This window comes from Phaenicophaeus curvirostris, chromosome 8 (genome assembly GCF_032191515.1).
Source record: "Phaenicophaeus curvirostris isolate KB17595 chromosome 8, BPBGC_Pcur_1.0, whole genome shotgun sequence".
NCBI classification, from domain to species: Eukaryota; Metazoa; Chordata; class Aves; order Cuculiformes; family Cuculidae; genus Phaenicophaeus; species Phaenicophaeus curvirostris.
In genome coordinates, this window is record NC_091399.1 from 7,411,179 (window position 1) to 7,822,509 (window position 411,331).

At 42.9% G+C, this 411,331-nt stretch overlaps 5 protein-coding genes, 1 long non-coding RNA gene, 1 other non-coding gene and 1 pseudogene across 12 annotated transcripts; 4 read left to right on the forward strand and 4 right to left on the reverse strand.

Moving 5' to 3' along the window:
• The first annotated feature begins 31,387 nt into the window (after positions 1-31,387).
• On the forward strand, positions 31,388-31,565 carry LOC138723792 (U1 spliceosomal RNA; annotated as a pseudogene).
• A 43,744-nt stretch (positions 31,566-75,309) lies between these two features.
• Positions 75,310-276,507, forward strand: HMCN1 (hemicentin 1). The gene is made up of 107 exons (XM_069862338.1): positions 75,310-75,544; positions 107,351-107,421; positions 112,713-112,871; positions 113,314-113,436; positions 124,175-124,346; positions 126,039-126,145; positions 135,119-135,239; positions 135,775-136,038; positions 136,295-136,439; positions 139,369-139,490; positions 143,887-144,162; positions 155,993-156,134; positions 156,867-156,994; positions 157,657-157,770; positions 158,721-158,879; positions 159,621-159,815; positions 160,730-160,828; positions 162,272-162,399; positions 165,165-165,309; positions 166,824-166,936; positions 167,813-167,972; positions 168,442-168,616; positions 170,981-171,108; positions 173,375-173,647; positions 174,255-174,350; positions 174,756-174,950; positions 176,001-176,131; positions 176,793-176,940; positions 177,442-177,568; positions 178,481-178,635; positions 181,255-181,533; positions 182,611-182,892; positions 183,192-183,300; positions 183,866-184,035; positions 184,270-184,424; positions 185,212-185,335; positions 186,840-186,941; positions 189,108-189,284; positions 192,374-192,525; positions 193,630-193,753; positions 197,765-197,940; positions 198,257-198,353; positions 200,226-200,348; positions 202,814-202,975; positions 203,873-204,154; positions 205,651-205,818; positions 209,926-210,039; positions 213,878-213,964; positions 214,374-214,565; positions 215,218-215,391; positions 216,518-216,631; positions 218,703-218,848; positions 220,056-220,206; positions 220,915-221,118; positions 222,127-222,240; positions 223,801-223,988; positions 224,835-224,931; positions 227,892-228,053; positions 229,131-229,244; positions 229,377-229,579; positions 229,826-229,907; positions 230,040-230,171; positions 230,403-230,552; positions 231,264-231,423; positions 232,010-232,134; positions 233,637-233,820; positions 233,978-234,075; positions 234,433-234,711; positions 235,301-235,491; positions 237,166-237,247; positions 238,029-238,165; positions 241,603-241,744; positions 242,970-243,114; positions 243,951-244,078; positions 244,434-244,590; positions 245,074-245,195; positions 245,397-245,561; positions 245,681-245,788; positions 246,274-246,411; positions 246,583-246,717; positions 247,176-247,445; positions 248,169-248,359; positions 248,730-248,943; positions 249,506-249,640; positions 250,113-250,303; positions 250,870-250,951; positions 251,738-252,007; positions 252,798-252,968; positions 253,179-253,349; positions 253,938-254,108; positions 255,294-255,464; positions 256,444-256,614; positions 257,236-257,406; positions 258,380-258,529; positions 258,860-258,997; positions 259,249-259,370; positions 260,854-261,091; positions 262,587-262,649; positions 263,214-263,333; positions 263,568-263,702; positions 264,127-264,240; positions 264,506-264,631; positions 265,281-265,409; positions 269,780-270,130; positions 272,861-272,980; positions 273,584-273,710; positions 275,123-276,507. The coding sequence occupies exons 1-107, from the start codon at positions 75,310-75,312 to the stop codon at positions 275,487-275,489; spliced, it is 16,887 nt and encodes a 5,628-aa protein (XP_069718439.1). The 3' UTR covers positions 275,490-276,507.
• Positions 268,647-268,720, reverse strand: TRNAN-GUU (transfer RNA asparagine (anticodon GUU)). Its single transcript has one exon. It is a non-coding gene; the product is annotated as a tRNA-Asn (tRNA).
• Positions 276,508-278,485: 1,978 nt separating the features above from the next.
• On the reverse strand, positions 278,486-295,172 carry LOC138723385 (uncharacterized). 2 transcript variants are annotated; one of them, XR_011337857.1, is made up of 4 exons: positions 295,040-295,172; positions 293,391-293,508; positions 281,075-281,317; positions 278,486-278,623 (listed from the first exon to the last, which is right to left on the reverse strand). It is a non-coding gene; the product is annotated as an uncharacterized lncRNA (long non-coding RNA). The 2 variants fall into 2 exon arrangements; XR_011337856.1 differs by lacking the exon at positions 295,040-295,172 and having other exon boundaries at positions 293,391-293,628.
• A 904-nt stretch (positions 295,173-296,076) lies between these two features.
• Positions 296,077-314,452, forward strand: PRG4 (proteoglycan 4). Of its 4 annotated transcripts, none has more exons than XM_069862343.1 (12): positions 296,077-296,396; positions 297,030-297,128; positions 298,999-299,121; positions 301,074-301,193; positions 303,703-303,822; positions 305,748-309,722; positions 310,803-310,886; positions 310,984-311,123; positions 311,795-311,951; positions 312,778-312,957; positions 313,146-313,271; positions 314,257-314,452. In XM_069862343.1, exons 1-12 carry the CDS (start codon positions 296,207-296,209, stop codon positions 314,358-314,360), a joined length of 5,418 nt encoding a protein of 1,805 aa, XP_069718444.1. In that variant the 5' UTR covers positions 296,077-296,206; the 3' UTR covers positions 314,361-314,452. The 4 variants fall into 4 exon arrangements, with proteins under 4 accessions (XP_069718444.1, XP_069718445.1, XP_069718446.1 ...); XM_069862344.1 differs by having other exon boundaries at positions 301,077-301,193; XM_069862345.1 differs by lacking the exon at positions 298,999-299,121 and having other exon boundaries at positions 296,082-296,396.
• Positions 314,400-360,692, reverse strand: TPR (translocated promoter region, nuclear basket protein). 2 transcript variants are annotated; one of them, XM_069862342.1, is made up of 51 exons: positions 360,506-360,692; positions 357,405-357,509; positions 356,888-356,961; positions 355,662-355,758; positions 355,199-355,302; positions 354,402-354,566; positions 353,608-353,700; positions 353,419-353,499; positions 351,873-351,960; positions 351,212-351,352; positions 350,156-350,247; positions 349,152-349,349; positions 348,477-348,584; positions 347,747-347,973; positions 347,022-347,185; positions 346,509-346,648; positions 346,276-346,424; positions 345,816-345,978; positions 345,228-345,362; positions 344,321-344,461; positions 343,994-344,162; positions 343,338-343,504; positions 342,235-342,387; positions 336,719-336,835; positions 335,590-335,793; positions 335,314-335,498; positions 334,749-334,896; positions 333,710-333,847; positions 332,901-333,032; positions 332,521-332,651; positions 331,973-332,183; positions 331,462-331,608; positions 330,851-331,049; positions 329,986-330,191; positions 329,230-329,291; positions 328,083-328,291; positions 327,562-327,834; positions 326,612-326,760; positions 325,664-325,747; positions 324,143-324,343; positions 322,933-323,064; positions 322,303-322,393; positions 321,927-322,111; positions 320,909-320,977; positions 319,830-319,921; positions 319,068-319,174; positions 318,204-318,299; positions 317,851-318,007; positions 316,174-316,292; positions 315,538-315,636; positions 314,400-314,606 (listed from the first exon to the last, which is right to left on the reverse strand). In XM_069862342.1, the coding sequence occupies exons 1-51, from the start codon at positions 360,654-360,656 to the stop codon at positions 314,551-314,553; spliced, it is 7,104 nt and encodes a 2,367-aa protein (XP_069718443.1). In that variant the 5' UTR covers positions 360,657-360,692; the 3' UTR covers positions 314,400-314,550. The 2 variants fall into 2 exon arrangements, with proteins under 2 accessions (XP_069718443.1, XP_069718442.1); XM_069862341.1 differs by having other exon boundaries at positions 319,830-319,924.
• Positions 360,693-361,102: 410 nt separating this feature from the next.
• On the forward strand, positions 361,103-379,730 carry ODR4 (odr-4 GPCR localization factor homolog). Its single transcript, XM_069862357.1, has 14 exons — positions 361,103-361,175; positions 363,004-363,138; positions 363,570-363,701; positions 364,064-364,159; positions 364,875-364,981; positions 365,660-365,696; positions 365,809-365,949; positions 366,575-366,670; positions 367,194-367,259; positions 368,895-369,023; positions 369,691-369,781; positions 371,686-371,871; positions 377,449-377,541; positions 378,742-379,730. Exons 2-14 carry the CDS (start codon positions 363,040-363,042, stop codon positions 378,807-378,809), a joined length of 1,341 nt encoding a protein of 446 aa, XP_069718458.1. The 5' UTR covers positions 361,103-361,175; positions 363,004-363,039; the 3' UTR covers positions 378,810-379,730.
• Positions 379,731-380,746: 1,016 nt separating this feature from the next.
• Positions 380,747-383,904, reverse strand: PDC (phosducin). Its single transcript, XM_069862358.1, has 3 exons — positions 383,844-383,904; positions 382,007-382,167; positions 380,747-381,627 (listed from the first exon to the last, which is right to left on the reverse strand). The coding sequence occupies exons 1-3, from the start codon at positions 383,902-383,904 to the stop codon at positions 381,100-381,102; spliced, it is 750 nt and encodes a 249-aa protein (XP_069718459.1). The 3' UTR covers positions 380,747-381,099.
• Positions 383,905-411,331: the final 27,427 nt, after the last annotated feature.

Below are 411,331 nucleotides of genomic sequence, written 5' to 3' on the forward strand. Positions count from 1 at the left end.
GGACTGGATGATCTTTAAGGTCCCTTCCAATCCAGACCGTTCTATGATTCTATGATTCTAATGTAGAAAATGGCTTTGACAATTTAAGAACTGAGGGAAAATATTTTATTTCTTGATAGAAAACCACTGAAGTATTGGTCCACACTTCTCTTCTAAATGTGGAAATACTTGGTGTGAGGATGGCAGAGTAAATCCGAACAGAAGAGTCCTGGCATCTGTAAGGTTTGTCTGGTACTTGAAATGAACCTGTTCTATACAGGGCTAGGGGCGATAAAAGTCAGCATGCTTTGAGCCTATTTTGCTACAACAGGGAACTAAAGTTTCCTTAAAAGTGCTGACACAGACAGTAGTCCTGTTCTTGAGCCCAACGCTTCCCTCTGAATGCTGCTGGGTTTAACAAGATGTTTTTAGAATACACCGCTTCATCACTGCTCAAAAGTTTCATGTATTTTAGAAGACTGTTTTCTTTCACAGGCTAAAATGAAGATAAATTGTGAATTTTTGGATCCAGATTTGAAAAAAGAGGATCAAAGCAATCAAAATATCAACAAAGATAAAACAGTTTGTTTGCCTATGTCAGGTCTTACCGCTGATACAGAGGGCTCTTTCAATCCTTGTCGATTATCAAGCAGGAAGCATCTGTGTGTGCTTATTGTCTTTTTTACAACTCAAACCCACACATTTCTGGCCTTTGCCTTGCAAAGATAGGGAGGGAGAAGTCTCTTAATAACATCTGTGTGCCGGAATACTGGACCTATCCCTAAATTTGGAGTCACTTGGTTTGTGTCTTTTAGATCAGTTTCTGGGCGGCTTGTCTAATAACATTAAAACTGTGCGAAATGTTGCAGCCGTCCATCCCCTTTTGCCGTGATCTTGATGATAATCCATCAGTTTGGTCAACTGTTCTCACAAAACAGCTGTGCCCTTAGCATGGAGAATAAATAACAGGAATGAGTCATCATGGCAAACTTACAGGAGTCCTGAAGGGAAAAAAATATCTTGGAAGACTGAATCATGAGAATACATCTTTCCAAAACATCTTGATAAATCATGAACTGTATAGTAAGATTCCCAATGCTACGAGTAAGCATTTACCAATTACTAAGTATTAATTACTAGCTATGACTTAGCACAGTACTCCAAGCATATCAGCTTCAGACAGAACAGTAAATGCTATGCTGTTGTTTTTGGGCAAAAGCTCATTATTATTTTTTATCTTCACTCTGATCTTAGCCATCAGAAGAATGGACATGCTGATTCAGACCAAGGGCTCACGTGGCTACTACTTTGATTCTAATATTGGCCAGAAGTGGATGGATGCCAAGTAAAAAGTAAAAAACTTTCCCTCTCCTCTCTTCATCCCCCTGCTCCAATCCCAATCAGGGCTGGAGCACCTCCCTTCCAAGGTGAGAGAGTTGGGGTTGTTCAGCCTGGAGAAGAGAAGGCTCCAAGGAGACCTTAGAGCGAACTTCCAGTGCCTGAAGGGGCTACAAGAAAGCTGGGGAGGGACTGTTTACAAAGGCTTGGAGTGATAGGACAAGGGGCAATGGGTATAAACTGGAGAGGGGCAGAACTAGACACTAGAGGGTTAGAACTGGATGATCTTTAAGGTCCCTTCCAACCCAAACGATTCTATGATGTTCAGGCAAGGCTTATGGGATCTGTAAATTTTGTTTTCCCAACTGCAGCTCTTTCCTGAGCATTTCTCCATATGCCTTGTGATCTCATGTAAGATTTTTGCTTATTAAAAATTGGAAAGGTCAACAAAGGTACAGAACAATGTCCTCATGAAGTTTGATTGAGTAGAACTTCACAGGTGAAATACAAAAGGAGAGAGTTCATTACACAGCTTGTGATAGACCTGTACAACTCTTCACCGGAGGATGCTGTAGGTGCACAAACATTACACCAGTTAGAAGATACTTGACCAAGTGCTTTGGAAAGAACCAACAGTTGTGGTTTGTTCTTGCCCTAACTTTTGCTAGCTTCGCTTTCTCTTCCAGCACAAGATCCACCACCTGATATGAATGTTTGTCTCTTATTTACCCCCTCCAAGCTATTTAAGAGTAGGTAAACAGCTGAAACAATCCCCCTTAAGGCAAGTCTTTTCTGTGCTGAGTTCCTGCGCAATCATTCCTCATATGGAAGCTGTTTCATAGATTTGATCATCCTCATTGCTCTCATATGAACGCTTTCCATTTTTAATGTTTTATGTTTGACCAAAGCATCAGAGAATATCAAGGAGCCGTTGGTGTATGTAATGGCACAGTGTTCATTTCTGTTTCATGCTTTATTGCTTTCATAATAAATCCCCTGAGACCTGGCTATTTTTGCGAAGTATGAGCTGATGTCTTTATGGAAGTCTTCATCTAGCCCCTAGTTCTTGTTATGCCCATTTTCCCGTAGCTCTTCAAAATTTTGACTTAATAATTCCCAAACTAATGAAAAAAATTTTTCATTATAGCTCTTTACAAGATCATGCTTGTATGTGCATGCTGAATTTAATTAGCTTTAATAGGCTGAGTGATTTCAATCTGCATCTTTAGGCATTTTAATAGCTTTTTTACATTTGGCCTGAAAATGAGTGTTAAATATCTTGTTGTGGCAGTTTGGGTCACTGTAATCATGGCAGTGTGACACAGAGGATGTGAGACAGAGCAATGCTGTCTGCAATTACTTTGTAATGGATAATTAATGAGATACCTTGAAGTTATTGAAAATATGTTAATACGCTTATGATTAATCCTAGAAATCTGAAACTGAAAAGTCATATTAGTTTCTTTTTTTGCCATTCTGTCTTTGCAGGATTGATCATCACTTCCCATTCCTTCAGGCTAACTCCTAAAGTCTGAGCCTGTTTTCTCCATAGCAAAATCTTGCTTAGTGATCTCGGGGTAGAAGCTTTTGCCTCCGGCAAGGACTTCAGTCAAAACCAATGTTGAGTTTTCAGTGTTCGAAATATGCATTCCAAGAATGAGGTGGACCAGTGCAAACACGCTGGAGGCGATGATGAGAGTTATCATGGACATGGAAAATAAGGTGTATGAGGCAATCCAACAGCATGAGAATACTGCTGCTGAAGGAAAAGGAGGCAACATAAGTTTTCAGGGACTAAGAAGCTGCTGTAAATGTGAAGGGACTACTTTGTTTTCCATGTTCATGATATCTATGATATATAACATAAAAAAAAAAAATGTTTGCAGCGTATTTTCTGGGAAACTGCCATGTCTTCACCAGAGAGGTCTTGAAACAGAGGTCTGTTATTCCTGTTCTGAGGAGGCCAGTCAGCAGCTGAGGAGCGAGGGATTTAGTTACAACCTCAGCAGCACCTGGGAGCCAAGAATAGCTGTCTTTTCCAGATATAAGATGAAGTAGGACTCTGTTGATCCTTGCGCTCAGCAGGGACGTGTGCAGTCCCTCTGTCCTTGCCACTTAGGGATGAGGAGTCCCTTCCCACTATTGATCTGTCGTGTCACGTTTAGGTGAAAGGCAAGGACTGAGCTGATTGCGAGAGAAGCTTCTTGCAGCTTGAAGACCTAGGTGCCTGGAGGAACTCAGTGGAAACGATGGCTCTAGGGCTGCTGCAGCTGCTCCAGGTGACGCTCTCATTGTAAAAGAGCTTTGGTATACTCTTCTCAGTGAGAGAGGGACCTTTTTAAAAGGTGTTTGATATTATGGCATGTTTCTGCAAACTTTCAGTATCAAATGCTAGGTGAAGTTAGTCCAGTTTTGAGTATGAGAGTGAACTTTCTTAGATTCCTCCCAGCTCTACCTATAGCTGGCAAAAATAGTCAGACACCAGCTTGCAAGATGTCAGATAGAGATAAAAACAGCTACGTATCCAGACTTACAGTCTGCTAAGAACGTCACTATTTTTGGCAGGGTTTTCCTCACTTTATTCTTTTTATTATAATTCTTTTCTTTCAAATAGATCTAATTCCCTGAACTTGTACTTTCTGTGTGATTTATGAATTGTTCTACAAATCTTGTGGTGCTTTGTTCTTTACCAGCTTGATATTGTTAAAGCCAGATATTGTTAAATCTCTGGAGAAGCTAGAAAAAAAATCTAGGACAAGCCACCTCAAATTTATTTCAACGTCTGGAGCACAGTGCTCTTAAGGATGTAAATGATCTAATGCTTAGAATATCTGTGGAATCTTCAGTTTGTCAGCCCCTATTAAAACACTCTCATGAACAAGTTCTTGAGAATTTAATAAGGATGGAAGAATTGCAACTCCCAGTACCTGAAGGGGCTACAAGAAAGCTGGGGAGGGGCTGTTCACAATGGCTTGGAGTGACAGGATGAGGGGCAATGGATATAAACTGGAGAGGGAGAGATTTAGACTAGACAGAAGGAGGAATTTCTTCCTGATGAGAGCTGGGAGGCCCTGGCCCAGGTTGCCCAGGGAAGCTGTGGCTGCCCCATCCCTGGAGGTGTTCAAGGCCAGGTTGGATGGGCCTTGGGCAGCCTGATCCAGTGGGAGGTGTCCCTGGCCATGACAGGGGGCGTGGAACTGGATGGGCTTTGAGGTCCCTTCCAACCCAAACCATTCTATGATTCTATGATAAAACATAATACAATACAGATCTCCTGTATCAATGAGGAGAATCACCAACTCACCCATTTGATTCCTCCAAGAAATACCCATACTTGTGCATTATTAACTTGCACTCATGATCTCCGTGGCAGGGGGGTGGGAACTGGATGGGCTTTGAGGTCCCTTCCAACCCAAACTACTCTATGATTCTATGATGCTATGATCAAAACTTCAATGTTGTGGTTTTAAATAGGCTCTTTAATAAACTCATCTAACTCTACCGCATACACACTCACACAAGAAAATGCACGGCAGTATCTCTTTCTGTTAGGCAGTACTAATACAAAGACTTAGGTTCGTGTTAATTAGATGTCTTGCTGCGATAGATGCAAAAATGTATGCATAAATCTTAATTCAGCCTTCTCTGGAATGCATGCTAAAAAACGGAAAATAGTGTAAAGCATGTGTCCCACAAAGTTCTTCCATGATCCAGCTCTTTTATTAGTCATTCAGCTGAGATCCTTCTGAAATACATGCAAGAGATGCAGCCAGGAAGACTTTTCCAGAAGTGTCGGTGGATGCACAATGACAACAGCCGCCTAATTATAAACAGAACTACTTGGGAGGAACCTGGTTTTTTTTGATAATTATTTTTAGAAACATGTTGTTTTGATTGTTTAGCGTATTCATTTTTACATCTCTGCTCAAGACCAGAGAAATAACAACTTTTTGGAGTTGTAGAGTTGGATTCTAATTACTTCCAGCATTCATAGCCACAGGCACCCCATAAAATTCTTTGGGAATACAGAATAGAAGAAAATTAAAGGAAAAATATGTAGCAGCTTCTTTTTTGATGTTGTCTGTTGGCCAGTGTACCTACCCAAGTTACGTGTTGAATGCAGGCATAGGATTGCCGTGGGGCATAGGATTTGAGAACCTTCCTTGAGGCTTTTATTCATTCCAGAAAAAGAATTAAATAAAGCACAAAACCCTCTAAAGTTTGATAGGCAAGAATTTTAATGCAGTTGAGCAAATGGTGGTGGAAGGAATTGTTATGAATGATGAATGCCGTGGTTTGATAGGAGGCTTGTAATCCTGGTCTCACAACTGACAGCAAATGCAAGCAAGAGCTGTTGGTCACTTAGGAAGACATCAGAACAGTAGTCATGTGTGCTACAGGTAGGAAAGCCTTAAAAAATGAGGAGAAAGTCCCTAAAGAGGAAATAGTGCACAGTTATTTGATGTGTATGGAGATGTTAAGACTGCAGGAACGTACTGAGCCAGTGAGAAAGCACCGTAAGATAAACCTAATTGGAAAGAAAGGCTTGCAGTGGCAGGATCTGTGCTCAGTGATGGCAGCTGGTGCAGGGGGAGTTGTGGGGTGGGGGAGTGGTCCTTCTTTTCAGCAAGGGTGGAAGGTGGGGGGAGATTCATCTCAAATCCTGAACGGTGCTGTAACACAGTAAGAGGAGCCAGGCTGGTAGGGCATGCCTGCCTTGGGGTGTGAATGCTGATGGCCTTTTTTTTTACCCTACAGCTGCTTGCTGAAAGACAATTAAAGGGCTATAGTGGGCAAAGAATCGTATGGTTCCCATGGTGTTGCCTGCTTAATGAGAAAATTAGTTGATTTTGGTATGTTGAAAAGTTGTTTGTCGAGCTCCTCATCTCTGCAGGAAGGAAGGCTTCCTAATTTCAGCCTTCTGTTTCTGAATCTTTTCAATTTCTTTAATCACCCTTATTTGAAAGAGCTGCGTCTTCTAGTGTTAAGTGATCCCAAATATCAAATATTGGAATCCCTTCTACTTTCCCATTTTTGCTTTCTGAGGCTTTACCTTTCATTCTGCACAAGAATCAGCACTGGAGATGCAGTGGCAGTAATTAGATGGTTTTGTGTCCTGAGAATTGGACAGAAAACTAGAAATTCATGAGTTTTTGTCCTACTACTGTCCTAAACTTCTATGGAATTGTTAGCTGACGGCATGGTTAAAATGGTTTGCAGAGGATGGGTCTGAACCATGGCTTGTCTGTGGTGCTTCTGTGTGGGAAACTTTAGTTCTTCCTGCTGCCTCTGTTTTCTGTGTTTGTAGTATATGATGAGTAATGCTTCTTACCGCATACAGGATTACTGCATTTGTTATCAAATGGGTATGCCAGGCACTTTGAAGAGCCTAAACATTGCCTACCTGTTCTGTCCAAGCAATATTGATTTAAATTCCTGATTCTCATCCTTTGTGTGAGTCATTTACAGTTCTTCAGCAGCTGGTAGCATTGAAGAGCTACTACCAGGCTAATTGTTACTAGCATGAGATCAGAATCGAGTTCTAGGATTGCTTTCCATATAATGTGTTTCAATATTTGACTTCCAAATAACCATTTCTGGCCTTTCTGAAAATGCTGATATTGACAAGTAATCAGCTGTTTATGCTTTAAGTATTTAATTAAGATGATTAAGGGAATAGAATTTACCAGCTCTTGTTTGAGGCAGAGTTCTGACAGTGGCTGCAGCTGCAGTGGCTACAAAGAAAGGCAAGTTGGCACGTTTAATGCACCCCATAACAAGGGCAGGGGTAAACAGCTCTTCCAGTCTGAAGAAAACCAGTTGGAAACAAAGGCTGAATTGCAGCATGAAGACAGCAGTAAGATAAGGTGTTGTTTTTTTTAACCAACAGCCTTGCAGCAGAGAGAATACTTTGATAGCCATTTCCTTTCTCTATCCCTTTCTCTCTCCCTTTCTCTCTCCCTTTCTCTCTCCCTTTCTGCATGTTTAAATGGCTAATTATTATGTTTACTTTCCATAGCCATGTGGCTGATATGTAGTATTCCTTCCAAGGCTGGAAAAAACAGGTGCCCTTTGATCTATACATTAGAAATGTTTCTTTCTTCATGATGAAAGCGCACTCGATGTATCATACCTTAGGCTTTGTGCTGGAGGTGAGACATGGCCAGTGATGGAAGACTCATGGATGGATGAGTCAGGATGGACGTCAGTAGAAATGCGCATTGCACTAGGAGGTCAAAACTGCTGGGAAATATGAGGGCAAAATCGTAATTTAAAAAATAAGGTAATATTCACCTTCCCCAAAGAACTTCTAGACAAGGTGGAAGCACAGGTCTCTCCAGACATAGAACAGAAAAGCACTGCTCTTGTCTGAGACCCTTTGTGCCTCTAACAAAGAGGACAGCATACACCCAAGTCTGCAGAAAACAGGGGTAATTTATGGAGCAGGTTCAACAAGTTCAAATTTCTGCTTAGATTAAGAACTCTTGCTCTCTGCAGGAGCAAACCCCAGGCTCTGCTCCCTGCTGCAGCTGCCTGATGAGCTTCTCTTCCATGTTTCCATTAGCTGTAAACTAGTTTGCCTGCATGGCTGATCAAAAGAGTTGTATGGCAACTGGTGCACTCTCCCTAATTTCCTTACCAGCAGGGGATATGGCACAGCAATATTGTGTGCAACTATCAGTGCCCATTTTCAAACATCTTAATTTCAGCAGCGTGCTGGCTACTGCTAGCCAGGAGTTGCTCCCTTTGTCTGTAAGGCAGGGGCACTGCCTCTTCCAGACTCCATGTGCTGGCCCACATAGAATTATAGAATTCACCCAGTTCCACACCCCCTGCAATTGCAGGGACACCTCCCACTGGATCAGGCTTCCCAAGGCCCATCCAACCTGGCCTTGAACACCTCCAGGGATGGGGCAGCCACAGCTTCCCTGGGCAACCTGGGCCAGGGCCTCCCCAACCTCATCGTGAAGAAATTCCTCCTTATGTCTAGCCTAGATCTGCCCCTCTCCAGTTTATACCCATTGCCCCTCATCCTATCACTCCAAGCCTTTGTAAACAGCCCCTCCCCAGCTTTCTTGTAGCTCCTTCAGGTACTGGAAGGTCGCTATAAGGTCTCCTGGGAGCCTTCTCTTCTCCAGGCTGAACAAGCCCAACTCTCTCACCCTGTCCTCAGATGGGAAGTGCTCCAGCCCTCAGATCATCTTTGAATACCTTTAGAACAGTAAATTTCACCACTTCTATTCTTGGCTTTTCGCTCATACCTGGCCGTGTGAATGTCTTAATGACAATTTGGCATGATTTTGATCAATGAGCACTCCCTCAGTAGACAAAACTAATTTATAGTCTCTTTGCACTAGTAGTAAAATGTATTCTGCAGATAACGGTGAGTCTAGCATCTTAATCTGTGTTTGCATCTCCTGTTCTGCCATTTTTAATCAGGAATGTTACCTTCTTCTTATCCAAAAACTCATTTATAAACTCGGTATTTCTTTAAAGCTTTTCTTGCTAGTCTCCTCTTGAAGAAAATGCCTTGCACACCGTAAAAAAACTGCTTAGAAATGCCATTTTTATTGACAGCAAAAGTGACAACGGACTTTAGCTTTGGTAGGTGAAATAAGGCAACGCATGGTAAAAGCAGAGTTTGTGTTTGAAAATATCATGGAAGCTGATGAGAGCTCTTCTCCTGAGGCTGATTTTTGAGTGTGCATTTGTTATTTTTCCCCAGAAGCTGGTCAACGTTATGCACACAACTATTACTCAGCCACCCTCTAGGCTCGTTCCATGTTCTAAGTGTGTTAGGGCTGGCTGTGTGCTGTACTGCACATGTAGCCAGGGTGGGATAATCCCGGTACCTCTGTTCACTTGGACATTTATGGAAGCAAACAAAGGAAGAAGTGCATCTAGAGCTCTACGCTGATGTTACTGTTGTTACTGTCTGATCTGTTTATGCAACAGGGTCAATAAAAGCTAATTGAGATTGGCTTTTTGTTGTCCCACTTCTCTTATTTTTCCGATGTGTCCCTTGCCAGATGCAGGTTACATTTGTCTCCAGCTGTCAGTGCTGGTTTGCCTCTGCTGCCTCTAAATCGATACAAATGTACTGGTATTTTCTGCGTCTGTATTTCCTGGGGCATCGTGGGGCTGGGAGATGTCATCATGTCAGTAACTATATTGGGAGATTGTACGAAGAGCGGGGCGTGCACACTATTGTGCTGCCTTCAGCGTACAAACATCATCCTGTTGTCGGATGCTTCACAAAATACCGCTCATAAAAACCTTGTTTGGATGATTAAAGTCCGGTTTGCCTGAAATGCAGTACTTGTAGCTGGTATGCCCTTCTTAAACACCAGTCACAATTAAATGGATGTCGCTCTAGTAGAGGGATTATATATGTGCTTTAAAAATCACTGAAACTTTTCATTCCATTTAATAACCTCACATTGTTTGGGGGTTTTTTTATTTATTTACAAATGTAGACTGCAGTACTTCCCAGTGACAGGTTGAGCAACTTCCCAATTGCCTCACTGCAATTAAGTGTCTCTGCTTAAATCTCTTAAGATGTATGACCAAAGAGCAAGAAGCAAACACATTGCTACATCACTGTTATTTCCCACTGAATTATCAGTTGTTGCATTAGAAATGGTCAACATAGATAAGCTTTTACTTGGAAAAATGTCTCTTTCTTACTGTTTACTGCTGAATGGTTAAAAATAGCTGACTGACTTTGGACTTCCTGAGTCACTCTGATGTGCTTAAAGCCTGCATTTTATGAGATTATAGGACTGGATTTGCAGTGGTGTTTATGTTTGTTTACCTGCTTCTCTCAGTTCTTCCAGACATGCCCTCAGAAGACTAAGGTTACTTACACATCTTGCTGTCAATGCTCAGCCATACATTATCATCAATAAATCAACAGCAAAGCATTTTTCTTTGTGTACCCTACACATTGTATATCCCTGTAGGGGCTAAATAATGATTTTCCTAGTGTCTTTTTTACCTTTATAGTCCTCAGTTTTTAGTGTGTACGTAAAGTAAATGGATTAGGTGATTCGTCGTTACAAGTCCTAATGTTAGGTGATCTTTTGGAGAAATTCAGATTCAGGGCAAATTTTTGGTTAACTCCACTGACTCAAATGGGTGTGCTAGGGCTGATTAGGTACAATTCTCATCTGGTTTGCACCCTTTTAGGGAGACCTGATGTAGATGCTCATCGTATTCAGAGAATTTTCTCTCTGTAGCCTTCTGCACAGAACAGACAAGCTGCAAATGATTTTAGGCTGATTGAGAGTAGTCAGGTAACAGGTATGATAGGTTTTGAAATGCAGCGTTTTGGAAGGACTCTTATTGCTTGGTCATGCTTACCAAACTGGTAACATAGGAAAAGCTTATTATAGAATCATAGAACGGTCTGAGTTGAAAGGGACCTTAAATCCCATCCAGTTCCAACCGCGGCCATGGGCAGGGACACCTCCCGCTGGATCAGGCTGCCCAAGGCCCATCCAACCTGGCCTTGGACACCTCCAGGGATGGGGCGGCCACAGCTTCCCTGGGCAACCTGGGCCAGGGCCTCACCACCCTCATCAGGAAGAAATTCCTCCTTCTGTCTAGTCTAAATCTGCCCCTCTCCAGTTTATACCCATTGCCCCTCATCCTATCACTCCAAGCCTTTGTAAACAGCCCCTCCCCAGCTTTCTTGTAGCCCCTTCAGGCACTGGAAGGTTGCTATAAAGTCTCCTTGGAGCCTTCTCTTCTCCAGGTTGAACAACCCAAACTCTTTCAGCCTGTCCTCGTATGTGAGGTGCTTCAGCCCTTGGATCATCTTTGTAGCCTCCTCTGGACCTGTTCCAACAGCTCTATCTCCTTCTTATGTTGAGGATTCCAGAAGGGGATGCAATCCTCCAGATGAGGTCTCCCAAGAGAGGAATGGAGGGGCAACTACTTGAGAAACTAAAAATATTGGCGTTTTCCAGGACTATCACTATTGCTGGTATAAATAGAAATACAGTCAGTGTCAGTGGAAGATTAAATGTGGGGGTTTCCAGTTATCCATGTTCACAAGTTTAGTAACAGGTGGGAAAGGAAAGTGCAAAAGGCAAGTCAAGGAGCAAATGAAAAAAATTGCTTGCTGGATCAAGTTATTGAAAATTATCAACTACATTTTTTTCCCTCAAAATTTGTGAAGATTTGGATGAAGATTGATGTTTTTTTCTCTGCTAGTATTTCAAGCTTGGGTGGAGTATAGGAATGTAAGAATCCTATCGGTAACCTACAGATACCAACCGTTTCGATGACATTAAAGTGAGCTTTTATTTTCATTGGAGCACAATTCTTGCAGCTGTGATATAGTGCAAGTATGTAAGGGAGAGGAAATTAATAGCCTGGTCAAGAAAATTAATCTTTGCTAGTGTTCCCAAGGCAACACAGATAAGGAAGGCAATAACAGCCATGCTTACTAAATGGGTACAGCATATTCAAGGGGGAAATTGCTGTAGCAAAATCAACAAGATTCTCTAGTAAAAATAAAAAACCCAAGCTGTTTCTAGCAAAAGAGATCCCAGTTATCATTTTAAACCCCACTGGAACTGACCATATAAAGACTTCTAAGACTTTCTGAACATATAAAACCCTAGTGAAACAGGACTTGGCTAGGTGGGAAAGTTACCCTGAAGTGAATAAAAAAATTTACCGTGTGGATACTCTTTAATCATGTCTGAAGTAGTTTATTTCTAGAATCATGTATTTACCATGTCCTCATGGGAATTCGGAGACACTTAGAATTGTCAGATTTGCTGTTTAAGTATATTCTTAAACAACTAAAATATCTACCAATAATATCTGCCTTTTGACCAGTTCACAATATTTTAGGATTTAACTGAAATAAACACGACCAAGTAGCTGGGGAAGAAGATTTTTCTGTTGTAGCTTAATCCTCATCTCAGTAGTAAGAGTCCTGCTAAGACTACTTTTTTAGTTTTAATATATGCATTCATAGATCTTTGCAAATCCCACTCAGCAGATTGGCTTTTCGTACACTCAGAAGAGTGTATTTGGGAGAAGTAGCTTTGTTGTTAACTCCAGTTCACCTGTTTGGTAAATGAGGTTAGCAGAAATACCAAAAGCTGGTAGAAATGTTGCAGTGGAACTTCTGTAAACATTTCACCACTTAAACTCCCACTGCAAGGCCTTGCTGTTACGTATTTTAAGATTATCTCATATTTTTTTCCTGTTGGATTGCTTTTAACCTTCTCTAGCTTTGATTTTTTTTTCTAAATGACTGTTTCCCTAGACAAAAATCAGCTTCTCTTCTTATATTTCTTTTTTTAAGAAGGTCTATTCTGAACCAGATCGCAGAATAGGTGAAAAGAGGCTCAAATGGTTAAAGACTTGGGAAATAGTGAAAGATTTGGCAAGGGGGTGTTATACAACTACCCTTTCAGACTGCTCTTCCAACTCCCCCTTTGATTTCTTTGATAGCTGCTGGCTGAGCCAATGCCCCCAGCTGTCTTCATATGAAACGGTGGAATTAGAACGATAGAATCATGGAATGGTTTGGGTTGGAAGGGACCTTAAAGCCCATCCGGTTCCACCCCCTGCCATGGGCAGAGACACCTCCCACCAGATCAGGCTGCCCAAGGCCCATCCAGCCTGGCCTTGAACACCTCCAGGGATGGGGCAGCCACATCTTCCCTGGGCAGCCTGGGCCAGTGCCTCACCACTTTCATGGTGAAGAATGTCTTCCTAATAGCCAACCTAAATCTTTCCCCTTCCAATTTAAAGCCATTCCCCCTCATCCTATCACTCCAAGTCCCTCCCCAGCTTTCCTGGAGCCCCTTTCAGCACTGGAAAAGTTCTCCCTGGAGCCTTCTCTTGCCCAGCTCCCTCAGCCTGTCCTCGTATGGGAGGTACTCCAGCCCTCACATGATCTTTGTAGCCTCCTCTGGACCCGTTCCAACAGTTCCACATCCTTCTTATGTTGGGGATTCCAGAACTGGATGCACAGCTCCATTAGGGGTCTCACAAGAGTGGAATCGAATTGATTCACTGTCCTGGAGGCCTTGTTTGTTGCATGGTTTCTTATAACAGAAGAAAAAAGAAAGAAAAACATTAGTGCTTCTGTTTGTTTTCTTTTGATTCAAGCTTGCCTAATGGAACACCAGCAGGAGCAGGGAGGAATGGGTTGGGAGCTAAAAAAAAAAAAAATTGGCCTTTTTCTCATGTCTGATGGAGTCTGATGAAAGGATGTAACAGGTTTTATTATATATACTACCTTCTTGGGTTCTGCAGTTGGTGGCTAAGTGTCCCTGAAAAATCAATATTCTTCTGCAAAAGTAGGAATGAAGAATTCCTAGTGGAAACTTTCACTCTGTGTGATTATTTTTTTTTACAATGAACAACTGTTTGAAAGTGAATTGGATGTGCCATTCTTCAGAAATTCAGTATTTAGAAGTTATTTTTCTTGCATTCTTCCTTGCTTTCCCCTTACTTTCTTTGTTTATGAGGTGTGCAAGGTGATGTTTGTCCTTTACATGTTCTCCTTTTGACATTATTACTTTTACAGATTTGAAAAGACTGTCGGAAAAAGTGGTTCTGGGAAAAGAGAGGGAGGTGAAGAAGTAACAAACTGACATTTCCATTATGTCTAAAGGCAAGAAAAGATTGAAATAGAAATCTGAATATCTTTCAGTTTCTGCTAAAATTTTACTTGATGCAACACTTATAGTGTGTTTTGGAGTGTCTGGAAGGCTGTTTTTCTGTTTGAAAGCTTCCAACTCAAGGAGCTTCAGAATCTCTTTCTGTGTTTTCTATTGTGTATTTTTTCTTCACTTTGGCAACTGGATAGAGTTTAAATCCATGTGGATGCTTTACTGTGATTTTCCATCTCCTCAATCATTAGTCACTTTGCGTGACTTGGAGATTTCAGGCTAGTGGAGCTCAACTGTGGATTACCAGAAGGCTGACCTTACTCCAGCCTTCCCTCTCCCTCACTATTAGAGCTCCCTTTTCTGCTCTTGCTGACAAATTATTACTCACCTCGAGATGACAGCAGACGACTTGCTCTTTTACCTGTGAAAGGTTGGACCAAAACAACAAGGCAATGTGGAAATGTTTATAGGCATCATACTTTGATAAGTACAGGATTGGAGTCTTGTGGGGTTGTGTTTGCAAAGTGTCTTTAATAAAGCACAGCAGGAATAGTGGTAGGTGACAGCCGGACTTGGAGGGTAGAGGTGGGGGTGTTGTGCTATTTTGCGTGCCTGTTTATTTCTAATTGAATAGAAATCCCTCTGTAATGGGATTATAGTATTTGCCAAGAGCGCCTGCAGGCTTTTAAAGCATCGACTTTCTGACGTCACTGAAAATGGGAAATGGGATGCTTGCTCGCTGTGGCTCATGGAACATAAGTCTGAATAATTGAGTGTTTAATGTACTGGGCTTAATAATATTGGCTGTAGCTGGTAGATCTATGGTAGATATGGGCAGGGTGGGTGCATGTATAGGAAGAAAGAGAGAGAAGAAGGAAAAGAGAGAGTGAAAGAGAAGAATTGAGGGTAAAAAAAATAAAGGCATGGAGGTACAGGAAAGAAAGACAAAACAAAGAGGGGAAATAAATCTTGTGTATTCCCTTGTATGCTGAAGGCCTGGGCAAAGAGGCGAAGTCTCTCGCCCAGTGCAGTGTGATGCTTAATAAGGAGCCTCCCAAACAATGCTCTTTGAAACTACAGCAAGGTAATAGATCTAAAGAGTCAGATTACCTTATGTGACCTGGGTGATGTAGCTGTTGTGCCAAAGCAGAGAGCTCAGGGATCAAAGGACACATTAGCTGCACAAAGGTCTTCCTGAAAGACCGGAGGGAAGAGGTTGTTGCCAGTCGTGAGATAACATGTACTGATTGAATCAAGTTCCTTGATAAGCAGGGTGTCACTTTGATTCAAAAGAGATCAGGATCAGTCAGGTCTACGCAGGTGCTTGAAGGAAATGTCCCTGATGAGGAAAGTGCTAGGAGTGTGCCTCTTGGTGATTTTGCACTGTCTTTATTTTGGCAAATCAACTCCACATCGCAGTGGTGAATCCAGTTGTGTAAAACAGCAACCTCTTTCTGCCAGCTGGTTCCCAAAACGCAATGGTGTTTGCCAATCCTGTAAAATATCACAAGTGTACCACCAGCCAGGCTTAGAGCTACCCGTGTCGTTTGGCCTTCCCCTGGAAAAACAGAGGTGTGGACATGGGACTGCAGAGCCCTTAACTTTTAGTTTGGTTACAAAAGATCATTTAGTTTGACCACAGGCCCTGGGGAAATTGTTCAGCAGCTTGTAGAGGGAATTGTGAACCAAGTGCTAATCAACAATGCTCTAGTGTGGTTGAAAAGGTAAATATTGTGTGAGAATGTGAAATAAGGAGCCCTATCTGACAAAGTAATGCATCTGCCCTACTTGGCATCAGTCAGACCTTGACTGGAGATCTGGGTCCCACTTTGCATGTCAGAAGGACCATGAGCTGATTGAGAGCGTTGGGAGGGACATGGTGAGAGTAGTCAGAGATTTGAGAAATATAGTTCTTGGGGAAAGATTAAGCCAACCCTGATTATCTCAGTTTAAAAACAACTGAAGTAAGGAGAGTGGGACATAAATCTGTAAGACATTAAAATGCTGCTATAAAAAGAAGGGAAAACAGAATGTCCTATGTATCCACAGTGGACAAGACACAGGACTCTAATTGCATTACAGGAGATCTGGGCTGCTTGTTGGAAAACCTCTACTAGCAGTGAACGTAGTTAAGCCTTAGGAAAAAAACCAGATGCTAAGGAGCACGTGGAATCATTTTATGACTAGAGGATTTTAAGAATAACTTTGACAAACAACTGGTAGCAATTTTCTCAGCCGAACTGGTGCTGTGGGTCAGAGGGTGGGTTAGACAGTCTTTTTAGGGCCTTGTTTCCTTGCTTTTTGAACTACTTTTCAATTTGTCCAGACAACAGTGAGTTCTGATCCTGTCCTCCAAAGCACCTGCAATTGCTTTGCTAATGTTGTAAACAAATTTTCTCTCATCTCATCCCAATCATCTTATTAAGATACACTTCTAGACTCACCCTAAATAGTATGATCCCAATTGCAATACACTTTGAGTTTGATAATAAATCTCCCATTCTTGGCTTACTTTGGAGAGGAAGTTTTTTCAGCACATTGCACATCCATGATTTGGTACCTACACTCTGAACAACAGTTCCTTATGAGAATGTCCTGTGGAAATGGGCCTTAGAAAATGAGAAGAAACCTCTGTGCCTTCCCCTTCTGCCACTGGACCACTTGCCCCATCCAAGGAAGTAAGTACAGTGCTTTGACATGACTTGATGCCTTATTTTAATCAACTCGTCTTCTTGCTTTGTATTTATTTGTGCATAAGCTTCCAAGGGATTGAACACTGGCTGCCTGATACATCACCTAGATTTCCTTTTACTCTCTTTTTAAAGACAGTGATATATTTGCTCAACTCACTGCAGATCAAATCCTGTTTTAGCGAGCGTAGGCAAACAGCCCGTATCTCTGCAAGGACACGACACACATGGTATTCCACTGGAGAGGCCCCATCTAGTGATCAGTGTGAAACCAGGGAATGGCTTAGCCCAGCTCTTTGTAGAAAGTGCTGCACAGAGCTGTGTCCTGGATAGGAGTGAGGCAAGTCCAAGACTGCACCAGTGTAACTGCACAAACACAATTCTGGGGCAAAGTGACCGATTGGTGCTGTTTTCTGTTCTGCTGTAAATGTTTAAAAGGAAATATGAGTGTTTGCAAGTTCCAGGAATGGATCTGGCCCTTTCAAGTGTGCAATCTTGATTCAAACTGAAAACAAAACACAAGGAGGAGGGGCAGTTTTTAGCTGTCCTCCTGACTGTGGGGAAAATGACCTTTCCAGAGGCTGGGTCCTTGCCTGCATTTTTTCTTCAGGCAGGTAGCCCACTTGATAACTGGCTTTCAAATACTTGTGGCAGGAGGTGGCTGTCAGCTCAGCTTTGTGTAAAGTAGATGTAACCGTTGCTCCCTGGAAGGCTGTCAGCATGGCCTTAAACCAGGCAAAACAGAAATTCCTTTCTTTGAACTCCTACCTTCTATTTCCCAATGGTGTTTGTTGTTTGGTTTTTTGTTTATTTTTTTATGAACTTGCTTATTTTGTGGCCAGGTTAACATCAGGATATGGGTCATTAAAACAAATATATTTCAGGTGATTAAAAACATCAACACAATGTTAGCTGAAGGAGTAGGTTAAGTGTGAAGCTGAGGGAACACTCTGTGCGGCCTTGGGAAGGGGAACAGAAATAGACTATTCCCACAGTAACTCCACAGAAGTATTTGTACTGTTTATCTAGTGTACACAAAACAAATGGTAGTGGATTCAATTAGCATCGAAATGGATCCAGTTTTATGTAGTACTCTGGGTTTTTACCGTCCATCAGGTGTTCAGGACACCTTGAAAGCAGGTAGTGGCAAGCTGGCTAAAGACATGGAAATGGCTGAGAGAGTTGGGGTTATTCAGCCTGGAAAAGAGATGGCTCCAGGGAGACCTTAGAGCAGCTTCCAGTACTGAAAAGGGTGCCAGGAAAGCTGGGGAGGGTCTCTTGATCAGGGAGTGCGGGGATAGGACAAGGGGAAATGGCTTTGAGCTGAAAGAGGGGAGATTGAGATGAGATCTGGGGGAGAAATGTTTTCCTGTGAGGGTGAGGAGGCCCTGGCCCAGGTTGCCCAGGGAAGCTGTGGCTGCCCCATCCCTGGAGGTGTTCAGGGCCAGGTTGGATGGGGTTTGGGCAACCTGATCCAGTGGGAGGTGTCCCTGCCCATGGCAGGGGGGTTGGAACTGGATGGGCTTTAAGATCCCTTCCAATCCAAACCTTTCTGTGATTCTATGATTCTGTGAAATGCAAGATTTCCCTCCATCTCTCTACCTATATGCAGAGAGTGGCCTTCCATAAACTTCTATAAAATGAAATAAAATAAGCCTACTAGTGGCTTAGGGAAATTCTTCCAGTAAACAGAAGAAACCGTATTTCTGCTTGGTCTATATTCGAGAAATATCACAATAGTGTCCAGGAGCAGCTATGGGATAATCTATGATTACTGCAGACAGAAAGAGCAAGCTTCTGATTTACTTTGAGGAGTCTGTGCTCATAATCTCCCTTGGATTCATTTAAAACTGTCTATTTATGCTTGTGTCACTTTGTTTAATAACACTTCTTGCTATAAGATGTAGGTGTTCTTATGGGGTTTACTGTGTGGTTTTTTGTAGGACTGCCTTCTCCATTCCTCTCTGGAGTACAACAACTTGAGGGCAAACCAACCAGCTCTTCCCCCATGAGGTACATGGGGTGTCCCTAGGGCTGCTCAGTTCTGGCTCCCAGCCTGACAAAAAGAAGCAATTTCCAAATTTTGTGGAACCTCCTGCTCCTCCTGGCCTGGTAGATGGTGCTGTGTGTCATCGCATGTCCCCTGCCTCGCTTCCTTTCCTTCAGTGCTGCAGCCTAACTGCTTTTCCTTAATGTTTCCTACATCTCAGGAGGGTAGGAAGTGAAGATGACTCTTCACCAACAGTTGAACATGTACATCAGTTGGCTGTCTACAACGACAGACAAAGTTATTTCTCACTGGTATCAAAGATACCATCTGCTGCCAGATACCCAAAGAGCTAAGTAGCACTTCTGTGTGTGTAACCCTACAGCATAGGTGTTTGAGTCCCTGTTTTTGAGGAACCAACGCTGACTATAGGTGCATGTCTATGGAAATACCTGGGACAAGAGGTCTGTGCTCGGGCATGCCTGAAAGACCTCAGAGGAGAAACACTGACTGGATTCAGCCTGGGTCCAGAGAAAATCACGTGAGGCACAGCTAGATCTACCTGCAACAGCGTGATGACTGTCCAGAGGGGGTCCGGACCAGGCCCAGCTAGAAAATCTAGTTCCCATGCATGCTCAGGATGTTTTTCAATATGATCAGCTGTTGGCAGCATATGCTATTGGCTCGGTTTTGGATGGAAACACTTCCATGGCTCACTGATCTTGCTCTGGAGTGAGCTATCAATATGTAAACCAAGCCTGGATTGTACTTTGAATGCTCCAAAGGAGCTTATTGAGGCTGCAGCTGATTAAAAATTTACTTCTGTAAAGGGCATGGTATGTCATATAGGTCATGTGTATGAGTCAGAGAAAACAGAAGGACAAAATACACGAGGCTTTCGGTCTTTAGAGATGTATCTATTTTTTGTTGCATTAAAGAAATATAACTTGGAAAACTTTTTTCATGAGGGGAAGTGAACTGTTGCAAAAATATACATTTAATTGATTATATAAAGATATTCCTTTTACTACAAAAGAAACCTAAAGCAAACTGAGGATTGCAGAGGAAATCCCTTAATTTGCAAATGGAACTTGAAGCAAGCTCCTTCTCTTAGCTGTTATGCAAATCCACCACATTTTGAAAGATACACTTCACCATTTCCCCCTCTCAGACAAAGTTTGGCATAGGATTTTGAGTAGATGGCAGGTGGGTACCTCCTGATAACTGACGGCTCTGCAGAAGAAAACCAGCCTCAGTGTCCATTTATTTGCTTTTGTAAGGCAGGATGCCCTGAAACCTTGTGTCTGGTTGCCAAGACTCCTATTGATCCTCTGTAGCTACTCTTTCATATCTCCTGGCTCTAACCCTGTAGAGATGCTGCTGCCAAACACTAGAAGGGTGAGTGTGGGTCAGGCACAGACCGCTAACAGGAGCTCGGTTTGGGTTAAGTCACTGATAATCCCAAACTAGCTTCTCTTGTAGATCAAGTACTTGGGGTAGAAGTGTCCACCCTGGGAGTGTATTACTCACAGAATATGAGTGAAGTATTATGGGCCCCACTCTGACTTGCATTCCTTCAGCCTGGAAGTCATGCGTAATCCTGGGAGTAGTGCTCCTGGAATGGTCCTGCTTCATGGCACCTGAGCATCCAAGCAGAGGCAGTTGAAAATGGGGGATGATGTGATTGAGAGCAGCCCTGCAGAGAAGGACTTGGGGTTGCTAGTCGATGAGAAGCTCAATATGAGCTGGCAACGTGCACAAACCAACTGTGTCCTGGGCTGCATCAAAAGCAGCGTGGCCAGCAGGTGAGGGAGGGCATTCTGCCCCTCTGTTCCTCTCTTGTGAAACCTCATCTGGAGCCCTGTGTCCAGTTCTGGAATCCTCAACATAAGAAGGAGATGGAGCTGTTGGAACGGGTCGAGAGAAGGCTACAAAGATGAAGCACCTCCCATAAGAGGACAGGCTGAGAGAGTTGGGGTTGTTCAGCCTGGAGAAGACTCCGAGGAGACCTTAAAGCGACCTTCCAGTGCCTGAAGGGGCTACAGGAAAGCTGGGGAGGGGCTGTTCACAAAGGCTTAGAGTGATAGGATGAGGGGCAATGGGTATAAGCTGGAGAGGGGCAGATTTAGACTAGACAGAAGGAGGAATTTCTTCCTGATGAGGGTGGTGAGGCCCTGGCCCAGGTTGCCCAGGGAAGCTGTGGCTGCCCCATCCCTGGAGGTGTTCAAGGCCAGGTTGGATGGGCCTTGGGCAGCCTGATCCAGTGGGAGGCGTCCCTGCCCATGGCAGGGGTTGGAACTGGGTAGGCTTTAAGGTCTCTTCCAACCCAAACTATTCTATCATTCTATGATTCTATTAAAGTCTCATTAAAAAGCCTGCACTTGGCTTTAAAGGGAGAGACTTACATGTAGATCTGAATTCAGTATCAGAACTGGTGCTGACTTGAATCCTGTCCAGAGCCTTACCTTAACTTTTCTGTATTTTTGTCTGTCCCTGAAGAGTTGGTAAAGTGAAGAAGGCCAACACTGAAAGCTCTGCACAGGGCATTCCTGATTAGACCCTTTTCTAGTTATAAGAGGTTAATAGAAAGAAACAGAAGAACGTGTTGGAGCTTTAGAATTACAAAATGATAGAATAGTTAGGGTTGAAAGGGACCTTAAAGATCATCTAGTTCCAACCCCCCTGCCATGGGCAGGGACACCTCCCACTAGATCAGGCTGCCCATGTCTCACTGCATTTAGGTCTTACTGCATTTACATCCTCAGAGAAAGAATAAATAATTGGAGTACAGGCACCTTAAATGTTTGCAGTTTTGTTTTAGTGAAACTAGAATGCCAAACAACTGGCCCTAATTTATTATGTTCATAAAATAGTGAAGTTTTTTTTCTCACAGCCAATGTTTTCTTTATTATGTTGATAAAAATGAGTGTGCTGGTCCCAGAAGGAAAATATTTTCAGAGTCTGATACTCGTTTTTAAAATAGTGCATTGAAATCTCTTGTGGGGTTGCTCTGCTGATAAGCCTTGCTGGCTTTGGGAAGAAATTATTAGTTCAGCTGATGCACAAGTCCAGAAACACAGACTATGAGCAGTTTCTTTGAAGTGATGTTAGCTGAATTTAAACAATATTATTGAGGGGGAAGGGTAAGAACATTGTGGTCAGTTTGCCGTCAATTACATCGAGCTGAAATGGCATAAGCATCATGGATTTGGGGAGATATGTCATTCTGCTCTTCTCCCCTCCTTTGGCAGTGAGGCTATTGGCAATTTTCCAAGAAACTCAATCTCGTAAAGATGCACTTTTGAAAGAAACTCAAGCTTCTAAAGCAGAGTCTGGGCTACTGATGATCTTTTCTGGGAAAGATTTTCATTTGGGATCACATTTTTCTAACTAGAAACACCAGCAACTGAAATGAGAGAGAAATAATTTAGCGTTTAATGCTTGGGGTTTTTTTAAATGATTGGTTTTCTCTTGGTAAGACCTTTCTGGTTTGCTGTTGATGATTTATTCCGTTATGGATTGTGGGGTTAATAATTCGCAAGATTACCTGGTGAATGGAATGGATGTTTCAATTTAACATTTTGGAAAGAAAACAAAACAAATCAACATTGGAGACTTTGATACATGGGGTCATTGATTCATCTGCTAAAGCTGGCAATAAACAAATGACTCATGCAAAAATGCACTAGCTCACTTCAAACATTCATCCAACTGCTCAAGCTACATTGCTGTATGTGTGTGAGTATCCCTAAAACCATGGTGGATCTGCTGCACTGCTTCCTGACTCCCAGAGACATCACCAGTGACACTGTTTTCAACCATAACAACTCAGGGTTGCTTGTTAACCTGTACTCTGGTGGAGAAGAGGGTGATTTGCCACTTGTGCTATGAGATATTTTCCAGTTTTATTTTTCTTTGCTCATGTTTACTTGTGGAGTTGTGCCATTTGGGGCAGAATGACAGCATTTAACACCCTAAGCTCTCCCCATTCCCCAGCAAAACAGCAATATAAAAATGATGCTAAATGCCACGTGGATAGGAAGCAAAGCTCCTAAATACTTGTTTTTGAGTCTTTTTCAGGCTTATCCTGTGCTGCTTATCAAATTGCCTAAAGGGCTGTGTTCATTTTGGGGGTTCACAGTGGTTTGTGTGCCTTCCAGTACCTGAAAGGGGCTACAAGAAAGCTGGGGAGAGACTGTTCACAAAGGCTTGTGGTGATAGGATGAGGGGCAATGGGTATAAACTGGAGAGGGGCAGGTTTAGGCTAGGCATTAGGAGGAATTTCTGCACTATGACGGTGGTGAGGCCCTGGCCCAGGTTGCCCAGGGAAGCTGTGGCTGCCCCATCCCTGGAGGTGTTCAAGGCCAGGTTGGATGGGCCTTGGGCAGCCTGATCCAGTGGGAGGTGTCCCTACCCATGGCAGGGGGTTGGAACTGGATGATCTTTAAGGTCCCTTCCAACCCAAATTATTCTGTGACTCTAAATAGAAGCTGTGATTTATCCACCTTTGGAGAAGTTGGGAGTAGCAGGAATGGATCAGTCTGTGACTTTTACCCCCCAAGAAGCAGGAGAATAAGCAGAATCCAAGAGAAAACAGCATTTCTTGGCCAGTAGGCACAGCTGGGATGCTTTGCTATAAGGATGCCTGCTCTCACTTTCAGCCTGTTTCCATATAAAACCTTCAGGGAAGACAGCAGTACTGGTGCTTTACAGTTCCCAGGAGAATCTCAGCTTCAGCAGAGATGCTTGTTTTGCAGGGGTTGTGCATCTACTTCTCAATGTCTGTCCATGAGATCTTTTATCATCCTTCCTAATGCATTCCATGCTAGTTGGGATTTTTTTTTTTCTGCTCTAAACCCATTAAAAAGCCCTGCATTTTCAGGTACCTGTTCTTCATTCTGATACCTACACTCCTAAATCTTTATTTTGATACTAAACCAGTGCCTTGCTGCTCATCAGTCTTAAATGGGTAGGTTTTAGGTCCATGAAACTCTGACCTAAATTCTTTTCTGTGTTTAGCAAATGATTATCCTTTTTTTCAATTGAAATCAGGATCTGAGCATTGGTAGCAATCTTCTAAATACGCTGCTGTGCGATTAATAACAGAATAGCATAAGATTGAAGCAAGGCTAAAAGTTCAGTAGGAAAAGGATGAATGTGTTGTATGACTTTGTTATAATGATACATGACCGATACATGTGAAGCGCTGCTGCAATACAAGCCAACTTTTTTTACTATAGAGGCATAATGCGATTGAAATTATATGAGAAAAGGACTTTATTTTTTGTCATTTCTGCATTAAAAGCCTTAAAGCATTTCTGCAAGCCGGATTTCTGCATTTCTTATGTAATAATATGACGCTGAAATCTTGTATGGAGTGTTTCAAAGGGAACAGTGATATACTGGCATTGCTTGAACTCAGTGAAAGGTAGTATATAAACTCTGATTCTTTGTAATGATGAACTACAACCAGACATCTCAGGAGCGGAATGTAAGCTATTCTTGCAAGAGGATGACCTTATGTTGCTCGGGTCACTGTTCCAGTCGCTAGGACTGCAAGAAAACAACAGAAAGGCAATACAAAACCCGAGAGGAGAACTTGAATTTATCAGAGGGGATTTCAGTTGAATGAGTAGTTTACAAATGGCAAAATAATTAAGGCAGTGTTGGAGACCTAGGGGGACTCTTAGGAGTAATGTTTGGACCTGATCCTGCAAGCCCTCGGTCAGTTCAATAATCCTGCCTCACAGGAGTGTCACTTGACATCAATAAAACAATTTACAGGGGACAGATTGCTCACGTGACTAAGGGTTTCTATGTTCACTTAAATTAGCCATGCTCTCTCTCTCTTTTTTTTTTTTTAACAGATGTCGGGAGTAACTTCCTCACTATTTTTCTTTCCACACCCATTGTGTTCAGAATAGCAGGTGAAATACGTGCAATCACGCACAAATGTGTAGTGCATTTTAGTTCTGTGTCATTATAACAGCAATTAAAACCATTTAAACACAGGCACAGGGAGGACTATAAAGGGTCCCAGGTGCTTTCAGCATGGAATTTCTGTTGATTTTCTTTCTTCCTTATCTTGGTTTCTGTGTGCTGCTTGTTCAGAGATTATAAAAGGAAAGAAAGGTACATTGAAATCTTCATAGTTCTTTTCTCAAATAACCTGTAGGACCTCAAATATGCAATGAGCGTCTTTGGAAGCATTATGTTTATATGACAACCTCAAAAAGAAGAGGTAAAAGATGGACTGCTAGTGTTCTTGCTGTTTAAAATCAGAGGCCCAGGACTTAAGAATACTTTATTTGTTTTGATGGCTATTCCACCAGTATCACATATTCATATTTTAAGATCCTACCCTAGCAGGAAATGAATTTTCCTATCAGATCAGACAGGTGAACAGAATGTCCTGCTTTAACGTGGGGATGAAAATTCCTGCAAAACTCAAGGAGTAAGGAAACTGAAGGAGGTCAAAATGGCAAGATATTCCAAAGGGCTGGTTTGTAAGTATTGGTGGAAGGTATTGTTGTAACCTGCGAACCAAGACACCCTTTGGGTTCAGTAGGAGCAATCTTCAAGATTGATGCTTTGAGTAGCTCAGGAGGCTACAATGATTTTACAGAGAGCTTCAGCTCTTAAGTTAAGCTGAGAAGAGCTGCTTTGTGTAACAAGGAGGTGTCTGTAGCTTTTTGTACTTCAGTCCACAGATTTGATCAACAAACAGGGGCTTATCTTCTCCTTATGGGAAACTCCTGTAGAAAACCTTGCATTGGATTTCACCATGCTGTTCATTTTATGTTTGGGGTTTGGTTTTTTTCAGCTGAACTATAGCTCAATCACTAAGTAAAATAAAAATAAGAACAGTTTGTTTTTGGAAACTGGTTCAGCATCTAGAAAATTAACAAACCAATCCTTGGAGCAGGTAGGAAAAGGAACAACATACCTTCATCTTTTGAAGAAATCCAAGCCACGTGAGGGTACTACTTTGCTCTATACCAGACTTCCAGTGCTCTGTGACACTGGGTTCCAGTTTTGTCATCATTTTCCACTTTCCATGACTGTTCTTATCGATAGTTATTCAGCTAGCATAATTTACTGCCATTCCCTTCTTTTGTTTGAATAACTGATAATATATAAACAGAGGAGGATTATTTTCTTTCAGCCTTGGTTAGCAGCAAGCCTTTGAACTTCCACCCCATTCTTAGCAATTGCAGTGAAGGTTTGAGCCAGCTGACAAAGCTCGTGCTGAATGCTTTTCTAGGTGAGTTTGCTGTATGTTTGAATGTAAAAAATTAAGTCGTTTATCAATCTTTTCAACACTAATAAGAAAAAGCTAGTATCTTTTCCAAGCATTGTGGTGCAAGCTATGTGTGTGCCCAGTCATCCTTATGCTGGAAAAGCCTTGGGAGTTTCATGGAAATGAGTCAGAATTACTTTGTGTGTATCAGCAACCAAAAATCTACTGCTGTCTTTCCTAAAAAGCACCTTGGAAGGTCTCTGCTTTCAATGCTACAGACTTAGGCCTGCCCAAAGGGATAAGACTCAGGGGTAGAGCAGCACTTATCTCCTGCTTTCCAGGTGTCCATAGATATTCTGCTAGTTCTTGCATCAGGCAACAGAGTCCAGGCTGTAAATAACTCTTCCTGGTGCTTTGTCCCTTATCACTTGGAACTCACCTTTGTTGTGGATGTGCTGGATGCAATCTTTGCCCTGCACAGCCTCAGGGACTTAGAAGACCTTCAGGTTCCCAGCCAGGAGGCACCTCCCTGCCTTCTGACGTTTGTCCAGATATTGCAACACGCGTGTACAGGGAGCCAACCACCCACTGCGCTGCAGGCAGGTAAAAGGAGAAGCCACCGTTTCTTCTTAAAATCGTAGAATCACGGAACGGTTTGGGTTGGAAGGGACCTAAACCCCATCCAGTCCCACCCCCTGCCATGGGCAGGGACACCTCCCACTGGATCAGGCTGCTCCAAGCCCCATCCAGCCTGGCCTTGAACACCTCCAGGGATGGGGCAGCCACAGCTTCCCTGGGCAACCTGGGCCAGGGCCTCTCCACCCTCACAGGAAAACATTTCTTCTTAAGATCTCATCTCAATCTCCCCTCCTTCAGCTCAAAACCATTCCCCCTCATCCTATCCCTGCACTCCTGGATCAAGAGCCCCTCCCCAGCTTTCCTGGAGCCCCTCTCTGCACTGGAAGCTGCTCTAAGGTCTTCCTCAGAGCCTTCCCTCCAGGCTGAGTAACCCCAACTTTCTCAGCCTGTCTGGTCATTTTCACAGTCTCCTCTGGACTCTCTCCAACAAATCCACATCCTTCCTCTTCTCCCCATCTTCTAAAGAAACTACTGCTGTCTGCAATGAAGACCGTTATGAGAGGTGCCTCCACTTTGTTGCTGCCCAGTGCATCAGGCTGTGCCTGCTATGGGCTCCTTCCACTCCTCAGGTGGTTAGAGATCAGGTGAATCTAGCCCAGACCTGGTCCTTAAACTTTTCAGAGCCTGATAACAGAGCTAAATCAATGCAAATAAATTGAAAGTTAATACCGATAACTGCCTTGGTTACTTACCTTGCTGAAGATAAGTAGAGGTTGTTACTCAAGCTTGCCGTGTTGGTTCCTCTGCAGAAAGAGGGTGCAAGCTGAGCAAGTCAAAGCACCATGTTGTACTGATAATTTGAATTATAGCAGTGACTTTGGTTTTACCCCACTTATATAGAACTGCTCAATCATCTAGCACAGGCAGGAAGCCTCTTTCAATGTTTTCCTTTTCAAAATCTTACTGCTTTACAATGGAAGTTATTTGGTTTTGAAACCATAATCACAACATATATTTATCAGCTGTAGCTACATTGACCTTGAACTTCATTTTTAATGAATAACGAAAGTCAACAGAATACTGGGTCTTGATAATCTGTAAGAGGCATTAAAAAAAGAGGAAGTTTAGGCAAGGAAGGCACATAAAACCAGGTAATAACCATGTAAAGCATCCTATTATCCTGTTGTCACTATTTATACTGTTACTAGGAGATAAACAAAGTTAATACAGCCTTTCAATCCTTATTCCAAAATTAAGTCTTGTGGGTTTTTTCCTTAACTAGAGAGGAGGATGAAGATAAGCAAAATGGAAAAAAGTCAAACCAAGGTCAGAGATTTGGTCCAGCATAAAAAGGATGGAATTCAGCAGGATATTGAACTGTGCTGTTCAGGGGGAGGGAGAGGACACGTGCCAGCATAGAAATTAAGAAAAGCACATGAAGGTTATCAGAATTGTCTTCCTTACAAACTTGCTGTAGTGCACCTGCCCATTTCTTGGTTCCTTTCCACAACACAGGTCTGACTGGTTAATTACTATACAAGGCGGTTGCCTGTGGCTTTGTTCTCATGGTCAACTGCATTTGTAATTGTCAAGGGCACCTACAACACCGTCTAGGTACTGTTTTGGTCTGTTGTTACAAAAGCAGATAAACATAAGTGGAAGTTCTACGTGGAAAAACTCTGCTGTTCATTGAAAGTGAACTTGTAAACTTCACTCTTGAATAAGCCCAAGCAGTTAATTCTGAATCTGCATTCTGTAACATTTCTTACCAGTTACGTATCAAATCAGGGAGCCTGAACAATTATATGGTACTTGGAACCAAACTGAATAAATTGTACTTTGAGAAATCCCTGGAGGAGTTTAGAAGATGGGCAGATGAAGTGATAAGGGATATGATTTAGTAGTGACAGGTATAGTTGGACTTCATCTCAAAGGCCTTTTCTGACCTAGGGATTGTATGATTCTAGGAAATGAATATTGACCAGGAAGCCAATATATAAATCAAGCTTATCAAAAAGAAAAATAAATATATTTTTAAAAGACATCCAAGAAAAGTCTCAAACAGACACACAAAGAGGAATGAAAGACTGGTGGATGAGCTGTGCAATAGGTATTTCTCTAAGCTGTACACAGCACTGAGAGTCTAAAATAATAGAATCATAGAATAATTTGGGTTGGAAGGGACCTTAAAGCCCATACAGTTCCAACCCCCCTGCTATGGGCAGGGACCCCTCCCACTGGCTCAGGCTGCCCAAGGACCATCCAACCTGGCCTTGAACACCTCCAGGGATGGGGCAGCCACAGCTTCTCTGGGCAACCTGGGCCGGGGCCTCACCACTCTCATCAGGAAGAAATTCCTCCGTATGTCTAGTATAAATCTGCCCCTCTCCAGTTTGTACTCATTGCCCCTCATCTTATCACCACAAGCCTTTGTAAACAGTCCCTCTCAGGTACAGGAAAGTCACTCTAAGATCTCCCTGGAGACTTCTCTTCTCCAGGCTGAACAACCCCAACTCTCTCAGCTTGCCCTCGTATGGGAGGTGCTGCAGCCTCTACGCTCTGCAGCGAAGAGATATCTTAGGAAAATACTGATTTACGTGTATGCATGCTATGCACTCCCTCTTCTGGATAATCATATAGTGGCTGCGCTGGTGGAATTTCCTCCCTACTCTGCTGACACTAAAAATTCATCAGGACTGAAATTATGGTTACATACATGTTGTTTACTGGACTGCTTTCTCAAAACAGGAACAATCACAGGAAGAACAAGCAGGCAGAACAAGCAGGAGGAGGTCTATGAACTCCTAGGTCTTATGACCTCTAGGAGGTCTTACAACAAGGTCACATAGTTGTTATCATCTGTCTGAGATATCATTAGCTGTCTCCTGAAGGTAACGGTGGCACAAAAGAGACCTGACCAAGTTTGGACGGGTGCTGGAAGAACCAGTGTCTTTAGTTCTGACCACTCCAAAACCTGAAAATCTCGATCCGAGTGTGGTGGCTGACCTCCTCCTTTGTAATGAATCCCACTGAAATAACATTTTGGATGCCCTAGATGCCAGGCATCCAAACCTTTGATCACAGTTTGGACACTGCAGCTCAGAATCATCACTGTGAAAATAGGATTTTCATTTAGGAAAGCAACCGTGATCTTGCAGTTCGGTTGTGTAAGAAAGATAGCAGTTTGGCCGTTTCCCACCTCTACCACAGACTGCCAGGCTGACTCTGGGCATGGACACGTCTTCTGGTCTCTTTTGGCCCTAGTTCCTTCTGTAAAACAAGGCCAACCACGTTTCTGGTTATCCTGTGAGGAAAACAAAGCCATACTCTTGAGGTAATTTGGCAGATGGCATTATGAGCTGTGAACAGTCTTGTTGGGCAGAGAAACAAAAATTGTTATCCATTACTATCATTTATTTTGAGCTGATTGTTCAGTTTGGTTAAGGAGGGACTTTACAGCATCTCTTCTTGTAATCTCTGTGCTGTACCTCTCCATAACTAAGCCAAAAGCCCCGACTCCTTCAGCCTCGTCTGCTCTCAGACCTCCAGAAATTTTTAGTCTTAAAAGCATCTGAAGAAAACAGAATTCTGGTGTAATCTGTTGTTCGGTCCCTTCCTTCCCACACCCTTTATGGGACGAGAGATGTATTAAGGCTCCTGGATCTCATATGCCCCCAAAATAACAAAATCATTAATAACAAGCTCTTTTCAAAGTGCAATTAAGGCCTCAAAGTCCTATTTGAGCCATGGAATTTCATTGCTAAGCATTGTGCTGCTGACAGAAGGGAATGCTTCAATCTGAAGCCCGTGAGATTTACAGGAATAAAGTAAAGCTTTGCTTTAGGTTTTCAAAAGCCCAAACTATGCCTGTGCATCCATTACACATGACAGAATGATTATGCCACAACAAAAAATTACATCTCCAACCTTTTGTATTTTGGCTGCAGGCAGTTCAGCTCTGTTTGGTCGAGCGGTGTTGCGTGTTCTTCCTTCCGATACACAAACAGCTCTAGGTTAGCACTGAAAGGGGCAGGGGGTTGGAATCACATCAGACTGTTTTCTCAACCTGTTTAGACACACAGTGCACAAAGAAGGATCTCTATGGATCATCAGTTGCTGCAGGCAAACTCAGTGTCCCTTTGTTCTGGTGCAAAATTTGAAATATTGAATCATAGAATCATAGAATACCAGGTTGGAAGAGACCCACCGGATCATCGAGTCCAACCATTCCTATCAAACACTAAACCACGTCCCTCAGCACCTCATCCACCCGTGCCTTAAACCCCTCCAGGGAAGGTGACTCAACCACCTCCCTGGGCAGCCTCTGCCAGTGCCCAATGACCCTTTCTGTGAAAATTTTTTCCTAATGTCCAGCCTAAACCTCCCCTGGTGGAGCTTGAGGCCATTCCCTCTTGTCCTGTCCCCTGTCACTTGGGAGAAGAGGCCATCGCCCTCCTCTCTACAACCTCCTTTCAGGTAGTTGTAGAGAGCAATGAGGTCTCCCCTCAGCCTCCTCTTCTCCAGGCTAAACAACCCCAGCTCTCTCAGCCGTTCCTCATAAGGCCTGCTCTCCAGAATATGTTGAAAGGTTTCTATGCATCCTGAAAAAATGACCAAGTCATATAAAACGTGGACTTGCATTTTATAAAGGCACATATTCATCTTCTGAAGTGGAGTCTCAGTCCCAGGTAAACCCATACAATTTCCAGGGAAAACATCTCAATAACTTGGTGAGGGTTATGTTGAAATCAAACTGATACTTACCTGCGTTTATTTACCTAGAATAAGCATTTCTATATAAGTAGGTGAATTGCTCAATTTTTTTAGCATGATGGGACCTCCCACAAGCAAATAAAACATTCAGCTCTGAAGAGTCAGCCATGCCATTCTAGCTGTTGCAGTGCAACTATACTGGTGTTTTCAGTGCTTCATACTTATCTGGCAGGGGAGGCACTGTGATCACAGAGGTGGCTTTCCCAGGGTGAGGCTTATCCCTTGCACTCCGGGTGTGCTGACCCTTGCAATTTCCCCAAATGTGGGAACTCGACTGCATAATTTGTGGCAGTGGGGGACTGCATTGCTTTAAAATGTGACATTTGAGGCCCTGGCATGGGTTGCCCAGGGAAGCTGTGGCTGCTCCATCCCTGGAGGTGTTCAGGGCCAGGTTAGATGGGGCTTGGGCAGCCTGATCCAGTGGGAGGTGTCCCTGCCCATGGCAGGGGGTGGAACTGGATGATCTTTAAGGTCCTTTCCAACCCAAACTATTCCATGATTCATGTTCTAAAGATCTGATGCAGCTGAGGACTCCTCAGCCCTTCAACATGACCAGACACAGTTTGAGGTCTTACTGTTTTTCTGATGCGAAAGGAGAAAGCTGTGATGTAATCAGACTCACGAATTAGCCAGGCTGCATCCAGGTATAGAAAAGCCCTATTTTCCACAGTGCTGGAAATCAATTTTCTTGTTGATTTTTTTCTTTCAGCTGGTCTTACTGCTGACCCACTCGTTGGAGGTCACACTGCAGGTGTCCTGCGGTTGTGTAAGGCTGCAGCTCCTCATCCTCCTTAAACTCTCTCTTCTCTCCCTAATCTCCATCCCATATGTGCCAGTCCTGCACACAAGCGTGAGGAAGGTGACATGTTTATGTGCCCTGTGTGCACGTTGTATCCCTGTCACCAACAAAGATGCTCATCTGCAAGTTTCAAATTCCCAAACAGCCTCATGTAGGCCTGCGGGGTTCTGTCATTTCTTTCAGCCAGCTGCTTCTGTAGAAGGGTTTCTTCATGTGTTTCACCTGTGGTTAATGAAGGACAAGTGTTACACGTGGGAGCCTTGATAAGGCTTGAAATGGTGTTACACGTGGGAGCCTTGATAAGGCTTGAAATGTTTTGTAGCAGGGAGCTGGTTTGGTTTCAGATTTACCAATACACTCTGCTGTTGTTAAAGTATCTGGAAATACCTTAGTGCTTAGTTATTATTTTTTAATTTTCCTGACCTGGCTTTAACTGTGTGTGGAGTTAATGAAAGTAAGGGAGAAGAACAACTCCTGCTGCTCTTCGTTCAATGTGGGATGTATGTTACAAATGATACGTGCTGTGGTCGGCTGCACAGGTAATTTTCTGGACTTCTTCCTCTCTGGCTATTTTGTTACCTGAAATTGTTTTTATTTTCTTCTTTTCCTCCTTTCTACTCTTCCCCCCACCTTTCCAAAGAATTTATCTTCTCTTCACTGGAGCGGCTGAGAGAGCTGGGGGTGTTTAGCCTGGAGAAGAGGAGGCTAAGGGGAGACTTCATTGCTGTCTACAACTACCTGAAAGGAGGTTGTAGGGAGGAGGGTGCTGGCCTCTTCTCCCAAGTGACAGGGGACAGGACAAGAGGGAATGGCCTCAAGCTCCACCAGGGGAGATTTAGGCTGGACATTAGGAAAATGTTTTTCACAGAAAGGGTCATTGGGCACTGGCAGAGGCTGCCCAGGGAGGTGGTTGATTCACCTTGCCTGGAGGGGTTTAAGGCACAGGTGGACGAGGCGCTAAGGGGCATGGATTAGTGTTTGGTAGGAATGGTTGGACTTGATGATCCAGTGGGTCTCTTCCAACCTGGTGATTCTATGATTCTATGATTTTCTGCTGAGGAGCAGGATACTTTGGCTGAGCTGAACCCTTCTCGTGTAAGGGAAGGCTGGGGAGAATATAAAACTGTGTTTCGAATACAGTATTTCTTTGATAAAATCAGTTGCAAGGTAGCTACCAACACCAGCAGGATTGTATCTAGACCTCTTGGGCATCTGACCTTTTTTTTGCATTTTGCAAAACTCAGCTTGAAAAAAAGGGTGTTTAAAGCTTCCTAAAGCAGAGAAGAGCTGTGAGTTACTTTTATTTCAGCTGCCTGAGAACTCAGGTGGTGAATAGCTGACTTTGTGACCCTACATAACGTCTAAACAGTTTTGAGGGGAAAAACAAAGCGCTGTGCTAAGGAAGGAGGGGGAAGTTCAGACTCTTTATGTGTGGTTATGGTTTCCTTTGTTTCTTCCTATTTTGTGTTACCCTTGATTTTTTTTCAGGTTGCAGAAAGCAGACTTCACAGAGTGGGCAACAATATCCACTAAGTGTGCTAGGAAATAGCCTTGTTTTCTAGGGATACGGGGCTGTGCTTGCTATTTTTTTGAAATTTGGGTTTCTGTTAGAGGTCCTAAGACCTGTTATAGAATACGTATAGGCTATAGTTGTATGGAATATAAAATATGTTCTGGTGGCTTGAGTGGGTAAGTTCAGTCCATGACAGGTAAAGGCCAGTTTCAAAATGAATTAGTGGTTCTCAAGCAGTGAATAAACTGGAAGATGTGGGATACATCCTTACACAGATGGCTCTTTTTTATCTGGGATGCTTCATCTTTGTTTGGCCTGATTTCAGATGTTTTTCTCTCCTGACATATTCTGCAGCTCTTCAGGCTATAAAGATGATGAGAAGGCTGGAGCACCTCCCGGATGAGGACAGGCTGAGAGAGTTGGGGTTGTTCAGCCTGGAGAAGAGAAGGCTCTGAGGAGACCTTAGAGTGACCTTCCAGTGCCTGAAGGGGCTACAAGAAAGCTGGGGAGGGACTCTTCACAAAGGCTTGTGGTGATAAGATGAGGGGCAGTGGCGATAAACTGGAGAGGGTCAGATTTAGACTGGACATGAGGAGGAATTTCTTCCTGATGAGAGTGGGGAGGCTCTGGCCCAGGTTGCTCAGGGAAGCTGTGGCTGCCCCATCCCTGGAGTTGTTCAAGGCCAGGTTGGATGGGGCTTGGGCAGCCTGATCCAGTGGGAGGTGTCCCTGCCCATGGCTCGGGGCTTGCAACTGGATGAGATTTAAGATCCTTTCCAACCCAAACCATTTTGTGATTCTGTGGTACTCAAAGGCCACAATTAGTTTCTCATTTCCAGAATATCTCAAATGTTAATGCTGATCTTCATGAATATACATCCTTGTTTTCCTGGGTTCCTCTTCAGTGGAGAGAAAACAAGGGATTCTTTCTGGATTGCTCAAGTGAAATATGTCACTTACGTTCCAGGATGCTCTGAACATACATGGTTACAATTGCCTTAATAGATCCAAAGTGTGCTCTCTCTGGAACTGCTGGTCATATCCTTCCTTGAGTCAACAGCATTAACTCTGTATGACCTCAGTGACAGCCAGGTGAGGGAGTTGATTTGACTGGAAAGTATTTTGTGTTCTTCTCTCTGTTAATTTGCAGCTGCCTTGGGCCAGCTCTGAGGGTGTGAACTGGGAAAGGTGAGTGTGTGCCTTTTTGACAGCACAGAATTGAACTGACTTAAGCCATTTATAAATAACACACCTATTCTCACCATACCTTTCCCCCTATTAAAGAAAAGAATGACCAGAGAAAAATATTCCCTTGCAGTTGCAATCGCAGTGGCCAACTCAGAAACAAGCATGTGTTTATTCCTTGCTTGGAGGAGAAGGATTTCTGCAAAAATTGCTGATGGTTAATGAGTCATGACTACGAAGTCAACAATAATGTGAATTCTATATCTTTTTACGTTGTTATTTTAAGCTCATGTTTTCAACAATGAAGCTATAATAATTTTTTTCAATGAAAATTGAGATTCTGTGTTTGAAAAGCACGTGAAAAGCAAGAGACTGCAGTAGAAGGTGTAGTAACACCAGGGTGTCGTAATGTTGTTTGTGGAGGTGGTTGTGACGCAGAAGTGGAAGAGACAGACTTGATCTTGCTTAAAGCCTCATGTGTGGCATAGACAGCACTTCAGAGTGACCTCAGGGTGGCAAAAGGCTGCCTCCCTCAGTCTCTTGTAATCGCACGTGTTCTGTGTTTAGTTGTAGCCTGGCTGTAGAAAGGAGTTTGAGGAGGAGCTGAATGCTTATGTGAACAATATGATTGATTTTACAAAATAATAACATAACTGCAAGCTTGCTGCAAGTGGGAAATACAGAAACCCTTGGGAGATGCTCTTGGTTCCTCCCCCAGCAGCTGTCTTGAGAAATTCACTCTGTTCTGCCACTGCTTTCTGAGGTTTTGTGAGTCGAGAGCTGAGTAATAATGGCTGAAGGCATGGCTTTGAGAATGTTGGCACGACATCAGTGGAGAGGAGTGCAGGATGTAGGTTTGCAAAGGTCTCTAAAGAGCTGTTGCTCCGTTCTGATGACCTAAAGCTATTCTCCACCCATCTGTGAAGTAATGTGTCTCGGAGTTGTTTGCTTGGATGTCGGTTAAAGTAAGTAATATCCTGGGCAGCCTAATCTCCTGCTTTTAGTGACTGATTAACAAATTGGGAGATTTGCTTACACAGCTCCAAAGGATTTTCTTAATACAGGGCTTATAATAAAGCATTTTAACAGAAATTAAGGAGGTAGCTTAAGTCAGAGCTGTACCAGGGTCATCTAATGCAGTTTGTCTTGAGATTACTGTGTACACCATTAATGGATGTGTATATTTTCTGCTGTTAGTCCGATTTTTCATATGTATATATGATATAACTGCCTTGAGGTGAAATAGAGACAGGCCTGGAATTGTATTTTGGTGGATCTAGGCTACTTAATGCATCTTCTAATAAGAATGCTTATTGCTGTGGTTTAGGAGACAGCTTGGAACACAGTTCATGCGCTTTTGTCTTTGTGTTTGCAGTATCTTCTGAGGGAGTGTTGGTTATGTACATGCCACAGATTGTGCAATTAAAACACAGTACTTCTTTGTATATAAAGTTGATGGCTGAGAGCATTACGGAGCATTACCCTTAAAAATGTATCTGCAGTCTCTAGGCTTGTCTCTGTAGCACTAATTGTCCTCATTCTATTGCATGTACACTCTCTGAAACAGCACCTTTGGTCTTGGAGCTCCAAAGCAGTGCCTGATCACTTTGAGGCGGTGAACTGCACCTTGAGGGCTGTAGAATTGTGCTGGCATTAGCGTAAGTCAGTCATGGATGAAAATGCTGGCAGAAGTACAGCTCTAACTCTTAAAAATTGTGCAATGGCTAGGCTCTTATTTTTCCTTGAGGATAATTTGGAAGTAAAGAAATATTTATGCTGGCTTTGAAATGTTTTGGTCCAGTCCCAGACCACTGACCTCTTAAAAACAAAACAGCAATATGCCAACACCTCACTGAAATGGGGCTGGTCCCCAAGCATGTGCTGATAGCAGTTAGCTTGCCTGGATACTCACAGATAATAAATAGAAGGAGCCACACGTCTGGTTGGATCAGAGAGCAATTGGGAACCTTAAATGAAGGTTTGCAGATGCTGGCTTCGCAATTTATGGTTTGTGCATTGCTATTCCTCTGCTTTTTAAAAGTAAATGAGAGTATTAGACCGATGTGGGCTGTCAGCATGTCCTAGCTGTGCTATTACTGTCTCTTTTAGCTCTTAATAGTACTATTTTGAGTAAGACTGAAAGAGGGAGATTTCATGCCTTCTTGCTGAATTGGCACAGCCTTGAAATCTGTTACTTTTCAGTTATTTCTGGCCAGAGCTGTCTCCTCCCCAATACTTTGCTCTTGGATCCTGCAAACCCAGCTGAGAGTCATGTAAGACAAGAGGTCACGATGATATGAGTTACGAAAGGCCCTAACCTCTAGTTTTTACTTATATTGCCTGTATTAATTTGTTACCTTTTCCTCTTGTTCTCATCCTCTCAGATATTCTCTCTCAGGTTCTACTGAAGATGTTTCCTTTCTGACCTGTTCTGAAGGCTGCCAGACAGCAGATACATTGCTGCTTATCAGTCCTGCTTTCCAATGCTGAGATCATCCAGCTCCAACCTCCCTGCCGTGTGCAGGGACACCTCTCACTGGCCCCATCCCTGGAGGTATTCAAGGCCAGGTTGGATGGGGCCAGTGAGAGCTTCCCTGGGCAACCTGGGCCAAGGCCTCACCAATCTCATCAGGAAGAAATTTCTCCTTCTGTCTAGTCTAAATCTGCCCCTCTCCAGTTTATACCCATTGCTCCTCATCCTATCACTCCAAGCCTTTGTGAACAGTCCCTCCCCAGCTTTCCTGTAGTCCCTTCAGGTACTGGAAGGTTGCTCTAAGGTCTTCTTGGAGCCTTCTCTTCTCCGGGCTGAACAACCCCAACTCTCTCGGCCTGTGTTTGGATGGGAGGTGCTCTAGCCCTCTGGTCATCTTTGCAGCCTCCAACAGCTCCATCTCCTTCTTACGCTGGGGATTCCAGAACTGGACACAGTATTCCAGGTTGGATCTTGCAAGAGAGGAATAGAGGGGCAGAATCCCCTCCCTCACCCTGCTGGCCACGCTTCTCCTCAGAACTGTGCTTTCTTGTCATGCTGGGCTGAGGAAACTGATGATTTCTGTTGTGGCTGCCAGTGTGTTGAGAAAGGACTTTGCACAAAGGACTTCAAGTTGGTTTTTCTATTGGATGCCTTTCTCCTGGAGGAAGGAGATGCTGAACCAAAGGACAGGAAACTTGACACAATCATGAGAAGTATGTGGCTTTTCTCTCCGCACAGAAAGCTGTATCGCTGTGAAATATTTGATCATTTAAGGCAGCAGCTGACTATGAGCAGCAGGATTGCTGTGTCTTGGCTAGTTAGTTTACAGGATGGCTGCAGCACTGGGAGGAAGGGAGTAGGGTGTGTAGTGTAGGATCTGCTTCCAGTTTTATACCTATTCCTGGCAGCAGGATCAGCAGTACAACTCTAAGCGTTTCCTTTTGGCTTTCCATACTATCTCCCTCTTCCCACCTTATGGTGGAAGTCGAGTCATTCCTCAGCCTTTGAATACTAAAATCCAATTCTTGCATTGCTTCTGGGGTGGAAATAAGGCTTCCAGCAAAGCCTGGGCAAAGGGTCTGAAGCGCAGAGAACCCTGGCAGGAATGGAGGCAAATCTGGTAGCGTGGCTCTGAATCCTGGAGGGATGCAAACCTCTAGTGTGTGAGAGCTCTGCTACTTGGGGTCAAAAGCCAGCTCTTCGTCTGTGCTGGATTTGCAGTACAAATTTTTCAGCAGCATTTTTTTTTTTTTGCATACTCTTGCATGGTACTTATAGCAAAACATGGGGAACTCATTTGTCAGTGTAGGAGTTGTTTGACCCTCCCTGATCTTTTTGTGCCCGCACATCAAGGTTGAGTTCCAGATTTTGTGTGCTTAGTGAATCACAGGCTTGTTCCCTCATTAGAGCTTAACGTATTCTTTGAGTGATCCAGCAACAGGCAAATGTTTTACTTTAATCCACTAAACTACTAGCTTAAAAGCGGGAAAGCACCAGCTCCTGGGGTTTAGTCACTGCAGTTTTCCGTCTGCTGTCAATTGTAATTGCAGGGCACATAAGCTGGATTGGCAGGGACAAATCATCTCCCCTTCAGCTTCTTAGGTACCAGAAATTGGCTATAAACTGGAGAGGGGCAGATTTAAACTTGATGTAAGGAGGAATTTCTTCACGATGAGGGTGGTGAGGCCCTGGCCCAGGTTGCCCAGGGAAGCTGTGGCTGCCCCATCCCTGGAGGTGTCCAAGGCCAGGTTGGATGGGGCTTGGGCAGCCTGATCCAGTGGGAGGTGTCCCTGCTCATGGCAGGGGAGTTGGAACTGTATGGACTTTGAGGTCCCTTCCAACCCAAACTATTCTATCTTTCTATGATAAATTAAAAGGCAGCTTGTGTCTATGTATCAAGTTTGTGATCACACAACAATGGGCAAGTGCCAAACTTTGAATCACCCTGGCTGGCCCAGGGCATGTGTAAGAAGCTCTAGATAATGCAGCTGCCTCTGCACTAGATGAGATCTTCACCTTTCAATTGTTATGCCTGTAACCTGTGGTGTCCACCAGCTCTATAGGAGACTATCAAGATACTCCAGCAGGTTTATCTTTTGCCTCTGGCAGTGTGAGTACATCTGTAACTGTTCTTCTACACATGTATCCTGGTAAAAATAGTGTTTGAAACCAGGTAGATGAAAGAATTCTTATTAAATATGTACACACTGACACTTGAAACTCATCTTCCATGGAGGTGAGACTCATCTGCCATTGAAAATCCCTCCAAAATAAATGTCAGCACATAACATTACTTTTAAATGTCTGCTGTATTTGAAATTGCTTCGAAATACAATAAGGCTTAATGAGTTGTTTAGAAATGCAAATACATCTACATTTCAACAAAACAGCTGGCAGAGTCCAGGTAGCATCATTTATTGATTAAGAAGACTTCAGTTCTAAGGATGAGATGACTTATGCCTAACTTTAGATATCTGAAAAGGGGGGGGGGGGTGTTGTTTAGGGAATGTAAGTAGTTTTTCAAAGAGCGTCCCATGACTGTGCTCAACACTCACGATCTGCTTGCTTGGGACTGAGGTGGTGCTGTACCTGTGATATCTGAATTCAAAGGTATTTGAATATGTCCTGTTGTGTTTGCCTAATCAAACATATTAATAAGTAGACAAGGGACAGGGGGATTTCCCTTTCCTGGGTTCACCACCACGACCTGCTACCTGACTGGGTGAGCCAAGCAATCTGGTTTTTCTAGTTTGATATTGTGATGAAAATAAACAGGCCTTGAGGGAAATGCCCGATGGAACATTTTCTACTCTTTTCATTCTGGTTGTAAACCAAATTAGGTAGGAATATGGCAGCCCTGACACAGACTTTCCCATAGCTTTTTCCTTTAGGTTTCCACCAGTTGCACCAGCAGTGCATGCTCTATTTACAGCTGATCTTTAAAAAAACCAAAACAAACAATTAATCAATAGAACAAAAAGACCCCCAAACCGTGTTATGAATTATTCTCTCAGGCAAATAATTTTTCATCATAATGTCTTGAACTCTTCCATATCACTGCAGTGATAAAATTAGTCATGTTTCTTGTATTAAATATTCTATCAAATTCAGGACTGAATTCTCTGAGGGAACTTATGCATCTGAGTGATCCCAGCATCTTCCAGAATACACTGAAAAAAAAAAATACCGAAACCCTTTTCATGTTACAGGAAAGAGTAAATTGTTCATTGAAACACAGAATAGAATTTCAGTCTACCTATCTTGTTACAGTCTACCTGTCTGGTTGCCCATCCATCTGAAAAACTAGTTAGATGATCAGGCTCACAGGGACATGGTTTAATAGCTGGTCCTCTGCTTGGAGGCTGATGCAAAGTGGAGTCTTGTTTAATATCTCTATCAGTGCCCCAGAGGAAGCTCTAGAGAGCAGCCTCCTGCTTGCTAATTGCATCAAATAGGGGGTTCCAGCTGGCAGCCCGAGAGCAGGGCTGCATCTCGGAGCAAGCTGGACAGCCTGGGAGTGAGCTGAGATCTATGAAATGCAGTGCAGCACCCAGCCCTGCTGCCAGGCAAGCCGTCGTTGGCCATGCTCCAGCCTGAGCCTGCCTGGCTGGGGCAGCTCTGCTGGAAAGGTGTAGAGGGGAGCCCAAAGTACCCTGGCAGCAGCATCCTCAGCAGTGTGAACAGGAGCATGGCCAGCAGATCTAGGTGCGTGTTATCTTCTCTGCCCTCAGTGCTTGGTAGATCACATCCAGATACTGTGTCCAGTTTGGGGCTTCTACTACTGGAAAGGCTGTAAACTAAAGTGAGTTCAGTGGAGGACCACCAAGGTACTCAGGGTTGGAGCACTTGCCACATGAAGAGAAGCTGAGGAAACAAAGATTGATCTGCTAGGAGGAGGGGCAGCTCTGGGGGGATGTCAGGGCAGCCTCCAGTGTCTTTGTGGAGGTTATTGAGAAGTTGGAGCTTTTCACTGTGTTGCAGGGTGAGAGAAGTGCAACTTAAACACAAAAGGTTCAGACTGGATATAAGAAGTAACTTTTCCACCGTGAGGAAAACCAGTCTTGAGGTTGTCCTTTGATATTTTCAAGACCCTACTGGATGAATTCCTGAGCAGTCTGGTCTGACCTTTGAGCAGACCTTGCTTTGAACAGGAGCTTGGACCAGAGGCATGTTGAAGTCACTTCCAACCTGAATGATCCTGTGAAAATTAGAGATTGGAAGGCTCTCTGGAGGTCACCTGGTCAAAGCAAGGCCAGCATAGATAGGCTTAGATGAGTTCTTAGTATCTCCAAGCATGGAGACTCTGCAATCCCTCCAAGCAACTCATGACACTGTTTGACTACTCTTAAGCATGACGAGACTCTGCAAGTAATTGCAATTTGACAAATGCTTCATATCTTTTAATAAGCTTTGGTAATGTAGGTCAAGGTGGGGTCAATACAGATAGATAGAACAGGTAGCATCAAAACAGATAATGGGGTACGAAGCTTCAAGATACTTAAGAAATGAAATGAGATCAAAAGTTTGTATTTTATTGATGTTGTCATTGCTGATCTGATAGATTAAATTTTCATGTGTTTAGATGCATTATTATAGTAGACTTATCTTGTTTTCTCTGTGTTTATCTCCTACCATCTCTGTGGTTTCCTAAAGCTGCTAATTTAGTGGATTCACAGTGCATCTGCAGCCCAGAAAGAGGTCAGAAGTCAGTAAAGTCAACAAGGAAATATTTTTTTCCGAACTAGTGCAGGTGTAGCACTAGTGGTTGCGCTTTGTGTAGGAGTTGACACACATTTACTGGGTGTGGGAAAGGCTGGGGGAGCTGATCTTGCCTCAAATGGCACTACAGCAGTCCAGGATAGCAGGTCTGACTGTCAAAGAGTGCTGGACTGGTGCTTCCAAAGACCTGGAAGCACCTTGGAAGCAGTAGGTACATCTGGAAGATTGCATTGCCCGCTCTATGTTGCGCTAAGAAGGTCTTTTCTGCAGTGCAGCTCACACACAGATAGATTAGCGAATCGTGATGTGATATGTGAGGGAAAAACAGGTCGGTAAGAAGGCAGAGATTGAGGATCATTTCCATAATTGTCATTAATCGTTTCCTTTGAAGTAAAAATATTCCAAATGGCAGTGAATGTCCTTACAATGTTTTGGCAGAAGCAGGCAGCCTGTGGTGCCTTGAAAGCCTTTGCTGCATATGAATAGATGTGAGTGGATAATGTGGAGCAGGGGGTTATAGTTCCATAGGGACAACAAATAAGAAAGCAAAAAGAGTGGCTTTGCATGAGAGCCTGTTAAAACCCTGTCAGAGTTTTCTGTAAAAAGGGTGTTGCTTCTCTCCATCGTCTTTGAGAAATATTAAATCCAGCAGGGCTGGCATATGAAATCCTGACTTAAGAAAACTATAAATGCTGTCTTTATCTAAAGAGATACTAGAAAGGGGCGTAATCAGGATTTAGGGTTATTTAAGGATAGTCACTGCTCTGGGAGATAGGAGAGGTAATTTATTGTGACAGATAGTTTGGGTGTCTTGAATGACACTATGAGAGTCCAGCATGGGGAAGAAATCACAGCAGAAGGAAGGGGGAGCACCAGCCTTTTTGGGAACAGCTGGCTCTGACTGCAATTTAGCAGCAGTGCTGTCACACCAGCAAGGAAGGTGTGAAGGTAGAAACAATATCCCCTAGGAGACCAGTTACCATAATTCTGGAAAAATAGACAGAGGTTTGGTTAGACATGCAGTTCTTGAGGTTTAGATGAGGCAGTGCTGCTGACTGCTTTTAGCTCATCAAAAACGTTACCTGGCAAGAGATGCTCCAGAGTTGAGCGATTTTCATTCGGGTTTGACAGTTTGAGCCAGTAAATGGTATCTAATGAATGTAAAAGGCCTTAGCTGTCCTCCCATGTGAGGACAGGCTGAGGGAGTTGGGGTTGTTCAGCCTGGAGAAGGGAAGGCTCCCAGGAGACCTTAGAGTGACCTTCCAGTACCTGAAGGGGCTACAAGAAAGCCTGATCTAGTGGGAGGTGTCCCTGCCCATGGCAGGGGCGTTCGAACTGGGTGAGCTTTAAGTTCCTGTTCAACCCAAACTATACTAGGATTCTATGAAATAAGTGGGAATAAAAAGATTGTTTGGTACATCTGTGATTTGGCAGCAGTAAATGAGGTTTATGAGTGCTACTACTGGTAAGCTGGAAGAGAAGAGCAAGTTCTTGCACCATATGTGGGGATCCCTTGCTAACAGAGTTAGCATTTGCATTTGCAGGTGTCTAGGCTTTTACCTTCTAAAGATAAAACCCCAAATCTATGTAAATTGATTGTTGAGAGGGAATGGAAATCCAGCCTTTAATTCCAGTAAGAAGCTGTGCAAGGATCTGCAGACAGTGAATCTTCCCTCGCCTTCTCATTAGAGTTCACAATCCATTGGTGCATACCCCCAACTCACCAGTCTCTTCTGAATCCTCAGGCTGGTTTTGGAGATCCTTCAACCAGATGTGATAAGCAACCAGATCTGAAAATACATTGCCTTTTCATTATTTTGAATAATTTTACCAAAACCAACAAGTTTTTGCCTATTGCAGCCTGAAGGTGTTCTTTGGTGCTTTAACACACTGTTCTGAGCAGTTTTCAAAGTCGAGATGTTATGAAATAGATGGAGAAAGACCACCGAAACACAAGGCCTCCTTTCTTTAGTCAGTTAGTGTTGGTGAGATTTAGGACTCGCCTTTGCAGGAGCACTCAAGTAATAATCTAAATTAACTGAAAATGTGGTTTTAACGTGGATTAGACAAACTCCATTAAGCCTCTGAGTGGTTAATCATAGTAAGAATTAAACCGGCCTTAAGTTGATATAGCTGGCTTCATTTTCAAAGTCAAATTAAAGTTACTTGACTTCTGAATAGAGATTTTATTAATCTACTTGATTAATTAGTAGATTAATCTACTATTAATCTACTTGATTGCCAGCTTGTTCTCTACCTGTTCCTGGCCACATCCTTTGGGGCAGATGGACAGAGGAATTTTATGTGTAGATTTTTACCTTTTGCTAAGAAATTTTTACAAGCACGTGCTCAAAATATTTTCTTCCTTGTCTTAAAGATCCTGTATTCTCTGAGGCAGTGAATAATTACTGATATTCTTACTCTGAAGATAACTCATAAAGTCTGATTTCTTTCTCCTGAGCCACTTGGTAATCTCTACAGCATTACTTCTTTCATAGCTTCCTAACAGCGTGATCTAATTAACGCGTTTGTGTTTGGCTTCCGAAAAGCACGGCCTTACCGCTGCTGTCTTCAAGGTGCAGTCTGCTTCCAGGATGTACTCAGGGTGGTGCTGGTGAGTGAACCTCAAAACTTCCCCATTCTCAAAAAGTTTCAATAATCACCAGAAAGTCTGGATGCTTATCTGAAACATATTTAAGCCATTCCAGCCCCTTGGGTCTGCAAATTTAGGTTAGAAATCTTTCACGTAAGTCTCCTGGTATTTCCTGTTCCTGACAAAGCCAGATATGCTCGAGTGTCTCTCTGAGGCGATATTTGCCTCCTGTTTTTACTACTGTTACAAGGTTATCAGGTCACCAGTTGTTGGATTCTGGTTCAGGAAAAGAATTAAGTGTGTTCTTAGCCTTCAGGATAAAGCAAAACAATGAAGACTAGAAAATGTGCTTTAAAGGAACGTGAGAGACAATAGGAAAATAGAGCAGAGAGAGAAAGAAGTTACAGCAGCTGCTGTGAGACACCAGATGTCTGTAGGTAATGAGCCCTTGGTTTGCTCGTAGAAGAGGAACGTGGCTTGTGAAGATAAGTTAAATGGAAAAATGGATTGAGAATGTAAATGAACACGAGGTAGCGTGTTTATGTTCAACTTAGGGTTTACAATAAGCCTTACCAAGAAAGAAGGGATGCAAATATTTATTGTATACAAAAGTGTGGGAACCGATAAAAAATGCATTCACCTTTGTAGAAGAGCAGAAAAAAATAAATCTCAACTGACAGTACAAAAATGTGTGAGCTGTAAGGGCTGCATATTACCCTCTTTTCATCCTGAATGAGCTTTGCATCTTAATCAGGCTTGTGTGTATGGTAATTTTGTGTTTTCTGGGACTTCTAATATTGCAGGCTTACAGCTTAGGACCTAATTTATGTTAGACTCACCTAGGGCTGAACTGCCAAGGGATCAGAAGAGCAGACAGTTCTGATCACTTACCAAGACCTCAGGAAGGGCGTTTAGCAAGGACACTGGCACCTAACTCTTACTACAACCATCCTGGTTGAGGCTTTGAGGGAGGCAGATGCAATTTTAGGGCAAAATATTAATCTCGGCCAAACTGAGAACAAGGAAAGAAATAAATCTAAACAAATTTTAAGATCGGCCTTGAAACGAGAAGAGCTTTTGTGTAAACCCAGCTGAAGTCTCCTATGTGATAAAGTAAATAACTTTTTACCAAATAGATATTATTTTAATCTTTGTCCTTGAAGTTAACAAATTAACTTTCCCTGTGATTTCCCCGTTTGTGACAGCCGCTGGCTGTGTTTTTACTGTCGTAACAGCTTCTGGCAGACTGCGTGTCTCTCACATTCACTACAAAGTAAACAGGAATTTTTTCCAAGGGTAACTGGCTGGGCTCCAGTGGAAGAATGCAAGTTATTCATAAGTTCTGGTAAGCTCATTTCTGCTTAATATGGTCTGTTTTTATTGTGGATTTTAGGAAGGAAAAAAAAAAGTTGTGAAATTTTTTTTCAGTCCCTGGGATGATTTTCCTCAAACGCGTGGGAAATTACTTCTCCCTTTGCCCCCCAGCATGTAGTTACATGGCTGTTGTCCTGACTCTGTTCATCTTTTTTCCACCTTTGGTCACAAGAGGCTGCCAGAGGGTTACCAAGATGCGACTCATACTATTTTTGAGGCCATAATTGATGTTGCAGACACAGCAATCCATCAGGGTTCTGGTGAGGGTCTGAGGAGCGCCAACAGCACTCTCTGCCCCGCAGATTCCACTTCCCAAGCACAGGCAGAGGCAACAACAAGGGGTTTCTTTATGCTGAGCACAACCTTGGCAGCAAAGGGTGAAAACTACTTCAGAGGATCGAGCAGATTCAATCTTGATGAGAGAGACCAGGATCTGGTGAATCCTTCTCAGCATTTTTGTCTTTCACGGCACCAGCAGGTCCCAGGTACCCATGTGGCAAAGCTTGGTTACACTGTTTTTTGTCCTTTTTTCTCTGTTTTGATCTCTAGAGCTGCTGCTTGCTGTTTGAATGAGCTGAGCAGCCCTTTGGTCCTTCCCCAGGGACTTGTGGGGGTACGTGGGATCGTTCCTGTCTGCAAATAGAGCTGGGGATGGCAGATCACCAGGAGAAAGTCTATAAAGCCGAAGGCAGGTGTTGACATAAGAATAAAAGGATATGGATTGTCCAAGCATAAGCTGGAAATTGGATGGAGGCCTCTCAACAGAGTCATGACATTCCTAGCAGATTTCCTGTAGGAGGAGTAAGGGAATTCGATGCATTGCAAAAGGGTTTATACAATCATTTTACAGAAATACTGTTTGTGGCAAAAGGAGACTGAATTCGATGAACAGGGAGGCCCATTTTGAACCTAGTTTTCCCTTTTTTTCCTGGCACACTGGGGCAACTGTTGAACTAGACCATAATTGAGGACTAACAGCACTTTATTGACTTCACAAAAGGGATGGATTGTTAAACCAAGTAAAAGTATTACCATGGCTCTGGCCTGCATACTGGATAAATCAGTTTGTTGTAACTGGGAATGCTCCAGTCAAAGCAGTTTAGTTGTAAATGGTAATGGTTGTAAAATCCAGGACAACACTTCCTTAAAATCAATAATACATTGCACATTTAATTTTAATATTGGTAATGTTTCTAGAATATACTTCAGTTTGAAATTTCCAGCTGTGTTACCATTAAAACTGACTTATATATTGCAAAACTCAGTATATAAGTTGCACAAAAAAGAAAAAGGGCAATTTCTCCTAGGGTATTGCAGGAGAGCTATATAAAGGCAAGGCACAGAACCTTTTAGCACTGGATTTTTAGGTGGAAAATGTCCTATAGAAACTGCACGCAGTGAATGTTGGACATCAAACTGAGCATGCGGTTGGTCAGGGCTCGCTGGTTAAGCCTCATGGGATATTTTGTGGCTAACATGATAGCAGCTAAGCAGAGAATGATTTTCTTTGGCTGCCCTTCAGTTCAAGTCAACTCAGTCAGGTCAACTCAGTCCAATTTGTTCCAATCACTTCTCTTCCCATTTTCTGTTTTCCCTTTGACTGTTCGAGTGCCCGTCTTTTGTTTCTGCTAATGCTCACAGAGGAGGTTTTAATTTCACATGAAAGAGCATATTGATGTGAACTGCCAGGGATTTACACCAGCATTGCTGGCATACTCGACTCTGTATTTTGACTGCCTGTATGTATTTGGAAATTAGGGTATTAAAAAGAAAGGGGAGACCATTCATCATAATGCTTAGTATTGTGTGTCTCTTCTAAACCTTCAAAGCGCTGCCCAGACATCATCTAAATAATCTCGGGATCTTTCCAGGGAACAGGAACATAAATAGAGTTTATCTCCTTCTCTCACACAGGGGTAAACTGCTCGAGGCTGGCTGTGGGAGAGGCTCCCCTTCACTTGTTACTGCAAATACACCACTTTGGGTTTGGTACAGACAGTGGGATGAACAAGGAAGAGGAGAAGGCAAGGTGAATGTAAAAGGCCCTAGCTGTCCTCCCATGCGAGGACAGGCTGAGAGAGTTGGGCTTGTTCAGGTTGGAGAAGGGAAGGCTCCAGGGAGACCTTAGAGTGACTTTCCAGTAGCCCCTTCAGGGGCTACAAGAAAGCTGGGGAGGGACTGTTTACAAAGGCTTGTGGTGATAGGACTGGAGTAATGGGTATAAACTGGAGAGGGGCAGATTTAGACTAGACAGAAGGAGGAATTTCTTCACAATGAGGGTGGTGAGGCCCTGGCCCAGGTTGCCCAGGGAGGTTGCTGCTGCCCCATCCCTGGAGATGTTCAAGGCCAGGTTGGATGGGCCTTGGATCAACCTGATCCAGTGGGAGGTGTTCCTGCCCATGGCAGGGAGTTGGAATTGGATGGGTTTTAAGGTCTCTTCCAACCCAAACTATTCTATGATTTTTTTTAAAGGTTTTTAAAGGTTCCAGAACCCTCAGAAAGGGAAAGGACCCCGCATTCAGCGAGCTGGCTGATCTCAACATCAATGCCTCAGCACTTCATTTTGATAATACTTTCAGAACTAAAACAATGACCAGAAAGTCTACCTCCCTTTTAGGAAGCTTTTTTTATCAATGACTTCTTCCGTCCCTCAAAGGCACATTTTTCCTGCCTGAGGTATGGGATGTAGAGTCCTTTCTGAGTAATGACATCATCTATGTGCTTAATGTTCTCCTGTATGGGCAGCAATGGAATGTCTGTGAAAGGGTCTAATGCCCAAGACAGACCTGGACATGCAGGGCTGTATATGTGCTCCTGTGGTTTCTCAGTCACTAATACCAATGACTGCCCCCATACCAATCAGATATGTCTATATGTGCAGCAGTCACACAGCTGCTTGTGGTATAGAGTCCAGGGAAAGAGCAGTAAAAGACGTAATAGCAAAGTGGAGGAGTCTGGCAAACCTGGTCTGTGTAGTCTGTAAAATCCAGTCCCTTTGAAGCTCCAACAATGATCCAATGCAAATTGGGTAACACTTCATGTGGTCTTAAAATGGACACTGCGTGGCAGAAGAAATACTGTCTCATTACAGTTTCACAGAATCATAGAATAGTTTGGGTTGGAAGGGGCCCTAAAGATCATCCAGTTCCAACCCGCCTGCCATGGGCAGCGACACCTCCACTGGATCAGGCTGCCCAAGCCCCATCCAACCTGGCCTTGAACCCCTCCAGGGATGGGGCAGCCACAGCTTCCCTGGGCAACCTGGGCCAGGGCCTCCCCACTCTCTTTGTGAAGAAATTCCTCCTTCTGTCTAGTCTAAATCTGCCCCTCTCCAGTTTATACCCATCCCCTCTCATTCTGTCACTACAAGCCTTTACGAATAGTCCTTCTCTTGATTTCTTGTAGATCACAGTTTTCCCCCATAAATGTTGCCTGTTGATATACATTTGCTTCTGCTCTAAGATTATCGAGAAAACTGTTTCTTCTGCCATACAAAAGGCTTGTACAGTTTGTCAAATGCCTCCTCAATATTTGCTGAAAGAGCCCAAGTTGTACCAGTGAATTTCATGGGTTTTGAAAGGCAAATTTCCTTTATAAGTTCCCCAAGGAGAATAACTTCTTGGATTGTTCTGGTTGACTTAAATCAAGTTAGAGTTAAAACCAAAACAAAAGAAAACCCAAACAACAGCAAGGAACCCCACTTGAGAGAAGCATAAACACATTTGTTTAGTTTCTCAGGGTTACTTTACCCAGAAGACAGACACAACAGAAGACAGCAGTGTTTGTTTTGCAGCTGTTTTTTCACAGTTGCTGGATGTTTCATTCCCTACTTCCCTGGGTATGCCATGAAGGAATAGTTCCCAGAGAGTTTTCAGTTCCTGTTTGGCCTCTGTTTCGTTAATATTTATGTACACTAACGTGCTGACACACAAAACAATAGCTCTTCATACTGCTTGCTAACACACACAGGCAGACGTGCTGCCAGCATATTGTTTTCTACGTGTCAGGAAATAATTCCTAAGCTTACTTTGCTGTTGGCTGGGAAGAAATGAAGAGCTATGTGTTCTGCTTCAAACCTCATCTGAAGGTGGAGTCAGGAAGATATTTCTCTCTTGTTTAACTGGACAAGTTCATCGTTGGGCATGGGGGCTGTGGGGGAACAGTAGGACTTTGCTGGTTCTAGTATAGCTACTGAAAGAAAAAGACTTTCCAATAGGCTTGAGGCATGACTTATTCCCATATTTTGACAGCTACATTCCCTCCTGTTAACACCTTCTCATTTGAGGAAGAGCTGGAGTCAGAGCAGCCACATTCCCCCCCGGTTTCCTCCAGAAATGTAAATGCAGCTTTTCATCCAACAGTATTCCCTTTATTTTTAATACAAAAGTTGAAATTTAAATTCAGAATAGTGACAGCTGACTGTCCTTCTGTCTTTGAAGTTAGGTTAAGGTTTCACAGATGAAGTCTGGTCAGGTTTTGTTGGGGGCGGTGTATTTCCTGTAAACAGCACAAGTTTTTTTACGATCTTTTGGTCGTGGATCAGTTTTTGCAGAGCCCTGATGTGCCTGTTGTATTATTTCCATTAATCTACCTGTCCTAAAGAGCTTGTAGAATGGGAATATAGTGGCTTCTTTGAGAACTTCCCATGCTATACACCTTCAGTTTTGAGGAGAGATCCCCCCTCTTAGATGGGAAAAATAATAAAGGACAAATTGGATCAGATTATCCACTAAAGGTCTTGGGAATAGTGAAGGGTGAAACCCTTTCACCATGTTCCAAGTGTCTTCCTATAAGTGGAAAGGCTCTTATGGCCCCCTAGCATGTTGCTCTTCCCAAATTCCTAGGAGCTAGACCTTGGATTCATCTCAGTGCTGAGGTTACTTTCAGCTAGCAGCAGAAAGGCTTTGTCTATCTGTCCTTCAGAACAGAGGTCAGTCCTCAATTTGCTCTATTTCTGTTTGGTCACTGCTCAAGAAGATTTTAAAAACCTTGTAGAGCTTTTCAAGAAGTGTGGATAGAAGAGGAAAGAAAGGGATGTGTTGATTCCCAGTGTCTCTGCTAACAAGACAGCTGTCAGTCAGGTTTGTGAGCAAGGTGGTTCTTGGTATATAAGAGCAGTTCTGCAGCACATGGCTACCGCAGTGAGAGTTTGAGAAATGCAACGGAAAAACTGTGATTTTGAGGACTTTGGAAGAACAACACGGTTAGTTAATTCCATGAAGGTAGTGGGAAGAAGTAGGAGGTTATTAGAAAGAAATTTCCCATCATTACATTAGACTTGCCTAAGTCAGCAGTGCCTAAGGACCAGCAACCCCACAGAAAGGTTCCTCATGGTGACTCTGCCCTGTCAGTTGACCAACATTTGGAATCCTGTGAGTGTTCACAGCACTCGGGGTATGTGATGAGGCATTTCAGCATGGATCTTTCCACTTTGAAAGGAGGAGAATCATGCTGTAGCTAGGTATAGACTCATTTTAAATGGGGAGAGCTAGGGACTGTTACACGTGATCAAGAAGTTCATTCTGTGCTGTACAGTGTATGGCTCAGGTTTTCCTTCCAGAGAGATTCCCAATTAGAAGTGTGGGTGCCTCCTGCTACTGCTGGAAATATTGCATCTGCTCAGGACACTGTAGGTGTGCCTCATGACCATTTATCTGGGGCTTCCCTAAAAACCTGCTGGATGGAGAAGGATGGCAGAAACCTCTTGGCATTGAGAAGGCCAGTTTTTCTCTCTTGTTCTCCATTAAACCAATGCCTGGTTGGTTCGTTCATCTCAGAGTTGGATGTACAGTAGCGTTAGCACGGATAAATTCTGCATTTCAGTTTGGCCTGCTGCATCGATGGGACAGCTTTATCACCTGGAGCTATCACGCTGGTATCTTTAACAGGAGCACTAAAGTAGTTAAAGGGAGGAAAAAAGAAATCAAACTGTGTCACTGAATTGTGAGACCACCTTCCTATAAAACTGAGATAAATTATTCAAATATCATCTAACCTCAGGCAAAATAACTCTAACTGCAGAGTGAGCTTGAAAGGATGGAGAAGCACAAACAGAAACTGGAGAGTGGAAACAACTATTAAGTTCCCCCATGTTTGCCCTCAATGCATGTTGCCCTGTGATTGAATGACTTGGTGCAAATGGGAAGGGAAAATATGCTAGGCATGTTGATGATCACGAAAAGCAGAGTGGTGTTCTTTCTGTACACAGAGCTCATGATGTAGGTATGAATGAGAAATTTATCTCAGTTTGGAATTAAAGGGATTTAGTGAACTTTTGAGTACAGTCCCAGTTCTTTCTCTTCCTTAATACTCATAATGCTGCTTTGGATATAGAAGTGCAGATAATCTGTCTTTATTAGCCACTGGTGATGGGGTCTTTGTTTTCAGAATCAGTTGAATTTCATTGGGTTTCTGTTCCATTTGTTTGAGCAAGAACTATTTCCTGCTTAACAGTATTTCTAGATATGCAGCATTTCTCAGTGTGCGCCATACTTAGCTGTTATAAAGAGATACAAACTAGATTTTGACCTTTGCAGTTAGAACGGTGCAGGCAGTCTGTGAAAGGATTTGTCCCCAGGGATGGTTTTGGGAAACATTCTGCCTACAGATGAGAAGAGATGGCAAGAGCAGCCCTCAGGGAGAGATGCACGAGCAAAGCTGCTCTGTTAATGAAATAACATTAATGTTTTCTGGGACTGCAGTCTGGAAAGCAGCATGAGCATGTGCAAACTGAGAAGGTTTGCTCTAATTCTGCTTGCATTCCCCATCAACAGCCATCCAAAAGCTTTCCCCAACTGTTGAGACAGGTACTTGTATAAGAGAAGGAGTGGGCTGAGGAGCAGGGAGTTGGATGTACCAAGTTTCTTTAACAATGAACTGCAAATTGTGACCTTGGCAAGTTCTTTGACTGCTTTTTTTGTTCAGCATCATCATGAATAAGATGTGCTTTGAGATCTCTAAGTGAAACAAGTTATGTAATAGATAAGAGTTCTGGAACACAGCAGGGACTATTTTAATGCAAATGTATCACCCGAAAGCAGTGAAACTGTTACGAAATGAAACAATCAGTGCATCTTGATCCAAGCAAATGAACAAGTCTGTTTGCTCTTGTGTTTAATGAAGTGAGTCTTCTTTATTATAGTTTCTGTTATTTTTTAACCAGGTTCAGAGTGTAATTAAAACACCTCTACTGGCAAATAACACCTCAAATGCACACAGTAAATGTGGGTGAGTTGGGACTTGTTGCCAGAAACTAGCAAGAACACAGAGTGGCCCCACTCTCAAAAGTTAGTACTGTACTTGGAGATGATTAGAGCACGAGGATCCTTGGGCCTATGGCTTTCATTTGAGTTGTTGGCAAAAAGTCTGAATTCCCACTTAACCACATATTCAGAGCACTGCCTGATGATAGGAAGTGGGAAAATGAACTATGCTATTCAACAAGTAATGAATGAATCACTGTTAAAGTAGAAAAGTTGAAGTTACCTTGGAGGCGTTTCCAGAGAAGATTGAATTTGGCATTTGGCAAAAATACAGGAAAAAGGCCTGGGGAAAGGAGAGAGGTCCTATGTTGGCACAAACTACCTTTTCCTGCTCTCTCAATTCCTGGAATATTCATCCAAGAAGAAAGGAATAATTGTCATGGAATCACAGAATAATTGGAAGGGACCTCTGGAGGCCATCTAGGTCCTATGTCCTGCACAAAGAAGATCCAATTAGATCAGCTCACTCCATGCTTTGTCCAGTTTAGGTCTGATTATCTCTGGTAAGGGGGATTTCACACACTGTGGATATTTTTGACCACCTTCATTTTGAAGAAGACTTTGTACACAATGGGAATTTCCCACATTCCAACTTGTCTGTTGTTTCTTGCCATATCTCTCTTCACTTTCAAGAAAGTTTAGGTTCATCTTCTCTGCACTTTCCTGGGAGGTGGCTGTAGGTATCTCCCCTTAGACTTCTCCTTGTAAGGCTGAACAAACCCAGTAGTTTCAGCCTCTCCTGTGGTAAGAGGAAATTCATTGCTGAATTACTTCATTGGCATTTGCTTGGACATGTAAGACACTAAACATAGTATTTTCAAGGTACCCCAAAAATTATTTTAAATGTCAAGTTGCTTTTGTTGTCCTCAGCAAAGCAGTAAAGAACCTGAGTCAAAAAGGGCTTAAATATCTTGCCCAGGGTCGAAGGTGGAGAACAGTATGGGGAAATCTTGAATTTCAGTAGGTAGCCTGTAGCTTGTCCTAGGAAATACTTCACAAAAGAAGCTTTCGATAGAAGTGCTCACTGGTTTTCACATTGGTGCATCAGTTTTTAGTTTTGTCCTTACCAAAAGATTGCTAAAGAGATGAAAAACAAGTCACATTCTAATGCTTTGCGAAGCAAATAATCTTCCCCCAGCAGTCAGAGCAGAAGTACATGACACACCGCAGCTGACTCCAATGAAATGCCTGGTTACCAGCTGTGGCCAGCAAGTACGTACCTTGTGAACTTGGATGTTTGTTTGGAAAAGACCTTTGAGATCATCAAGTCGAACTGTACCTGTCCACTAACCATTTCCCCGAGTACCTCATCTACCTCTCTTGCAAACCCCTCTAGGCATGGGGACTCCACCACCTCCCTGGGCAGCCTCTGCCAGGACCTGAGAACCCTTTCGGGGTTGGAATTTTTCCTGATGTCCAATCTGAACCTCCCCGGCACAACTTGAGGCCATTTCCTCTTGTCCTATTGCTTGTTACTTGAGAAAAGAGACCAACACCCATCTCACCACAACCTCTTTTCAAGTAGTTGTGGAGAGCAATGAGGTCTCCCCTCAGCCTCTTTTTCTCCAGGCTAAACAGACCCAGGGCCCTCAGCTGCCTCTCCTTTGGTTAGGGTCGCTTGATGCTTCTGCTTTCGCAAAGCAGCTATGTATCGTTCTTGGTCTGCGTGTACCATGAAAAGAACTGCTATGTTGTATAATCACCTTTTGTACAAGATGAGCCATGCAAAAATCAGAAGCTTTATAGTTTTAACAGCCTCACTGGGTATTAAAGTGGGTTGACTGACAAAGAGGAACAAAAGAAAGCTCTGAATGGAATTATTAAAGTTTGAACAGTGCACTCACATACCATTGGGTTTAGTGCGCGGTAGATGGGAATGAGTCACGTTGTTCAGATTTATTGAGAGTTGTGTTGCATAAGGGAGATATCTAGGCAATAATAAAGAGGAAAGAGCTGTATGTTGTAATTACTCATACTTAATATTTAATCCCATTGATGCTTAAGGCCATTGCTCTTAACAGGTTGTTTAACTCTTGCAGTGGAAAATTGAGGTTATTCTTAGAATCTTGAGTGCTACCATGAAGCACATGCAAGAGAACCGGGTGATCAGGCCCAGTCAACATGGGTTCACAAAAGGCAGGTCTTGCCAAACTGACCTGATCGCCTTCTATGACAAAGTGGCTCGGCTGCTGGATGAGGGAAAGGCTGTGGATGTGTCTTCCTGGACTTCAGTAAAGCCTTTGACACAGTTTCTCACAGCATTCTGCTTGAGAAACTGTCAGCCTCTGGCCTGGACAGGCGCACACTCTCCTGGGTGGAAAACTGGTTGGCTGGCCGGGCCCAGAGAGTGGTGGGAAATGGTGTGAAATCCAGCTGGAGGCCAGTGATAAGTGGTGTCCCCAGGGCTAAGTGCTGGGTCCAGCCCTGTTCAATGTCTTTATCAATGACCTGGATGAAGGCATCGAGTGCACCCTTAGCAAGTTTGCGGATGACACTAAGCTGGGTGGAAGTGTTGATCTGCTGGAGGGTAGGGAGGCTCCAAAGGGATCTGAACAGGCTGGACTGCTGGGCTGAGACCAATGGCATGAGGTTTAACAAGGCCAAATGCTGGGTCCTGCACTTGGGGCACAACAACCCTGTGCAGTGCTACAGACTAGGAGAAGTCTGTCTAGAAAGCTGCCTGGAGGAGAGGGACCTGGGGGTGTTGGTTGACAGGGACTGACCATGAGCCAGCAGTGGCCCAGGTGGCCAAGAAGGCCAATGGCATCTTGGCTTGTATCAGAAACAGCGTGGCCAGCAGGTCCAGGGAGGTTCTTCTCCCTCTGTACTCAGCACTGGTGAGACCGCTCCTCGAATCCTGTGTTCAGTTCTGGGCCCCTCACCACAAGAAGGATGTTGAGGCTCTGGAGAGAGTCCAGAGGAGAGCAACAAAGCTGGTGAAAGGGCTGGAGAACAGGCCTTATGAGGAGCGGCTGAGAGAGCTGGGGTTGTTTATCCTGGAGAAGAGGAGGCTGAGGGGAGACCTCATTGCTGTCTACAACTACCTGAAAGGAGGTTGTGGAGAGGAGGGTGCTGGCCTCTTCTCCCAAGTGACAGGGGACAGGACAAGAGGGAATGGCCTCAAGCTCCGCCAGGGGAGGTTTAGGCTGGACATTAGGAAAAAATTTTCACAGAAAGGGTCATTGGGCACTGGCAGAGGCTGCCCAGGGAGGTGGTTGATTCACCTTCCCTGAAGGTGTTTAAGGCACGGGTGGACGAGGTGCTGAGGGGCATGGTTTAGTGTTTGATAGGAATGGTTGGGCTCGATGACCCGGTGGGTCTCTTCCAACCTGGTTATTTTGTGATTCTATGATTCTATGAATAATTTTTTTCTATTGAAGCATCTTTGGGAAGGAATGATAGCCTTTCTTCAGCAAAGGGGATGCTGTTTTATGCTGTGTCCACTGTGTTTAACCTGATAAGTTCATAGTGAGATGTACAAGTGATCAGGTTTCTTGTAATAAAGTGGAAAATACCTTAAACATTCTAAGTGGCAGAATCTAGAAATGGAGAACTGAGAACAAAAAGACTAATGCTTTTTGCTGGTTTTTTGTTGGTAAGTGTTGTGGTGTTGGTACAAGGAAAATTCTTCTCCATGTGTGGTCATATCAGCTCCGAGCAAGTGGGGGATGTCTCCTCCTGATTTCCCATCAGTACCAGGTAGAACCTGTGCTGTAGAAATGTTTCTCTTGCTGAAACAGTTGACGTCTACGAGCTTGAGTTGTGTGTTCATGTCTTACCTTCCAGTCCAGATGTCCATGACACATGATGCTTGCCTTGTTCAGGCAATATAAGTTTGTTTAGAAAGGAACATCACAAGCTTGGATCACAGAATCATAATCAGTGAGGCAGAAAGAAATGAAACATCCCTTTCTGGTTTAGGGACAAACAATTCCAGTACCTGAAGGGGCTGCAAGAAGTATGGGGAAGGACTGTTCACAAAGGCTTGGAGTGATAGGACTAGGGGCAATGGGTATAAACTGGAGAGGGGCAGATTTAGACTAGACAGAAGGAGGTATTTCTTCACAAAGAGAGTGGAGAGACACTGGCCCAGGTTGTCCAGGGAAGCTGTGGCTGCCCCATCCCTGGAAGTGTTCAAAGCCAGGTTGGATGGGCCTTGGGCAGCCTGATCCAGTGGGAGGTGTCCCTGTCCATGGCAGGGGGGGTGGAACTGGATGGGCTTTGAGGTCCCTTCCAACCCAAACTATTCTATGATTCTGTATCCATGCCAAAATTCTCATTTAAATGAATCTTTTTTTTCTACTCCCTTCATTACTTGTCAGCATTCTTATTATCATCTACCATAAAGAAGGATTTCTTTCCTCCAGTCCAGTTGCTCTGCATCTGGCGATATGCAAGAACAATCTGTGGATCATTTGCTTTTCAGATTCATGTGTTCCTTACAAGTTTGATCATAAACTTTATAATAATTACTCCAGAAATTACTTGCAGAGCTAAGTAGTCCATCTTTCCACCAAATGCCCATCTCAGAGTAGAGATCAGTACTACTGCATATGAGCACATTAAGCTTGATTAAAAAATGGACATTACTGCCTTTGATTTATCTGCTAAAGAAATACAAGACAATGAACGGAAATGAACATTCTCTCTTGCTTTCTGCTGCAGGTGCCTTCAAGATGCTCTGGAAGGACCGGGTCTCGGAGAGGGAGTGGCTGCATTTGCATCCCCTCATTTACCAAATATAAGTACACGAGAAACAAGTGAGAGACATAAATCTTAAAATTGCTTTTTTACATTTTTCTTCTTAGATGGCTGTGGGAAGGCATTCTTGTAGTACTGGCTTCTTTGGAACCATCCAGATGCTCTCAGGGTGGGTGGTCTTCACGGGTTTTATTCCTTTTTATTTATGAGAGTTCTGATTCTTCTGTGATCAGCTAAATCTAAGATCTGGAACTAATCATAAAACACGATGAGACTTGGTGATTCTGTAAGTGTTTGATCAGCAACTGCCAGGTGTGATAAGCAGCAGCAGAAGGAGGTGGGGCTTATTCATGAGGAGCACGAGGTTGTTTTTGAAAGAAAGGGGCACAGAGAGAAATTGCTTTTTTGGATGTGATGGTTGAAGAGCCAGCAGATGGCACTGAAGGACTCATAACACAGTCCCTGGATTTTGTAGCACTTGTAGTGCCTCTTGTGCATTACATACGCTGTAGATTTCATAGCTCTTTACAATCAAATGTCGTGTTGCCTATTTTGGTTTTCAGTTCGTAAACCACTTAAACTGAAGGAGATTATTCCTCCTGAACGAGGCTCTTTCTGTGTTTAAACAAGCTATGGCACAAAGATCTTTAGCTCTATAATTTTTTCCTGAATATATCAATCCCCACTGCATTAATATAAGTAATTCTAAAGTTTGCAATTAGATCCATGGTTTCCTAGATACAGACTATTCTGTATCCATTGTGTCCAGTTCTGGAATCCTCAACATAAGAAGGAGATGGAGCTGTTGGAACGGGTCCAGAGGAGGCTACAAAGATGATCTGGAGCACCTCCCGTACAGGGACAGGCTGATTCAGAGCCACGCTACCAGATTTGCCTCCATTCCTGCCAGGGTTCTCTGCGCTTCAGACCCTTTGCCCAGGCTTTGCTGGAAGCCTTATTTCCACCCCAGAAGCAATGCAAGAATTGGATTTTAGTATTCAAAGGCTGAGGAATGACTCGACTTCCACCATAAGGTGGGAAGAGGGAGATAGTATGGAAAGCCAAAAGGAAACGCTTAGAGTTGTACTGCTGATCCTGCTGCCAGGAATAGGTATAAAACTGGAAGCAGATCCTACACTACACACCCTACTCCCTTCCTCCCAGTGCTGCAGCCATCCTGTAAACTAACTAGCCAAGACACAGCAATCCTGCTGCTCATAGTCAGCTGCTGCCTTAAATGATCAAATATTTCACAGCGATACAGCTTTCTGTGCGGAGAGAAAAGCCACATACTTCTCATGATTGTGTCAAGTTTCCTGTCCTTTGGTTCAGCATCTCCTTCCTCCAGGAGAAAGGCTGCTCCAGGGAAGCTGTGGCTGCCACATCCCTGGAGGGGTTCAAGGCCAGGTTGGATGGGGCTTGGGCAGCCTGATCCAGTGGGAGGTGTCCCTGCCCATGGCAGGGGGCTTGGAACTGGATGGGCTTTAAGGTCCCTTCCAATTCTAACTATTCAATGATTCTGTGATTTTGTTTACAATCCCAGGTAGTGAAATTACAGTTGATTCTATGTCAAAGCAAAAAAATCAAACACAAGTGTGTTAAATCTCAATTTCTGCCCCTCAGAAGCTCTTCTGTTAAGACAAAAATACAATGTAATTCAAGGTACAGGCAGAAATGTAGGGGAAGTTGAAGCAATTCAGTCTAGCTGAGCTGGTTTAAATTTAGCCATTTAACTTCTGAACTTCCTTAGAACTGTTAGTGTTACCTTTTAATAAAGTATGAAAACAATGGGGAAAATACTAGCAGTTTGGAGGTTTACCATATATTTTCAATATTTAAAAAGGGTACAACAGTGACACAGAAAATTACAAGGCTTGTAACATCTAACATTTTTGCCAGTCTTGTCTTAGGAACAGTAACAACCTCACACCTTCCACAAAATTTGTTCTGCCCACAGTGCTTCTTGTTTCCTTGCAGCTTGTCCACCTTGGAGGAATCAAGGAGGGTGCAGAAGAAAGAGGTTTGAACAGAGGTGATATCTTGTAGTACATCCTATTGTTTATATTTAAGAGTAGGGAAAGGAAACGTCAGTACTAACCATTGCAATTTCTAAAACTTGAAGGAAAAATGAAACTCCTTCAAAATAACTTGTGAAGTAGCAATGTCTAGTATTGTATCCATAAGCGCATTTTATACAGGCTTAAGTATTTTTTTTTCAAAGCCACAAAACAAATCTATTTTGGAAGCAGGAGTTCTAGCTAATTATTCTGTTTTATATGAATTTGTTCTTTTTTTGTTAATAAAAGGTAAAGAATAGGAACCTATAGAATAGGATAAATAGATGTCTTGAAAAGCAAATCAGCCCCAAAACATCAATCTGACTAAGAACCTCTATCAAAAAGGTCTAACCGGATTCCAGAAGTATTTCAGAACGCGGATGAAGCTGTTCTCCTCCCTGCAGGACGAGCCTGTGGCACAGAGCTGGCCAGTTCTGTAAAGGTCTCCACCTTGTGGCTGCTCTCGACAGACGTGGAGCCTCCGCAGCTCCTGCCACCAGGTAGATCCTGCAATTAAACACCTCAAAGCCAAGCTGTGGTCCTCTACAGCTGCCTCCTGACTTTCCTAAATAGCCTTTCACCATGCAGTAATGTGAGAGATGGCTTTAAAGTGGTGGTCTGCTGGGATCTTCTGTGACTCAGTCCTAAGATCCACCTGAGGGGCAAAAGTGTGGTGTCCAGCCATAAGGAGATGAGCCACGCGGGAGCTTTACGCCGTGCTGTGCATCAAACCCAAGTCTGCAGACTGTGCTCCATTTGTAGGGCAAATTAGTTTCACATCTGCTGATTACCCTAAAATAATAAGAGAGTAATTGAGATGGAGTGAGACCTGCAAGCCCTTATTTCCACAGTGATTTGCAGAAGGAAAAGACCTTGTGTTGGGAAGGAGAAGTCTCTCTGTTTTGCTGAGAGGATCTGAAAACTTGTGGATATGCTTATGTTTTTTGAATTATCACCCATGAAAATATACATGTCATCCTCATCAGTTGATTCAAAAAATGGAAATAATGGATTCCTTACAATAGAAATCAAATAGGAGAGATGAGATGGCTGATCAGGCTCTTCCAATCTGCTGTGCCTCTCCTGAATTAGCCCCTTCTGCCGGGGTACGATGCTATTGCCTGTGAAAAAAAGCAATGGTCTGACCCAAAAGTGGCTGAAACTGAGGAGAAGCAGCCCATGAATCCCAGTGAGCTTCAGTTCAGGCCAATAAGGAGTTTATTGATCATATTTTACTGTAATCAGTGCTATTTCTGGTGCTTTTCTATGTAACAGTCTTTTGATTTTAGTCTCTTAGATGCAGGAACTTGAAGGCAGGAGGTATATCTAACTTGAGTAAATAAGGTTTGCTTTCCAAAACATCTACTTATACTATTCTATAGGTTCCTATTATTTACCCTTTATTAATAAAAAAATAAAAAATTCATAAAACAGAATCATTAACTAAGAACTCCTCCTTCCAAAATAGATGGCAAGAATGGGGCTTATGAAGAGGAATTTGTCTTTTTAAGCATAGCCAAGATCATTTTCTTACAGCAACTCAGAAACTTTTCTTGTGTATAGGCCAGCAGCTGTAGTTGTAGGAACAATTAGTTCTCCCAGCTCAGCTAATGTCAGTTATTCAAGATGTAAACTTATAAAGATCCACTGGGGTTCTTCAGAAAGAGCTTGTCATCAAGTTATACAAAGTAAGGAAAATATACAGCTAATGCTTTTGGACCCGGGACAAACCATAGGCAATGACCAAAGCGTCACTTGATGCTCTACTGAGTTAGAGTAGAATGAGCTTGCTTGTCTCACATGCCACTGTGGTTTGGCTTCAACCCAACTTTCTCTTTTGCAAGTTAGACTTTGTAAGAGACGCTTAGCCTATGACATGGCACTGCCAAATCTCATTTTAGACTGAGGTCTTGACCTAGCAACGGCAACCGTTGCTTGTCTGAGTGATCCTGTGACTGTAGGAAAATCACTCCTTGAAACTGGCTTTAACGACTGCCCTGCTGGCACCTGGGGGGTTGCTGTACTGCACAAACCTCCCGAGGTCCTTGGGGGGCCCCATTTTACACCCACTATGGGTGCAGGCAAGCTCGTTGGCTTCAGTATGGTTTTTGTCAGGTAAAGCTGAAAAGCCTGCGAGGGCTGTGGTATTGATGCAAACAATCAGATTTTATCAGCTCTCAGAAAATGAGCTTCAAATCTTGCCAACATAAATTGGTTTATAAATTCTCAGATAACTCCTGCTTTTAGTTAGTCTGTAAACATTATATGAGCAGCACTTTTTAAGAGTACCAGGATCAGAGTTTGGTTCTGATCAGATGCAGGAAATGGCAAAGCAAGCATAGAGCAGAAGTGGAGGGAAGAGCTGGCTGATAGCCTTGAGCCGCTAGGAGAAGTCTGGCTTCAGCATGTCACAACATCTTAGCAAGTGGATATGGGTAAAACCCAAATGTAGAGTTTGACAACTAAGCAGTTTTCATTCAGCCAGAGCATTGTATGAGAAACCAGGCCCATTGTTTTAGTTTTTACCTGGTAAATACCATATCACATCACTCACCTCTGAGTCCCTTTCCTTAGTCTCTTCAAGGGGCTAAAACACTCACAGTCTGAGCATCCTTATTTCTAGAGTGGCAAAAAGAAAACAAATAAACAAAGCCCACTTACTCATACTGCCAGCTTTTCCAATTACATATGTAGTCACTAAATGCAATAATGATCCCATTCTTTCTGCCCTTGCCCGTTCAAACAGCTGAGTTTCATGAAAAGAACATAAGATTCTTCTACAGTTTTGTAGGGGAGAAAAATCTACAGAGTAGCTGACTGCTAAATGGCTACTGAATAATATAGTCTGATCCTTAATGTGTCACATAATTTGCTTTAAAAGATGCTTGCACGCTGAAAGAGCACAGCTCTAATAAGAACAGTTGTGTATATGAGGTCTGACACAAACCCCCTGAGACTGAGCTTGGGAACCAAGAGTGGGAAGGGAGAGACAAAGAGATGTTATAGAAAATGTTCTGACCTGACAGTGAGACAGGGCTCGGCTCGATTGCTTCATGCGGTGCAAGGGGATGTGTGCTCAAATAGAGATGTTGTCTTACTGTTGGTTGAAAAATGTCAGTGTGCAGGAGTGAACAGTGAGGGAACGTCACGTTTCTTGTGAAACTGAAGAAATCCACAATGGGAACTTTTCAGTTATTGACTGAGGCTGACGGTGAAGAGATCCCAAAGATCCCCTCTGTGCTCAGAGGAGCCCAGAAGATGTGAAAGCTAAACCAACGGAGACCCTCAACAGCCTTCCAGTGATCCACAGGATGGCTTTGGACACTGGCAGCATCGATGCAGCTGTGTCAGCTCAGAAGGGAATGATTTGAAAGGTGATTGTAGTTGATTTTCTTAGTTTAGAATCATAGAATAGTTTGGGTTGGAAGGGACCTTAAAGCCCATCCAGTTCCACCTCCCACTGGATCAGGGGCTCCAAGCCCCATCCAACCTGGCCTTGAACACCTACAGGGATAGGGCAGCCACAGCTTCCCTAGGCAACCTGTTCCAACCCAAACTATCCTATGATTCTATGATTTATACCCCTTTCTTATGAATGGCTTTTTAGTCTTTTTATGAATAAAAGCCTGTGCCCACTCTCATTTAACTCGTCCTTTTAACCCTAGAAAATGACATGCCTGCAGAAGTCTCCCTTTGCCCAGCAGAGGGAGCAGAAGGCTACAATGAAAAAAAAAGGACGTGCAAAACCTTCCGAGTTGTAAGAAACTCCTCATTGTGCCAAGAAGAGTGCGATCGTGGAGAACGTAGACTGTCTTGGTAGGCAAACCTACTCTCCAGCCACTTAAAGGTCTTGGAAAGTTATACTTGGTAACTCCTGGTAAGGTGCTAACTCACAGTCTGGCAGGATTTTAAAGGATGCCTTGGTCTTTATGGGCTTAAATGTAAAAACTGAAACTGCAGACTAAAAAAGAATCTCTCAGAAATTATGAATTTATAAACTGGGTGACCTTGGTTTCTTCAAATGCCAGGAAAATGCACTTCACTACCTGATGAGTTATAGTGCCGTCTTGCTGAAAAAAAAATTAAAGAAGGATATTTAATAATGTGAGAAATATTTAAATCAGCCAAGTCTACGCAAAAAAAAAAAAAAAAGCAAAAAAAAAAGCCCTGAGATCGAAACGGTGAGCTAATTCTTGCACCACTTCCATGGGGATGAGGATGGGCAGGGGAAGAAGTGCCATGTGGTTTTCACCACAGGCTTAGCCTGTACAGACAGATGCCCGGAATCTGGACTTAGATTTGTTTTTCAGCATTGTTATGTGAATGGCACAAACACCTGAACGTATCTGTTGTTTAAAGGAGTACTTTTATTTCATGATTTATGATGGAGGAAGTCTAGATCTCTTTCAGTGCAGCTTTGCTGGAATACACCCATGGGGCAGCTTTGTTTGCTGGAAGGCCTTTCTGTCATGAAGTGTTAATATGATGCTGTACCCCAACCAGCTCCTCCTGAGAAATTAAAAACATTACAGAAGAGTTCATTCCAAGGCATGAGGTGCAGTAATTAAGCTCAGGGGGCTACAAATCTGCCAGCTGCATTCCAGAGGATAGCTCTTGGTATGAGAAGAATGGGATGCTTTTTGATGTTATCTATGCGTTGAGTATCTATCATTGACTCCAAAACAAGCTTCAGTCTGTGCAGCCAAAGTGGCAACGTATAATAGCTGCCCTTTGTAACAGAGGATTATGATACTTGGAGTAATTTCCTCTTCTTTCAGGAGCTGTTCTGGTTGTCAGCCAGGAGACATTGCTTCTTGCTGCAAGATAAGAGATGGGAGAGCTGCACTGCTAGGCTAAGGCACCGGGCTGCATCAGATATCTAATCCGGAGACTCTTCTTCAATGTATATGACTTGCTTCTAATATTACGACAATCATAGAATCATAGAATAGTTTGGGTTGGAAGACGCCTTAAAGATCATCTAGTTCTTATTCTAATGGGGAACAGATCATGTTGAAAGCTGCTCTTTGCATAAAGCGATAGAAGTTTTGTATATTTTTTCAGGGTTTCAAAAGTAAAATAACTCAAAAGAATCAATGACATGACAGAAAACTACTAACAAATACTAGATTTTCTCTGGTCAAAGTAATTAAATGTATCCTTTCTGGGCCAGTTTTGAAAATATATCATAGAATCATAAACTAGTTTGGGTTGGAAGGGACCCTAAAGCCCATCCAGTTCCACCCCCTGCCATGGCAGGGACACCTCCCACTAGATTAGGCTGCTCTAAAGAAATCCTCTTTTGTTCCCAAAAAAATATAAAAAGTGCCCTTGCTTTTTGAATTCTTGAATCACTACAATCCCTTTGTGCAACTCACCTTGCTTTCCTAAAATGCTTTCCTGTAGGAGACTTGTGCAGAGGTTCTGCACAAAACACGTGGATATGGAGTCTGGGTGTGTTTGTGTGAATCCTGCTGATAGTCCAAGCCTCTGCTTAACCTTAACTGGGAAAAAAATAACTTCATATTACATTTTCGAACTTAGAAATAAGAATAACAGTCTCACTTTTTTTAGCCCCTTTTCAAGGCCTTTCATTCTGATTTACCAGCAGAGGGAGAAAGAGTTCTGGAAGAGGGACCTAAACTTGCTACAGCTATTTTCATATTGCAGCATCCTTGCCTGTTTGTAAACTCTATTGAAAATCCTGCCTGGGCCAATGAAATATCTTGAAATTCTTAAGAGTACCATAATTGTCAAAGAATTTTTTTTAGAACATCTTTATAGTTGTGCTGCAGGAGTTTTGCAAAAATTCCTATCTCCAACAGGCATTTACTCAAGTGGTAAAAGCAGTAAATGTGTCGTAACAGGACCTTATCCATTGCATAACATGTAGTTTTCTATACCTGTAATTGGATGGAAGGTCGTGAGTGCAACTTAATAATGCACAAGTATGGGTATTTCTTGGAAGAATCAAATGGGTGAGTTGGTGATTCGCCTTATTAATACAGGAGATCTGTATGGTATTATGTTTTATCATAGAATAGTTTGGGTTGGAAGGGACCTTAAAGATCATCCAGTTCCACCCTCTGCCATGGGCAGGGACACCTCCCACTGGATCAGGCTGCCCAAGCCCCATCTAACCTGGCCTTGAACCCCTCCAGGGATGGGGCAGCCACAGCTTCCCTGGGCAACCTGGGCCAGTGTCTCACCACTCTCATGCTGAAGAAATTCCTCCTTCTGTCTAGTCTAAATCTGCCCCTCTCCAGTTTATCCCCATTGTCCCTTGTCCTGTCACTCCAAGCCTTTGTAAACAGTCCCTCCCCAGCTTTCTTGTAGCCCCTTCAGGTACTGGAAGGTCGCTCTAAGGTCTCCTGGGAGCCTTTTCTTCTTCAGGCTGAACAACCCTGGGAGGTGCTCCAGCCCTCTCATCATCCTTGTAGCCTCCTCTGGACCTGTTCCAACAGCTCCATCTCCTTCTTATGCTGAGGATTCCAGAAGTGGACACTGGTTTATGTTTTATTATGATTGCCACCTCTGTGGTGGCAGTCTCTGCTGCCTCCTAGAGCTGCAGTGAAACAATCTAGTATTGCTTCATGGAAACTTGACTTGGAAAAGTCTTGGAAAATTTATTTCAAAGAGAACATTCAGGCAGCAATTCTTTATAAAATCCTGTCTCAATAGTTTGGATTAAAACTCAGAAGTGAAGAGATCTGTAAGTAAAACAGCAGGGGCAGGCACAGTCACAGAGAACAATTGTGTAGCAGACATTCGTCCCCCATTGGCTAGATGTGGGTGCCTATTGGCTGCGTTGTTTGTAGAGATACATCTTTATCTGAACTGGTCACCTCTGACTGGCTCTGTTAAGAATAAATTAAGGCCTAGCTATGTTGGTCTGATCTCCATGGACTAGAAAAGAATCTTGAAATACTTGAGCTGGATGTGGATACCTGTGGTCAGATATTTACATTTTAGGTGTGCTGAAGCCTGCAGTGCCTTGTGCGCTGCATTTAATCTACAGCCTCAAGTAAGTTTTGCATGATGACATGATTGTGGGTAAAAATAGTTTGGAATTGCAGATAATTAGCATATGTATTTCAAGTGTGCATAAATTGAAAAATTCACAATTTATTGATCTTCATGGAGCTGATCTTGAAAAATTACCTTTATGTCATGGTGATTCTTTTGTTTCCCATTGTTTTGCCATTAGCTTTCTCATTAGACATCTAATATCTTGAAACAGCACTGTGATATAGATTAAAAAGTATATTCCTTGGTAGCTCTTGGTGTAGGTTTTCCTAGCATCTGGATTGTAATTAAAAACCATAAGTGATTGCAAGTATGGGTTCTCATTAGCCAAGAGAATGCTGTAAAACATGTTGCAAATAAGAAGGGAAAATGTATGAATTGGTGGCAGAAGCTAAGCTATAAACCCCTTTGAGAGACTAACAAAACTTACATTAGCCTCACAATGGGAATTTTTTTTCTGAAATACAGAATATTTTCACTTCAAAGGCTATCTATACAACAAATAACAGGAATTTTGTATTCCCATAGAATCATTGAGTCCAACTGTGCACCCACCACTGCCAACCCCACCGCTGCACCAGGTCCCTAAACACAATATCCACATGTCTTTTAAATGCCCCCAGGGATGGTGACTGCCACTTTCTTGGGCAGCCAGTTCCAGCGCTTGACAACCCTTTCACTGAAGGGTTTTTTTCCTGATTTCTAATCTGAACCTCCCCTGGCCCAACTTGAAGCCATTTCCTCTCATCCTATCATTTGCTACTTGGGAGAAGAGACCAACACCCACCTTGCTACAACTTCCTTTCTGGGAGCTGCAGAGAGCGATAAGGTCTCCCCTTAGCCTCCATTTCTCCAGGCTAAACAACTCCACTTCCCTCATCTGCTCATCACAGGACTTTTGCTCCAGACCCTTCATCAGCTTCACTGCTCTCCTTTGGACAGGCTGGGGCTTTGCTGGTGTTTCGCTCCCCACAAACATTCAGAGGCGGAAGAGATGTATAATCGCATTTTAGTGCCAAAGAATCTCGAGTTAGAGAGAAAGGAGAACAATGATTTCAAGCAATATGAAATTTAGGTCTGCGCTCCTCACTATTTCTACTACAGCTTTGCTATGTGCCCTTCAGCAAGGCATTTAGCCCTTCTCTGCTCTGAGTCCTCATTTGTGCAATGGGAGGTGCAGAGCTCAAGGTTGTGGAGCATCCAGATTTTGCAAGGATATGTTCATTAGAAACACACTTGTACTTGTGCCCAGAAGCTCTTTGGCTTTAATGAGGAGAGCAATCATCGATAAAGAGATCCAGACTGCCTTGCCCAGTAGGTACAAACCCCATCATTCTGATTATTCTGTGCCTCCCTCCATCATTTTCTCTACTCTCATTTTTCCAAGTGAGGAAGTTGTGCAGCACGTCCTGAGTTGGTTCTGGTCTTCATACGTGATTGTATGAATAAAAGCAGCGAGGCTGCTCTGAGCCAGAAAGAAAACTTTTGGCCCTGACCTTTTCTTCGATGTCATGATCACAGGATGACCTGGTTTATAAAACAAATGTTTTATAACCAAAAGTAAAGTGATTTCATCTTGCAGATGAGAGATGATTCAGTGCTAGAGCAGGGTGAAACTGTCTCTTGGCTCAGGCACACAGTTTTTTAAACAAACTACTCCAGTTGCTACAGCTACTTACTGCTTGTGTCTGGCCCTTTTTCACTATTCTGTGATAGTCTGAAGCACGTTGAACTGTGAATCAAACCAACATTTATATTTAAGCAAACTTCTGTGGTGCAGAGAAAGGAGATTGAAAAGACTATCTCTGTGGGAGTTGGAGATTCTTTACAACGTGGAAAACACAGCAACTTAAAAATGTCTAATTTTTACAACCTTTACATTAAAAGCTGCTGCCACCTAGAAATATTTGTAGGACACATAAAATTGCTAGCACCTTTCTGCTCTGTTTTTGCTGTAAAATGTTAAGTTTAAAAAGGAATCGGTCACCATAAGGTACTGGACGGTCAGAATTTGGCCAGATGATACAGGTGTGAACAGTTCAAAATACAATTCTGGGGCCAGTTTATCTTTTAACACTGATACCTGAAGGGCGGGAGTAGGGAATAGAGACCATATCTTGATTTCAGATCCAAACAAGCCTTTTGGAAAAGTGGGGATCAGAAACTTGCAGTTCTTCAGAATCTGGATTATCTACTAAAAGCATCAGTTCCTACAGAGAGAGATTATTGTGCCACAATCATAGAATAGTTTGGATTGGAAGGGACCTTAAAGCCCATCCAGTTCCAACCCCCCTGCCATGGGCAGGGACACCTCCCACTGGATCAGGCTGCCCAAGCCCCATCCAACCTGGCCTTGAACCCCTCCAGGGATGGGGCAGCCACAGCTTCCCTTGGCAACCTGGGCCAGGGCCTCCCCACTCTCATCAGGAAGAAATTCCTCCTTCTGTCTAGTCTAAATCTGCCCCTCTGCAGTTTATCCCCATTGCCCCTTGTCCTATCACCACAAGCCTTTGTAAACAGTCCCTCCCCAGCTCACGTTGAGCTTCTCATTGACCAGCACCCTCCTGCTCTCAATCACACAGTCCCAGGGTTTGCTCCTTAATGAAAGCAGGTGGTTTCTAGTAATTTGGAAGAAAACTTACAATATGTGACCCCTCTGAAGACTCTGAAGCCAAAAATTGAACAAAAGTTACGCACGTGCCCTTTTTAGATGAAGTCATAGGTTTTGTATTGTGGGCAAAGGTAAAGTATCTCACAGGAAAACATGAATCTATTAGGACTAAGACAGTAAAAGGTCTCAGGATCAGTGGGTACAAAGGCTATCTTGTTCTGTCTGCAGAAGAGCTTTTAGCTGTATCCCGCAAAACACTTTGGTCACAGAGAGGAAAGACAAGACAAGCACTAAATCGTGCTGTCTGAACGTGAGACCAGCTGCACATCTACAGATATAGAAGTCACAGGCTGGAAATAGGTCAGTGTTTGCCTGATCGCTTCAGAGTTTGAACACTCATCATCTAATGGTGTTCACGTGACAAAATCTCCCCCCAAAAGTAGTGCTGGTCTTTTCATGGTCTTTGTAGGAGAATGTGAAGATTTTGCCACATGTAACTTAAGATTAATCTCTTGGTTCCCTCTCTGCTTTGCTCCTTGTTTATCTCACCTAGTGAGCTGCCTTACCTGGTTTCAGGCTCCTCAGCACACCTGCTAATTCCTGTTTCAGCATTCCTCTCTTAGCAGGGCATTTTAACCCTTTCCTTCCCCAAACCAGCACAGGTTCTGGCTGTGCACTACTTGAAAGCAGAGCATTTGAGACTCAAAACGTGATTTGCAGTTTCAGAAGTGAATGGCTTTTATAAATACAAAGTTGTACCTCTCATATCCGGGACTGGACAGTGTTTACACATTAAATACAAAGAAGGGACTAAAGACAGGCTAAAAAAGCACTCTGTCTGTGAACTGTAGAGATCTTACTGTACAACGCGTATACTTCTCACAGCGAGAGCCAAAGCAGATGCCCAAAACAAACAGCAATGATTCTTTCTTTTTTTCCACAACAATTAATCAAGTTCAAAGCAAAAAGGAGGGACAGGACTTTGGAGAGGAGTGGGAATAAAAGCTTTACATGTGTATGGAGTTCCAGAGGGAAAAAAAACCTTGTCAAATATCTGTGACAACACAGTTCAGAGTCTCTGGTCTACGTGCAGAACTCACTGAGCAGAGAAGAGGTGTCGTGAGAAAGAGCCCTGGTAGCTGCAGCCTGCTGAGAGTGGTCCATGGGATCCCAGGAGCACCATCTGCTCTGGTACCAGCAGTACGCTCTGTAATTAGAGAGTAGCATCAGCTTTAAAAACAATCATTTTGATATTCTCCCTCAGATGAAGGCTTCTGTTCTTGAAGTGGATGCTTGTTTATAGTAAATAGAACAAGAATGAAATACAGAACGAGAATGAAACCAGCAGCTCTTTCTTCACTTGCAGCCATTGGATAGTAGTAATTTTTAGCTGCAGATTACAGAAGGGAGCAGATTCAGACAGAAGTCCCAAAGGGTGAGAAGTACTTTATTTCCTCCCCAATCTTCTAAACTGCTATATAGGTTGGATGGGCCTTGGGCAGCCTGATCCAGTGGGAGGTGTCCCTGCAATTGCAGGGGGGTGGAACTGAGTGATCTTTAAGGTCCCTTCCAACCCCAACTATTCTATGATTCTCTGACTCTGTTTTCCCCACAAGCACACAAATCTGGTGCTTTTTATATTTGAGGCAAACAGGGAAGAGAGGAGTTAAATGACATAAGTCTTTACTATACCTTATATCACAATTTACTACTCCCCAGGTTAAGTGAGTAGTCCAGGTGGCAACACCTTGCTTGCACTCCAAGTGTGGTGGGAAGGAAGTAGACAATCAACTCCACATCTCTTGAATTCTTCTGTGCTACCAAACTGCATAAACAGAACATCAAATTCCAGCCCCAAAACAGGCATGTGGAGAATATCGAGGCTAAGCTAGAAACACTCAAAATGGGAAGGTGTCAGAGACAACTGTCAGATCTGTACCTGCAGAAGAGATGCTGTGACTCTGGGAAATGGCGAAGGTGGCAGGTTGCTGTGCAGAGACAGGTCTGCACAGGTGGTGGGGAACCTCTCCCCACTGCATACCCTTCCCTCTCCCTGGCTCCCCCATCCCAATAATCCCCAGGTGTTTGTGGTGCTGCGTGCCTTGACAGTGGCACGGGCCTGACCTCGCAGTACTTGTGCCTGGTTATCGTTCTGGCAGGCTGTCAAAACTTCACTGTAGAGCATGTCAGAAGGAACATAGTGTTTTTTGGTTTTTTTTTCTAATAGATGACTCTTTGGCAAACTATGCAAATAATGTCACTGGAGAAGAAAAAAAAATCATTCCTCTTGCTACAGGGCTTTCTTCCTGCAAATTTCAAAAGCCTGCTGTGAATAATAATGTTCGAGCTTCCAAGCTTCAAGGATATTTTATAGCGGAAAGTGTTAGGCAACTAAAATAAATATCAGTTTCCACTGTTACGAAATTAAGATTGTTCTTTATGTTGTACCTTAAACCCTTACACTAAAATGATGGGATTTTAGAGATGCCACACTATTTTTTTTTTTCATGGAGACATTAGTCTGTTCTAGCTCGTTTACATCTAAATGAGAAGTAATTTAAGACAGAAAGAACACGGTGGCTTTCTCTGGGAGGAAAAATATAACAGGAATCCGTAAAGGTCTGAACATCCAAGTGCTGCCAGTCTCTAGGGTGTTCAAAATACATATTTCTATGTATTCCTGTTTTATGGTTTGGACATATCTCTGCTCACCAGATTTGTGAACGTTTTTTGACAAACCTGATCCGAGTTTTCTTCTAGTGGAGTTACAGATGAGGCAAGTTTTCCATGGTCTGAGGTTTTATGGTGAATGCTCCACACAGTTCTGGTTATGTGCTTCCTTCTCATGACATCAGTGCTGAAGGGGAGAAAGAATGTAAACATCTGCTTTATATAATTCAATTCCAGCCTTACAACTTGATTAGGATAAGTGATATTTCTACACCAATTATCTCCCAGCCACAAAAAGATGGGTTTCAGTGCGCAGATTTAGCACCATTTATAAGATTAATGAGGGAATTCAATGAGGTAAATGCTATTTCGTGGTTTACCTTTTGTCTGCCTCACCTGTCCCGCAGAAAGCACAGGAAGGGATTTCCCTTGGGCTTGGTGTTTCAGCTGATGCTGGTGGCTCCTTGCAGCAGTGATGCAGGGACCCACAGCTGATGGAAGCAGGAGTGAGACAGCAGGGCAGAGGGGAGCTGGGGCAGGTGGGTTCAGCTCCTGGCTCTGTCCCAGGCCTTTCCAGTGCCTGTGGGCAAACCACCTGGGATACACCTGGTGGGACACAGCTTCAACCTTAAACAGCTAAGGAGCTCTGAAGTCATAAACCATGGAATGGTTTGGGCCAGAAGGGACAGCAGAGCCCATCCAGTTCCACCCCCTGCCATGGGCAGGGACACCTCCCACTGGATCAGGTTACTCCAAGCCCCATCCAACCTGGCCTTGAACATCTCAGGGATGGGGCAGCCACGACTGCTCTGGACAACCTTGGCCAGGGCCTCCCCACCCTCACAGGAAAATATTTGTCCCCCAGATCTCATCTCAATCTCCCCTCTTTCAGCTTAAAACCATTCATCCTCATCCTATCCCTGCACTCCCTGATCAAGAGCCCCTCCCCAGCTTTCCTGGAGCCCCTTTCAGTACTGGAAGCTGCTCTAAGGTCTCCCTTTAGCCTTCTCTTCTCCAGGCTGCACAATCCCAACTCTCTCAGCCAGTCCTTGGACAGGAGGTTCTCCAGTGCTTGGATCATCTCCGTGGCCTCCTCTGGACTCACTCTTTCAATCAATGGAGCAGAGTTAGACCACTGTGGTGGGCACTGCCTTTCTTGTCTTGGTTCTCCAGTCTTTCCCTTGGTAAGAGACTGCCTGTGCTAAGAAACCACCTGTGCCTGGCACCGCAGCCCCAATCACATTGTGGGGTCTTTTCTGCCCACTTTAAGAACACTCGCACAGGTGCAGAGAGAAACTAAGGGTGGAAGCAGCCTTAGGAGGTCCAGCCTCTGGGCTTCAGGAAGTGTTTGTGTTGGTGTAGCTGATGGGTGAGGTGAACCACGGTGAAAGTGTGCACAGGGGCTGTTTCATCCTTGCACCATAATCACAACTAGCAACAAATGCATCTCCTGTCCTGCTTGGGATGAGCTTGGGTCAGCCCATAATAACGATTAAATCACAGAACCACTAGGTTGGAAAAGACCTTTGAGATGATTGAGTCCAACGGTCCCTGTCCACTACTAACCAGATCCTTGAGCACCTCATCTACTTGTCTTTTAAACCCCTCCAGGGACGGGGACACCACCACCATCCTGGGCAGCCTCTGCCAGTGTCTGACAACCCTTTCGGTGAAGAAATTTTTCCTGATGTCCAACCTGAACCTCTCGTGCCACAGCTTGAGGCCACTTCCTCTTGTCCCATCCCCTGTCACCTGGGAGAAGACACCACCAGCCTCCTCTCTACAACTTCCTTTCAGGTAGCCGTAGGCAGTGGTAAGGTCTCCCCTCAGCCTCCTTTTCTCCAGACTAAACCACCCCAGGTCCCTCAGCTGCCTCTCATAACCCTTGTTCTCCAGCCTGTTCCCCATCTCCGTTCCCCCCTCTTGATATGCTCCAGTACTCAATGTCCTTAGTTAGGGGCCCCAAACTGAACATGGGATTTGAGGTAGGACAACAAATTAACAACAACTGCACCTCCTGCCCTGCTCAGGTGAGCTCGGGTCAGCCCATAACAACAATTAACAGCAACTGCATCCCCTTTCCTGCTCGGGATGAGCTCGGGTCAGCCCATAATCACTACACCACCTCTCCTGCTCAAGATGAGCTCAGGGCGAGCTTTTGTCAGCTCAGAACAAGAGTTAACAACAACTACATCCCCTCTCCTGCCCAGGATGAGCTCAGGTCAGCTCTTAACAACAATCAGCAATTGCACCCCCAGTCCTGCTGAGAACAGGCTCAGGTCAGCCGGTAAGAACAATTAACAACAACTGCATCTTCTTTTCTGCTCAGGACAAGCTCAGGTCAGCTCATTTGAGCAACGAAGCTGGTGACGGGGCTGGAGAACAGGCCTCTTGAGGAATGGCTGAGAGAGCTGGGGGTGTTTAGCCTGGAGAAGAGGAGGCTGAGGGGAGACCTCATTGCTCTCTCCAACTACCTGAAAGGAGGTTGTGGAGAGGAGGGTCCTGGGCTCTTCTCCCAAGTGACAGGGGACAGGACAAGAGGGAATGGCCTCAAGCTCCGCCAGGGGAGGTTTAGGCTGAACATTAAGAAAAAAAATTTTCACAGAAAGGGTCACTGGGCCCTGGAACAGGCTGCCCAGGGAGGTGGTTGAGTCACCTTCCCTGGAGGTGTTTAAGGGATGGGTGGACGAGGCGCCATGGTTGGATGTGGTTGGACTTGGTGATCCAGTGGGTCTTTTCCAACTTGGTGATTCTGTGATTCTATAAGAACAATTAACACCAACTACATCCCTAGCCCTGCACGGGACGAGCTCGGGTCAGCTCATAACAATAATTTAGACCAACTGCATCCCCAGTCCTGCACGGGACGGGCTCAGGTCAGCTCATAATTACAATTAACAACACCTGCCTGGCCGGCGCGGCGCGGGGGGAGCCGGGGGCAGCCCCCCCAGCCCCGAGCAGCCCCCCCAGCCCCGGGGGCGGCTCCCTCGGGGCGGCGCTGCCCCGGCCCTGGCCCTGCCCGGGGAGAAAAGGCGGAGCGGGGCCGGACAAAAGCGTGGGCGGCTTCGGTGGGCGCGGCGGAGTGGGTCCCGCAGCGATGGGGGGCGGCGGGGCGCTGGGAGCCGTGCTGCTGCTCGCCCTCTGCCCCCGCGCCCCCGGGGACCCCGCGCCCCAGGGCGCATCCACGCTCGCCTTCGTTTTCGATGTCACCGGCTCCATGTACGACGACCTGGTGCAGGTCATCGAAGGGGCGTCCAAGATCCTCGAGACGTCGCTCAAGAGACCCAAGAGGCCGCTTTACAACTTCGCCTTGGTGCCGTTCCACGATCCAGGTCGGGAGGGATGCGGGGAGGGAGCGGTCCTGCTCCCGAGAGCCGCGGGGCGGGGGCGGTCCTGCTTAGCGCTTTGATTTTGGGAATCCCTGGGAGCCGCTGGGAGAGGTCCTGCTCGGGATTGAGCTCTTGGGATCCTGCTCAAAGCTGGATCAGGCTTTTGGGAAGGGCTGACCGCCTGGGATCCAGGTGGGACTGGTCCTGCTCAGGGTCAGGGCTGAGCTCTTGGGAGCCAGGGCGGTCAGGTCTTGCTCAAAGCTGGCTCTGGGAGAGGGCTGAGCTCCTGGGAGCCAGGCGGGACAGATCCTGCTCGGAACTGAGTTCCTGGGAGCCGGTGGGACGGATACTGCTCAACGCTGACTTTTGCAAAGAGCCAGGCTCCCAGGGGCTGAGCTCCCGGGATCCAGGAGGGGCAGGTCCCGCTCGGGGCTGAGCTCCCGGGAGCCAGAGGGATAGATCCTCCCTGGGGTTGGCTTTTGGAAAGGGCTTGACTCCCGGGATCCAGGTGGAACTGGTCCTGCTTGGAGCTGCCCTTTGGGAAGGGATGAGCTCCTAGGAGCTAGGAGGAACTGGTCCTGCCCAGCGCTGCCCCTTGGGGAGGGCTGAGTTCTCGGGAACCAGCGGGACAGACCTTGCTCAGGGCTGAGCTCCCGGGAGGCAGCTCCTGCCTGGGGTTGCCCCTGGGGAAGGGTTGAGCTCCCAGGATCCAGGTGGGACTGGTCCTGTTCAAGGCTGGCTTTTGGAAAGGGCTGAGTTCCTGGGATCCAGGCAGGACAGATTCTGCTTGGGACTGAGTTCCCGGAAGCCGGTGGGACAGATGCTGCTCTATACTGGCTTCTGGAAAGCGCTGGGCTCCCAGGCTGAGCTCCTGGGATCCTGCTCAAGGTTGGCTTTTGGGAAGGGCTGATCTCCCGGGATCAGGGGTGACTGGTCCTGCTCGGGGTTGAGCTCCCAGAATCCCACTTGAGGCTGACTTTTGGAAAGGGTTGAGCCCCCTGCCCGAGTCCCTGCAGAGCCAGGAGCTCCCAGGGACAGCCGAGGCACCAGGGGGCATCTCGGGGGCAGGGAACGCACAGGATGCTCTTGCCCTTCTTCCCTTACCTTGTTGTCCCGTGTTTGGGTCCAGAAGCTTGCACTGAAATGATCCACACCGCATGGAGCTCCTGGGTTTTGCTTCGGGTCTTTATGTCTTTCCTCTGTTTTACCTTTTTTCCCCTCTTCCTGCTGGACATCATGCGTTCCTCTTCTTCAGCATCTGTTTTTTATTTCCCCCCTATCCCTTTTCTCTGGCTTTCTTCCTTTTGCCTTGTCAAATATCTCCTGGTAGTTTGAAGAGGAAGCAGGAGTGGGATGCCCCAGGCTGGGGACGTGCGCTGTGCTATGCAGTAACAACTCCTTTTGAAGAAATAAAGGAAGAAAAAACACAGAATGGGGGAAAAGTCCTTGAGAATTATCCTTCTGCTTCCAGTTTCCATGGGATGTCTTGGGATAGGGTGTTCCAGAAGTTAGTTCTAAGCGTTCAGTTTGTGCAGGGATGTCCTCAGATGAGAGGACATCTGCTGTTTTCGTTCAGTCATCGATACCTTTGTTCACAAACAGTAACAAACAGGTTTGCTATTGTCATACATACCTTAAATCAAAGGCTTGGAAAAGTAGATAAAACCTTATTTTTGCAGACTTTGCTGTTTTGTTATCTATCAACTTCTAGAGGTGGGTTGTCCTATCACAGAAGGATACCTTACTGTTTTCACATCTGGTGTCACTTTATTTTTTTCCTTTCTCTTTACTTTTTTTTTTTTTATCACATGGATCAAACGTGCAGGACTTAGAGCATCATACCATGGGAGGAAAATATTTTAGTCAAGTGTAGAGCCTAGAACTCTTGCATCCTTTTGGAAAAACAAGCCGATAGCTCTCCTTGGAGCTCTTTCTCCATGATGGGGCAGACAACAGGCTGGGTTGTGCGTGTTCTGCTTTTATTTTCTCTTCATAATCACACTTTATGCACCTTCCCTTTCTGCTCACTGAAGTGGTTTGCTATAAGAATTGATGGCTCTCTTTTCCAGAGGGCTTGGGCATCTGTGCCAGCCAGGAGAGCAGGAGATGATCTTGCACTTTCAGTTTGCAGGTTTGTGTGGGTGGTCCTTTGTTCTTGTGTATCCTCTGTAGACAGAAGGTCCACCTTGTATCTCACGAGTAGTTCCAATGCTGAATTTTCATCACAGGCCACTTTAAGATCCTTCGTTTCAATAGCTGCTTTTTCCTTTCTCATTCCGTGTGTCTTCCTGTCCTGGTACAATTTTTCTTCTCTCAGTTTTCTGCTTTTCATTCCTTTTCTCTCATCCCCCTGACCCTCTTTCTTCCAGTGTCTCTTTGCTTTTGTACAGACCAAGTGTTTTAGTCATCCTTTGCTGTACCATCACCTTATTGCTCTGTAGAAACCTCACTAGCAACAAATCCACTGCTGCCTTTGTCTACTCCAGTCACACTTGTCCCCTCATGAGCTTCTGGCTTCTTTGCCTCCTCCCCCATTCCCTCTCTTTCCTTTCAGTGGAGTAGCTGAAACTTAAACCTGTACAACAAAGCCCTGCTGGCGAACATATATTGGTGTATCTTGTTACGTGTCTCCATAAGGAAATCCAACTTCCCAGCACAGCCAGAGGGGTATCGCTTTTTAGCATGATGGATAATTTGTTAGGTCATAAAGCTGTTTGAAAGTGGAGAATGTTTAATCTTACACTTCGTTTTGCCTTAATTTCTGAAAACCATTTCTACATTTCTTAGAAGGACACACTCCAGTCCAGTGTCTTGAATTTGATAGAGGTAACAGTCCAGACTGCTGCTCCTCTGGTGTCTTGTATCTGGTGATGACCAAACCTAGGCACTTGGAAAGAAGATGCCAGAAATACTGTTGTGACAAGCTCTTCAGCATCTTTTTTGAATTGATAGAGCAGTAACTTTTCTCAAAAATCTAATAAGAAAGACTGCTTTGTCTGTATTTCATACTGTCTGATTCATTTACGGAGCATTGTTCCTTCTGAAGGCAGATCAACTAAATTGATGAGCATGAGATGATTTCCCCCCCCAAAAGTTGTCTGGTGATTTGCTCAACTGATATTTTTCCTTCAAAAAAGAGCTGTACATGTAGCTGCCCCACAGTCACAATTTCTTTATTTCTGTGATGTACTGTGGTCCATGAGGCATGGTCCAACTTATACTTGAACCTCAGGTCCAAGGAGCTTCTCTTTGTGCAAAGCCATCCTGATCCAGGTGCCATGTTCATTGATAGGTGATTCCAATTTAAAGTTGGCATGGATTTGGCTTTTAACTCAGCCGTTTTCCTACTTTGTTGCATGGCGTGTGCTGAACAATGCCCCAACCATTCCCTTTGCAGTCCTGCTTGGTCAGTGCTGATGAGTGAAACAGCTTAAGTGCTTTCAGAGCACCATAAAGGAAGAGTTATTGACACACAGAGTCACCAAACCCATGTAAGAATCTGCTTGGAAGAGTCCTTGACATCACACAAGGTACATCTGAATTATAAATAATTGAGGGACTGTTCACAAAGGCTTGGAGTGATAGGATGAGGGGCAATGGGTATAAACTGGAGAGGGACAGATTTAGGCTAGACATAAGGAGGAATTTCTTCCCAATGAGTGTCGTTTCTGCTTTGTGCATAAGCACGTGCAATGGTTTAACAGATTACAGAGCTTCTCCTGTTGTGGGTTTTCATAGATTGATGGAAGCTGTAAGTTGGAAAAGACCTTTGAGATCAAAAAGTGCAACTGTACCTGTCCACTACTGAATCATATCACTTGGTGCCTAAACACGATCACCGATGTTCTGCAGATAGTGAAAAGGGCTGTTGATGAATAGATCTCTTACCAGGCTTATGTTTGATGGAAAAACTGAAAAAGGACAAGAAAGCATTTAAAAAAAAATGTCCCGAGTTAAGAAGAGTTGGCGCAGGAAAATTTCGAATTGGAGCTAAAGCTTAAAATCAACAAATGCTTTTGTAGTTGCGTGTTGTGGGTCCTGATTTCCTACTAACTAAGTCCCATTGTATCTTGTGGAAATGGGACTGGAATCAGAATGTTTTTATTTAACATCTCTGGCCAGCTTTTCTGTTTTTTTCCTTTATGCCATTAAGGAATTTTGGAATGGAAAATAAACCTAAGAGGACAAATTCATCCCTAGTACTTTTTTCTAAGGCTAATGGAATTATACCAGTAATAACTCTGACTCTGTGTGATTTAATCAAGCATTCCTTTAGTGTGAATGGCTATTTTACAGGCCAAGCTCCAGAAATTTACTTTAATTACAAGGAAAATGGAGGAAATGTATAACTTCTGGTTTCTACTGTACAGGATGGTGTTTGCCTGTTAATCCTCTGTATGTTTGCAAATCTTCCATCTGAGGAACTCCTAACCCTTCCTCTTACAAATCAGGTAGGCAACATATAGAGGAAGGGAAAAAACCTTAATACTGCTTTGTTCAGATGGGGAAATGGTATGGAATTGAAGTCATCCACCTAGGGCCACATAGTACATGTGTAGGAGAACTAGAAATACAATAGTTTTTTATTTTTGCCTTTTTTTTTCTCCTTGATGCCGCTCTTCTTTTTTGAGAGTGTAGCTCTGATTCCCTTATGCGCTAAAGGCACGTGATTATTTTTAACTTGAGGTCTCCTTTATTTGGCAGCCTTGCAGTGTTTTACCTGTGACAACGTCGAGGTGTCTGAGCCATATACTAGCTTGGAATGAGTTCAGAAGGGTACAGGGAAGGTCTGAGAATGTTGGGTTCTGCAGGTTTGATAGTTGGGTTATTTTTAGACGTTACAATGAAGAAATAATAGTTTTTCCAGAGGAGGAATGTAAGACATTAAAATCAGGGTATTAATGACATCAAAATTTCTCATGATTCCTGGTACAAAAAGTATTGTGGTTATACAAGCGGATAATAAAGGGAGGTGGAGAGCTGTGACTGGAAACGGAGGCATGTAAGTTTTCCTTTACGCGTGGACTTCTACCTTGAAAATGACCCTTGTGAGTGATGAAGAATAAACTATCCTTGGAGTGTAGCGATGAAACCTCCACCCCTACTTAGCTAAAATTCTTTCTACTTTCTGTTAAGCTGCTGGGGCTGTGTGGCTGCCCTTCCCAGTATGGGCCATCGCGTTGTCCTTCCTCTGTCTACTGTCCAGCAGGTTTCTGGCATTGGACTCTCCTCATAGCTTCTCTCCAACATACCGTCTTGCACTTACCCTCCTGCGTTCTTCTGTCACTTCAGATCTTCACCTCAGGCTTTACTCCCAGATTTATGGATGGCTATTAAGTTTTTCCAGCAAAGGCTGAATGAATGTACATCGGTTGTCCCAAACCTTTTCCCATTTGGAAGATGCTGAATGGTCCTGCTGGTATTGCCTGAAGGAGGAGGTCACTGGTATCAGGATCTCCTCTCTTCCCTTTGGGTAGGGGAAGAAATGCCTCACGACTTTGTACTAGTTTTAGTAAAGAACAGAAACGTGGCTATGGAGAAGCTGCATGGCAGTAGCGTCCAAAGCACAGACGGCAAGCTCAAGGGAAGTGCAGTTTTTGATACTGATGTCTGAGTTTGACAGCACCAGAGGAGTGGGGTTTGTATGTGGAATGGGGGAGGCATGAGAAAAGTTTGGTGTGCCGTTCCCTTGCAGTTCTCGTTTGGGGGTTCACGTAGACCTGTTGGTGTTGCATTTGTGAGCAAGTCATAGCCCTTCTCTGAGGTTGGTCTGTTAGAAGTCATGCGGGGTGTGGTATAAACTACCTTGATGCTTCACTGGATGACATCGAGCACTGTGTGCATGTCGTACAGTGGGATTTAGTGGAGGTTTGAATGTGCTGCAGTGGAGTTTGCAAGGTTAGAGATGAGACAGGGCAGGGATATTACTGGTGTTTTACGGTTTACCTTTTGATTAAGAAAGATTCAGTGGTTACTGTTGTGTGCATGTGACTTGGACAGACCTCCTGTCAATCTTGTGTTCTGCACACCACATTGTGAGCTGGAAATGGGAATCTCTGCCTATCAAGAACTGAGGGCTCTGTGGGTTCTGGGAAGATCAGCCTATCTTGGGCACTAGCTCTTCTTCCGCATTCAGTGGGTCTCCTTACCTTCCTCAGTAGGTACAAGTGCTTGAAAACTGTCTGATACCTCAGCTAGGCAAATTATTAGGTTAACAAGGAGGAATAAACTGCTTGCTGGTGAAATTCTAGTGGACAGATGTTTAGCAAACACTGGGTACTTATCAGGATCTCTTAGCTTTTATAGGAAGAAGAGGGAAGAACTACCCCAACTCATTTGATAAGAGTACAGACAGAGGCAAAGAAAATTGTTCTTTCCACATAATTCAAGTAGTTGTTTTATTTTGGGAGTTGAGTGGCTTCCATGTTATTCCTGAAACCCAAAGTGAGGGGAAAACTTGTGCTTAATTACCCAGTTGGATCTTCCTGTTCTGGTGCAGTAGCCCTATTGCCACACCACAGCTTATCAGGTTAAAGTTGTCACTGCTGATCTTTAAGAGCAGTGTTCTTCAGTGGCGTCCAATTTCTGAATATCTTACCTGAAAAACCTCAAAGTTGTGCAAAGTTTTTTGATTTTCTTTGTTTTGGACTACCTTATATACAAGGTGACAGCAATAATGAATGTGTGTCCAAGTTTTGAGTGTTTCTTTCACATGCTGGGAGACACAGCGTGAACTTACAGCTGTTCAGTGCTGTCTTGGTATCTCTGATGATAAATATTATTCCCACCTCTGGTTATTAACAGTTAGATCTGCCCTTTTGTGCTGTAACAGTCCAAGTGTTACTATTATTATTTCCCTGTTGACAACTACAGCAGGAAATAGTGTTTCCTTAAGGCTCAATATTGTTGTTAGGACTTACGTTACTGTTACTGTCATCAGTGGAGTGGTGGTCACTGATGCTCTCAACAAGCCTGAATTGATAAGGACAAAGCACCTGCAGGTATTTTTGATCTGAGACTTCTGTGATAACTGTATTGTCTGCGTGAAAGAATTCTTCTCAAACCTTATTGTTGTCCTTAATGGAGACATTGTGATATCTATAAAATCAATCCTGTGCAGTCATACAGCTGTTTTCTTGATCTTCTGGTAGGATTTATCTGGGGTCCCTGTAACAGTAGCTGCTTATAGAGATGACGGAACATGGTATTGCCAGTGGCAGGGGCTTCAAAGTCTGTGAGGTGGCCCAAGTGTTGCAACACCACCCAACATTCTCCTAGTGTCACTTACAACTTGTTTTTCTGCTGTCTTAACTCTGCCTATCCAGCCCTGAAGATACACACAGTGGTGGTTTCCCCCTTTTATTGCAAGGGAAAGGAATTTTATCCTTGTTTTTACTTGAAGATACAGTGGAGATAATCTTTTCCTTGAGAAAAAAGTGACGCTGCCTCAAATACGTCATTGTCTTCTGCTTTGGATTGTGAACTGTTTCATGTTACATTTGAAATTGTTGCCTACTGAACTTGCACAGAAGCTACTCGTTCTCCTTTGCTGTCCCCAGCTCCACGTGGTGACAATTACACGAGAAGCTCTGCAGCTCATTAGTAATGCATCCCAGTGTTGTTCTGTCCCAATAATTATTACTGATGTCATTAGGCAAACAAGGATTGCTGTTTAGCAGCATACGCCTGTTCTCTGGAGCTACTGGAGTTTAGAGGATGCTTCACGTGGCACGTCCCTAATGGACATCTGGCGGTGTAGCAGTTAATGGTAGAGTTTTAAATTCGCTCCCAAGTACAGTGGGTTTTGATGGGAGAATTTTCCATCAGTTGCCTTAGAATTGTGAAGTTGCCACACGTCACTGTTCTTGGGGATGTCAGTGTAGAAGTGTAGGTGAGCATCATGAAGTATGTGTTTTGAAGAGCAGCACAAATCCACACAGGGACAGTATGAAGCGCTGGCTGGGCTTTCAGCTGCTGCTGCTCTGCAGAGAAAGATTTGTCCCTGCCTTCCCATAAGGGGTTGCTGCCCTGTTATTTCTGTTACTTTAATCACCTGCTGATTGATTTTGAAGGAAGTATCGCACAATACTGAACCAGATTAGAAAACGATCAAGCTGCTGGTTCTGCTAGACAATGAACCCTTGCCCCAGGTTACAAGTAGCTGCCGAGCATATTTCACCATGTCCTGAATTACCCAGGCAGTGAGTACTGTTTAACACCTTTGGATTGCCATGTGGAGGGAGGATCTGTTGAGGTTCTCTTCTCTGTATTTCTGGGTGCCTGAGGACTGTGCTTTCTCCTCATTGGGAAGCAGGGAATGATGGTTACACTGACCTAAGGCAGGAGCATCTGATAACTGGGAACAGTGGGAAGAATCATACAATAGAATCATGGAATTACCAGGTTGGAAAAGACCTCTTGGATCATAGAGTCCAACCATTCCTGCCTGCCACTAAACCATGTCCTTAAGTAAAGAAGGTAGGTACAGTGTAAGGGCTGAACTTGTGATTGTCTGGCTTCCTCCATGCTCCTTTGCCTCTTCTTCCTCCCATTTTCAGTTTGTTTCTCATGAGCTGCAGTAGTTTGTGTTTCCACGCAGCCATGCACAGAAGCCAAGTTAATCCTTTTAGCGATAATTGTTTAACAGTAGCCCACATCGGCTACGGGTCTTCATAGGAGCTCTGTAGTCTGGCAAGAAGAGTTTCTGATTATGTGTTCATCTGCTGAATTGGTTTACGTGCCCTCAAATCATATTTCTAATTATTTATAGATGATTGCTGTAGATCCTCGTGTGCTCTTACTGTTTCTAAGCTGTTCTTCCCCAAGACTGATATTTTTTGTCTCTTTATCATCTGGAGAGAACAGTTTTCTTCTGAGAATGCACAGTAATGAAATGAATAAGGAAGCATAAATATTATGTACCACTTTATCTCACTTAAACTGAGGCAATAGGGTTTCCTGCCAGTGAAATGCACAGTGGGCAGCTGAAAGGGAGGCTAATTAGATAATATTTACCTCTTGGAATGCCAGCCTTGATGTTCTAGAGTGGCAATGCTGGACGATGATGGTGAAAAACAATGCATTCTGTGGTGGGGGATTAATAGCAAATGCCTTTTCTGGAGAGAATAGCCCGATTTCTCAGAGGAGAACAAAGGGAAAATCCCCAAGAAGTGAAGGATTGAAGGCTGCTGAGACAAGACTGTGATCTGTAACCCTTGCTCCATGTGCTGCACCACCAGCTTGAATGGACCAAGTACCGCATTGTGTCTGCAGGCTTTTGGAAGTTCTCTGCTATTAACTGTGGGAGGGTGAAGGATACTTGTCCTGTGTAGGGGGGCATGGGGTGATGGAGCTCTGTTTGTTGGTACAAACTGGGCTTTTCTTAACTGATGGTGAGCGAAAGGAGTTTATATTGGGTCGGTACTTTGTTATTTATCTGACATTCTTCATCCTGCTGTACCACCTTGTTAAAAGCCTGAGAACAATTCCTGCATGGACTTGAGAGATGTGTCTATAGTCATTTTCCAACTTGTGCTTTATGCTCTTCGTGTGTGTATTGGAGGCTGCTTGGAATCCGTACTAGATTGGATTCAATTCAGTCAGTTGAGGACCTAGATAGCTGGATTAAGGGGGATGGAAAAGGAGCAGATATTTCATTTAGTTAATACATTTTGAATGCAGTCTGAAGCATGACAGGAGGAACCTTTTAGATAAGAAAAGCCCTCAGATGCCAGTTGGTATATGTTTAGCAATCAGTGATTTGATTTTTGGCATATGCTGTGTGCTTTGGTTTTTAAGGAGACGTGTACATCGGAGAAAATATTGGGAACATATGTTTTTCAGTTTGCGGATGGCAAAACAGTTCCTCTTTCAGCAGAGACTGATGGCATTGCCTGATTGGCTCACCATGCCTTGATAGTAAACAGTTTTGTTAGAAGAAATAGGATGGATTTAATGGCATGTGCCCTAGGCTGGCTGCTTCATATGCTTTCTTTACCTCTGCAAGGGAGAATGTTTTACCCGTCTGTTATATTGTTGAATAGAATTCATCTTTTATAGCTGTTGCCAGTGTTTAAGAGGTCTTGGTTTAGATGTGTTGCTCTTGAATCTGATTCACGAGATCCTTCAGTTACGTCTATGGGGAATTCCTGCTACACAGTTGTTGGGTGAAGGCTGGGCCTGGCACTTGCATCTTGTATAGGGATAGCTTGCAATTTTGTATTTTTAAGTGGAATTAAAGTGGTTTAGGTTACACATAAGTACTTGTCTCTGGTTAAACTTGTCTTCTTGCCTTTTGAAAAACACGTGTGACCTCTTCTTTGGTAACTGTAGATGTAAGCTGAGCTTTTCCCTCTTTTTTTGCCAGAGGAGAACAACGATGTAATGTTCCTGAGGCACTCAAATGAGATCATGTTATGTCAAGATACATGAAGCCATAACATCGAGGACAGGCTTCATCCCATTGTGCTTTAGGCACTTAAGTGAAGAGCCTCAACTGGGGGATGTGCTACCCAAAGGCTCTCTCTGTGATTCACGAAAAGAAACTGGTGTCTTTATGGAGCAATTAATCTCTTTTGAATGTTTAAATGCTCTTTGGAGGCCTCATTTGCCTTTCCTGGCTGCAGAGTAAGCAGAAGTTAGTTTAGCTCAAGCCTTGAATTGAGGAGGTATGCAATTGGGTGAGAGGCTTTCTGCTGTGACTTTTTACCAGCCCCAGGTGAAAATAACTGTCCTGAGATTTATTTTCACACTGTTGGTCATCCTGCCATATGGATGCTGAGTGCTCAGATAAGCCTAGGAGGAGCAGGTTATGATGTCCTCCCAGGTTCTGATTGGAGCCCAGATCTTCAGCCCTGCTGAAGAACTTCCCCTGGTGGGACATTTTGAGCTAAAAACCCAGTAAAGCTGGGAAGCAGGGAACTGCACCATCAACTGAGGGGCTTCTGCGAGTCTGTTTTGTGGAGGGGGCTGGTGGCTGCCAAATGATGTGGTTACATCAGAGCATCTTACACCTCCTTCACCCTTCCCTCAGGTTGTCAGCAGGGTTTGAACTGTGTGTGTTCAGCAGATACTGTTCCATGTGAGCTGCAGGGGGAACGCTGGCAGCTGTGGGGGTGATTATCTTGGTGGGGATAAGCCACTAACGGTGGCTGTGATGGGCATCGTTAATGTGTGTAACAAATGTAAACAGGCTGTGTGTGTTTGTGAAGATGTGTTAACTTCTCATGTACTTTCTCTCCCATCTTGAGTTTCTCTGGCATCTCTGGTGCTCCTCTTCAGAGACACTGTGCAGTTTCCCCTCTCTGCTTAAGATGCAGCCCTTCTCCTAAAATACAGTTAGCCCCACATTTCAGTCTGCAAAATATGACTGGTAAGATGCGTGTGTATTTGAAAATTACACGTTCCCAGACACCCAGCCCATGCACTGTGTACATCACAGGCACCATTGAGAGTGTTGAATTGATTTTCAGTCATGTCTCCCTATTAGCAGTCTTGTCTGTTTGCTCTGGGCTAGCGGCTTACTTACCATGTGCTCTTAGAAACACAGTGGGTTGCGTGTGATATTCATACGGAGAATCAAGCACATTGGTGTTCAGAGCCAGTGCAGAACCTAACTGTGCTCCCCAAAATCATAGAATCATGGAATGGTTTGGGTTGGAAGGGACTTTAAAGCCCATCCAGTTCCAACCCCCCTGCCATGGGCAGGGACACCTCCCACTGGATCAGGCTGCCCAAGGCCCATCCAACCTGGCCTTGAACCCCTCCAGGGATGGGGCAGCCACAGCTTCCCTGGGCAACCTGGACCCTCATTGTGAAGAAATTCCTCCTTCTGTCTAGTCTAAACCTGCCTCTCTCCAGTTTATACCCATTGCCCCTCGTCCTGTCACTACAGAATGAACTTGGATGTGCAAGTGCTGTGCAAAGAGAACTTCAGACTGTTGGGTTGAGGTGCCTTCTGGTGGGAGGCAGCCGGCCCCCTCGCAGCATAGAGCCCCTCGCAGAATTGCCATCAAGAGCAAGTGGGCTTTGTCTCTACTTCAGTGTTTTCATGGGAGCTGTAATGCTTTCTTTCTTTATTTATTTTTTTTTTTTTTTACTTTCCTCAGCCATAGGACTACAAAATATGCAGACAGTTTTAAAAGACAATTTAATGTAGCCTGATATGTAGCAGAGCCAAATGCCCAATATCAGCTTTATAACTATAGGATCAGTTACAATCCAGAGAGCTTGTCTGCAGTGAGATGTAACCAAAAGCAGAGTGGGACCCCAGTTATCCCAGGCTGGAAAGACCCTATTGAAGTGGAGTGAGTGGGGGGTAGGTTTGTGTAATTAGATGAAAATGAAGCAATGTTTTATGTTGTAGTCCCAGCTACATGTCTGGCCTGTTTACTCGGGTCTATAGGTTACTGCTGGATTCCTGCCATGGTGTTTAAATTAGAGCTGTAGCCTGGGGCGGGGGGTGTAAGCAGGAAGCCATCGCAATTTTCAGGCTTTGGACACCAGTGTATTTTCATGAGCTGAAGTTAAGTGTCTCTGGGGATGCTGAATATCACTGAAACATTTCCTGAGTTCTCTTAAGCAGTGCAATGGTATGTCCGAGTCTGCTTTCCAAAGGACAGGGGTTTTTGTTTAGTTAGTGAGGTCTTAGCTAGTTCACTGAACTAGTATGCCTTTGCACTTATAATTTATTGAGGAGCTGAAGAAGAGGAGGAAAGTTTGAGTAGGAAAAATTAAGTCCTCTGTCTAAGAACAGCTAGGGGTACTGTATTTTTTTATGCCCCCATATTAATTATATTTTTATTTACTAATGTCCTCAGGAGACTCTGACTTTACAACACTATGTCGGAGCTAGTTTTCTGGGCTGTAAATATGTGAGATGCTTAGGCCAGCATGTGGTTTTAAGTAAAAGAACTGAGCGCCTAGGTAGAGAGATTGGTTGCTGCCAGTCTTTGGGTGAACAGCTTTGCATAGTGTTGCTTCTTTTCCACTTTATGTTGCTGAGCTTATGCAGCACTGACACACCAGTAGTGTGGTTCTGATTGGAGATCTTTGCATTGGTGTGCATGCGTTACCAGCTGTCTTCTCCTGGGGTCTGAGCACCAGCTAGTCCCCAGCATGTGGCATGGGCAAAGCCAAGCCCTGGCATAGTAGTGTGGTCCTGCTGGAGCAGGACATGGTGTGTACTGGTTGGGAAAACACCTTGGCTGCTCTCCTACAGTGTTGGAGAACATAATGTGGTGCTCATCTCAGTGTCTTAGGGCATTTCAGATGAGTAGGTTTATTTGGTGGTGTGGGTTTTGTTTTGTTTTGGTCACATCTCTCTTCAAATTTTACATAAGCAGAATCAAAGCACAGGATATTCATGTGACTTACTCCTCAGTCAGTCTTCTGTGTTAACCACAAACCCAAAAATCACATATTTGTTCCTGAAATATTTGTTCCTTTTCTTTCCTAATCTGTTGGATTCCCACATCTCTTTATCTTCTTTGTCTCTGCCTTCAGCCCATCCCTTCCTCACAGTTTCCATTGACCCTTTTCCCTCCGAGGTTCAGTGTCCCTTCTCAGCACTCCCCTCCTTTATCTCAAGATTTCTTGGCAGTCGGGAGTATATTTTGCATACACAGACTGGGTCCTGGAGAGGACGTGTTGCCATTAAAGGCAGCGTGTTCTTGCACTGAAAGAAGTCCTGGGGAAGCCACCAATAGGTTTGTGCTGGAGGTGATGGAGAAATGTTTCCTATGCTGCTTCCAGTTTGTCGTATGGCTGATATTGGCTTTAGCATGAATGAGAGTGGTAGCAGGGACATTGTTTTGTCTCTGAAATTTTGGGTAAATCTTTGAATGTACTTTTTTTTTTTTTTAAAAGGGGCAGCTGTATGGGCAAAAAAAACGTATTGCTCATTGTGCTGTTCTCTTTTTCCCTCCTGTCTGAGGTTATGGCCTTTCCCGATCCCCAGCCACGAGTGCTGCTTTGCAATTCTAGGTTCATTCCAGGATGGTTGAGGCTAGCAGAGTCTGCTGGAACTCTTAAACCTCACTAGCTTGGTTTGGAAGAGCATGCAGGACCTGCTTTGCTGCCCAGCAGAGGAGGTGGTGGCTTGGGGGAGGTGGGTTGGGGTGAGCAGGGCTGGCATAGTTGCAGAGGGCAGGGAAAAACTGTCCCTAGGGGCTGATGGAGTGACCTGCAAGTACTGAGAGGGGCTCCAGGAAGGTTGGGGAGGGGCTGTCGATCAAGGAGTGCAGGGATGAGATGAGGGGAAATGGTTTTCAGATGAGAAAGGGGAGATTGAGATGAGATCTTAGGAAAGAATGATCTGCTGTGAGGGTGGGGAGGTCCTGGCCCAGGTTGCCCAGAGCAGTGGTGGCCTTGATCAGCCTGATCCAGTGGGAGGTGTCTCTGCCCATGGCATCGGGGTTGGAACTGGATGGGCTTTGAGGTCCCTTCCAACTCATCCGGTGATTCTGTGATAAAGGCTGAGTTACACAGGGCTGAGGATGAGGGGTGTGTGTGCAAATCTAGGCACCCTCAGGGAATGCTGATAGTGGGAGAAAAAATGTGGCTGCTTTGTCGATCAAGCTTTGTTCTAAATATTACTGTTCCTCACGCTTGGAGTGTGGAAAGTGAAGATTGTGTCATTACTGTAAAAGCTCAGCCTTTTCTCCACCCTTGAAAGTTTAACTAAATATCCCTCCATTACTTACATTGACCCCTGGTAGATGAAGGTAAAAAACCAGCGTATTTGCAAAATTGCATTTTAAAGACTTTGACAATTTTATCAATTTAAGCAAATCTCTTAAGCTCCTTGTGTCTCAGCATACTGCCTGCTCCGATAAATGCCGTGGGTGCTTGGGATTTGGGGTTTTCAGAGGGGAGAGGTACAGGACTCCTCTGTGGTGTAGGGGTGCGAGGGAGCTCACAGCGTGGAGCTCTGCAAATGCAGAGATGATGTATGAGAGGATGCATTTGTCTCTGGAAAGGGCATAGCAGCAACTCTGGGAGATGCTGTTGCCTGCCTCCTTCATGGGGGTGAGCCTTGTTTTGTGGGGTGTGATTGGGATGAAACAAGCAAACAATGAAAGCCCTAAATAAGTGAAGCATGCTTTGCCTTAACTCTTTAATTTGCCTAGAGTTCGCTTAGAGCCAGACTGAAGCATAAAACCTCTCCAGCTTTAGAACTTTTTGCTGAGAATATTTCTGCGATGGCTTAAACCCATCTTACATTTTGTGTTGTAGCTACGTAGCATTAAACAGTTTCTTAGTTACTTGCAATGAAATGTCCCATTGTGTACATATAAAAGCAATATTTTCCACTTCAATAATCTCTTATTGAACAGAATATGATCTTGGTTAACATGGAGTAAATCCAGAGTAATTCCATTACTGTCAATGATGTTAGTTTGGATTTACACCAGTATAACTGAGGGCAGAATCTGGCTTTCATTGTCTTCTTTCTTAATTTGCTTGGTATTACACATTTCCCAAATATCCTTTTGCATCTCCTCTTTAGATCTTGCTGGCTCCTCCTACTTTCCCAGATTCCAAGAGTAACAAACTAGGTGAAGTTTACTTGATGAAAGATTGTTTAAGCAGGGTCTGTTTTTTGTTAACTCAGCTGTTTTTCATTTTTTTCGGTGCTGTTTGAAGCTCCATTGTGCTCAGGATAGGATCCGAATCCATCATGCTTTTCCTACTTGACTCAATTTCGTCAATTAGAAGGGTGATGTTTTAAATTATAGGGTGGTCTCTGACGTTACCATTGAGTAAGAATTGTATGCCTCGGTGACATTTCAAAGCAGTTTTTAACTTCGAAGATCAGGAAAAGGAAAAAGTTTGTGCCTTAAGGCGTTACTGTTAATCAGCAACATAGTGTGTTTGAAAGAGCTTAGTAAATGTGAGATGTGACTTTGGGGAATGAGATGAATAAAATTTTTCCTGGTCTTGTTTATATTTCCTGACATTACACTAGCTTTGTAGAAGTGTCCTTTGAACTTTATTACAGAGCATTTTAATTTATCACGTGTGAGAGAACTCTGGAATTTCATCTAGGTTATTCTGTTGGTGAAATTGCATTTATTATCAAGGTTAGATGTTTGGACAGTTTTATCTGTGTTTATGTAGCTTAGCTGGTACTCTGGGGTCTTGGTCTACATAACCATACCAGAAATGAATTAATAACGTCTTTCCAGTTCAACTTCTGCTGTTACAGTATCTCTATGTTCATACAATGGTAAATAATCCTGCCCAGAATATCCAGCTCTTACTCTGGGAATAAAGAAAGGATGGGAGATGGGAAACACTACCTTCTTCACTGTTTGGAGACCTTGGGCACAAACAAACTCTGTCTGTAGTTAAGGAAAACATTTAAGAATGGTTTTTGTGTCTCTTCAGTTAGTTTTGATGTGATTTTTCACAGATGCTTAAGTGTTTTTCTGAGTGAGACCCTGATTTGCCTCTGGCAACACAGGGACTCAGGCAGACCTGGTGGATAAAATGTGCATGGTACAGCCTTAATTATTTGAGTGCCATTTGGTGCTGCAGACACCTGAACAGGAGTTCCACTGAAAGACTAAGTCACAGTTTGTGTCAGAGCCTGAACGTGTTGCCTGGAACCCAAGCAGTGGCAGCCTTCACCGTGACTGTACCACAAGGCAGTTCGTGGAAAGAGATGGATCCTCAAGCCTGTGCAACAGGCTGTTGTTTAAAGAGTTTGCCACGTGCTTATGCTCTCTGCTCCATGGCATTAGTGCTAAAGAAAGTTAGCCTGGCTATTAATGGATGTAGGAATTTCATGTTGCTTTGAGAACACCATTAAGAGCTGTGGGGTTTTTTGTGGTTGTGAGCCTTCTTTTTTGGGTGCAAGAAATAAGACAAATTATAGAATCATAGAATAGTTTGGGTTGGAAGGGACCTTAAAGCCCATCCAGTTCCACCCCTGCCATGGGCAGGGACCCTCCCACTGGATCAGGCTGCCTAAGGCCCATCCAGCCTGGCCTTGAACACCTCCAGGGATGTGGCAGCCACAGCTTCCATGGCCAACCTGGGCCAGGGCCTCACTGCTCTCATCGTGAAGAAATTCCTCCTTCTGTCTACTCTAAGAAGCTCTGAGTTGCTGCGGCACAGCAGTTTGCATACTTGTGTTGCTTCTCACGAGAGACTGCTGGGAGCTGGACAACGGCTCCGCTTGCTCAGGCAGTTGGGTGGGGAAGCCTCATGGCTGGAATCAAGAAAGTTCTTGAAGATGTTCAAAAGCCAGAAAGGGATTGGCAGAGGCCACTTTCTAAAGAGACTGTGCTTTATGGGAAAGAAGCTATTCTGTTTTCTCTTGCTGGCCTGAGGCTTGCATGGGGTTTAGAAGTCCTGTGGAAGGGTTGATACTTGAAAGTATGTTTTCTTCAGACCTGAACTGCTTATGCCCTTGAACAGCATCTGGGGTTAAGATGTTCCTTTTCTAGGGCCTTGCTTTATGGCTACAGTGTTGCCTTTACAGCATGACTGGCAAACCAGGGCTTGCTAGCAGGCCTTTTGTTGGAAAAGTGTGCCTGGGAAAGGATGTAGGTGGAGACAGGCAGTTGAACATCAAGTGTTGAGTCACTGGATGACTGGGCTCCAAGGTCTTGTTGCCCTTGAAGGACATCAGGCATGAGATTTGTACTTGAGGGTGTGCCAGAGAGGTCTTGCAACAGGAGCCCCAGGCAGCCCACACTGGAACAAAGACAGAATCCAGTCTCTAAGGGCAAGATCAATCTACTTCACGACAAGCTTCATCCAGAAGAGTATATCCTGTTCCAGAGATGTACAACTAGTGCTCCTCTCTGTTAAAGAGGCATGAATGACGAGTGTTGTGTGACAATTTGGGCCACTGAAGATATTAATTCATACAACTTATGAGAATTATTCTTTTTGTGTTTAATGGTGTAGAGTTTTGGATGTGCTTTATTTCCTAATGCTACTGGAATGTTGCCCAGCTCTCATAATTTTAAGAATTCTTCCACATTATGTGCCAAGCCTCTCGGCTTTGTCCTGAAGAGGCTGTGGAGCAGTCACTTGCCACCTCTGACGGGACACTGGTGTGAGCTGCTTAGGGGTGGGCATTTCTGCAGTAACATCTGTGCTTCTGCTGGTGTTTGGTGACTGAATGCCTTAAGCCTTAATGACCTTAGAAGACTAGATGTATTGTTAGCCTAACGAAGGAGAGGTGAGCAGCCCGTGGAACATGTGAAACAAACACCGAACTGTGCCCCTACCCCACTCTTTTAGTGTAAATGGGTGTGAAACTGATAGTAGGGCAGCTGAAAACATCATCGATTGAGAGCTGCCTTCAGCCTGTGAGCTTCCTTATTTCTACTAAATGGTAACTTTGAGTGACTAAACTCTTAGACTGCTCTAAAAACACGCTTACCACATTCATGGGTGGCATGTTTTCCATTAATGTGCTCAGCTGTCAGCTTCAGCACCTGAGAGTTGGTTGAAGAGGGGTGTGCTCACCACTTAAAAGCTAGAATGTATTCAGAAGCACCTGCAGGTTCAGTGTTCTTCATGGTCTGCATTGGGTCTGAAAGAAAATATGCTTTTGAATGAAAGACACAAACAATATGAATCAGGTTGTACTATTTATTTTTGGAGCTTGATTGCTTCAGGGCCACAGATCCAGATTCTCCAAAGGAAAAAACTTTGCGCTCTGTGTTGTAGAAATTGGCTGAACAATCTATTGAAAATGATAGTTGTGGTAAATGTTCTCTTTTTAAAAAAAAAAATTAATAATTCTTTAAGAGCAACTTTAGTGATTATTTTTCCATTCGAGTTCCATGTTTTTCCAATAGTCAACTGAGTGCATCTCAGTCTTGTTGCACTCTTCCAAACAGAAGGTGAAGTTGGGAAATACAGGCCTCAGGGTAAATAAGTTAGTGTGATCTAGCGTCTGTCTAAGCATGAACTGTAACATGATTTTGAACAGCTTTTGAAAGATCTGCAAAGGGAAAACAAGGTTTTTGTGTAATGAATGGATTCCTGTTTAGCTGATTCAGGTTATCCTCATACGAAATGAAAGTCTGTGTTGTTTAGGGTAAAAAAAGTTCATGGTCTTATCTTTTTGCCTTCCTTGCTCCTCACAGCTGCTTTCTGAATTAGTTTGGAGCATGCTTACCTTTTTTACACTAGTGAACTCAGTGGAATTTTATAGTACCTAGATAATACTTCATGTTTTCCTCTCTCTCACAGCTTCCTAAAAACTACTGAACACTCAAACCTGCATAATATTCTTGTGATTTTCCTTTCTCTTCTTCCAAAGCCACTAAGCAGCTTTCCTGTTGCTGTTAACCTCCTATTCTGTTCAGGCATCCCACGGCACATCTGGATCTGTAATGTCATGGTTCCCGTGGTCAGTGCCAGGGCAATGAGCCCTTGCAAAGGGGCGATAGAAATCTGCACAGAGTGGGATTCTGCTCGTGCCGACGCTGCAAACCACGGCAAATTGCGCTGAACGAGGCGCGTAGATAAGCACGGATAAAGCTGGGTGGATTAGTAGCTGCCTGGTTAAGCTCCTGTGAATCCTGCTGTAATGAGCTGCCTAGAATTATCGCTTGGGTGGAATAGTTGGCAGAAAGGTAGTGTGTTTGGGAATGAGCTGCCAGCAGAGAGGGAACAAATGCCACTCCGGGACTCAGGGGTGGATCCTCGGCACTAGTGCAGGTGGCAGGGCCCCATCACTGAGCTCGGTCTGTGTTCTGTTGGGGAGCTCTGCATTGTGGCCTTGACATGAGCTTCTTCTAAAACCCCTCTGCTGGCTTAGCTTGGGGTTCATTCTGCAGGGGCGGCCACCTCCTCTGGTGGAGAGAAGCTTGCACTGGGGCTCAAGGTGCTGTGCTGTGGTACTGCTGGTGGATTGCAAAGGCTCCTTTGCTCTGAGGGTGGGAAGGGGTAACTGGTAAAGCTGGAAGTCTGTTTTTTTTTTTTTTTTTTTTTTTTTTTTGCAGTGGAGTTGATAACGATAGTCTGTTCAGCTCTCCTCTGTACAACTTGGGAAATTCTTGTTCTGTGGAGACAACAGCAATGTCCTTCAGCTTAGTAAGGCAGCATCGTCTCTTTGAAACACTTCTCATGCCTGAGAGATTCTAGGTATGATCTCAAGGGTGAGGAAAACAGTGACTGATGAAGGTTTAGGATGTGGGTTCCTGGGTAGAGCTAACTCCCACTGAGCTGGCTCACTAGCTGCTGCCTTCAGCTCCATGTGCATTCACTCATGGCTGAGCTGGTGGGGGTGAAACCTCAGAGGTTCCATTTCCCAGATGGAGAAGCAAGCTGACATCAGTGTTCTCGGGATGAGTGAACCGACTGTCTTCGAGCTTTGGTTCTCTTCTATTCTTTTCTCAGTTGATTTTTAAAATTATATTGTTGTATTATGAAGTGTTTTGCTGGCTGTCTGAAATTGCAGTTTTGTCCACCAAATGACTGTCAGCAGAAACAATGCTTAGCTATGGATTGGGGGATTGTTTGTGTGCCAGATTTGCCAAATTATTGGCAGCAAGAGGCTTTATTTAACAAAGATTCTTGGGGATCAATTAATAGAATCATAGAATGGTTCGGGTTGGAAAGGACCTTAAAGCCCATCCAGTTCCACCCCCTGCCATGGGCAGGGACACCTCCCACTGGATCAGGCTGCCCAAGGCCCATCCAACCTGGCCTTGAACCCCTCCAGGGATGGGGCAGCCACAGCTTCCCTGGGCAACCTGGGCCAGGGCCTCCCCACCCTCATGGTGAAGAAATTCCATGACTACTGAAGGGGCAAGTTCTCTTTTTTTGGTTCTTCTCCAGATTCAAAGGATGATGAACATGTAATGCTACAGGGAGGGAAGAAGACTATTTTATTCCTTCCTGTGTGGCTGTTACGTAGTTCCCAGCAAGTAGACCCACAGGGGGACTGTGGTGTGTGAGTTGGAGCTGGTGATGTTGCCGGTCCTCCTAGTGAGAGCTGGGAAGAACCAGAAGCCCCACTGAGAGGCTTTTTCACTGATTTGAACTACAGAAAGGAAGGAGACACATGAGACCACTGTCACCACCAAGCTATTCTAGTAGCTGTCTGTGTGCGTCCTTTCCCCTCTCCTTGGGGCTGAGATGGCCTTTCGAGTTTCTCGGGCATGATTCCCTGGAATTCTGCACAAGTTTATCCCTTACTGGATGATTTCTGCCACTTAAAAATGTTTTTCTTGGTGCCTTCTGGAAATCACACAATTGCAGATGACACAGGCAGTAGTTAAGGGCTGGAAGAGAGCTGCGTCCAGCTGACTCGCCAGTTCCCAAAGTCAACAGGACTCTGATGAAGGTTTTGAGAGGCATATCTGGCCATGAAAAACTTGCCGTGTCTTTTTAAATTGATGTTTCAATCCAAACCACGTTTTTTAACAAATAAAATGAAAATGTTTCAGGTTCCTCTTCTGCTCAGACTGGCTGTCAGAAAAAGCAGTTTTGCAGTCGTGGCTTCTGCAGTTTTTCCCCATCGCTTTCTTGTGCAATGAATCCTACAGCAGCCCAGGTTGGAATGGATGTTAGAAGATGATTGAGTCCAACCTATCTAACAGCTTCACCTGGAATAAGAAGAATGCCTGTTAAATAGCTTATTTTCTATTTCTTCTTTTAATATCTCCATTTTCATTGTTAATAATAGATTTTTAAAAGGACCAAAAAGTTCACTTTAGCCTGGTGTACCAGGAGCTGACCTTCTAACATCTTTACATAGAGCTTTTACTGAACAGATTGACACTTCTTCTTCCACAGTAGTATTTGAGGCAATGTTTAACCATCATTAGAGCCCTGGGCGTGGTGTTCACAACTGGATATTGTCAGAGTGGATAATTGGTGTATACAGACCACTTTACCTGCTGTACAATTCAATCTTCTGTTTTGTGAAGTGGGTGTTTGTTTTGGATGATGTGTGGGGATTTGAATTTACGGATGTAATGGTTAAAAGGAAACAATTTGGGTTTCTAATGGTTTTATGCTGGTAATCCTTTGGCATGTCATTGTATAGTGTAATACTCGCAGAGGACTGTTCCAACTGAAATCAATAAAAACTCTCATGGGCTTAAAAAGAAAGCAGGTGTATTAATAATACAAAGAATTTTTGGCACCAAGGAAGCTTGTATGCAGAATACTTGGAGGTTTGTACTGTGCCATAACTTTTTTTCTCAGCAGCTGCTCTTGGATTCCTGTTATGCTTGGGAATCTCCATTCTCAAAGGATGGCAACTGGACACATAAAGTATGTTACAGTATCGCAATGATGTTCATGCACGTATCTTGTATGCACATGCACACATACAAGATGCCATCTCATAGAAGCTTGGTTTTCGTCTCCTAGGTTTTTCTGAAAGAGATTTCTTCTTACTTCTTTGTGGTCTTTTGTGACACCGGTCACTTGGTATGAAAGTGGAGGATTACTTATTTGTGTTGTAATTACATATGTGTAGGTCTATGGCTAGGGTCTTGTTAGCATCTTTCCTCTTTGTTTAGGGCTAATCAACTAATGATGTGGTCCACTGATAATCTTCAGCACAAAACTAACTTTTCAAGGGTTGTGCCTGGCATTTGAAGGAATTCTAGGTCAGTCTTTATTATTTTCTCTTCTCCCACAGAGGAAAAAACCCTAAAACCTGCTGTGCTGTGTGTGAGCTTTGTATCTGATAGTTGCACTATTGCATTTTGTTGTGGGTCAGTTAACTCCCTCTTGTCAAAGAAACCCTGACAGACCCATTTAAATATGACGCACCACATCCCAACTATGTTTTTTGTAAAAATGTTTTACTATGCGAAGGTGTTAGAAGAACAGTGCAGGACTTGTAGGACAACTTGTTCTGGGGAGTCCTTGTTTCCACAGTCTCTCAGTTTTAAGCACCAATAGGTTAGTGCTGTCATCTCCATAAAGCTTGTTAGAAGAATGGCTCCTTTAAGAAGACATTGACTCTTGGGTTATTAATAACTGGGTGGTAATTACACAGGTAAATACTGCTCCTGACTTGGGCTGCCACTATGTGCTCTGTGATGCGAGGGTATCATCCAGGATTTATTGTCATCAGAGGCTGAGCAGTGCTAGGTTGTCCTGCTCTCAGGATGCTCAGGTTGCTGCTGGTAACTTTATTTGCTTACGCGATCTGTTTTTATGTAGATGCGAGTGCTGAGAGCAGCAGTAATTCCATATCCTTCATGAAAGCGATGTGGCTGCCGTTTCAGCAGGAAAGAGCAGTTGTTTTTTCAGTTTTGATGATGTCTCATGACCAGAAAGCTGACTTGGCTTGAGTAAGATGGCCTTCTCCAAGGAGCTTCCAAGTCCCTTTGAAGGAAGTAATCTGTGAATATAATCTTCCAAGCAGCAGAAGCTTTTAATTAGTCTTTGTAATTGGATTCATCTATTCTGGAAAAATAAAAAGCTGTGGGGTTTTTGCCAGTTGGCCTACAGACCCTTCTTATGGTGAGATCCATGTGGGGACACGGTGGGAACCAGGGCTCAGTGAAGCAAGAGGAGCATCATGATGAGCTTGTGGTACCCGGCAGTGCCAGGAGGCTCCCAACGGTGGAGCTCGGCTGTTCCCAGCCAGCAGCAGTGTGGGCAGCAGCTCAAAATGAATCATTCCTAGATGTTGCGGTAAGGAAGTTCATTTTGTAATGCCATACCATGTATAAATTTTGAATTAAAAATTGAGTTTTAAATAGTGTTTGATTTGACTTCAACGTGTTAAGGTTATTAATCACAAAGCAGCACCATAGAACTTGTAGTTACACTCGTTCCTGCCCTGTTCTTGAGTGGAAGTTCTCTCTCCAGCACTCTTACAAGTGTTGAAGGATTATTGCCAAAGTATACAGACCGAGAAAGCAGACAGAAATAGACCTGGACTGAACTCAGTTCAGTCTGCAGAAAGAATTTAAAAAGCACTGTGAACTGGATTTTACTCCCTTTGGATTGTTGTTAACAAGGGGAAATAAACAAAACCAGAAAGTGAGCTGATGGCCTTCTCAGCTGTTGGGAGGGAGCTGAGCGTGCGGGCCAGCTGCGGGAACTGGTTGCTGCTTCCATCCCCTGCAGTAAGGAAGCTGTGGGTGTCATCCTTATCAGCTGCGTGTTCTGTACTCAGGGCCGAGGGGAGCACACCAATCAAAGCTTGTATGCTGCACAGCATCAACAAATACATTCTTTTCCCTTTATGTGTGCTGCTGCTTTGTCTCTTAGAAAAGAAAAGCAGCAGTAGGGGCTGCTAGGCATAACCCTGGATCCCCTGGGTGCAGAAGGGATGGGGAAGCGACAGGCAGCAGTTCTGTCCCATACTTGGGTCGCCAGGGTGGTTCAGGGCTTGCTGCATGGACAGTCTTATGGTAAGAGACTTGTAGCATCTCCATGGCTTTTGGTGTCTATTGGGGATCATCAGCCAAGTTGCTCTCTATGGATGTGTGTTTGTGTTTTAGGTAATCATAGAATTGTAGAATCGCTTGGATTGGAAGGGACCTTAAAGCCCATCCAGTTCCACTCCCCTGTCATGGGCAGGGACACCTCCCAGTGGCTCAGGCTGCCCAAGCCCTATCCAACCTGGCCTTGGACACCTCCAGGGATGGGGCAGCCACAGCTTCCCTGGGCAACCTGGGCCAGGGCCTCACCACTGACACAGTGAAGAAATTCCTCCTAATGTCTAGTCTAAACCTGCCCCTCTCCAGTTTATCCCCATTGCCCCTCGTCCTATCACTCTAAGCCTTTGTAAACAGTCCTTCCCCAGCTTTCTTGCAGCCCCTTCAGGTACAGTAAGGTCGCTCTAAGGTCTCCTTGGAGCCTTCTCTTCTCCAGGCTGAACAACCCCAACTCTCTCAGCCTGTCCTCATGTGGGAGGTGCTCCAGCCCTTGGATTTTTGTAGCCTCCTCTGGACCTGTTCCAACAGCTCCATCTCCTTATGCTCAGGATTCCAGAACTGGACAAAATACTGCAGGTGAGGTTTCACAAAATAATCATCCCTGAGAGCTGGCTGGAGGTGGCCAAAGCCGTTTCAGCGGTGATGGCTGCTGGCCCCTGATGACAACAGACCTCTGGGGCTGCTAACAGAGCCACGGGAGTGAGGAGGGAAGTGGGTCTCCTGCAGGTGCCAGGCTGCTGTAGGGTTGTTTGTCCCCAGAAAGAGTTAAAACCAGCTTGCTTGGTGTCAGTCCTCTTACATCTGGGATGTTCAATGGCCACTGGCGTTAATTAAATGTTAACCACATGGAGTCAAGTTTTCTGGTCCCTTTGGCTCCTCTTTCTGCAGCAGCAATAAAGAAAACCTCCTGAACCAGAGGGGGATGTTCAAGGGAATTGCTTTCTTGGAACAAACATCGACCTGTATTTTTGTATTTGACCTGTAGCTGGAGGGAGTAGGTTTTCAGCTGGTGGTTCCATGGTGAGTGGGATGTAGTGCCAGCTGTGCCACGGGCCTGAGAAGCTCTAAGGTTTGTGTGTCACCCATTTCAATGAGATTCTGTAGCAGACTTGGATTTATTTCACTGCCCTCTGGGTAGAAGAGGTTACCCTGTCCATCGTGTCATGTATAACTGTAGTTTTTAGAAGGCAGAATTAACTGTGTGCTTGGCTGGGTAAATCAGCACCTGATTTTTGTTACTGATTATTGTATTTGGCTGATAACTTTTAGGCAATTTGTACTTGAGGACCATAAGTTAAACTTAGCACTGGTTGCAGTAGACAAAAGATATTAGATTTTATCCACTACAGGTCTCCAAGCTAGCATTTTACTTCCAAGCAACATTAATATATGGAATAACTTTTTTTTTTCCTTCAGCTGTTCTTATTTTCCTTTCATAAGAAAGAGACACAGGCTCATAGATGGTAAACCAATGGGAAATAACAATACAGTGTAACTACACTATGCTGCCCTGGGGTGACTGGTGAACAATTTGATGTACATGGGCGATGGCCAGTGCCATCCATGAGGCTGGAGTAGTGATCCCCATCCTGAGAGCGCTTTGCCATTTGCCTGGACTGTCTGGTTTTTCATTTGAGTAGCCAACTAAAGGGAAACACTGTGTGCAGTCGGACTCTTTCCAGGCAGTTGTCTTCTTGAGTTGAAGTTTGCATATTAAACTTAGTAGTCATAAGTCACGCGGCTGAAAAACCTATTTCATGCCTGCATGAGGGAACCATGTGAGCTGGCTGGGCTGGTTTGGCTTTTTCCTGTCTGGTTAAGAATCTGGTAAAAGTTGTTCACTACAGTTCTTGGGCTCTTTAAAAATTTAATTGTACCCAGGTGAGAGTACGAAGGCTAAAAGCAACTGAGTCCTGAGGGAATATCATTTGGGAAGAAACTTTAAATAACTTAATACATGTTCTGGTGGTAAACATCTTGATGGTAAGCATCTTGGTGTGTTCCGGTGCTCCTGGGTCCATTGGGAGCCTCTCGCTAGGGCAGTGTGTGTTATCTTGGGGCACTTGTGATTGTCAGCAGCTGCTCCACTGCAGCTTGTGTTCCTGCAGAAAGCTGGCAAGGTGTTTATTCACACAGCACTCCTTGTCTTTTGTGCCAGCTGAGGGTGTCTTTCAGGTCAGAGGATGAAGCAGATGGTGTCAAGTTTGGGATTTTTCTAGGTGGTGGTTGGTGCTACCCAGTTTCTATTTTCAGTGAGCTGCTCAGGTCTGGTAGTTTGCTGTAGTGTGTTTTACTCAGTTAAAAATGGAGCAGCATTTTGATTACACTCATGTTAAAACATTCTTATGATTCTATGTACAAACATTTGTCCGCTGTTTGAGGAATAAACATATTCACTGTACCTTTGAGCGAAGGCAATGAGGAGTATTTTATTTAATGATGGTTTTGGGAAGGAGAAGAGTGTGCTATGAAGCCTTTCTGATGGCAGCTCCTGAGGGACTTGTAGCAGGACAAAGTCCTGATGTGTATGCTCCAGTTTGCTGTTAGGAAATCAAAGATTTCTACTTCTGTGCCCTTAGGAGAGGAGCTGGCTGGAGGATGGTGAAGAGCAGCTCTGTCGTCATTCCTGCTTTCTTAATCTTTGGCAAGTCACGACTCCTAAAGGCCTTCAGAAGAATTATAAGCAGCACTTTAAAATAAATTGGATATTGGGAAGGAAGCTCAAGGAGAGAGCATTAAATCATGTAAAGCTCAAGGCTAGTAGTAAACAGCTCTTAAGAATAATCATACACTGATTTCTTTTGGCAGCAGTCCTGGCTTAGGCATCTTTGCTGGTCATTCCGTGTGCTTTATCATCTCTTTTTGGCAGTGGTACTTGTTCCTGAGACCGTGCTTGTGAAACAAGGCTGGCTGGAAGATCTGACCCACAAATTTAATGTTTATATAAATATATATATACATCAATAAAATACAGGCGGATAGGGCTGTGTTTATATGTATGAAACCTACATTAGTCTTCTGATCGCAAAACCTGTCTGAATTGCTGTAGGGAGGAAGCAGCGCTTGGATGGAAAGGCAAGATAGGAACTGCATAACTCATGAGATGGGTGGTGTCATTCATGAGATGGATGTACAGAACCATGCTGGGGGTGGGAGGTTTGATTTTCACCCCTTATAGTACGTACATGCCAGGAGGTGAGTCTTGACACACATTAGATGCAGATGCTAGGCTGCTTCCACTGACCCGATGCCAAATCACAGCATCCAAAATCTGTCCTTTTTCCCTCCACCCTGGCCCTTTGCCATACGTGTATTTTTAATGGTCCTAGTAAATCAGAATCTCCGTAGTGTGTGTGAAAATAAGACATCTATTTGACAGCCTGAAGATACAAATAACTCCGTAATATGCTTTGACCAATGTATGTTTTTATTCATATGATTTCACTTGTCGTATGACACTTAACCACCAGTGAGAGGAACAGCAATTGCATTGTAAATGCAGCTTTGCGAGGAAGGCGTAGTGACCGTATATACTCTGCAGTTTTGGAGAGGTGCTCTCATGGGGTTATAAGCATTTTCGTGGTACACATTACACATTTCATTTCACATTTGAGGTGCTGAGGGGCATGGTTTAGTGTTTGATAGGAATGGTTGGACTCGATGATCCAGTGGGTCTCTTCCAACCTGGTTATTCTATGATTTTTCAAGGTCTGCATTTAAAAATCATGCGTCTTTTACCAAGTGCAGGTCTTTATTTTTCAGCTGCCTTGTGCTAAGCTTGTCAGTCCATTCTATAAATTAAAAAGGATTTGGGAAATAATTGCCATGTGGATGTTTTTTGTGCTGTAGAGTGGGAAATGCTGTATTTCTTGAGCTCTTAATGAGGAAATAACTAACTATGCTTTGATCTGTTCCGTTCTCGGCCACAGAGGGCTGTGCTTCACTCCATCACAGAGGTGCAGCCCTGGGGAAAATCTGCATGATTGACATCAGACCATGGGTCGTTTTATTCCATGTTTTCGTTCTGCGTGTAGTTTTGAATCGAGGAGATGCCCTTGTTCTGAGTTGGAAGAAGGAATTCTGTGGGTGAGTGCTCCACAGGACCTAGAATCTCTGCCGAAATTCCTTTGGCTACCAGGAATCAATTAAAGCTAGTTTTTTCTTCCAGAACAAACAAATTCAGTGTTCCAAGTTGATGAGAAGAAGGTAGATGGCTCTCATGTTCCTCTGCTTGATTCTCCTAAAACAATTGGCTTTCCAAAGCAGATATTTCATGCAGATGTCTTGCGTGGTCTGGATTAAGGGAGTGCCAAATGTGCGATCACTCTCAGCAGTAATTATGTGTCATTGTGTGTCCTTGGGTAATTTGTGGTTTTCCCCATGTGCTTGCTGTTCAGCTTGTGTGTAAACATGCAGCCATTTGAGATGTGGCAGAAAGTCATGGAAAATAATCAGAGCCTGTCAGAACAGGCACTTTCTCAGGTTACCAGGGACTTCTCTGCTTATTTGTGAAGGAGGTGATGCTTCCTTTCTGGGGCAAATTTGGTAGAAACAATTTCCTAGCCGCTGTCATTGGTGCTCTGTTTTATTGTCATCACAGAATAGTGTGGGTTGGAAGGGACTTCAAAGCCCAGCCAGTTCCACCCCTGCCATGGGCAGGGACACCTCCCACTGGACCAGGTTGCTCCAAGCCCCGTCCAACCTGGTCTTGAACACCTTGTATGAACTTCCTGTGGTACTTTCTGGGGGGACTTGCCCTTCTTTCCTGAAGACCTTTTTGGAAATGGGCCTAGCTGGCAAGTAAATTTCGAGCGCTTCTGGTAATATTTTCTTCTCACTTTTATCTATTTTGAATGCTTTGAAGGCCTATGTGCACCAATGAAATGGTCTTGCTTGAGTTGTGCTTTCAGTGTAGTAAAATGAAGAGAAAAGAAAGTGAACTTGGTGAAGGCTGCTTCAGGTTTTTAGGAAGCAGGCTACAGACACCTGTGCCATGGCAGCGTGTGAGAGGCAGCAGACGCTGGGTATTTTGGTACAAGCTGGTGAGCATTCAGATGGTGAGTCAGTCACATCACCATTTAGACCTGGAATAACGGGCTTGTAAGTGTTGATGAAGAACACTGAATAACCCACATACAACTGTGAGAAGATCAGGCCGTGTGGATGGGGGAAGCGATGCTAGCCCAGAGTTGGATGGTTATTACCTTTCCGGATGCCCTCTGTATCCATAATGATTTCTTCAGTGATGGCAAAATGGTTGTAGCTGTAGGCTTACACGAAATCCCAGTATCATTGCTTACAACTGGAAGCATTCCTGATGTCCCTCAGACAGGAGCTAATGTGGAGAGACATGATTGCTGCCTTGCACTGGGAGTGCTGGTGTCATTCACGCTGCTACTGCTTGTCCCTTTGAGGATCATTCACATCATTTGTAGCAGTGATCTCCTACTATTTTCTGAGATCTTGCTTGACCTCAGGAACTCTGGTCATGGTTGCAGAGTTGTCTGGGAAGATCTGCACTCTGTACGCTTCCTGTGAAGTTCTCACCTCTACCCTTACAGCAGTTGATGCTCCATGTGGTGCTGGCGGGGCCATACTCTTGTTCTAATGTCTAATCATAGTATCACCAAGTTGGAAAAGACCCCTTGGATCAACAAGTCCAACCATTCCCATGTCCCTGAGCACCTTGTCTACCCATATTTTAAATACCTCCAGGGACGGTGACTCCACCACCTCCCTGGACAGCTTCTGCCAGTGCCCAGTGACCCCTTCTGTGAAAAATTTCTTTCTGATACCCAGTCTGAATCTCACCTGGTGGAGCTTGAAGCCATTCCATCTCATTCTGTCCCCTGTCACCTGGGCGAAGAGGCCAGCTCCCTCCTCACCACAACCTCCTTTCAGGTAGTCATAGAGAGCAATGAGGTCTCCCCTCAGCCTCCTTTTTCCAGGCTAAACAACCCCAGCTCTCTCAGCTGCTCCATTTCCCAGGTTGGCTCTTTGCAGAGCTCACTGCAGAGGGCAGCCAGAGCCCTGGCATGGTTCCGTGCTGCCCTTGGCTCTCTGGTGCCGCTGGAGCCAGCAGGGAAACAAGGAAAATGCTCTTCTGATATAAACTGGATGTGCTGGTTTAGCTTAGATGAGGTAATGTTGCTTTTCAGATCTTTTATAGGGAGAGAAAGGCATTCCAAAGCATTTACTGCTCTAGAACTGAAAAATACCAGCCCCTAGCCGAGGAAATAATGGAGCTGGTGGTTTTACTCTTTGTACAGACCGTGTTCTATTATGTACTTGAGAACGATGGCAGATCTGAGGCAAAACAGTTATGAGAGAGCTTTATTACAGGCATGTGGTTTAAAGACTACCAGAAGGAAGATGGTACCAGGTGGAGGGCTAGGAGCGGGAGTGTGGAGTGAGAATGGAGTGAGTGAAGCAATGGTGAGTCCTGCTAGTGGCTCTCCATGGTAGTGTTGCCTTTTAGTAAATAACATCCACAGGTAAATGGTTCAAATCACAGCCATCAAAAATCCCCCCAAATTAAGACAGTTTAATACTCTTGGAAAGGGTTTGTGTGATCTCTTGGGTGAGTTTCAAACAAATTAAAACCTACGCTTAGCACAAGTAGAGACCCCCAAGCCCAACATCTGTCTGATTCTGGGAGACTTTAGTGGCGGCTGTGGTTGAAACTCCAGTGAAATAAAACTTCAGACTGTTTAAAAAAGAAAAATGTCTAGAATATATGGCAGATAAGTACATATTAACTTTTACAGAGCTTGGAAAGTGCTGTAGGGTCTGCTGAGGCAGCACTTCCCTGTAAGCTGCAGCTGTGTTAAATTGGCACCACTGTGGTTCCATGCTTTCCTTTCACCCTGGCTGTGTTAGCTGTGTCCCCTTTAGTTCTTTGAGTGCTTTGGGGCACTTAGCTAATCAGAAATGTATTCACTTTTTTTCTGTTTTGTGTCTGATTTCATTTATTTATTTATTTCTGGGTTAGCGCCCTGACCCACGTTTCTGAGCTTGGTGAATGCACAGCTCAGGCCACAGCCCAGGTGACTTCAATTTGATGTCCTGCTTTTTCTGAGTATGCAAAGACATGGTAAATGCCATGAATGAAGTCCCTTCTGATTGCTAAGAGCATTTGAGTAAGCCAAAAGTAACTGTGAAAGAAACACGGCACGGAATGCCTTGTGTGCCTATAAATATCTGACACTTAGAAGGTAATACTGGGGTATTAGAGTTACTAGATTTGGAATCATAGATTTCAGTGCTGGGTATGTCGTTCTCAATTTTTCCTTTCTGTTAAATGCTTGTAGTTTGTTTCTTACTCCCAGATTTTTATGGATGTGGAACAGTTAACTCTTCCATTGAAGTCATCTTTTGATAAATTCATGTTTTCCTCACACTTTCCAATTTTTTTTCACCCTAGAAATTGGTCCAGTGACAATAACCACAGACCCCAAGAAGTTTCAGTTTGAACTCAGGGAACTTTATGTTCAGGTGAGTAACTTGCTGGTTCTCTATGTGGTTCTAGCAAAAGCCCTGTTTCCTCCCTCTAATCTTTCTTCTCATGTTGAAGTTTCTGCTACAGTGCTTCACCAGGATGGAGGTCATCTGGCTCTGTCATTTTACCTGCACAAACTGTTGTATTCCTGTTCTCTGGCCATCTTAATTTATGATTATGGTTGATTACTTTGTCTTAGTTTACATCATTGTATGGAGACTCAGTTCAAAAACACAAAAAAGAATAGTTAAGTAATGCTAATGTTTGTTTTGCATTCTAATTAGTCCTGCCACTTGTTCCCAGACACTTTCATGAACTGTTTTACTCTGTTCTAGAACTTATTTCCTGGTGAAAAGCCTTCCTTAGCTTTAATTAACTAATTTAGGTACAAAAAGACTTCAAGACTCAGTAAGTACACTTAGTAATGCCTTTACTGCTGTGTGTCACTTAGCACCTCGTGTTGGTTGACAGCCGACTGAACATAAGCTAGCAGTGGGCCAGGTGGCCAAGAAGGCCAATGGCATCTTGGCTTGTATCAAAAACGGTGTGACCAGCAGGTCCAGGGAGGTTGTTCTCCCTCTGTACTCGGCCCTGGTGAGACCGCTCCTCGAATCCTGTGTTCAGTTCTGGGCCCCTCACCACAAGAAGGACGTTAAGGCTCTGGAGCGAGTCCAGAGAAGAGCAACAATGCTGGTGAAGGGGCTGGAGAACAGGCCTTATGAGGAATGGCTGAGAGAGCTGGGGGTGTTTAGCCTGGAGGAGACTGAGGGGAGACCTCACTGCTCTCTCCAACTACCTGAAAGGAGGTTGTGGAGAGGAGGGAGCTGGGCTCTTCTCCCAAGTGACAGGGGACAGGATGAGAGGGAATGGCCTCAAGCTCCACCAGGGGAGGTTTAGGCTGAACATTAGGAAAAAATTCTTTACAGAAAGGGTCACTGGGCACTGGCAGAGGCTGCCCAGGGAGGTGGTTGAGTCACCTTCCCTGAAGGTGTTTAAGGGACAAGTGGAGGAGGTGCTGAGGGACATGGTTTAGTGTTTGATAGGAATGGTTGGACTTGATGATCTGGTGGGGGTCTCTTCCAACCTGGTAATTCTATGATTCAAAAGCACCAGGTTGACTTGGGTAGCCTTGCCTTATGAAGGTTTCGTACTCTTGCCCTACAAAGACTCAGTGAATCCCTTCTGCAGGGCTGCTGAGGAGGCAAGGGGCAGTTTTTGAGCTGGCACGCCAGTGTTTCTGCCTTGGTGGAGATTCTCGGGGTGAGAAGGAACTACTATTGACATCTGGTTGGGGTGATGGAAGGAAAGAGAAGTATTGTATGGAATTCCAGTCTTCAAATACCGTCTGTTGTCTTGTCTTTTAGTCAAGCAAAATGCTTTCTACCAGCGGAGAACCTTGCTGGACTCGGTAGTGCCAGACGGACTCTCTTGTCCTAAAGAACAGCCTTTTAGAACTTTTAGGACGTGTTGTCTTCCCTTCAATAAAAGGCTGCTTGCAAGCCACTAGTGCTAGCTGGGGAAGGGCAAGTAGTTTAGAAGTTGGCAGAAAGACTGAAATTCAGAGAAAACAATAGTAAATTTTCAAGGAGGCAGAAAATGCCAGCCATTATGCTCTTCTCCTTCACAAGGAAATCTTAACCTTAATAAGTTCTGCCAGTCTTTTTTTTTTTTTTTTTTTTTGTCTCAATAACTATCTTGGAGAAGGATTGCAACTGTTTCTGAAAGGTATATGATTTAGATGAAGCTTCTGGGAATTCAAACCTCTTTGTTTACAAGCAAACTGGTGAAAAGTTGCTGTCTAATGAATTTCAGATTTCTTTGTTATCCTGATTGATTGCATGTTTTGTACTTGCTGTCCAGATGTGCTCACTCAGCCAAATTAAGACTTCCACTCACTTCCATTTATTCATTATACTGGTGAAGAGCAAAAATATGAGTTTAAAAAGTGATTGGAACAGGACTGGTAGGACATCTTGCAGTAGTTCTCCCAGAAAATGTGAGCACTTGTTACGTGTGTGTTATGACTTTTTCCTAGAAAGACAATTGAAAGATGCCAGAATCAGTATTGTGGAGCTAGGGGAAATTTCAAGGTAGGTTAATTTTGAAAAAGGGTGTAGAGCAAATATTCCCAGTAATGAACTGAGCTAAAGTTAAGGGGAAGGTAAATTATTTTGAGGAATCTTGTGTATAAAACACATTAGATTAAAAAGTGCTCTCTGAAAATACTGCAAAAGCTGGGCTGCCAGGTGAAGGAAGGAGTAAATCATTATGTTAAGGGAATGAATTGGCTTAAGCAATAATAAGAATCAAATCTTGGCCAGCCTAGAGTTAGGAAGACTGATTTTAACAGGAGTTTAGCTTGTTTACTAGTTGAAACAAGGAACAAAGCGAGTATTGAAAGGACAGTCCTGCAGCAGGAACAAAGGACAGACCTGAGCTCACCAAGAGGACACAGTGAAGAAAGAGAGAAGATCAAGACCAGCAGAGGGTTCTGAAGGCACAAAGAAACTGTGATGTGCATACAAGAGTGGGTGATAAGCTATGATAATAAGTTCCTGGAAAAACAATGGACATATAACCTGTTTTGGGGGATCTATATGGATATATATGTTTAACTAATGTTTCCCAGAAACTGTATGAATATATATATTTAACCGATATAAAAGTCATATATCCAGTCTCAATAGTTGGACACAATAGGTGGGTAGCCCCATGTGTAGCTGGGCTCTGTTTGTTAAAGGAATACCTGGTTAATAATCAAATTGGCATTAATTATTGAGTTTGGCTTTTCACAGCATCACAGGACATGGGGACAAGCCTGGCTCTTGTTTTCCAGCAACGTTCATCTGGTCAGAGAACAGTTGGTGGGTCTGTATGTGGCGTTAGATATAGGCATTTGACACCAGGTAGAAATTAGTCTGCCCAGGCTTCACCAAAGAAACTGGGCCCTGTTCCTTTTTCATGCAAAGTGATGAAGGAAGATTCCTCGACTCCTCATCAGTTGATCCCGTTTTTCCTGTGTTTCATGTGTAATTGGCTGTGAAACATTAGTTGGCACAGCATGGCAATAACTTGGGCAACAGCAACTCCTTAGCATCTCTTTTTTAAGTGGTAACCAGTTTTTTGGTGTATTGTTGTATTAAATACAGTTTTCGCAGTGGATACTTATCTTGCATAAGCAAGATACTTAAACATTGTCTATACGAAAGTCTTTTAAATTGCATTCACATTAAACTAAGCTATGTTATGTGGCCCTGTGACACCGATGGGGATGCATTTATATCAACAGTTATGAAAAGATCTTATTTGAGTATTTCTTGGTGTAAAAATGACAAGTTAATGAAATTAATATTCTGTAAGAGTAACTTTTAAAATCGGATGCTAAATGGCTCTGTTTAAGTGAATACAATGTCATTTAACTAAACAGTTATTTAGATATTAAATTTAGATATAAGAAATGTGAATAGCTGAGCTGAGCTAACAACCTAGATTCCTGTGTGCCTGTCCCAAGTGAATGGAAAGTCAGACTTGCTGGGCATTACTTGCCTCTGTCTTTCCAGAACACTTCAGGAGGTAATTGTAACCCTATTTAATTGGAATTGAGAGAGAAAGGCAGGAAATATTTAAGGAAAATGTTATTTTTTTTTTTTTTTAAATAAAGCTAACATTTTTCCATTATGTAGTTCTGCTTCACTGCTCTTGGAGAATGCCCCTCTCCTATGTTACAAGAATAAGAATTTCCATTTGTCAGAGTAACTATTTAGCACAGCAGTGCTTTACCTGTTGTGTGCAGAAAATTGGTGCTGCCGTACCAGAACATTGCTTGAGACAATGATCTAGAGGACTTGAAGTGGGATTAGAGGTTTCCTCATTCCAAGCAGATGTCTGTAGAAGTTAGCTGTTATCATGATTACCTACAAATTAAAGCTTTACATGGAAGAGTCTTCTGCTGAATGATACTCGCTTTGCAGTAGCAGGGAAGAAACAGCTTGAATATACGTATTTGTCCCATAGGATTCTATAAGAATTGCCAAGATTAAGTTCTGATGTGTGTCAAAAATGTTTTTGGAGAATTATGTCCTGAATTTCAGGCAGTCTGGAGTCAACTACTTGCTTTTCCCAGATTTAGAAAAGACTGACTTGTAAAAAGAACAGTGGTGAAGTACCTGGTTTTTAACATAGATGAGAAGTTTATTGATACTCTTGCTTTGAAATGGCATTAAAGATAGTGGTAAATTAAGAATTGTTACTAACATGAACGTTTCACTGGGAACGGGTGAAATTCTGAGGGACTCGGGGCTGGAAACACGAGGATTTTTCTCTTTGTGTGTCTGTGTGAGTGGTTAACCTCAGTACATAATTTCTGATATTGTCTCAAGAATTAAATATAGACACAACAACACATTATTTTTTTAATTCTTCCTTCCCAGCACGTGGAGCTTTGTATACACGTGTGCGAAGGCTGTAGAGATAATTAACTTTTCTATTTAATTTTGGAAGTATGGAGACCTGCTGATGACAGGGGCAGGTTTTACAGTTGGCTTTCAGCTCTTAAAGGAGGTCTTTCTGCAGTTTGCAAGTTAATTTTTATGGAGGTTGAAGTGAGCTTTTATTTGAACAGTGTATTCGTATAATTCTTGATTAGGGAAGAGAAACGGATCCTTTCATATAAAGTTGTGCTCGGAAGCATTGTGTTAAAACCTGGTCTGCAGCATCTCCAGCTCAGTCTGGTTCCTGAGAGCACATCACCTGTGTCTCCTCCGCAGAGCTCCCTGCACCGGCTGCCCTCGGCGTCAGGTCTAGGTCATCAGGTTCTTGCTGCTCTGGTATCCAAAGGTCCTGCTGGAGCTCAGCACCACTGAGCTGAGATCACTTCCCATCTGAGCCTGTGACCATGACCTCCTACAGCTGTGGTACTCTAGCGATGCAATTAAATTGTCAGCCAGCAAGACAGCGTGTGAATGTAGGATACGGAGCTGCTGTGAGAGCTGGAGCTGAACAAAACCTTGTACTACCAGGAGAGATAAGGGTGACCACGACACCAACCATTTTCAGGGCTCACCACAACCCTTCCTTTCACTTTATTTTCCCTAAGAAGTTGTTGCAGTTGTTGTTTGTGAGCGAGTCTGTGAGAGCACTCTGTGGAAAACATAAGTACAATAAAACAGTGAAGAAAATGTCAGAAGCTGAGAAAGTGTTTGTCTTGAATGTCCCAAAAGAAGTAACTTATCTGATATATTCTTTTTTCTTAGAATAATGCTTTGTTTTCTTCTCTAATTGTGAATAGGGTGGTGGAGACTGTCCGGAGATGAGCATTGGGGCAATAAAGATTGCTCTGGAAATTTCTCTTCCTGGTTCTTTCATCTATGTATTTACTGATGCTCGATCCAAGGATTATAGACTTGCCCATGAAGTACTTCAGCTCATTCAACAGAAACAATCACAGGTACAGAGGGAATTTACATTCAGAGCTGGTTGATGCTTTTAATGCCCTGTTTTCTCAGTATTGAAGAGTAAAAGTCTCATGTGACATGCCTTGAAATCTTATTACAGGAGAGACTGTAATACTACCTTTCTAGGGAACTATTTAGAGAATTAACTGGTCTAGTTAAGAAAAAACTGAAAGAAATATTCCTTTTAATGTTGTGAATTAAATAAATAGTGCTACTTGAATTTTCTACTGGTATATTTATTCTTGGTCAGTTTAGAGCTTACGTGGATGTCTTTATATTGTTCTGATATAAAATATTCTCTGAAGACCAAGTGCTGATAGATGAGTATTTTTTCAAAAGTGGTTCTTATTCCTTTTCTTCTTCATTGTGTTTTCCATCAGTAGCGAGTGAAATATTGGTACCTTTCACGCCCTTTGTTTGTTTTTTTAAATACAGGTTGTATTTGTGCTGACTGGAGACTGTGATGACAGGGATCATATTGGCTACAAGGTCTATGAAGAAATTGCCTCAACAAGTTCTGGTCAAGTTTTTCACTTGGACAAAAAACAAGTTAATGAGGTAACTTTACTCAAATTCTGCAATGCGTACAGAAACCAAGGCAAGGGCTTATACTCTGAATCTTTAAATGAGCTGATCGTGGGCTAGGGAGAATAAGGGGAATCTCTAAGTATTCTCCTGTTTGTACGTGATCTCTCTTCCACCTTTCCCTTCCTTTTTCTATCTGCTGTACCAGGATGCAATTCCAGGACTTCTGTTTACATTAGGGAAGTGTGAAGGGCTGTATCTAAACAAAACCTCACCAACTGCCCTCTGCCTGTGCCAAAAAGCTTCCAGGAGAGCAGATACATGCTCTGAGTAGCCCAGTGGCTTTACTACTCTGAATGAGTGCAGCATCAGGTGCAAATGGGCATTTTGTTAGCAAGCAAATAGTTGTTAATAAGACTGGACAAAACCCTTCCTCACGTTGTGGACAATAGGTGTGAGCTAGCAGGTTTCTGTTGTTCACAAAGAAACTGTGGTCGCTTTGTAGTGGAAGTTATTGTTCTGATACCCACTGGTAAGTATGATTGCTGTCCCGCAGCCTTGAATGACCCTTTTCTTTGAGAACTCCAGTGAGTCTGAGAGAGAAATGAAGTTTCAGTAGTGCACGGGAAAGTAATTTTGAGAGAGATGAAACCCTGTGTTAGTTATCTGGGGAGCTGGAATCGTTTATAAATGCTGTAAACATTTTCCTTTGACTTTCTGGTATTGGCAAGACTGGATGAGGATTTTCATTAAAAATTTACTTTGATTTGTACCTCCTTCTTTCTTTGTTAGGGCAATTCCTTTCTATATGATGATGGCAAATATTGGAGAGATATTGCAGGTTTCTGCTGCTGTTGCCTAGAAAAATTGAAGTTCTTATTGGGGCTGTTTGTAAGGTATTGACAATGATGTGAAGGCGGTCCAGGTGTAATGCGTGCCTGCAGCCCTGAAAGCCAGCTGTATCCTGGGCTGCATCCAAAGCAGTGGGACCAGTAGGGCAAGGGAGGAGATTCTACCCCTCCATTCCACTCTGGTGAGACCTTACCGGCAGCCCTGTGTTTGGTTCTGGAGTCCTCTGCAAAGGATGGACATGGATCTATTGGAGTGAGTGTGGAAGAGGCCACGGAGATGATCTGGGGGCTGGAGCACCTCCCATCAAAGGACAGGCTGAGAGAATTTGGGTTGTTCAGCCTGGAGAAGGCTCCAAGGAGACCCTAGAGCAGCTGCCAGCACTGAAAGGAGCTCCAGGAAAGTTGGGGAGGGGCTCTTGGTCAGGAAGTGGAGGGATGGGATGAGGGTGAATGGTTTTAAGCTGAAAGAGGGGAGATTAAGATGAGATCTTGGGGGGAAATATTTTCCTGTATGGGTGGTGAGGCACTGGCACAGGTTGCACAGGGAAGTTGTGTGCCCCATCCCTGGAGGTGTTCAAGGCCAGGTTGGATGAAGCTTCGATCAACCTGATCCAGTGGGAGGTGTCCCTGCCCGTGGCAGGGGTGTGAGACTGTCTGGGCTTTGAGGTCTCTTCCAACCCAAACTGTTCCGTGATCCTGTGTCTCTAAAAGGAAGGACTTCCCAGAGGATTTATCCTCCAGAAGTTAAATAGGTAAAGTCAGAAGAAAAGTGAACTGTTGGGACTGTGCAGTTTCTGAGCTGCACTTTGCTGTTAGGTGTCTATGAAGGGTAAAACTCCTCTCTGTGAGACTCCATGACATCCCATTACACAGAAGGGGATCACAAAGCTGCTGACGGGGAATGCTCTTTGCCTGGGCTCAAGTTTTGGGATAATGTTTTTTGTTTGATTGTTTAGTTTTTGTTTTCTTCTGCTTTTGGGAGGTAAAAATGAGCAGGAAAACCAGCTTGTAGGTACTAGGCAGCACCGTGTTCTTAAGTAGAGCTGGTGTGCCCTGTTTTGTCAGCTGCCTGCCTCTTGCTTTCTGAACTTCTTGGCACTTTCTTATTTCCAAGAACCACAGCTTCTGCTTGAGTGTTCAGTCTGTCTTTGAATTTTGAATAAGGTTTAAGCAGGGGTGTTTCAGTAGCCACTTTCACCTCCTTCCTGCTTCATCTCAGCATTTCCTCTGAGCAAATAACAGGTTTCTTATCTACAGGCCAGACAGCCTCTGGGCCACACACAAGCTAGAGGCTGATGGCACCAAGTAAGAACATCCGTGGGTGCTGTTGTTGCAGCACTTTTTAGAGGGAGGGTAGTGTTCACCTCTTTATATAATTGCATCTCCTTTCTGTGGCCATAGGCTGTAAGAGTTCACCTAGGTAAAAAAAACCCCTCCGAATCACTTCTGGAAGTTTTCTGCAATGACTGCTGAACAATCTGCATTAAAACCAAACCCAGAAACCTCTTACATTGCTTTAGTGATCATTGACCTTGCAGAAAGCTGTGTGTGGGTGAAGGGACTGTGAAAATAAATTTACTAAGATGCCATAATCTCAAATAAAACCCTTCCCTGCAGATTTCAGGTCTGGATCAGAAAGCCTGTTTTCAAGGAGCGCATCCGCCAATGGATGGGTAACAGGACATGCAGTAGTAATCTACATCAGCTGTTTATGGTATATGCCTCAGGCCGAATTCAACACAAATAAAATGTGCCTTCCTTTTTATCTGAGTAGTCAATGATGTGTGAAGAATGAAGTTTATAAATGCTAAAACATATTCACTGTTTTGGGCCTAGGGACAGCTCGGCTAATGTGGAACTGTAGATTAGGAAAGAGCTGCAAAGTCACTGGATACTCTGCCAAACCAATGTCTTGTTTTGTTAAAACATTTCTGATTGTTCTACCCCGAGAAAACCCAAACAAAGCTATTTTTAGCGTATAAAGTTTCAGATCGTTTCTCTCATCCTTGCCCTTTGTGCATGAAGTGCAGAATGAAGCAATGCTAGGAGCGAGCTACAGGGAAACACAACAAAACAATACTTGATACTTATACAATGCTTGTGTTATCGAGAAGACAGGGAAAACTTATTGCCTTTTTTCGCTTCTGAAAAAGACGTTATGCTCTCAAATACTACAGTTAACTTGGTTAGAATGGCTGTTGATCAATGAAGTTGGATGGGGGCTTGGGCAGCCTGATCTCGTGTGAGATGTCCCTGCCCATCACAGGGGGGTTGGAATTGGATGGGCTTTAAAGTCCCTTCCAACCCAAACTAGTCTGTGGTTCTATAGTTCTAAAGTTGTGTTGGGTTCAGTCCGGCAAAGCTGAAAGATATGTTATCTCCACCTATTTGCTGAACGAAGCTCCTCTAACAGCGTGAGGAAGATCACTTGGTGACAAATTTCCCATGTTTTTTTGTATTTGATTAATGAGAATATTCTTAATGTCCAAAGCACAAGTCTTGTTTTTATTATCTAAAATTCTTCTAGTTTTATCATTGATTTGGGATATCAGGTGTACCAGCATCTCCAGAGGTAACTGTACTCAAAAACCATAACAGGTTTCTAATGGTAAGAGGCCATGAGTTTTTTTCATATTTGGTAAAATTTGACTAATTATTTTGTTCCAGGATTCTAAGGGAGGAAAAGTATTTTGGGATCAAATCCCTTAAGAGGGAAAGATTTACTGTTCAAATTTTGGTTTTGAGGTTCTACATCCATTAACAACTTGTGAATGCTTCTGTACTTAACTACAAATTGTGTGGTCTTCAGTTTGAACTTTTTCAAATTGCTTTCTGAGATATTTATCCTATTGAATCTGTTCTAGAATGAGCATCTTTCCTTCCGAAAGAATGGTAGCATCGTCTGCAGTATCTTGGAATGGTTATTATGTGAAATTTATCAAAGCATTTAAGTCCTGTTTTTGAAAGGTGTTTCTGTAGGATGAGGTTGTGTGGCTCCTTTTGTAGGCTCAGGGCTTAATTTTGCAATAATTGCTCAAAATTAAAGTACATTGAGAATACTCATCAAATATGGGTTAAATTCTCCTTTTAAGAAGACATTCTCTATTTTCATATCTATATCTAATTTTATTCTCTTTCCAGAAGATACTAATTGTGACTTGAACTGAAGTTACGTTACACCACACTCACTTATTCCCATTGTAATTTTACTGTAAGGGAATTCCTGTGAGTGTTTCTGATGCCCTGAGGTTTGTACCAATGCCGGAACTGATCTTGGGATGAACAGTGATGACCAGCAGTGTTTGAATTTGGCACAGCTTAAAACCAGTGGAGACTGATTAGTTGTTGGTAGTTCAGATCATGCCTGCAGGCCATTTGAATTGTTTGTGGTAACAATGAGTCATTATTATGTCTGATGAGTTGGATGTATCGGGATGGCTGGAGCTGGGAGCTGACAAGAACTCACCTAGTGAGTAGGAGTTTTCAACTTCTTTTAGTATTGAGATGCTTACTTGATTTTTTTTCTAAACTTCCTGTAAGAAGGGAAGATTTTTCCTTATGCTACTTAATAATACAGCTTTCTTACTGATTAAGGGGAAATGGTGGTTCCATGCACTGTTCCATATACAGACCATGGATGGGGGGGAGAACAGAGAATAACTGAGAGACTGGAGACGTGGTGTTGGCTTTGGTGGAAAAAGAGGGTGATACTGAGTGACTCAAGAGAGGGATGAGAGTAGATGAAATTTGAATTTGAGTGAGAAGCCTGGGAACAAAAACAATGACGTGAATGAGAGGAGATTGGGAAAGGGACTAAACGTAGGGGTAGGACTAGAGTGGTAGCAGAACATGTTAAAAGGAATGATGTAAAAGGCGTCAGCCTTTTGGGGAAGGCACAGGAGGTCTGTTAATTTAAATTTAATTTAAAGGCACAGAAGGTCTGTTAATTCATGTGGCTCTGGAGTTGAGTCCAGTGTCCTTTACACTCAAGAAGGTTTCTCTGTGACCAGAGGTCTCTCAAAAAACCTCCTGGAAAAGCATCCTTTTTCTCCTGGCTTTTAGTCCTTATAGAGGGTGGCAACCTAGGAGTTCTGGCTTGGGTTAGAGGTCTGTAGTAGGGATGAACTAAGCATGTATTGGGCTGATGCTGTGTCACAAAGCTATTCCAAATACTGTTTTACATTGTTAAAAATGGAAAGGCCTCTCCTCTGCTTTACAAGAATGAACATGAATGTGACAAAGTCAGAAGCTCAGAATTACGGCTTAGAAGTGAGGTTTTTTTGCATAGCTGTGTTTGTTGCCTTCTCTTCTCCCTCCGTCCCAAACAGGCAGCTTGCATCGTCATAGAAAAAGAAGGAATGGTTTCATGGCAGAGGCAGCTGAATGCTGCCTTACAGAGTGTGCTTCTACTCTGAAGAGTCATTCTACTATGAATGCCAAACAAAGGAGGGGAAAGACCCCCTTCCCTGTTTATATGGAACTTGGATTCTTTGGAAGAGCTAGACTGTGATCACATACAAAAGGACTGTCAGAAAGCAACTGCAAAAGGATGTTGTAAAGGCAGTTGAAAGCAGGGAGCATTGATTCCTGTGTTGCCTAACTTTGAAAATCTTGAGGTTCAACACTGATAAAAAACACACGGCTGATAAGTTTATACGTGTAACTGTAGTTATATGTATAATTTATGATTTATTGTCAGAGTGTAATTTTCACATGCACTGTCTCAGTCATGTTTTTAGATGGGCATTTGAAAGCATTATTAGAGTATTTGTCTCTTTAGGTGAAAGTATGAACATACGTGTACTTAAGCAGTGAAGCAGTTAACTTCAAATCCTGTTGCTTTGACGGTTTGAGAAATATTCTTGAGACCCAGAGTAAACAAATGGGAATAGAGACCATGCTCCATAGATTTTTCAGGTTTCAGTATACATTCCAAGAAATGACCTGACAGCAGGGCAGGTTGCAAGAGCAAATTCTCTGGAGAAGTGTTATAAATTATTTCTGCGTTTGTCCTTCCCCCTCAACAATATGAATCAAGTCACACTTTGGCAGAACAACAAAGCTGCTGTTGTTTCAGGGGCTTTCTGTAAGGGTCCCGAAGGAAGAAAAAAAATCAACTTCCAAGCCAGTGTTAGAGCAGTATTGCAAATGTCTTTGGAATGACAGGATTGGGAAATGGATCTCCCAGAATTGTCTATTGAACTTCGGGGAAGAATTTAGCTATATAAGCAAGTTACTGCCATGCTTAAGACAGCTGGGTCATTCTGCTGCATTCTGTTTTCGCTTTTGAACTTGAAAATCTCTCAGAAACTGAAGCTGGGTCCCATTGTGAACTTCAGACCCTTACTCTTATTAGCTTCTGCTGCTTATATTTACCTGGTTTAAAATAAAAAGTGTTCTTTCTTTTTCTTTTCTGGAATGGCAGTTGCACAACCCAATTCTTTCCTGGGCTGATGCATTTTATTTCAAGGGCAAACTCAGCTATAGGAGAACTCCTGGTAGCCTCAGGGCCATCAGCCAGTCCGCATACCATTCATGAGATGGAATTTGGACTGAGGTTTACAGCAGTTGCTGTAGTATCTATGTACCCCAGTTCTATATCTGTTTGTGTAACACTCTGGTGAGACAGAAATGTGTTAGCCTTGCCTTTTTGGTCAAGGAGCGTAAAGAGATGCCAAATGTGCCAGCTTGGTAGTCACGCAAAGGATTTGCACAAACTGAAAATACAAGAATGAGGGCAGAATCTTTGTCAAATTAGCTGATGTATGATTGGAGGAAACCCCACACGTTACGTAATTAGTTCAATATGTATTTATGTAAGGAAATGCATTTCCATATGCCTAGGGTCAAGCATAGTTAGCGTAACATGTGCTGGAGGGTCCCTACCTAATGTTTAGAGCTGGTTGGACTCTGCTGAACATCTTAACCCAGCTCCACTTTACTTTGCATTCACAGTAGATCAAAATGTACAATGCGTGTGCCTGCTCTTCAGAAATATTATATATTTTTGTAGCCCTGCCTATTTTTATTTTATAGATTTCTAGAAGTGGAAGAAGGTACAAACTCCTAAAAAATTTTTTTCTCTAGTGTAACAAATGGTAGGAGCTACAGAAGCAGGAGGTGCTTCTTTTAGAATCCTGGCAGTGAGTTGTACTGATCCTCATTTGACTATCTAGCTGTTGGAATGAAAGAAGAAAGACCACACTCCCCTTTAAAGTTATAGTAGGTGGAAGAGTTCAATCCACTAACCTTTGGTGGAAAAATCCATGCTGACCAATCCCTGCCACCTTCTGCTTCATGTGCCCAGAACGATAACAGAATTAAGTGTGTGTTATTAATATGGAAAGATTGGATCCAGGAGAACCTCATGATGTGCTTCGAGAGCATGTAAATGTTCTTATTCTGTAAGATACATAGATGCAATCATAATATCCTTGGAATTCACATTATATATCCAAGATCAAAGTCTGGCAATACTTGTCTTTTAATTTTAAACATCTTCCATTAGATAAATTATCAAACTATGGCAGATGAGTAGAGGTGTCTAGAAAGCTCTTGTGCAGCAGAATACTGTTGTCACCAAGAACAAAATCCAACTTGGTAAAGATTTCAAAGAGAAGAGTACAAGCTAAATCTGTGACTGGATCTTGGTAAATGTTCAAATATTTTTTACATTGCCAGAACTCGTTCTTATTGCCTGCAAATTACCTTGTTCCAGAAGGAACCACAAAACTTAGCGTGTACTCAGCCATCCAGTTGAAAATTACCTTTATTTAAACTCAACTGGTTTAAATTGATCTAAAAATCCAAGACTAAGAGTTTTGTTTCTGAAGCTGACATTTTGAAGCCTCCTGAAAGCAAAGGGCTGTTGGGTTTTTTTTTTTTTTTTTTTTTTTGCTTTCAATGCATGTTACTGCTGTAAAGAAATAAGGTTAACAGCACTAAGTTCACATTGGTGTGCTGACTCAGACCTGAATTTAGTCTAGTGGATTTGGATAGTTTTTGAATGAACCTTCTTATTTGGAAAATAGGTCAAAGATGGGAACAGAGGGAGGAGAGCAGGGAGGAAGGAGAATGTTACCTTCCCTTGAGTGAGAACGTAGCTGGTCCTTAGTGCTGAGGTTTCTTAAGGGATCCAGTGATGCCAGTTTTGGTTACTGTCAGTTGTGCCAGTGCTGTTTGTCACTGTGTGTTGTGTTCTGTCTCACGCATGTCAGATCTCCCTGGCTGTGTTCAGAAGGAATTTTATTAACCAGTTTCCCAGCCATACTGGGAAATGCCCGTCCCACTGCGAATTCCGCAAGGAATCCTATTCAGTATGCAGCTCTGGAAATCAATCAGAGTTTGGAATTTCCAGCTTCTGAAATGCGTCGCCTTGTGAATGTGTACAAAATTCTTTCTGCTCTTTTTCCAGACAGCTGGGTCATGCTGTGGTAGAGCAGTCACACTTCAATTATGGTCAATTTTTGATCCATGTTTTCCATTAGTAGCAGAGTCAGTGAGGCTGCTCCACATGTGCCCTTCAGGTTAGGAGTTCTGACCTGATTCGGTTGTGCACTGATGAATCACTTAGTGGATTTTATCAGGGAGGCTTAGCTCGTGTTTCTGGTCAGATGTATCTTCCCCATGATGAGACGGGTCCTGATCACACGCAGGGAGCCCTGTGCTGGATAGTGTCAATGGAGAAGCTGAAAGCTGAGGAATCGGTTCCCTTCCACACCTAGAAATAGCTGATACCCACTTTCTGCAGAACATGCCCAAGAGATGCCAGCAGTCTGTGATTTGGAGAAAAGTGTCTCAGCAGAAGTTGAAGCCGTGTTCTTACACCAGATAAGTTTCTTGTGTCTGAAGACCAGCAGCTTTCCTTAAAATAACCAGAGTAGCATCATGGTTGCAAGTGCTTCTGTTGTTTCAGCAATAAACCCAAGCTAAGGTGTGAGGCAGGCTCTTCTTTTCCAATTGCTTGTTGGGTCGATATTAGTATTTTTGTGGCAGGATGTTGTCTGAATTGGCTTTATGGTTAGTAAAATTACTTTTTTTTTTTTTGTTGTTAACAGGGTAGAGGAGTACAAGAGGATTGGATTCACTTTACTTTCTATACTGAAATTTATTTCTCTAATTTCCAAGTGTTCTTTATTCTCCTCTTAAAGTACCCTAGGCTGCTGTGCATCATTAAATAACTGTTGCTTGTGTTTCTGGTGATGGGCTGCGAGGCTTCGTATAATTTACCTTTGAAAGAGAGCGAACTTTTGGAACGATTTCTGTAGCTCAGCTCTCCTGTCTGCCAAAAAGGATATTTGAGGCTCATAAAAGTATTTATTTTGATTACGTTTGCATGCTGAAAAATTTCCTGCTGGAGAGCCTTCCTGCTTGCCTTCCAGGTTTGTAGAAAGAACATGGTCCTGCAGTGGCCTGAAGCAAACTATGCTGCATGACAGCAAGGTGTGTTGTAAAGGAAATTAATACGGTGTAGTAACCCAAGAGATGTAATTAGGGAAAAAAAAACCACAACAGAAGTAAAGTTTCAAAGCTGGGAGAACCTGTCTTAGCTTCTTTTGCTGAAGTTGTGTGTTGTGGCGTTTTTGTGAATGTGGTTTAAGACAGATCTCTAACTTTTCTATGATTCTAATGATCTGGCTTGCAGCATGACCCTAGAAACAGGTACATAGAAGCACAGAATAGTTCAGGTTGGAAGGGACCCTAAAGATCATCCAGTTCCAACCCCCCTGCCATGGGCAGGGACACCTCCCACTGGATCAGGCTGCCTAAAGCCCATCTACCCTGGCCTTGAACACCTCCAGGGATGGGGCAGCCACAGCTTCCCTGGGCAACCTGGGCCAGGGCCCAGCTAATTTTATGCTTGGCCAAAATACCACCTTGTCTACTCTTGCCTGCCACATGCACCCGAGTCAGACTGTGTATGAAATGCTCTGAGGTGTCTGGCATCGCTCCCCTGACCCTGTTTCTGTCCATCCCATCACCTTGTTGGTGCTGAGGGGTCTGGCAGGGCTCAGCTCCAGTGGCAGAGGAAAGAGCGAGACCTTTGCTAATAATGTACATCTCTGCTTTGCTCTCTTCTGTTGTGTACTTTTCTTTTTTTATTTTTTTTTTTATTTATTTGATAATCATTGATTGAAAATGCTTAAAGATTATAATTCTGTTCTGACCTGGATGTTGTGCCTTGTTGGAATTTGTCTTAGGTGGTAGAGGGAAAATGTAGAGTCCATGGATAGCAATTACTCAGTACATGTGAATAAGGGAGTTTTCCTTCTTGCTTCAGGCAATTAATAATTAGTTGATGGCTAGAAATATGCGTAGATTTGTATTCCTAATTCCTTTTCTGCAGTGTACGTGGGGATGTGTTGTAGAGGCATATCCAGAGCTGTTTCTGTACTCATTTCCTTGTTGAGGTGATTGTGGCCTCAGTAATGTCTTCTATTCAAAATGCATGTATTAATATTTTTTAAAATCGATTGGCCCTAACATGACAAATAAGCGTGTTCACCTCAGAATGGATAACTGCATGGGTAAGACAAAATTGTTTTTCCAGGCTGTCTGTTCGGTCAAGTCATGTAGATCAGTTCCTACATTGAACTGTACCTTTACGTGGATGTTGGTGCTTTGTTTCCTGTGTATTCCAGGCATGCAGTCTGCTTTTCTTTTGGTATTCCTCTGCTCTTATGTGTTCCTGATACAGACTGAAATCTGGTGATTGTATGAGGTGATACTACTGTGTCTGCTTGGGGTGATGTGGGAGCTGCTGCCGTCAACCTGTAGGATCATGGGTGAAAGCGCTGATCTCCTGTTAGCATGGAAGTTAACATAGAATCACTACAAGACAGCAGAGACTGTTTCAGCAGGAAATATTTCACAGCAAGTACTGTTGACAGTATAGTAACAACTGTTTTTGTCTCTTCTAGGTCTTAAAGTGGGTTGAAGAAGCAGTTCAAGCCTCCAAAGTGCATCTCTTGTCTACAGACCATTTGACCACGGCTGTAAATGCTTGGCAGATCCCTTTTGATCCAAGTCTGAAAGAGGTTACAGTGTCCTTGAGTGGTCCTTCGCCAGCAATTGAAATTCATGATCCCTTAGGTGAAGTGGTTTATGCCTTCTTTTGTGATAGCAAAAGGTGGTGAATGAAAAAGACAAATTGTCTTTGCTGTCTCCAATAGGGAAGGCTGTATTTGGGATATTTATAAATATTTTTCACATTTTTAAAACATTTCAGGGTATTTTTATATTTAAATTTTATGTTTAAAATGCAAGATCTTCGTATAGATGCACTTCTGGTATTCATGTTGTTCCTGGTTTTGATTTTTCTGGCTCAGCGGAAACTGGAAATCCTCACTATTCTGACCATGTCATCTCACCTCCATCAGCTTTTTTACTCTTTGTCCTTGCATTCCAAATCTCTGGACACTTCTCTTCCTCGTGTATTTATGTAGTCGTTGAACCATCATTTGGGGGTTATACATGATGGTTGTTTTTTATGTGGTGGTGAAGGGTAGGCCAAGGTCTGGATTGTTTGCAGTATGAGACCATTCAGAGCCAGCCCCTGTCTCGTGTGTCCATCTCTAGCTGGAGAGCGTGTGATGGGGAATGTGATGACATGTTTGGATGCTAATTTGTGGTTGAAGACATTTTGAATCTACTTTTCACTGATGCCTTGGGAACCTGGAACAGCACTCCAGAAATTAGTTCAGGTCATGCTTTGTGTTCTCTGAGTGACTTTTGGCTAAGGACATAGTTGAAAATATCCCCAAGATACTAAAACTTAAGCACAGGATGGCTTCTCCGCAATATAATGCAGTCCACCCTCCGCATTATTCTTTGTTTACAGGCAAGACGCTTGCTTAGAGCGTCTCTTCAAACCGTGTTAATGCACAATCCTGGGCACAACTGCCAGGCTTAGCTGGAGCTTTGACCTCATCTATGTGTTACTTTCTCACAGGCCAGCTCTGTGGATCTAAATCCACATAGTTTCATTGAAGTTCTTCAAGGCATGTCTGATAAGCTCCTAAAAACTGGCACTAGGATGTCTGATTCTCAGCTTCACCTTTCCATTAGTGCTTTGGTAGAGCCAGATATGATTATAGTGCTGATGGTACTTCACAGTCCCCCTTGAGAGGGGAGCGAAATGCCTTTACAGACAGCCAGCTCCTGCATACAACCACCTGTGTATTTGTGTACGAAGGTGTATAAAGCGTAGAATGGTGCAATATGAGGACTTGCCATCTTTTATTGATGCCCGTGATGTCTAATGGGCTGAATTCCCTGTGTGGATCTCACATACACACCCGCCCTTAGTCATGCGCTGATGCTTCTCTGCCAGGAGAATATGGCTTATTGCTCTGTTTACTTGTGGAGTTTCTCCTGCTTGAAATAGGTCTAGAGGATGGAAGGGTGAGAGGGCTGGCAGGTGGCTTGGGGTCAGTCTGTTCTAAAATAGCCTTTGAAGGATTTTGCCTCTGTGCTGCCCCCTCTCACTGGGAGCTGAACATTTCTGTGAAGAAAAGAACTTACTTTGCTTACAGTTTCCAGATTTCCCACTGCTCTGTATTGAATTTCCCAACTGTATGAAAAGAGTGAAAATAAATGAACATTTTTAGTATTCTGGCAAAGAATTACAGGGAACTTGGACTGTTGTAAGTATCTGTGACTGCTAAGTAGTGAGTAAGTCAAGTATCAAAAGTACAGCAGTAAAGAAAACCACTATTGTATTTACTGTCTGTTTTTTTAGGCAATACCACATTTAATTTACTCCCCGTTTTTTTTTTGCTTTAGGCAAGCATATCAGTAAAGGATCAGGACTGAATGAATTGCTGAATATCCATAACTCTGCAAAGGTTGTAAATGTCAAAGATCCAGAGCCAGGAACATGGACAATTAAGGTAAAGTTCATTTGTTACTTGTTCTATAGCTTATAAGGGGATTGTTAAACTATTTACTGCATTATTTATCATGGGTATTCATAGATGAGTTTGTGTTATAATGAATACCCTTTCTTACGTGTGTGTTGTGATGTATTCTGAAGGCAGTAGTATAAAATTCTTACCAAGATAACATATTGGTTGTTATTATCTTACGTCAAACCCTTAGGTCATCCTTTTTCATTGGGTAGAAAGGACGAAGAGAGCACCAGATTTTTGAAGGCTGCTGAGCAGAAACTCTGCAAAAAGTGTGGGTGCAGAGGGGCTTTGCTGTGCGTGGCATGTTTGAAGGACTGGGAGAGCGAGGTGATGTGCACCTTGCAGGCCAGAGATTTCATTAGGAGGGTTACAAATCAATAGATATACGTTTAATTCACATGCCTTGTCAGTAAATCATTTAAATAGTACAGTATGTAAGTAAATTTGCTCATGTGAGTCCTGTCTTATGGACTGGACCCTAAAGCATATGGAAATCTTACGAAGTTAGCGACATGTTTCACAGTAATAACCAAACAAGAAAGGATAATTAAGACTTTGCTGAAATGGTCTTCTTGGAACTGATGGTAGCAACTTCATGTGAGCTCTTGATCCAGCTCTCCAAAGGCTGCTGCTCCCACAACAGTCTGTGGGAAAGTTCAGCCACACATTTGGGGAAGGCTCCTTGTGGTAAGCGTGGTCAATGTGCACTGAAACAGCTGGAGAGCAATCACACTTGCCGATTCCGAGAGCTGTAGCAAGCAGCCAGCTCCTAGGTAATGAACAGACAAGTATCTGCTTCTGAAGTGGAAGAAAGAAACGTCTGTGTGAAGAAAAGGCCACCCAGAACTGTGGTTCAGGATTTTCCCTGTGTGCCAATGCTAGTTTTAGAAGTTTGCCATCGGTGCCGTGTCATGGTTGTGAGGCATGTGGTGAACCAGATGTGTAATCGCAATAACATCCAAGTGTGCATGTGACCTGTTGCTACACAGAAGAGCTGGGGGCTGCAAGCTGAAGCCATTGTAGCTAAAATCTTTACCATTCATACATGAATGAATGTACGTATAAAACTGATGTTAATCAGGAACAGAAATTGGAGTTGCTTAGGCTAGTCCTAAACCCTAGTTCAGCGGAATTTCAAGTTAACAGAATGCATCAGGCCAAGAATTGCTTACCTGAAATTGTAACAGGGGAGAAGGATGAGCATTACTGCGGTAATGCAGTAAACTGGAAGGTGGAGCTTAGGACTTGGCCAGACCTAGTGGAATGTATGTATTCATCATTTTGTTTTATAACAAGTTCATTATGTTCTTTTAAGCAACTATTCAAACTGTAATTGCACCAAGTGTGAATGTAATGCCTCTTCTCCCGTGTGACAGGGGACAGGACAAGAGGCAACTGTCTCAAGCTCCACCAGGGGAGGCTCAGGCTTGACATAAAAAAAAAAAAAAATTCACAGAAAAGGTCATTGGGCACTGGAACAGGCTGCCCAGCGAGGTGGTTGAGTCATTTTTCCTGGACATATTTAAAAGACGGGTGGATGAGGTGCTGAGGGGCATGGTTTTAGTAACTGATAGGAGTGGTTGGACTCGATGATCAAGTGGGTCTTTTCCAACCTAGTGATTCTGTGATTCTCTGAATGTTTAAACATTAAGATTGTGCTATGGGTAAGTTAGTATTAACATAAAAACTTAAGAACTAGCCCCAACCTTGTTTTCGTGGCTAAACACCAATGTTTAAAAATACACTGCTAAACAAATGACACCCTTCTACCACACCTTGAAATCTGTGCAAGACCTGTCTGCTTCTGTAGAGTTCATGCTATGGAACTATGTTTTGTGGGCAGACTATCTTCAGAGTTGAGTCTGTACCTCGAGCTGATTTGTAGGGGCAGAATGTTGTGACGTGCTTAGAGAGGAAGGGAGCTGTAATGAGCTGTTCATTGTGTCATCTTCTCAACTCTGGTGTGTAACTGTGGCCTAATCTGACCTGTGCCTTGTCTCGTTGTGCACTTCGTACACGAGTAAAACAGCATGAAGTCACCTAAGGTGCCTTTACAGCCATGTTCAGGTGGGTGAATGCTGTGTATTCTCCGTGTGGCAAGCACAGAGGTAATTTTAAAAGGATTATTAGCTCACATACAGCACTGTAGAAAACTGTCAGTACTGCTGCAGAATGGGGACTGGTAGAGCATGTTGAGCTCAGCAGCTCACGGACAATCATTTGAAAAATCTGCTACAGATGTACCAGAGAAGAAGGGTTTGGGTCCCACTGGACTTTATACCATCAGAGATGTAGGAAAAGTTCTCTCACTACTCACGGTCAGTGCCTTAGTATTCAGCTCCGTAGCTTGTTGGACTCCTTCGGGTCAAGCATGCAATCTAGCAAATGTTGAGTGGCTGCCACAGAAAGGAACAGAGTAGAGAAAAAGCAAAACCCCTGTGTGATAGTTGCCTAACTAACCTGATTGCCTTTTATGATAAAGTGACTTGGCTACTGGACGAGGGAAAGGCTGTGGATGTGGTCTTCCTGGACTTCAGTAAAGCCTTTGATAGAGTTTCTCACAGCATTCTGCTTAGGAAACTGTCAGCCTCTGGCCTGGACAGGCGCACGCTCTCCTGGGTGGAAAACTGGTTGGATGGCCGGGCCCAGAGAGTGGTGGGAAATGGTGTGAAATCCAGCTGGAGGCCAGTGACAAGTGGGGTTCCCCAGGGCTCAGTGCTGGGTCCAGCCCTGTTCAATGTCTTTATCAATGACCTGGATGAAGGCATCGAGTGCACCCTTAGCAAGTTTGCGGATGACACTAAGCTGGGTGGAAGTGTTGATCTGCTGGAGGGTAGGGAGGCTCTGCAAAGGGATCTGAACAGGCTGGAGCGCTGGGCAGAGTCCAATGGCATGAGGTTTAACAAGGCCAAATGCTGGGTTCTGCACTTGGGGCACAACAACCCTATGCAGCTACAGACTAGGAGAAGTCTGTCTAGAAAGCTGCCTGGAGGAGAGGGACCTGGGGGTGTTGGTTGACAGGGACTGACCATGAGCCAGCAGTGTGCCCAGGTGGCCAAGAAGGCCAATGGCATCTTGGCTTGTATCAGAAACGGTGTGACCAGAAGGTCCAGGGAAGTTATTCTCCCTCTGTACTCGGCCCTGGTGAGATCGCTCCTCGAATTCTGTGTTCAGTTCTGGGCCCCTCACCACAAGAAGGATGTTGAGGCTCTGGAGCGAGTCCAGAGAAGAGCAATGAAGCTGGTGAAGGGGCTGGAGAACGGGTCTTATGAGGAGTGGCTGAGAGAGCTGGGGTTGTTTATCCTGGAGAAGAGGAGGCTGAGGGGAGACCTCATTGCTCTCTCCAACTACCTGAAAGGAGGTTGTGGAGAGGAGGGTGCTGGCCTCTTCTCCCAAGCGACAGGGGACAGGACGAGAGGGAATGGCCTCAAGCTCTGCCAGGGGAGGTTTAGGCTGGATGTTAGGAAAAAATTCTTCACAGAAAGGGTCACTGGGCCCTGGAACAGGCTGCCCAGGGAGGTGGTTGATTCACCTTCCCTGGAGGTGTTTAAGGTGTGGGTGGATGAGGTGCTGAGGGACATGATTTAGTGTTTGATAGGAATGGTTGGACTTGATGATCTGGTGGGGGTCTCTTCCAACCTAGTTATTCTATGATTCTATGTTCTGTGATGGGTCCCTGCCCCTGCTGGGCTGTTGCTAAGCTGAGACATCTTCGGATGTGAGCTGAGCCATGTGGAACCACTTGTGTAAGCCTGCGCTTTGTTGCCCAAACTTCTGGATTCCAGGAATTGTTGGGAGAGGCGCTTCCCACTCTTCAGGCTCCATGTATAGCACCCTTCAGATCTAATAAGCACTCCTAAAGCTGAGGCTGGCGCTCAGCATGGTGCAAGCTGCCAATGGCTCAGATGGAACGTGGCCAACATGTTCAGCTAGATGTGAACCAGTCCCAGCCAAAGCATTGGGCTGCTCCTGCTGTGAGGGTTTGTGAAGCTCAGCATAATGCTGTCTACAATTCTATGGAGAGGAAAACATTCAAATCTACGTATTTTAGATTAAAAAAATTGCCTTGAATACAGTTGAATTATTTTAACTACTTGAACCTTTGTGAGCAAACGAGATCTTAATTAGGTTTGCGCAGAGCTACTTATCACCTGGAAGTGCAAAAAGTTGCCAGTTTGGTTTAATAACAAGTCATGGTGAGCTAAACAGTATTAGCTGCTGCTAAATCGACTGGAGAGCAAGCGGTCCAAGGAGATCCCACCTTAATCCCCAAACAAGTGTTAGTGCAATTTCAGTGCTCAGTGAATTCTTTAAAGCACAGGTTTGAACAACATAAAAAGCACAATATGCAATCTAGGTGCCTCCCATGACTTTCAGGTTCTCTGTGGTGAAGACATCAGATTTGTGTGCATGGGTGTATTTTATAACTACGTTTTCCTTCCAGGCCTGCCATAGCACTCCTGGTTTAGAAGGTGACAGGAAGCTTTTCAGCAATGCCAAGAGACGAGCATGTGGCTCCTCTCCTCATAATGTATCTGCAAACAGCCCAGGTTTCATAGAATCATAGAATAACCAGGTTGGAAGAGACCCACCGGATCATCGAGTCCAACCATTCCTATCAAATACTAAGCCTTGCCCCTCAGCACCTCGTCCACTCGTGCCTTAAACACCTCCAGGGTTGGTGACTCAACCCCCTCCCTGGGCAGCCTCTGCCAGTGCCCAGTGACCCTTTCTGTGAAAATTTTTTTCCTTTTGTTCAGCCTAAACCTCCCTTGGTGGAGCTTGAGGCTGTTCCCTGGCGGAGCTTGAGAAAGGAAGCTCCAGAGGGATGCTCCTGCCGTGGCATGTGCTTCCTGCACTTCAAAGTTAGTCTCACAGCTTAGCTCTATCTGCTGGTCCTACTGCTGAGAACCCCACCGAGAGCTGAGGCTCAGTGGGAACCATCAGACTAATTTAATAGAAGAGGGAGTATCAATTTGCTTTTGCTAAATCCCTGCCACAAAGACTTACCTGTTTGGATTCCTCTTAAAAGATTTCTTTGGAGCAGTTTGGGAGGCATCCAGCATCTTGGAAATAGCAGTTATCTGCAAGCTCCAGGACAGCAGCATTAGAAGGCAGTTGTATCTACTCCTGAAAGGTCTTGCCTGGTGTGTGTTTTCATCTGAGGAAGTGAGAGAGTGCTAGAGTCGAGCTAGGGGGAGAGGCAGGAGCGAGCAACCACCCGCTGCTGCCTTGTTCTGTAGCTCATCAAGAGGCCATAGCTTTTTCAACCGAGCAGTGCCACAAAACCTCTGTGTGACTGAGGAGAGGAAGGGAAATGCAGTGAGAAGTCAGAAAAACTTGGCTCTTCGTGTGATCCAGAGAGGTCTTGAATGAGTGCTGTTATTCCTTACACCCGGGTAGCCACATGTGGCTGGCTCAGCGTGGAGACAAAGTCTGGAGAGATGGCTACAGGGTGAGCACATTCCCTAAAGCCTCATTCAGCTCCTTGTCTCCATCATTCTACACCTAAATATATAAATGTAACCTGTAATTAAAGATGTATTTAGCCATTGTAGGTTGATTTTTCTGTTGTGTGAAGATTGTGAGTTTGTTTTGTGAAATCCATGCATTTTTTTCATCCATTTGTCTACAGATACCTGTGTTTTGGGCAATTTCATTTTGTGGTGTTTGCAAGACAGGAAATCATTTTTTTTCCCTGACATCTGTGTCAAATACTTTTGCTCTTTTTTATACTCGTCCAGTGTGGGAGAAGCAGAGCTTATGTACAATGCTAACTACAAATAATGTGGAGTCACTTAGAATCATAGAATCGTTGGGGCTGGAAGAGACCTCAAAGCCTATCCAGTTCCAACCCCCCTGCCATGGGCAGGGACACCTTCCACTGGATCAGGCTGCCCAAGGCCCATCGAACTCAGCCTTGAACACCTCCAGGGATGGGGCAGCCACAGCTTCCCTGGGCAACCTATGCCAGTGTCTCACCACTCTCATCATGAAGAAATTCTTCCTTTTGTCTAGTCTAAATCTGCCCCTCTCCAGTATATACCCATTCCCCCTTGTCTTATTACTCCAAGCCTTCGTGAATAGTCCCTCCCCAGCTTTCTCGTAGCCCCTTTCAGGCACTCAAAGGTTGCCATAAGGTCTCCTGGGAGCCTTCTCTTCTCCAGGCTGAACAACCCCAACTCTCTCAGCCTGTCGTCCTATGGAAGGTGCTCCAGCCTTTGGATCATCTTTGTAGCCTCCTCTGGACCTGTTCCAACATCTCCATCTCCGTCTTACATTGAGGATTCTACTTGAAAAAGTTCTAATCGAAAAGCAGTCCTTTTGGGATGAAGTTTATTCTTAGGGGTTGGTATAAGACTAACATCTCCTTGGTGTGACTGTGTTTTATTGTTCCTAGCCAATGGTAAAATTTTATAAGGTTATTCTAGCCTTAACAATTCACAATCACAGAATTTCCTGAGATAGAAGGGACTCACAGGGACCGTCAAGTCCAACTCCTGTCCCTGCACAGGACAAGCCCAACATTTACACCCTGGGGCTGAGGGCATTGTCCAGTAGTTTGGGGAATATTGTCAGACTCGATGCTGTGACTGTTTCCCCGGGAGCTGTTCCAGTGCTCCACTACCCTCTCGGGGAAGAACCTTTTCTTAATGTCCAACCTCATCCTCCCCTGGCACATCTCCCTGCCATTCCCTCAGGTCCTGTCCTTGGTCACCAGAGAGAAGAGCTCAGTGCCTGCTTCTCCTCCTCCTCTTGTGAGGAAGCTGTAAACTGCAATGAGGTCTCTGCTCAGTCTTTTTTCTCCAGGCTGAACTGACCAAGTGATTTCAGCTGCTGCTCGTACGCCTTCCCCTCTAAACTCTTCATGAATTTTGTGCCTTCCTCTGGACGCTCTCCAGGAGCTTCATATCGTTTTCATACTGTGGTGCCCCAAACTGCACACAGCACTCGAGGTGGGGTTGCACCAGTGCAGAGTAATATCCTGAGTATCTGAAGGTCTGAATAATTCATAAAGATAAATAATCTCCGTTGTGTGCTTCTATGGATTGTTTACTCAAGTTTAGGCAGTGGCTTGTTTTGTTTGCACTAAGATTTTAAGGCTGTGTCTGAAGACTTAAAGAAAACCATTTATTCACCCTATAAATCCCTCATACAGATGCATAATGCTATAAAAAGAAAACTTTGTCACTGAGTTTGTCTAATGAAATTTTAACTGCCAATTAATGCCTGATAACAGGAATCATTTGGCACACTTAAGTATTTCTTTGTATCATTAACAGCTGCTTTATATCAAAAAGGCTTTAGTAGTGATTTTTCTGAGGTGAAAGACTAAGCAAATAGAGGCAAACAGAGGTTGTTTTAATCAGATAGACATCAATTTGTCAGTGTCTGAATGGCCGTCCCTAGGCAGTTCGTTATAGGAAACAACTGTTTAATATTCACATGCCACTGTATCGGCCTTAAGTACTGAACTGAGGGAATTGTGTGTTTGAGAATGGATTGGATAAAGGTAAAGCACCAATAGATTAAGTGGAATTGTTTAATTGTATTATTTATTTTCTTTCCCATTGCAAATCTTGTGTGCTGTATTGTCTCTCCAAACAAAAAGTTGGACTAGGTTCTACTAACTGCAGGTTTGATCTTGGCATTGTACGGCTTAGACACCACTCTGCACAGCCTTTTGAATCTTTATTTTTCCTGCTGTTCATGGGTTTGCCTTTGTTTTCTCAGCATAGCATGTAACTTAAAGAAGAAAAATCAAAGCAATTGTAGGATTTGGGACTTGCCAAAAAGCTACCCCCTCTACTCTGTTCTAGTGAGACTTCAGCTGGAATATTGTATCCAGCTTTGGAGTCCTCAGCACAGAAAGGACATGGATCTGTTGGAGTGAGTGCAGAGGAGGGCATGGAGATGATCTGAGGGCTGGAGCACCTCCCGTACGAGGCCAGGCTGAGAGAGTTGGGCCTGTTCAGCCTGGAGAAGAGAAGGTTCCTGGGAGAACTTAAAGCAGCTTCCAGTCCTGAAAGGGGCTCCAGGAAAGCTGAGGAGGGACTCTTGGTTAGGGGCTGCAGGGATAGGACGAGGGGGAACAGTTTTAAGCTGAGGGAGGGGAGATGGAGATGAGATCTTAGGAAGAAATGTTTTCCTGCTTGGGTGAGGAGGAACAGGTTGGGCTTTGAGGTCCCTTCCAACCAAAATCATTCTATGTTTCTGTGGTTCTCTCATCTCAAACAACATAAAGCTAAGGCGTTTTGTGGGTGAGTGGGGGTCGTCTGCGATTTTTTGTTTTCCGATTCAGCTAGAATGCCAAGGAGGGAGTGGTGGAGATGAGAGGCACTTCTGCATCCTCTGCATTCTACCTGAGACCTAGGCTGGGAAATGGAAGAACCTTTGGCATGCATAATTATTTGTGGCTGCTCCCTTCTTGCCTCATGTCTTGTGCTCTGCCGTGCCTGTGGCATTTGAATGTTATGACGTTTGAATTTTATGGCTAAAATTAGCCTGGTGTAGATTTAAAAAGGTAGGATAAATTATTGTAGTGTTGGAAGTAAATGGTTTATATATCATTATCAGCAACAATTTTGCATTCATTTTTCTGTTGACCTGTGTGTAGGTGACTATTTTGTAATGTAGTTTTTAATGGGTAAAATCCTGACTTCCAGAGAGACTCTTGTTACCGTCCCTGTGTGGGACAAGTAGCTGTTTATCTTGTGTGTTTGTGTTGTGATTTACCTCTGAGGTAAACTGGTTCTTTTTGCTAATGCTACAGCTGCAGGGTCCGGTATCTAGTATTAGAGGTGGTTTTACTTACAACTTTGATATAACCTCTTTTCCCTTGTGTTTTTAATGCAAGCTGACTCCTCCCTACTGAACTCAGTGGATGGATCAGACCCTTTGCAGCTGCTGAAGTGCCAGTTGTGCATGTGGTCTTTCCTTTTGTTGCTGTTTCAGACCTCAAGCACTGGAAGGCATTCTGTGCGGATCACCGGTCTCAGCACTATTGACTTTCGAGCTGGGTTTTCCAGGAATCCAACACTGGACTTCAGAAAAACATCCAGCAGACCAGTGCAAGGTTCGTTCCCATTTTATTCCATGTTAAACTGTAACTGGTATTGGCCCCTCAAAATCAAGGAGGGCTCTGATTATCTCTCTGGGGAGCTTTGTGACGGATCTGGGTCTGCTGTTGGCTGCCTCTTCAGTCTTGAATGTTTGAGACCATACAGTGCTCCTGTTTTATCAGACTACAGTGTTTTTTCATATTAGCTTGGTTTTTTTAATGTCATATTTTTAGTTATGAAATGCCTCAAAACTGCAACTCTTTCTCTTACTTTTGGAGCTCTGGAAAAAGCCTTTGGCTCTGGGGCATTGTGAGGAGTTAATAAAAAGACTGTTATTTCAGAAACACCTATTGGGAATTGGTAGTCTAAACCCAGTCAGCACTGTGTCTCCTGACAGCTAATAAGCAGAGCACAGCTTGGTACGTAAGAGCTGAAACTGAATGGTGCATTCATGGGATGCTGGGCTGTACATATGGAATTTAACCTTTCCTTTTCAAATTATGTATTTTTTTTCCCAGCTCTTAAAATAGCGTGTTTCTGTTTTTCTAGGGATTCCTACTTTCGTCCTGCTCAATACCACAGGGATCGTTCTTCCAGCTAGAGTAGACCGACTGGAACTCCTGAGTATTACAGGGGAACTGCTTAAGACCTTGCCTGTGAAATACTACCCAGACAGAAAGCCCTATGGACTATGGAATATTTCTGACTTCATTCCACCAGATGAAGCTTTTTTTGTTAAAATAACGGGCTATGACAAGGATGATTATCTTTTTCAGAGAGTTTCAAGTGTTTCATTTTCTAGTATTACTCCTGGTAAGAGATTTTAACTTGAATTGAATGTCCACTTGCCATATCTGAATCAGTTAAAATTGATATCTGGTATCTTTTCCTAAATTATGTTAGTGCTTACTGTGCTATTTCCTTCCAGTCTCTTGATGGACAAGTTAATGTTATTATCTACTAAGTATAACTTTTTATCAGAAATTGAGTTTCCTTTTAATAAAAGAAGATGATAGGTTATATGTTAGAAGCTGTCATTAATCTTCTGGGGAATATTTGCTTTCTTTAGATGCTCCAAAAGTTACAATGCCCACCAAGACTCTAGGATATTACTTACAGCCAGGGTCTGTTCCTTGCCATGTAGAAAGTCTTCTACCTTTTATGCAACGTTTTACTAAAAATGGAGTAAAACTGGGAGTGGATCAGTTCTTCAAGTAAGTATTGACTTTTTTTTCTTACAATGCTATTTTATTTCCTATTTATATCTAATGATTTCTATTTATTATTTCCTATCATATACTTTTATATCCCATTAGCTTCATTCTGGTGGTTTTGGTTTTTTCTTATGAACTTCATTGGCAAGGCTGTGTTTAATGAAGAGATTTATAATATACACCTATGCCCATTTGAGGAGGGTGTACGCTCTGTATAGATCATGAGAGTGTGTGGATCTGGCCCAAACTCCTTGAAACGTGTGCACTTAATTATGATGAATTGGATCTAAAAAGCCTAGGAGGTGAATGCTTTTAACTTGTAATTTTGAAGAAGTTTCTTTTTCCTACTTTTAAAAATATAACAGCTTTGTTTTTCTAGATCTCTTCATCCTGTGGTGATCTTGTAAGAAAATTAGGATTTTGATTAATATCCTAGGGCAGTTCTGACAAGTCAGATTCAGGAGACAAGAACCAGTAGCTGAGCACCTCATTCCAGTCAGTGGAACTGAGCACTATCGTGTCTTTAAAATCCATTGTGTTGCAAATGGCCAATCCCACCAACCCAGCAAAGGGCAGAACTGGCAAAAATTGTGACAAGAAAAGCAAGCAATGTGGTTAATTACAATAATAAGAAGAACAATTAAAAAAGTCGTTCTGAATCAACTGATGTTGATGACTTAATCAGGTCTAGTGTCTGATTTGCTCAGCTCTGCAGAATACATCCCTCCAAACTGTGTGTTAACTCATTGCATCCATGTGAATCTCAAGTTTTGGTTCATTTCTGTGAACCACAGCCAGTTGCTGGTAACTCCTCAAGGGAAAAACTGGTCTGGAGTGTGATGGCTCACGGTGACCAAGAGGTTAGACACAACATGAGTGTTGCTGTGCTCTCTGCCAGTGGTTTTGCAGTATCTTAAAACTGGGATATGATTTGGTCTCCGGGCTTTGCCGCTTGGCTAGGGGAGCATGTTTGTTTTTTCCAAACTGATCAGAAAGCTGCTTGATCAACACATTTCATTTTCTGTGAAATGATTTGGGGAAACCAATGACTGGATGCTGAAAAGTGATCAGTTACCCCAAGAACATGTGTTGTGGAGTTGTTTGCAGTTACTGCTCTTTAGAGCCAGGGCAGATGCTCAGCACAAGCCCTGAAGTGGGAATTATTCATTTCTGGCATCCTTGTATGTAATTTTTTTTTTTAATAGACCACCACAGGTCTCTGTTTGCCAGGCTTTTTCACTCTGGACGCATCTTGTTTTATACTTCCGTTCTCAAGGCTTCCACGTTTGACATCTGTTGTCTAGCAGAAGCCAGGAATGAAAAAGAATAGAATTGTGTAACTCCACTGTTGACCTACTTTCCTTGCAGAAGAGAAGTTTCCCACTTTTGGCTTGGAAGAAGCACAACCTTATTCTTTAGCACTGGCAGTTGCTGCCGTTTCCATTTGCCAGCACTGCACTGTAAAGTGTCATGGGTTTGGGAGGTAGGTTGGTTATCTAGAGTAAGAGAGAGGGAGCAGGAAGCCACTTAAGGTCACAGGAAGCTGTTGTGATTTGTGGTGTAACTGGCTTGCCTGTTTCATGGTGCTACAGCATTGGACTTTGATGCTTATTCACTTGTTCTTTCTGTATCCTTTAGGGGTTGATGAATCAATCTATTCAGGCAAACAAAAGAGAGACAAAGCGTTCACTAATTTAGTGTTTTCCCATAATGTGGCAATTACTTGCCAAAGTGATTGTGGATGTTTTGGTGCTAATCAGTTTTGTTTATATGCCATAGCAACAGGCCACAGGGAGCACTGGGACGCTGCAGAGTCATCATCTGTGGGTCTGTTGCACCATTAGCTGTAGAAAATGTAGTTTTGAATCTTCAGAAGCTGCAGGAGTGTTTGGCTTTAAGCACATGTAACCACCAGTCAGCGTAGCTATACTTTAATTCTCTTGGATTTGACACTGTATATGATAGATACATGGTGTTATTGCCCATCAGCCTTGTCCTTGCTGTGACTTACAGAAAAAAAACCTAAGTATTTTTCTGTTATATTTTGTTGCTTGCATGTCTTCTGTACCCCACCCCCATTTTCAGTCTTGAATCCATCAATTCTGTCTGTTTGTTGCACTATTTATTTTTGTATCGCTTGGCAGCAATTGATGTGCAAAATATTGGGTAATTATGGTTCTTGCTGGTCATAAGCTCTGAGGTGCAGCTGGGAGAGCAGAAGCCAATGTCCTCCTCATACAGATACTTCAGATGTTTCTAGGTTTTAAAAGTCTGAGATGGAGGTGATCCCTGCAGTTTAAAAAGTACAGAGACACCTGCCTGGATGAAATCACCAGGTAGCAGGGTAGCTGCTGCCCTCACCCACGTATAAACCAAACAGTGGATTTGCACGTAGAGGGAGAAGGTAGATTGTATTTGGTGGAGGATGGAGTCTCCTTCATGTGCAGCCCCTGTCTGTACCGAAGCGTTTGAGGAGCTCGGGCTGGGAGGAGGAAGCCTTGCTAGGAAGAGCCACAGGTCTGGTACCACAATGTGATTCTACATAGAAACTTGTTGGCATTGAGGGATGGCGTCTTCTCAGGTAGTAAATGGAACCATATCATATGAGCAGCTGAGTGAATGGCTGTGGATACAGTGAGGGTGGTTATCGTGTGACAGCTGTTGACATGTGTTAAAGGCATGTTTGTAGTTGTGCAAGTGAGACATTCTGCAGAAACTTTGAGTTCTTAATGCTCCTGAGAAATCTGACTCTGCGTGTATTGTTTCTGTAAATAAGAACCATAGAGCTAGATCCAGTTTGCTTCATCAGAGGGTCTGGTTTTCCTCTTAATTATTATGAAATTCTCCTGTGCCTGTAGTCAGGACACCAAGTTCTTGTGCCTCTAGGTTCCTTCAGGAATTTAGTGAGTGTCCCCTTTTCTTCCTCCAGAGAGTCCTCAAGTATGAGTTGGGAAATTGCCCAGGTCTCCTTGGCTGATGAAGGCTTTTATGAATGTGTGGCAAGTAGCAGTGCAGGAACCAGCCGTGCTCAGATGTTTCTGGATGTGTCAGGTGGGTCGCAGTCCATCCCTCTATGCCTGAGTGTGGTGATACCTTGTCCTGGAACGTCTAACGGGGAGCAGGGGCACCTGGGGCCAAGAAAACACAGTTCCAGGGTCTAAGTGTATTTTTAATTAATGTGGTTTTCCTCACCCATGTACATAAGTGTGCTGATGTTTATGCAGCATGCCTGTTTTAAATATTAACATTGATTTGTTTTAATTGGGTTCCCCTGTCAGCAGGACTTGCAGAATAGATGTGGCTTGCCAAAGCAGAAATCAAAATATAAGATTTCAATCATTCTCATTTTTATTTCAAGCCATAGAAGCTATGTTTAATTGATTGTATGTATGCATTATCTGATAGGTGAGGAATTGCAGAAGTCGCATTCAAGAGCTTTCTGCCTTTTTTTAAACAAAATTCAGTAAGTTGTAAATCTCTTTTCACCTATTACCTTAAATCTTTTAACAGTGCATAACTAGGATGAAGGAAGTAAAGTTTTAAGTGAGGGCTAGTCATAGAGGTAATTTTGAATAAACTGTAGTATCTGGTGGCTGACCCCAAAATGGCTCTCAATTGTTGTCTGTCCAATAGGTAATCATGTTGTCGTTTATAAAAATCTCATTTTAAAGGGCAGCTCATGATACATCTGGTCATCCATTTAGTATGAGGTGGTGCACCGTACGTTAAAGCAATTTCAAGGCGTAGAGCACTGATATTCCACTTGCTGAGGGAGAGGGAGTTCTGTGTAAGTTAACACCCCGTTCACACTTGGAGTACTTAATCTACTTGCCTTTTAAACAACTCCAGAGATGAGGACTCCACCACCTCCCTGGCAGCCTCTGCCAGTGCTTAAGAACCCTTTCTGTGAAGAAATGTTTCCTAATGTCCAATCTGAACTGCACTGACACAGCTTGAGGCTATTCCCTCTTGTCCTATCACCTGTCACTTGGGAGAACCCAGAACCCACCTCTACAACCTCCCTTTTGATGCCTGTAAAGAATGCAAGAATTGAGAACGGGAATTTCCAAAGTAGAGAGTAAAGCTGGTCTTGTGCGAAGGTAAATGTAAAGCTACATCTGGTGTGCCTGTCAGCCTGCCCTCTGGGACATGCGGGTGCTGGGTTCTGCCTGCGGTGGATGCTGAGCGTTTCAATTGCAGATCAGCTGGAAATGTTTCCCAAGGTATGCTAGTAGGCTTTGCTTCACACAGTCAGTCCTTTTACTCTGTCAGAGGAGTTTAGCTTAAGTAACTGTAAACCAAAATGCACCCCAAGCACAGATGGAGAAAATATAAAACAAGGCATGAGCTTGAACTCCTTCAGCAGACAGGGGAGGTCTTCTGCAGGAAGATGACCTGGAGGGAAAATTAAGAAGAGCAGCTTTTTTTAGGTATGTTACTGGGTGGATGAAAGCCCTGTCCACGCTAATAGCAAGTTTTGTCACTTCATTTTTCATGGTTGCAGTGCAGCCCGAGGGAAAGGGAAAAATGATTTCTGTTTTGAAACAAAGATCCATTCCCTGTAGTCTTCTGCTTATGTTGATCAGGCATCTGTCATGCAGAAAGGCTAGCTGTTGCTCTTGGCCAGGGAAACCACTGAAGTAGGGTCAGTTAATGCGCAGTGGCAGTGAAGATCAAGCTCAGAACAGCAGTTTGCACTCAGCCTTTGGGTTTTATCTAGCTGCTTAAAACTGAAGTTGTCTTTTATCTCCTGTAGTGGCTAATTCAGGTTAGTTAACCTGGATTGTGAATCACAGAATCACAAAGCACTCTGGGCTTGGGCGACCTTTGGAAGTTACCAACTCATAGCTTAAAGGAGATTTAACTTCTAAACTTGATGACGGTTCCAGGAACTTGTCCAATTAAGCTTTTAACGTCCCCAAGGATGGAGATTTCATAAGTTCCACGGGCAGCCTGCAGTGCTTAACTACCCCCACTAGGAAAATATTTTGCATGTCTAGTCAGAATTTCCCCTGATGCTTGTTATGAGCACGGACTCTCATCCTTCCTTTTGTGCCCTGAGAAGACTCCAGCTCTGTTCTCTAAAACAACACACTTCCTAGTGGAAGAACGTGACTACTTTCCCATAACTTTTCTCCAGGCAAAGGTGTTTCTTGCACTGCAGTGTGAGCTGATCCAAAGAAACCAGTGTGGTATCATTGATTCCATGCCAGGCAAACTTTGCAGAGAAACAGCCCTTTTACCAAGTGGTGAATTTGTGGAGAGGAACGTCTCTTTAGTCACAAATACTCAAGTAGAATAAAACAGTAACATCAGTACTTTCCCAAGTCCTAGCTCCAGAGCACTGGTTTGTATTTTGGCTATGAAAATCCTTCAGGCAGATAGGGTATTCCCACATGCTTGTTTCAAACAACGTTTTGGAGGATGAGCAGCTGGTCTATTGTGCCCCAGAAACTGTGAGTATAAAGATTCTTTGTCTAGAAGTTGAAATAATCCTGCTCCTCACAAAGAAAACTGGAGGAGAGTCTTAACTTATTTCTTGTGATATTGGTAGCTCTTAAAATCGAGAGTGGCAGAAGGAAAAATTCTGGTGTCCCCTCATTTACAGAGCACTGAGAGATGGGCTGAGATTGACTCACTGTGTAAACATGAGCAATTAGTTCTGCTTAGAGCCATGTAGAGGATTAATGTGAGGGGAGATGCTTTGAAATCCTCGTGTACAAATACTTGGAAGGAAATTACTTGAAAGTTCTTCTTTAAGCAAAGTAAACAGTCTTTTCAAGTGTTCTGAGTTTGCCCAGCTGACAGGCAGGCTCACAGATAATCCTTTTGGTCAACTGCTGTGTGAGAGGTATTGGAACTGTGTCAACGTTTTCTAGTTTCAGCAAAAGCAAACACTTGAGTTTGACTTGGTTTCCCTAGTTATTAAATCCTTAAAACGTCAAATGTTTGTTAGCTTGCGCAGGCACCTGAAGTGACATGAACCCCAGGGATGCAGCTCGGAGCTGGCTGGGGCGTTGCTCTGTGTGCACTATTGTGAAAGGCTGCTGGAGTCCAGAAGGTGTTGTGCCCCTTTTCATTCAAAAGATGGGGATTTTGGTCCCTTACTGGCCTTCATCTCCCTTTTCTAAGTTTTTTTAAGTGATGTACTTGGTGATGCACCTGTGGAAAGCCTCTCTCTTCACCCAGACAGACCAAAACCTAAAAAGCAGGGTAGGAGGCCCATTTTCAGTAAGCAAGTGCGGCTTTTCTTGACTCTCCTCTGCACGTGTTAGAATGCATGTGGTTGGTGACACAGGGGACTGCTGGTAGGGACTGTTTGTAGGGAAAAGCACCACGAGCTCAGCATGCAACGCGTACGAGTGATTTGTTGCTGTGCAGAGACCTAGCATAAAGCTTGTGAACCTCATCTGAGACCCCACAAGAGACTTAAATGAGGAGGAGTTATGGCTGGCTCTGAGCTTAGGAGTAACTTTCACCCGTCATAAATCTCTAGGATTTTTATTCACTGTTATTCTTGCTTTTCTTAGGATAATTGTTTTTTAGTGTGTACTGATAAAGATTTGGTCTTGCTTTTACAGCTGTCTTATTTCTGCTAAAGCATCCCACTCAGAATATTATTCATCGCAGTTCTTTCTTTTTTCAAGAACCAGTCTGGGGAAAAACAAATGGAATATATATATAAATGTGCACTCATTATAATGACAATGCATAAAGTGATGTGTAGTGTATGTTCTTCCTCAAACATTTAAGTGTCACCTGCTTTATCAGAGATATCTCAAGAAGGATCGGGATTACTGTTCTTATTTAAAGCATCTGTGGTTTCAAAGTTTAATTCCATTACAAATTATTGCAATTGCTTTCTTGCTTTCTTAACTTCACAATGATGTCTAGAGCAGCTGCTGAGTTTGTTTCATTGTTACTGTAAGAAAAGCTTGCTAGTCATAGGTTTTCTTCTATATACAAGTTTTTATAAGTCTAGTGCTTAGCTCAGATCCCACCACGTGTGGTCATGCTTCATTCAGAGATTGGACTTGGAGCTGGTGGTGGCCTTGTCTCTTCCTTCTCTTGCTGTGGGCTCTGAGCTCTTGTTGGCTTTCCCCAGTGCTAGGTGAGCTCAAAGAACACAGAGTTGCTTCCTCTCTTAGACATTATATGAGCCTTCATCCTACACAATATGATGCTTTTGACCTAAATCAGGTGTGTTCTTGTGATGGAAGCTCCTGTCAGGCCGCTTAGTATCAAAGCATGAGGATCCTGCCCTGGGTTCTGTTTTATGCCTTCAGCAAGGTGAAATGAAACCAGATATTAAACCAATACAGCATTGTTTGTTTATTCATTTACACTACAGTGCACTTGAAATTGTTTATCCAGAATCCACAAATGAAGCCATGTTCCCCGATCTTTCTCTTTTAACTTAGTTCTGTGTTCTGTTCTTCCTCTGCAGAGCCTCCACCTCTGATTCAGGTTCCTAATAATGCCACAGTTGTTCCCGGTGAGGGAGCCGTCCTGACTTGCCTAATTTCGAGCACAGTGCGTTACAATCTCACCTGGCAGAGAAACGGCAGGGATGCGAGACTTAAGGAGCCTCTGCGGATAAGGATGATGAGCAACATGTCTTTAGAGGTGAAGAGCGCAAAGCTCATGGATGCTGGCAAGTACGACTGCATCGCTTCCAACGAGGGTGGATCTACCACAGCATCAGTCTTCCTTACAGTGCAAGGTAACAAGAAACTAGGTGTTAAACTTACTCTGTCAGGGTTTTAAACGAGCAGTGGGTGTCTTCAAACAGCACTAGTGCTCGTTTTGTGAAACTGCCTTCTGCCATTTTTCTCTGAGCTGTGGCTGGATCCTCCTCCTGTAGCTGATGTTTGAACTGCTCTATGAGTGGATGGAGCTTCAGGTAGTTCTGTTGCTGGTGTCTCCTCAAGAGTAGAGCACAAACAATCGCACACGCACCCTCTCACATCCCACCCCTCGATACCTGTATCTAACCTCTGCTTTGAGAAATTTACAGCCTGGTTGTGTGGATTACTCTATTTTCCAGTGAAACTGTAGCTACAGTTTTATGCATGTAACTAAACTGGTATAAATTTTGGTGTTCGTCTGGATTATTTTATATCTCTTTATAACAGAATAGTGCTTCTAACTATTTCTGTGCGTTATGTTATTGTGTTTTATAGTGCTAATCAATACAAGCTGAGAACTAATCACACTTTTTTGAAGGGCTAGATTTTATGAAGGTAACGGCTTGGGTGAGACCAAACAGAGTCTAGGGCTGTGCTGTTCCTTCATATCAGGAACAAGCATCAAAAAGTATGGATAAATACGAGAACCCTTTAAAATCTGAAAGCACTGCAGATGTCTCTCCATTTGCCTTGGTCATGGGGAGCTTCGAATTTTTCTTGGTGGGTAAGAAGAGATAGAAATCAAAATGTTTTGGAAAGGGAACTCCTTTTATCTATGTGCAGGTTACTCTGGCAGCATTTTTGCCTGCTGGTTATACTGGGTCGTATTCTGTGCAGAGTGGGTAGCTTCATTAACTTTCTTGCTGCAATTCAAGTGCTTTAACTGATGAAAAACTGAGAATGATGAAAAAAAGAGAGAAATTCAATGAAATTGCCTGGCTGAAGGTGCTCCAAAGAATATAAAGGTCGAAAGTTGTAACAGTTGCTCTAATGGGATAAGGTTTTTCTTGTAGGAAGAACATACTGGTTTGCCAAGGTGGAATAAGTAGATGTGCAACTGGTTATGTAGGACCTATTAAAAACTACAGTGGAATGAAGTGTTTCTTCATTGATCTGTTTGAATTATTCTTAGTGACTACAGCAAATTTTTAACTTAAATTGCTAGCAAGGCTGAAGAGAAAAGCTCAACCCCTACAGGTCTGGAAAGTGTAGATTTAAATTCTACAGGATTTTTCCATTAGGTGGTCATTCAAGGATGTCAAAGGCAGCAGGAGAAGCATCCCGGTCCTTGGTTCATCTGTTCCTGGGACTTAGTATTTTCTCCCCAATGTCTGTAGAGCAGCTGGGAGCTTTAACAGAATGACCAAATTACTTCTGGCAGCTTTTTGTAGTAAAGCTAAAGACGTTTGCTGCTGCCAGAGCGGAATAGTGAGTTTGAAATCACTTAATGTATGTAGAATGATTATATCAAATAGTTGGATATTACATTTTGGCTGGTACTGGTATTGCTAACAGCTTTAAAAGATCGTAGAATCTGAGATAACCTTCTTGGACAGTTTAGGCAGGCTGAGCTGAGAGTCTGAGCTGTGTTTTCTTTCATCCCTGATGAAAGATGCTTAGAAGAGAATAAGAATGTAGGAAATGCTAAAATGCAGCTGAATTCAGATTTCAGCAGTGGCATCTGCCTCTGTTTGGAACACGTCACCTGCTGCCAGCTTTTCAAATGGGTGTGTGCGGAAGCTGGATGGTATTGGGATGGTAGCACATGCTGTTGTTTCTGACTGTTCCAGTTTGCTTGAACGGAATGGTTTCTATCAAATTTCTGGAGGTACTCTGGTGTGTGATTGTCATGTGTGACCTGTAGTGCTTGTTAGGATCTAGAGCAGCATTCAAAAGGACACTTCAGCAACAAAAGAGTAAAAGGTGGCTGTGTGTAAGAAGGAAAAGCTCTGTAGGGTTGTCATTCTGAAGACGGAAATTTGAAGTCTTGTTAATAGATTAAGATACCTCGTGGTTTGTATGGTTGCAAGTACTTCAGAATGTCAAATTAAATTCAAGTTGAAGCACTTTATTGTTGTTGGGGCAGTTCCATATAGATTGCTGGATTTTGGATCATAAGAGAATGAACACTGCTTTCATCCCCATTTTCTTTCTGTAGTGGGAGTTAAGGCAGAGGATAAATGTTGGTAGCTCTAAAAATAACACAGCATCTGCTTTACATGCTGAAGTATGTTGTAGTAAACCCTTGTTTTGAAAGCTTTCAGTTGTATGCTGCTGTTTCTGAAAGGGAACGTTCATCTCATTTTTGTGCCAGCAGCTGTACAAATACAGCCTGAAGCCCTGAATGAGAGCTGCCTTTCCCCCCAAGTCGGGTGTTAAGAACAACGTGCTGTACCCAGCACCAACCATCCCGTGCTCGTACTGAGCATGGCTAGGTGAAGAATCATAGAATTGTTTGGGTTGGAAGGGACCTTAAAGCCCATCCAGTTCCAACCCCTGCCCTGGGCAGGGACACCTCCCACTGGATCAGGCTGCCCAAGGCCCATCCAACCTTGCCTTGAACACCTCCGGGGATGGGACCACCACAGCTTCCCTGGGCAACCTGGACCAAGGCCATCAAGAAGAATTTCCTCATTATGTGTAGAATCTGTTTAGAACTTGTGCTTGTTTGTGGAGTGGGAATACACTACTTGGAGTAGTCTGAAAGGTCACTGGAGGCAATGTTATAAATTTCCAGGAGTAAAAAGCTTTCAGCCTTCTAGTGTTGGTATTGCAGCTCAGTGACTGTAGTGACCAACTCTTGAAGCACACGCTTACCGCTGTACTTTGCTTAGTGCTGGCTGCACAGCATGACTTGCTCAAGTCCTCCCAACAAAGCAGTGCTGTATGGAAACATAAATGAATTTTTAAGGACATTCACTTCTCTTTCAGATGCTTCATCTAATTTATCAGAAGCCTGGAGCAGCTTATTGCAGCCATGTGGGGCTGGAGTGGGAAACATGACGATCCCATAAACTTCAATGATAGATTTCTGACTGATGAGGGGAATTCCATGAGCATGTAAACGCCTTGCAATTTGTTAGCTTTGAAGGCAAAATACAAATTTACTCTGTGTGTATTTATCAGGACTACTTAGATACCTTGGTACCTTGATGTTTTTGTCTTGATGTCTTTATACACAAAAGTAATACTGATTTTTGTGGGGTTTTGTGGGGGGGAGGTGGATGGAGGAATTTAGATATTTAGGCTTTTTTTTTTTTTTTTTAACTGTAACAGTGTGCATGCTGAAAAGATTGCTTTGTGGTGAGTTTTTTCTTTGCCTCACCCCTCCCAAGAATTTAAAATACACACTTAAAACTCGACTCCTTGAAATGTGGGTGATGCCAAATTAGATTGTTATGGTAGTCTTGGCTTTGTATGTTTTCTGCTGTGAGTAAGAGTAGACAATGAAGCACTTCTTTTAATGATCACAACCGCTTTTGCCTCTGAAACACAGCTGTATAACATGTAGAAACTTATGGCTTGTGCTTGTGTTTACATTGGCAATTAGTAGAGATGTTTGCATTTAGTAATCTCGCTGCACGATGAGTTGCAGCAGTAGATTAACAAAGTGAAGCAACACTAACCATTTGTCTTACCGGGAACCATCTGAGGTGCTGTGGTGCCAGCTGCTGCGTGTGGAGCATGTGGATGACCAGCAGGCAGGTCAGTGTCCTGCTCAGCTATGTTTCTTTATAGGTAGAATTAAAACAATAAAGAACAGAACAGAATAGAGTAGTAGAATAGTTCGAGTTGGAATCATAGAATGGTTTGAGGTGGAAGGCACATGGAACAGGTAATCTTGAGTGCTATCATGCAGCACATGCAAGAGAACTGGGTGATCAGGCCCAGTCAACATGGGTTCACAAAAGGCAGGTCTTGCCAAACTAACCTGATCGCCTTCTATGACAAAGTGACTCGGCTGCTGGATGAGGGAAAGGCTGTGGATGTATCTTCCTGGACTTCAGTAAAGCCTTTGACACAGTTTCTCACAGCATTCTGCTTGAGAAACTGTCAGCCTCTGGCCTGGACAGGCGCACACTCTCCTGGGTGGAAAACTGGTTGGCTGGCCGGGCCCAGAGAGTGGTGGGAAATGGTGTGAAATCCAGCTGGAGGCCAGTGACAAGTGGGGTTCCCCAGGGCTCAGTGCTGGGTCCAGCCCTGTTCAATGTCTTTATCAATGACCTGGATGAAGGCATCGAGTGCACCCTTAGCAAGTTTGCGGATGACACTAAGCTGGGTGGAAGTGTTGATCTGCTGGAGGGTAGGGAGGCTCCAAAGAGATCTGAACAGGCTGGAGCGCTGGGCAGAGTCCAATGGCATGAGGTTTAACAAGGCCAAATGCTGGGTCCTGCACTTGGGGCACAACAACCCTATGCAGCTACAGACTAGGAGAAGTCTGTCTGGAAAGCTGCCTGGAGGAGAGGGACCTGGGGGTGTTGGTTGACAGCTGACTGAATATGAGCCAGCAGTGGCCCAGGTGGCCAAGAAGGCCAATGGCATCTTGGCTTGTATCAGAAACAGTGTGACCAGCAGGTCCAGGGAGGTTGTTCTCCCTCTGTACTCGGCCCTGGTGAGACCACTCCTCGAATTCTGTGTTCAGTTCTGGGCACCTCACCACAAGAAGGATGTTGAGGCTCTGGAGCGAGTCCAGAGAAGAGCAATGAAGCTGGTGAAGGGGCTGGAGAACAGGCCTTATGAGAAACGGCTGAGAGAGCTGGGGTTGTTTATCCTGGAGAAGAGGAGGCTGAGGGGAGACCTCATTGCTCTCTCCAACTACCTGAAAGGAGGTTGTGGAGAGGAGGGTGCTGGCCTCTTCTCCCAAGTGACAGGGGACAGGACAAGAGGGAATGGCCTCAAGCTCCACCAGGGGAGGTTTAGGCTGGATGTTAGGAAAAAATTTTTCACAGAAAGGGTCATTGGGCACTGGCAGAGGCTGCCCAGGGAGGTGGTTGAGTCACCTTCCCTGGAGGTGTTTAAGGCATGGGTGGATGAGGTGCTGAGGGACATGGTTTAGTGTTTGATAGTAATGGTTGGACTCAATGATCCGGTGTGTCTCTTCCAACCTGGTTATTCTATGATTCTATGACCTTAAGGTCCATCCAGTTCCAACCCCCCTGCCATGGGCAGGGACACCTCCCACTGGATCAGGCTGCCCAAGGCCCATCCAACCTGGCCTTGAACACCTCCAGGGGACGGGGTAGCCACAGCTTCCCTGGGCAACCTGGGCTAGTGTCTCACCTCTCTCATGGTGAAGAAATTGCTCCTTATGTCTAGTGTAAATCTGCCTCTCTCCAGTTTATCCCCATTGCACCTCGTCCTATCACTCCAAGCCTTTGTGAACTGTCCCTCCCCAGCTTTCTTGTAGCCCCTTCAGGCACTGGAAGGTCGCTATAAGGTCTCCTTAGAGCTTTCTCTTCTCCAGGCTGAACAACCCCAACTCTCTCAGCCTGTCCTCGTATGGGAGGTGCTCCAGCCCTCTGATAATCTCTGTAGTCTTCTCTGGACCCGCTCCAACATCTCCATCTCCTTATGTTGAGGATTCCAGAACTGGACAAAATACTGCATATGAGGTCTCCCAAGAGAGGAACAGAGGGGCAGGATCCCTCCCCTTGCCCTTTTGGCCACGCCTCTTCTCATGCAGCCTAGGTTTTTAAGCTGTTTTTCAGAAACCAGCCTCTTGCACAGCAAATGTGGAATAGCAAAGGGTCAGGAATGGCCTGAGCAGCCTTTCTGGAATTCTCTGCCACGCAAGAAGACAAATGAGGATCCCTAAGTTCGTTTGTCTTTTCTGTGCAGCCGCTGTTTGTAACTGATGGGGAAAATGTTTGCGTTATTAGACTAATGACTCTTATAGCCTGATTTCATGAGTTGGCCTGATTTTATTGTTTGGGAGGCTTGTTTTGATAATATTCCATGGGTGAGATCCTCTATGGATCAGTACAACAACAGCAGGACAAACAAAGCTCGCTCTTCCAGCTAGAAATATCTTAACATTTTCTATGTCTTTTGAATAGTTTGTTACAAATTCAACTAAATAAGCGGTGATTGAACTTTTGGTTTGGTTTTTTTTTTATTGCATTAAGATTATGCATCATAGGAGAAGCTCCTACTCCATATATCCCGTGTCCTAACTTGATGAAAGATAAAAATTTAGAGTGTTAAATAAAAAAGGAAACTAGTGTTATGAGTCTTAATTTCTATCATTTGATTTATTGCTCTTGCTTATTTTTTTCTTGCTGCCTTCTCACAGGAAATGTAGGCTTTTAGGAGGTTTTCTAGGAGGAGTTTTGGAGAAGTGGAACTATAGCATCAATACTTCTAGATGTCTTCTGACCTACACCAGCCTCTGGTTCAAGACAAATCATGTGGATCTCTTGGAAAATAGCTTCTGGCAGGGTATTTGATGTCTGCTACTGCAACGGTTAATAAAAAAGCACAAGGAATACATTAGGTATTGCATTTGTAGCTCTAAGGAAGCTGCTGGATTGGCGGCCCTGCCGAGGGGGCTGTGTGCAGTCCTCGGGAAGGCACCGGAGGGTGAACAAGGTCAATCTGCATTTCAGTCTGACACGTGGAGATGGGGCCATATCCCCTGGGAAGAACCCACTCCCTTCCAGTGGTCAGTCCCCTATCTCACTGTCTGTGAAGTACTGCTTTTCCAAAGCAGTGTCTCTTTATCTGCAGTGTCAGTGCTGCTCTGCTGGAGCAGGAAGCCTGACTTTTGTGTTTCCAAACGTGTTGTGGTTTTTCATGAATCTACCATCTCCTAGGGCTGAGAACAGACCCGAGGCAGGGACGTGAGGAGGAAGGAACCCATTTCCTTTCTCTCTGCAGGTCTCTGTCCTGGTCATTGTAAAGGTCAGGCATGTGGTATGTGTAGAGTCAGATGCTTTCTTTATGGCCACAGCTGGTGAATACTTACTCTATGCTTACTTTTTGCTGGTAGAGCCTGCATGTGGACAGTGAAGTGCAGGGAGGTTATGGAAAATAGTTTTGGCAAGGAGATCTTTTGACTGCAGTGCATATCTGCATGTCTTATGGGAAGTAGTTCTTTTGGCTGCAGAGGGAGATGTTTGGTTACAGAGAGAGAATAGAGGGTCTGTCCCTTGTTCTCTTCCACAGCACATTTTGTTAGCATGGGGATGGATGCTGCCTAGCCTCCACGTGGAAAAACTAAGACATATCTATGAAACTCAGAGTAGCGCAAGAATTCATAGACAACACTGTGGACACACAGGACTTGGGTCTAAAAAGAATTCATTTTTCACACCATTGCTACAGTTCCTGTATTTGTAAAACAGGGCTTTGTGAGAAGCATCAGTTCCCACAGCATCTGGGTAGTTAGAAGCCCGAGGGAGTGCATCCTGCCCTATCCCAGCAGGTCAACCTGTTCTGTCCTGCGGCAGCAGGGTGTGTGGGTAGTGCTGGGGAAATGGCAGCTTGTGCACACCCCCTGGCTGGATGACGGGAGGGTCCCAATAACGCTCCCCCTCTGGCCCTGTAGAAGTTAAATTGGTCCTTGGAGGCTCTGTGGGATCTCACAAAAGCAACCGTGAGAGCTGCTGTTTGCCTTTTACCTGACCTGCCGCATCAGCGGGTGTGGAAAAGGAGATGCAGCCTTGTGCAGCGTTGCCTTCGCAGAGTGCCAGGGAAAGGATGATGAGGGATAGCACACACTGCGTGGTCCAGGGTGGGCTGGGAAGGAGATCAGTTGGAACTTGGCACCTGAGTGAGACGGCTGGCAGGGGAGTGAAGCAAGGTAATAATGTCCAAACACAATTTTGCTTTTGAATTAGGCTTACTTCATTGGTGCCAGAAGTACGAATGAGTGTGGCTGGACGATGAGTGCTGAAGCCTACTTTTTGCTGATCCCTGTTGAATGTTTTGATCTGTATTTATGCTGTAATGAATCTGTTTTCAGGTTGCTATTCAAACAGAAGCCTTTAGCAGCTTTTCTGTTCTTGTGCAATTTTTCTTCTACGTTTCTTTCATTTGGCTTGTGAACAAAAGTAGAAAATACTGTACTGAACATTAATTCCAATGCATATTGCTGAAATATAATTGAAACTTCATAGCAGTCAGAGGAATGGAGTGGATTTGGGTTGTGAATGTCTCAGGTTATGTGTGTTTTTATTGTTATGACATGACATTAGGTTATAATGTGAATTGTGCATCAAAGTAGAAATTATGGTCTGGGAGGAATTACAGAATCATAGAATAGAATCATAGACTAGTTTGAAGTGGAAGGGACCTTAAAGATCACCCAGTTCCAACCCCCTGCCATGGGCAGGGACACCTCCCACTGGATCAGGCTGCCCAAGGCCCATCCAACCTGGCCCTGAACACCTCCCTCATTCTAGCTGGTAGCCCAACTGTCGCAGCTGTGTATATTTACTTCTGTCTATTCATTTCTTTGCCGATATGTTAAATACAAATATTTCTTCCACCTTCTTCTACTCACCCGATGCTATCATGGTGTGAAAATAAGAGCCTGGGCAACAGCGTGTTGCCCAAGTGTGATGTGTGGTTGCCATCCGAGCCAAAGTTTCCTAATACCAGCAGGAGAGGTACCCATCCTGAAGCCCAGAGCCTGCAGAATATCTTCCATTCTCTCTTGACAGGCTTTAAAACAAAATAAAACAAGAGCTGAGCAAGCTGTGCACATCATGAATCACTTGAGGACGTTTCTGTAACTTGCATCCACTTCTTGCCTCTCCCTGCCCCCTTGGATCTGGTTTTAATCCTGGTGCTTCTGGAGCCAGGGCTCCACCTTCCCCTGGTGCCTTTCTTCTGACAGCTCAGGGGGTTCAGACCCATTAGGAGATGCAGAGGAGCTTTTCAGGGTCATGCAGCTTTTTATTAAATATACTGTACAAGTGAAAAAGTCATGAACTTGGGGAAGGTTAACGGACATCGGTTTAAGGAAATGGTAAGGCATTGTATGCATTTGTGTTTACAATTTTGCAACTGTGTACAGATGAGTTGCTGTGTATTGTTTAATTTATTCCTTCCCTTTGGCTGTGTGGTTTGTATACATGTTTACTTACACATCTCAGGATCCTTTGTAACCTCACACGCCTTGGTAGTGACTGGGAACAGAGGCATCGAGTCCTGGCAGGAGCAGTTCTGCTTCCCAGAGCACCAGTGCCACGCTGCACCAGAGATCAGAAATTACATCGCTCTTTGAAAGAGAGAGTTTATGTGCATTATAGGGGCCTGCAGATAATTCCACATGGAACACTAACAGATGTGAAGCATTCATGAAACTCAAACACAAAAGTATTTTAAATAAAAATGTACTAAAAATGTTAAAGTTATGACTATGACTTGCGTGCTGACTTTACTACAAATATTTTTCAAAGCTACTTATGCTCCTAGGGAGCCTCGCTTTCCTGTTCAGTGAGGTACTCTGTAGGAACTGCGGTTGTGGCAGACTGGTGTCCGTGGAACAGTTAAGTACTGCTGTGTGGTGTGTTATAATTATTCCGTATTATCAAGTGGACCTGCAGAGGCATGGATGCCTCATTAAACTCAGCAGAATGTAACTCAACTCACAATATCTATAGACTTACCAGGTTCTGTTTCCAAAGCCTGTGCTCCTCTTGATAAACCCTGTTCCATAAAAGGTGAAGAGGTCTGCTCCTCTTCCCTGTGCTTTTAATTTGGTGTTTGAGTGTTTGAAAACCATTTAATCTCTCATTATCTAGGGTTTCCTACCAGTCACTAATCTCCTCTCATTAAGATGTGAGATTGTTTTCTGCGCTCTGTGCTGCCATGACATTTGTTTTAAAAGCTGCTGCCCGAGTCCCATGGTGTTTGTCCCTTGCAAGGAGGCAGCTCCTGCCTTGCCTCTGTCCTCCTGTCACAGCACCATCTGCTGCAGGGAGGTGCTTCTTCCAGGCCAGAAACACTGTGGGTTCTGGTTAAGGGCTTTTTAGAATCATAGAATCACCAGGTTGGAAGAGACCCACCAGATCACTGAGTCCAACCATTCCTATCAAACACTAAACCATGCCCCTCAGTGCCTCATCCACCTGTTCCTTAAACCCCTCCAGGGAAGGTGACTCAACCACCTCCCTGGGCAGCCTCTGCCAGTGCCCAATGACCCTTTCTGTGACAAAGTTTTTTCCTAATGTTCAGCCTAAACCTCCCCTGGTGGAGCTTGAGGTCATTCCCTCTTGTCCCTCCCCTGTCACTTGGGAGAAGAGCTCGGCACCCTCCTCTCCACAACCTCCTTTCAGGTAGTTGGAGAGAGCAATGAGGTCTCCCCTCAGCCTCCTCCTCTCCAGGATAAACAACCCCAGCTCTCTCAGCCGTTCCTCATAAGGCCTGTTCTCCAGCCCCTTCCCCAGCTTCGTTGCTCTTCTCTGGACTCGCTCCAGAGCCTTAACGTCCTTCTTGTGGTGAGGGGCCCAGAACTGAACACAGGATTCGAGGAGCGGTCTCACCAGTGCTGATTACAGAGGGAGAAGAACCTCCCTGGACCTGCTGGTCACACCGTTTCTGATACAAGCCAAGATGCCATTGGCCTTCTTGGCCACCTGGGCCACTGCTGGCTCATGGTCAGTCCCTATCAACCAATGCCCCCGGGTCCTTCTCCTCCAGGCAGCTTTCCAGACAGACTTCTCCTAGTCTGTAGCTGCATAGGGTTGTTGTGCCCCAAGTGCAGGACCCAGCATTTGGCCTTGTTAAACCTCATGCTATTGGACTCAGCCCAGCGGTCCAGCCTGTTCAGATCCCTTTGGAGCCTCCCTAGCCTTTTTAAGTAACAAAGTCACAAAACTTGGGCAATCATTTTCCTCTCGGCAATGTAAAGGGTGTGGTGTTAGTTCCGCCAGAAAGGCATTTGTGGTAGCACTCTGAATTGTTTCTCTTTGCGTGGTGGGCAGCCTGAACTTGGAAGACTGATGCTGTTCACCCGGATGTTGCATTGCATCATGCCTTCATCGTGTCCCTCGTGGATTGTGTGACACACAAATACCAGCCACGAAAACCCATCAGGTGGCACCCAAGGCTTTGTTGAAATCCATAACATCTCCTGGCACTATTAACACTGCAGGCTCAGGTATCTCCAACATGATTTTGCTGCTGGTGTAGTTCTCTGTCTGCACATAGAATCATAGAATAACTAGGTTGGAAGAGACCTACCGTATCATCGAGTCCAACCATTCCTATCAAATGCATTGTGACTTGTGTTTTCTTTGCTCAGGCGGCATTCTTAGCGTTGACCTGACAGAAGGCTTGTGGTCGTTGGCCTTCATTTGCAGGAGTCTACACAAATGTGACTCAAATTGGTTAAAATTGGCTCTGTTGCTGCTTTGCTGAGTTTTAACCATGCCTTAAAAAGTCCAAGGCAATTACTGTGTAATTAGTATGCTCAGGTTGAAGCTGTGCTGTCATATTTCTGTTCAAAATGGTGACCTGACACTACTCACTCTTTCTTCAGCCTGGAATTGTGACTGTGGTGGATCACATTGGTGAGCTCTGCTTGGTTCTGGCAGCTTTTTATCAGAATTGGTGGCCACATTTGGGAGGTCCAAATTCTCAGAATTCTGAGCATCTCGGAATAAAACAAATGGTGTAGGCATATAAGTTAATTTGGTCTCTGTCCCCTGAGTCCCGACTGACTGACTTTTATGCAGGTACACATGTATTACGCTAAGATGTTGAAGGTGTGTATTAGAGAAAGCGAGGAACGTGACCTCTCTTAGCCTGTTTTCTCTCTGCAGAGCTGTTTGAAGATGGGAATGAAGTGATTATTATAACCTGTAAGTGTTTTCTGAGTAGGTATTTTTAATTGCTGGTTTTAATTTCTTTCTCTAGAACCACCCAGGGTGGTCATTTCACCCAAGAATCAGACTTTTACCGAAGGCTCTGAAGTGTCTATAAGATGTTCTGCAACAGGTTATCCACAGCCAACAGTGGTATGGACACACGATGACATGTTTATTATTGGTTCAAGCAGGTAGGGGTTATAGCTTTTGCTGTTTATTTTTTTTCCAGTGTGAGAAAGCAGCTTTGTGGAATGCCAAAATATTCTGACTATTTCTTCCCTAGGAGCCTGTGAGTTTTGGAAGCATTACCTCAACCTTTGCCTTTATAATCTTTGATTTCAATTTGTTCATCTCTCAAATAGAAATACTTTAGTTCTCTTCTTCAGAAGGCTTTTTGCAAGGTTAGATTAAATGCTTTTTAACAAGATGCATTGATACTCTCTGGTAAATATAATAACAGTGTATTTTATCACGAGAAGAAACAGCAATCACAGAAGCATAGAATAGTTTGGGTTGGAAGGGACCTTAAAGCCCATCCAGTTCCAGCCCCCCCTGCTATGGGCAGGGACCCCTCCCACTGGATCAGGCTGCCCAAGGCCCATCCAGCCTGGCCTTGAACATCTCCAGGGATGGGGCAGCCACAGCATCCCTAGGCAACCTGTTCACTCTCATGGTGAAGAAATCCTCCTTATTTCTAGTCTAAATCTGCCCCTCCCCAGTTTATCCTCATTGCCCCTCATCCTATCACTCCAAGCCTTTGTGAACAGTCCCTCCCCAGCTTTCTTGTAGCCCCTTCAGGCACTGGAATAGGTGTTTATAAACCATGTGGTCATGCTGCTGCTCTTGCTGCTTGTTGCGTGGATGCGATGTTTATTCTTTTTTCCTTAACTAATCGTTTTGGTTGGTCCCTTGTGTCTTCCCAGGTACAGACTGGCCCCAGAAGGCACCTTAATCATAAGAAAGGCCATTCCAAAAGATGCAGGGGTTTATGGTTGCTTGGCAAGTAACTCCGCTGGGACAGGGAAGCAGACCTCCACCCTTACCTACATTGGTAAGCAAAAGCAACTGTATAGTGAACCTGAAAAAGCAAGCTAATGCATCACCAGGCAGGAACTGCTAAAATCAATAGAACTATGTAGAACGTGTGGATAGAAATGTCAGAAATCTCAGCAAATATGTTGAACAGCTCACAGATGTCCTTTCTGGGGCTTAATGTTTCTCCTTATGCTGTCTTTAAGGAAAAAAAACCCTAAAATTTGGTATTAGAGTAGGGTAGGTGTGCAAACCTGAGTAGATATTTGGAGAAGAAGTTATGTTCCTGTAAATTCCCCCAGAGTGCTTAGCACTCTGGAGTCCCAGTCCAACTGGTGTGTTCTAAACACTACGTTAATGTATTAATAGCAGAGTACTAAAATTCTTGATGACCAACATCTGGCTGGCGTGAGAGACTGAATCTCTTTACTTTCTACATTCTTCCCATACTTCCCGCATGTTTTACTTATGGTCCTGGTGCTCTGGGCAATCCAGACTCTACTTTTTTCCTGTGTCCCAGTGTTTATATGTCACCTTATGTGATTTTTAAGGCTTTCTGACTTCTAACACGAATATTCTTCTATAGAATGAGGGAAAATCAGAGTATTTCATGGTTTGGGTTTAAAAATTGGTATGTGCTTTGGATGAGGAATTAATTTGTTCTCTTTCATTTTTTTTCAGAGGGGCCAACGTTGACTATAGTTCAAAGTGAAATTCTGGTTGGTCTTGGAGACACAACTATTATGGAGTGTAAAACAACTGGAATCCCACATCCCCAAATTAAATGGTTTAAAGGTGTGTTTCTAACTTTGTGTTTAGTTTACTTACTTTATCAATAATATTTAGAACAGCGATCTTGGAGTGACTTATTTTCTTAAAAGCTCTTGTGTTACTGAACTAGTGGCTGGCCTGTGGCACTCTATAAATCTCAGAGGTCTGGGACTTGACCCCTAGGGCATAAAATCTATTTAAATGCAGTGAATGAACATATTGTGGCACGGTTAACAGTGCTCAGGGATTTTTTTGTTCATTCCTTCCAAATCTGAGGTGTTTACTACAGTTTCTTAAATAGTGGAGGAGCATATAGAGTACCGCAACTGCAGGAGTTTTAATAGAGTTAAGCAGGCATCAGAGAATCCAATGGCTCGAGACTGAACACATGATAGCTTTTTCAGTCCAGTTCACCTCTGGCAGCAGCTGGAGGGAAGCATAAACCTTGTTCTGGTCTGTTTGCAAATAACCTTCCCTCGCAGAAAGCTGCTTCTGAGCTCACTGCAGTTAATGCTTGGCTTGCATTTTAAAGCAGGAGTCAATGAACTTTGGTACTCATCCCAAAGAGGATGTGTGGGCCAATTCTGGATGTTACACAGCAGTATTGTGGGTTCTGCTGAGCCTGAGGAGTATGAGAGCTGTTTCCCAGGTTTTGTGGGATTCCCAGCTTGGTATGGAGCTGGCAGACAAGGCACTGCCCTTGTAGTCTCTGATTTGGGATGGAGAAATACAGGCTGGCACATTGTCCTGATGCTGATCTCTGTCCAAAGCCACTTTTGCTCTCCCCTTGTGAAACAAATAGTAAAAAGGGATTGTTTCTAATACAATAATGAATTTTTCCACTTATTTGCTAAATGAATGCAGGCGTGAGTAAATGAATGCATGTGAACTAATCTCAGAATTGGACACTTTTAAAAATAATTTTGGTACAGACCTTGTTATATTTCAGTTAATTTTTTTCTGTTTGGATTTAGGTGACTTAGAGTTAAGGGAATCAGCATTTCTCATTATTGATACCCATCGAGGTCTTTTGAAGATCCAGGAAACACAAGATCTGGACGCTGGGGACTACACCTGTGTGGCTACCAATGATGCAGGGAGAGCTTCTGGAAAGATAACTCTAGATGTTGGCTGTAAGTAGCTTGTAGTCTAGACAGCAAATGCTTTAATTTCAGTGTTTCTGTGTCTAGCCAGTGGTGTTGCGTGTCTTTGAACCTTTCTCACAAGTATGTGTAAGTCTGTGCGCGCTGGGAGTGCCTTTTTGGTGGTGTTCACTAAGGAGTTTCCTTGTCATCTTTGCATCCAACTTTCCTTCACTCTTACTCCTTTTGAAAAGCATGGAAGTTATGAGGAAGAAGAGGAGGAGGAAACTGTTCAAACCTCAACCTAACATAGTTCTCAAGTAGAGAATATATTATACTAAGCAAAGCCACTGTATGAGATTATTGTAACTTAGCCGTTCCTCTCCTCTTTTATCATAGAATCATAGAATAACCAGGTTGGAAGAGACCCACCGGATCATCGAGTCCAACCATTCCTATCAAACACTAAACCATGTCCCTCAGCGCCTTGTCCACCCGTGCCTTAAACCCCTCCAGGGAAGGTGACTCAACCACCTCCCTGGGCAGCCTGTTCCAGTGTCTGATCGGGGAGGCTCTTGAGGAGTTAAGCCTATTTCTCAGCTCCCCATTGCAAGTACAGAGCCTGCAAACCTGCTTTTGGAAGGTGCTGCTAGAGTTGGAAATCTGTTGTTAGAAGAATAATTGTTCATAATGGGGCATGAATTTAGCTCGTCAGTAGCATAAGCGGAATGCTAATGTCATGTTTCAACCCTGGTTCACTTTGTGTACTCTTTTTGGTTTTTTTTCTCCCAGCACCCCCAGTTTTCACGCAGGAACCCAGTGATGAATCTGCAGATATTGGCTCTAACATCACGCTGCCGTGCTACGTTCAGGGCTACCCAGAGCCCAAGGTTAAATGGAGGCGACTAAATGGTGCTTCCCTTTTCTCCAGGCCGTTTGCAGTCAGTTCCATCAGTCAGCTCAGAACTGGAGCTCTAGCTATCACTGGTGGGTAGACCGAACTTTTTAAAAAACAGATTCCAGGGGCAAGTATGACAGATGCAATGGTTTTAAGATACTGCACTAATTCATTAAATTGTTAACTTTGTAAAACAGAAAGGATTTTTATCAGATATTGTGGTTCTCACACTGACTTTCTTTGTTTTGACATGTGGTTCGTTTTCTCATGAGTTTGTGAGTTCTGTTTTGTTTAGTCATTGGCTTTACTCTTCTTCAAAGAAATTATGACACTTCTGTTTAAATAAATGTCGGTCATGTCCTCTGTTGATACTGAGGAGCCATGGGTTGATTGAGTTTGGTTTCAGAGAAGTATTTCTAAACCCATTGGTTTGGGGAAGTCCTAACTTGGGTAATAACTAGAAATTCTGCAAGCAGCTTTGAAGTTTCACTTACATGCAACAGTTCAGTCACCCATACGCTAAGTGATGTTATTATTTTTTCTTAATTAGCTCTTTTCTTCTTTTCTAGAGATAATCCGATTGGGTAAACTAATCCGTCTCTGCTGTATGTACAGAGCTGTAACTCATGTGGTTGTTCACCTACAGACGCTCGTTGCTGTAGGCAATAAGCAGTGTTCCACAGTAAATGCATTACCTGGTAGCATACATCTGTGTGGATGCTTAGTGTACTGCCATGTATTATTTATGTACATCTGTATATGCTGTATCAAAATACATGCAGTATATAAAGTGATGAAAAGCATCATCTATGTGTATGTAATGCCTTTTTCACTCAAGAGCTCATACGGTCATTGTTTCTGAACTTGGTGGCAGATTGAAAGGAATTATATGCTCAAAAATGAATATTTAAAACGGAAAGATGAAGGATAGGGTACTGTGTATTGTAAACTTTTCAGTAGCACTTCAGATGCTGCAATCTGATCTCTTTTTCCCCTCCTCTAGGTTTGTGGGTCAGTGATGAAGGGACTTATATCTGTGAAGCTGAGAACCAGTTTGGAAGGATTCAGTCGCGGCCAGCCACGGTCACAGTAACTGGACTGGGTAAGGCTGGTTAAAGAAAGTGACAGGAGAGACTGAGAGCCTGTCTATTTTCTAGAGGAGGTGATAGTCAGTGGTGTTCGTACAACAAAGAGGATGCCTGTGGGTTATGTAGGAATACATACATGGCGATGTATCCATATGCTTTTATCTGTAACTGTATTTACGTTTAGGTAGTCATCCACTCAAACCGAATCAGAAGGTGGTTGAATTAGAATACTTTGGTTGATTTCAGTGAATTCTGCACGATAGAGCATTGTCTTTTAACTGACTGCAATAATGTGAATAAATTCCATCTACACTTCATAGCATGGACCTTAAAAGTGATTTATCCTGTCTTCTGTTTCTTATTCCTAAGTAAATTTATTAAGGAATGAAAAAATGCTGTAATGATGAATGTGGATGCTGGGGTTTTTGCCGTTTAATAAAAAACCAAAAGGCAGCAATGAACTTGCTTAGGTCAGTGTGTTGATATAACTGTGAAGGTATCTTAGTGATTCAAGAAGACAGTGAAAGTCCAGCTTTGGCAATAGCTGTGCTATTAAGGAGTTGTTTATCTCAGTGGGATGATTGGCAATTAAAGATAAAATAATGCTATGGAATGTATATATTTGCAGGAGAATAAGCATGGAGTCCATCTGCCGTCAAAGAAACAATTTGCTAACTTAAAATGTGGTGGGAACCTGTAGTGCTGGTAGTATTTGATACACAATACACTTTTACCTATTAAAAGTGTTATTTAATCCCTGTTATTTAAAATCAATTTACAAAGCTTGTGCCCAGGAAAGCTTCCTCCTGGCTCCTTACAGAGCATGCAGAATTTTCTGCTGAGCTGTTGACCTCTATTCTAACCCCTTAAAATTTTGTGCCCAAAGGAAATCACCACTTATTTTTTGTCTTCACCAAACTTGCTACTTTTGGTATTTGGTATTTTGCCTAAGCAAGGAGAAATGATGTGTTAACTGGGTATCCAGGGAACTGCTGGTTTGCATCCAATTTCAGCTGGACAAAATCTTCTATTTGCTGCCACTCCTTAGTCTTAGGATCATTGTACATGTATTCTTCCAGCTTCTTCTTCTTCCTTGTGCTACCCCATCCCTTCGTTTGGTTTGGGTTTTTTCCCTGCCTGCATTGTTGACGTTGCAGATAGCAGAACCCCATTTGGTTTCTTTTGTGGTAAAATTAAGTTTGTTGGAACTTGCATGCTGTTTGATGGCCACAATTTTTTCTTAACTGTTTTTTCCCCTTCTGTTTAAATCACATAGTTTTCATTGTTGGGAATGTTTCTTCCTCTGTTTTGCATAGCACCTCGCACAAGGAGACCTTTGATGCTGCTGCAAGGGACATTAGTGACAGGACTAATAAAAATCAAAATTCAGATTTCATGCTTTACAGAGATGTATAAGAATTCCTATTAATTTCTCCTAAATCTTTCTTTTGTTCAAGTTCTACCGCTGATTGGAGCAAGTCCAGCCACAGCCAATGTGATTGAGGGGCAGCAGCTCACTTTGCCATGCGTACTGCTTGCAGGAAACCCCATTCCAGAGCAGAGGTGGATTAAAAACAGTGTGGTGGTAAGAGTCTTTTGTGAAGGGGCTGGAGAACCAGTCTTAGGAGGAGTGGCTAAGGGTCCCTGAGGTTGTTTAGCCTGGAAAAAGGAGGTTGAGAGGACACCTCATTGCTGTCTATAACTCCCTGAAAGGAGGTTGTGGTGAGGTGGGTGCTGCTCTCTTCACCCAAGTGACAGGCGATAGGATGAGAGGGAATGGCCTCAAGCTGCACCAGGACAGTCCAGGTTGGATATGAAGAGAAAATTCTTCATGGAAAGGGTTCTCAGGCACTGGCAGAGGCTGCCCAGGGAGGTGGTGGAGTCACCATCCCTGGAGGGGTTTAAAAGATGGGTAGATGAAGTGCTTAGGGATATGATTTAGTAGTGGGCAGGTACAGTTGGAGCTGATGATCACAAAGGTCTTTTCTAACCTAGGGATTCTATGATTCCTGTAGGATTTATTGGCAGAGAAAATCTACAGCTGACATTTCAAGCTCTCCTAACAATTTGGTTTAAGTTACAGAAGTTGATGTACTGATATACTGATAGATTTTATGCTTACAAATAAAGGTGCTTCATGAGATTGGACTGGAAACAAGGATCCAACGCCATCAAGGGGAGTTTGAGCAGAGCCCCCCAACTCACCAGGAGCTGCTGCCAGCTCTGGCTGTGTCTATCTGCTTCTGAGTTTCTGCAGGGTCTGTCGTTCAGCATCCAGCCGGTCCCCTGGGGCGTAAATGGGTTATTTCTGTTCACAATATGAAGTTGGAAGTGTGGCAGCCTGATGATTATGCCTCACTGATCACTGCCTGTGCTAGACAATGTCTAACTCTGAAACACAGATGAAGGAATAGGAGGTGGTGGTGGTGGTATGTGAAAGTCTAGAAAAGAATTTGGAATCAAAGTAATTGTGAATTTTCCTTTTATCTTCTATTTTACTTACTTTCAAAGATCTTTGGCTCTTGAATTTCAGCCGTGGGCTCTAAATATAGGCCTGCTAGTGGAACATACCTCCTGGAATGACAGAAGTGCTGGAATTTAGACCCGGAAAGCATTTCTTTTCCCTATTTTTTTGAAGCCAAAGATACCAGAAAATTTCTGTACATTTTGGGTTTTTTAACGTTGTGACTTTTACTGTTGCTGATGGGATGAGATAAATATCAGCATCCCAGTACGATATTCTCCTTTCCTAGTGGTGCACTGCTCAGAACATGAAGGAGAGCAGCACGTTTTCTTCCCCGCTGCGAGGATGCTAGTTTATAACTCCTGCTGACAGAACAGCAGTGGACACACCACACCCACGTTCATTGTCAGAGTGAAGTTTCATTTCTTTAGTAGTAGCCAAATTACTGACTTTAACATCCCTGAAAGGCTCTGCTTTTTACCACGTGTTCTAATTTCTCCCCAAAGCCTTTTCTCCACAGTTACAATTAAAAAATGCTGCTGGAGTTTTTTATTTATTGCCATCAGGCAGAACTCTGGCACTACATGACCCTTCGCTGGCCAGAGTTTTCTGCTCAGTTTTTTAATCCCTAGGAGCCACTGGACTTTTCTTTAGACTGTGTAAGCGGAAGGAGCACAGGCTGCAGCTTCTGGGAGAGATGCTGGCTCAGGATCCTCCTTGTTGAGTTGCTAATTCCTCGGTTAGCAGTGCTAGTTTCTTGTAATCACAACCTTACGGCAAGCACTATGCTCCATGGAAAGTGTTGGACTTGGGGTATATCTAGAGAAGAAAGCAGCTTTTTCTGAGCATGGTGTGACAGGAACAAATTTGCATTCTAACAGCCTTCCTGAGAAGCAGTCTGTTGCTGAGCACATTGATTTTTTGGGTGTTGCTGTAGGGTTTGTCACTTTTACTCCTCTTTTGTGAACGTCTGTTTTTCTTACCTTTCACAATGGTTTGCTGTAGAGCTGCTCTCTTCTGACGGATACAGTAGGTTAGGAGGTTCCGATAACCCTAAAAGAAAACGGGTCTGTTTGTGGAAGAACAACTCACCAAGAGCTGATCTGTGATCAAGTTAGATTACTGGAGTAACCAATAAAAGTCATAGAATCATAGAATCACCAGATTGAAAGAGACCCACCGGATCACTGAGTCCAACCATTCCTATCAAACACTAAACCATGTCCCTCAGCGCCTTGTCCACCCGTGCCTTAAACCCCTCCAGGGAAGGTGACTCAACCCCCTCCCTGGGCAGCCTGTTCCAGTGCCCGGTGACTCTTTCTGTGAAAATTTTTTTCCTAATGTTCAACCTGAACCTCCCCTGGCGGAGCTTGAGGCCATTCCCTCTCATCCTGTCCCCTGTCACTTGGGAGAAGAGCTCAGCACCATCCTCTCCACAACTTCCTTTTAGGTAGTTGTAGAGAGCAATGAGGTCTCCCCTCAGCTTCCTCTTCTCCAGGCTAAACAACTCCAGCTCTCTCAGCAGTTCCTCATAATAAATACAATAAAATACAGTAAATAAACACAAGAAAATCATGCAGCTAAGTTGGGTTTTGCTTTAGTACACGGTTTTAAGTGTGAGTTGCTCTTCCGTACACGCTCTGGCAGAGCAGAGTTGTTGTTGCTGATCTTAATCTCACTCCAGGACTAATTATGAGGTGTTACCAAAGTCCTTATTTAAAATTAGTTTTTATGGAGGATGGAAAGTAGGTAAAGCTCCAGTGAAATTCTCTAGGAACACAGAATATTTAAGGATGTGTAAGTCAAGCAAAGCCACACTGCATCCCAGCGTAAATATTGCCAACAACTTTTTTCTTCAGTAAAATGTTCCATCACTCTCTTGGCAGCTGGTTCCCAATCCCTACATTAACATTCGCAGTGATGGAAGCCTGCACCTGGAAAGAGTTCGGCTGCAGGATGGTGGTGACTATACCTGCATGGCCAGCAACGTGGCTGGGACAAGCAACAAAACCACTACCGTGAATGTCTACGGTAAGGGACGCTGTCCTGCTGCCTCTGGGCAGGGTGCAGATCAGAGTGTGTTTCTTACCAACAAGCGCTGTCACTAGAGCTTTTGTATTATAGTTACAATTTCTCAGATTTCCTCTACCATAAAGATGTTATTTTCTAAAGTGACATGATGGGAAATTGGATCCTCTGCACAGGAAAGAACCGACTGATGGAGACTGATTTTAAAATACAAATAGTGCATTTTTTTTTTTAATTGTGAAAGATGCTAATATTAAAGGGTTTGACCGTGCAGTCATCATCTCTGGCTTTATTAAGAGGAACAGTGGAAGTTTACTGGAACACCAGGAAAAGCTCTTTTGGGGGCTTTCATAACTTACATAAGGAAGGACAGCTTATGGGAAAACCAGAATTGAAATGAAATATGAGTTTGGCAGAATGTGGGGCTTGGCGGGGAGTGTTGTGGTTTTTTTTCTTTAATTAATCTTAGCAAAAATTGCACTGACAGCAAGACAAAGTAGTAGCATTGGGCAAGCTACCTGCATTTCAGCTGAAGTTATTTGTATGAAATCTATGTGGGGTCATGACCACTTCAAGTTTACAGCCTCAAAGTTTTCCATGTGTTATAAATCTCCCATGATTCATTTTTTAAGCTTCTCTGAAGATGCTGGAAAGTCCTTTTATGTTAAGAATAGCTGTTATTTTCTAATACAGACAAGTACTCAGTATCTGATAAGGTCTTGTAAGTCAGCACCGATGTTTGGAATATTTCAGATCTTGAGAACAGAAAGGAATGTATTTGTGACATTTTAGAATGACCTAGGGTTTGTTATTATAGCCTTAAGTCTGATCTTGTTTTTTTCTATTGTTAATTCACAACCAGCTCAGTTAAGTCGAGGAATTGAGATTCTTGTTATCTCTCACTATGGGTTTTGTGAAGTGATCTGGTGTTTTTATTCAAGTTTGTCAGTCCCTGCAGAAACCACCTCTGCAGTGAGCACAGCTTTGTAGCATTTATAACAAAGATTAAATAAGCTCAGAGTCTGATCAGTTCTTCACGTTTGCACCTGCTCTGTTCAAAATATTGACCGTCAATGGAAATGGGTTGAGCTCCAAAAATGCTGAACCCTTTCCATTCTTGTGAAATTGTGAGGTTGGATCACGTACAGTGTCGTTTTGGGAAGCCTGGCCTAAAGTGTTGTCAGAAGATATTGTAACAAAGATTTTCTGGAATGGTTGCAATCAGCTAAGTGAAATATCTGCCGTTGGTTTAAGCTCTGTCTACCTCGTCTGGTGATCAACCTATGGCAGATGTGCTTTGTTGTGAACAAGTATGGGTTCCATCAGGAGAAACTGGAGAGTGGAGTGGATAGTGGCTGGTCATTGTCAATGCTAGGGTTCGGAGAAAGAGCTCAAAAACTCCCAGACTTTTCTGCCTGTGTACAGTGGTAACTGAACACAAGAATTTTATTTTAAGAGTTGTGCCATGATTTGAAATCCGTCTTAAGCACATGTTTCATATTTGCATTGATTTCCAGTTGTGCCTGTGATTCAGCATGGACAGCAGGTATTCAGCACCATTGAAGGCATCCCAGTAACGTTACCATGCAAAGCAAGTGGAGTTCCGAAGCCATCTATTGTCTGGTCCAAGGTAACTTCTCCTCCTTGAGCTGTTTGTAGTGAAAGATGAGTTGAACACACCATTCATTTGTTGTAAAACTTATATGCAAGAGACACTGCTAAAAGTCTCAGCTGCGAGGGAGCTGGAAATGTCTCTTTGTGTCTGCTCCTGTTTCTTAGAGCAGGGTTTCCTGATGATGGGCCAGCCCTAGGTCATTGTACTGTTCTTTAGAAGGGCTTTGGTCATCGTTTTGTCTTTATAATTTCTAACTCTGTAGAAACTGTTCATATATTCCTGTTGTGAGTTGGTAAGTTGAGATAAAGCAACCTGTCACAGACTGCAAGTTCATTTTTTGTTTGGAGCCTCACTTCAAGATGACTTTTTCCTTTGCGGAAACTGTGTCTAATACTGGCATTCTGGAGTTAACCACTGGTCTCTCTTTGTTCGTGTCCTTAACAAGATGTCCACAGAGGAGGACCTCAGCCTTTTGGGGCGTTTCTCTGAATGTCACACTTGTTTTTTTGCTTGCTTGAACAGCGAAGTTTTTGGTAACAATAGTTACGTCTTGGAAGTTGTGCAGATATAACTAGCTGGGACCTTGTGAAAAGCTTTGTTTAAAAGAAGGAATTGAACAGTTACTTTTGTTGGTTTGGTAGGGAGGGCAACACTGGAGCAGTGTTTTTCTTGATTATCATAGAACGTTCAATACATCACAGCAGAGGTGTAAGCTGGGGGAGATGCTACAAGCACTAACAAATTTTATTTTCCTTTGATAGATTTAATGTTCTCATTAAATTGTATGTTACCACTCTTAGCTTTAGCTTTTATTGAATTAAATTATTGTAAGTTGATTTGGTTTAGAAAATCTAGGCACTGTGCACTCATATTTTCTTTTCCTTTCCACAGAAAGGAGAAGTAATTCTTCCCAGCAATGTGAAGTTCTCTGCAGGGTCTGATGGCAGCCTCTATGTGGTTTCTCCTGGGGGTGAGGAGACTGGGGAATACACTTGCACTGCCACAAATGCTGCTGGTTACGCGACGCGGAAAGTCCAGCTGACTGTCTATGGTGTGTATGAGCTACAATTAAATACAGCATCATTGTCTCTCCCCCTTTCGCATTCTAAAAAACCCTCTCAGGGGAACTAGGATACTCACATTGCAAACGAGATTTAAACTCATCTCTAATTTGTGCCTTTGACTTTGTCCACGATCACTGGATTCCAAGCTATGTCTGCAATACAAAACTCAGCATATACATGGATTGAATGTATCTGCTGCTATACAGCTTTTTGTAGAGATCCTGGAGTCTTTCTGGTGTTCGTGGTGTTCCTTGCAGGCAGCAAACGGTGCCTGAGCTACAGCACATCAGCGTCACAGTGTTTCGTGTCTGTTGCGGGCAGGTCATTAAAAGTAGGATTGTGATGTTATAAACCTGATAAACAGCTATTTTTTTGATCTGAAGTAAAATTGTATGGTGTTATATATGTACCAATACGTATATTCGTTGCAGCTTTTTAATATATTCCGTGTTATAGTAAAACCTAGAGTATCCAGGCCTGGAGACCAGCAAGGAAATGATTATGATCAACCCATAGAGATCTCGGTGATTGCAGGGGAAGATGTCATGCTTCCATGTGAAGTAAAGAGCTTGCCACCTCCCATTATTACCTGGGCCAAAGAAATGCAGCTCGTATCGCCATTCTCTCCAAGGTAAGGATGTCTGGAAAGGGAAGAAGTGAAATTGTGACTAGGTTTTCCTATTTTGGAGTGGTATATAATTTTAAATTGCCTCAGGATTAATCAGGAGGTGTTAAATTGTCCTTCATGAGGACCTTGTTTCCACTAGGTCTTGAAACTCTCTTTACAAAACAATGGATACTAGGTTTGTGCCTCATTGAACAGCTTCCACTCCAGTGTGTGTCTCTACACAACCACAGGAGGCCAAGACGAAAGAGATCCTGTTATATCTGTTCTCTGGTGCTGCCTAGAGACTCACATAATCTGTGCCTCATTATAAATGTTTAAAAACTGTTTTTCTTTTCCTAAGCACTTCATATTTATGCTCAGGGGAGCATTGTCTGTTATTCATATGAGGTCTGGACTGCCAGTAGAATACAGATGATGATAAATGTTTTGGAGTGCTTACAAGGGCTCATTTCTCGCTGTGTTTTGGATCCAGATATTCTTGAACAAGTGAAAACATAGCGAAATGCTCATAAAAATGTTGACTTGACATCCTTGGAGGATGAAGAGATGAGAACTGTCTTGTATACAGCATCAGCTACGGTGTTGGAGTCCTTCCTTATTGTTTTAGTATGGTACAAAATAAAAGAGGAAACAATGTGATTATTCTCTGTAGGTTCCCAGTTGAAGTGCCAGGTTCTGTCACAGGCGTGCTTGTGCGTTCCAGTCCTCAGGACACCTTGGAAGGGGTAAAAGCTACAGCTGCATTCATAAGCCAGGAAATGCTAACGCTGGCCAAATGCACCCCGTAGCGATTGCTGTGCACCTTGTCTGGTGTCTCGTCCTGATCCAAGTGGAAGGAATCAGCCAGTCTCTGAGCTGAACTAAGGAATCGTGCTGACCTTAAGGTGAACCTGTTCACCCTGTGGCCGCACCTGCACCTCAGAGCCACCCGTTCTTGCGAGTCTGCGGCAGCCGCAGCAGCGAGAAGCTGCTGAGCCAGCACGTTTGGTGAAGGAGGCTTGTGCACAGGGAGTTGGGTTTGTGTTAGTCATCTATGCAGAATTCTCTGCTGTGTCCTGCAAGCCTGCTGCATGCACTAACAAATCTGCATTCTTGGTTTCTTACTTGTCCTCATTTTACCTCAGAAGGCATTGATAAATTAGACTCCTTGCTCGTGGCTGCTGTGGAGTGATCCAAGTTGTCCAGCATAGCAGAAGTACAGCTCAGCCCGTTCTGTAAAATTGTTTACAGATGTCAACAAAAGTTAAAGAATTATCCAAACAAATTTGTTTGAGACCACCCAAAGCTGATGTTAGAAAAGTGACCTATAAGCAGAAGAGTGAAATCAAAAATGAGGGCACTTTTATCAAGAGGCAAGTGTCATTAGCTGTACCAACAATGGAAGGTCAGTTGTCTCAGCGATCTGTCTTTTTGGGTTCTTGAAAAAAGAAAAAGGTTTGGAAAGAGATGGGCAGCAGAGCAGGATTCGTAACACCAGGCAGGTTTGGGTGGCCTGGAGGAAATAACCTTCATTTTTTTTCCATTCATCTCCCCATTGCAATCCCTAAATTCATCATTTATGTTCATACGATGCATTGTCCTAATTAGACCGTGCCAGGGAAGGGGAGATGGATGACACCACCAGTTCCCACCATCTGTGTCCAAATTCTGTATATGGCCTTGAGTGCTAGACTTGGATTTCTTTTTATCAATTCCTGGCTGTCATTTTTTCTTCCCTCCTGATTTATTTTCCTTGTCTCTATTAATTTGAACTTCCACATAACAAGGTTTTGGATTAGCTGGCCAATGGATCCTGTAATGTTACGGGCCTGGGACCAGAACTGTAGCAAAAAATGATGCTGTGTCATTCAGCGTTTACTGAAGAATAATGATGATTTTTATAAACACCAGTCTGGAATCAGAATGCTCTTCAGAACCCCCTCTTCCACCTTGAATTAACTAATATCTTTTTTTGCCAGCATGAAGTAGTGTGAGAAATTGTTTAACTCTCTAACCCTGCTGACCTGGGCCGAACAAAAATTTCTAACAGGAGGTTGAAGAGCTCCATTTCTCTGTCTCTTGGGTTTTGTTGTTGCTTTTTTCTTTCATTTCTATAAACAAGACAGATTTTAACACATCCTGTAAGTAGCTAGGACCATGTTTTGTAATTCGGATCTTAGATTTTAGGTATTTGCCGTGTATTCTGAATGCAGAGGCTCAGTGAAGAGTTAGAAAAACGAGTAAGTGTAATTCATAGTTCAGTAGCGCTCAATGTATCCTGTGGAATGGTGGCTTTTTAGCTCCTAGTGATCTTTAGCAATGCGTAAGTAGAGAACATTCACCTTTCAGTACATGTTTATACAGCGTATCTGCTTCTTATTTTTCCAGACACACTTTCCTACCCTCAGGGTCAATGAAGATCAGTGAGGCACAAGTTTCAGACAGTGGAATGTATATCTGCGTAGCCACAAATATTGCTGGGAATGTGACTCAGTCAGTGAAGCTAAGTGTACATGGTAAGTTTTACCTTAAAGGATAATCTTCTGCAAGTTCTCATGTGGAATTTTGCATCATGCAGAGCTTTTCAAATATCTTTCCTTATGTACATTAAATACAACTAACCTATATTCGTTCAGGTCAGATTATCTTCATGTGCAAGTTGATGTTCTTGCTTACGTGGAAAGGAAATACTGTGCGCACACACACACAGATGTATACATAAATACGCTATATATGCACACCCACACACCTTCCTTTGATGCTCCTGAGGCTGGTGGAAGAATTCGAGCACAATATAACATTTAACTCTTTTTAAAAAGTCAAACAGAGAGGGATTTTAAGAACTGAAAACTTGTCCTAATGCACTCAGATGTTCCTGTGCAGGTGGTTCCTCAGCAGTAGGTTTGCAAGCAGTGGCTGAGAATAGTAAAGTCGACTGAGGCTTGCAGGTGTCAAGTTCCTGCTGAGTTGATGGGAATTACATATCCAAACTCCTTTGGTAGCACATGTCAGAGTTTGCTCTGGTGGTGGTGAAACCGGTATGTGGCTGTGCCACGTTCAGAGAAGGCACTTCATCTGTCCAGCACATGGCTATGGGCCCCTGTCCATCACAGGGGGTTTGGAACTGGATGGTCTTTAAGGTCCCTTCCAACTCAGACTATTCCATGATTCTATTCTATGATTCTATGTACATTCTGCTGTATCCACCTTTGCAAACTAATGCCTTAACACACTTTACTGTACTTTCTCTGCTCAAACCAGTGCCGTGTGTTTGTTCCCATCTTCCTCTTGCTCCATGTACATGTCCAGTTGCGCTTGCTCAAGCTAGGACCCACATCTTCTTCCTCCTCCTCCCTAACACAGATCATCATGTGCTCATTCCCTCATCTCTCTCTTGCTCTCCCCACCCTGGGGCCTCAGCAGCAGTCTCTTAAGCACTTGCACAATGTCAGTCTTGTTGGCTCTATGCTCTCCTGTTTATTCCTCCTTACCTGTGTCAGACAGAAGCTCAGGCTGTGGCATATGAACCTCCCGCTGCTGCTAAAGCCCATACAGGGGTAGGGCAGGAGCCACAGTCCGACATAGCCCAGTCGATGCTGACCTGCATTCGTTGTGGGTGTACAGATAGTTCTCCCATGGTTCATGCAGAGTTTGGAAGTGTTGCTGCCACTGAACGTTGCCAGCAGGCGTGTTTGAAGTGGATCTTGTACCACGAATGTACCAGAAGGGAACTCCTGCCCCCAGCAGCTCCGAGACCTTCAGACTGTGTGCTCTCCATCACTGTGGCTGCAGCAGACACTGCCTGGTTGTGTGCTTGGAGACAGCTGGTGTCAGTGCATCACTTTGTCTCTAATTGTATTAATGAGGCTTTTTGTTGTTAACAATCCTGAGAAAGAAAAACATTGTGTCAAAAGCATGATGTTGGGTTTATATTGTTCTTTAAGACCGGCAAAATCTCTTCCAGTCATGTTTTATTTCCTTGTCTCAACTTGTGTTTGGAAGCTCACAGAGGTCAGGGATTACAGGAACGAAATTAAAATGTCAAAAGGAAAATACAATTAACTTTATGATAAAGAATGTTTTGTGTTATAACGAGCCAGTATCCTTAGATCTTCAAATGTGCTCAGTGTGATGATGTTACGCTACTCACGGAGGTCATGCAGTGGAATTTGAAATATAGCTTCCTCTAATAAGTTCAGCAGTAGGGCATTGTACATCCTATCCTATGCAGAGAATATGCAGGTTGGCTTCCTGAGTTGAGTCACCTGGGGGGGTTAGTTGCAGTGAATAAAGACGGACATTTTCTAAACTGACAAAAGTGGAAAAGAATTTCATAGAACTATAGAATGGTTTGGGTTGGAAGGGACCCTTCAAGGTCATCCAGTCCAAGCCCCTGCAGTGAGCAAGGACACCTTCGACTACGTTAGGATGCTCAGGCACCTGTCCAATTGACCTGCCATGTTTGCAGGGATGAGGCATCTACCCCGTCTCTGGGCAACCTGTGCTACTGTCTCTCTACTCTCATCATAAAAATTGCTTCTTTTTGTCTTGTCTGAATCCGTCCTCCTTTAGTTTAAAACCATTCCCCCTCGTCCTATCCCTGCATTCCCTGATAAAGAGCCTCTCCCCAGCTTTCCTGGAGCCCCTTTCAGTGCTGGAAGCTGCTCCAAGGTCTCACTGGAGCTTTCTCTCCTCCAGGTTGAACAACCCCAACTCAGCCTTAAGAATAATCTTGTCCCTCATTATATTCATATTACTGTGGGTTAAACTTGTCTTCCTTAGTTCCTCCAAAGATACAGCGTGGGCCTCGAGTTTTGAAAGTCCAGGTTGGCCAGAGAGTTGATGTGTCCTGCAGAGCCCAGGGGGTCCCTCCCCCGTCCATCGCTTGGTTCAAGGGCAGAAGCGCTGTGCCTGTAGATGGAGGGCAGTTTATCCACGGCCTGAGTGGAGCACTAAGCATCAGCAACATCCAGCTTCCTGATGCTGGAATCTACAAGTGTGTCGCTACTAACGCAGCAGGCAGTGACACGTCGGAGATAACAGTACAAGTTCAAGGTATTTGCTAGTGCTGTAATTTGCCTCCTGCACTGATGTGGTGTAATTTCTTGCTGCTGCTGCCTGGTTTATGTTTTTGAGAGCAATGGTCTTTGCTGTTGACTGTTAATGATGCAAAATCCAGATCTGTCTTGCATGTTGCATTCTGACTTAAATGACATGAAAGAACAAGGATGAGAGTAGTGCCGATGTGTAGCATGAGAAAAAACAGTTTAAATAGTATTTTTCAGATCTTGCAGAAACACTGTCTTTACCCTCAAAACAAAGGCAATGGGTTTTAGAGTGAACCAGTTTCAGTCAAATTTGAAAGCTTCTTTGTACTGCATATTTGCTAAACATTCCCGATAATTCCATGCTGCTTGTGTGGCGTACTTCATCGATGTAAAGGGGGTTATTGGAATCCAGCCTTGTGGGAAGGAGAGCCGCTTGGAAGTATCATAGAATCATTAGTTTGGAGAAGGCTTTAGAGATCATCAACTCCAACCGTACCTGTTTACTACTACATCATGTCCTCAGGCACCTCATCTACCCATCACGTATCACCAGACCATGTTTTCCCATTTGGGAGCAGAGGTCAAGATTGTTCTGTGGTCTTATTTCCTTCCAGAGTCTCCCACTATCGATGATCTGGAGCCTCCATACAACACTCCCTTTCAAGAAAGAGTGGCTAATCAACGCACTGCGTTCCCGTGCCCAGCCAAAGGTGTGTATCGCTGTGACCACCCATGGTGACAGCAGTGTATTGTTCTGTTAACAACTGAAAGCTTGTGTGCTCCCTGTCACGGTAAAAATGTGCAATTTGCACAGTATTTTCCATAAATACTTTATGTGGAAAATTTCAAACTAACAGTGGTTTAAATAATCATTGCGTGTGGAAGATCTGTGAAAAGTCATTGCCAACCAACAAGGCTATTATAGTGTTTAGGACTAAGATTTTTAGCGTTAAATTTATATTCTAACAGTCAGGGCTTCCTCTGAGTTTGAAAGCCCATGGTCCCCTGTGCATTGTCCTTGCCAATAGGACTTCCAGAAAGCAGTGGGAATCGATTGAATCTTTCTTATTGAGCTAAGTGAATAATTTCTTGAGGTGTCACTTTCTTCTTGTTAGGTGTTCCAAAGCCTGTCATCAAATGGCTGCGTAATGGAAGAGAGCTAAGAGGCAGTGAACCAGGGATTTCAATTCTGGAGGACGGGACATTGCTGATCATAGCTTCTGTTACACCTTCCGATAGCGGAGAGTATATCTGTGTGGCATCCAATGAAGCTGGAAGCACAGAAAGAAAATACAACCTGAAAGTTCATGGTAAATAATAAATACGGCTGTTGGGGAACTATTTTTGAAGAACGTCTCTTTTGTTGGTAACTGTGTGCCCCGAATATGCCTTTGTGCAATTAAATTATAAGATCTTGGCTGAGTACCTGCATTTCTGTCATTCTGATACTCTTCCGTATTTTTTTTTCTAATGCTTCTGTCCTCTGTGATTTCATGCTCAAACTATCTTTGTCTTATTTCTAGAGGGCTCCAGTTATGCTTGAAAACTTTAATGCAAATACCAAATGAAGACTTTTGTCCTGTAGAAGTTGAAGACTGGGTGATAGATCTGCCTTTCAAATACAAATATGAGAAAAGTTATTTATCAGAATTAACATAGAATAGGGGAATGTTGCTCCTGATGTTCTTCTTCCAGAATTCTAATGGGAAAACAGAATCTCTATAGGTGGCTTTGAGACATGTTTTTGGTGTTTTGCTTCTTGCAGAGTGTTTTTATTCCAGCCTTATTAGTTTTCCATTATATTATAGTTAGTTCTGATGCCTGAGCAGGATTCTATCTCTGTCTTTATTCTGGGAAAAGCAGGAATTCCATCTTGTGCCTGCAGGAATAAATCAGTGGAGTTTAAACTTTCTAATCCACCACATAAGGCCCTTCTCTCTGTGTTCATGGTCGGATAAATGATAGGCAGATGTTCTCCAGGATGACTGGAATAATGAAGAAGGATGACTTTCTGGATTCTGTTTTCTTTATATTCTGAGTAAATAATATGGGATATTAAGATTAAAGAAAATGAAATTTAATATTAAATTTTAAGACTATTCTCTTGAAATGTCGATGGTGATTCTGTTTGAGTGTGTTTCCCTGGGGGTCTGTTATTGGGAAACAGAAGACTGTTGTGATAAAGAGAAGATAGGACACAGGGAGATACATCCAGATCTAAAAGGCAAATGACAGCATTGGGGAGGGAATGAAAGCATCTGAGAAATTTAGATTAGAGGAGCCTTTGACTTGGGGAGAAGAAGGAAGTCAGAACTCGCTGGAATAGAAGGCTTAGTACGTGACTTTGAACTTTCTTGTAGTGCCTCCTGAAATTAGAGATCAAGACAAGGTGACAAATACATCTGTGGTTGTTCATCACTCTGTAAGTCTCTTCTGTGAAGTGTCTGGTAACCCCTTTCCAGTTATTTCCTGGTATAAAGATGATGTCCAGGTACGTACAATTTAACCTAATTGAAGTAGCATTGCCACTATCAGTTTTGTGTTACTTTTGAGCTCTTGGTATGAGAGCATATTTAAAGTAAATACTTGTACACATCTTTGTGTGTATTTAAACTGCACTGAGAACACCCACACAGAAAGCCAGCTACATGTGGCTAATGCATTAGTTCAGCTGTTCCAGAAGTAAAAAGTGAAGACTTTATTTATCGAGAGTCCCCTAGGAATCAGCCAGAGCAATCTCCCAGAATTGCAGATGCCAGAGTCCTTGCAGAGGGGACCAATAATGGTGTTTTCCTTGTTCTATAGATGGAGATATAAGCACTCTTGGATCCTTAGGATTATCCTTGAGTGTGATGCTTCCAATTGTAGCTGATAAGTAGTAGTTTAAGATGTGGAGAGAGCATTTTATGCACTTTTGTGACCGATCATTACTGATGGACAAAGAATGTCTGTGGGTTTCCTACTCTGAACTGTACTTTGAGCTACAAGTCATATTGAATAGATTGCAGAGGTTAAGGAGATTAGTGCTGTAACTGAAAGGGGAAGCAGATTATCCTTAGACTAGAACTACCATTTTCTTATAAAAGTCCAGCTGTGATATTTGGCTGATGTAACTTGGCTCGCATAAGGCTCATGTCTCGGGTTCCTTTAAGGTTGTGGAAAGCAGCGCTTTCCAGATCTCACACAATGGGAAGATATTGAAGCTCCTTAAAGCTGCTACTGAGGATGCTGGACAGTATTCATGCAAAGCCATAAATATAGCAGGAAGTGCCGAGAAGCTGTTTAACCTGGATATACTAGGTGAGTTCTGTGTTTCATCCTTTGGTTTTTTAGCTTTTTTTTTGTTTATTTGTTTGGTTATTTTAAGATGATGATTTGAAAGGCAGTTAGTATTTAAGAAGCCAATAAATTTTAACTCATTATAAATAGATTCTTCTCGCTGCCCATAAAATGGGGGCTGCTGAGGTAGATATTAAGGATGCCTTTTGGATACTGAAAACTTGCCATTCATCTGGTAATACAAAGTGCTGTTTTTCCTTACTGGATTTTGATCTTTGATACTTTGGTTTGTATTTTGGGTGCACGGTGGTCTAACGCAGGAGTTGTTTTATGTATAACTCACCAGCACACGTGTGGAGGTGCTGTCATGGTAGAAGTGATATGATCCAGCAGGGACTCTGCAGTGAAAGCTCAAGTTGTTTCAAGGGAATAGTATGATCCACTACTGCATTTCTTCCAATTTCATAGCTTACCTTCCCTGCTTAAATACCAGTTTTTCCTGTAATGTTTGTCTTTTTAAAGTTCCACCAAGTGTAATAGGTGCTGATAGCCCCGGTGAAATTGCAGTCATCCTCAGCCAGGAAGTCAGTCTGGAATGCAGAGCCAAAGGCTTCCCTTTTCCTGATATACACTGGTTCAAAGATGGCAAGTAAGTACGTTATGGCTTTTGTGATTGTGCATGGGGTATTCCTCCCTGCAGACGTAGAAGGTGCACAGCAAGCTCTGATTTTAGCTATGTAGCGTTAAGTTCTTGTCATGAGGTACAATTTGTGGTGGTGTGAGGTGGTTAAGCTCTTTAAGCAAAAGGTGTCATCCTGCTTTTCTTTGTGAACTGTCTTGTTACTGACGCTGGCACTTGCAGAGCAGGTCTACAGCATTTGAATCACAGAATCAAAGAATAGTTTGGGTTGGAAGAGACCTTAAAGATTATCCAGTTTCAGTTCTTCACCTCATCTTCCAGGAAAGAAAACCAAGAGTAGAATTCTTAGTGGCTTAAATATTTGCTGAAAACCAAAATGGACTGTAAATGTCTTTAAATGGTGTTGGTGTTTAACGGTATGGTTCAGTATAGACATTGGCTAGGACTCCCATATGTGCTGATGTGACTATTCCTTGCTATTTGGTGTTGATATGTTGACGCTTTCATCTAGTCAGTGCAGATATTTTGTTATTAGCAAAGGACTGTCATGACCTGAGTGATTAGAAAAAGGAACTGAGATGAGGAGTAGGACTCTGGCTCTGATACCAGCATCCTGAGTGGCCTGAGCAAAGTATTTTTGTGTTTAGGTTTCTCCAAAGAAACTAGGAATAGTTAATAATAGTAGGTTTTGATTTAAGATGATGGTTTGGATTAATGGCATTGTTCTACTGCTAAATGGTGCTCTTTAATGGTACAATTCATAGTATCATAGAATAACCAAGTTGGAAGAGACCCACTGGATCATCAAGTCCAACCATTCGATGGTTTACTGACATTAAAGGACCTCTTCTTATTACTGTTGGTTTAAACTAAAGTCGAAAGAGTGGGATCCTCTGTGAAGCAAAATTATCTCTATTCCAGGCCCTTGTTTGTGGATGATGCAAATGTTGAGCTTCTGGACAAAGGTCAAGTTCTACACATAAAAAACACTCGAAGGATTGACAAAGGCCGTTACCAGTGCAGCGCTACCAACACCGCTGGCAAGCAAGTGAAGGAGGTCAAGCTGCTTGTCCTTGGTAAGGTTATAGAATGTCTGATCCTAGAAGATCTATTAATTTTACTCATAAGATTTCTTTTCTCAGTGGAGAAACTCAGATAAATACAAATTAAAGCTCCGATCCTGCAAAATTTCAGTGTGAGCAGAACTTCATACTTGTGTGTGCACAAAGTGATCTTTTTGAGCATTTATACGTATCCGGCTCATTGTGGGTGTAGTCTCTGCAAAGCTGGCCTTTAAGTTGTCGAATTGGTGAAAGCCAAAAATCTTGAAGGGCCTTCTCAAATTTTGTTATCGATTAGATTCAACTGACTTATGTCATTATCAGTTTGGCTTCATTATTTTTGATCCATCTTAAGGAGGAGGAAATGAATTAGAAGATTTTTATTGTAATACACTCATGATCTTGTTTTTGTTAACCCAGTGCTAGAAGTAAATTCAGGAATAAGTCAGTTAGTGCAAAAGTATAAAGTAAAGTGCAAACCATATAAGAATCGGACCCTGAATAGTCTTTGAAAAGAATGTTCCAGATGTTTTTCAGGTAGTGTGGTGTCATCTTCCTTAAACTGGTGAAAACTGAGGTCGTTTAAAGCAAGTGATGTTATTTATAGCAAGAGCGCTAGCGTGATATGATGATGCTAACATTATTAGTTTTGGGAAGTTTACAGCACACTGAGTGTGCAAAGACAGGGAGAGCAGACAATTCCTGTGATGACTGTAGATAAGTTTAATGCAAATGAGGAGACAATTAGAGAGAAAAAGAGGAGAAAGAGTCATATGATTCTATGAAGAGTTCTTTGGAGCACAAACACATGAAAGCCCAGTCAGACCTGAAAGGTGAGAGGGCACAGTGCTAGCAGGAATTAGGGGGAAAATAGTGTAGAAATGCATAGGCAAGATAACACTCTTGTGCCCACACTGTGAAGGGCAGGAGTTGGAATCCATGATCCTTTAAGCTGAGGAGTCCTCATTTGCTGTGGATTTTGCTTCTGAAGGTTCTGTGTCTTTTGTTCTGATAACTGTGAACTTATAATGCATTTTTTCCGTCATCTGGGGTGTTTCTGAAGCACAGAGTAGCCACCTGCACAGAAATACGCTTGCACATCAGTCATAGTGAAATCTTCTTCCATCGTAAACAAGAAAAATGCTGTGAGGACTCAGGGGATTGTGGCTGTTGTGAGATAAGAGGAATAAAAAGCCCACACAGAAAAAATCTTACCAAATGAGCAGACCTTTCTTGAGGTTCTTCAGGAGAGAGAGGTGAATTGGTGGTAGTAGAATGGAATATCTCTTTACTCTTAAGTTTATTATTAATCCTGACTGGACAAATGAAAGCCCATAGAGGAAGTGAGGAACCTTGATGTGAATTCTTGCTAGTTCTTAGTTCATTTCAGCTGTTTTGCCCTGCTTTTGGCTTTGAGTTTTTCTCAAAACATCTTATTAAAACCATTCCCTATTTCTGTCAAAGAAAGCATTTGCTGCGTGGGTTTTGAAGTATTTATAAGTTTCTGTGGTTTTGCACACGAATTATTTAATTAGGGAAATAATTTGCCGTGGTTTGATAATCTGCAAGACCCATCTCAGAGGTGCAAATCTGTTCACCGACACCATTGAACACTTCTGTACAGGTATTTTAAATAAACACCATGGAAGTCAGTGGAAGTCTAGGATATACTGAGCATGTTTGGCAGCCGAGGAGTTAATGTGTCTGCCAGATGTGTCTGGTGCTTTCAGCAGTCATAAATTTAGTTGTTGCCAATTGCACTGTGTTTTTATTACTTCTACAGAGATTTACGAACTCTTTATATTGGCTGACACACACGAGAGCTTGTTTGCTAGAAATATCCCAGCACTGCTGCCTAGCAAGGAAGGGAAATGACTGTGGGCCAAACGTGTCAAAAATAGGAGCATAAAGCTAGACTGTTCAGCTCCTATTTAGTCTCAAAGTAAGTGACTTCATCTTCAGAAGCTTTGAGTGCTGAGCAGTTCCCGTTCCAGTCATCGTGGCTCTTGGATGTATTTGGTATTTTCAACAGCAGGTTGCTGTTGCTCACTGTGAGGGTGCTTCTCACAAGGTACACAAGGATTGCTCTTTCCCTACCCCTTGGAGATGAGAAAGGGGCAGAGCCATGTCCAAATGCATCGCAGGGTGCATGGAGGCCTAGCTGTCTGAACTTAGCACTTGTTGGAGCCTGGAAAGGGAAATGTTTCCAGGGGACTCTAGGGAGGCAGCGGTGCTTTGCAGTGCCCCTTGCTGTGACTTTTCTTGAATGTATAATGGCCCTTTGAGGTTACAGTCCATTTATGCTGTGTTCTCTTTATCCTTTCGGCTCTCAATGTGCCTCAGAATTGTACAGGCAATGTATAGCTCTGCTGAGAAAAACCCACACAAAAACAGCAGGAAGGGTTGGAAGTCTGATTAAGCTAAAATCTTTCTTTCTTATATGTTTCGTTCTTATGTCTTTCATTCTGAGATGTTTCATTCTTACGTCTTTCATTCTGAGATGTTTCGTTCTTACGTCTTTCATTCTGAGATGTTTCGTTCTTATGTCTTTCATCCTGAGATATCTAATCTATTTTAATCTACACAGACTTGTGTACTAAGGCTTTACTACTGCTGTTTTGTCTTCTGAAATAGTTCCTCCAAGTATCAAAGGAGGGAATATTACCACAGAGGTATCAGCGCTTCTTAACAATCTTATAAACTTGGAATGCGAAACCAAGGGAATCCCTGTTCCTACCGTTACCTGGTACAAAGACGGACGCCCCATCATTTCCAGTCCCCAGGCTCTGTATGTGGATAGAGGGCAATTCCTGCAGATACCTCGAGCCCAAGTATCAGATTCCGCCAAGTACACTTGCCGTGTGACCAACGCTGCTGGGTTTGCTGAGAAAATATATGATGTGGATGTTTATGGTAAGCGAGAGTTTATCAGACTTGGTTATTTGCCTTGTTGCAGGAAGCGTGTTTTGAAAGCTCTTCTGCCATTGTCCTGTAAGCAGCCTTTCTAGCTTGTCCAGCATGAACGGCAGCCAATTCCCGTGTTTATAGACTGGCCTGCACTTGCAGGGCTGTGCAGAGGGGGTTTTACACCCTGTGTTTTGTGTCTTGCAAAAAGCCCTTGACTTCAGGGGCCGTGATAGCATGCTTTGGTTCAAGTATCAGGTTGGCCCCTCAGTATAGAAGAGACATTGAGGGTCTGGACCATGTCCGGAGAAGGGCAAGGAAGCTGATGAAGGCGCTGGAGAACTAGTGTTATGAGGAATGTCTGACAGACCTGGGGCTGTTCAGTCAGAGGAGACTGAGGGGAGACCTCATCACCCTTTGTAGCTCCCTGAAAAGGAGCTCTTCCAAGTAACAAGAGATAGGATGAGAGAAAATGACCTCGAGTTGCTCTGGGGGAGGCTTAGATTGGATATTGGGAAATATTTCTTTACCAAAAGAATGGTGAGGCATTGGACCAGGCTGCCCAGGGAAGTGCTGAAGTGTCCATCCCTGGAGGTGTTAAAAAATGTGTAGTTGTGGCACGTTGGAACGTGGTTTAGTGGGCAGTGATGTTGGGCTGACAGTTGGACTGGATAAGCTTAGAGGTCTTTTCCAGCTTTAATGATTATTGGATTCTATGATCAAAGTTGTTCCTTCTCTGTGTATCCTTTCTCTTTCTCACACAAGCACACTGAACAACACTTATCTGAAGTACCCACTCTGGGTAGGACCTTTAGCGTATGATTTTAAGACCTTCAGATTTAGTTCTTCCATCTCAAAGTCCTGCAGAGCCTCTGTTTTATACAATTGGTCATTATTGAACTACATAATTTCACTTCTCTGCTTCCCCTTTGTCTTGGCTTAGCCCAGCAGCAGATTCTCACATGAAATTGTGTGTGACAGTGCCATGTAGAGCCAAAGGAGGTGGGGAGGAACTAAGCCATTTGCTTTTCATACATTTTCTGGCTAAGAAATAATGACTTGTGATGTGTTCTTTCCTTTCTGCAGTTCCTCCAGTAATCGAAGGCGATGCTGGTACCGCCCAGAACAGGCAGGTGGCTGCTGGCAGTTCACTGACGTTAGAATGTAACGCTGCAGGAAACCCTCCGCCTCTCCTGACCTGGTTAAAAGATGGTGTTCCTGTTCAAGCAAGCGACAACCTCCGCATTGTCTCCAGTGGGAAGAAGCTGGAGATTCTGAATGCTGCTGAGGCTGACCGGGGCCAGTATTTGTGTGTGGCCACAAGCATAGCTGGAGAAAAAGAAATCAGATATGAAATTGAAGTCTTAGGTGTGTGAGCAACAGAACTACTGATTTATCAGATTTCCACAAATCTAATAAATGTGAGGAGGAGCAGGAGCTGATCTCTGTGGACCCAAGGGGATGGCAGGAAGATGTGCCAGGGGTGGGTGAGGTTGGACATAAGGATGTAATTTAAGTAATTTTAAGCCACAAAATATCAGTGATGAACTACAAATCTATGCATGTCACGAAGTGAGAGAGATACCAAGATTATTTTTTAATATCACTATTTAAGATAGACTTTGACTTCGACGCTTAAATGTTGTGTTGATTGATTCTTCTTTCAGTCCCGCCATTCGTGGAAGGTGGGGATGAGCTCCTGGACTACATTGTGATTTTCCATAGCCCTTTGGAGCTGGATTGTTCAGCAACAGGGACACCCTCACCAACCATCACGTAAGGGGATTGCTATCACAGTAGGGGAATAAAATATCTGTTGGTTGATTAGGTGAGCTTTGAGGAAGTCTTTAAGAACTACCCACAAAATTTAGTGATGGTTCATATGTGGAGGACAAATGCCTGGCTCCTCTGAAGACAATGTCAGACACACAGATGACAGGATCAGGATTTAGTTTCAAAGTAGTTTGTGGCATGTTGTGTCATTTTGTGTGTCCTGGAAATTAGGGGAGGGAGATAAGAAAAGCTGACAAAACTCTCATTCCTGTGCTAATGCAACCGTACGCTTTTCATCTGTCAGTGACTGCTTTTGCTTTGGAGGTTTCTGTCCGCCTCTTTTGGTGGCATCCACTTTTTCTACTGCTTCCCAGCTGTCAACATTTCTGACTGTCTTTAGTTCCTGTTCATATACTCCCTACTCCTGAGCCTGTGACACTCAGAAGAGCAGAGAACTATCTGACATCTCCGAACTTTCCTAGAAATTCTGTTTAATAGAATTGTACATATTTTAGGAGTGCTGATCTTACTTTCATAGAGATCTGAGATTGTACTTTGTTTTTGGTAGGTGGTTGAAAGATGGTCAGCTGGTTGAAGAGGGAGCTGGACATAAGTTCTTACTAAATGGGCAAAAACTTCTCATCCCTCAAGCCCAAGTGTCGGACTCCGGCCGGTATAAATGCGTGGCTGCAAATAAGGCAGGAGAATGGGAAAGGGAGTTTGAAGTTACTGTGCATGGTAGGTTGCTCAGGAGGTGGAGAGTGGGGGGAAGCAGCAATCTATCTTTGTCTTAAATTGCTGGTAGGAAGGTGCTCACATCTTCTGTAAATGTTTATTTGTACTGGTGAGTTGAAAAACTGGAGATGAGAATAGATGAAACAGCAGAAGGGATGCTCTTAACTGTGGGATATTGCTTCTATATACTTAAATGTGTGTGTTCAAATGATACTTTGTTTCTGGTGCTTCTTCCAGTTCCTCCAACCATCAAATCAGCTGGAACTTCGGAGGCAACTGTTGTGATATACAAGTCTGTGACACTGCAGTGCGTAGCCAGCGGCATTCCCAGCCCTTCTATAACCTGGTTAAAAGATGGTCAACCTGTAAACACAGCCAGAGGGAATATAAGAGTAAGCATTACTTTTTTAGGGGATCCAAACCATGAGAGATAGTTACAATAAACCATACGTTAGTGCTTTTTGCCCTTTTGCTTCCCTCATGCTGTGATACAAAGATGCTGAAGATCCTTCCTAGGGAGTGATGGGCTTTTTACCTGAACAGGACGATATCTCAGATTGAATAACAATGTTTAGTAGACTGAATCCCGTTAGCTGTCTCCATATCAGAAGAGTCCTTGACTGTAAGTTCAGCAGCCGACTCTTTCTAGTTGTACTTGGACCTTCAAGGTCTGGTTGTCTGACAGTTCCAAGGTGGCTCTACCCGCTTGTCGCTGTGAGGCAGGATTAGGTAGGTTTTTCTGTAAGCTCTGCCATTGCAGCACCTGCCTGTACATTCCGTCCTCACTGTGAGATCCTGACTTCCAACAAGGAACCCTTCGTGGTGCTTGCATGTGCCGGGAGGTTGAGCACTTGTTGTGGCTTTGATTTACTTCAGGCTGGAGCATTTTTTGATGTCTTCGGAGTGGCAGCTCTCTCTGCCTGCAGCCTTCTCTTCACTTTGCTTGCCTGCCCCTCTGTTGTCTTGGTCTCCTTACAGCTGTACAGGTAATAGCCTGATGTCCCAGGAGTACTGGATTCTCTGAACTACCAAGATACCTCTTGCATGAATATTAGCCCCAGGTTAGAGGAAAGATAAGACTGGCTGTATTAAGCGTAAACCTCTGCTTTGCCATGATGCTTAGCAACTCTGCCTGGGATTGTTGTGTAAAGTGGTTCCCTGCTTTCTGTTTTGGTACAGCTGGAGTCTTCAGGCCGTATTCTGCAAGTTGTCAAGGCCCTTATGGAAGATGCTGGCCGATACACTTGTGTGGCAACAAATGCTGCAGGAGAAGCCCAACAACACGTTCGGCTTCACGTGCATGGTAATGATGTTTCTGCCTCTAGTGAGAAGCTACGTGTGGCTGTTGTAAGGCAGCTTTTTCACATCTGTATTCCTTTCTCTTTTAAGCTCCCTGGCATTTTTATCGTGTCTGCACATCCATCTTTCAGTTTTCTTTCTTGATCCCACTCCATCAGTAAGAAGTCAGGACAAAAAAAAGCTGTCTGTCTGTCTTGGGATTTAGCCTTCCTCGTGTGATACTGAGGGTCACAGAAGTGAGCGTGTCTTCCCAGTTAACTTCTCTCTTCAAAGGTATCCCGGAAAGCCAAATGCGTTGCCACTAACCCGTTGCTCCGAAGGGTACTTGAGGTTTTGAAATTAAGAGGTGTTGCATCACCACTGGCATTATTAATTTGTTCAAAGTTTTCTGGGGATAATGGTATTCCTTGTGGCCATGCAGTGGGGAAATTTTATAGGAATGACTTTTCTGAGAAGGAAACATTCCCGTACGAGGGGATTTTTCAGACTGTTTAAAAGTAATTATTTTGCAGATAAAAATAATATACAAGCAGTGAGGGAAACTTCAGCAGCTGTTGTTTGCGTGTGAATTTAATAAATGCTCCACCATGATTTGCATATATTTGCCTCAGCGTGGTGGTCATGAAATATTGTGCGTTCTTGGTGTGACGCGGTCCTCAAAGGATATGGGATATGTGGGAGTGAACTGTGGCAAAATGCTCGTGATAAGTATCATTCTGTTGACTTTCATTGCCAAACTGGGGCAGTAAAAGGCAAATGTTAAACCAAAACAAACAGTAGTTGCAGTATCTCCATGGGTGAGACATAGAAACTGCACTCATCTTGTACTGTGATAGTTGCATTACAGTTGATTTAGAATCATAGAATAGTTTGGGTTGGAAGGGACCTTAAAGCCCATCCAGTTCCAACCCCCTGCCGTGGGCAGGGACACCTCCCACTGGATCAGGCTGCCCAAGGCCCATCCAACCTGGCCTTGACACCTCCAGGGATGGGGCAGCCCCATCCTGATAAATCTCTTTTGCTCTCCGTCTTCAAAGTGTCGTTATCTGGTGTTTCTGTCATGTTGCAGATTTACAGACTTCAGTAAGGTAAAGAGCTTTATTTTATTAAAGTCGTGTACAAAGTTCAGTTGAATGTTAACAGTTCGAGTGAGATGAGCTTGCCATGTTAGATGAATGGCAGGGGTGTTGGAACTAAGTGATCTTTAAGTTCCCTTCCAACCCAAACTATTCTATGATTCCTGCAAGTCCATTTTAAGTGCTATTTGTCCTGAAAAAGCAGAAAGTAATAAAAATAATATCTATTAACACTAATGAAGTTATATGATTAGAGTTCTCCTGTTTCAAAGACAAACCTCCGTGAGAGATCCCTCAGTTATCCAGTCCTCAGTTGAAGCTTGTGCATTTCCTTGCCCAAGGTTTCACAAAGGCAAGATTACTGTTTGATTGGATGTTCTGCTAGCTGGGTGGCTGAATTAATGAAAACCTGATGCCTTTTTCTTTTCCCAGAACCACCCGGTCTGGAAGATGCAGGGAAAATGTTAAATGAAACAGTGGTGGTGAATAATCCAATCCATCTTGAATGCAGAGCGACTGGGAACCCTCTGCCAGGTACGCACGTGCACTTGGAGAATGTGGAGCAGCTTTGAGAACAGATTTTCACTGTTATGGGTCTTCTGAAAATAACGGATATGCTGAATGTGAAGCTAATTCTGTAGGTTTTAAACACTGGGTAATAGAAAAGGGCAATATGTGATTGATATGGAGTAAGTATTGAGATTAATATGAGGAGGGAGCGCCTCTTTATCAGGGATTGCAGGGACAGGGTGAAGGGGAACGGTTCTCAGCTGAAAGAGGGGAGATTGAGATGAGATCTTAGGTAGAAATATTTTCCTGTTAGGGTGGGAAGGCCCTGGCCCAGGTTGCCCAGGGAAGCTGTGGCTGCCCCATCCCTGGAGGTGTTCAAGGCCAGGTTGGATGGGATCTTGGACAACTAAATCCAGTGGGAGGTTTCCCTGCCCATTGCAAGGGGTGGAACTGGGTGATTTTAAGGTCCCTTCCAACCCAAATCATTCCCTGTTCCTGTAAGAGTAATTTTCTGTATTAGTTATTAGCAAAACCTAGGGATTTTATGCTACTAATATAGCAGTTTACGCTTGTGCTGATATTAGTCCCATGTGCAGAAAAATGATGTTATGAAATTTCAGATGAACATCCCAGTTCACCTTCCTTACGTTTTTAAGAATTCATTGTCAGCAATGTATTATTTTCTATTATTTTCTGGAATAGTGAAAAAGCAAGCAGTTTGCATGCAGTCTTGTTCATCGATCAGGCCAGATTACTTCTTGAATGTGTCTCTTTCACAGCAAATATGTGTGCTGCAGAAAATAGTTCTATAATTATCAGTTTTATCAAACCAAAGAGTGAAGTGTTGTCGTGAGTTGCACTTTCTGCTGATGGAGGGTGCCATCTTTTGGATGAGATACAAAAAAGTCCTCAGGTTTTGTTGATATAAAATTTTCTCTTGGAGTAATAGGAATTTTCTCTTTTTTCAGCTTTTTGGTCCTAGGTGGTTCAGTTCAGTGTAACCATAGGGTAAAAGCTGAAAAAAATTCTGCATATCGTGTTATTGCATGTTTTTAAACAGTTGCTGTTGGCCTTGGTATGAGATGAGTAAGTCCCCCCTGTAAGTAAGCATTGTGCGATGATTTTTTAACTTCACAGTGTTTTTTTTCTTAAATACATTATAGGATCATAGAATGCCAGGTTGGAAGGGACCTCAGGGATCATCTAGTCCAACGGTTTTAAGTGATATGCAGTTCAAATGAGATGGCCCAGCGCCCTATCAGGCTGAGCTTTAAAAGCATCCAGCGTAGAGGAATCAACCACTTTCCTGGGAAGATTATTCCAATGTTTAACTGTGATCATGGTGGAAAATATTCTTTTGGAATCCAATCGGAATCTCCCCAGGAGCAACTTATCCCCATTCCCCCTTCTCTTTTCCACGTGGCTCCTTGTTAAAAGGGAGTCTCCATTCTCTCTTGGCAGACACCCTTTATGTACTGATATATGGTAATAAGGTCTCCCCTAAGCCGTCTCCTCTCAAGGTTCAACAGACCCTGTTCTCTCAGCCTTACTTTCCCAGTCCTCTGGTCATTTCAGTGGCCTTTCCTTCTCTGGCCCCTCTCCAGCCTGGCTGCATCTTTTTTGTATAGTGGGGAGCAAAACTGGACGCAGGACTCCACATGTTGCCTGACAAACACTGAGTAAAGTGGGATAAAAACATCTTTATCTTTGCTGGTGATGCACCACAGTGTCCTGCTGGCCTTCTTCGCTGCTGCAGTGCACTGTTCACTCACATGAAGCCTGTTGTCCACCAAGACCCCCTCCTCCACAGAGCTGATCTCCATCCAGGTAGAACCAGTCTGGGGTGCACTCCAGGGTTATGTATTCCGAGGTGCAAGACCTTACTCTTATCTCCACTGAACTTCATAAGGTGCCTGCTAGCCCACTTTTTCAGCCTCTCCAAAAGATGTGGTGCCCAGTAGTGTCACGTTTGCTGTTGACTTGTGTAGGCACAGTCAGTATTTTGCACAAATATTAAGTATTTCCTCATTTTCTAGTTACTTTTTAACATTTTAAATTATGATTAATATTGGTTTGTAACGGTTGTTGTGTGTCTGAAACATAACTGCAAAGTTTGAAGACTTCTTTGATGCCATCACTTGTGCTGGGGGTATGTTTGGCAACTCTTCTCTCTTCCCTTTCATTCCGCAGTTATTACGTGGTACAAAGATGACCGTCCGCTCACCAGTGCTCCCAGTGCTGCTGTCCTGAGCCGAGGGCAGGTTCTGCAGATCGAGGGGGCTCAGATCTCTGACACCGGTGTTTATAAGTGCATGGCTGTCAACACAGCAGGCACAGCTGAGTTGTTTTACAGCCTCCAGGTTCACGGTAAGGATTGTGAAACTTAGAAAGGCTACCTGCATGTGCCACCTTTGCTCTTTTTGAGTTTCAAGCCTGCTTATCAGCCTTACCACCTCTCATCACACCATCGTACAGGAAGAGTTACAGCAGAGGTCAGAGGGAAGAAAGTTCACTCTTCTGTTTGAATTATAGAATCATAGAATCACCAGGTTGGAAGAGACCCACCAGATCACTGAGTCCAACCATTCCTATCAAACACTAAACCATGTCCTTCAGCACCTTGTCCACCCGTGCCTTAAACACCTCCAGGGAAGGTGACTCAACCCCCTCCCTGGGCAGCCTGTTCCAGTGCCCAATGACCCTTTCTGTGAAAAATTTTTTCCTAACATCCAGCCTAAATGTCCCCTGGCGGAGCTTGAGGCCATTCCCTCTTGTCCTGTCCCCTGTCCCTTGGGAGAAGAGCTCAGCACCCTCGTCTCCACGACCTCCTTTCAGGTAGTTGTAGAGAGCAATGAGGTCTTCCCTCAGCCTCCTCTTCTCCAGGCTAAACAACCCCAGCTCTCTCAGCCATTCGTCATAAGGCCTGTTCTCCAGCCCCTTCACCAGCTTCATTGCTCTTCTCTGGACTCGCTCCAGAGCCTCAGCATCCTTCTTTTGGTGCCATTAGAATGCACGTTTGAATTAGGAAAATGGGGTAGGGGAGATCAGTTCTAGGAAGAAAGAGCAGCAGCACCAGATTTGTGGAAAAGGTATTTTATCGCTTCAGCAATTTGGAAGGCCTCGCAGTTGCTGGGTTTTGCTGTAGATGACTCTGAAGCTCACAGTAGATGAGGAAAGGACACAGATCAAATGCTCTTTCATATTCCCAGAGTTTTAAAGAAAAATGTACTGTCTCTTAGAAGATGAAGTGGAAGCATGGGTGTTTGCAGACATGAAGCACCTGATCAAAAGCCAAATTGGAGCTTTTCCACCGATTTCAGTGGCTTTTGGATGACGCTGTAATCCAAATTCTTACCTCTGATACATGCATGTGCGTGTAGCTGGGTGTCTGTGGGAGTCTTCCATGCAAAGCTGTGGCTCAAATTTGGCATGGTGTCCCCAGCCGAGATGCACGTGGAGTATGTAGTTCTTATGGATGTTAATTAACAGATAACGAGTTGGGCAGTACATCTCCATGGGATTAATGACTATCATGGGAGAAATTGATATCTCAAGACATGGTCAACAGCAATTAACTCCACCCAGTGATTAATATCCAGGAAAGATTTAGAGCCAAGGTCATGATTCTGGGTAAACTGAAAAATGAAAAATAACTCCTCCATATATGCGTGTCTTTTTATCGGTGGCGGAGTTTCAGCAGACATGCCTGGAGTTTTCTAGGGAGCTAATACTTTCTGACTTAAACGCATAAAATCATTTCCCCTGCCAGAACAGAATATGTGCAGTTGCAGCCTAACTAATTGTATCAAAGGAAGCTGAAACATCTATGAACGCGCCTAATTCAGCTTGTGTCATGCCAGGCTTACAAGAGCATTTTCAATTTATCATGAACAAGTTTATCATCCCGTTTCCTTCAAGTTTTTGAGTTGGAGAAGAGAAAACTTGAGGTTTTTCTCCCTCTTAATAGAGGAAGTGAGAATGCTTAATGGGAAGCAGGCTCTGGAGTGTCCTGTAAGGATAGCTGTGCGGCGCTGACTGAAAGCCTGCTCTAGATTTCTGGATGGCATTGTGAATGAGCACCCGTGTTGGGTGATTACTGGCTATACTCAACGTTGTTTTTAGCAGTGTTGTGGATACGGTAGCTATGGCAGAAATTATCAGATCATATTTGAATTAAAACCAATGCTTGATACAGCAGCCTCAACACTGAATGAAACCCAGCAGGACTCCTGAAGGAAGCAGGTAGAATTCCAGTTTAGTATACACGTGTGATTTCATTGTATTAATTTTTTCCACTTCTTTCTCACCGCAATAGCTTTTACAGGTGGTTGAGAACAATGGGTTCTGTTGTAGTGAAATAGGGGAACTGTGCATATGTGTAGGGGAAAAAAGGTTATAAAATCACACTTGCTTTTTCTCTGTCCTTTCAGCTGTTACTGGATCTAAGAGTAGGTAGTTGAGTTGTAGGCTTTTAGAGGTTGCTGAGTTTATGGATGAATCTTATTTCAGTTCAGAATTTTTATACATTTTTTTCCTCCCATAGGATATATGTGAACAGATCACACCATTCTCTTTCTAGAAGTCATTTCAGGTATTAAGTTTTGTACTAACACTGACTGCAAAGCTGTGTTACCAAGTTATTTGTGGTAGGAGCAAATAATGTTGCTTTGATTCTCCCGATGAATGAAATATCTCCCCTTTTTTTAATACTTCTTGTCTCCCCTTTAATGTAGTTAAAGGGAAGGAAAAAATTTTTCACAGAAAGGGTCACTGGGCACTGGAACAGGCTGCCCAGGGAGGGGGTTGAGTCACCTTCCCTGGAGGTGTTTAGGGGACGGGTGGATGAGGCGCTGAGGGACATGGTTTAGTGTTTGATAGGGATGGTTGGACTCGATGATCCAGTGGGTCTCTTCAAACCTGGTGATTCTGTGGTTCTACAAAATTTGCTGAATTGTGCACTTACAGTAAGTATTTTGAGATGTTCCATTAAGATGAGGTTACCCTCCGGCAGGCAGATGGTCTCGTCTGGTAACTGTTCACATCTGCTCTGCATGCCCCATTTGTAGCTCTATGTATGTATTTTCTTCGTGCAGCTTATTGTATAAATTTCCCCGTGCTCTTAATGTCCATCACAGAATGTAGATGGAATATTGTAAGAGTTTAGGGGCATATTTCCAGGTGTTATGTTATTCCTGGGTTTCGCAGCTGTGCCCTGGGCTGTGGGCCCAGCCCTGCTTCCCTTGCTCCTGGTGCTTTCATTGACATTACCTGCCTGCGTAGACAAAGAAGGAGTGGGATTTGGCATGGAGCAAACAAGTTCAGTGGGAGTAGCATGAGAAATCTTGCTAACCATTTGCAGAAAGAGAAATAATGTCCAGAAGTAAGTGGCCCGTATGATTTCATTGAGGTTAATGCTCTTATGTAGCTGTTTGAGCTTGGGTTTGGTTTTTTTCCAGTCCCGCCATCGATCTCTGGCAGCAGCAACACGGTGACAGTGGTGGTTAATAACCTGGTACGGCTGGAGTGTGAAGCAAGAGGCATCCCTGCACCTATTCTGACGTGGCTAAAAGATGGAAGCCCTGTTTCCAGCTTCAGTGATGGGCTGCAGGTACTGGGGTCAAATCCCTGGGCTGTTTCCTGTTGTGGTGGGACAATGTTAAACTGGTGCAATTTGATGGAACAGAGTAAGTTAGAGGTTTTTGGAATGAAAGTTTATGACCTTTTGCTTTAGGTTGTTGGTGCAAGTTTAGCTGCGGTAATTACTGCGTGAAGTAGAAGATATGGATATATTGAAATAAGATGGTCCTTTAAGCTGATTTTGTGCTGAGTAAGAGTTTGCATTGACAAATTTTTCACTTAAGGGCAAGAAGAGGAAATTGAACCATGTTCTCATGCTGAAGAGATCCATAGAGTTCCAGATCATGTAATACCTCATTCCATGAAATAGTAATTTGGAAAAAAAGAAAGACCTCTGATGTAGTGACCTTCCAGTACCTGAAGGGGCTCCAGGAAAGCTGGGGAGCATACTTGTTCACAAAGGTTTGGAGTGATAGGACTAGGGGCAATGGGTATAAACTGGAGAGGGGCACATTTAGACTAGACATAAGGAGGAATTTCTTCACGATGAGAGTGATGAGGCCCTGGCCCGGGTTGCCCAGGGAAGCTGTGGCTGCCCCATCCCTGGAGGTGTTCAAGGCCAGGTTGGATGGACCTTGGGCAGCCTGATCCAGTGGGAGGTGTCCCTGCCCATGGCAGGGGGTTGGAACTGGATGATCTTTATGGTCACTTCCAACCCAAACTATTCTACGATTCTATGTAAAGAGATATTTCAGAGTTAAAAGAAGAAGGCATGGTTTCTTTTTGGAAGCTGATTCTATGATCTAAAAAGAGTGGGGAAGTTTATACACCATGTGAACAACTCAGGGCACAGAGAGAAGGCGGGACAGAATGTTTGAAACTGGTAAGAATTTGGAATATCCCGGTCCTGCAAAGATGTGTAACTGCCAGGAGTTCCCTACGGAGTTGCACGATGTTAGGCTTCTGCTTTTTCAGGTCTTGGAGAGCAAGAAAGTATAGGGAAGTATAGGGAGCCAAGAGATGGTGGGAAGCAGTGGCAAAATACGTATTTAGGGTTTGGATGAAATCCAGTAGTTCTCGCTGCTTGTTCTTTGCATTGAGGTGTGTATTCTTGTTGTGTCTGCTTGTTTTGCAGGTTCTGTCTGGGGGCCGAGTCCTGGCATTGACGAGCGCTCAGATCAGTGACACAGGAAAATACACTTGCGTGGCAGTGAACGCTGCAGGCGAGAGCCAGAGAGATATTGATCTCAGAGTTTATGGTGAGATTTTCTGACAGATTTATTTTTGGTCATGAGAACTGTTCCTTGAGCTTTAAACACACTCTGGCCCACACCTTTAGCAACATTGAAAAAAAAAATTGTTCCAACCCATAATGAAAGGCAAAGTGATGGGGCAAGGGGGTGTGTCTGTGTAAGTAAAAATAACTTTACACACATACGTACACATTTATTAAAAGAGTGTGGGAGGTCCCGGCCCAGGTTGACCAGAGAAGTTGTGGCTTTTCCATCCCTGGAGGTGTTCAAGGCCAGGTTGGATGGGGCTTGGAGCAACCTGATCCAGTGGGAGGTGTCCCTGCCCATGGCAGGAGGTGGTACTGGATGGACTTGGAAGTGCCTTCCAACCCAAACCATTCTGTGATTGTTTTGTGTATCCTTGAAGAAATGTAGCTGCAGCAGTGAATATGCAAGTCTAATGCGTAAAGGCTCATTTATAAATGCTAGGAGAAAATATGCTTTTTCTTTTGAGTAAAAAACATGTAGATCCCACAGGCAAAAGGTATTATTGGGGCCAGAGCTCAGCTGTCTTAATTGGACCAGAATGGATCAATGTGAGTTTGCCATAACACCCTCCAGTTTCTCTTCCATTTTCAAGACCTTGCAATGCCTGCCTAAATGGTCGTGGCTTTTGTAGTGCTAACCACGCTGCACTGAGCCCAACCCATCAGCTTTGTCTCTTACCAGAAGCAGGGAATGCACTGATAGCTTTTGCACTTTGCCACTTTTCCACCTTATGGCAGTAATTCAATTCTGAAGTCTTTTTGGCTGAGCTCATGTGAATTCATCCTTCCTTCTGGTTTCTTCTAACTTGTATGAGCTTCATCCTGATCTCTTGTGGCTTGTGTAAGATGACTTTTCATATTGCTTTCTTGGTGATCACTGGTGGTGTACGGATACCACAGAGCCAGGAGGAATGCCAGAGAGTTTGCCTGCAGCAAGTTTTCAGTTTCTCTGGACAGCTCGGTGGTTTTGTACACGATGAGGATGAACAATGATCTGCCATTTCTTTTAGGAATTTTATGATATCGGATGTGGAGAGAGAGGGTTTGGGAATTGAAGAACCATTGTGATTTTGTTTCTGCTTTCAGTGGGTCAGTGGAGAGAGAACTATTTTGGGTCTAACAGTCTGTAGTTTTATGGCAACCATAAGCAGAAGCCTGGAAAATCTTGCAGGAGAAGTTAGGTTTTCTTAGGTGAATAAGAGCAGCTGGCCAGGTTATTTGGTTTTGAGTTTGGCTTTCAGAATTGGCTTCCCTGGAAATGCACTGTGATTAGGATACTCATGACTTGAGTCATCTGCGAGGGGCAAATTAGGAAGTTAGGACTCTGGCATCATAAGCAAGCTCAGGGTTAACGTGAGCTGAAACGTTTTATGTTTACAGCAAGGAATATTAAGGGTACTTTTGGAGTTTGAGGGCAGATGTGTGTGTACGTAACCACACAAGTGGCGTGGATGTATTTTTTATTTCTCTTTTATTCTCTGGAAGCTCTGTCCATTATAGCTAGATGTAGAAGTTGTGTGTTTAAGATTTCTTTTGTATTAGAAGCTGGCCAGGGTTGAGCTCAGCTGCAGGGCCATCTTGAGTGAGGCTGTCACCAAGAAGGTGTGTTCTTAAGGCTTGCCTCATGTGGATAATCTAATTAAGAAGTCACAGGAGGAAAACAATTTGGAGTGCAGTTGGAGTGAAGATGGTTAGAAATGTGCAGTGTGCTGAGCCAACCTAGGAATTGGAACAGTCTGGGTAATGTATAGTTACCATGAGCATAATTAGATTAATTTTAAACCCTACTCCTTCAGAAACAAATGCTTGAGCGTCTGTCTCTCTCTGTTTCATAAACTCAGTCTTCTTTTGAACACAATTCAATTCGTTCAGCTGAGAGGAAAAGCAATTGGTTGAAAAGTATTTGGAGGTAAATTTGCCTTCTGCAGTACTGGATCAGCTTCCAACTTTCAGTTCCACAGCACTCGTAAAGGCTCTGAGCCTTTGTGAATTCTATAAAGAAAGTAAGATAAATAGATTTTTTTTTCTTCTGTTACTGTATTTCATATCCATAGAGACCAAACTTTTCCCTTAATTGTTTCCAAACTGTGAAATCAGCCACTCTGCGTAGTGCTTCCCAGGCAAGGAAAACAAAGCTTTATTGTTAATGGGATTTTTCAGGGCATCTTGAGAACTGTACTGCTGGCTGCTGAGCACCACTTTGGGACATTTTATAATCTCCCACGTGCAAGTTAATTCAGTATCGTTTGTTCCGAGGGAAGCCCAGAGCATTTCTCACAGATAGTTGCACTGCTTTCCTTCTTCTTACCCCAGTGTTTTGTGCAGTTGGACATGTAATTTCTGGAGCGATGGATTGCAAAATGAAAAAGCAAAAGAAATGTGACAATGGAAGTTCTTATAGTTGGCCAGTTCAACTGGGTTTGGGCTAACCGTTCAGTCTTAGTACACAACAAGCCTAAAAGTTTAAATCTCACTGGATACGTGTAACTGGACAAAGTAATTCTTGGTAGGATTGTTTTGATTTTGCAAATATTTTAATTGCAGATCTAATGTTGCATTGATGTCAAGAATTTATAATGAACATGCTTTGTGTTTTTCAATAACGAGAAAGGGAAGCGTTGTGGGTTGTGTGAAGTATTTAAAAGTGTGTTTGCCATTAAGGGCATGAACAGGAATCTGCCTGGTGTTTGAGCAGCCCAGGAAGAACCCGTCTGCTCGCCACAGTTTGCTCTACTTCCCTGGGTTAGTGATGTGACCAGAGGGACCTGACTTGGTGTGATGGGCTTGGCAAGTGCTTCCAGGTCATGTTCCCCTGGCTCTGAGCTAGTAAATTGCTCCTCTGGTAGAGAGCTGGCAGCAAGCAGCTGCAGGGCAGGACACGAGAGCCGACACTGCTCTCACTGTACGGATGGTACAGCGTGTGGCTACCAAAGGTTACAAAGCCATAGGTGGTCTTTAATCTTTTCATAGAATCATAAAATGGTTTGGATTGGAAAGGACCTTAAAGATCATCTAGTTCTAACCCACCCACCATGGGCAGGGACACCTCCCACTCTTGTCTAAGCTCATCTCTAATATTTCCAATGTGTTCTTCTTGACCCTCTCTATGACTACTTTCCCCATGGAAACTCATTAACTTGCTGTGTTCCAAGGTTTAGTTCTCAGATGCCTTTTCAGTTGCTTTGTTTTTGTGACTGTGGAAACATAATTTTAAAAACTGGAGGGAAAAATGCATTTTCTTGAATTTTGACACTATTCAAGGACAGCTAAAGGCATTCAGTGTAAAAGCTCAGCACTTTTTTTCCTTCTGTGCAGAAAACATTAATTCTCAGAGCTGATTTTTCTACCCTATAATTTGGAAAAAATAATCTAATAATAAGGTTATCACTGAAACATTAGTACACGTCTAAATATAGTGCTCAGTGCCAACAACTGCAGTAATTAGATACAGATACCACACAAACCAGAGAGATGATCAAGTCATTGGAGATTATGGCTTAATGATTAAGTCATTAACCTATTCACTTGGCTGGAACAGCATAAATTCTCATTCTGTCTTCTGTATTTGGACAAAACTCTTCTTAAAGTCAGAGCGGTTCTTAAAACCAAAGTGTGCGTTTTCAGCTTTGGGGTCTGATTATTACCTCATGAGCTTTTTCACTCACCAGCTCTTTTTTAGCAGGAATCTACTTCACCATTCTTTAAATACTGGTGATTTTCCTCTGTAGCTGGATTTCAAGTAATTTTTTTGCTAGTCTTGGCTTATCTATGTGATTTCTTTGTAGCCAATACCTCACTGGCATGTGTCCTATGGAGAGTCTATCCTGTAGGCAACAACAATTTTTCCAGTGCTTTTTGTGATATAAAGGAGATTTAAGTTGTGTGTCAGAAGGATATTAATGGCCACTTTGTGAACTGAAGGCTGTTAACTCCACGGTATGTTTGTAGTCTGCGATGCTTGAGGGTCCTTTGTTTTGATTTATTGCTGTAGTTCCACCAAACATCATGGGAGAGGAGCAAAACATCTCTGCGCTCCTCAGCCAAGCAGTGGAGCTGCTGTGCCACAGCGATGCTGTTCCCCCACCCGTGCTGACGTGGCTCAAGGATGGACGCCCCTTGCTGAAGAAGCCAGGTCTCAGCATCTCTGAAGATGGAAGTGTGCTGAAGGTAAAACTGGGTGGTCTGGTCGTGGTGGTGATGGCTTTCTGGTGAGTGTCCCCACTGTGAAGGCACCAGATGCTTGTTAGAGCTGGGATAGCATTAGGACCTCTGGTGTGTTAGAGAGTGGTGGGTGAGGGGTCTGTCACCTCCTCCTTGTTGAACCCATCTAGATGCTCGTGTATAGATTGTGCAGGAGTAATACTGTAGGACTAATATTTAGAGAGACGGGTGTAAAAATAACAATTGAAACCTGAACAGCCTCTCCCTGAAATTTCATGTGTAACGATGTAAGAAGGAATCAAGGTTTTCATTTTCTTCCTAGATTGAAGAAGCTCAAGTACAGGACACTGGCCGTTACACTTGTGAAGCAACAAATGCTGCAGGCAAAACTGAAAAGAACTATAATGTCAATATTTGGGGTAAGATTTATTAAGCTTATTTCAGGAATGGGAGTTGAGGTCAGAGTGAAACTATGATGCAAGACACCAAAATCCTCTGTAGTTCATCAACCCTTAATTGCTGAGGATCATGCAGGGAGGTGTTATTTCATTTATTGTAGTTTAACAGCCACGAGGAAGTGTGCGCGTTTTCCAGATTGCTTTGGTTTGTTTCTAAGTTAATACTACCTACTTTGTGGGATTTTGTCAGGCTGAGTTTGCATGTGTGATAGTAGTTTAGAACTATAACGTTTTGTATCCATAATTCCTGCTTGTGCACTCTAATACCGTTTAATATGACGTACCGACTTCCCACTTTTTGAAATGCTGAAGCATGGAAATTCAGATAAATAGAAGCTGAATTAGCTATGTTTGCTGCTCAAAGTTATTGGAGCTGAATCATAAAAATAGCTTTAGAAGATTTTTTCTATGGCTAGGTGATGAATGTAGCTTGGGACATTTGTATGAATAATTGACTTTGAACATATTTTCTGCACCATTATTTTCTCCCCATGCGCAAATTAAAATGTGCCTTTTTTTGCTATTAAAAATCAATGCTTTGACATCACAACTCTAGAATTATCTATCGTGGTTTGTAATGATACAACTATTGCAAAGGACCTTCACTGCTGGAGGGATATGGAGTTATTCTTTTGTGCCATGAGGCCGTCACAGCAGGATTTTGAAAGGAGGGATAATTCTTTGCTAGTTAACAGCTTTGATAGAATAAGCTTAGTGGAAACCAAAAGCTGCCTGTGAAAGTCAACTGTGGAAAACTGTTTAGAATTATTGTCTTCGTTTAACCCAGGGACCATAAGTCCTGCTTGCCATATTTTTAAGTTTTAAATCCAGGCAACATGCGCTTCTGAGGACTGATGAGATCCAGGGAACGAACTCTGGTTCCGTGACCCAGCCCATGTGTTTGATAGAGAATGGCACAAACATTTTGGCTAGAAGAAGGACAAATGAAGGTTGAAGCCAGCACAGTGCAATCAAGCCCTTTGCAGTCAGTTTTTCTGAAACCCATACTTGCTGCTTAGTAAAGAGTTTGAAGTGTCAGAAGGAGAAGCTGTCTGCTGTCACATGCATTGAAAATGTGCTGGATGAGTTATTCACTAGTGAGGTTTTATTCACCCATTTCAGCCTATGTTCTCCTCTTTCTTCAGTCTCTCTTCAAGTCTTACCTACACTGTGTTCATCAGAAGAAAATGATTCCCCCATTTCAATTCCTTAGTGATTGAACCAAAGTTCTTTAAGACTTTGCGAATCAGAGTGCAACCAGTGATCCTGTTTGTCCGCAGCTGGTTTCTGGTCACAGAGCTGTAGGGCAAAGCTGGCACTCTGCTCCAATAGGGCATCAAAGGAAGGACAGGCATCCTGCTAGAGTAGGACATCAAAGGGATGGGGTTCTTGGCACTGGATGCGGCTGCCCGTCTGTTGCTGCAGGAAAAAAATCAAAGAGAAAACTGGGCCTGAGGTTTAAAAGTCGCTTTCTGACTACTGATGATATCTGTACATTTATGAGCTAAGGCCGTGAATAAGGCAGGCTCTTAGACCTGGAATCCGTTCCATAATTCACAGAAACTGCTTTCTTCTGTGAAGTCCATTCAGAAGTCAGCCAGAACTAGAGGCAGTGCATGCAGCAGAGCTCCGAGGCTGGAAGGATGGATGCAGTCATTCATAAGTCCATTATTCCCTGCCCAGGGTTTGGCTGCATTGCCCAGCAGGAAATTGCAATCCTTATAATTAATTCAGAGCATAATGAGGCACACTTGTGTGAGGGTCAAGTGGGTCCTACTGTTGGCTGATAACATTTTGTTCCTAATGCTGCAATTATTTGGCATTTCTTTTCAGTGTCACCAAGCATTTACAGCTCAGATGATGTCTCTCAGCTGACAGTAATTGAAGGGAGCCTGATAAGCCTGATATGCGAGTCTAGTGGCATCCCACCGCCCAGTCTTACCTGGAAAAAGAATGGTGGGTAACTGCCCCTCGAGCATTGTATAAAGCAAATGCGATCTTTCTGATTTTCCTTTGTTCCTGTAAACATTTCAGATGGTGTGTTCTGAGGAGTTCAAGCACACAGCTATCAAACTAGTCCTGATGTTGATTAAAATTAACTACAGGGGTAGATTATTCATAGAATCATAGAATAGTTTGGGTTGGAAGGGACCTTAAAGCCCATCCAGTTCCAGCCCCCTGCGATGGGCAGGGACACCTCCCACTGCATCAAGCTGTCCAAGGTCCATCCAACCTGGCCTTGACACCTCCAGGGATGGGGCAGCCACGGCTTCCCTGGGCAACTTGTTCACTCTCATAGTGAAAAAATTCCTCCTCGTGTCTAGTCTAACTCTGCCCCTCTCCAGTTTATCCCCATTGCCCCTCATCCTATCACTCCAAGCCTTTGTAAACTGTCCCTCCCTAGATTTGTTGTAGCCCCTTCAGGCACTGTTACTTCTCTCTGGCTCACCACTGCTTGGATCAGATGTCATTATTCCCAAATACGTGCAAGAGAAACACAGTGAGGAGATTGCTGACTTAAAAATGGGCAGTTTATAGATGTTAGTGAGTTAACCCCTCTCATGATAATCATTTACCACAGTGCAGCGAGACAACATCCAGACTGACTTATGGATCCGAGCCAGCAGGGCTGTAAGTCACTGTCAAGTCCTGTGTTGCAGAGTTGAGGGGCTTTGCCCTGTGATCCACTGCATAGCATAGATGTATCCTCCGGGTTATTTTGGAATTTGCAGCCATGGCGTTCTGCCAAGTGATAAAAATCCTTCTAGCTGTAGTAATTGCTTTGGGGATTTACTGAACCTTTCTCTCATCCCATCTTAATATTTAAGAGCAGGATGCACACCTTTTTTGCTTTAGGGATTGAAGTAACACTGGCAAGCACTTTGTTATGAATCAGTAGACAAAAGCAGGTGTTTTTAGCACATTCTGTTATGCCTGGGCGCTGTTGGAGACAGAATATTAGACAAAATAAGATGTTGAACTTGACCAGCATGGTAATTCTTGTGTTATTAATCAGTCTTACCTATTCATCTGTTTGTTTCTTTTTCTAGAGGGCATGATTCAACGTGGTATGTGCCTACCTTAATTAATTTGGGCTCGTGGAAAGAGCAGATTTTAATTACGGTTTTTCAGATGACTGAAGTTTTCAGAGAAAATGAGGTTTATTTGCTTCTTTGCTGTCTCTTGGAAGCCAAGACGGCATAGCATGACATGTTCTACTAGCGTGCTGTGAGGCTGAAGTGTGTACATGTACATGGCAGAAAAGCAACTTAATCTTGTTAGAAAGCATGGAAGTGCAGTTGGAAAGTAGTACAATTTGGAATGTTATTTTAGAGTTAGGGTTTTCATCTCTTGTGACACGTGGTATGCTTGTTCATGGGGAGGATTTTAACTGCACGAGTGGGAAATGAAGATTGAGCTTGCTAGAATCCTCAGTGGCATGGGTACTTGTTCTGTCACGCAGCCTCCATGCAGTGTGCTTAAGCTGAGGTCTCCACAACTGCAAATTCTGCTCACGGAACGCAATATAATTTTGCTGTCATGTTTCTGCTGAGGATTTCCTGAGCAGAAGCCTGTGCATATGTGCCTTGTGACACACCACAGTCTGGCTAGGGAGACTCAACCACCTCCCTGGGCAGCTTGTTCCAGTGCCTGATGACCCTTTCTGTGAAAAATTTATTTCTGCTTTCTGGTGCAGCTTGAGGCCATTGCCCTGTGACAGGGAACAGGACAAGAGGGAATGGCCTCAAGCTGTGCCAGGGGAGGTTCAGACTGGACATCAGAAAGAAATTTTTCACAGAAAGGGTCGTCGGGCACTGGAACAGGCTGCCCAGGGAGGGTTAAGTCACCTTCCCTGGTGGTGTTTAAAAGATGGGTAGATGAGGTGCTCAGAGACATGGTTTAGTGGCAGATAGGAATGGTTGGACTCGATGATCCAAGAGGCCTTTTCCAGCCTGGTGATTCTATGACTCCGTTCTGTGTTTCTGAGCATTGGCTGTGCTGGGAGAGAAGATTATATATATATATATATATATAAACACATATATATATTTTATGTGACGTATGAGAAGAGAAGGCTCTGAGGAGGCCTTAGAGCGACCTTCTAGTACCTGATGGGGCTACAAGAAAGCTGGGGAGGGACTGTTCACAAACGCTTGGAGTGATAGGATGAGGGGCAATGGGTATAAACTGGAGAGGGGCAGAGATAGGCTAGACATGAGGAAGAATTTCTTCATGAGGAGGATGGTGAGGCCCTGGCCCAATTTGCCCAGGGAAGTTGTGGCCCTCACAATCCTCTTACTTGAAGTTCCAGCACCCAGGGTAACGGCAGCGGGCAATTGTGCAGATCAGGAGTATTTGAATGAACGAGGGAGCTTTGCACTATATGTCTGTGTTTCTGTCTGAAGGAATGTCTCTTGCAGGCTCTCCGCTGGTGTCTAACCTTTCTGGAAGGGTGCGGGTATTATCTGGAGGCAGACAGCTGCAGATCTCAATCGCTGAGAAGTCTGACGCTGCATCTTACACGTGTGTTGCTTCGAATGTAGCTGGAAGTGCAGAGAAGGAGTACAATCTGCAAGTGTACAGTAAGTGACCGTGGAAAATCCTGTTCCTCGTTTACAGTGCTGAACTAGATTTACATTATGCAAGTGTTATTGGTGCAGGGACGTATTAAGCTGCAGAATTTAGAGAGTAATGTCTGGCGACAGGACAATTGCAGGGTACTCAGAGGAGAACAACTAATTAAAATTTAGACCCTTTGGACTTGGAGCTTAAGCAGGACTGACCGTTCTGTATTCCTGTCGAATGTGTACTTGACCACAGATGATTCTGAGGATGAAACCCCTTCAGAGGTTGGCGTAAGGTTTCTTGCCACCAGACAGTAGTAGTGATGACAACTAGTTGAGCTTAGATTTTCCAGTTTTACTGCAATTTCTATATTTCAGTCAGGAATAAAAGAGGGTGTTCTGAGACAGTGCCACTAAAAGGAGATATTTAAGAGCTATTCTAAGACAATCCCATGAGTGAGAAAATACTCAAAATCCTACAGGGAGATATAGAATCATAGAATAGTTTAGGTTGGAAGGGACCTTAAAGGTCATCTAGTTCCAGCCCCGCTGCCATGAGCAGGGACAAGTCCAACTAGATCAAGCGAATGTACAAACGTACGTATGTACATATGTATGTGTGTACATATATATTCTAAGTATTTGGGGCAGTCTTTTTAATTTTTTTTTTCCTGTTTGCATTTTAAAAGTTGTATTTAAATTCCATTTTTAGAAACGTTTTTACTTTATGGGGTGAGTGGAAGGGGGGCTACAACCTACAGCCTGCCCCTAACTGGTTTGCCAGCAGTAACCCGCGATAACTGTTCTTTATGACAATGCTGACCTAGCAAACTTGGTTGTTGCCCTGTCCAGAAAGAGGTGTAGATCCTGCAATGCAGCTTTCAGCAGATTAAACTGTGTCTTTTTCTTTCATAGTTCGGCCGACTATTTTACACAGTGGTAGCCACCCGTCAGAAGTTGTCGTTACCCAAGGAAATGAGATTTCCTTGGAGTGCAAGGTGCAGGGCATTCCAGAACCAGCAGTAACATGGATGAAGGATGGCCGTCCGCTGGTCAGTGGAAGGGACATAGCAATAGTTCATGATGGTCGCTTTCTTCAGCTGAAGGATGCCCAGGTGTCGGACACTGGCCGCTATGTCTGCGTTGCTACCAATGTGGCAGGGCTGTCGGACAGAAAATTTGATTTAAGCGTTCATGGTGAGTATGTACAAAATGAAACAGGCATAACAAAAAAATCAGAGCTTTAAGTTCACTCAAGGGCATCCAAGAAATGAGTGCATATCGAAATGCACCACCTGTACCTACTGCCAGCTTTAACCATGATGCAGTTTCAATTGCAGTGTGGCAAAAATCCAAATCTAACTTTATAACTGCTGAATATTTGAAGATCTCACCTCTGTTCCCTTATGTCAGTCTACCCTTAATTGCTCCATCTCCCACGACGAGAAAACCAAGATATGGAATAGTTTTGTGTGATATTGGAGTGAGCATAATGTTAGGAAACAATCTGTTGCGGGAGAGAGCAATCAGGATTTGAGTGGGAACACCTGGCTGGTGGCCGCTATGAGAGGACAGTTACCTGAGGACAGCCAGTATCTTCAGGACCTAATTATCAGGTTCTCTCATTTTGCACAATCAGAAGAGTTTAAAGGTATAAACTGTTATTCATCTGCATAATTTGACTTGATGGAATTGATCAGAACATAATGTTGTCTTGCAGCCACTGTAATTTGTTTGTGTAGGATATTTTTATGCTTCATTGAACGCTAAATATTCATGTGATGTAAAACACGATTGAAAATGAGAGGCCTAAGTTATTTACTAGTTTTATTTATGTTTTCTTTCTTTTATTTGGACTGTTCACTATACTGGATTATCTTCCTGTGTTATACTTTAAACCTCCCCAAGCTACTCAGAGTGCTGAACAATACTGATCAATCCTTGACTCCAGGCTTTTTTGTTCTGAGGGATGAACTGCTTCTGAAGTGGAAATATTGTTACTACTAGGAAATAAAAGCTAAAAATGAAGTTTTGGTAGTTATTTTGAGACTTGTTCTTTCCATTAGATAAAAACATGTAACTCTGTTAGTGTTAGAATATCCCCTAGTGTTTCATTAGATGTTGGAATACAGTATTATTTAGCACAGAATGGACAGAACTAATTTTGTTGGGCAACAAACAGGAGGAGCTGGAAGCTACCATGCTACTAGAAAGCTATGATCTCGTTGCCGTCACTGAAACTTGGTGGGACGAATCCCATGACTGGAGTGTGGTTATCGATGGCTACGGGCTGTTCTGAGGGACAGACCGGGAAGGAGGGGTGGAGGCGTTGCCCTATATGTCAGGGAAGAGATAGAATGTGAAGAGCTGTTGTTGAAGAGTAGCCACGAACAAGTGGAAAGCTTGTGGGTCAGAATAAAAAAAAAAACACAACAAAACTTCAATAAACTGTTATTTGCTAGGGCTGCTAAGCCTTAAAATAAAGGTCATAGAACTGATAGAATTTAATTTCAATATTTCTTTGCAGTTCCACAGTAAGAAATTGTCATTAGCGTATAGTATTAAATGTCTCTGTTTTGTAGCTCTTTGCTTGCCAAGCTTGTCTCAGCTTCGGTGCGTTATTATTTGTCTGATAGAATGTTTTAATTTTCAGCTGTTCTGAAGTATGGCTTTTATTTACTGTTGTCCTGTAGTTCCCCCAAGTATTGCTGGTGACCTGCAGGTGCCTGAAAACATCAGCATTGTGGAGAAGAATCCCATCTCTCTGGTTTGTGAAGCCTCGGGGATTCCCTTGCCATCAATAACCTGGCTGAAGGACGGCTGGCCGGTCACTCTGAACAGCTCGCTGCACATCCTCTCGGGTACAAATTTGTAGTTTAACAGAAAAAAAAGAGGGGAGGACGGGACAAAGGGCTGTCTACATTTGTAGTGCAGGTATTGCTCGTGGCAGTATGTTTGTTTTAATGATCTGTAAAGACGAGGAGAGAAGGGAAGCTGTTATTTAGTGCCAAGATGGTCAGGTTGGCTGAAGCTAGCGTGAACTTTTGAAGTTGTTACCAAGCCTTGTGTGTACAGTACCGCACTGGTCTGGCAGGGAATGAGCCCTTCTGCTGGCTGTCAGCATGTGATGTAGTCCGAGGCTTATTTCCAGAAATATGTCAGATGGTGACATCTTGCCTTGTCAGTGTCTATACCTACACTGCATTAGCACTCTCATTTGGTTTGTTTCCTCTACCTCTTCCTCTTCACAGTTATTTTACCCTTTAAAGACAAGAAATCTTCAAAAGAGTGAATATATATGACAATAAAAAACCGACTTCTTTTGTTTCTGTGGATCTTCATGAGCCTTAAATAATTCCAGCCTTGGAGCTAACTGAATCCAATCTTCAGAATATCGGCTAATAAAAGCTAGAAGCAGGCAATCAATCAAAGATAGAATCATGGAGTGCCGCATTAGCAAGAAGGCTCTGGAGAAACTCATGATAGGCAAGCAGCAAAATAGATCCAATTCATCAGAGGTCACGATTTTTAGGCTGGAATAACCACCAGAGAACTAGTTCAGATGCCTTTTTGTGACAGTAGTAATTGGCAGAGGTGTCCAAAAGGAGGGGCTCTGTACCTGTCCTGTAAACCATCTGCTGCAGGAAGTTAAAGCTTTGTGTTTGCAATAGGAATGGAGTTAGCAGCCCTTGAGATCACCAGCAGAAAATGCTCACCAATCAGGCAGTATGTTTTATGTTGGCTTCATGTGTCTGGAGACCAGCTTTGTGGAATGGGTAGGATGAATTAAGTATCTGGTTATGACCGAGATGTATATACAACAACTGAGATGTTTCTTTGATCTTGGGGTTGCTGCTCGCAGCTAGAAATGTCATGAAAATCGGTTTTGATGAAGTTCCTAGTACTCTGACATAGCCACCATGCAAAGCCAAGCCATCTTACTGCATGAACACCAAAAAGCCATAAGGCAGGTAAAGGAACGGGAATGTGCTTAGAAGCTCAGCTAAGGCTGGATTTGAAGCTGGAATGTTTCAGGATTTGTCTCATTTGTATAGCTTTTAACATTACAGGGAACCCTGTGTTCTGCTTTCCCATTTTTATGTGCGGCGCATGGAAAAAGGAGTGGGTGTCTGATGAGCATCCAGTGTAAATCTGACTCTCTGAGCTGGTGTGCATTCCTTGTTGTGTGAAGTTGTCATCAACAAAAACAATTTCTTCTGGGCTTGGTTGTTTCTGTTCTGTCTGTTGATTTCTACACCCACACTAATACCACCACCCGGATTGCAGAGTCAGGGAGGGTGAGACAAAAAGCTGTTTATTGTCCTGAGATGTTAGCAGTGGGAGTGGGGAAACTGGCCAGGACTTTGTTTTCCAGCAAACTTGGTGCTTTTGTACAGTTCTGCAGAAGACTGCACGTTGTAGTAGGCAAACCCACCACCAACAAAATCTTGACTGATTTAAGAGGTAAAAGGCTTTGCCAAAGCAAGATTTTGGTCCTGTTGGTTGAAAACATACTTGGCATTGCAGATGATTTAAATGTGTGGGCACAGTGCTGGCAATTTTTAATCTGTTAATTCAGAAACTGTGCTGATGATCCCTTTTGATGATGCTTCCTACAGATCCTTTAGGAAAAAAAGAACAAAGTTCCACCACCCCACATCTGCTTTCCATGCAAGATAGGGCACTAAGCTGCCTACTAGCTCTAGGAAGAAGAAAAGCTTTCATTAATTTTTAGCTGAATGCACAAAATGATACCCTGCCCCAGCGCTGAAGACCCAGATGTGCTATGCTGTATGATCCCAGAGAATGTTTGTCTCCTGCAGGCAGAAAACTGTTTGGTTTGGCTTCTTGGGGCTGGAGAACAGGCCTTATGAGGAACGGCTGAGAGAGCTGGGGTTGTTTAGCCTGGAGAAGAGGAGGCTGAGGGGAGACCTCACTGCTCTCTACAACTACCTGAAAGGAGGTTGTGGAGAGGAGGGTGCTGGCCTCTTCTCCCAAGTGACAGGGGACAGGACAAGAGGAAATGGCCTCAAGCTCCACCAGGGGAGGTTCAGGCTGAACATTAGGAAAAAATTTGTCACAGAAAGGGTCATTGGGCACTGGCAGAGGCTGCCCAAGGAGGTGGTTGAGTACCCACCCTGGAGGGGTTTAAGGCACGGGTGGACGAGGTGCTGAGTGGCATGATTTAGTGTTTGATAGGAATGGTTGGACTCGATGATCCGGTGGGTATTTTCCAACCTTGTGATTCTATGATTCTGTGACTTTGCTCAAGGTGTGGATGGGAGAAGGAATCAGGTGGCAGGAGGCTACAAGACATGAGCCCTCCTCAGTCTGACAGTGCTCCCTGCAGTAGGCAGGAGTCCTTGAGCAGAGGCACATCCGTTACCCAGATCACCAGTTCCTGCCTTCAGAGTACAGGACCAGGAACATAAATTTCTAGGGTATATCCCAATAATGAGACCCTGTGGATATCCAACAGGCAGGGCATGCGTGGTTTGGATGTGATGTGAGTGCACCCTCAGCAAGTTTGCCAGTGGAGCTGTTGGAACGAGTCCAGATGAGGCCACAAACATGATCTGAGGGCTGGAGCACCTCCCATAGGAGGATTGGCTGAGAGAGTTGGGGTTGTTCAGCCTGGAGAAGAGAAGACCTTAGAGCAGCTTCCAGTACTGAAAGAGGCTCCAGGAAAGCTGGGGAGGGGCTCTTGATCAGGGAGTGCAGGAATAGGACAAGGGAGAACAAATTTACGCTGAAAGAGGGGAGATTGAGATGGGAAATTGGGAAGAAATGTTTTGCTTTGAAGGTGGGGAGGCCCTGGCCCAGGTTGCCCAGAGCAGTGGTGGCTGCCCCATCCCTGGAGGTGCTCAGGGTCAGGTTGGCTGGGGCTTGGAGCCCCTGATCCAGTGGGAAGTGTAGGCAGGGGGTAGGACTGGATGGGCTTGGAGGTCTTTTCCAACCCAAGCCATTCCATGTTTCCATGCATATGGTGGTGGTGATTGCTAATGTGAGAGCTGCTCATGAGATGCTGGACAAGGCTGAAGACGGCCCCCACTTTTGTTTTCACACAGACGCTTGCTGCTGTTTTCTGGCAGAGGAACTGCAAACCAAGGAAGCAAAGAAAAATCATTCTGCTAGGGCAAAGCAGGGATATTCTTAGTCTTTTGGTCGAACATATTTTTAATTAGCGTGTCTGTGCTGACACTGCTCTGCTGCAGTATTAAGGACTGTAAAATACTGTGTATGAACCAGTGCTGTCATCACCAGTTATTGCTGTTGGTGGCACCATTAATATAAATGCTAGGAGAAAGGAGAATTGTATTATTTATCTGTACGTGTGAAAATACCTTAATGGGGTGTTTGTTTGTGTTCATAAAAATAAACTTAGGTGTACCCCCCCCTTCCCCAAGGAGGCTGTTATTTCTCCTGTATAATCACCTGGGTTCTCAGTATAGCAGAGTGCTCACATGAGCAAAAATTCTGTGTCTGAGACACTGTATTCTGTCAAAATTTCCCATGTGGAACTACATAAACAATTCCTGCACCTCACAAACGCAGTGTTCCTGCTGCGTGCCGGGTGTCTGTGCTGATCCATGGATTATGTGTGCACTGCAGCCCTGCATGTAGCTTGCATGACCCATGGGGAGCAGGTTTGATTTTCTCTGTGCGGGCTCTAAGTTGTGTCCGCAGTTCGCAGTGGTTGTTCCCTTTGGTTTCTGACTTCCTCCAGAAATTCTCAGAAAGCGTTTAAAAGTGCCTCAAATTTTGCTTATACGTGATTTTTTTAAGAAACAAAGGGATACATCCTGGGTAGTTTGGAAGTTATTGACAAGGCACATTAAAAACCAGACAACATTAGAAAAATTTAGAGCTGTAAATTTAACCAAAATGTAGAAATGTAAGAGTTAGCTCAGGCAATCTGGGTTAGTGTTGGTGGTAGGACTGTAACGACTGTTGGGCTTTCTCCACAGGCGGCAGGACGCTCCGTCTGACCCACACCAGCATGGCAGACGAAGGTCTGTACTCCTGCATCGTGACTAATGCTGCCGGGGAGGTGAGGAAGGATTTTGACCTTTCTGTTCTAGGTAAGTTACAGCAGGAGGTGATAAGGAGCTTTACTATAGACTTTGCTGATATTTTTTAAATCGGTACAACAAATCACATGTCTTTAGGGGGGAAAAATGTCCATTTGATAACATGGCCAGAAAAAAAGAAAAGATACTCCTAAGGTAAATTTACTGCTGGTTTAGTTTTTAGAATTAAGATTCTTCAGGTATAACTTGGGATAACTGGCAGCTACTTCTGGTTCGCTCCTTTTCTGAAAAGGAGCTATGTCAGTGTAACTGGCTTGAGTTAGTTGGTGGTTTCTTTTGGGTAGCAGCCTGGGAGATGCTGACAGCTGGGATCCCGTCCTCTCTTCTATTTCTCATTGCTGATAGCTCGATTCTCTCTTGAATGTGACAAACAGAGTGAATCTGTGTACAGGGGATCTGGGCAGGTTGGGTTTTGTGTTTTCTTGGTCAGGTTAGTTCTCAACCAGCTCAGTTCCCTGCTGGTTCACCACGGACCCTACAAATGCCTGGAGAAAGGCAGATGACAGGAGTGTGTGGTCAGGGGAATAACGTTGTTTCTTTTGGCACTGGCCTGAATTTAAGCTGGTTAAAGTCAAAGGAAAACTATGGCCCTGGGAAACCATATGAAGTTAGAATCATTGAATGGTTTGGGTTAGAAGGGACCTCAAAGCCCATCCAGTCCCACCCCCTGCCATGGGCAGGGACACCTCCCACTGGGTCAGGTTGCTCTAAGCCCCATCCAATTGACCTTGAACACCTCCAAGGATGGGGCAGCCACCACTGCTCTGGGTGTCCTGTGCCAGGGCCTCCCCACCCTCACAGGAGAGCATTTCTTCCTAAGATCTTGTCTAAATCTCCCCTCTTTTTGCTTAAAACCATTCCTCCTTCTCCTGTGCCTGCACTCCCTGATAAAAAGCCCTTCCCCAGGTTTCCTGGAGGCAAATTTATGTGCATCTGTTGCATCTGATGCTCAACTGCAGAAAGGTGCATCCCTAAACACTAAGAATGCTCACCTGTTAAAGCCATCATTACTGTGTGGCGCTGGGTATAAATGTATAGCCGAGTGGGGTGATGGTAATAATCTTCTGAAACAAAGATGTGAAGAGAACACTAAGATTGATGGGGAGATTAAATACTGGAGCTGGAACTGGTTTTGCAAAACAGAGATCCTCTAATTCAGTGGAAACCTTCAGTCAGCAGGGCCTTTGGTGTTGTAAAGGATATAAACAGTGTGGTAGTGGGTGATCCTGCTAAAGTATTTAGACAAGGACTAGTACAGCAGACTCTTTAGATGGCTCTTCGGAACCATCAGTGTATAATTTTATCACATTATTCACTTTTTAAAGACAGGATTATTCCCAGAAAATACTGGTTTTTGGCTTAGTGTCTCTTTGTTGCTTTCATCAATAATTATTAGGTCTGATGCAGGTTTTCTGACACCGTTAGTGTCTATAATGTTCCTCTTAAGTTTCTTTTCTCTAAGGTGCCGAGTGCTGTCAGCTTCCCTTGTCATCAGCTGACTGATGCACAATCAGCCTGTAAATCATAACTCGCCTTCATGTCAGTTCATGTTTATTGGATGAGCTCATGGAAGTGTAAATCTGGTAGGATGGGAGAGATGGGTAAACACTGAAAAGCATTCATTGTTTTACTGTTTTCTTTGGAAGGTTTTCATAGCAGGGTGTTGTTGAGGGTTCTGGGAATCTCTATTGTATAGGCTTTGTTTGCCTTGAATTGAAATGCTCTGTGAAGCTGATTTCAAGTGGGCTAAGTGGAAAATTCCATTGTTCAGTCTCCTTTTCCCTCCCCCCAGACATTTCTTTGTCTTTCTAGAGGAAAGTTACTGGAATGTGGCCTAATAGCGACACAGAATATTCCCTGGCTCACTGTAAATAGGAATTGTACAGAGACCTCTAGGTTGTTGTAGGAGGTACAACAGGCGAGTCAGTTTGCATAGAGAACTTGATGGTGTAAGCACAGTATTTATATATTTGAAAAACATGTGGTGTGACTTTGTCATATTTCTGAAATGAATACGTTGACATCTCACTGTATTATTTTGGGGCCAAAGCAATGAGTTGCTTTCTTCATTTATGAGTAGTAACTTTTGGCCTGATTTGAAAGACATGAACTTTATGGGTTTAGGTTATATTTTCCCCCATCTAATCCCTTTACTAACTGATGGTCTTTGTCTCCTTGCATTTGGGCACTAGAACCCATACAAAAGTCTGGTTTCCGTTTCTTGTACCATCACACCAGGGAAACTGCAACTGCGTCACAGGTTGGGGAAGGTGCCTTTCCTGGACACTCAGTTCTGCTAACCTGTGTCTCACCACTTGTAGCCACCCTGAAGTGGTGTCTTTGCCATTCGAGTCAAGTAAGATGTAGACCTCTTTCAGTTTTTTTCTCCTTCGCTGTAGCTTGAACCTTTTGTTAGTATCAGAAAGCCGCTGTAGTGTTCTTTTCCTCCACTGACTGTGAATTCTGCGTATTACTGTGATTCTCATTTTTATAAAAAAATTCCTTCCAACTTAGTGGTAGATGACAAATAAGCTGCTGACTATATTTTAATTCCTCCCTCTTTAGGGCTGAAAGTTTGAATTTTGAAGGATCATAAAAGCGTAATACCTGGCTCCCTAGTTCAGCATTTTTGTTACAAATCTTTCCAAAACCTTTTGGAGATTGGGCTTTATAGCCCTCTGTTTCAACTTGTTATACTCCAGGTCTACTTTGTGTAGTTCTGTTTTCTTTTGGCCTGAACCTACAAATGCCTCTGCTTTGAAAGAAATAGTTGATCAGAGCTCTTTACCACCACAGCTGCACACCAGCATGTTCATAATCTGACTTCTCACGTCCAGAAGCACATGAGTCTGCGAGGTCCTGGTGGCCGAGGTTATTTGGACACCTGTCATCGAGTGGTCAGCCATACAATAAGAGCTGTCTCATTTCAAGTTAGCTGTTTGAGAGGTATATAGGAATTTTCAAAGTATGGATTTGTCTTTTGTTTCTCTAGAGAAACATCATTTGTATGGCAGCAAGGTGTCTTTAGACATAAATATTCATAGTTTGTTCATCTCTTTGTCTGAAATTAGCTGTATTTCATAGAGTCATAGAATCCCTGGGTTGGAAAAGACCTTTGAGATCATTGAGTCCAGCTGTACCTGTCCACCACTAAATCATATCCCTAAGCACAAATAATATCCCATGTATAAAACTCATGTATGCTTTTACCTAGCATCTACTTGTTGTTGATTTATTGTATTGATTTGAGCATGTTGGTAAGGGGGGAAAAAACCCCACATGGTACATGAATAGTCAAGCTGACTCTTTTCTAAGTAAATTATTTCCCTAGAGTTCTAGATAATTCTTTCACTTACTGCTAGGAAATGCACAACTCTTGAACTGAAGGACATGGTTTCAGTTGCTGCTTAATATGCCTGATAGAACTTGTTTACAAAACCTGCTGGGGCATAAAATCAAACGTGGCCCCACTAACAAGTGATCATTACCATTGCCCTACTGAGCATACTCAGAAATATTACCCAAGAGACCACACTCCTCAGCACCCTGAGTATCCCTCTAGCTCTGAAGACACAGTGAGGTGAGTACTTTATTGGTCTGTGGTCGTTTCTTGCCCTTTGTGGACTTGTATGGCTAAAGGGTGCGGGACAGTGGCAGGTTAGTGCTACACGGTCTCATATCTGGACCTGTTCATGGTAGAGCTGAGCCGTTCGTAGAATGGTGTGATTCGGGGAAGCATACGCTGAGATATAACCTTAGTGTGTCTTCATTGTATTTAAAGTGATCACAAGTAAGAACTTGCTCATGTTGTCATCTTGTCTGTTTGCAGTTCCTCCAGGAATTGTGGGTGAAAATACACTGGAAGATGTGAAAGTGAAAGAGAGGCACGGAGTTACCCTCACATGTGAAGTGACAGGTAAGAGAATACAATATTACCTGCTTTTTGCTGATCCAACCGTGATGTTGATCATCATTGGTTCTGAACAGCGTGTTTTTAATGGCATTTTCAGTTCAGTGGAATATTAAGCTTTCAGATTTAACTGTGGTACTTAGAGCAGGACTAAGCACTCCTTCTTGTAAATTTATAAAATGTAGCCAAAATGGTAGTTGCTGTGCTGTTTCTTCTCCAGGGGTCTGTAGAATTGAAGAGGAGGTGTATGTTACTTCATGAGGTTGGAAGACTTCAGCATACATATTCCCAAACATCTCCCTGAAGGATGGATTTAAAAGGGCATCTGAAACTTGTTCCCTATGTTTTGGAAATCTCGGCATATCCTAGAGGCTGTGTGGCAACTAATACTTGCCATTTTCTTTACTCTTTTAAGGGAACCCTGTACCACAGATCGCCTGGATAAAGGATGGGCAACCTCTAACTGAGGATGAAGATCACAAATTTCTGTCCAGTGGGCGTTTCCTGCAACTCACTGATGCTCAAGTCACTGACACAGGGAGATACACGTGTATTGCATCCAATACGGCTGGAGATAAGAGCAAAAGTTACAGTCTTAATGTACTTGGTAAGACAGCTGGGCTGGCTCCTGCAGGGAAAATATTCATCTCAGGAAAAAACAAGTAATCCCGTTGGAATTTTATAGTGCTTCAATTATAGCAGTGCTTATGTTGCCTGGCTACGATTAAAATTTTATGGCTTGGTAATTGATAAATAATGGTAGTTCAATAGAAACAGCAGTTCTGTGCTTTAGGCAGCATGAAGCTAGAAAACACAGAGCTGTAATGGGACATAGTATGGAATGAGCAGGAAAGAACATTGGTCTGTTGTGATTCAGGGGAGGAAGATCTGAAGAGCACTTCAGATTGCGATCTCCTAAAAGCTAAAACCATCTGCAGTTCTTTTTTGTCGTGATGGTTATTGCATAACCAAGTGCAACAATGGTGAGTTTGTTTTCCACATCCTCATTTCCTAGGCTCAGGCCTCCTACCAATCTGCTGCTCCTGGGATTGTCAGGCGGTGGGTCTGCCAGCTGCTGCCAAGAAGTGGTGGCTGGCTTCCTGCTGACCTGTTGGACCAAGGTTCTGGGCTCCAGTATGCCCCACAGGAATGCCTCCCAGCTATTTAAAGCTGCAACCAGATTCCTAAACTGATCAGGGAGCAGAAAATTGGCCTTTCATAGAGGTCCTTTCTCTGGTTAATTATTTTGTTGTTCCTAGTATCTCCAACCATTGTGGGTGCAGACGGCCATGGAAGTGCCGAAGATGTCACTGTTATCTTCAACAGTCCAATATCACTGGTTTGTGAGGCTTACTCGTATCCTCTTGCGACCATCACCTGGCTGAAAGATGGTCATGCTTTAGAATCAAGCAGAAATATCCGCATTTTGCCAGGTAAATCCTTTGTTGCTATTGAGAAGTAACGTAACGCTTTATTGTTTTGTCATTTAGTTTCCAGTTACAGATATTTGTTTAATATATTAAGTGTAATGTTTGTACTTTTGAAGCGCTTCCATCCCAATATTTTTGAGTGTTTCACAATTAACTGATTATTTACTTGTATTTATTTGTATTCAGGTTTTTACCTTTTTGTTCTGTAAAGGTAGCAAACAGGTTCATTGGAGTTAATAGTGAATGTAAATATCTTAAAGTGTGGAAATTGCAGAGAGGTAGAAACAACAATGCTAGTGAAAAGGATAAGGTGGCATTTTTCTAGTTTGCCATTTTTAATTTGTGGACTAACTCTTACTAGCACAGCTCTAGAGGAGGAAAACAGGAACAAGCTTCACGAGTACCTCAGTGTTGTTCACTGCAGGTGTTCAAAGGAAAAGTGAGTCAATATTGCCAGCGAGGAATTGAGTTGACTACATGGGAGGACAATTTCTAGTAATGCAGCCTGGGAAAAGCTGCAGCCCCATTAAAGAGGGACTCATCTCTGAGAATGTGGACTGAAAATCGTACATGAGCAGGATACAACGGGAAGGAAATCGATGTAAAAGTTGTCGAGGCCACCTAAAGTCTTAAATCCTACCGATTCCTTCACGTTTGCCCTCTCGTTGTAGCTGTTGCTTCTGTCCACTCTCTGGAGGGAGTTAAGGGCCTCTTCATATGAAGTGAAACAGAAGGGCAGCTCAGCGGCTCACGCCACCCCTTTCTGTTGAACAGACTGATTTTGCTCAGCCTTACCGCTTTTGCCTCCTTTCCCTTTTTCTGTGAATGAAGTGCAGAACCCTAAAGCATTTCTTCCAATCTAAATAACTTCAAGAAATTGCTTGTACAGAACTGTGTTACCACATTTTCCAGGAATCTGTTAGCCACAGGAGTTGCGATCCAAAGTGCTCTTGCAAATTATGCCCTCAGTTATTGCACAGCATAGGTGGCGGCAAGCAGTCAATTTTTCGTGCTATCCTGAGGAGAGAATTTGGAAAAAAGCATTGAAAATGTGCTGCGGGAACAATTTAAATAATTGAGAAGCAAGAGTAGAACATAGATGCTGTTAAAGAATGGTGTCTTTTGGCAGGCGGTCGAACCCTGCAGATTCTGAACGCACAGGAAGACAATGCTGGAAGATATACCTGTATAGCCACGAATGAGGCCGGGGAAACTCTGAAACATTATGAAGTGAAAGTCTACAGTAAGGAAATACTTCCAGTTCTATTTGTTTTGTCATTCTTCTATTTTTTCCCTTTGCAGTTTTACCCATCCAGGTGAACCCAAGGGTTTCTGTTAGTGGCTTTGTTTCGCTAACATCTGCTTTAGCTCATAGAAGTGTAGAATAGTTCAGGTTGGAAAGGACCTTAAAGCCCATCCAATTCCACCCCCCCTGCTATGGGCAGGGACGCCTCCCACTGGATCAGGCTGCCCAAGGCCCATCCAACCTGGCCTTGAACACCTCCAGGGATGGGGCAGCCACAGCTTCCCTGGGCAACCTGGGCCAGGGCCTCACCACCCTCATCGTGAAGAAATTCCTCCTTCTGTCTAGTCTAAACCTGCCCCTCTCCAGTTTATACCCATTGCCCCTCGTCCTATCACTCCAGGCCCTTGTAAAAAGTCCCTCCACAGCTTTCCCGGAGCTCCTTTCAGGTACTGGAAGGTTGCTCTGAGGTCTCCTGGGAGCCTTCTCTTCTCTAGGCTGAACAACCCCAACTCTCTCAGACTGTCCTCATATGGGAGGTGCTGCAGCCCTCTGATCATCTTTGTAGCCTCCTCCAGGCTCTATCCAACAGCAATTGCTTGAGGAAAGATGCTGGACAGGTTTTCTGTTGCATCCTTTTTGAATGCTGTTGTTGGATTAAAAATGTTTGTACCACTCAGTGGAAGGCATTTAAGATACATCAAACTTCAGCTTCCTCTGAAGTGCTTTCGGTAATGGTTTTTACATCAGGTAAGCACAGTACAGTGGGAGATGTGAGCAGAGAATCTTGTGAGCAAAGAGGCTTTTAGACAAAAAAAAAAGAGGGGAGAAGACCTGTGACATCTAATGGGACTTTCTCGAGTAAAGTGAACAGAAGGATACTAGGTTTACATCCTTCCACAAAAGGAAATTCCATAAATCCCCCACCAGGGGAGATTTAGGCTGGACATTAGGAAAAAATTTTTCACAGAAAGGGTCATTGGGCACTGGAGCAGGCTACCCAGGGTGGTGGTTAAGTCAACTTCCATAGAGGGGTTTAAGGGACGGGTGGACAAGGTGCTAAGGGGCATGGTTTAGTGTTTGATAGGAATGGTTGGACTTGATGTTCCGGTGGGTCTCTTCCAACCTGGTTATTCTATGATTCTATGAAAATACCATATGAAAAGGCTTTCCCATCCATGGCTGCCTGTCAGCATGATGTCCTTTAAGCATCTATGCCTAATATTCTGTTTTACAGAAGAGCCCAAACCCTCCATTATGAGCTCTGTCAAACATGATTTTTCATCTTCTTTTTCAATTTCCTAGTCTGAATTGGAGTTTGGTTTGCTCCCTCACAGTAACCATGCAGTTATTTTAATTACATAAAGTCCCTAATAAGGTCCCATCGCATTCGGAATAATGAGAAGATGACAAAAGAGTTCTTTATGGGAGTGTGGCCATGTAGCAATATAAAGCCCCCCCAGTGCCATTGCCAGTGTCATTTATTGTGGCACTGTAAGCAGGAGGGAGAATTTAAAATTTCCCATTGGAAAAAGGAATGGAAAATGCTTTGAAAGCATTTAAAAGATATTATGAGACTAGGGTGGGGGGTAGCTTAAAAATTTTGAAATGTTCTGTTTTCGTTCTGATTCAGAAGGAAATGAGGTTTTGCAACACTGGGGTTTCAATGGAATGGAAATGTTGAGTTTTGAACAGCTAGTCCGAGTGTGGACTTCAGCTCAAACATATGTTTCTGAGAGTACTAGTTTCCATTAAAATGATTTTTAATGACTGCAGTACACTGAACTTCATAGAATTCAAGCCAAACACATAATAAAGTGCTACAGCTAGGTCAGGCTTGCATGCCTAATGCTGTTGAACAGAGTTTTATATATTTTTATATATAATACATATACTAAAAATAGTTTAAATATATACATAAATAAAACATCAGCTGTGGCAAAGAGGCAGATTATTGTGGGATGCACTTGCATTCCCTACTCCAGGTTTTTGCTTTGTCCAGTTAATTTTGAAATGCTGTGTAAGATAGTAAGTCCTGAAAGTCCCTCTCATTGCCTTTGTTTTTGTGCAGTTCCACCCATCATTAACAAAGGGGACGCCTCCGGCCTGGGTCTCTCCCCTAAAGAAGTGAAGATCAAGGTGAACCACAGCCTTACCCTGGAGTGCGAAGCTCACGCTGTTCCTGCTGCTGCCATCAGCTGGTACAAGGACGGACAGGCCAGTCACCAGCTTAATTCCTGCTGATGGGTGAATTGTGTACAGAAGCAGCTGCATGTTCTCTGTCACTCCTAATGAGTGTTGATGCAGCATCACAGTCTGGCTCGCACTGCTGAAGTCAGTGGGAAGTCTTCTTCCCTCTGTCCTGCTGGTGGGATCATCCCCTCACTTATCTTAAGATGGTTGCTGTTGGCCAGACCTCCACAAACTGGAACTAGTGATCTTTAAGGTCCCTTCCAACCCAAATTATTCTAAAGTGATAACTGTGTTTTTCTGTAGGTGATTGGCAGCGCCACTGAAACGTCAGTGATGGAGTTTCCAGGGCCAGCTGCTGGCCTGCGCTTTAAACATAAACTCGGCCTAGAAGTAGCGTCCCGTGGTGTGACCACATGTCACTTTGCCATTGTGTAGATTCCCCAAGGGCCCTGTTGCAGAATGAGGAACCGAGCGTGGGGCCCAAGTGCTGCCCTCACAGAAGCTGCAGAGAGCCTCCCGTTCGGTTCTGGCTGAGCTCACAAAGCCACAAAAGCATCTTGGATCCTTTGGGAGGGGGAATGAGGCATGGTTTGTGCCCCACGCGGTTTTCAGGACAGCATTAGTCCGGAGGAGAAGCAGTTTGGAAGGGCAGTGCCATGGAACTGAGCTGTTGTGCTGTCTGCTGGGGACTGGTATGAATAAAAAAGGAATGGTGCAAGATTGTATAAGAAAGGAGAATATAACATTGCTTTCTTTAGCTGTTTTTATGTGACAGACTGCGGCACCTGTGTTTTCTGAACATGTGTGAGCAGTCTGGAGTCACGGGAGAGGCTGTGTGTTCACCCACTGTCTTTTTTCATCTTGTACTGCAATGCTAGGACCTCCTGGCTGTAGTGGTTGTGCTGCCAGTGAAAAATAATGCTGAGGATTGTTGAGAGGTCCCCAAAGAAAGATGTGGCTGTAAGCAGCTTGCTGCCACCGGCACAGCAGCAGCTTTTTCTTAGGTTGCCCCTGGTCAAATGCCTTTCACTCACATCCATGAAGTAAATTAACTTTTCCTTCAAATAAGGAGCACAGTGCCTTCCTTACTTCCACTGTACTACCCTATGTAGGGCTTGAAATCATCTGAATTTCACAAAAGGGGAGACAACGTTGTATTATTTCCACAAATGTGGCTACTTCTAAAGGATATTTTGCCAGATATTAATTTACATGTGAAATTGCCTTACAGCCACTTAAACCAGATGATCGTGTTATTATCCAAGCTAGTGGCCGTACTCTGCAGATCAAGGAGGCTCAAGTGTCAGACACTGGTCGTTACACTTGTCTGGCCTCCAACATTGCTGGAGAGGATGAAGTGGAATTCGATCTAACTATACAAGGTAAACGGTTCAGATAAAATCCTTCTGGTAGCCTCCTTCTCTAATGTTCTAGGATGTTGGAATTCTTTATAATCTTGTATCCTTACACCAGCTTGGTCTAATCCAGTGCTTTTGTGTGATTTTTATTTTATATGTGTTTTGCTCAGCTGTAAGAAATATGGTGTTTGATTGTTCTTTCTTTCATACTTTGTGACACGTGCAGTGTTTCTTAAGTCAGTGGAATGGCATAGTAACTCTGATCTTCCTCTAAACTACACAAAAGCGATTCAATTCAGGTTAAACTAGGACATGATATTTTCTTTCTCTCTCTTGAGTAGTGGTTGGAGGCCCCAGACACGAGCATCCTGTTGGCCTGCACACTGTGTGTAAATACAAGAAAACAACCATTATTCACTTCTGAAAATGTACACAAAATTAGAACTTGAGTAAAACCAGAGGGCCTGCTATTTCAGTATTATTGTTGATTAATACCCTTTCTGTTTTCTTATCAGATCTTCTTACACTGTTACTTATTAGTCTTCAGAAAGTATTGAATAGATTGCTCCATTATTCATTCTGATGGAAAGAACTAGAATTTTCCTGGCTAATTTAATACACTGAGGTTTTTATTGCTGTTGTTTAACAGTTACAATACCTTTTTGTTTCTTGACTTTAAAGGTGGTTATTTCTGCTGTAAAATTCTGTCGTTTTTTCCCCTCCTTGGTTTAGTTCCTCCTAGTTTCCAAAAGCCATATAAGGAATGGAAAGCCGGTAACACGGTAGATACAGGAAGGGGTGGAGAAAGTAAAGATGTGATTGTCAACAATCCCCTTTCACTGTACTGTGAGACCAATGCTGTTCCTCCTCCAGTCCTTACCTGGTATAAAGATGGGTATCCTCTGAGCTCCAGTGATAAAGTGCTAATATTACCAGGTGAGTACTAGAATGTCACTCCCTGACCTTAAGAAACAGTTAGTGCCTGTATTTGTGTAGGAATAAACTTTTCCCCTTCATAACACTGCATTAATGTTCTTCTCAGACTTCCTTGATTGGAAATGTTTCTCTCCAGTCCCTGGACTTAAGCTGTTTCTTTAAATTAAAAAGTAGAGTCTAAAACTGTGTGTGTGTGACCATTTAACTTACATATGATGCACTAAAAAAATAAGATACAACAATGATACCTTCCTGATTTATTTCTTGATTAACTTATGCTTTGGCAAAATCATAATTGGAGTAGGAAAGCCTGTTAACTAGGGGGTGAGGCATGGAGGTAGTGTTTCCAGCAGAAAAATGAGCATGAGTTCCTACTCAGCCTCATATCGGAAGGGGAAAGAGGTGCTTACAGTGCTGAGAGTACAAAAAGTGAGCTTGGCTGTGCAGTGGGTGGTTTGGGATGGCGTGTGTAGGGATGGGCAGTGGTGGGAATAATGTCTTTTTGTTTACCTGTTGGAAGCCAGTGCCAGCCACTCCCAAAATATATTCCAAATACGTCCTGTCTTTCTGAAGCTGTTCATGTGGCTTTGCTTTGAATGAGGAATAGAGTAGGAAGTTACCTGTAAGTCTCAGAAGGGAATTGTCTCAGTTTGGAACAGCTTTATCAGAATATTCTGTGCTTATGTTTCCTTTTGCCTGTTAGTTCTCTGTCACCTTGCTGAGAAATGCTTCTGGTTTTGATTGAAGAATAATGTCTGGCTGCGTATTGCTGAAGAGCGTTATTCCTTTCTGTGGAATTAATTACTCTTCAAGTACAAACGTTGTTGAATTCCAAGTATCTGCCAGTAGAAAAAGTAGCTAGGAAATAGAATCTGTACTTACTCATAATTCAGAACAACTGCTGACCATTCATAAATCTGCTTGTTCAGGTCTCTAGTGAAATGTGGTGTGGAAATGATGGAAACTGCTTGATGCTGCAATTAAATCTTGAATACGTTTTCCTTGCAGGAGGCCGAGTGTTGCAGATTCCACGGGCACAGGCTGAAGATGCCGGGAGATACATGTGTGTGGCAGTAAACGAAGCTGGGGAGGATTCCATTCATTACGATGTCCATGTGCTCCGTGAGCTTTCTTGCTTTCCATTTTCTTTGTAATGACAATAAGAGAGTTCTGTGGAAACTAATGAAGCATTATAGTCCAGATTTACCCGATGTTTTTAATGTTTATAAATTCTGTGTATTTGTGAACTCTCAAATTAATGTGTTTCTGTAAGGTCCTAGATTTTTGTACAAGTAGAGAACTACACTAAAACGGCATTAATGTTATTAGCTCAGTATGGTTTGAGGTTATCGTTATAGGAACTCAACTGCACTATCCCTATCACACTTCATGAAGAAAAGTATATGTAGAAAATAGTAGAATAGTTTGGGTTGGAAGGAACCTCAATGCCCATCCAGTTACACACCCCCTGCCATGGGCAGGGACATCTCCCACTGGATCAGGTTGCCCAAGGCCCATCCAACCTGGCCTTGAACACCTCCAGGGATGAGGCAGCCACAAGCCTGGGCAAGGGCCTCACCACCCTCACAGTGAAGAAATTTCTCCTTCTGTCTAGTCTATACCTGCCCCTCTCCAGTTTATCCCCATTGCCCCTCATCCTATCACCACAAGCCTTTGTGAATAGTCCCTCTCCAGCTTTCTTGTAGCCCTTTCAGGTACAGGAAGGTCACTCTAAGGTCTCCTGGCAGCCTTCTCTTCTCGAGGCTGAACAACCCGAACTCTCTCAGCCTGTCCTCGGATGGGAGGTGCTCCAACCCTCTGATCATCTCTGTAGCCTCCTCTGAACCCGTTCCAACAGCTCCATCTCCTTCTTATCTTGAGGATTCCAGAACTAGACGAAGGCCTCCGAATGAGATCTCACAAGAGATGAATAGATGGGCAGAATCCCCTCCATCAGCCTGCTGTCCATGCTTGTTTTGATGCAGGATACTGTTGGCCTTCTGGGCTGCAAGTGCACGTTGCTGGCTCATAACAAGCTTAGAGCTTCTCAGTCCAGGTTTTATTTTGGGATTTCCTCTTCCCTCTCCAGTTTTTGGTTCAGAATTCTGACCTACTAGACTTTTTCCTTATTTTGGTTGTCATGTTCTGGAAAACCTGCAAAACTCTGATGGATGTAAGGGAGTTGATGATTCAGATCAACCTGCAGAGTCTGTTTGGGCTGACTTGTTAACAAATGTTGCACAGAAAGCTTTGCTGTGCTGCTTGCATGATCGGTTAATGTGCTCAAGGATTTTGTCTTGGGAAATGCTTATTTCGTTATCACTCTTTGTGTATCTACCACTGAAAACACTGATTTGTTTGTTATATATTGGTCTTGGAAATGCACTTTTTTCTGACAGAAAAAAACATGACGGACTAGCTGGAAAATGAGTTTTCACCTCCTCTTCTTTATGGCTGCTGTGCTGTGTAATTCTCCTGGGGTCCTTTGAGCTACCCTGATTTGCTCCCACTGAACTGCTCTGGGAATTTTATTATCTATCACTGTGTCCACTTGAAGATATCGCTGCTTCCTTGTAAAAGCCAATCTAAAGGATTGGTGGGCGATCTTAAGGAAAGAAACCAACAAACTCTCCGGGGAGATAGCAAGTCACTGTACTCTGATCATGTTTTGCTCTTTCGTAGTGCCTCCATCCATCGGTGGAGCTGATGGGGATCTGCCTGAAGAGGTGACTGTGCTAGTGAACAAGGTTGCAGTGATGGAATGTGTTGCAAGTGGCAGCCCTTCTCCAAGTATTACATGGCAAAAGGATGGCCACCTCCTAGCAGAAGATGACAAACACACATTCTTGTCTGGTGGAAGGAGGTTACAGGTAGCTCTTTGTGACTTCTAGCATCTTAAACACCGTCTGCCCATAAGGACAAAACTGTTCAGATTTGCTGAGCATGAGATTCTGATTTTTTTTTTCCCTACAAGTCGCTGCAAACCTAATGGGTTTTTGTCCCTTGTCTCTGTCCCTCAGCTGCTTCTTCTCACGTCTATGCTGACCCCGCTGTTCGTGGGGGTCATCCTATGAACTGTGTCAGTACAATCCCGTGTTGTAAAATAATGTTGGTTTTGGTGAAAAATGACCTGTTGTTACCACTTTGTCCATATTTCCCTGATAGAGTTTAATTATTGCCAAATGAACTACTACTTTTTTTTTTTTAAAAAAAGAAAATAGTGTATTTTGACAAACTCCCCCCAGTATCAGTGGATGAAACTGTGTGAAACTCTTAAAGCAGTTAGAGAGCTGAGCTTAATTCCCTCCATTTTTGTAGCATGATCTAGGAATACAATAAAATATAAACCCCTTATGGAACATGAAAATTTTTATTGCAAATAGTTAGCGAATAGTGGTCTTATGTTTTGAATTAATTTAATATGAAAAATGTTGTGTTAACTTTTTGAGAAGCAGAATTCTGCGTAACAGATTCTAAAAGGGGTAGCATCACTTTCCTGAAAGTAAAAAACCTTTTCTGCAGTCTGAAAAAGAATTTTCTCAGATTGGCTTTTCCACAACAGTGTGAAGTCATTAGCAAAGCACTCAAATAAAAAGGAAACGGCACGTGCAGGCCACAAAGACCTTGAGGTCTTTGGGGAGGCACCAAAACCTGATACTTCAGCAGTAAGTTATCATATATATCAGCTCAACAACAGTCTTGTTTCTTTTTCTTAGATTTTGAATTCCCAAATAACAGATACTGGCAGGTATGTCTGCATTGTGGAAAACATAGCTGGAAGTGCAAAGAAGTATTTTAACCTGAATGTTTATGGTAAGTGAAATAATCTGTAATTTGCCACTTGTCTTGTTTCAAATCTTGCTGTAGCTTGAATGTGTTAATTTTAGCACAGTGATCAGGCACGGGCTTTAGCCTTGTGCATATTTGACTGGCGTAATCGAGATTCTAACATACTAGAAATCAAATCTAAGTTTAAAGTCCCTTTGCACCACGTGATGTTTGGTGCCCCATGGCCTCAGCACTTTGTGTGTTCCACATAGGTGGAAATGGTTCTTGAGAGAGCCCTGTGTAGTGGCTGCATGCGAACACTGCGTGGGCCTTGCTAAGCCTTGAATCCATGAATTACGAACAGATTGGATTGTCATCTGTTTCGATATGTTTATGAAATGCAAGAAAATTAACGCCTCCAGGGATGGGGCAGCCACAGCATCCCTGGGCAACCTGTCCCAGGGCCTCACCACCCTCATCATGAAGAAATTCCTCCTTCTGTCCAGTCTAAATGTGCCCCTCTCCACTTTATACCCATTGCCCCTCATCCTATCACTCCAAGCCTTTGTGAACAGTCCCTCCCCAGCTTTCTTGCTGCCCCTTCAGGTACTGGAAGGTCACTATAAATACAGTACCAGCATCTCAGGAATCTGATGGTACAGGTTATTACAGACAGAAGAAATAATTTGGATTTTTTGAATTCACACAGCTAATTTATGTACTAAATGAAATAAATCCATGGTGTTTTTTTCTCCTCAGCAATACAATTAGCCAAAAGTAGTGTTGTCATGGGAAGATCTTGCCCTGGAGCCATGCTCTGAGAAGTCATCTTCTTTCAGTGGAGTCTGCCCAGATTTCCTGTTGTTTGTTTTGGTTTTAACTAAAAATATTTTGCTTTTCTTGTGTTTTAATTTAAAGTTCTTGTCTTTAAAATATTTGTTTCTAATGACTATAGTCTAATATTGTGATTTTAAAAGAAATACTTGCGTGAAGCTTCAATTCTTGCTCAATGGTATTGCTAACTTAGCTCTATTAATCTCTTCCAGTACCTGAAGGGGCTACAATAAAGCTGAGAAAGGACTGTTCGCAAAGGCTTGTGGGGATAGGACAAGGGGCAATGGGTATAAACTGGAGAGGGGCAGGTTTAGACTAGACAGAAGGAGAAATTTCTTCACCATGAGAGTGATGAGGCTTTGGCCCAGGTTGCCCAGGGAAGCTGTGGCTGCCCCATCCCTGGAGGTTTTCAAGGCCAGGTTTGATGGGCCTTGGGCAGCCTGATCCAGTGGGAGGTGTCCCTGCCCATGGTAGCGGGGTTGGAACTGGATGGGCTTTAAGGTCCCTTCCAACTCAAACTGTTCTATGATTCTATGAATGCAGTTTCATTTGAAAAATTAGAATACAGCTGTTCAAGGAAGGACAACTCAGGATGAAGCCTTGGTGAAAACACATTGTCACTAAGCAGCATGGTGATTATTTTATCAGCATCATAAAACGTTGTTTTCCAACATTTTTATGTATTTCTGATGGAACTGCTTTCATAAACGTAAATAAATATTAGAGATGATGCTCTTAAAGTTGAAGCATCAATTTCTGGTCTCAAAGGTGAGTAACAAAACTAAAATAAAACCTTCCAAAACATTTAAAATCTTAACCTCCAACTTTAATATGTAATGAATACATAATTTTCACACAGCCTCGTAGTGCACCTGTACTCCTATCACCTGTTGTACTTTGAGAGCGGTTTGCACACACCATGAAGGCTGCAGAATTTGAGATGTACCAGTTCTATAGTTTAAGCAAAAGTCATTAAAAGATAGCTGAGATTTGGCCCACTATGTTTAATTGCTCCGTGTCTTGCACTGCCAATAATCACATCTGTGGGAGAATAACTGTAAAAGTAAATAAACATGAATAACTATAAAATGTCATCAGATCAGAATTCTCTGTTTATTCTAGTGAACCTTTTTATGGTTATTATCAGGGAAATAACTTTCAGTTGTTCCAAGATTAAAAATATGGACTGAATTTGCTCATTTACATCCACTCCTCTTGTTTCTGCAGCACTGCAGAGGAGCAATAAACTCGATTTAGTGACTGGTTTGTGTCATTCAAGTGACAGAAAGCAGCTGGAGTATTTCGGGTGGATGTGTTCCAAAATACTTTAACATTTCTGTCTTTGAAGAAGAGGGTTCCATGTGTTCGTTGGAATGGTTTTTCCACCCAACAGAGCCAGGAACATGCTTTTGCTATCCTCTTAAGTGTTTTATATATCTGCGCTGCAAAAACATGGAAACTAAAGTTTGGGATTCATTAAAAGGAAAAGATTTACAGTTACTTAATTTTAAATAGTTCCTTTGGAAAGGTCAAATGTCAAAACATTCTTGTATTTAAAAACACTGGGACTTGTAAGCTTAAAAATGCGCCCCTTGGAGCAATGATTGCGTGCCAGAATTTTAAAATGCTTAGCTCACTGTTAAATAACGGGTTTGTCTGGTTAACAAAAGTTCGGAACTGTGATAGAAGGAATCATTTTTTGGTTCTCCTCAATGACAAAATGGTCTGTTTCAGAAAAAGTAGGAGCAATATGATGTCAGGAAGAAATTACACTAGGTCATCCTACATATCCTGAGAAGGGGAATGTAATCGATCCTGCCTTATATAGCAAGTGTCCTGTGAATACAGTGAATTTAAGTCCATACTGCGTTAGTCAGGAACTGCAGGATCTCTTACAGGTTAATCAGGCCTCAAAACCTCATGCACGCAAGGACCGCAAGTGAAATCATGGAAATTGTTGTGAATTATAGGAACAGGAATGACTGTTAGATTGGCTTCAGTCAGATTCCCAGATGCATCCAAAATCAGCAGGTCCATTCGTAGGATGTGAAAGATTTTTGCAACTTGACCCTTTGGCAAAACAATTCGGCTTTATTTTAGTAAACTGGGATCTTGTGGAATGTTGTTTGCTGGTGCTGTGCTAGATCCTCTTAATGTATTTCTCTCTGCAGTTCCTCCAACTGTTGTTGGTACTAATCCTGAGAATCTGACTGTGGTGGTGCATAACTTCATCTCTCTGACTTGTGAGGTCACTGGCTTTCCACCTCCTGATCTCAGCTGGCTCAAGAATGGAAAACCTATCAGTTCGAATACCAACACTTTCATTGTGCCTGGTGAGGACTCTCGGCTATTCCCACAGCCTCTGGACTCACCTTCTGTCTGGTCTGTCTTGCTAAGGGCCGTGGCCGTTGTTTATGGAGCCCATATATTCCTAGTATTGCTTCTGTGAGTAGGTAGGGCACTACTGTGCTTAATGATTTCTTGGCTACCGAGTGGCTTCACTTTTAAAGGAAACTGACTGAAAGTGCCGAAAAGAACTGTATGGAAAAGACTAGAGGGCAAGTCAAATAGCAGATGTGCTCTGATAGAGGTTAATTAGTTAAGAGGTCGAGTCACTTTGACTCACCCTTCAGAGAAATGATTCAGCGTTGTGATGGAGGTAAAAATAAATTCTCCTGGCTGAGATGACAAACAGTGAAAACCTTCTTGTTGGCTTCAGAGGGAAACTGGATCAACCATGCTGAACTCTAAGGAGCAAATCCTTCTTTTTGAAGATTGTCTTAACCATTCCAAGCACCTGAACTCTCAGGAGCAAATCCTTCTGTATGAAGATCATCTTGACCGTTCCAAGCTCCTCACTAAACAAAATCCCCGAGTGTCTCTGTCATTTCTGCTCCTGCTGCTTAACTTCTGCCTGAGGCCAGAAGTGCAGAACACTTGTGGTGCTCAGCCCTGTCTTGCTGGTGTTATATGACCAGGGGCTGTGCTGCAGCATTGGTGTGGAAATGGGTCAGTGGCAGCTGAGGTGCCTGCATGGATTCATAGTGTAGGCAAAGGCAGGAGGCTTCGTGGATGGAGATGGGAGAGACCAGGAAGGAAACACAGATAATGACAGAGTTAAGCATGTTGGGAGACAGCAGTTGAGAGCTATGAAAGAAACAAGTCTAAAACGAGTGTTTGGAGTCCAAACTTAAAATTAACAGCATTATTGTGATTTACCCTAAAATCTTAGTTCTCTTTGCTGGATTTTTTTTTTTTTTAAGCATTAGTGAACCTCAAAAAGCAATGGTGACAGTCGTTTTTTGAGTCTAAGTTACTTTAGTGCCCGTGCTCAGTCTGTTGTACCTGCAGTTTGAGATAGATAAAATAACCACAGAATAAATTGCAAGCCTTCTCTCTCTCTACTTCAGGTGCTCGGACCCTTCAGATTCCTCGAGCCAAACTAGCAGACGGCGGCGAATATACTTGTATAGCCAGAAACCAAGCTGGTGAAAGTCAGAAGAAGAGTTTCCTAACTGTCCTTGGTTTGTTTTTGACTATTTTGTGAAATACTATCTATGGTTTTGAAAGCACTGTCTTTTGTATTTATTTTTATTAGGCTGTTTTCTCCTCTGCCACAAAACAAAGGGAGAAGTAACTCTGAGCTTCCGTTACAGTTCCCCCAAGCATCAAAGACCATAGTGGAACTTCAGTGACAGTGCTGAATGTAAGAGTGGGCACCCCGGTGGTGTTAGAGTGTGAATCCAATGCTATTCCACCACCAGTCATCACCTGGTACAAGAACAGGCGCATCTTTTCAGAGTCAGCAAATGTGGAGATCTTAGCAGATGGGCAAACGTTACGGATCAAGGGTGCAGAGGTAGGCAGGCTGGTGGGATGCTGCATCTGCATCTGCCACTGCTCTGCTTCTGTTAAGCAATTATTTCCCTCTGTATTGGTGTGTTCTGCTAGCTGTATGTAGAAGATGTATTTGCTGGAGGCCTCTCATGCTGTGAAAAAGACCTTGAATTGGCAGAGGCAAAGGCTGCTCATATCTCTAAACTGTAGTCTTAAAATAGGACTCTGAAATGAGATTTTTTTTTTTAAATTTTATTTTCTATTTTAGGTTTCTGACACAGGCCAATATGTTTGCAAAGCCATAAACATCGCAGGGCAAGATGATAAGAATTTTCATCTTAGTGTTTATGGTGAGCATACTCTGCATTATCTACAGTAGTTGTTACAGTGCCACAGATACTGTAGAGGAGACAGTTCAAAATCAATTCACAAAACAACAAACAGTAACCAAACTATTCTTACTGCTTCCATTCAATTTATAGTTCCACCAAGTATCGAAGGCCCTGAACAAGAGTTGGTCAATGAAACTATAAGTAATCCTGTTACCTTTGTGTGTGATGCTACTGGAATTCCTCCACCAACGTTAGTGTGGCTTAAGAATGGAAAACCAATAGGTAATGTTCTCTCGTGCTCTTTTCTGCTTTTTTCCCCCTCTTTGAAGCACCAGTGTGCTATTTGCAATCTGTTTTTTGTTTCTTGTTCATTTGTCTCCAGGCAGACTCTTAGATAGACTGATTGGAATCTTTGTTTTGTTTTGTTCTGAAATTCTGGTGGAACAATTTCTCAAGATGCATTTGCCCATCATGGCCACGTTTGGAATGACTTCTTGTTTTCCATATTTTCAGAAAACTCCGATTCTCTTGAATTTCATATTTTGTCTGGGGGAGGCAAGCTTCAAATTGCTCGCTCTCAGCTTCTGGATAGTGGGACCTACATGTGCATTGCCTCAAACGTAGAGGGAAAGGCTCAGAAAAGCTACGTGCTTTCTATCCAAGGTAAGGCATAGAATGCAGTGAGCAGGACTGGTTAATCACTGCTTGAGTATGACACTGGGTCTGTGCTAGAGACATGGAGATAACATAAACCTGTAGAAAAAAAGTGGAGTATTCAGACCATTATTTCGATTATCTGCAAACAGTGGGGGGAAATGGTTAGGGGATTGTACTGTTAGTCAGAAATTTGTATGAAGAAGAATCCCAGAATTGTGAGGGTTGGAAGGGTGCTCTGGAGCTCATCCAATCCTACCCCCTGCTAAAGCAGCGTCACCTCGAGCAGGATGCAAAGGAATGAGTCCAGGCAGGTTGGAATATCTGGAATATATCCTGCTCAGCAAGCCGGCACCAACTGGCAGGTCACGAAGTTGATAAATTTTAATGTAGCCAGGTGTAATAGGTTAAGGTATGTTAGTGTATTTGAACAAAAAAGCATATTTGCTCTAACTGTGATTAGTGGTCCTGTCTTTGCACACTGGTATCTATAGACAAACCTGATGCAATGACTAAAGTGGCTTTCAATTTATCTTTCCAGAAGCCCCTCGAGAAACACGGTAATTATAGGCTTTGTGAACTGTAGGCTTTGTGAATGAGATTTGAACAGAGGCACTGCAATAAATGCTGTGCTCTTGAGCTACTGTGCTGTAACTTATTATTATTTAGATTGGGTTTCTTGCTGATGAATCTTGTCTTACTTCTATCATGCGTTTCCAGTTCCTCCTAATATTGCTGGCTCGGAAATGCCGAGTGAGGTCAGTGTCCTCTTGGGAGAGAGCGTCCAGCTTGTCTGCAATGCCGATGGAGTGCCCACACCTGTTATGCAGTGGCTTAAAGATGGAAAACCAGTTGCCAGTGATGATTTACAAAGAATAAGGCAAGCAAAAATAAGCAGACTCTGCATTCTCTTCTTATATAGTTTTAAATCTCAGAGGGCCCTAAGGAGAAGATGGAAAGAGGCCGACTCTTGTCTTAGCCAGGTTAAGGACATCATCTCCCTCTTCAGGTTCCGTAAATCCTGTGTACTTTGTTACTACTGTGATTTTTACTTTTATTTTCTTGTACAGAGATAAGCACGTGATGTCTTATTTCTTTCTCAGCTAATAAGTTCCAGTAAAGGATATTGGGTTCATTAGAGTTTATTATGGTGAAAAAGTTCCATTAAGTTCCTTTGGAGGGGAAAGATCTGAGACATGGAAACATTTTGTTCTTGATGCTTTTCATTTTGGGTCCTTCAGAAGCCTGGTTGGCCTTGAACCCCAATACAAAGTTAAACAGGGCATCACTAGGAAAAACTTCCTAGCCTATCTGTAATGATAATACTTTGCGAAAACCAATGGTTCTCTGTCTGGATTCTTAAGAGGATAGAGGTAGTTGGTTTAAATGTACAAACTAGATTGTTTATTTGCCAGGTCATAGGAATACATAAACAAACTCTCTGTGTTTCATGACCTTCCTTGCAGAGTAACTCCAGATGGCAGCACATTAAACATTTTCAGAGCTCTCAGCTCTGATACAGGCAAGTACACTTGTGTGGCTACTAATCCTGCAGGAGAGGAAGACCGAATTTTCAGCTTGAATGTGTATGGTGAGTTTTCACAGATGTGAGATTGGAGTCTTGTCTGTAATCCTGTCTTTGTAAGCATTCCCAGGAGAGGGCCAACAACTGAATGCATGTGTTTCCAATTTCATGTGCTGTAGATATCACAGTATGTTACACGGGATGTTCTGTCAATGACAAAATGATTGAAATCGCTGTTAGATGTGTTTTGGGTAAACAAGTTCATTCCTTTGGTGTATTTCATAATAGAGGAATTCTACTTGTGGGGATATATTTTTTTTCTTGCTGAGAAAGATACCCTTGGGGCTGATAGACTATGATACTGCTTTTTTGTTGTATTAGTTTATCTTCACTAATCCCAATGGCAGTACGTCAGCTAAAATCACAGTGGTATGGTAGGCAATGAATAGTTAAAGGTTCCCCCTCCTCTGAGAAATAGTTTATTCAGAGTTTAAAAGCCAAAGGATGGAGTTTTGGATTAAGTCCTTCTCTTGCACCATTTGAAGTGCAGAAGAAAGCGAGCATAGCTCTTCTTTAGCCGGGTTGAGTGTGGAATTTTGGTTTGTGCAAACTGTATTGACAATGCACAATGACTGGTAGGGGGTGCAGGGTTCTGCACAGGCAGCGGTTCATGGGTCTGTCCCCCTTATACAGAGACATGGAGTCACTTGGAGTATAGGCATGAGCAGAGTAGCACGAGATGACCTTTGGTAGAAGAACTAACCCTACTGAATAAGCCCATCAGAGCTTTCTGGGACAGAATGGCACTGTACAGCAGTGAAGGTGGTTTTGATCCGCTTGTATTGGTTGAGATTCAAGCAATAACCGCCTCCAAGGGTCTTATCTATGACACTGTCATGTTGTGTGATAGCATCTTAAGGCAGTGAGAGCTTGGAACTGCATGTGGCTGGGCTTTATTTTTATAGTGAGTCCCCAAAACCACAGCTTTGAACCTAACATATAAAACCAAAACGCCTTCAAAGCAGTTCTGTTAGAATAATCAGCCCGAGTACTTAACTAGGCATTTTGACATTTTCTGTATTTAAAAATGATGTTAGTGTGTGCATCTAGAAGTTAATAAACTAACTTTCCTCGTGCATGGCTGTAGCTTTCCCTTTATTTAGCATTTCTTTAAGTAGATATGAGTTGGGTGGCAGCAGGCTGCCTGGTCCCAGCTGGCCCGTGAGTGGCTCAGCCCAGCCCCTCGAAGGCTTGGCCACCAGCTCCTTCCCGCATTGTCATTCCTCCCCTTGAGCTTAAGGCTCTCAGCTCTCTTTTGTTTGCCACAGCCTGACCAAAGAGAGGATTCTGCTGTCATTCTGAAGTGCGTCTGATTTTAAATATGTAAATGGATAATTTATTAGTGCTCAGTATTATTGTTAGAGGATTTACTCTTTTAAAAAAATGGGGGTTATCTTCTTGAATTGCCTTTGGGGCGTTAGGTGCAGGATTTCCTGCAAGGTAACTCATGTGGAATGATTTTAAGAGCCAGTTTTAATATCTTCCTTTTCAACATTTACAAAATATAGTTCCTCCAACAATAGCCAGTAATAAAGATGAACCAGAGGACCTCACTGCCCTTTTGGACACATCCCTAAGTATTGAATGTACTGCTAGTGGAACCCCACCACCACAGATAAACTGGCTAAAGAACGGCCTTCCTCTGTCTGTCTCCTCCCAGATCAGGTTGCTGTCAGCTGGGCAAATTCTCAGGTTGGTTTTCATCTGTTTTAACTAGCTGCGTTTTCTGTTCTCTTTTGCTCTGTCAGCATAAGTCTACTGTTATTTTTGGAAGCAAGAATAAAATCTGACCCAAACCATGCCATAAGAAAGAGAATTTATTCCATGATTAAAATGATTTTCTCTCTAGACTTGCCCGAGTGCAGATGTCTGATACTGGCGTGTACACTTGTGTAGCATCTAACAGGGCTGGAGTGGACAACAAACGTTACAGCCTTCGGGTTTTTGGTGAGTTGCCCTGAAATCCTTTATGTAAAGAATCTTATTTCCTAATTTCTGAAACCTGATATTCAATTTTCTTTCTCACCATAATGAAGTTGCAGACAGCCACAAAGGTAATTGTTAGGGAAACATGAACTTTTCAAGGTGTTTTTTTAATGGAAAGGGTTTTAATCGTAAGAGAGTCCTTACTTGAATTGGCACCCCTGCGTCCCTGTTTTTTCAGAAAGAGCAATAATGTGTAATTTCTTGGTGAATTTTAACACAAATGTAAGTGGGGAAATGTGAAAGAGCAGCTGCTTCCCAACTTATGTTCAGAATTAGCTTGTGGGTTGTACTCTGAGTCAGACCTTTATTTGTTGGCAGTGCCACCAAGCCTGGATAACGCAGGAGGAACAGAGGATGTGACTGTTGTACAAGGCAGTTCAGCTTCGATGAAGTGTCTGACCGATGGCACTCCTGCCCCCACTATGTCTTGGTTTAAGAATGGGCTTCCTTTAAGCCTTGGAGCTCACCTGACGTTCAGTAACCAAGGAATGGTCCTACATTTTGTAAAATCAGAGATTGATGACTCGGGCAAATACACTTGTGTAGCATCCAATGACGCTGGAGATACCAGCAAACACTTTTCTCTAAAAGTGCTGGGTAAGTGTCAGCTTTTCAGTTGAACAAAAGTAAATCAACATCTGCTCAGGTCAACAGTTAAAGTCTCTAGGGCTAAGCAGTATTTTCAAGAAACATTTACTATGATAAATAAGAGAAATAAGGAAATGGAAGGTACCTGAAGATTTGTGGGTGTGTAATATAGTATATATTTTTCCCAGTGTTTCAGGAGTATTGAAATACACTATCATAAGTAGTAAACTAATTTATAAAGTAATTGGTTTAAATGAATAACTTTGGTTAGTAGAAATGTGGCTTGACAGGATGATAGTGGAGCTGAAGGCATAGCTGAAGGTACAACGGCTAAAGGGATAATAAAAATCTTCACTGCTGTTATATAATATATTTACCTGGGAACATGAAAATACTCTCTAACCAATAATTTAAACTCATAAAATATGCAAATTAATAGAGGCAGCTGGAAATAACATGAGGTATTCAGAAAGTTCCTGATGCAGTCAGAAATAATACTAATGTAGACTAATTCTACAAACTCTAACCACAAGGCTGTGTATTGGGTTTTATAAGCTCTGTGTGTCAATGAAGACGTGGAATGTTTTTCCTTCCACAGAGCCACCTCGCATCAATGGTTCAGATCAGCCAGAAGAGTTCTCTGTCATTGTTAACAACCCTCTTGAACTTCTCTGCATCTCTTCTGGAATTCCTGTCCCCAAAATCTCATGGATGAAGGATGGGCGCCCACTTCTGCTGGATGATAATGTTCATCTCTTAAGAGAAGGCCTTCGAATAACCAGTGCTCAGGTAGGGTGTTTATTTCAAAATAGGCTCCATTTTGCAAAGCCTAGTGGAGTGCGCAGAGCTCCCTGCTCCTAGGGCAACCCCCCTAAGAGATGTCCTAAAAAGCCTGTATAAAATCGTCCACCTGCAGTTGGGCTTGGAGAATGTTTTTCATGCCTTGACTAGGACTTTCCTGTACAGAACAAGCGGTAGCATTTTGGGTTTGAGAGTGCCCCAGCACTTCTGTCTATTCTTAGCATTATTGCTTTAAGTTCATTTCAGAAAACTGTTATTTTTTTTGTTTGTTGGTACCTTGTGTTACAAAGGACAGGAGTCAATTCTAGGGACTTTTTTGTGGGGTTATTCCTTGTTTTAGTCTGTGTCTGTAATCCATTCTTGTTCATTTCCTGCCTGTTTGATTCTTGTTACTATCTCTTGCTTTTCTTCTTTCACGTTTTATAGTTGAACAGGTTGCTCAGGGAAGCTGTGGCTGCCCCATCCCTGGAGGTGTTCAAGGCCAGGTTGGATGGGCCTTGGAGCCCCTGATCCAGTGGGAGGTGTCCCTGCCCATGGCAGGGGAGTTGGAACTGGTTGATCTTTAAGGTCTTTTCCAACCCAAGCTATTCTATGATAGTTCCTCCTCGGCCTTTCTTTTCTTTCCGTTGGCTCAGATTTTCATAATTTCCATTTGCTTCTCACATTCTCACATTGACTACAGAGAAAAATTGCATTTGCAGTCATCTGTGTGCAAGTTAAGAAAAATTAATAAACACATCAGAAAACCTTTCAGATGACTTCGGACAGTAAAAGATGCTGGGGAAAAATAACCTTTACAAATCCACACCAGTCCACTAAGGCTGTGTTCAGTTACGGACAGAAGTTCACTAAACTTCTCCCAAGTGACAGGGGACAGGACAAGAGGGAATGGCCTCAAGCTCCACCAGGGGAGGTTCAGGCTGGACATTAGGAAAAAAGTTTTCACAGAAAGGGTCATTGGGCACTGGAACAGGCTGCCCAGGGAGGTGGTTGAGTCACCTTCCCTGGAGGTGTTTAAGGCATGGATGGACGAGGTGCTAAGGGGCATGGTTTAGTGTTTGATAGGAATGGTTGGACTCGATGATCCGGTGGGTCTCTTCCAACCTGGTTATTCTATGATTCTATGACTTCTTGTCTTTGCGATGAAGAGTTTACAGGAAGGAGAAAGCATAAAGGAATTAAGGAGTAAGTATGTACAGAGAGATTCCCTTAGGACCCAGAACTGACCCTTGCTTTGATGGATGGGCAGCCTGATCTAGTGGGATGTCGCTGCCCATGCCAAGGGGGTTGGAAGTAGATGATCTTTAAGGTCCCTTCCAACTCAAACTATTCTATGATTACATAGCCACTTCCATCTTTATTGATTACTTGTTGCCAAAAGCATCACAGAGAGAAGGTGTCTTGCTGGAGACAGGTTATCCAGAGAGATTTTATGCTGTCCTGCAACTCCTAACTCATCCCTGTACAATCCCACCGTGGCAAAATAAAGACGTTTTCAGGACCTTTATTTTGTTTTCAAGCATTCCTTATCTATTGTGTTTCTGTTGAAGCTCTGCCTGTTACGTGTTGCTGTCAATGTATTCTATGTACGTAGACATTTCAGTTTTTCTGAGTTATTCCCATGTTCTGAGGTTTCCGCTGGAGTTGTTCTTATGTTTCCAGGTGGAGGACACAGGAAGATACACGTGCTTGGCATCTAGCCCAGCAGGAGATGATGACAAAGAGTATTTAGTGAGAGTGCATGGTAAGTTTAATTCAGGGGAAAAAAATATTCCTTCAAACTATAGACTACTAAGGTATTCATTGGTATTTCACTTAACGAGTTATGGACCACTAAAGAGGAAATATAACATATTTTGAGAAAGTGATATTGCACCATCTGATCATACTTAACATTTCTGTGTGCAGTTGGCTATTCTGAACTCAATAGGCAATGAAAAGGGGAAGCTCCACCAGATGCAACTGGTTTCTGTTATCATTTTGAATTTTTTGAATGCCTAGGACAGTCATAGGTATCAGTATTCAGCTGGATTGAGTTAATTGTGCTCACTGAAGGGGATATGCAGGATTCTGATATCTATGATCGTCTTAGTTTTTCAGTAGAAGGTAAGAAATGTATTTAGAAGTGAATACATGAAGTGTTGGACAGTAAAAGAAGCATAAATGAGACTTCCACACTTGTACAATATGCCTTGGGTTTCTGCTTGAGATCATAGCTTCCATGCCTATTGATGCACAGTTTATGGAGCTTCAGTGATCTCTGCTCTGTCCGAGATCTGTTCTTCTATGTTCTTGCTGAGAACAGACTTGAAATTAATTTCTGTCACGGGAATTTCCAGCATGTGACTCAAGAGTCAGGTGCACCAGTTAAATAAATGAGATAACACAGGTATTGAAAAGTAGAACTAATTAATGGCATTATTTGCATTTACTTTTAAGCAATAAATTGGAAATTTTCAATGAAGAATTTTAACACTAGCTCATATGTGTGGTGGGTCTTTTTTTTTTGTTAATTTTTGTAACAGTTCCTCCTAACATTGCCGGTACCAGTGTCCCCCAGGACCTCACCGTACTGCAGAACAGACAAATTATACTGGAATGCAAGTCAGATGCTGTGCCACCTCCAACCATCTCATGGCTTAAAAATGGAGAACTTCTGGAGGTACAGTGGTTACATTATTTGTTCTAGTCTTTTGTTCTGTTCATTTTTAAAACACACAGTGCCTGAGGTTTCTTATTCTGCTCACTTGCTCCTTCAGTGCAGTCCAAGTCATGGTGCCTTGAATCCAAGAGAAGCTGAGTAGCCCCCGTACAAATATAGTCAGTCCTAACTGAGTACCTGAAGCTAGCAAGCATGTGGTGGCCATCCCACTGTTACTTGTTCTTTTTTCCTTTAGGGGGATCCCTTCCTCCTCCTGGATCCTCTGAACAATGCTAGAAGCCTTTGGTATACTCCTGAATGGCTTCCCAGGAAAGGTAGCTGAGAAAAGATTACGCTATATGTTTCCTTTGGGTATATTATGCATCCTCATATTCTAGTAGTATTTAGAAAGGAATTATGATTCTTTAAGCTGGAAAAAAATAAATAAAAGGCTGTTAATCACCACAGGGTTTTATCGAATGCATCTTTTTCACTCTGAACCAAATTCCATGAAGTGTCATGTTAAGGCATTGAGTCTTTGCTGATTGAGAGATGATTAGCAAGATGGGGATGGTTTAAAAAAAATCATGGAATGGTTTGGGTTGGAAGGAACCTTTAAAGCCCATCCAGTTCCACCCCCTGCCATGGGCAGGGACACCTCCCACTGGATCAGGCTGCCCAAGGCTCATCCAACCTGGCCCTGAACGCCTCCAGGGATGGGGCAGCCACAGCTTCCCTGGGCAACCTGGGCCAGGGTTTCCCCACACTTATTGTGAAGATTTTCTTCCTAATGTTGAATGTAAATCCTTCCCCCTTCCAATTTAAAGCCATTTCCCCTTATCCTATCCCTGCACTCTCTGACCAAGAGCCCCTCCCCAGCATTCCTGGAGCCCCTTTCAGTACTGGAAGCTACTCTAAGGTCTCCCAGGAGCCTTCTCTTCTCCAGGCTAAACAACCCCAACTCTCTCAGCCTGTCCTTGTATGGGAGGTGCTCCAGCCCTTGGATCATCTCCGTGCCCTCCTCTGGGCCTGTTCCGACAGTTCCATCTCCTTCTTATGTTGGGGATTCCAGAACTGGATACAGGGCTCCAGCTGGGGTCTAACAAGAGCCACATTTTATAAAAAGGGGTTATTTACTTTCCATCCTCTTCTTTGGGAACAATCAGAAACCAGGTGCTTTCCAACTGAGTAATTTCAGTTCAGTTATTAATTGAGCATAATTACTTGATGATTTTCTCCTTTGTTGATCTTTATTTATTAATAAAGAGGAAACAAATTCATTATGAAATTAATTATAGCCCTTGATATATAGCCCATCCATAGTCTTCATCTGAAGTTCTCCTTATTTGCTTTCCTTCCAGCATGCCATTCCTCAGGCTTTCTCTATTGTAAATATTGAAGAATGAGATATTAGTGGGAGAATTAGGACAATGGTGGGTGATGATGTCTTACTGAGTGCCTCTTGTAATGTTACCTTGGATATAGCAGAAGAACTCACTAGAAACAAGTCTCAGAGAAAAAAATCCTCTCTAAACAGTCAATTCTTTAATTGGATAGTGATCGGTTGGTTTTTTTTTCTTTATGAAAGCAAGTTTGAACGAGGATTGGAGGTTAAATATAGAAATACTTTTTTGCTTGGAAAGCTTGTGTTTTAAAAGCAATACTTAATGAAAATAAGCCATGAAAGGAAGCCACTGTTAACAAACATTCACCAGAAAAGCAATGGAGGAACACTGTGATAGACACAAGTACTCATGTGAAAACCTGTGAATTACTTCTGTAGTATTTGTTCTCCTATTGCTTCATGAATTTATGTCAGTGTGTGAGGGCTGGGGCATCTTAGTTGTGTGATGTCGTCAATCCCCTGCCTTCTGTTTGATAACAAAGTAGGGAATTGCAAGCCCTAATTAGCTCTGCTCCAGCGCTGAATTTAAGTTATAAATGTAGTTCAGACATGGGACTCTGTTTGTGATGTGGACTTCAAGTAGCAGGCTTAGGTTCATTCTGTTCCCCATCATCGTTTTCATTCATCATCTGAGCTTATATAAATACATACTCTAGATATTCAGGAAAACATTAGTGTCCTCCTGAATGCCTGGTTGCCTTCTCAAATCTCAAAGAAATATAACAGCCTAATGCTAAGGAGCTGGGAAGGAGCTCCCCTTGGGCATGGAAAGTGAGGGGCTTTGTGGCATACGATCCTCCTTATCTTGGAGAAACGGAGGTTTCACAGGGACAAGAGAGGGCTGCAGAAAGTCAGCTTTTCAGGTTGTGGTGATATTTCAATTTCAGTCATCGCTGATTTTTGTGAAATGACCTTGTGGAGGGTGTTGTTCCTCCTGCTGCGCAAATGTTGAGGACTACTCTAGACCTCTGCATGCTTAGTGATGTAACTGTGCAGCACCACCACCACTGTTTTGGCTAGCAGGACCATAGATTTAGCTTCTGGCAGCTCTGGAGTCCTTGCACTTTTTATTGATTTGGAAAGACACATTCAGTGTTCAGAAAACAAGTAGATAGGAGCGTCTTGACCTAATCTGACTTCTAAACACCAAAAGAATTGCTGAATTTGTATTCTTTGAAAGGTGGGTTTTCTGACATACCTTGAGTGTAGAGCATAGGAGCTAAACGATAGCTTCATTTTGTCACGTGTATGCCTCTGTGTTTAGAACCGTAGCACAGGCTGCATGCTCAACAGGAAACACCAGGTATGACCCAAAGCCTGACTGTCTGTAATGTGCTCCCATGGGGAATCGTTTCGTCAGGGAGGCTCCAGTGCTGCTGTATGGTCTGTGGTCACCGACTTGTTGGGTTGATGCCTAGAGACCAGCATAGCGGGGTGCAAGTACGGAGAAGTGCAGAACCAGAGGAGTTTCACCTCTCTTGCGGTTGCTGTTCTCAGATCTTCTAAGCCAATGTAGATGGGAACATCAGCTTTCAGTTTCATCCAAAGTGTGAATAGCACATGCTGCGAAAGTTTGAGTTTCTGTTCTTTTTCTGTTGTTGTTTATCCAGACCATTTTTTGAACCCTTGTAGTCGAGATTACTGTCAGTCTTTCATGCAGGTCTGATGCAGACTAGTTATGGTAAGAAGGTTTTGACTTCAAATGGCTGCCTAGCACGTGTTGTGGAGTCATTGTAGTTAATCAATCATGTGCCCGTTTCTGTAAAAACTCCAAAATCCTTTGGCTACGTAACCCAAAAAAACTGCCTTGTTCGGCCTCAAGTCCCAGGAGGGATTTCAAGGGGGAATCATTAAGCAGTGATAGTTTTTAAACCTGTTTACCCTGTTATCTTCACCTATGTGAACAAAGTTAAGCCAGCAATGAATTCAGTTCTTGGTTTGTCTTTGGCCTTCCTTCATGATCTTTATTACTCTGCAACGAATGCATGTTCTGTCTTCACAAGGAGAACAACAGTAAAGTTAAATTCGTCAAACTCTCTCTCTTTCCCCTTAGGGCACTCCTCGCGTTCGAATCCTGTCCAACGGGCGATACCTGCAGATCAATAACGCTGACCTCAGCGATACCGCAAGCTATACGTGTGTGGCAAGCAATATCGCTGGAAAAATGACCAGGGAGTTCATGCTGACAGTACATGGTAAAAATCATAGATCCAATCTTGTGCATTTTGACCTTTGTGTGGTATTTCTGCAGGAGTTCAAACATTAGTCATCTCTTTCTAGCAAAGTGCCGACCAGTAGGCTGAGTATAAACTGTGGGAGAATGTATATGATCACATGTGCTTTTAAGAGTCCACATTTGTCCCTCACAATAAAGGGCTTGTTGGGGCCTCACCTTTGCTCTCTCTGCAGAGAGACGCACAGGGCCCTTCAAGCCCTATCTCCCTGCACCTCCTGCTTACAGGTGCAGAGAAGCAGCCAGTCTTCAAATAATTTGCAAAACCACTGGCCAAGCCAGCTATGAAACCTAGTACCCCAAGGTGCCAGCCAAATGCTTTCAAGAACTTCCCCGAATTTGTCCAAGAGCATTTCTCAGTCCTGCATCTGGTTCATTCTGTCTGTGCTTTCTGCTAGTGGAGGGTGCTGTGCATCTACCCAGCATCCTGACACGGAGCCAGAATAGATAGGTCTTGAAGGGCCCTGAGCATCTCCATTCCTGTCCTGTTCTACCATAGGCCCGAATTTCATTTTAAAGCTATTTATTGTCTCCCCTCTAGTCTGATGAGAAACTATTCTGGTCTCATACTTGGGTGATGATAAGAATTTTTTTCCCTATTTTTATTCTGTTTATAACCCAGATACAAGTACCTCTTTTACTCTGTGCTCCCACCAATAACTGTCCTTACCAGTCCAGTTAAAAGCCTTTTTTCTCCTTAATTTGTAATTGTGAAGCAAGGGTACCACTGCAGCCTTATTTTACTGAGTTAAAAATGCTAAACTCTTTTACTGTTTTAGCTGTGTGATAACCATTGCGGTCACTTGCAAAGATTATATTTACAGTGCCTTTCAGACAGACTTTCTTTTTCATTCCCTACTGCATCCTGGTAATTATCCCGCATTACACAGACCAGTAAGAAACTTGTTTCTGTCTTTGCAGTGCTCCTCACACTTGTTTTCACATCTGTCTTTGTGTTCAATTTCAAATAAAGAATTGTAGAATGGTTTGGGCTGGAAGGGACCTCAAAGCCCGTCCAGTTCCACCCTCTACCATGGGCAGGGACACCTCCCACTAGATCAGGTTGCTCAAAGCCCATCCAACCTGGCCTTGGACACCTCCAGGGATGGGGCAGCCACAGCTTCATTGGGCAATCATTGCAGTACCAAGATATTTTCTTATGTCACCTGTGATTTTTCCCTTCCCAGTGGCTCCCACAATCCAGAGCAGCCCTCCGACTGCTGTGGTTCTCGTCAATGCTTCTGCTCTGCTGGAGTGTGCTGCACAAGGAGTTCCGACCCCGAGAGTTACATGGAGGAAGGACGGGGCTGTTCTTACTGGAAACAATACGAGGTATGGTCCAGAAATCAGTACAGATATTCTTCATTGTTTTTTAAGAATGTATTAATTACAGAAAGCTTAATTAAGCATCTCTGATTTGTAAAATAGTTTAGTTTCCATGGCTCACAACTAATGTTTGTACTGTCATCTCAAATAGACCTAAATGTGGGAAATACAGTGATAGAAACAGTAATGCAAACAAGTTGTTCTGCAGAAATGTAGCAGTACCAAAGTTTTCATGCTTTTGTTGTCAAGAAGGATGTAAAACTCCTTTGACAAGCCAAGATAATAATTATTCATATTAAGGATATTGATATTAAGAATTTTTTACGCTAAACATGGAAGATCTTTGTATTTTTAGATATAAATATCGTAGAATAGTCTGGGTTGGAAGGCACCTTAAAAGCCATCCAATTCCACCCCCCTACCATGGGCAGGGACACCTCTCACTGGATCAGGCTGCCCAAGGCCCCTTGAACACCTCCAGGGATGGGGCAGCCACAGCTTCCCTGGGCAACCTGGGCCAGGACCTCCCCACCCTCATCGTGAAGAAATTCCTCCTTCTGTCTACTCTAAGCCTGCCCCTCTCCAGTTTATCCCCATTGCCCCTCATCCTATCACTCCAAGGCTTTGTAAATAGTCCCTAGATTTCATAATTCCTCTGGAAAATTAATGTCCTGGGAAAGAGTGCGGTCAGAATAAATGTAATAAATGAGAAAGCTCTGTGTGCTCAGAGTGAGATAGCACATGTTTAGGATCTTTGTTGTGTCCCCGGAGTGACCTTTTCCTTCCTTATGACCTGGTCCTGTTGAGTGGATAGTAGGAGAAGCTGTGTGGCTTTGTTTCAGGTATTCCGTGTTAGAGGATGGGTCTCTGCACATCCACTCAGCCCTTGTCACCGACATGGGGAGATACGTGTGTATGGCAACCAACGCCGCTGGCACTGAGCGCAAACGAATTGATTTGCAGGTTCTTGGTAAGAGTTTTTTTTCGATTTAGACAAATACGTGTGGTTTTAGAACTCTGAAGTCCAGTTACACTGCTGGTTTGGTTTTTTTTTTCTGCCAGATCCAATTTTAAGTTCAGCCCTTTTTAGCAACTCTGGTTTCTTTTAAGTAAAAACAATAAGTAAAGGAAAGACATTTATGGCCTTAGGGATACCAAACCCAAGTGTTCCTGGAAGGATAATATTTACTCCTTGTACACTGGAACCAGAAAGTTGGTTATTCTTTATAAAAATCAAGTGCGTGTGTTCAGGCAATTCAGTTCTAAATACAGAGGGGGCATACGTATATAATTATTAGGAATAATTAGGCTTGCTTTGTCCTTAGTTCCTCCAACTATTGCTCCTGGACAAATGAATATTACAGTTACTGTGAACGTGCAGACCACTTTGCCTTGTGAAACCACTGGAATTCCCAAACCAGCAATTAGCTGGAAAAAGAATGGGCATCTGCTTAGTGTTGACCAGAACCAGAATGCATACAGGTGAGAGAGATTTTCTTTTCGCTGTGGGTTTGAAGGATGCTTTTGGCATTTTAAAAATCTATCCATGCTTAAAGTCATAGAATCACAGAATTACAGAATGATTTGGGTGGGAAGGGACCTTGAAACACCATCCAGTTCCAACCCCCGTGCCATGAGCAGGGACACCCCCTGCTGGATCTGGTTGCTCCAAGCCCCATCCAACCTGGCCTTGAACACCTCCAGGGATGGGGCAGCCACGACTTCCCTGGGCAACCTGGGCCAGGGCCTCCCCACCCTCAAAGCAAAACATTTCTTCCCAAGATCTCATCCCTCTTTCAGCTGAAAACCGTTCTCCTCATCGTGTCCCTGCACTCCCTGATCAATAGCCCCTCCCCAGCTTTCCTGGAGCTCCTTTCAGTATTGGAAGGCTGCAAATTCATTGGTCTAATTACTTGAGATGAAATGAAAGATTTCAATGGCTTTTACTTTCTTTTCCTTGTTCAGACTTCTGTCTTCAGGTTCATTAGTCATCATTTCTCCCACCGTGGATGACACTGCGGTCTATGAGTGCTCCGTGTCAAATGATGCAGGAGAAGATCGAAGAGCAGTTGAACTCACTGTTCAAGGTAGAGGGGATATTGCTATTACACGTGTATGGATCTCAGAACTTCTTCAGGCATTTCAATGTTGAGATGAGATTTTTATGTTTTTCTCTTACAACAGTGTCATCCATAAGTCTCTGGTATTCCCTAGAAAAATGCGTTATTTCCAGGTATTCATAAGCATGAAAATGGATAAGTAACCTTTACACTGATCTTCATTTTCAGTGCCCCCATCCATAGCAGACGAAGCTACAGACCTTTTGGTAACAAAGCTGTCTCCAGTAGTGATTTCCTGCACCGCATCAGGGATTCCTGTCCCCTCAGTTCATTGGACCAAAAACGGCATAAAATTGCTTCCCAGAGGAGATGGCTACAGAATTCTCTCTTCAGGTACTGTGCGTGACTGGAGCTGCAGAACCTCCACCAAAGAGTGCAATTGTGCATGCGTAGAAGTAATTAAATAAATGCAAAGAAGCTGCCTGTTGTCATGTGGTCTCTCTCTGTGGCAGGCACTGTTGAAATCCCCGCTGCTCAGCTGGCGCACACGGGACGATACACGTGCGTGGCCCTCAACGCGGCGGGCTTGGCTCACAGACACGTCACTCTCCAAGTTCAGGGTAAGAGGGGAAGCTGAAGAGCATTCTATCCATAAGCATCATCCATTTAAAATGTACAAGTACTGCAGAGTGATGGTGAGGCCAGAGCGGGCTGGCGCAGGTAGTGTCTTGCCCTGCTGACCTGTCTTTTGGAAGCTCTGCTTATTCACAGAGTCACTGCTCTGCATGTTCCAGCTCTCATGCCTTGGATAGAGCCCTGCAGTCCATGCTGCTCTGTTTTATTGTTGTTTCTTTGCTTTTTTGGTGAGTCAAAACGTATCTGTGATGGTAAATTGTATGAAGTAAGGCCGTGTTCTATACTCATACTCATGCTGACCAGGTTTGCTATATTTAAGAGCACTTCCGTTGAGCTCTTCATGAGGATGGCAGAATCCACCCATCACTAATTCAGGCGTCTCTCACTTTATGTGATTTTAGTGTCTTCTGTACTTTCTAGCTTTGAATGTTAAACCTATTACGTTTTTCCTTTTTATTTTGTTCCACAGAACCCCCAGTTATCCAAACTCAGGCAGGGGTGCTGGATGTCATTGTGAACAGTCCCATCCTGCTGCCATGTGAAGCGACTGGTACACCTCGACCCATCATAACATGGCAAAAGGAGGGCATCAATATCGTCACAACAGGTATCCTCTTAAAGCCTGTGACCCTAGCCTAGTTACTGTAGCTCAGAAACTTATTTTCTCTTTTCTTAATGTTCAAACTTGGATGTAAGGAACCCATTCCTCATAAAAAAAAGAAAAACAACAAACCCAACCCAAAGCAAAAGTTGCATACCTTGTTTATGTTTGGTTTAGGCAACAGTTACATGGTTCTCCCGAGTGGCAGTTTACAGATTGCAAAAGCAGCTGTGGAAGATGCTGGTACTTACATGTGCGTTGCTCAAAATCCAGCTGGCACTGCTCTGGGGAAGATCAAACTCAAAGTTCAAGGTAAATCATCTTTTAAGCTGTTATAGTGATTTACAGACAAGAAATTAGTTCATGCTTTTTGTTAGTCAAAATGTAAATCTCAGCAACAAAAATGCACCTGATGCTTTCCTGTTTGACTTGATGCTGAATAGAGCCTGGAAAGTTTATTCCTTTTAGTTGTCTGTCTACCTTAGGATCAAAATCATAGAATCCTAGACTAGTTTGGGTTGGAAGGGACCTTAAAGATCATCCAGTTCCATGGGCAGGGCCACCTCCCACTGGATCAGGCTGCCCAAGGCCTGTCCAGCTTGGCCTTGGACACCTTCAAGGATGGGGCAGCCGCAGCTAACCTGGGCCAGTGCCTCACCACCCTCATTGTGAAGAAGTTCCTCCTTAAAATATGGTTTTAGGAGCATTTTACCTGAGAGCTGAAGGATTCTCTGCTTTTTACAACATCTAATTTTCTTAATTCTTTTCAGTTCCTCCTGTTATCAAGTCCCCCATCAAGGAATACGTTGCTCCTGCTGGTCAGTCTGTCACTCTGCAGTGTGAGGCTGAAGGCTACCCCAGGCCAGAGATCAGCTGGCATAAAGATGGTCAACAAATCACAGAGTCCATGAGGAGAAGGATTCTTAGCACTGGTGCGCTGCAGATCGTGTTTGTGCAGCTGGGCGACACTGGCCGTTACATGTGCGTAGCGGCCAACCTGGCGGGGTCCAGCAGTTCTAGCGTGGAGCTAACCGTGCACGGTAGGAGGGACCATACGGAAACGACACGCATTGTCACAGCCTGGGCATGGGGAGGATCAGGAGCTAGGACAGAAGGGATGAGTTAAGGGAAATTGTGTTGTGTGATGTGTGCATTTTGTTGGGTTGTAGTTATCAGCCAGTTGCTTGAGTTTAGGAAGAACATTGCATTTCCTTAACTCAGTTTAGACTTTATTACAAGTATTTCACACATTTCTCTGGCATGATTAAAGGTGGTCATTGATGGAGACGAGAAACCATGCAGAAGATCTAGGCAGGGATTTCTTCAGTCCAGCACTATGTGCTGTTACAGTTGTGCTAGAAGTAAACGTGTTTAACAAACTGGGTTGTTTATCCTGGAGAAGAGGAGGCTGAGGGGAGACCTCATTGCTCTCTACAACTACCTGAAAGGAGGTTGTGGAGGGGAGGGTGCTGGGCTCTTCTCCCAAGTGACAGGGGACAGGATGAGAGGGAATGGCCTCAAGCTCCACCAGGGGAGGTTCAGGCTGGACATCAGGAAAAAATTTTTCACAGGAAGGGTCATTGGGCACTGGAACAGGCTGCCCAGGGAGGTGGTTGAGTCACCTTCCCTGGAGGTGTTTAAAACATGCGTAGATGAGGTGCTCAGGAACATGGTTTAGTGTTTGATAGGAATGGTTGGACTCGATGATCCTGGAGGTCTTTTCCAACCTGGTGATTCTATGATTCTGTGAAACCTTCTGACAGTTCCACCCAAGATTCGCAGTACGGAGGCACAGTACACGGTCACGGAGGACTCCCCGGCGGTTCTGTCCTGTGTGGCTGAGGGCATTCCAACACCAACAATAAACTGGAAGAAGGACAATATGCTGTTAACAGACATAGTAGGAAAATATCAGGCTATGCCAGGTGGAGACCTCGTTTTGGACAATGTTGTGGTAGGTTCCCTAAATGTAAGCTATGACTTGACAGGTTCCGCAGTGATAAGACCCTGCTTCTCTTAAGTATTCACCCACTTCTGGATCAGTCTTTGTTATATTTTGTTTTCTTGTTCTTAATGTTCCAGAGTGTTTATAAATGTTTCATTTTCCACTGAGGAGTAAAATATTGGTGAAAAATTTGTACTGATAAATTCTCAGCAAGGGCAAAAAGTCGTGTAGGTCATTGTTCAAATTTGGGGGAAGTGAAAGAGTTCAGAGTTCTGCTGAATGCTTGTTCCAAACCTTTTGAGATCCTCTTATGATTGAAAGTGGTAGTGTTGTGGAGTATATCTCGCAGCTGAAGTTTCCCCAACGTTATTTCTTCCAGCCTGAAGATTCCGGCAGTTACACCTGTATTGCTAACAATGCTGCTGGCGAAGACACGCACACCATCACCCTGATTGTTCACGTGCTTCCAGCTTTCACTGAACTGCCTGGAGATGTAGCTTTGACTAAAGGAGAAAAGCTCAGATTAGCATGCAAAGCAGCTGGAGTACCTGTCCCCAAAATAACATGGACCTTTAACAATAACATCATTCCAGGTGGGTATCACCAGGTCTTGCTGGTCGTTGTGCTCTAGTGTTTTCTCCCATGCAGCATTGCAGTTAGATTAGGATAAGGAAGAAAACAAATCTAGAGAGAACAAACTTAGGCAGTGATTATGTGAGGGATATCTTCAGTATTACGCAATCATCTGATTAAATTGCCTGTGAGACAAAGCTGTTAGGAAGATGATTGAGAAGTTATTCCTCTTCTGTAGCCAGTGATGTAGCACATTAAAAACATTCAGTGTCTGATTATATTTACTCAGCATCGAACGTCTAGTGCTGTTTCTCTTAAATATGAAGAAAACCTTAGCTCTTCATAGAATGCAGATGCACCAAGCTCAAAATTAAGGGGGAACTTAAGCGAATACATGCATGTGCACAAATATCATAGCGGTGACTTGCCTGTGTGTTTCTAAGACCTCAGAAGTGAAATGGCACTGTGCCATCGAGCTGAGTTGCTGAAGAGCCCTGTAATTCAAACTGCCTTATGACTTACCAGCCACTGAGATGTGCAAGTTTAAAATCATCAGAGTAACCCTTTATGTTCTTCCTTCAGCACAATACGATGATGTAAGTGGACACAGTGAACTTATTATCGAAAGAGTATCTAAAGATGACTCCGGTACCTACGTATGCACAGCAGAAAACACGGTCGGCTCAATCAAAGCTATTGGGTTTGTGTATGTCAAAGGTATGGAAAATAACGGTGGTTGTGGGCTCTACTGGACAGTCTCACACAGACATCTGTTTTGATAGTAGAATCATGGGATGCTTGGGTTGGAAGGGACCTCAAAGCCCATCCAGTTCCACCCCCTGCCATGGGCAGGGACACCACCCACCGGATCAGGTTGCTCCAAACCCCATCCAACCTGCCCTTGAACACCTCCAGGGATGGGGCAGCCACAGCTTCCCTGGGCAACCTGTGCCAGGGCCTCCCCACCCTCACAGTAAAGAATTTCTTCTTAATATCTAAACCTCCTCTCTTTCTGTATAAAACCATTACCCCTAGTATTTAATACCTTGTCATGCCTAAACAGAAAAAAACAAAACAAGTTGAAATTTTGCACTTCAGAAAGTCATAGATGAATTATTTCTACCAGCAGTGTCATTGAGGGCATTTTATTTTCACTCTGCTATTTCTTTTCTCTGACTTAATTTTTCAGAGCCTCCAGTCTTCAAAGGGGATTTCCACTCTAGCCGAATTGAGCCCTTAGGTGGTAACGCTGTGTTGAACTGTGAAGTCAGAGGAGATCCGCCTCCAACCATCCAGTGGAGCAAGAAAGGAGTTGGTGTTCCGATTAGCAACAGGATCCGACAGCTTAACAATGGTTCTCTTGCTATCTACGGCACTGTTGTGAGTTGCTGCTCTGTTACCGTGTGTTTCTGCATTGTACTTGAGCAATAAAGATATTCTGGATCGTAGTGTTTTGAAAGAGCGAGGCTAGACATTTAATCCCCTTTTGCTTTTTCCTTAAACAAATGTTTTCATTCAGACTAGAATTAGGCTGAAATGGTTGTGACAGCCCTGCTCCAGAGGGCTGTTGCTCTTTTTAATTGTCAGGACTGACTCTACATACTCATCGTTGGTGTGCAAAATCCTGGTTGTCCCCATTTAAATGGGAATTTGCTTTTGACCTTAAAAAGAGCCTGGATTCTGCAAAGTCTGATCAGCTGAAAAGCAATTGTGTTCTGCATATGCAGATCTCTTAGCATTTAAAATTGATCCTCAGCATTAAGGAGCTGAAGGGAATAAAAACTGGAATGTTAGTAAAGGCAAAATGTTGAGATACTCTAGAATCTAACAGCATGCCTCTTAGGATCTGGGGTGTTCTGTATTGTGTTTCGGAGTATTCCCTTACAGGAGGTGCAAACAGAAACCCTCGTTACATACCTGGTGGCTGTTTGCTTTGTGTTCTTTAGAATGAAGATGCTGGTGACTACAAGTGCGTGGCAACCAATGAGGCTGGAGCGGTGGAACGCAGTCTGACGCTAACGCTTCAAAGTAAGACAAAAGCAATAAGTTGGCCGGAGCCGTAACCTACCCTTGGATGGGTGTACGCAGCTCCCATTGAAATATTGGAGGTCAGGCACTGCCCTGTAGGTTAAGATCCATTTCATCTTTCATCATTAATATTCAAGAGTTTAGTCTGAGCTAGTGACAGAAGTCAAAGAAGAGAAGCACGTAGAGAGTAATTCAGCCTAATCTTAGAAACCAACTTAGAGGGGATGAATCACCTTCTGAAAGGGCCTGTTTCTGTTAGCTGACTGCAGAGGATGTCTGTACAACTGGCATAAACTAGATTCTTAACATTTAAATTTAGGAAATTACATGAGGTGAATCCTAGCTTTCACCGAGAATATTATATTTTTGGCAGAAATAACATTTCAGAATTATGCTTTCACCAGCGATAGAGTTTCTGAACATCCCTTTGCTATTACAGCCTCAAGCAGTACCGAGTTCTGTCTCGGTTACCTCTGGGTGGGATTAATAGCATCTTGCTGCAGGTTTTATGAAAAGCCACCTGTTTTAGCAATAAAGATGACTGTGTCCTCATATAGTCAGGCCTCAATCCCAGCTTTTGTCCTCAAGTTGCTACATGTTAAAAATAGCCTGTCCTCAACATAGCTTGCATATATTTTGGCAGTGGAAGATCAGCAATAATTTTAATCAAAATCAACTGACTAAGGATTTTTTTTGCCCTTATTCTGACGAGGCTTCTTTTAATATTCAGTACAAAGTAAAAAATGTAACCATGTGCTCTTGCCTAAAGAAACCCTTCTCTTTCAGGTCCTCCAGTCATTACTGTTCAACCTGTAGAGACAGTAGTTGAAGCCGGTGCCACCACGATACTGAACTGCCAAGCAAATGGAGAGCCTCCTCCAACCATCAAATGGTCCCGCCAGGGTCATCCAGTTGTGAGCAACGAGAGACTGACTGTCCTATCTAATGGCTCCTTGCGTATTATTGCAGCACAGAAGGAGGATACATCTGAGTATGAGTGTGTAGCGAGGAATCTAGTGGGATCTGTTCTTGTTAGAGTCCCACTGACTGTCCAGGGTAGGTGCACAAATTGCAGGAGAGCAACTGAGAATAAACACGATCAAGAATTTATCCTACCCCTATTTTATGGATATTTTATCTGACCTACCATCTATCCATTATTTTAAGGCTGGTCTGACATGTCAGCGGGTTTCTGTCTCATCAAATTTTGTTCCGTTATATTCATCCACCCGTGAGACAGATGAGTGTGAAGATGTGAGACACACAGAATCAGTCATAGAATTATTAAGGTTGGAAAAGATCTCTCAGATCATCCAGTAATAATGAAAGGATCTTGAACTAGACCCCATCCTCAGAACACATATCATAGCTTAATCGTACCTCCAAAGAAAAGCATCTAGGAGCATGAGCAATAACTAGGAAGCAATAATTAGGAAGAAATGTTTTCCTGCCAGGGTGGTGAGGCCCTTGCCTGGATCACCTAGAGCAGTGGTGGCTGCGCCATCCCTGGAGGTACTTGGAGCCAGGTTGGATGGTGCTTGGAGCGCCTTATCCAGTGGAAGGTGTCCCAGCCCACCACAGGGGGTGGAACTGGATGGGCTTTGAGATTTCTTTCAACCCAAACCATTCTATGATTCTGTGAGTTGTTGCAGAGCAGTTGATGAAGATCTCTGACCTGATGACTACTCTGACCTGTAGTAAGATATTTTGGCAGTAATGAAGATGTGACGTGACTTGGATTTACAAGCATGGCTCATAAAAGTGCTTTTTTCACTTTTCTGTATCAGTCTAAGCGAGTTATAAGTACAAGCATAATACAAACAGAGCATTGTGTTGCCCATTGCAGTGCATGGTGGATTTTCTGATTGGCTTGAATGGCGACCTTGCAGTGTAACTTGTGGGCGAGGTGTCCAGGAGCGCGTCCGTCAGTGCAACAACCCTCTGCCAGCCAATGGTGGGAAAAGATGCGAGGGGCCCGAAACAGATGTGCGCAGCTGCCACAACCAGCCATGTCCAGGTAGTTCTTTAATGAGTTGATACCTTTAATCACCCTTACATTAAGTGCCCTAACCATTAACAGTTACCAGCGTGGATCTTCGTCACAGATTAATTTTACTAAGAAGCTGGAATTCCTTTTTACTTTTGTGGAAGGAAGGGGGGAATTTTAATAAATAATACAGAAGTTGGGGGGGGTTTAGGTAAAACTGTGAGGTTTCCTGTTTCTTAGTGGATGGCAACTGGTCGGAGTGGGGGCTATGGGAAGAGTGTTCAAAGAGCTGTGGACGTGGCAACAGGACCAGGACCAGAACATGCAGCAGCCCAGCAGCTCAGCATGGCGGGCAGCCCTGTGAAGGCAGCTCTGTGGAGTCCGTCATGTGTAATATTAGGCCTTGCCCAGGTAAGAGAAGGTTGGTTCAGAATCAGTTGTATAAGGGGCTTCAGGTTGTTTCTGATTATTAAAAAAGTCACTACTCGAAATCTGTTGTGCAAACCCTCTTAAAATGAAAATACTCTCTTAAAAAGCCGTGTAGAGCACAATTGTTATTTAATTTAAGACACTATCATTGTTTCCTCTGTTTATTTTCAATTTCAGCCATTTCTTCCTCTTAACTAGCTGAACTAGGTTTCCTTCCTGTCTTGGCAGAACTCCCCATGTTTGACAGGCTGTAGGTTATTCATACCCCTCCACCACTGGCGTGTTTCCTTCTATACAGTTTTTATTATATTGATTTTTCTCTTTTTCACTGCTTTTGCTACCACCACAATGCTAAGTGTTCACCTACTGTCTAGAGATTTATTTCTCTAGATGTTGGCAACAAGCCATGTTCTGGCTCCTGCTTACTGGTAGCTACTGAAGCACTTTTAGCCCTTCAAATCCTTTCTCCTGCTGAGACCTTCAGCCTTGTGCAGGATGGTCAGAGCTCAGATCACTTTGGAAAATACTAGATTTGATCAGGTGTTCTGTTCTGCTGTTCTGCCTTTGCAGTTGATGGTGAGTGGAGTTCTTGGCTGCCGTGGGGCCCTTGCAGCGAGACGTGCGGGAAGGGAACTCAGACCCGGCTGAGGCTCTGCAATAACCCCCCTCCTTCGCTCGACGGGGCGTCCTGTGAGGGCTCTGATGCACAGGTGCAGGTCTGCAACAAGAGGCGCTGCCCAGGTACGACACATCCCACACGATAAGAACGATGACAAAGTCAACACTTCCTTTCCAAATTCTACTTAATTTACATCAAAAGCTTTTGGTTCTAAAAGTCTAGTCCCTGAAAAAATGCCATGCAGGGCCCTGTCACTATTTTTAGCATCCCTCTACAGACCCAACAAGGGATTTCTCCTTCTATCCTTGTCTCCCTTCCCGTGCCCTGCCCCTGTGCAAAGGCAGCATTTTGAATCCTTGGCAGTTAAATTACAGGTTTCCTAAACCTTCCTGTCTAAAAAATTTTCCCAGTTTCCGTGATTCATTTATCCTTGTCTTCCCCGTTTCAGGGAGTCCTTCCTGACTGGGTAGAAAACTCAAATTTTTGAAATGTGACCTCTGTATTTGGCTGAGTGCCATGGTAATGAAGGGAAAAATTAGGAACACACAGCGGTTCAGACTGGATCCTTGGCTTTGTGCTCCGTTTTGCACATGCCAGGTCCTACTCTGAGTCCCTACCGTAAATATCAACTCGGAGAAGAGAGAACAAACCTTGTGGTAGTTGAACAACTGCAGGTTCAACATCACTCATTTCTCTGGCTTGATGCGCTGCTGCCGAGGACGCTGTTGCTTACAGCTTCGCTGCAGCTAACTCACCTCTTCTCAGCCACCAACTCCAGTCACCGTGTGGATGATCAAAGACACTGATTCCACTGCTTAAACCCAGCTCTTGGGAGATAATTTAATAATAACTCCCATGAAGAGCTCAGGTAGTGAATCAGAGGTCGGTTGGGAAGGATCAGGAAAGAAGGCAGTAATGGTTACATCTTCAGGCAACCAGAGGAGGATACAGGAGTAAGGACTGAGATTTTGGGATGATATTCGTACCAGTGTGGTAGTTTTGGAGGCTGCTTTGTATACAGTTTGACTCACTTAGGGATACCTAAAAATGGGAGAGTGGTTGAGCTTGGGAACAGTGATCCCTGACCATGATTCTGGTCAGGCTTACAGATTATTTAAAGGCAGGTCATGCTTTTCCCCATTTTCACTCCTGGAAATCCCTTTGTCGAAATCCCTGTGTAGCTAAGATGTTCTGCAGAGAGAGCCAATACGTCCGACAGTAGGATTTACCCTCATGTGGCACTGGTTTACTGGATTATTTCGAATGTCATAGACTGAAACTGTACCATGCTCTGCCTCTCTCACCAGTGGATGGGAAGTGGGCCCTGTGGAGCAGCTGGAGTGCCTGCACCGTGTCCTGTGGGGGAGGCAGCAGGCAGAGGACGCGCCACTGCTCAGACCCAGCTCCACAGTTTGGGGGTCGCAAATGTGAAGGGAACGACATACAGATTGATTTTTGCAACAGCGACCCTTGTCCGAGTAAGTGCCTTGGGGTCGGCTGCTTATCCTCTCTGCCTGAGTTTGTATGCGTGCACCAGAGGATCGAAGCCCTCCACAAATCACACGCTCCCATGAAGATTAGGGAGGCCGAACACAGGAGCTGGTTTGGCTGCCTGAGGAGAGCAAAAACATCTCTTCATCAGTCGGTGTGACTGGGACGTGTTAATTAAATACAAGGATCACAAACCAGCAGGAGCTGGTGCATAAGCTCCTGCCAGAGAGCATGCAGCTTTCAAAAGTTACAGCTGTCACAGAATCATAGAATAACCAGGTTGAAAGAAACCCACCGGATCATCAAGTACAACCATTCCTATCAAACACTAAATCATGTCCCTCAGCACCTCGTCCACTCGTCCTTTAAACCCCTCCAGGGAAGGTGACTCAACCCCTCCCTGGGCAGCCCGTTCCAGTGCCCAATGACCCTTTCTGTGAAAATTTTTTCCTAATGTCCAGCCTAAACCTCCCCTGGTGGAGCTTGAGGCCATTTCCTCTTGTCCTGTCCCCTGTCACTTGGGAGAAGAGCCCAGGACCCTCCTCTCCACAACCTCCTTTCAGGTAGTTGTAGAGAGCAATGAGGTCTCCCCTCAGCCTCCTCTTCTCCAGGCTAAACACCCCCAGCTCTCTCAGCCATTCCTCATAAGGCCTGTTCTCCAGCCCCTTCACCAGCTTCATTGCTCTTCTCTGGACTCGCTCCAGAGCCTCAACATCCTTCTTGTGGTGAGGGGCCCAGAACTGAACACAGGATTCAAGGAGCAGTCTCACCAGTGCCGAGTACAGAGGGAGAATAACCTCCCTGGACCTGCTGGTCACACCATCAAAGAGTTGTTTGCTTTTGTTTTGGGTGAAGAAATGTAGAAGTTCCTCTCCAGTAGGAATGTTTTCCTAGCTTGACTGTCTGATTTTGACTATCTCTTCTTATTAAGAGGAAGATGGATAAAATCTGACTTGTATTTTGCAGTTCATGGCAACTGGGCCCCATGGAGCAGTTGGGGAACTTGCAGTCGAACGTGCAATGGAGGTCAGATGAGGCGATACCGGACCTGTGACAATCCTCGCCCAACCAGCGGTGGGAGGGCATGTGCAGGGGCTGATATGCAGATCCAGAGGTGCAGCACTGAACTGTGCCCCGGTGAGCGCAGAAATAACAGAGACATTAATACACTTCCCCTAGTATACATAATTTATGTGAAATTACTCACTTTACCATTATTTCCTGCTTCACATGTTAGATTTTCCCAAAAGTAGATGGAATCATTCAAAGCAGGAGAAATGAAAGTACGAAAGTCTTTCCTACACCTAGTAATTCTACTTAGTTTTTACAGTAAATGCAGTTTATGAGGCTTCTAGTGAACTTGCAACATATTCCAGGGTCAGGGAGCTTGCTCCTGCTCAGCTCATGTGGTTTAATTCAAACGGCGATCAGTTAGTTGATTTATGGAAGGTACATAGCTAAGGAGCAGTCAAAGAGCTTACAAGTTCAGGATCAATATTGGCAATGCAGCAGAGAAATCCCAATGCAAGAGATTTACTAAACACCTGCAGATTTCTAAACACCCTTCTATAACTCATCCCAGAAAGGGAATATTATTCAATTGTAAATTCTGATACAATAATAAGAGATTATTATTAAATTCCTCCTCTATGCGTTTGGGACAAATGTCATATCAGATCAGGCGTTTCCAGAAACTGTTTTCCCACAGTGTGCTGTTGTGTTCCTGTTGTATCACAACTTTATTCTTTCTTTCATCAGTGGATGGAAACTGGGGGCCGTGGCAAACATGGAGCCAATGCTCTGCTTCTTGCGGAGGAGGAGAGCAGACCCGAATACGCCTGTGCAGCAATCCAGCCCCATTAAATCGTGGACATCCTTGTGCTGGAGATCCCTCTCAGATCTCCAGGTGTAATACCCAAGCATGTCCCGGTGAGTTTATTTACAGCCTGCACACATGACAATGTGCTGAAAGCCTGTGGTGCTCGTAATGTTAGCGGTAGTCTCATGTTTAGGCCAGTTAACCAACTAATTCCATTTTTTTAGTTTCAAATCTCCCCTGCTGCTTCAGCTGTTAAACAACTGTTGCTTTCCAGAGGTGATTGCATAAGGCGATTCCTGTATTATTCTGTGCTTATCTCAGCCCATATATACAGCATCCTGTTACGTGCAGCTTGTAAGCCTTACTCTTGCAAGAAATGTAGTAATATATGCAGAAATATCCTTACTTGTTAAAGTGCTGCCCAACAGTTTGGGTTGGATGGGACCTTAAAGGTCGTCCAGTCCCACCCCCCTGCCCTGGGCAGGGACACCTCCCACTGGATCAGGCTGCCCAAGCCCCATCCAACCTGGCCTTGAACACCTCCAGGGATGGGGCGGCCACAGCTTCCCTGGGCAACCTGAGCCAGGGCCTCCCCACCCTCATCATGAGGAAATTGCTCCTTCTGTCTAGTCTAAATTTGCCCCTCTCCAGTTTATCCCCATTGTCCCTCATCCTATCACTCCAAGTCTTTGTGAACTGTCCCTCCCCAGCTTTCCTGTAGCCCCTTCAGGTACTGGAAGGTGGCTCTAAGGTCTCCTTCTCTTCTCCAGGCTGAACAACCCAAACTCTCTCAGCCTGTCCTCGGATAGGAAGTGCTCCTCCATATGAGGTCTCTCAAGAAAGGAACAAAGGGGCAGCAGAATCCCCTCCGTCGCCCTGCTGGCCACGCTGCTTCTGATGCAGCCCAGGACACAGTCGGCCTTCTGGGCTGCGAGTGCACCTCGCCAGCCCATGTCGAGCTTCTCATCAATCGATGCTCCCAAGTCCTTGTCTCAATCACACTCTCTTCCCCAAAGTACCAGACAACAGTGTTTTCATGCAGGGCTTTTTTTCCTCCATTCTTCCCTTTCCTTTCCTGCACAGGAGGACCTTCACGTGCCAAAGGCAACATCATTGGAAATATTAATGATGTTGAGTTTGGAATTGCTTTCCTGAATGCCACAGTAACAGACAGCCCTGACTCTGAAACTAGAGTAATACAAGCCAAGATAACAAACGTCCCTCGAAGCCTTGGTAGGTTTTTATTCACTTTTTATCATTTTTTTCCTTTAGCCAGGCTGAATTCTGTGCAGTGTCAGCTTTCACCACTGCATTCCATTGAGTGCCACTGAAGAAATAGATCTAAACTTTCCATAGACAGGGAGAAGAAAAGAGAATCTTCAATATTTACTTCTATTACTTTAATAACTCTTCTGAATATGCCAATACGTTTTTTTTTCCAGTTTAAATCTGAATGTTTGTAAAACCAGTGCTACATACTTGTCTTCATATTTAGCTCCCACTGATATGGGTCGCATAAAGCTGGGCAAAAAGCTTTCAAATATCATGTTGTGTTTCTTTCAGGTCCAGCGATGAGAAAGCTTGTTTCTATACTCAGCCCAGTTTATTGGACAACTGCAAAAGAAATTGGAGAAGCGATGAATGGGTTTACGCTCACTGATGCCGTCTTCAAGAGAGAAACTCAAGTCGAGTTTGCAACTGGTTAGTAACCTCTGATATACCATCTCTAGGGAAGCAGTCGCCTGATGATATTCCAGAAGCATTTGGACAAGGGCCTTAGACACGTGGTGTGAATGTTAGGGTGGTCCTGTGCAGGGACAGGAGCTGGGCTCAATCCTTGTGGGTCTATTCCAACTCAGGACATCGCACGATTCTATGATCAAGGGATCCTAGGTTAGGATTAGCCCCTGGTTAGGATGTTTTTTAAATCAATGGGCTCTTCCAATTCACAGGTGAGATTCTGCGAGTGACTCATATTGCCCGGGGCTTGGATTCAGATGGAGCCTTGCTGCTGGATGTTGTTGTGAAAGGCCACGTGCTGCAGCTCCAGTCAGTAGCTTATGTTAACGTGAAGGTAAAACTGCTCAAGAACCACCTTCTTCTCTCACGCTACCTGCTTCCTCTCTCATCTACACTAAAGCAACAGGCGCTAAGTGCTGAAAACTTTTTTACTGTCTGTAACTTTTGTGCCTGGTTTAATTGACAGATGTTAATGTAGCCTTTGAAAATGAAAAGTTGTCATCGGGAAGGTAGTATTGATCCCTCAAGATTTTTAGATGTTGGAAGGCAGTACTGAAAAGTGTCTTTGGGGCTCGTTATCATGGGCAGGCATGTCAGATTTTGCTTTGGATAGAGTTATGGAGGTGTAGCATGAGCCTGTCTGGCTTCGTGGCTTCCCGGAGGATGACACTGTCTCTCCTGCCATGGCATGTTGCGAAAATATCTGACTATTACTGGTAGTTGGTCTGCAGCTACTTACATGTACAGTCTGGCAGAGAGCCGCTCCTCTAGCTGATAAAGTGGTGATGGCAGGAGATTAGCAGATACGGAATCAGGGGGTTTTATGTGTCCTTGCCGTGCACGCTGTCATGATGCTGTTCGTAATGTGCTCCTTCCTCTGCTGGAGCATCAAAGCTGTATCCTGTGGAGACATCGATTATGGCACATGGTCCTGCTACACAATTCATCTGAAATGCTTTACAGAATGTGCTTTATCAAAGAGTGACACTTCTCTGTTAACTTTTTCAGGAAGGATTAGAGAGGAAGGTTTGAATGATGGTAAAAGGTTACACTCTTGCTGGTGAAATGCTCTGCCGATTGCTTCTAGGAGATATTCTAATAAGAGAGCTTCTAGCACTGACCTTGTATTCCTGATAGAAAGGTGGAGTTCAAAGGAACTGTTTTCTGCCTTTTTGGGTTTAGTTTAAGCCCATGAAAAACATTTTGCTTAATATAAAACATGGTGTTAAAGTTTTGTTTTAATGAAACTGGATGCTTGATAATTGATTTTACTGTGAAAGAAAGAACATTCTTTAAAGTTGCTTTTTTATAAAAATGCTAATTGGTTAGTGGTAGGTAACTGGTACAAATGTTTTAGTATCTTACTCCCACAGTACAATAAATAAACATGAAGTTCTTGCTGTTTTGATACAGTGCAATATGTAGCATGTCCGATATTTGTACCCTTTTTCAGCGGCAGAATTTTTCTCTACTGATTGTTTATTTAGCCCACATTGTCAGCAACTGACACAGAGCATGAAAAGTTGTTTAAACCTGTAAGATTGTTCTTGAACAATAAGATCGTTTTCAGGGGTTTAGGGCAATACTTTGCTGGGGCCCACATCGCAGGATCCTTGGTACCACAGCCCAGTTCTTATTGACAGAAATAAGAATCTGTTAAGATTCAACAGTTAAAATAAGAGTGAAAAAAGTCATGTGTTTTGTGAAATAGGATTTGTTCAGCTGTGTCAGAGCACGTGTTAAACCAGTTTATAATACAAAGAGCATGGTGGTGTTGGCTGTATTCAGGGACTGATGCGTGAGTCTTGCTCTTTCAGGATTACACCGAAGATTATATTCAAACTGGCCCTGGGCAACTGTATGCTCATTCTACTCGCCTCTTCACCCTGGATGGAGTCAGTGTGCCCTATACATGGAACCACACCATCACCTATGATTACACTAAAGGAAAAATGCCTTTCTTGGTGGAAACACTCCATGCTTCCTCTATTACGACAGAGTACAATCCACTGGAAGAAAGCGTGGCTTTTAAAATCCACGCCTCCATCGCAAAAGGTATTGTTCTCATCTTGTGCAACAACAAAACGAGGGTTAAATATCATCCTGTCTTCCTGGAATTCATTAGCTAGATTCTCAAAAGCTGACTGTGTACCTTGTATGTACCTTTCATTCTCTAAAATGAAATTATAGTGGTTTTCTTTGTGGGATCCAGTGTCAGTGTTTTTTTCTTTTGTTTGGTTTTGCACAGCTGTTAAGAAAAAGGATTGTATATTTTCTTCACACAGCAAAACCCACACAGATGCAAATAAGATACTAACAAGGTTGAAGAACGTTCAAAATTCAGCACTAAAATGGGTAAAATGTCCTAAGTCCCTCCTCAGATTGAACTGCTGTGGAATTACTTGGCATGTACCACAAGTACGATGGTGAGACGCGGCTTGAAAGTGTCACTGCTCTGTTATAGGTGTATTTTTTTATAGCCAGATACGAGTGGTGCACAGTTTTGTAGTGCCTTGTAGACACAGGCTTCTGTTCGCTCTGTAAATCTGACGAGTCCTAATGCAGAGGCAGCAAGCGGGTGGCTGTACTGACTGCTGTGCTCTGTCTCTGCCTGGCTAACTACTGGCTTTCATTAAACTCTCACATTTGTGTAAGCAGGTTTCCCTTTCAGAAGTCATAATTGGTTAGCGGAATGTCCTGTTATCGGTTTTATATATTATTTGGGCTTTTTTTTTTTGCAGTAAGGCTTGGTATAATGTTTCAAATGACATAACTCAGGTTTGAAAGTAAGTGAAACAGTGGGATCGCTTGTCTTGGCCTTTCTTTTCAACAGCAGCATTCTAAATGAAGTAAAATAATTATTCTTTCCGCCTCCCAGACTATGAACTCATTGTGCAATTTGAAAGCCAAAGAAGACTTTTTTTCCCCCCGTTTTAAAATGAGGTCTGGTAAAAAGAGGCCTTCAGACCAAGTTATGCCTATACATAAATCTAGCCAACTCTTTACTAAACTTGCATTTATTTCCTGCAACAGTTAATATACTGTATATTTATTGAATCAATTTTCATGTAGCAGAATACATGTGGTCTTTGGAAAACTCTTGTAGAGACTGCTTATTACAGTTCATAGCACACACTTGTGTTCTGCAGTCACTTCCTGCAGCCTTTGACGTGGCGATTTGTTTGGTTTGGGTTTATTTCCCTCATTTTACATGAAGTGAAACTGCATGTTTTTTAATAATGAAAACTTTATGGTGGAACTTTGCAGGATGGATCAGGCTGGGATGCAACTTGCAGTCACTCCGAGGGAAATTCCTCTCACCTGTTTAATGTTTTTCAAAACACCAAAACCCATTCACCACTGACTTTCAGTGCCCAAGTAGAAAAATCACTGATGTCTGGCTTTTAAAAGTTTCTAGTTCAGTGTCCAAATATAATAATTTTTTTTATAAATAGCTGGGCTGCAGTTCTTTATGTTACAGGATTTCTGAAAAGTAATAAAATGACCATATTTTCATCCACAAGTAATGTGTGCTTCCTTTACCACACAGGAGATCGTAGCAATCAGTGCCCTGCTGGATTTGGTTTGGACTCAACTGGGCCTTACTGTTCAGGTAATGATGTGAGAAGGATTGGGTGCAATCGTAGACTCACAGAATGCTTTGCATTGGATAGGACATCAAAACCCATCCAGTTCCACTTCCCTGCATAGGCAGGGAGGTGGAACTGGATGGGCTTTGAGGTCCCTGCCGCGGGCAGGGACACCTGATACTAGATCAGGTTGCTCCAAGCCCCATCCAACCTGGTCTTCAACACCTCCTGGAATGGGGCTGCTGTGATTTCTCTGGGCAACCTGTGCCAGTGCTTTACCATTCGTATCGTTAAAAAGTTCTTCTTCATTTCCATCTAAATATCCCCTCTTCTAGTCTAAAACCCTTACCCCTCGTCCTGGCCCTTTACCAGAGCCCCTACACGTGTTAGTGTAGGTCTAGTAACCATGGAAATAAGAGTGGAGAGTGCATTTCTCAACTGTTTCCTTAAAGCTGCCCCGTTGCCACATCTAATTTTACCCCGTAGGCTCCATCAGACATAAACCTCTTAAGAAGGGTTTGTTTGCTATAGTTTCTTGGGAAGTTGTGAGAAGTCTCACTGGTTTTTCAAACGTTTCCTTGTTCCAGATGAAGATGAATGTGCTGTAGGAAATCCTTGTTCCCATACCTGTCATAACACTGTGGGATCTTACTACTGCTCCTGTCTGAAAGGCCTCACGATCTCTGCGGATGGTAGAACGTGTCAGGGTAAGAGAAGTATTGCTGGGGGCAGGTTGGATACAGAAACACCAGTGCCACTTAAATCAGTAGGGAAATGCCCATTTTCTCATTACAAGAACATAACTTATTGCAAGTATCCTCGTTATTTCATATCTGAATATATTTTCAATTAAGAGTTTCATAGTTAATCATGTTCAAGATATTACTTACTCTGTGTTTCATTCTGATGTTGTGAAGTTTAGAGCTTGTTTTTAATTACAGATATCGATGAGTGTGCATTAGGTGAACATACCTGTCGCGCTGGCCAGGACTGTGAGAACATCTTTGGCTCGTACCGCTGCGTGATTAGGTGTGGAAATGGCTTTAGGAGAACAGCAGATGGATTTAGCTGCCAAGGTATGGAGATGGCTCTGGGTTTTGGCGCTAGCTTTCATGATCTGAAAATGCTGCCTTTCAGACAATTAAAAGTAAATTCTTTAAATATATATCTCCAGTGAAGATGTCTATAAGTCTTCATTATTAACCGAACAAGCAGCTTATGGATTTTGAGTTTGGTTGTCCGTGGCTTTTTGGAAACCTTTTGTTCTTTCAATCTTTAGAAATAAATGTGAAATCCTATCAGGGAATATCCTAACCCTGATGCTTTCGTGTCCCATGCACATTTTCTTTTTCAACGAAGTGAGAGGACTAAGCACTTCTGGTTGTACCTCAGCAGTGAGGTAGAGCTCATAGTGGAGTACAGAACATTGACTTAACCAAAACGTAAATGACAAGAGTGTGATTCACAGCTCTGTTACCAAGGATTTGTATTGTTCAATAGATGTTAACGAGTGTCAAGAGTCCAATTCCTGCCATCAGCATTGCTTCAATACTATAGGAAGTTTCCACTGTGGCTGTGACCCAGGATACCAGCTAAAGGGCAGAAAATGCATAGGTATGAATGATTTTTTCAATGTTCATTTCCTTTTTCCAATGGACATAGTTCAACATTTATTTCTTCCTATTTTTGTTATCTGAAACCTTTATGAATGAAAATCCTACTATAGATTATGTCTTTAGTATGTATTTTTTAATTTGCTTGTAAAGCAGTTTTGAAATCCAGAGGCATTCAAATGCACATCGTGTAATTCCAGCTGGATTATTCTGCTCTTTGGGAGTTTGTTTCCATTCTTGCTCTTCTTTTTTTCTTTTTAAACAAGATATAAATGAGTGCAGGCAGAATGTGTGCAGGCCTGATCAACTCTGTAAAAACACCCGTGGTGGCTACAAGTGCATTGACCTGTGTCCTAGTGGAATGACCAAAGCAGACAATGGAACGTGTATTGGTGAGTTATGGGAACATACGTATTTAACTTTCCTGGAACTGGTATTAGAAGAACAGATGTATCCTTGCCACTTCTAGATATCCATTGCTTTCAAGATAAGGTTTTCTTCAGCATCTCATCTGTGTTGTTGTCTTGAATTCTGTGAAAAAACCACAGATGATGTTCCTTGACTGAGATGTGTGAGTGCTTTCTGAAGAGTTTGTCTCAGGAGCTCTGAATTGAGATCACAGGTCCTTGTGCTTTTCAACTTAAGTGATGTCACACATGCTACCAGATCTTATTTTTTCTCATGGGATATGATGGGAAGATGGATTATGTCACTTTAGTAGCTGATGAAATTGGAAACCTTGATGAAAAAATCTGGAAATTAATGGGAAAAGTGTGTGTAAATGCAATGCAGTTGTAAATTTCATGTGTATCAGCTCAAAATCTGTTTTCAGACTGTGAAACACGGGTTGTGATTTGTAACGCAAACAGGATAGTGCCCAACCATGGCCCCAGGTAAGAAAACTGGATGTTCAGAGGCCAGACCAGTCTAGAGGACAAAATTCACGTATGGCTTAACTGCATTCCTTGTTCATTAAGAATTTAATGCTGTAAGAGCTTTCAAGAAAAATCTGACTCCCTCCTCTTGCATCACTGCTTGCAGATGTTGATGAATGCCGGGATGGAACCCACCAGTGCCGCTATAACCAGATTTGTGAGAACACACGGGGAAGTTACCGCTGTGTGTGTCCAAGAGGATATCGGTCCCAGGGAGTTGGAAGACCTTGTGTGGGTAAGTTGTCCAGACACCTTAGTATTGCATATTTGCTGCTTTTGGCTGGGCTTTCTGCTGTAACATAACCAGCAGCACTGTCCCATTTGAAGACTCTGCTATATAGACAAATTTGCTCTAAAGTTCAGAATTACACATCTGAAGCAAAGCGTCCTGTTCGAAACAAATAGTCCAAGCATAATCATTCAAAATAGAGATGTTTTTTTTTTTATATAGATCCATATTTAGGAAAGAAAGAGCGCTGGTGGATGGAGGTGGCAAGCTAGCACTCCATGTGGCTTTGTTTCTAAAAATCAGGTCAGATTTGTTAGTTGATTGGGTAGTGAAACGTGCCTGGCTGTACTTTGGACTGCGTTGATTCACACCTGAAGGCAGCCAAGCAGGGAGTGACGTGGATTCCCCTAGAGGAGAACACCCGAAGGAAAAGTGTTGCAAGAGGCACCAGAGACCCTGCCCTCACCTCTGCAGCAAACAACATGAGCACACTTACCCCCCAGCTTGAGCTGCAAATCTTGAGGGCATTCTCCGTATGGGTAGAGTGGAAGAAGATAACGTGTTTATCACTCAACACACCTATTTGTGGGTGGATCAGTGTGGGGAAGGAGGATTCCTGTCAGTCGCAGGAATGCTGACCATGTAGTGTGTCCCTGGTGCTATCTGGGTAGAGTCTTTTGGCATTAGAACTTGCAGAGCTTTCTCCCACACACGCGTGTGAGCCATCTGGAGGGAGCTCTCCGAGCTCTTACGTGGATAGCTAGAGAGATTCATGTGTGGTGACAGCACAAGTGCGTGAAACGCTTACCCTGGCATTTCATAAACCTCAGGACAGTGCTAGGATCACTTAAATTCACCATTTCTGTATTTGTGTGGAATACTTAAAATATAATAGCTCATCCACCCTCATGATAATGATTTAGGAATATATGACACTATGTGAAGTTGGTTTCCGTTGCTCTAATGTATCATATCAAAGAAGCATTCCTCCATGATGACTTTTTCAAGATTAGCTTTTCTAAGTGATAAATAGTTGCTTCTCCCCCTAGAGAACAGGGTTTCTTTTTTCTTTTTAAACAGCCTAAGATTTTGGACTACTAAAAGCCAAGAATGTTTTTTTTCTTAAAAAAAAAAAGAGATTAAATTGCAGTAAGAAACTGCTTGGCTGTAGACCAAGACGTTACTTTGACCAGCTGCCTCTCTACTGAAATAAAATCAATCCCAGACTCCTTAACATGTATTAAAACCATTTAAATTTCTGACAGTAATAAGCTGGATAAAGTCTAGGACTTTTTTACAAGACACTAGCAGCTGCCCTGAAGTTATCTTCTCACCAAGGAGTACTGAAAGCTCCCTCTTAAATTGAAGTATGACCTTTATGCACCTTTGAATTTTTATCTGCTTGAAAATATATTTAAAATATAGATACGTCAAAAATATTAGTTCATGTGCGTTAATAAAATCCAGGCTTTATTATTAACGTTGCCAGTGAGCACAGGGAAGAGTTGAAAAGTAGGTAGGGCCCTGGACTGAAACAGAAGAATTGAACTTTGTTCCTACCTGTGCCACTTTATCCTGGGTGAAGTCCTTCGTGGCACATTCCCTGTCTGTTGGGTGGGTTAAGATGCTCGTTTGTCATCACAACACCTGTAGATGGGTGTGTGTCCATTCAACCCAGCTGCAGGGTTTCTCTGAGTTGGGTTGGATCTCAACGTGCCAGAGCGTAGCTGGAAGGGCATTATTGAAAGCTGTTACAACACATTTTTGAGCAAGGCTGTCTAGAATTTAAAATCAAATATTGTTCTTCAAACTAAAGAGAGACTGGAAATTTAGCTCTTTTAGTTTCAAAGTCATTCCACCCTGTTCCTGTGAATATTTAATATTTATGGTGCGTAATCATAAGTGTACTTAGTGGAGAGAGACTTAGGCTTACCAATCAGCGATCTGTTTTCACAAGGATGGCAATGGTCTAAATGCGAGTGGTTTGCTGCATTCAGTTTTGTTTTTATTGCGCAGGCTGCTCCTGCAAAAGAAATTGCGAAGCTTTCAGTTGTTTTCTTTCATTATTTCTATGATAGCTTTTCATCCCCAGCTTGTTCCAACGCCATTGGTTCTCATAAAGATGGGAGTGCAAAACCCCATTGTTTATTTTATGCAGGTAACAAATGTAAAACTTGGCAACTTAAGTTGAATGCTAAGGAAATTATGACTTTCAGTATTCTTTTACGTCAATATGAGTAATAAACCTTTCATTTTAATCACACAATGAAACTAATGAACTTAAAATTCATATTAGTTGTTGCCATATTAAAAAAGACAATTCTAACCCTAATCACATTTCAATTAAGATTATATATAAAGTTTCGGTTATGCATTTGTGAAAGTACTGTAATACTCTGCAGTAATTACTCATGGATTTCCAAGTCTTTAAGCCCTGAATTCTTGAAAACTTTTAAATATATACAAGGTATGATACTTAGTAAAAGTGAAATCTCGTTTTCTATTATGTTTCTGAACAGATTTATTGTTTAAATGCCGTCATCGTGCATTTGTGTCTCAGAGGGTTAAAAACTCTGCTCGAAATACCGTGTTCAGAGGAGACCAAAATGGAATTGTAGTAACAGTAGCTTAAGGCACTTTTAGAATAATAGTTTAAAGAATACACATGTTCCACTAATATGAGACAATTAAACCCTTATTGAGTCACCACTAAGATGACTTTTAATTTCTAGTAAAATGAGGTTTAGAACATGCCCATTGTAGATACGTTGTTAGGTATGTTAATATCAGGTTAGTTATTTCTGGTCATAGAATAATTAAAGCTGGAAAAGACCTTTAAACTCATCCAGTCCAATCATCAACACAACCCTACTGTGTCTACTAAACTGTGTCCTGAAGCACCACATCTACGTGTTTGTTGAACTCCTCCAGGGATGGTGACTCCACCACTTCCCTGGGCAGCCTCGGCCAGGGCTCCACCACGTTCTTGTTTGGGATTTGCAGGTTTTTGTCTTTTTCTCATAAAATAATGACTGCACGTTCAAAGTAACTTGATGAAAATGTCTCTCTGGTAGTGCCAGAGAGGCTGTGGGGGCAGGAGGACCTGAGACTGCGGCGTCCAAGAGCATTGATGTTCTCTTGAGGTGGAATGAAGGGCACTCATCCTGTTTGATAGCATTGATGTCGGAAGGGACCTTAAACTTAAAGGTGATGTAGTTCCAAGGGCAGAAGAAAGGAAGGAACCGTCCCTGGGTGGGCTCGAACCACCAACCTTTCGGTTAACAGCCGAACGCGCTGACCGATTGCGCTACAGAGACTCCTTGTGGCTCTGGTTTGCAAGGGTTGCTCACGTCGCTTTGGATTACACTCTGAAGCATTCCTTCAGAAAACAAAAATAATGCTGTTTTTTAATTGTACAGAAGTGAATTAATATTTGCTATTAGGTCTCTCTTTGCCAGGCTGAATGAATTCTAACGCTGTACTTCTCAACAGTCCCCCCGTGTTAAGTGTCCTCCATCCTGACAGCCTCTCCCACTCATCTGTGGAGCCCTTGGGGAAAAATATCATAGAATCATAGAATAACCAGGTTGGAAGAGACCCACCGGATCATCGAGTCCAACCATTCCTATCAAACACTAAACCATGTCCCTCAGCATCTCATCCACCCGTCCCTTAAACCCCTCCAGGGAAGGTGACTCAACCCCCTCCCTGGGCAGCCTCTGCCAGTGCCCAATGACCCTTTCTGTGACAAATTTTTTCCTAATGTTCAGCCTAAACCTCCTCTGGCGGAGCTTGAGGCCATTCCCTCTTGTCCTGTCCCCTGTCACTTGGGAGAAGAGCCCAGGACCCTCCTCTCCACAACCTCCTTTCAGGTAGTTGTAGAGAGCAATGAGGTCTTCCCTCAGCCTCCTAACAGCTTGGTAGTAGTGAACAGCTTAAGCTGAAACGATGGGCAGCGTGGGTCCTGAGGGCCACTTATTTCTCAGGGCGCATCTTCTCTGGTAACCAGAGAACCGAAGTTGGTGCTTTCAGGCTCTCGCACAGCCCTACTCCTGCAAAACTGGGCAACAGGCTTGGCTCCCTGCTGTATGGTCACACCATGCGTGCAGGGACATCAAGGCCAGGCCTTCAGCAGAGCTTCTGTCCTGCTTGAGCATGGTCTGGTGTCACAGGGAAGAAGAAAGGATGGAATAACCTGCCCGCTCGGCATCGTGTTCTCTGTGTTGTACTGCCTTACCGGTCTCGCTTTGATGTCCTCGGTTTGTTCCACAAGCTGAGCTGAGTGTTCATGTATCATGTCCATGTAGTTATGTGTTGTTGTTTGTTTGTTTTTTTCTCCTCTCCACATGGTTTGTTGCTCTGGATCACATGAGCAGACATTAATGAGTGTCAACAAGTGCCTCAGGCCTGTGCCTTTCAATGCACCAACACCCCCGGCAGCTTCAAGTGTGTCTGTCCGCCTGGGCAACAGTTATTAGGTGATGGGAAATCTTGCGCTGGATTGGAGAGATTGCCAAATTACGGTGCCTATTACAATAGCTATAACTATGCTCAATTCTCCCCTGTGAGAGACAACTATCAACTGCAGCCGTATTACAGGCACTCCTCAAATCTCTACAGCTCCTTCTCGGAGTATAGACACAGCAGAATACCTTTCTCCAGGACTAGAAGGACCATTAGAGAACCTTGTCCTGAAGGCTATGAGGCAAGAGATGGCAGATGTGTAGGTAAATGTCAGTCGTGTCTATGCAATTCTCTTGTTTAAGTCCTTATTCTTAGGTTACTGTTTCATATATACCAGGGGCCGATGGTTTGTGGTGCTGTGGGGTTTTCTCATGTTACCTTGATAAATGTTCAGACGGTTCTGCATGTTCTTGTATCCTGAGTACGTAGCAAAAAATGTTTTCAAACCTCCTTGCAACCTCTGAATTGTTTGAATTGTGCTGTTTATTGTGTGTCTGCAATTATTTCCCTCTGTTATTCTCTTTCTTCTCGTGACGGTGCCTCCCCTTTGTGAATATTCCCACACTTCCTAGAACACCAGTAGGTCAGTGTAAGTCCTGGGGATGTTGCTTATGTCAAGATTCCCACTGAGGATGGTTCTATTCAAACCCCTGTTCAGCCAGATTAAAGACTGGGATTGAGCTCAGCACCAGCCCTGCCGCAGGAGGGGGGTCACCGCCGGATGGGCAGTATAAGGAGAAGCTTTTAAATGATCTTAATGAGGGGTGCAGCTAATTTGTGGAGCGTGGGGAAATGGACTATGAGCAAACAGATAGGGGGGTTGTCGTGAGTTGTGACAGTGACAGCACTGCCCTTTCTGTTCGGTGACGAGGAGAGCAGGGCAGTTCCAGCAACTGGCAAGCTCTGCCCCAGGACTTTTTGATGAGATTCAGAGCCTCAGAGCGTGCCCTGAGCCCAACAGGAAGCAAAGGCATCTGGCACCTCTAACTGTTCGGCATTGACCCCGCAAACTCCTTTCTCCAGGAGCTTTTCTGAGGGTTTTCGGTGAAATGCTGCTATTTTCACAACTACTGGAAATCTAATTCTGCTCCTCGTGACAGTCCAAAGGAACGGCAGCCTGGGCTGTTCTTTGACTGGTTTGCAGGGCATGTGAAGAAACTAAGGAGTTAAAAAAAACCCCATGCTTTTGCTGCAAAGGTAGAAACGTTAGGTTTTTGCCCATGTGGCAGGAGTTAGTGTCTGTGGATCAGGACCTCTCCGAGCCAGAAGATGGGATGCTCTGGCCCAGCCTCCCTGGGACACGTTCTCCTCACAGACAGACGTCAGACAGACAAGACAGACATGGGCAGGAGAGGGGACACACAGGGTTCTCTCCTGCTCCAGGAGGCATCACCAGACCTGGTGCTTTGCCCAGAGGACAGAGGAGACACAACAAATTAGTTCAGCTTCTGTCCTTCAAGGACAGACACTGATCTACAGCGGGATTCTAGCAACCACTATTATGGCTAGAGTTATATAGCAATATATGATGTTGAAAAATATCAATATCCATAATAAAAATGTAATAATTAGCCTTAATAAAAATTTATTAAGAGATGAAAATTTATCTCTTAATAAAAATTATAGATAGACAGACATCAAGCCCTTTACTGACATTATAAAGACATTTCAGTGGTCGACTACATGCAGTTTGGTGGGTGCGTGTGGGCATAGCTGTTTAATTGACAAACCTAGGAATAAAGCAACGGCTTTAGTTGAGCTAAAATCTCTGATCTTCACCCCAGCTTCCAGGTTGAATTAGTTAATATTCTTGTACTTCTGTTTCGTTGGAATACAAATCTAAAAACTACTGTTTAATATGAAAAATACACTCAAATGATGCTTTTTTAAAAGGAAGTTCTGCCCATAGACAGAATCTGATCACAACATCGTGTAAATTTCTGTAATCGCGTCTGTTTCTCTGCTGTGTTTGCATTTTTATCTAATGCAACCCCTGTAAATCAGACAAAGAGGGGAAGCGAAGACCTTGTTTCCATTGTTTTAACCACGTGGCTCTTGCATGAGACTAACTCGAGTAGGATCTGTATTGCTCTCCAGAACTAGGCAGGCATTTCAAAAGAAATTGTATGTGATATTTATGTGAATCACACCAGTCTGCTTTGCAGATTTGATGTAAACTGGTCTGGTACTTCTATATTTGAGAGGGAAATGAGAACAGTAAGAGTTAAGAGCGTTTAGAACCACCAGGTTGGAAGAGACCCACCAGATCATCGAGTCAAACCATTCCTATCTGCCACTAAACCATGTCCCTCAGTGCCTCATCCACCCGTCCCTTAAACACCTCCAGGGAAGGTGACTCAACCCTCTCCCAGTACCCAATGACTCTTTCTGTGAAAAGTTTTTTCCTAATGTTCAGCCTAAACCTCCCCTGGTGGAGCTTGAGGCCATTTTCCCAAATACTGAGCTTAATTAATTCATCCCCATGGAGTAAGATCAGTTTGGAAGGGAAACAGCTTTGCCTGAGGAGGGGTTAACTGTAAGAACAAGGCCCCAGTGTGAAGGCTTCACCTTGGCAAGATAATTAATCTGGCCATTTCCTAACCATATTGCCTAAAACCTTATTATCGGGCAGCTCGGCTTGATTTTCAGGGCAAGGCTACCTTTGGATAACCGTGTTGAGGGATTCAGATTGCACATCCCCCTTCCTTCCCAGAACTCTTGGTCAGGACTGGCCTCTCCAGGCAGAATACATATTGTGGTTGCTGTCAAAAAAGGTGAGGACTTTAATAATTAAAAAGGTGTAAGGAGTGGCACAGGTAGGTGTGAAAGGACTTGCTAGTCTTAGGCATTTGACCCCACCAGAAAACAAGATCCACACAACTTCTACCAACTCTGTCTGTTGCTTGTGTATGAATAAGACATAAAATACTTCGGTTCGGTACCAGGTTCAAATAATCCTGATGTGTGTGTGTGTTCGTGACTCTTTCCCACAGACATAGATGAATGTGAAACCAGAGATACCTGTCAGCATGAGTGCAGAAACACCCTGGGAAGTTACCAGTGCGTTTGTCCGTCTGGTTATCGCCTTACACCCAATGGCAAAACCTGTCAAGGTACAGAGACCCCTTTGACTGTTCAGAAATGCATTTGTAAATAAGAAAGATATAAGTCATGTTCAATACATGTGTAAGCCACCTCTCTGAATATGAGATTCAGCCTTCAAAATCTCAATTTTCAGATGTTTTTATATTTCACGTTATAACGCTTCATGAAATGCCAGCAGATTAGGCAATTTTAGCCTCTTTTTCTCTGAAGTTTCCTCATGTGTCTTTACACATTTAACTCCAGGCAAGTAGATGTCAGCTCTAGGATTGAACCCAATATAATCCTTAACCCACTTCTGTCAAAGAAAGGTGCTGTCAGATTTTGTGATCCACAAAAAAAAAAAAAACCCACAACATTAAAAATGCACTAATTGGCCTCTGTTGACAAGACCTGTGTGGTTTCCATTGGATGGTGGTGGCTGCAGGGAAGCTCTAGCGCGCTGCACCTTCCTGCACAGTGGTAAAATGGAAACAATAATAAATGCACGTTGTTGGAGCTTCTGGATCCAGTGTGTCAAACAGCGAGACCAGATTTTGCTCTGACCCGGCCAGATTTTAACCCTTCATTTCTTCTGCAAGTAACCGATCACTTGCATGTCTTTTTACGCTCAGATATTGATGAGTGCCTTGAGCAGAACGTTAACTGTGGATCAAATCAGATGTGTTTCAACATGAGAGGAAGCTACCAGTGCATAGACACACCTTGTCCACCAAACTATCAACGAGAGCCTCTTTCTGGGTACGTTTTATTTTCAATCCCTTCCCATTTCCCCCACCCCAAGCTTGGATTCTTAAACTGTATTCATTAAAGAAGATTTAAGTATGACTGACACCAGTAAAACAAAAAGTTAAGCATTGGCATTCCAGATGATCACTGGTTTTGAGCAGCAACATTCCCCATTTCCCCTGCAGCATTTGGCTATTAGTTCCAAAGGAAATAGCACCAATTGTTCCTTTACCAAATAAACCCCAGTGAGCAGCGCGCTGCGATTACTTCTGCTGATGCAGTGTCTTTCATTTGTCACTCACGGGGCTGCCTTTGCCTCTAAGGTTTCAGACCTACTTTAAAGTCCTAGCTTGCCATCAATTTCTAAGCATTTAAAATGTTCTTTTAGACATGAAAGTAATGCTACGTTTCATGGTAAGTTTTGTTATTTTTAGCTTACTCTGTTTATTTCCCTGTACTGGAACAAACATATTAATTCCAATTAAATTTTTTAATGTACTCAAGGAAATACCTTGTGTCCTAGGCAGAAACTGTCTTTCCTGATCAAACTGAACTGGAATGACACTTAAGTTGAAATGGATGATGTTCTTTGAGCTCTGTTCGTACTAACAAGCAGAGCTGACAGATATCTCCTATTTTGACTCTTCATTAATAGAAGCAGGATTTACTTTGCCCTTCTTCCTTACAGATTCTTTGGTTTATGGCCTAGCACACAGACACCTCAAATGAAGCCACCCAGTACATTTTAAACCAAACTTTCCAACTCTGTTGTTTGGAGAGTGAGATCCCTAAACCATATACTGTGCACTTCAATGATAAATATTGTATTCAACTTCGTTACGTTACCTCTTGGCACCTCTTGAGGTGATCCTTTTCAGAGAAAACAGGACAACAAAATGAGCTGCATCTTTAAAGGAACAATGGATAAAGAGGGTGTGAGCATATTATATTTACAGAGAAATTTAAGGATAAACGGGGGAAGAATGTATCCTTAAGCCCTATTGCAGTACTTATCATAGAATAGTTTGGGTTGGAAGGGACCTTAAAGCCCTTCCAATTCCAACCCCTTTGCCATGGGCAGGGACACCTCCCACTGATCAGGGAGGCCAACCTGGCCTCGAACACCTCCAGGGATGGGGCAGCCACAGCTTCCCTGGGCAACCTGGGCCAGGGCCTCACCACCCTCATCATGAAGAAATTCCTCCTTGTATCTAGTCTAAATGTGCCCCTCTCCAGTTTATACCCATTGCCCCTTGTCCTGTCGCTCCAAGCCTTTGTGAACAGTCCCTCCCCAGCTTTCTTGTAGCCCCTTCAGGCACTGGAAGGTCACTATAAGGTCTCCTGAGAGCCTTCTCTTCTCCAGGCTGAAAAACCCCAACTCTCTCAGCCTTCTCCATGGGCTAAAGTGCTCTGCTTATTCCTAGGTTCTGTCTGAAAAGCTGCCCAGCCAATGACTTGGAGTGTGATCTGAGTACCTATGCCTTGGAATACAAACTCCTTTCCCTCCCCTTCGGCATCGCTGCCGGTCAGGATTTAATCCGGCTGGTTGCCTACACTCACGACCAAGTCATGCACCCAAGGACAACTTTCCTGATGGCAGACGAGGACCCAGCCATCCCGTTTGGCCTGAGGGATGAGAACTTGAAAGGAGTTGTGTTCACCACCCGGCCACTGCGAGAGCCAAAGACTTACCGCATGGGAGTCAGAGCCTTATCCTACAGCGCCGATGGAAATATTGAGTATCGGACGACTTTCATTGTTTATATAGCTGTGTCAGCCTACCCATATTAAACACCCAAACTACTTGACAGTAATCACAGTATTTTAACAGCGCTCATAAATGCTGGTGGGTATTACCGGTGCCAGACTGATTCTACTGCCTGCCAGACAGTTGTGAACTGTGTCCCTTGAAAATGGTGCTATGCTCTTTTCTCTCCTTCCCTGAGGCTGCCTATTCAGTCCCAGTGTTCCACTTCAAGAGGAAAAGCTGTGGCTTTGAGGACCTGTTACTGCTTGCTATATTTATTACGCTGGAGGAGTCATTTTCCACAGTTTGTTCAGCAGAAAAATCAAAAGTATGAGCTGAAGTATGTGGTGAAAATAGTAAGGAAGGAGCAGCCTCTGTTGACAGCAACTAAAGAAAAGCATAACCAGAAGAAATAATGTAATTTCAAGTGTTCTGCATATTTTAAAGGTTGCTAAGTATTTTACAGTTTTATATCTACTTGATTCTTTTTCTTCTCAAATACCCAGTAGAATTAGGGCTGTAATATACTGCATCGCTTGCTCAAAAAACCAAATACCACTGTGTCTAACAGTTGCAAATGCTGAAACAAATGATATTAAAGTTTGGTTTTAGCTAAAGAACCTACAGTAGAATTCAGAACTGGTACATTTGATTTCCTTGCAAGTTTAGAGATGTCACTGTTTCTTGGAAGGAAAACCAGCTTGGCTGCTTCTCCTTTATACAGCAGTTATTTTATAACTCTTTTTTACTCTAACATTCTGGTATAGCCATTTATTTAGCTCCAAACCTTATCTATTTCAGCGTGCAGCACTCCCGAACTCAGCAGTTAAAATGTTTTGGGGTTTTGTGAATGGAACATTTTTCTCTGAAGATGATGTAAGTTTTTGCTTCAATAATGTCCATACACTGTACACAAGTCATTTTGCCAAGATGTATTCTATTTTTATGAAAATGTATATATGTTTTTTCCTATGTGTATTTTCTATGCAGTATCTCAAGAGTGTTTTACAGTTAAGTTTGCATAAGAGGACAATGAAAATAATCACAATAAAGGTTCCCATTGCCTTTGAGGTTGTTGTGAATTTTATCACCAAAACAAACTCTTTCCCACTCGTAAAGCACTTGCCTTGAGTGTCAGCAGAGAACACGGAAGGCACCATGCCCAGCAAACCAGGAACTGCATGCACAAAGGCTCCTGGTTTTTGCAGCACTGGCTTTCCCACATCCTTCAGCATTTCGGAAGGAGTCAGGGAAGCCGGGGAGCTTACTGTAAGACCTCTTGATAAAATACTTTATCGGGAGCCTGCTGATGAGGAGCCATCTCATTTCCTCAGGTGAGAGGGGTTGCAGAGCATTTTCATTGCCTATAAAGAGAGTGTTTATTCATAAACACGCTCATGTCACTGCCAAGCATGAAGTAAGTCACTGTAATTCCGGTGTATCTAAAAAACAGTCGTTGAAGGGCATCAAGCTGGGACCTCAGTGGGAATTACTGGTGTTCACTGGGACAGTTTTGCTGTTTCCAAAGTGCGAAAGAGGCAGCAACAGGGTCCCCCTGCTGGAGAATTCTGGGGGGCTGAACTGGAGGCTGTCAGGTATCCATGTTGCATGGTTGGGATGCGAGGAGAGGACCAAGAATAACTCATTGCCCTCATTCCAAGCAAAGTACATTTTTAGTGACAGGGTCATATTGTTCCACAATGGGATTTTGGCTCTTTACTTCAATATTATTGACCATCCCTAGTGAAACCCCACTGGTTTTCCCCTGACCTTTCCTTTTTATAGAAGTGTACACAAGTGACAGACTTCAAACAAAACAGGGGTTTTTTTCCAAGAAAAAAAAAGCAGTTTAGGAAGAAAAAGAAGATAACCTTCATGACAAAGAGAGAAGGAGAAATGAAAGTAAGCTGTAATATGTACAAGGGAGGAGTTCTTTATCAGGAAGTACAGGGATGGGATGAGGGGAGATGGATTTAAACTGAAAGAGGAGAGATTGAGATGAGATTAAAAGAAGAAATGTTTTGCTGTGAGGGCGGGGAGGCCCTGGCCCAGGTTGCCCCGGGAAGCTGTGGCTGCCCCATCCCTGGAGGGGTTCAAGGCCAGGTTGGATGGAGCCCTTGATTGAGTGGGAGGTGTCCCTGCCCATGGCAGGGGTGGGACTGGATAGGCTTTAAGGACCCTTCTGACCCAAACTGTTCCATGATTCTGTGATTAAAGCCTAAGAGACCCTAGATGCTAAGTGTAAAAAGAAGGAATAAGGCATGAAAAGAAGTTCAAGGATGAAACCAGAACCACGTGCCACAGAGGACAAAGTTCACAACCATCACCACTTGTTACATAGCAGCCATTCAGGAACAGATCCCCCATCCCACCTTCTGTAGAGCTCCAGCTTGCCAATCCCGTGAGAGAGGAAATCCACAGGAGTTCTTTTTCCTTCGTACATGGGATGAATTCAAAAGCTAGGGAATGGTACAGTAGTAAATCAATGCAGAATACACACACACAATGCCGCAGCTGAGAACAAGTTATAGGATGAGAATGATGCTCAGAAAAGACAAGAGTGGCAGGATTTGAGAGCTAAGCACCCATTTGGCAAGTTAAGATCCAGACAGTCGATGCTAAAGGAAGCAGAGGGATTATGAGTAAAGTGGTGGTCATGGCTCTTGCATCAGCGTGGTGATTGCAGGCAGGACTGCTCTTCGGGGACGCAGGAGAGCTCTGGTACCCTTTAACTTCAGAAGCATTTCTAGTTCTGGCAGCTGAAATCGAAGGCTGTTGCCAATAAAAACTTGGCATGTTACGACCTTTGAAATCCACGGATTAGCTTATAAGGCTGGAATCCAACCACCCGCCCCTCCAGTCGCACACGGGTGGGGAACAGGACATGCAGCACTGTGCCGGGAGGTACCCATCGCCCACACTGCACCATGAATCACCCCGCCAAGCAGGTGCAAAGGAAAGCCAACAAGCATCTTTCCGTTTAAACTCATCGCTCCTGAGATGTAAAAATGTATAGATGGGTGAGGGCTGCTGGGCAGGTCCCAGATTTGTTTCTGTGGAAAGCCTGTGGGCAAAGGAAGGCTCCTCCAGCCATCTGGCCTTCAGCCTCTGCTTCAGCTGAGCTCTTGGATTCAGCACAACACCAACTGCTTTTCACCTGTAATGATTCAGGAGCACACTGAGAAGTCAAGCCGCTGCAGTCTGGAAATGTAGAACACCTTCTACACAGGTGTTCATTATTCAGAATCCTAGAACAGTTTGAGTTGGAAGGGACCTCAGAGATCATCCAGTTCCAACCCCCTGACATGGGCAGGGACACCTCCCACTGGATCAGGCTGCCCAAGGCCCATCCAGCCTGGCCTTGAACACCTCCAGGGATGGGGCAGCCACAGCTTCCCTGGGCAACCTGGGCCAGGGCCTCACCACTCTCAGCATGAAGAAATTCCTCCTTCTGTCTAGTCTAAATCTGCCCCTCTCCAGTTTATGCCCATTGCCCCTCATCCTACCACTCCAAGCTTTTGTGAACAGTCCCTCCCCAGCTTTCTTGTAGCCCCTTCAGGTACTGGAAGGTTGCTCTAAGGTCTCCTCAAAGCCTTCTCTTCTCTAGGCTGAACAACCCCAACTTTCTCAGTCTGTCCTCAGATAGAAGGTTCTTCAGCCCTTGGATCATCTCTGTAGCCTCCTCTGGACCCGCTCCAGCAGCTCCATCTCCTTCTTATGTTGAGGATTCCAGAACTGGACACAGTACTCCAGATGAGGTCTCAAGTACTCCAGATGAGGTCTCAAATGCTGAAAAGCCTGAACATCCACAGACTTGCTCGCTCAAGCACAGCCATGTTTCTTACTGTCAAAACAGAGACCACATCAACTCCTGTGCGTACAGCAATGCTTGCTTTGCTGCTGGTGCTCCACGTGAGCTGGTACACTGTTAGCAAATTACTTGATTTGTCCTTCCTTTCCCTGGACAAACTTTTTGAGGTACTGAGTGTGAAATGAAACAGCAAGGAAACATCAGAGAGTGCCAGGCGATCACTGGAGCAACACAGGGTGCTCTGCATCACCCATCCAACAGCGCTGTGATAATGATCTTAATAGCCAGGCATAGCCTCTCCAGCCGTGCCCTGTGACTAATGTTAAATGTTGTCCCTAGCTGGCAGCAGATTTTTATGACCACATTTGCGTGTCTGGATGCAGTTAACAGAACTCCAATCACTTTTCAGATCATTGAGTTCAGCTGCTCAGTGTGCAACTGGTGGCACTCAGCACACAGAGACGATTCTTCTCGTTTGATTAATTCAGTCTTAGAAAGGGAAACAGAGAATACCTGCTTACAAAAAAAAGGGATGTAGTCTAAATCTGCTCCTCTCCAGTTAATGGGTTTAAACTGGAGAGGGGCAGATTTAGACTAGACAGAAGGAGGAATTTCCTCACTGTGAGAGTGGTGAGGCTCTGGCACAGTCCCTTGCAACCCAAACTATTCTATGATTCTATGATATGGATAAAGAGAATTGTTCTTTAATCTTCAACACAAACAGGGATTCACATTGTTATTTATGAACAGCCAAAGGACGGGGACATCAGAAACTCAATCAAGCCATAAAGCGGTTCTGATTTCAGAGCGAAGGTTCAGAAGTGCTCTTGACTGTGCATTTGGGGGGGGCTCCCCCATGCCAGGGGGTGAGAGAAAACCAGAGGAGCTTTTAGTGCATAGCTTAGTTACAGGAATCTCCTCAGGTCAGCCTCTGGGAGAGCAGGAGATCGCTCGCACATAGGACAGACACACAAATGGGCTGAAAAGAAATTGTGGGTCCAGAATGAATGAATTCTGACATCAAAGAAAGGCATACAAGAAGATAAAAAAAGGGCAAGTGCACTCCCTCAGCGAGAGAGCATCTATAATGCTGCAGTCTACCTTCTTCTCCCATCTGAGTTTGTCCCAGCTGCTAAAGAGAAGTTTTTTATACACTTCCCTTGCCAATGTGTCACAGATCACAGGCACAGAGGCGTTTAAACCCCAAGTGAACAAGATACATGACTTTCCAACTGACAACAGTGATCTCCACATCACCAAACCTACCCACTATAGCTCTTGATTGTGTATTTCTCTGTGCCAAACACTAATGTCACAGCAGAGAAGACAGTATTTTAGGTAAACCGGTTACAGTCCTGTGAGCCAAGGCCAAGGATCACACACACCCCCACCCTCCCATGCAAAGTGCAGCTGGATGTTCTGCAGTGCACAGCTATGGAACAGAGAACAATCTCTTTAAATGAGATTAGACTTCCCTCAGCCAGTTTGCAGATGATTCCCAAAAGGAAGGAGTGGTGGAGACACATGATTCAGATAATAATCCTAACCTGATACAGGGAAAGGTGTCCTTGCTCATGGCAAGGGGTTGGAACTGGATGGGCTTTAAGGTCCCTTCCAACTGAAACCATTCCACGATTCTGTGACTTTCAAAAACAAATCTAGTCAATAACTCGAGTTACATCAAATTTATCATCCTTCCTCCTCATTGTCTGCTAACGGAATTAGCTCACAAATCTTCACTTAATGCCAACCCTACAGGTCAGGTTGTTTTTCTGTGCTCTGGCCTTGATTGAAAGAGAGTATTTGTGGTTTGCTTACTGGTTCCGCTGCGATGCTCTCAGTGATGTGGAGACTGAGAGACAACTTCAAATTGTGTGTAACCCTGCAAAGCCTTTGCCAAAATATTACCACTAACATTTTGCAGCTGATGTTTTGGAAAGATTTTTGGATGCAGAAACGAAGTTGTCCTTTAGTAGATGAGGCTGTAAGTGGTTTGTGTGCACCAAGTGAAATGCACAGCAAGGTAATTCCATGGTATTTTTGCTATGTGCAGTAGCTTTCCTATAGAAAAGAAAAGAGCCATCAGTGATCACCAGAGTCAAAACCTTGCTAAAAAAACCCTGACTGCATTCGAATTGGACACCTCATCTAATCAGTCTCTCTTAATCATCTAAAGAGATCTTGGCAGATACTAAGTACAATAGGGAAAGTTAAATTTTACTTTGAGCTAATGTAAAATGAATTTTCCTGATAGAGATTTGAAAATGCTATACAGAACAAGAAGTGTACATCACAGAACAAACTACCACAGCATTAAAAAGAGCCTCTGCAGAGCTGCTAATAGAGACTGTCTGCATTTTGCTGAAAACTAGCTTTTTTGAGAACTGAAAAAAAGCTGGTTCAGCAGCAAAGTTCAGCCCTTGCAAAACTGGTCATTATTTATTTGTAGAGCCCTGTTGATTATCTAAACAAATCACATAGCACTGGTTGTGCTCCCACCTTGTGTGCTAGAAAAAAGTGAATAGAGAATAACCACCACTGGATCTTCAGACTGAAATCTGAACCTAAACTAGTCACGCTAAAATCAGAGACATTTTTCATGGTCTAGAGACATTTGTATAAATTAACCATCAGTAGATATTTTCAAGTATTTGTAGGAGTGGGAACTGTCTGTGGCTGGACTGTCCATTCACATAATGTTGTAATACACACTGTACCACCTTCGACAAGTTTACTTTGGATCTTATTGCACAGCTTGTCACTATCTGTGTGTAAAATGATTTATCGCATCCTTAACACGACATCTTTAGTGCCATCGTTTGCTACTTGGCTACTTTTCCAGCAAAGACAGTCCTAGAAGTGGAAGGTGGGCAGTTACAGCTGCAAACATTTATGGCACATTGACAAAGACATCTGACCACTTAAAGCTGAGCAGAAAAAAAAACCAATCCAGGCATTTTTTCCTCTAGCTAGGCTAAATCTCAGTCTTTCTGATATTCCCTGACAGGTGGATGCACATGTCCATGGATGAATGGATGTTTTTCTGTTCACTGTGCTAAAAATCTTAACAGTCTCTTCACTGGCTTTTCTACCAGCTTCTGTTTCTTCTGACAAATGCTTCTGGTGCTCAGATACACAACCCAGACATCACCTTCACGCAAGTAATTTGATTTGAATTTCACTGAACTCAAAGAATTTTTTTAGTTAAACATTGTAACAATACGGCATCTCTCGTCATGCCTTATAAGCTGTAATGACTGTTAGAAGATATTTGTACACCCTAGTATCCAGCCTTCCCAGCCATCTCTCAGTAATGCCAATAACCTTTTCTCTGACCACAGTAAATACTTTCCCCCTCCGCTAACACTAATTCTGATTTCTGCCACAAAGATCTCTATTTTAACCTAAAAATACAAGCTGCCACTTCTTTGCTTTGAAGTGCTCTACAGTCATCATCACTGTCAAGAAACAGCCTTTCAAGGTACTTTCAAGTACCTGTGCTCTTCCTCTCAAATTATCGTTTGTACTTGGCAGAATCCCCCTCACTCATGCAGAGCAGCACGTCACCACGCTCCTTCACATCTTCTCCAGAGCATAAGACATCACTAGAGATAAAAAGCAAAAAAAAGATAGGGAAATGCATAACTAGGGGGAAGGAGTCTAACCTCTTTTTCTGTAGAAGCTACCTGAAAAATTAGGTTTGGAAGGTGTTAAACATCTTCCAGCATAACCCTGCTGCCATGGGCAGGGACACCTCACACTGAATCAGGTTGCTACAAGCCCCATCCAACCTGGCCTTGAACACCTCTAGGGATGGGGCAGCCACAGCTTCCCTGGCAACCTGGGAACATCTGTAGTTACAGGATTGACTTTGATTCTGAACTTTTCGGTTGAAATTCTGCATTGGTCAGTGCTGTGCCAAGCATGGAAGGAATACACATTTTCAATATTTATAAGACAGTAAACAAAAATAAGCACTTGGCACTTCTTGCGTTCTTATGGTGAGGACAAATACAGAATTACAATGAAAAATAAGGGAGGCAACCAAAGGCCACACTTTTTTTTTACTATAGTTTACCAGGCCAGACTTCTTTCAACTGCTTATTTGGTTACTTTCTAGTTGGAGGGTTAGCTTTAATGGAATTTTGCATTTTCTGTATATTTTTTCAGATTAAAATGATGTTTTTTCAACACCAAAATAATAAAACATTACAAAAACTGTCAGCTCTGCTGGCACTGGCAGCATCGATACAGCACTTATTCAGAAGGCCAACTGCGTCCTAGGCTACATCAAAAGAAGTGTGGCCAGCAGATTGAGGGAGGGGATTCTGCCCCTCTATTTCTCTCTTGCGAGACCTCATCTGGAAGATTGTGTCCAATTCTGGAATCTTCAACACAAGAAGGAGATGGAGCTGTTGGAACAGGTCCAGAGGAGGCTACAAAGATGACCAGAGGGCTGGAGCACCTCCCATACGAGGACAGGCTGAGAGAGTTGGGATTGTTCAGCCTGGAGAAGAGAAGGCTCCAAGGGGACCTTAGAGCCACCTTCCAGTACCTGAAGGTGCTACAATAAAGCTGGGGAGGGGTTGTTTACAAAGGCTTGGAGTGATAGGATGAGGGGCAATGGGGATAAACTGGAGAGGGGCAGATTTAGACTAGAGAGTGGGTAGGCCCTGGCCCAGGTTGCCCAGAGAAGCTGTGGCTGCCCCATCCCTGGAGGTGTTTGAGGCCAGGTTGGATGGGCCTTGGGCAGCCTGATCCAGTGGGAGGTGTCCCTGCCCATGGCAGGAGGTGGAACCAGGTGGGCTTCAAGGTCCCTTCCAATTATTCTATGATTCTATTAATTTTCTGCTCCAGCTTTCCATAGGTAGATTTTCGTGACTAAAGAAAATATTGGACTTACCTTTCATGTAGTGGGGTTTCTTTAAGTTGTTTTGATCCTATTTAAAATAAGTTTATTTATAAGATGAGCAACAGCACTTGTAAATCAGAACATCTGGTAAAACCTTGCAGTCTGCAAGATGGTCTTGTGAAAGAGCAAGTATTCCAAATAAATGGTATTTGCAATGCTGTTTAATATTAGTCCAGACACAGTGATTACATACATGTAAAAAGTTTAAAAAGAATGGAAGTGACATCATATCCCTGATATCATCACTAGGTGTCCTTATTTTCTGAAGTTCACATATGAATCACCAGCAAACTACTGTCCTGGCAGAAGTCAAAGGTCCCAGAGGGTGAACATGTGCAATGTTCATCGGAAAAAAAAAAAAAAGAAACCAAAACAAACCAGAATAGAAAGAGGGAGCAAAAAGTACAGATATTTATCATGCTCTATGGACAACTTCATTCTCAAAGTGATATTTGTAGATGAACTGGGGCAGCAGAGAGCCTCATGAATAAAACTGCTTTCCTGAGCAAATGGATGTTTGGAAGGGACTTTAGAAGAACAGAACGTTATTTTACTTTTGGGCCAATAGCAGTATTTCCCTTCATTCCACAGTGGCATGAAGGGACTAATGGCAAACATAAACACTTTCTCACTCTTTACTATATAGTGATACGATTTTGCTACCAAATACATGCACTGGGAAAGCTGTGTTTAAATTATCTTGTATTATCATAAACTGGTATTTCAGAGAGATATTAATCTATTATACTGGAGTGCATCGTCTTTGTTGCTAAGAAGATATGAGTTTAAATGTGGCTTTTGTTCCAAACCTGGATTAAAGGACAGCCTCGTGTCATGATCGGGACGCTCGGACAGCATCACCTGTCATATAAACATGGTTATCATACAATAACCTGCTTATTACAATATAACCTGCTTCAACATTCCTTCTAATTTTGTATGACACAGAAAGCTGCAGATGCCAAATGCCTTATCTTTCATAACTACTTTGGCACCCATGGTTTTTCTTAATCTGAATCTAGTGAAAACTTGCATAATTTTCACATTTAGAATGAGAAAACCAGTGAGTGAAGCACAGAGTTCACAGAAGTGGAAGGACAAAGAAGTTCAGAGGGATGACTGAGGAGCTCTCTCCTCCTCACCCTGGGTTCCCTAAAATGCTAAGAAAGCTGGAACTACCCCAGCAGGAAAAAGACTGAGGTAAATGCCTCCAGCATTTGTGCTTTGGCAGCAGGAAACTGGGAAATTACTGTTGTTGCCTCTCCATAAAATTGTGTAATGGCAAAGTTTTACTGGCTGCCCAACTAAGACTCCTCAAAAGATGACCATGATACACGACTTCGGAAATGGAAATTCATCACATCCATTTAGAGCAAAGTAATGTCTCTAAAATAACTGTCACCGCTCTGCCATCTTACAGCAACAGGCTCACAAAATCACAACAGGTTAACGGTATAACTTCAATTTCACTGTTGTCTTTTAGTGATGCAGATCATGAGGAGAGCAAGGGAGGAACTCTTGCATTAACAAGATTCTTCTCTCACAGCATTCCCTCATTCAAAAATGCTCCCAGCTCCATCTTAAACCTTATTTAATCAGAAGGCTGTTTCCAGACCTCAGGGATACAATGCTAAAGAACCTTATTCTAATTTCCTGAATAATCTCATTTACAGACTGCTTAAAGCTACTTGACTCCTGGCTGCTATTTCTCTTTAGTTTAAATAACTCTCATCTGCTGAGACATCATTACTGCTTGGAGGTATTTACACATGGAAATCAAAGCCCTTCTTGGTTATAATTAACAAACTACACTCTTCTATGATTTCCTCTTGCAACTTCCCATTACTGTATTTATGACTGTAGCCCCCTATTTTCGCCCAATGTAGTTTCAGTAACTCATATACAGGCAGCAAATACCACTGCTGGTGTTTCATGTCAGACCACCGGCTTTGGTTGTTATTTTAAATGACTTTCTCTCACTGAATTTAGGTCCCTGCATTTCTGAAATGGGCTGATTTAAATGTCATCCAGAAAAAGCCTGAACACCATGTCACAATAACGGTGATCTGGCCACATAATTAACTTCGCTGAGTAACCCGGGCCTCGGGAGAAGAACGCTAGGGCGTTACCATGAAGTAACGCAGAGTCATCAGCCCGAGCCAGAGCCCTGGAACAGAATGTTACGAATAGAACACCAGCCCTAAAATGGTGCCAAACTTCTGCAACCTTTGCAAATTCCACAGCCACCTCAACCAACCCCCCCAGGATTCCCAAAGAGAAAACCACATGGGCCTATCTGCAGGCAGCGAGGGCCATTCCCGTCTCCTTCATGACTCTACATTCCAGTCAGCCCCACCACTTGTGATTTGGTAGCTGACCTCTGGTGCCAAATTCTCCTTCTCACCCATCCTGTGTCTGCAGCCCAACCCATTAGTCGCTGGCTAAACAAACCAATACATCATCTCCACCAATACTGAGGGATTCATTAGTGCCTCCAGTGCCTCTCAGGCTTCGTTTACATCCTACAAGATCTCCTTGAACTTTACTACTCCAGGTTCAAGCTTGCCTGTAATGCTGTAAAGCTGCTAAGCTTCTCCTTAAGGTATGATATTTAAAGTTGACCAGAATTGGCCTAGTTTGCCACTGGATCTAGTCACGCAGCTGGTCAAAACAGAATTTAACTAACAACATTTTTATACTCTGTAGTCACCATGTACCTCAGTAAATTCCAGGTGGAACAGAAAGGGCTCATCCCATATTTATACCACTTAGAGAATAGGTTAGTCAAATAATAAGGCATGTTTTCCTCATCAAAATACTGGAAAAAAACACCACAATAATCTCAATTAGGCCTCGAGGCAATATTCAGGCTTGGTATACATTCTGAAACACTTCTAGGAAAGGAAACTCCTCACTTCTGCACAACTTCTGGGAATATGAAAGCACTGTAAGGTTTAAAATATATTATACACAGAGGGGAAAAATAAGGCTTAATCTTTTGTGGCTTTTCACTAGGAGGAAATAGGCTGGAATATTACAATATAATCTATTCTTTAAGGCATCAAGTTCCTAAAAGGAAAATCATCACATTTATGAAGTACTGCAAATAACTGAGTTTTCCTGTTGGCTCTTTAATCTGAGCAAATTAGACACAACATTTACACACATTTTTTCACTGTACTTATAGGAATAAGCATTAAAGCTTCATCAGAGGTTGAATAATGTGCAACTTCTTTCTCTATTCCTTATACAAGGTAAACTGAACGAAGATCAGGTTTGTAGGATGTCAATATTTACAGCTTTGAATTTATGCTGGTTCTTTCCCACCTCATATAGAGATTTACTTTGCTGCTGGCTATTCTGAAAATACCAGCAGTCTCACTTTCTTATTAAAGTCTTTGAGACTATAGTTTCATGATTAGAAAGTCAAGTAAAAAAAACCAACAATGCACCAGAAGCTCTGCTGCAGAGCAAAGCCTGTATTCTGTATTTCTTATACCATGGTAAAGCTACATCAACCCATCTCTTCATTTGCCAGACAGAGACAGCTCGAGCCACTGGGTTGCTGTTTTGGAATAGTCTTGCACTTGTAGTTTGTGATCTGCACCTCTGAAGACATAACCTTGAAAAAATATCCTATTTAATCCCCTGATTTTTTTCAGAAATAGAGCCCTTGAACATATCCTGTCCTCAACTCCAGTATTTGGATAGAAAAAGCACTTCAATGCATTAAAAGTAAGCATCAAATGGATTTGGAATTTAAATATCTACGCCTGAAACACTTTGCTTTTAAAAGTTATAAAATTATAAATTTTTTATCTAAGCCAAAGTCACAAATTAACCCTTCTCCAGGTTTAACAGAGAGAAAAAAACAAAACATCTTCATAGAAACAGATAACAGCACGTGTGCTCGACTGAAATGGTCACAAACTTATGCTTAAAATGCTAGGGGAGCAGTACTGACATGATCTCTGGAAGCTAAACTTTTAAGCAGCATCACTATTGTATATTATTTTGGTTACACAAATTCTTTGCTTTGCAGTTGGATTAAGTCTGCACAAGTGGGTATCTCAGGCATATTATCCATAAACACAGGATACATCATGTGTTTTTATGTCAATACATCTGCTTTATCAGCATCGGTGTTTGCCAAACACTAACTCTTAGCAAAGGATGTTGACAATTCTCTGACCCTAATCTTTCTGGGACAGAACTGTCTTAAGGGTGGTGCATTATTCATAGTTTTAATCTTTATACCTACTGCTTTGCTCTCAAAAACATATGACTCATTCTGAAAAGTATAAGAGAAAGCTACCAGTCAGAGATCCGATCCTCTAGTTACATCTCCAATGAGGTATTAAAATTAGATTGTGAGATGCACAGGGTGAGGACTTTTCCTTGTTTGTTCCGAAAAGCACCTAAGACATTCTGAATATTGTGAAAACGTTGCTCCAAAACAACAGTAGTTCAAAAACTCCATGTGCTAGGGAACACTGGCTGACACAGCCACATACAAAAAGAAGATATTGGTTGCTGCCTTCAGCTTGCAGAACAGAGGACAGCCTGCAAGGGAATATGCAAGCAGAAGTACAAAAGCCAAGGATAAGATTTCCTTTGGAAGAACAGAAGCTCATGAGGATAACCTGCTTAATCACCTTCTCATGGCATCCCAGTGATAAATGCACATCCTTCCTCACTTCAGAGTCTAATACCCAAAACCTGTTTGAGGAGATTCCTTCCCAGATCCCTGGAGGTGTTGCCCCATCCCTGGAGGTGTTCAAGGCCAGGTTGGATGGGCCTTGGAGCTCCTGATCCAGTGGGAGGTGTCCCTCCCATGACAGGGGGTTGGAACTGGATGATCTTTAGGGTCCCTTCCAACCCAAACTATTCTACGATTCTGTGATTCCATGATCAAGCCTAGAAAGGGAACCATCACAGTCCAGCCAAGGGAAGTAAGTTATTTTTCAAACTAAGCTTTCATTGCAGGCAGGTGTTACCTATAAATCTGCCACCCCATTCAGAGAGTGAACTGCTGAATTCTCTACACACCAAGGAGATATTCCTCTACTGACAGTGTTCATTGCAACCCAGAGTGTCTCTAAAATGTTGAGTGAGCAAGGAGAATACTGAGCCACTAGCAAAGAGAGTACTGTAACAGAAACAGGATAGGCTATGTTTGCTGCCACTGACCTACTGACTCATTCTCAGATGTCAGTTACAGAAAATGTAGGAACTTGTTGCCAGATTTCAGTGTCCTGTCCCTTCCTTCCTCAGCGATGCCAACCAAGGCCCAAAAATCTCTCAGAACTTGTCCATGAAATACAAAATAGTGCTAAAATAGCTAAAAAAGATAACAAAGGACAAATCATGTCTTCTTATGTCCAATACATCTGCTTTATTAGCATCTGTATTTTCTGAACACTACTACTGAGCAAAGTATGTTGACAATTCTCTGACCCTAATTTTTCTGGACCAGAACTGTCTTCAGGGTTGTGCATTATTCATAATTTTAATCTTTAAACCGACTGTTTTGCAGACAAAAACATGTAACTCATTCTGAAAAGTAGAAAAGTAAGCTACCTGTCAGAATCATAGAATAGTTTGGATTGGAAGGGACCTTAAAGCCCGTCCAGTTCCAACCCCTGCCATGGGCAGGGACACCTCCCACTGGATCAGGCTGCCCAAGCCCCATCCAGCCTGGCCTCGAACACCTCCAGGGATGGGGCAGCCACGGCTTCCCTGGGCAACATGGGCCAGGGCCTCACCACCCTCATCATGAAGAAATTCCTCCTTCTGTCTAGTCTAAATGTGCCCCTCTCCAGTTTATACCCATTGCCCCTCATCCTATCACCACAAGCCTTTGTGAACAACCCCTCCCCAGCTTTATTGTAGCATCTTCAGGCACTGGAAGGTCACTATAAGGTCTTCTTAGAGCCTTCTCTTCTCCAGGCTGAACAATCCCAACTCTCTCAGCCTGTCCTCATATGGGAGGTGCTCCAGCCCTCAGATCACCCTTGTAGCCTCCTCTGGACCTGTCCCAACAGCTACAGCTTCTTCTTATGTTGAGAATTCCAAAATCGGACACAATCCTCCAGATGAGGTCTTGCCATAGAGGAACAGAGGAGCAGAATCCCCTCCCTCAACCTGCTGGTCATGCTTCTTTTGGTGCAGCCCAGGATATGGTTGGGGTTCTTTGCACAATTGCCTGACCTTGACCCCAACCTGAAGTGTAGTCACTCCTAAGGAAGGATATGGAGGCTAATTCAGATCCCGAATCCTAACAGGAGCTTTTAGTTATGGCAGTTCTTGCCGTGAAAGGATTGTTTAGGGGAGGTAAAGAACTTAACTCCCTACCAGAAGGGAGCTCCCAGCTACCTGCGCCTTTGAGAAACAGGTAATTAGATGGACTTTCAGGTTTAGGTTTCTAAAACCTAATACTTATTTCAGTTTTAACCTCAGACTTAATTATAGGGAGAGACGGATGCCTAGAAATTTTCTGATATAGCAGAAAGATGCATAGTTAAACAAATAAAGCTGGTTACCCTCCTCATTTTGCTTCATAATTGCCTCAGCAGATGATCTTTCCATCTTTAAAGTATCTTTACCTTCGATAAAGAAGAAGGGGTTTATCACGCTGAGCCAATCCACTCTGCCAAATGCCCAGCCAACTCTTGTTCACTGCCAGTGTCTTTTACACAACAGAATCCTCACAGGCACAAGCAAAGTACTGAACATTTCAGATCAATAATACAGATTCTTGTAAAACCGTGAATCATCCAACCCATTTGTTTACAAGAAGAAGAATAAAGAGCAGCTTCCACAAGCCTTTGGTGGCTTTAGCTAAAGTTTTCTCTACTAGTATTAACATACAGTATCCAGTGCTGCCAAGAGAGGGGTTTGGTACATGGACTTATTTTTTGACCTTAAAGTCCTTCCTGTCGAATACACACCAGAACAGTTACTGCTCGTTTCTCACTCTGAAGTCAAGCAACTGCAGTGAAGTTCCAACAAAAAGAGGATACAAATTTTCTCAGAGGAGCACAAATTAACAACTACTTGGCCTTACCAACTGCGCCAAACCAGCAAGCCTTTCCTCATTGAATATACACATTTAAATAGACTGGTTTTGCCTGAATACATAAAGGGATTATTTCTAGTGGCCTAAGAAATATGATTTTTCATGTTACAAGAAAATTACTTCATACTAAATCAAAAAACTTGCCTCAACAAAACTCTGTCTGACACCGTCTAACTGCTGTTTTGCCAAAGGAAGGGTGTTGTTCTTCAGCCGTATAAAAAGTGATGACTGCTTCTGGGAATATTTATTACCAGTCCTGCAGATGGCAATGAAATAACTGCACTCTGAAAGCACTGACTGCATCTTTCATTCACAAATTGACCAGGAGTCCATGCTAATTCACCTCCTACAGTTTAATTGGGATTCCCTATTTAATTGGTAAACATGATTGCTTATGTTATAGCCATGTATGTGTAACTCTTTGCTCTCCTAGTTTTACCCTGTCTTTCTCATGTTCGTTATCCTTATTATTATTATGTGCCAGTCCTAATATTAATCACATCTTGTGTGAAAATGTTTTTCTTCTTATCACTGAATTTGTTTTCTTCCTGTTACTATCTAGTAGGAGAATTAGTCCATACACTATATTAATAAAAAAATTACAAACTATATGGAATGCAAGTCATTTTGTGAGGCTCTTCTATGAGGCAGTAGTCACTTTTGAGTCAGGCTGTCTGGATTCAAACCAGTAACCATTTCACTAGACCCACATTGGGAGGGGAATAATTCATATACTGGGAAAGAAAAGTTGAATATTTCTGATTCAGTAAGGTCCTGTTCTGCCAGACATTCGCTGGAAGATTTCTCCCGGTAACTCTGTCATTAAAATCTACCCTGTTGTATGAATCAGAGCCTGCATCCCACACAAAATGAGATTCCAGCCTAGTTGAGATAAATACATGCTCTAGCTCTGGGAGAAAAACTGTAAAGCTCTTTTACAGGCAATTGTTAGGATGCACTCAGAAATATTATGGAGTGATGATCTTAGGGTCAAGGCTCCAGAGGGAGTCAGGTTCTGTACATCTATAGTGTAAAGCACTAGCAGATCCACTCCTCCTCTTCCTCTTCAAGACACTCAGTAATGTCTGCAGCTGTGTTGACTCTGTGATTGGACTCGATGATCTCAAAGGTCTTTTCTAACCAAACAATTCTATTAATCTATAAAGCTCTTCCAGAATAAATGTTTTTCTTTTACTGATTTCAGTAGTACTGTAACAATGACACAAACGTGCAGGTTTTATCCTCTATCCTGCACCTGTCATTATGGCCTCATCACTGTGTGGACAAACACAACTTCTAAGTCATACAGAGGGGCAGAATCACCTCCCACACCCTGCTGGCCATGCTGCTTTGGATGCAGAAGAGTAAGAATTGGTGCAGATAGATTAAGAAGAGGGACTCTAATCAGTAAATATTTATCAGACCAGCACTACTCTAAATACATGCTCTTTTGGTTTCTTTTGGCTTTCTTCACTCCTGCTCAGCTCAGTTTCCCTACAGAATTTCTGCTGGGGTACCCCAGCTGCTCTTACAGCTAACAGATTTCTCACAAGGACTCAGACCACTCCAGGTGTAATTTAGTTTTTATATGAAAATTACATGACATTTTGAGGATACTGGTAGGTTAATGACAGGGATCAATGGTGGAACTAAAAAGCAATGAGGCAGCTGCTAGACCAGACCCAGATTAACACAAAAGACATTTTCTGGGTTTCACTGGCTTAAATTTTCCTTGTGATCCCCGGTGGATATGAACACATCCCAAAATCACTATCATAAATGTGAATGACTGATAAGCTTCCAAAAAAATCAAGGCCTGAAAAGGCATAAGGATACAGCTGAGTCATGGGGATCAACGTAAGGAATCCATTAATCCAGAAAAAAGTATAATAATAACAGTACTGTAATGATGATGTTCTCAGTAAAACAAAGCAGGGTTTGTAGGGAAAGGCTTCTTTTTTTTAGGAAAAAAAAATGCAATCAACTACTGAAGATAGGACATGCAGATAAGATTTTGCATATTCCTGGTAAGATTTAATGAAGGAGTTATGCTGCCTGAAATCCTTGTCAAATTAAATGACTGGTCAGTTGATATCTAACTGAAGCAAACATGTATCAGACAAAAAAATAATGTTCTCTCTCACCATTTGGTGTGGCTAACCACAATATTAGGTCTTGTGCATTGCTCTGAGATGGAGAAAATTGGCTTTGAAGCCATGTATCTTTTATTTACTCACCAGAATTTTAATGATCCCTGTTTCCCTAAATGCAGGAGAAATAAAAATAAGGAAATGGAACATTCTGTACTTTTTCTTTGTTTACATCTCCTAGACAATTTCAGAGGAAGCTCAACCTGAAACTGGTTGAGATGCATTCCCACCTCACCCTCCCTTATCCGTGCATCTCCTGCAGACTGGTTCTCTGTTCCTCTCATTCTCCTTTTTACCAGCACACAAACCTTTGCAAGACAGTAGCACGGAGGCTCCATCCATCACAAACGCCCTGCCCGTGTCTGTATTTGAGCATGTTTCCTGCAACAATTGACAAATGACAACAATTTAAGCAGGATTTTGAAGTCCCTCCCTGAAAATAAAGGGGAGGGCAACAGAGGCTGACACAACCCCTGCACTGCTCACACACCGGGGTGCTGGCACAGATACCATTTCTATGCAGATGTGACACTGCAATTTAAATTTCACATTCTGTTAATCCACATATGGAATTACCCTGTGCAGCATGCTAGGAGCCAAGACCTACCTGGAAAATTAGCTTAATAATGTATAAGCTATGGAAAAAAAAAAGACTTTTTTTGAAAATCATCGTAATCCTCAACATAAGAAGGAGACGGAGCTGTTGGAATGGGTCCAGAGGAGGCTACAGAGGTGATCAGAGAGCTGGAGCACCTCCCAGTAGAGGACAGGCTGAGAGAGTTGGGATTGTTCAGCCTGGAGAAGAGAAGGCTCCAAGGAGACCTTATAGCGACCTTCCAGTGCCTGAAGGGGCTACAAGAAAGCTGGAGTGGGACTGTTTACAAAGGCGTGTGGTGATAGGACAAGGGGCAACGGGAATAAACTGGAGAGGGGCAGATTTAGACTAGACGTGCTCCCAACAAATAGAACTGCCATTGGAATCCAATAATCCATTCTGGGAACTCATCTCATCACCCAAACTTTGCAACCCCACCTCACTCCTGGCAATCCAAAAGCTTAATTTGTCAGACAGATAAAACAACACAACCCCACTGAAACATACACATCCACAACACATAATAAATGTAGCAGCCAATCATGACTACTGTATTTTCAAGCTGTGTATGTACCTAATTAGCCCCATGTGCCTTAATTGAGTACTGGCATGTTAACAGAAGCATGATAACAATTTTGAGCTTACTTTTTATTCACTACTTTATATATATATTTTCACCTCAGGTAGCTCACCAATATTAACTGGGACTGAGAGCTGCACAGTCTGTGAAATGATGGAAGAGCCAATAAATCTCCTCCATATCACAGATATCAAGGTAAGGATGTACTCAATAACATAGTTGTAAGTGATTTCCACGATCAAAACATAAATTATTTAAGTTATGATGATTTTAGCACTTTTCTAGAAAGCCTATCATATTGATCCTATTTAGCTACTCTAACAACTTCTTATTCCCTGGGCTTTAAATATCCATAAAAAGGTACCTTTCTTCTCAAACAAGTTTTTTTGTCAAGCTCCACTGAAGACAGCACTGAAGTTCGTGTTATTACATGAAGACATATAATATATAGTATCTTCCATGTGTTACCTTGAATAAACTCCATAAAACCTCAGTCTTGGGTTCCTGTTTCCACAAAGGAGAGTAATAGTTACTTCATAGGCAGGTTAGCAGTGGGCAGGAAATCTTGAACAACAAAAGCAACACTTTGTAAATACTCCATTTAAAACTTATCTAAGCAGCTCTAGAAGCTTTTACAAAGATTATGTGTTGCTAGAGCAATGAAAAAACACTCTCTTACTGACAGGAATCAGTTAACTGAAGGATGGCTGTGATATGAAAGCAATTAGAAGCCTCCACACTGCAGGAAGATTGAATCAAGTGTGATAATACAGAAATTAGAAAGAAATTCTAGCATACAATTATTAAAGCTGCACAATCATTGGACCAAGTGAGAAAAACATTCAAGCACCAGTCTCAACCCACTCCTCTTCAGAAGTGTCTACATTATTTTCCTCAAGACGCTCAAAGCACCCACATAAGTGCTTTCCTCAAATGGGATCGATACATATTATAGTGTATTTATTCCATTGGGTAACAGAATTAGCCTAGGTAGGATTCAAATAATATCATAAGACCTTATGTCAAAGTTCCCTGGCCTCTAAGATAGTTTCTGAATAAAAAAGTCTCCCTCAGACTTGGAAAGTTAGGTTCACTAGAAGTTTCAGTGGAAACCTCCTCTGTCTCTGAAAGAGAGTTGCAAATAACCATTTCCAGCACCCTGAATCTGGAACCAAGAAAGACAATGAGTGCTGAGACAATTTAAGTCTCTTTCATTCATTTTTTGATGCTTTACATACAAAATATTTAATAAATTTGAGATGAGACTCAGTTCTTTGATTTCTAGCCAATACCTTGGCAACGCTTCCCTTCAGTTCAGGGAAAAGCACTGTGTATTCAGTGCAGAACTGGCAAGTTATTTACAACTGTATGAGCTAGATCTCAAGACTTTGGAGAAGATACACCCTCAGTAGCAGATAATGCTGCATAATTTTAGGCTTCTGTCACCTAAGCTGCATTTGACAGTAAAGAAAATTTACTTAGCATTCGCCTGTAATGATTTTTTTTTATTGCTGTGCAATAATATCTAACATCTTCCAGATGCATTCAGGACAGTTTGTTCATTTCACACAGTAATCAAAATGTGTTTTGACTGCTAAGTCCCCTATTTAGTTTTTTCTGTAATCATTTTTCTTAATGGGAACATTTTCCAGATGTGGTGTCAGTCTAGTCATCTGGGACCTCGTCCAGCTTGTGTGGAAAGTCTGTTGTCATAGGCTGTCCCTGGCGGTGGTGGTGAACAAGCTGATTAGTTACCCCTGCAGAGTTACTAAGCAATATATAAGGCTTCTGAAACATCAACGAGAGCAGATATATTCTTTGGTAGGTAAGTGTAATACTGACCTCTCCTCTGAGTGTTTCGATCAAAGTGCTCTTCTTCAAAAGGAAAACGGTGAACTGGGATAGAAAAAACAGACAAGTTTTCCTGTTGAAAGAAGATTTATCTTTACCCTCCATTTCCATTTGACATATAATACTAGTATTTCAGTGATAGATTACAGTCAATACAAGTATGTTGCTTAATAACTAATGTTTTGACAGCCTATGTTTTTACTTTACATCTATATAATCAGCATTATAAGCTTGGAAGGTCTTGTATTGAAGTGCATCCATGCTAAAAGGACTGTGATAGTAGCTTTTATGCAATAGAATTCTGCAATAAAACCCTATTATTTGCAAAAAATGAATTTTCCTAGTCTTACTGAAAAATTTAAGTAGTACTACCACAAAAAAATTCAAATTTAACAAAATGCAATGGTTAATCAACCCATAACCAACAGAGAATGTACAGAATAGTTTTAAATTAGCAATTCATCCTTGAATAACTCTAGCTTTTTTTTTTTCTTGTTATTAAACCAGTACTATGTACGAAGATATCCACTACAGTTTGGGTTTTCTTCTTAAATTATGAACTGATTATTTGCATTTCATGAAGTGATATGAGATTATTTCTTTTCAGGAATGATGTCGTACCTGAAAGTAAAGATCATATGGAACCTACTTTGCATATCCCTGGTGATCCTTTCACTGTCCTTGATTCAAGAAGTGTCTTCTCAAGGTACTGTAATTTACAGAGTTGAAGGGAGGCTGTCTAACATGTTGAACAGGTACCAGAGATGCTTCAAATGCATCTTCATAAAAGAACCTAAGTTCTAGAGCTTTGTATTTATTCAGACAGGCATTATGATTCAGTTTTATCATCACTGAACATTTTCATTAATATATTTTGATACAGTATGTTCCTTTATTTGAGGAACAGCATTCTGATGTGAGTATCATGTAAAATGTGTATGAACCTACTTAGTTTTCTGTAGATGTTCTACAGACCCTGTTGCCCTCAGACTAATGTATTTAGCCTAGGTGATTCAAGGAAGAATCAAAAGTTATAATATCCCAGAGCAACTAGAACCATTTAGGCATTTTTCTTAGGAGTAACTTCATAACTTACAAGTCAAGAACATAAAACAAATAAGTGAATGAAAAGGTATTACTTTTTGGACTTATGTTTTCTTCCCATAAGGGAAGAAGGTGCGATGTGATGGGCACATATCCATGAAGGAAGATTCCTAGCTTCTCTACTCAGCTCCCTTCTTAAAGGCCCATTAACTCAAGTCCATGAGCTTCTCCATATATTCCCTAGACTTGTTTCATTATTTGTAGATAAGTGGTAATGAACTTCATACCTACCTGCTGAAAATCAATATATATTGAATTATTGTTATCCCTTGGTCTTCCTTCATACACACACAAGTGGACTGTGTCCTGTTAGAAATCGTCTTTGGTGTTGTGTTGCTTATATGTTGTTTCTTGTTATTTTCTTGTTGTTCCTCAATGTTTCAGCTGATTATCTTAACTTCATTTGAGTTTGCTGGTTGTTCAGCTTCTTTGTTTGTATTTAGGGGTGCTTCACTTGTGGTTCTGCATGTTTCGTTTCCAGAAGAAGCTGTTAGCATGTTATGTTAGTCAAGATTTCCCATAGGGAGGGGAGTTGTCCCAGGGTGGATATCTGTGCTGGCAGTAGAAGGTAGCAAACCACTGCTGAGCTTGATTGTGCGGAGTGTGAAAGGAGACCTCCCAACATCTTGCTTACTGTGGTTAACCTCCACCATTGACTGTTACCCAGCATTTTCCAGCTAGCAGCAGCCTAGCAGTAAAACCATTGTGGGGTGAGCTTTTATGCTATTCTGTTAGTTAGTCATCTCCTAATTAACAAACAGAAAGTACTTTATAGAAGATCGCAGGATTAGATCCTGACTGTTCCTAACCTGAGTGGATACCAAATTCCTCTCTCACCTCAGGGGAAAAAAAAATAATGTGGAGGGCAGGCAGAGTTTGAAAACCGTCCATAAAAACGGCTCTGGGGACCTGCATGTATTATGACAGATCTCACCAGTTTGCAGGCTAAACTGGTTTTATTTGATTATTACATAGAACAGTAGAGAAATGAGAATGGGTCTGTCAGGCATGGCACCTTTAGCCATACGTGGGGTGAAATAAGATGGAGAATAAGTCTGCAGCACAATACAGTGCCTGGCCGATGTACTGCTTAAGCTAAACCTGCACGGGCTAGTTTGGATGCCCGCACTGGGGTGGCCACGTCACTGAACCAGTCCTCAGGGACTCACTAATCTTCAGGAGGAAGAGGAGAAGTTAGCCTCTAACCACACTGCTGCCGGTCCTCGGGCTGGCTAGGGGAGAGGCTCTGACTCTGCCTTCAGGAAGGGTCACAGCGGGCCCACGGCTTCTCTAATAGCCTGAAAAGAAATGCCATTTGGTAGAAAAAGAGATAAATCTTACTGCCTTGGAACTAGATGAGCTTTAAGGTCCCTTCCAACCCAAACCATTCCATGATTCTACTTTGCCATCGTGACTTTCATGATACACCACTTTGGTTTGGCAACGTTTACAGCAGTGTTGTGTGATTTTAGATGTACCGAGCTGTACAGGGAGATGTGGGGAAGGGTATTCTAGAGAGCATGTCTGCCACTGTGATTTTAGCTGTCTACTCTACAAGGAGTGCTGCCCTGACTTCAGGAAAGTCTGCACAGTGGGTAAGTTCCCAAACACAGCCAGTTCCTATTGGCAAGACCCCCTCGTCCTGTTTGCTCCAAATCCCTGCCACGCTGGTGTCTCTCCTCACAACGCTTAAATGTCTCTCTCCATTCCCTGCATCCGTGTTCTCCTCTTGTACATGTATTGTTCCCCCTTCCAAAGAGGGGTAAATGGTTTACTACTGCTTGTTTTCTCCTTAGTGCATTTGTTTGTCTCGTATACAAAAATTCAGTAAAAGCAAACACAAGGTTTTCCAGGCAGAAATTCTGGGGCATTCCTACTCAAACTGAAGAGATGGGGGGGTTGTAGGGTTTAATCCAAAGACAGAGGGAATCCTTCCATGGGTAGAAATGGACTCTGGATCAGAGTAACATCCAGAGTTTGATGGAAAAAAGGTTGAATGAGTGTTATTTTATATCCTTTATATGCAGAATCCTATAGTGTAAATAAAGGGATTTCAAACTGTTTTATCAAAGACTTCAAAATATTTTCATATTAATCAACAATATCAAAAATATCAGTGATTTTGATGACTGCTGTTTGTTACACAACACGTTTTTTCTAGCAAACTTATGGGTGTGAGATAAGACTTCTTAGTTCCAGCAACCCAGGCTGCGTCTATGTAATGATGAGAAAGGTCAAGACTAGAGGAAGTTTTCTGTTCTACCCTAAATCACTGAATTCAGGCGAGCACAGTCTGACTAAGAACTCGGTCAATGTGGGGCTGATGCTTACTAAATTAGAGAAGTGCGAGACATTGTTTATTAATATTCTAAAATAAAAACTATTCTCACCTATTCATGTGGGATGAGTCCAGTGGCATCAACCAACCCACTCATAATCTACAGTGGACAAAAGGTGTTCAGAACCTGCCCATACAGTAATCCTAATTTTTAGATTATTATTTAATTTTAAAATAATCTTTTGTGCCCTGCATACCTCAAAGACAATGACTTCCATAGAGACTTATGTATGGAAAAGATACAGGACAAGGATTTCCAGACTAATCTGGAAATGCAAAGCGATAGTTAATTGTTGGTTCAAGTCTGTGAGATGCCAAGTATCCTCAAAAAGTGTCCACTGAAGGTCTAACATAATCACTTCAATTTAACAGGTAACTAAGTATCCGTTACAGGCACTACTGAATGTTAATAAATATGAGATTGTAATGAACATAATGCCAAATTTTGTCCTTGAAAAATACAGCACATGTGGTTTGCTGAACTCTAAGAGCTGTGCACGCACTTTCCAAACAATTTTGGTCATTATTTGATACTAAACAGAAGTTCTTCGGTGACTGACGTTATCAGAAGTTAACCAATAATGAATTGTTAAAAGCCTGTGGTTATTAATCACATCCAAACATGCTAGATACTCCTCTACTGCTCATAATTTAAGAGCTGTGTTAACAAGACTGGGATAACACTTCAAACATAGTCACTTTGTGCAACTCCAGTAACTCACTGACACAATTAAGCCGCAGTATTTGCCCACAGACACCAGGTCCACTAAGTCATGACCTGTTTAGGCAAATTCTTTGCTCAGAAACGCTTCGGTAGACACATCGCTCTTGATGCAAAGCAGTACCCTGATGAACACCTTTCTGAAAACCCAACCCATAATTTAAACACTACTCGAGGTAACGGCTATTTGCCCAGGGAAATGGAAGCCTTCTGTGATGGGACCTAGGTAAAGTGAACTCTTGAGTTTATTCTACTATAAATTCTACACCATCTCCATATACTGCAATAGCAAAATGCAGTTCTGGTTGTATGGCCTGATCCAAAGCCCACAATTACACAAACAAGTTCTGGATCAGAGCATAGTAACCACCTGATTTTATGAAGCTGTCCTTTACTTCAGCTTAAGCAAATGACTTCACTGTAGACAGGTCCCAGTGTTAAGCGTGAGCTAGCCAGAAATCCTAACTCTCTCGTTCTGCCTTACGCAGCAGCATCCTGCAGAGGACGTTGCTTTGAAGCCTTTGAAAGAGGAAGAGAGTGCGACTGCGACAAAGACTGTGAAAGATATGGAAAATGTTGCCCAGACTATGAAAAAGAATGTAAAGAGGGTAAGAAATTTCTTTATCACTGTATTTTCCTAGACTTAATAAGGTAAATATAGATACTTCGTGCTATCGTAAAACATTAACTGTGCAGGCTTTGTTGTCACTACTCACATGAGTTCTGAAATGAATCTTCCCACGAAATTCAGCCAGCCAATCTCATTTGTTTGCTATAACATCCACAGCGTGACAACCCAATACGCAGGAATGGAGAGGCAGGGAACGTTTGTGAATGTTTCAATTCCACAGATATTCTGCACCACTTACTGTTCTTCTCTAATGTCCCCGGCAGTCAACCTCACTGCTTCCAGGAGTCTGAGGACACAAGAATTAGCTGCCAAACGTAAAAAAACCCTAACTGAAAAATTAAACTGGCCATTTTCTCAAGCACGAACACTTTACAGGTACATATGGGTAGATATACTGGAAGCCATTACCAAGAATTGTAAGAGGAAAGGTTTATTTTGTGTTAGCCTACTTCGGCATTAGCCATGCTCTAACTTAGGGATCTACTAGATGCTCCTCACCCCAAATCCAAAATGGGAAAAGGAGGAACTGTAGGACCTGCCTGGTTAGAAGCAGGTACCCAATCACCCTGCAGCAAGAGGAATTTACAGAAAAATGAGCATTTAACCTCTGGGCTGCAAATTCAGCTCAGAGAAGGATTACTCAGCCCCACAGTAACTTTTGATTATTCCGTCCTTCCCTGCAGAACCTGATGGGTTTTAGCTAGTTGAGCAGTATGGTACAGATCTAGAGGAGCAGTTTCACCTTCAAATAGCTTTAGTGACACCAGCAAATAAATTCCGGTCTAGAAAACACCACTAGAACAGGTTTCATTTCATCATGTCTTTAATCCTCCTGCTACTTATGAACCTCGGTTCTGTGAGCACACTTGGCAGACATGGCTTGGCACCAGACTGCTGTCTTCACAGACCAGACAACCTCCAAGGCAGCTACTTTTCAAAGCATGCAGTTGAGCAAACAAGATGAGCCTTACGGATTACCATTTGGTTTACTTTCCCAACCACTCCCAATCCCCAAGGGCTCATATAGAGTCTTGGCTTTGCTACTTGGTCTCATAACAATTTATTCTGAAGTAGACTCGTATTGAGCATTTTTGAACTAGATGTCTAGAAGAAAATAAATGCCTTGAAAGTGTCTTCATGTGAATTTGCTGCCTTTGAGGTTGCTTAACACGGGCCACTTTATGCTGAATTTAACCTGCATGAATGCTCACAAAAGACAGTTAACTGTTTCACTTGCTCTTCAGTTCAAATAGAACAAAAATCAACTGCTCATAATCTAGTTTCATAACTAGTTTCTGTACAGTGGAGCTGAGTTTACTCTGTGTATCTTTCCCACCCTCCAGAAGCCCCCTATCCTCTCAATATCACAATCCTCTCATTATACATGCAGTTAAGGACCAAACATCAGTACACTCCCTGACTCCCCGAAGGCTGATTCAGCTCCCAAAGTGATTTTATTCCATTTCATTCTCTTTACCAGTAAAGCTTCAGGATATAGTCCAGCACCCAACCTTACTTACTTTGAGTACTACCTTGCTATGAAAGTAACTCCGTTGAGAGCATGGTCATCACCTCATGAGACAAAAGTATAACGTCTTGGGTAAAAAACTGATTACACATACCTATGGCAGTTACCAGCTCCTTTAGCTGGATTAAAGACATCCTACAGGTACCCTGAACTCCATCACAGCTTTTTGACAACTAACAATATCCTTTCACATGGCTACATTAGTGGAAAGAGAGGGTCTCACTTGCAGTTGTACAGTTTGGCCCCAAAATCATGGAATGGTTGGGCTTGGACGGGACCTTAAAGCTCATCCAATTCTGACCCCCCTGCCATGGGCAGGGACACCTCCCACTGGATCAGGTCTGCTAAGCTGGAAAATCTGAACACAAACCTCCAGTTTCTCCTAAAATGCAACCTATTAAAATGCTTAGATTTTGCATTAATTCTTTGGTCCATTCCTACTTTGTAGCTCCCATCTTTTTCAATGACACAATTGCTTTTTAGATGCCTCTCAGAAATGATTGCTTATGGGCTGAAATCTGATGAACTACAATATAAATTTTTGTGGGATTATCAAAGTAAACGCTTGGCTAACGTGGTAGCTCTCAGAGGTGACAACAGTCAGATACCTCAAGACACCTCTGGTCAAAACAATAAGCTGACAAAAACTCCTAGACAAATTTTCCACATTTAGAATTCATCTTTTTCCCACCTCAAAATTCATATTAGCAAAGAATGTCTCACCTCAGACTTCCAGGAGAAACATTTCTCCCACCTGTGCTGAAAGACCTAGGGGTCCAAAAGGTATTTCTCCTTTTTCCCCCGCAAAATATTTAAAGAATCCAACAGATAGAAAGAAACTCAAATTTATATGGAATATAGTCACTGATATTTTGTAATCAGTTTCTTCTCATACAGTTGACAGCGAGCACCTCTAAAGAAGAACACTCCTATTAACAGATTATTTTCTTTCTTTCAGTACACACAGAAAAGCCATCACCTGAGACTCCTCCACCAAACAAACCAACACCTAAAACTTCATCCCCAGATGAGGAAAAGCAGCCGGAGGAAGTAACGCAGCCTCATGAAGTTATGGAAGGTAGGCAGGCTTATGAACGAAACAGGATGGGTGTTACCTGAAAGAACATGAAAGGCCATTTTCCTCATTTGGAAATAACAAGCTGATGCGAGACATTACCAGACAGTTACCAAGCTTGGAACCACTTGGTTATAAACTAATTACCTCACCTAGAGCTCAGGATACCGACTTTGTAGAGATCGTTCCACACAGATGCTGGAGTGTGGTGATGTCTCCCGCGTCTTCATTGGATTTTCACACACATCTTCCAAAAATATGCTAGACATCGTTGTCAGGTTTGGACCAGGTCCATGGCTGGAACAGGAAGGGTGTTGCATTTTGGGACAGTGATGAATTGGCAGGACCAGGACAGGAAAATCTCCTAGCTGGATTCTCCAGCTTTAATCAAGCCAAGCCTCACACAGCTTCAGAAAACACAATTTTGTTTTTTCTGAATGCAAAATATGTTGTTCTTTGTGTTCTTTGATATTCCATTCTAGCATTTTAGATGGTAACTTGGGAGACCTGTTTGAACAAGAAACCTGAAGTAACAAACGTGAAATGAGAGTAGAAGTCAATTTTGGATGATATTTTAAATGTTTTTTGATTTTTATTTTAAATTTGGTGTAATTACCTTTTTTGTGGTGGCATTTTACTACGACAAAAATCAATACAGCAGGTCAAATGAAACAGAATTAGGGAAATTCAAATAACCATTAACAGGATCCCACTTGGCTTATTGTATTTCAGGCACCCTGGGTGAGAGGAAAGCCTGTTCTGTAACAGTCTGCTCATACTACACTCTCTCTACAACACGTTTGCACAGGGATCACTGCTCACACTGCAGCATTATAAGTTCTCCCAGTCTGCTGGAAGAGCTGCCAGCAGTCATCAGGCTGTGACCATCAGCAACAGCTCAGATCTTTTTAGGTCTTTAGAGTTGTTCCCTGCCCATGGCAGGGGGTTGGATCTGGATGATCTTTAAGGTCCCTTCCAATGCAAATGATTCTATGATTCTATGCTATGCTTGTTTTTTTTCAGGCTAGCAGGAAACAAAAGCCAATCTAGTTGTAATGGTGGAGAGCAAAACAGCAGGAATCATCAGAACAAATCCAGTGTGAACACTGAACTAAACCACAGAACATCACAGAGATAAAACTTTGCGATGGATTAAAATGCAGGAGCATTTACTGCTAGTTTTTAATGAATACAACTATAGTAATTCAGTGTAACTACATACACAAGTAAAAAGAGTCCAACAGCTCTATATCCCAAAGGGGAAAACCCCCAGGATGTAAAGGTACGGTGTAAGGTGCAATTGGGTGTCTGTACTCCCGAAGTTTGTTTTCCTCCTGTTCCCCAGTTCTCTCCTCCAAGTGCAGGTGGCAGGTGCAGACCAGGCTACAACCAAAGCCAGAGGAACAGATAAAAGACCGGACTGAAGGGAAGTGGCCTGTTACAAGGACTGTATTTTATAGTATGGTTCCCCCCATGAAAAAGGATGGGAATATCAGTTGGCCTCACTTGCTAACACCAAGATCTGCCGTCCTGCACTCAGAGCTGAGACAGCTAAGTCCAAACTACTAGTTACAACTTAGCTAAGTGGCTGCGCAGTCCAACACAGGCAAACAGAACTCATGTTTATCCAAGTCCAGCTTAGTTTGGCTTTTCTAAGCTACTTATTAAGGTAATCATCTGGGTCCATAAGCTGGCACTTACGGATATAAATGAGGTTTCCACATTGCCTTTGCCAGATAAGGTACATGTGTCAACCACTCGGAAGCCAATTAAGTGTGATTTTAGACTGAAAGCTCTTATAGCAAATGCCATAAACCCAACTATAACTATTTGAAAGATTAAAACTTTCTAACGGGAAAAAAAAATTAATATGAAACGTGTGTCTGCACCACAATTCCAACTTATCAACTTCATGTTTCTTCTCATAGATAGTGGAGCTACAGTGGAAAACAAAGTGACCAGTCCCACTCCACCTACAACAGAGGCACCAACAACCAAGGCAGAACCTCCCACCACCTCCAAACCTGAAGAAAAAACTCCTGAACCAACAGAGGCACCAACAACCGAGGCAGAGCCTCCCACCACGTCCAAACCTGAAGAAACAACTCCTGACCCAACAGAGGCACCAACAACTGAGGCAGAGCCTCCCACCACACCAAAACATGAAGACACAACTCCTGAACCAACAGAGGCACCAACAACCCAGGCAGAACCAACAGAGGCAGCGACAACCGAGGCAGAGCCTCCCACCACCCCCAAGCCTGAAGACACAACTCCTGAACCAACAGAGGCACCAACAACTGAGGCAGAGCCTCCCACCACCCCAAAACGTGAAGACACAACTCCTGAACCAACAGAGGCACCAACAACCGAGGCAGAGCCTCCCACCACCCTGAAACCTGAAGAGACAACCCCTGAACCAACAGAGGCACCAACAACCGAGGCAGAACCAACAGAGGCAGCGACAACCGAGGCAGAGCCTCCCACCACCCCCAAGCCTGAAGACACAACTCCTGAACCAACAGAGGCACCAACAACTGAGGTAGAGCCTACCACCACCCTGAAACCTGAAGACCCAACTCCTGAACCAACAGAGGCACCAACAACCGAGGCAGAACCAACAGAGGCAGCAACAACCGAGGTGGAACCAACAGAGGCAGCGACAACTGAGGCAGAACCAACAGAGGCACCAACAACGGAGGCAGAGCCTACCACCACCCCCAAGCCTGAAGACACAACTCCTGAACCAACAGAGGCACCAACAACTGAGGTAGAGCCTACCACCACCCTGAAACCTGAAGACCCAACTCCTGAACCAACAGAGGCACCAACAACCGAGGCAGAACCAACAGAGGCAGCAACAACCGAGGTGGAACCAACAGAGGCAGTGACAACTGAGGCAGAACCAACAGAGGCACCAACAACGGAGGCAGAGCCTACCACCACCCCCAAGCCTGAAGACACAACTCCTGAACAAACAGAGGCACCAACAACGGAGGCAGAGCCTACCACCACCCCAAAACGTGAAGACACAACTCCTGAACCAACAGAGGCACCAACAACTGAGGCAGAACCAACAGAGGCACCAACAACCGAGGCAGAGCCTCCCACCACCCCCAAGCCTGAAGACACAACTCCTGAACCAACAGAGGCACCAACAACTGAGACAGAGCCTACCACCACCCTGAAACCTGAAGACACAACTCCTGAACCAACAGAAGCACCAACAACCGAGGCAGAACCAACAGAGGCAGCGACAACTGAGGCAGAACCAACAGAGGCACCAACAACGGAGGCAGAGCCTACCACCACCCCCAAGCCTGAAGACACAACTCCTGAACCAACAGAGGCACCAACAACGGAGGCAGAGCCTCCTACCACCCCGAAACCTGAAGACACAACTCCTGAACCAACAGAAGCACCAACAACCGAGGCAGAACTAACAGAGGCAGCGACAACTGAGGCAGAACCAACAGAGGCACCAACAACGGAGGCAGAGCCTCCTACCACCCCGAAACCTGAAGACACAACTCCTGAACCAACAGAAGCACCAACAACCGAGGCAGAACCAACAGAGGCAGCGACAACTGAGGCAGAACCAACAGAGGCACCAACAGCGGAGGCAGAGCCTACCACCACCCCCAAGGCTGAAGACACAACTCCTGAACCAACAGAGGCACCAACAACTGAGGCAGAACCAACAGAGGCACCAACAACCGAGGCAGAGCCTCCCACCACCCCCAAGCCTGAAGACACAACCCCTGAACCAACAGAGGCACCAACAGCCGAGGCAGAACCAACAGAGGCACCAACAACCGAGGCAGAACCAACAGAGGCACCAACAACTGAGGCAGAGCCTACTACCACCCCCAAGCCTGAAGACACAACTCCTGAACCAACAGAGGCACCAGCGACTGAAGCAGAGCCTCCCACCACCCCAAAACGTGAAGACACAACTCCTGAACCAACAGAGGCAGTGACAACTGAGGCAGAACCAACAGAGGCACCAACAACCAAGGCAGAGTCTCCCACCACCCTGAAACTTGAAGATACAACCCCTGAACCAACAGAGGCACCAAAAACCGAGGCAGAATCAACAGAGGCACCAACAACCAAGGTACAACCAACACAGGCACCAACAACGGAGACAGAGTCTCCCACCACCCTGAAACCTGAAGACACAACTCCTGAACCAACAGAGGCACCAAGAACTGAGGCAGAGCCTACCACCACAGCCAAGCCTGATGAGACAACCCCTGAAGCAACAGAGGGACCAACAACCAAGGATGAGCCTCCAACCACCGCCAAACCTGAAGACACAACTTCTGAAGCAACAGAGGCACCAACAACCGAGGCAGAACCAACAGAGGCACCAAGAACTGAGGCAGAACCAACAGTGGCACCAACAACCGAGGCAGAGTCTCCCACAACCCCCAAACCTGAAGAAACAACCCCTGAACCAACAGAGGCACCAACAACCAAGGATGAGCCTCCAACCACCCCCAAGCCTGAAGACACAACCCCTGAACCAGCAGAGGCACCAACAAACAAGGAAGAGCCCCCAACCACTCCCAAACCTGAAGATACAACTGAGGCACCAACGACAAAGGCAGACTCTGCCACCACTCCCAAACCTGAAGACAGAGCCACAGACGCACCAACTACCAAAGCAGGGTCTCCCACCACTCCCAAACCTGAAGACACAACCACAGAGGCACCAACAACCAAGGCAGAGCCTCCCACCACTCCCAAACCTGAAGACACAACCACAGAGGCACCAACTACCAAAGCAGAGTCTCCCACCTCTCCCAAACATGAAGACACAACCCCGGAGGCACCAACTACCAAGGCAGACTCTCCCACCACCCCCAAACTCGAAGAGACAACTTCCAAAGCACCAAAAACCCCAAAACCTGAGGAGACAACCCCTGTAGCCACAGAGGCACCAACGACCAAAAGAGACAAAACAACAGCTAACCCTGTTACTACTCCTATAACCCAGGAGCTGACAACTAAAATTGAAACAACAACGGTGAACAAAGTGGCAACAACACCCAAAAGTGACAAAACTACTGTGCTTAAAAATATTTTAATGACAGCGAGCAGGAGAGACACAGCTACTGCAACTACAGGGACAACAGCTAAACCAGATGACTCTCCTAAGGGTGAGGACGATGTTCCAAACACAACTCCTCCAGCCAAGCAAGCTGTCACAGCGGCGGCTGAACTCGAAGCAACCACTGTGGACGAAAAGACCACAACAACGGTTGCAGAAAGGGCACCAACCCCAGCTACTCAAGACAAGGCTCCCACACCAAAAGAGCCTGTAACTGCTGAAAAAGAAGAAAGCCCTGCAACAACGGTGTCTGGAACAACAACAGCAGCAGCTACAACTCCTATGCCCAAGCCCACTGTGTCAACAACAACCGCCAAAACAGTGTCAACTCCTAAACCCACGGTGGTTGTAACAACGACTAAAAGGAACGCAGCTACGGGAATGAAGGAGACAGTAACAACTAAGGAGAGCATAAGCACTACTTGTGTTGTTGTAGAGCCAACCACAGCTGGGAACAAAGAGTTAACAACCACCAAGGACACCAGTGTCACCTCTGAGAAAGAAATGGAAGATGCCCCTGAAAAGGCCCCTGGAGCTGACACCAGAGAGGAAATGACAGTCACCAGAGAGACCACTACCAGAGATAAAAAAGACACGATAGAAGAAATGTTTATTGTTTCTAAGGGGACATCCAAGCCAACTATACATTTCCAGGAGATTACTGACACGAGAGATGACCCTCATCCAGCCGACCCTGAAACTCTGCCAGTAGAAAAGGACCCAGAGTTAAACAACAAGCCTTTACTAGAAACTGCGGACTTGCCCACTCTGACTGGAGAAACACAAGGTAATTGCATTCCAGTAGGTACCAATGCACCAGCAGCTCCACTAGCGAGCACAACAAAACACTTGAGTAATGGACATTCAAGACCTTGTGCCGCAAGCACAGGGCTCTTGTCCTGGTGGCCAGTCATAACCACCCTGAGTGCTGGGACCTCAGCTTTCTATTGGGTTGTTATGGAAATTCTCCACGTAGTTTGGAGCGTGATCTGGTTTCACCAACAGGTTCCAGTAACTGGTCCTGCTGAAAAACACTCGCTTAAGTGCTGTGGAAGATGCAAACAGAAACAAAAAAAGGACAAGGAAGATAAATTTCTAAGTTGTGTGGGAACACCACTAAGGAGTCAGGCTGAATGTCACAGAATAGTTTAGGTTGGAAAAGACCTTTAAGATCCTCAAATCCAACCATTCCTCGTGGTACCTAACCTGGCATTTTGCAAGCACATATAAACAAGGTTGCATAAGATAAATAAGAAATCTCCTCCTTGTATTTTCTTTCCTCTGTGTGTTTTGCCACACCGTTTTTCATATCCTCACTATTTAATCAGAAATAGCCAGCAGGTTCTTGGGCAATTTTTTCAGCCACACATTGACAGATATTTTTGAGGGAAAAACGTTTTTTAGATGGAAAATAATCAGATTATTGTCCTAAACAAATTCATCCTGCCTTTATATTTAAACGAAAGTAAATGTAAATGATTTTTTAAGAAATATGAAGGGGAAAACTTGAAGAAACGTTAAGGAAACATCATGAAGCATGAAATTAAATGAGGGACATAGTATATAATGCATTTATAAGTAGTCTTATGAATTACAGGAACCTGGGTAAGCAATAAGCAAAAATATCCATACTAGTCAGGTAAACGTCTGGTCTTGCGCTCCTGGGACCACAACACAAGTGCCAATCTTTCCAATACTGCATCTCAAATGAGATTAAACCCTGTGCTTGACCCGTGACAGGCAAAGGCCTGAATGAGAGCACCCCAGCCATCTCCCAACACCCACCTTCGTGTTTCCCAGCGAGGGTTGGGGAAGCAACGTGGGTTCTGTTAAAAGCTGAACAAACCCAAGCCACTCTGTTTTGCAGTGAAGGATGAGAAGGACCTGTGCAACGGGAAGCCAGCAGATGGCATGGTGGCCCTGCCAAATGGCACCCTGTCTGTCTTCCGAGGTAGGTCAGAGATGGGGAACCTCGTTTCCCACGTGTTTCTCCCTGCATCCATCTGTTGGTCTACACGCCTTTCACCACATCTCCTCCCACCGTGCAGGTCGGTACTACTGGCTGCTGAATGGCAGGAGCCCACCGACAACCAACCCACGCCTCATCCGGGACGGCTGGGGCATCCCAGGCCCCATCAACTCCGTCTTCTCCAGGTGCAACTGTGATGGGAAGATCTTCTTCATCAAGGTGGGAGCCCTCCCTCCAGTGAGTGAGGGTGGCCAGGTTTGAAACTGAGGGTGAAGTTCAGTATCTCTTCCCCTGCCCCCCATTTCTTCCTTGAGATGGGATTTATCAGGAAAAAACTCTTCGTAGTGGTTTTTCTCCCCCCTGGAATTGACTAGGAGATGAAGCATTGGCATAATAACTGATAGTCAACTAGTCCTTACACAAGCCGCTCCTCAAGAAATCCCCTCTTTACAATATGGGTATTTTATCATCTTCCCCTTGCTCAAACAGGGCCTAAATTTGTTCCTAAGATAGTTCCCTTCCCAAAAGAAGCTGATAATGAAATGCACACACTTCATTAAAGACATTACACAGTTCTATCCCAATTAATCATTCAGTCCTGGAATCCAGGCAGCTTGTTCTACCCATGAATATATAAGGATTTGGAAAGCAAACTGCTTTGTTCAGTAACCACTCTGAACAACTCGTTTCTAAGACCAAACACCGTGGAAGGCATTTTAGGTTGTAAAGATTTCTATCCCATTTTCCACAGACAGCAGTGGAGCAGTTCCAGGCAGCTTTATACTGCAGTTATCACAACGCTACTGTTCTTGTTATTGTTCATGTCTGTGTGAAGCTCAGTTATCAAGGATTAATTTCCTCTGAAGCCCATTTTTTCCTTCAACCCTCAGGGTCCCCTGTATTGGCGTTTCACCGACGGTGTTATGGATAAAGGCTATCCCAAACCTCTTGCCAATGGATTCGCAGGGCTTGGTGGGAAAATAGTAGCAACCCTCCCTGTGGCAAGATACAACACCAGACCGGAATCTGTTTACTTTATCAAAAAAGGTATGTCTCATATTTCACTTTGCAGATCATGAAAAGGCACTTGGAATTACCTTAGTCAGGAAGAAACTGCCATTTCTCTTGAATGGAAGATATATTTCTTTCAAAAACAGAAATGGATGTGACATCAGAGTATGCTAGGTGGTCAAAAAATAGCCCAAAGCACTAAAAATTCATCTGCGTGCTTCCAGATCTGTAAGCGCATTCTAAAACAGACAGGACGGTGAAGGACAGACTTTGCTGTGGTGGGCAAACAAAATAAGTTCTGTCTGGTTGTAAAACTATTATAGCCTCAAGTTCATGAGAGAAGGGAAAGCTTTAATCTTACCAGTTCATCAAATCTCCTCTCCTATTCCTTATTCCATACTTTAAATTACTGTGGTTTCCTTATCTCATACGAATGATACACCGCCAACATATTGTAATCTGAATAGAAAAAGCAGAAGTTAATGAAATGGAAGCCCTTTTCTGGACTCCAGCCCTCCTAAAATGACAGTTTCACCCTCTCCCACACACAGGGATGACGGCAGCTGAAGCTGCCCCCCTGGAACTGTAATGACTACAACCACTGTGATGAGCCTGTAGGAGGAACCCTGTAGGAATAGTTGTAGATGGATCTAGACATGTTGGATTTAGAAAGCAAGGCTTTATCTTAAAATGGAGGAAAGTATATAGAAAGCAGAAGGCCACCACAGCTGTAGATGTGTTCATGTGATACTATTGATTTCCTGCATGTAATATGGGCACCAACACTTTCATACCTGATCCAGATGATGGTTTCATGGGGCTTTTAACTTGTTTGTTTTAACCAAACAAATGCCAATTTTAGATGGCAACATGCAACAATACGTGTACAGACAAGGCCCAGCCAAGAAGTGCCAGCGGAGAACCCAGGTTACCATAAGATATCCAGCTTACGTCCCATGGCTTGTGATAAGACGACGCCTTCCGCGTGCAGTAAGAGTGCCAAGCATTATTCAGACCATCAGAATCAACCCAATTCCATCTGGTAACTTACATTTATTCAGTTTCTTTTATACAACTGTTTTCACCTTACTACTTTCTGAAACACAATATTCTGTTCCACTTCTTTTTAAAATGTTTTACTCCAGTCAGTCCTGCTTGCTGTAGATCACAGAAGCAAATGATTGCTTATAGCTGCCACAACTCCAAACTTAAGTTCCCTTTTGCTTGCAGGAGTTTTGCATAAGGAAGTCAAAGTGAATTCCTACTGGAAAGGGCTCCCAAAAGTAATTCATTCCACGATATCCCTGCCCAACCACAATAAGCCAGACGGCTACGATTACTACGCCTTCTCTTACAGTAAGTTAAAGCTAATGCAGGTTACTGTACGTTTCACAAGGCTGAGGGATGGGGAAGAAAGAAGCCCATGTTTTTCTGAGCTTTCCAAAGTGCGAGGTTACCGCTTGTGATTCTGCAAGACTAAACTTAAGCACTACTGAACAGTCCTGAGAATTAAAATGTTGCCTGTAATTGAGAGATGCTTCTATTAAACAGTCAATAGTTAACAGGACAACTAGCAGCAACAAGTACGATTCAAGCTACCTGGAATGCAGGGGCATAAGGGTTCAGGCTTTCAAAGTGACAGAGCCCAGATTTGTTATATAAATGACAGAGTGAAATCCTTGGGCCATCACACACTGATAGTTTTTTCACTGGCTTTTACTATGATTCTGACAAAATACAACAAAAACGGGAGACAGAAGAACTTTTTTTTTTTGCTTCACAGGAAAAAAAAATTACAATTCTAGATAAGGCAGATCCTCTCCCTTCAACCAGGATGACAGAAAAGGACTCCTCAGAATTACCTGGATTATTCAGAAACAGACAGCCCTAAGAACTAACCCTATCCAAACACAGGACACTGAAATAAGTCTGTCAAAATGATCTAATTCCTAACCTTAAGACAGGCCAATTCATGCTGGGGACCACAGAGCTCCCACTTCTGTAGTCAGTGCAAGATTGGTTTATTTCTAGCTTCCTCATTTTTCAAATTCTCTTTCCAGCAGTGTAAGAGTATTCTTCCCTGCTTCCTGTTCTTGGGATAGATTTAATTACTAGCAGTACTGCAAAACTTAGCTAAAAACAAAGACGTGTGAAAAATAAAGTTGAGGACAAAAACTCATTGTTCTGCCCTTCCAATTCCACATATACACATATGTATGCATATGTGGAATGAAAAATGTGTTATTTGTGCCTAAATGAAATTAAAAGGAAGGCTTGAACTTCACAATTCTTTCCACGTGCTAAGTTTCTGGAATTTAACTCTGACACATCTTCATTTCAGATCGGTACTACAGTCTGGACATTGGCAAAAGAATTGCAAGACCTGTAACCGCTCTCACAGGGAAGACTGTCTCCAAGGACTGGTACAACTGTCCTAGCAAGTGATGCACAGCAGGGATTTTAAAAGAAGATGCCGTTTGAATGTTGACATTTTCTCTAATTTTATTAATAAAGACATTGAAATGTGTGCACACAAATCTAAGTATAAAAAGCTGCTTTAAGCTCTGGCTTCATTACGCTAAAGCAACCACAGGCAAACTGACACGTTGTATACACGGCTGTAATTACAGATGGTTTAACTAATGTTGCCTCTGTTCAGGCCTCCTCTGCCACCCATTGCATGAGTTACACCTGCAGTGGAAGAAAAAACAAATGTGTTAATAGAAATTCTTTTCACCCTTTTCACTGACTTTTGGTAGCAAGGGTGTTTCACTCTTCTGTAAGGATTTGCTACTGCCCTGGAGCATTTCCTTCCTGATAAAATTCCAGCTCCCCCTCCCTCCCCTAGAGGCAAGGGACCAGGACACATCACACCTCTGTCATTTAAAAGGTTGACTTGTGAGCCTCCGAAGGAACACCTACTGCATTCTTCCCATATTGAAGTCAGTTAGTCCCTCCCTTTTGTTCTTTACTGATAGACTAGAAAGAAAATCTATGCCAGGTCAACCTCCTCATGCTTTTTTCCCCCCTTTAAAATATCAGATACCTGTATTTCAATGCTACTATCAAGTCTATAATGTAAACGTAATGCCAACCTAAATATAATTCACCTAAGGACTTTTCTTAATACAGAAGCTTGTCATGGTTTAGGTCTAAACTGCATGACAAAACTCTGATACTGCCATAAACTTTTTCTTCTGTCAGATATAGCGAGATAATAACTGAAATCCCTACATACCCAATGGGAAATTTATACGTAATTTTAAACTCAAAAGATTTCTAAACTTACATCCTGAGATAATTTTTAAACCTCATCTTTTAAAAATGAGCAAAGCTTAAGATCTACTGTCCTTTGCTTTCTCTCCACTGACAAGAGCCAAATGCCACATAGGAAGAAAGTTTGCCCCTCTGAAAAATGCTCAGACTAACCTACTAAAACAAAACCACAGGGCTCCTAGGGTAACAGACTGAAAGCTAGGGCAGGGACTTGCATTATTTAATGCATCACAAGCACACACAGGGGTATAAAGTACTACTTTGTATATGATTCCTATGGAAAGAATGTACTAAAAACTCATTTTAAAGAAAAGGAGTCTGAATTTGAGCAACCACAAACACATACCCCTCTGTCTGTTGAACTGACGACCACGAACGCCAGTTCTCAATGTTGGTGGCTGAAGCCTGACACGTCGAAACGGCTTAGGCTGATTACTGCTTGTGTCTGTGAAGAAGTGGAAATGCAGAAAAGAACGTCTGTGTCAAGTAGTTTGTCACTGATAACATTTGTGTGATTTGATATGCGTTAGGCTCTTCAATTTAAAATTATGAAGGTGCACCCTTATTTCATTGACATCTTCTCTGACACAAATAAAAGCCGCAAGACAAGTAAGCTTGGAATTTCTTTCATCACCTGTGCTAGGTGGTAAACTGGTAACTGGCCAATGATTCACTTACTGTCCTTCAACGATTTAATTGAATGTGAAAATGTTTAAATCTGACATCAAGCACAACAGCTGGCAGAACCACCAAACCATCAATAGCTTTGGCACCCTGAAGCACTATTCTTGGCATGGCCTACTCTAGCAACCTGTGGTCAAGTAAAAATTGTCATTAAGACTGAAGAGATCAAAATGTGACCTTGCTCTAAGAGTTCTTATTTTTTGTATCCTGGGTAGCAGCAGTGCATGATGCTGGTCCAGCAAGCTCCCGCACTCAATGAAATAGTATGAAACAACTGTTTCCAGTAATTAACCCGTACCTGCAGATGAACTAGAAGGAGGATCTTGACTAGTTGAAGGAAGATCTGATTCGTCAGATGCTTGAACGGATTCTTCCTCTTGCTGGCTATCTATTTCTAGGCCTGCTTCTGAAGTAATTCTGGAAGAGAAGGAGGGGGAGGAAAAAACATACAAGTGTATTCACACAGCTTCAAGAAGCTCAGGAAAAAAAGCTGCACCTTGGAGCAAAGATTCCTATGCAAATGCCTTTCCCAAGAAACTTTCATGGGTTTTATTGTGTGTCTCCCCATCCCCATCATGAGAGATTTATTTGGCTTTTAGAAACATGACAATGTAATTTCCTTGATATGCAGCTCAACTCCAGATGCATATCCAACATAGCAGCTGTCTGAGAACATCATACAAACTACTTAACAAGAAGAGTCAAAAAACCTAAGATGATGATGGTGTGACGGGGGAAGAATAAAGTGGAGAGGCCACACTGACCGGTTATGGCTAAAGACCACTCACTGGTGTGATACCTAAGTTACTTGCACTCTGCCTTCAAAAGACAAAACCAAACAGCAGTATAGGGCTGGGAAAATCCTCAAGCATTTGATTTAGTTTAAATGCAGCTCACTTTTTAGTATGCATTTCATTTACTCTGATAAAATGTTAGAAGACGATAACTAAAACTCAAACTGTAGGAAAGCTACGTTTGCTACTGGCAACAGACTGACTATCAAGCTAAAGGCCTGTTCTGACCTACAGACTGTTCTGGAACGCAAGATTAGATGGTTTTGTAAGGAAGAAATATGAGACCTTAGCATTAGAATACCCATCCTCTGCTCTATCTCCTCATAGGCAGACTATTGCAGTCCAAGCTGGTGCTTCATCAAGAAAACTGTGTGGCGTATTTAACCTGCAGCAGTAACATTACATTTTCTTATGGCCAAACTTCCCACCTGCTGCCATCAGTAGATAAAAAGTTTAGGTAAATTGTGAGCTACATATCTTTTATTATTATGCAGCCAATAAAAATGAAAAGTAATATACAGCATAAAATGATAACCTATCCCATTTAACATTTGTCATGTATTTGATCACAGAATCAAAGAATGGTTTTTGGTTGCAAGGGACCTTAAAGTTCCAACCCCCCTGCTATAGGCAGGGACATCTCCCACTAATACAAGATACAGCAGTAATTACAAATGTTAAAAATTGTACCTGCAAAGTGGAAGACAAAATCATTATTCTGTCAGATTCTGAAGAACTGCTTATTCCCCTCCCTTGTGGGACAAATTTAGTACCTGCACTGCCTTAACTGAATTACATATGCTTGCTTTGTAATGAGGAGTGATTTTCCCCCATTAACAAACAGGAATGTTTTAGCCTGTATTCTACAAACTCCAGTCCTTCAAAATGGTCCCTTACCATCAGTCTGACTACTGCAGAGCTCTCTGCATTCTGAAAACATACAGAAATGTTTTTTAATTCCTTTTTGGTGACTTATGTTAGCTCTGTTAACTCAGAAGAAAACCTTCCGTTTAGATAAAAAGGTTGGACTGTACTACTTCACAAAATTACTAAATCCTGTTTGAGCTGTTCTTCCTACCAGAACAGAATTGAAAATGAATCACAGGCACACTTGGATGAAAACAAATCGGTAACATTAACATGACATCAAGCCTTAGAGAAGCAAACCACTCATAGTTTACCCTTCCGATTCTGCCTCTGCAAAAACTTCATCCCCATCATCACCCGCTCCAGCCTCCGTGGTGGTGGACAGATTGCCAGTCGATGTCGTAACCATTGGAACAGACTGAGAAGCATGTTCCGAAGCATCAGCGGATGCACTTTCGGTAAAGACTGTCACTGTACAGGAAATGCAGTTTAACAAACACCGAGTTAGTTTGAATTCTCTACAGAAAACCTTTGGAAATCCTAGGCAGGTTGGGAAAGGGGTTACCGGAATACTCCTGACATAGCAATAAGCACTATCATCCAATTCTTTTCTGGAAAGTCAAGGTTTCCAGCTGTTACCTCAGCCTGCAAATTTCTTGCCATTTACCTGGTGCTGCTACTTGTAATGGTGTTGTGGGAACGCTACGACCACCTGATTCTTCCTCATGAGCAAGGAATAGTGGGGTTTCATACATTCCTAAACCTGCAACATGAAGTTTTAATGACAGTTAAAATAGCCAGCTAAAAAATAGATTAATTGCTGCCTTCCCTCTGTATACTTGATGAAATCAAGTGATTTATACTCAAATAACAGATTTCTGTTACTTTAAGTTGTTTTGACTAACAGTCAGAGCTAATTATAATTTATTGAGAGATAAAACCTTGATGAAAGTACTACTCTTTGTTGTAGTTGTACACCCATTATTTATGCCATTATTTTGCTGCGAGCTTTCTTCACAGAACAGCATACTGATCCATGCTGGCAGAGATGCAGGGGAAAGGCCTGATTTAGGACAACGACAATATAGCCAAATTGCCTGGCCATCTCTCAGCAGGTAAGAATACAACCCAAAGATTCCTTTGTATTTGCTCTTTCTCCCTATTCCTTTGCTATAGGAAAGCTATAAACAACAGTAAAATTAAAGTTAAAGGACATTTCTTCGATACTTCATTTCTCCTTAAAATAAATTTATTCTTCTTGGCAGGCAATTTGCCCTACATAAAGTATCAACTTCTCTGTTTTGCTACCCTGTGGCTTCCACCCACAGAAGCATTCTACTTTTTAAGCCAGAGTACAAGTGAAAATGTAACAGCTCGAAGGAAAAACCTTTTCGTTTTTATTAGTCTCTCTCTGCTGACAATTATTTAAGAGTCGCAGGTCTCCACACTTCAACAAGTCCCCAAGCATTTGACAGACTGCATTATTTGGTTTTGACTAACAACTAGGAAAGAAAGTACAGGAATGGTTTACCTCCTTGTGATGCAAGCTGACCAAGATCAGAGTGACTTGAGCTAGTTTGTGGCATATCTTCAGGGGGTCCAAATCTGAACCTGGGAACTCCAGCGACCTGCGGGGAGCTATCAAAAAAAAAAAAATAGACATCTAGAATTCTGCAAGTTTTCCAGTGACCGCGGGAGGAGGGAGTGAGAACTTTCTGACCAAACCAAAGGAATAAATTATGCGGGAGACAAAATGAATTAATACTGAGCAAAAAAACCACATAAACTGCTGCTAATTAAATAGCTTTCAGTTCATCAGACTTCTTTGGACTGCATCTGAAACCAGCAGAACAGCCCAGAAGAGAATATTTGTTACTTATTCATCCTGTGAATTTTCACAATTATAAGTGGATCGCTGAATGTGTCCAGAACCATCCCAAAACCAAAACTGGAGATAACTTCTACTTTTATTGGTAATATATTTTTTTTTTTTTGGGGGGGGGGGAAGAAAAGGGAAAGAAAATTAAACAGATGAATCTATTTTTTCGTTTATCTCTTAAATCAGTAAGTTACACTATATTGGAGATTATTTACCTCTTAACTTGCTGATAATTTTTATGATATGCAATTCAAACCATGATTACTTATTTGTAGATACAATCATCCACCATGCTGCTTAGCACATTTTAGCAGGTTACTCCAATCACAAGCTCATTTCATGTGAATTTATTTTCATCCCAATGAAAGCCAGAAAGGAATAGATGCCTTCCCCCTGTCCTTTACATCTACTTACTGAATGGCTTCTGCAAAGCCATCTGTACGATGTGGAACTACAAGAGTTGGTGTGCTTGGAACTGTTCTGTCCTCATCATCAAAGAAGTGTTGCTGCTGGAAAAACACAGAGTGATTAGAGAGCCATGAACACATTTCCAGTTTCTACCAAGCCAAGTTAAAAATTGGTTTGCTTTCTCCACATAGCCCAGCAAAACAAAGACAGATTTAGCTCTAACAAAATTCTTGCCCAGTTTCAGACATCTAAATCCGAGCAAGTTGCACAGATTGCCTTTACAGATGATAAAAAATCCCAAACCAATCCAAAATAAACCCAGAAGTACGAGAACAACATTGAGGGACTGGAGTGTGTCTGGAGGAGGGCAACAGAGCTGGGGAAGGGTCCGGGAACAAGGCTTGTGAAGAACCTCATCCTTCATGAGGCATTCTCTTCATGTTTCTGTCTTACTCCTCTGTTTATCAAACCTTTCTCTCCAAAGAATTCATAAGGTCCCTCCCAAGTGCTCAGTACTGTCCAGGCAAATGGCAGCAGGTACTAAGGCCAGGCCCAAGCAGAAACCGAGTGGCAGCTAAATGCAAGCCAAGTAGAACCAAAAAATCTGAACTGATGCCTTTGATCTCTGAAAAGATACTTTTCCATCAGTTTATCTCTCCCCACCTCAATGAACTTGCATTCATTCTGTTAAATACAGCTGAAGTTGAATAAAGGGTTCAAAATTAGCTGAAGGAGACAGGCAGAAAGCATAAATGAGCCTCGTTCCTTTAGGATGAGGCTGAAAACATTTTATTACCTTTCCTAGCAACACATCCACTTTTAAAGAGTGATTCTAAAACCAATTAATTAGAACTACCTTAGACAAAATCAATTCAACCCCCTTTGAAGCCACTTTGCTTCCTGGGATTTTTCGAGTATTTGCTTCCATTAATACAGAAAATTAACAGGACTAAGGTGATAGAATCACATAGTCCCACCCTGGAAGTCAGCAGCCAGGCTTTGCTACAAAACAAAATAAACCCCAAGAGCTATGAATGTTCCCTCAATGCAGGTTTTTAAGTAGTAGTAGAATTTCAGATACTGACCATCCCACCTATACCAGGAGTGAGCTGAAGTCCACGCCCCACTGACTGTCTTCGAGTCATCTGGATTCGCTTTATAGTAAAGACAAAATGAAGTAGCGTGAATGCTTCCCTGGAATTCTAGTAACATGCAGTTGTGCAATCAGGTAAGTGACACTACTAGTTCATTTAGCTTTTTACTCGGGACAGAAAACTTGAACACAAAAATATTGCATCCCTAACTCTCAGATATGTTAATGATAAAGGATAAATTTAGTCAAGGTACTTTAGCAAGATTCATGTAGTGATGCTTGCATTTACAAAATAGATAGGAATACGTCAAAGCATGATCATGGGTCAGGCACTGACTGTGAAAGGTTTAACTTAGAAAATGAACGGCAACATTCCCTGATCTGCTCATCTGCCCTGGGACAGAGATTAATAAAACCTGCCGCTGATGTGTGTGAGGAACAGCCTGTTCAGGAATCTCTTTTGCAGTGGAAACAGCAGCAGTCACTGACACAACACTGATCTAATAATTTCAAGGTAAAAATCCACCACGAGTCCCTTACTGCCTTTCATGTAGCTGGTAGAAAGCTGGTACATGTAGCTTTCATGTAGCTGGTAGACGAAGGGCAATGGCTATAAACTGGAGAGGGGCAGATTTAGACTAGACAGAAGGAAGAATTTCTTCACGATGAGAGTGGTGAAGCCCTGGCCCAGAGAAGCTGTGGCTACCCCATCCCTGGAGGTGTTCAAGGCCAGGTTGGATGATCCAGTGGGAGGTGTCCCTGCCCATGGCAGGGGGTTGGAACTGGATGGGCTTTAAGGTCCCTTCCAACCCAAAGTATTCTATGATTCTATGTTTCCTGTCCAGCTATAATCTATAGGACAAGACACGTTAAGTCAGCTTGCTCAGCTATTCAGGATGCTAAATAGATGTCATCTACTTCTATGAAAGGCACAGTACTTTGGTTTTACTTAGAAGAAATCATATAGTAACTTTTAGGAAGCCTTCTGAACCGCTGGAGATAGTTTATACCTGCACTGGGGGACCCAGTTCTTGGGGAGGAGCATGAATAGTGAGTCGGGGGGGCAGTGGATGCGGCGGTCTGCGTGGGGACTGAGGGGGCCGGGGGGGCTGTCTCTCTGAGGCAGACGATGGCTGCTGTTCTCTTGAACTTTCATGAGGAAAGGTGGATTCTGCAGCACTTGTGGTCCCTTCTCCTAAAACATACAGAAGTAGAGAGGAGTAAACCCATATCCTGCAAATGGGGTTGAAAACAATCTACATAAAAGGGTCTTTAAAACTTTTTGCCTTATATCCTTTTAAGTGCGTATTTAAACACATGCAAAACAGCTTTTACATTTTACCCCCATACAGACATAGACTTGGAAGAAAAATGGAATAACCATACCACTGTTTTGAGAATCTGCTGCCCTCTGGTTGCTTTCGCCTCCTCCCATGCTTTCCTCTGTTTCTGTTCCAGGGTCTGTACCATCAGCACCCTAAATAAACCCATAAACACCCCATAAACATGACTTGGCACTAAACAACCAATAGGCTGTAAAGAGAACATAAAAGCAGTACAGAAGCGTTCAGGAGGTAAAATATACAAAAATCTTAAAATATTTCTGTAAATATCTAAAAAATCAGGTAAATGTGTAAACCTGTATGAAATTTGAGGAGTGTTGCATATCTGTACATACACAAATGTGAATAGCATAGCCTCCATCATTTAATAACAATAGACAGTGAACAGCCAGCATTTGAAGAAACTGCCTGACTAGCTTTGCAGCTACAGTACTTGCTGCTGGCTCCTGTACTTCACATTTTTGTTCAGCCCCCTTAAACGTTCAAAGTTGATTGTTCTTGTGAAAACACCAGTTGTAACAGAAATTACTATCACCTACTCCCAGCCTCAGTTTGCTGGGATGAATTCAAACTAGGAGTTTCTCTTCCAAGTATTCCAATCTGTGCAGATGCATTACAGCATTGATTTACTCCAAGAAATTTAACAGGCAATAAGAAAAGGTACAAATCTCACCTCAGCATCATCTGCTTCGTATCCATCATTACCATCAGCACTACCTGTTCCTTCATTACTGTCATCACCTTCATCTCCCATCCCCGTGTCTTCATCGTCATCCTCATCTTCTTCTTCCTCATCCTCATAGTCCTATGATCAGACAGTAGAAAAGCCTTAAGGAAGTGTGGAAGGGCAGTGGAATAATTTCCAGTCTGGAAGCAGTACCCACGAAGTGGGATACAGATCACCTTTGTCTGTGGATCTCCTCCTGAAGACGTTCAGCATTTATTATCCGTGAAGTACACATATGTATTTTTCTACTGCCGTAGTAGGTTGAGCTTGGCTGCCTGCCTGCCACCTGCCCAGCCACACTCTCAATCTCTATTCAACAGGATAAGGGTAGAAAATAAGATGGGAAAGACTGAGGGTCAGGATAAAGAGAGGTAGGTCACTTACCTGTTACCATTACGAGAAAGCAGACTTAACGTGGGGAAAGCTAGTTTGATTTGTTGCCAATTAAAAATAGAGTTGAATGGTAAGAAACAAAGACAAAAACTAGAACATCTTTCCCTGCCTCCTCCTTCCCAGGCTCAACTTCACTTCCCCATTCCCAACTCCTCTTCTTCCTCCTGCACTGCAAAGTAGGCAAGGAATGGGGAGTTGTGGTGAGTTTGTATCAGTTTCTCTCAGCTACTCCTTCCTCCTCACACTTTTTCCCCAACTCCAGTATGGGTCCTCTCCACAGACTGCAGTCCTTTGAGAACTACACCAGCAATGAGTCTTTCCCACTGAAGGGCTGCTGGCCACCAGGATAAACCTGCACTGGCTCCTCTCCATGGGATACAGTTCCTGGCAGCAGGGCCTATTCCTCCCTGGGCTGCAGTTCCTTCAGGGTCTCTTCCATGGGCTACAAGGAATAGCTGTTTCTATAAGAAACAGCTGATGGACTCATGCATCCTGCAGTGCAGCCACTCCAGAGCCAGCTGGATTAGGCTGTGTCTGACACGGGGCAGCCCCCAGCCTTGTATGTTGACAGAATCTTGAGTTACTATGGAATTGTATGACTTCAAAAAAAAAAAAAATCAAACTGAATTAGTATGTATCTTTGAAACAGTGCAGGCTATTTACACAGTCACAAAATATTTTGATTACATTAGTCTTGCCAGGTGAGCTTTACATGTGATCAAAGACAAAAATCATAAATAAAGTAATTCCATGATACACATACTTCCTGCTCGCCTTCGTTTTCTTCATCATCATCATCTTCATCATCACTATCAATTACAATGACATCATCTCTTTTGGATTGACCGTCCTGAGATGAACAAGTATTTTGCTGATCTGACTGAAGAGGTCCAAGATCTATTGGGATAGACTGGGAAGTTTCTTCACTATCCTCCATGGGAGTGTACTCTCCCTGGGTAACGCCCTGTCAAAGGTAAAAGGAAATTACCAGCAGGAACGCAATGAAATGCAGCAAATCGAATACTTAAAACACCTGTCAGGGAAGTGGCCTTTCTGTTACTGCAGTCCTAGCTCTCAACTTCAACCAAACTAAGCTAAGGAACAACCATCTCCCTTCTAAACATGAATTCTAAGCTGCTGTTTTAGAATTCTCTGGTCTAGAGGAACAGTAATGCAATTCCCATGATAGTCAGATGCAGAGCTAGCATACAGTTCTCTTTCCATTCAGCCCCCATGTATATTCAAAACATGTGAACTGAACCTGAAAAGCATGAATCCAACTGTTCAGAAAATAAAGGTGCATCAAGAAGTTCCCCACAACCTCTTTTTCCCTCCTCCCAAAACATCAGGACTCTTCCATGTACATTTTGCAGCATTTAAGACTTTGCGTTTAGATGTGCAACTACATTCTGGGATTTTCTGAACAACACACCACTTGAATGTTGCAAATGGTTATCTAGCAGCAGAATTCAAATAATCACATTGAATACAAGAACTGTTAATTAAAAGTTTAAATATACCTGGGGAACAGAAAGCATACAGCTAGTATTTAATGTTTGTAACTCCTTTAAAGCACGTGAGGGGCACAAGGGAAAAATGACTTATGACTCAGTACCTACCACTGCTTAAAGAAACAGATTCCACATCTCAACACAAGGTTTTGCTAAGTTTGTGAATTATCACAACACTTTTGCTTATTTCAGAAGTGAAAGGAGATTCATAGTTTTCACTTATATTTGGCTTTCTTAACACAGCTCCAACAGGCATTTTACAAAACTAGAACAAACCCAACTTTCTTCCTTTGTTTAGCACATTGTGATCCATCTAACACTACGCTCGCTTAAGGATTTGTCAGAATTTTCAGTAAAAGGAAGCCAGAAGCCAACAAGAAGTACTCCGCAGGAGCAAAGAACTGAAAACTCAAACTCCAAGTAAATAAGTCGGCCTTTACACTTATTTAACCTCTAAATTTCAGTTTCAATACGTAGACCTGGGGTTAAGGATACTAGGATTTCTAAAAGTAACACATCAAATTAAAAGTCAAACCCACAAACCTTCATTAACACCCTGAATTTAACTTGCACAGGTATGTGCAGAGGGCAATAAGAACTGAGTACCTAGACTTGAATACAAGACTAAACTTTAAATGGTTGTAAGTGGTTTCCAGTGGAAATCTGCAGGATCTGATTTGAGATTTCATTTCTAAAAATACTGAGAGTTTGATACAAAAAAAGATAGCTATTTCTGATAAGTTGAAGGGTTTTTCCTTTTCAAAAATGCTTACTTCTCCAATTGAGTCTTGAGAGTCTTGATTGTAAGTCTGAGCTTCCACCTCACCATCAGTGCTCTCTTCTGCTGTCACTTCCTCCTGAAAGAATATATTTTACTCATTTAAAACACAGTTAGCCCCAAAGTTTGGATCTCTAAGATGTTTCGAATTTTTTTTTAAATTTTTAAAAAAATTACCTTTTCCCATAAAGTTTATGGCAACACTTTGTTCCCCTTCTGCTATCACTCTTCAGCTCTGCTTTTATCTAGCACCCCAGATTTCTCTGCACTGAAAAATTACATTATCTCTCATCCAATCCACTGGACCTCAGTGTTTCAGTCTTTTCAGGACCAAAGAACCCTCAAGGTTTCCCATTCCACCACCCTCCTCTCAGCTAATGAAGGGACAACATTCTTGTACAACCTTGCCCTTTTCAGTTACATGACACTGTAGAGTTGTACAGTTAATAAGACATCTCCAACTTCCTTATCCTTTGCCTTTTTTGTGAGTTGCCCGCTGTGAGGTTCTGTCTCAATTTCATTCCTTCTAAACAGGACATCCCAGTTCCCTCAAAACAGTATTTTATATGCATCGCCTGTAAGCTTTTCCATGAAATTCATCTTTGCTTCCCTGGCATATCCTCAAATGCACTGCATTTTATTCCAGAGTAAATGTAGATAATGACCTGCCAGACCACATCGGAAAGTGTTTTAACTTCTTCCTCCTCAATGCGAGAATACAGCCCTCTCTCTTCCATCCTACAGATTATTACGATTTCCATCAGTCACTGCAACTGGTAAAACCCCTGCCTTTTATGATACCCAAACCTAACTGCTTCCTCCCTTTTCAGATCAAAAAATCACATTAAGAATTATCTGACTTGCTGTGAAGTAATACACTCCTTTCCACTCAAAATCTTTCAAAGGGACAGATTAAGCACTAGCATGTTATGTTCTTACAAACCTCAGGTCCAACTCTCTGTATGCTTCTCAGTTTCTTTGGAAGCGGTACATCCACTGTTTCCTCTGGAATTTGGTCTGAGTTTTCCACAGTGTTATCCTCCTCTTCCTCTCGTGGGCGTTTAGACAGTGAAGAACTTGGGGTAGCTGAAACTTAAAAAGAGCATCTCTGTTATTTTCAGAGCAAACAATGCACAAAACAGAAAATCAAGAGGTTTGGTATTTTACTCTGGAAGACCACCTCTGTTTCTGCACTGAGTGATAACAAGTAGAATCAGACATAATTGTTTGTGCTGTTTCCCAGGACATGTAAACACTAGCCCCTTCGCTCAAGAGCCCCGTGTTCTCAGACACATATTCAGGACCTGACTGAACCCAAACATAAGTCTCAGGGTACCATTAACCTATTTTTTCCAACATCTTTGCTTCTGACAAGTTCACGCACAAGTTTAAGAGTATCAGCCAGGATACACAAAAGAAGTTTACAGAAGTGTATTTTGGGGAAAAAACTTTCTACACCAAAATCTCACACAGATGAACAGATGTGCAACAGTGCATCACAGCGAGTAGCTCTAGTGTTAATCTCTGTATTGTATGTTCCAGTTTAAGAAGCTTGCTCCTGACTCCTAAAATTAACCTTACTCCAACAGCACCTTGGATACAGGTATTAAACTTAATGTATTAAACCCCAAAGCTGCTCTTGTAAAATAAACACATGAGTTTTTATTTCCTTTTTTAAGGAATGCAGTCACAACAGCATTTCAGAGGTGCCGTTTATGAAGGTTCAAGGAAGGAGTCCAACATCAGAAGTCTGTAAAACATGTAATGAACTAAGGGAAAAAAAAAACCCAGAGCAAATTCTTTTGCCGAAGTTAGGCCTGGTTTGACAAAGGTTCAAGTGGAGCTACTTAATAGCAGCTATTCAAAGAGGTAGGGCTATAAAACAAAACCAACCTGTGCCAAACACTGCTGTGGAAGTGGAAGGCCTCTCTATTTGAGAACTCTGCACAACCTCTACGATGGTAGGGGAGGGCTCCTGATTTGCAGGCTCAATCTGAGGGTGACTTTGCTGAGTGGGCTGCACAAAAGCAGTTGCTTGAGTCTGTTGCTGAACAGTCAAGATGGGCTGAGACAGTGACGTCTGAACATTAGGACTGGTGGAACGCACAGACCCGCTGGTGCTTCCAAAGAGGGGAACGTGCTCCACAGGTCCTTCTGACTGCATAGCTGAAAGGCAAACAGCAACACGTTCAGCTACCAGGTACAGTTCACATTCTCATTTCCGAATGCCCTCAATAAGTAGGTTTTTGCAGATGGAGTTAACACTGCTTATGCCTGAAGAAATGAAGAAAATTGAAAGAAATGCAGGGACAATACAACTATTTGAGATACTTGCAAAATAATAATTACTGAGATTGAGGCGAAGGTAGTATTTAAGATTACTGTTGATGCTTATGCTATACTAAAACACTCACCTTCCTGCGTCTCCACCTGTGTTGTTGGCATAACTGTGGCTGTTGGAGTCGTGGTAGGATTAGTAACTGTTGCAGGAGTAACCATGGGACGGATACTGGCTCTTGGAGTAGACTTATTCCCAGCCATTGCAGCAGCAGTCACTTTACTTGGAGTTGAAACAACAGGAGTTGGTTTGATATTTGCTGTTGGTGGATCTGAAGTGCTAGCACTGAGAAACAGGATATCGGTTTCATCATGGTAGGACAGAAAGCAGATTTTCAAAATACCAAATGTAAATATACTATCAGAGATGGAAATAGTAATTTTTAAAGGTCTAGAATTTGAAAGCCTGACCAGGGTGTAACAATTTGTCTTCCAAACGTTGTTAAACAGTTAAAACAGGAAAAAAAAAAAAAAGACAGACCCACTATGCCCCTAGAAGCATTCTGTCCACCTTAAGAGGTTTGACAGTTTTCTTCAAAGGTAATCAGCTAGAAATCTGTAAGTAAATCAAAAGGAGCAGCACATAGTTCGTGGTATTGGCTGTGTTGGGTCTTTATTACAGTGAGTAAAATATCTTACATAAAAAATAACTGAATCACTCAATACAGAGCAACGTCATCTCTGGGTTTAGACAACGATCAGCCAAATTTTAAGAGGCATTTTTTAAAGCCTTGCTTTCAAAAGGAGCTGTCATAAAACCTGAAAGGGCATTTGTTACCTCAACTTAGTAACACAGTAATATTTCTATTTTGGAGCTTACCATTTGACTATTTTACCTGTTATTAGTTACGAACAACTTAGTTCATTTCTCATGCTGGAGATTCTTGCACAATGAAAATTTGCCCCAGACCAAAAAGGTTAAAGGTAAGAATCAAAACCATACTTAAAGAACCCTGAAGTCTGAAAACACTTAAAAAAATCTTCTCTGTTTCCCACATACCATGTTCCTGGTGGTTAACGTGACAATTGAACAGCTTAAAAGTATAATTGGTTAAATGTAGGTGACAAAACAGGAGGAACGTACCATGTCAATCATCATCATCAAAGTTGCTTAAGAAAAAAACTTAAAAGTCAGCGTTCTACTAGTAACAGCAACTACAATAAGACAAAACCAAACTCCAACAACCACAGGAACTCTACAAACCACAAAACCTTTCAACTCACATTCCTCTTTCACCTGAAGCTGGAGTAGACTTGAGTGAGATTTGCCTCTGCTGTTCTGGGACCTATTAAGCAAAACACAAGTATCATACCACATAAATAGGAAACAGAGCATGTGACTTGGTAAAATACTTCAGCAAATAGATCTCTCTGCTAACAATCATTTCTCTAACACATTTGCTAGCACACCTAGTCAGACTCCAGAATTATAGCAGATTTGCTAAAACAAATCATACCAGTCATACCGAGCACATAAACCAGTGCAGTAACATTTCAGGTATTTGCTGAGCCTACTGAGACAAGAGCAGCTAGACCCGTTATACAGAACGTGCGGACAAAATATAATAGCAAACAGCTCACTGGCAAATTCACTGTGAATGATATCACTGTGTGCTTCTTAGCACTGGGAATTCTGACTATGGCAGGAAATAAGTTTTACATTAACTTCCGAATGCTTACTGAAGCCAGCTTGTGTATTTCCAAAATCTGGGGACGGTGGAACTTGAAGAAGATACAGTTTGTTGGGCTCACTAATATTTTCTTTTTTTTTTTTTAGCATAGGAGTCCTGTAACAAGAATTCCCAGCTGCTATTTAGGATGTTTAGAGAAAACACCTTCACGTAAACTACTCCTTGGCACTAATGACTGTGTACACAAAACCAAACCAAGTTGGATAATGGTGCCCATACCAGCAGTTCTTCTGGTTTGGCCATAAGCCACATGTGTTTTCTCTCACAGATAGCTAAAAGGATTTTGTACCTTGTTTGTGGACTCTGGCGTCTCGTCCCGCTGCTCATGGTGTCGCTCTTGCTGCTCTCTGAGCTCTCTTTCCAGACGGCAGATTCGACCTTCATACTGGGATTTGAGTGCGCTCATCCGTACCTCCAATTCAGTCTTCTGTTCTTCTAATGAGCTACTCTTTTGCTTCCACTCTTCATTTTCTTTTGTTAGCTGTTCTTTTGTACCTAATTGAATAGGAAGGAATTCAGTCTGGTCACTGTAAAGCTGCCCACTAAGTCTCTGCATGCTGCGTACCTCTCCGTTTTACTAGGTTACCGAAAGGAGCTCTTAGAGGTAATACTAATTTTCACATGCCATTTTTTATTTCATTGCAATTAAATAAAAATTAATTTGAAATAAGTAAATATATAATAAACGTGTACATTAAAATATAAATAAAGAAGCAGTCACAAAAAACCAAGATGCTCTCAGCAAGCTCTCACTCCACCACTCCCTCTCAACATCAATCAAAACCAGAGAAGGCAGTATGTTCTGCACCTGTACACTCATGGAAGGCAAGACAGGGGAGAATTACCCGGGTTGTTAGCAAGGTTGACCTGCTCTAACCTATGGAAGGGTAAAAAATGGGGGTTTGCTTCGTTTTGGCAAGCCAACATGAAAACCCTTTTTTCCCTTCTGTGTGCAGCTATATACTTTTATCACCTCCTAAAGGAATTAAATTTTACATTCTAGAACAATTCCTGTAACATCTAATCTAGAAAACACTTTTCAGTAAAATACAAAGTAGGCCATATTTTGCCAAACATCCTATCTTTTCGATAGGAATAACCAAAACCCAAACAGGAGAAGACACCTTAATGACAGAAAAGAAATACTACAATACCAGCTAACTGTGCAATCTTCTGCTTGGCTGCAAGCAAAGTCTTCCTAGTTTTCTCTTCCTTCTCAGTGATCTGTTGCCTCAGCTGTTCTTCCTGCGTAGTCTTCTCTTGCAGATCTTGATGAAAACGAGCAAGTTCTGCTTGTAGCTGTGTTATCTGCTCCTGAAGATTTCTAACTTCGGTTTCCTTCTCTGCTATTGTCTAGAGAGAGAAAGAGAGAGAGAGAGAAAGATTAGGCAAATGTAGAGCCTAATAAGCTCCAAGGACTGAGTATCAGCTGGGCATTGTATTAAGGTTAAAAGGCAACAGAGGAGTCCAGGGCTCTCTAAATGCAATAGCTGAAAGAACAGCATTCTCTTTCCCACTTATTTATTCCAAGAAACAATGTGAAACACCCTAGACAATTTAAACTATGTTTAAGGTCCCCATTTCTCAACAAGGCAGAGGGACACACAGGTCACTTCACAAACATGAAGTGCCTATTTCTGCACATATGTGCACACACATATGGAGAAAACCACCCTCACATTCTTCAGTTATGCACTTAAGACTGCAGCACAGTACAGTACCCTGAAACTGTTGCCTGTTATTGCCTTGTTCACTCTGTTCTTACCTTTTGTAAGCTTTCAACCTGAGCCTCCAAAGCCTTTGTCTTCACTTCAGCTTGACTGAGAGAGTCTTTCAGCTCTTGTACTTCCTGGGCAGAAACTTGTTCTTCTTGTTGTTCCACAAAAGACTGAGTTGATGCTTCGGCAACCATCTGAAATATGTCAAGTGGTATCAGGCTGAGGGTACTACCCAATTAGAACGTCATTACTTTCACAAGCTGCCCTTGCATGCAAACTCGAGTGTTTAAAAAGTTGTGAGCAAAACCCAGGATTTCTAAATGAATGCTGAAGTTCAGTTAGGAAACCTGCAAAATTTTAAGTGATATGCAGCTCAAGCTTTGTGGCAGCTTGAGCCATCAGCAGAATAAATTATGTCATTTTCTGCTTTTCACAGATAAACACTCATACAGTATAGCACAAAGGGAACATCAAGACCATTAGCTAGATTATGCATGACTCCAGATGAAAACACACTTTAAATATGCTTTCTCTTTGTTTGCAGAAAAATTTATCTACCTTATCATGCTGCGCTTTCAACTCCTCATATTGAGTCTTGTACCTGCGCCCAATTTTCTTGACCTGTGTTATAGTTTTCACTTTTTCCTGTATGTCAGCCACCTTAGCATCTAGTTCTTTCTGCAAAGTATCCTTTTCAGTTCTTATTTTAGTTACTTCATCCTTCAGGCTCTGAACAAGATTCTGGCTTGTAGTCAAGGATGCATTAGTTCTAAACAACAAGAGATCAGAGGAAGATGCAAATGAGATGTTTGGAATAATCAATACATTCCACATTGATGTAATATCACAGACATTATGTAGTGAATTATATTTTCTAGGATTTTACAACACAAATTATTCTGCAATACCTGAGCTTAGAATAAGTTCAGCTAAAAGACAGCTTCCAAAACTCACTTCATTTTCCCTGCATATTATCAAGCTACAGTAGGAATACCGAAGGTTTCATAGATACATGGAGACAGTTAAGAAATTACACTTCCACATAAAACTTTATTTGAAGCATTTTGCTTTGCACAGAAATTTTTATTAACTGACTTATTCCACACCTGGCTATTTCTGCTTTAAGTCTGCCCGTTTCTTCACTCATTTGTTGAATACGCTTGGTGTTTGCCTCCTTTTCTGAAAGCAGCTTCCGATACTCTTCAAGATCTGTATCCTTCTGTTGACTCAGTAAGTGCTGAAAGGTTGAGAAAACAGTTTGCATTTTCATAAGATGATTACACAGTTATATCCAGAAAACCTCTAAGCTAGAGCTACTGCTTTTGATTTGGAATGCCAATGAATTAAAATAGCCTGTTGTGGAGCTGCATAAACAATACTTTATAATTCAAACATATTTCTTAGTTTGTTGTATTTATGAAAATTCAGAACTTCCTTTTAGTTGGTCATCACCCCAACATCATGTCTGAAAATAAGCATTCCCCACCTGAGTCCGGGATTTCCAGCGTTTAACATCTTCTTCCAGCAGCTTTTTCTCTGCCTGCAACATTCCACTTTTCTCACTCAGTTCAGCATTAGACTCTTGTAGAGGTAGGATGTCTGCCTCGAGCTTGCGGACCTGAAAAAAGCACCATTAGGGATAAACTCTCTGGATATTAAGAGACCGAAGGAAGTGTATTTTGGTAGACCTTGACCAATGATAGTAAGAAAGACAGAGTGTAGAATCAACACCTTCAAGAAGTCACGATATAGCTTCTTTTCCAACTCTCTGCCTTTCAGTGGCAGCTGGGAGCAGGGAGAAGGACGAGGACCAAAAGCAAGGGGTGATCCCACAGAGAGGAAAAAGAATAGGTGTGTCTTCACAATCTTAGATTCTCTCTCTTCATACTTTGGTACAGGAAACAGATCATTAATTATGTGTTACAAGCCAAGCAGCACTGCACCAGATTTCATTAGAACAACTGGTGTGTACAAACAGGAAGAGGCAGTATCTCCCTTTTAAACTCTTAATAAAACTGTGATCTCTGTAGGTATTCCTGTGCCATTTTTCATTATCTGCAGATGAGTAGTGGTACTCCTCTAGCCAAGGATAAATGCTGATTTTCATTTAAATGAAATCAAACTTTAAACTTTACGATGTTCTAGGTGGACCAATGTCTTCTAAAATTCTAAATGCAAAGTGTTCTCATTTGCGTATGATGTAAAAGAATAATCACAGTCTAGGTAATGTAATTATTGTAATTAGCAACGGAATAACCAGACACTAACTCATCAGCTTGAAACCTCAGTACTAACCTTTGCTTGGACTTGTTGTAGCTCTTGCTCTAGCCTCTCCTTCTCTTCTCTTAGCATCTTGTTAGTTTCTATCAGTACGTTCATGGTCTCAGTTTTTTTCATTAGCTCTTCATGCTGCGCAATGGTTTTTGCTGTTACCTTTAGAAAAGATGTAACCCAGTCATTTTTTTCGCTTGCACATACGCATATACTTGCTTGGATCTGGTGTAATACCATCCTGGAAAGCTATCATGGCATTCATGTCTTATATGCGCTGGTGAGACTGCTCCTTGAATCCCGTGTTCAGTTCTGGGCCCCTCACCACAAGAAGGATGTTGAGGCTCTGAAGCAAGTCCAGAGAAGAGCAACAAAGCTGGTGAGGGGGCTGGAGAACAGGCCTTATGAGGAACAGCTGAGAGAGCTGGGGGTGTTTAGCCTGGAGAAGAGGAGGCTGAGGGGAGACCTCATTGCTCTCTACAACTACCTGAAAGGAGATTGTGGAGAGGAGGGTGCTGGCCTCTTCTCCCAAGTGACAGGGGACAGGATGAGAGGGAATGGCCTCAAGCTCCACCAGGGGAGGTTCAGGCAGGGCATTAGGAAAAAATTTTTCATGGAAAGGGTCATTGGGCACTGGAACAGGCTGCCCAGGGAGGTGGCTGAGTCACCTTCCCTGGAGGGGTTTAAGGGATGGGTGGATGAGGCACTGAGGGACATGGTTTAGTGTTTAATAGGAATGGTTGGACTCGATGATCTGGTGGGTCTCTTCCAACCTGGTGATTCTATGATTCTATAATGTGTACATTCAAACCAAGTAAATATCGCTTAAGAAATGGGAGATGAGAAAAACTATCTTTATTTTCCCTATTTATGTGATTTTTGAATTGCCACACAGCTCTGCAGGACTCGGAACAAGATCCCCTATTTGGCCATAACACAACCCCTGTTTAAAAGACCACGATTCTTCCAAAACTATGTTTGGGTACAGGTAGCAAAGAGAGTAGAAAATAGAGCATAGCCCTCTCTACTCATTGAAATAATAAGCAATAATATCCAACCATACCTGCACCTTCTCTCTCTCAGCATTAAGACTGTCCTGCAGCTCCTGGAGTTCCCTTTCCAGGTGCTCCACTCTCTGACGGTAACGCAAACTCTCCACCTGGGCCACCTCAAATCTAGTTTCTGCAATCTCCTTTTCTCGACGTATGAATCTGCAGTATAAAAAAGAACAACACATCATGTTAATGAAAACGCAAGACAAAGTACTTGAAGACGAAGCATCTAAAGGTCTACTGAGTGTAAAAATTGATCAGGAAGAACAAAAAGAAAATCCTAGATAAAATCTCTTAAAAATCTACATGAAGCTCCTAAAAACTAAAAAGAGAAAAAAAGAAAAAATCGCCTCTGAAATTTTCTGGCCAATCTTATTTCCTAAAATCTGATTTTGCTTCCTGTCACAACTGACTCTCAGTTTTTTCCTCAGAGTAGAAAGAAATCTCAATTAGTTACTGACGTAAAACAACCACTCCCTATCTAGCAAGGTGCTTAGATTTTCTATATTATTCTTTCACTACAAAGTACTATGGAATCTATAACTAAGGAGAGAAGAAATCCAGAGCTAAATTTACCTAAGAATTTCTAAGATTTGTTCCTGGGATTTGCCTTCCTCATTGAGAGATACATTCCCTGCAGCTGGGATAGATTCTTTCATAGAGGTCACCATCTTATCACTCAGGCTTTCCAGCTGCTCATGTAATAATCGATTCTGTTTTTCCAGATCTTCACAGCGGGATGCAAGTTGTGAAGCTTCATCCTACAACAAAATTGTTCAATGGTTGTGAATTCTGTGACAGAGTTTCTGTTAAATGAAAACAACCCCACTGAATCCATAAAAACAATCAGACCTTGATCATTCTCTCTCTCTCTTCCCAGGAGGCCTTGCACTCCAACAATTCAGACTCTGCTTTCCGAGCAGCGTCCTCTAGCTGCTGCCTTACTGCTGCGCTCTTGGCAACTTGTTCTTTAATGGCCTGTAATGCTTCAACATCAGCAGCATGGAGCATTAATTCCCTTTCGTATTTATTTTGAGCTTCAGAAGCCATCTTTGCCTGCAGAAAAAAATATGAAAAACAGATTCTATTCCCTTTAATGTGATATGTTCAAAGACATTATGAAGTTCTAGACAAAACCCAAGACTACTACTACAAACCAAGCCCACTGGCCAAAATCTCTGTGATTCTCAAGTACATTTATAAAGAAACAGATAAGCCTAGGATAGCTCCCTCAAAGAAATCACTGCTTTCAAGAAAAATTAGAATGGGAAATAATTTTCTCTGAGTTACACTACCATCAAAACCTTTTGCTGTAGATTCTGTGTGGATAAGAGGCAGGTATTAGTCTAAAAAATCCTCTGGTTACAACAGCAAGAAGTTTCCTACATCCTTTACGCCAATTAGTTTTGCTGGAATTCTTACCTTCAGAAAAGCGGATGCTCTTTAAAAACTAGCTGGTTACAAGACAAAGGTCTCAGCTGCTGCTAAATATTATGTGCCCCCAGTTTTAGAAGATGACAATTAAGTTTTGGGTTAGAAATATACTTCCCTATTGTCATGCTGTGAGAGGTCAGTTTTCTTTTTTTGCTCCCCACTCAGGACAGTGAGGTAACAATTAATTAAAACCAGTTAATTACATTATCCAACCAATTTTTTTATGTAATGAAGCAGATCTTGGAAACAATAACCCATTGCTTCTTCCGTTGTCTTTCAGATGCACTCAAACTGTGCTTGCAACACAACTTGATATTCAAAGTCAGTTTAGTTGCTACTATCACAGTATTTGATCAGGTAGAAGAATGAAGCACTAAATAAGCAGCTGTTCACAAAACAAAGTGCTCTCATAGTGCTTTCCTTGCCTCAACAGTCTCAGTTTAACAGTACTATGTTTGAAATAAGTTCTTAAGTTCAACTGAAAAACAATAAAAACTAACATTAAGTTTACTGCTCTGGCTAAAATAGATAAACATTACAAACATACCTGTTCCTGGCAGTCCCGTCTAGCTTGTTGTTCATTACTTAGAGCAGCGCTGGCTCTCTGAAGAGCTTCCTGAACTTCGGATTGCACGGTTGACAGACTCTTCTTCAGTTCTGACAGCTATAGTATTGGGGGTGGAGGAGAACAACATCATCAAAAATAAAACCCAAGCCTAAATGGCAAAACAATTTAAAACTATCAAACACAGCAAGCCTTTGAATGCAGTCAGAGATAACAGAACTAAAGGGTGGTTGGTTTGGTTGTTTTTAATACTAATTTCAATCTAAAGTGAAATGCTTATAAGATATTGACTTATTAATATACTGAGCTCTTTCCTGGTAAAAAAGTATTACTGTTCTTTCAGAGTCAGGCCTGCAGGATTTCTAGTTGCAGTAATCTTGTTTCTTTCAACCCCAATATAAACCAGACAGAATCACAGAATAACCAGGTTGGAAGAGACCCACCGGATCACCGAGTCCAACCGTTCCTACCAAACACTAAACCATATCCCTCAGCACCTCGTCCACCCGTGCCTTAAACGCCTCCAGGGAAGGTGACTCAACCACCTCCCTGGGCAGCCTGTTCCAGTGCCCAATGACCCTTTCTGTAAAGAATTTTTTCCTAACGTCTAGCCTAAACCTCCCCTGGTGGAGCTTGAAGCCATTCCCTCTTGTCCTGTCCCCTGTCACTTGGGAGAAGAGGCCAGCACCCTCCTCTCTACAACCTCCTTTCAGGTAGTTGTAGAGAGCAATGAGGTCACCCCTCAGCCTCCTCTTCTCCAGGCTAAACAACCCCAGCTCTCTCAGCCGCTCCTCATAAGGCCTGTTCTCCAGCCCTTTCACCAGCTTTGTTGCTCTCCTCTGGACTCTCTCCAGAGCCTCAACATCCTTCTTGTGGTGAGGGGCCCAGAACTGAACACAGTATTCGAGGAGCGGTCTCACCAGTGCTGAGTACAGAGGGAGGATAACCTCCCTGGACCTGCTGGTCACGCCGTTTCTGATACAAGCCAAGATGCCATTGGCCTTCTTGGCCACCTGGGCACACTGCTGGCTCATATTCAGTCGGCTGTCAACCAACACCCCCAGGTCCCTCTCCTCCAGGCAGCTTTCTAGGCAGACTTCTCCCAGTCTGTAGCACTGCATAGGGTTGTTGTGCCCCAAGTGCAGGACCCGGCCTTTGGCCTTGTTAAACCTCATGCCATTGGACTCTGCCCAGCGGTCCAGCCTGTTCAGATCCCTTTGCAGAGCCTCCCGACCCTCCAGCAGATCGACACTTCCACCCAGCTTAGTGTCGTCCGCAAACTTGCTCAGGGTGCACTCGATGCCTTCATCCAGATCATTGATGAAGACATTAAACAGGGCTGGACCCAGCACCGAGCCCTGGGGAACCCCACTTGTCACTGGCCTCCAGCTGGATTTCACACCATTTACCACCACTCTCTGGGCCCGGCCATCCAACCAGTTTTCCACCCAGGAGAGTGTGTGCCTGTCCAGGCCAGAGGCTGACAGTTTCTCAAGCAGAACGCTGTGAGAAACTGTGTCAAAGGCTTTGCTGAAGTCCAGGAAGACCACATCCACAGCCTTTCCCTCATCCAGTAGCCGGGTCACTTTGTCATAGAAGGCGATCAGGTTAGTCTGGCAAGACCTGCCTTTTGTGAACCCATGTTGACTGGGCCTGATCACCCGGTTCTCTTGCATGTGCTTCATGATAGCACTCAAGATCACCTGTTCCATGACTTTCCCTGGCACTGAGGTCAGACTGACAGGCCTGTAGTTTCCTGGGTCCTCCCTGCGGCCCTTTTTGTAGATGGGCACAACATCAGCCAGCCTCCAGTCCAGTGGGACTTCCCCAGTCTTCCAGGACTGTTGGAAGATGATGGAAAGGGGTCTGGCCAGCACATCCGCCAGCTCCTTCAGTACCCTAGGGTGAATCCCGTCCGGCCCCATAGACTTGTGACTGTCCAGTCGGGCTAGCAAGGCTCTGACCACCTCCTCTTGGATCACGGGAGCCTCATTATGCTCCTCTAGCTCCTGGGTTTGTACACAGGCGGAACGACCCTCCTTACGACTAAAGACTGAGGCAAAGAAGGCGTTAAGTACCTCAGCCTTTTCCTCATCCCCTGTTACTGTTGTCCCTTCTGTGTCCAATAGGGACTGTATGGTCTCCCTAGTCTGCCTTTTATTATTTATATATTTGTAGAAAGATTTTTTGTTATCTTTCACTGACTTGGCCAATCCAATTTCTAGCTGAGCCTTAGCCCTTCTGATTTTTTCCCTACACAATCTCACTTCCCTCCTGTAGTCCACCCAAGAGGCCTGTCCCTTCTTCCAGAGGCCATAAACATTTCTTTTCTTCTTGATATCCCTCAAGATCTCTCTATTCAACCAAGCTGGCTTTCTCCCCTGCCGGCTTTTTTTCCGGACCACAGGGATGGCTTTCTCCTGAGCTGCTAGGAGCACCCCTTTGAAGAGCTCCCAGCCCTCCTGGGCTCCCTTGCCCTTGAGTACTGTCTCCCATGAGACTTCACCAACCAGCCTGCTGAAGAGATCAAAGTCTGCCCTCTGGAAATTTAATGTTACGGTCTTGCTAACCACCCTCTTCACTTCACCTAGAACAGAAAATTTTATAATCTCATGGTCGCTTAGTCCTAGGCGTCCACCTACTGCCACATCCCCTACAAGGCCTTCTCTGTTCACCAACAGGAGGTCCAGGAGGGCACCTTCCCTGGTTGGTTCATTCACCAACTGTGCAAGGAAGTTATCTCCCACGCACTCCAGGAACCTCCTAGACTGCTTCCTTTCTGCTGTGTTGTACACCCAGCAGATATCAGGCAGATTGAAGTCTCCCACAAGAACGAGAGGCATTGACCTAGAGATTGACCGCAGCTGTTTATAGAAGAGCTCATCAGCTGCTTCTCCTTGGTTGGGTGGTCTGTAACAGACTCCCATCACAAAATCTACCTTCTGGTGGGCTCCTCTGATTTTGACCCACAGGCACTCAACCTCCTCATCTCCACAATCCATCTCAGTGATGTCCAAGTCCTCCCTTACAAAGAGGGCTACCCCACCTCCTCTCCTACCCTTCCTGTCCCGTCTGAAAAGCTTATACCCCACCATAGCCGTACTCCAGTTATATGAGTCGTCCCACCACGTTTCCGTGATGGCAACAACACCATAGGCCCCTTGCCCTACGACAGCTTCCAGCTCTTCTTTCTTATTTCCCATGCTGCGTGCACTGGCGTAAATGCACTTCAGCTGAGCTGCCGATCCTTCAGCCCTCCTAGAGGGAACAGGGTTCATTCCCAACTGCCTGGTAACTGGAGTAGTTGACACCAGAGTGCCTGCATCTCCCTTAACACCCCGAGGTGTGTTCTCCCCCACTTTTTGTGCGGTGAGGTACTGGTGGTCCTCGCCCGCACACCCTCTCCCAATCACCATTGCCCCACATCCAGGCTCATTCCTGTCTAGCCTGGGCTCAACCCCCTCCCCCTTCACATCTAGTTTAAAGCTCGATTTATGAGCTTGGCTAGGTTTCTGGCAAGGGCTTTAGCCCCCCCAGGAGACCCATGTGTCCCGCCCTTAGCGAGAAAGCCTGGGGGTGCGTGAGCCCCCCCATGATCAAAAAAGCCAAAGCCCCTCTCCTCGCACCAGGCTTGGAGCCAGGTATTAATCGAATTCTTCATCCTGGCTTCCCCCTCCTCTCTATTTAGCATTGGGATGGAGCAGAATACTACTTGTGCCCCAGAGCCCTCCATCACTTTCCCAATTGCCCTGAAGCCATTCTTGATGGCTTTGGCTTTTTTGTTTGTTAGGTCATCATTCCCAGTTTGGACCACTATCAAAGGATAGTAGTCTGTTTCGTGAACCAGGGAAGGAAGTTTTCTAGCCACCTCCTTCCCTGATGCACCCGGTAAGCAGCAGACCTCTCTGTGGAGCGGGTCCGGCCTGCAAATGGGTCCCTCCGTTCCTTTTAGGAGGGAGTCCCCTACAACAATCACCCTCCTCTTCTTCTTGATGGAAGATGTTTTTATCTTTTTCTGAGAATGGTGCAGCCTAGGGAAGGATTCTAGGCTGTGGGAACCACCATCCTCATCCTCAGGGCTGGATTCCACCTGCAGCACCTGGTACTTGTTCGCCAGGGGGATCTGGGGCTTTGCTGTATGAGTGAGGGGAGTAGGTTTCCTTCCTCTGGCAGGAACTTGCTGCCATTCCCCATCTCTTGTTCCCCCAACCCTGCAGTTTGCAGGTGGATGATGTTCGGACACTCCAGCCCCAGCAGGCTGCTGAGTTTGTGAGAGGGCCCTGCTCCACTGGTCAATCTCCCTCTCACACTCCCTGATGGTCCTCAGTCTCTTCACCTCCTCTCTTAGCTCCTTCACCATGTGAAGGAGTTCCCCCACTCGAGCACAGCTTTCACAAGTGGGGCCAGGACCAGAGGCACAAGCCAGTGTGGGAGGGGGGCACTGCCTGCAGCCCAGGGTCTGGGTAGTTGCATGCACCCACTGTGGCTCCGTCTGGGTGGCAGCATCCACCCTGCCTGCTGCAGCACACGGAGCAGCTTTAACCTTCTGACGGGTGGCCACCATGGTCTTCGGTGTCTTCTCTCTAGTCTCTAGGTCCTCTCTGCGCCCTGCCTTCTCGCCCTGCCCGCTCGAACTGCCGCTCAAACTGCCCCGCACCTCTTTGCCACGCTCCTCTTCGCCGTGCTCCAGGTCGCGGTGCTCCCAGGGGCGCAGTTTAAATCTCCCGCGGTAGCTGCCGGGACCGCCCCCTCCCGTCAGGCACCGCGCGGGACCGGCGTGTGGGGGCTGTCAGGACCCCCGCCTGGGTTTTTTATTTTTCTGGGATTTTCCCGGCTCCGGGAAGCTCCCACCGCCTCAAAACGTCCACCCCACCACAGAACTCACCGTCCTGCTGCTAGATGCTGCCGAAGAAGCAGTGTTAATGGCTGCTCCGCGTTTAAATCTCCCGCGGTAGCTGCCGGGACCGCCCCCTCCCGTCAGGCACCGCGCGGGACCGGCGTGTGGGGGCTGTCAGGACCCTCGCCTGGGTTTTTTATTTTTCTGGGATTTTCCCGGCTCCGGGAAGCTCCCACCGCCTCAAAACGTCCACCCCACCACAGAACTCACCGTCCTGCTGCTAGATGCTGCCGAAGAAGAATAGGGCAGAAACTACTCTGGTTTTAAAATACACGCATGCCAGAAACCTGGTTTTGGCTCAGGTTTCAAAAACATCTTTTTTGGAACCTTTCTCAAAGGCTTTGACTCATGTGTTTCTGCAAGAAGAGCTCGAAGTTCAGGAAGATAGTGATGACTTTAAACACACAATAACCCTAACAAAGTGATAAGGTTAATGTTTGGAAACCTCTCAAATTCAGTTAGCCTTTTGTACATCCTAACGGATTTAGTTCTGGACTCTACTATACTGTGAAAACAAATTAAAGTTTAGGGAATTATGTAGAAATGCATTCTTGTGGACTCTCTATAAGGGAGTTTAAGGGAGGGGGTATGCAGTGCATACCTGTTGTTCCATATTCTCCACAGCTTTACGCTTCTCCTCTTGCAGTTCTTGCTTTTCCTTCTCTGACTCCATCAGCTTATTTTCCAGCTGTGCCTGATACTCTGAAGATTCTTTCAGACGAGCTTCAACAGTTGCACGAACCTCCTCTGTCACCTTCATTAAAAACCATCAGGAGAGATCAATTATTTTCCATTTAAATATGCTATTCTGACATGAAACCTGAATTTTATTAACAATCTAAAGCCAGAACAGGTATTCTCAGCATCTCATTTAGAAAGATACTGAAAATGTGGAAAATGACAAATAGCATTGAAAATACTTTTTTTTCCCTCTAAAACTGCAATACCTCATGAAGTACATTAAGAAAAGGTTTAGATGACAGCACTCAGAGATATGCTGGCTGCTGCACACCTATCGCATCCTACAGTCTGCAATACTGTTAAAGCATGTCAAGTCACAATGAAGTATTTACAGTAACAGAAAACAGTCAGGCAGAGAACTTGCAGCATTCCACTGTCTCCTGGGTGCTGAAACAAGCAGAAAATGACAATTTTGTTTCCTGAGTCTATCTCTTTTTCACATGTTGCGCAGCCTGGAAGAACAGGTGTCATTTTCTATTAACATGGTGTAGTATATGACAGACAGGAAGCTCCTTCTCAAGCTTTTCCCAAAAATACCACACACCCAAAGAGTGTTCTTTTGCATCACTGAACACCTCACTGATGCAGAAGGTGTAAATTTAACCACTCCTGATTGAGAGCTAATTAATACTTGTAATCACTGATCACAGGGTTATAAGGAAGAGAGTTTAAAAGTCAATTCTCCTCTTTCAGAGGAAGACATTGGCAGAACACATCTTTGACTTAAATTTACAATTCAACTTTCTAAAAATATGCTGCAAAAAGGTTTAACGTTACCATGATCAAGTGTTTTTAATAAAACTTTCTAAAAACATGGTCTTATGTTATATTCTAAAGCTTTCTCAGCTAACTTTAGCTTAGAATTCCTTCCATAATCCCACAGACTGTACTGAGTACAAAGATAAGAAAAATTCTTTCATTTTCTTTGTCTCTTTGCTACAATAAACAGTGGTAACTACTTACTTGTTTTTCCTTATTAAGGGATTCCTCCAGACTAAGAACCATGGTCCTGTACTGTTCTACATTACTAGAACTTGTCTTCAGTCTTTCTTTCAGGTCATTAACTTGTTCGTCAGCTTGTCTGAGTCGACTTACAAGATCATCCACATCTTCATTTGTACTAGGCTGACCTAGAATGTCAGAACACAGTAATTAACCAATCAAGTCCAATTCAGTTTCTTAAACCGCTGTTGAAAACAAATTTTTTTAGGGTAATAACAAGGAAAAAAAATTGCTTTCAGAAAGCTTCCCTAAATAAATTGTCAGCCCTAAAGCCCTAACCAAAATAGCAGCTTACAACAAACGTTGATTCAGACAAAAACCCATTGGTGATTTATAAATAAGTAACCTAACAGATTTAAGTTCTCACAAATAAAAATAAAAGGGATTCTTTAACACATTTTGCTTTATTTTTGCCCTTTGTCAAAGACTCCTTGGACATTAAATTAACAACTCATCCTGGCTAGCATTTGTTTCAATGTGAGATTGTAATAATGAAGGGGTTTACTATTTAGTGTTCTGTCCTCCCAATTCAAAATTACTATGAATTACGGCATTTACCATTCTGCAGACAGCAAAGTCGAACATAAAGAGGAATCCAATAGAAAAAACCACTCTACCTTTCCCTGGAGCCCTCTGTGACGACTGAGACGCTAGCTGTGCCTCTGTATTGTTAAGCTGCTGCTTCAAGAGCGCCGTTTCTTTCTGCGCATTCTTTAGCAGTTCCTTTGTGTTAATGTGACGGTTTGTTTCAGTCTCAAGCTGCCTCTTAAGATCCAGGATATGAACCTGAAAACACAAGGTTCTTCAACTTGTAATTTTTCACAAAGGCCAAATAGGTTTACAGATTTCCCGTATGAAAAACAACTCACTAAATTGGCAGAACCCATACAGTTGTGGCTTTATTTTCACTAAAATGAGTTTAGCGTATTTATAATTACACTTACCTCTTGATTCTTGGTAAGGGAATGTCTTTGTTCCACTTCACTTTCTAGTTTCTTCTTCAGCTGAGATATCTCACGCTCTAGCTTTTCTATCTGATTGTTGAGTCTTTGTTTTGTTTCCGTCTCGGACCTCTCCAGGATTCCCTGATAAAAGGGTACAATGCACTACGCTTACAATACATTTTAAGAATTTACTTCTGAATTACAGCAGCACTTCATACACAGTTGTCCCAACGCTTCTCCCATTCTCAGAATAATTACTGCAGGAAGCAAGCAATAATACATAGGTAGATACAGAAGGTAATAATAGGAGGTAAATACAGAAAACTATGAAAAATAGCACTCACATTGTATGACTGAGTTTGGAAAGATTTTTAATAACTTTGATACAATAAGTATTAGTAGAAGAAAATCTTATTATCCATGCAGTCTAATTCCAGGGATTTAAAAACCCTCAATCATCTACCACAGAAACAGAACTTGGTCACATGACGGCTCTAGATAGTTATACACTTAGAGTCAATATACCTTATAATAAAAGACTTGGAAGTATAAATGTAAATACACCTTAAAACAATAGCAAAATAAACTACCACAGCAGGCTATCATAAAAATTAACAAAGATTCTTTCCTTTTATGTGTTTTGTTTCCATTCTATTGTGAAAACCCTTCTCATAGACTCAAAATTCTCAGGACTTTGCCCAAATAAGTAACAGTATCATAACTTAGGGCATTAATAGCAACCTTGCTTAATCAAATTGCCCAAGTATTTTATGTTCGGTGTCAATTTGTAACAAAAAAAATCCACTTAAAAGACCCAACCCTGTGACTTTTGTATTTTATTTCCGTGGGTACTTGTTGAATACTCTGAAAGATACACAGACTTGGACATAAGAATAATGCCACGTACCTGAATAGTTCGCAGATTAGTAAGCAGCAGGTTCTGTCCTCTTTGTTCAACTAATAAAGACTCACGTTGCTGAGTCAAACGCACATCTGACATCTTCAAGATATCTTTCTCTTTTTTTAGGTTTTCTGCTCTCACCTTTAAAACATCAAATAATCACAAGAACTTTATTATCAATCCCAAATCTGTCCGTTAATTTCAAATTATGATCAGTTAATGCTAGTTTTAAAAAAGAGCTTTTAAGATTATAGATTGTAAATTAAAATTCACGCAAATCAAGCCAAGAACAGTAAGAACACAAATGTGACTAATCACATTCAGTTTTCTCTGTAAACTGAACCACCTTGGAAAGTTGTTCTAACTTTGCTCAGTACCTGAAATACTTAGTGGAATGTCACAAATGTGCGCACCAAATATACACACACATCAGCTGTAAGAAATCTCATAGCTGATGCCCTCAAAAAGCCACACATTTGAGTTCAGATAGCTTTCAAGATAATTGTAAGAAAAACTCCTGTGCTAACGTGGAATATCTAGCAATACAATACACTGCATTGATAATAATTAATAGTAATACACTGTATTACTAACCTCTGCCACCGCCAGCTTTTCATTAGCTGCCCTCAGGTCTTGAGTCATAGTGTTAATTATCTGCTCTTGCTTCTGAGTAGTTGCTGTGAGTTTCTGGGTTCTTTCATGCAGAGATGTTATTTCTCGACGATAGCCTTCGACATTGTCCTGCAGCATTTCATACCTTCACATGGAACAACAAAGCAAAGTATGCTCACCACATTCAATGGTTTAATCGCAAGAGGTGTGTGAACATAGCTGTTATGTTCCATGTTCTTGTGCCTCAGTTCTCACACATGTGGCTCACTCAACTAGAAAGTATATTTTTCACCCCATCTTCAGCATTTCCTCGTGTTCTTTAACAGAACAGACAGTACTGTATGTTTAACTAGCAACTCTTCCCGAGCAAATGGTATCAAGCAGTCAACATTAGACTGACAGAATGCAGACATAAGGCAATGCAATGAAACAGCTGGTTTACCGTTTGGAAGCAAACTCCAGCTGTGTGGATATCTTTGCATTTTGTGACCTCAAGTCCGTGACCTGTTCCTGAAGCTTTTCATTTTGTTCATTCAGCAACTTGTCATTCTCTGCCTTTTCTTTTTTATAGTTCTCAAAAACTTCCTGCAACTACATTAAAGAACAGACATTGAAGTGCTTACAGAGGAAAAAGAAACAGCGATAGCTTTCTACAGTGTTTACTGCAAAACATACCTGCTTTAGTGCAGCCTTAGCCTCCACGGTCTCCACTGACTCTGTCATTGACACTGGAGCAGGAGTTGACATGGCTTGGGGTAAGCTTGGGCGCTTTGGAGTAGATGTAAAAGAAATGTCCTCTGACAATATACCTGAAACTAAAAAACATAAAAAATGTAGAAGATTTTAAAGGCCATAACTGAATAAATGCCTGCCAAAGCAAAAATATCATATAATTACACTGAAATATAGCTAAACCCAATACTGTATTGATAGAAAAGACCTGGGCTCTCCTGAGCAGCTCACTTTTTGTACCCACAACAAGGTACCAGGACACATGCAGTCCCCACTATATGTCACGCATTATGCAGCAAGTTGCTATACTGTAAAAATAAAATAATGCGCCTAAATCTAAACTAATTAGTTTGAGAGGGAGTCAGGGAAAAGCTGAACACCAGAGTAGCAGAAGTTACTAGTACTATTTTCTAGAAGAAGTTACTAGTGCCAATACAGCACCAACACGCAGCCTACCTTGCAAGGGAATGACTGCTCCTGTGGTCTGGGCCAACAGTATACGGAACATGTCCCGCTGACGAACGATGGACTCGACAAGCTGCACCTGATGATGACGTGATTCACGCAGCTTTTCTAGCTCATTGAGAGCCTCCTCAAGCTGACTCTGAAGCTCAGAAATTCTGAAACCAACAACAGTTGTTTTCAAAGACATACACAGTGAGGGAGACCAAGACGACACAGCCCTTACATTCTCTCCCAAGTCCTCCAGGCAGTTCTATTCATGTGAATAATTTCAAACAACAGCCAGCAGCATGAGCAGAGAATCAGGCCAGGAACTTTTAATGCAGATTACATTATATGTGGGCATCACTCTTAGTGAATGAGATATGCATGTATTTAATATTTTGTTCAGCTAACAGGAATGAACACTTACCTCTCTTTTTTGAAAAACAGCTCTGCTCAGTGAAATTACATTCACTAAAATACCAACAATTATTTCTATTTTGGATTTTGATAAGGGAACCTATTACAAGACTTAAAGTTATAAAGCCATTTTTACCTAAACCTGAAGACAATGCCGCTTAATAATAATTTGATTTCATTAATTACGTAGCTGCTCATTAGTATATGTGCACTTACACTTATGCACACAATTAATAACAATTAGAAGCAAAAATATGCAGTGTTTCACTAAATCCCTGTTAGTACTTTGTATAAACAGTTTATTACAAGGAACGCACTTGGATGATGTTGTTTCTTGCTCCTCCTTTTCTCTAGCCTCTCCCAGCTCTCGAAGAGCAACCAAGAGACGCTGATTCTGCTGCTGAAGTTCTTCAATATTTCTGTAAGAGACTAGATGTTGAGATATCACTTCAGAAGAGCTACTGATGTCAGCGGAGCTCACTTCTTCATCACGAATGACATGATTGCCTCTAGCTTCTTCAAGTTCCATTAAAAGCACGCGGATCTGGAAGAGAACATTTTAGTCTAAGTCTTGCAAAGTCTCATAAGATCATTTTGCAAAACAATATGTTAGAAATAAAGTGCTTGGAAATCAAGTACTTTTGTCCTGCAATATACAACCTATTACAATCAATTAATCCTTGTAAGATAATTACATTATAGAAAAAAACAGCTTGACAAAAGGAAACCACATCAAGATCAGAAGTAGATTGTGTTCAGTTCTGTGAACAGGCACTCACATCAAACAAAAGTTACATAATGTCAGATGTTTAACAATATTAACCTAAAGCAGCATCACTTCTATCCAGCTAAACTTATTCCAATTTTGTAAGTAGAATGTAGATACCATGTTGTCCTAAGGAGAAGCTTTTAACATCGTGTCTTATGACAACCACAGTCTATGCGACTGTGACTGAACACAACTTCTAAGTAAGCTTCAGAAATACAGCATCATATTAATCAATAAATTGCAAGTAGTACATTTAACCATAGCAACATTTGTTCTACCTGCTGTGAAAGATCTTTCACTTGTATTTCCAGTCTCTGGTTTTCCCTTTCCAGCACAGAGGCATTCTTATTAGCTTTATCGGCATCCTCCTGCAATCGCTGGATTTCCTGCAAGGAAACAAAGGTTAAGAAACATGCAGCAATTCAACTCTGATACATCCCTTTCCAGAGAGATGAAATCATGTACAGACATACCTTGTGAACCAAAATGTGCTTTATTACTTTAAAGTTATACTCCAAAAGCTAAACTGCACATATTTAGGAATCAAATGCTCCACTGTTTCATGCTGTATTAGTGCACGTGTTAAAACTAATGGGAAGACAGCACTGAAATTTGATTCTATTTCTTTGGACAAATACTAATCTTAGTTTATAAAGAATTCTACTCTCTCAGAAATCAGAGATTGTAAGTCACCACATTAATGTCTTCACTATAAAAACCTCTGAAAAATGTTGATTCTAAATCACAAGCTAGAAAGTTTAACAGATATGTTCCCACAACAAAAGTGGGCTATAGAGTCTATTTTATACATTTCACAGAATCACAGAATAACCAGGTTGGAAGAGACCCACGGGATCATCGAGTCCAACCGTTCCCATCAAACACTAACAGCCATTAGGATTAAGGAATTAAAATCCATTTTTCCCCAACAAGCTCTTTTATTTTATACTAACCTTCATGGCTTGTTCAAGCTTTGCAGACAGACTAGCAACAGCTTTTTGGGAACGCTCAAATTCTTCACGCTGACGTTTTAAGATTGGTGCTTTGGCTTCTACTTCCTGCACTATTTCATCCAAATATTTATTGATTCTCTTATTCTCCAGCTTTTCCAAAAGCAACTGATCCTGAGTTTCTACATACGCATTGTACAGCTGCAAGAAAACAATTTATTGTTTGCTTTTGTTTGTTTGGTTTTGATACATCTGGACAGACCTCTTAAAAAAGAACCACTGCTAATGATACCCTTCATGCCTTAAGGCTGTATAATTTCATATGGCGCTAAACTAGTTAATTCAGAGAAACAAGCTGGACTCAGACCATGGCAAAGCTGTTATCCCTAAGAATTTTAAAATGGAAAACTTTTATAGCGCAACTGTATGCAATAAAGGAATTCTATATAAAAGGGACAAATCTTGAAGTTTAAGACAACAGAAATATGAAAAATAGTATCACAAAAGAAAGCAGCATGCACAGAAGAAAATAATTTAATGGATGGACAGAATGACCATTAACCAACCAAATGAAAAAAATAATTGCATAATTCCCCTTACCCCTGGATACGTACAGCCTATCATTATGTTAATTATTTTCTGCAAGTATAAACCAAATGCACAGCAGTAAAGATTAAAAGTTTATGCAAGTAAGCAGAAAAAGAAAAGATCCTGCCAAAAAAGCCTACAGAAAATATGTTCACATGCACACAAACCACACGTATTTCAGAAAAAGATCCAAAATACCCAACAAGTGTTTTCATCTGATACAGAAATAAGGTATTTAAAAAAAATCCCAATAACTTAGCTAGGAATGTCTGCCTCAAATGCATGAAAAGATTTCACTGACTTCAGTTAGGCATTACACAAAGTCCAAAACAGCGAATGATGTCTGAACCCTTATATTACTAAGGTAGTTCTGTTGGCATTTCAAGAACCTTGAGATTGAAGACTTTCTTCTCACTTACCTCAGTTAATTTCATTCCTGGCTTGACCACCTTGGCTACTGCTGCAGCAGTGGGGGACATTGCTGCCAGCTCCTCCTCAGACAATATGGCTCCTGAAGACAAAACTCCACCAATTACCATCAAAGAGCTGCAATAACGCCCACCATAAACGTTCTTGAATATAATACTGCTGTAGATTAAATAACTTAAAGTCCTTAAAGTTACTGGTTTAAGTTTTCTGTAACCCATGTTTTACACACACATGCGCAAGCAACTGGTGTTACAGCCAATATTCCACCTCAAATATCCTCAAGGTCTCCGACTAGGTTAATTTGAAATGCTGCAAGGTTTTTGCTATTAGATTCTTCAAAAATGAGATAATTTCTGAACGTAAGGAATTGAAATAGCTGGAGAAAAGCTTGACATCAGATTTCTCAGCAAACTGCAGAAGGTTTACAGTGGCAAAGCACTTGTTTCACTGAATTAACATAGGGAGATAGCAAATATACTTCAAGTGTCTCTGTTCCTTCTGGCTCCACTCCCTCTTTCCTTTAGAAATTACCTATATGTAGCAAACAGACTCCAACAAAATAATGATAGACCTAGAATAGTAAATATTAGCCAAGATTTAATGTTAAATAAAAATTAAGGACAGAGGTTTGTTCTACGTAGCTTTTTTTCTTTTTTTAAGAGCAAATAAAAATAGTTTATCAACTTCTCAAACTCTCTCCAGAAAAAACAAACATTAAAAGCACCATGATTCAGCCTTAAGGAAATGTTTTCTCCCCCTTTTCTTTGAGAAAGTAAGTCAGGTTAACAAAAGAACTTCAAAAACATTTTGATTGAAATGCATTTTTTGGTGAGGAACAGAATATACTTCAGATATACAAAAAGCGTATTTCCACACATAGATGTGGATCAAAAAGCTTCTCAAATCCATGAGTAGAAATGACCAAAGATGAATGAAGATGAATGCACTTAGTTCCCACAGAAATTCAGCACAGTATTTTCATGTGAGACTACTTAGGATAGAAAGCTCAGGGCTTTATGCATTTCAGTTCGCAGTGTTACCCTTACCTTTACGCTTTGTAGCAGACAGTAAATCATTAGCGTTCTCCAGCTCCTTTTCCAGCTTACTGATCTTCTCTCTCAGTTCTTTTTCCATTACAGCTTTTGATGCTTCCACCTCAGCCAAATGCTCCTGGGTTGCTTTATTAGCTAAAATTAAATCAGACAAGCAGTTTGTCATGCTGCGGTTGGTTCTTTTTTCCTTTCACAAACATCAAAACTTGCATATGCGCCTTAAATTTTACTTTGACTTTGTATGATCTGCAGAAGCTCATGGAGATAAGGAAACTCAGTGGCATGACAGAAGCATGAACTGCCATCTACCACTTTTCCTTAGAAGAGGGCTAAAATGTGAACTGTTCTTTTCACTGATAAAATGAATCTAAAATGAGAACCTAAATGAAGGCATACCTTGCAAAATTAGACCCTTTCAACAAAATTGAAAGTAAAATTCCAGGTATATTGGAGAACAGTTTTATGCCCTTGTCCCCTGCCGCAGGAAATTCAACTAGTCAGGTAAAATTTTTGTTACGAAGTGACTGATTGTTTCCACCATCCCAAAAGTCTAACAAAGCTCCTCTCAGAAATGCTCATTACCTGCTCTTCAGCATGTCAAGTTGCAAAGGAGCAACTGTTCTGATCCGTTTGCCATTTCTCACACACAGCTTACCTTCACCGGCTTCCTTCAGGAGCTTGTGCAGCTCTTCGACTGCTCCTGTCAGCTCATTGCTCTTTGCCTCCGAGTCATCAGCAGCACTCTAAATAAAAGCAATTTATTTAACCTTCTATTATGGAGTAATAGCAATGACATTTTTAAAGGAACACTCAAACTGACTAAAAATTACGAACATGCAGTTTTGCATTAAAATGCTAGAAAATTCACCTCAACTGGACAATTCTCTTTCTACTTGCATTGTCTCCCTTTGATGCAAACTGCCCATCTGAGAGTAAGATCTATCAGACATTAATTTAGTATGACAAATACAAATAAAACGTATGCCCTTTAGCTGCCTTATAGCTGGCACTGGCTCTGTTCCTTCTTAGAATCATGAATTATTTGGGTCAGGAGTCAAGAAATTTTGACAGTTACATCTTCGTTAATTCGGAGAAATTTGATAGTTTTAGAGAATATTTATATAAACGGTTTACATTTCTTTGCTTCCAGCTAGAGATCTGGCAAGTGCAAGACTGTACAATACTTCAGCAATTCAGCAAGTCCATTACTGATAACTAAAATAAAGTTGCTTCAACTTTCCCTAATCAGCACATTCTCAGAATAGGCTCCCATGGGAAAAAAATATTCAAAGTGAAGCTTTTAATATCAAGTCAGAAAAATACATTAGCAGCTATGGGTATATAGCAAACCTTATATTAAATGGAAGACAAACTTGAAGTCCCATTAAATCAACGACTGCATAATAAAAGCATGAATGACAGGAATAAAAGGAAAAGAATCAAGAAAATTCCAAATTAAAAAGGCAGTGCTTTCTGTTTCAGAAAAGCCAGCTACTGACTTGCTGTTCAATGAAGGGACATCAGCTTCCATCTGATCAGACAAAGGATTAATGCAGAACTCAGAACTAAGCAGGGTAGAATGTTTATGTGGGTATCTATGTAAGAAAACTCAGGAAAGAACTTTTTAACCTGTGAATCTAATACACGTAAACTAAAGAGCAATCAATTGTCTTTCTGAGACAACTTTGTCTTAGTCAATACACTACAGGATAGTTTTAAACTGCTGAGCCAACAAAACAAAAGAAAATGACTTGTTTAGATGATGCTTATTTGACACAAATATATGACATTCAGTTGTGTATCAATTAGATCGCCAACACTTGCAGTGTTATTTGAAATAAACTTCTACTCACCAAGGACAGAAATATCTCTTGCACAGTCATATTTGACACACAAGCCTCTTACTCACAACACCCTAAGACATAACCACATTCATACAGTATGAAGCCTCAAAATAGCGAGCATAAAATCACTATTTAACAATTTTGCTTCACTTATAAAATGGTCCAAGCAAAGCAAGATTTCAAATGCTGCCTAAGGCAGCAGCAAAGAAATGTTTTGAATGTTTCACTGTGTTTTGCAATGGAAGTTAGTCTTCCCCACATTTGCACTTCGTGGGGGAAAAAACCCAAAGCAAAACAACTGGGCTGCATTACATGCAAGGCTAAGACTCAGCCCAAACACAGAATCAATAAACTCACCTTATATAAATTGGATAATTTGATGTGGGCATTCAGCTCATTGTGGAATCTTTCCTCCATGCTAGCTTGCTGTTCTTTTGCCTAGTAAATTAAAGAAGAAAGAGTCGGGGAGCATTCCACTATTTCAATCTTGCACATGTTGCATTTTAAACTGTAATGCAACCGAGATGCCATTACACATAGACTTACCTCCTTCAGTTTATTCAAAAGGTCTTCCACATGCTTCTGAAGATTTTCATTTGATTGTTTTAAGCTGTTTACTTGTTCCTCCATTCTGGAAACCTGTTGAAAGCATAAATGACAGAATTATGCATTAATTTGTCTTTCCAACCCCTTTTATTAAAAAATACTGGTTTTTACTTCAACCTCACCCTCTAAAAATCCCAAAAAGAGCATAAGTAGTTGCATTTTCTAATAGTCTTTGCTCCCATGCATTCAGCTAAATGTAGAAATTAAGAGTCCTCAAATTGCTCCAGTTATGTATATCAAAAAAAACCCTAAGCCTCAGTGCCACAGAAAACCTGGCCAATTGTCATCGGTAAAGGAACTGCTTGGGTACCCAACAGATGCTCGCTGAAGCAGAGGACTTTCAAAGTACTGCCACTGATTCTGCCATGTGTTTTGCTACAGGAAAACAGAAATATCATCACTCCACACCCCAAAGAATGTTAAGTCCCTTCCCCTTTTTAAGAACTGTAGTCCTGTACACTCTAGCAGCCTTACAGCATTATACAATTCTGTTATCAGTGACTCCAAAAAGCCTAGCTTGTAACTAAAATCTTTGAATCTTCCATTTTAGATAATGGTAGCTATGTGTATTCCTTAAAAATCACAGGTTAAAAGAAAGAACACCTCCTCGTTAATTGAAAAACATGCACTATTTTGATTTGCCTGCAATTACTAAAGTACTGGCTTTTGTTTGATACAGTAAAGCAAGATGCAGAATTTATTACATATAGCAAAGCATTCAATAATTACATTACCTCCTCCTTCTTATTCTCCAGATTACATTTAAGCTCCAAGATTTCATTGCCTTTCTCCCTGGCAGCATGCAGCAGTTCATCTGTTTTGGCTTTCAACTCTGTGTTCAGCCACGTGTTTTGATTCTGTAGTAGTTCTTTTTCTTGCTCCAACCTTTTCTCCCGGTACTAAAAAGAAAATAGCATAGTTTAATTGTACTGGTTCCACAGAATACAAAGGAGCTAATTAAAATACTACAATCAGAGCAGGAGTAACAGAAATGCACCAAATGACAGGCAATGTCCCTCATTATGTTGGTAAAACTAAACCAGTCTCAAAAAACAAAGAACTTTTTCAAACTTGAGTTAGTTTCCTCAAAGCTGGGAATATTAACTAGATTAATATCTAGTTGAAGGAAATAAAGGTATCAAAGTTCCCCTCCTCTTTTCTCCTTTCTTTCAGCTCTTTATGGACTTTATTCTTCCAGTAAAGAAACGGTGTAGGTTCAAGAGCAGATATTTTTCTCCTTCCTACCTGCCTTCATGGACCTGGCGCCCTCCCTAGTGGGCAGGAGTGGCCTCTAGTGCCACCAGTCAGGCCTGGACGAGCTTGCTCAACTTGCTGCCTGCTCCCCTCCTATAAATATATGTCTCGCATCCAGTCAGAGCCACCAATTTCATATTAAAATAAATTGTTATAAATGACAGGAGTCCACTCAACCTACTTTCAAAGTCAATGATGACAAAACGATGACTACATCACACATAAATAACTACTTATTAGAACATTAACATATACTATGCATGTAACTACTACTCACCTTCACAGAAACGTCTGACGTTTGAAGTTCATCCAGCTTTAACTGAAGTTTCACCTTTTCAGTGCTTGCTTCCGTAAGTTTCTCATTTAAGCGTTTAACATCCTCTGGAGGAGGGAAACCAGCATTACAAAAGCTAACTGTACAATCGTAAGTTTTAATTAATCAGCTTAACTAAACTGACAACAGACAAGAAACTATGTATGTAATTGTATACTGTGCAATAAGATATTGTATAATGTACGATTTTATGTCGATGAAACCAAGCCTCAAACTGCTGTGTTTTTTCTGCAGTTAGCATGTAATTTCCTGCCTTGTTTCCTTTCGTTAAATGCTGCTTCTGGTTAATCCACCATTTGGTGCTGCCTATACAAACCAGACACCCCACACTAGTTCAACTGTTCAAGTACGTCTCTTATTTAGCAAGACCATGTGAACTATTTAGTTATCATGCTCTTGGCTATACCGTGTAAATGTTCAAGTTCTTGAGATCGTCTTTCGCTTGTTCGAACCAAATCTCTCTTTTCAGCTTCCAGTTCTTCTTTTTCCCTACTTAAATGGCTCTGAAAAATAAAGAAACGTGATCAGCTTTCTATAACAGTTTATAGACACTATTTTCACTCACCATGGCAGAGAAGCATGCTAAACTAGAGTAAGTTACTCCAGCCAACTGAAAACTGGGATAAGAGACTTTTATAGTGGGCAGCTGAATCAGTCTATGCTGCATAGCTATGAAGCACAGCTGCTCTCATTTTTTTCCCATCATGTTGGGGTACATGATTCAAACAAACGCAGGTTAATGAACCTCTTTCTGCTAGTGCTTAATAACCAATACATTTCAATTAATGTTTCTTCCCCCATAAATCACAATGATGCTAACATCCAGCTGGCCCCGTGTGCTTAAATGTGAAATACCACCACAAGATTAGACAGTAAAGCTGAGAGATGTATCACACAGCTTTCTAGACCTGCATACTGAACACGCAGTGCTCATGCCTGAGCTTTTTAATTAGCTTTTTTAATTGGTCCAGACTGCCAGAAGTTTCCCTCCTGTTTGAGATTAGGATGAAAACTGTTGAATTTGGAGTACACGAAACAAATTGAAGGCCTAACAGAATCCAAAGCAAGTAACAGCAACTGTTCAAAACTGCATCTAACTTTAACAGTCTTTAAACAACTGCATTGATAGTTACGACTTCATTGAAACAGTTTTATTTCATTAAATAAGAGACAACAGATCACTGTGGACAAATCAATCTAATACTGTTTTCGCTTCCTGCTCTGTTGGAACAGTCAGCGAATCCTGCAACCCTGTGACTTTTGCGCATAATGCAAGGAAATCTGTGCCAGAGTATGGAAAAGGGTGTGGGAAGCCAGAATTTCTCTTGACACCTCAGTTCTATTTTTGAAGTTCAGCCTGAAGCCACTTCAGAACAGGCTTCAACTAGCATGAAACAACCTGTTCAAAATGAAATAAAAGCATCTGCTCTGATATATGTTCCCCCATAATTCAGTTTGCTAAACTACTAGCATATCCTTAAAAAACCCACAACATTTTCCTGGACACACGACCATACAGACACAAAAAGTACATTTTTGTACTTTTAATAGTCCAGTTGGGAAATCAACTGAATTCTCCGCTGCAATGAGACAGGTGAACTGCTTCAACCTGTCACCAAACTCTTCCAGTACCTGGATGGCTGCATTACGATCTTGAGCTGCTTCAAGTTCTTTATTTTTCTCACTCAGTGACTTCAATTGTTCATCTGTTGGATAAGAAAGAATAGCAGTGAGGTATCTCCGCTATACTAGAAGGATAGAATTCACTCTCCAAATGCAATTCAGCCCAAATTTCCCTTAACAACATAAGAAAAAGAGAAAAAGAGAAGAATCCAAGACTCCGCTATGGAGGGACTAGGCAGTATTGTGGCAAACTAATGCAGAGCCATTTACTGTGAAGTTCAATACTTAACCCATTGTTACAACAAAATCAGTAAACAAGGAGGGTTCTTTTTCTATTAGAACAAAAAATTCATTTTAAAAAAGCAGACATGATCGCAAAAGCAAAACTTTTGTTACTTGCAGAAGTAACAAATGCAGTTAACAGATGGATTTTCAACTCCTACTTAAAATTTAAAGCACTTCAGCACAACAATGGACTCAAGACTGAATACCCTGTCCAAACTGAAGAATGTGCAGTTATACTTACGAAGTTTCTTAAGCTCCTCGCGGAGAGTTTGACATTCTTGCGTCTCATTTACAAGTCTCTCTTGACTTTGAGCTAGACGCTTTTCTACTTCAAAGTACTGTTGCTCTGCAAAATAAGTGTTACCCCAGTTTCACATAACAAGCATTTATTTTTCTTTAACTTTATCAATTGACAACTTTATTAAATAATATTTATAAAGAAAATATCTAAAAACAATAAGACTACAGTAGAATTTGAAGAAAAGTCTTTCAGAAGGCAAAAAGATGCAGTTGTACAGTGAACTAACATTGTTTAAAATACTTCGCTAGCATGGAAAGCAGTGTGTTTCCAGAAATTATCCATACAGTGGTAATCTAAGTGATTTTAATGATGAAGCATTGTATCAGCACAATTATGCACTGTGGTCTCAGTTAAGTCTATTAAAACTTAAGCCTGTTGCATATTTCTATACACATACAATAAAATCCCCATAATCCTAGATATCAGATTTGATTTAGAAAATTTTTAATGAATGCTTCTTAAAATGAGCTCCTGCGCTTTACGCTGCATATCACATAGCACTGAAAAAAGCAATCAGATCTAGCCTTCGGTTATCCCAAACAGTAACTGTGCCATAGAGCCTAACTGTAAAACACTCAGTAACAGCAGAACTAATCTCACTCTCGGGCACAATGGGCTTTAAGGAAGCACTGAGGGATTTTTAGTCATCTTATGGTTCCAAACTGTGGTGGCACAGCCACCCCCATGCTCCCCGGCCACTCCGCGATCTCAGGATAAGCCACGTTTAGTGGAAAACTCCCAGCGTGCCTCTGTCTTTGTTACAAGTGCAGTGAGCTGGAGTGATGAGGCACCTCCTGATGGCCCCTGGAACTCCTGCCATGTGGATCGTAGCTGTAGCAGGATGGTACCAGTACTGTAAAACCGGAGAGGCACTGGAATTGTACAGATCGTAGAAAATATCAGAATCACCTAACATGAATCACAGCCAGAATGGAATAACACTGACCAAAGCCATTCATCTGCGACCCTAGAAACTGCGATGCTAAGGGAGACCCTTTAAGCTCTCTGGGGCTGCAGCAAGCTATGACCAGAATCTTCCTCAGAGCTGGGACACTTCTCAGGGTAGATTTTGTGCGGATTCAAAGGTTGTGCACTAATAAATGCTGACAAAGGAGAAGGACCAAGTCAGACTTTGAGTCAACTACTGCCCATTGAGTAACTATTGCATTAAGTGAGTAACTCACTGAACTTGAGAAAAGGGACATTTAGCTCAGCAGTTAACCTGTATCTGTCTGCCTGTCTATGCAACTCTGTGTTTGTGTGTCTGTGTGCGTGACGGGAGTTAGGAAACCCTGCAGTAGGCCTCAGGTGAATCTTGCCATTCCTGAGCCTTCAACTGAGTTCCTGTTGAATTAGTTTATTAAATTGTCTGGTGATTGAGCGCTGTTAATCTTGCAACAACCTATTTTTATGATCTGTCTCGAAACTATTAATAAATCCTGAATTGCTGCTAAATTAAAGCCCATTCACAACAAATTGGTGAAGTTGTCAGGATCCTGTATCAGGATTCACAACACCACCATATCTTATTGTTCAAAGTCATGCAGCCCCTCCAGCCACGAAAGAGAAGAATGGACCTGAAAGACACTAACCTCCTAAAATCTGTGGGTAACATTTGTGCTACACTTGATTAACTAACACTGGCAAGATTTTAATTGTGAAATAGACAAAAAGGCTGAAGGAAAGGAGGAAGTCAAGTTTACATCAGAGGTAGTAAACTTCACTTCCACTTTTCCTTCAGCCTTTCTGTCTCTTTTACAACTTGAGTAGAAAGAACAGTGCAGATGAGCTAAGCACAGGGCAGGGTTGTGAATTTGAGGTAACTGATAAGGTGGAAGATTTTATTGTGAAATAGAGAGAAAGGTTGAAGGAAAGGTGGAAATGAAGTTTACTTCTCATCATTTACTTCTTATTCACTTCCATACATCACTTACTTCTAATCTAAACTTATCAGTATATTCACAACCCTGCCCTGCTCTTCTCTCCTTTCTACCCTTTTTACTTCTGATGTAAACTTCACTTCCACCTTTCCTTCAGCCTTTCTCTCTTTCACAACAAAAATCTTGCCAAAGTTAGTTAACAAAGCACAGTGCAAATGTAACCCAGAGATTTTAGTAGGTTTAATATTATTTTCCTGAGATTGAGTAACCTACAAACCAATACAGAAACACTGATTCTATCACGAGCAATTTATGACCAAAGGATAGGGTCTTCAACGTGGAATCTAACCAGAAAAATATACACCTAAGTCTACTGGAGAACAGGGTGAACAAGCAATGTTTTTTCTTCCACAACTAGAATCAAAGCAGAAAGAAGCTTATTGGAAAAAAAAAAAACCCTGATGAAATGCTGCTTTTTAAGCTCACTTTTGAAAGCATATTTAGCCCTGAACAGTCTTGTACAAAGGAAAAAGCAGCAGAAATCCTCTCGTCAAGGGAAAGTGAAGGGAAGAAACCGACCCCCCAGGCCTTCAATGGTCCCTTCCAGCTGGGGCTGGGGAACATCCACACCTCCCTCCCTGGGCCCAGGCCACCCTTCAGGCCTGCTCCCCATTGCAGGGAAACACTTTTGGGGGGACCCAAAGTCTGGAGTAGCTCCCATACAAGGACAGGCTGAGAGAGTTCAGCCTGGAGAAGAGAAGGCTCTGAGGAGACCTTATAGCGACTTTCCAGTATTGAAGGGGCTACAAGAAAGCTAGGGAGGAGTTGTTTACAAAGACTTGTAAAGACAGAACGGAGACAGTAGGTATAAACTAGAGGGGGGCAGATTTAGACTAGACAGAAGGAAGAATTTCTTCACCATGGTGAGAGTGGTGTGGCCTTGGCCCAGGGAAGCTGTGGCTGCCCCATCCCTTGAGGTGTTCAAGGCCAGGTTGGATGGGCCTTGGGCAACCTGATCCAGTGGAAGGTGTCCCTGCCCATGGCAGGGGGCTGGAACTGGGGGATCGCTAAACTCCCTTCCAACCCAAACTATTCTATGAACCTGCCAGCCCGGCCCGCAGCCCCTCAGCCCCGCACAGCCAGGCCTGCCCGCGCTCTCACCGCTGTCCACCTTGAAGCGCTCATGCCTGGCCCTCAGCCCGTCGATCTCGCTCTGCTGGTCAGCCAGGAACCGCTCCAGCTTGCCCTGCACGGGCCGGGGCAGCTTGGAGAGCTCGGCGCGCTCCAGGAGCTGCTGCAGCACGGCCGCCATCTTGGTGGCGCCCACTGCGCCTCACGGCCTCGCTGAAGCCTGCCGCGCCGCGCGCGACCGCGCATGGGGGCGCCCCGCGGCATCACGGGAAATGTAGTTCTCCAAGAAAGAGGTCCTACTCCCTCAGAGCACTTCCGTTTCCGGTAGGGCGGCTCTTTCCGCCGTCTTGAGTGTGGCTGCACTTTGCTGTTTGAGGCGAGAAAGGCGCTCGAACCGAGACGAACCCAGCTATATCCTCGTATTGAAGCCCGTATGTTTTCTTTATTGAAGCTCGACCTCGACCCACTTCCCCCTTCTTGGACTCCAGAGTCAGGAGGCGGTGCTACCGCTTCCGCCACTCAAACCATGGCGCCGCAGGCGGCCCGCGCTGCTTCTGCGCGCTCTTTTCCCGCGCTTGGCCCCGGGCGGATGTGCATCATCACGGCGCGCCGGGCGCTGGCGGTGACGCGGCTCCCGCCTCGGTGCGGCGGAGGAGCGGGAGGAGCGGCGGCCCCTGCCCGGCCCCGAGCGGGAGGAGAGGTGCGTTACTGTGAGAAACAAGGCAGTATTTGCGGTTTAGTTAAGTTTAATCTGAGTTATTGCGGGTTTTTTTTTTGAAAGTCAGGCAGAATGTCCCTCCGAGAGCAAGTTTTCTGTCAAGTATCGTCTTTAGAGATGATAACGTCTTGTGTTCAGTGTGATCTGTGCTGAACAGAGGGCTCTTCTTCTCTAATCCTCTCTGTTTGCAGCCTCTCCCCATCTCAAATGCAAGGTCAGGCCGAGCTGGCTTCAGAACTGTAAATTAGCAAGACTTTTGACTGTTGTGAAGTTCACAATACCACTAAAACGAGTCCTCGGAAAGGAATAGAATATGCCTTAGATTGCTCTGAAAATTTATACTTGTGTGTAGAAGTGGGAAATCTGTTCTATCCCAGCTCTTGTCTCACTGCACACAAACGGTGAAGATCATTCCCTCATGTTGACGAGGTCTGATAAATGGTGTGTGCTTTTCTGAAACTCCAGATTGAGTCTTAGAGAGTTGATTTGCTGGCATTTTTTGTGTCAGATGCCAGCCTTCCTCCTCACCCCAACCCACAGCCTCTGCTCCACCCTTCCTGTGTGGTTTGTGTACTTTGTGTGAGTGCCATTTGCTTCCACCTTGTGGGCTTGTTGGCTTCACAGGTGATTTTGACAGTTCTCAGTGCATGAAGCTGGTTTCAGAGCAGTTCTGCGTGGGTGGGAGCAGTGTCCATGGTAGTACGCATCTCCTGGGTTCTGCATTCCTGTGGGTACTGGTGGGAGCATTGTAGATGGCCCTTTGGGTAACACGCAGATGCTGTGTTTTGTACGTGCTTTGAACAATGTACATCAAGCACGGCACTGCTAGCTGCTCAAGCGAGGGGATTGTCCTGCTCTGTTCCCACTTGTGCAGCCTCACCTTGAGTGCCATGTGCAGTTTTGGGCACCACAGGATAAAAGGGATCTAAAGCTACTGGAGAGAGTCCAGAGAAGGACACTGAGTTGGTGAAGAGTTTAGAGGGGAAGCAGTATGAGGAGCAGCTGAAGCCACCTGATCTGTTCAGCCTGGAGAAGAGGAAACTGAGGGGAGACCTCATTGCAGTTTACTGCCTCCTCACAAGAGGAGAAGCAGGCACTGAGCTCTTCTCTCTGGTGACCAAGGACAGGACCTGAGGGAATGGCAGGGAGATGTGCCAGGGGAGGGTTAGGTTGGACATTAAGAAAAGGTTCTTCCCCGAGAGGGTGGTAGAGCACTGGAACAGATCCTGGGGAAGCAGTCAGGGCATGGAGCCTGACAATATTCTAGAAGCGTTTGGCCAAGGCCCTCAGCCCCATGGTGTGAATGTTGAGGTGTCCTTTGCAGGGACAGGAGGCAGACTCAATGATCCTTATGGGTCCCTTCCAACTCGGGACATTCTGTGATTCTGTGAATGCCTTAGGAATTGGACTGGAAATTGTGCACAGCATGTTTCATTGCACGTGTGGAATGCAGCAAGTCCCTTAAAGAGGAACGTGAATGCAGAAATGCATGTGGTATTTTCTGGTCTCTGATGAAACACGATGCAGCAAGAAGTTGTTCCTTGCAGGCATGTTTTTCCCTAACATTTGCTTGCATGACTTGCCATGTCATTTCAGTGGCAGGTATTTAAAACAATTTTCTTTCAAATAAGGGCCACATACTGCTTCCTGTAGTGTACAGAACTGTGCTATTCATGTAAAAACCCCCAAACTTGCAGATCGTAAAGCTACTTGAACCTGTTGACAGATAAAGATCTTAAAGATCTTTGTGTGAGACTCTTTTTTTTCATCTAACGAGTGTATTTATGATTCCTTTGACTTTGTTTTTTAGGTTGAAACTACAATATTTAGTCTTAAACCTGCAGCAATGGGTAGAACTTACTTTGTTGAGGAAGCCGTTGGGCAGTATCTTTCAGACCTCAGCACAAAATTAAGGCCTTATGTCACTGGTCTGTTAATAGGGCAGGTAAGTGTGCAACGTGTGAAGTCTGTTCCATTCATTCATGCTAACTGGAGACAACCCCCTAGGGTTTAATTGTCTGGGATAAGTCCATGAATGTCACATTGAGCTTGTGTAGTGCAGGAGGGTGGCACTGACCAGAGGGGACTTCTGTAAAGGGTTTGCAGCGTCAACCAACTACGCAAGTCTCTTAAAATTGTCTTGTGAAAGATGTTCACATGCAGAAAAGAAATTAAAATCTTAAAGATAAACCTTATCACTAAACAACTCTTGAAGGCAAAGGCAAATTCATGAAGGGATTATTTGTATAACAGATTACTGTAAAGTTTAACTGTACCTACTGCAAAGCAGGCCTTTCAGTTACTATGTTACACAGGATATTCTAAGACTTGATATCAACCTCATGGTATATTTGCTTATATTGATGTTCTTGGAAGTGTTCTGCACAAAGAGACTACGTAATTCGGGCTGTTCGAACGCCTCCAAAGGAAGAGCAGAAGGAAGAGAGCATCAGTCCTTCAAAATTGGCATCTGTTGATGAAGAATGGGTAACTACACACGCCAGTCAGGTACTACAGTGGGAGTTATTTAAGGGGGTGGGAGGTACAAAAAGGAAATAAAGACTTAAAAACCAAAATCTCATCCCTTGTGTGCCTTTTTCTCAGAGGAAAGAACCTCCCTAACCAAACTAGGCAGAGATATTTTGAACCAAACTACCTGTATTATTTTCAAAGTTTATGATGAACAGAGACTTGATAAGCTAGAAAATAGGCAAGGTGCTATGCTCTACATTTGAGAGGAACCCATAAGTGAAAATCAGTCTGGCTTACTTTATTTCTTGTTGCATACTTGTCTCATTAGAAAATATTGCTATGTGGGGTTAGTTAGTTGCTCTGATTCCTGTTAATACAAGTTCATTTCTATTTTTAAGGTTTCTAGAATGCTTCCTGGAGGCTTATTAGTTCTTGGTGTATTTATTATTGCAACTCCAGAACTGTCAAAAGAGAGTCAAAATGCTTTGCGCAAGGTAAGGATGCTTCCTGCTGGAAAGACAGGAATATCTTTAGGTGTGGCTGGATAATTTCTATCATTGTCTTTACTATATATGGTTGTTTTCTTGTTGTTTTTTTTTTTCTGAAAGCATGAATATTCTGGTTTGATGTGTGATTTTGAGACTGAAACCTCAGAAATCACCTTCTTGTGGGACTGTACCAGTCTGATTTGCTAATATTCTTTTTCTTGTGATTTTTGTTACTGAAGTAGCAAGTCTTACTGTGTTTGCTGAAAGTAGGTGTTCTAGCATAAGGAAAGTGTTCTCAAGGTTTGTATTAAGCTAAGTCCTTGTAGCACAATTGATAATAATGGTAACACATTACCTTTGAATTGGTAGCTGTTTAGCACAGCTGTCTTTCCAGATCTTCAATCCATAGATACAAAGCTGTAATGATTTTGTAAGGAAAAAAGCATGCAAGTTTAATATGTGAGTGTGTGTTGCTTAGTTCAATTTATAAGGAAGCTGAATTAAGATATCACAAGCAACTTTTGCTTTGAAGTAGTTGCCTATGAACCTTTGTTGAATATTTTGTTAACATGATGTTTTGGTGGCATGTTGTAAGCTGTATTTCCCTTTATACATAATAGCGATATCACTTGGTCTTAGAACTTTAGTGCCAGACTGTTTTCCTGAAATGATAATGAATTATTTTTGTGGAAAAAATCTATAATACTTTTTTAATCTTTAGCTAATCTTCTCAGTGGAAAAGTCCTTGACTAAAAGGCGACTCTGGAAACCCGCGGACGAGGAGGTCTCAGACAGAGCAGCTCTTCAAATTTGTTCTGCTACAAAGAAGTATCCTTTATAAGCAAGGTTTATTGAGTGAGCCTGCTACCCCCAGCAGCTGTTTGGGTTCAGGCATAGATCAGGAAGCTGTAACCATGAAGTTTTCTGATTAAGTAAGACTATTGACCCTCCTATCCACGCAAGGTTTCCATCATTTCTTACTGTTTGATATATATGTGTAGTAGTATCAAATTCTGCTTTCCCTGGTCAGTTTTGGTTTGCATAAATTGAAGAAAATATCTAATGTGCTGTGTAGCTTCTTGAGCTTGCATTTACCAGTGAGATTTCCATGGAAGTGAGGAGCTAGCGGGCATGTGGCATCTGTACTAGTGCTGCAGAAGAATGCTGCTCTGTCGATAATAAAATAATACAAGGAGGGAAAGGAAAGTTTTTCATTAGAGAGGTAAGAGAGGAAAGGACAAACTGCAAACTGGTGCATTGGTGTTCTCCATTTGAATAGCTATTGATCTTAATATGTTTGTAAGAGATGGGACAGCATCACTGTGGTAGCTGGAGTTTACAGTCAAATGCTTTTCCACTTCTTTACATTAATGAAATGTGGAAACTTCCTTCAGAGCATAAAGTAGCTCAACAAAGAAGTTAAGTAAAGGACGAAGTTAATGGCAAATTGTTCTTACTAGTTTTTTTTTTTATTTTTCACTGGATCTTTTTCTTTAAGTAGCAAAGAGTAGTTTGCCGAACCTATGATGTACAAGATCCAAAGGTAAGCTTGTCATCCTGTGTGTTGTGTGCAGCTTTTAATGTGTGACAAGTAATTTTTCAGTGAGTTATACGATGTTTCATACAGATGCTTTATTACTTCTTTCTGCCGTCAGAGTTCAGCTAAACCAGCAGACTGGAAATATCAGAGTGCTCTCTCTGCTTCCTGGTTAGCTTTGGACTGCACAGTAAATGTTAATATTCACATTCCACTTCTTGCTACTTCACCAAACCATGACCTGGAGAAGAACACCAAGGTAACTGCCCAGCTGCACCAGTTGTGTATCTGGTCTCTACACTACTTTTTCTATTGAAAATCAAATGAGAGAGAAAGATTTGAATAGTGTGAGTAGACAAGTAGGTGTAATCAGCGGAGAATTTTGGTAGTTAATCTTTTAAAGGTCACAGGAAGTTACTGTGAAGCGTTCATGGTATGGAAGTACTGGTAGCTTTTCTTCTGCTATCCTTGGTGTGGGCGGTTTCCATTGCTCAAACTTATTTAGCAATTGTCATGAGTATTTCAGCTGAAATCTTTTCTGCTTCACCTAGTGAAAGGTCACATCCAATTAGAACAGAGGTATGGGGTGCTTGTAATATGAATTGACTTTGAATTGACTGCATCCCTCTCTACCAAAGTCACATCCCTGGCGTAGCGCTTCAGTATTTTGAAATTCTCGTTTCTTAATGGATATATTCTTAAGGTTTTGGATTTAACATTTAGCTTTGGACAAACATAAAGACAGATTTTTCAGAGACTTAAACTCTCAAAGTAACTGTTGAAATGTATATTTCTTTAATTTTCAACACAATACTGTTCAACTCTTCTAGTGAAATTCTCTTTCCTCTCTCTTATGAGATTTTTGGGGTTTTGCTTTTTTAAAGAATGGATTAAATCGATGGTCAAAACAAATAGAAGACAGTGTTTTTCTGATCAATGGACAAGTGAAGGATGGTGATGCAGAACTGCTGGAAGGGCAGGTGAGTACCAAACTGCAAGAAATTTAGCTTTGACAGATGGATAGTTGGAACCTCCAGCACTGTCTGACACATCTTCTGTACAGTACTTGTTCATTTAATGGGTTCCTTTCAGGTAACTGGTGAGCACATCTACTTGTGTTCCTATCTTCATTGCTGCAAATTACGTCTTTTTCCTCTGTCAATACCAACACAATAATCATATGTGAAGTCTGACTAAAAATTTTTCCACACGATGTCTCCTTGTAAAAGAATGCGAATAAGGTGTGAAGGTAGACGATGAGATTTCTAGGACCTATGCACGTATAAACATTTAACAGAGAGTGCAAACACATTGTTTGACTGATGCATTTATCTCTCCTTTTATTTTTTTTAATTATATTCTCATGGCTGTTTTCTCCGTGCCATATTTCTCTCTTAAAAGCTGTTAACCAGGCACTTCTTATGCCATAGCGAGGAGATTTTGGTTCAGGGAGATTTTTTCTTTTTCCTGTTTTGTAACTCACACACTTTTTCTTCTCCTCAGAAAAAGTTAAAAGGAAATACTCAACCCAGCACTCAGTTCTCTGATGTCAAAGTTCTGACACAGTTGGTAAGTATTTAGTGGTTTGTAAAGGATAAACTCTCTGTTATCTTTTTACTTCCTCGTGGATATTGACTGTGACACTGGACCTATTTGCATATTTTGTCTGTTTGGAAAGTCTCATGCTATGTTAACTGCGTTGTCAAGGAGTTGCACAGTACAGCTGTGAGGAGTATGTGAGAAATTGGTTGTAGGAATGAAATCCTGCAAACTAATTAATTTATAGTAGCATACCTGTGTGTGCTGCATTTGTTGATTTCAAGGTGACATTTCATAGAATCACCAGGTTGGAAGAGACCCACCGGATCATCAAGTCCAACCATTCCTATCAATCACTAAACCATGCCCCTCAGTGCCTCGTCCACCCGTCCCTTAAACACCTTCAGGGAAGGTGACTCAACCACCTCCCTGGGCAGCCTGTTCCAGTGCCCAATGACCCTTTCCGTAAAAAATTTTTTCCTAACGTCCAGCCTAAACCTCCCCTGGTGGAGCTTGAGGCCATTCCCTCTCGTCCTGTCCCCTGTCACTTGGGAGAAGAGCCCAGCACCCTCCTCTCCACAACCTCCTTTCAGGTAGTTGTAGAGAGCAATGAGGTCTCCCCTCAGCCTCCTCTTCTCCAGGCTAAACAACCCATTTTCATCATTCAGAAGTTCAGTATTGCCCCTCTGCTTGCCCTTCCCACTGCTAGCTATGGGCATTTACTTGGATACTTTTGTCAAAACTCAGTCACTGGCCTTGGATTAAGGTACAGATCCTGTGAGCTGAATCATAGTCTCGAGCTGTTAGGTCTGTGTCAGGAGTTTCCTCACTACTGGAGGTTATGCCCACTTGAACCCTGATTTCGGGGGCTTTTCCTGAAGTCGAGATGTTTCTAGGCATTGTTTTGTGGGCTTCTTGCACAGCACTGACCGTCCTGTTTTGTCACGTGGTTCCTGCTTTCTCTAAATTTATGTTTAGCAAAACTTTTAGAAATTTATAAAATGCCATTTTAAAGACTTAATGAGTATCTGTGCCTTTTGTTGTGACATTGTTCCAGTGGTTAATGGCCTCAAAGAATCATAAAACGGTTTGAGGTGGAAGGGACCTTAAAGATCATCTAATTCCAACCCCCCTGCCATGGGCAGGGACACCTCCTACTGGATCAGGCTGCCCAAGGCCCATCCAACCTGGCCTTGAACACCTCCAGGGATGGGGCAGCCACAGCTTCGCTGAACAGGAAAGGACACTTTTTTATTTTGGCGGGGGTAGTTTATGCATTCCCGTGTTTCCAGGTGTTGTGTTCAGGTGCTTCATACAGCACACTTGCTGTGATAATTAGGGTAAATATTTCAAGGCAACAGATTGATACTGTTCTCAATGTGACCCGATTTGTAACTGAGTGCTAACAAAAGGGATGACTTTTGGGTTACTGTAGGCTATGCTGACCGTGTAGTAAACGTACAAACTTCATTGTTTAAAAGAAATAACCTTTAAAAGTAAATAATTTCCCCTAGTTGAAAACTAGAAGGATTTTCAGTCTTAACTAACAAAACTAGACTATGTGTAAACATCTCAAGGTATGCTGTTAATTTCCTAGCTCTGTTTTTTGTTACTCATGCTCAAGTGCCTTGGTAACAAGATAAAACTGAAATGTTTATTTTTCAGTCCCAGGGTTCAAGTCCTAGATCAACAGCTACAGTCCAGGTCTGCAGTGGTTCCATAAATCTCCGAGGTGCTGTGAAATGCAGAGCCTACGTACATAACAACAAGCCAAAAGTTAAAGAAGCTGTTCAGGTAGTGGACAGGTTGTTAGTGCTTCAGAAAAGATTTTCTGCAACGCATGAAATTTGTCATACTGCTTTTTCTTTGCTGAAATGACATGGTCTAAGCTGGGGTTAGGATGTTCATCCCCTTGAACACGGGGATTGTTTTAGGAACCGTCCGTGTGCGTGTGTGTTGGGTTCAGATCCCTTTTCACCTCTAGAAGATGGGTCTCCTCTTGGTAAGGCTGTTCTCTGGTGAACCTTTGCACAAATTGTCACTGTAACCAGGCTTTGAAGACTTTTCCTAGTTAACAAAACTTTACAGGCTGTTTTTCGATGTTAGAGGGAAAACACAGATCTATTTGTTCAGTGATTTCCCCCATTTCATACTGAGTCAATATATTGTGATTAATTTTCTTTGTCTTCAATGTTAACGTCTAGATGTTGTCAGTTCTTATTCTAACAGTGCTAAAATTTTCCTCACCTTTTCATATGCTTTTCCTTTTTTGATTTTCATTCTTTTGATGTTGCCTTCCCTTGATTGGACTTCAAAAAAAGTCTTTCTAAGGTTTTTATTTTCTGTGAAAAACTGTTCTTTCAACATGGGTTAAACCTAGAGGGGCTTTTGTTCTTTCTTAATAGACAAAAATTTTGCAAATGCTTTTTATGTTATTTATGGTTTTGCTTTGTCCTTGCAGGCTTTGAAAAGAGACATAATAAACACATTGAGTGATCGGTGTGAAATACTGTTCGAAGATCTGATCATAAATGAAGGACCTCACAAAAAAAGTAGGTGGAAAAAAACAAACCTGCTTACATTTGCAGTGAAATTTGGTTGTTGTAGGGAATTCTGCTGATGTATTGAAGTTACAGCATGGTTAGAGCAGAATAAAAAGCAAATGGCAGAATTTGTTTGGCAACCTTGATTTTTCTTAAATCCAGGGAATTCTTGTCGAGTTTGGATATGTTCTTTAGCATCACAGCTTTCATCACAAGTTTGTTTTCAGTTCTCATGACCACAAAATGCAATTTCATCTTCTTTGTCACTGATTGGAAATTTTGTAAGTTTTAAAACCTCTGTAGTTGAAATTCCTGTCACTGAAGGGGTAACTGTGACTTGCGCATTTGAAATTTTGGGATTTTTAAATGATTGTATGGTATTTGTATTAATACTGCAGTGTGTTCGAAGTTGGTAGGATTAAAAGAACCAGCTGGATATGGCCTTCCATGTTTTTGTATCACTTGTGTTATGAACGCTAGCTCTGAAGTTCAGTAGTTCATATCCATTAAATTAAATGTCTTTTTATGTGGTGAATAGGCTGTGAGGAAGTGTCTTGTTGGGTTTTTTTTAACTAAGTGTACAAATATCATTGTGTTGTCTCTGCCCCCTGAACTTATTTCTCTTCATCAGATACTATTTTACAGGCTTTGTGTCTTTTAGATAAATGGATCTTATTTCTGCTTCATGAAGAATTGCTGGATTGCATTAGGTTGTCTCTAACAGAGCACCACGCAGTGGCTGCGTCACAATGCAGATTGATCTGGTGAAAATCAAACTTCCTATCATGATTGTATTCCAATACCTGAAGGGGCTACAAGAAAGCTGGAGAGGGACTCTTCACAAAGGCTTGGAGTGACAGGGTGAGGGGCAATGGGTATAAACTGGAGAGGAGCAGATTTAGACTAGACAGAAGGAGGAATTTCTTCACCATGAGGGTGGTGAGGCCCTGGCCCAGGTTGCCCAGGAATTGTGTGGCTGCCCCATCCCTGGAGGTGTTCAAGGCCAGGTTGGATGGGGCTTGGAGACCCTGATCCAGTGGGAGGTGTCCCGGCCCATGGCAGGGCGTGGAACTGGATGATCTTTGAGGTCCCTTCCAACCCAAACTATTCTATGAATCTTTTCTATTCTGTGATTCTATAATTATAAACCGAAGGGTTGTATTCTGAGACCGGGTCTCCTGGCTCACACTGGGTGATTCTTTAAACTTCTTTGAGTCAGTGCAATGTTTTTTGGTTTTTTTTATTTTTACAAACACCAATTGGAAGATTTTATCTAATGGAAAGCCTTTTGAAAGATACTCTGGTAGTGATGTTAGAAAACATAGAAAAGAAATGCAAACAGGTTGATTGTGTAATAAAATTTATTCCTTTGCAGAATTGCCATCTGCTTTAGGATAATACGATTTGTTTGGGGGTTAACCAGCTTTATCTAGCCTACATGGTTTGAACTTGTTTTCAGTTGTGTGCAGTTTTCCATTTCCTCTTTAGGAGGCGCCTGTAGCTTGTTGTTTGAAGTACAGTGTAACGCAGCCAAGGGTTTGCAATCCTCTGTGGTGTTGAAATTGTGTGCTGCTCCAAGCACATTCTTATCTGCTGTCTTTCCCAGCATCCATTTGCTTGTCATCCTAATCATGGAAAAAGGTCTGGGTAACATTTTATGGTCTGTTTTAGAGTTGTCTCAGGTATTTCTGGAGAGATTAATGTAAGAACGTAAATCAACATAATAGCAGCCACAACTTGCATAAAATGGTAACGACTAAAGAAGCCATGCCTGAAAGGAGGATTTTTACATAGAAGCCTTGAGCAGTTCTTTTGCAATAGCTTTATCTTTTGGCCAGAGATTAATGAGAAGTCTTACAACAAATGGCAAGGGTTTTATTTGAATGGTATTTTTTTCCCCTCTTTTCTTTTAGATTTTGAGAGGGAATATCACGTCTTACCTCAGAGACTGTTTGTCCCTGTCCCTGGATCCAGTGTGATGCTCAGTGATTATAAGTTTGGTGATGAGGCCGCTGGAGAAATTCAGGAACGTTTTGTTGAGATGTTGGATCAGTCTGTGCAGGCTGAAGATATCCACGTAGCAGAGGAGATGAACACAGGTAAATATCGCAGCTGAGGACCAGGGTGGACTGCATCATGGGTTATGAAAGTGTTGACTAATGGCATAGCCAGTTTTATCCAGCTATGGATAAGCTTAAAGCTGGCTTACTTCATATCAGTGCCTAAGGGTTTGTATTAGTGTAATAACAGCTTAAATATATTTGTGAAAAACAGTAAGGGTTTTTGCAGTTTCTGTGGTTGGCTTGTAACAGACCTCTCCCCTCTCAAATATTCTGCTCTTTCCCTGCATTATCTGCGCAGCCGTGGTTGCAGTTCATGAAATGCATGTTTAAACAAGATTTGCATGAATTACACTGCATGAGTTAGAAGTGATTCTATTATTGGCCAATAAACGGTGAGAAAATCCTGTGAAGCTTTACATTTGAGTGACTTTTTCTGTAGTTCAGCTTTGTTAGAGCTGAGTGGTTTTGCTACTACTTAGAATGTTTTGGAATAAGTAGTTGAGTGCTTAAATCTATTGGTTTTTCACTACGTGTTTAAAAATTCTTTAAAAATGCTATCAGCAAAAAATATATGTAGATTAATGTGTTTTTCAGGAAGTTGTAATGCTAAAACCTGACTTTTTCAAGAATACAAAGTACCTTTCTTTGTTCTGAGTGTTTTAATTTATATATCAAATGCAGTGCCCAAACCTGAAGTTTTACAATTCACCCCAAACAGAAAGAAAATCGAGAGAGCTTTTAATTTTCTACTGGATGTCATATAAGTTTATGATCTCATTATGAGATTGTTATATTCCTTTTAATACAGATATTTTGCTGAGATCTAGTTACCGACTTGCTTTTTCTGAATGTTTGTGGTTTATATTGTTTCCTGTTGTGTTTTTTTTCCCCATGTGACTTTGATTTCAGTGTAGGAGTCAAATCTGTTGTTGAAATGAATCTAATAATACTTTGTGAGATCTTATAGAAGATATTTCATAGAATAGTTAGGGTTGGAAGGCACCTTAAAAGATCATCCAGTTCCAACCCCTCTGCGATGGGCAGGGACACCTCCCACTTGACAAGGCTGCTCAATCCCCCATTCCTCCCCTTTCTACCCCCATCAACATGAATAGGAGCTGCAGGTTATAGTTTTAAATTTTTTAAAATTTATGCTGATTCCCAGATAAGAATTGTGAGCGCTTTTTGGTGTTGGTATTTAGGGACAAAAATGGGAAATGTATCCAGGAGCTTGCAGCATAGTGCAAACTCTGATTACTGATGTTCTGCTTGACCTGCTGGTTTACTTGGGGGGGGGGGGGGCGTTGAGTTTCTTAATTTCAGAGCTAACCATAAATTCTTACATCTTTCTGAATTAATCAGTTTTCCCCAGACTTTACCTAACCCTGTTAGCTCTGAATCTGACTCATTATTTTGAGAAGTAAAAGACATACACAGCTCAAGAACATCAAGAGAAATAAGAAAACAAATAAAAATCTCTCTTGCTTTGTAAAAGTAACTTTAATAATCTTAAAGCTAATTAACACTGAGCTTTAAGAAGTAGTATCACATAGGGAAGCAAATTAATATTGTTGTAGCATTGGAGTTTGGTGTGGGAGGAAGAGAGGTGGTTCTGTTAGGTTTATTGCTTATGTAAGGATGTGTGATTGGGAGAGGGAAGAAAGCACGATTAGACAAACAGTGATGCATCATAAAGATTTGATGCCAATAATACATATGTCGTGATGTCCAGATAGCTCACAAAATGAGTTTGTAACTTGCTGAAAATAGCTCGGTGTGTGGGATTGATTTTCTTAAAGCCTGTGCATGGAAGAGGAGGGGGGAGAAACACACAGAGGATTGTGGAAATACCCAAGAGACTGGCTTTGTCTCAGGGAACATCTTAAAGTTTGTCTGTAGAATGTGTTGTGTTCATAGTGATGAGAGTAATACAGCTATCGGCACAATGCTCTTTGATTCTGCTAGTTATTGTTATGGCGTAATTAGGTTGTGGTTTGTTAAAATCGCAGGTTATATATGCACATTTATTAACACCGGGAAGGCTTTTTCGGAAATTAGTTCTGGAATCCCCAACATAAGAAGGATATGGAACTGTTGGAATGGGTCCAGAGGAGGCCATGGAGATGATCTAAGGGCTGGAGTATCTGTGCTGTGAAGACAGGCTGAGAGAGTTGGGGTTGTTCAGCCTGGAGAAGAGAAGGAGACCATAGAGCAGCTTCCAGTACTGAAAGAGGGGCTCCAGGAAAGCTGGAGAGGGATGTTTTACAAAGGCCTGGAGTGATAGGACAAGGGGGAATGGCTTTAAATTGGAAGGAGGAAGATTTAGACTAGACATTAGGAAGGAACTCTTTATGATGGGGGTTGGGGAGGCCCTGGCTAGGTTGCCCAGGGAAGCTGTGGCTGCCCCATCCCTGGAGGTGTTCAAGGCCAGGTTGGGTGGGATCTTGGACAACTAAATCCAGTGGGACGTGCCCTGCCCATGGCAGGGGAGTTGGAACTGGATGATCTTTAAGGTAACCTTTCCAACCCAAACCATTCTGTGATTCAATGATTCTATGAAATGTCTCAGTATTGCTGCAAACATGTTTTTGTGCCATAGTGTGAATTAGGGGTTTCCCTTGTGTGAAAGCTTTTTCCATGTGTCATTCCAATTCAGGTAGCATTTGGTGTTTCTCAGGGCTTGGCATTGTCTTTATTAACTCAGTAATGGTATAAAAACTGGTTTGTAGTGAATTTTGACATCAACCATTCTGTTTGTATGGGAATTCCTGTGGTCTTAGGCTGCAACCTTGAACTAACTGCAAATGCTGTTGATGGTGAAGTTCCAAGGAAAGTTTGCTGATAAAAAGAATTGTTTAAAATTCAATAACATGAGCAGGCTTTTCAAATAATTTCTTTTTTGTTGTTGTTACTCTTTAAAATATGTGCTTGAGAAGAAGATGATCTAGTCACTGTGGACAAAAGGCTTATTTTTTTAGCAGCTTTTAGTCAAAACGTATAAAAGAAAGGTATTTTGAGAAGGTTGGGTTTATGTGCTTCCTTAGTCTGGCCTCTGTTGCTGTCTCCTACACTTCATTCTCTTGATTACTTGCACAGTCCTCCAGTGAGGGCACTACTGGTCACGCTTTAAAAGTGACATCGCAAATAAAAAGTAAAACCAGACCTGTTTATGATTGAAAGCTCTAAATGGCTCTAACACTGCAATTCCAAGGTATTTGGTACTTTAATACAGGCAGTTGAAAGCTCAGCATTTATGGTTGGCTTTACTCAATCCCTGCTCTTCCTCGGTGGGGAAGTAGAAGCGGAGTTGTGCAGGTGAACAAAAATAAGATTGCTGTAATCACTTTCCATCTTTGTCAGCAAATCGAAGCATTAATGAAGAATTGAGGAATTATTTAGTTGGTACTAGAAAGCATCGGCTTTTGAAAACTCTGTGATTTATACCACAGCTGCCTCAAATGCAAATCTTTCGTAACTTAATGGCATAAATGCCTTTGGTAACTAAATAGCTCAAGGTCTTTCTTTCTTTCTCTTCTCCCCCTCTACCCTGCATGAGAGAGCCTTGGTGTGCAGCCTGAGGGGTTACCGTCAGAAAAGAGCATCAGTTCTTATGAAGGTACAAAGAAACATTAAGTTTGAGGGCACAAACTGTCCTACTTGCTCATCAGAACAAAAGTGGAAAGAAACCATCTGGATCTAGACTTCAGAGGTGACCCAGGGAATGTGGTCAGTTGCCTTAAAAGTGATATTCTAGGGAACTGAAAAATGTTAAGCAGTTTGGAGAGGATGCGGTGCTCTCACTGTGCTACTTAAGGTATTAAGAAAGCTATTTCGCAACAATTAGTAGTTCACTTATCCTAGTTGAAGATTTCAGCTTGTATTTTAGGCAGAGGAGGCTGTGTTTTCCTTTTCGCAATAAAAATAATGATGAAACTATGGGCTCATTCTGGACCAGTGGCCTTCAGAGAGAGGTGATAATTTCTCTTCAGAAAAGCACCACTTGTGCTGAAGTGTTGTCCTTAGTTTTATTTCCTGTGTATGTGCAGCTTGCAGAGAGATCTCAAAGCTGTGTTTATTCATAATATATGCAGATGTTTGTGGGTTTATATATCTTGCTATCCTGTTAAGTGTCGTATCGGAGAGTTATTAATTCCTCTGCTGTCATCCATCCTGTTCAAAGTCGGTGGGTTCAGGGATGAAAATAGCTAAGGACAGGTCCTAAATGTCTGGTTTGAGTGCTTTGTGTAACAGCAGATCTTGTGCAAGTTCGACTTGAGATTTTGAAGACAGTCATGAATATGACTCATCTTAGATGACAGAAACAACCTTTCTGATCACACATCTAGATTATACAAAGTTAATGATATGATAGAGAAAGTACTTTTCCATGAATCATCTTCATATGAATCATCAAGGGATGTGCCTGGTTACTCAACTGAATAATTTGTAATTTATAGGTGATTGACAACCACGCTCTGGAAGTAGGAGGTCTGTTTTAATTTAAGTTGGTATTCCATAGACTGCTGAAACTTGATATCTGGTACTGTTGTGGGTTTTCCTTCTGCATCTTCTCAAAAAGAACAATCTTTTTCTTATCTCAGTGAGCCCATTGTGTTCTTTCCGAAGGCATCAGATCTCACTGCAATAGCACAAACACTTTGTCCTACTCTTTACTTGTCCCAAAGATATCTGTTGTAGAAGCTACTGAATTGTCAGAAGTTCTGATTGCCAGTGATTCCTTAGCAAACTGTGCTGGGAACAGGAAGGAAAATTGAAGACTTTTGGCCCACCACCCTCAAGTAGCTTTATCACTGAGCTGTGTAGCCGAAAGCACGGGTGTTCTTTGTGGGACAAATGAACAGGTTCAGCTAGAGGACTCAAGATTAATCCCCTTCATTCTCTCCTCCTCCTCTCTAACAAGCTGGATATAGCCAAGTGATTAGGGGAATCTTTGGAAAGGAAATAGCTATGGGTTTGAATCCCATCAGTCTGAAAATAGTCAAGCACTCTCACATCCTGGCTGAGCAGTCTAAGGATTTAGTAATTGTTCCAAATGGGAATGTGTCCTCTATGCCTGCTCTGAAAGTGTGTTGTTAAGAGATCTTTAAAAAGGAATTTCTGTACTTTGAAAAAAAAGCCTTTGTGGCTGCTGGATGGGGAAAGGATGCTTCGCTCATTCTTTTATTGGCAGGGGGGGTTTGCATGTAACCTGAACTGTGGACAAATGGCTTTAAAGGGCGAACTTTGATCTTGGAAGGTGGTTTGCTTTTGATGATTCCCTCTCACAGTAGTCATATTCTCCCTAGGTTATGTAAAGGGGGTTGGATATGTTATTCTGAAAGCAGGATGTGGAAAATGGAGTTTTGGATGAGGAGCTCCTTCGCAAATATATTTTTTCCTCTTTGTTTCTGCTCTTCCAGCCATATAGAATTGTTTAGTACTAGACTGTTGCTACTCTATTTTCTCTACTGTGATAAACACTTTTTTTTCTACCATAAATGTACTCTTTATAAAGTTGGTGTGAAATTCTTGGCCTTTTGCATTAACTTAACTGTAAAACACAACTGTTATCCTTTCATGTAGTATTTATTTCTTCACTTGATTTCCATGCAGTTGATATTTGTCCAGTTACTGACAATGTGGATGACACACCGCAGAAACAACTGACAAAAGCAACATTGCTGCTGAAACTTCAACAAAATATGGGTACGTTGGCCATCCAGAAACTACAACGGGCCCTTTCAGTGCTGTTAGGTTCCATGGAACTATTAATAAACTGGTGAGATTAAAAATCTGCTGCTAGCTTAATACAGCTGCTTTTCTAAAGCAAGTCACCATTTCAGTGTTGTTGGTGCAGGGAGTTTCTGGGGAGGGAAGAAAGAAACAGCCCAAGTTTGAACAAAACCAGCGTTTGCACTCATTCAGCCTACAAGTGAATACAAAAGGCTCGTGTAGGTTGCTTGCTTTTTTGGAGAGCCACCACTTCTATAATTCTGTACTTAAATAACACAGTGGAATGGCTTTGTGAAGTAGGCATCCATAAATCGGCTAGTGACTCACTAATCGTCTTCCAAAGCTGACGCATACATATGGGCTTGGGTGCTAATTGTCAGCCGCAATAATTCAGGGAACACCAGCCACAGAACTCCTTTCACATACGGCTTCTCTGTGGTACTGGTTTATCCAACTCTCATGTATCTCTGTCTGCACTCAGCGCTCTCTTTGCTATAAGCTTTGGCTGTATTAAAATACAGTTATGCTTTAGTTAACAAAACAGTAACTTGTGTTTTTTTTAACTCTTAGAAGTAGAACATAGCGACTGGCAGATTAAAGAGCAGTAGCAGGAAATGTGTGTTTGCTTTGTATGTAAAAATGTTTTCCTTTGAATCATCAGTCAGTTATTTTGGGTTTTGTGTGTTGCCTCCTCAGCCACATCAGTAATGAGTGTGTTAATCAAGAGGAAAATGACTGCTGTGCCACAAAGAGGCTGACAGAATAGATGTAATGCCACACAGAAGAGAAAAACTTAATAGCTTTTGTTTCTTAAAATTTAACATTTGTGTTGTTTTACTTACTCTGATTAAGCAGCAGTGCAGGGTCAGTGCATGAGTTTATAGGCCAGGACATGGCCTATAAACTACAAGAGTCAACTGGACTACTCTGCAGTCAGCTAGATTTCTGAAAGGATCCTGCTCTGATTAGAAATGTTGTTTGGAGCTTTTATAATTCAGATATTGGACATTATACCTTTGGATCTGGGCTTAGCAGTGGTAGATGGGGTTTGAGGTGGTTCTTATTGTTTCTCCTCCTGCTTCTCGTTCACCTTGCCCTTGCCCTCCACACCCTTGCTGCTGATGACTGTGCTGCCCTTGCCGCTCACCCAGTGCGTTTCCTTTGTTATTTCAGGTGTGGTACTAGCAGCTGCTGTTGCTGTCTTTGCATCGGTCTTCTCTTTCAATTACTTCAGTGATTAAACTCAAGCAACCGGAGCTTCCTGGAAGTGTTGGCCAGTTACAAGGTGGAAACATCTGGGTTTAATATATTAGTGATTAAGAACTAAATATCACCAATTAGATGTGCAATATAAATTGTAATGATAGGCTCAGTTACCTTCTTCCAGCATGCACTTACTGTATCAAGTAGGGTCACATGGTTACAGTATTCTTCTCCTGGTGTTTTTCAGACTAGTGGAAGGACTAGCATAGTTACCTGCTATGACAGTTCTTGCTTTAAGGGTTCCTTTGCTAAGAGAAATCTCATTCCATTAAAGTTATTTGGGGAAAAATTAGATTTAATGAATCCAACATTTCACCATATGCATTGTTTTAAGTTATGCTGGTTAGCTAGGATAGTAGGTATACAAATAGTTTCTAGTAGTTTCAAGATGAGACCAATTCAGCATGTAAATGTAATACCTGGAGAACTCGGAAATTTAGAGATGTGTATATGCCACCTCTTACCTGACAACTCTTGAGGATTTCTCTGTCCAGCTCCAATTCAATCATCACTCTCTTGGTATGCTGTCGTTTTCAGCTGCACCTAGGCAGCCCGTGAGATTGTCTTGTAAATACATGCAAGTTGTCAAAATTGTTTGCTAATCAGGATTTTCAGACTGTAAACAGATCCCTTTCCATTATGGGATGTTCTTCTGGGCGATAACATTACCGTTTACTTGCCGTGACGAGAGCAGAAGAGAAGAATTCTAGTAACTCATATACGCAATGTGATGTTTACTTGGATCTGAACTACAATAGAAAAGAATTCCAGATTTTAGGGCATTTTAATGCCACTGCATATGTCTTTTTTGTATAAAGGCACGTCAGTTCTAAAGTATAATCAAGGATGTACTGGGATACTTTTAATAAAAGGCGACTATGGGAAAGAAATCTCAAGTACTGCTGCCTCATCTTGTCTATTCTGTTTTCACATTTGGAAAAAGATCTGCTCTTAGTATTGTACCAATATTTTTGGGACACAGCGTTGATCTTTTGTGCTCAGTGTTGCTCAAGAGGAAAGTGAATGTTGTGATGGAGACTGCTTTGTGGATGGGTTTTCTTGATATTTTATTTATTCTGTGCAAACAGTGGAACCTATAGGAATTACATGGAATTACGGAGAAGCAGCTGATTCCAGGGGAGACTGAGTACTGTCCATAAAAGAAGATGGATTTTGTAACATGCTTCAAAATATGGCAGTTAACATGTAGATATTTCTGCCCAAGGGTAGAATGCAGCCTTCAGGTTTGCAGTGTGCAAATAAGTCTGAAATGTTCCAAATATTCTGTTGTCTTGTATCAGAATGGAGGTCAGGGCTTGTTTTACACCTACAGATGGAGAGAGGAAGGCTTACAGCGAGTTTACTCTGTCTCCTCAGCCGGATTGTTAAACTGCAGTTCTCAGCAACATCCCTTTGGCAAAACTTACAGCTTTGATTTTAGTAAACGTCTAATGATTGTGAACTAATTTTTCATGTTGTTAAGGTTATACACTACTAATATATTTCACACTTCCAGTGGCAGGATTTGAGAGCTGTGCAGCTTTATTCAGAGTTACTACATAAGCACAATATACTTTTTCAGTAACTCACAGACATTTTAAACATTACTGGTCAAAATATGGAGTAACAATGAACTGCAATTAACTGGTAACTCTGTGTGAGCTGTCTGGGTGACAAACTTACAGAAGCGCTGAGCTGACTTCTGTGTCGTTACGAATAGTGGAAGTTGAATGCAGAACTGGAAAATGCCCTAGATACCTAAGCTATCTAGGAGTGCAAGGGCTTTGGGATATTAGTTTGTCCTTAAAACTGCTGCATGAAATCTTGTTCCTACTGAAGTTGGTAGAAGTGAATCTGAGGACCCAGGACTTGCCGTAATTCCAGAGCATGGAGATGGCTTTTTTTCGTATGCAGAGGGATGGATCAGTCCTGTTCCTGTTGAAATTAAGTTGTTCTTGTGCTTAATGGAGATGCGGATGGGCCCTCAGTTTTTAGTTTCTTTTTGTCCTTAATTTCTTAGATATCACCAACATCGCTTCCTGTTCTTCCTATTACTTGTGACTGGCATAGCAATAATTACGTACAGCACTGCCAGTTGTCTGTGTTTTAAGTAAAATTCATGTACTAACAGTTAAACAATATTTATGTATGTGCATCTTACAAATAAGTTAGCAAAGGCAGCCTTCTCTAAATGAGATGGGTGTTACTGAGATAGATTTACAACATACTGAAGAGGAAAGGGAGACTCTGAGGACTATGGCTTTCCAATTATTCAACATCTTGCTCATCTGTGTTGCCATTTCCCAGTGCTGGAAGCTCCCTTTCCGGTAGCAGCCCATACTCATTTAGGAAAGACTCCACATCCACAGCAAAAAACTCCTCATTGAACTGTTCAGAAATGCTTATGAAGTTGCTCAGGAGCTCCCCCCCCTTATAGACAAGTAGGGTGGGAAGCACGTCGTTTGAGAAGCGGTCTCCGGCCCCCGTGTTGGAAGCCTTGATCTTGCAGAACTTCACAGTGGTGTACTCAGCCGCCAGGCAGGTCAAGCTGTTGTTGAGAGCATCGCAGCCCTTGATGCCATCTTCGTAAATGTGGACGATGACGGTGGTAGTTTTACGTTCTTTCTCGATGGCCTCCAGGAACTGTTCCCCGTTTTGCAGCTCGCACAGATAACCGTATTTCGGCCCAAAGCTCAGCCGCTGGTGCATATCCTGCATGCAGCGTTTGCGGTATTTTTGTAAACAGCTTTCATCTTCTTGCTCATCATGAATTAATTCATACTCCTGCATGCTCATCTGTGGATAATGAGAGAATGTTATATTAATAAGTGGTAATCTGTTGGCACTGAAATGGGAGGAGAGTAAGTTGCTGTCTAAAGCGTTTCACATCGAAAGCTTAGCCAGAGGAGCAGTCCCTGCCTACTTTGGCTCTGACAGGTCCCTTCCAAAGATGGGTGAAGATCCTCTCTCAACACTTGCATGCCAATGTGATAGTATCGAAGACGGTTGCCAGAACCTTCCAGAGCTGGTGGGAATTTTGCCAGTGACTGTGATGGGGTTGAAGTTTAATTCCTGATAGGGTTGGGTCCCCCCCTTTCAGGATATTCAGGATATTCCAGCTCATAACTGCTATGTTTTATAGAGAATCAAAATTAATGTGTTTTGCTTTTCTTACCTTGCGACAGAATCTCTCTCTGGTGTCTTTATCATCTTTACTGAAAGATCTGTGGGGTGAAGACATTTGTCTCAAAATTTCTTTCTTGCTCAAGGGTAAGGAGTCTAGGTCTTTGCTTTCTAATTTAAACTTCCTCCAGTCATTGATCACGCCTTTGGGCCCTAAGAGAGATGAAGCAAGATGAGAAACTGGCTGCAACAAGAAGCTGTCTTAAGAAGTCTGTGCTCTCTGCTGGTTTGTCTTTCTGTATCCATCCACCGTTCTTCCTTTCAGAGCACTCTCCAGGAGTGCTGAAAACCAGAGCTTTGGAACCAATATGTAACATTAGCCTCTAAAAGATAGAGATCTTTTCAAACCTGGATCCCTTTGGTGGTCTGGTTCCTTCCTGGATCCTGTAAAAGGTTTTTGGGTGAGCTATATGATTAGTTCAAGGTTGGGGATATCAAAACCTGTTAAAACCTGTTGTTAATGCTAGTGTTTTGTAGACCTATACTCACATTTCTCTTTAGATGATGCATTTGAATGCATAACTTGCACAAGGACTTATGGTAAAACTAAGAATACAAGATACTGGAGATATTTTTTGTAGATCCATACCTGTTCCGCTGAAAGAATAACCTGTAAGACAAATGCTACAAGAATTCGGATTGTAATGCAGAGCTTGGTCTATGGAGCTGGTTGGTTAAAGCAGATACATTTTGAAGTGGGGGAAAAATATAATTTCAAAATTCAAGTGGTGTTTTTCAAAATGCAACAGTTTAATAAGCATCTTAGATTGTTAAGCAAAAACAAGGAATATTTTAGTGTTTTCAGAGACGAAGTTTATTTCTATGGAAAATTTAGAAAAGACTAGGTAAGCAGCTCTCCCTCACGTGAGAGTTGTGGTGTGGCCAGTTGCCAAAACTCTCTTTTGGATTAAATTTCAACACCTTGAAGTGGTGACTAAAGGCACTACACAGGGAAGGTGACCCGATTATTAGCAAATGGGATTCCAAAGCAGGAATTAGCCTGAGCCTCTTGGCATAGCAATAGCAGTACAGTAGCCTGATTTCCAATACTCTCTTGAAGCCTACATTTGGGTCTCATGAAATATTTCACTTATAAATAATTATCATGGCCAACAGCAGCAAGTCTGGTTGGAAAAGATGCCCAGAAAGTTACAAGAGCTACATTTATTATAGGACAAAGAAGCCCTTGGAGCACAGGGAGGGATGGATTGCCATATGTGCCTGTTGGTGGGGTGGGATGAAATGGTAACTGTCTGTAGAGCTGAATGCAATGTCAGTACTTGTAAAAATCATGGTGATTGAGTGCTGGGTTAAAAAGAATTGTGATTCTGAGCAAGGATGCTTTTAAAACTTTTACAGCTGTCTTTGCCAGAAGGATTTAAAGGTTCACTTATAGCACCGAGTGTTCCTTCTATAAGAAGGACAAAATAATTCAGCCTTTATAGTGAAACCTTATAACTAATTCGAGCATGTGGGTGTGTGTTTTGTTGCTCTTTTATTTCCCAGAAGAAGAAAGACCATTGTTCATGACAAGCAATAAACCAGCAAGAGCTGCATTGGGGTTTTGCTGTTGATGGCTTCTTCAGTGTCTTCTGCATTTGCTGTTTGCTTCAGGTATGGGGAGGACTGGCACAAAGATCAGGTTGGTGTTACCTACCCTTCCGTGGGGGGGTGTCACTCCAACATATGTTCTCCTTGGCTTTGGAGCCTATGTTTCTATGGAAGGGGTTTGGCAAACTGATGAGATCTACTCAAATGCTGAGCTTCCCCAGTGAACAGGGATGTTTTAGCTTATTAGGAGAAAAAAAAATTGTGGTTAGTTTTCTTGCCTGTGTGTGTTGCCTGTCCTTCAAAATCTTCTTCAAAGCTGGTGTTGGCATTTTCTTCCATTTCCATGGCTGGAGTAGGAGATGCTGCAAGTTCAAAAAGGAGAACGGTTAATAACAGGATGGAAAATGGATAAGCAGGTACAGCACAGTGTGTCATTTCCTGCAGCTGCTGGCTATCAGTGAAGATCAAAATACACATGATAATTGTAGATCTTCTCATTGTCTCATAAAAAGCTATTAGGATAGATGTTACACTCTTTAGAAAGATGTCTGGCCAGATTCTTACAGAAAGTGCCTGGGCAAGGGTTTCTTTACTATGCTGTTTCTTCTCAGTCATCGGAGAATACAGTGTGAAATAGTGGTTGTAAAACTGTCGCAATGGGAATGTGTAGTGAGTATTTTCTTGGCTAGGTTTTTTTTTTTTATAATCCCCCTTGGAATCGGGAACCTGATAATTTTCCAAGCCCTCTTTTCAAGGGTTGCCTGAACTGCTCATTTCTCGTACATGGTACAGAGCCAAGTATTTAAACCTGTTGGACAAAGACTTCTGAATGTTGTGGAGATTGACTGCTTGTACTGGTTGGGCCATATTTGTTACACAAAAAATTACAGGAGTTATAAATCAAAATTGCTTTCTTGTTCCACCTGTTCTCTAAATAACACAATCCAAGGAGAGAGACAGCAGTCAGAGGGCACTGTGATAAAGCAGTATGCAAGCTTTTAGTCTTTTATGGTGGAGTTTTTGAGGGGTGAAGTAGAACCGCTGCTCTTTAGGGGAGGAAGAGAGGTTTCCCTTCATGTATTCCTATCGGCAAGATGAGCCCAGCTGGGTGGTGCCAGAGCATTCCAGAGCAGTGGGGTTTGGCCAGAGAGCCTCAGGTTCTCAAGATCAGGCTGATGTTCTGCTGGTTCCTGAAAGTCACAGTAAATGTTCTTGTGGTCCTGCAGATTTCTTGCAAAAAGCTGTTTCAGAAGGACGTATTGGGGGAGAAAAGTACCGAGTCTTCATGTGCGTTTTCACTAGACTGTGATACACACCTACATAGCAAGTCACGGAAACTGTCCTCCTTTCTGCTCAGTGGAGTTACAAATATTTATCATTCTTATCTTGCAGCTGGGAGAATTAGGCTGTCCAAGACAGGTGTTCCCCAGTCTGGCACCTGAGGACAAGGGCACATGAACATGTAACAGCAAGGTGATCTGTGGGAACACACTGTAGAAGACACTCTCCCTTTCAAGAAAGCGCAGTGGAAAAAGGTGCTATTGCATTTAGCATATGGGCAAAAATGGGCAATCACCAGGGTAGGAAATCCTTGTGAAAGTTTCAGATGAGAAGTTTTGTAACTGATTGGAGTTTTCTGGGGTGACATTCTGCATACCTAGCAAATGAAAGCATTTTCCTTAGAAAAAAAAAGTAGTTCCTGATGTTTGGAGAAATGTGGGTGCTTCCAGCACTGGAGCACATTGGGAAAGTACCTCCATGAAGAAATGTCTGTGCATAGTGCTGAGCCAGTAAAGGAGACACTGTGACAGAGCAGTTGATAGCACGGAGCACATGGGTCATAGAGTCATAGAGTCATTAAGCTTGGACAAGACCTCTAAGCTCATCCAGTCCAACCACCAGCCCAACACCCCTGTGCCTGCTAAACTGTGTCCCAAAGTGCCACAGCCACACACTTTTTGACCCCCTCCAGAGATGGAGGATCCACCACTGCCCTGGGCAGCCTCTGCCAGTGCTTGACCACTTTCAGTAAAGAAATCTTTCCCAAAATCCAGTGTAAACCTCCCCACAAACAACTTGAGGCCATTTCCTCTCGTCTTATTGCTTGGCACTTGGGAGAAGAGCCCAGCACCCACCTCCCTCCAACCTCCTTCACTTAGTAACAGATATTTTGTGCCTTTGGCCTTCACAGAGTTTTCTGTCTACCCAAAATTACAATTTTTTAAATAATTTTCTCTTACACTTATTGAATTTCTAAGGTAGTCCAAGAGGAAAGCACTGTGCCTGTGTATTTGTAAGGATGGCTTATTTAATCCTTCTAAGAGATTGCACCTATAAATACAAAAATAGTATCTTCTAGCAGTAAATTATAGTTACAAAGGGAGGAAATTAAACAAAAAATTGTAAACGAACTGTGAAAGACAAGATGCATTCTATAAAGGACAAAGCCAATAAATAAAACTTGCTCTCTAAAATAAGTGGGTTTGCTACTGGTCCAATAAGTAAACTTGAGAAATACTTTTCTCCAACCATAAACAAGCTCTAGGCACAAATTTGCTGCTCTGTATATGCTCAGATCCGACTGAAGATACTGGTCTGGGTGTACATAAGACTTCATTTTTCATTCCGTGTTCTGGATGTTGTGTAGCTGTTGCATGTTTTCTGAATTAAGAGGCTGGGGAGGGGAGTGCAGCACATCAGTATTTAGAAAGAGAGAGAGATCCACCCGTGGTCATGAACGTGTTCAGATTTGTAAGTGGCATTAGCATCATTACATAAGTGAAATCAGTGTCAAGATCAGAGGTCAGAATTTCAGCCCTGTTGCCCGAGCATTGTGGGGGGAGGCGAGAGCCGTGAATCATAGAATCATTAGGTTGGAAAAGACCTCTTAGATCATTGAGTCCAACCATTCCTATCTACCACTAAACCAATGCCCTTGAGTAAATGTCCGTGAACTCTATTCAGGCTCCGCTTCTGGTGCTGACTGTCAGGCACCAAGCCAGATGTCCGCTAGCCACAAGAACTGGGTGTCTGCGGCTCCCTGCTTTGCCTTTAGGGTCAATCAGGTCCCTTACATTAAAGTGGGTAAATAAAGATGTAAGAGCTAGACTTCAAAGCCGCAATTGCCTGCTTTGACTACTTGCACTGTTGTTGTGTGATCCAGATGTGCAAGGACAGTACAAGGACATGGATAAATGGAAATGTCCTGGGCACTTACCAAAATGAAGTGTATCCTGTAGTGATTAGATCACTCTTGGGGAAAAACATCATTCCAAAACACCAGTATGGGACTTTATTTGCTTGAAGAAGAGTTGATAGCATAGGAAGAGAATATAAACCAGGATGGGGTGACGTAGAAAGCTGTCAGCTTTGCTGCAGGTCACTGTGATTGTTGAGAGGGTTATGGGATTGGATTATTCACTCTATCGGCTTTAGGAGACTTGCGCTGTTCTTTATTTGTCAGACGGAGACATCTTAAATAGATGCAGTCCAGTGTTACTTCTATCCTTAAGGTTCTGCCAGTTAGGAAATTCCCTGTGTGACTGCCCCTGGCTTCAGTGTTAGCTTGAAAATCACAGGATTAAAAAAAAAAAATCCTCTTTTTCTCCCTCTTTCTTTTGTCTTTCAAAATTTGGCCTCCAGTTACTTACCAGAAAGTATTCATCTTGTATGGATTTCACATTTATTTCTGGATTTCACTCAAATGGAAAATGAGCTCAATGTCTTTCACATTAATCAGCTCCACTTGTGCCGCTATACCAGTGTGTTTTGTATGGAAAGATGAAATGCAGATATTTTGAAACAGGACTTGTCTTATTATTTCAGAAAAAATACTAGTTGCTATTAATAATGTCAATTTTCAGTTATCATTAACCTTTTTTTAATTTGAAAAAGGTTAATTTTCTATGTTATATGGTGATTGTCTTTTGAAACTCTGGATCTGAAACTCTGGAGCATGTTTTGTGTTGGAGCAGTTGCGTAGTTGTTACTGCTGCGATAAATTTATCCTTTTTTAAATTATTCTGTGAGGAAACAGAATAAGTTAGATATATCAAGGAGGTGGAAGAGGGGGATGGCTGGAAGCTAAGAAAACGTGTATTTGAAGCGAAAGCAGAATGGCCAGCGTTTTCAAATGCAGATTTAAGGGCACGAGCCTCAATCCATGTTTAACCTCAATGCCTGGCCTGATTTGTCAGGTGGATTGACCATTTTACACGATACTCTAAAAGTCAGGACAGAGTTTTCTGCTGATGTTTAAGTACATATTTAATTTCTGAACATCTGTATGCCGCCTAGTATTCACATGTCCTTCAGACTTTTGGTTGGAGTTCATTGCTGTGATTAGCACAGGCATGATGAATGGCAGAAGCCCAGGGGAGAGATTTTATATATTGGTTTTTTTCCCCAAAGCTCAACAGATGTTTGGCAGTGTATATAATCCCTATAATTTGTCCAAAATCACTTATGTCAGAGCTGTAAGTCCAGCAGTGACTGGAGGCAGCATTTAGGGGGGTGACAACCAGCATTTTATGGAAAAGGGAAGGAACTGAAATTGGTTGTGAGGTTAGTTAAAGATCTAGACCTGTAGGAACTTTGAACAGACTCTTACTGCTCTTTTCCATAAACGAAAAAATGATGCCTGCAGGGGAGGGCTGGGAGTAATCAGACCTTGTGAGGCTGGGTGAACATCTGCTCTCGGTTTTGGGGTAGGGCTTGACCTAGAATACCTCCTAAGGCTCAGAATATGCAAAAAATTGCACACAGAAAGCAGTTAGTGAGATAGGTTTTTCTCAGAAATGGTAATACTTAATTCTGGGGTGGGTTGGTTTTTGTTTTCCTAGCTTGATTGAAGTTTTTTACAACTGTGTGTTTGTAACTGTAAATCAGTAGGAATTCTTGCTTTTGCTTTCTTCTGCACTTTGTTATCATTTATCTGCAAAAGGCAGTCTTGACCTAGCCAACAGGTTCCCTACCAGTGCACGGTCCAGCTCAGCAGTCTTCCTCTCAGATTTGAGAGAATGAAGCAATTTATACGATAAAGCTGTGAAGGGTTCTTCATCAGGGATTGCAGGGAAAGGACAAGGGGGAACTTTTTAAGCTGAAAGAGGGGAGATTGAGATGAGATCGTAGGAAGAAATGTTTTCCTGTGCGGGTGGGGAGGCCCTGGCCCTTGTTTCCCAGAGCAGTGGTAGCTGCCCCACCCCTGGAGATGTTCAAGGCCAGGTTGGATGGGGCTTGGAGCCCCTGATCCAGCGGGAGGCGTCCCTGTCCATGGCAGGGGTGTTGGAACTGGATGGGCTTTAACGTCCCTTCTGACCCAAACCATTCCATGATTCTATGATCCAACTTGTGTTCTCGTGAGTTTCTTGTCTTCCAGACCGCTACCTCAGAGCTGTTCCTGTAGGACCAGCAGAGCCAAACAGATAGGGCTCACTGGTGACTGCCAGCTGCTTGCTGTTCTTCCATTCCCTTTCTGACCCTTCAGGGAGAGTCTGCTGAGACCCCACCATGCCCATCTCCATGTTTTAGAAGAACTGACAGAGTCAGTTGTTCACATCATCTTGTTATATGCATTTAACTTACGACACCAACAAAGGGAAGCTGTTTCTTACCAGCTTTATGTAGTTGATGTGTGGGAGTAAGCCTTCCAGGTGGCTCTGCAGAAAATGACTCTGTACTGCCTTTTTCAGCTTTTTTTACTGTGTGCAGTAGGTGACTGGGTTAGGCTGGCCTGCGTCTCCCATCCTCTGGGCTGGTGCATTCTCAGATGGGTATTCATGCTGTATTAATAGCTTTCAGCCACTCTATTAATATGGGGGAGCCATTACCGACAGCTGGGATAGTTCTACAGGTCTGTGGTCTCTCCTCCCAACCATCCACTAATGTTTCACATGTGGAGAAATATGATTAAAGTCAGGTTTTCCTTCTCTCCTAACGCTCACACAATAGCTACGTGTGCAGCTACTGGATGCAAAATTGTTTGCTCTTTGCGGAGCAGAAAGTGAAACTCGCTAGCATGGGGGATTAATTTCTGTGTTTATCTCAAACGGGAAGATCCCTGTGTAAAAGCAGCGTGTTTGTATTCACCAAAAGGCAGCGAAGACCCTGTGAGGATGGCACGGGCAATCTGCACTCAGGTCAGCACTTCCAAGTTGGAAGGAAAAGTTTTCCTGTGGACTGTAAAGCTGGATGTGTCACAACAGAATGTTTGAGTTTAGTTTTTTTCACTTGACCGTTTACCAAAAAATACAGTGACTGTTTATAAAGGAATGGATTAAGTGATAGGCGTCCAAGCCCCATCCCAACCAGGTGCAGCTTCACTGAGTGTGCAACAGGGTTGCCTGGCCCCTTGTTTGCAGTATCAGTGATAACGTAATTTTCCTGACATCCCCGTGGACACTACAATTTCACAAAGGAAAAGCAACAGTAGGAATGTATTCCTCATATTACCCTCATTAATCAGACGTGAAAGCCAAGGCAGACACCATCGCACGGCCACAGAGAGCCCTGGAGAGCTGCTCCTCCTGCAGCGGTTACATCAGGTCCCTGGCCTCCCAGTTTAGCCCTTTTCTGCACAGATCTTTTGTACTCCCGGTGCCATTCCAGAGGCCTCCTGTCTTTCTTTGGTTCCTGTGATTGGTGAACTCTCACCAGCTGAATTGTAAACAGCTTTACATGTGGCTTGTAAAGTGGCAGAATATTAGAATTAATGTTTTTGATTCCTTTTCAGACAGAAACTAAGCAAACTGGGGCTGCAGTTCTGCAGCATCTAACACATTTGCGCAAGTTTCTCTGACCATGTAAATAAGTGTCACGATTTGGAGGAAAGGCCAATGGCTTAAAACATGCTTTTCCTATCCTGCTCCAAAACATAGCTCAGATAAACAGTGTAGTAAATCCTTTCCCTGGAACTTGCTTTTATTTATGCAGAAACCAGAATGTAAATTCTAGGCTGTTTTTTTTGCAGACAGTTAGTTGTTTCTAGGACTCCTTCCTAGGGGCTGCCATGACTTTATCCTCAAGTTAATTCCAAATATTTCAGCCTTCCCCATGGTCAGGCCATGGTTGGATCATCTCACAGGAAGCCAGTGTGGGATTCTTTCTAGAAGGCTTCTGGCATTCGCCTGAGCACAAGAGGAGAGCATGAGCAGAACAGGGCTTGTAACAAGCAACAGGAGGTGCCAAGAAATTTGTTTGCTTCAGGGAGAGTAGGGGAAGAGAAGGGAAAGGGAAAAATGGAAAATGAAGGGAACAAAATTATCTTATCAGAAAAGATCTTGCTGACTAATTTAATCTGCTTTGCATGTGCACACCAGCACAATGTGCACACCAGCACAGTGCTTGAAGGCCAGTTTACCTCCCAGGGACAGAAGTTGGAACAAAGCCCAGGTGAAGCATTGCTGTCACCTGTGAGGTGTGAAAATGCTTCTGCAGACCTCAAGAAATAACAGTCTAGCTGATCCTGCTGTCCTAGGCACAGGCAGATGTGCCTGAATTCTTTCGCTCCCTCAGTGATGATCTTAAGGGTGAATGGGAAATGCACTCAACAGCACAAGTTTTTGGTGAATGAAATAGGAAACGAGTGGTTAAGTGTCTGAACACAACATTCCTTGTGTCGTGTAGGTTTTAGTACCTTCCGCCAAGTGTCAGAGCGACCCCGCCTCGTCGCTGTTGGGGCTGACATGGTACGATAAGCCAGGTCCTGACCTGTTCTGTTTGCAGCAGCTACCCATAGGATCAGGAGCAGTAAGAACAAGAGTTATAGAAGGTGCCTGGGTTGGTGGGTTTTCTCCTCCCTCTGGCTTTGTTTTTGCAGCAGTGTGATGGTGACACCTGAACCTCTGGAGGAACCTGCCTGTGGCTGGGGAACGAGCAGCCACAGGCGTGGGAAGTGGGTGGAGTGGCAGCCATGTGCTGTTTGCTGTGTTTAGGGAAGGAGAAGGAAAGAAATCTGATTTTTCTAGGATTTTCTTTTTAATGACTTTGGTGTCTAAAAGCTTCTTGCTGTGACTTCAGCACTTAAAGAAGCTCTGTTTGTGGATTCTCCAGACTCTCTCTTGTTACTAAAGAATAAGATCTGAATGCAGGCAAAAGCACTCACTCTGCCTTTGGGAGAATTAGACTTGGCCATAAACCAGAGAAAAAACATGCTATTTCAGATTACCATAGTAGTTATTTGGATTTACATGATAAATGACTCTTACAGCATTAACTGTCCCACTAGAACAGTTCAGATGTGACCCAGTCTGCAAGAGCCTCATTTATTGGTGTGTTCCAACACGTTCTCTAAAAAAAAATCAAATTATAGTTCATTTCACAGTTGATAAACACTAGGTTGGTCTATATGACAGCAAGTCTGTATTAATCCCTGTATTTTAAATACTGTAGCAGAATCTTGGATGATGCATCAATACTCACGCTAAACAGAAGAGTACAATAAAATTCTTGGGTCCTAAAATGATTGCTACTGTATTTTAAATGAAGGACCATGTTCTGAAATGATTTCAGTCACATAAGTAAGATCTGAATAAATGCATTTTAGTGTGTTATTTACCATAGGCTGAGGATTGCTGACATCTCCAAGACAACTTGGTTCAGTGGCCTGAAGCTCTTTTTGGATGAACTACAGAACTTGATGAATCCTGAGAGGCTGCAGGCACAGATAATGGGAGCAAAAATTGATGTTCATTGGCAAACTGGTCTCCTGCAAAGCAAAGAGTGCCTGGAGGTGGCTGGAGCGTGGGCGCTGAGGAAGTCCGCAGGGTCTAGAGGAACTATGTTTAGACTTCAGAGGGTCTGCAGCTGGCACAATTCCTCATCTGATAGTGCCTGACTTCTCCTAACTCTTTCTGAGGGTTTACTTCATCCTGTTTGGCTTATGGCTTAGCAAGGTTATTTTGAGCCCGGCTGTGTTTTCAGACATGACCCTTGCCTGCGACCATATGCGATGTGTCCCAAAAGAAACCTAGGCAGCATCCAGTGTGCGAGGGAACAAAGGTGAGTGTTGCCAAGTGCTGCCTTCTGGGATCTCTTCTCAAGAACAAACTGAGGTGTGCACACGCAGTGGGGTTCAGCGGACCCCACCCCTGAGCTGCATGGCCAACAGTGTTGGTACGCTTCGGTTTAGTTAAAATTGTCAGCGGGAGCATTTCATCACTGTGTGCTTCCACAGAGGTGAGATCCAAGGCTTGATCTCAATTTCTTTCAAAAGAGTCTCTGCTTGCTTTATTTAAGGATTACAAAGGCCTTCCTTAGGGATCTCTGGGAAAGGGAAGAGCTGGTTTCTGCTCTGCTTTAGTCCCAGACAACATCCCTGCTACCATGGGAGTGTCTGGTTATCTTTTGTGTACTGCTCGGGGCATCTGTTTTAATAGGATTCCAGCAATTAGGAAGGGCAGGACCCAACACCGCGATTATTTTATTTGGTACTTTGTGTCAAAGTGACAAGACTTTATTATAACGCACCTTCATCTCAAATGACAACAGAATATTTAATTCCATGCACAGCAAGATATTGCATGAATGGAATCATTTAAGAATACTTCAGTTACGATGTCATTATGAATGGTTGTTGTACTACTGCAGTGGCAAGGATACGCAAATAGAAACATGTTCAGATGTCAAGATGCTGTTTGAATACATTGTCAAAACAAAGATATTGCTTTTGTGGAAGTTCTCATCAACACAGAAACAGCTACCAAACAAAAGCAAGATCAGTGAAATAGTTTTTGTTAAGAGCTTTAGCACATTTCCACCTGACTCTGGGCAGGAACTGTTAGCCAGTGGTTTTCTATGTGGCTGAGAAGGGCTGAGAGCTGATTCTGACCCGCAGCGTGGCTGAGTTTAGGCTGGAGTGGCTGCTGCTGTTCCAGTTCACAGATCCTGTTTGGAGGGCTGGCTTAGGTGGCAAGACGGGGAATATGGGAATTTCTTGGAGGGGCTGGCAGCATGTGGAGTTCCACGATGTAGCAGCTGTGTTGCTCAGAGCACCTAGGAGGGCTCATTAATGCCCAACTTAGCACTCGTAGCAGCAATCACCCTTCCCACAATGTGGCCATCCCTTCCTCTGGTGGAATGAGTGAGAAAAGCTTTATGGCATTCGCTCACTGCGGTTTCTTGCATATTCTTTCTTTCTCCTCTGTTACCTCTGCTGTTAGAGTGTTAAGGGTTCTGGGTCACCAAAAACAGTTTCTTGTTTTGGCAGGCAAATACATGGAGCTCTTTTTCAGCCTTATCACCCTTCCTCTACTTGCTGCTGCCCCCATCTCACATGTCTGTCCAAAATGAAAAATGAAAATGAAGAATTGGAATGTGTTATTTCAGCTTTAAAAAAAAAGAATTACTACAAGAGAGATGAATTCACAAAGTCTTTCACTTTAAATTTTTTCTTCTTCTTTGTTTTAATTTTTGGTGCTATCCCCTGAAATTTGACCAACTCAGCTTGCACCTCATGTTGTGTAGACCCCACTTCTCTCTTTCATTTTGTGCTCATTTAGGGTGGTGAGGCCCTGGCCCAGGTTGCCCAGGGAAGCTGTGGCTGCCCCATCCCTGGAGGTGTTCAAGGCCAGGTTGGATGGGCCTTGGGCAGCCTGATCCAGTGGGAGGTGTGGGATGGAGCTGGATGGGCTTTGAGGTCCCTTCCAACCCAAATTATTCTATGTTTTTCTACTCGTAGTTCTCTAATACCTTCAGTGTAGTAAGCAGCGATATAGGATTTGCTCTGTATTTGGATGCCAGTTTGTGAAAATTGCTGTACAGCTTTCATTTGACTCCATCGGCATAGAACATAAAAGACAAAAACTGTGATGTATGCTCATTGCAATATAACAGAGATCTCTGTGTTGATCTGTGGCGCATTCCAGCTTACATTTAAATCTATGAGAAACATTTTGCTGTGTTGGGACTCAGGCTAAATCTTTGTGCTCATTCAAGGAATTCAGAATTAAGGGTATAATTCAGTCTAACTGCGGTTAGCCATATGCCTTAAAATGAAGCTTCTTATGTGGTTTAAGATGGAATAGCACTGAAAGCTGGTTACCAGACTCTCCAGTTGAGTTCCCTGCATCTTTTTTCCATGCTAACTATACCAAATCATGGAGGCAACCTGATTTTTCTTCCCTCTCCTTGCTCCTGGGTGTCTAACCAGAGTGCTGAACAGTGTCTGGAGGGTTTTCTGTCCACAGACACCCTGGATAATGTGGGTTTGTTACCCTCATTTTATATCACTGGCTATCTGAAAGTGGTCTAGGAAGACAACAGATCTAAAAGCTGCAAAGGAATTTTAAGGTTGATGTGGATTTTTCCTGAGTTCTTGTATCTTCTGCATTTAAAACTATTTTGAAATTGCACAGCTTGTGCATATAATGAGAATTGCAGCCTCCTATCACTGCAGTTAGGTGCACAGCTGAGCTAGATAATCCCTGTAATCCAGCCTGTTCAATATTCATATTGAATATCCAATATTTCTTGAAAGTTCTTTCCTTGCTGAGGTGGGGCTACTGATTGTATCGATCAGGCTCCTTTTTTTCTGATTTGGTGCTCTCTTTGTTTTTTGGTTTTTTTGGAGGGCTGGAAGAGAACAGGGGCGCCCTTTAATAATGTAATTCACCCAGGAAAACATTTTGCAGTTGAGATGAGAATATGGACAGATGGCATCTTGAGCGTTTTGAAGATATAAAATACCTGTAGGGATTTTGCACTTTGTGAATTAGGAATGAGGGAACCCTGTGATGGTTTCAAGATCCATTGTTGCTAGGGATGGATTCACTTTATCACTGAAAAGCAATTGCTGCATATACAGGCATATAGCAACCATCTTTAGCTATGCAATTTACTCTCATGCTGTATTATTTTTATTACTATCTTTCATTCCCTAATGCATTTCCCTATGGTTTTAGCTGTGCTGTAATTAGAACTGCTAGCATTAGACATTAATATTTATAACACGGATCAGATTAAAATCCCATTCTGAAATAGGATGAGATGTTCATATATAATTCTAGTGATCTGCTTTATATGAGCTGCAGAAGAGTGACGTGATGCTCAAACTGTTCCCTCCTGTATTTATTTTACAAAGGCAAGGTTTTTTTAGAAAGTGTCAAGTACTCTCAGAAAACATATAAAGCTGTTGATTGCAAAGACCAAAGTGTTTGTGTAAGCAGGTTGGAAGGAACCAAGATGAAATTTTGCCATGGGGTTTAGTGGGCTTTTGTATATAGAATCATAGAACAGTTTGGATTGGAATGGACCTTAAAGATCATCCGGTACCACCACCTGCCACGGGCAGGGACACCTCCCACTGTATCAGGCTGCCCAAGGCCCATCCAGCCTGGGCTCGAACACCTCCAGGGATGGGGCAGCCACAGCTTCCCTGGGCAACCTGGGCCAGAGCCTCACCACTCTCATGGTGAAGAAATTCCTCCTTCTGTATAGTCTGAATCTTCCCCTCTCCAGTTTATACTCATTGTCCCTCGTCCTGTCACTCCAAGCCTTTGTAAACAGTCCCTCCCCAGCTTTCTCGTAGCCTCTTTGGGTACTGGAAGGTCGCTCTAGGGTCTAGGTTTACTAATACCAATGCTGATGCCTCTACCAATACCAATACCAGTACTAACTTCTCTTTGTTGCTTATGGTATGGTTATTTTCTTACAAATTACTTAAATATATATGAAAATATAGCTGTTCTTATGCCCACTGTCAACCCCAAATCTGAGTACAAATGACAAAGACATGCCACTGGGTACAGCAAAATCATGATGGATAAGTAAAGCAGTCTCTGCTCGTCCGCTGAACAGTGAACTTGGTGATTTTTTTCTATTGCTTCGATGGCAGATTGCCCTCAAAGTAAGCAGGCTCACCAGCTAGACATGGCTATTTTCTTCATCTTTTCACTTCATACATCATTTATACCTTTGTTTACATACTTGCAACGGGCCTAAAATCAACGCTGTTGCACCAGCTGCATAGCGAAACTTCATGTCCAAATATTTCATTTATTATTCTTTCACAGCAATGTTTATACTTACCAACACATTCTTTTGCACGAAAAGAATTCTGAGCTTGAAATGAGATACCCAGGTCAGAAGAGTTTATTCTAAAGTTAGGACTTAGAGTTTCTCGGAGGCTCTGAAAACAGCAGACTCAGACATGGGAATTTTCTGGGGACCATGCAAGACATTGGAGCCCTTCACTCGCCCTTCATCAGGGCACAGAACGCTATCCCAGTACAGGACACAGAACTCTTATCCCAGTACAGGGCACAGAACTCCATTCCAGCACAAGAAGAAACGGCACATTTGTATTCTCTTGCAGGTTCTTTTATACAGGTTTGTACTCAAAGGAAGGTTACAAAAGAGCAGAAATCCCATTTTGAATTAAATCTGTGGCAAAATCAAATGAAGAGAGATTGGATTCCATGCAAGGAATAGAAAAGCTGTGTCAAATTAGTCATAGGTGTTGGTTACGATAGTCAGGGCACACAGCATCAACAGCTCAGGAGTCAGATTTCCAATACACTTCCCAAAACTGCTCTGTCTAGAGTGAAGCACCACGTACTGTCCATGCTAGAGCAAAACCTGTATATATTTAAAGCACCCATCATGACAGCTCTCATGGCTTGTTTTTCTCAGTGCAATCAAAGCAGCCTGCCAAATTCATAACTGGAAATCTGGCTTTAGTTTTTACCTCAGTAGCTACATTTCAGTCTGATGGCAAAGGTGAGGTTCCTCCGAGAGACCGTGTCAGTTAACTTAACCTAGTTTAATACACTGCTAATAAGTTTTAGCAGCTGTGGCCATCTTCAAAACATGTATTTTGTTCCCCTACTAAAGTAAAATTTGAAAGTCAACCGACATAGAAATCACTCTACCTGAGAGGCTCAGCTGCTCAGCTCCACGTTTTCCGAGCTCTCACAAATGTCCTTGGTGGTTTCCAGGAGAGGAGCTGGATTACGACTGACCACAGATAGACGCGATCTCCGATATACATCTCTGTGTAATGATGACCCTTGCAGAAATAGCTTTGGACAGGTAATAGGATTATCATAAGGGAATTAGAAAACTCTGTTCATTAGTTTGAGCCAATGAAGTTGCAGGCTGCATAGAGGTTTAAAGGATTTAGTGCATAGATATAATTGGGAAGGGAGAAAAACAACTGAGCCTAAAAGAGAAATACAGATGGCACCTCAGTATTGCAGAGCAAGGAGTATTAAAAATGCTGCTAGAGATAGACAGATGGATTATGAGTATAAGAACCTGTTACTGTACACAGGAAAGTCTACCCTTACCACCCTGATGGCCTTTTAGACATTTCTGAGTTGTGATAGGACGTCTGCTTATAAAAAGGAGAAAACTGTACATGGAAGCGATGCTAATGTTTAAATAAATCAGCCAGTCATAGCTGGCTACTCATTAATTTAAACACAAGACTCTTGCAGAGTGCTAATGCAAAAGGAGGGAGAGGAAATTGGATTCTGGGGCAAACGATCAATTATATTTGTATAGTATATGTACTAAATATATGTCATATAGATTAAATATTTAATAATCTAATATTTATAAAATAATCATAAATTATTATGCTAGGGAACACTATAAATTTTATTCTTATGTGATGTTAAGAAATGGTGAAATTCAGAGCACCTTTAAATGGAAGACTTGTATTTATGCCTCTGCAGCTGTGGCTCTTGCATGTGGTCAGATGTTTTGCAACCAAGAAGGTCCCATCTCGCCCCTATGCTGCTGCTCAGATGAGCCTAAGGAGGGTGTCTCTGGAAATATTGACAAGTAATGATTACCAGCAGAAGTGAGGAAGGGGTGGATCCCCTGGCTTTGGTGTCCGTGCCCATGCATCTCCTGGTGAGGCAGCGTGGATATGACCTGAGTGCAAGGTGGTACCATATCAGAGTCCTCCTCCCCTTGGGCTTTTGCCTCATTTTGAATCATAGAATAGTTTGGGTTGGAAGGGACCTTAAAGATCATCCAGTTCCAACCCCCTGCCATGGGCAGGGACACCTCACTAGATCAGGCTGCCAAGCCTGATCCAGATTATGGAGCCTCCATCTTTGGAGATCTTCAAAGCCCAACTGGCCAGTCCTGGGCACCCTGCTCTACCTGACCCTGCTTGAGCAGGGGTGTTGGATTTGGCTGATCTTCATAGGTACTTCCAACTTCAGCTAGTCTGTGATTAATTAGTAAATATCTTAACAGTCTAACGATAGTTTAAGGATCGGTTGCAAATTATTGAAAACTGGGGTCACTGTTTCCTTAGAAATAAATCTGCAAAGAAGGATAAAAGAAATCAATTCCTCCCTGTAGCGATAATTTCATATTAAAGGTTGGTCTATCCTTCAGAAATAACATTGTGAATCTGTTGGGAACCTGCTGAATCTCGTAACCGAGAATATTGCTGTGAAAGACAAAGCTATGTGTTACTATATTTTATCCTACAGCTCAAAATTTACCTAGCAGCCTGCTGCATGGCTGCCAAGTGGGAAATGTAGGAATATTGCCCTGAAAGACATCATCGAATCACAGAATCAAGGTTGGAAAAGCCCTCTAAGCTCATACACTCCAACCATCAGCCCAATCCCACTGTTCCTACTAAGCCATGTCCCAAGGCACCACATCCACATGGTTTTTGAACCCCTCCAGTGATGGAGGCTCCACCCTGCGCTGAGCAGCCTCTGTCAGTGCCTCACTATTCTTTTGGTAAAGAAATCTTTTCTAATATCCAGTCTAAATCTAAATGCCCTCATGCTGAGGCTCCTCACCTTGGTGTGATGGGATATTGTAGTGACAGCAGCCCCAGGAGTAAAGGTCTCAGCTCTCCAAGAATTGTGCCTGAATTTAAATAAAATCACAGTTTTTAGAAGCTGAAGTGACAATATTTTCTTTTAAAATTAGACATACCACTCTGGTGATGTTTTTTCCCCCAATTTCTAGCGTTTATGAAGTTTATATACATCTGGGTTTTGGGTGTTTGCCTGGTTTTATCTCCTGCTTGACGATGTCTCTGTTTGCTAAGCCTGCCCTGAGCTGCTCCCTACCTGATGTGCAGCAGCTGTCAGGGAATTCAGGGACTTCATTTCTTCCACTTCCTTATGCAATATTTAAATGTCTTCTATGAAACAGGTGTTAATTTTTAATGAAAGATCCCATTAAATTGGGAAGCTCACTTAGCTCTCTTCCAAAGGGCAAACAAGAAATTTCATACCCTATTAAAACCGCAACTATAGCTGTTTTCAGTGTAGGCAGAATGCAGTTTGGCAATTAAGTGGCTGATGGAGCTTTTCCAGGTCCAACAGGAGGAGGGCAAGCAGGGGATTTTGAAATAGAAACTTAACAGCTTCCAGTTCTTTGAAGACAGTGGAGTCTGGTTTGAGTATGATATTGAATAGCATTGTTTTTAAATGTCTAACCTTCTACTTTTAACTGCTTCATGCAGTTTTACAACTGCAGACTGTGGGCATTCATTTCGTTCTGTGACAGCATTATTTTAGTGCAAAGCCTGGACGTGATTTAACCCCATCACTTGGTCTTTACTCCACCATCCACTGCAAATCACAGGAACATTAAGAAGCATTAAAAAAAATCCCATATGCCTTGTGGAGGCAGCCTTCTAAATTGGTGTGGCCAAAAAAGCTTTTTGAGGCATAAAAATGCCATTTTAAAACAATTTACAGTCTTCTGCAACTGGTAAGTTTTCTTAAATTTTTAGACTTTCTCCTTTTTTGGTGTGTTTTTTTTTCTTCTTACTTTTGATGAGATATCACTTCCACAGTTTTACACTAAAACATGCCCTTAATGACTTTAATTTAAAATCAAATTTTCTCTGCTAGCAAACGAGTGTGCACACCACAATTTCAGAAAAATACCCCTTTAAGCAATTGGTTATGAGTGTTATTTCATGATAGTTTTCTGTCTAATGATGAGGAATTTGTAGTTGCAAGAATATTTGCAAAATTATAACTGTTCATCATTGGCTTAAAAAGCCCTTTGTTGCAAAAAGGTGGATTAAATCTTGACGTGGAAACTGATCCTAAACCAATTAGGAAAATGTGTTTTGTTTGCATCCTTGTCATTAACTTAAGGAAGATTAAAATAAAGAGCAGGAAGAGGAGCGATGCGTTTCCCATGTCCTGTTCGTAACGAGGCTGCAGTGTTGTACCCTATTGCAGCTCTGAGGCACAGGAAACCTTCATGGTTGCAATACAGGATGGGGGATGATGTGACTGAGAGCAGCCCTGCAGAGAAGGACTTGGGGTGCTGGTTGAAGCTGGACATGAGGCAGCAGTGTGCTCGCAGCCCAGAAACCGACTGTGTCCTGGGCTGCATCAGAAGGAACGTGGCCAGCAGGGCAAGGGAGGGGATTCTTCCCCTCTATTCGTCTCTTGTGAGACCTCATCTGGAGGAGATGGAGCTGTTGAAACAGGTCCAGAGAAGGCTGCAGAGATGATCATAGGGCTGGAGCACCTCCCATACAAGAACAGGCTGAGAGAGTTGGGGTTGTTCAGCCTGGAGAAGAGAAGGCTCCGAGGAGACGTTAGAGCAACCTTCCAGTACCTGAAGGGGCTACAAGAAAGATGGAGTTTACAAAGGCTTGGAGTGATAGGATATGGGGCAATGGGTATAAACTGGAGGGGGGCAGGTTTAGACTAGACAGAAAGAGGAATTTCTTCCTGATGAGAGTGGTGAGGCCCTGGCCCAGGTTGCCCAGGGAAGCTGTGGCTGTCCCATCCCTGGAGGTGTTCAAGGCCAGGTTGGATGGGCCTTGGGCAGCCTGATCCAGTGGGAGGTGTCTCTGCCCATGGCAGAAGGTTGGAACTGGGTGATCTTTGAGGTCCCTTCCAACCCAAACCATTCTATGATTCAGATTTTGGTCTCTCTAGTTATTCTTTCACTAAGGAGGTCAGAACAGCCTCCTGCAACTAGGAAGTGGGGCTGAAGGTGCTGGGGGATAGCCTCGATCTGTCTGTCCTCATACTGTCAGGGTGAGAATTGTCCATCTTCCTACCAGCCAGCTGTACACTGCTGTTCCATAGTTTTACATTTCGTGTCACAGTTTGTCTTGGCTTTTCTCCCGGTGTGACCCAAGTTACCATCACGTGGAGAGAGCTGGCTCTGCAACTGCTGGTGGCGCAGTCTTTGAAGAGGAGTGAGGAGAAGCCAGATTCCCATCTAGCCATCTTCTGGCACCATGATGCTTCCTAATCCTGGTTGCCCATCGTTACATTCTCTGTGCAACCTCTGGGTCAGATCTGGGCCACTGTCTGTCATAGCGTTGGCAAGGAGCATCTCAGATGCATGTAGTCAAGACGCTCATGTTTACTCATTGTCTTGATGGCTCAGGACTATCTGCAGTGTGTGAGGTTGTGGTCTGGAGTGCTTCAGCCACTGGGGAGGTTTTTTTGTGTGTCATTCTCTTGATATTAGTGCTTTGTATGTTGAATTAAGCCTGGTTATAGGCAAAATGTGTTCAACTTGAAGGACCGCAATGAGCTGATGAAAACCATTTTGGTGAGGGATGTGGCTGCTTGTGAAGTTCATCTTTGCATCCAAAGAATGGATCCTTATCCATATCCCACCTCTGTGTAGTGGCTTTGTCTTACAGAGATGTGCGCAGCGCTTTTCCTGCGAGCATGTGAAGCCTTTCTTTATTCCTCTCTTTCGCACCATGACGCGTTGCCCATAGAGGTCGGTGTTGGCCTTCGAAAGGGAGGGAGCGCCCTGTGCCTGAACCAATCTGTCACATAACACAGCTCTCTTGCATGCCTGCTTCTGCCCATTTCCCCGGGTTAATGATGTTACGTTGGTCTCTTTTGAGGTTCTAAGTATGCAACCGAGAAGGAGAATGGTGCTATGTATTTTGGTACTTTACTGGGTTCTGCTTTCTTTATATTTTAAAAGATCAAGCATTGCATTTCAAAAATCATAGAATCATAGAATCACCAGGTTGGAAAAGACCCACCAGATCATCAAGTCCCACCATACCTGTCAAATACTAAACCATGCCTCTCAGCGCCTCGTCCACCCGTCCCTTAAACACCTCCCAACACTTGTGTTTCATAGAGTATTTACATATGTAAAAGAGGAATAGAGTTTGATTCAGAACAAGAACCGTATCTGTATTTATCATCTTACATGTATTTCATGCAGTTGTTTACTGGCTTGTAGAAGGAAGCCCTCCCTCTTCATGCTGAGACCACATCCACACCATTATTTGTCGGTGGTTGTAACCATTGTGGCTGTGTTGGAGTAATCACAGGAGCTCCCTGCCTGGATTTATGGAAGACACTTTGGGAAGCTATGTCTGTAGAGCAGTTTTGTGCAAGCGCTGGGTGAAGAAAGTATAAAATCAGTCACTCAAACCTCCATGACTGCAAATTGCATTTTGTAAGCCTAGCTTCTTGAGTGTTCTTTGAATCAACTGTAGCTCATGTTACCGAAACACCTTTGAAAAATCTTGCTTTGAATTTGTGTCTGTATGCTTTCACATGGAAAGTGAACCTGGAAAAAGAACCGTCTGGATTGCACTGTGCTTTTCATCTCCTCAACTCTATTTATGAACTCCCCCCAGGCTGTCTGCATCGTGTTTACTTCACTGTCCAAATGCTTTTAAAGCAGAAATATTAAATGCATTTACTGATTGGGATAAAAATCTTAGGTTATTGGATCAAGAGATGGAAACTTTGTTTACTAAAATAAACATTCCTTAGCTTCATTGGGTGTGACGGTTGGAAATGATTTCGCGTGGTACGCCTGCCTGCAAAATAGTCTAAATTCTTGTGTTTCACACTTTTTGATAAAAGAGAAACCACTGTTAATAGCTCTCTGTGTTCCTTTAGTGAAATCGTCCTGATCCTTCTTGGAAGAGTGAACATTTTCCTACAAAAAATGAAGCAATTGATTTAATTTAATAGTAATTAGTATTCCATTCCTTATGAAGTCTATGAGCTATAGATTATTAATGTCAAGTTTGCAGAAAGCGCGGTGCAATTAGTGGTTTTGGAAATGTATTAGTGGAATGTTCACCTGAAAGTGCTTATACAGCTCTTCTGCTATTTGTTTTCCATCCCTAAGTCTTGGCAGTAGGATGAGGGGTTCTGATAGCATTGAAATACTCTGTTTGTACTCAGGGGTGGGTGTGTCCTCACTTATTCTGTTTTTAAATTAAGTGCAGAGGACAATGTGCTGCAAGACTTTCTCAATTTACGTTTAGGCAAATGAAGACCTCTTCTTTTCAGATTTTCTTCTTTCAGACCCGTAGCCAGAAGGGAGCACTCTCACCTAAGGCATGATAATGCTCTCTTCACTCATTCCTTTCTGCTGTCTGGGTCTATGTAGGCAGCAAATTCTTTTACCAGAACAATGGGAAGAGGGTGAGGCTGGGAACTGTTCAACAGCGGATGCACTTGCAGTCTCCACACTAATTTGTTGCCACATAATAAGACTTTTCTGTCTCTCATTACTGGTGGTAGCCTTTCCTTGCTAAAATTGAATGTAATTTGGAGTAAGATGAAGCAATACTGCTATTATCTTCTTGTAGGGATTTACCTTGTATATTTTTTTCAAGGCACTAATACATGTCCCTCATATTGCCACTCCTCAATATGATCATAGAATGGTTTGGGTTGGAAGGGACCATAAAGGTCATCCAGTTCCACCTTCTCTGCCATGGGCTGGGACACCTCCCACTGGATCAGGTTGCTCAAACGCCAGTACAACAGCGTCTTGAGTGCAGACAGCTTGCACCTGTTTTTCTTCCCAGGGATTAACCTGCACTCTATGCATGGTTCAGTGAAGGCTTTACAAGCAAACAGGGTTTTCCCCTAACAGGGTCCAGGCAACACAGGTAATTTCATGTAGCTATTGATTTACCGTGCAGACAATTATTAAGGTGATAGCTCGTTGCGGGCAGTAAGTGGGTGGGTGTCTGAATATAGAATGTCACAGTTCCTGGTCCAAAGAGCTTCTGAGTGAAGCACCTGCTTCCCAGTGCCAGGCTGTCTGAGTGTTGCTGAGAACCACTGGGTCTTGTGGCAGAGAGCCACACCGGCTGTTTGGTAAGTCACCTACTGAGCGGTGTTGCTGAAAGGCCAGAAAAAACTGTTTGGACCTTTCTCCTGTTTGCTTGTTTTAAAGAAAACCCAAAGAAATGGTTTCTAATAGTGAGAGAAGTGCAGTGCTTGGTGATCTCCTTAAGCTCTGATTTCTCTCCAATGGGCAGCTGCTACTTCAGAATATGTTAAATGCTGAATGTCATGGGCAGCACTGAAACCCTAGTTGCCTGTGGGAATGTTAGGGGAGGTTTGTAGTGCCTCTAGGGCATCTTTTTGGCAGGTCTTTGGCAGGTCTTTGGAGAACACATCGTGGGAATGTCAGACTGTGCTGTCTCTCTGCGTGCTGGGACCAGATGGGAGATGTGTGTCCATGGGCTACGGTTATAGAGAGAATAAATTATTATAAAACCATGGGGAAAGAGAAAAATAACCCAAGGCAGACACTCAGAGGAGGTGGACAGTTATTCATAGGTCCTGATACAGTACTGGACGTCATAAAGTGATGCAGATCCAAGCTTGAATTTTAAGCAAAACAGAGAAATAAGCTGGCAGTGCACCCAGGTATTTAATCAGCATATAATCACAGAGAGATATTTGGAAGGAACCCTTCATTGGTCATCAGGTCTATTCCGCTGCATCATGGAAGAGTTTAATTGCTCTAAGCCGCTCCTCCTCAGATGGAGGCCAAGTAGTCATTATGTCCAGCGAAGATGTTTCTTGGCAGCTTGCTGCACTGGTCATGTCTTAGAAACAAAAGCGCTGCAGCATAATGTAGTTAAATTCTGGAAAATGACAGTGAAAAATGGCATAATTTGGGCTCCATGGTTACTGCCTCTCAGCAACTTCCGCTGAAGTATTTTCGGTGGGTAAGGAAAATTTGTAATTTTGTTTGGAGTCCTGGAAAATGTCCTCTGGGAGTTGAAATTCTGTGCTTTTTCTGTCTTAGATTTTTAATGAAGAATCTCTGGCTCAGCTACCTACGTTGTTTTGTGTTGCCATGTATGTATATATACGCATGTCACCTGCATATGTTCATGTTCCACACACCCTTAGACATGTCAGAGTGTGAGCTCTTGAGTTGCTTCTGATTCCTTGAAGGAACTGGAAAATTGCAGAATAAGTTTAATTCTTTGGAAATTACTTTTCCGTCAATATTTGCCCTTCTGGAGCAATGAGTTATCGAAACAGGCTGTGCCTTATTCGTGTCCGACCCTAGATAAATTTTACTGAGACTCTTTGAGCTTTTAGGTGCACACTTCGAGATATTTGAGGCTTAAAATTCCTTTTTTGTGCATGTGATTAAGTAAGCAAATCTGGTGCCACTGGGATTAGGTGAGCGTAACTTCCCCATTGGGAAGACACAGCACAGGGCATGTTCACAGCTGATGCCAACAAGCTTCTTGCAACTAGGAGCATAGTGAGGCATCGCCTGTGCCCGGCATCCTGAGGCTGCTGCAACCCTGTTTCTATGAAAAGAAACAGAAAAAAAGACAAGCAAATCTTTCCAGCTATATCTGCTCCACAAGGCTCTGCTGGGAACACTTAGAATGACTGTATTCAAATAGTCCTTTTTTCTTAGTTCGAACAACCATACCTCTCTCTGGATTTTTAAACCTGTTAGGAGAAATTTTGTGTTAGGAGAAGACAATTTGGGGAATTTATTAATGGAATGTTGGAGCACAAGAGGTTATTTCTATTAGGGTGAGAAATGGGCACGACAATTAGGTGTGCTGGATGTTATCTACTGTAAATGTATTGGTTTTAATCAAAGAGAAAAGGAAGTGAGATATAATTAAGTTTTGCTTTGGTAAGTCCAAGCTTGTGGTTCTTGGTAGGGGGCACAATAATTGATTAAGAGGTAAAACAGAGATTTCGATCAGTCCAAGCAGTCTCAGATAGTCTTTACCTTTGCTCAGGTACCACTAAAGAAATGGGCAAATGGACTTCATTTGGCTCACCAGTACTAGTTCTTCCATTACCAACTGCATTGAAATGCATCCAGGGAAATGTTAAGAACTATTGTTGTGGTTGTTATCAGTTTATTCGTAATGATTGCTTGGCTAATCACCCTGAATATCTGAATCTCAGTTTCTCTTCTGAAAAAAAAAATGCTCATTGAGCAGGAGGGAGAGGGTTTGGAGGGCTTTGTACTTAGCACAATAGTTTCCTGATTCACCAGTGAAGTCCTCTAGCAAAGTAAGATGCTTTAAAGCTCAGAGAAAAATCCAGGATGTAAATTAAAAGAATACTGTTTGCTTATATTTCTGCAGCTTTGCTCTTGCTAGATTGTATCAGATTTCCATGTCTTTTGCCCAAAAAACTTAAAATACAAATAGACAAGACAGAAGGACATGCGTGGTCAAGACTGTCATTTAGCTTGGAGTAGGGTCCCCAAATGCAATGGTATTGTCTGTTTTGGCAACCTTTCACATGACAGTGGCTTGCTCAGGAAAAGTTGGACCTCTGCTATGTATAGATTTAGATACTGAGAGGACGTGCCTTTATAGATTTCTGTGCTGTGTATGATCTGTGTGGCTCTTGTTTGTAAGAACCTGAAGCCGATGGCATAAGAGAAAAGAATTTGCTTCTAAAAAAATTTGCAGTCTGGTTAGGATGTACCAAAGAATGTAAGTTGCATGTGCAATGTTGATGCTGAGTGCCCATTGAAATCCACTGATGTCACCACCTAATCCCCTTCTCCTCTGAGAAAAAGCAGTCAATGTAATCAAATAGGTGGATGGAATGTTTGTCATCATCCGCTGCTAGAGAACTTGCTTAATGCTCACGTCATTGATCCCTTATAATAAACAGTGGTTCATGAGGTACCCCTTACCTCTGGAAGACCCCAAGTAAGGTAAATAGAGTCAGAGAAATCTCACCAGGACATGTGCTTGTATCTTTGTGTGTGAGGGAGAAGGTGAATACATAAAGCATTGTTCAGGCATGCTGGGGTGCTCTGAATGGACTGGGTGTGCTGAGTGCCTGTAAATGAGTTACTGAAGGAACTACACAAAGAAAGAAAATAGTGGAAACTTTCAGTTTCTATGAAATGCTTTTATCTCAAGACAAATATTGATGAAATTCCGTTGCAGAGATGTAGTCCTTATAAGCAGTGAGACTTCTAAGTGACAAGTGAAAGGTACCTAATGAGGAAACACTGCACAAATGATGCAAGTCCCTTACAGGAGAATGAAAGAGAAATGAAGGCTTAAGGTAAAATGAATGTCTTGCTTTCTGCAGAGGTAATAAAGAATTGCAGTTTTATAATCAAATCAAAATAGATAAAATAGTTTAAAAAGACATCACCTTCCTCCTCCATTCTCTTTCCATCCTGGCAGCAGGTAGAGATGGTGCAAGAGAACACCTGCTGCTCGCTGTGATCTCCTGAGCCCCTGAGGTCAGCAGTAACTGGCTTAAGTTATAGTAAGATGCCATGAGTTATGTTACACAGCTGAACAGGCACATCTGGCCTGGGCTTAGGAGACCACAAAGAAGGCTTAAAGCTTCTTCTACATTACCCCTCTCCAAGTTAAACACATCCCAGACTGTTACTGAAGTTTGTGGTCGGTACCTGTTCCTGTATTTTTTCTGTCTTTTGGGTTTGTTGTATAGGTTCATAATATGAAATAGTTAAAGCAGGAGCTTGTTGAAAGCTTGCTCTCATTTTTACTGACCTTCTCCTAACCTCACTGGTAGGGTTTGAGAATCTTTTCCAAACTGATAGATAAAATTCTATCTAGTAATGGAAAAAACTCATTACCCTGTTCCAGTGGTTTAAGTCTGAACCCCTTCCAGCCCTGTATTTTGGCTTCTCTCTACTGCAGCAAGAAAACAAACAGTTGAAAGCAGTAGTACTGGCTGTCTTCTCCAGTTCCAAGGCTTTTTTCTGTATACACTTGCATATTTCAACAGGTTCTTCCAATATAAATATTTAAAGAAAAAGTATAGAAGCCCCAGACTGGAGTGGACAGCAGTTTCCAGAGCTGGTTCAGAGAAAGTCTATGTCAGGAGAGCTCTTGACTGCAAAGGAGAAGAGTACAGCATGTTATTGGAAGATAGAAGATAATTGCGAGGCAAAATCATAAACCAGTCTGGCAATCACGTCTGCTGTCCTGATATCCAGACAGTAAGAAAACAGGCTTGGTGTCAAACCACAGGGGGCTGATGGAGAAGGGGTGGGAGGAAAACCCGCAAAACCGCAGTCCTTCCTCCCCTCTCCTAAAAATGTCAAACACCACAAAGGCTTTCCCTTGCCTTTTCTGTACCACATGCATACAGCTGTGCAAAAATGTGAGTACCTTAGAGCACATCACAGTACAGTCATGCCTGCGTGGCTCATCTGCCTGGTGTGATGCATCGGGCTGCGTTAGTAACGGAGAGTGTGGGGATGAGGAGGGGACAGGCACGTCTGCGGCATCTTCCCCTGGGTGGCCCTCTGGGCTGAGCCTGTCCAGGGACTGAAATTGCCTGCACTATTATAAACTCTGTGCGGTTGAGTTACTTCCCAGATAAAAAAGTTATAAACAGTCCTGTAATTCTTGTATGTGAACACTGGGGCAGGTATTGTCAGTGGTCAATAAAGGGTGTTGCTCTAACTTCATACTTGCAGCCAAGGAGTAGACCGATAAAGAAACTTTCTCCTTGCTCACTTGTGAAGCCTCAGCTCAGTGGTTTGGGAATCCAGTGCAAGGGAAAATAGCAACTTCTATTTTTGCTTATCTTCTTACTGGCCTGCTATGACTTCAGTCTCTAAAATAATAGAAACACTTGCACTCTGAAAACATCTTTTGTTTTATGTTTTTTTTCTTTCTGTCTTGAAGAACTTCAGTCTTCTATGTTAGCTGAGTGGTGAGGCCCTGGCCCAGGCTGCCCAGAGCAGCGGTGGCTGCCCCATCCCTGGAGGTGTTCAAGGCCAGGTTGGATGGGCCTTGGGCAGCCTGATCCAGTGGGAGGTGTCCCTGCCCATGGCAGGGGAGTTGGAACTGGATGATCTTTAAGGTCTCTTCCAACGCAAACTATTCTATGATTCTGTAATAATGTAATAAAGGTGAGAGTCATATTTTCATGTCACAATACAAAACAACCAGCCCCTGTTGCACAAGTAGGCACTTCAAAATGCGTGTGTTCCAAATGGTTTAAGCAAAGCATGCTTAGAGTGATTGCTTGTTTTTGACAAAAGTGATTCTCTAAATTCTTCTTCCCTAATACAATATTATTAATATTAATAGGGAAACTGGTTAGCTCTGCTGTCCCTACCAACAGGATGCCTCTTCATTCCCCATGTCTTGCTGTCCAGTGCACAGTTTCTTTCGTGTACCAGCCAATGTGTAGCTATACGTTGTTCCAAGCTTGAAATGGAAGGATTTACCATTTCAAATGCCAGATGGGGCTTGCAAAAAAATCTAAACTCTGTTAGTCACTATGTTTAATATTTACCATCATTCTGAGGAGTGAAATGTTGCCTAATGTCTAGGAAGAGATTCCTGCAGTGAAAAGATGACTTCTTCAGCTATTCTTTCTTCCTTTGTCCCCTTATTTTCCCAGCAGACTCGTCATTACGTTGTCAGAGCACCTTTTCAGTGATGGAGCTCTGAAACCTGGCGGATGTGTCACCCTCATTTGCTGATGCATATGCTACTTCGGGTTTCTTCTCCTTCCTAGCTGCAGTGCCCTTCTTCAGTGTGTCCTTCAGCATGGTATGAATGCACGTAGATGCTTCATAGTGAAAAAAATGAATCACAACCTATTGTAGTATTTTTCATTCATTTTGGGTTTTTTCCAGGTTACTGATTCATTCAAACAGAACAAATTTCCATGGTAAAATTTAAGGTGGTAAAATACCCTCCCCAAGAATTGAATGCTTGATTATCTTGGCTGCGGGAGTTTCCTTTTTCAATGTTTTGACTGGAAACAATGATGGTGGACCAAAACCTGATGACTCATTTTCAGAGAATGGGGACCTATTTTAATACTTGGAATTAGCAGAGCGACATGTAAACTGTCTCTCCACATTTTCAAAAGGGTCTAGTGTGAGCAAGCCAGGCTGTGACCATTAACAGGTTTTAAAGAGCATAGCTTTGAACACAGTAATTTCAGAGATGGAAGAGGATGTAACGAGTCCTTGGACTTTACTGTAGTAGTAATTAATAAAATAGGTTGGGTTAATACGATCATTACTATTTATGCATGCACCACTGTCAAACTTGGTTTTCTTTTTGTGGCACAGCAGATCATTTGTTCCCTGTTCAGCAGTGGTTCTAGTAAATATTTTACTGTTGCTCACTTTGTTTTATAAATTTCCTGCATGTGATGTTATACAGAAAAAAAATATTTCTAAGGATGTGATTGGGGAAGAGTAACTTGTGGAAAGGCAGGAGAAAAGCTCTTATGAAATGTTAGATGTAACTAATCTTAATGCATGTGTTAATATTTTCATGGACAGATTTCTGACTGCCCAGAGAGATTCTCATTGTTGTAACCCCAAGCTTGTTAGTCCTACAAGGATGTAGCTGGGCAACCTCTGTTCCCAGCTGTGTCTCCTGTGGCCCAATCTCTTTCTGGCTTTTGCCATGTAAGCCTTAATGGCCGATGAAGGTGCTTTAGGTCTTCCAAGTCCAGCTGCTGTCTTAGCTTTTAGTGTAGTTTCATAAAACTGAATTTGTTAATACAATTTATTTATTTATTTTTATTTCAGACCTTTAGTTTGGGTG

Bases quoted from the DNA above. Each gene is read 5' to 3' on its own strand.
- PDC (XM_069862358.1), bottom strand. From the start codon at position 383,904: ATGGAAGAAAATGCCAACACCAGCTTTGAAGAAGATTTTGAAGGACAG. The intron at 382,168-383,843 runs GCAAGAAAACTA...CATCTCTCTTAG, and splicing joins AGGACAGGCAACACACACAG to GGCCCAAAGGCGTGATCAAT. The intron at 381,628-382,006 runs GTAAGAAAAGCA...CATTATCCACAG, and splicing joins GAGAGAGATTCTGTCGCAAG to ATGAGCATGCAGGAGTATGA.
- HMCN1 (XM_069862338.1), top strand. From the start codon at position 75,310: ATGGGGGGCGGCGGGGCGCTGGGAGCCGTGCTGCTGCTCGCCCTCTGC. The intron at 168,617-170,980 runs GTAAGGATGTCT...TTATTTTTCCAG, and splicing joins GTATCGCCATTCTCTCCAAG to ACACACTTTCCTACCCTCAG. The intron at 249,641-250,112 runs GTATGGAAAATA...TTAATTTTTCAG, and splicing joins TGGGTTTGTGTATGTCAAAG to AGCCTCCAGTCTTCAAAGGG.
- ODR4 (XM_069862357.1), top strand. From the start codon at position 363,040: ATGGGTAGAACTTACTTTGTTGAGGAAGCCGTTGGGCAGTATCTTTCA. The intron at 363,702-364,063 runs GTACTACAGTGG...TCTATTTTTAAG, and splicing joins TAACTACACACGCCAGTCAG to GTTTCTAGAATGCTTCCTGG. The intron at 369,782-371,685 runs GTAGGTGGAAAA...CTTTTCTTTTAG, and splicing joins TGAAGGACCTCACAAAAAAA to ATTTTGAGAGGGAATATCAC.
- PRG4 (XM_069862343.1), top strand. From the start codon at position 296,207: ATGGGAACATTTTCCAGATGTGGTGTCAGTCTAGTCATCTGGGACCTC. The intron at 301,194-303,702 runs GTAAGAAATTTC...TCTTTCTTTCAG, and splicing joins TGAAAAAGAATGTAAAGAGG to TACACACAGAAAAGCCATCA. The intron at 313,272-314,256 runs GTAAGTTAAAGC...TCTTCATTTCAG, and splicing joins TTACTACGCCTTCTCTTACA to ATCGGTACTACAGTCTGGAC.
- TPR (XM_069862341.1), bottom strand. From the start codon at position 360,656: ATGGCGGCCGTGCTGCAGCAGCTCCTGGAGCGCGCCGAGCTCTCCAAG. The intron at 353,701-354,401 runs GTAATGTAATTA...TGCTTTCAACAG, and splicing joins TGGAGAATAAGAAGGAGGAG to GTTTCCAGAATGGAGGAACA. The intron at 331,050-331,461 runs GTAAGAACAGAG...TTCTCTCTCTAG, and splicing joins AGGTTGAAAGCTTACAAAAG to ACAATAGCAGAGAAGGAAAC.